The sequence below is a fragment of the Acomys minous genome (genome assembly GCF_964271855.1).
Source record: "Acomys minous genome assembly, chromosome: 12".
Taxonomy (NCBI): Eukaryota; Metazoa; Chordata; class Mammalia; order Rodentia; family Muridae; genus Acomys; species Acomys minous.
This window is the reverse complement of record NC_140493.1, coordinates 37,008,714-37,469,633: the sequence shown is the minus strand read 5'-3', so window position 1 is coordinate 37,469,633 and position 460,920 is coordinate 37,008,714. Positions and strand designations below refer to the sequence as shown.

At 41.3% G+C, this 460,920-nt stretch overlaps 3 protein-coding genes and 1 pseudogene across 4 annotated transcripts; 2 read left to right on the top strand and 2 right to left on the bottom strand.

The window, feature by feature from the left end:
- Window positions 1-103,708: 103,708 nt before the first annotated feature.
- SNTB1 (syntrophin beta 1) lies at window positions 103,709-343,378 on the top strand. The gene is made up of 8 exons (XM_084803024.1): window positions 103,709-104,130; window positions 104,470-105,264; window positions 215,448-215,664; window positions 256,674-256,881; window positions 312,725-312,864; window positions 334,787-334,983; window positions 340,188-340,378; window positions 343,238-343,378. Exons 2-8 carry the CDS (start codon window positions 104,697-104,699, stop codon window positions 343,328-343,330), a joined length of 1,614 nt encoding a protein of 537 aa, XP_084659150.1. The 5' UTR covers window positions 103,709-104,130; window positions 104,470-104,696; the 3' UTR covers window positions 343,331-343,378.
- Window positions 343,379-356,412: 13,034 nt separating this feature from the next.
- Window positions 356,413-421,166, bottom strand: MTBP (MDM2 binding protein). Its single transcript, XM_084747905.1, has 22 exons — window positions 421,032-421,166; window positions 420,127-420,207; window positions 415,828-415,901; window positions 415,529-415,680; window positions 413,925-413,983; window positions 412,219-412,363; window positions 411,187-411,304; window positions 409,734-409,868; window positions 407,584-407,678; window positions 405,652-405,724; window positions 399,445-399,562; window positions 389,506-389,679; window positions 387,076-387,183; window positions 380,479-380,640; window positions 376,048-376,159; window positions 371,699-371,854; window positions 368,700-368,795; window positions 362,544-362,810; window positions 360,516-360,753; window positions 359,766-359,879; window positions 357,937-358,002; window positions 356,413-356,702 (listed from the first exon to the last, which is right to left on the bottom strand). Exons 1-22 carry the CDS (start codon window positions 421,147-421,149, stop codon window positions 356,664-356,666), a joined length of 2,700 nt encoding a protein of 899 aa, XP_084604031.1. The 5' UTR covers window positions 421,150-421,166; the 3' UTR covers window positions 356,413-356,663.
- A 220-nt stretch (window positions 421,167-421,386) lies between these two features.
- MRPL13 (mitochondrial ribosomal protein L13) lies at window positions 421,387-443,642 on the top strand. The gene is made up of 7 exons (XM_084747908.1): window positions 421,387-421,508; window positions 423,350-423,473; window positions 428,234-428,327; window positions 433,812-433,872; window positions 436,957-437,043; window positions 438,181-438,302; window positions 443,393-443,642. Exons 1-7 carry the CDS (start codon window positions 421,482-421,484, stop codon window positions 443,412-443,414), a joined length of 537 nt encoding a protein of 178 aa, XP_084604034.1. The 5' UTR covers window positions 421,387-421,481; the 3' UTR covers window positions 443,415-443,642.
- Window positions 443,643-452,181: 8,539 nt separating this feature from the next.
- Window positions 452,182-452,612, bottom strand: LOC311578629 (ubiquitin-conjugating enzyme E2 L3-like; annotated as a pseudogene). The gene has a single exon. The product of its transcript is annotated as a ubiquitin-conjugating enzyme E2 L3-like (transcript).
- Window positions 452,613-460,920: the final 8,308 nt, after the last annotated feature.

Below are 460,920 nucleotides of genomic sequence, written 5' to 3'. Positions count from 1 at the left end.
AACAGTAAAGGCAACCATCCCAATCTAACCACTTATGAGTGTATCCTATGGAGCCAACATGCTCTTTCTCAAGGTATACATATGTATACATTGTATACATATGTATATGTATATATGTGTGTATGTGTACACACACACATATATAATTTGAGGTGAAAGTTTGAACTCTTAAATACTTTGTGACAAGGGTGTTATAGTGATGCTAGAACCATGGTAAACTAAGCTTTAGGTTATGGAAGATTGTTTATTCCCATGATACATGTGAGAAGACATATACGTACTCAAACTTTTAGGGGACTGTTACTCTCCTCATTTCATGGAGGTCAGACTATGACTTAGAGATGGTAAGGAACATGCCCAGAGACAAAACAGTAACCAGTATTACTGGGACTTGAACTCAAGGAATTTGAGGTGAAAGTTTGAACTCTTAAATACTTTGTGACAGGGTGTCATAGTGGTGCTAGGACCATGGTAAACTAAGCTCTAGGTTATAGAAGATTGTTCCTGTGATACATATGAGAAGGGATCGTGGTGGTCTACTATGCTCTAAAACATTATACAAGACTCCTCTGAAGAATATGCATTTAGGCTGAAATCAAATGACTACAGAGGAAGCAAGACTAGCAGGATAGATCACAATTCTTCCCAGAGCTGGAAAGCCATAATGGAGCACAGGGACAATTGAGGAATCTGGGAAAGATGGTACTGGGCTAAGCATCTTAAACCACATTAATGCATGTTGCTGAGGATAACCTTCCTTCAGTAAGAAGCTCAAGTCCTGGACACACATCTCCTCTTCCTTAAGCAGTCAGCATGGATAAACCGTTACTATTTCGAACTCACAAAGTAGAGAACTTGATTGGTTCAGTTGGATAGGTATACTTTTTTCTACCCAACCATGAAGTTAATTTTTTACAAAAAAAATTTTTTTGAGGAAAATTTTCACATTCAACAGAATGAATGACTGAACCCTTAAGGGACACTGAAGCTGTTTGCTGTAGTCCCTGCTCAGCCCTACTGTCAGCTAGCTTCACTGTTTTGCTTATTTACCTGGCCTTTGTATGTGGCAGAACCAGCAAGTACCAAGTAAAGTATGGTGTACAATGATTCCTCCCAAAGGAAAGTTTCCATTGATAATCCAAAGGCACCCACTAACCATGGCATTGCCCCCAGATGACTCAAGCACTATAGCTGGCATGATTTTGTTCCTACTGGAAGCTTCTTTAACTTATCCTCAGGATGCCATTAGTAGTACAGGTCCCAGGTTCTGCTTTAAAAGGCCATTGGTCCTTTGTTGTCTCATGATGGCCTTGCACAGACCTGCCTCAAGCATTTCAACAAACAGTAGGTGTCAATAGTGGATCTCATAGGGTATCAAGTCTCTTCTTGGTAACCTGCTGTCCTTCCTCTGAGTGCCACCAGGTCTCCCCCTCCAGGGGACATGGTCAAAGGTGAGGCACCAGAGTATGTGAGGAAGCAATATCCCACTCTCCACTCTACTGGGGAGAATGTTCTGTCCATTGGCTAGATCTGGGTAGGGGTTTCAAGTTAATGCCCTGTATTGTCCTTGGCTGGTGCCTTAGTTTGAGCGGGACCCCTGGGCCCAAATCTGCCTATCATAATGTTCTACTTGTAGGTTTCTAGGACCCTCTGGATCCTTCTTCTTTGCCATTCTCCCATGCTTCTCTCATCTAGAGTCCCAATAGAATGTCCTCCCCTCTGTCTCAGTTTCCTGGTAGGTGAAGGCTTTCGTGGGACATGCCCCTAAAAGAGGAGGGAGGGAAGAATGGGAGGATACAAGGGATGGGATAACCATTGAGATGTAACAAGAATAAATTAATAAAGAAAATAAATAAATAAATAAATAAATAAATAAATAAATAAATAAAACGCAGGAAAGTGGAGATTGATGCTGGTACCCAAAATACACAAATTAAGAATAATAAAATAAAGATAACTTAAAAAAAAATAGTGGATCTCAAACCAATCCCAAGTCACAACTTAGGCCACTCTCCTCTGCTCTAAGACTGTTATAAAACAGCAATCGTAGAATCTTCTTGCCAAGGTACATGTACCTTCTGGTTATCAAATGGTCCAGATGGGTGAATGTTCTAAGGATGGGGAAATCAGACAATTACACACTTTATACTAGAGCATTCGTGTTTTAAGCTTGAAAGAAAAAATGCTAGCTATAGGGTAAAATGCTATGCAGCTCCACCTGCCAACCACATGACCTGGGGAAGCCTAATCTAATTTAGTTTCTAGATCCATAGAGTGAATGGATCTACATGTTCTTCCATGTCTACAAAAAATATTAAGTTAATAGCAGGTGTGTGTGTGTGTGTGTGTGTGTGTGTGTGTGTGTGTGTATCTGTGTGTGTGTTTATCCAGTTAACATATAAACTAATCTTAAACCCAGCTATTTTAATATTAAATTAATTTCCCTCACTCTAGCCTTCATTTTATCAGCATAAGAAGTTTCTTCTAACCTCTCTGGGGTTCCTGTCCCCTGAGAGCCTTCCTCTGTCAAACATTCAGTTCTGGCTTTCATAACAAAAACAAAAACAAAAACAAAAGGGACCTGGTCAGTCCTATGAGTGACCATGTTTTTCCTAAACAGCTGCATTTATCAATGTCTACAAGTGAAATAAACATGTGGCTGAAATGTTGAACTTACTATGGTTACTAGTTCTTGAACTACTGAACTCATGAGGCCACGAGCCTGAAGGAAGGCCTCAGATCTATGCGGATACTGTGGACTTATGGTGGGCAAACACATGACTAGAGGAAGAGACTCTGAGGGCAGATGCAGACCCTCTCCCTGTAGGGGTGTCCTTCCTTCCAGCCCCTGGTATTACAGATTTTCATGTTATTCAGAACTCAGTCAGCCAGTATCTTTCCCAATGCACACATCCAACTGAATTCAGGAAGACTACAGGCAACTCCACATTGGGAAACTGAGAACCATCCTCACTTTTGAGTTACTAAGCTCTTCTTCTAGAAGTAGAGAAAGTCCCTTCTCATGTTCTCAAGCTCATTTCCATCTCCTATTGCCAATAAAATATTGTTTTATCTGTGGAAAACATTCTCATATGTGAACCCTTAAGCCAATGCCAGGTGATTACAGCCACCTTGCATGCCCCCCCCCCTCCATTTCTGTGTTTCAAATATTTTGAACTACTGAGTGACTAGGAGATGGGTTAGTGATTAGAGTGAGGGCAATCACTAACTCTCATTATTTGTTTCATTGTGATCATTCTGAAGAGCTGTGCCTACAGCACCCTATCCTGATGAAGAGATAGTTGATGAAATGGGTCCAGCATGGAGGACCCATGGAAGACAAGAATGGTGACTAAGGAGAATGGCGAGTATCCTGGGTCTGAACCTCAGTTGTATCACTCCCTTCACCAGGTAACCTTAAGAACCTCATCCCTCTTGCATCTCAATTTGTCCATTGATAAAATTCAGATGTTATAAATTAATATTTACAATTCCCTTGGAACAGCCTCTGATTTGTGAATATATTTTGGTGTTTTTCAGAGTGCTCTAGTTGCCCTACCCCTCCTCCAAGCCTGCTCTCATACAGATGGAGGAATCTCATGTGGAATTTGGTGACCTTGTAAACCAAAGGGAACAACAGCTCCTGAAACAAGATAGAAAAGAAGAAGAAGAAGAAGAAGAAGAAGAAGAAGAAGAAGAAGAAGAAGAAGAAGAAGAGGAGGAGGAGGAGGAGGAGGAGGAGGAGGAGGAGGAGGAGGAGGAGGAGGAGGAAGAGGAGCAGAAGAAGAAGAAGAAGAAGAAGAAGAAGAAGAAGAAGAAGAAGAAGAAGAAGAAGAAGAAGAAGCAGAAAAAGAAGAAGACAAGGAGGAGGAGGAGAATAAGGAGGAGAAGGAGGAGGAGGAGGAGGAGGAAACAACCATAGCTTATAAGGTTACATATTGCAATCCTCAAGTATATTGCTGCCCATTTTGATTTCTGTCAATATTTTTGAAATATGTTCCTTTGTTGTTTAATAGGAAGAATCCTTTGATAATTATTAAATTTGAAGGAGTTCCAAAGTACTCTTAGCCTCTACTCTTCAAAGACAAGAATCACTGAGAGTCAGTAATGAAGGAAATAATGTCCTATTCCATATTGATAAAGCTGTCACAGTAGTGACAGCTAGGCAGGCATCAACACTAGGTGTGAAAATGTTGACTAGTGGTATCGCCACATAGGATTTTCTTACACTAAACCTGTGACTTGTGCCTAATCATCACAGGCAGACCTTCAGGGATGCAGAATCCTCCCCTCTGGGCAAGGCTTTTGCTACTGAGATTATATTGTAGCCCAGAGCAGATGAGAAACTATGCTTCATTTGGACAAGAAGCTTTTCCTCCACAATCAAGAAGAAATTCTCTTTCAGTCTGTCTGTCTACCTGTCTGCCTCTCTCTCTCTCTCTCTCTCTCTCTCTCTCTCTCTCTCTCTCTGAAACATACACATACCTAAGGTACAAAAAGGATACTAATTTATATCTCTTCAGTGGAAATATAAGAGCAAAAGGCAATACTCTTCTTGAGGACATGAGTACCATCGTCCTACTTTCTGGAAATAAGAGCTCCATCATGTCATGTCGTAGGGCCCCTTCAGTCATAGACTTAGGGAAGGGGAATAGGGTGAATGCAGGAGGGAGGGAGCAATGGGAGGATACAAGTGAGGGGATAACAATTGAGTTGTAATCTGAATAAATTAAATTAAAAAAAATAAAGACTCCATTGGATTTCACTCTCTGTAAACCCTGAAAGTAACTACAATTCGTGGATTGGGTCCTGTAAGTAGAAAACTTTACTGGGCACTCTTCCTACAAAGCCACAACAAATATAGCAAAATGTGGTGACTCAATCAATGTCCAGTCACCACTACAACTGCAGGGCAACCTGCTGTACAGGACAGTTCATTGCTTATCCCATATCTTGATAATTGTGCAAGGAGTCAAATAGTTTAAATAGATGCTCCAGCTCTGATGGACACACAGGGTGGAAATGAATGAAGCAAAATTCAGACATACTCAAAGAAACCTTCCTTTCCTAATTGAAAAAACAAACAGACAAATAAAAACACTACATTTAATTTCCTGCTCCAAAATTCACATCACATTTCTTTGTCATTGATTCGTGTTCCTAGAATCTCTCTGATACTGTAGCTCTTAGGCACAAGAACTTGGATTTGTTTGTTGAGAAGGAAGAGTGCATGTGGGATTTAGCATCCAGCCTCCCGAATTGACTTGCCTTAGAAACTGTCTTGGTAGTGAGTGAGAAAGTACTGTGTGATTCCCTTAAAACGTCCTATAAGAAGCCCTCCTTCAACAGGAGGCAAAACCTCTGGCACTGTGGGAATGAGCAAGGGGCAGCTCTCTTCAGGTAATAAGGGGAAAGGGCCTGCAAAGAAAACTGTAAGCCACTCCCGAACGATGTGATAAGAAAAGAGTCTGGGGGTAAAAGGAAGATAAGAGTTAAAAAGGCAGAGTCTGGAGCACGGAGGAAGATGAATCAAAGGACCTATAAACAGACCGTGAGACAATCATGCTAAACAGATAGGAGCTCTGAGCCACAGGTAGCAGGCCAGCTGTACCCTGCTACCCTAAAGCCTTTGAGAAGTGTGTATGTAGGGCACTACTGTCCTTTCACACATCCTCACTTTTAATGAAGCCAATTGCAACAGACTTAACTGTAAGTAAGGAGGCCTGCCATCAACCCGTTTCCATGTAGAAAACCATCCTGGATCTCCACAGACAAGAAACTAGCCACAGCTATGTCTTGGTAGCTTTGACAAAGTTAGTTCTGTGCCACAGTAAGATAAAACCTGGACCTGTAAATGTGAGAGGCTAACTAACAACTAGGGGGACACCTTCAAGATGAGAGGTAGCAGTATCGGCTACTGACTAGTACCTAGCAGACAGCCAAAGTCTAACAAGGCACAAATCAGAGATGGACAGACAGGGGCATTCGACCTTTACTAGGTGGTTGGTACATAAACAGTACATGATCATATTCCTGGGTGGACCAAAGTGACATGTAGAGAAAATGTAAACTCCCATTGGCTCAGCACATTATAGTACAGAGAGCACTAACCTCAATAGAAATGACCTCAGACCCTTCCCGGTTTCTGCCATTGCCCTAGAGAGAGAGTTTAGAGTTTAGGTTTCACTTTTCATTAATTTCTCACGTTTCTATGTTTACTTTCTTTTATATTAGTGTGTGTGTGTGTGTGTGTGTGTGTGTGTGTGTGTGTGTGTGTGTGTGTGTGTGTATGTGTTTCAAAATCAGAGGACAACTTGTGAGAATTGGTTCTGTCTTTCTACCATGTGGGTTCATGGTAAAAATTTAGTCATCAGGCTTGGAGGCAAAAGCCTTTACATTCTGAACCATCTCACCGGCCCAAATTCTCACCTCACTTTTCTATAGTAATTCTTAGTAAAGCTGCTTATGCTTTGCATATTCCCACAACAGTCCATGTTGTTAATGTGCACTTGCAGAAGACAACAAACTCGTAGCTACAGATCAATCTTGTTTGCCCACAAATGTCCAGCATCTTAGGTCCTTAGATCACGCACAATTGGGCCGTGAAAGATGCCATTGCTCTCAAATGCCTTGCATCATTAACATGACATCTTTATCAAGTAAGAGTTAAAGAAAAAAATCAAGTGAAAAAAAGCTTGAAGAAATAACTAAACTAATGATGAATAAGAAAACATCTAAAAGATTATTCCTTGGAGATGTTCCAAGTACCTGAAGATTTTAGGCAAGCACTGAACATTGAGTTTCTACACTTAAAAACTAGACCTTGCATGGGATGAGGAGCTGTAAGGGCCGTAGTTCATATCAATCTGCTGCACAACAAATTGATGACTATGTCAGAGTGCCAATGTATTATTTTGAGAAATGTTAATTCTTTTAGTATACGAAAATGCTGCAACATGATTCCCGACTCACAGTCAGTGGGCATGCAGAAATGTCTGCTGACTATATAAAATGTTTACTTTCTTTAATGAGTGCAGACTATAGGCCAGGCATGGGAATTAGCATGGAGGATGTGGTGGTGAGATGGTCCATCATAACAAGCTTGCCCAGTGGAAATGTTTGCATAGGAAACTGGTGAGCACAGAGAAGGTTATCGGTTGTATACCTAGAGAAAAGGAAATCTGGTCATCACAAAGCTATAATCAGCCAACCTCTGAAGGGTTGGATATTTACATCTTCCTGACTGTTTAAGAAGAGCTGGTCTCAGTTTTTAATCGGTTTTTATATCATGAATGGAGCATCTCATCCTCACCATGCCCTTTCCTGGGATCTCTTCAGTGTCAAGCACAGGGCTACCCATGATTTCCTTATCATCGTTTTTCTGTCCCGATAAACATTACCTTCGCTTAGAAATATCCAGGTGTCTACAAAATAGTAATATGTTATATATTCAAAGTCAAGGGTACATTCATTAACAACTGTGGGAAATCCTATAAAGTTAATTAAAATGCTAAATTTTTTCTTGTTGAAGTTTTCTTAAATTTTGATCCTGGTGATGGAACCTATAGCCATTAATGCTAGGCAAATGCTCTACCACTGAACTATATCTTTGCCCTTTATATCCTTTATTTTTTTATGCTCTTAATTTTGGAAGAAGTCACGTCACACTAGAAGCTCCCCAGGTTTACCTTGAACTCATTGAAGACAAGTCATAAATCTGTGATCTTTCTGCCTTCCAAGTCTGTGCAATTAGAATCTTTCCCAGCCAGTGTTGAAATTTCAGCTATGATTATACTGGAAAATAGTCACAAAGTAATTAAAATAAGACAAGTAGAAAGAGAATGCAGAATAAATGATGGCTCATGGCAAATAAGGAAACACTAGGAGTCTACTTACATCTATATAACAATATCAATATCTATATGTATGTTCACTCAATAGGGCTTCTATAACAAAAAGACAAGTGGGTGATAAGAAACTGAAGTTTATTAATTTATTGTCATGTCATTCCTGATTTTTGAAACTGAAAATCAAGGTGACCACAGTATGTTTCTTTCTGAGGGCCACAGGAAGGCATATATTTCATATCCTTTCCTTCCTTCTGATGGTTTGCTGGCATTCTGTTAACTAGTAGAAACACCATCTCATTCGCCACCTTCATTTTCACACGCTGCCCTTTTTATGTGCATTTGACCCAATGCTCTAAATTGTCCTTCTGTATGAGGACATTATTGGATGGGGTTCATCACTCTGCTAATATCTCCTACCTTGATTATCTCTGAAGATAACTTATTCCTGTGCAAGGTTATGTTCTAAGGTGCAAGTTGTCAGACTTCAACACACCTTTTGGAGCAGTACAATTCAACTCTATGTACTTGTAGTTCACACAAGACTTTTGAGCAAGCACTCAAGATATTGGCTGTGACATTCTCTAAGGAGTCTCACTGTGAGATAAGGGGAACTTCACTTTTGTATTTCCATTTTTTCATTACTATTTCACTTTTATAACCCTAAGCATATGACATTTCTTTGAGTAAAAAATTACAACCCTTAATACCTAAATGAAACTTTCTTCATTGTTATGGAAATAGGCAGCCAAGTACGTAAGTGGAAATAGGTGGTTTTCCCAAACATTTCATATCTGAAGCGAACACTTCAGAAGACACCCAGACTCGGTTTCAAGTGAGCACGTTGCTTTATAAATGTATATAATTAAGATTGTGAGCTATCTGGATCTGAGCTAATCTAATCTCATTGGCTATCATGCCCAGTGTGTTTCTGGCCAGCAGGAGAGGCGAGGCAATAACTGTGACCCATTTTTGACTCACAGGATCTTCTTAGCTAATAGGCAAATACCAATGTTTCTGCTCTTAAAGGGTGGATTAGCATGGAATTTGCTGCCTCTGCTCCTGATCCCTTAAAAGGGCCGCAATCACAGAGCCAAGCAAGGCTATCTGAGGCAGGCTCGTTCCTGCAGCATGTGCATTTGGCAGATCTCCTAAGTGCTTCTTCAGTGTCATGCTTCTAAGGCCACAAGTGTGCGTTTCCTGGGGCTGAGCCAAGGACTGTCGGGACGTGCCTTTCATCAGGGCATCCAAGGCCAATACCACCGAAATTTATTTCAGCTGTCACTCAGCTCAATGCTCACGTCTACAGAGAGAAAAGTCAGCTGATGGGAACCTTTGGTTTTAGGGTAAGGCACATGTGTCCTTACAGAACTAGACCGTGCTGAAAGAGGGGAGTTTTTCATGCAAATTAGAGCAAGCCTATTGAATCCCTTAGTCCACACTGTTTTCTTTATCATTTTGCTGAACTCTTGGCATTTTGGGCAATATAGAAATGCAACAAATCCCTAATGGCAAGGGCATCCAAGTGAGCCATACATTGGTCTGAGTATTGACTCTGTGAAATATTTATGGTTGCTCCACACCTTATTTTAGCATTCAATCATTCTCCCAAGGTAATTTTTCACCTAGTAATACCAGATGACTAGTTGATAGGGAAATAGTTGGGTGCTAATTGAAAATACAGTTTTCCATGTGTGGTAATAAATTATTTTCTCTAGCCGGGCGGTGGTGGCACACGCCTTTAATCCCAGCACTCGGGAGGCAGAGGCAGGCGGATCGCTGTGAGTTCAAGGCCAGCCTGGTCTACAAAGTTAGTCCAGGACAGGCAAGGCTACACAGAGAACCCTTGTCTCAAAAAAACCAAAAAAAAAAAAATTTTTTTTCTCTGAATAAGTTATAACTTGTTTTCTAATACAAAATGTATACTTGATAATGTAGCCAGGGGCCACACTTTCTCCATCTTCCGGTCCACCATCCTAGCACATGACTTTCACTCCCATAGTGGTTGGAGATGATTTGAACTTCCTAACATCATAGCTGCTTCTCAGTCATGCTGAGGGCAGGAATGCCTGATGTCTCCCATTTCATGCACGCCTCTCTCGTCACACTTAGACTTACCTATCGCTGGTTACAACTGAGTTGAATAACCACCGCTGGGTAGACTGTTTACTACAAAAACCCCTGAGTACTCAGCTGAGTGGTCCATACATGACCATCCTCACTGAGTGACACAGTCCTTGACCCAGGAAAAAAATGGGAGAAGCTATAAGTCACTCAATAGGATGCTTATATATTATTTTAATATTCACAGTACGATGAAAACTAGAATTCTGATAGATTACAATTCCCTAAAAATAGAGGTAGGAATGAAGTTCAAACCATTCAGTCTCTCTTTTTTTCTTTTTTGGTAACAGGATATTATGTAGCCTAAGTTGACATGGAATCATGGAATTTTCTATATAGCCAAATCTCTCCTTGGACTTTTTTATTTTTTGTTTTGATGTTTTGTTTTACTTTGTTTTGAGATATAGTTCTGGCTGTCCTGAAACTCACTATGTAGACCAGGCTAGCCTTGAACTCACAAAGAGAATGCTGCCTCTGCCTCCCAAGTGCTGAGATGGAAGGTGTGCACCACCTTGCCTGGTTCAGCCTTTAAAACTTTTCAGAAGGACTTTGCTAGTTTGAGATGAGAATCTCATTTCTCTTTTAAGCATCTTGGACCACAGTAATGTTCTCTATTAGGACAAAGAAAAAACAATCAAGTCTGCACTTGGCAAGATACCTACATGACTCGCTTAAGGAGTAAAATAAGTAATTTATTTGATTATTCAAAGTAGAGCCTTGTAAACCCAATGAAGCCACTGCAGCTGCTTTTCTCTGAGTATGGTTGGCAAGAATACACTGATTTTGTGGCCAGTAATAAGGTCTCCCACTGGATTTAAGTAGCAGTAATTGTCTCCATCTCTTGCAATAGTTTAGAGTGATAAGACAATGTCCTTTTCACAATCATTTTTAAGCTGTAAGTAGAAAAATACTTGAAGCTTCTTATATATATATATAATGTTTTTTTTTTAAAGTGGTTGACATGATATGACACTACTGATCAATTGATTCCTAAAGAGATTAAAGATGGGTGAGAGGAGAGAGACCTTAAGTTGCCTTAAGAAGGAGAGTTTAAGTTGACTTCTGGTTATCTGGTACAGAACCCAATGTGAAGAATGGCATATTAAATACATTGCAAAATAATCCACCTGGTGCCCTAGGAAAGCCAGTTCTGCCTTCTGCAAAGCCTGGTATTTGGAGGGCAGGTTGTCTGCATAGTGAGTTGCCTAATGGGTGGGACTGTAGTCCACATAATAGAGAAATGTATCATTTCAAGATAACATCTACTTTCAGGAGCCTTGTGTCATGATCACCTCACGGCTTTTGCTGAATCAGGAGCAAATGCCAGCATCTGTGTCCTTGAAGACTGAAGCTAACCTGAAGCATAAGGTGTGCAGCTATGATGCTGGGGCTGTGACAGAATGGAGGAATCAGCTTGGAAGCTGGAGCTAAGGTCGTTCATTCCACAAACCTATATTGATCACCTTCCGAGCTAGTGATCACTGTGACCCTATTTGCTATCACTTGAGCACAAACTAAGGGAGGGAGTGACCTGCTTTAGAGTGACAACTGTTTAAAGCAGACACTATCTCACTTGTTAATGGCTATCCTGGGAATAAACCTGTCTTATCACTCATCCTGGGGAGCTAGAGAAAAAAAAAATGAGTCATGAGAGCATAACAAATATAACTCTGACTATGACTTTAAATGATTTTGGAATTTCATTGGGCTGCAACTTTTAGTTAAGTAATCAAACGATTAAGGTTATTTTTGAAGATCACAGCTTATCCAGAAGTAAGCAAAAAGCTATCAGCCACCTGCTGTGTTATCCAATTCAATGTGGTCTTTAAACTAATATGATACATGTAAGTTGAACTTGTGAGATATTAATGGTCACTGGGCATGAACTGGTGCCCATTTTCCTACCTAGTTTTCTGAACTGAACATTTGAACCAGGCAATTTCTTGTGTCCCCTACCTGCCTCACCTAGTAAGGCAGTTCAGAGTGTACTGAACTTTCCTCTCATCTATTACTGTGTTCTCCAAGGGTTTTCATTATTATTTATGTACATGGTTCTCCGTTTATTTGTAATGTTTACATAGTATGCATTTTACAAGTTTGTGCTAATACAGTCTTATGTTACAAGGCAATTGGGAGGGAGAATCTTCCTTTTCAAATGTGAATTATCAGCACTTCCTGACATGTTTTTCCTCCTTGTCCTTGTTTAGCTCTGAATTTAGCTGCCACCTAGCTTGCTTTCTTCACTTTTCCCAAAGTAACCTTCCTTTTAACATATTTTCAGGTCTGTGTCTTTGTACTTCTGACAAGTGGCTTCTACAAACTTCTCAGCGGATGGGAAACTATAAGCACGGCCATCCTGAGCCTGCTCTGTGCAGTGTCCTCATCTGAATACTTCACACTTGATCTTTGGGCCTTCTAGTCAACCTTTCATATCATCAAACATTGCAAGGGCTTGACAGCCTCTGACATAAGCAGACTTATTCTGATGTTTCTGCACACAGCAGCCTCTGCAGGGGGGGAAGGAACACCCACTGAGGCTGTCTGCAATGGTTCCATGAGTCAGAGATGGCTGCAGACTCAGTGTCTTTAAAGACCATCCGTTGGGCTGGTTAACTTGCTGAGTTTTATGTATTATTTCCAAAGATACTGACCCTTCATCCAATTTGATTTTTTTTGGTTTCTGTTTCTGTCTTTGTTTTTCGAGACAGGGTTTCTTTGTGTAGCCTTGGCTGTTCTAGACTCGCTTTGTAGACGAGGCTGGCCTTGATATCACAGCAATCCACCTGCCTCTGCCTCCCAAGTGCTGGGATTAAAGGCATGCACCGCTATGCCTGGCCCAATTTGATTTTTTTATAAAAAAATTTTCATACAATATATACAATATATTTGATCGTGTTTCTATGGCCCCCAGCTATTCTCAAATCACCCACCCAACTACATTCTCTCTCTCTCTCTCCCTCCCTCCCTTCCTCTCTCTCTCTCTCTCTCTCTCTCTCTCTCTCTCTCTCTCTCTCTCTCTCTGTCATAATAAACAAGAAATTAAAACTTTTAAAACAAGAAACAAAAAAACCTCACAAAAACATAAAATCAAAACAGGCAAAAGGCTAGTAAGAAAAAATATACCTAAACAAAACAAAATTAATCACAGAAAGTCCACAGAAATACTGAGTTCAATTTCTGTTGGTCAGTTACCACTGAAAATGGGGCCTACCTTGGAGGGTAGTTAATATACCCAGCGATACTCACATATGAACTCAGAGAGACTGTGGCAGCTCCCAGGAGACCTAAAGAAGTTGGACAGTCACAGCACTGAGAGGGTGGAGAGAATAGTGGATCTCACTCTTAACCAAGTAGCTGTCTGCAGAGGGAAGAGCCAGAGACGATGGAGGACACTAAGAAAACAAGGCTCTCTAAGTCAACAGGATCAGCACACATATGAACTACAGAGACTGAGGCAGTGTGCATATGGCTTGCATGGGTCCATACCACATGGGGTCTTGGATCTCTAAAGAGAAGTAGACATATACCCAATCTCTAACCCAGCAGCTATCCCCAAATGAAAATTTTGTTTTCTCCAAGGGAGTCTCACTGGAGACACCACAACTCTTTAGGGTAGGCCACATGTCCAAGAGTAGATGGCCAATAGAAAATGAACTCAAGGGCGTCTTTGAAAGTTCTTTGTCTCATAATGTCATGTCAGACCTTTTTATTTTTCTTTTGTTAAATTTTATTTTATTTTAAGTTTAAAGTTACACGCACATATACATACATACATATATATATATATATATATATATATATATATATATATATTTTTTCTTTCTTTTTAACTTGCAGGTAATTCGTGTATATATTATGGCTTCCAGTTTAGCATTGTCAGGAGATTCCTGAGTGTGCAAATGAGTGGGTCTCTGCATCTGTGTCTGTTTCTTGTATCTTTTCTTGGGTTGTTTCCCTTTTCTTTTTATTTGTCTGTTTATTTGGTTGGATTAGTTTGGTTTTGTTGTTATTGTTGTTCATTTGCTTTTCCCTTCAAAGTGGTAATCTGGGTGAACAAAAAAATAAAATGGAAGGAAATATGAGGAAGACTGTTAAGATGGAAGGGAGAGGGGCGGGGGTTGGGAACTGAGGAACAGTAAGGAAGGGTAAACATAGTCAAAATAATATATGCATCTATAAAAATGTCACAATGAGAATCCTTCACTGATGCAATTAATACTTACCCCTGACATCAAGTGAGGACTAAGACATCAACATAAGAGTTTTTATGGCACATGAACCTTCTGTCCACAGAAACAATTGCTTAAAGCGAGGTCCTGTGTGGTGTCTTTGCTCTCCAGGCTTAGGCATGGCATATGACTCCTACTGTGTATACAACCAGGACTCTAATCCTGCTTCATTGTTTCATTCTTTATTTATTGGACTTTCATGCAAGTTCACAGTAGCTAATATAGGCATTCTCCCTACCTAATAATGTGTTGCTATTTCACACTAATATAGATACTTATTCAGTTGGACAAGGAGAAACACATTTTTCTCTAAACATAATTTATACTGAAATAGATTCACTTGTTAATTCAAATTCACATACTACAGCTTTGAAATAATTTGGAAAGATGATCTTCCCCCCTCTGTGTAGTTTTTGTTTCTTTTTCATTTCCTTGTGATGCTTAATAAAAAAAAAAAACAACTTCTTGGGAGGCATATTAAAGTTTGCAAAATTTAGATAATAAAACAAATTCTGTGGCACGGCATTCTATCATACATTACTCACCTTCAGAATTTCAATAGACTCAGCTATGCCTGGACATGTGGATCACAACAGTACTCCGCAGACATAGGTGGGTGCTAACAAGGAAGGCTTTTTCTCCTTTCCACTTGAGAAAGCTCTCTATTTTGGCAGGAGCAGGACTAATTAAGCCCTGAAAGCTATGTTCCTGTGGTGGAAATTTCAAACAACAGAGTCTGTTTTTTCTTAGGGAAAGATTCTTCCCATCCCCAAGGTCAGATTTAACCCCTAACAGGCTGCTTTCCCTGCACATTCCTTTACTTTGACTAAGAAATGTTGAGGTGGCTGTAATAACATTTGAGTGCTGTCCCATAATAGTTGTAGGTAAGTTGTTATTTTAAAGATGCTTTCAATGGTACCTTTGGAGTGAACTTTGATAAGAAACATGGTAGAACCAAAGACTGAATGAATAGAAACATCGTCAGCTGTGTTGGATGATGAAGCAGTCAACAGGCATATGCAGGTGCTGCTAAGACTTAGAGTCTAGCCTAGAAAGCTATCAACACCTGAGTGGATAAAAAAAAAAAGTGATGTGCATGCACAAAGGAGGACAGCATGACATGTGTAGGAAAATGAATGGAACTGGAAAATCATGTTAAGCATAGTAATCTAGAGTCAGAAAGACATGTTTTCTCTCACATATGGAACCAAGACATCTGTGTGTGTGTGCACATGCATGCATGCATACACACGCACATGTACATGCATGCATGTGTGTCCCCACAATTACTGATAAAAGAGGCCATAATTAATTTTGAAAGAGAGTAATAAGGGGTATATGGAAGATTTTGGATGGAGAAAAGGGAAGGAAAAGATAATATAGTTATATAAAAAATTATTTTTAAAAGGACTATAAAAATCTAGCACAAACCTGACATGAATCTTTTTTTTTTTCAGGCTATCTTTTAGTGTTTATTCAGAGGTATTTTATTTAAATTCATTCAAGTCTTTTTCCTACAAAACAGGATTAAATGATAATCTGTTTTTAAAAAGTTACTTAATGAGAAACTTTCTCTTTTTTCATTTTTCTTCCATAAGCAAGCTAATCCTTTGTGGCGGGGCCTAGCAGAGCATTGCAGGGTGTTGGGCAGTGCAGCTTGTGTCTGCTCATCCTACGTCAATCCCTCCTTCTGATAGGACAAACAAAAACATCTTCAGACATTGTTCATCTTCCCTGAGGAGCAAAATCACTTCCAGTGTTCTATCGTATCCTGTATAAAGTATGTTGTGTAGATCTCAGACTTTCAGGAACAGTGGGCTTTAGTTTAGTTGCAGAGAAAACTGAGAAAATAAGTATGTTGTATTTTTCTGAAACTTACAAATGAAAGACTTCCCAAAGTTTAGAATACAACCCACCAGATATCTCAGTGCAATATATTTGAGGGCTTTCTTGCATGAATAAATATGAACAGCAAAGCTTGTGCTGGCTATAGTTATGGCTATGGCTACTGCTTGCCTAACTGGGTGCCAAGTATTGTCTTGGATCCAAAGGAATCAGAGTTCCTGAACCTCAAAATATTACAATCCATTCTGCTTAGTGGCTGATCTGACTTTCTGGTGAAACTGAGCTCCTTAACACCAACCTTCATCCAGAGAGAGCGAACTCGTCTATCAGCTTTGGAAGACCTGGTAGCTATTATTAAAGAGAACCTATTAGTCAGAGATAAACAATGGAATGTTTCCACTTTCTTATTTGGAAAGTTATTTAAAGAAAAGAGTAAGTGAGCAAGAGTGGATGGTGATGTGATGGATGGCAGAGGATGTTTTCTATGCAGCGATGGAGCAGTGGTCCAGGAAAAGGAACAGTTGTACACATAGGACTCGTTACTGCTAATGGGAGTTGTGTCTGGCATCCAGAGTAGAGCATGCCCTTGGAGTTATACTTCTCTCTGTGGACAATGACATTGAAGGACCTGTGCCATAAATAATGCCTGCTATTCAAAAGAACATCCAGCCTATTGCTGTAGGGAGAAGACAAAAAAAAAAAAAAAAAGTCAGTGGAGTTTCCAGAAGCATCTCACAGACTGTGGAAGCTCTCTTTGAGAAGACTAATGGAGCCACTGAAGGCATCATACATAAAAAAACAGAAGACAAGTAAAGAAGGGCGTTGAGTAAGTGGACTTGTGATGGCTACAAAGTACACATAGCACAGCTTATACCTAAACGTAGGCCGAGTCAGGAAAAATTACTCTGAGTTTACAGTCATCCCAGGCTGTATGGTTCCTGGAGGGCCAGAACTACATAGCCTAACAGAACAACATATGAACAAAGTGAAAAAAACAGTTGCTATTCCCAAACCTCTATTCTACTGATTTGTCTTGACTCTGTAAACACATCCTAAAAATTAATTCAAATGACCAAACGACACTGAGATAGGATCATTGTCCATTCTGTAGAAGTTCCTTTCTGTCCCTGACAGAATTATATAAAGGATTTTAGTGAAGAGTAACATTGGTAGATGTTAGATAAGTAAATCAATACGTGAAAGAGGAATAAGCAAATTTTAAAAAGAAAAAAATAAACCCTAACAATCTCCTTACTGGGGAGAAGATAGATTTTAATAGTGTGACTAGGAAAAGGCATGGCCAAGCTAGTCTAGCCCCTGTTTCTGTCTGTGCAGCCTAACAAGTAATTGTAGAATCTTGGTGTGTGTCTAAGTATGTGTGAGTTAATGTGTGTGTGTGTGTGTGTGTGTGTGTGTGTGTGTTAGTATGTGTATGTGCATGTGTGTTAGTATGTGTGTGTTAGGATATGTGTGTGTATAATATCCCTTAATTTAAAAAAAAAACAGGACATGTTAATCTTTCAATAACAGAATGTCTTAACTGAAAGTCACGGGACTCATCCTGGACTTTGAAAGGGTCTAAAAAGTAGATAACTATGAAGCCACTAAACTGCAGCAGTGTCTTGGTAGCTGTGTTTTCTGACAATCAAGATGCTTCATTGTGGCTCAGCCTCCTTTAAGCTGCAGAGAGACCATCCCCACTACATTAAAAAGGAAGGCACTGGTCATGCTCCTACATGTACACTAATGAAGGGTATGGAATCTCAAAAGTCCTTGACTTTATCATAATATCATTTACCTCGTGGTTTTGACCATCCCTTGATTTTCTGGAGAATCATGGAAAGAAATTGGCTGAAAGAGAAAAATCCAGCCCACTATAGTTTGGGAAGGATGAGTATTATCTTATCCAGTGAATATGACTCAAACCCCATCAACAGTCCTATGAGCTTTGTTAAAATCTACCATCAGGATCCTCGGGGTTGCCTCCTCCTCTCCCTTTGGGACAGCCCATATAGCCTCTGGAAACTTGATTTGCTATGCTAATTAAATTTATGCTTAAACTGTCTGTGTCTCTTGACTAAATTCTTTTCAACAAAAAGATAAGAACCGAGAGACACCATGACATTGTAATTTTACCCCATGAAGTGACTCATACAGAGACTCATATTCTTTCTTTTTTTATATTTTTTATTATAATTTATTCAGATTACATCCCAGTTGCTATCACCTCCCTTGTGTCTTCCCGTTCCTACCCTTCCTCCCTCTTTCACTCTATTTCCATCCCCTAGGCCTCTGTCTCTCTCTGTCATTTGAAGCCCATCTGAACCACCTGTATTCCCCAGGATACAAGGGAATAAATGACTGAGAAAGACAGAAAGGGAAGATTGATGACCCAGCCTACAGGTGGCTTTTATGACTTCTCCCCTAGCTAATGAAGAAGCTGTATGCATAGTCAGTAATATAATCTAAGCTTATGCCCGGAATCACAAGGGAGCGTGGTAACCACAACACATAAGCAGCCTAATTCATTTGGCGGCAGTAAACTATTCTCCACTTTGAACAATCCTTTGGCCATAGGGTGGCTTTTTACAGTGAAAATACAAAATTCCCTCACAAGGCTCTTGTGTTCCAGCTAATAGGGTTATTACGGAAAGCTGTAATCATCATAGGAGGTCAAGGCTAGCTGGAGAAGTGAGTACGTGCAGGTGTGACTCTGGAGGCTATACCTTGCCCCTATGCACGACCTTCCTTTCTAGTTCATGTGCAAGACAGGGTGAATGGATTCCTCACTACACACTTCTGTTGTCGCTTGTCACGATGTTCTTTCTGCCACGGACTCAAAATCAACAGAGAGCAACAGTCTATGGTCTGAAATTCCTGAAACTCTAAGTTGATTTCTTAGGAATGCTTCTCGTTGCTATGGAAAGGTAATTATTACATCTTGCCTTGTAAACTCTCCAGCCCATTTATATCCCGTATAGCTTGAGACATCAAAACTATACATCATAGCGGAAGAAGATGCAGAGACTGGAAAGGAAGGAATGGAAAGAGACAGATTTGAAACCTTGAGCGTCTGGGGAATTAAGTATATAATTTTTTCCCACTTATCGCATACTTGTTGTTGCTATGTGTTGGAACCAACAGTCTTTGGCGAGGCCCATTCTGTAAGCTTTCACTGTTCTATTTTCTGCTGTGGATTGAACTTAGGTCATCGTACATGCTAATGCTGAACAGCCCACCTTCTACTGAGCCAGTGCCCTTCCACTGTCTATATGTCCTTTCACTGAGGGTGTGCTCCTCCACCAGGCTGCACTCTCATCTGGTAGTCCGAAATTTTCAACTCAAGACCAAAAACGAAAGCTTCCCTAAAGCTAAAGTATAAAAGTCTCAGAATGGACCAACCAGCTACCTAACTTCTTTGCCTTTCCCTGGGAGAATTTGAGTGAGGAAAGCAGGTAAATGAAAAGACACTATGATTTACAACCCTATCAGAATCTCAAGGGGTCAGGAAAGATTTCCTGCAGAAACTGAGAAGGGGGATATAATATTTGCCAAGCTGAAGAAAATATTCACTACCACAGACACTTCTACTTTCTGGTTAGGAAAAAGATATTAAATATGTAAACCTAGAGTGAACTTTAATACATAGCTACAACTCATGTCACATTCAAAAACCTTAGAAACCTAATACATTAAATAAGTGTCTCTAAAGTACCAAGAGTCAACATGCATATTCAGGACCTTTGTTTTGCTCTCTTCTAAATTAAAATTATGGAACAGTAGCTGATCAGTCTATGGTATGATCACTCTGCCCAGTATCTTCTGTTATTCATAGATATGCAGTGGAAATGTTACACCTGAAGTTATTTTGTTTACATCTACTGAAATGCTTTAGGTTGCCTCCTCCCATAAAGAAAACATAGAATTAAACACTGACCTTGGGACCAGAGAGATGGAGATAGGTAAAGGCATCAGCTTGCCAGCCTGAGTGAGATGGCCTGAATCCACTAAGAGGGAAAGAATGGAGTCCACAGAAGTGGTCCCCTGACTACCACATGCATCACACACACACACACACACACACACACACACACACACACTAGTTAGCTAGCTTAGTTATAGTTAATTAGTTAGTTAAAACACTGTACAGAGAGTAGATCTATAAACGTTTCCTAGAACATCTCTTTTATTTTCCAGGTCACAAAATTGAAGCCCATAAAAGAGAATACCCGGAGGAAAGTATCCTAGGCTGCACTGAATCAACACTGTTAAAATGTACCTCCTTCCAATAATGTAGTGTGTTGTTGTTGTTGTTGTTGTTGTTGTTGTTGTTGTTGTTGCATTCCACTGTCCAGATTTTGTATGGTCCTTATACCCAAATTTTTATATTTAAATTTAATGGATTATTTAGAAATTTCACATCATGAACCCTGAGCATACTCACTTCCCAGTCCTCCCTGCTCTGCACCACACACACATTCTTGTGACCTCCCCCTCCAAAGAAAGAAAGAAAGAAAGAAAGAAAGAAAGAAAGTTCAATTTGTATTGCCCATATACTCACTGGAGCATGGTCAAACTCCAAATGGCCAGCCCCTTAAAGGTTAGTGAGTCCTTCCTCATCCTGCCAGCCCTGCCAGAAGCCATCAATTGTGCAGAGCTACACCACACTTACCGTAATTTTTAAGGGTTCTCTGCGATGGCATTCTCTCTAGGCTGTTACTGCTGGGGTGATGAGGAGTGGGGGTAGGGATTGTTACAGAAGCCTTCTATAGCCCTCTTTCTCAACTGTGCGCCTACAGTCAAAGATTTTTTTCAATGAGAGAAAGGAATCAATAATCAAATGAATAGATGTCAGTTTGTTAAATTGTGACAACTCAGAAAAGCCTTCTCTGATCATTTTTCCCCAAGCTTAGTTCTGTGATAGGTGTGGGAGGAGAGGGTGGCTCCTATCAACACCACATTCAAGCCATGTGTAGAAAATTATAAAACAATTACCACATGAAAGCAAAGCGGTAGGGATCAGGAGGGACACTTTTCAAACTTGGCTTCAAAAGTTATCTCTGTAGATTGTCTGTCTCCTGCTGTGACTGCATGCAATTATACACAGCAGGACTCCATGTGGGGAAAAAAGTTTCCCTAAATACACAAACAACTGCAGTAGTGTTCTAATCAAGGCCGTTGATTTCAGATTGTTTCCAAATATGCCATGGGTACCAGATGTCATCATAACTTTCCTTATTTTAGGAGAATATAAGTTCTGGATTTACTTTATTTCTCAAAACAAAAGTCCTAAGAGCCTTAAAACTGGTATCAGAAATCCCAAATCAAAATAAGGTATCACGATTTGCTGCTCCCTGCTCAACTCTGGGGCTGGTAAGAATTAAGACTGACAGTGCCTAAACAGCAAGAAGATGAGAGGAGGGGTCATCTCTTTTACCTCTAGGGTATGTGTGCTCACCTCGAGTGATCGTTTTGTAGGTCTGTTTGGTAATCTAGATTATGTATCAGTTGTTTTTTTATTATTACATATTAGTTTAATATTAAAATTTAAAAATATTAGAAATTTTAAAAATATTTAATAATAAAAAAAAACTGTCAAACATACATCAGGAGAGTAGGCTTGGATCAGGATGATTATATAAAGTGCTTAACCTTCTGTCTATGATGTTCAGTGTCATAATCATGATAATTATAATAATTGCATGAATAAAAAAGTATCACTTGCCTTTTAATCAAATAATTCCAATTTACAATTCTAAAAAGAGTGTACATTAAAATTATTCTAATACATTAACTATAGTATTATATAGTGGTAAAGTGGTATCATTAAATACCAAATGAAAAAAATGTGGTTAAATGAACTAATGACGATCTATATTACCTAAAAAGTAGAACTAATAGAAGTAAAAATAATGATTAAATATTTCCCACCCAAAAGACTGGCCAAGACACTTTAGTATCAATATAGTGAAATATGCTGGTTCACAATTTTAATAGGTAGACAAAATTTCATGATGTTATAATCCAATGCTTATAAATTTCATATGGAATAGGTCCACCCAGATGTACAAATGCACATACATGAATTGTAAAACTGAACTGCTTTTAAAATTACATATATTAAAAATATTGATAAAGGTTAGCTCTTCCCATAAATCATAGTATCTATTTGAAAAGTTTCTGTTAAGCTGTGGTTTGTGGGTTGGACATGGTGCTACATGCTTTTAATCCCAGCACTGGGGACAGGGGCATAGGCAAAAAGATCTCAGCGAATCTGAAGCCAGTCTGGTCCACAAAGTGAGCTGCAGGAGAGCCAGGACTATAAAGAGCAACCCTGTCTCAAATAAAACAAAAACAAAAAGAGAGGATTGATTTTGTGCTTGTGTATGTATTGGTGTGTTTCTATATTTCTGTGGAGTGTGAGGGGTGTATATGTAAACATACAGATATGCATACTTACACACACATTATTATATGTGTGAGGCTGTGTTATGTGTGTAATATATGTGTGTTGTGTGTGGGTTTGGTGTATGTGTTACATGTGTGTATGGTACTTATAGATGTGAATATGTAGTGTGAGTATGATTTTATATTGTATGTGGGGGGCATACTCTGTGTATTGCTACATGTATGTAAGTAATTGGTGTGTGTATCATGAGTTTCTACATGTGTGTATAAAATCTCGTATAAGCCAGGGAAATAGTAGACCTAGACGTTAATCACCTTCTTGCCTTTACATTGTTTTGCCATACATGACACCCTCTACACATGACACAGCTCTAAGGAACAGACCGAGAACTTTTTTGGAAGGAATAAATCAGGCAAGCTGCAATCAGCCTCTAGAACTTTGCAATGTCAAGCCAGTGTCTTAAGTTGATGTCAGCTCAAAAGTGATAGCAGTATGAGAGTGCCACATCACCCAGTGAGTGATCTTGAAATCTACCTTTACCAAAGAATAGACCACAGGTAACAATGTCCTTAAGAAATTTTTTTCTCTTATTACTTTGTAAAAGCACAAATCAAACCTGGGGAAAGGTTAGGTTTATTACTTTAAAATCATCATGAAGAGGAACCCACAGACACATATCCAGGCCTAATGGATGTTGCCCGTGAAAGAGGCACAATTTTGGACTCTCCTTCTTGTCCCCTGTTGGGTTTCCATAGGAACAAATGCCAGGTGGAGGTGAGGTTTAGTCTTCTCTGATTGGGGAGCTAGGGAAAGAGGTACAAAATATGTCCTTTTGGGAAGCTGGTTGGGTCTAACTACAGGCATATATTTAGCCATAACAGGGGAGATGAAGGGTCTAAAGTGATGTGAGATTTTTACGGCCAGAGCAGTTACAGCTTTATAAAAGTGTGACATAATTTTCAGTTCCCCAAATTGCTGCCTGGCAAGCTTCTGTCTCACCATCATTAGTTTGCTCTCCCTTTTGTTAGGAGAAAGGGTAGATGGTGTCTTTTCAGACTATTGGCACCAGGCAAAGGGGCTTCTTATACTTCATCCTACTAGCTGACTTAAGAGAAAGAAAAGTCAAACAGAAGGTCAAACCAAAATATCTCTTCACTAAGAAATAATAAAGTCTCCAAATACACAGTAGACGGAACTGCCAATTACCTTGTTGCAAATATGTATCCCAAAGTGAGCATCCATTCTCCCCAAAGCTCCATAGGCTAAATCTGGGGAAGGGTTTGGTCTCCTAAGGAATGCAGACACAAAGGTAATTCTGCAAACCTCAAGATAGGGTTCTTTTCTATTTACCGACAGAATTTCGGGAAAATGCTCTTGAAAGCCATTGGAAATGTTAGGTGTAAGTCAGAAAGAGAGACATTTCAAGGTAAGCTATGTTTTACCAAAATTCAGGCATACGTGTTAGTGAAATTTTTGGCTGAGTCACAGCCTAATCATACTTTCCCTTCATCATTAGCCTATGCTTACTCATGAAAAGAACGGTGAACTCCATTATCAAGGTTCCTGATACCAACTTCTCAAAAAACAGTTAGCATCCACATGCACTATCAGGAATGATAAGTATACCACGGTCAAAATATCTCCAAAAACAAGGAATGTGATCATCAGCATGCACTTTGAAAAAAAACAGAAAAAAAAAAATAACCTGTCAATCGGTTATATCGATGATATTTGGAAGTGGGTCCTTTGAGAACTAATTAGGATTGGATGAGGCTAAGAGGGTGGGGCCTCATAATGGCATTTATTAGAATGAGTTTATCAGAAGGATAGAGCCTCAGTTATTCATGGTTGTTTCTTGCTTCCTTCTTGTTTCTTGCCTGTTTCATGTTATGATGCAGCAAGGAGGCTTTTCTAGATGCCTCAGAAACACTGGAACAGTGCTGCTTTGCAGTCCAGCTTCCAGAGCCATAAGCAACTGGATCTCTATAATTTAAAAATTACTGCTGTGGGTATTTTGTCTTAGTAACAAAAATAAACGGTTTTAGATAGATTGACACAACTTGGCATGTCCAGTTCTAATCTTTAAGAAAGTAAAAAGTTGTGTGGGGGGCAATATTTCTTAGCTACTATAGCCAATACTTTATCATTGCAGCTGCCATATTTCACCTCTCAGTTCTGTTCACGCACTACAGACTCATTGTGCCTGTACAATGAGTCAAAGCCAAGGGCTGGTACTTAATGACTGCTGACATGGCTTGCCACCTTACATCACTGAATACCCAGCATGTCTTCACTCTCCCTTCAAGGACCTATGCTTTTTGATGGCTAAAATGTAAAGATATGACTCCTTTGTTTAGATACCGTAGCAACCTTCTCTGCCCAGCCTCATTCAGTCTCTCTATTTCATAGAATACTTAACTAAAAGCAGCCTAAGTAATTTCACATTACCAAACAAAATCTGAATGGATGGGTTCTCTATGGAATGTGCTCCTGTAAAATCTCTCCTTTCAACTAGTCATGTTCTTTATTGTCTTCCTCAAATGATCTCTTGTCTGTGAACCTCTAGAGAGCCTTCAGAAGCAGAATGGCTCTCTTATTCTTCTAGACTCTTCTTTTGCTAACAATAGCCAGCTCTCTGCCCATTGCTCCAACACTCCCTCTCCCTGCTAAGAGCCATTTTGTGCACCTCAGTTCCCTGAGATTGTTTTTGAAAGGGTAGAATAGCCCCGACAGCCATTTTCTCAGGAAGTTCTTATTAAATAAACCCAATTTCCTCTTGCCCCCTGAGTTTTGACTTTTGAATGATAAGTAGACTTCTGGTAGCAGTTCCATCATTTTTACCACACTCTTCCTGGTTTTAGAGCCGGGAATGTCATTCACTCTACTAGAATAAAGCTTGTTTTCCTAGTAACTATTCCCTACTCACCACAGGATTCTTCATGTTATGCATAATGGCCCCTTGACACACACTTTAATACATTCTCAATACTAACCATGGCAAAAACTAATAATGTCCCAGCCAATCCAGTCTGGTACTCCAATAGCAAAGCACGGTTGGTAAGGTTATCTGCACCTATGAAGTAGACTGCTGGGTGGTTAAGAAAGTGACAGCTCGGATGAGATGTCTATGCTGCCCATCTCTTCCCTTTATCAAGTTTTGTGAACTACATTCACATCTTGAACCCTAAACTGCCATTGTGTCACTCTCAGCAAATAACTTCATTCCCAATTCATAGATAGACAGATTAGCATTTTTCCAGCTTTTTGTCATCTCACACTCATAATTTACCAAAAATTGGACTTTAATTAAAAATTTAAAACTAACAGAAGCGGGAGTGTTTCAAAAAAAACATGAAGAAACACTCAACTAAAGACTATGATACTGCAGAGGACAAAAGACTGTAGAGTGCTCATCCCTAAAAGGGACATCTATATCACACACACTCTTCCAAAAAGATTCAGGGATCGTGGTGGGAGAGAAGATGAAAAGATTCTAGGATCCATGTTCTGGCTATTGTGTATAAAGCAGCTATGAACATGGTTGAGCATATGTCCCTGTTGTGTGTTCGAGCATTTTCTGGGTATATTCCAAGGAGTGGGATAGCTGGGTCTTGAGGAAGCCCTATTCCCATTTTTCTGAGAAAACACCAGATAGCTTACCAAAGTGGTTGTACTAGTTTGCATTCCCACCAGCAGTGAAGGAGTGTTCCTCTCTCTCCACATCCTCGCCAACATGTGGTGTCATTTGAGTTTTTGATCTTAGCCATTCTGATGGGTGTAAGATGGAATCTCAGTGTCGTTTTGATTTGCATTTCTCTGATGCCTAACGAGGATGAGCATTTCTTTAAGTGTTTCTCAGCCATTTGATATTCCTCTGTTGAGAATTCTCTGTTTAGTTCTAAGCCCCATTTTGCAATTGGGTTGTTTGGTTTTGTGGTGTTTAATTTCTTGAGTTCTTTATATATTTTGGATATTAAACCTTTGTCAGATGAAGGGTTGGTGAAGATCTTTTCCCAGTCAGTAGGCTGTCGCTTTGTTCTCTTGACAGTGTCTGCTGCCTTACAGAAGCTTCTCAGCCTCATAAGGTCCCATTTATTAATTGTTGACATTAAGGCCTGGGCTGTGGGTGTACTGTTCAGGAAGTTGTTTCCTGCGCCTATGTGTCCCAGGCTCTTCCCCACTTTTTCCTCTAACTGAGTTAATGTCTCTGGTTTTAAGTTGAGGTCTTTAATCCACTTGGACTTGAGTTTTGTGCATGGTGACAAATAAGGGTCTAATTGCATTTTTCTACATGTAGACATCCAGTTAGACCAGCACCATTTGTTGAAGATGCTATCATTTTTCCATTGAATAGATTTGGCAGCCTAAGTGTCCCTCAGTAGAAGAATGGACTAAGAAACTATGGTACATTTACACTATGGAGTATTACTCAGCTATTAAAAACGAGGAATTCCCGAAATTTGTGGACAAATGGATTGACCTAGAAATTATCATAATGAGTGAGTTCACCCAGAAGCAAAAAGAGACAAACGGTATATACTCACTTATATCAAAACACTAGTCCAAGGGATACGTCCCATGAAAAACCTTACTTACCAAGAAAGTGGGTCAGAGGAGAGGACATCCTATTGAGACTTTAGGCGAGAGTAGCATGGAAGAATGGGGAAATAACAGGACCCACAGGGTCCTGGAAACCTACAAGAAGAACTTTATGACAGGCAGATCTGGGTCCTGGGGTCCTCCTCAAACTAAGGCACCAGCCAAGGAGAAATAGGCAGTAAACTTCAAACCCCTACCAAGACCTAGCCGACGAACACGATATTCTCCACTGTTGAGTGGAGAGTGAGATCTGATTCTCACGTGAACTCTGGTGCCCCTTTTCTGACCATGTCCCCTGGATGGGGAGGCCTGGTGGCACTCAGAAGAAGGATAGCAAGTTACCAAGAAGAGACTCAATAATCTTAGAGCATACATAGGGGGAAGAAGTCTCCCTCAATCACAGACATAGGGGAGGGGAGAAGGGGGGAAGTGGGAGGGAGGGAGGAATGGGAGGAAACAGGGGAAGGGCTAACAATCAAGATGTAATATGAATAAATTAATAAAAAAAAAAAAGATTCTAGGATCCAGAGGTAGTGGCTGTCTCAGCCCCAGTTCTGAGGCTGCCAACAGGCTCAGAAGCTGCTGGCAGTTGATGGATGCTGTCAGTGAAGAAAAGTTATCCTTAGAGATGTGGGCCCTGAAAAGCTACCCACGCGTCAGTAAATGGTTTTACCCTGTGTACATACAGGCAGCAGCAAGTGTACACAGTGGATTTAAACTCTCTCTCTCCCTCCCTCCCTCTCTCTGTCTCTGTCTCTGTCTCTGTCTCTCTCTCTCTCTGTCTCTCTGTCTCTCTCTCTCTCTCATGTACACACACACACACACATAGAGAGAGAGAGAGATGGAGAGATGGAGAGAGAGAGAAAGGGAGGGAGGGAGAGATCACATTATTTGGTAGGTAAAAGTGTCATTGGAATAAGGAAGGGATTACAAGGATTGGGGTGTTGGTAATGGGGAGGTGGGTTTGATCAAAATACATTATATGCATGCTTAACAAAAAAACATGAAGAGAAAAAGACAGAAAGGTAAACCAGCACACAAAATCTAAACCAGAAAAACAGCAGGCACAGCATGACTACATTTACAAATTGTTAAAGAATTAAATCTGTATATACATTTTAGGAAAAATTATAAGTACTTAAAAAACAAATATTTTACGTATATATTTTATCTTCTTCATGTACTGAACATATATGTTCCTTGATGTGTGGGACACACAGACACTCAAACTAAGGCACCAGCCAAGGACAATACAGGCGGTAAACCTTAAGCCCCTACCCAGATCTAGCCAATGGACAGAACACTCTCCACAGTAGAGTGGAGAGTGGGATACTACTTTCTTACATACTCTGGTGCCTCACCTTTGACCATGTCCCCTGGACGGGGAGACCTGGTGGCAATCAGAGGAAGGACAGCAGGTTACCAAGAAGAGACTTGATACCCTATGATCATATAGAGGGGGAGGTAATCCCCCTCAGGAACAGTCATAGGGGAGGGGAATAAGGGGAAATTGGGAGGGAGGGAAGAATGGGAGGATACAAGGGATGGGATAACCATTGACATGTAACAAGAATAAATTAATAAAGGAGGAAAAAAAAACAAATCATGTTAAAATGTGAATATGTCTTATGTTCCACCTTTGTAGGTATGTAGGGATTCTGAATGTCATTCTCTTCAAAGTCCATTCCAGACAACGGTGTCACTTTATAAATTGTAAGTGGTTTCCCCAGCTTCTGGGGCATGCTGTTTCCCCATGACTTTGTCTTTATTTCTACTGCCTTTAGACAGTGTAGAGCTAAAATGAAAAGAAACTCAAATATGAATATGTTTGCAACCCTAATGTGAGGGTTAAAATATTTCTGAAGACACTCACTGGGAAAAAAAATATAAAAGAAAGTAGAACTTTATACTTAGGCAGGGTGGACTTGGAGCCAAAAGGAACCCCAAGAGCTGGCTTATGTAATCAAACAAGAAGACTAGATAGTCTGTAATAATTACTCTTCTCTTTTAATCAAAGTGCTCAAACAAAACTTTCCCCAAACACAGTGGAAGCGCGCCTTAATATGGACTATGAAATTAACACTTTCTATTACCTCCAAGTAGAGAAATCACAAGTTGATGAAGGCATATCTTAAAATTAGAAGGGCAAACATGCTATCTTATTGAAATAGTTTAGCAAAATGAAAGCCAAATAATATAACTAGATCAAAGTCAAAGAAGACTCGGATACAAAAAACACTTCACGTTTTTTAATTAAAATAATGTATATAGCAAAAAAACTACACACCACATTCTTTCTATCATAGATACCACAAATGTCCCAAAACCCTCACTAACAATGCTTTCTATTTACTATGGAGGAAACAGAGACAAAGAAATATTAAATAATATGCTGATTAGTTCAGCTTCTTGACTTTTCTTTGTTTTAACGGTGTAAGAGTTGGAAAGTGGAACCAACTTTAACACAACCTTTGAAAAAGAAATATGTGCTTGAGTAGAAAGGCAAAGTTATCAAGTGGCATTTGGGAGAGCCCACCTGACCTCAAGATCAGATTGCCTTTGAAGGCTTTTTTATTTTTTTTAATGAAAAGCTGTAGATAATTCTGTATGTGTTAACATGTCTTAACTCTTAAATAAGACCTGGTATTTAAGCCCAGTGATTGTATCACAAGACTGACATACTGAAATATTTAAGTGGAGACGCTATTTATAGAAGTGTGGATAAGGCTAAAGGAAATCAAGAAGGTTTGGCAAGGTCTTTAGGCCTTCCAACATGTCAGCCTTGCCCGGTGTCCTAAAGGGCAGAATGCCTGGGAAGCTAATAGACTTGGGGAAGGTGAGCACAGCCACAGCCAACATAGTAGCCTTATCCCTCCTATCTCCCATGCCAGCATCTTGAGCATAAACACCATCATCATAAAGGAAAAAAACTTAGAACATGCCCCCAAAACCATCAAATTTAAAGGGAAAAGTCAAGACGGGTGTCCTTCTATCTTCCAGTGGTGACTAATAAAATAACAGGAGTTTTTCTATGAAAATACATCATCTGAAGTGAGCCATCTAAGGGGGTATGGATAACCATACCCAGATCATCTCAAAGAACAGTATGTGCTCTTAACCACTTAGCTATCTCTTCAGCACTCACACTTTGTTTTGTTTGTTTTGTTTTGTTTTTAATCTACAAAAATGCCAGTGTGGTGATGGGCCATTTTAGTTTCATCACTCAGGAGGCTTGAGGCTCTCTGTGCTTGAGGCTGTCCTGGTCTACAGAACAAGTTTCAGGGCACCTAGGGTTAAGCAGAGAAACCCTGTCTCAAAAAAACAAAAAAAAACCTAAAACACAACAAAACAAAAAACAAAGCCCTGTATCTAATGTCATCCTTCAGGGTTAAGATCAATAGCTATGCTCGCAAGACTAGAACATAACCAAAATGCCCTCTTTCTGCACCATTTGACATTCACTGATAGTGATAGCTCAAGCAAAACACCAAATTTACAAAGAAGTAAAATTCTGTTTATTGCCAGAACATAATGTTTCTTCGTGTAAAGAGAAGAAAAGAAAATATTAAGTTATGAGTGAGTTTAGCCAAGTTGTGGGTAACAAAATCAATATTGAAAAAACTCCATTATTTATACTATTTCCTACCAAAACTGAAAACTTAAAGATGACATAGATTCTGTTGCCTGCTTTTTGATCACTTCCCCCTGATGGGAAAACAGGACAAACTCAGTCCTGATGTGGCTTGATGAGCTGGGGTAGGTAGATAGAGGGGCTCCCCTTTTCTGAGGAATGGGGGATCGGAAGGGGGCAAGGGAGGGTGGGACTGAAAGGAGAGGAGGCAAGGGGCTGTGGATGGGATGTAAAGTGAATAAATAAATTATTTAATAATAAGACAGAAATTTAACCTCTATTTTTTAGAAGATACTTTAAAACTTGAAAAGGCAGATCCCCATCTCACTGCCCACATCTCTTGAGTTCTCTCCCTTCCCAATGCTTTGAGCTCCCCCCTTCTGCAGGCGCCTTCTCCAAGAGGTTCACACTGAGGAAAGGGAGTTTTATCCTGTGCCTGTTATCCAGGTCTTCCACACTTTGGACTCATTGGCTAATGCTAGTGAGGGAGATGGCCTGCTTCCTGTTGGCACTGAGAATCATACCCATAACCGAATTCAATGGAGAAAGACGTTCCTATTGTACAAAGGATCATTGATCATTTTCATAAAAACAACCCAAACAAAACAAACAACAGAAAAGAAAGAAGGAAGGAAAGAAAGATAGAAAGAAGGAAGGAAGGAAACAGAAAAACTAAAAGAAAATCTAGTCAAGGCATTTAAGAAGAAATTTGCTGGTGCCACGCTGTGTTTGAGCTTCCAGAATATGGAGAAGTGATTCAGCCAGCTAAATTGTGATCCTCACAAAAATATATCCAGTACTTGCTAGAGACTAGACCTTCTAAAGGAATGTTGGCTGAAGGTCTGTGGGTTTCAAGTGGTTGTGATTCTCTGAAGCTTAAGTAAGATTTTTTTTTCAATGAGTAGACTTTACTATCTGTCCTTTAAAACCCTTACTAGCAGCAGGGGATGTGGAGCCAAACAGGACTTCTAGTGGATGGAGGGGATACCAACCCACCCACAAAACCTTCAACCCAGCCAACTAATGACCAACCCAACTTGAATCCCATGCCGAGAGAGAGAGAGAGAGAGAGAGAGAGAGAGAGAGAGAGAGAGAGAGAGAGAGAGAGCGCCCACCCCTGACACTATTATTAATAATATTCTGCTGTACTTGCAAACAGAAGGCTAGTGTAACAGTCATCTGAGTGGCTTCACCCAGCAGCTGATGGAAACAGATGCAGAAACCCACAGTCAAGCATTAGGTGAAGCTTGGGGAAGCATAGAAGAAGGGGAGGAAGAATTGTAGGATCCAGAAGAGTCAAGGACACCAAAAGAAAACCTATAAAATCAACTAACTTGGACCCATGTGGATACACAGAGACTGAACCACCAACCAGAGAGCATCCATGAGACTGATCTAAGCCCCAAACACATATGTGAAAGATATACAACTTGGTCCTCATGTGAGACCTCTAACTGCAGGATCAGTGGCTGCCTATGACTCTGTTGCCAGCCTTTGGATTCCTTTCCCCTCACTGGACTCCCAGTCTTACTTGATAGGTGGGATGCTATCCACGGGAGTTCCCCCCTTCTCTGAGAAGAAAAGGAGGGGGCATAGTGGGAAGGGAGGAAAGGTGAGAAGGAAGGACTGGAAGGAGAGGAAGGAAGGGAAGTTCCAAACAAGATGTTAAGTAAATAAATTAATGAATGAATGAAAAAAAGACCCTTACAATTTGTAGTCATTTTGGAGTCCCCTTTTAACTTGGACTAGAATAATTCCTTCCAAAGTAAACTGACAAGCGTACCAAAGAAAACAAAAGTAGACAGAGCCTATCTCCACTAACAAAATAGGAAGGAGATCAAATAGATGGTATGAAATCTTCAGAATGTGTTGCCCATATTTAAAATGCATAAATTACTATTATTATTATTATTATTATTATTATTATTATTATTATTATTTGTTGTTGTTGTTGTTGTTGTTGAAGTTGTTTGTAAACAAAATCTCATGTACCCCAGCCTTGCCGCAGACTGGATGTTGTAGCTAAGGATGACATTGAACTTTTGATGCTTTTGCCTCTACCTTCCCACGGCTAGAATTATAATTACGTGCCACCTCAGGCTGTTTTACAGTACTAGAGATAGCTCCCAGGGCCTAATGCATGCTAGGCAAGAGCACTAACACCCTACCTACATCCCAGGCACCACAGCCTTTTCTTATAACACAGAAACAGAAGGTAAATAATGTGGTGTGTGTGTGTGTGTGTGTGTGTGTGTGTGTGTGTGTGTGTGTGTAGACAGAGGATTGATGGTCAATAGATAGATGTTAGGTAGATAATAGATGATTGATAGATAAATAGATAGATAGATAGATAGATAGATAGATAGATAGATAGGTAAATAGATAGAAATAGAAAAAGGTATTGTTAACTTGTGTTTAATAAAATGAAAACTAACACCATTCAATTCCATACCCCACACATTAGACTAACAATAGTTGAGGGTATTAACAGCAGTTATTGGTGTGCATTTGGAAGGGTCCCAACTCTTTCAGTAGTACAAATGGAAACAGTGGCAATTTCTAAAGAAATCTCACATAGTCCAGCAATATGCAGGCACTAACCATAAGTCCACATATGATTTTCCTGGGTCTTTATATAAGTTATATGAAAACATTAGTTCATACACACACACACACACACACACACACACACACACACACACACACTGTGTTTACCCACAGCTTGGGAAGAGTTAAATTCTGACCACAATCTAAATGACTAGTGGAGATATAACTCAGCAATAAACAACCAAAACAAAACACAACACCGATTTAAACAATAGTATGACTAAATATCAAGATCATTTTGATAAGTAAATGCTCGTACTTATCTCCTGCAATGTTATTTTGGAAAAGCAGGTGATAGCACAAGAGAGATCAGTTAATCGTCAAGAAGGAGATTGGAGGACTTTAAGAAGACATAAGGGAGCTTTGGGAGAGATAAGAATGCCTCATATTGTGATCACTGTAGAAATTATATAATTATGTATAATTGTTAAAACTTCATAAGTGTTCTGCTTAACATTGGTGAGTTTTAGTTGTGTAAATTATATTTTAATAATACTGAAGTTTTAAAAGAATAAGATACCTTCCTACATCTTTTGAGAATTATTATCAATGGAAATTTTGTAAGCTACAAGAAATTATCTTCTACTAACTAATGAGTTACATGTAATTTGACACTTGCTATGGTAATGAGGCTATTTGTAAAACACAGATTATTCAGAAGCCATGGTAACCAAGCCAAATGCTGCTGAGAATATGCAGCAATAAAAATCCTCACATACTGTGATGGACTGAAACCTGGCAGGACTCCCTTCAATCACTTTGCATTATCTAGTCACCCTCATATGTGTAGAATAAATATATATGATATATACAATACATACATATATAACATATATATATGATAACCAATTCTGAGTAGGTATGAATCTAATCAATGTAAATTCTTATGCACATTAAATAAGATATATTATAGTTCTATATATGCTTTATTCATAATTAGCTAAAAACCCATAAAATCAGCAGCAAAATTAAAACATGAAAAAATTACTGCCACATAGTCACCAATATAAGATAGTACTTATTAATTTTAAAATGACAACTGAAAATAAATAAATAAATAAAAAGACAACTGGCTGGGATATAGCTCAATGGTACAGTTCTTGACTGCGATGCATGAGGTTTAATTAATCAAAAAATGAAAAAATGCAACTTATCCACGTAATACAGATAAAATTTTATGTTGCTTTTAAATGTCAGATCCCAAACTCCATTCAAGTTAAGTTCGAATAGGTAACATGAACCTGAGTTCATAATAAACAAAATCATATGACCTTGCCTGAAAAGTTTTGTTTTCAAGAGCTGCAAAAGAATCACCTGAAATACTGGATAATAGTTTATCTGTGCAGGTTTCAGAAGCCGGGCTATATACACAGCTTTATAAGAACTCATTGAATAACAGGTTTAAAATTTTTATGCTTTGTATAAATTATACCACAACTTAAATATTTATAAAAACATATGAATAAAACATTAAGGAGAAAGCTGCAATCTATCCATAGTCTTAGAATACTAAATGCCATTTGTTTTCTGTGAACACAGGGCTTGGATTCCGTAGGGGGTGTGTTTTTAGGCTACATTCCTTATGAGAGTTTGTGGGAGCTCCTAGGGGAAACTCCATGTGGTGGTTGATCTAGAGCCACCATGTATGCAAATATTAATTGCATGCCTCCCAAGAACAGTAGTTCTGCAAGCAAATCCTCACATAACCAAAGTGATGCTGTGTAACCTTGCCTCTAAATTATCCCTGATTGGCCAATACAAAATACCTACACCTAGTCAGGCCAGAAGAGAGGTAGGCAGAGCTATCGTTTGTGGGCTTGGGGGAGAGAAGTATCACATGATGGAGGAAAGAGACAGGAGAGGAGAAGGAAGAAGACCGAGGTGCCATGGGTTAGCCTAAAGAGGAACCACGTGGCGGGGAGGAGCTTGCTCTGCAGATCAAATGGAGAGAAACAGCCCAGAGGAAAAACATGTGCAAGTATTTATGGGACTTTGGATGAGAAGTAGCCCAGATAGAAATAATTAAAACAAGTGGCATGGGATGTGGAGCTGGGAGATAATTAGATAGCTTATGGGGTTAGTTTCTACCCAGTTGCAGTGTTTAAGGCATATTAAAAATCTAACAGGTGTCTTTGTGATTTTATTGATATGCTTGCAGGTTAAATAATGACTTCTGTAGTAATAATTACATGTATTAATAGTAAATACTAACAACCATTTTATACAACAGTTCCAGGTGGAAATGAGCCTTTAGGCCATTCAAGGAAAAAACATGTTCTCATTTGGCCAAAATATCTCTATTTGGCTTTTTTGGTTTTGGTTTGTTTCCTTTTTCCTGTAGTTTTCTTGCTTTTTCTTTCTCAGTTTTCTCTCAGGGCAGACAGGACAAATGTTAAGTCCTTTCTGCCTCTGACTGGTTGTATGCATTTGCGAAGTCCAGTGATCTGTGTATGATTTCAGATTTTCAAGTGAAAAACATCATTATCAACAGGAAATATGAGAGCTATTCTTGGATTCTGATTATCTGGCATGGGCTGGGAGCTGAGCTGGCCTCTCCCAACAGAGTGTCTACAAGCTTGAGTTTTCAGTCTTGCTATCAAGAGGCAATGTGAAAGCAGGCTCTGGGGCTGGGGAGCTAGGTCAGTGATTATTTGTTCTTGAAGAGGGTCCCATAACCTATATCAGTCAGCTCACAAAACTATTACTCAAGGTCTGGGAGATCTGATGACCAATTCTGGCCTCCAAAGGTATGCACACACACACACACACACACACACACACACACACACACACGTGCGCACACACGTGCGCACACACGTGCGCACACATACCCACGCACATGTAGCACCTAGTTCAGATTCTTCCAGTTGTGTCACCTCAGTTTCTTTATTAGTAAAAATAAAAAGAGGAAAATTTTACTTTCATTATTGTGGTCAAGATTACATTGAAACATGGAAAGCATTGAGAATTTCCTGCATGAGAAAGGACCATAAAAAGTGTTTTCCAACTGTAATGACTGCTTTCATTTTTAATATAAGAAATGGGAACTCTCAGAAGTGGAAGTATGCCAAGAATGGGACATTGACAATAGTATACTGAGGTATAGCGGGCTAGCTACATTGTCTGTGGGGACATTTTAAACTAGGAAAAATCTGACTTTGTATTGCCAATATAGCCCAAATATCACAGCTCATAGTTATTCTCGGTGAATATAGAATCCTAGGACCATTGGATCTTTTCTCCCCAAATGATCTTTTCTCATTTAGCACTTGAAGATGACATTCAATTGTGTCATCATGTTCAGATAGAAGTCTACAGATGCTTGTCATTAAGTCTGTATTCAATATGGTTTTGTTTTTATTTTTGTTTATTTTTATATCTACTTTTTATGTATGTGAGTGTTTTGCTTGCATGTACATGTGTATGCACTGCACATAGGTTCCTTGTGCCTGTTGAAACCAGAAGAAGGCATCTGATACTCTGTAATTGGAGTTACAGATGGTCATGAACCACCATGAAGATCTTGAAAACCAAACCAAGGTCATCTGCAAAAGCAGTAAGTGTTCTTATGTGCAAAGCCACCTCTCCAGCCCTTGAGGTTTTGTTGCTGTTATCGAGTGTGTTTGTTTGTTTGTTTGGATTTTTAAGCTCTTTTTGAGGATTTTACTTTTAAGATTTTTTTTGGTTTATCATGATTTTTATTGCCTGACTAGGAAAGGTTTTCTTTGTGTCCATGTTGCTTGGGGTTCTGCTCAACATCTTGAATATGTAGATTTGCAGTTTTCATCAAACTTGCAAAATTATTTCTTCAAAAAAATTTTTACTTTTCTTTCTCTATCTACTTACCACAACCCTCAAATTACACTCAAGTCAATATCTTATGTTGTCCCTGGGGATGTAAGTTCATGTTCAACCCTTCCTCTCATGTTGCATTGTTTCTATTGCAATGGTTTAATGCTCATTTCATCTTTGTGTTAATCATCTATCAATCTACTACAGTAAATGTTCATCTTTCATGTTTTATTCTATTTTTAAATCTTTCACTTCTCCCCCTAGGCTTTGGTTCCTTAAATCTTTAAGGTGTTCATAATCTTTTTTTTAAAGATCCTTCTCTGCCAGTTGGCTTATGTTTCTAGTGACAGTTGTGTCACTTTGGTTAGGTTGACATTTCTATCTCCACAGTCTTGTTTTTGTCTGTCTGTCTGTCTGTCTGTTGCTTGCTTTTGTTCTTTGTTTTGTGTTTTTTACTAGATCCTGGAAATTGTGTTGAGTGATGACATTTAAACACTTTTTCTTTAAGACTCTGTGGGATTGTGGCAAACACTGAAGTCACTTGTAAATAAAACTGAGCTCTTCACAGCTGCTTTGACAAGTTTTGCTAGGGCAGGCTAAGCATGTCCTTGAGTCCAGAGACAGTTTGTTATTCTTGTGGGGTCTGACTGCCTATTGTCTACACTGAGCACCTTGGGGCTTCAACAAGGACTCTTCACTGTGGTTGGCCAGAACTCACACATCTTCCTACCCTGTCTGCACTCTGGATGCTCTTCAGATTCTTTTTCTTTGGATCTTGTTGGCCCAGCTTTAACACTCAAAAAGGGGTCTCTATGCCATTGTTAGAGTGTTATCTCCATGCACCTCCTATCTTCTACTACTTTACCTCTCAGATTACAAACGTCTCACAAAAAGTTCCAGTCTGCCCTCTCCTGTGACTGGTTCAGACCTCATCTCCATCCTCTGCCTGTAGAACGTGCCTCCAGAAGAACGGAAGTTCATTTTATTTGGTTTGAAGATCAGACTCCTGCATTGTCTACTGTTGAGTGTCGAGAGACTGTCACCTCATATGTCTCACAGAATTTTCTAATTGTCTACTGAGTGGGGAAGCCCCATCACAGTGAAAAACAGAAGTAACTTTACGTGAAGTTGAAAAAGTGTGAATTTTTTTCTTTTTAAAAAGCCAGTGGATCTCAAAGGCATTCCATAAAGAAATAACTAGCTTAGAACACAATTTTTAACTTGGACACAACTTGAAACTTGGAGTCCCAATCCTAGAACTCTTGATTTGAAACAAATCTAGGTAGTCATTTGACACTGATCATTTTTTAAAAAGTTCTTTGTGCTTGTTTTAGGCAACCATACCTGACCATCCTTGGCTCGTCATGTCCAATTCCTCAATGACTAATGCTATATTATGGAATGAGTTGTTTTGCTTGTTCTATGAGTATTTATGTATTCATGTAAACTTATTCATATCTATATAGAGATAATTCACCTAGATCAGTTGTTCCCAAACATTTACAACCACAGACACACCACTCAAGCATATTTTCTAACATAAGATGTACATAGCCCAGCTCTAAGAAAAGAACAGAGTGCTGTTCAAGGGATTGAAAGCTATTAGAACCAGCTGCCCAACTGCTTGTAAGAGGGTAAAAGACTACTTTCATGGATTAGCCATTTGATTATCTGTATTAATGTGACCCAGAGTGGTCAATACTACATCCTGCTACACAAAGCCTGAGCTTGACATGCCAAAGCTTAGGCTAAAGCTTGCATCTGTCTCCTCCAGCTCCAGTTGGTACAGTTTTTCAGAGCAAAGCCCCATTTACAGACCTATAGATTGTTAGCTAAACACAACTAAATCAGGAATCAAATTGTAAGCCTAAACTAGGTTTGTTTGTTTTTTTTCTCCCTGGCTATATTTACAATGACTAAAACTAACAGAAAATCAGAGTTTTAATATGTGAAATCTCATTAATAGCTCTAATAATTCTTTGGGATATGCTAGCCTTATTGAAGAAAACTTTAAAAAATTCTGATAAAGATGCTGAAGTATAGTTCCCCACAGTTGATGGCTTTTGACAGCAGTGCGGGTAGGGAAGGACTCAGTTTTCCTTAAAGGGCGTTTGGCTTCAGGTTCAGCCTTGGAAATAAGAAGAGATGAACAGATGGGACGCTGGTTGAAAAGAGGATGGAGGTAAAAGGGTCGTTTGATCATGCTCTAGTGAGGATATGGGCAACATAATTGGACTTTTTTGGGGGGGGAGGTCACAATGGTGGAAGGGCAGACCTAGAAGGAATAGGAAGTGCGATGGGGTTCATGATGTGAAATTCCCAAATAATCAATAAAAATGTTATGTAATGTGTTCATAGAAATGTTTTGCGAGAACAGATGATACAAATGTTACAGTACTGAAACTTTCAGATAACTTCCATTTCCTGGAAATTTATTTGTGCACATGCCTCGTTGTTGTTGTTTTGTTTTGTTTTGTTTTGTTTGTTTTTCAAGGCAGAGTTTCAGTTTCAGGTGTAATCCTGGCTGTCCTGGAATAAACACTGTAGACCAGGCTGGCCTCAGACTCACAGGGACCAGCCTGCCTCTGCCTCCTGAGAGCTGGGATTAAAGCGGGGCATGTCTTAAAAAATATTGTACTGTCTTCCTTTAGTCATTATTATTTCCTCTATTTAATATTGTCTCCTGTGCTCTCTGAATGGTGGGTTTACATTTATTAGGTGCTCTCCTAGGCTCCTCAAAGGGGTAGGTAGTATAAAAGCTTACAGAAAGAGAGAGAACAGAGGTAGGGTCAGAAAAACCTGAATTCAAAGTCCAGGACTTAAGAGTAGCAGCTTAATCTAAAGCTTAATCTCCTTGGTAGCTATCTACAGCTCCATGTCAGCAATCATCCTATCTCCAACTTCAAATATGTGATTTTTGTTTTTCAGGCTGCTTAAAACTGAAGAGAAGAGTGGGGAACAAAAAAAGATAAAATATGATTTCATGACTTGCCCATACAGCACACATAAACTACCAGCCACCAAAAGTCATGGGCTCATTTGACAAACAGTTGTTACAAGTCTTCCATTGTCATACCATTGTTAAGTAGCATTTATATGGCTTCCTGTATGTATTAATTATTCAATAAATGTTTGGATGCTGGAAGTTTCTCCTAAAACTGTGGAGGAGTTCAGTCAGAGATCTGATATGTCTGTGGTGAGTAATTTATCTGATGCTTCCTACCAATGTAAAGTGCTACGCAGCTGTCGCCATAGGCAGACTTCTTCGGATGAGACTCTGTGCTAAGAGACAACATTTTTACCCCTTTTAACTTATCAGCTTGTGGCCACACAACTAGAAATTTGCAAACAAAACATCTTCCATTCACAGCTTCTAAGATTTGTACTGCAACTATACCAGTACAAAGCAGCCTAACTTTTATGAGATTAATGGGACTTGGGCCTATCCAAGACCCTTTAGACTTGGACAATATTTTTAAGACCAAATAACATATAAGATGAGTATCACACAAGTGTACCCTCGAGTTTAAAGAAGAGAATTTTAAGCCCACCAAATGCTCAGAGTGTGATGAAAAGAACATTTGTGGAGGAGTCTTTGTTGTAGCTTTGTCTGTAGCTTTGATCGTATCAATCCATTGTCAAGGATGGTGTAACTAAAGCTTACTAAATTTCAGGAAAGTCACAGGAGAAATGTGAAGCAAAGCACAATACATCTCTAATTCCCTTGTGAAAACAAGGGTGACAGAAACCGAGGTCATGGGGTGTTTAGGAAAAGCTCTGCTGGAAGAATCAGAACCTTTGGTTAAATGGTATCGATCCTCAGTTTTCCTTTCTTCTCACTTCTTAACATGAATCCCTAATATCTCTTTCAAGTTCTTTTTTTAAAAATGCCCATTTATAAACATGTATCTAATAAATGATTAATTTTTAAAAAGAGACTGGGACTGAAGTCATATATTAACTGTGAACAATGATTCTCATTTGAATGATGTGGAAAGAACAGCATATTTTGTGGTGAGAGTGTGATTTTCTAAGTAAAAATAAAAATAAAACATATATATTTAAGTCCTATTAATACTTACCCACACATATAACTTATTGAAGTGTGGAAGTATATGAGCAAGGATGGGAAATCTCAAAATGTTCCTACTCATAAACACATGACCTGCTTGGCAATAATGTGTCCATAACTCTGATTGTACTCATCACTCACCATCATCCAGAGTTGGTTCTGATATTTGAATATAAAAAAGGAGACATTACCATTGGCTACTTCAACATGGTAAAATTTTACACCAGATTTGTGGTGTAAACTTGACTTGTGGTCACAGACTTGAAGAAGCCGTCATAAATTATGGGCTACACAGTATCAATAGTTAAGTGTTTACCCTTTCCTGCTTTTTTCTCATGATTGTGTATTAAGCAGGCTAATATCAAACTGGAAGAGTAACGTGTTTCAAAATTCCAGGTGTAAATTCTAAATCCTTCATATACAGAAAAGTAAGTGGACCAAGTTCAAAGTGGATAATTCCCTTCACCATACACACACACACACACACACTTACTTTTTCTTTTCACAGTTACTTTAAATGTCCAGTATCTACTGGGTCCATCAGAATCTTGTTGGTGGCCACCAATGGCTTCATGTCAACCCATCACTTACATCCACTTCAAATATTTGACCAGATGCTACCTTCCAGCTCAAGCCACTTCTCTAGAAAATAGACAGAAGTACCTGGATTTTACCCTCACTGTCAAATATTTGGGGTCCTTTATGTGGTCTTAACTGAAGCCAGCATCGTCAAAACAAGTAACCACAGGAGAATGAAGAAACGTTAATGGTGCCACCACACTAACAGAAAAAAATTTAGTGTTAACATTTTACGTTATTCATCCTTTGGGCTTTTGTTTGGCTCTGGCTTGTTATGCTCCCTCTGACTCTTCTTGTGGTTTTTTTGTTTGTTTGTTTTTTTTGGTTTTTTCCTTACTCAATACTTCTTCTCAGCAGCTGTTTTGAACAAGACACTGCCACCTGTTGCAGTGAAGAGAATTAGAGCTAATCCACTGAAAGTGTCCTTCAGCCTCCTCAGGAGAATGTGTAATTCCTCTTCAGACAGCTGGCTCCACCGGCTCTTCTTCACTCCACTCCTGTCATTCCTTAATCATGACGTCAACACAAATGTTTTAAATGTTTAATGAGTTTCTCATTGAAACCCATTAATGAACTATGAAAAGTTATGGTTGACTGCATAGATGATTTTTATGAGTGCCCTAATTGGACCTATGTTTTTTTTTTTAGTATAAAAATAAATAAATAAAATTTAATTCACATATAGGGTTTCTGGTTTCATTCTGGCATGTTCAAACAAACTTTGTTTTGCTGATTCTCTGCTTCCTCTCTTCTCTTTCACGCGGTTGACCTTACCTTGGACCCTGTCAGCTCCCTCCCACAGCTCTCATCCTCTTGCCAGTCTCTTGTGACTGACTCCCACCTCGATGGCTCTATGTCTGCTCTGGTTGTTTCTGTTCTCATATTATAACCTATGCTTCCATTTACACACAAAAACATAAAAATTATAAACTAGAGATATAACAGAGAATAAGTAACCATTGCCTTTCTGAGTCTTAATTACCTTCCTTAATATAATTTTTTTCTTATTCCGTTCATTTATCTTCAAAGTTGTCATTTTTCTTTATAACTGGAATAAAATTCTATTGTTTGTCTACACCACATTTTTGTTCTCCATTCATTGACTAGGTGGTGGTCATTTAGTGAGTTCTCTTTTCTTGCCACTGGGGATAATGCAGCCACGAGCATGGATGTGTGAGTATCTCTTTGGTAGGACGTAGATTTCTTAGACTCATCTCAGGAGTGTTGAGGCAGAGTAATTATAAAAGTGACTTTTATTTTCCTGGTTCAACTATTGTCTGGGAGGAAAACTGCCCCCTTCTGCTAACCTAGGCCTAGTCCTGGAAGCTCCTGGCCTCCATACAATCTATCCTAGGCCTAGAATGTTTTCAGCCTCTGAGATTTACTGTTTAGTAAGCTCACCCTTTCTTGTTCTGAGCTCTGGGCTGACTGGTTCAGCTCAGCTGTTCTGCCTTAAACTCTTCTCCAAGCTGGTTTATTTCATCTGGCTTCCCTCTTTGCCCAGAATTGCTCTGCTTGGCCTCAAACTAACTCAGCAAGCTGCTCTAATCTTCTGGTCTCTTCTCATGTTCTAGCTTGCTCTGATTTCACCTGAGTGTTCTCTCTCTCTCTTTCTCTCTCTCTCTCTCTCTCTCTCTCTCTCTCTCTCTCTCTCTCTCTCTCTCTTTCTCTCCCCAACGCATCTCTCTATTACTGTCCTGGTAAAATACGTTTAGCTGGATTGTAAATTGGGTGTGGTGGTACATGCCTTTAATCTCAGCACTCAGGCAGAGGGAGGCAGATCTCTGTTAGAGGTCACCTGGTCTACAAAGAGAGTCCAGGACAGCCAAGGCTACACAGAGAAACCCTGTCTCAGAAAAAGAGAGTGGGGGAGGGGGGGCGGGTAGGCTTCCAAATAAAGTCACGATTCGTGGAAGCGATGCACAAAGACAGCAATGCAGATGATGTAGAAAGCAGATCCCCTGCATGGAGACAGCTTAAGCAACCAGCTGAAGAGGGACTGATAGTTCCTCAGATTGGCACACTAGAAAACCACTATGCTGAAACGGGCTGCCGCTGGAGGACAGATGATCAGGACTACAGTTATGGAGGATCATTGTGTCAATGGCTGAGTGGATCTTCATAAGGACATCTAGACTGTTAAGATTGTGGGGTTGTTATTATTTATATTGTAAATTTTAAACTGTGCACATTTTTTTAGCTTAAACAGAATGGGGGAGGTTGTAGAAGAATGTTAATTCAGAACATGGCTGTTTTATCAAGAGATCATATCCAAAGATCTTCTAGGTCTTTGTGATCCAGCTGGCAGTAAATCACATCCAAAGACCTTCTAGGTCTCTGTGATCTGGCTGGAATACAAACATGTCTTTAATCCTCTAGACAGAGGCAAACAGATCTGAGTTCAAGGCCAGCCTGGCATTGGGCAAGTATCAGGTAAAGAAAAGCTTAGATCCAGGCATGGTGATACATGCCTTTAATCCCAAACAAAGGTAAAGTTAGTTTGTAGAAGGAAGCACCCAAGTTTGAAAATGATGTCTAATTGAGTAGCAGAAAAGGTGATGAGTCAGAGAAGATTTGACAGAATGGGATATGCCCAACTCTCACGAGAGGAGAGAGGAAAGAGAAGCTACTTAAGAGGCAGTTTTTCAGAGAGCAGAGGAAGATTTTACCAGGACAGTAATAGAGTGATGGGTTGCAGAGAAAGAACTCAATAAAGACCAAATGAGACAGAAAATGAGAAGCCAGATTAGAGCTGATAGCTGAGTTAGTTTGAGGCCAAGCAGAGCAATTCTGGGTGGAGAGAGAAGCCAGATTAAATAAATCAGCTGGGAGAAGAGTTTGAGCTATAACAGCTGAGCTGAACCAGTCAGCCCAGAACTCAGAAAGAACAAGTAAGGGTGAGTTTATTAAGCAGTAAGTCTCAGAGGTTGAAAACATTCTAGGTCTCAGGTAGCCTAGAATATGGATATGAAGGCCAGGGGCTTCCAGGACTAGGCCTAGGTTAGCAAAAGAAGGCAGTAAGCCTCACAGACCACAATTGAGCCAGGAGAAATAAAGTTACTTGCTGGCATATTTTTAACCAACTATTTTTTTGGGGGGGGGGGTGGGTTTCCTTAAATCTCTTTCTCCCTAATCCATCCTAATCCCTTCCAACACCCCAGGTAGGAAGAAAGAAGGTTAGTAGGGAGAGGAAGTGTAGTTTTCCTTAACTGCTTCCTGCTGTTTAGGGTGCTACAGTTCCTTGGGGGCAAATCCAATCCTCATTTCAGGATATCTCCAACTACTTCTTGTCAAACTGCATTAGCAGGAACCAGGAGCAGCAGGGGGAAGCATCAGCAGTCTTCTTTCTTGGAGCTCCCAGTTGCTCTTTGGGGCTGGCTTTTATCCTCACTAACAAAGATCATGCCCCCCCCCCCCCCCCGCACATGGGAGATGACAGCTGAGAAACATCACCTGCCTTCCCAGGAGGCAATTATCAACTGTGGACAAACTGGGGCAGCCATCGTATCCCACACCTGGGATTAAAACAAAAACATGTTTACATACAAACCAAAACTCCCACAAAAGTTGCTTTTACACATAATACTATCTTTAATTTTGGGGAAATTTCCATGCCAGTTCCCATAATGGCTACAATGGATTATATTCCCACCAACACTGAACAATGGTTCTTCACTGCCACATGTTTGCCGAAGTTCCTTGGTGTCTCTTTGCTTGCTGATATTCATTTTGACTGCAATAAAAAGCCAATATCAAAGTAGTTTTAATTTGAGTCTCCCTAATGGCTAAGGATGTTGAAGCTTTTTGAAAACATTTATTGACCACTTGTACTTCTCATTTTAAGAATCTTCTGGAGCACTTTTTCTTTAAACCTTACAAGTCTTTTTGCTTATATATTATGGTTTCAGATTTTGTGTCTTTGTGGAATTTCTCTCTCTCTCTCTCTCTCTCTCTCTCTCTCTCTCTCTCTCTGTATTCCTTGTGCTCTTTCTTTGGTTCTTTATTTTCTTTTTGTTTTGTCTTATTCTGGTTTGTTTGTTTTTTGTTTTTTGTTTTTTAAAGAACCATCTAATTTTTGTCATTAACCCATTTGTTGGCTGTAAGATTGTGTGTGTGTGTGTGTGTGTGTATGTGTTTATTTTTTGAAGTTCTTTATATATCCTAGATGTTAAACCATGTCTGAGGCATAGCAAGCATAGATTCCTTAATTCTGTAAGATGTTTGTTTTGTTGATTGCTTCCTATGCTGTGCAGAACATTAATTTCATTTGTTAATTCTTGTGCTATTGATTGATTGTGCTATTGGAGCCCTATGCAGGAGGCTGATGCCCATGTCTTGATTTGGATTCCCCATGGTTTCCTCTAATTGCTTCAACATTTACAGTTTTGAAGGTTTTTTTTTAATGCACTTTGGTGCAGGGTGAAAAATATGATCTGTTTTCACTCTCCTACCAGTGAATGTCCTATTTTACCAGTACAATATTAAATGTGCTGTCTTTACCCAGCATAGCCACTTGACAGCTTTAATTCCAAAAGTATGTGAAACCCAGCAGGGGGGCGGAGGGGGGGTAGTGAACACTGACAAGAAAACAAAAAACAAAACAAAACAACAACAACAAAAAGCCAGCAGACTAAGAGGACTTAGCAAGTAAATTTGTCCTAGAGATAGTTGTGAGAACTTAATAGTCCATGCACTTCCATTGATTTATATTACACAGACTTTTTTAAATTATTTTTTTAGTAATTTATTCAGATTACAACTAAATTGTTATCCCATCATGTGTATCCTCTGATTCCTCCCTCCCTCCCACCCCCAGCCCATTCCCCTCCCCTAGGTCCATGACCTATGGGGAATCTCCTCCCCCTCTTTACGGTCACAGGCTATCAAGTCTCATCTGGTAGCCTGCCTGTTCTTTCTTTGAGTGCCACCAGGGCTCCCCACCAAGGGGAAGTGGTCAAATATGGGGCTCCAGAGTTCATGTCAGAGTCAGTCCCTGCTCTCCACATAACTGTGGATGTCCTGTCCATTGGACAGGGGACATTGAACCCCTAGATCAGAGTAGGGGTTCGATATTTACTATTTGTATTGTCCTTGGTTAGTGCAATAGTTTGAGCAGACATCCCAGGCCCTGATTTACCTGTTACAATGTTTTTCTTGTAGGTTTCTAAGATCCTCTGGATCCTTCTATTTCCCCATCTCCTGTATTTCTCCTACCTAGAGTCCCAGTAGGATGTCCTCACATCTATCCCAATCTTCTGGTAAATGAAGACTTTCACGGGACATGCCTCTTCAGCTAGTGCCCAATTATAAGTGAGTATATACCATGTGAGTCTGCTTCTGGGTTAACTCACTCAGTATGATCCTTTCTAGTTCTATCCATTTGTCCACAAATTTTGGGATTTCCTTGTTTTTTAATAGCTGAGTAGTATTCCATAGTGTAAATGTACCACAATTTCTTTATCCATTCTTCAACTGAGGGACATTTAAGCTGTTCCCAGGTTCTAGCTATTATGAATAAGGTTGCTATGAACATGGTTAAGCATATGTCCCTGTTGTGTGGTGCAGCATTTTCTGGGTATATTCCAAGGAGTGGAATAGCTGGGTCTTGAGGAAGCCCTATTCCCAGTTTTCTGAGAAATCTCCAGATAGATTTAAAGTGGTTGTACAAGTTTGCATTCCCACCAGCAATGAAGGAGTGTTCCTCTTTCTCCACATCCTCGCCAGCATGTGGTGTCATTTGAATTTTTGATCTTAGCCATTCTGATGGGTATTATGCAGACTTTTGACATCAACTATTGTGGTTATTTGGGTAAGAATGTACCACAGGTTCATCTGTTTGAACACTTGATTCTCAGTTGGTAGCTGTGTTTTGGGAGGCTTTGCAGGTGTAGCCCTTTTGGAGGAAGCAGCTTAATATAGGTAGGCTTTGAGAGTTTAAAGATTTACACCATTTCTGCTTGCTCTCTCTGCCTTGTGCTTACTGTTTAAGATGCGAGCTCTCAGCTTGCTATTCTAGCCACCATGTTTGATGCCTGCTGCTTTCTGCCATGCCTCCACTCTGCCGCCATGGACTTCTAAACTTTTACAACCATCACTAAAATAAACTCTTTCTTCCTTAGTTGCTTTGGTCATGGTTTATTATCCCAAGAACAGAAGAGTAACCATTACAGCCATCCGGCTTTGTTTCTTTGATTAGTGGAAAAGAAATGTTGTCTTCCTTGGCCTGGGGGGCGGCTCCTAAAAGTTAGGGAACTATTGTAAAATGAAAAGACTTGCATGTGCAATAGCTTTCAAACACAGTCACTTCTTTCTGGAAGTTTCTGGAAACTACGTGAGTCTTTTAAAGTGAAAGCATCTTATCCTTCTCTAATAATATTATGTGAAGAAGAAGCCTCAAAGATCAAATGAGCAGGGACATTTTTAAGGAGTAAGTAACACAGAGAGCCAGTTTCCTTTTCTTTCCTTTTTTCAGTAGAAACATTTGAAAGTAATGTTATTCTATAATTTTATTACATTTAAAAAATGTTGTAAAACTGATAGAATGGAAATTATCTCAGTATTCCAAAATGCATTATGAATAGAACATCATTGAAAGCTCATCAAAAACTCTTATTTTCTTCATTTCACTCTCAGGCTTGACTTCCAAACATTGGCAACTCTAACCATATGACCTCGTGACTGTCCCGTTGCCTGTTGTCTAAAGAACTCACCTTAGAAAATGACATTCTCTTATCTTCGTTTTGGAGACCAAGCTAAGACAGATTTTAAGAGGTGCTACAGTCATTAAATCTCAGGATTAAGCTTCAGGTTCGATGTGTCTAATACACCTGATAGTAGGCCACTCTCTGCCACCCAACTTATTTCTTCCACTTACTAGAACCATTTGATTTCATAATGGCATATAAATATTTATCTCTGTTGAACAATCATAGAGTATGAGAACTGTATCAGGGCCTAAAGCAAATGGTTCAAAATAGAAATAAGAAAAAGTAAAGTGGACACTTCTACATATCTACCATATATGTTCCCTTTTCCCTATTAAGAGAAACTGGGGTGATTCAGGGGAATTAGGTGGCTTCTAGTTCTGCCCTGAAACCAATGGTGTGGTGTGTGTATCACAAGTCTGCAACTGAGGGTGTTACTGGAGGATGCTAGGAATGCTGGGAAGTTCTATAAAAGAAGATGCGTTAGCTAAGCTATCTTGTGTGTACTTTACCCTTTCATCTTTGCCCCTCACTCTGATGGATTAGAAACTTAAAACTGGAGAATGAGCACTCATCTTACAACCACAGAAATACTTCTGAAAATGAGAACCACAGGTCAAGGAGATCAATGTAGACATAGCAGAAACATGTTTTGCTACTTGTTGATCCTTCGCCCAACTAATTGTTCTTTCCGAGCTTTCTATTTACAAAGAAAAATGACATAAATTCCTTCATTGATAAGAAAACTCTTTTTTCAGAGCCTGACTGCCTGGAATGGAATGAAATCCTTAATCACTTATACATATTTTTTTTTAAAATAAGGGGTTGGAAATGTTTCTGTCCCTTAGGAAATATAAAGATACTGAGTAAGAAATTTGAATCTCAAGTGTAGGAAGTAGGAATTGCCAAGAATGAAGGAAGGAGTCCTCCTTGAATGGGTATGTAGCACAAGGGAATAAAAACAAAAGGAAATTTCATTTAAAGCAGAGAAAAGGTCAGGCCATGAGCAAGGTGGTAGATATTAAAAGCAGAAAATACAGAATCCAAGCTGTTAGTGTCTTGACTGAACTGGCATTGGCTAGGTAGAAGCTTGGCATCCAAGCTATGTATTTATACATGGGATGGCTTGTCCCTACTTCCAAAACTTTTCCCAGTCTCTCACACTGATATAAAGTGTAAGACAGGAAGATCTGGGCAATCAATGTGAAAGAGAATGATTGGGTCTCAAGATACCAATGAACATTTTAGAGTCAAGGAGTCAAGAGGTCAAAAGTAACAGAACTCAAGCCTCACCCAATCTTCCATTTATACTTCATATTTTAGTCTCTTCACTAACTAACTACTTCAGCAAACCTTTGTCGAATGCCTGCAATGATTTACGTATTACTAGCATTGCAGAGATCTCTAATTACCATCAGAGTGTGATGATATTGTTTTCAATTAAAAGCATGACTCTGGCCCAGGAAGATGGCTCAGAGCTTTTGCTGTGAAAGTTTAACATGCTGGATTCATGCCCTAGAACAGACATAAGAAGCCAGATGTGGTGGCTGAGATGTGGTGGCTGCAATCCTAGCCTTCTGAAATCCTAGGAAAATGCAATCCTAGCATTTCTGCAGTGACATGGGAGACAGAAACAGGGGAGGTAGCTGACAGCTCTTCGGCCAGCTCTCCTGGGCTATGCAACACTGCCATGAAAACAGGGGAGACCCTGTCTCAACAAGGTGAGAGGCAACTCCAGAAAAGTTGTCTTCTGACCTCCACACTCTTCCATGGCATACATGACCACCCTGCACAATTAAATGATGGTTTTTTTTTTTTTGAAAACTAACTGACGGAACATCAAAAGAATCAAAAAGAGAATTAATGGACTTGTAAAGCGTTATTAAAGAGCATTCAAGGAACTGAGAATGTATAGATGCTGAAGGAAGAGCATTCATTTATAACTCCTAAGTGGTCTGGATATGAGGCTGAACACCTTTAATTTCAGTCCTCAGGAGGCAGAGGCAGGCAGAGCTCTGTTAGAATGAGGCCAGGCTGGCACATATAATGAGTTCCACGACAGCCGCCATGGCTATGGAGAGACCCTGTCTCAAAGAAAGAAAATTTTCTAGGCAAACTATGGGTGGAAAGATTGTAAGAGCCAGAATACCAGGATGTCTGCTATGAATCAGTAACTTCTAGAAATTGCTATATAAACAGGACCACAACAATGGTGATATTAATAGACATAATAACATGGAAAGGAAATTTTGTTTCTACCCAATGCTAGAAAAAGAACTACAGGGAACTATTGGCTGCTTGGAAAGGAAATGTGCCTTTCCCTGGGATGAGCCCCCTCTTTTTTTTTTCCATCCATTACACAGTGGTCAGTTCTGAAACCATAGACACATGAGCACAAAATTGTGATCAGAAGGTTGTGTGCATGTACATACCTCTCTCTCTCTCTCTCTCTCTCTCTCTCTCTCTCTCTCTCTCTCTCTCTCTCTCTCTCGTGTAGGGGTGGGGAGGTGGGGATTTGTGTGTGTGTGTGTGTGTGTGTGTGTGTGTGTGTGTGTGTGTGTGTGTGTGTTGGCTCACACTATTGCCTTTTTCTGCGTTCTCAATTATGTTTCTATCCTTAGCAGGAGAGAAGCTTCTCTCATGCTCTGGAGGGCTCCTGACCTTCATTTCAATCAGGCATTGTGGCAGACATCCCTCCAAAAAATATTTGTTTGAATACATAATTTAAGGGGGTTCCTTTTCTTTATTAAAACATGCTCCTCTTTCTGCCACCAAAGCCCACAGCTGTCTGTCCTTTTTGTCAGGATTCTCTGCCATGCCTTGTTCTTTCTAGCCTTTCCCTCCCAGTGCTAGTTTATCCTGTATAATTCTGACAGATAATCTCACATGCTCTATTCAAAGCTCTCAGATGCCTGGATGACTAGCAGCTGCTCCTGGGAAACCTGAGCCAGGAGCCTGTCAAGTGGACTGTACCATCAATGCCTATCTCCATTGGCAACTGGTTCCAGATGGCCCTGGGCAGGACAGGCAGCCTGGCTTTAGCTTGGTGCTCATGTAGGACACTTGACCAGGGAGGCTGCTCCTTATTCTAAAATATCACTGCTCTGCCCAGAATGAATGCAATTCAGGTGGGCCTTCTTGTTTTTTTGCGGGGGGATAAGTTCTCTAAATAGAAACCTTTTAGATTGGATTTAGGGCCCACTCCACAGGCAGAAACTCATACCTGGTCCTGTAAGCATGGCTAATCACCTATGACAAGAGAGGTCTTAGGGCCTGGGGAAGAAGCTACTACTGATATTTTGATAAGTTGGCATGGCATCAAACTGTGTTCTAATCTAAATACTTAACTTTATACCCATAGATCAGTGCAACTCTCACTCCTCACTGGCAAAACATCTTATCTCAGTGGATGGTGGGTAACATAGAGACTCGCAACTAAGCAGAGTGCTCCGATCTAAATGGAAACCTATGTCACCAAGATTGGGAAACACTGATAAGGAGGGAGCAGAAAGATTGGAAGAACCAGAGGTTGGTAAGGATGGTAGCAAAACAGTATCATCTGGTCATGACTGTGCCATTGCGCTCATGAAATTGAAAAAGCAGCAATGGCTGCCAGTACAAGGCCTGCTTAAGATTAAGCCAGTTATTATCCCAACACAGACGGAAAGGGGCCTTGCAAGGTCTCACCCCTAACTAAGAACACTTGACAATTGATGGTATCTATCTGTGGAGAGAGATTCAGCCTTCTTCAGGGATGTGTCTGCTCACAGGTTACCGATGCTCCCATGGTGGCCATGCCCATATACATATGGGCAACACTTATTGGGTTATAAAATAAACAGCAGAATAATGTTGAGAATTTGAAATTGGGAGGTGACTTAGGAAGGGGAATTTGGGAGAAGCTGGAGGAAGGGTTTGGGATAGATATGATCTAAATACAACATATACATGTGTGAAATTCTCAAAAAGAAAGAAAGAAAGAAAGAAAAAAGAAAAAGAAGAGAAAACAAGATTAAGACTTTAAAAGTAACTCGACAGTCACCTCTACCACTGGAGCTGTCAATGTCAGATGGTCTAGGTATGGGATGTTCTTCAGTTATTCAACAAAAATGCAAAACAACTATTTATTTAGGGCTTATGCTGAACTTCTGTTGCTTGTTTTCAAATTGATTGAGCAATGGCTAAGCTGTAGGCTGTAGTAGCCTTACCTACTAGAGCAGTGAGGACTATTCATAGCCAAATGCCTCATTCTTCCTTCTGTCTTCTGCCTGGGGGATGGAATCACACCTGAGATGTTGTTACTGAAATTCTCACAGGCCATCATCTGAGAAGCCCTAACAAGCTAGACTTGGCCACAAGTCTCCAGTAAGCCACTAAATGACACAAATCATTGGGAAAAAAGCACTGAAAGTAGTTTCGTTCGATGTGGCCACCCTAGGTAGAGGAACAAAACAGTTTAGTGACCCCGCCCTCTCAATACATTTGGAATCCTAATGTGAGGTCTAGGTTTAAACAGAGAGCGAGAGGAATGCACGGAGAAGCAACTGGGTTCAAGCTTTGGTCCCACTCATCGTCAGTGCCTCCATTCTCACCCCTCTTACAGGGTGATGTGGAAAACCTATATGAAATATATGAAATGCCTCTTGCAATTCCAAGTCCTCAAACTGGCAGCAGTCTCCAGACTTTTTCTTGTCCCAGCCTGGTAAATTTATGGGTAAATTCCAGATTCTTAGATACACTGTTCCTTCTCTCCTTCCTTCCTTCTTCTCCTTCCTTTCTTCCTCCCCTTTTTCTTTCCTTGCTTCCTTCCTTTCTCCCTTCCTTCTTTCTTTTATTCTTTTTAATTTATTCTCTCACATATTCATCCCAGCTACAGTTTCTCCTCCCCAACTCCACCCCTCCTCTTTTATCCTCCTTCCCTCAACATCTCCCTCCCCATCCACTCTTCTTCAGGAAGAAGGTGTCCTTCAGAAAAGGGCAGGCTTACTAAGTATAGCAACCAAACATGGCATATCAAGTCACAATAAGATTAGGCACTTCCCCTCATCTTAAGACTGGACAAAACAACCCAGTAGGTGGATAAGGGTCCTAAAAGCAGGCAAAAGCATCAGAAACAGTCCCTGCTCCCTCAGAGTAGTCCCACAAAACCACCAATCTACACAACTATAACATATATACAGAGGCCTAGGTTAGGCCCATGCAGGCTCCCTGATTGTCAGTTCTGTCTCAATGAGCCCTGTGAGTCTAGGTTTGTTGATTCTGTGGGTTTCCTTGTGGTATCCTTGATCCCTCTGCCTTCTACAGCCCTTCTTCCCCTCCTTCAATAGGATTCCCCAAGCTCTACCTAATGTTTGCCTGTGGGTTTCTGCATCTCTTTCCATCAGTTGATAATGAAGCCTCTCTAATGACAATTGGGTTTAGGCGTCAATCTAGGAATATAGTAAAATATCATTAGGCATCATTTCATTGACTTTTTTTTGCCAGTCATGTTTGGTTCTATCGTAGGTCTTTGGGCCATCGGGCTTTGGTTTCTAATCCTCCAAGCAGAGTCAGGGGTAGGCTTCCTCTCATGACATGGGTCTCAAACTGGACCAGTCATTGGTTAGCCACTGCCATAACTCTGTGCTGCACATCATAATGACAGAAAAAATTGTATGTCAGCTTTTGTGTCTAGGTTGGTATCCCATACTCTCCACTGAAAGACTTGCCTGGTTATAAGTGGTACAGGCGCCATATCCCCCATTACTAGAAGTCTTAGCTAGGGTTACCCTAATAGATTCCTGGAGTTTCCATTGCACTAGGGTCTTACCTTGTCCCTGAATTGTCGCCCTCATGCTGCCACCCCAATCCCAGTTGTCTTTCCCAATACTCTTTCTCTCCAACTTCTCTCAACCAGATACTTCCTGTTCCCATCTTTACCTGCCCCCAGTCCACCTGAAATACCTATTCTATTTCCCTTTCCTAGGGAGATCTATGCATCTCCCCTTGAGACCTCCTTTTTACTTAGCCCCTCTGGGTCTGTGGATTGTAGTGTTTCACTTTGAGGTTAATTCCCACTTATAAGTGAGTACATACCATGTTTGTCTTCCAGGGTCTGAATTACCTCTATCAGGAAAATTTTTATTTCTAGTTACATCCTTTTGCCTGAAAATTTCATAATGTCATTTTTTTAATGGCTGAGTAATGCTCCATTGTGCAAATGTAGCACATATTTTTTATCCAGTCTTCAGTTGTAACTAGTTTCTGTCTATTATGAATAAAGGTGCTATGAACATAGTTGATCAAGTGTCTTTATGGTAGAATGAAACATCTTTTGAGTATATGCCCAGGAGTGGTTACAACACAGTTCTTTACAACACAGTTGTTTATTGAAAGAACAATACTCAATTTTATTTAAAAACAAACAAACAAACAAAAACCAGTATAGCTAAAACAATCCTGTACAATAAGAACTTAGAGTGATGTTACTTTCCCTGATTTTAAACTCTATTACAGAGCTATAGCAATAAGAACCACACGGCATTGGCATAAGAACAGACAGGACAGTGGAACTGAATTGAAGACTTAGATGTAAACCTATACACCTGTGGACAACTGTTTGGTTTTTGTTCTTGTTTTTGCTTTTTGATAAAGAAGCCAAAATTATACATTGGAAAAAAGAAAGCATCTTTAACAAAGGGTGCTGGTCTAACAGGAGAATGACTTTAATACTATCATGGCCAGAGTGAGGGGCACAAGTGTCTCTGTGAACCATCTCCATTCTTGTCAGGATGCTTATACCATATCTACTAATCAGAGAAATTCAGCCCTCACCCAAGAGAATTTGATAATGCAGTGAGACATCAAACTGCACGTAAGCATTTTATGAATCGTAAAGTGCTTCACAAATGCTAGAGTTTCAGAGCACAGTGATATAGTGTAGATATTTTCTCTTGTCAGTTGTTCTACATCTATGACCACCCCCAGCTGTTGTGATATGTGGACCACTCCTTTGATCATCACCCTTAGCACAAAGAGTAACTGTCCCTACAAGGTGGTCAGAGGACTAAGTGAATCTGTCACCCAACTGAAAGACCAGTATGTGTGGAAATCCCACCCATGTGACAGACTGAAATCAGCGCTTCCCCATCTTGTTTTCAGGCGTAGGCTCTGGAGATGTCTATTGCTCAGATTTGCTATTATAATCCTACCTTTCCACCTTCTCTGTCTCCCACACCAAGGAATACTTTTGTAGTCTAAAGTAATAAAGACTCAAATACATTTTGATGAAGTTATACCAGTTCATATCATCTTCCAGTTGTAGACTTCTATCCTCCACAGCTATGGTAGACCAGATATCTTTGGTTTTAAGTCTGTTGTCATTTACTGCATCAGCTCTAGGTTACCTAGAGCTAATGGCAATCTAATAAATGACCTCTGGTTCCAAGATTCTCGTTTGCCAAATTGGGGCAACAAGTGAGATGGCAGAATAGGACAGTCATCTTGACAATGGAATGGGATGGAGAAACTTTAAGATTATTTCAATGTAGATTAAACTCCAAAACTGCAGACATTGTCATCTAGGAGGAAGCCCAGGTGTCTGTACTCCTAGAACATACCTACGTGGCTAGAAGCAACGCAGGCTTAGACTTGCTTCACCAATACTATCTGGCATTTCCAAAATCTAGCACGTAAAATATTTGAATATAGGGCAAGAGGCTCCTTGGGAGGCCAGGAAAATATATAATCTTCCCAGTAGAGACCAAATAAAGACTGAGTGGTCTGTGAGGGAGTCTGAAGAATTACACCACAAACACTAGCCTAGCGCCTGGTCTAAGTACCTTATTCTGGGCCTCAGAAATTCATCACCTCTATGGGGAGAAACACTTCATAAATGTGTGATTTGGGAGAAAGATTAGATCAAATGGCAGACCAATTTACTTCTGTGCTCTTGTAGAATACAAATCAAAAGGACTAGCTGGAATTCAAAAGGCCTCTTTTCTACAAAATTCATTCATGCATCCACAACATGTTTACTGGGTGATTTCTTATGGAGCATTCAACATATAGTCACTCTACAAACACAAATGAGGTACATGCTAGGTGTCAGGCATCTTGCTAGAAATGTGAAAAATCAACTAGGAAGCCTAACTGAGTGTCATCTTATCTTTTATAGAGTGTTAGAAAGGAACATTTTGTGAAGAGATCAGGCATGAGGTAGGGAATGGATAGAGGTGGCATGATAGTATATGTGTTTGGACAGGAAAAGCATCACTGAAAATACATTTAAGCAAATCCTGAAGTGGAGGAAGCAAGGACCATGAACATATTCTTAATAAACTTTCAGTCAAAGGCAGCATGCATGCATCAGAGTGATGTCCATATGAGTTACTGAATCCAGATCATCAGAACTCTGTCATTTGGTTAAAGAATCAATGCCCTAGTTCATATTCCTTGGAAGTGGAAACCAGCCTGTGCTTCTGAAGCTCCAGTGTTTTGAGGAAGAATGGGGTCTATCAATAAGACCCTTTACCCATTTTAACCATAGAGAGACTAAAGGGAGTCTTTTTTTCAAACATATACCCCAAAATAAAAATTGAGCCATTGTAGAGCTTTACAATCCAAAGGCCACATTCCTCACTGAGTAGCTCCAGGGAGGAATGGGGACTAGGGCAGCAGAAACCAGTGAGCTCCTTTGCAGACCATGATGTGATTTCCTTTTTATCATTTTTGGACCAGTCCCCTTTCCAATTAGGGATCACAGCTGCTAAGAATAAAGTGGTGTCTGTTCAGCTGGCAGAAGGCACAATGGCCCACTCATGCCATCAATGGCAGTCATTGTTCAGAAAATATTGCCATTGAGATTTTTAAATGCTAATGGAATTAATTTCTCTTTCAATGTTGATTGTCACCAGCTTCTTCTTCTTCTTTTTTTTTTTTAAAAGAACATGGGAGGAGGGTTTTTATTTTCATTGAAGAAGACTAAAAACATTTTACAAAAAAAAAAAAAAAAACAGATCAGAATTTTAGAACCACCAAGTACTTTTAGTATTATTTACTTACCCAGACCCCAAAAAGCAGAGCCTCCTCATTTAGTAAACACTGTGATGTTCATGGTAGTCAGGGCCAACCTCTTCCATCCTCACCCAGCATTGTTTCCTGAGAGTTGTACCAGCAGAAATATGTCTGTTGAAGAGATCTATACTTCTCTACTAGATTTCCTTTGCCAAGAACAGGTGTCAAATTAGTATTCTCCTGAGCTTTTTTTTTTTAAGTACTCAAATAAAAGATTCAGATATGTTCCCATAGCTTTCTTCTGGATAAATCAATGCTATCTTTTCACACTCCAAGGAAAAAAGTCTTTACACAGATCTAAAGATATATGGGTTCATCCCCTTTTAGACTGCTGTCACACAGTCTTATAGATTGGGTGTGGTTTTTTTTTTTTAAGACATTTTTTGGGCCACAGGAAAGCATCCTTTTGGACAGAGAAAAAGCTTCCATTATCAAGGTAAAAGCCAATATGAACCTGAGTGAAGGCCCTCTTCTCATTCCAGCCCATTCACATGCCCTCATCTGGTAGAAAGAGAGAGACTATTATTGTGACAATATGAACACCATCATGGTGGCATTGGACACATGACCTCATCTAAACCTGCTCCCAAAGGCTCTGGGATCCATCTTCAAACATGACCACATTGTGGAGGACTTCAATGTGTGTGTGTGTGTGTGTGTGTGTGTGTGTGTGTGTGTGTGTGACTTCAATGTGTATGTGTGTGTGTGTATGCACACACGTGTGTATGTGAGTGTGTCTGTGTGTCTGTGTGTCTGTGTGTGTATCTGTGTGACTATTTGTGTGTATAGATGATCACACCTATATTCATGTAAACAAAGGCCAGAAGGAGACAGTGGGTGCCTTCTGTTCCTTTCTGCCTTATTTCTTTGGCATGGGGTCTTTCAGTGGCAACAAGATGGGCACAGAATCGTTGGCGTGTCTTTGTATTTGATGAAGGTCTTTCCTCTCACCTCAGGTGGGCTTAGAGTCAGGGTGAGTAAGGCCTTGGAAGACCTTAGAGCCACCAAAACAGCCCTGAGTCCCTGGCCTTTGGGTTTTTGTCCTTTTGAAACCAAAGAATGGAATTTACAGCCCACAGAGGGTGGGGTTTAGAAGCTTATTATGGACTCATAGGAGTTGTCTTAAGAGATAAGGCAAAGTTTCTATATGGCAGGAATAGGCAGGTCCCTGAGAACAAGGTACCACTAAGCTGCTAACAGGGGCTTTTTAAAGAAATTATGGAACAAACTGGGGAGAAATATGAGGAGAAGATAAGTTGACCAGTTGTCCCAACCCTGATATGTCTTTCAGTTTCAGTTTCAGTCATATCTTCACTTATAGCTTTCAGGCAAGAGATAAGAAACCAGGAAAGAGTACTCTCTTCTTGCATTCCTGGTCTCCAGCAAGAGCATTCTGAGAACTGCTGCCTTGGGGTTACTGACTCACCTGACCAGTTTCTGTCTGTAGCTCCCTTCAGATGAATAGAGTTCTTAACAAGTTAGGCTCACTTGCTCATTCTAGAATCCTTCTAAGTATACAGGATCCTTCACCTCACAAATGGCAGTAACTAAGGCACAGGAAAGTGATCCCAGTGTCTGAGGCCAGGAGGAGAGCATCTGGGGTTCAAGCTATCTGTGTCAATTACGAAAGCTCTGGCGTGAAGACCACGGTGAGCTTAAATGGGGGTGGGGGTGGGGTAAGCTGTAAACGGTTGATGTAAACTAGCCATGCTGCCTTGTGGGAGTCCATATGCCAGCACTGATGTCCATCCTCTGTCCTCAGCAACAGAACTTGTCTCTGAAGGCCAGGCACCTTATCTCCTAACACAAATTCCACAACTATCAAAAGCAATAATTGAAATCATATCACCAGGTCAATCAGCCTGTGAGTTTGACAGCTTCATCAAGAGATATATGGTCTCCGCTATCATGTTTGTCTAGGGCCAAGCTATTTCAGGATGATAAACTCAGATACATAAAGTTTACCTGAAGCTCATGGGAAGAATTCCAGCCAGGCACTGACCCTCTTTCAGGCTTAAACACTTTTCTTCTTGTTGTTTAGATTGCAAGTGCGCATAAAAAGGAAAGAAAAGCCTGGGAACTTAACGACAACAAAGCCTTTGTAATTCAATAAATACTCTATAATGTCATCTATCCTGGTGGAAGTTGCAGGAGTCCAGGTCTCCCGGATTTATTCTTGCCATCCCTTGAAGGTGACACTGGGCCTTAAATGAAAACACAGGCTGAAATTAACCTCATAGGCAGCTTTGACTTAAGTTACTGAGATGTTTGCTTCAGCCCTCGCCTGACAAATTTACAGCCACCCTCCCATTCCCAGGTTAAAAACCCCACTCCTACCCAGGGCGACCTTGAAGTGTTAGTTTGATTATGCCTTAGTCAGAAGAGGTGCACCCTGGGAGATGAAGCAACCCACAGATGTGATTTTTATGGGAACTGGCTTTCTCTGGGAGCCTGCAGTAAGACCATCAAGTTAGGAACATACTAAATGAAAAGAGGAAAATTCTAGCACAGGCTGAAGCCAGAGGCCAAGGCAGGAAGGTGATCAATAGTTATGTTTCCTTTCTTTTAACTGCCTGAAACCAGTGTTGAATATCGCCCTCTCAAATATGAAAGGATTTTTTTATTATTGTTTATCAAACTAATTCAACATTTTTATTATATTATTTTGTGTGCACGTGTGTCTGGCTGATCACAGCCATTGTGTGCACACAAAGGCCAGAAAGGGGCACTGGGTATATTCTGTCACTCTCTGCCTTTTCCCCTTCAAACAGGATCTTTCACTGAACCCAGAAGTCACCATTTTGGCTATGCTGGCCAGCCATTGGACCCCTAGGGTTCTTCTGTCTCTGTTTCCAAACACTGAGGTTACACATGTGACCACACATGACTTTTATATGAATACTAGAGATTTAAATTAAGTTCATACTTACACTTAATGAGACATCTCCCTATTCTCTCATTCCGTATTACAAGGTTTCTTTTGCACTATTTTACCTAGGCCAACTGCCAAAGAGCAAGGATCAGGCTCCACTAGGGATGAATACTCAAGTAGCTCACACATAGGCAACTTATGTATCACATTTACCAGTTGACAGTGCAGAGTTACAGTTCATTTGTTTATTGCCAGACTGTGAAATATCAGGATCCATATTCCTTTTTACTCATCTCAAAGCCCCTCCAAGTCTTGTCTCCTGTGTACCCATACCCTAAAAAGTAGCTTAAAAAAAAAATAGCAGCCCAGTTACAACTGAGATGATCAGTACCTCACACAGGTGCATTACTTGTACTATGTATTAGTTAATTTTTGTCACTGGGACTATGACATGTGACATAAACAGACTAAAAGGAAGAAGGATTTATTTGGGTCCCTAGCTTCATAGGGTTCAAACCATGGCCCCCTAGCCCTATAAGACTAAGCAGAAAATGAGAGTGGTGTGGGTGTATGTGGAGTCAGGTGCCCCTTTACCTCATGGCAAACAGAAGAGAAAGAAGATGCCCACTTTACTCTGTTTCATTGGCAGCACAGCACACACTCAAGGTAAGTCTTTCCCTCCTATTTCACCCTGTGTAAGAACATCATCTTAGTCACCTCCAGCAGTGTGCTTTGCTAACCCCTAAGTACTTCTAATGCAATCCAGTTTAGAGAATTAACTATCTCATGCTGTGGTGACAAACATCTGCTGAGCCATGCTTTAGGCTGAGCAAACCTTATACTCACCTCTGGTTTTCCTTTCTTTCTTCCTCCCTCCCTCCCTCCTCTCCTGTCCTGTCCTGGAGCAGTCAGTAACTATTAAACTCCTGCAATTAAGTCAAGCTGACAGCAGAATCGCTCACTGACTAGCAAGTCTGTGCTCACACTCCTGTTCCAATAATCCTAAAGTAATCATTTCAGTGCACTCTCAAAATTCAGTATCTTAGCTAATATCGATATCTATTGTTGGCCAGCATAAATAAATAGATATACTGTCTGTTTGTTTGTTTGTTTAATCATCTTAATTCAAATAAAAACTTCACATAAGCAACTCAGCTATATCAACCCCACCCTTCCTCCCCTCCTGTGTCCCTCCTCCAATGTTCATTGTCTCTTCATTATTATTGTCACATAAATATGAATATGCATACATGTACACACATACATACACACATGTATCTACTGAGTCCATTTAGCTTTGCTCCTATGTACATGTGTCCAGGGTTGACCATTTTGAATTTGACAACCTATGTGGGAACTCATTCCTGGAGAAGATCAGGGTAAGTATTTAGAGTACAGTTGGAAATTCTACTCGTTTACAAAAATGGCAGTAGACGTGTCTTCTCTTGGGTCTATAACCTCTCCAGGCATATAACTGGCTAGTTTTACAGTACCAGGCACGAATTCCCCACCTACTGAGTAGGATTTATGTCCAATTAGACGGCTGATGGTTCCTCCAAAGATATAAGTGCCACTGTCATACTACTACGGCTATATTACCTCTCCAGTCATTGTTTTGGTCTGTAAGCTTACAACGTAGTAACTATGCTAGTTGTCTCTCTGCCTTGGTTACTTACATAGCTTACACAGCACCATTGAATACTGTGACAGCACATCCTCAGGGAAAAGGCAGCCAAACAGATCAGTTCCCTCTCGAACCCTCAAAATCCTACGTCTGACGTCTGTGATGTCTTTAGCGATAGTTTCTTAACTTCATGCTCTGAGAAGAAACCAAGAGCAATGGAAACATCCTACTTTGTGCCAAGAGCCTCTTGGATTCCCCCAATGAACCACTCAAATGAGCGTCACCCATGCCTCACACTGGGACTTTCAAGATAATGTATATAGCTGTTGCAGGGAGTGGGGGCATGTTCACCCCATGTGATAGACCTTCATCAAAGCTATAGATCTACATATATACAAACACGTACACAATCTATATTAAGGAAACATAAAAAAATGTGCTTTCCTATGGTTTTTCCAATCATGCTTGGTATTCTTTATCCCTCCTTTCTTCTTCCCTGTCAGTGCTCCCTTCCCTCCTCCCTCCCCAAACCTAGTATCCCCTAATTTTTTCCATTTCTCTTTGAGCCTGTTGTGAGTCAGGTAAAGTATTTTTCTGTCTGCTAGTATCTCAAGGAGCAATGACGTAAGGAAGCAAAGTGAGGTGAGTTGCATACAGAACAACTCACTGAGGCCTCCAGGGGGACAGAGACAATGGTCTAAAATTGTAGCATTAAAGAGCCAGAAGCAGGAAGCTTATTCAAGGCATACCTGGTCTGAACATGGAGTTCAGTCCAGCCAGGACTACATAGCAAGACCCCATTTCAAATAACAATAAAATAAGTGACAGCAGCTTCACTCTTTTTCTCCAGCAAGTCCAACATTCCCACAATACAGCTGCTGTCCTTTTGTTTAAAATAACAATGCAGTCTTAACTCTAGTCCTTAAACACAAGGCTCCTGGTCTCTCCGTTGAGGAATGAAAGATGCATACACAGCTGCTTCACTGTAGATTTCAGTGGATCTTGTGTCTGCAGTCAACCAGCATTTTATGACTAACGTGACTAGCAGGGGCCACCAGTCTATAGAAACGGAGAAGAAAACAGGGCAGGAAGAGAAAAGGGAAGCCACATAGAGCAGGAATCTTCATATGCGTATTTAAAAGGCAGGTACCAATTTGGGTATTTGGTTCCTTCCATAAGAGGGAACCATCGGACTTTTGCAGGGCATGCAGAAAGAAAAGCAGCTTTTGTCGAATTTTAACAAGTGCTATCAGAAGTAGAAAATGAGAGCTATAGACAGACAGATAGAGAGACATACAGACAGACAAGCAGAGAATAACAAAAAGGAGGAAAGATGAAAGGGAGAAAGGCAGGAAGGAAGGGAAGAAAGGAGGAAGATGGACAGACTAGACAACTGTAGTCAGTATCAACCACATAAGATGTGAAGATTCCATCATTTATAAACCATAATATGAATGATCGTTAGGGTAGATGAGCAGAGATGTGCTGGAGTTACTGAATACATGTGATTGGGAAAACATTTCTGCCCAGACCCTCTCTCACACACAGACCCCACGCCCCCACACACACAGAAAAAGAAAGAAAGAAAGAAAAAGAAAAGAAAAAAAGAAAGAAAGACAGAAAGAAAGAAGAAAAATGAAATAATAGACTACGATAAAAATGTTTCCTTAATTGACTTTACAAGACGGTCTATGAAGCAGTTTTATCAGATAAATTTTAAAAAATCTCCCAGAAAAAAATGTAGCTGAAATTTTTATATTCAATTAATATCTGACAGTGTATAAAATACTTTACCAGTACATGTGTACTAGAGTCTGTTCAGGCTCATTATCCATGGAAGCTACCTCATTTGTTTGTTCATTTGCTTGACTTTAAGACAAGGCCTTAAAGTCCTAGCTCAGGCTGATCTAGAATTCACAATCACTCTGCCTTTGCATTCTGATGTTGGGCCTATAGGCTGTACCGCCACCGCCACACCCAGCTTGCCCCTTGACTTTTATCTAATTTCTTATAGCCATGATTAAAGTAACTCCAGATCATCCGAGTAACACACAGTGCTTTCTTGATGTCCCTCCAGTCCAGTTGTTCCATACTTTTCCCTTGTGTTTCATTTCACTCTTCTGTAACTGGCTACAGACAAGATTCAGAAGAAAGGTACCACTTCTTCCTGGAGTTGGCCAGCATCTGCTGTCTTCCCAAAGGATCTTAAATGGCACTGTGCTGTGAGTTCAATGAGTCAATTGATACAGATTTACAGTATATGGAAAAGGCTTGAAGATGCTGGTGGAAGGGACAACAAATCAAGACTCTCTTTTTAAAAAGGAGACATATCCCATACAAAACAAAGATAGATAGATAGATAGATAGATAGATAGATAGATAGACAGACAGATACTTAATAAAGCCAGGAGTTGTGGTGCATATCTTTAATCCTGGCACTCAGGAGGCCAGGCACTGAGTTCAAGGCCTGCTTGATTTACAGAGTGAGTTACAAAACAATTAGGGATACACAGAGAAATCAAGCCTGTGCCTCAATAAACAATTAACATTTCAGCGTCCCTCTGCTTCTAGGCAATATAGAGATGAAGGATACTTCATCTAGCCTGTGGATACTGTTGGCCTCGGGTTTACCAAGTTATGGGTTAAATAAAGAAACAATAATTATCCTTAGTCTCTGCAGCAGCAATTTTACTAAAGCAGGCAAACTGCAAGTATCTGTCACTGTTAATTCGTGCTCCCCAGAACATCTTTCTTTCCAAGGACCAGGCCTTTCCTCCTTTTTGGTCCATACCAAGTGAAACTGTGGGACTTCATTAGCCCGACTCATGGGAAATTCAAGTCCAGGGAACTCTAGCTTTGGCTTAAATTGATCAGTTGAGGAATGGTTATGATGTCAGTGGTCAACAACATGTTGATCCTCAGGACCTCTGCTGGTATTTAGAGAGAGGAGCTATGTTTTGTGACTGTAAGCAGTAGTTTCATGTGTGAGATACTCTGAGGAGTTCTGGCGATGATGTCAACAATCCTCCTAGAAGTGGGAATGAACCTAAAACTGAGGAAGGCATGGCCAAGATGGAGAGAATCAGGAAATATTGCAAGAGCTGCCTTCACACTGCTGGATCTGTCTTCCTGAAGCCATAAACACTATGCACATCAGAAGGATCATTGTTTCCTTTTAGGATCTGAGCTAAGGTAGGCAAACTTGGTGGTCATCTCACTAGGACGTGTAATTCTCCATCTCACTCAGCTGGTAACACTTGAGAGTCAAGGATTTACACACTGGAGTTAGTTTTGTGAGCCCATTTGCTTGATGTTTAAGAGAGAACACACACACACACACACACACACACACACAGAGCTTTTCTCAGGACTACCATATGCACTTACCGCCTTATTGTTCCTGCCACAGTCTTTTTTTTATTATTAATATTTCTCTTCACATCCCAGTCGCTCCCTCCCCTCTTCCCAGCTCCACCCTTCCTCCCTCTTCCCCCCTCCCCCTCCCCTATTCCTCAGAAAAGGGAAGCTCCCCTACCCACCCACCCCTACTCATCAAATCCCACCAATACTGAGCATGTCCTCTTCCTCTCTGGTTTGGCAAGGCAGTCCTCCCAGGGGGAAGTGATCAAAAAGCAGGTAACAGAGTCCCTGTCAGAGACAGCCCCACTCCTCTTACTAGAGGACCCACATGAAGCCTGAGCTGCCTATTGGCTACATCTGTATAGGGGGCCTATGTCCAGTCCATGCATGGTCCTTGGTTGGTGTATCAGACTCCATAGGCCCCTCTAGGTCCTGATTAGTTAACTCTGTTGGTTTTCTTGTAGAGATATAGTCACCTCTAGGTCTTTCCCCTGACGTTCCCACAAAACTCCCAATGTTTTGCTCAGTGTTTGGCTGTGAGTCCTAGCATGTTTTGATCCACTGCTGGGTGGAGCCTCTCAGAGGACAACTCTGTTAGACTCCTGTCTGCAAGCATAGCAGAGTATCATTAATAGTGTCAGGGGTTGGTTCTCTCCCACAGGATGTGTTGGGCCAGACATTAGTTGGACATTGCTTCAATCTCTGCTCTGTCTTTATCCCTGCAGGTCTTGTAGACAGGATAAATTTGGGGTTAAAGTTTTTGTGGGTGGGTTGGTGTTTCCCAACATCTACTAGGAGTCTTGTCTAGTTAGAGGGTGTCCTCTTCAGTCTCCATGGCCCCTGTTGCTAGGAATCTCTGCTAGGGTCCCACTTAGATCTTCCCAGAATCCTATCCTGATTTAGGTCTCCAGCTTGTCACTGCGATGCCTCTGCCCACAGTTTTTCTTTTCTCCAGGCCTTCTGTCTGGCCCCCATCTCTCCCCAGGTCTGGTCCCCACCCTTATTTCTCTCTGTGTTTCCTATTCTGCCTTGTTCCCTATCTTCAACCACTACCTCTGTGTGTCACTCTTCTTTCTTTCCTTCAAAATGATATTGTCCTTACATTAATTAGCATTGCACGTGTTTTTAAAGAGATTTTCAAATTGCTTATTCCAGCCATGTTCCTAGTAAAATAAAGGTTTAACAAGCATTTAAAAAATGTTTTCGACAGTAAAATGCAAGTTGTCTTCATTCTGGAACAAACAACTCTTTAAAAAAAAATCTGTGCTCTAAGTGGCATTACAACTGACAAAGGACTAATACAAATTTGCAGCTGACCATTCTATTTTTTCCCAGAATGCTTCTGTAAAACTAAAAGTCTAAGAGCAGAGAGAGCATATTTTTGTTTGAGCTTTTTGAGTCATATTAATTAGTCAATGTTTTTAAAGTGCTTTTTGAGACTAAATCATTATTCATCAGCAAACCCAAGGCTTTTTTGTTGTTGTTATCATAATGATGGCTCTTTTTAAAGATGCTAATTGACCCACCTACCATGAAAGAACAATTTCACCTTTGCGTTAATGACTAGCAACAACATATGCGGGTATCCTATTTATTAATCCACAATTAAAACTTCATAGACAAGAGACATATATTCTTACTCTTACTGTGGTAATAAAAATTTGCTGCATTAAGAAGAGCATATTTTGGCAGTACTGAGAGCCACTTGAAAATACAATGGTGTTTGTGTGGGAGCCAAAAGTTAAAAACCATTGTTTTCACACCATTATTTCTATATACATGAGAAATGTTCTTATGTTTATTAACAGTGTACACCTTATCAAATTTTGAATTCTCAACACCTGTCTTATGAATATTATTTTATGATGTTTCTGTCTTATTTATATAGAAATGAGAATTATTCAATCACGTGTTTGGTATATACATGTGTTTGGAAAGACTATCTAAAGACAGAGGATGTGTATGTCAGATTCTTTTCTGACATTAAAGAGACTATTATGGTCCCTATAATGTTATCCAAATAGTACTTGGCTTTTTAAAAATTATATCCATGCAGTATGACACTGGAGATCAGATATTTGTTACAGCATTTGAAGTGACTTATTTTTTCCCCTGTGACTAAAGTGAATTCTTAAAAATCTTCTCTACAGAATCAAAGGTGTTTGGAAAGCGACACTAATAACCTTCTCATCCCAGAAGACAGAAAGGACATAGAAATCTAGCAGAGAGCCAAGTACAGTACAGCTCTTTTACCTTAAACCTAAAAATAAACTGTTTCATGACACTTGTTTGAGAAGAGTTGGTCTGAAAAAGAATATTCTCGAAATAAAATGTAATCCAAATATCTCTCTCTTTTTTTTAAAGTTACCTTTGAGCCTTTGTTCTATAATAAAACAGCCTACATGGGAGCAATTTGCTAGTGGCAGACTTTGCAGCCACCAGGTTGTCTTTCTCCTAGACCATGGTGTCCTTGCCGGCTGCAAGTGCTCATTTGTTAAAATGGCATCCCAAGGTCAAAACAGTGGAGACAGCATTGAAAATCATCTAAATTATTGTCAACAACCAGATTGTTCTGGGATAATCTATCTCGTTCATTGCTAAAGCAAATGCAGCTGAATATTTCAAAACTCTCACAATCTATAATGATGAGAATTGGCTTTTGAATAAAAGTAGCATTTTGTGTGTTGTAGACAGATTTATTTCACTTGTAATTGTATGCTGGCATATAGGTATGTGCATGTGACTACGGGTACCCAAGAAGTCCAGAAGATGGTGTTGGATCTCCAGAAGCTGGAGTTAAAGGAAGTTTTAAACAGCCCAGTGTGGGGACTGGGAACTGAACTTTAGTCCTCTGTAAGGGCTGTGAATACTCTTAATTGCTGATCCATCTCTTTAGACCGCTAAAAGTCTGATTTCTTTCCAAATAATAACCGGATTGACTTCTGAGGTTTTAATACTATCAAAACTCCTGTCTGTCATGCATCCCCTACACCAAAGCCAACATTCAAGGTAACTAGGTAATGAACTCTCTGACATCAAGACAGGTCATTAGATGCATTTAAGGAGCTGTTGGTATGGCTGTAACTTAAGACTGGCAGCTCATACTTCTATATATCTTCTTAGTTGTGAAAGAAGTAAAAGATAAATGGTATGTACCTTAATAGTCCCAAGACTGAAACTAAACTGTCATTTAAATCTGCATTTACAAGAGTGTGTAGTTAAGAACTGTGATAAGATACTCCTCTCTGTGCCTTGCTGACAAAAAGAGAGAAGTAATCAGCTCAAAGAAATTAACCAGAGCAGATGTTTTCTTCCTTCCTTTTGTATTAATATAGTTTCCTATTGCCAGGCTAAAATAACTACAAAGGCACTTAAGGGGCAAAGATTCTCTTCAGCTCACAGCTCAAGGCACAGTTCATCGTGGTGGTGAAATCAGTGTAGCTGGTCACGTGTCATCCACAATCAGGAAGCTGAGAATGATGACACGTGTTGTTGCTCAGTTTCCTGTCTTTACTTATATGGTCCAGTATTGCCTGCAGGGAATGGTACCATCAACAGTTGGCAGGCCTTGCCTCCTCAACACAATCAAGGTAATCCCTCAGAAGGGCCATCTTCCAGGCAATTCCTGATTTCTGTCAAGCTGGTAATTAATTTAACCATCATAGTTCTTTTTTCGTCTACTCTATCCTATAAAAGTAACCTGTTTCCCCGTGTTCATTGCTGCTTAATTCACAATAGCCAGAAATTGGAAACAGCTTAGCTATCCTTCAACAGGTGATTGGATAATAAACAATGGAATATTACTTTGCTGAAAAAAAGAACACACATAAAATCATCCAATTTGAAGATAAATGGATAGAACTAGAAAAAAATCATCCTGAGGTAACAAATAATCAGAAAGACAAATACAGTGTTATTCAGTTATATGTGAATGTTAATTTTTAAGTCTTTGATAAGCAGGGTGTATCTAAAATAGAGCTAAAACTAACCGAGCTGTTGGGTGAACAACCAAGGCTATAGGTTGCACTAACAGATGGCAAAGTCCTATCATTAAAGAAACACCTATATGTCTCATTGAACATTGAGAAGTGCAGTTGGTGCCTACGTAGAGCCTTTAGCCCTATGGACTATTGATGATTATCCTGAAAATTACTCAGCATACTAACAGAGGAGAAGGATCAATACCTACCAGCTACAAAGCATTTTATCTGCAATGGTGACCTTCCTGAATGATATGCTAGTGCACAAAATTGTGGGGGTAACTAAGCACTATCTGATTGGATTTAAGGCCCAACATTCTTTTAAATTCACTTTACATGCTAGTCATAGCCCCAAATCTCCTCAGCCCCCAGTCCCATCTTCCCTCCCTTTCCCATCCTCCCTCCCTCCCTGTGGCTAGTGTTACCGTCTCGTCAGCAAGAACAACGCTGCACACACAAACAGGATCCTTCTGCAGTAAAGCTTTAATGCCTCTTGAGAGGAAGAGCATAAGCTTACAACACGAAAAACGGAGACAGAGAGAGCAAACAGCAGAAACCCCTCCCTTATGTAGGAAACTGTCCTCCGCTTAGGATGTGTCAGTCCCTGATTGGCTGTTGCTCATCGGGCGAGATGATGCCACAGGAGAGGCAGAGCAGAACGAGTGGAAAATCCCTTCGCACATGCGCAGATTAGTTGTTTGTCAGCATGGGACACAGGGTGTCAGCGCCATCTTGTAATGGCGAATGTGAGCGCGGCTTCCTACACCTCCCCTATTCCTTAGAGAAGGAGATCCCCTTTCTATCTACCCCAGCTCACCAAGTTGCACCAGAACTGAGCATGTCCTCTTCCCTGTGGCCTGGCAAGGCAGTCCCATTGGGGGAAGTGATCAAAAAGCTGGCAACACCATCATGGAAAGACCCTATTCCCCTTAACAGAGAACACACACAAAGCCTTGGCCACCCATCTTTGTAAGGGCCTGGGTCCAGGCCATGCCGTCCTTTGTTGGTACTTCAGTCCCAGCAAGCCCCTCTGGGCACTGGTTAGCTGGCTCTGTTAGTCTTCTTGTGGAGCTCCTGTCCCCTCCAGGCTCTTTTCTTCTTCCTCCCTCTTCTCCAGAAGACTCCCTATGCATCCCTCCGTGTTTGGCTGTTTTGAACCACTGCTAGGTGGAGCCTCTCAGGGGACAACTCTACTAGGCTTGTCTGCAAGCATAGCAGAGTGTCGCTAATAGTGTCAGGGATTGGCTCTCTTCCATGGAGTGAGTCTTGGGTTGGGCCAGACATTGGTTGGACATTCTCTCAATCTCTGCTCTATCTTTAGTCCTACATGTCTTGTAGGCAGGGTAAATCTTGGGTGGAAGTTTTTGTGGGTGGGTTGGTGTTTCCCTGCCTGTACTAGGAGAGTTGTCTAGTTAGAGGATGTCCTCTTTAGTCTGAATGGCCTCTGCTACTTGGAGTCTCCACTAGGGTCCCCCTCATATCCTCCCAGAAGCCTATCCTGACCTCATTGTTATCTGGAGGCTTGAGGAAGAACTTTGGTTATATGAATGAAGGTCCCAGCTATCTTTCTGTTGGCAGTTTGATAGACAAACGCTTATATCCTAAATGCTAACCTCCTAAATGATGCCCACATTTTCTTCTTACATGGTTCTCTGCTTAGACAGTTGACAATATGGCAGACTTCCCTTTCAAAACCAGAAAAGTCTACCTTGTTGGTAAACATAGAGGCTTAGAGATGACAGACTGATAAAGGAAACAGCATCCCCTCACATTTACTGATGTCTATTGGTTATGAGAAAGTCACAAGTTTTGTCTACATTCAGAGGAAGGGAGTTGTGTAGGAATGTGACTCACTGAGAAAGGCGTCAGTGTGTGTGAATGTGGCCTCAGAAGGCTGTGAGAGATCTTAGTGAAATCAAAGTATGTGAACGATATGCTCAATAATCATTGTCAATTTTTAGTTTTGTAATTGATTACATTAAATAAATAGAGGCAAGTTCTTTCTAAGATGACTGATCTTATAACTCCATTACTTATAAACCATAGCAAGTAATAAAGAAATGGGGATCTAGTTTTTTCCTTATACCTGTAGAAAATATCTTGTTTTCCAAGCACAGTTGCTGTTGAAGATGCTGTCTCTGGTATTTTATTTATTTGGGAACACTTTGACAAAAATTAGATGTTTAAAGTTGCACAGTGTTCTGCCTGCATCTTCTATTCCATTGATCCACATGCTTATTTATTTCAAATGAACCTATTCATTAACAAATTCATCCATGTATATGATACATTCTGGTCCACTTAATCTTTATATCTATTCTTCTCCTCCTCTACTGCCCCAATCCCTCCCTCCATATTTCAACAAAGCCTCCATTTCACCTTCACATCTTTTAGCTCGTTTTGGCTTGGTGACCAATTGAGATTAACCAGGGCCACTGGGATGGCCATGGGTGTGAAGCTATCCACTGGAGCATGAAGGACTCACTTGCAGCTATATCACTGAAGAAAGTGATCTTTTTTATTTTCTAGAAGTCCTCCATAACCTTTAGCTTCCTTTGGCAGGGCCCCATGAGCACTTCCTATAGTCTGTGACTTAGTGTTTACTGGCTCAGTCTTGCACAGGCACAGCATGGATAACTGCAGCTGTTGTGAGTTCTTGAGGGTCACGGCTAGAGAATCCCCACAGGACAGCATTCCTTGGCCCTCCTACATACTGTTTGGCTCTTACATTCCTTCTGTCCCCTCTGTTGAAGTTCTCTGACCCTTGGAAGGGATGATGTGAATGCACAGGTTTGTTTTTGTGTCAGCACACCTTTTATTTGTTATTGTGGCTCTATAGTATAACTTGAAATCAGATATATTATCTGATACCATCATCATCATCATCATCATCATCATCATCATCATCATCACCACCACCACCACCACCACCACAACCACCACAACCACTACCACCATGGTTATTTTAGATAGCTAAAGTTTTTCTGTGCTTCAAAAAAATTTTAATACTTTCTCTATTTCTTTGAAGAATAACATTGAAATTTTGAATGGGATTGCATTGAATCTGTAGATGGCTTTGATGTTTATATTCAGGGATTGCCGGCTTCTTGTCTATGTATCTTTGGGCTTACAATGTTGCCTACTCATAATTTATAGAACACCTACGAGATATCAGAAGAGGAAACAGAAATTTCAGCTAATGCCTATTCTAATTGTATGACAGTTCATTGAATTCTATAGACTTTGAGCCCAGTTAATTTTGGTATACAATGTTTTAATTTATTTGCAAGGTTTTAATTTAATAAAGCATATAAAATAAAAACATTATACTTTTACTCCAAGTGCTGGCATTTGTAGCTTTAGATTTTGGTGGTCCACCATCTAGGCATAAAAAAATGGTCTCTACTCTGCCTTTGGGGAAGGATCAAATGAAAGGAAATTTTATGTAGTTCTACTTGTGTATTTTTCTTTCTTTCTTTTTCTTTTCTTTTCTTTTTCTTTGTTTTTTGTTGTTGCTGTTTTTTTGTTTTTGTTTTTATTTTTGTTTTTGTTTTGTTTTTTGTGGGTTTTTTTGCTTTGCTTTTTGAGATAGGGTTTCTCTGTGTAGCCTTGGCTACCCTGGTTTTATAGATCAGGCTGGCCTCGAACTCATAGAGGTGATTCTGCCTCTGCTTGCCTGAGTGCAGGTAATACAGGCATGTGCCACCACGCCTTGCTTCATGTATGTTTCTTAAACTTTTTATAATACTTTTTTATCCAAAACCTATATTAAACAAGTTAGTGAAAAAATGTAAACCTTGTAACACAGACCTGTCCACCAAGTACTGAGAACCTCCATTGGAAGCTCTCCACATCTCTCTGCAATTTGTTTTCCCACTTCTCTCTTCTCAACCAAGTTTACTCTTGGCTTCTGACCTTTGGTTGTCTGTATTCTTTGGGATTCTCTCCTGCCCTTTGGACAGAAGTCAATATTTGTCTTTGCTGACTTTGATGTTTCGTGATGCTGCATTTTCTTTTTGTCTTTCCTGTTTGTCCTTGAAAAGGAGAACTATGTCCCACTTTTGTCCTGTGACCCTTCCCAGATAATTCTAGAGTGTTGCCACATACACATAAGCTATTGGATTAATATAACTACTGGTCTGAGCTTGTCATCCTTGGGGAGCAGATATCATTCCAAACAAGACAGCATCAGTCATATAGTCTACTTAATACCAGAGGTGACAATGTCTTACTTCCCTCACAAAAAGGAGGTGTTTACATTCAGAAAAATTATATAAGGTGGAACACACAAACTATAAATGATGCAAAATATTTAAGAACTACTAAAAGATAAAGCAAGAAGTAAAAGAAAGATGGTCTTCTAATATCCAATCTGAGTGATGAGCTCCAGTGTCTCAGCCTTGGAGTCTAAGCCCACAGTAATCCTTATGCCCCCTTGTGATTTATGGTTGTTCACATCTTGTCACTGATGAGGTCTTGGAACCACTTCCAAAGACTAGGAACCTTCATGATATACATCCCTACCCAATGCACTCTGAATTTTTACATGAATGAACTTCTTTTGAGGCAACTCCACAACAGTAAATAACAAATAGCTATTTCTCATGGTCTGGAGACACAGAAATCTCTCCTTTCACCTACTGTGAGGACCCTTTTCTTTGACCATAAACCTTTCCTCTTTGGAAATCATCCTTTAAAGACAAAACCATTCAATGTCTTCAGGGTGCAGAAGACAAAATTTGGTACAAGCAAGATGAATGGGATGCAGAAAGTAAAAACACAAATTGAGCAAATACTGTGAAACACAGAAATTTAGTGCCTCAGTAGTATTTGAGTCATAAACAGGGAATGTAGATTATAAAAATTAATGGATGATGGGCTGGAGAGATGGCTACACTGTTAAGAACACTGATGGCCCTCTAGAGGACCCAAGTTCAATTCCCAGCACCCATGGGGTAGTTCAAAATTGTCTGAAACTTCAGTTCCAGGTGATCTAATACCCTCACACAGACATATATGTAGGCAAACCACCAATGCATGTAAAATAAAAATCAATAAAATGTAAAAAAAAAAAAGTAATGAATGAATGAAGGCATGCTCAACAAGATTTTTATTAAGCTCTAATTTTCCAAAACTTTACCAAAGCTACAGGATCTCTATCCATCCTTTTCTCCAGATGCTCATGTAAATTGATATCAATGTAAATAAATCAACAGTAAATTAGCAGGCATTTCAGCCATGGTTTGAAAGTTTCAGACTCAAGCAAGACATAAACAGTGACATTGATGGCTTCATTTTAGCACGTGTACTGGCTTGTTTTTTCTCAACTCGATACAAGTTAGAGTTAGCTGATAAGAGGAGAACACAGCTGAGACAATACCTCCATCAGATTGGCATGTAGGCAAGCCTGTTGGGCATTTTCATAATTAATGATTGATGTGGGAGGACCTAGCCAATTGCAGGCGGCGCCACCATTGAGTAGATAGTCATGGTTTGCATAAGAAAACAGGTTGAGCAAACCCCATGTTTGTGCTTCAGTTCCTGCCTCCAGGTTCCTGCCTTGAGTCCCTCGGTGATGGACTTACAACTATAGAGTGAAAATAAATCCTTTCCTCCACAAGTTGTTTTTGAAGTGGTGTTTGATCACAGCAATAGAAACCCTAACTAATGCAGTGAGCAAGAAGCTCCTAGGTCACCTTCGAGTCACATATCAGATATCCTGCATATCATATATTCACATTACCACTCATAACAGTAGCAAAATTACAGATATAAAGGGGAACAAAATAATTTTATAGTTGCAGTCACCATAACGGGAGGAACTATATTAAAAGTTCCTAGCATTAGGAAGGTTGAGACGCCACTATGCTAGTTCTATTTTCTTTTTATCTTTTTATGAGATACTTCTACGGCAAGACAATTAAGTTAGCATCCTTTTCTAATGGCAGGGCAAGAAACACTGGAAAATCAGCACCACCTAAAGAAAAGTCAATGACAAGATGAAAAGTACTTTGGTCAAGGCTCTGACACCTTCATCATGGATCCTGGTTGACCCTGCTTTACACTGTGAATAATTATCTGTGTTACTATTATCCTTCTGCCACTTAAGCTTTCTTCAACATAAGAAAGTATACTTTTTAAAAGCTTTTTTAAAATATATTTTATTAATTTATTCATATTACATCTAAATTGTTATCCCATCCCTTGTATTCTCCCATTCCTCCCTCCCTCCCTCCCATTTTACCTTTACTCCCCTCCCCTATGTCTGTAACTGAGGGGGACCTCCTCCCCCTGTATATGCTCATAGGGTATCAAGTCTCTTCTTGGTAGCTTGCTATCCTTCCTCTGAGTGCTACCAGGCCTCCCCATGGAGAGTGGGGTCTGACTTTCACATGAACTCTGGTGCCCCATAAGAAAGTGTACTTTTGAAGGTAGTTTCCTGGCCTTCCCATTGCTATGTGGTGCACACAGGTGAAAGACACCCAGAGGCCCAGCAGCTGCCAAGCAACATGGGTGGGCAGGTGCTACTATGAAGAGAAATTATGTGAGAAAGAGGTAGGAGAGAAAGAGAGGCTGAATGGTTTGATTACTATGAAGAGAGATGGAACTGTGTGGGGAACGATGACAAATTCGGCCATGTCAGAAATCCTGTGCTTAGACTGTATGCTGTGACCTTCGAGTTGCCGACCTTTACCTCACCACGAGGTCTTGTGTTCTAGGCTATCCTCGGACTATTTACCTTTGAAAGAAGTAGAGAAGTCTCAACTTGGAACCACCCAGAGGATCTAGGAAGTTCTTAGGAGGAACTACTCAGAGAACTAGGAAGTTCTACAGGGAGCGATTTAGGCTATTGCATTCTTGCCCGGCGGCTAGGGTGAGTGAGATAAGAATAGATCCTATTGACCTTGCCCTATATATGTTCCTGCTAGTCGGCAATAAAGTGAATCTTGATCAGAAATTTCCTGACTTGATTCATTATTTCTCACGTCTTTGTATCCTACTTTCAATCCCCACTCCCTCTTTCAGGTGAACCCTGATTCATTTTTTCCCGACAGAACTGGAGATGAAAGGATGGTAAGGATCAGCCTGACATGAGCAGCCTGCACTGTCACCTGATGCCATAGTTATGTGTCAGCAATTACTACTGCTGAGGGCTATGGCTGAGTCCTTGGCCATGCAACAGCAGGGGTCTGCGTGGACATCCATGTTACTTCCAAAGGACATCCCAGGACTGGTTCCTGCCTGGGGCCATGGATGTCAAAGGACTGTACAGGGCTGGCTCTGCCTATCACCTGGGCAGTGTGGTAGAGCTGGCCCTAAATGCAACACTCAGGGAAAGTGGCCCTGAATGTCACCTGGACAGCACAGTAGAGCTTGCCCTGGTGTTGAGCAGGAGATCTAGGCTTTCCTCTCACTGGCTACAGTATTTGGGGAGAGCAGGCTTGTACCTTACCTAGGCAGCACAGTACAGCCTTGTGTCATAGACATGAGAGAGCTGTCCTTTCCAGCTACAGCAGTCAGGTGAGCTGGCCCTGACTCTTACTGGGGCCAGCAAGATAGCTGGCCTTGGTGGAATGGGTGCCCTGGAGAGCTGGCACCCAATGAGAGTGGTAGACAAGTATCTGCACAACCTGCAAGACAATTGGCCTCTCCCCTTGCCTGGCCAAAATGGTAGAGGTGACGGGGTGACCGATTCAGCTACCACAGGCTCAGATGCAGGGCTTTGAGTTAGTCCATCCAACAGCTACTCCATCTGTAAGACCCCCTCCCCTGTGCACCCGCCATAGCAAGCATAGCAGCAGTAACGCTATCTTGCAAGGCAAGACTAGAATAATAGGTTCCCGGAATAAGATGAGGCCTGGGGCCCAGAGATAACAGAAACAGTTTGTCCTTGTCAAACAGGGTATTTATGGTCGGCCATCTGGCCCAGGGAACGGGTAAACTCCCCTGTTCCCAGAGCCCATCTGATGACCGGGCCATAACCTCGCCTCATTTAAATTTACCAATCAGAGCCCTGTAACTATGCTTCTCGCTTCTGTACCCGCGCTTCCCGCTAAAATCCCTATAAAAGACCCCCAAAAGACTCGCTCGGCGCGCCAGCCTCTCCAGAGACTGAGACGCCCGGGTACCCAACCCCCTGCAATAAAGCCTCTTGCGTGTTGCAACCGAAACCTTGGTCTCGCTGGTTCTTGGTGGGGGTCTCCACGTTAAGACCACCGTGCTGCGGGTCTTACACATCTATGAACTGCTGGAGCACGTGAAGGAGCCGGTTCTGCAAAATCTCCATAACAGGGCAACAACAGGATATCTGAGAGGAATAATGGTGTGGACACAGTATTGATAGTGTAGCAGAAGCCAGAGGCCTCGAACCAGATCAATGCCTCATCGCAATGAATATTTATTTGCAAGTAAAGCTATTTAGGGGGGTGGGGGCCCAACTTCCATGGCTATATGTTTTTGTTTGTTTGTTTGCTTGCTTTGTTTTCCTTTGGGGGGAGGTTAAAAGGTCAGAGGGTGAATATGGAGAGATGGGGAGATAAGTGGGATTGGGGTACATGATGTGAAATTCAAAAAGAATTAAAAAAAATAGTTTTTTTTAAAAAGTGCATTCCTATAAGTGTGCTTGAGCTCTGTAACCGTCAGTTTTTCTATAACATCAAATTTCAAAATATTAAGTATATATCCCTGGGATAGCACCATGGGTATGGAGGGTAAAGGTAATTGTTGCCAGTCCTGACAACCTGAGTTTGATCCCTTAGACACATGTGGTAGAAGGAGGGAACTGATTTGACCTCTAACCTCCAGATGTCCAACAATGAGTCTGCATGGACATGCACACGCACGCATAAACACACACACACACACACACACACACACACACACACACACACATGCGCGCGCGTGTGCACGCGCGTGCACACACACACACACACACACACCTTTGCAAACACATAAACAAATGTAGAAAGTGTACTTTCCAGCCACATTTGAGTCAGTGGGAGGCAAAGGCAGCTGGATCCAGGCTACAGTTCCACTTCACACACCTTGTCATTTCCAGAGGGCTGTGGGGAAAGGGGAGAACCAGAGAATGAAGCTGTCAGCTACAGGCATATTCTCTTGTCTAATGCATGTCAAGTAGAGAAACCTAAAGTCACCAGGCTGAGCATGTGTGCCACCTTACAGGGAAGGGGGAAGGAGTAACTTTTTCACGACAAGACGGTTTATTGTAAGATCCTCCTCTCCAGCCCTCCATCTCCCCAACATCTCTCACATTAAAGCAAACAACGCATCCTCAAATACTTCCCCCTACTACATCACTACTCTACTTCGCCCCAAGATTGAAGAGATACCAACACTCCTGTCTCTAGTCCTTCAGCACCCCATATTGTGGCATTTCCCACTCCGCCGACAAAACTTTGGCAAGGTTGTTGCTAAGGTTACCGTTCCCTGTCTAGTTGCTAAGTGCAATGAGAACTTTTTGAGTCTTCATCTTCCTTGACCTCTGTGTCAAGACAGAGAGCTGTAGACCACTGTGGAGACTGTCAGGCCACTTAGTAACTCTAATATATGCCTGTCTGGTTGTATCCTTCTCTACAGATGCCAATTCTGAGTATCTCTAGCAAACCCCTTTTCTTCCTCGTGTTGATTTAGAGATGGCCAATAAATAATGCAGCTTTCTCTTGCATTAGTTTAGGACAGAGGAAGATAAAAATGTAAGCCATAGGTATTGATAAAGTTGTACTGGAGATGTGATTTGCACATCCGGCAAAAATAAGATTCCTAGTGCTGAAAGTGAGGAGTCAGCTGCCCACCAAGTCGCGAAAGTAGCAGATTCTTGGGGCCCTGTGCAAGGAGCTGGGAAGTTCTTTGCTTTGCGATGAGGACTTTGCAGGAAGGCAGGTGGTGGTGCAAAGGTCTGAGGGAGGAGCATCCCACTGTGGATGGAACTTTCCTGTTTTGAAGCTCACCAGTCACCTTCTGTTTGATAGAGCAGTAAGAACACAGGGCTGTCTATTTCATGAGAATCCCTCATTGAAGACTCGAGAGCCACAGGGGAGTTGCTTCCTTGCTAAGCCCCACATCTGGTACTGTCTTTATTTCTTTGGCTGGTCTTACATGACTGTTTTAGCCATGTTTACAATGAGACACGCCCTCCCCCCCCCCCAACAAAACAGAGACTAAATATGAGCATCTCTCTTTCTGGTTCTATTCCTCTAGCCCAAGTCCCCTCAGAGCCCATGACAAGTGACCTGGAACTCACCACACGGGGTCCCACGTTAATACTATTGGTGCTCCCTTTCCAATGACTGTCTTTCCCTATCTTCCTCCATGATTGCTGGCCTGAGTTTAAGCTTCAGTATTCTATTGACACATCATGTGATGTTGGATTCCTTTCCTGAGTCTCTCTAAATTTACTACTTGCTGGTGATATTTATTTCACCACTCTCCTCCTTACTACCCTGTGGTGATTTCTTCTGTAAACAGGAAATCTATATAGAATTATGTCTATGAAAAAAGTATCGCTTTTATCTTTACATGCTCCAGTGAGACCCCAGCACTTACACAGCAGTAAGTTGTCTAGTAAAGACTGGTTAATAAAAATGGACAGGGATTAAGTACATAAACTTTGTCTTGTTATTGTTGTTTTTAACATATCATGAAAGATTTTTAAATTAAGTTAAAAACAGAAGCAAAAAAAATTAAAGTATACATCAGCATTCTGCTGCATGCAAGGAACCCATCTCAACAGTAAAGATAGACATTGCCTCCCAGTAAAGGGCTGGAAAAATGTACTCCAAGCAAATGGACCCATGAAGCAAGCTGGCGTAGCCATTCTAGTAGCTAATAAAATAAACTTTCAATCAAAACTGATCAAAAGAGATGGGGAAGGACATTTCATATACATCAAAGGAAAAAATACACCAAAATAATGTCCCAATCCTGAACATCTATGCCCCAAATGTGAGAGCACCCACATTCATAAAAGAAAAATTACTAAAGCTTAAGTTATACATCAGTTCCCCATACATTAATAATTGGCGACTTAAAAAACCCTACTCTCACCAATAGACAAATCATTGAGACAGAAACTAAATAGAAAAGTAATTAAACTAATAGATATCATGAATCAAATGGACCTAACACACATCTACAGACCATTCATCCAAACACAAAAGAATATACCTTCTTCTCAGCACCTCATGGAACATTCTCCAAAATTGACTATGTACTTGGCCACAAAGCAAACCTCGACAGATATAAGAAAATTGAATTAACCCCTTGCATATTATTGGACTAGCATGGATTAAAGCTGGAATACAACAACAGAAACTGAAAAACTGGTGGAAACTGAGCAACTCCTTATTCAATGACATCTGGGTCAGGGACAAAATTGAAAAAGAATTCCAAGAATTCAACGAAAATTAAGGCACAACATACTAAATGTACGAGGCACAATGAAGGTAGTGCTAAGAGGAAAGTTCATAGCACTAAGTGCCTTTCTAAAGAAATTGGACAAATCTCATTCTAGCAAATTAGTAGCACACCTGAAATTTCTAGAACAAAAAGAAGCAGACACATCCAGCAGGAATAAATTGATGGAATTCATCAAACTCGGGGCTGAAATCAATAAATTAGAAACAAAGAGAACAATTCAAAGAATCAACAAAATCTTTAAAACCCAAACACCACTACGTCCTGTTCAGTGATTGGCACTACAAATGTAGACATCGATAGCCTGGTCTCTTAAGAAATTCATGAGTCATATTAAACACCAAAAACAGAGAAACTTCAATAAAATATCATATGGTAAGTGAGGAAACACTGGCATAAACTTTTGGTACTATGTTGAACACAGGAGAATAACATTTTTTCGAAGTTGAGGAGTTCAAGAGAAGCTCAAACAGTAAGCCCAGTTTTAAATGACAATGTTTGGAAAACAAAGTAGTAAACATTAGTTACCATTTTTGGATAAATCATATTCTAGGCTGTATGATAGGTGCTTTCCATCAGTAATGTCTCTTAATGAAAGTTTGTGAAACACATTATTATTTGCACTAGACATGAGGAAACTGAGACTTAAAGATTATGCTTGTAGAGTTCGTTTCATTTAGTTAGTATTTAACCGAGCACATCAAATAAAAATTCAGCAATACACTGTCTACAAAGAGCCCGGTAGGTATTTTGGGCTTTACAAAGTAAATGTCTCAATTGCAACTACTTTGAGCAGAGCTGTAGGATGTGCACAACTCAGCAAGCAAGGCAGTATGTCAATAACACTTGATTAACAAACATTGAAATTTGAATTTTGCATTATATTTTTGGGTCATGAAACTCTTCTCTCTTCTGATTATATTTCAATCATTTGAAAATGTCAAGCGGGCTTGGGATGTAGTTCGGTGATAAAATGTTTGTCTAGCATACACAAGTCTCTACTTTCCAACCTAGCAGGAGGGAGGGAGGGAGGGAGGGAGAGAGAGAGAGAGAGAGAGAGAGAGAGAGAGAGAGAGGGAGGGATTTTCTAATTTGTAAAAAAATACCCTTTATGCAAACAGGTGACACACAAGCATGTGGTTGACTCCATTTGTCCCTTGGGCCAATGGCCAGCCCATTTTTAATTGTTATGTAAAAACTCCTGGTTTTTTTGTTGTTTTTTTTTTTTTTTTTTTTTTTTTTTTAGTTTTCTACTGATGCTCTGTGATAGCTGGGTTATTTGTTGGCTTTATTTTTGTTTTATTAAAGTGCAAGTTGCTGGATATACTTTGACATTTTCTAAGTTAGGCAGAAATTTCTCACTTTCCCAGATAACCACTTAACTAAAAGTTAAGAATGCATGCTACAGGACCTTAAAGTAGTGCCAATTAGAACCCTGTACAGTCTTTCTGATCTTTAAAAATCCAGAAATACTTGGTGGGAATTCATTTCTTTTTTCTTTCAGCCTTGAACTCTGGCTATTTTTCTTTTTTCATGATATATGTAAGAGGTTATATATATATTTTTTGTTTTATTTTTTAATATTTTAAATTTAATTTATTATAATGTATTCAGAGTACATCCCAGTTGTTATCCCCCTCACTTGTATCTTCCCGTTCCCATGCTCTCTCCCTCTTCAGCCCTATTCCCCTCCCCTAGACCTCTGACAGAAGGGGCCCTCCTCCCCCACCATATCACCGCAGCCCATCAGGTCTCATCCAGATGTCCTGCATCCCCGTCATCCTCTACATGCTGCCATGCCTCCCCACCAAGGGGGAAGTGATCAAATCGGGGACAAGAAGAACTCTGGCTAGTTTTTCTTTTGTTTTCCCCTTGCTGTTCTCTGATACATTTCTGAGTTAAGGAGCTTGTTCCTTTCTAGATTAGGAAACTGCTAGTGAGAAAACTGACCACTTCAGAAGCTGGCACTTCATTTGTTTACTACATGTAAAAACAAGGTGAATGTTAGAACGTCCTTTCTTAGGAAACGTGAGGAGACAGTGGCTCGTGCAGAAATTATATTGTACAAGCCTTCTTGTACACAAGCTCTCACCAGATCATCAGCATTCACATCTGACCCTTGTAAAAAAAAAAGGGGGGGGGAGTGGCAAGTGTGATTGTTTCCTGAGATTTGTTCCATCCTCTCTTAGAGTCTTCTAGGCCTGATGAGTATCTGAGTACCTGCCTTGGACACCAAGGCACCCACAGTCCTCAAGTGTCCTATGTCAACTACTTAGGTCAAAGCCTCAGATAAAATGATGTTCTTCTTTGCAATTCTGTAGAATGAGAACTCTCTCCGTTTCCACCCTCAGGCCTGGATTATGGCTTTGGAGAACTTCTAGCTGCATACTTTAAGACCCATGTTCCCCATTTTTTCTTAGTAGTAGAACATTAGATCAGTCATTACCCAGGCCAATGAGTGTCTAAAGACTGATTTTTCCCAGATTCCTTACCTTCAAGTGCCCACCTCTGTGAGCATATGGCTACGTTCTGAGCAGTGATACCTAAAGGTGTGTGTGTGTGTGTGGAGGGGGGTGCCCACTGAGCTTTCATTATTTGCAAACATGGTTACATGCAGCCTGGCTGGCCTTAGTCAGTATCCTTGAAAGCATGATCCTTCACCTCTGCATTTTGAGGCTAAAGGTTTGCATCACCATGCCTGGATTCAGCAGTCTTAAAGAAGGGCATTTAATTACCCAGTATCCAAACACCCTTGCTCCTCTTTTTGCCATGGTCGCTTTGAAATGAGGATGCTCAATATACAGGGGGACGAGGTCCCCCTCAGTCACAGTCATAGGGGAGGAGAGTAAGGGAAAAATGGGAGGGAGGGAGGAGTGGGAGGATACAAGGGATAACCATTGAGATGTAATATGAATAAATTAATAAAATATATTTTTAAATGTAAAAAAAAAATTAGGATGCTTGGCCCAGAGCTCCAGTAGCTGCCTCAAACATGGAGATGAAGACAATGAAGAAAGAATAGTAGGGGGAGGGTTGGAGGAAATATAGGTCCATGATTTCATGTAGTCCTAATTAGTTCTTCACTATTTCTGTATTTTTTGACATGAGCAAAATTATAAGCATTGATCTTATTTTAAGTATTATTATTGGGTTCCTATTATATAGCTCACCGTAACTCTTGACATTCGTGACATTATCTAAATTCATGTGGGGAAAATATTGTCTTTCTTCCTTTTGAGGCAGTTCAGTTCAAGAAGCCCTGAGAGTCACTCTGCGGTAGTACTGTGGCTGGCGAGTACGCACACAGACATGTCCAAAGCTGCAGTGGTGACTTCTTGGTTCTTAGGTATCAGGTCCAGATCAGCTCTCACCTCAGCTGTGACTTTGCAGCCTTCTATCCCACCTTTAAAGATGAGGTAGGACAGAGGGCGACAGCATGAATCACAGGCTTTCACCACACACACCTGCACAAACAAAACTAGCTATGTATCTTGGAATAAGTTCACTTCTGTGTCACTGTGCTGTAAAACTAAGGTAGACGTGTAAACAGTAAGTAACCCACAGAGTTAATTTCAGAATTAAATAAATTACTGTATGGACACAAATAAAATTTGTTTAGCTCAAACAAAAGCCATCCAAAAGCCAGTACCATTGATAGTTAGGATTTGATGTTGTCAATACCTCTTTGTATTGGATTGTTTTATTTATTTAACCTGACATTGCCAGGATTTTTGATACCTAAAATTTTACATTAATAACGCTCCCTAATATTGTGTTGTTTTTGTTTTACTCACTTATTAGTTGACTTAAATATTTTCTTGTCTAAAGAGATAGCTCAGTCAGGAAAATACTTCCTGAGTTCTATCCTCATAGGCCACATTTTAAATAAAACAAAACTGCGCATGGTAGTCTGCATATGTGACCTCATCAGTGAGAATGCAGAGGCAGGTAGACCCTGGGGCTCTTTGGCTAACCAGTGTAGTGTACATGGTAAGTTCTATGTCAGTGAGCGACCATCTCAAAAACCAATAAATGTGGGCAATGTCTCAAGGACCATGCCTATAGTTGTACTCTGGCTTTTCACTATTAAAAAATGTCAAGTTCTAAGTCAAGAGAGTAAAAACTCCAAATTATCTTCACACACCATAATTAACTACATATGCACTCCTTCATGTATTCCATATGTGAACAGACATATAAAAACAAATGAATAGACATGTCTTGACATATATTGATGCCTATATCATGTTATTTTATACAAAATCTCATACTATATCTATCTTCATCTGCTTAGTTTTTGCTAAATATTATTTGCTAAATATCAATATTTACTAAGTGTTATTTTCCTATTATACAGCATACTTGATAGGATACATAATTATTGTTCTGAAAAGTCTGTGATTTTATTTTTTAATGTAACTTTGAAATCTTTGTCTTATCTTCACTGTCCATAGACACTTACATTGTTTCTAGGTTTTTATTACTATAAAAAATTGCTAAGAATCTCCTTGTCTAGTATCTTTGTGCATTTGTGTAAGTACATCTATCATAAAAACTCCCCAAAATAGAATAGCAAGGTCAAAGTGTATTTGTATTACAGATGTTGCTGACAAGCTCTTTCATGTGCGGTCCACTGATAGGAGTGAGAATCCCATCTCTCCACATTATCTGCAGGATTAGGTGTTACTAAACTCCCCAAGGATAGTGAAAATAATGCTTTATTGTTTTAATTTGTGTATGAGTGAAACTGGGCCCCGTTTGGAAATTTATCAACCCTTTTATTTCTTTTTCAGTGGGATATCTTTGGTTTATGTCTTTCAATATTTGAATCTTGCAGTTTGTTTGAGGACTCTAGATTGCTGTGCCCTGGTCTGCCTTTATCCCCTGCTGGCTCTCATTTCCCTTCTGACATCAAGCATCTCTGACATGAACCACTCTGCTGGCATCATGGCCTGTGTATATCCTAGTTCCACGTGCATGTTCTGAGGAGGTTTAGCAGAGAATCAGGTGGGCAGATGTAAGCACACACGTCTAACAACAACCCTGCTTTTCTGATGCAAGGCTCCCAGGTAAGGCAGGGCAGTTGATCATAGACTCCCTCCACTGGCATGGGACCTCGGCGGAGGCCCACACCCCCCAACAGCGTAATGTGCTTTAGTCAGGTCTGAACTCATACCATGTCTTGTACACAAAGCTAACTCTGCATGCCTGTTTTCCCAGATCTCTTTTTTTTTATTAATTTATTCATATTACATCTCAATGGTTATCCCATCCCTTGTATCCTCCTATTCCTCCCTCCCTCCCATTTTTCCCTTACTCCTCTCCCCTATGACTGTGACTGAGGGGGATTACCTCCTCCTCTTGTCAACTCCTCCCAGCCTAAACTGCAGGCCCTGTATGCAGAAGAAATGACAAAGTAAGTTGAGTCCAGAAAGGCATGTTCCACCTACAAGTCCGCCACCTAGTAGTGTCAGACTTTGGGATTAAATCTCCGGTCTTCCATTTCTGCATATGTGAAACCAAAGAAGGTCCTCTCTTTTGTAATTAGCAGAGTTACTATGAAGGCCGCATGAGACAGTATATCATGGGACACTTTATAAGCTGTTAAGTGTTGACCAACGAGCAGGGATGCTGCTGTCTGTCACTATTGTATTATTATTAATATTATTATTATTGTATTATTAATATTAGTGTGAACAACAATAGCTGTTTTTCTCGTCTGCAGTCCTAAGCATCAGAACCAGGGCCTTCTAAGCAATCCCTCCCCTATTGTGGATGTCCCCAGCCACCTGTTTTTATTTTGACATAGGGCCTTATTAAATTGTACAAGTTGGTCCTTGAATATGTTATGTAGCCAGGAAAGCCTCCAATTTGTAATCTTCCTCCCTCAGCTTTCTGAGTAGCAAGATTACTATACCCATTTAAAACACTGTTTATCTTATACATCTATGTATTTTACCTAGGGCCTGGGCCATGCCTTTTCCTGAACAAACCTTCCATGCTATCCATATATATTAATATGTATATTACCATATGGGATATTTGTATTGTTTATTATATATATGAACAAACAAACTGTATTTCTTGTGTCTGTCTCCCTGACTCTCATGGAGACCCCTCTAAATTAGATTTATAGTAGAACAATGAAAGGTCTCCTTTAGATCCTATCGTTGGAGCAGGAGTGAACGAATATCAATCTCCACATTGCTTTGCAAAGATTAGCAAAGAATTCCTGGGCCAATTTCAAAGGTTGACTTTGACCACATACAGAAGATCAGGTCAGATCCAGCTGAAAGCAGCTTTGAAGAAAACAAAACTCTTGATAAAAAGCATGCACTTGAGGGCTGTACCACCTGGTTCCGATCATGATGTGCCCGTCACGATGCCCTCTGAATAGGCATATTCATGCACATAGAATAGTGTTGCCATCAGCTCTGCTCAGAAAAGATCCCTTTTGCAGTGACCTGTGGTGACTTCAGAAGCTTATAATTAGTCAAAGAAATGACAGTGGAACTTCTAGTCACTGGGACATCTACCACACCCTTGCCGAGGCTCTCAGGGAGCATTGCAGAAATAGAAGAGGAAAACTTGTACACGTTAGTAGAAGTGGAGGAGTGGTACGGAATGTTGACATCCAATGCAGCACGGCTGTTGCACACTTGAACTTGCAGCAGCTACGAGATCTGCACGAGATTGGCTGTATCACCACCCTGTCATGGAAGCATAAGGATCACATAGGTCTCCACAGCTGGAGGAGATTTAAAGTACAGACATTTTCTTCAGTGTTGTAACAACTAGCAAAGTGTGCACATTCTTGTACACAAACCCCAACCCACGTTACTATAAATAACTCTAATGAAACGCATTGTGTGCGAGCCACACACGCATGTGGTATAGGGACGCAAGGCATAAAAGTAGAAGTAAAGCTAGCTCGGAGTAAGAGGTTATCAGGCATGGAGGGCAACAGAAAATATAACAAAGGTGGCAAAAACTGATCAAAATATCACATTCACATATGAATATGTTACAATGAAACCCTTATCCTGTGCACTTAATATACTAAAAAACAAAACAAAACAAAAACACTGAAAGTCCCTTGATAGCAAAGTTTTGTTCCTTTACCCAACTTTGTACCTCTACCTCAGTTTTTTAGTTTGAAGTGTGAGGATACCCATTGTATGAGGTCACTGTGAGAATGAAGTTATGTCTTAATGCAACCCTGAGTCATAAACAGGCTTTGCCCCTCTGGGAACTGTAGGTTCTGCATTCATCATAGCTGATTGGTTTCTCTTCCCAAAAGAAATCAAAAGACATATGTTTAGGTGAGACTTCTCAAACTTTAAACGCATCTATCACGTAAAAACCTTGGGTCATAGTTTAGTTGGTAACAATATTCTGATTGCCTTTTCAAGAACATGTACAAAGCCCTGTGTCATGAAGCAAGCGTGTTTAGCACCCCTAACAGGCAGAGACCCCTTTTCTTCTCCTCCTACAGATGGTGCAAAATCTTGATCTTCATTCATCCCAGGGAATAACTGACAGCAGGCATCCAGGGAAGATGGCAAAAGCAAGAAATTCTTCTGAACGAAGAAACCCAGTTCTAAATCTTGCTCCCAGAACACCCGTGCATGCTGACCAGAGTGGCTGCAGCTGCATAAGCTGTTTGATCTCTCAGAGTATCTTGGTTTCCCACAGCATTAACCAATCAGTGTGTATTACCTAGGCCACTCCCACCCAGCCCACCCTCCTCACCAATTGCCTGGCTGGTGGTACCAAGCCAACCAAGCTCTTCAAGTTCTGACTCAACTGTTCACTTCTGTGGCCCTGCCCTTGTATGGACTCTGCATTTCCCTTTTTTTTTCTGGGTGCTTAGGGGCTCAGTTCCCATCACAGTAGGCCCCTGTGTGTGCTTAGTGAGTCAGAATGATGCAGGGAAACTCTGGGACTTTGACATCTGGCAGAGGTAAGGTTGAATTCCAGCTCTGTCATTAGCAAGCTGTGACCTTGGACAAGTTATTCGATAATTTCCTCCAGCAAGGAGTGAATCACCACATTGCCTCGGAGAGCTGTTGCGAAGACTAAATCAGGTAAGCAAAGCACTAAGTTCTGTGTTTGACACATGCTATGAGACCTATTATTCTTAGTTTTACTTCTACTTTCTGGTAGTTGTACATAATTCTTTTCTTATAAAAATCCAAATTACGCTGCCCCTGAGAACAGAAACTGAGTTCTATGGTTTTTTTAATCTCATAAAAGTGTCTAGCACAGGCTGCTTACATATTAGTCAATAATGGTTACTGAAATTATTGGAATGTTTACATAACACTGACGTCAAAGGTGAGAGGGACAGAAGTAAGTCAGAATGAAAACTTGAATCAGTTAAGCACCCTACAAACCAGCAACTCTTCAGCTCCTGACGTTTGACTCAGACCCCTGCGTTATGGTGACCATGGGAAAGTCCCACAACTTTTCTAACCTTCTACTTGCCAACATCTGACCCGCTTATCTAGAATGTTCTGAAGGCCAGTGGCCAAGGTCATCATATTACTGCTTAGAATGAGAGCATCTGCCAGCAGTGACATAATATAAATTCATAGGAACTGAGAATGGCTGGATGATGTGAACATCTTAGTCTTACCTAGGAGAGGAAGAAAGAGGAAGGCTATTTCTCTCAGAAACGTCCCAAGGATTGGAAGCCTTCTTTTCCTCTCCCAGGTGTCCAAATGTTGACTGGAGGTCAGTCTGTATTTACCAAGACTGTTTAGAGGCAAGATTACAAAGTCTCTACACTATACATATTCACGTCAATTAACCCTCTGTGGCCAAATAAAATACCTAAAATAGCGCAGGCACTTATGATGCACAGAGTCTAGGCACTTATTCACAAATGCTCTTCTCTGGATTGACTGCATTATAGGGAATAAAAAGCACAGAGAGTGCAAAAGTCCTTGCAGACTCAAGAAAGACTAACCGTTGTGTCCACACACATCCCATATTTGAAGCTGCTTAATAATACCATGCTTCTTTCTTTTATTTGCTTGTGCTGCTGGCTTGTGGAAGGACATACCTCTCGACACCTGGGAGTTGGAAAGGTATAGAGAGTCTTCCCGATGCCTTAGTTTTATGAAAGAGACTACTGTGTCAGAGCTCCTCTGGCTAGTCATTTTACTCCTATCAAATGTCTGAGCAAGGGGTAGGTTAAACTGCCATTGCATGGAACAGGACGGAAGGCTGTCTAACTAGCTCTCCAAACCAGACCTTTGAGGGCACTGATGGTGTGGGAAGGATGGGCAGCCCTTAAAGCTCAGAACAGGAAATTGGATCATAGCACTGATATGATACCCTAATACCACCTGCTGAAATCCAGATGGTAATCCAGTTATCTACATTTATGAGTAAATCCTAACCCAGCAACTAAACAGCCTGCAGGACTCTTTGTTGTCTGCTTGTTCTTGGTTTTATTTATAGGGATAGAGAATATCATTCTAATTTGGTTTTTTGATTTGAATGAGCTCTCCAGCTCCGGCCCCTTGCTTCTGTGAATGACGTTTCTATCGAAAGAAGCCCAGTAGTGCTGATCCCTGCACATCTGTACGTCCCAGCTGTGAATGTTTCTCACCATTTCAGCCAATACCCAAGGTGGTAGTAATTTACCCTGGTACTCACATTAGTTTCTCCTGTAAAGGGAGATGCACCTTCTCTAGTTACACCTCAGCCAAAATTGAATGCAAAACTCCAACACTGATCACTTTTAGAAAGTTAAAGGAGACTGTTGCTCCTTTGAAGATCAAAATTAAATCATCTGATACAATTACAAATGTAGTCTGTGTGTCTATATCTAATCTATATGTATATACGAATATAAAAACTCTACCAGTGAGTCTGTCTGTCTATCAGCATTATCCTTCAACCACCAGCTTCTCAAATTTAAAATAACCACAATCTTGATAGAGTTTCTTATTTTACTGATTAATAGAACTTTGTGACATAATCTAAGTTGATTCTATTGGGCAAAAAAAAATGCTCTCATTAAAACAAGAAAAATGAAAATGTAAAAGAGAAAAGATAGAAAGGAAAGAAGGAAGAAAGGGAGGGAGAGAAGGGAAGAAAGAGGGAAAAGGGGAGAAAAAAAAACAACAAACATAAAAAGACAATATTATCTGTTACTAGACTTTCTGGAACAAAATTTAAAGGCACTAAAGTGCTTTTGCAATCTTATTGAAAATTTGACTGTAATCCAAAGTTGTTTTTACTTGGGTGAATTGATGCTGACAATAGAGAGAGAGAAAAATCACAGTTTGTCATCTTTCAGAAGGCCTAGGGGACAAGGTTTAGGACAAATACGTTAGAGCTGCCAATATTTGGAAGCCAGGTTAATACTCTGGGAAAGGTGTGTGTGCTCTCCTTAGAATAATTGTAAAGCAGACAAGCAATGCTAAACCTGAATTATAGTTACCTGAAGGCTGAACTGTGCTAGAAACGCCCAGCACCAAGGAGAAGTGGAATATGACAAATGTGTGTGTCTGGGTACTAATCTGCCACTTAGAATTAATGTGACCCTGAGTGGACTTGTTGTTGCCTGTTGTTTTTCCCCCTCTGTTTTAACTCCCCATTTACAATCAGGGTGATTTCCTTCAGTGATTGGATATAATGGCCCCTTCTTCCCTGTTTGTGAAAAAGACACCTCCCCCGCCCCCCCCCCCACACACAGACTGGAACTCTTCCTCTGGGACAGACCTGTGCACCTTACCCTGGTTTTCCATCTTTTTACGTTGTTCTAGGGCAGTGGTTTAAGCTTAGCAATAGGACATTTACCTAATATATGTAAGTCCCAGATCTTGATCATCAGACAACAAAAAATAAAATAACTTTTCTCAAACTTTTTATACAGCATTTTAATACACCAAGAAAGAAATTAGTCCTTTTAGTAAATGGTTGGGTTGGAAATATTTTAAGCTTTGTGGATTTTTGGAACTGTGCCATGAAAACTCAACTCTGCCACCATTGTATCATGGAAGTAGCCATCAAATAATATGTAAATAAATATGTGAATGCGTGGGACTGACTCCCAATAAAATTTGATTTAGGTAATCAAACAGTGGGTCCAAGAGACACAGTTGGTCAATTCTTTTTTTTTTTTTTTTTTTTTTTGGGTTTTTTTTTTTGGTTTTTTGAGACAGGGTCTCTCTGTGTTAGCCTAGGCTGTCCTGGACTCACTTTGTAGACTAGGCTGGCCTCGAACTCACAGCAATCCACCTGCCTCTGCCTCCTGAGTGCTGGGATTAAAGGCGTGCGCCACCACGCCCAGCTTCTTTTTCTTAAACAAAACAAAACAAACAAGAAAAACTATTTTTAAAAATATTTATGTTATTTCAGTCTTTCCTTGAGCTGTTAATTTAGTTGACAGTATGTATATTCCCATTGTATTCCTATGACCAGAATCATTTGAAGCTTTCAAATGGGTCTCAAATTTCTGTATTACTATCTTCAACTATATTTGGAAAAACCTAGTACACCTACAGAATTTTGGATGATCTATTTACGTTCTATTAGATTCTTATATTGCACATTGGCTTTGTAGCTATCTCTTCCTCTTTCTTTATCTGTCTACATTTAAAAGTCAGTTCTTAGCTTGCCACACTTTCATCATAGTTTTCTTCATTTCAAAGTCACTGATAAATATCAAGGAACCTCTAAAAACCATCAACACACATAGGAACAAAGACAGACCATTGACACATTATCCACATCTAAGGAATTTAATGGATTTGCATGCAATTATATTATCAACAAATAGCCTACTTTAAAATTTTCTTCACTTGTCAAATATACCAATATAAAAACTTGGTGATTTCTTTTTTAATTTTTTTTTATTAATTTATTCAGATTACAACTCAGTTGTTATCCCATCACTTGTATCCTCCCGTTCCTCCCTTCCCTCTTTTGCCCTATTTCCCTCTCCTCTGTCTGTGACTGCGGGGGACCTCCTCCCCCACTGTATGGTCATAGGCTATCCAGCCTCATCTTGGTAGCCTGCTTATTCTTTCTCTGAGTACCACCAGGCCTCCCCACCAAGGGGAAGTGGTCAAATATGGGGCGCCAGAGTTCATGTCAGAGTCAGTCCTCGCTCTCCACTCAACTGTGGACCTTGGAATTTGTTTGGTTCCTGTGTCTCTAGTCTTCTTTACTATTGAACAATTCTATCTTGCCTTTTGCTTTCCATGACAACATACTGAAAGCAGTCAATATCCTTGTTCAATAAAATGTGCCACTATCTGAATCTCCCTTTGCACTCAGATTAAAATAGCAGCTAGATCATGCTGTGGGACACCCTACATACTTTTGATTTACTCTTTCCTAAAGACAGCACATATTGCAATGTAATTTTGAACTCTCTTAGTAGTTTTGTTGTTCGTATTGCTGTTGGGAAAGCAATTGTAATATTATTTTTTATTCCATAGGATAAGCAAGATGAACTGATTTGTTAACATATTGAAACACATGTCGTACATATTGCGGGGCATAGATATGATTAAGGAATGTTAAAGACGAACCTAGTGTTGCTGATTGAATGAAAGATGAAGCAGGTGAGAGCCTGTAATCCCAGCACTCAGGGAGACAGAAGCAGATGAACCTCTGTGAATTTGGGGCCAGCCTGTCAACAAAGCAAGTCCAGAACAGCCAAGCCTACAGAGAAAAACACTATCTGGAAAAAAACAAAAACAAAAACAAAACAAAACAAACAAAAAGAATGAGGCAGTGAATTCTGTCTACCTTCGTTGTAAAAAGTATATGAAAGCCTGATTTTAAAATGACAACCAGGATTCCTTATAGGGATGGTGGGCCACAAGGCTAGGCAGATAAAACACAAGTTGACACTGAGGTAGCTTGTGATTTCAAACTTAGTAGTGGGTTAGTAAGGACTGAAAGAAAGGGGGACCTGTTGAAACAACATGGAAGTCGGCTTGGGGGTAATAACACCGGTCAAAGTGGGACGTTGGGGTTAGAAAACATGATAACAATAGTTATGGGCTACAATATGTTAACTAGGAACCTTGGTATAGGATAATTTAGAAATAAAATAACCACATATAAAGAAAGCTTTTCATGACAGAAATCTTATGCCCTTATGCCCTTCTCCCCAAACCTGCATTCGTAGCATCTTCCACACTGTGACTAATTCCCTTCAAATTTTGCTAAAGACTTCTTGATGCCAATCTGTACCTCTAATTCTGTGTGAGATAGTAAAATCTTAAACATCTCTGAAGACATTAATAACATAAATATGAAAAAGTAGAGATTCTAATTAGCCAAGGGCAGTTTGTTTCTTTCTTTAAAATACTTCTAAAAACATCTGCTTTTACTGTTCTCTAGACTTGTCAGCTGGCTACTCTTAATATTTACGATTCTGTTCTACCTTTTTCTGGGAAAACTATTTGTGTATGCCCCTCACCATCCTCTTTTTCTGTAGTGCAGCCTATTCCTATCAGTGGAGAGAGGACTCTGCCTTGGATATTCTCTGGCAATTTTTCTCTGGTAAGTGAATTTTCTTTGCTCTAATTTTCTGTGCCCCTTCACCAGCAGATTAGACTTCTGGGCAGTAGATTCCTTCTGGGAACTTAGTTCAGTACACACTGTATGCAAAACACATTGTCTTGTGACACAACAGGAGTCCTTGCTTTTCATTTCATACACAGTTGACCTTTATTTTTAAATGTGTCTTCTGCTTCTAGATGACCTCAGTTGACAGTTACCTGGAGATATTTTCCTGCAGTGCTAGCTCAATTATGGTTAGAAGCAATGAATAACTCAGAATTGAGTTGAAAGTTTCTTTCATCACAGCCAACAATTTCCTTCATTTAGCATATCTGTATTGATGACCAAATCCTACCAATGACAATTTTCATTTGAGTTTTGGTTTTCTTTTCATAACTACTCACTAAATACTATCATTCGTGGAATTTCTGCCATTATCACATTTAACCTTAAACAAGTGATGTTTTCTTAATCCATACAGCTATACAAAATGCCCCCCAAAAGATCATCTGTAAAAGAACAAGGTTGTTTTTCACAATTATAGAGGCTGAGAAGTCCAAGAGTGAGAGTAATGTATTGTCGGGTCTGATATATATTTGCAAGTCAGTTCCTTGCTGTTGAATCCTCTAAATGGGTCAAACACTGTGTGCCCACAGGAGAGAAGAGACAGAAACACAAAGAAGCCTTGGCAATTCCCTCTAGACTTTTTCTAAGTTTGCACACTATATTCACAAAGGCTCCACGGGCATGTCCCCGAAGTCCTATCCTTTCCACACACAGACTGCACTCATGCCACCATGATATCACACCCCCCCCAACCCCAAATTTGAACTCCCTTCAGCATCTTCTTCTATGAAAAAGTTTGAAGTCTCACCTGAATTTGGTGTGAGTCACACTCAGAGTGTGATTAAGAAGACTTGAGTCAGTTGGGCTCCAGCTGGAGATGTGTGACACCAAGCATTTGCTCCCAAATGCAATGATAAGAAGTCACGCGTCCGTATGATAGGCATTCACACCACACAAGGAAAGATGGGAAAGAAGAGAGCGTCCCAAGGTTCCAAGAGTGTCCGGAAACCCAACAGGGCAAACTTTTTATCTCGAGGCCCAATTGGAATCATTGCTTCCTCCATCTATAGCCCACCACTCTTCAGATATATGAAAGTGGCGTTTGGGTCTTCAGGACTCCATAGAACCCCATGCCAAGCCTTCCCAGGGCTTCGCCTTCACAGCTCTCTGGGATTGGCGTCCAGTGTCTGCAGTTTTCCCAGGCTAGGTGTGTACATTGGTCCCATGGTCCTGCAGTCTAAGGCGTGAAGCTCCATTCAGCAATGTTCTAGTGTGGATTCTATGGTAGCCTCATTCCCATGGCTGTACCAGATTGGTAGAGTGGCTTCCTTTCATACTATTCATCCATCTAAACATCCTCACCAAGTGGTACTTTGACCACACTTCTGATCACCTCTTCAAAGCCATTTTGTTATGAGACCAGGCGAAACATTTTACAAATCTTTAATTTATTCTTATCTCTGGGTTATAAATTCCACTTTCCGCTTATTTCTCTTTTCTCTGATTTTTTTACTAAAGTTAGTCGAATAAAAACCCAAGCAGCCCCCTTCCTACATTTTTGCTTAGCTATTCTTTCTCTTTAGATACCCTATTTTATTGCTCATAAGATCTGTAGTCAAAACAATTCAGCCAGGTTGTTGGCCAGTTTGTAACTAGGATAACCTTCACTCCAGTTCTCAACGCCTTGTTCTACATTTACACATGAGGAGCTCAGCAGAGCTGTTCTTGCTTTCCAAATTCCTACAATCATTTTTTAAAGGATCTAATAACAATGTAACCCTGGGTGGCCTAGAACTAACTTTATCAGGCCTGGAACTTATAAAGATCCACCTGCTTCTACCTTCTGAGTACTAAGATTAAAAGCATAGATCATCCCATCAGCCCTCTAAGGATAAGCTTAATGTTTCTCTTTGTTTGCTTTTGTTTTGTTTGTTTTTCAAATTTTTATTAGTTAGGTTTGTTCTTGGACAGTTTCACACATGTACATAATGCATACTGACAGGTCTCATGCCCTACCCTCTTCCATCTTCCTCCTTAGTACCCATGTCTAACTGTCTTCTTCCTATGGAAAAGATGGTGGCTGGAAGGCTGGTGGCTGTGAGTGGGGACATGACACATGAATAGGGGACTATCAAGGCTGATAAATCTTGACCCAGGGGGGCCTGAACAGACTGATACACCAACCAAGGAGTGCAAACAGGGGTCCTGGACCCCCTGTTCAGGTGTAGCCAATGGACAGCTCATTCTCTACATGGGGAAGTGGGCGGGGGGGGGGGTGGAGTAGGGTACTGCCTCTGACAAGAGCTCTGGTGCCTGGATTTGATCACTGCCCTTTGGTGAAGAGGCCCTGTGGGAACACAAAGGAGGGGGATGCGGACTGTCCTCAGGAGACATGATAGGCTATGCTCAGAAGGTGGGGGAGGAGGACCACACCTGTCAGAGGTCTAGGAGAGGGGAATAGACCAGAAGTGGGGGGAGTGTGGGAACAGGAAGATAAGAGTGAGAGGATTACAAACTGAATGTAATGTGAATAAATTATAATAAAAAACCATGTAAGAATAAAAAAAAAGCTCTTCTTCACATCTGTATTTATTAGTTTTGTGTGACAGTGAACTTCTGATCCTCCTGCTCCTACGTGCTTAGTGCTAGGCTTATTCTACCAGGTCTTTTCTTCTACAATTCTTATTTACTATTCATCTGAATATACTGAGATTGTTTAAAGCTCTTCTCTTCTTGTGAGTCCATACCAGAATAGTCCTATAGTCTAGACTTTACCCATTATTACTCAGTTCTAAAGCCATTTCTACATCTACATAGGTATTTCCTATGAAAACATTCAATTCTAAGTGTCTGACAGTTTGGTTTTGTCTGTATGTACTGTTATAACAAAATGCCTGAGACTAAATGTTTTATTAAAAACATTAATAATAATTATTATTATTATTATGTCCATGTTACAGACAATATTAACTAATAATAAATGTTATAATAAAAGAATTAACAATTTTTATTTTTTATAATATGTATCATTTATTGTGAGCCTTGAACTCACAGAGATCTGCCTGCCTCTGCCTCCCAAGTGCTGGGATTAAAGGCATTTATCACCACACTTGGCTTATAGAGCAGAAATTTACTGCCCTAAGTTTTAAATATCAGAAAATACAACACCCAGGAACTGAAACAATTGGAACCTATTGAAGTCTTCACCACTCTAAAAAGATCGCTTGTTCCTGGGTCCTTCAGATAAAATAAACCCTATATCCACATGACAGGAGTGTCATAGAGATGATACTCCATTATCACAAGGTAAAGACATGAAAGATCCCATCTTAGAAACAGGGCTGACATCTTCAGACCAGGTATAAAACCTGCCAATGGCTTCATATTGGACTAGTTTGTTCATTTATAAGGTTACTGCTCCTATTTGTGAGGCTTCCACCCATTTCTTAAAGGCCCTATCTCTTAAGACTGTCATGTCAGGTCATAAATTCCAGCATATAAATTTTGGAGGAACACAAACATTCAACTCATAGCAGATACCTAAATGTCCTGTGTATGCCTAAATCTAAACACTTCCTTTCTTTGCCGCTGTCAATTGCATGCCCCAATATTCCCTAAGATTTGACAGATCCAAAGTGAATCTCACTACCTACTGACAGATTCCATCATCATTTTGAACACCTATGCTCATGAGTATCTTGTAAGCTGTGTGAGCATAGATCTTGTTAGAGAAACCAACCTAGAAATTAGACCTATGTTTGCACATTTGAAAACTACTTTGAACACTTGCAGGAGCTGTAGCTGGGTAGAGTTTAACAATCTTGTCTGTAACATGGGGATAGCATTACTTACTCATATAGTTACTGTCTAGAATAAATCAGTCATATATAATGTGTACACAAAGTTCAATCATGTCAAGGTTTAATAAATGGTAACTATACATTCACTAGACTCTCCTCCACCTGGTTCTTTGTCTGGTAAATTATTACAAACCAATCTATCTAGTTTCTTTCTTTTATTTCCATACAAATACTGATTTTTAGCTATTCTATCTGGACTGTGCAACAGTCTCAAATATTGTCCTAATTTCATTTCACTGCATATGTGTGTTCTTATTACATGCAAGAAATCACAGGAAAGTCCTTCAGCCTTTCACAGTCACTCATGTTTTTATCACCAGCATTTGTTTGCCTCACCTGTACCCTTGATCTCTAGAAGTAAATGGCTTCCCACAACTTAGATAAGTTCTGAAATGGGCTTCCAATCTCTCTATAGTGAATGGTTAACGTTTGGTTTATCTGAATCTTCTGGGAATTTCCATTACTGTTTCCAGACCGTGACTAGTTCTATGTAATCAACCAGAGAGAGCAAGCTTTTGGATTACATGGTAGGCTATGGAAGGAAGAGATGAGAAATCCAAAAGACACTTTGTGTTCAGCCACAATGCTTGACTTGGGTCTCGGCACTGGCATAGAAGACACTTCACACACAGTGTCAATGAAGGAGTCTGAGCTCAGCACAGAGTTAACAGTAGGATGTTGTCTGGGAGGAAACTAAGCAGGAAGGAGTGGCTTGTGTGGTTATAAAGGGCTATCAGGCTGGGAGGCAAAGTGAGGAAGGAAGTTTGCTGTTTCTCATAGATTGAGGGAAGGGTACACAAAAATATCTCCTTATAAAGAAAGTGAAGACGATAAAGAAAGGAGTCAGGCACAAGTCCCCTCTCATACAGAAACATCCCCTCCCTGAGTGAAAAGGTTGCTTTAGTAATGTAAAGGAAAACTTAGGACATGAAGGAGAGCTTAGCAACATCCTGAAATAATAACTTCAAATCTTATCTCATATTATTTAAAGGTGAGTGTGGTAGGCCATGGGTTTCTTACTCCCCCTCACCTTCTCATACCTACTCAGACCACACTGTTGAAATTTCTAGTGCATGATGGCATGTGATGCTCCTCAGGGCTTTATACATCTAGTAAGGTTTCACCACTGTGCTCAACATTCTTTAAAAATGAAATCGAATGTATCATTCTACATTTTACAAAAAGGATAAAAGATATAACCATTAGAGAAAGGTGGATCGCATTAAAATGAAATACAAATTAAAGCATTAACTCGGAGTTTGTTTTAATTACAGGTTGTTACAGAAGAAATGGTTAAAAAGAAGAGAATTTAATAGGAGTAAAATGTAAGAATAACAAGGTACTTTATAATTGTGGCTTGGATTGCTCTGGACAAGGACAAACACACAGAACAATCAAATAGCTCTCACCTGATTGACAGGTAGGCTGAGGGTCTGGGTAGTGGACTTTCTAGTTTACCCAGGACCTGCCCAGGTACATGCAGGCATATGCAATGAAGGGTGTCTCTCCACATGCTTTTTAGATGATGATGGACCTATTATCCAACTGGGGCACGCCAAAGGAGAAGCCACCCTGCCTCCTGTTCATGCGCCATTGCCTTCCTGACAGCCCTGCTGTCTTAATACTTTCTCTTTGAAATGTGCATTGCTAAGACTAACCCAGCACGGGGACTTGGAATCTGGAAGCTAGCTGTTTTCACACCAATTCACTCTCAGCACCACAGCAACCTGTTCTCCCCATGTGCTGTATGTATGTCTTCCTGTCTTAATCATCTCTGCATCCCTGGGTGTGCTTGCCTTCAGCACCTGCCTTCCATCTTCACAAAATCAGGTGCCCAGGGCTTCCTCAATATGCGTTTGCCAGGCTGGCACACTTTAGGGGGATGCATTTTGAGACCCTCCCTGTTCTTCTTTCATCCTTTCTCCTAATATGACCTTATAAATCAAAGAGCTTTTGCTATTCTTCCACCACCTTGTTATCTACTGTTCGTTCATTGAGAAAACCTAAAGATGCTCAGTGCTTGCTATTCTTTAGAAAATGGTGTCAGAAGTGCAGAGCTTTCCCAACTCCAAACACTGGAGAATGCTCTGTAACAAGTAGATGCTTATGTAACAAGAAAGACAATGTAACATTTTAAATCAGGACTGCTCTCCAATCCAAAACATGATGCTGTTGATGTCCAAAAAAACGACAAGGAGGGTGGTCTATGCTGCAATCCTCCTTGGTTCTGCCTTGGAATCGGGTCCATCTACTCCCTCTGGTCTCCTCTCCTGCATCTCTGTTTCTCCTCTGAACTGCCCCATGTATACTATACCCCTATATCCTTTGGTCTCTTGAACTAGACAAGCTTGGTGTTCTCTCTCTCTCCTCCTCCCTCCCTCCCTCCCTCCCTCCCTCCCTCCCTCTCTCTCTCTCTCTCTCTCTCTCTCTCTCTCTCTCTCTCTCTCTCTCACACACACACACACACACACACCCAGCTCTGACAATTTCCTTTAGATCTTTGAGAGGCTCCCCTTTCCTCATCAGCTTCCTCACAGTCTTGCTGTCTTCATACTTTATCTCTGAATGTGGCTCATTAATCCAGCGCAGAGACTTGGAACCTGTAAGCTAGCTGTTTTCACACTCATTCACTCTCATGGCCACAGCAACCTGTTCTCACTCACCTTCTCACAAAGGATCTCCCTATGGCCTCCACTTCCTCTCCAGAGGCTTTTTGCCCTAGTCACTCTTAACTTTCCTACTTCGCCTCCCCCACTTACTTAGTAGCATTTTATCTGTATGTTGAATTTATGTTTAGAGTGAGTCTGCCCCTGCTCCCACTTTGCCACCCACTATAATGAAAGCCTTCTAAGGCAGGCCTTTGTTGCGTTTTATGCCTCCTATAGCCCTGCACCACAATGGGACCTAGAACAGGTGGTTGTACTCAAAACTCTGGAGGATAAACAGATGGCCACTGCTTATTGGCCACATGGCAGACCATGTGACTTGTGAAATTCTATGACCACTCACATCCTATGGGAGATAGGAAGAGAAATCCCACTATAGGCTGAATGGAAAGTGGAAGCCAGAGTATAGGGAAGAAAGCATAAACAGAACAGGGGAAAGTACAGTGTTAATGAAATCTTGTTTTACAGGTGGGGCCGGGCTCTAAGTACCTTTTGGAGAATATTGACCTTGATGATCAATCATTAGACTTGACTTTTCTACAAACTCACTATGTAGCCTTGAGTAAGATGGCCCTTCCCAGGGGCTACTCTTTTTTAAAGGGCATGCCCTGTATGACCTATATGAGATCTGGAAAGCTCCATGTTCTAAAGCCTTGGTCCAAAGCTTCTTGTTATTAAAAGGTTAGGTAAGACCTTTAAGAGGAGGGCCACTCACTGTATTGAGAGGTCATTAGGTCATTATGACTAGTCGTTGAAAGGCTTCTTCCTGCCCTTTGCTCACTGTCCATGAGGTGAACAGTTTCGCTTCAAATGTCCAAGCCTTTCCAGATGCGTAAAGCAACAGAGCCAAAGCCATGAAATGTAACCTCATTTCATGAGCCAAACTAAGCTTTTCTCTCTTTCTAAGTTGCTCGTGGGCAACGATTGGAAAGCTACCACAGGTGCCACAGAGGCCAGAGGATTTCCTGTCCTAAGTGTGGGGATTGTGAAATTCCACTTGAGCAGTCTCACTAAAGGCTTACCTTCAAGAAGTCAGACCTGCAGCCTTCTCTGAGGCCTTGTCAGGCTTCTTAGCAAGCAGTGCCCCAGATGGCCATCCCTTCCAAGTATAACCGTATCTAAAAATTTAAAAAAAAAAAAAAGAAAGAAAGAAAGAAAAAGAAAAAGGATCACTTGGAGGAGGGCAGGGTGTTCTCTAACCTTTCAAAGAAAGAAAGGCCGGAAGGAAATGTTGGTGCTACCTCCTAATGAGGGGCCGAGACTTCATTCGAGAGTTGTCCCTCCCCCATTGGGATAGAAAGGCCTCGGTCCTCAGATGAGCACTGGGCTTTGGCTGCAAAGACACTGAATGGTAAGACAATGGTTACTGTTCAAGTCCTGACTGCCATTTATTTATTATGTGGGCCAGGTAGGTTATTAAACCTGGGCCTCCACATCTTCCCCTGTAAATGGGAGTGATCATTACAGAAATGACCCTCAAGCACCACCCAGAGGATTGGGCTGATATGAACAGAGTACTTAGGACAGGGTCTGTAATTACAACCCCACTAGCAAAGCCACATGCATGCCTCAGGCGTCAGGCTAGTCAACATTTGTCTCCTCTCATTCTGATGCAACTTTCAACCAAGTACATATTTTTTTCTTCTTCCATATAGGAGTGCTCATAACAGAAGAAAACGTGCTTAGCACAGAGATTCACAGAAGGGCCCACCCCAGATCCCGCCATTTCTAATGGCTGATAGATCAATTACTGTGTGGGTGTGCCTGGCATTCTTTCACCCTTTCACCACTTGGCCACAGAGGCAAGGCGCTGGTATGCTGGCTGGAGGATGTCTGGTCCAGAGTCAGGATAGTTTTGATTTCTCCATCTTCACATTGGCATTCTGGTTCCTGTGTACTTTTGGAAAGCAAACACTTAGTGATGATGGGCCTCAGACTTCAGCTTCCAATGCATTCTCTCTCTCTCTCTCTCTCTCTCTCTCTCTCTCTCTCTCTCTCTCTCTCTCTCTCTCTCTCCTCCCCCCCAAGGTTTCTTCTCAACAGTGGTGCCAGCTGTGTTAGCTCCCTAACTCAGTCCAACATGAAGGACTAAAGGGCTCTCCGGGGCTCCTGTCCCCATTGTGGACAGGTTTGCATTTAAAAAAAAATCAATAGCTTTTTGAAATATGAAAGGTTAAAACTTACAGGAGCAGGAGGGTCAAAAGCAAGGGACCTCTGAGAGCGGCAGTAAAGTTCGTTTCTCAACAAAGCCTGTCCCGTAATTATTTTCACTGAGTTCTGTGGCTCTGCCTGGGACTTCATAGGGATTCACATGCGGTTTTAAGCATCCTTCATTAAGTCACTCTGGAAGGCGGTGGAGCTGTTTGCTGCTGATACCCCTCAGTGGGGTGATGACATGCCTCTTCCCAAAGACCCCCTCTTCCTGCTGTCATCTTACTAGGTAGGCTTCACCTTCCAGAATTAGCAGATCAGTGATTTTATTTTGTTTTCTGGAGAAAGGAGAGAGAGAGAGAGAGAGAGAGAGAGAGAGAGAGAGAGAGAGAGAGAGAGAGAGCGCACAGCAGGAAGACACACTTAGCGTGAACTGTGGTAGGTGAAGATCATAAGACCTTGCGTAGCAGAAGAACTCTGGGATGTCCCGCTGTGGCTTGGGTTAAGGCTAAGGTGGCATTTCCTGATTGGCCTGGGAAGAGAATCAAGAATTACAATGACTTCACCTTGAGCAGTGTAGCTTCAGAACCAAGCAAGCACTTTTCAGGGAACTTGGAGAGGGAAGCTGTTCTCGGCTTCTAAAGAAGACACTTCCTGTGTGGAATCTGAGAAACAAAGAGGAGTCCTCAGGAATATTTAGGAGTGGGGGCGGAGGGGGAACATGGAGCAAAGCACAGAAAGGAGATTGAGTTAGACTCCTGTCCTAGAGATGAGGCAGGCAGTGCCCTGTTGAAACTCAGGGAAGAACTCCTGTCTTCGAACTCTCAAAAGATGCCTTGCACTGATATCCGGGGACTGGCCACTCAGGTTTAATGAGGCTGCCTTCTGTTTCTTGTGACAGCTTTCCCCTGGCTTCTAGCACTTCGTAGGACCTCACTCCACAGTTTCCTTCCCCTCCTCAGAGGCCTCTGGGGAAGAACTGAGTAAAGCCAGAGAAGCTTTGGTTTGAAGAAGACTTGGATCTTTGAGCAACTGAGGGAGGAGGCAGGGAAGTTGACTCAAGAGGAATGAGTGAGCGCGCCTCGTAAAGGTGAGTGTGGGGGCTGTCGAAAATGGAAGGTTGAGAAAAAAGGCGGTGGCGGTGGGGTGGGTGTAGTGGTGCGGGTCCCGGTAGGTTTAGGGGAGCTGCGGCAAAGCGAGGTGCAACCAAGAACTGAGGCACCCGGGTCTGAGCCAGTGCAACGTGGGTGTGTGACGCTGCAGTGGCGAACAGGTGAGCGGCTGGGGCTCCGGGTCCCCGCCCTTGCCTCCTCCTACCGATTCTCTGCCGCACTTGGCGGCTCCGCGGCTCCACTCGGTTTAGGGTTTTGCAACTGGCAGCTGGCCTTTCTCCCTCCTCCCCTGTTGAGGGCTCTCCTTCTTCTTTTAGGTTGCTCCACCCCGCCCAGGATCAGGCAAAGGGGAAACCAGCTCCGCGGCCGCCAACTGGCGCCCAGCGCAGCCGCGAACGCCGGGAGTGGAGTCCCAGGTCTTAAGTGAGCACCGCGGGGCGTTTGCTTCTTCCGCGCCCCGGCGACCCGAGTCCTCCCACCCTCACCCCCTTCTCCACTTTTACCCCCGTTTGCAATCACATGGCATTTTAAGAATGCTGGAAAGATGGCGGTAGCGGCAGTGGCTGTGGCTGCGCCGGCTGGCGGAGGAGGCAGCCGGGCGCAGCGGAGCGGACTGTTGGAAGTTTTGGTGCGGGATCGCTGGCATAAAGTTCTGGTGAACTTGAGCGAGGACGCCCTGGTGTTGAGCTGCGAGGAGGGCGCTGCGGCGTACAACGGCATAGGGACTACCACCAATGGCTCGTTCTGCAGGGCCTCCGGAACCGGACACCCGGGCACCGGTGTCGCTCAACCCCCGGACTCTCCCGCGGGGGTCCGCACTGCCTTCACTGACCTCCCGGAGCAGGTGCCCGAGTCTATCTCGAACCAGAAGAGGGGCGTGAAGGTGCTGAAACAGGAGCTGGGTGGGCTGGGCATTAGCATCAAAGGGGGCAAAGAAAACAAGATGCCTATACTCATCAGCAAGATCTTCAAGGGGCTGGCAGCGGATCAGACCCAAGCCCTGTACGTGGGCGATGCCATCCTGTCGGTGAACGGAGCGGACCTGCGGGACGCCACCCACGACGAGGCGGTGCAGGCGCTGAAGCGCGCCGGAAAGGAAGTGCTTCTGGAAGGTAAGGGGTTAACGCTGCTAGGGCCCCTAACCCTGCAGTACGACCTACCACTGTTCTACCTACCACACCCTCACACTTGCCCACTTGCCCCATAGCCCAAAGAACCCGCAGTGCCTGTGTTTTGCCAAGGCAGTAGCGGGAAAGGACTTTTTGACAACTTTTATTACCTGGGGGCAACCCGTCTTCACTCTGGTCCTGACACCACAGGGTGCTGTAGTGCCTGGGTTTTCTTGGCTTGGGTGGAGTTCTTTAGTGCTCCCGCGTCAGAAGGAAGTTTCATACTTACTCGGGTGCACGTGGTTTCATATTTTAATCTGCGGACAAACCAAGCGTAGTGTCGAGTCTGGGAAGTGGGCCGGGAAATGGAGAAGGGGATGGGATTTGCGTCTGCCCACGTTGCAGAGTAAGGCCACTGACTCACGGCAGTTCTGGTACTTTTATACTTTGGCAAACTGTTCACAGCTTGGGCAATCCAGCTGTGAAGAGCTGAAAGGTAAAGGGACCGGAGAGAGGTGGCAGTATTTGAATGCAAAACTCAAGCACCCTTTCCCCCTTCCCTTCCCTCCAGCACTGGTGAGTCCGAGAGGCTGTGCAGTTTTGAGCAACGCCAAAGGCTGGGAAAGATGTTGTCAATTTAGGCACAAGTTCACTTCCCCTGCGGGGTGTTCAGCCGGTCAGTCCGGATTCCAGGTTCCTCTGGGTGGAGAGCTGCTGAAGTGTTTTTTTTTTTTTTCTGCATATGTCTCCCAGAGTAGTGTGAAATCCAGACTGCATTTGTAAACAGTTTTTCCTGTCCGTGAATGTGAAGAACTTCGGAAACTAACTCCGAAGATCTGGGGTCTTCAACCTTATAATCACCCGGTTGGGTATAAAATAGGAAGTACCAGTTTTTCTGCATGTAGCTCTATGGAGGTGGGGGTCGGGTAGGGAGAAGACACGTTGCAGGGGTCCTTTTCCCCAGCGGTAGGTTTCTCTCTGTCGCTAAAGCTCCTTGTACACACCGTCACCAGCGCTAACATTGTGTGATAATCTCATCATTTTTTTTTTCTCAGCTTCTTCCTAACTACAGATTGAGTTGTTCCGAGGTCTTTATTTAGATAGGGGGCTCTCTAGAGCTTGGCTGCCCAATGACATACTTGCAGGGTGAGTGAATAAACAACTCAGCTACCTAGATTTATACTTTATAATATGATGATTGACTTAAGCCCATAAACTGAGATGTGATCAATTCCCTGTTTACTCAACTGTGGTGCTGGTGGGTGACACTGGGAAGCCACCTTTTCTGGCATATGACAGCTGATGCAATCTCATGGCAGTGTGAGGGTCTGCCTCCTGGCCTGGAACACAAAGAACCTTTTTTTTTTTTTTTTTTGTCTAGAGGATTTGTGATGTCTTCATATATTTAACTGTCATCCCTGAATCTAGAACAATGTAGAAGGCGATTTGGGTTGGCTTGATGATTAACATAAGTAAACAGGAAAAAAAAAATCTTGACCAAGTGTGTGTTGCTTTGAGTGACAATGGACAGGTAAGATCTGGTAAGAGAGTAGTTTGAACTATAAGCTGATGGGGACCTGTTTAATTTGAAATTCTTATTGAAAATATAGAGGGAGGAGGTGACAAAGACAAGTCATATTTTACTTCAGGTACTGCCCCTCATCATGTCCCTTCTTCCTGTCTTTTATTTCAATTCAATTAATAATAACTTGTCACGGAGGTTAAAAATGACTCAGCCTACAAAGAGGAAGAAAAGGTGACTCCCTGGAGTTGAAAATAAAATTATGAAAAAGGTGTGTGTGTGTGTGTGTGTGTGTGTGTGTGTGTGTGTGTAAGGGTTGTGTAAACTGGAAAATGAGTTCTGTTAAAAGCTCTCAAGTGGCATTCTAAAGAACACTGCATCATATGTTGCCGTCGGGACATCTGAAGGAGACCTGGGGCCTCCCAGGCATCCAGGGCCCAACTTTTCAATAACTGGCAGTAATAGGAGATACCCATGAAGGAAGATAGGAATTAAAACAGTGTCCTGTCTTTCCCACATCTGCCAACCTTCCCACCCGCACCTAGCTAAAGATGGAGCCTAGTGATTTGCACATTCTAGGCAAGCATTTTACCACCAAGCTTCACCCTCAGTCCCTAAACTCAGGGTCTCTTATTCAAAGCCTTGTGTTTGTTGTCCTCTGTGGTCCTCACTGATGTAGTGGTCACAAACAATCAACTCAGGCATCATAACCCTCCCCTTTTGTCATCTGGCCTAAAGGAAAGATCCCCCCTCCCTCCCCCTGCCCCCCCACCATGAAGAGGCTTGTTAGAGCCACCTCTGAGGCCTTTTACATTTTCATAACCTAGCAGAGACTCCATGTCTTCTGCAACGTGAAAGCAAGCAATGTGTTGCCTTTTACTTCACGGGGAGAGCCTGTGCTACAGCATACTGGGAACACAAGGCATGTGCATACTCTCTGTGTTTGTATAGCTTCAATAAAATAGATGTGAAATGAGGTATCCTCTTCAAAGTGTGGAATCTGTTCCTCTGTCTTAATGGAACCTTTTTTTAGAAAGAATTATTTTGTTTTGATTTCTGATCACTTTCTATCTCTATCTCTACCTATATCTATCTATCTATCTATCTGTATCAAAACTCCAATGCTGGGAGACATCTATCAGAAGCCATGGAGTTAAACATCTCCTGGGGAAAGACACTTACAATAGCACCCCATTTGTGCCAGGCTCTATTTTCATCTGCTTGGCAACTCCAAGAGGCCAGTACTGTTGTTATTCACTTTCCTAATGAGGAAACAAAAGCATTATGTTACCTACCTAAAGCAGCAATAACATAGCTAGAAGGCTTCCAAGCCTATCTGATTTCCAAGCTCGAAGAACTTCTATGTAAGGCTGATGCCGGAGCTTCACCAAGGTTCCGTGTACCCAAACCAGTTGAAGTCACTGGGCTCCTGGCACACTCCCCACTTCTTACAGATGGTGTCCTGTTTGAGGCAGCCATGAGCAGGAAACAACAATTGTGCGGTATACTCACATGGGAGGGACATGAAGAAGCACAGGGCTTTATAAAAGCAACAAGAATCCAACTATTAAAAGAAAGCTGCTATGAGATATCAGAGCTCTACAAGACAAAGTTGAACACATGGCCAACCAGGGGTGCAAGCTCCAAATCTAATTTAAATTGTAAATCAGCCATAGCAAGTAAGCCAATGTAATGTGTTAACCAAGTACTCATTAGAATTAAGATCGGAAAATGTTGCAGTATGAACTTATTTCTCATTTTAAAGAGAGGAAGCAGACACCTCACAGACAGCCGTGTAAATATGGAGCCCTATAATTCTAAAAGACACCATTCCCATAAACTAAACTGTGACCAAAACCCTATGCTGTTGAACAGGGCATGCCTGCAGAGACAGTCTTGGCAGTTCTGGATGCAAGGAACACCTTTATTTTTATTTTTATTTGGTTTGCTTATGTTATGCGTGCATGCGTGCATGAGTCCATGTGTGTGTGTTTGTGTGTGTGTGTGTATGTATGTGTGCATCATGCATGTATGAAAACAAGTTCAGCATCAGCTCTCTTCCTCAGTGACTCTCCAGCATAGTTTCCAGGTGTCAGCTCTCAACCTTGAACTCTTTTTTTTTTTTTTTTTGACTTGCTAGCCCTCAAATTCCAGGGAGCCTGATGTCTCTGCCTTCTCTGCATGGGGACTGCAGAAGTGTTCTGACATCCCCGAACTTCTTACTGAACTCAGGACCTCATGCTTACAGGCGAGCAGTTTACCAACTGAACTATCTCCCCAGCCTTTCTCCTTAATGGATTAGTAAAATGGCAATGAAATGTATCAGCAAGCATTCTAGTAGCTGAAGCAATAATAAATTTAATTTAGTCCATAATTTTACCATGATAGAGGAGTTGAGGTTCTGAAAGATGACTGTTAAAGTGTGGAGGGAGGGATAGACAGAAACACCCCTTGTTGGAAAAGGTCTCTGGTGAACTGGACTAAGAAAACAAGAAATGCAAAGGGCAGCAGTGGACAAGAACTGTGTGCAGGGGCTCCTTGTCAGCTCAGTTTCCAGAGCTCCTTTGAAAAAAATCTATCTGTAATCCCTACCTCTGATGATGAGAGTGAGGATGGTGGGACAGGAAAAGGAAGGTTACAAGTAGGTGGTGATACTCCTGGGATAACTCAAACTCGAAGAATTTTCCTTTGTTAAGTGCAGGGGTTTGATAAGAATGACCCGCACCCCCATAGGCTCATATATTTGAATACTTAGTCCTTTCTTGGTGAAATGTTTTTTAGGGAGGATTAAGAGGTGTGGCCTTGTTAAAGGAGTTGAGTCTCTGGAGGCAGAATTCGAGATTTCAAAAGTCCACTTCATTCCTAGTCAATTCTGTCTGCCTCATACTTGTGGATAGGATGTAAGCTCTTAGCTACTGCTCCAATTCCATAGCTTCCTACCGCCTGCTGCCTACTGCCTACTTCTCATCGTATTTATGAACTCAATGTCTGAAACTGAAACTGTAAGCAAGACCCCAAATACAATGCTTTCTTTTATAAGTCGCTTTAGTCATTGTGTTTCCTCACAGCAATAGAAAAATAACTAAGATGTTAAGGCTGTATGTACAACTGTCTTAAGCAATAGTTTGGCTCTTTGTGTTTGAACACTTCATGAATATGCTATCTTTTTTTTTTCTGGATAATCGTTGTTATGGGGTTTGGGTTTATTGTTGTTGTTGTTGCTGCTGTTGTTGTTCTGTTTGGTTTGGTTTGGTTGGTTTCTTGTCATCGAATCCACAACTGAAGACAGAAAGGCACATATGATATCATTCAGGACCTGGAAGCACCTTTCCCTGTGAATGACTACCCAGGGCATCTGTGATCATGGCATTCCATGAGGAACGCCAGTCATGCTCTGTCACTTGCTCACTAAAATGCCTCTGTGTATTCTTGACTGCAGCTAGAATGGAGTCCCACAGACCAAGCCTCTTCCTTGAGAATCGGGGCTCTTTAACAGTGCTGCCACCATCCTCCCACTTAACAGTGCTTAACCTCTCTGAAATGTCTTTACCCATGAAGCAGTAGTAAGCATATGACAAGATGCCACCTAGCCTTCTTAGCACTTTGCGTGGATTAACTCTGTTCCTCGCTGTAAAGCGGTACTATTAATATCCCTGTTTTACAGTTGTGTGTCTTGAAGAAGACACCCAGTGGCTTAGTGCTGAACCACTCTCAAGCAAGGCTTTACAGCTTTTGATCTCATGAACAGCCTCAGGAGATAAGCAGATTAAGGATGATTCACCCCCAGGTCATTGATTAGGAGAGGGAAGTTGCAAGAGGTGCAAAGACGGTTTTAATTAGGTCTTCCACTTTCTAATCTGCGATCTGTTGCTAATAAGTTACAAGGAACCTCAGTGAATAAAAGAACACATATTTGTAATATAATTACATTTTTTAAAAGGCAACTTTGTTTCTGTGAGTACCTACAGGCCACTGCTCATGAATGGAGGTCAGAAGACGTCTTGCAGGAATTGATTTTCTTCCACCACTTGTGTCTCAGGGATTGATTTCAGGTATTTGGGCTTGACCTCAGTACCTTTACATACTAAAGCATCTTGCCAAGCCAATACTTATAATCTTGCAATTTTCAAAATGATTTATTTATTTTTATTTTATGTGTATGTGTGTTTAGCCTGTATGTATGTATGTATGTATGTATATATGCATGCATATCATGCATGTGCCTGGTGTGTAGAGAGTCTAGAAGGTGTTGGATATCCGAGAACTCAGATTATAAATTGTTATGAGCTGTCATGTGAGTTACAGGAACTGAACCAAGTCTCTACAAGAACAGCAACACTCTTCACCCTTTAAGCAGTTTTCCAGTCCCCAATATTTATCATCTTTTAAAATCAGGAATGTGTGCTAAAACCAAGTGTGCCTGCTTGCTTTTCTTTCAGAAGGCCCTCAGAGAGAATCTGTCTCTTTGCCTTTCTAGAAACTGCCCAGATGCCTTGGCTTCCAGTCCTTGATTTTATTAATCCCCTGATGGCAGGCTGAGTTCTTTTCACATCATTCCTATGACTTTACTGCCTTCTTCCTCAAGGACACTTGTGACTATCTGGTTATGCCAAGATGATTCATGAAGCTCCACACCCCCCACACCCCCAACCCCCCCACCCATTTTAAGGTCAACTGTTAGTAACTTTAAATCCACTATTAACTTCCATTCCTCTTTGCCATGTCTGGTGACTTGTTCAAAGGTTCTGGAGACAAGGGTGGGAGCGTCTTTGAGGAGGGGCATTATTCTTCTGGTCAAATTAATTTGCTGAAGTTGCACTGTGAAAGAATATACAACAGCCTTCTGAGAATGGCCTCTGCCTCTTGTATATAACCCTCATCTCCATCACCACAACAGAGATTGCCATTCATTTGCATATTTATCCCCTAACAATGAGTTTACTGGTAACAGATGCAGACATTGCTGATTCTTATAGGGAGAACAAGTGCCATCTTCCACCCACCACGAGATGCTATGGTGGCTCATGAGAAAATCACCTAGACTATCCTTAGAGAGAGCTGCACAAGGCAAATCCTCAAGGACACCCCTTCTCCACCCTGGCACACATACACACACACACACACACACACACACACACACACACACACACACACACACACAGAGAGAGAGAGAGAGAGAGAGAGAGAGAGAGAGAGAGAGAGAGAGAGAGAGCGCACTTGTGTGTTGGCTGTAGCTCAGTGTGGCTATGCAGCAATAGAATGATCTTCAGACCTTAAGATGGAGAAGGGTCAGGGTGTTCTAGAGATCTGTCTAGACTTCACACTGGAGTTAAATGATACTGTCAGTCTTGTGGTTCCAAGAAAAGGACCCCAACACATGCTTCAAGTGTGACTTTGTCCAGGCTGTAGATGAATAAACCAGCTCCCATGATCCACCCATACATAATGAAGCTCAGCTTCTCATCTAAAATTCAGCAAAGAGAGTTCTGGTGTAGGTCAGTAAAGTGGCTTTGCTCACACTATCAGTTTATGATTGGGTCAACCTTCAGTGGATAGTTGGTCTGACATTAAAATTCCCTTTAGTTCCTTAGGAGAAACTAGAAATTCTGGAGTGGTGACTTACCTTCTAAGTTATCTTGTAAGTGATAGAATTTCTAATTTGACTATATAAACAGTTGCTCATCTCAGGCTGGTACGGACTAAACACTCTGAGAGATTATGCATTGGTAGAAGAAAGCTGGCGATGCCAGCCACCAACCTTGATTATAGGGATCTAAAGTAACCAGGCTATTGGAGGTTGACTGTGACGTGGCTGGGATTAGTAATAACAAACAGGCCCAGATTTCAATAAAGCCCAGTAGGACAGAAGAATAGTGCTCTGAGGGACATTTAGGCTGTTTCCAGGTTCTGACTATTACAAATAAGGCCACTATGAGCATGGCTGAGCATATGTCCTTGTGTGGTGGAGCATCTTCTGGGTATATTCCAAGGACTGGAATAGCTGGGTCTTGAGGAAGCCCTATTCCCAGTTTTCTGAGAAAGTGCCAGATAGATTTCCGAAGTTGTTATACAAATTTGCATTCTCACCAGCAATGAAGGAGTGTTCCTCTTTCTCCACATCCTCTCCAGCAAGCAGAAAAACTCACATTGTATATACTCACTTATAATAGGGCACTAGCCCAAGACACACGTCCCATGAAAGTCTTCACTTGCCAGGAGATTGGGAAAGATGTGAGGACATCCTACTCAGACTCTAGGTAAAAGAAATATAAGAGAATAGGGAAATAAAAAAATCCAGGGGGTCCTAGAAACCTACAAGAAAAACATCATGATGGGTGGATCTGGGCCCAGGGGTTCTGCTCAAACTACTGCACCAACAAAGGACAATACTAGCAGTAAACATCGAACCCCAACTCTGATCTAGCCAATGGACAGGACCCTCTCCACAGCTGTGTAGAGGGCAGGGACTGACTCTAACATGAACTCTGGTGCCCCATATTTGACCACTTCCCATTGGTGGAGAGGCCTGGGGGCACTCAGAGAAAGAATAAGCACGCTACAAAGATGAGACTTGAAAGCCTATGACCATATAGTTGGGGAGGAGGTCCTCCTTGGTCATAGACCTAGGCAAAGGGAATAGGGTGAAAGTGGGAGGGAGGGAGGAACAGGAGGATACAAGTGATGGGATAGCAATTGATATGTAATCTGAATAAATTAATTTGAAAAAAGAATAGTGCTCTGGCACACAGTAGGTTATTCAAATATGCTATAAAAAAAGTAACAGAAGGGTAGATGGGTAGAAAGGAAGAGGAAGAGAAGAGCGGAAGGAAAAAGAGGAGAGGGAGGGCAAGGAGAGAAAAGGGAAAGACAGGGAAGGAAAAAGGGAGGGAGGGGAAGAGGGGGAAGGGGGGAAGAAAGGAGGGGGGAAGGAGGGAGAGAACTGGTGGTATAGTGGTGTAGTGAGCCCTTCCTTATGACTCCACCCACCTCTCACACTGCAGTGTTATAGTGAATAACTCTCTACCTGGTTCCATCCACAACGAAGGAGTGTCTTTATAGGTCGGAATGCTCTTTCTTGCTTAATAAGCACCAATCTCGACAGGCAGCTGAAGAGCATGGGAGAAGACATGATCGTAAATGTTATGGGCAAATGTAGCCAATCATTTAATGTTATATTGATAACCGCTTTTCTCCCCCTACCCTCTGTGTGGGGCTCTCAGGTCTGAATGTGTAAGAACACTTTTGACCTGGGAGACGAAGTATCTGCTTGGGTATTTTAACTGCTGCTTCTTCCTTTAAGCCTCTGTGTCAGCCTGAGGATTCGGACCATATTCCTTTATGAGGCTGACTGGAGAAAGTCTTCCATCCTCTGCTTTGGCGGCAGTGGCCGGTGTTCTTAGTGTTCAGCTGTGTGTTTTAGCAGTCACCCCATGGAGTTCGTATTAAAAATAACTCCGTGCACACAGCTCGGTGTTTGTGAAAGGCATCTTGCTGAAGCTTCCAGTGGTCTGCTTTAGTGAAGGAAAATTATTCTCTAACAGTCACTGGCCTACTAAGCATTCTATTTTAAATGATGCATTTCAAAGCAGTTAATGTTAAAGAAAAGCCAGAAGTTCCCTTGCATTTATACCAAGCATTTTATATACCAAACCTCATTACCCACTTCACTGGCCTTGATCTATAATAGTACTTGCCTTTAGCTCTGGCCTGCAGAGTGAGACCTAAGCGGAAATATATATTACTCACTACAAAATCAAAGTCCTAACAGACCCATGCAAATGAGCCTCACTCTCAAAATAGGCTAGACACCATGGAAAAGTTCCAGATTCAGAGCGCTCGCAATGGAAAAATAAAGTGATGACCTATGCTTGAGCTCAGTATTTTTTTTTTTAATATTGCCCCTCCTGTGACTTGAATCATTGGTCTTAGCATTCTGATAAGTGTGGGAAGATTTGTCTAAAACTTGACTGGTTGCCGAGTGTTGCTGTGCTTCCATGCAGTGTACTTGAGTGGAGGTTCTGTAATCTCCTTCTCTCTCTCTCTCTCTCTCTCTCTCTCTCTCTCTCTCTCTCTCTCTCTCTCTCTCTCTCTCACCTTTTTCCCCCCTACAATTAGTGGTTTCCCTACAGGGTGGGTCTTGGCTTAAATTCTGTCTAGACTTAAATTCATATCCTGCCACTTTTTAGCTGTGAGAGCCCTATCAAGTTACTTAACAGAAGTCTCAATTTGTCAATCAGTAAGATTTGCTCTTTGGTTTGTCATGAAGGGCAAAGTCAGTCTATCTGAAAAGCAGTTAGCCCCATCACCTGGAGCTTAATAAAGAGCAAGTGATTGCTAACTGCACGTCACATGACTTGCTAATCTAAGTATTATTGTCAGATAGAAGTTAAAGGTTTTAGTTATGTGCTGGATGAAGGCTGTTGCAAGTATAAGGAACAAACAGCTGCTGTAACAGACACCGAGCAAGAGTTCAGACTTGGAAGGGACCCAAGTGACACAAACTTGTGTGCTTCCTGAGTTTTAGTAACGTCACATTTCCCCCGTCAACCAGTCCACAGAGCAGGCTGCTGTGGTTTTGGGTGGGCAACTGTGGGATCCGCATTAGAATGCTGACTTACAGCATTATGCAGGAACACAAAGAGAGAAGAGTTTTGTAAAGACAAAGCCAATGAGATTCACCCTCCACAGAAAAATTTAGACTTCAAAAAATTATAGTAACAGGAATATTTTACTACTGAAAAGAGAGGGGACAGTTTATTTTACCAAAACTTAAAATTTATGTAGGTGTTTCATGCAAATTTTATATAAATGGATTTATATAACTGCTATTAAACCAACCTTTACATCTCTGGTTTTTATTCTATTAGCTATGGAATCCAAGAGGTCACTTGATAGAAGATGTATCATGTTTGTGTTTCTATAAGAAAGAAAGAATTTCCTAAGATGAGTTAAATAGGGTAGCTGGCTGCTTAAAATTGGGACACCAAAGAGCTTTCCATTTTCCATTTGGTAAGAAGAAAAAGAAATCCATGCAACAGAGAGGAAGACAATGAAACTCATCAACCTCAAATTTGGTATTTACAAAAGACCATCCCCTTTGAGGTTTTGAACAACAAATCAGTTCTAATACATAGTTAGATTTGATTTTACAATGTCAGTAATGCTATGTGCTTAGAAATTATTAAAGCAGATAATGTAGAGTGGCCTCAGAAGGGCAGAAAGGTGAGGCAAGTAGCTGTAAATTGTATCAGGAAGAACTAAATTCCCACACAAACATCTAGTGACTTGGGGACTCCAGAGATGGATGTTAAGAACATTATCAAAGTCAATAACAACATGAAAAGAGCCAATGGAAGTTATGGAATATGATGTGTAATAAATATACAAGAACATTAAGGTAATAAAATTTTATTCAGTTTTTTCTTTTTTGCTGAGATGGATGTGTTTAAATGGTTTTAAACTAATTTTGCATTTTATTTAACATTCAAAATAATATTTTATTATATCATTTTCATACATATTTATTCCTGCATTTTGCACAGATTTTTTTTCACCTCACCATTCTCTCCCTTCCTTCTCCCCTCCTGCTAATTTCTACCCACCTAAATAAACACATTCTTTTTTCTATGTCATATGTCATATATTTATATACACACATACACACATATATATGTATATATATATACATGCATGGATTGGTGTGTTAATAGAGTCTGTATATGAGAGGTAATATGTGACACTTTTCTTTCTGAGTCTCACTTATTTTACTTAATGAGATAAACTCCAGTTACATGCAGATGACATTTCATTAATCTTTGTAGATTAATAAAATTCACACATAAATATATACTATATTTTCTTCATCCTTTCATCCACTGACAGGCATATAGGCTGCTTTTTTAAAAAAAAAAATGGCCAAATGGCCATTTTTAGTAGAATGATTTAAATTGTATACTGTTTTTCTAAAGTAGAACATTTCAGAAAGAAGACCAGTGTAGAGATTTTTTAAAATTATTTTTCCATAAATTGCACATGTATCTTATAAGATAGCAATTTAAAATGTCAGGATAGTTAGTCTCACCACACAACTTATATAATGGCCAAAGGAGGTATTAAGGATATAAGAAGCCGAAAGGAACAGATCAGAGGAGAAGGGACAGTAACTCTGCAAAGCAAAGGAAGACAAGATGGCAGTAATTGCTTGGCTATTTGATGCCTTGCATTTCAAACATTGCCAGCAGAAACATTCTTTCATCTGCGGTGAAAATCCAGGTTAATGATTTTTTTTCTTTTCTTTTCTTTTTTTTTTTTTTTTTTGTTTGTTTGCAATAATCTTATGCTTCCTTTCTGTTCTTTGCTTTGCTCTTAGAAAATGTGTTAGCGGAAATGATTCCTGCTTGTAGCTTCCCTTTGTCTGCACTTCCTCACAGCCCTTCTTGCCTACAATGTCAGCATCCAGGCCATATTTCCAGAACACTAAGGTCAAAATGTCAACATGTAGTAGTAGCGCTGATTTAGCAGAGGCACACTTGCTTTACTCTTCCGAACAATGACTTAGCCTGCTGTCTCTTGATGGAGCAATCTTAAGCACTACGGACCAAATTGGTCAACGCTTAAAACATTACGATCTTGCCAATATTGTTCTACTTTCTCCCTGAAGGCCTGGCTCTCTGACTAGTGTCTCCTTGGGTTGGTGCAAGAGCATCCACGCTCCCCAGGGTGTCTTTGTATCTGTCCCTGGACATGGTGTCACACGTGCACTTGGTTGACTCCTGTACTTTGCTGGAGTGCATTATGAAGTTGCTTCCTGAAATTGATGTTACAGACAGTGCCCAAAATGTTTCTGAAGCTTTCTCTTACTGGACTGGTAATATGGATAGAATATTCTAACAAAGCTAGCTATTGTTCCTTCAGTAGTCTGGAAAAACTTTTTTTTTTAATGCATTTTTACTTCAATGCTTCTATTGTGATGGCTTTTCTTCTTCTTCTTCTTCTTCTTCTTCTTCTTCTTCTTCTTCTTCTTCTTCTTCTTCTTCTTCTAAAACATTTAGTAACTTCTTTCTGTCACCAATATTCAAGTTTTACGTTGTGTTTACTTTGCTCTGGAGATTTTGTTCAACAATTTGCCAAGTCATCTAGGGGTGCTAGACAGTTAAGGCCATTCATAGGCACAGGTGCCCTAACGTCCAGCTTCTTAAGCTGTAGGTCAATAATGCCATTCGGTGTGAGGGTTGTAAAAATGTTGTATCGATATGCAAGATTGTTTCTGAATGCACAGCAGCCCAAAATTAATTATATCCAACATGTAAGGAATCTGAGGTGTTTTTGCAGTGCTCACCATCATGCACAATGGAACTTTATTGCACTCTTGGCTCTGCCTCACACAGCATGCACACTTGGCACTGCACATGCTGTCACACCTTGCAAGCCCAGCTGCTGCTGCCTGAAATGCTTCCCCTCAGATCGTAGACAACTGTATGCTATGCATGGGAGGGTTTTCACCGTGCACCGTTTTCTGTTCTTACAGAAATGGCATGGCTGCATTACAGGAAAATAAAACACTTGAGTATTTTTCCCACCATCCATTCCTCGGCATCAATGTTTCAACTTAGTGCTTTCTTTGTATCGCGTTGTGTCAAATTGTTTGATTTCTAAAATTGAGCTGCTGACCTGAGTTTTATAGCCGTTCTTAACTGAATTTTGACTTGAGAGTAGGTCAGAATTTTAAGTTTCTGAAATGACTAAAAATACTCCTGCCATTTTGTGTTATGTATCTATGCAAATCAGCATTTTCAGCATTGATGATTATAAATAAAGATGCTCTATGTTCTGCTATATGAAATATTTGGGAAATATTTAGTTATTTGCGTAGAAATAAACACATCCATCTCAGTAGTAGGCAAATTTGTTTTCAACATCCAATAAGTGGTAAAATTGAAGTATGCCAAATAATTGTTTTATTTTCAAGACTTAATTTTATTTTTATTTGTATGTGTGTGCACACACATGTGCACAACATGAATTCTGTGCCTGCAGAAGGCAGGAGAGAGCATCAGATCCCCTGGCACTGGAGACACAGGGTGGCTGCAAAGTGCTCAACATAGATTTTTGAAAATGAAACTTAGGTCTTCTGGAAGAGCAGCAATCACTCATTTTGTTCTATTTTGTTTTTTCAAGACAGAATCTCTCTGTCCTAGACCTTGGTTGTCCTAGATTCACTTTATAGACCAGGCTGGCCTCGAACTCACAGAGGTCTGCCAGCCTCTGCCTCCCTCAATTCTGGGATTACAGGCATGTGCCACCACATCTGGCTCAGCGATCACTCCTAACTTCTAAGCCTATTTTGTTTTATAATAAATTTATTATCAATGAATGTTTGACTTCTATACTTATTTTTACATACAAATATACAGAAAGTCATAGGCAACTCACAGTAGTGTCATGGAATATTTTAGAATTTCAAGGAAATTACAGTCATATCTTGTTAGATACCATCCAAGTTCCTACTTTAACTTTTCAGCGTTAGTTTCTCACACTCCTTCTGTGATGCGGGATATTGACAAAGCTGGGTGTTTTTCTACAGGAACTGCAGGAGATACAGGTGTGGTGTGGAAGGTATGGAAATCAGTGTTGACTATAGTGATGTCAGTACCCAATATAAATGCAAGACTTGAAAAATCGTGTGCTGCTCAGAATGTACTAAGATTTTAGGACATAAATGCTTACATTCTGGGGCCTTGGATCTCAAATACAAAACAAAATTGGCAATATTTTATGGGAGGTACAGGGAGAGTTAACTATTTTTTTTTTTAAAAAGAACCCCAGACATAAGAACAAGATTTACAGAAACATCACTACTGTCAATCTGAGTCTCAGTTCCAGAGCATGTTCCTCTGGGATGTCTTACAACCCTCCTCCATTTTCTTTGCTTTCTGTGTGTGGAAAGCCTATTTAGTTGAATTTTGGGATCTCTGTATTGATTTACTAAAAATCCTGATATTTGTCATCATCTTTATGTTTTTTCTCTAATCCCCTGCATTTACTTTTATTTGACCCCCATTACACACACACACACACACACACACACACACACATGCACGTGCACACACACATACACTTGGAGCATTGCTATATTCTTATCTAAAACTCTTACATAGATTTTTTTCACCTGTAATGTATATAGCTCTAAGTTTCAGAACGATTTCCTTGTTCTCTGATTGCCCCCTTTCTATATAGCATCTCGTGTTATTGTGCCTGCACAATAGCTTTGCTTGTCTCTCAAAGAATGTTAATAAAATTTTCGAGCATTTTTTGTTTCACCTAATAATCACTCAGTTACCTTGAAATTCTTTTCTATCTTCTCAATTTTGAGTGTGCTGTGTCTACCTGATGTATTTGAGAGATGTTCTGTCTTTGTGAACCTCAAGAGTGAAAACCAGAAATCAAATTAAGTCCAAGAACTTTTTTGATAAAATCGTAAGAAATAAGAGGGGTAGAGTAGAGTCCATAAAGAGAATAAACAAATGATATCCACGCTGAGCCACTTAGGCCCCTGTAGCTCAGCATAGTCTGATTGAGGGCTGAGGAAATAACATACAACTTACCATCTCTCATTAACTCTCTGGTACTTCTAGCTAGCATCACTGTGAAGGTTGGGTATACTCTCAACAAAACGATGCCCCGGGCTCCAGCGCTGCAGGTATTCCCACCCAGACACCATATGCTGAATGCAGAGGTGGCAATACACTAATTTGGGGCTTCATCGTGATCCTTTTCTAATCTAAATGTGCTCAGGAGAAATCATGGTGAAGGAGCTACAGTTCATCTAAAGTGTCTTGAAAAGGGCTGGTTTAGACCAAGATTGGCCATACTATCACAGGGAAGCCTTGCAAGGCAATATCTTGGGCCACTTACACTGGCTTTTTATATTTATTTGAAATGTGGCCACCAGGTAGTCTTTCGGATGTAGGTAATGGTTGATGGTGCAAGTCCTATGTGCTGATGATAAAGAAGTTGAGTGAGTTGGGCCGAGTGGAGGTACCATGCCCATCAAGTTTTCTCAACCTCAGCAGCACTAGTGATGTTTTGGGTGGATAGGTTTGTATTCAGAGGTATCGTCTACACTGAGGGCTGTTGTCTATGTGTTTAATAACAGCCTATCTTTTAGCTAGAAGGGCCATTCTTTCCTACTAGTTCTAACAACCCAAAATGTCTCCAAGTGTTGCCACATATCCACAAAAGACCTCCCCTTGAGAGGTACTAAAATAGATCCCTAGCCCTGGTTCTGAGAGCTACCCAACCCTTTAACAGTCCCTGGGAAGCTTTAAATCCCTTTCGACTAGGTCTTTCCCAGAGAGATCTGAATTGTAGTTATTCTGGGGCCATTCCAGGCATCAAGAAGTTTAAAAACTCCCCAGATGACTCTGTGTGTGTGTGTGTGTGTGTGTGTGTGTGTGTGTGTGTATTTGTATGTGTATGTATGTGTGTCTGTGTGTGTATGTATGTATCTATGAGTGCATATATGTGTATGTATGTATGTGTCTATGAGTGTGCATGTATCTGTATGTATGTGTGTATGTGTGTGTGTGTGTGTGTGTGTGTGTCTATGAGTGTGTGTGTATGTGTGTGTGTGTTGTTCAAGGCTGACAAGTTATGACCAAATCTGTCTATCCATGAACTGAGAAGTAGTTTAGCAATGTCTGAGACCATCAGGAATGCTGGGAACTATAGTGAGTGGAAGTGATAAGCTCTGGTATGAGCCGAATAACTTAAGTTATTTATGTAGACACATTTGCCCTTTCTTTGTTTAATGTCTCTGGTTGCTGTGGGTCAATTTTTGCTTTATTTGTGTTTGAGAGCACATATAAACAATAAAACATTCCTCTTTTTCTGCTAGTACTATATTATGACTATGGAGGAACAACCGAGTCACAGAATGGCAGCAAAAGCTTAGCATGGAACATAGCAGATGTAATAGTTTTGTGACCTTGTGTAGTTGCCTCATTGCCCAAGCCTTGGTTTTCTCCATGGTAACATGAAAATAGTGATACTACTACCTAGGGTAGGATGGAAATGAATTCATCATCATTGAACTCAGCACAGTGCCTGACATGCAGTTCCAAGTGTGTTGGGTATCACTGTGACTGCCTTATCTTCTTACACTCATCTGTCCTTAGACAGGGGCAAGCTTTTAATCCATCTTAACATTTAAGTGAAATCAACAGAATCACCCCATTGGTTATTGCCTGTTGGTTGTCAAAGACTGTTTATAAGAAGATGTGGTCAAAATAAGTTACAAGTGGATTTAGTTGTTGGTTTGATACAGAGGGAATGGAATGGGTGGCAAGTGAGTTCTTGCAGTGTTTATGTCTCCAAGTGTCTAATGATGATGCTTGTCATTACTATATATTCAGATATAAATTCCCTCGTCATCTCCAGTTGAGTGGTCCTTATAGTGTAATCTGTGAATAAAGTTTGTTCAAGTTGATTGTGTCTGAGAGATAGGTAGAGATCAGCTTCTGTTGCCTACTTATAATACTGGTACACAAGCTTCATTCATGTCAGCTTTATTGGTAAGTTTTTTCAACACAAACTAGTGTGAACTGGAGTGAGAGAATCTGAATTGAGGACTTGCTTCCACCAAACTGACCTGTGAGCATCCTGTGGAACATTTTCTTGATTAACTGTTGATTGCATGGGCCTCGCCCACCATTGGTGGTGCCATGCCTGGAACTCCAGTACTTGTTTTTGTAAGAAAGAAAGCTGAGAAAGCCATGGAGAGCTATTGTTCATTCCTCTATGGTCTCTGCTTTAGGTTCCTGCCTCTAGGTTCCTGCCTGGAGTTCCTGTTCCGGCTTCCCTTGGTGATATAGTCTAAACTACAAACCAAATAAACCTCTTCTTCCCCCCCTGAGTTGCTTTAAGTCAGGGCATTTATCATAGCAACAGAAGCAAGCAGAACACCGGCCCTGTCATGAGTTCTGAGACCTAGATCAACTTGTCCACTTTGCCAATGAGAGAGCCCCAGGGGTCTATTCAATTGAACTCATTAGTAGACTTCCCTAAGTCTTCACATGTAGAGTTACTTGAGAAAGTTATTTTCTATAAAATAAATAGTATTACTTCACCCCAAATATCACATGAGAAATACTTATGCTGAGGTACTTGTTGTTTTCCTGTAAGTCACACAGAAAATTGCATTTTTTCTCTTTTTTTTCTTTTTTAAAATTTTTCTAATTAATTTATTCTTGTTACATCTCAATGGTTACCCCATCCCTTGTATCCTCCCCTTCTTCCCTCCCTCCCATTTTCCCCTTATTCCCCTCCCCTGTGACTGTTCCCAAGAAGAGAAAATTGCATTTTTATTTACTACATCTGAAAACTTCAGCCAGCTAATCCAATAAGGAGTCACTGGAGATAGTGATAATTTTTAAATGGTTTTGTAAAGATCAAGAAGGTGCTTAGAAGTTATGGACATGCGCACGGCCCTTTTGAGACAGACTAGAAAAACAGCAGGTGAGGGTACTACTTTCTCTAAAGCCTTGGCTACTTCGAATCTTTTTTTTTTTTTAGGTTTTATTTATTTATTTTTTCTTTTTTTTCTTTTTTTTCTCCTTTATTAATTTATTCTTGTTACATCTCAATGGTTATCCCATCCCTTGTATCCTCCCATTCTTCCCTCCCTCCCATTTTCCCCTTATTCCCCTCCCCTATGATTGTTCCTGAGGGGGATTACCTCCCCCTGTATATGTTCATAGGGTATCTTTTAAAAATTTTAATTTATAGTAATTTATTTGGATTACATACGAATTGTTATCCCCATGCTTTTATCTTCCCATTCCTACCCTCCTTCCCTCTTCTGGCCTATTTCCCTCCCTAGATCTCTGGCAGAAGGGGACCTCTTTCCTCACCATATGACCACAGCCTATCAGGTCTCGTCCAGATAGCCTGAACAGAAGATGTCACTGTTAAGTAGAACAATGAAAATAAATCTACAATTAGCCTTAACTAAATTACTATTTTAAAAAAACCAGTATTACTCATACAGCCTAGAGGACTTACAAACTGAAAAACAAAAAACAAAAAACAAAAAACAAAACTATGAACTGGCATACTGATGCTGTAGGTCTAAAACTAGCAAGATTGTCAGGAATAATAAGCCTTTGTATCTTTACCATGATTTTTTTCTAGCACATCATAGCATATACTTTTATTATAAATAATATGTACATGTATGTATTGTCAGTCTCCTCAGGTTACAACTATATTTCCCAAAGCATGTACCCAGAACTGAGTGTGCACTCAGTAAATATCTGCTAAGTTAAAGAATGAACGCCTCTCTTTAGGTAACCTAGAGTGTTATAGAAGGTGTTAAAATTAGTCAACATGAAAGAATGAACGCCTCTCTTTAGGTAACCTAGAGTGTTATAGACGGTGTTAAAATTAGTCAACATGAAAGAATGAACGCCTCTCTTTAGGTAACCTAGAGTGTTATAGAAGGTGCTACAATTAGTCAACATGAAAGAATGAACGCCTCTCTTTAGGTAACCTAGAGTGTTATAGGAGGTGCTACAATTAGTCAATTTGAAAGAAAGGGTTTTCGCTGTGAATTTCCTGTTCACTAATTTTTCTATCCTCTGAATTGCCTGTGTTAAAATATGAAAAAAGCCAGCTGCTGTAAATTGACTTGGGCTGGTGCAGCCTGAGAATGGTGGTAGGGGAGCTTTAGAGAAAAATGTGGTGCTTAGGGACGTTCTATCATCTAATGGACTTCCCGGTGTCCTTACAGTGTTCTAGGACTGGCCATAAAATCCATTTCCTAATACAAAATTCATCCTTAATTCTTCCAGTTTGATTCCTAAAGGGGGAGTAAATTATATGCAAAGAAAGTTTCATTCACTGAATGTTACTACTGCTGTAACTAAACAAAGTTCAGGGTTTTTTTTCCCTTTCACAGGATAAAATGTTACCGTGCTTGACCTATATTAAAATATGTTGAGGCATATATTTACCAAAGAGAAAAACACCGTGAGTTAGTCATACTTACAAAAAATTTTTCTTTCATGCGGTTTAAAAATTATGAAGTTTTTTTTAAAGAAATGATTTTGTTGTTGTTGTTCCTAGTAGCATTAAAATTCAGATTAATTCTTTGGCCATTAATGTGTTCTAGAATCTTATAAGTAGAACTTTTCTTAAATCACCTGTTTTAGGCTAGTTAAAACAATATAGGGTTTGAAGTTGAATAGACTGGCTCTCAGTTGCATGTCTCCTTGGACCCCAATTATCCAAATATTTATAATTCCAAAAAGCCTAAAATGCTGGAAAAGAATGTTTTTGAGCTGGAGTTCGTCCCATGATTGGAGCACTTAATAGGTGGACCCATGGGAGATTCTTCATTTCTTCATGGGCAGCCCATGTCCTCCGTCTTAGCCTGCCACTCATCTAATCTGGGAGCAGAGCGATTACAAGTGGTTACTGTAATTGCTGTGGAAAACCCCACCTGGAGTTTATCATATTTAATGTTTCAGAAAACTTGCATTTGAAGGCGATAGCTGTATTTCTTAATCACGGTGCCATTGGGCAAGCACAGGTGTGTTGCATATCATTGAATCTCTTTCCTGAGGACATAATGTTGTTCTGTGAAAGAATTTGGTTCTCTCTGATCTCTCCGTCCTCCCACCTTCTCCTCAAGTCCCCCAGCCTTCCATACCTTCCATACCCCAAAAATTAATTCTTACAGACGTCCTCAGTGATTTTATTTTTCATTTTAGCAGACTTCACCCCAGTTACATTGGTAAACTCATGATGCATATTTGTTTTGCATACATTTTTTGGATATTTCTGGAACACATAAGGCAGGCTGAGAACATTCTAGAAAGAAGGGGTAGGGTTGCAGGAATAGAATCATACTAGTGAAAGTACATGGTTAGTTGAAAAAAATAAACCTACAGGGAAGTTCTCTTTTGTTTCCCTAAAGTTTATCTCCTATTAAAGCCAGGGAGAACTATGGTGCAACAGACAGGTCAGTTTAGTAATAAAAAGAGCAGAAAGCACATTGCTTTGTGTCTGTGCTGGTCACAAGCTAAGTCCTGATCTGGAAAGAATTGTGATAGAAGAGCAGAGGTCTTTTGTTAAGATGTGTTCTAGAAAGTCTTTTTATAGTATTTTTATTATTTTCCCTTCCCTTTTCCCCCTCCAACTTCTCCCATCTACTTATCTCCTTGCTGTCTCTAAAATTCATGGCTTCTTTTCTTTTAATTAAATATGTACATATGTTGAGACAAAGAATGAATGTCTTTCTTTAGGTAATGTAGGTATAAGACTGGTGTGTTCTTTTTTTTTTTTTTTTTAATACATTTTTATTAATTTATACATATTACATCTCAGTTGTTAGCCCATCCCATGTATCCTCCCATCCCTCCCTTCCTCCCACTTCCCCCCCCCTACTCCCCTCCCCTATGTCTGTGTCTGAGGGGGATCTCCTCCCCCTGAATATGCTCATACAGTATCAAGTCTCTCCTTGGTGACCTATTATCTTTCCTCTGAGTGCCACCAGGCATCTCCATCCAAGGGACATGATCAAATATGGGGCACCAGAGTTTGTGTGAGAGTTAGATCTTCTTCTCCACTCAACAGTGGAGAATGTCCATCGGCTAGTCCGGGTAGGGGTTCAAGGTTTTTACTGCCTATTTTTTCCTTGGCTGTTGCCACAGTTTGCGGAGGACCCCAGGGCCCAGACTCGCCTGTAGTTTTCCAGGACCCACTGGATCCTTCCATTTCCTCTTTCTCCCAGGCTTCTCACACCTAAAGTTTCAATAGGATGTCCTCCCCTCTTACCCATTATTCTGGTAGGTACAGTTTTTCATGGGGACGTACACCTTGGGCTAGTGTCTCGATATAAGTGAGTATATACCATTTAGCTCTTTTTGCTTCTGTGTGAACTCACTCATTATGACAATTTCTAGTTCAATCCATTTGTCCACAAATTTTGGAAATTCCTTGTTTTTAATAGCTGAGTAGTATTCCATAGTGTAAATGTACCACAGTTTCTTTATCCATTCTTCTATTGAGGGACACGAAGCTTCTGTAAGGCTGGTGACACTGTCAAGAGAACAAAGCGACAGCCTACAGACTGGGAAAAGATCATCACCGATTCTTCATCTGACAAAGGTCTAATATCCAAAATATATAAAGAACTTAAGAAATTAAACACCACCAAACCAAATAACCCAATAGAGAAATGGGGCGCAGAGCTAAACAGAGAATTCTCAACAGAGGAATATCAAATGGCTGAGAAACACTTAAAGAAATGCTCGACCTCCTTAGTCATCAGAGAAATGCAAATCAAAACGACACTGAGATTCCATCTTACACCCATCAGAATGGCTAAGATCAATAACTCAACTGACACCTCATGCTGGCGAGGGTGTGGAGAAAGAGGAACACTCCTGCATTGCTGGTGGGAATGCAAACTAGTACAACCACTTTGGAAGACTGGTGTGTTCTTTAAATTCTGATTTCCTTTTTAAATGCTGTGTAAACTCTGCTTCCCAACTGCCCCCCCCATATGTCAATAAAGCAGCTTATAGATAATTGATGAGCAGAGGAGAGACTAGGGCTGGACTTCCTGCCAGCCAGGGGAGGAGGAGTTAGGAGAGGAAGTAGGGGATTCAGCCATAGGTAGAGGTCCAAGGAGGACCAGGAGGAAGGAGCTGGAGCTGAGGAAAGCTACAAAGTGCTCGTATCACTGGGATGTTTTCTGGGAGTAAGACAAAATAACATACAGGATTAAGAACAGACTTAAACTCCCCAAGATTGTGTTGTAAAGCTAGGTTTAAACAAATATAAAAGAGTCTTTATTATTTGTGTGATAGCTGGGTTAAGAAATAAGCTGAGAGAAACAATCACAGTTATATAAAAATAACTTCAACAAGGTAACCTAAATATTCCATTTTTATTATGAAAAAAACCTCCCTGCTGTGTATCTTTTTTCAAATATTTCTTCTTCCATCTACTTGCCATGACAGAGGATTTCCCCTGAAAATACCATTTCATAACTTTTGGAAACAGGGTCCCCTTCAATTTATTACAAGTTTGTGTGTATATATATATATACAAGTGTGTATATATATATACACACACACACATACATACATAGGATCTCAGGACTGTCCACTTGGTATTAAATAACCAAGTGTGGAGATCTTTCCTAGGGAAGACCATTATGTTCCACCTCAACTCCAGCATTCACCAGTTGCCTTTAGTTCTTTGTCTAGGGTTGAGGCCTCACGACCTCCCTCCCCCCTACATGTTAGCTTCCCCACCACTGTAGTGCATTTTCACTTTAGCTGTAAGATCAAGCCAAGACCGTGGCTTGCCATCAGGTACTGGCTACAGTTACAGCTTGAACCTACTTTTCTACCTTTCCATATGGACATTTTCCTTTAGCTTGGTTATTTCACTTACCTTTGGCAAACACTGTACTCTTGCAGCAGCAGGTAATTGGTTCCATTTGGAGAAAACTGAATGAAAATAGGAGAGAGAGAGAGAGAGAGAGAGAGAGAGAGAGAGAGAGAGAGAGAATTTATTCCAGAGATTGTTTTTAATGCCACCTTCTATCACATTCAACACCCAAAGTATCCAAATTCCAAATTCTTCAAAGAGGGAAGATCATCTGGTTGGTCGGCCTGAGGTCAGGGTCTCGCCTTTGCCCATATAGCTGTTTTGAGGAAGTTAGACCCCATGGCCACAGGATCACTCAGCCAGAACTCACAGCATTCAAGTTTAGAAATGCTCATGGGTGTGACCTGCCAGATCCTGGAGTAGTTTACAGGACAGAAGTCATTGAGAGACCATAAAGAATCAAGTCTCTGGACTATCCAGCTGGTAACACAGTGTTGGCTAATTGTTTGCCTTTTCCCTTGAAACTTGTAATAAATTGAAGGGGACCCTGTTTCCAAAAGTTATGAAATGGTATTTTTCAGGGGAAATCCTCTGTCATGGCAAGTAGATGGAAGAAGAAATATTTGAAAAAAAGATACACAGCAGGGAGTTTTTTTTTTCATAATAAAATGACTGCTTTATTATGTATTCTGGTTATGGGTATTGGTATAACTCCTATGATCTCATGATTTAGTAAAATATAGTGGCTGATATAAACTGACTGAGAACACACGCTGAATGGCTCAGTGAAATGTGACTGAGTAAAGTTAGCCATTGAAAATGGATCAATGAAGAGTGAGAATTAAATGCGCCCACAAAACTTTGTTTTCTGTAGTTTATTCAATGAGAAATCTTTTGTTGGCAGAGCTTGTATTCACAATTACCCCAGCATCACAAAGGAGTGAGGCAGCAAACAGTACCGGGCAGCTATGACGCCTATGAACCACATCAACAAGTGCCATAACATGATAACCCTAAAGGGCAGAGCAGAGGCACACATACCCTGGTAGAAACCAATGGCTCTCTGATGGAACTCAACACAATGGAAAACATGCCTGGACACCTAGCCAATAACTCAGTGCTAGTAAAGTCGCAGACGTTGGAAGAGAACTTACAACTGTCACTTTATTAAACCAGCCGAATCCCTAACAACAATCTAAATGTGTCCCTATACCCACAGATAAGTGTAAGCCTCACCCCTCATTTCACCAGATGGAGAACACTGCAGGGAAACACAACCAATCAAAATTCAGAGTTGTAGAGACCAACTCCAATGTGAAACACATCTGTATCTAAGGCTCAGGGAGCATTGAAGAAGATGGGGCAGAAGGACAGTAAGAGCTGGAGGGTCAGGCTGTCTGCTGTGAGACTGTGGTTCCTAATAATGTCCGAAGCTGTACACTTACAGCCTCACCATCATGACTATGTATCTAGACATGAGCTGAACAAGGACAATAACAATAGACATGCCAAAGTGGGCTGGGGAAAGACAGCAAGGCCTCACCTGTACCCAAACAAACAAACACAGAACAACAACAACAACAACAACAACAACAACAACAACAACAACAACAGACAAAACCTGCTAAGGTAGTTAAGGAATACTGAGAGCAGGAGAAATAGTTTTCCCCTTGGAAGAGCACATCAGTTGTTTATCTAATACCATGTGGCCAACCCTGATGATGCAGTGCCAACATACATGCAAGTAACATTATACAGATTGAATAGTTATACTTAGGAATAAACATGTATACTTCTACATAAATACTAAAATGAAGACAAAGACCATGACTTTGAAAGCAAGGAAGGAGAGGCATATGGGAGGTTTAGGAGGACAGAAAGGAAAAAGAAATGTTGTATTATAATCATAATCTTTTTTAAGTTACTCTAGAATAATTAAGTAAAGCTGAATAAACATTTGCAGAATCTTTTCAGATTAATGCATAATTGTCTATTGTAGACTTAGAAAGAGTAAGTTCTCTCCCTCCTAAACTCCTTGTGAGGATGGGCCTGTGTTTTAGAGACCTGCGTGCTGACATCTAAGGCAAAGCCAAAGGGCACCATTACCCTTGTTTTTCTTTATGAGTGACAAGCAAGAGGTAAATATCACAGCCGAAAGAAAATTTAAATTACATTTTAAACTTTTATGTTGGTTTTCCCACGTGAGGAGCACAGACTTGCTCAGCTGTACAGCTAAAATAGAGAAGACACCCAAAATGTCTGTTTGAGGCTTCAACTGTTAAGTGTGTCTTGAGTGAATATTTTTACATTGTTGCATGGGGCCTCTGTTAAATATAAAGCTTCCCATTTATAATATAACTTTATATGTATGATATATCTCAATATTACATGTGTAGGTATACAGGCATTCATATTTAGTTGCAATTTAAATTATTTTTGCATCCTTTAACCCTAGAGTATTCTACAGAGCACATTCATTTAAATATGATAAAGTTCTAATTAGCCTTATCTAGTTAACTTAATAGAAGATTTTAAAAGTAAGAAGTGGGTTTCTAAGAAATAAATCTTAGTATCTACTTAGTTTTAACTTTCAGTGGGATATGGTCCCAGGGGGAAAAAAAATGTTTTCAGTCATCACTGTAAATCATTAGGGGCCACATTTCAAGTATTTGGTTATCACTAGGTGTTATGGAGTGAACTGTGCCTGCCCCTAAGTAACATATCATAAACCATGAATGCTAAAGTTAAACTTAAATGGATGAAGTAAATGTCATCAGTTAAGATAACATCATTCTAGAGTAGACTAAGTCCTTAATCCAATATTGCTTAATCCTTATGTAAAGTAGATATTTGGACATGTAGACATTCATGGAAGGATACCGTGTGACATGACTAGGGGAAGATAGTCATAAGCTAACTATGGGAAGAAGCCAGGATCAAACCTTGTTGCAGGATCAAGCTCTGCCAGAGAGCTTACCTCACCAACAACCTGTTTGAACTTCCAGCCAACAGAACCATGAAACTGAACATTTCTGTTGGTCCAGTCGCCAGTTTGTGATACTATGATATCTATTCCAACAGCAGAAAACAGATTCCCCTGCCCAGGTAACCACAGCAATGAATAGTGCTGCCGTGCATAGGCTAGGACCCTCCAACCTCTACCTCCTTGAAACACTTTCATTTTGGAAACTTCAAGTCTACACCCAGGTGCTGATTCTTCCCTTGATCATCATTTGCCTTGGACTTTTATACACTCTAGACAGAGTGTATGTGGGGGGGAGCTCTGCTGTAAAATAATAAATTCCCAGAGGGCCTTTAGAGTTGACAGAAAGTGCCTGGGTAAGAATGCATCCATTTTCTGATGTTTGACATTCAGAAAGGCAGGCTGGGGTTAAAACAAAGCACTGTTCTAGCAGAGCTGCTCAATTCCTGCTTTGATTCCCTGCCCCATGGCTTTGGGTACTTCCTTCCACTTGTCTCTTGGCCATTTTATTTGGAATAATGGAAGGAATATTACAATTTGTGATGCTGTGATACTAAAGCCAAAATTCAGTAATAGATAACAAGGTTGGCATACCTGTGATATGAGCATTTAGTGTGTGCTCTTTTCCTTACCACTGTTATGTTGTCCAACAGCACATTTGTAACCAAAAAACAAACAAACAAAAACAAAAAACAAAAAACAAAAACAAAAACAAAAAAACCCAACCAAACAAACTTGGTCTGCAGACTCAGCCACTGTGTCTCACCCTCTGTACTCAATCTCTAGTTCAGCTCTCAAAGGAAACCACTTTGAACAGTTTCCATATTTAGCTCTTCCTGTGGCTCCCATCCTCACTTTAATAATGTGCTTATGCTACATTTCCTTGATCAACCCTAGACATTATCTCTTTGCTCTCTGCCACTTACTACTTTTAAAGGGAAGAACCACTGAGTCAGCAGACGCGGCCGAGAGCCTGCAGGTCAATCGCCCTCATTCAGCGTCTCATTCACTGTGGATCTGGTTCGAGTGAAGAGATTTGACTTCAAAGGGAAGCCAGGGATTAAATAGTTCCACGGGGCACAACTCAGGGCAGAAAGAAGTTTGCTTTAATTGCTCAGGCTCAAATTGGACCTCTTTAAAATTATAAGCATGTACCACCACAGCTGACTTCTCACTCTCGTTCTGGGGATCTAACTTGAGTCTCCGTGTTTATTTGTCAAGAACATTACTTAGTGAGTGCTCTTCCAGGCCATATTTTAACCCTCTATTTTTTTTAATACATTTTTATTAATTTATACATATTACATCTCAGTTGTTAGCCCATCCCATGTATCCTCCCATCCCTCCCTTCCTCCCACTTCCCCCCCCCTACTCCCCTCCCCTATGTCTGTGTCTGAGGGGGATCTCCTCCCCCTGAATATGCTCATACGGTATCAAGTCTCTCCTTGGTGACCTATTATCTTTCCTCTGAGTGCCACCAGGCATCTCCATCCAAGGGACATGATCAAATATAGGGCACCAGAGTTTGTGTGAGAGTTAGATCTTCTTCTCCACTCAACAGTGGAGAATGTCCATCGGCTAGTCCGGGTAGGGGTTCAAGGTTTTTACTGCCTATTTTTTCCTTGGCTGTTGCCACAGTTTGCGGAGGACCCCAGGGCCCAGACTCGCCTGTAGTTTTCCAGGACCCACTGGATCCTTCCATTTCCTCTTTCTCCCAGGCTTCTCACACCTAAAGTTTCAATAGGATGTCCTCCCCTCTTACCCATTATTCTGGTAGGTACAGTTTTTCATGGGGACGTACACCTTGGGCTAGTGTCTCGATATAAGTGAGTATATACCATTTAGCTCTTTTTGCTTCTGTGTGAACTCACTCATTATGACAATTTCTAGTTCAATCCATTTGTCCACAAATTTTGGAAATTCCTTGTTTTTAATAGCTGAGTAGTATTCCATAGTGTAAATGTACCACAGTTTCTTTATCCATTCTTCTGTTGAGGGACACGTAGGTTGTTTCCAAGTTCTGGCTATTATGAATAAGGCAGCTATGAACATGGTTGAGCATATGTCCCTGTTGTGTGGTAGTACATCCTCTGGGTATATTCCAAGGAGTGGAATAGCTGGGTCTTGAGGAAGCCCTATTCCCATTTTTCTGTTAACCCTCTATTTTTAATGTTTCCATTTGACCACCTCTGTTTTACATAATAGAGGTTGTTATCATGTCATGTTTTTTGCCCTCAAATTTCCTTGATAAGAATCCTCATGAAGCCTGCTATCCTTCCTCTGAGTGCCACCAGGCCTCCCCATCCAGGGGACGTGGTCAAATATGGGGCACCAGAGTTCATGTGAAAGTCAGACCCCACTCTCCACTCAACTGTGGAGAATGTCCTACCCATTGAGTAGATCTGGGTAGGGGTTCAAAGTTTATTACACGTATTGTCCTTGGCTGGTGCCATAGTTTGAGCAGGCTACCAAAAAGATACCCTACGAGCATATACAGGGAGAAGAGGTCCTCCTCAGTTACAGTCATAGGGGAAGGGAGTAAGGGGAAAATGGGAGTGAGGGAGGAATGGGAGGATACAAGGGATGGGCTAACAATTGAGATGTAATGTGAATAAATTAATAAACTAATTAAAAAAGAATCCTCAGGTAGGTATAACCCAAGCTTGAAATCCTGACACCTGCCATTTTTAAAAAACTGGCCCCACTGGCTTCTTCAGTGCAGCATATCCAGAGCCCACAAGGAGAGTGGCATGCACAGAAGCTTGATGCATAAATGCATCATGGATAAATGAATCAACTGCATGGATGGACGAACCAATATCTCAATAGGTATTGAGCCTGCCAGACACGCACATGTCTCACGCTGCCCGGGAAGTTATTTTCTTCCTTCTTAATAGACAAAATCCTATTCTATATGTCATTTCTGTTAAGGTTCTCGTGATGATCTGAGGCTCAATCAATTTCTTCTCATTTGTAATTCTAGAGAATTTTATCCACCTGCAGTTGTAGCTGTTAATATGCACTGTGGTTACTTATGAGTGTGTAGGGTATTATCAAAGATGAGGACTCAGTCCTCACTCCACGTCTGGCACACGTAAGAAACCATACCTCATTTCAATTCCCACCACTATTAATTTTATTCTGTGGCTCATTATACTGCTCTGGGGTGTCTACAATAGCTTTGCAAGCACATGCACTGCCTCCGTCTAAATACATGATCTTCATAGCCCTGCCATATGAACCCCTTTAATTCTGAGAATTAAAGATTTCCAGCCATACTAGAACACTGGTGAAATTAGTGTGCTCTTTATTTGAGGGTCATTAACTTTAAGAAGGGACTGGAATGTTAGCACACACCTATAATCCTAACATCTTGGAGACTGAGGTCTAGGATTGCCAGTCTGCAGTCAGCCTGGGATACATAGCAATAACCTGTCAGAATTATAATAATTACACCTCATGAAGGCTCCCCTTTTTTGCCTCCCTGATCTTTCAGAGTTCCTGACACCCTGGGTTATAAAATAGAATAACATTTTGGTGTGAAGGAGAGCTCATTTAGTACATTTTCTCGCTATCTGGCTACTTCAAATTATTCGTACTTTGAGGGTAAATAAATATATAGTCAAGATGAAATGTTCCAGAGAACAGGAAGGAGTCATGTCTAAGCCTAAAGAGAACTTAATAATTCTATTTTTCCCTGCTGGTAGCAGTCTCACATTCTACCTGAGCGATGCCAAATAAATATCATTATTTCTATCTCACTAGGTCAATTCATGGCACATGAAGTCTGGATGTGGCCAGATTTGAGGAGACGACCACAGAACTGTGTTTTGCAAAACAACTACATAACTTTAGACTTTAGAGGAAGTTAGCTGAGAGAAACATGAGTCTAAACAAAGCCATTCTGCTTCCAGTGTTAATGCTACTGTTGATTGCATCACCTTATTTTAGTTACTTTCAATAGCACATTGGGGGATATTGTTGCTTTCACATTGTCTAAACCTGTCCCTGTCACCAGTGACTGGACAGGCAACACAAAGCATTTTAACAAGCATCCTATTACCTGAGAACAGGCATCCAGTTTCCTGTGTTAGAAGGAGGCAATTCTCCTGGGATTTATCCTTCTGTTCAAAGCTTGAGCCACTTTGGTAGGAAAAATGTAGTCTTAATAATGTTTGTAGTCACCTGTGGCTTGCAAAGTAGTTAATGCTTATTAACACATTAATCCTCTGCACAAATGGTATGAGGGCGGTAGATATCAAGTTGCATGGTCTTCTCTCCCAAGACTGGAGGTCTGAAGCATAGGCTGGCACAGGCTGTGTGGTATTCATCTGCAGCAGATCTCAAGAAGTGACTCTCATCATGAGCAATATGAAACCCATATTTAGCAACTGATATCTTTTCTTCTTTCTCTCTTTCCCTTTTGCTTTAACTCCAGGGAAGAAACCTCTTCTTTGTAGCTATTATCCCAAAGCCCTGGCTGAAATATAAATCCTTTGCTGGTGAGATAGCTCAGTGAATAACAATGCTTGCCACCAAGCCTGCCATACTGAGATCCAGACCCAGAGCCTACAAGGTGGAAAGGGAAAACAACTGAATCCCACAAGTTGTTCTTTGATTTCTACAAGTGGGTGGTGCCATACATACAAGTGCATACACACACACACACACACACACACACACACACACACACACACACAAACACACACAAATGTAATTTTAAAAATATAACCTGAGGGCAATGACACCTTTTTTTACTTGAGTGGAGAATGGTTACTTGAATCACCCAGACCATGAAACATGCTCTCGTATTTTTCTAAATCCTATATCAGACATTGTTTGAGAGTCCTATTTATCCATAGGGCAAACAGATTGATTAAAGCTCCTAATCTCTTCAAAAACATTTATAAAGCACACGATAGATAGAAGATAAAATCAATGGAGGGTACTTTTTCAGAAACTCTGAGCCCTGGTCTCCACTAAGTCCAGACTTCGCTCTTCCTCTATCCAAAAAGTAGAAATGTGTCCTAGTTGAGAAATCGCATTAGATGCTTAGGGTCAGATCTGGAAGATTAATCTATTCTTGTTAAGTTCTATTTCCTTCCCTAAGATCTGCTAGTGGGAGACGGTTTCTGGGGATCTCTCCAGCCAGCAGGCCTGATTTGAATCCCCATGTCTCTCAGAGAACATATTGCCACCTTATTATTTTCATAATGAACTATGCAGGGCCCAAGGACATGAAGGCTGTTTATTCATCCATAGCTGCATTTATTCATTTAGCAAATGCTTTTTCATTATCTACCATGTGTCCAATGATGTGCTAAACTCCTGGGGATGGTGAAATGACCAAGCTTATGAGGAGAAGCAGGTGGGCTATTTAGCACAAGACCTTATATTTATAAAAGGCCCTTAGTTGGGACTGTTGACATGGTTTTTAAATGATATTTATTTTGGTCATAAATAAAGGTAATCTGTGAAATATAAACACATATGCATTTAGGACAGTTTGGTAATTCTGGGCCTGCAGATCAGTGTCATAATATGCAAGATGTTTCTTTGTGGATGTGGCCTACGTCTATGATTTGCAGAAGTGGGTCAAATGTCCTCCCTGTGTCTCACCACTCTGTAACAGATGAGATGTCTTCCTCCTCAAGGAAGAAGGGAGGTGGTCTTCCAGGGCAAGAAAATATCTCCTGGGAACAGCCATGGCATAAAAGGTTAGACAGCTGTTAGAGCCCCCTAGAGGAATTCTAGGGTCAGTTTCAGGGACTGGAGCTGAAGAGGCAGAGCTTTTCTCAAGGCCTACAAACAATTGATGGAATAGAGAGACTAGAACGGAGATGCTCTGGTCCTCATTCCATTGCAAAGGCCTTTTCAAAGCAAGAAAGGCATCAGTATTGTGCTTGTCCTGTTCTGTAGACCCTTGTTTTGTTCCTGGCGCATTTGGTTTCTTTGCATCCCTTCCTCCTTCGTCCCTTCCCTCCCTCCCTCCTTCCTTCCTTCCTTCAGTCCTTTTTTCTTTCTCTATTTTCTCTTTCTTCCTTCCCTTCATTCCTTATTAGTCACTTTATTCATATTTATTCTCTTTGTCTATATGTCTCAATCTAGTCTCTCTCTCTTCCTCCCCCCTGCCTCTCCTACCCCCTGCTTCCTTCCTTCTCTGTCTCCCTGACTCCCTGGCTTTGCCCTCATTGTCACTGCCTCTTTACTAAATGCCCCCATTATTCATTATTCCTACCAACAGTAGAAGTTGACTCGCTCCACATCAAAAGCAGAACGGTTGGTTTTAATCAGAACAATATTTGCATCTTGAGCTTTGATCTTGACTTCACATGCCTTGGGCCAGAGCAGGACAGAGCCACAACAGAGAACTCCAGCGCTCACATTGTGTCCAGAGCTAGGGTCACTGGGATGTGGTTAGTGTGGTTAGTTGTTAGAGAACCCGAGTCACTTAGCTTAAGGTCGGTTTTTGTAGATTTCAAGTATACAGGGAAGAAGAGAAGGGGGTAAACACAAGAACACCATGCAACTCCCTTCTAGAAGACTAAACGAAATCCACAAAACCAAACCAAAAGCAGGCCAGAATAACTATTTACCTGCCTTATCTTGATCTTATTATGTTCTGAGTTTTACACAAAACTCAAAGCAACAGAAATGTAACTTCCTATTTCCCCAAGTTTCCAGAATTATCTGGGAGCTATCCCATATATAGTCTCTTTCTGTACCAAAGCCTTTTCAAACTCAGTGTGCCAAGGTTGAACTTACTATTTCTTCCTAGAAAATTGCTATTTCTCTTAAGTTTTTTGCAATCTGCAAGCAGGCTCCCAAACTAAAATCCTTGGATTTCTCCTGCACCCCTTTCTCTCATTCACTGGGTTCTGTCAATTCTGCCATCTCAAGGAATCCAATTATTGCTTCGCCTTCACTCCATATGTCATAAGGCTGCCAGGGAGATCTGTCTAAATGCAAATGGGATTGAGCATTTTCCCATCGTAAACAGCTTCTAGTGTCCCCTAGACACCGAGGATCGCGTTACCATCCTTCCGCATGGAAGAGCCTGGTGGTCCATCACACCTGCTGCGGCATCTGATGACAACCCTGTGACTACCTACAGGGTACCACACCACACATCTCACCGGCTGCTTGTGAGTGTCACTTTATCTTCCCTCCAGTTCATTCCACACCTCGAATGGAATATTTTCTCTTTTACAACAGCTACATTTTTTTACTCCTTCTTTTCAATTCAATTCAACTCTTTCCACATAGTTGTCTGAGACCGCTCAGGATAATTGGTCATTTCACTTCCCTCCGATTTACTAGAAGGAAGATGGGCCTCAGGGTTGAGCAAGCACATCTGGAGAAGTTTTTCCACTCTGTACCTCCATTGCCTGGTACATAGCATAGAAACATATCAAACAGTTTTCAGTAAATATTAGTGCTTTTCCTACTGGAAATCATACACAACTAACCATAGAGTGGTTACAAATATGACCTAAAGCCCTGAGGACAAGAATTTGAAGCTCAGCCCTCTCCATATTCTTGTTAAGGGATCTTGAACAATTACATTTGAAGGAGTAAATTGCTCTCCTTGTCCTGCCTTCTTCTATTACAAAAGCTCATACTTCATAGAGTGCTTGTGAATATGAAATACTAGGAGAGATAAAGCCACTGTGTTGGGTGCAGTAACCATACAGGGGATGCTGGCATAATCATTTTTCTCTTCCTCTTGCCTTCCTCAATCATAATTGTTTTTCCTCTATGAACTTACAGGATCTCAAAGGGGCCAGCTAAGACTGTATTCGTATCTACTACCAAGAGACATTGTGTAAGGCTTTGAAATTGTTTCTTCAAATGGTTGGCCCCTAGGATAGTGCACATGAAGCTTCAGTTCTGGACTACAGCTAACAGCACATTATACGCACTTCCCAGCATGTGTCCCCTTTCTTGAAACCACAGCAGTCATTCCAAGACCCATTGCCGACTTCCCAGGGAAGCTTCCTGAGAGACTCCCCATATCTATTCAGATCTCTGTCTAGATCTCAGGGATTGTCGTTTAGTTGATTTTTTTAAAAAAATTATTATTTCACAAAAGTGTCCTTGGTGGCTTGTTCAATGTCTGAGTGATGGGCCTGTCTTCTTCTCTTTTTCCTGAAAGATCTTGGTACCGCCAACATCTGACACTTGGTGAAGGTTCCCTGAGTGAATGGTTTCACCTTGTTAGGCAGCCTTCCTGGAGCTGTGTTTGCCTACTTACTTTCCTTCTCGGCTTAAGATGTTACCCAACAGAACCACGAGCAGAGTGTTTTAGAAGATTTTATTTGGGAGGGCCACATCCCAGTATAAAAGATGTTTAGAAAGCTTACTATATATTTAATGCCCTATGTTCGGTGTTCAATGACAAAGAAAATCAAATGCTATTTGGTTCTATTGAAATCATGTTTTTCCCCTTGATTCCAAGTCAGGGCCTGGGATTGAAAAGTATTCTTAGGAAGAATTTAGAAACTAAAAGGGCCCCATCTGTCCAGACTGATTTGGAAGCTAGAATGGAAGACCAACGAATTTCACTGATGTCTATGCAACCTGAACTGCATTTGTTTGCACATCCAAGCAACGGAACCTTTGAAAGAGCCATTTGTAAGATGAAGATAAATTCTTGATGTGTTTTCTTATTACTCTGTTCTCATTTTTGTACAAAGCAAGAGTTTTCCAAAGGAGCAATGGTGCCTCTACTCTCCAGATGACAGAAACTATAGAGCTTAAAATGAAACATACCCCTGCTCAAATTCATTGATTCCGTATCTCATTTCTAGATTCTAATATTCTCATTATTGACTTAGTCTCTGTGCATTTCTTTTTCCTCCCAAGTATTGTCCACCTCCCTCTGGGATGGAGTACTTTCTTTCCAGGGTAAGCTGAGTTTTGGGTTCTAACTTACTGACAGCATATGTGGTGTCTCTGTATCCAAGTGGCCTGAGTTCCCAGATGCTAACTTCTCTCCCCTCCATTGAATAACCAAGTTCTTGCTTTGCAGTACAGCAGTATGCAACTGGAAGTGGCTCTGCCCACTGTGATCCCAACATCATTCTACTGTACCTCTATTTGCCTTTTTGATTTCCTAACTGCTACACAAAAATATAAGCATACCCTAGGCTTAACCAATAATTTCAAGTTAATAGTAATCATAATGTATTCTAGAACATTGGTCAGTTTCTAAAACCCAACGACCAAAAAATACAAATAAGAATTAATAACAGAATGGAAATGCATATGATACACTTAAATTAGAAGGTGGTACGTAGGTGATAGACTGAGAGATACAAAAATATATATGAGAGATTTATAGGTATATAATTAGTGGATAGATCACTGGGGGAAAGATGAGATAAGGATAAATGAGTCTACAGGTAAATATCTGAATTTTAAGAGAATTTTCTTCAGATTTTAAATTCTCCTTTTTAATATTGAAGGTCATGCTGTTATAAGACTTATTTTCAACTAAGTACTGGAAGTAGGTCAAGGAAATACTCTTTTCTTATACCCAGCTCTTAACATAAAGAAAAGACAGGACAGTCTTCACCTACAGGGAGGAAATGGACATGGGAAGGGTACAGAGATTGCTCTTCCTAGATCCTTGTCAATAATTCTACCAGGAGCATGTCCTGGTTTTTATTGTCAACTTCACCCAACTGACAGTCACATAAGAAGAGAATTTCAGCTTATACATTTCCTCCAGAAGACTGGCCAGTGGGCAGCTGGCATGATAGTGCACGCCTTTAAGCCAAGCCTTTAGTCTCAGGGAGGCAGAGGCAGGTGGATCACTGTAAGTTTGAGGCCACCTTGGTCTACAAACAAGTCCAGGACAGCCAAGGCTACACAGAGAAACTCTATTTCAAAAAAAGAAATCTTTAAAAGCAAACAAACAAATAAACAAAAAAGATTGATCTGTGGGCATGTCTATTAGGCATTACAATGATTGCTGGTTGATATAGGAAAGCCCAGTCCACCGTGGGCGGCACCATCCCTAGACAAGTGGGGCTGGGTTGTATAAAAATTAATCTCAACATGACCCAGTGAACAAGTCAGAAAGCGATTCAAAAGTAGCTGTTGGTTTCTACCTTCAGGTCTCTGTGTTGAGTTCCTACCCAGACATCTCTCAGTGATGGACTATGACCTCGAAGGCTAAGAAGAAATAAACCCTTTTTAACCCTGAGTAGCTTTTGATTAGAGTTTTTTCACAGTAACAGAATAAATCTATATAAGATCAGTATGCCTCTGTTAAGTGCAGAAAAATACAAATGACAATGGTCGGTCTACTACTAAGACCACACTTGCAGAAGCTTCCCATTAGCAGAGGTTTCTGCTAAGGCTTTTTACTTTTTTGAAAAGGCTCTACATGTTTTATATATTTAAAGCAGAATACAGTCATCTAAGTAACTCTTATCTTTGTTTCACAGATGAGGAGAGGACTGATAAGCTAAGTTAGTTACCCGAGATCACACAGCATCAGATGCCACATTTGAACCAAAGCAGTCTGCCGGTAATACTAAGTTCCCTATAACTGCACCACTTAAACCCACATCACTGTATTGTTGGCATTTTTAAGGCTCAGAGAGCATTTGAGCACACTAAGGAATTCTCTTCACATGCAGGCTTTTGGGGTTGCAGAGACATGTCCACTAGTTGTACACACAAACACTGTAGATACACTGCCTGCAGTTATAAAGGGTGGGAAGGGATTGGAGAAACAGTTTTAGAAACAGTAGCAGGATCTCCAGAGAATTGTCATTCAGCTTTGCTTGAACTTTAAGGTCAGGTGAATAAAAATACTAAGGGTCAGCATAACAGCAGATGCTGATAATTGCTGTTACTATGGAAACAAAGTACGACACAAAGGGCAAAAAAAGAGAATGCTCTTAAAGGAGAATGCTTAAAGAGAGAACATTCAGCCCATACTGTAATGAGCAGGCTTGAGAACTGAAATAAATCACAAAGTTCCGGGAACAGGACAGCAAGAGTAGAAAGAGAAAGACAGCCACAATGTTCTTTGCTCTCCATAAAACAGACATATTTTGTTTGTCCGTTTGTTTTGATTAGATAAATACGGCGTCTGTGTTTGTGAAACAGCTTTATGATAGCTATGCAGATAGACAAAAAGAAGGGCAACCATAAAAATAGGGTACCTGATAACCATCATGTGAATACAGACAGGATGCTGTTTGAGGCATAGAATTTCTTGAGTTGCTTCATCTATCATATAGTTATAGCTGTGCAATATATCCATCATCTCCAAAAGATGCTGTTCAGAGACCAGGAAAATTGAAGTAGCTATGCACCTTATTTAATTCATTCACTTATTTATGGATTGTTTTTTGCATAAGGTCACACACTGTAATTTGGGTTCTTCTGGAACTTGTTATATAACCCAGGTTTACCCCAAACTCATCCTGTTGGCCTTGGCCCCTCTACTTACTAGTACTTACTAACACTCCAGTTTCTTGGGTATCTTTCCACACCATAGTTAGAAGCTGCCCCTTGTATGTAATAGCTGCCTGATTAGCACTGCCTGGATGTCCTGTTTTAGTTATCTTGATGAGTCTGTGTATGTCCTAATTTAATTGACTAGACTTATTTTGATGGACAGTTGGTAAAATCCAATATGTTGCTATTTTAAATTAGATAATGACAATTCTTAAAGATGCATCAGTTTTTGTCTGTGTGCAAGTGCTCCTGGAAATAGAATTTGTTTTACATCAGAGAGTATATATTGTTTGGTCTTTGAGACTGTTGCCAGTCATGTGCTCACCATGAACTTTGTAATAAGATATGCCACACTAGTGGTGGGCTATAAATTTATCTTTCTTCATTTATTTGTTTTTTATTTGAACTGTAACTTATTTTATGTATGCCAATATAATTTACATGTCACATAAAATTATCCTATATAGTTTTAAACAAAATAAAATATTTTGGATTATAAAACAGCACCCCCAAACAAGTTTTAAAAAATTCATTTTTTTCTAAGTGGGCTAATGTGACAGCTTTAGTGATGAGTCGTGTCTAATTCTTATAGAACTCACCCATGATCAGTATGATTTAAAGCATGCCCAGCTTTCACAGTCATTGCCTCCAAGCAGTACTACATGCTGACTTTTTTTTTTTTGCGGGGGGGGGGGGACAACTCAAAACACAGAAAGTCAAATTCACACACCCACCATGAAAAAGAAAAAAGTCTCCAGCAGAGTTGAAACTAAAAAGGATAGCTTGATATCCTCTCTTATGACTCATGCACACTTTTGCCTACAGGTTGTCTTCCTTATTACCTAAACTACCTCCCGAGTGCTCAGACTGCACACCTGCACCATCTTCCCAGCTGATACAGTTCCAGGGCTCAAACCCAGGGCTTCCTGCTTGAGCTACCGCCCCAGCCTTGATTTCTTTCCTTTAGTTATATTTTTTGCTCATCCCCACTTGGGTTAAATCTTATAGATAGTCTTTATAGTTTAAGGGAATCAGCCTGGCACCATCAGAGCAATTATGCCTTCCATTGGTCTTTTGGCCCAGTTTGCAGTCTTTTCTATAAAGTCAGACTTATTTCTTGTGAGATGATGCTCAGGTTCTGGGTCCCAGGTCGAAAGGCCCTGCTCACCTCCAGATCACTTCACCAGGGCATCCCCTTTCGGATCTCACCATTTGTTTGTGGCGATGCCTCTGGAACATCGTTTTTCTGCTTTATCTTGTAGTTGTATTTTTAAGTGACCTACAAATGTGATATACTAAAAATAAATGATGCTCTTGGTTCCCGTGTTTCTGGTGTATAAGCAGGTACCCACACAACTCCCAGATGGCTACTAGGTAGTTATGGAAAGAGAATTATTTCTGTCCCCTGCCTCCCAACCCCCAGGGTAGGACAGAAACCATCTAACGACGAGTACAATTTCAGCTCTTCCAGGAAGAACAATGCAAGTCTGGAACGGAACGAGCCCCTTAGCTGCCATTTTCTTGGAGGCTTAGTGAGCTAACCATTTCCCTGAGTATTCCAGGAAGCCTTCATCTTTACTTTACAATCCTTTTCCTGCATTTTATGAAGAGCCACCATTGGCTCTTAGAAAACAGACACAAGTGGTTAAGAGCTATGCCAAACTCAAAATGTCTAAATATCAGAAGAAGCTTCATGGCAATTGCATTGTTTGTGGAAGAGAACAAAAACTGCTAAGGTTGTTCAGTGTCTTGGAAAGAGATGGAGCTTCAGAGGCTGGTTCAGTTCCACCTGTGCATCGATCTGTAGACTGATGATCCTCGGTCTGCACTATTTATCAATACCATTGTTAATATTAATACCATGTGTTGAGATTGCTGTTAATCATTCTTCAAAGCTTGAATATTCTATATAGTTTTTTTTATAAAGGATTATTCAATAAACGTCACGAGTCCTTATTACTATCCTATTATGATAAAATTTCACTGCTTAATGGTTTGTTTTGTTTCCATCAAGCCCAAATGCTCACCATGTACCAAACACATGGATGAGGGCTGTGGTGCACACAGCAAGATATCTGTTCCCAAAGGCCATAGCTGGAGTTGTACCAAAGCATAGAGGAGAAGTATTAATGAAATTCTATTAGGCAATAAGGCTAAAAGCAGTATACACTGTAATCTGAACTGGGGAAAGAATGGAACATATGGCAGGTGGCTTCCGCCAGCAAAGAGCCTTTTAAACAACAGCCGCTGGACTGGAAAACCAAGAAACTTGTCCAGTCCTCAAATCCAAACAATCCCTTTCTTTCATGCAGGTAACAAGAGGTGACAGCACAGGCATCAGCCCAAATGCCCATCTTTTCATTGCCTACAGTCCCTCTTTTCATCTTGATGCTAGGATAAAGGAAGTGGGTTTCCTGCCTGGTTCCATCCTGGTAATCGTTTTGCCTGCTTTGCAGAACTGCCACCCCAGCGAAGTACACTGTGCTGGACCTGCAATTGGTTGGAAACAGCAGGGCCTTTGTTAGTGACTAGAGCTGTGGTGACAGGAAAGACATCCACAGAAATGCTGTGTCCCAGGCCAGCTCCTGCTCTCAGGGCTTTTTTATGTCCCTCTTGAAATCCAGTTTTTAACCTATAAAATAAACCTACGGCACGCAGAGCACTCAAAGTCTCTCCTTCGGAATCTAGAGTGGCGGAGGCTTCTAAACATGAGTGCCGCTTCAGTGGTGGTGGAAAGCTTCTGAGAAGTCGAAGGAAACAGGTTGATTTTGGAAAATGCATTAGACATATTCTTGGTAAAGAATTGACATGTCAAAATCTTTTCCAAGGGCTTTACTTCTATTGAGAACCAGCAGCCCATAAGCTAAAGCATGTGGATTGCTGGAAGCCAGCCTTGATGTGATTCATAATCTGAGTTACTATTTTGATAAAAAAAGAAAAACCCTCCTATTGCCTGTCTCTGGCTGCTCCATCAAGCATCCTATACCTCCTCAAAACTGTAGTCGTAACAACTCAGAACAGTGGGGAGAGGTGGCTGGAAGGCAATGACTTGGAAAAGCCAGGCTCACATCTGTCTTATAATTACCACTCTATAGACATGGAAGGCTCTAGAAGAGACCTCTGCAATTAAAAATACTAACACGTTTAAATGTTGAAGAAGATATTTGCAAGTTGGAGGGATAGATTGCTCTGAAAATATGAGGACCTGAGTTCTATCTGCCTCCATAAAATATCAGCCTTAGTAGTAGATGTCTTTAGTCCCAGAACTTGAGAAGTAGAGACAGGCAGAACTCCAAGGCCCACTGGCCAACGAACACAACCTACTTGGCAAGCTCCAGGCCAGTAAGAGTATCTATCCTAAAAAACAAGGTAGACAGCACCTGAGGAATGAAGCCCAAGGTTGGTGTCTGGCCTTCAGATATATATATACATATATATTATGCATGCAACACACACACACACACACACACACACACACACACACACACACACACACACACCTCACACAGATATATTTGTACAGTGTTAATAAGTTTCTTTGTCTTTTTAAATTTTGTGTGTTGTCATAATCATTTATGTTTGTTAGGTATATCTCCCCTCTGTAGACCACACCCTATATCCATGACCTTGTATGAGATACAGCTTCCTATTTGCTACTGTAGGGACAGAAATGGAATGCTGGTGCTTCTGGGATCCAGTTGGGACAATTACGATGACCCCTGAACCAGCTCACAGTTTAAGGGCAAAGGTCTGTTAACTGCCCAAATCCACTATCTGGTTTCTTCCGTTTGGCCTCTGAGTTGGACTCTGTTTAGTTATAGCTGTATGTATGAGAAGCTAAGATTTCTCCATTTGTCCTTGATTTTGTCTTATCCATTGTCTTGGATTCCTGAAGATACTATTTTATAAACAAGAACAGGGCCTTGAGGTTCTTTTCAGCTGTAATATTCTACTATCTGGGATTCTACTGCAGTGGTATTAGAGTGAAGGAACAGGGGTCAATCAGCAGACCCCCAAAATCCTACTTGTAAGTTCAATTTGTGGCGAGTCAGCCTCATTATTGATTCAAGAGCCTTTTGATGCCTAGTTTATAGTCTTCACTCATTTTTCTGTTTACTTAACTTTTTATGATTGTCTCTCATGATTTAAGGAAACTGTCTTCCTATTCCCTCAAATGTATCTCTTGAACTATTTATTTCCCTTGTTGCTGTGACAAAAAAAATATCTGACAAAAGGAACTTAAGGGGGGGGAAAATAAGGTTTATTTGGCTCACAGTTTGAAGTGACAATCCCTTGTGGCAGGGAAGGCATGCGAGCACAAGCCTGATGGCATTGCAGCCTAAGTCAAGAAGCCTAGTGAAATGAATGTGCACACACAGGTCTGTTTCTCCTTTCAGTCTGGGCTAGGACCTCTCCCTCATCCCCCCCTCCCCAACCCATTTAATATGAGTTTTCTCAACTCAGTTAACCCAATCTAGAAACTCCCTCATGTATATGCTCAGAGGCTTGTTACCATGGTGACTAATTCTAAATCCTATCATATTGACAATCAAAAATAACCGCCTTTTTTCCATATGTCTTTTTACTTCGCCAAGAAAGTTTTATACACAAAATATATATACTAATACATTCAACTTATAGAAGCTTCCAGTATAGCCCAAGATATTCTTCATCCTGGTTGAGATAAGAAGGGCAGAGAGGCTAAGCTGGTAGTTTCCTGCCTTGTGCATTTGGGTTCTTATGAAGCTCAGCAGGTCAAGCTATGATAAGTTGTTTCCATTGAGGGAAATCTAGGTTAAGAGCAGAAAACTTGGGGTACCTTTAACAATAGTGACCTTTCCTTTCTAACTGCTGCAAGATTTATAAGAGTCTTGCTGAATGCAGGGAGATTTGTGGGTCCCCAAGAAGGTGGCTTTGTGGGTGCCAGAGGAATTCCTTAGATTCCACCCACACCCATGAGGTATGAGTTTCTGATGCGTGACTTGCTGTTAATTTGCTTCTCTGATGAATCTAGCAGCTGTTGATGTTCAGTTTTCAGTTTCTGTCTTGAAGTTAAGAGTGATAATGATTACATTCTTTACACAGGAAATCAAAAGCTAGAGTCCACTGCCTATTTTGTATGGTTTTTTGCTTTATTAATTTATTGTAAATAATAATTTTATTATATACAGAGTAATACCAAATTCAAATGTCAATGTCCACATGCAAAATTCTCTATCGCTCACTTCTAGAATCTATGTACAAAGTGCTTATAGTAAATGGCCAGTAAACCCTAAAATATTTACCGTTTGACTCTGCAGAGAAAGTTTGCTGACCTCTGGTTTAGTGCACTCTAGATACAGGTTGAGGCCAGAACCCTTGACCGCATGCTAAACATCAGGGTTATTGAGCACTATTATATGTTGAAGAGAGTCTTCATGTTTAGAGATGAGTGAAGATACAATGCACCCTCCAGTCATTTTCTAACAGAAGGGTCAACCAAGTAAATATTTACAGAACTGGTTCAAACTGAAAGATGGCCGAGTTAGTATTGGCCCATAGTCATCGATGCTCAGCCTATTTGTAAAACAGTAAGGACCTAGTGGTAGGTCAAACACTGGATCTTCTGGGAATTACACAGGGGAGGAATAACAGAGTGCCACATACTCTCCAACTAAGCTGCAGTCTTTCCCACCCTTCTTGGCATCCGGAGACCCCTGGGAATGCCTCGGGATGCTAATGCTGCTTTGAACAATGTAGGTTGCATTCAGTACGATGTTCAGCACTGAAGTTAATCCAGAAGAAGTCTTGTTTGGGGAGGAAGGAGTTCTTGAAAAGTTTCAGAAGCTGCCCATCAACCTAATGCTGGGAATTAACGACAGCGATGCATAGCTGAAAGATTTGTAAATTGCTAGAAGTGCTTGCATGCTTCTGAGTGGCCTATTTCCTCAGACAAAACTGTTTAGCTACTCCCTGAACTCCGATACCTGTTTTGAATACAATACATGAAAAAAAGCTAAATCATAAACTGTTTAGCTCATGTGAGTCTCATAAACATGTTGATTGTGACCGCCAAGAAAACTAAAAGCTTTGGAGATCTTAGCTGTGACCTCTATGTAAATTCTTCTGATCCCTATTGTGTACATAACTGGAAGATAGCAGAAATACTTCCTTATCTAGAGCCGATGCTGAGGAGGGTCCATGATGAGATTTTATAGTAGGGCAGAAACCGACAAGCAAATGTGTGATGTAGACTTTCTTATTCATTTAAGAAGAATTCCCCAAACTGGGAATAGTTCAACAGTAGAACACTTGCCTGGAACGTGACATACCATGGGTTCAACTTTTAGCACCGAAGAAGAATAAGAGAAGACATTCTTAAATACATAGCATCTTCATAAAAGCCAGGCAACCACTTTGGGGCTCCTTTGAAGGTACAGTATGAAGTTTAGCTTTGTTCATAATAGAGTAGTAGCTTTGAGTCTTTTTTTTTTTTTTGGCAGTATCCCCAAACTGCAAGCATTATTATATACTAATTACACAATGGTTAGCTTAGGGGATAGGTCTGTCCCCTTGCTGCCTTCTTATTTTCTTAATGAGAGTGGTTGTGAAATCTACCCAGGAGGTCTTATAAGTGAGCCATCAACAGATCGCATTGCTTGTTAATAGAGTTGGGAAACTACTGAAGCAAATGACCCATGTAGAGGTAACTGAGGTACAAGTAGAAAGCACTGTTCTCTTATGTCTTATGTGCTTTCATAGAAGTCAGGCTTGGTGAGGACCCTCAACCCAACGTGAAGGTCATTTCAGTAAAATTAGACATATTAGCATCATCGACATCATCCAGACCCTTCCTAAATATATCTCTAATGGTAAAAAACAAAAAAACAAACAAAAAAACTTATTTCTTCACTTTGATCCACATGCATTTGGGATTTACTAATGCTACTTATTTTGTCACGCTAGGATACTGCGGCTGCAAGTGATAGAATTCAGCTCAAACTTGTCTAAGCAAAACGGCACTATTTATTGGCCCTCTTGACAAAAATTTAAGAAAGATTAGTTCCAGGGACTGACAAAAACACACTGAGTGTTGTAAGCTGATCTTTTAATTTCTTTCCCTCATTTCTTTCCCTCTTTTCATCTCTGCTTGTCTCTGTATCTTTGCCTGTTTCTTCATCATTCTCTCAGACTGACCCGTCCACTTACCTGACAGCACAACTACCAGCGGCTTCCCATGTTCACAAGTCTCTGCTTTGTGGTCAGAAGGGTTTGGGATTCAGCCCTTTTGCTTTCAGTCTTCCTCCTGTCCAGGGAAAGATCACAATACTTTCACTTTCATCTGTCAGGTCACAGTTGCCATGGCTCTAAAGAAAGGACAACCGTGCTAGAATGCTGTCTGTTAAAGTAGCGGGACCGACTTTGAAAGAATACAAGACCAAGGGAATAAGTGATATACTTAGGCACACTGTGAGGGACCGAGATTGTGGTCACAGATTCAAATTAAGTTAAGTGCTTCCAGTTTTTTCCTTTCTGGAAGCACAGATTGAATCCATTCTCTTTTAGGGACCTCTCGGATATTTAAATTGAGCTGCATGTCTGATCTTGTAGCCTGTCTCCACAATCACCTGCCCTAGATGGCCTGTCTCCTAGTACCTTTCACTCTGGCTTTTGCTTTGAGTAGGACACCCTTAAACTTCGTTCTGGATTCTCCTTGCCTCTACTCCCCTTGACCCAGGCTATCCCATCCTTGACCCAGGCTATCCCACCTTGAGTCTGCTCCAGCCCAGGCAGATCTCCTTAACCATGCATGGATCCGCTATACTGGAAGCTGCAGACTAGTTCTCACTAACTCCATGCAGGAATATAGTCCTTTGACTAAGAAACAGTCTTGGGAGCCTGAGAGATGTGTTTTGATTCCTGTGTCCCTCTCTCTCACTGGTCAAAGTGTCACCTTGAGAAGCTGACTGAATCTTCGCCCTGTAGTTCAAAGGATTAAGGTTGAGTTAAGCACTGTGCCTAGCCCAAAGCTTGCACATAGTAAACACACAGTAAACAATAGCTTTAGTGCTGTCATCCTTTTAGTGGCATCACAGAGGAAAGGCGTCTGTGGCTACAGGACATCTTAGTATATCCTGTTTCCCACGGAAACATAGACAGCTTCTCCTATGCTGAGAAAGCCAGCCTGACAGGTAGCTTCACTAGGCAAAAAAATCTCAGCTTTTAGACTTCGGGCTCTTTTCCCAGCAGGTTGTAGAGTTCAGTCAGTCCCATCACCTAGGCCACTATAAATGCAGCAGTTGCTTTTTTGCTTGTTTTCCACCTCAGAGTTTAAGCCAATTGTCTTGGGAGAAATAAAAACCCCATTATCCCAAGCCAGGGAATTGGGCAGAATGTGAATTCCATCCAGATCAGCTATTAAAGGCCCTAAAGGTGGCAATGATTCTACCCTGGGGCTTTGCAGGGAGAGCTAGCTCAACTCTTTCAATTGCCTGAAGACAGAGTTTTCATGTTATTACTCCAGCTAATTGTCTCGGCATTTGGGGCTTTCTCTACACATATTGGCTGTAGCCTGCTTTTTTTTTTTTTCAGTATTAACTCCCCTTCTTTTCTGTTCTAAGCACCCAGTCTGATCTCTTGACAGTTCCCCAAGGCCACTGTGAGACGAGGCTTTTGTGAACATCTCACACCCAGTGAGTGCCTGTACCTCTTTAACGGCCTCAGACACTACCCACTTATTTGCACCTCTCCATCCATCACACGAAGCTCCTGGCTGAGGCACTGAAGATGCAGAGGTGAACAAAATCAAGAACCTGGCCTTGTGCGATTCACACACAAGCCTAAGAAACAGAAGGCAAACATATAAAGCCTATATGGTAATGAAGTTTTGTAGCAACAGCAAGGGATGTGAGAGTCGCAGAAGGTAAGGCTCAGCCACCTAGCCCAATAAAGCAGCTACAAAGAACGGTGATGATGCAAAGTAGGAAATCACTGTGGCACCCTGGGAAGAAGGATGGAGGCCCAGCGCACCACCAGATCCTTCTTCAAGACGCTGATATGAACTGTGCCATTAAATAGAGGAAAATTAGAACAAGGGCAATGTACAACTAAGAAGTCTTGGCCAAAGTGGGGTCTCAGTTCCAGTCTGATAGGTGGGTAGAAGTCGTTATTGCTTTAGGAGAGTGACGTGGCTCCCATAAGCTGACTGTCCCCATTTGCTTGGTGATTTTTATCATGGGGTGGCCAAGGAGGCTGCTCTGTTGTTCCTAGAATCCAATAGGACCCTAGGCCTTCTGGAGACCCTGGAGTGATGAAGCGGGACATTGTCATAGCCGATTTCTAGAGATTTCAGCCTTTGGCCTTGAAGGGAGAGGGAAATAGGTTATATATCATGGTTCCGGGACAGATACTCCTTGAATGATTCATATACCAGGTGCAGGGCTAAGCACGTGACTGACCCAAAGTACAAGATGCTTACAGAATGAAGGCAGAGATTCCAGGCTTTTATTCAGGCTTTTAGTTTCTTTGTAGACCCAACTGAAGACCTAATGCTTTCAAAAGAGAAAAGGGCATCTGAGTACTTGTCATAATAGTTGACTACCAGTTGTGTTAAACATCAGACTGAGGATTAAAGCAAAGTGGGGGAATAGAAAAAAAAAGTAGGTTGACAGTAGAAAGAAATAATAGTATGCTGTGTTCAGCGTGTTCATTACTATAGACAGAAACTTCTTAATTTGCAATAGGAAAGGAGAGGTCATCTTGTCCAGAATACCCCTAATGTAGACAGTTCTTTTGGGTTGTTATCTTTCTTTCAAAAGAGCCACAGCTGTGGAGCCAGACTGACTTGGCTTTGTGTGACGGTGCTGTCACTTACTAATACCTGTGTTTCCTTTTTGAAATATTCACCATTTCCGCAACTTTGTATTCCTCCTTTGTAATGTGGCTGTTAGAACAAAACCTCTCCCCAGGGTCACTGTGAGGCTTAAGTGGAATTATAGCCATAAAGGTTTTACATCAGAACCAGGGACACAGGACTTGCTCAACATGTGCGGCTCTTGTATTTACTCCCACCCCGGGTTATCAAGGACTGTAAATGAGACAACTGATCTGGCGTGCTCGCGGCTACCGCCATCCCCGCCTGTGCCGTAATTGTTTTTATTTTATTATTATCTAGTGACTGAAGACTTTCTTTCTTTTTTTTTTTTTTAATTTATTCTTGTTACATCTCAATGGTTATCCCATCCCTCGTATCCTCCCATTCTTCCCTCCCTCCTATTTTCCCCTTATTCCCCTCCCCTATGACTGTTCCTGAGGGGGATTACCTCCCCCTGTATATGCTCACAGAAAGTTCAGTCTCCTAGGAGTTAGTTTCCTTTTTCTGACTGGCTATTCACTGAGAATATCCCTTTACTTCTGAATCCCTATGTCCTTCAAATAAGCTTTCAGCTCAAGTCCTCCACTTCCTCCTTCCTGTGGCCATAACTTTCAGAGACTAGCACGCGGAGCTGGGAGCTCGGCAGTTTCAGCTTCCACTCTCTGCCTAGCACATTCTGGTTTACATCTTCTTCCTCTCAACTCTCCAAGCCGTTTCTGTTCAAATTACACTCACCATTTACTGTTCTGCTATCAACAGTCCTGTGATGTTACTATGGACTTTAAACCACACCCAGAGCATAGTACACTTGGTCAGGGATATTTTGACATTGTCTTATTCTTTCTTTACAAACCATCCTTTGGGAGGATGACTCTGTCTGTCTCAGTCTCGTCTCTGTCTGTCTCTCTTTCTGTCTGTCTGTCCCTCTCTCTGTCTCTCTCTTTGTGTCTCTCTGTCTCTCTGTCTTTGTCTCTCTGTGTGTGTCTCTCTCTGTCTGTCTCTGTCTCTGTCTCTCCCCCCCTCCATATCTTTCTGCCCATCATACAACAAGATAAACATTTTTCCATACAAGTTTATTGAGTCTGCTCAGGCCACTAACCAGACTGTGCAGCTGGGAATCAGACTCCATGCTTAGACCTAAACACTGCTTGTGTTTCGCTAGAGCATCTGTTTTTAGGTCAACTTGCTCCATGCTCAAGTCAAAATCGTGTCCAACGAAAGTGAGTACTTTTATTTTTCTTTAGCCCCTGCTGACTCATAATCCTGCTTATCATACGTTTTCCTTATTTGCAATTCCACTGTCCATAATTTTATTAAATAATGCAATTCTCTGGCCTAAATTAGAAGAGGAAAGGAATGGTTGCCATCCTGATTCATGCCATCTATGTCCTATTTTTGTGCTTCTTCTTTTTCTTTTTTTTTTTTTTTTTTTTTTTTTTTGCCTGATGATAAATAATATAGCGAACAACATTGAAGCTTATTTTCTTCAACTGTTCTCCAAAGACCTGTAGCGAGCTTGGCTCCCTCTTCATACCTTTGTCTTCATGCATACTTCATAAATGCATACAGCCGTTCTGCCTCCCAGTCACTTTATAATTTTTGGATCAATCATTATTCTTACTTCTGAGATAAGACAATTGAGACTCAACAGGATTAAGGACCTCTACCTCAGTCTAAGTCTTTGCCTGCGCCTGTGCGCAAGTCCACCAGAACCACATCCTTCTATCATTCAGTCATTTACAACATCAAGTGTGGAGTAAATCACTGTTATCACGTTAGGTGTAAAAAGACATTGGGGGAAATGCTTTCTGATATGTCAATTTACAAATTTTAGTTTTATATACACTCACTTCAAGTAAGCATTATACTCCCAAGTATAGGTACCTATAATAAATTAGGGCAAATATATTTCCTCTTGCAAGATCAATTATAGAGTTCCCTTAGTCCAACATATCTCTGCTATATTTTGATATTTCAGTTTTATTTACAAAAATTAATATGTAGTCCAATTTTTCAGGTACATTACTTTTGTGTAAAGTAAGATTTGTGGGTTGTCAGGGTTTATAATGTTAGGTGGTGACTCATTCCATGGCTGATGTTCCTCATGTGTGACGGCTCTGACTTCCCAAACCAGTGCAGCTTTTTTTTCCCTGCTATCTTTACGTATGCTCCCTTGACCCAGCCTGACACTTTGCCTTTAACTGCCACCATGAGGCCTCACTTACTCTTCACAGATATATGGGTGTAGGCAACTGTTTACAAGGTTACCTCCCAGTGACAGACTGATGCTCACTTCCTGCCTTGAAGAAACTTCCTGTTTAGTTGTGTGACAGAGTTGGGCACACTGGATTGTTAGATGACACCTGATGGTGGCTGTGCTGAACAGAAGGGTGGGACTTAAAGCGAAAATGGTGTCTATCAGTAGGAGAAGGGAGGCAAGAGGATGGAAACTAAAGCACTGTGAAGCTGCTCGGTTCTGCCCTCCTGTGTGCCAGGCTGTTCTAATGGTGTGCACTCTCAAGGGCCTGGATTTCAGAAGGGAGGTATATATTATTTCTCTAGTACAGAGGTTCTCGCCCTTTGGCTTGTGACCCCTTTGTCATTCAAATAACTCTTCCACAGGGGTCACCTAAAACCATCAGAAAACAAAGATAACAGTAATGAAGTAGCAACAGAAACAATGTTATGGTTGGAGCTCCCCAAAATCTGAGGAACTGCTAAGGGTCACAGGTTTGGGACGGTCAAGAAGCACTGGGCTAACATCTGCAAGAGTCTCGGAGCCTCCTATTACCATCGATGCCCAAATGCGTTGTGCATGCAGGGCTCTGAAACATCCACATGTGATCAGACCTAGTGACTCTAGAAAAGGGTTTTGGAAAGGAGCATATTATTTTATTTCTTTTACTTTGTTAAGAACAACTTTTATAAAGCCAGCCAGGGTGCTTTTCAAGTTACAGAAGAGGAAATTAATAATTATATGTATAAGGATGTGACCTTTAAATTTTTATATACATACATATATATATTCATGGGTAGAAAATATATTAATTATATATGCATGCAAAACACATAAACACACGTATGTATGTACATGTGTATGTATGTATTAATGAACTCACTCTAGTGATTCTAGAAGCTTTAACCTAGCCAAGGTGCTTGACCCAAGATCGAATTGGCTTTCTCATTACCATTAGGTCTAATGAACCATTTAAACCTGTTCCCCTTCTTTTAGGCTTGCTTTCTGCTAATTACCTCTTCCAATTTGATTGCCTTCCCTTCTTAGTATGTATGTTATCTTTAATGAGATAAATCAGTTTGTAGGGGAGGTTTATGGGCTGGGGATGGGGGACCAACAACAGGTGGCAGGTTGCAATACCAAGACTGCCTATGGCACTGAAAACTCACTGAGCTATGTGAGAAGTTGCACCGCGTAGCTGCTTTGAGCTATAACAAGGTGAGCAAAAGAGAATGGCTTGGAAAGGCTATCCAGTTGTGATGCATGGCGGTTATTGGGTACCCATTGACGGCAGACACCGCACCCAGCTATTCTGTGAGGTTTTTTTTTGTCTCTCGGTCCTCATATTTGTATTATTTCCATTTTACGAAAAAAGAAATGGAAGCATTAGAGGTTAAGTAGGTAGCTCCTGGTGCTATAACTAGCTGCTGACGGAGCTGCTAGCTGGGAAATTAGTTTTTGTTTCCTCTTTTTTATATAATGGTTAATTGGAAAGAAGCCTTGAATTGTGAGACCAACCCATAAAGGTAAAGATTAATTGGGGCCAGCTGTAAGACCAGATGTTTTCTCAGTGCCAACGCCAAAGTTGTCACCAAGGCAGACACGGGTATGGTCATTTTTGCATATAAGCTGCATCTTGGAAATTTTAAGTCATAAGGGTATCAAGAAATAGAAACTAAATGATTACAGAGGTTTCATAAAAACTGTCCTGTCTGAAATGACCTCCTCTACCAAGCTGTCATTCATTACTACGCAGCACCTTTGCATAGCCTCCAAGGTGCTGTCTTAATGTGGACAACACATTCTTGGCCTAGATAAACTCATTAAACTTGAGAGGCTGTGTGTTTTCCCACACTGCCCCACACCCTACACACACACACACACACACACACACACACACACACACACACACACACTTCCTCCTCAGTGTAACTGAATTCCCTCATTTAGCCTTTTGCTGACATATGAAACCTTCCTGATTATCCAGCCTCCCTGAAACTTCTCCATTCTGTGCTGACACGGTCCTAGCTAACTTGTTCTCTTGGCAATAATAGGTGGATACGTAGATGAAATCTAGGAACCACAGATAACAAGATCCCTCTCCTTAGGAACCTGCTTTCACGTTTAAGCTGCATGCCGACTCTGTGAGTTTTCAGCACCTGAATTGGAGTATATTGGAGCAGCTGCTTTAGGAGGAAGGATTCATTTATATTCTCCAGGAGCCCTTCCCATACTTAAATCAGAATTCCCTTTGCTCATGCATAAACCTGGTTTTGCTTGGAAGATGGAAGCCTGCCTTTCATTTTCCACCTGACATTTCATGACAAATGGAAACATCCCTTCCTCTTCTCCTCCTTATCTTTCTGAATAGCTCCCTGAGCAAATGAGCATCTGTGACCCTTACTTAGTCAATTCTATTTAAACAGAAGTCCAGATACACCCCAGTGTATTCAATTATTTTGTAAACAATTCCCTTTCTACAGCCTCTTCCTTTAGAAAGTCAGAGAACATTTTACAAATTGTCCTGGCAACATCTTTACAAGTCAGAGCACAGTGGCCTGCGTCTGAGGACAACAGTTGAGAAGAAGGGAATATGAAATGCCAAATTCCATCTTGATGAATGGGTTATAGGCATTTTGTGTGTTATCTGAGTTAGGCAACACCTAGAAAAACCGGCTTGACAAATAAATCACTAATGAAGGAATTTCAAGTGAGCCAGGTGCTGTGATACAAGTGAGGAACCCAGTGAATCACTTCACGTTGTAGACATTACCTCCGTTGAATGATTACTTACATAAACGCATGGATTTGAAATCTTTGTCATGCTCAGGCGGTGTGACAGACACTGGACTCAGTTCTGAAAATATGAAGGTTTTAGGGCATTGTTGTGAAATACAGTGGAGTGAGAAGACCCTAAAGCTTGCCTTCAAGGAGTTGCCATAAAGATATGGGGCAACAGGTATAGTAATTAATTAGGTGACGTAGGACAGGTATAAACAGGAACATGCAATCTACAGAGCAGAGATTATAACATGGCATATTTGTGGTGAGTTCCTCAGAGGGTGGTGATGGTGATGGTGATGATGATGGTGATGATGATGATGATGATGATGTTGATGATGATGATGATGATTACTATTACTATTAATGTTTCTGGAGGGGCTAGAGAGAAATAGGCCACAACGACATATAACTTCACTCCAGGGAGTCCAGTGTTTGCTTCTGACCTCCCCTGGCACCAGTAAAATCCACCCCTACACATACACACACACACACACACACACACACACACACACCACATATACACATATACTTTAAAAATCTCTTTAAGCATGTTATTGTGAAGGAACTGAGGGAATGTTTTAAAAGATTATATGCACATAAACATACATGCATGTACACACACACACACACACACCCCTTAGGTTTTTATGTCTTTTGAATAGCTCAAATCTGTTGGCTCTCTGGTTCTCATTAGAACGCACAGCTCAGGTTGAGTAGTGATTTGGATGGTGCTTTCCGCCTGCAGCCATTTATTCTAGACACTTGCTCACAAGTTCTTCTGTCTCCACTTCCCTGACTCTGAGTATCTGAGTTTGAAAATTCTCCAGAAGAGTGCAGTGGGGAATGAGGGGGAAGTGCTGAGCTGTTATGAGAGGTGTCAGAAAGGAAGTGATCCCTGGGTGTCGGTAAAGGTTGAAGTGTAAATTAGGTGGGATGTAAAGTGGTGGGTGGACATACCATGCAAAGGGATTGGAAAGGAAGGTAAGCACGTACATGAGATGTGGTGAGAGCTGAGGTGCTTTTATTGAAGCATAACTTTGGAGAAGGAGTGGGAGAAATAACAAAAGCCAGACCATGGCTTAGAGCATTTACAGCCTCTTTCCCTTTGCAACTCTCTTTCCCAAAGGCTTTAACCCAGTGAATTAAGAATTTGAAGATGATAGAAAACAATGTCACTTAACTGCTAGGGTTAGAATGCTGAGTCATTCTTGAGCATTCTGTCTATACCAAGTGATTCCAGTTCACCTTCTAACCCTCCATGATTTCCGTGTCTTTCCCAACCCTTCAGTCCCATCCACCTAAGCCTTCTTCACAGTTCCTAGATGTGTTTCTTATTGCATGTTATCTCCCTTCCTTGGTCTTCATATTCCCAAGGCGAGCTCTTTCATACCCTTCAGGTCTTCAGCTCGAGATTGATAGGCTCGACCTAGTCCTATTGCCTATTTCTTCTTAGACAACACAAGGCTTTCTTGGATGTATTCTCAGATCATTCTTACCTTCTCCTGCACACAAGATATTAATATGTTGAATTCTTCTGTAGCCATCAGTCCCTCTCAGGCTCATTCCACTGTAGACTCCAATAAAGCTGTGATACACTTGTGTCTGAAGGACCACTGCATTAGTCTACATTCCAGAAAGCAGAGGCGAGAGGATTGCCATGAGTTCAAGGGCAGCCTGATCTCCATAGGAAGTTGAAAGTCAGCCTTGAGTTCATAGTAAAATTCTGTCCCCCACTGAAGAAGAAGAAGAAAAAGAAGAAGAAGAAGAAGAAGAAGAAGAAGAAGAAGAAGAAGAAGAAGAAGAAGAAAAGTAATACATTATAGTATTGTCACCATAGAGTAGAACCTATGAAGACAAGTTACTTCCAAGCAACAATCCTTTTCATGTTAGTAATATAGAGAAATAATCCTACCATCCTTAATGAAAAGTAAAAGCAGAGTCACTGTGTGAGCAATAGAATGTTATGTATCCCTTTATTGACATGAGCCCCATGGTGTGTGCAGGATTGCTTTAAGAGCTAGGTTCTGTTTTATGAATCATATGCTGATTAGTGAATAGATTACAGAGTTTAGAATGGATGGCCAGCAAAGAGGAAAGAAAGAGGGGAAGAGAGGTGGGAAGGGTTATTAGATTTAGAAATGGAATAATCTGCCTCTGGTAGGGACAGCTGGCCTCACTACCTCATCCCAGGTTTCCTAGTGCTTCTTACCAATTAAAACAATCAGTTATAGAAAGCTTTTAATTGAAAACTTTCATCATAAACCATGATGTCTAGAGGTTTATTGAGTAAAAACTTTAAAAAGTTGGAAGGACCTTGTTATTCCTTTCACTCAAATGTTCATGTGGTCTGTTCCCTCAAAGAGAAAACAGAATCCAAATACACAAGGAGCTGGGTCAGGTCACAGCAAGCACATAGCAGCATAGAGCCATCAAGCAGTTGCTGAGCCACACCCAGCTCTACCCAGCAACTCTAAACCCAAGACAGATACTTCATTCTAACTGCCTCTTAGTTAGTTTTGGTTTCCTTTTTTGTAAAGCTTTATCAACATGTATACACAAGACTTTCACAACAACCCAAAAATTCAACCACAAGGCAAGGCCTCCTCCCTGCACACAGACAACCACAGGACATGACCAGCAGTGTAGAATAAACCTCAGTAGGTGGGTGTATAGGGGGACTGCCTTGGTACATGCTAAGTATATTGATCCAACTCTGAGACTTGGAAAAATCAATACATTTAAGTAGACTACTTCAGAATGAGAAAACTTTTCAGTAGGTCGACTACTAGCATGCAATGAAAGAGAAAGTTTAAAATAGCTTTAGTGACAACTGAGTCTGGAAAAAAAAAGCAGAAAGACTGTTTTGTTTTTGTTTTTGTTTTTGTTTTTTTTTATTTACTGTTCAAGTTTGCCCAAGAGTTCATTTTAAAATCTGGGTGGGGAGGGGGTGGGGGGAGAAAGGGAGCTGTTGAAAGACCTAGCTCAGAAATAGGGTGCAGCTCAGACTTCCTAATTAATGCCTGGAACACTCCACTCTAATTGTTTTTTTCAGACTTGCCACTGATTCAGTGTTTGAAAAGCTGGGCAAATTAAGACCATTATTATAACCAATGTTAAAAACAATAATTTCACTTATACCATGTGACTTGTATTTGCACTGTGCCGTGTGCATTTCTATAACAGCTGTCCTGTATTATTTCCATATTGAGCACCAGGTACCGCACCACTTGATAGGGACCTTATCCCTAACAACATGAAAAATCCACATCAACACTACTACTGTTCTCTTGTATGGAGAAGAGTAAATGGAAGCTCTGACAGGTGCATCTTATCCAGATCCCACAGCTGGGAAGGCGCATGGCTGGGACTATAGATGCCCAAGCCTGTCGGCCTCTCATATTTCCATCCTACCATGTTTCGTGAAAGCAGAGAGCTGCACGACACAGTGATAAACATGTGTGCCACCAGGACCATTGTCATCATTTTCTGAACGATTGAAATATTAACCACTTTGCTCCTGGAAGGAATTTCTATGTTTTTGTTTTTCTCTGGAATTCTCTGCCCTGGAATGGAGGACAAATTGAATATCTGAATTGCTTTGTTTTCTACAAGCCACTCCAACAAAATTATTCACTCGGGCCACAGAACTTCAGAAACCTGAGACTGACTTTCCCAGACAGCGAATCACTTTACCATTCAGGCTCCATCTTTGCTGCATGTGCCAGATGCCTGTAACAAACAGAACCCTCATGCTCAATTTCCAGACCACAGTTCCCAGACCACAGTAGACGATGACCACATTTTTTTTTTTTGGTATTCCATCATTTCTATTTATGTGACTAGATGTATTTTTAGAGTAGGTTTAAAAAGAAGTGGGGGAAAGCCCACCCCAAACAACTTCCTGACCTGGTACAGAGGATGCAGAAGTCTTCACATCTGCAGGGTGAACAGGATGTTGGCTGTTGCTACAACAGAACTTGTTGCAGTAGTAGGTTGTAATTGATCTGAGGAGATGTCTGATTGCATGAGGAAAGAGGAGAGAATGGCTCTGGTTATTTAGGAATCCCATAGACTTTCTTCACTAGGCACATTGCTTCCAATGCTAATAAGCACATCTATTCAAGAGTTCGCCAAACACAAAATGCCTAGTAATGTGTAAACTTATTTCCTGTGGGAAAAGAATAGAGGAAGACAGAGGGAAAATAATCATTTTATATCTCTCTACTCAGAAACTATTTTGATTAAAACTGAACATGCTGCTCTGGATTATTTTGTTTGTATGCAAATGTATGTGTAGGTAACTATGAGTACAAACACATGTAGGTATATGTACATATATGTTTATAGGTATGTATACATATATGTGTATATGTATGTATATCTTGTTTTTTTTTAAATAAGAACCAAGACTTTAGCTATAAATCCTACATTCTTACCTGACTAGTTTTTTCACTTGTAAATAAACCATGGACATCTTTCTCTAGGAAAAATAAATCACTGCTTCAAAAAATACCTAACTCTATAAGTTGCTGGCTGCCTAGAGTGTTTCCTGCTATCACACTATCCATAAGGACATCTAAGTAACTCAAGTTTTGTTCACCAGCTCTCGTTGCCATGGAATACATGAATAACAGAGGTTTTAATGGACTGCAAGCCCTGTACACATTCAAAGAGATTAAACCATACCCCAGGCAAAGTGTCTTCAGTGCATAGTCTAAATATTGGAAATGCCATTTCTCTAATATTTACTAATATTGAGTGCTTATCACACTTGGCAATAAAAATAAACCATTATTTTAAAGCTGGCTATATAATTTGTCTTACTATAGTGATAATTGGCACTATTTGTCTTAGAAAGAGAATGTACGTTTTCTTTAGAAAAATACCCACTTGGCTCTTTGTAGTTGTGAAAGATGTAGGTAGGAATGGCAATTTCTTTCTGAAAAGAGCCTGGGAGTAAATACTTTAGACTTGCGGCCTCTAAGATCTATGGTATGTGCAGCAGCATGAAGTAGCTGTAGATAATAGACATGTCTCTGTTGCAACATATACAGGGCGAGGAGGTCCCCCTCATACACAGTCATAGGGCAGGGGAGTAAGGGGAAATGGGAGGGAGGGAGGAATGGGAGGATACAAGGGATGGGATAACAATTGAGATGTAATATGAATAAATTAATAAAATACATTTTTAAAAAATGCATTGAAACAAAAAAGATTGTATTGAAACCCTGGAGGATTTTCCTGACGAGCTATGGTTGGCTGGTCCCTGAGGTAGACCCTTAGCCCTGGTCTTTACAGATAGAATTGAGAAACCCAAGGCAACAGTACCCTGCTTAATGGCATAACGTAGAACAGTACTTTGAGGAAGTATAAAATCGGGAGGGGTGAGAGGAAGATGATTCGGAGTGAGGTGAGACTTGTCTAGTGTTGCAACCCTGTGTAAGGCTTAAGGAAAGCCTGAAATCCCCTGTAGTGTGGATGACTGAGGGATTGCATCACATCTAAAGTTACTTTGAACTCATCTCCTGTTGTGCTCTAAAGAAGAGCTCTTCTGCACCAGTTGCTTAAGCCAAGCTCACTTGGTAGGCGGCTCTGTAGGGGTGAGGGGAGAGAGGGTCATGCCTTGTAGCAGGAGGAAGTGCACAGAACATCCATCCAGTGGCTGGGGAGATACACTCCTCTGGTGGAGCTCTTGCCTTACATGCATGATGAAGTTCCGAGTTCTGCTTCTATCACTGCCTAAAACTGGGTGTGCTGGTGACACAGTCCTATAATCCCAGTGCGTGGGAGAAAGGGGCAGTGGATCACACGTTCAAAGTCATCTTTAACTACATGACATGTTGAGGGAAGGCAAAGGGCAACCACAGAAGGTCCTGTGCTGACTGAAAAATTAAGGGAAGGGACCTGAGACAACTCCTGATAGGAGAAAATAGTCTCGTTGCCTAAATCTTCTGAAGTCCCAGGAAAATGCTGGCACTTTTCTCTGTCTTGTGGCTGTATGAGGCAATGCCCTAATATGAAATAGATGGGTCTATGTATCATGGACCAAAACCCATGGTGGACAAAAGGCACTAATCAAGATACAGAGAAAGCCCTGTCACCAATAGCCACTGGAGCCTTGCCACCAGAGCCACAGGATGTCTAGGTAGGTGAGGCTCTTGTGGCAATGGCTGTGCTGTTTATTTCTACCTACCTGTGGAGTCAAATTGCCCGGACAAAGTGGAATTTAGCAAGCAAGTGAGACTAAGAAAGTCCATAACTGTCAGTCTCCTAAGCTGCTGAGGGCAGAGTGGCCCTGGACAGGAGATGCTGTAATGGAGATCAGCCAGCCACTTTATTTGGGTAGCCAAAAAAAAAAAAAAAAAAAAAAAAAAAAGAATATTACCAGAGAGCTGGTGAGCTTGAGAGACCAGCATTTTGGCACTCTGCCAAACTATTTCATGAAAAAAAAAGTGGTATTGTGTGACTTTAGTTGTTTGCTTTAAACATGGCAACGGCACTAGGTGCTTTGGCCATCAATTCACGTGGCTCGCCCTTGCTGCTTGCTTTTGTTTGCTTTATAAGAGTCTGATAAATCCACTAAGTTAATCTCCATGGGCATCTCTGCAAGATTTCCTTTTTTTCTTGGGGTGGAAAAAAGAACTACCAACACTGTATAAAAGAAAGAATTGAAATGGAAAGAAAGTGTGTGTGTGTGCCCTCCAAGTTCCTCAACATTAACAGCAGTGTGCTGTGCATGCTGGCAAAATGGCGCTGAATTTAGGCCACATCAAACACTCTAAGAGAAACTGAAAAGTTTTGACTCTGAGTATGTGTAATTTGAGAGAGTGGGAGAAGATCCATCTTCTGTAGGGATGAGTCAGCCTCTAGGGTTGGAAGACAGGCTAAGCAGATGATCACGTACATGGGTCTCTGTGTGCTGGCATGCTTTCTGTCTCATGGCCACCAAAAAGCTTCATTTGCCTAAATAAACCTGCTGGCTTTTCTTGGGGGGAGGCATAGATATTCTTCCCCTCTAATTTGATTGTTAGTATAAGAGGTCAGCCTGTACCTTGATCAAGAAATAAATTAATCAGATTTATTTCCTAATGATATTAGAAGGGAGGAAATTAGAAGCAAATACATGAATGTTCCCATTGCTTTGGCTTTTTGCTTGATGGATTCCATGGACAGAAAAAAATAAAACCTTTTTCTTAAAAAAAAAAAAAAAAAGACAGCCCTTGGGAGGCAGAGGCAGGTGGACCTCGGAATTTGAGGTCAGCCTGGTCTACAGAATGAGTTCCGGGACAGTCAGGGCTACACAGAGAAATGAGGTAGAAAGCAGGTGAAGAAGACAGTGAACATCAGCCTCTAGCACCTATCAACACCTACACAATATGCATGCATACATGCCTGCATGCCAGCACACATGTAATTATATATGTCACCATACACACAGGACCATGACATTTTTGGTATTAAATTCTTGGGTGCAGAAAAGAAAATAAAAAAGCCCTACATTGTCTGAGTCATTGCTTATCAACAGTTTTAGGACATTTCACATTACCTGTCAATATAGCAGTGGGAACATTCAAGGATGCCTTCCTTCCAAAGTACCTCAGACTCAATATTGTTTATTTCATCCTTCCCCCTCATATTTAAAAGAGTCTTGCCTTATCAGGTGATATGTAGCTACTGTTTCTGATGTTGCTACAAATCAAATTCCATTTGTTAGGTTTCCAACATCCTTTGCTCTATTAAGCCCAGGCCTTCTCACTGCCTGCCCTCCCTCCGGCCTTCAGCTTTCCAGTCACGTGGCTCTTTACACCTGTCTACAATACTGGTCTTCATTAATAAAGATGCTGCTGGCTGAGATTCAGGTGCACACATCAAGAAACCAAGAAACAGGCACTGGTCTTGTTTTTTTATAATTAACTCAATGCTCCGTGCAATTACCAGGCTCCAGATGATAATGTAACACAGCCAGCCAGTCTGCAAGATGTGTGACCTGCAACCTAGCTTCACTGGGACTACCCAACATGCTTTGTCTCTACTAATCAGAGTTTAGTAGAGTTCCTGGTGGAACAACTGAGCAGAAATACTCAGAAAGAAATTGTACTTTCTTTGTCACCAGTTTATATCTCAATAATGTCAGAGGAAACATATCATTCCAAGAGAAAAATGAAGGTATTAATTTGTACTATGGTTTTTAATAATGGACTACCCAGAAATATGCAACTAACAAGTAGCGGTGTTAGGAACATTGTAGACTTCATCTGTCTTGCAAATAAACCTAGGGAAGTTGCCTAAGGAAGAGTGTTCGGATGTCTGCTTCTGGAATTTTCTGTTTTCTTTCTTTTATTTTTTTTCAGTTCTATTGTTCTCGGGCCTGGAACGTATATTAGAATGTAGAGATTTATATATCCAGAACTATCAGAGATGGTTTGAGAAACTGCTCAGTAGCAGTGACGGTCCTTCGTGATATCACCTCCTACTTTAGAGCAAAACACCAGCTCCCACCAGAAACATCCCATGGATCTTGGCCCTTGTCAGTCGAGTAATTCTGTAGTTTGCTTTTGCAACTTCTTCAAGGTCTCCAAAGCCCTGAGTAGGGATCACCGACTATGAAACAAGGGTAACCCTGAAAAGCATCATAGTCATTTCATTTTAAACCACATGTGTGTGTGTGTGTGTGTGTGTGTGTGTGCATGTGTGTGTGTGTGTGTGTGTGTGTGTGTGTGTGTGTGTATGTGTGATACAGCAGAAATTAAACGAATGAGACAGAACTATAAATGGAATGCCACACTGTTGACTACACTGAGCTGTCTCTCAGTTTTCGTGGAGTATGAGGACACAGAACTGCTGCTCCCGTCCTGCTTTTCTGCCACCCTGAAGAAAATGCAGCATCCTTTCTTTGCAGTCACCACCTTCCCCCAGTGTGTCGCTCTGCTCTGTAATTGTTCTCTGGGAGGCTGAGGCCTCTTTGATGGCTTCCCCAGCAGGGCCTCAGCAGAGCTTCCTGTCTACTCCTGTCTTACTTATTTTACATTGTTTTGACTGTGTTGTGCAGGCTTGGGAACATCTGAACATTCTCTCTTCCTGGCATGTTTTAAAACCAGGATTGGAAATGATCATAATGAGTGAGTTCACCCAGAAGCAGAAAGAGTCAAATGGTATATACTCACTTATATCTAGACACTAGCCCAAGGGGCACATCCCATGAAAGTCTTCACTTACCAGGAAAGTTGGTCAGAAGGAAGGACATCCTATTAGGACTTTAGTTGAGAGAAGCATGGGAGAATGGGGAAATGGAAGCATCCAGAGGGCCCTAGAAGCCTACAAGAAGAACATTATGATGGGTAGATCCTGCTCAAACTATGACACCAGCCAAGGACAATGTGTGCAGTAAACTTTGAACCCCTACCCAGATCTAGCCAATGGACAGGACATTCTCCACCATGAGGGGAGAGTGGAGACTGACTTTCACATGAACTCTGGTGTCCCATTTTTGACCATGTCCCCTTGATGGGGGGGCCTGGTGGCACCCAGAGGAAAGATAGGCTACCAAGAAGAGACTTGATACCCTATGAGCATATACAGGGGAGGAGGTCCCCCTCAGTCACAGTCATAGCGGAGGGGAGTAAGGGGAAAATGGGAGGGAGGGAGGAATGGGAGGATAGAAGGGATGGGCTAACCATTGAGATGTAATATGAATAAATTAATAAAACATTAAAAAAAAAACAGGATTAGGATTTGTATTTGGCTGGTGTCTGCCCCTCCTTCCTGGAACCCACAAAGTATGTGCTGCTCTCTTTCACCTTCCCTTCTGCAAGGTCCACAGAGAACCATAGCTTAGTGTTCAGAAATTGATGATGTGCCTGGAGCCTGCACCAACACTTGGACTTTTCTATTTCTTAGTATACGGTGCAAATTCATTACGCTAGACTGCTGAGATACCATATGACCTTCCAGAAAGGAAAAGATTGAGGAAATGAAAACTGTAAGGGTTGAAATTATGAGCCAGTGGCTTGAAGTTGTAGAATCCTTGCCCTTAATTGTGGAAAGACATTCAATAAAGGAGTCTTGTAGTTGTTTTAGGGAATCCAGGGGAATGGTCCATCAATCCCCCCTGTACTCTGCAGGAAAATAAATGACCTCAGATCAACGCGATACGTCCATTCAATTGGATGCATCCTCTGGATTCTAGCTCACGTTACCTAAACCCCTCGCACTATGACCTGTTCTGTGTATTATAGGCCTGGTTTGATACACGTTACCTGACATTTCCTAAAAATCTGGTTTGATTGCTTTTCAAGCCAATGGAACACAAAGCTGCAGAGATACAGGAAACTGCTTGCAACAGGGGCTGTGTTCTACCTCAGAATGCTGGTACTTAAAGCCGGGAGCCGTAAATTGGCAGCTGGTGGAAGTGACAAGGGTAAAGGTGCTCTGTCTGGACATCATTGGTCTCAGATACGCACGTGTGTGTGTGTGTGTGTGTGTGTGTGTGTGTGTGTGTGTGTGTGTAGCATCACTTCCTCCCAGACTAGCTTTCTTCATGCCACCTAAATTAAAGAGCTTAAGCACCCTGCCTGTGTCGAAAACAGATTATAGAAAGGAAGCAGGCAGCTGACTTCCTGTTGAATTTCTCTTAGGGCCATTGGCTGATTTCCCCCGGGAAAAGGTTGGTTACTCCAGGCGGCTGGGGTTGTGTGGAACTGTATGGTGTTTCCCCGTGCCAGCTCTGACTCTCCAGATAACTCTGCAGTTTGAATAAGTCAAATGATATTTATGATCTTCCCTCCTCTACCCATAAAAGAGGAGTGATGGCAAGGCTTCTCCATCTGGGCAGAAGGCAAAAAAAATTTTTTTTAAAAAGAAGAGTTAGGAAGCACTCTGCAAGCCCAAGTGCTTTGTAAATATTTAATACTTAGTAGCTGAGGTAAATGTCAGGAGGGTGTGGAACCCTGCATTTGTCTTTTTGTTATGACAACTTTTTAGATGTGTTCCATCCCCCAACCCAAACACTGGGGGCCTAGAACTTGTCTGATGTATTCTCCTCTTACTTTTCTGTTTTCACTACAGCCAAATAGTTTTTGTCTAACATCAAAGCCCACTCTAACTCCCCCACAAATACCAGTTTTAGCTCCTTACGATCTTCAGTATGCCACTAAATAATCTGCCATGTGCCTCTAAAATTTAGAGTCTAACTGCTTGTAATGGGAAACTTCAGCCTCTTGGGAAACCCCTTTTTAGATGAAAGGACACTTCTGGTTTAAGCTGGTCTGTCTGATTTTGTTCCAGAATCCCTCCCCCGCCCACCTCTGTCTCCCCCTGCACCATCCCTGCTTTAAGGAAGCCCCCTTCTTTTTTATTAAGGAGGATCATTCAACAGGTGGGCTTATGTAATTCCTTTTCAGCTTCACAACCCTGTGGGTGCTTGTAGCAAACCTAATTCTGCATCTTCAGGGAGCAAGGCGTGCTCATAGACAGGCATGAGACAGATGAACTGAGTGTAGAAAAAGGCAAAAAGGAGATATTTCAAAAAATATGTAGATACAATAAATGGAATCCTCTCTATATCTCTATATCTATATATCTCTGGATACCTATATATTTCTATATATCTACATATAGCTATATAGAGAGATTCAGATATAGATAAAGATATAGCTCTCTATAATAAACTTTCTCCTCCACCATCCATAGGACCAGTAATATTCCTTTCTTTTCATACTTATTTTTCCTCTTCCTCTTTGGGTTATATAGAAAAGAGCAGCCCAGCCCTGTGCTGGCAAGTTTAGGGGAAGGGTATGCCAGCCAAGAGGACCCTGTAACAGGTGGGCACTGAGGAATACAAGGAGAACCTGGCAGCCAGGTCCACTTTGATATGTTAAATAGGCACCTCAGCAGCTTGTCCCAGGTTTGAAACATGACATCATCAAGGTCCATTATAAAAATCACACTTCTAAAGACTTTTTGAGAGAAATTGAAGTAGTGCATACTGCAGAAGATGCGAACAAGTCGTCAAAACAAACAAGATAAGACTTCTATTGTCTTCATTATCTAGATAGGGAAAGCAAGATATTTTTTGCTAGCTACAGAAAGCAAACCTCCGAGGCTAAGTAACTGTCTTCCCCCTTCATCTAACCCTTTTATCTTAAGGTAACACAAATATCCTCCCCTCCCCATGTCTACCATCCCCCCTTCCTCTGCTCTCTAAAGCTGTCACCGGACATCAAACAGAAGCTTTAGAACAGTGTCAGATGGTGATGCTCTTGGAAGTCCTATGCAATTTTCAAAGCTCAAGCCAAATGTATACCAGTCTCAGAGAGCAGCACACGTCACTTTTTATTACATAAAAAATAAATAAAACTGCAGTATTTGTCTCTATTTATTTTCTCCCAACACATGCCATCTCAAGAATTCCAGAATCTAGTCTCTGCTCTGTTCCAGCAAGGACAGACATTTAGGAACAAACTAACGTTGAGAGGCAAATCTTGTGGTTGTAAGAATTGTTCTTCCTGCTATCCTTCCTCTAAGTGCCACCAGGTCTCCCCCTCCAGGGGACATGGTCGAATATGAGGCACCAGAGTACGTGTGAAAGTCATACCCCACTCTCCACTCAACTGTGGAGAATGTCCTGTCCATTGGCTAGATCTGGGTAGAGGTTTGAAGTTAACAGCCTGTATTGTCCTTGGCTGGTGCTATAGTTTGAGCGGGATCCCTGGGCTCAAATCTGCCTATCATAATGTTCTTCTTGTAGGTTTCTAGGACCCTCTGGATCCTTGTACTTTGCTATTCTCCCATGCTTCTCTCATCTAGAGTCCCAATAGGATGTCCTCCCCTCTGTCCTAGTTTCTTGGTAAGTGAAGGCTTTCGTGGGACATGCCCCTTGGAGACTTGATTCCCTATGAGCATATAAAGGGGGAGGAAGTCCCCCTCGGGCACAGTCATAGGGGAGGGGAGTAAGGAGGAAATCGGAGGGAGGGAAGAATGAGAGGTTACAAGGGATGGGATAACCATTGAGATGTAACAAAAATAAATTATTTTAAAAAAAAAAACAGTTCTACCAAAAAAAAAAAAAAAAAGAAAAAAAAAATGAATTGTTCTTCCGTTAGGCAGCTGAGGTGGGTGTGACAAGGGGAGAGTCATGAACACCAGAGCCAGAGAAGTCCTTCTGCAATGACATATCTCTGCTGTGAGACCACATCCAGACAAGTGTTTACTTAAAAGCCCCCATAATGCCAAGAGAAAGAACAGAGCTTAAAACTTTGATGCTGTTGGCTGAGATCCTCATTAACATATCAAAGCAGACCTAACCACCAGTTCTCCCAGCATCCCTCAGTCCCTATGTGATACAGGATCCTCTTGGCTTGCAAACCTTAACTCTACAGGAGAGAAGCTGGATGCTAACCTTATGTAATCCACCATTTTGGTTGCTCTCTTTGAACCTTTGTGCCTCTTGGCTGCAGCACCTGGTTCCCCTGCTTTCTCCTCTCACTTCACCTCCCACTCCCTGCCACATGGCCTGGCTCAGTCTGGTCACGTCCACTCTGGACTCTCCCGGATGTCCCTCCCTCTTGACTATGCTCTCTCACATAATAATGAACATAAAACCTATAATAAACTTTCTTCTCTACCATATCTAGGACCAGTCGTGTTCCTTTTCTTTTTATTTCTTCTTTTCACCCAGTTTATACTTTCGTGGTTCGTGAGAACTTAATATGGTTATGTGTATATTTGCATTGCTTTCACAAATCTACCATCAGCTAGCTGGCTTGTTTGCAGTATTTCTCTAAGTTTTGACTGAGAAGCTCATGATGATGTTGTGATGGGGCCTTTCTGGTATACAGTGTGTCTAGTGTGTCTTCACACACTAGAAGGAGTCAAGGGTCTCAGTTCTTTTGTGGAGGTTCACTTAGTCATGAGGTGCCCATCCGTATAGTCTAATAGCTTCCCCAGAGCTATCCCCTTCTAATTCCTAATACCATCAGCGTGAGTGTTTAGGATTTCATCATGTGAATTAGGAGAGGGACATAAACATTCGGACCCTGGCAGCTAGATCATCTGGCTATTTCATTCACCATCCCACTACTTACTGTGTATTTCCAACTTTTAGAAAAGAAACACCGTAGTTGGGAGTTTTAGTTTCTTTAAAAATCTCAGTTATGTTATCTAAGCATGTTTTTGTTTTAATCCCAGGTGTGAGGTATGAGGCTGCTTTAGTTTGTCCACAGCTGCTAACTATGATTGTTTCCTGCTCTGAGAGGGATGTGATCTTTGCCAGCTGCAAAGAGTTTCATTCTGAGGACTCTGAGAGGGTATAAATGCCAAATCCCAGAGAAGGAAGGGGGCTCTTGAAGGACAAAAGTGGTGGCTGCTCTCCTTGATGCTGCCCACTGCTGCTGCTGATTTGTGCTGCTGCAGTGCTTGCTATTGCTGGTTTGCTGGACTGCTGGATATATCCTGACTACAAGGCTTACACTTTCCCCAAGGAACTATGTCTCTAAACAGCAGGAAGTAGTAAAGAGACATACCCTGTCCCTTTTCCCTCTAACCTTCTTTTTTTCCTACCTAGTGTTGGAAGGTATTTGGGTGATTAAGGGTTAGAAGGTAAATAGAAATATAAAATCGTAATAAAATAGTTTTTTAAAAATAAAAAGTATGTCTGCAGTAACACAGTAACTCCCTGGCATCTACATAATTGGCTCAGGCACATGTATAATGCTTTCTTGGGAGACTTAGTATGGATTAAGAATAGAAAAAGATATGATGGTCAATGAGGAAGGTTGAGGAAGAGTCTGAATCACAGAGGAAATGAGAGCTGTACTGCAAGGCAGTGGAGAGTACGTTGCAACCAGGCTTCATGGAGGCTAGCCTCGCATACTGGCCCTAACTCTCTCCTCAGCCACGGAAATCAATAGCTGCCCTGTTCCCTTAAATGACCCTGAACTTTAAAATTTCCCAAGTATCTTGGAACTGCTTATAATTAAGTCTGTCTGAGTCTGCTTCAATTTAGAGTCTTCTGTCAAAATTTGAGAGTTTTATAGTGTACTACGTCAGATTTGGACACAAATTTTGTTCCCTCCTTTCTTAAAAAATACCAGTAGAGTGATCATATACTAAGTGAGTCATGGCCTTCTTCTTCTTTTTTTCTTTTTTTAATTGAAAACAGATGTATAGCCGACTACCAGTTACTAGATGTTTTGTAGCTCACAATTTTTTCAGATATTATGCTATTTATTCAGAGCACTAAATCCATAGCATTATGGGGTTGGACAAAGAGGCAATACCTACTTACATCTCAAGTCTGAAAGGACGTGATGCAGCATCCTTTATGAAGGACTTTGCATTCCATGTGGCTCTCAGAGCACTCATTTCTAAGGCCCATACTTTCCATCTGAAGAATCCAACTCAGAGATCAGAAGGTCTGTGATAATGGCATTGTCCCAGGACACATCAGTGGTAGAGCCTGCCCAGGACTTCCATTCCACTGTGCTAGCAAACATGTTGACAGGATAGTCAAACCACATAATATTTAAATTTCATGCCACACATTACTGAGGAGATGTTAAGGTTTTAAATATCAATGCATTAAGACACAGGTGAGAGAAAATGAATGCCTCACCCAGGTGTGATTAAACTATCATGTAAAAATTACATATGACTATGGCATAGGTATGGCTGCGTAATCAACGTGGCTTAAGGGGATCAAGAACTTTTCATTTTGCTCGAGCTCCTAAGTCTTCCTTGTTTCTGCTTTGCCACACCAGCTTCAGCATATCATTAAGTAGATAGCAAGCCCTAGAGGATCCAAGGTGAGAGAGAAAGGGCATCCATGGAAAAAAAAATCTATGCTTGTGGAGTTATGTAACTTGTGGATGGGATGGTTTCTATGTCCCATGATTCCTCACATCCCAACATAACATCAAAGAAATGTTCTTTTTTTTTTTTTTTTTTAACCAGGGGAAGTTGTGAGCTTACAGTTGCCAGCCCTCAGCTTTTCTTTATAGATTCATGATATATTTGGGGTTGTCCTCTTTGATGTCTACTTCTTGTAAAATCTTATAGCCATAAAACTGATCTTATGAATAGTCATCAGCTTTTGCCTTGGACCTTGACTATTATCTCCAACCCATTACTGTTCACCCACCAAAGGCTCCTTCCGAAAGAGCATCATCCACCATAACAATATTTGGGACTATACTGGGAAGCACCTTGGAACTGCCTCTGTGACCTTTCCTTGACTACCGCCACTTCTTCCTCCTTCCTGGAAGAATCACAGGATGACTCACATGTTCCCCTGGGCATAGCTAGCCTTACTGAGGCTGCCATAACAACATTCCTCAGACAGAGTGGCTTGACCAGCAGAAATTACTGATGGTTGCATAGGCTGGAAATCCAAGATAGAGATCAGGATGTCGTCAAATGTGGGTTTCCCTGAGCTACTCTCCACGCTTTGCACATGACCACCTTCTCTCTCTGTTTCTTCCTGGGGGTGTGTATCTCCTCCGAGGTTGTTCGTGTGTATCCTAATGTCATCTGGTGACAAGGACACTGACCACTCTTATGGACTAGTATCTTAGTTAGGGTTTCTATTGCTGTGAAGAGACACCATGACCGTAGAAACTCTTATAAAGAGCCAGGCATGGTGGCACTTGTCTTTAATCCCAGTACTCAGGGAAGCAGAGGCAGGCAGATTGCTCTGAGTTCAAGGCCAGCCTAGTCTACAAAATGAGACCAGGACAGCCAAGGCTACACAGAGAAGCCCTGTCTCAAAAACCAAAAAATAACAAAGCAAAACAAACAAACAAACAAACAAAAACTCTTAAAAAGGAAAACATTTCATTGAAGCTGGCTATGGTTTCATAGGTGTTGTCCATTATTGTCATGGTAACATGGCAGCATGCAGGCAGACATGGTACTGGAGAAAGAGTTGAAAGTTCTACACCTTGATCTGCAGACAGCAGAAAGAGACTGTGTGCCACACTGGGCAGAGCTTAAGCATATGAGACCTCAAAGTCCACCCCTACAGTAACATACCTCCTCTGAGGTCACACCTAATCCGACAAGACCAGACCTCCTAATAGTGACATTCCCTATAGGCCAAACATTTAAATACATAAGTCTATGGGGGCCATTCCTAGTCAAACCACCACAATTAGGGTCTACCTTAATGAACCCATCGTAATGTGGTCACATTCCTAAAGATTTTACCTCTAAAAAGTCATGTCCTGAGGTACTAAGAGTGGAAACTTAAGCATACGAATTTCTGAAAAGGACACAATTCTGTACCTAACCTGGTGTCAATCATTAACTCTCCAGGATTTAGTGACTTGGCAAACCACTTCTTTGATGCTGTGGCTTCCATTCTTTTGGCTTCTCTTCTGGTCCTAGGGATTGCCTCTAGAGGTTCCTTGGTTTGTACTCCAAGCCCCAATTTCCTAACCATGAACTCTGAGTTTGTGGCACCTTTGCAGCACTGAAGACACTTTATCACATTATTGTAAAGTCCAAGCTGCTGGCTGAAACTACAGCACTCCTCTGAGTGAGGATTCTTTCCTTAAGACACAAATTACACAGATTCTGCTCTGTTTCATCATCATTATCTGTTGGCTCTGGTTCCTTAACAATTAAACTTTATTATGAATTTATTAAACAAAGGTATCTTCCTTATAACCCAACTATCCTAAACAAGAGGGAAAAGAGATAAAGGAAAATAAGAATGAAACCTTTTGGGTATCACTTGGCGTAATTCTCCAGGAATCTGGCAGATCCTCTGCCTGACAGAAGAAAGCAGCACTGCTTGTGGCCCAAACTTCCAGCCTTCTTCCTCGCTCCACTCTTGCTCCTCTTCTCTCCGGAACCACTGGTCTCTCCTCTGGTTACCTCCTCCCATCTGTGGTCATCATTTTGCAATACAATAGCCCAGGCAGAGTCTCTAACCCCCCCTCCCCCCCCCCCGCTCCCCAGCCCCAGGGCCCAAAATGGCTCCTCTCAGTCTTAATCACAGATGTTTATCTCAGTGGGGTCCAAATGCGGTCAAGCTACCCAAGACAGCTTTCACCTTGGGCCCAGTCTAAGGCAAAGTCATATTCCTTCTACAATTATCCTTCAATCACGTGGAAGCTCTAAGAAATCTCCACACTAGAGTTTTTGTTGTAGTTGCAGTTTGCTTTTTTATTTTTACTCTACAAGATTTACCAAATAATTAAAAAAAAAAAAAAAGCAAAGTTCTATTGCTCAATATAGTGCTGATCATATGGTCTGAATTATCCAATTGGGCTGTATTGTTGAAAGTTCTACTAACCTACATTCCTCTAGCTCAAGGATTAAAATGTTCTGAAACCTAGAACTGCCAACTGCTTCTTTGATAATCAGGGTCTTAGCTTCTTCCATCTATAAGGAGGTAATCATTAAAGTAACTAGCACTGCCATCACGGACATTAGATAAAGGTATATAACACTTGACACACAGCAAGTACTCAGTAATTGTTGGTGTCTCTAAGCAAATAAAGGTAGAAGACAGACTTGAACATGGGTTGTCAATGTCCTTCTTCCTTCTCCTCCTCTGTTATTTACAACCAACAAAATAGTTATCAAGTATCTGTCATGTTCTCTCTGTGGTGTGCTAAGTTCTTTATATTCATTTACCTTACTTTTCTTTTTACAATAAACCTCAAGGTTGTTGTTGTTGTTGTTGTTGTTATTATTATTATTAATTATTATTATTACTTTTCTATCATGGAGCTGTAGCTTTAACTAAGACAGCTATAGTGCCTTTCTACCAGAGACTATAGTACAGTGAGAAATTCAGATGTTAAACTAGTAATTACAATAAAGTAATTACATCAACCTATGCCTCCTTGGGGTAGTGCCTGTTTCTCCATAGTGACTAGGAAATCCTACAGCTTAAGAAGAAAATGACATTGCTAAGTGCTGTGGGCTGTGACATTATGTCACCAGCTTCTTATGGCCTTAAAGGGGGAGGGAGTCTTACCAATAAGAATTCTAAAAGAGAGATAGAAGAAAATGAATACCATATACTTATTTCTACTGTTGGGTTAGAGCTAGTAAATTGTGAGAGCTATCCATGCTCTGTTCTTCCTTTGGAAGGGACCAAAGTCTTTGGAAATAGCAAGCAGACATCTTAGGAAGGGAGAAACATCAGTAGGTTGGTCTAGTGGGAGCATAAGGAAAGACCTGTTGATGGATCTCATGACTTCTGGGTCTGAGCCCTACAGCTCTATGGGGCAGTGATGAACAGAAGGAGGAGAATGATCCTGACACCTGTGCATCCAGCATCTTCTATCAGCCAGGCATATGTTCCAGGCTTTAGATGGTAAAGCTCCGCCAGGTTCCTAATCCTGATTAGGCAGTCTTAGTCATACAAAGTGATCCCCAGGGTATGCTGACTCACAGGAGCAAAAGGAAGACAGCAGGCCACATGAAGATCTGGAAATCCATTTTAGCATCACTTATTTATTTATCTAGCCATTATGTGTATTTCTAATATGTTGGATGCATGTAATTTTATTCGAGGTCAGGGCCTGTTAGGTAAAATTAGTACCCCCCCCTTCATCCCTGTACTGTTTGTCCATGGAGTGGCATTTTGGATACTATGTCTATACTGCTGTCTATAGTTCAGAACAGCAGGCTCCATACACAATGCACCTTGCAATGGATGTGTTGTGACACAATTAGAGCTTCTGGAAGATGCAGAGAGACAATGGATTTATGTCTCTTAACTTCGATGATGTGCCCTATGGGCTAGCTAGAAAGTATCTCTGAGAAATATTTTGTGTGCTGCCTACTCCTAGGGTCTTCCTTTGTTTAAAATAAAAATGGTCAATGGAGAAATGAGGTCAATAGTGTAATGATCTGAATGGGGAAGGAAAATTACTCATGTTAAGACTATTGCATCCACACCCTCAGAATGAGGATCCTATCTTTTTCCCACCTCAGATATAAGGAATAGCCAGAAAACTCCCTTCGGGCATGAGTTTGGCTAGAGGGAGCCAACTTCATTTTGAATGCCCTTACTGCTTTTCTTTTTCTTTTTCTTTTCTCTCCCATTTTAATTTATTATAATTTATTCAGCTTACATCCCAATTATTATCCCCTCACTTGTATCTTCCCGTTCCCACCTTCCCTCCCTCTTCAACCCTGCTCCCTTCTCCTACACCTCTGACAGAAGGTCTCATCCAGATAGCCTGCCTCCCCTTCTTCTGTGTGTCAGTCAGGCATCCCCACCAAGGAGAAGTGATCAAATCAGGGTCACCAGAGTAATGTCAGAGGCCCTGTCTGCTCCCCTCACAATCGCAGAGAATGAGCTGTCCATTGGCTATACCTGAACAGGAGGTCTAGGTTCACTGTATGCATTGTGCTTGCTTGGTGCAACAGTTTGTGCAGATGCCCCTGGGTCCAGATCCGCCAACCTTGCTGGTCTTCTTGTGGGGCTCCTAGATCCCCCATTCTTTCACACCACTCTCAGCACTCCACTCAGAGTCTAGCAGGTAGTTCCAGCATCTGTCCCGATCTCCCTCTGGGTGGAATCTCTCAGAAGACATCAACTGCTTTTCTTTTCTTTTCTTCTTCTTCTTCTTACTACCAGGACTGCAATGGTTGCTGTCTTCCTCTCAGTGGCTCTAGGTCACTGAAATGAACGGAGTTAACATCCAAGCCACAGGAAGGTATCTGATAACCACAGGAGAATTGAGGAAAGGGGCTGATTTCCCCACTAGTCATGTCATCACTGGGCAGGAAAGTACACAGCCTCAGTGGCCTATTAGGTGTCAGCAATAAAACTCCTCGAAGGTTCTGAGCTTTCCAACTTTTAATTTTCATGCCCTCGTGGAGAGATAAGCATAGTGAACGGAGCCAAATTGCTTCTAGGGCTGTCAGTGTAAAGCTCTTGTTTTAAAGCACTGCTCTCTGCTTGTACAGTCCCCCATTCCTATGAAATAAAATTACCTATTTCCCTCTGCAGAAATTATACAGCATTAGGGAGTGCTGAGTATTCTCACATAAAGTTCATTTTAGAGCAAGTTAAAAATTCAACAAGTCATAATCATAAGCCAGAATTAAGCCCATGGTATCCAATAGCAGCTGGGGTTGCTGAGTGGCAGAGGAAAGAGAGCTGTGCCCTGAGCATCTGCAAATCTGAATTCTTCTTCTCGCTCTGGTACATGCTGGCTGAGTGGTCCAGACTAGGCTGGTTTCCACAAGCCCCAGTTCCCTGCCCTTTTTTCACACCTGTGTCTCCCATCCATAGGATTACCTAGGCCAGTGGTTCTCAATCTGTATGTCGCAACTCCCTTTGGGGTCGGATAGCCCTTTCACAGGGGATTCATATCAGATATATTTCATATTTACCATTACAATTCATAACTATCAAAATTACAGTCATGAAGTAGCAGTGAGAATAATTTCATGGTCAAGGGTCTCATTACAACATAAGGAACTTATTAAAGGGTCACAGCATTAGGAAGCCTGTGAACCAACTGCCCCTGGGGATGCCTTTCTGTGCACCAACTTTCTGAATGTTAGCATGAAAAAGGAGATAATCGTTTCTAAGGAAAATGCAAGCAACCAGACTTAAACATCCTAGAACTTTTCTCTTCAAAACCTGGTCCATTGGCCTTTCATACGCTGCCTCAGAGCTAGGGGGCTGGTCCTGCTCATTCCATTTCTAAGGCTTTCGCCAATTGGTATAGTTTGTTATCTCTTGATTTTATGGAAGATATGTAGGTTCTATGTACAGTTGGGTTGTTGGTTTTTGGGTTTTTTTTCTTAACTGTGAAAGAAGAAAAAAAATTAAAGAATTGAACATTCTTTTTTCTCCTTTCCCCTTTGAGCAATCTAAACTCAAGGTAGCACATGATTTAACTTGGATTATGAAACTTCAGTTTACTCATTTAGCTGAAAATACTTGTACTACTTCTCCTGAGCGATTATTCGCTAACACCCCAAGGCGGGCACTGCGCTAAGCACTCTCTCATTCCCTCTTCATGAGATGAAACTGATGTACAAAGATATCAAGGGCCCTGCATAGGGTCACCTGACTTGTCCTAGTGCTCCAAGCATAACAGGCCCATATAGCGAAGAACTGTAAGCTAAGTTTTCCATTTGCAAAACTAAACTCGTTGTTTTAAGGCATCACTTGAATGGTTAGGACTCATTACAATCCTTTCCATGGTATGATAGGTACTCAGTGTGGCTGAGTGGATGCCGGAGTCTATGAAAATGGCATGAATATGGTATGAATATGAAACAGCACCCTGGTGCTGTCCACAGACTAGATGGTGTGTTTGTTATATGTTAACAAGAGTGCTTCTGTAGTCCCCATATGTGCACCTTGACCTGATGTCACAGTGTTACAGGAGCAGAAGTGATGGGATTCAGACTCAGGTCAAAAATATGTGGGAAGAATGGATGTCACGAAGCAGGTTTTGGCTTAGCTGCATCTTCCTCGCTTCCATGGTACACTTGTTCTTTGGGCTGATGATAATAAACTGACCGTGATCTCTCTCCAGCTCTTTCAGCTTACTCAGAAAACAGTAAAGCCTTCCATTTCAGGATCTTTGATAAGCATAGATATGGGTGATATTAACTACAATTATAGCTACATAGAAATGATCTAAAATTAGCCTTAAGTAATTAATGCATGCATAGGATACATAATTCAAAGGCTCCAAGCCTCATCCCTGACCTTCATTACCTCTTATTCACCTATTATCCATCTAGAACCAGCCACAATGACCAATCTCCTTCAAGCCCCTTCTAAACATCTCTAAGCACTAACATATTGACACATTCATTTTCCATAGAACAACTTTATGTTGTTCTATACCTCGAATAAAAAAAAATCTTTAAAATGTTATCCAACATGTTGGGATCAATTCATACGTTTAATTTTATTTAACAGATTAATTCACACGGGCAACTGACAAGTGAGATGGGGTAGAAATCTCCTTGGTAATACCATCCCAATGTAATATTCAGAACAACGTGCCCAGGACTAATTCTCTCTGCTCCATCACAGCTCCTCTGTGGTCAGGTAATACGACCTGAAAGAACACAGGGCCTGGAGTCAAGCCCGCACAGAGTAGCCTGGTTACTCAGTGGCTTGGTGATCAGCAAACCAAGAACAATGATGAGGCGCTGGTCAGCTCAGTGTTGAGCATCGGTGAGCTCAACTCAGGAACAGTCAAAACATCTGCTCTCTCCTGAGTCTTTACTCTTGTCATTAGGGTCTCCTTCAGCCCAACCCAAGTCTTTTTGCAGTAGTTGGCATACTGTATGTTTGCCATGCAATGCCCCCGACAAGCACTCGCCTGTTCTCTCGAGAGCAGCGACCAGTGTTTACTGTGCATCGATGCCACTCAGCACCCTGGATATGATCAGAGCTTAGCATTCACACCAGCTCTGCATGCAGTTGCCATGATGGTCATTATTTTAAGGTTAGAAGCCGGACGGTGACATAAGTTGTTCACAGTCATCTTCCAGATAAAGGGCAGGCCATAATTTGTGCGTCAACTGCTCACTTGTTCCTCACCCTCCTCCTCTGCCTCTTGTGTGTATCAGATATTTTTATTCTTTATCAGCATAGCCCTTGTACTTCATAGAACAGAAATGGATTCATGAATGACATCCTGGTGCTGACCCTTGTCCCTGCAGATCTTTGGCAGATTTTAAGTTTATTGTAACTAAAATAACAAGAGGAGGCTGACTTTGACCCACAGGCCACATACTGTTGATACCATTCATTACTGTGCTGACCATCAGGTGAGAGTATTTGCCTGGTGGGATTTCTGTTCTCTCCACGCTCCCAATTCACTCTCCAGGAGAACCTCGGTGCCTCTCAGTCTATGGATCACAGCATGCCCCATACAGCTCCTGCAGGATAATGCCTAATAAAGAGAGAAAAGTGTTGACTGGGAATTCTAGCAAATGTTATTTAAGCTGAAGAGGGCCACTACAGATTGACTATTGGACCATCAGCATGGGTAACGCCAGGCTCTGGGCCCGTCAGCCTTCCACTTTCGGATTGTTATGGCTTTCTAATTGCAAACCTGATTCCACATTGCCAGAATGTTCCTCTTCAAACCCCAACTGGAGGATCGACGTCTATAACAATCAGCTATGTGTGCGCCTCTGATGTGGATCTTTAATAGCTTTCATCCCGCAGTACTGACAGAAACTCTCCAGATAATGGCTCTAATTCCTGTGAACATGCCTGCTTTCGCTTCTGTGCAACGGAGAAACAAACTCACACAATTGCTTTCCCTCTGCCGATTTTCCTTTTGACAATTATTTGAAGAGCATCTATTTCACAATACTTTCTTTATCCTTACATATTCTTGAAATCCATTCATAAGTTCATTTAGCTATCTCGGTAATTGTGGGAATTAGATATTTAAAAGTGAACTGTAATTCAAAGACAAGTATAATTCATGAAGTGTATTTTTATCATATTGTGCCAAAAGTAGGTGGTTCTTGCTTTTTTTTTTTTTTTTTAATAACAGTAAATAGATCCCTGGCCCAGAAAATTTTCCACCCCCTGGTCAACAATGCCTCTTAGCATGTCTAGGAAACTATAGATGATAACCTGATCACTGAAATAGCACCGTGTTTTTAAGTGGCAGTTAATGATGCCTTAGGAGTATGTCTGGAATAGACTTCTGAGGCCATGTGAAACACAGTCCTTACACAACGGCATGCACAGTGATGTTTTCCTCTGCACCAGTGATCAGAGAGGATGCTTCCTGTTAAATACATGGGGGAAAGAGCAGACCTTGCTGCAGTGGCGGGGGGAGGGTAGAGAGTACAATATAGTGAGCACTGAACTCCCACATTTCCTTCTCACTCATCACCTCAGGCAGAGCAGCTGACTTTATATAACAAGCCAACCCTCACAGCTCTTTAAATTTCTTGGTTGTTTCTTTTTAAAATATAAAAATCGCTGTATTGTAATGAACTCACTCACAAATAAAAGCACCATGAGGCTAATTTACTATAAACACGCAAACACCTGTCGGGTTTCAAAGTCAGTATATCTCAATAAACTTCTTTTCAGTTAGTATACCACTCTGAAGGTGTGGAGCTTCTCTTAGGGTTTAGCACTTTCACTATCAATTGCACTTCTTATACATTTATCCACCAGGCCAGACCCCCCCCCCCATGACAGAAGTAAAATTATAAGAGCAATTATATCTACTTTCATGAATCATGTGTCCTTTACCTGAATTCTATCCTTCCTCATCACCTTCTACTATTCTGCCTTGTTTTCCCTTCTAAATATTATATAACACACACACATACACATACACACACACACACACACACACACACACACACACATATATATATATATATATATATATATATATATTTCTCTGGCATATACCTAGGCAGTTCTATAACCTACTATAGAGATATTTGTACCTTTGTTTATTGCTACTGTGTTACTATAGCAAGGAAATTGAGCCAGCCTCTAAATCTGGCATATATAAAAACTGGAATATTATTAAACTTTAAAGAAAACCACTGAGCAAAACCACTAAATACACATGAAAATAAATAGACTTCAAATGCATAATATTATATAGGGTCACCCTATCTCAGAAAGAAAACAGATCACCATGTCCTCCCTTATTGAAGATTCTTAACCTTTAATGTAAACATTATACCATTAGGATCAATGATCTAATTAATTATCAGTGTTGGTAGGTATTGCCTTAGTAATATTGAGGATCAACTCGAGATAATATTTAGGAGACTCTGCTGTCTGAAGTAATCAAGTAGCTACCTTAGGACAAGGAAGCAGTGCTTTGAGGTACCTTGCAGCGCTATAGAGCTCCTAAGTCCTTATCGTAGACCCTTCCCACTGGCATGTGTTCTAGTCCTCTGCTGTGGCTATCGCTGGCACAGACTGACTTCCTTTGATTCCCCCACTGAGGGCTTCTCAAAAAGCAGAGTTTGTCTGAGAAGAGGACCAAAGGGCAGGTGGCTTATGTGGGACTAGAGTTCTAGAAGCAGAATGAAGGGCAGAGAGATTGACAAGGGGCATCCTGGCCAGTATGTGGGGAACGTAGTAGTGTGCTGGTTACCACTTTGGATAACTGTGCCCTGTGCTCCTCCAAGGCCTCTTCCATCCCTCACTGACTCTCTGTTTTTTCCTCCTCATCCCCACCCCTGTCTCCTAGATGCTTTCCTAGCACAGCTATGCAGTTCTGTCACTCAGCATTTACCCATCTTCAGTTAATATCATCTTTATCCAGTATCTTCTATTCTTTATCTACTTTCCATTTCATCAAAAAACACCATTGAGTGGAGAGTGGGGTCTGACCTTCATGCGAACTCTGGTGCCCCATATTTGACCATGTCCCCTGGATTGGGAGACCTGGTGGCACTCAAAGGAAGGATAGCAGGTTACCAAGAAGGGACTTGATATCCTATGAGCATATACAGGGGGGAGGAGGCCCCCCTCAGTCACAGACATAGGTGAGGGGAGTAGGGGGAAAGTGGGAGGGAGGGAGGAATGGGAGGATACAAGGGATAGGCTAACAATTGAGATGTAATATGAATAAATTATTAAAATATTTTAAAAATAAGTAAATAAAATAGACCCTAAAACAACAACAACAACAACATCATCATTTCCAAAGCTCAAAAAGCTCCAAGAGAGTTAGAAGCAGGTTACCTGGCTTGCAGTGTCTTTTTAAAATCTGGCACCTCCCTTCCTCTAAATCAATCAAGCCACTTCTCCCACTGGATGTTCCCTAGAAGGGAACCTCAGCTTAAAATAGCTCCCAGAATTCCAGATCAGAATGTGTCTTAAGCTACAGAGCTCTTCTCCATGCAATGGCAGAGAGAGAGAGAGAGAGAGAGAGAGAGAGAGAGAGAGAGAGAGAGAGAGAGAGAGACGGGGAGGGGGGGAGAAAGAAAGAGACAGAGACACAGAGACAGAGACAGAAAGACAGAGAGAGGTTCTGAGAACTGTAAAGTACACCTACTCTTGCCTAGCAGGTGATGCAAGAAGAGGCAGCCTGTGTGCTGCCAGTCTCGGCATGGAAGAGAGTTCATGAATGCATGCAGGCCTGGGCTTGCACCATCACTTCTCATAGTATGAACCTTGTCAGGGCAGGCAAGAGCTCACTGACTGGCTGTATAACCTAAATATTATTCAAGGCCCCTTGAAGAATTCCCAGGCTGAGCCTTCAGTCATGAAGCCACAGAGCTCCAAAGCTGTCCTCTGCTGCTGTTCGTTGTAACTTTCTTTTCCAGTTTCAGGAACCCAGAATTTGGTGGAGCCCAAAGTGATCTCTTTCCTTCACAGTGAACGCATCCAAGTTACAGTTTCAAATCCCCAGCCAAGATCTAGCTTGAGGAAGCATGACCCTTGTGAGATTCCCTGCCCTTCTATAGCAGGGATAGCTACATTATGATATGCCTTTACCTGTTTACGTTCCTGCCACCTTCCCAGCTAGATGACAAAATGCTGTAGCAAGACCTGTTTCCTAGTAGTCATAGGTGTCACTTAGAAGATATTTAATAGGTTCTAGACATGCCACCAACATTTTGCGTTAGTCGCATCCGTTACTATAGCAACTTACTTGAGCCATTGAACTTATAAAGGGAAAAGGTTGGCTCGCAGTTTTGAAGGCTCTAGTTCACGACCAGTTGGTTACACTGTTCTGAGCCTTTGATCAAGCAGAGCAGCATGACGGGAGCAAGTGGATCCAGGCCAGCCCAGGACTCAGGAAGCTTGGGTCCCACACGTCCCTCCAGGAGTACTTCTAGAAACAACCTAGCCACCTTCCGCTGGTCTCCATCTTTCAAAGGTTCTGCCACCTCCTAGTATCACTATCCTGGGGACTATATATTTAACACATGAGCCTTTCAGGGACATTTATGATCCAAACAACAGCAGGTTGTAATCAAATTTTATTTTTCTGTGTGGGATCATTTTGCTGAATACATTTTTGTAGTCTCTCTTTTGTTGATGAGAAAATTTTAAATTGATAAGTCAAATATGGTCCAGTGAAATGCAGCTCTGTGGGACAGAATTGAAACTGGAGTCCAGTTGCCCGTATCTAAGTCAGCATACATAACAAGTGGGATATGTGCTACCTCATTGCCTATGCATGGGTATCTCTTGCAAGCAGCCACTTCAGAGTGAGCAGGGAAATAGAGAGAAAATCCAGACTCATTATATACAGCCATGTACTTTCTGCTCGTTCTCTCTCTCTCTCTCTCTCTCTCTCTCTCTCTCTCTCTCTCTCTCTCTCTCTCTCTCTCTCCTTTCCTCTCTCCCTCCCTAACCTCCACTGTCTCATGCTTGTGGATAAGATGTAAACTCACAGATATTGCTCCAGCACCATGCCTCCCTGCCTACTGACCATAAGCCCGTAGAACTGGAAACCCCAAATTAAAAGCTGGTCATGGTGTTTTTTATTTTTTCTACAGCAGTAGAAAAATAAGACAGAAGTGATTCCAATCATTGAGGAAATGTCAGATTTCCTTTGACGTACTTTGAACTGACATTTTTGTATAGATTACATTATAACTTTGGCATGCATATTTTTCTGTCCTTTTAAAGTATAAATAATATGTAGTATACACTACATTTGGCTCTCTACATCCAAGGGTTTGCAATGCATTCATTAAACAAACCACATATTGAAAACAGTTTTAAAAATGGTTTCTGGCTACTACAAGATGGCCCAGATAGTAAAGTTCTTGCCATGCAAATGTGAACATCCAGGTGTGGATTCCCAACACTTGTGTAAAAGCCTAGAACCTTCCCTGCATTTGCAGAACTGGAGAGAAGGAAAAGATAGAATCCATGGTGCTTGTTTGTCAGCTGCTCTGGCTGAATCAGAAAGTTCCAGGTTCATTGAGACGCTGTCTCAAAAAATAAAGTGAGAAACGGAAAAACATCAAAGTCGGGGTGGGGCAGGTAAGGAGAGTTGTTGAGTGATTGATAAGCTCTTCCTACTGAGAAGAAGAGTTTCAATGGAGTAAAACAGAGTAACAAGGGTGACATGACCAAAATTCACTTTGTGTAAAATTGTCAGATAATAATAAATAATAACAATAAATAAATAAAGCAGAAAGCAACTGAGGAAGATAGCAGATAATTGACCTCTGGTCTCCACACAAAATGCTTTATTTAAAGTAAGTTTATTTATTCTTAGTTTATTCACTTTTCATGCCTATTGTAACCCCTCCCTCATCTCCTCCTGCCCCTACCCTCTCTCCCTCTTCCCCCTCCCCCCTCCTCTAGTCCTCAGAAAGGAGGACCCCTCCTCCGCTACCATCTGACCCCAGCCTATCAAGTTTCATCTGGGACTTCCTGCATTCTCTTCCTTTGTGGACTGGCATGGCCACCCTTCCAGGAGGAAATGATCAATAAGTGGGCAGCAGAATCCATTTCAGAGACAGCCCCGACTCCCCATATTATGGGATTCACATGGAGACTGTGATGACTATCTACTACATCAGAGCAGAGGGTCTAGGTCCTCTCCATGCAAGGTCCTTGGTTGGGGCATCAGTCTCTGTAGGTCCCCCTGGTCCCAAATTTGCTGGCTCCATAAAATGCTTTTGTACTAGGTGGATACAGATTATTTCTTGCCATTACTTCATAAAGAACATGGTAACTTAGGTTGGTTATTATGAGTAATATAAAAATGAACTGAAATACCCTATGGAGGACACACACAAGTTACATACAAATAGTATATTTTTTAGAAAGCACTTAAACACCTGCAGATAGTAGTCTTGGAATCAACCCCTCAAATATAACTGTATATAATATATTTAAAATAGCATGCTGTGTGCAATTCACTTGGTTCACTTTGCAACAATACAACACCATAGATCTTCTTTCATATTAAAATATCATTCTTATGAGCAGTTGGAACAGGTGTAATAAAATCATCATCTTGGGAAAAGTTCTGAAGTCACTATCCACTTTTATGTAAACAAATATTCTTAAAGTTTATTTAAGCATGGCATACACGAAAAGAAATCTATATTGGGCATCAGTAAACAGCATATACAAAACATTGCACTAAAGTTGTATTTAGATGAATTTCTTTCTTAAGTGCAGCTGTGCCACACACATTAAAAAGACAGCCAGTTAGAATGTAAGGATGCTTCATCCAGACAAGAATTTTTATTGGAAGTTAGGGATAAGGGTTGAAGTTTTAAATGAGCCTCAGACTGTCTAGAAGTGGAAAACCCATGGCCCATGCTAGTAAGTATTTGCAGGTGGTCACTAGTATGTAGCTGATGCCACTGCAATTAACTAAATACAAGTTGTAGGAGAAGCTTAATTTCCAGGTCTGTATAAAGATGAATTAACCTTGGATCAATAGTTTAAACCTTGTTTCTCCAAAGTATATAAGTTTGATATGAGAATTATTTTAATGTATTTTATTGGCTTTATAAATGTTCAAAGGTAATTTAAATTTAAAATGTAATCATTTAAATAAATTTTATTTGTTCCTTTAAAAAACCATACGAGTTTACACTGTATTTTCATCATATTTAACTCCTACTCCTTCACTTCAACTCCTTCTTGCACCCATAACAAAACTCCATCCCAACTTTCTATCTTTTTAAAAAACACAATCTCCTGAGCCCAATTAGTGCTACCCGTAACAGTATGGGTCATGCACTGGTAAAAGTTTAATTAGGTATTCATATAATCCTTTAAAGCACATTTAGGGGAATCTAGAATTCCATGGCTTTCTGGTGTTTTCTAGAAATTACTAGGAACCCAGAAACCTTGAGGTCTAAAATGCCGAACACATTCCTAAGAGCTTCAAGGCATAGGGGTTACTAAGCCTGTCTCTGGAATACACTGAAGTATTTAAATCCTCTAATTATGGTTGGAAAACTCTTCCTCGTGCTCTGCTTGAGCCTCTTAACCTGCTATTTAGGCTGAACACCGTCTGTGGAAGGCTCTTGGAAAATACTTGATGACTGATAGATTCAGAAGCCTCTGGAAGAGAAAGGCAAAGGGTCACCCTCATTCTCACGCAATAAATATGCTGAATTCTCCCACCCACACCCTCACTTGCCACCATGACTACTATAATTGGTGAGCAGCGCATCTTCTCCTATTGAATATGTCCTATTGAAGTAGAAATGACTTTCACAAATTTCCTCTGCGTAGTGGACATTTGACACAAGGTATTTTCAGAGTTTGAGTTTACAATAGACACTGCTTAACACCCTTTATAGTACTTATGTGGGTCCCTAATACTTGTTATAACTCGGGTTGGAATAGAGTTCATTGTGATGGGTCAGGTGGAAAAAAAAAAAAAAACAACTCAGTAATTTGACCGGCCCACTTGAGCCCATAATTGGCTGTTCAGGAGCTGTTTGGGGAATTGGATTCATCTGCAGCAAATAGAAACTGGAGGTTTAAACGGGAACAGGCCACAAGGTCAAAGAGTTGGGAGAACTTGATATTGGCTGTTACTCTGAAGTTGCTTAAATCTGTCTTCCATGTGAGGCTTGTGTAAGAGCCGGGCAGGATTCTGTACCCTCAGAGTGGAGCCAAGGGGAGAGCTGTGTTGGGGAGGAAAGCTCAAAGTCTGGGTGCTGGGAGCAGCCTAAACCACGCGGTATAGGACTACTGTATGTTCATACGGGACTTCGTCCCACAGTCAAAACCCACTGGGACCTGTCCATGAACAAACAGTCACAGGGTGACATAATCTCAGGAGTGACCTCCTTATGTCACTCCTTGCCTTTGAATTCTCCAGCTTCCAGCAGCCCTCAGCTCCAGGAGGCTTGAGGGTAGCCCAGGCATCGAAGAGAGTTTAGAAGCTGCGCTTTGCTTCTAATAGTAAGTATGGCTTTACCACTAAGATAAGGGAGAAAGGGATGATGGGAGCAAAACTGCAGCTGAGTGAATGAGTGAGCCGAGTGGCAATATCATATAGTAGACAGCAGAGCCTTGCATTGTTCTCTCTCGTCTGTGTGTCTGTCTTTTCTGTGTCTGTCCATCCTGGTTTGTGCTCCTGACACTACATCTCAAGTTGGAAAAAAAAAAAAAAAAGACCCTTGTTTTGAACTCTTGTTCTCAGGGAAATCAAAGTTAAGACTTCATTCTAGAATAAGACCACACACACACACACACACACACACACACACACACACACACACACACCTCATTGATGTGTCACAGGTTTGGAAAAGGATTACCTGGGATGGTGAATGATGGCAGGAAAATTAGGCAGATCATTCATCTCAACCTGAGAGGCAGGGCATGGCATTGCCCATGCAGCCAAGATGCTAGGACAGAGAGTAGCTGGAACACAGCACTTGTGCAGACTGAAGGCAGGGAGGCCTTAGAAGAGTGGACAGAAGCCTAGCCTCATAAGACTTTGATGCCAAACTAACACATTACTTCTCTGTTCAATCCTACGACCCCCAAAGGGGTGTGACCCACAGGTTGAGAACCACCATTTCACGAGGCATGACATTCTTTTACTTTTGTGTTTGTAGCATTTGGAGTTTATGTTGAGCAATGGGGGCAAAGTGCTTTTCTTTCTGTCAGTTTTTCTCAGTGTTTTGGTCGGTTCTAGAAGCTACAATGTAACTCATCAGAATGACTTCCTCAGTCCCCAGATGCTCACTCCTCACTGTCTAAAACTGGATGAATAATGACTAAGGGTTTCCGGTCTTCCTCTTGCAGAAAGAATTAGTGATCAGGAGTGTGGAAGAACTGGGCTTGCAGTAGGTTCAGGGCTCAGGGCATCAGAATCAATGAGGCCTACTTATGCTGATGATATCAAACACGCATACTAGTATATTAGGTAAAAGACCTTTGGCTGCTTCCTTTTGCTGGGCCATACCAATAGTTCTGAGGCACCTTGATAGTGATACTCTAAAACTGAATGGAGAAAAGGACCACCAATAGGAGAAGTGGCCCTCAACTGAAACCCAACCCCCTCCTTTCCAAAATCTGCCACCATCAACACAGTGACCCACTTTTCTCTCACTTCTGTGGACACGCAAGCTGATGCAAACTCTTGCTTGCCCAGCCTAAGTAAGCATGTGTCTCTTAAGACTTGAGAGCTGGGTTTTGGCATGCTATGTCACAATGACCCTAATGAGAACAGGCATGGATTAAAAAACAATGCTCTTGTGCACTGCACCTGGCTTCATGAACAATTAGGAAGACAAGTCCGGGTTCTTGAAAAGGAAATAAGGCTCCAATTGTGTATATTCTCTCGTGCTGGGTGTCATGTCATCCCCTGAGAGGGTTGTGGACCACACCACAGGCCCTTACATGTAGAGGATGTAAAGGTCTGTCTGGCCTGCTTTGAGAAGACTTCTCTAGGATAATGGGCAGAACAAATACAATGCATCTTTCTTTCCATGTTTATTGACTTTCACCAACCCTGTTCTTTGAGTCATTTTACATAAAAAGAACTTGTTTTCCATCTCATTTTTCTTTACTTTAAAAACTTAGAATGGGCCTGCAGAGATGGCTCAGCAGTTAAGAAAGAACACAATCTGTTCTTCCAGTGGGCATGGGTTTGGGTCCTAGCACTCACATTGAGGTTCTTACCCTCTCTCTAACTCTGGTTCCGGAGGATCTGATGCCCTCTTCTGGCCTCTGTGGGCACTACATGCACACGGCACACAGATATAACATCAAGGCAAAACACTCATACACATTTAAAAAATTAATAAATTAATAAAAAAGAAATCTCCCATATGATCCACCTTTAAAGATGTGGAATTGAGAAAGCAATTTCTGGCCCTGTACCTGTGCCTGGAGCCATGTGACTGAGAGTCTATGCTCGCCTGGCCCTCTTAAACTGCACACTGTTCTTGGCTGTTCGCCATCTATGTCATGAAGAGAAGGCTGGTCTTACGATGTGAGTCAGCTATGGAGACCTTTGCTACAAGGCTGGAAATTTCCTCACAATGAAGGTGGCCAGTGTCAGTGCACTGGAGTCTTAGCATTGTTTGCAAGCTGAGAATCCCTCAGTAAAACTGAAACCACAGATGTGCTGGGTGGTACAGTGGGAACAAAGAAGCAACTGACGATCAGAAGTTTTCTGTCAATTCCCCAGGCCATTGGTGTCATCCAAGCACTCCTTGGCTCAGGTCACTTCTCTGCAAGGGCTCCAGGTTTTACCTCTCAGCTTGTATAGTGGAACTGTCTTAATAGAGAGTAGGCCATTTGACTGAGGTCCAGCGGGCTGTATCATAGGCTTGGTGATAGCAGATAATATTTCATATCGTCTAGGTTGAACTGAAAGGAACATTAAACCGAATTTCCATTACCAGTGAGGTCCTCAGTGGCCCCAGGATCAGAAGCCTAGCATTCTAATCAACCTGTCTCATTCCCCCCTCTCCATAGTAGCCTCCTCTAGGCCTTTGATTATCTTGCATTGGAAGTCTGAAGCACCATTCTTAGGGGAAACAGAAGACATCACTCCAATGACGCTTGGAGAGAGTGATGAGCCACAGAAAAACCCTGCATTCAGGGTCATTGTACAAAACCTAAAGGATTCCTTTCTTGGCTGCTACTGTGGTTTGGGGGAATGTGTGAAACACTTGATCCCCAGGTGGCACTGTTGAAAATTGGTGGTCCCTGTGAGGTACGGGACCTACTGGGCCATCCTGTCATTAGGAATGTGCTACTCAAGGAGTTGTAGAAGTGCATCCTCTTCCTGTCTTTCCTCTTGGCCATGAGAAATGCATTGTACTCGCACCACACACCATTAACTAAGGATTTCCAAGTGAAAACTGGAAGCAAAAATAAACCTTTTCTCTTTCTAAGCTAAACCTCTCCAGAATTTTGTCATAGCAATGGAAAGTTGACTAACAACTGGCACAGTAAATCCTTGAACACTTCGGTGATGTAGTCAAGAGGAAATTACTATATGGTGAAGCTCAGACTCTGGCCTTGCTGCCCTTTGTCCTTGTATAAATGATTTAGCAGTCCCCAGACCCCTTAAATAATTAAAAAAAAAAAAAAAACCTCTTCCATATCCCATGAAACATTGCATCTTTAAATTTTAGGTTGAAGATAAGGTCAAGGTCACCTAAACTGAGTGGCAGATTCATGTTCATTTCTTCCGTCAGGTGCTGCCCAGCCAACTTCCAGACACTGCGGGACCCCTCTGATGAGAGGGAACTCAACGCTGCCAGCTCTGGACTGTTCTGGTTATTCCAATCCTGTATTACCCTTCAAAACCATGAATACTAACTATCTCAAACCAAAGTCTTACATGTCCAACCTATGGTACCCTCCTCAAGTCTGGGCAGGTGTGCATCTGCAGAGGAATAGGCTGGAAGAAGTGGTAAATCACAACCCTCGCCAAAATAGAGTGTCTGCCTAGGATGTTCACCAAGGGATCGGTTCCTTTTTATGCAAATGTGTAAATGAAATAACATTTTATTATGTGACTATTTTTAATGGTAATAAAATTTTAAGGACACTAATGTGTGAAAACATTCTGAAGTCCGCGTCACATGAGAACTGCCAGCAGGCATTACAATCATAAGAGATTCTGCACACAGTGTGTTCTTCACCCGAGGCAGCCCGACTGTGGAAGACACGCTTACGGTAGAAAATATATTCCTGCATTCATTCATTTATTTATTTGTGCATTCATCAAATATTTATTGAGTATCAACTGTGAACTCAGCCCTAGAAAAGAACAGAAATGAAAGACCAGAGTTCTTCCCTGAAGAATCTCGGAGCCCAGTGGGAGAGCGGCTGATGCAAAGCACCATTATGGGAGAGGATGCCTGGGGAGCTGCAGGGACAGAGGCTTTGCGGCTGGGTCAAAGCAGCAGGCTTTTTTCCAAGGTTAAGGAGTGCACACAGATCAACAGCAGTCACTTTCTTTTTGGTTTCATCTAGGGTCCTTAGTTCGTGGGTGAGTTAGAGACTTCTTTTTGATTAACCTAGGAGCTCATCTTTCACTGCTCTATAAATGGTAAATTAAGACAAGTGAAGAGAATATAATAATTAAGAGATCAGGAGAGAGAGGCAGAAAAGAGATGGTTACCTACCTTAGCGGTCACTTCAACCTCTGACCCTTGCATTCTGTGGACTGTGTGCCTGACTCACTGCTTGGTATCATGCATGGATCTTGCATGGATAGTTGGATCTTACCCACCTTCTTTGTTTAGTACACCTACCACACACAGCCTTTTGTTTATCAATCACTCCTTTAAAAGGGACACACTTAATGAGTAAGTGAGTGTGTGTGTGTGCGTGTGTGTGTGCATGTATATGTATGTTTTTTCTCTTTTTTTTTTTAAGGCAGAATCACTTATTGAAGCTGGAGTCACTGGTTAGGCAAGGCTGGCTAGCCAGCAAGTCCCAGAGGTCTACCTGTGTCTGACTTTGTAGCACCAGAATTACTAGTGCATACCAGGACCATGCCAGCTTTAAGGAAGACCCTCTTGGCTGTAAGACCTTCTCATCTCTCTTAAACACATTTCCAGCATGCAAAACTGGTATGAGGAAAACTACTTTGCCCTTGTTTTCTGAGATGCATTAAATAACAAATTCAATGCATTTTTTATTTTGTTTTGTTTTGGGTTTTTGTTTTGTTTTGTTTTGTTTTGCTTTGCTTTGCTTTGTGTTGACAAGGCTGGCCTTGAACTCATAGATATCTGCCTGCCTCTGCCTCCTGAGTCATGAGATTAATGGTTTTTGCCTCCATACACAGCCTTAGCTTCACTTCTTAAAAATAAGAACCAAGAGAATTAAACACCTGATAAAGAATAAAATGCAAACTACACTTAGATGTATGCAATTTATCCTTCATTAACGGTTAGGATAATGAACCAAATTCCCCACTTCTCCCACAAGGATTTTGTGAGCTTAATGAGACCAAGCATGTGCTTTGACTTTGTTGCATTTACATTAATTTTTTTTCTGAAGGAGTGAAGCATTTAAAGTGGAGACTGCATGACCTTGCATGCTACTTCCCAAAAGAGATAGAGTAACAGAAGTAGAGGAAAATGAAAGAAAAGAGAGGAGAGCAAGTTAAAGCTTAGCTATAGGTAACTTCCGAGGTCGTGTATTGAAAGAAAATTCAACAGTGATGAACTTTCTCCAATTTGCTCTATGACATGGCTCATCTTTTTGTAGAAACCCAGGACCACTGACAGATGCCAGAGCCTTTCAGCATCTGCAAGTGCTGAAAAAGTCAGAGGTAACTTGCACTGAATGTAAGAGCAGGTGCAGTTTCTGCAGAGAGCAGGATGGAAGCCGATGCCCAGAGTCTCATAGTCACTTTGGGGAGATTTTCCTGTACGCCTTGCTCTAAATGTGCCTTGAAAGCCGCTGTGATAGTTTAATAAACTCTTCGCCTCTCGGTGTTTCCTTGAAGGGCATCACTCTTGGCTGAGTTGCTACCTGCAAGAGAAATTGTTTCTGTTAGCTCAACTCACTGAGGCTTCTGAACTATTTGCTTGAGGGCATGAAATTTATATGTGTGCCTCGTCTTTTAAGAGCAATGCTTGGGAATAATCTTTGGGAATGATGTTTGGATTTGAGGGCCAGGTTTTGAATGCAAAATGTCCCTGATACAAAGATAGTACTGAAATAATGAATCCTAATGATTCTGTTTTCTTCTAAAACATGCATTTATGTACTGAGGCCATTTCACCCTCTGTGAGATGCGGTATAGAATCCTAGCTGAGAGCCAGGCTGATGTTCCCATGGAAAAATTAAACTACACATGACATCTTGAGTGCAAATTTGAATCTTACCCACCTTCTTTGTTTAGCACCTTGTACATATGATCTTTGTTTATCAATCACTCCATTAAAAGGGACGTGTGTGTGTGTGTGTGTGTGTGTGTGTGTGTGTGTGTGTATGTGTGTGTGTGTGTGTATGTGTGTGTGTGAATGTGTGTCCATCTTTACACACTGTACTCCCCATTGTAATATGACATTGCTGGGATTCTGTCTCTGTAGTGAGCAAAATGGTGTCTCTGTAAAGCAAGAGAAATGATTTGTGCTCTGGTAGGCTGAACTCAACTGAGTGTGATAAACAGAAAGTCAGGTGTTCACAAGTCAGCTGTGGGATGACCTTCAGCCTAGAGAAACACTGTAGCCTGAGACTCGTCTTGATATTCTTCCTCTTTAGAGACCCTGGCACTGTCCTGCCCCAGGGTCACCTCTTTTGAATAATGGTCCCACTTTTATGGAGTCATTTACAGGTAATAAAGACCTAAGGTCTGAGCATCACACTGACCTCATTGACTTAAAAAGCACTATTCCTATGGGCACACCCAGAAATGCGGCAACATTGAGTGTTAGGGAAGACTGTACTCTTGGTTTTGCTGTGGATGAAAAAAATAACTCAGCCTATTCAAACTAACAAGTGTAGGATTTTCCATTCTAAGACAGCCCCTAGGAATGACAGGAGGTGTCTTCTCCATTGGCGTTTGCAGCTGCTTGTTTGTTTTGTTTTGCTTTGCTTGTTTGTTTTGGTTTTTTTGAGACAGGATTTCTCTATGTAGCCTTGGCAATCATGGAGTCACTTTGTAGACCAGGCTAGCCTTGAACTCACAGCAACTGCCTGCTTCTGCCTCCCAGAGTGCTGGGATTACAGGTGTGTGCCAACTGGGCCCAGATACAGCTGCTTTTCTTCCTGGGAATAGAGCTGGGTTTCTGAAACAGCATGAGTCAATACTAGAATGAAAAAAAAGCCATGTCACAGAGCCACAGACTGTGTGACAAGTAGTGGCTAATGCTGGGCCAGAAAGCTGGAGGTCCAAATCCTCATTCTAAAACATACTCCACATATGAAATCTTGCAAGTAACACTGCCTAATATTCAACTTCCTCCTCATACAATTAATTGAAGCAGTGTATACCTGTGTTCATTAGAGACCGTCAAGCCACCCATAGATGTCTGCTGCAACCGTTCTTCATGGCTTCCGTTGAAGGGAGAATGAAAGCTTCTGGTTACATGTCTTAGGTCTTTATAATGTGAAATATTTCTTGCTACTCTTCTTGAATCAGTGGGTATATAGGGTTTTTTTTTTTGTCATTATATTTTTGAAATGTGCATTAAAAATGTGCTGACAGATGGGATGTTGAGGCAGGAGGGTAGCTGGTTTGAGGCCAGGCTGATTTGCATAGTAACTTCCAAACAACTGGATGCTACATAGTAAGACACTGCCTCCAAAGAGAAAGAGGGAGGGAAAAAGGGACTCAGAGAAGGAGGGATGGGGAAGAAAAGAAAGGAGAAGGGGAAATACATGTTGAACTAAGATTCTCATGTTCTGGTGTTTCTCTCTCTGACTTTTGCTTGGCAATAAGAATAGTTGAAAATTCCAGGATTGCACACAGCTCATTCACTGTACGAATAATGTCACACATTTCTAAGCTCTAGGAGAAAATTCATTTTAAGTATAATTCACTCACAATGTTACAATTCCATGAACTCCCGAGCATGACTCACTGAAGTATGTTTTAATGTTTAGAAATGATTGCAGAGCTGGGAGAGACTATTTCTTGGAAGTAATTAGAATACTATCTTATATAAAGCAGAGGTTCCGTTTAAGGAGTATTTGGTTGTTACCCAAGGTTTTTGTTTTGGTTTGGTTTGGTTTTTTTGTTTGTTTGTTTGTTTGTTTGTTTGTTTAAAGAAGAAGGTTTGGGGAAATGTACCAATGGGTAAAGTGCTTGCATGATAAAAGTTTGTTTGGGAGTTCTGTCTTGGCTCTCATAATTAATATAATAGATGGTGTTTGGTTATGTATCAGACTCCTGCTTTACTGGTGCCAGTCACAAGTCCTGTGTGGCTTCTAAGCTTTCCAACAGGATAGTGGTTTTAGATGAACATTATGTGTTAAACAGAACGGGAGAGAAAGGGAAGAGGCTGGACTGTGATAGAAAAGGAACTCGCGGTTCCGAAAATGGCTATGAACTCTTCAGTGCAAAATGTTTGGCTAGGTCAAAAACTACTTATCACGTGAGCAGTTGGCGTGGAAGTCTAGAGGCCCGGGACGGGATAGCTAAGCTGTAGCTCTGAATGAGATCACCTATTCAGTAATCCTTAAACTTTGGTCTGATAAAGTATGAGATGTTGGAATACTGGGCTTACTTCACCTTATAATAGGAGAATTTAGGATCATAAAGTAAGGTTTTTTTAATGGCTTTTAGGGTGTGCAGACACGGCTCGTAGCGGTTAAGAATGCTGGCTACTCTTGCAGAAGACTTGACCTTGGTTCCCAGCGCCTTGTCAGGCAGTTCACAGCTGATTTAGGGAATCTAACAGCCTTGGGGCCTCTCCTCACACATCCACATAACCCATGCACTTGTGTTTCTTATAGGAGCCAACATTTCCACTTAGGGTTCTTCTCTGAGAGTAGGTTGCTCTTTGAGATGGCATGTTCTGATGTGTTCCTAGTGATTGTCTCAAAATTCACATTTGTAGTTCAATAAAGGTGCCTTCCAGAACATTTCTGAATGTCTACTATTACCTAATTTAACGTTAAACTGTATTGGGTCTTTCGTGACCCAATAGGCTTCCAGTTGCTTTGTTTGAGTGTTCCCTTCCCAACACCCACACCCTCCACCCTCTTTTTTACCTTCTCCGAGATTAGATCAGAGAACACAGAGAGTGTTTTCAAGAAGAAGGGAGACTTTAAGTCATCATCTTACCAGCTATTTCCCTTTCCAGTTTTGATCCTTAGTGCTGGCCATTTCCTGCCTCTGGGCTGGCTGGAGGACGGCGGGAATGTAAGAAAATATCACTAGGATTGAAATGCTCTCAGGTGTTACTCAGTTGACATCTCCCTTTGTCCTCATTCTCTGTTTCTGGAAGATTTGCTTTGGGAGAAAAGAGCAAAGGAGCCTACTACCATTTATGGTGTTTCTTTCTTTCTGTGTGTCAGACCCTGCCAAACACTGGTTTAATGTAACAATCCCATGGCACTGGTGTGGCTTTCTTCCTTTTTAAGAGAAGAGATTTCAGGCACAGGGAGCTTTGGCAGTCTGCACATAACTCTTGGGGAGAAAAGACATTAAGTCAGATCTGATACCGGAAGGGCAGGTTGTCACAGCAAAGCAGGAAGAGGGAGGGGGTTTGGAGAGGCACAGAGGAGAGCCTAGAACACTGCGACTTGGAGGCTTTGGAGTCCTGGGGACACATTTGTCCTCATTTGTAAAGTGTGATCAATAAAGGGACTAGCTCATAGTTTACTGTGAGAATTTAAAGGTGCTGCCTGTGCAGATCCCTGGACTTCGCCATCACAATCACAAGTATGTACCAGCACAATTATTACCTTGGATCTCTTTCTGCTGGGACCACAGTCAAGTGACTCTAACCACTCCCCAAAGTCACTCTCATGGTTCTAAGGCCTCTTTACATAGTCCCTTTATGGATGCTCTATCCAAATCTCACACCCTATTGCTAATGTTAAAGTGGTTTCATATCATCAGCAAGCTCAGACTTGTCCTCTTATTTTCTATTTATTTAACTGATGCTGTTATCTACTTAATTAAACAAGATTGTAGAAAAGTCTGATTTAATAGGTAAGGTAGCTTACAAATTTCAGAGGATATAAGTGATTTTCTAATAACGAGAGTAAAAATCAGGATGTCAGCCACTATGAATATTCTAATATACTGAGTTTTCTTCCCCCTTTCCATGTATGCGGGGGTGTGTGTGTATGTGTGTGTGTGTGTGTGTGTGTGTGTGTGTGTGTGTGTGTGTGTGTGTGTGTAAGAGAGAGGGGGCAAAAGAGAAAGAGTGAGTTCCTATGTGTGAACAATGAGACGTGTATATTGTCTATTTCCATAGGATCCATTAGCATCCAATATTCAAAAGCAACTAGGATGTTCCTACATGACAGTCAGGGAACAACCTCGGGTACCAGATCTCACCTTCTACTTTGTATGAGACAGGGTCTCTTACTGTTACTCAACAGAGTGTCTGTCAGTTTTGGGATATTCTGGCTCCACTCCCCCCCCCCCCCATCTCATCGTAGGAGCATTGGGATGACAGAAATATTCACCATGCTCCACTTTACCTGGGACCTGAGGATCCGAACCCATGGTGCTATACTTACTTGACAAGTGCTTTCACTTACTGAGCCATTTCCCCAGCTCAGCTCCAATGAGCTGTGCAGATGTTGAATCCTGCAATCTTGCCTTCCCTCCCTAGTTCCCTCTCATTCTTCACTCCTTCTTTCTTTCCTTGCTTCTGATTTCGTTTTTCATATGTTCATTTGCTTAGTCTCTTTGACCTTTTCATCTTTAGGCCACAAGTGCTCTTTCTTGCCTCTATCATGGCCTAGGACTTTAGGAAACTGTAGCATGGAGCAGTAACAGAGAGAGTGGCTTTACTGCAGAGGAGAGACTGGAAGACATGTCTCCTTCAGTATTCTCCATTTTGTTTTTTGGAGTTTGTTTGTTGTTTTATATTTTGATGGGTTTTTTTTTCCCAGTAGTTTCTCTCTAGCAAATTAATGTCGTTACCTTCTCCTTCTGGTTTTCTCAGGGATTCTGGTGTGAATGCTTCACCATAACTACCCACTGGATTTTATAAAATATAAAATAAAATGTTTTATTGAGTAATCCTACATTATCCATTTTGTCAGTTAACATGCTAAGTTATAACTCTAGAGTTTCTAATAGTAACAATCTTGCATTAGTGCCATGTCCAAACTTGGCTGGGCTGTCCTACCAACTGCATAGTTGTTAGACTGAGTTTGCTGATCGCTTTCTGCATTTTCACATTTATGCTTATCATAATAAGGTGGCTAGCCATTGTCTATTTTGAAATTTTCCTCATCTTAGTTTTAATATAAGGATCACACTACATTCATAAACTAGAAATGATCTTTCTTTGCCTACCTTTTGAAATAATTCAAGATTAGAATGTGCTATTTAGAAATTGGGTAAAATTCACTAATATATGTAGCTCTGGTATTTTCTGATGGCTTATTGATGACTGTCAGTTTATAGAATCTACATCACCTTGGAGGCAAATCTTTGGGCACATTGATGAGGATTATCTATAGTTGCTTAGCTGAGTTGGGAGGACCCATCCTAAGAATGGTGGGACCATTCTCTGGGCTTCAGTCCTGTACTGCAGAGAAAGACAGACAGACAGAGACAGAGAAAGCTGCCTGAGTACAAGCATGCATTCATCACCCTTTCTTCTTCCTGAGGGGGAACTCAGAATGATGAGCAGCCCAGAGCTTCTGAAACCTTCACTCCTCAGCCACAGTGAACTGCACTCCTGAACTGTGAACTGAACTAAACTTTCCCTTCCTTACATTGCTTTTGTCAGAGCATTTTATCACACCAACAGGAAGAGAAACTAAGATACTATCCCTTTAAGGATTGTAAGATTGTCAAGAGTGGTGATATATGCCTACAGCCCTAGTACAATGGAGGCTAAGTCAGGAGGTTCATGACCCCCAGGCCAGCCTGGAATACTCAGCAAGTACAGATCAGCCATAGACAGGTAGACAGACAGCTGCATTATAAAATTAAGACTGTTCCCTCTATTTCTACTATTTAGGTCAGTTTTGATGAGTTTTTTTTTTCTCTAGATATTTGCATACCCAAGCAGCATTTTCCATTACTATCATGATGCCATCAGAGGTATTGTTTAAGTATTAATTTCTGTTTTAATCTCCTTTGTGCATGTTTCTTGCTTTACAGTGCAGATTTTTCCTTATATTTTATTCTATTACATATCACAGATATTTTTCTAATTGTTGTCTTTCCTTTTATAACCTTTAGGCTCTTCACATATAATATGTACATTTCTTTGGTTAATTCACATTCTAATGCAACTGCCATAGGATATGTTTATTACTCTAAGTAGGACACTATCATCCATATATCTGTCTATGCACAAACCGTAACGTATTGCTCATCTAAACTATGTCCTCATGGTACCTGATTTGTTCAGTGACCCTACTGAAAGGGACTTTCAAAGTAGATTTATGAGATATGGCATCGAATTCCAAGTCTGATACTTGAAAAGCATGGAATTCTCAAAAATCCAGTTTGTCTTTTGAACTGTTAATTTGCATCTGGGTTGATTTGTTGTTAAGGGTTACATCTGTTTAGTAATGCTCACCATCATTTGTTTCTTTTAGCAAAAGAAATTCCTCTTATCTAATGAGAGAACCATGAAACTTCTGGAGATTTGGAGTTTTGTAAACTTTTACACATTCTCTCCTCCCTCCCTCCCTCCCTCCCTCCCTCCCTCTCTCTCTCTCTCTCTCTCTCTCTCTCTCTCTCTCTCTCTCTCTCTCTCACTTCACCAAATCCCAGAGGGCTGCTTAGGCCTTTCCTGTGTCATCCCAATATCATCCAAATCTCATTCTTAGAAATGAATCTCCCGAGAGAGAGAATTAGGCAAGACCAGGCTGAGTTTGACCTTTAGAGAAAAAAACAAACAAACAACAAAAAAAAAAACCCTCCAGTACAAATGTCTTCTCAGATCAATGCAGTAGAGTCCTACAGGCCTCGGCTCTGTGGACTGTTTGTGTGTGCTTATGTGGCGTGGGAAGGAGGTCCAATTCATTGTGGGGAGTTGTTAGAGTCTCACTTCTTGGGACATAGAAGTCTCAAACTGTACAGTCAGACTCTAAAAGGTCTTTCTTATGCCCATTTCAGATGGGGACGATAATGAACGTGACATGAAATGTCAAGCACTGAAGAACAGCAGTGTTTGCAATACTGTCTGGCTTGATGAGCCCGCGTGTCTGCCTTGCCCTCTCCATACACTTTCCTGTCTGATGTCTCTGTCATTACCTTCAGTGCACAACACACCCAAGCTAGGATGAATAAAAGCCTTTTGACATTACCCACATTTCTCTTTGTTATGATGCTGTATGTGGCTAATGGTGTGTCCTCTGCAATGCACGTTTTCACTGAAATTTCATAACAACAATTATGCTAATACCACAATACTAATATTTAAATTTGAGTGTCAAGTGTGGTTTGGACACTGTTTCATATTCAACCCTTATAGTAACCCTGTGATTATAGTACAGGTACTGCTATAACCCAGTGAGAAAACTGAGATACAGGGAGAGTCAGGCCTTCCACAAAGAGGCCCCACTTTTAAGTGAAAGATTTGAGATGTAAGTCCAGATCTTCTGACCTGAGCCTCATATATGGAACAACCAGAGCCTCATATATAAAATGACCACACTGCATTCCCTGCCTTAAGGAAGACATTGTTTGCCTTGTTTTATGGAAGAAGATTCCAAGACTCAACTTACCAAGTCACCCACCTGTCACTCAGCTAGACATATGATAGTGAAGAAACACACAGACTGACTTTCTGGGGGCAATGTGCTGTAAACTGACCTCAGTCTGTTGGAAGCTTTGGATTGGTACCTTGATTAAGCACATTCCACAAGGAATCACAGCATAGCATGGGGCAGCTTAAAGGATTTGAGAAACAATTGGCTCTTCCACAAGGCAGAATTCTTCTCTGCAACATGTCTGGGAGATACCACATCCAGTTTCAGCTTAAATGTCATTAGCAATGGGGATGCCACCACCTCGGTGGATTTCTTCTGCATTAAGCCCAGATGTGACCTCTGTCGTCTGTGTTCACTGATCATGGCTCTACTTCCTCTACAAAAATAGAAAAGCAATTTTTGCCCAACCCACAGATGTTTAGTCTTCTAAGCCCTTTCTGTTGTAACAGAGGTAACTCCTCGTAGTGGTGACTGACAAGTAGAGTCTTAGTTCATTTAATTTCATAACAGCCCTGTGAGACACACAGAAGTAACAGAAAGGGGAGCTGAGTGAATTTCTCAAGACCACACAGAAGAACTAGGAGCTTAACTCCAGCATCAGACCCCAACATTCATGACCCCCACCACAGCACCTTCATCCTTCTTATTTAATGTGCGACACCCTTGTGCACTGACCATCAGCAACCTGGTTATCCTTTTACCCTCACTTACCCACTGTGTAATCTTACAGCTTCAGGGATGGGACAGATGATGGTGATGCGCCAATGCCTGGCTTCTCTTTTGTTTTATGTGAAGCCACATAGTCATACTTGTTGACAAGTTACTAACGCTAAGATATTATTGACAGACAAGATTATTGTGTCAAGCAATGACTAGAAAAACAAAATGTTTGTGTGTAAGCAGCATGTGAGTGGGCTTAGGAGAGGGCTTCTTGGAGGAAAACGACCTCAGCTCATCCTACAGCACTTCAAGTCACCCCTGTGGGCAACAGGCAAGGAACCACCATACTTTCCCTTGCTTGTATGTCAAGATTACAAGTTTTGCTTCATAGAAATGGCCTCAGTGAGCTATCATTCCTCTTATGTTCAGTCCAGGGCCACAAAACATGACAAGGAGTCAAGAATTGTTAGTTACAATTACTGTGTTGTAGCCAGATTTAGCAAATAATAGCCTGTGACTCGAATCTAGCCCTATGCCTGTTGTAAACGAAGTTCTATTTGGAATGCAGCGACACCAATATATTTACATATCACCCATAACCTCTTTGAGGTACAGTGGCAGAACACTGTTGTGACAGAGGTTCTATGGTTATACAGTCCAAAAAAAAAAAAAAATCCTATCTGGCTCTTGGCAAAAAAAAAAATCTCGCCATCTGCTATTCTGTATGATTCTTGAGTCTCTGACCTTTGTCTGCTACTCTTGGGTCTTGCAACCTTTGAGGAGTGATTGATAATCACTGTCTTCTGCTGCTTTGCCTGCAAGAAAGATCAGTTTTAACTCTTCATCCTACAGAATAAATTTGTGAGGGAAAAAAATGTGTCTTGGAGATCCAACTTTCCATCTCTTTGCTAAGCAATTCCATGCTATGCACCGGGACATTTCCAAACACCGCTAAGATATGGACGTAAATGACAACTCACTGGGTTCTGTGTTGTGAACCCTGACAAGTCCTTACCATGTACTTCTCATGACTCTCAGTGCGTGTTACCTCAGTGTTACAGAACATCTCTCTGAGGTAAGCATCACATTTTCCCCTCATGTTACAGAAGAATGGAAGCACGGGGGCCTTGGCGGGGGGGGGGGGGAGTTTCCCAACCTCACGTAGCTATGAGACAGGAAAAGCTGGGAGGTGATGCTTTGAAGTCTGATTCTAGAGTCTAAAGATGTAGCTTCCACTGCGGCCAACTCTTAGGACAGTTGTAAATCGGCTGGGTTGTCAGAGCCAATGAGCCATCATGCTGAGGCTCACCATCCCATTGGAGGTTACCACTGCGCGTGGTTGGACTTGAAAAGAAGCTGTGTCTGGAGGAGTCTGAGCACTTGGAGAAAGGAAGTCTAACCTAAACTGGGGTTTCCTGGTTGTAGAGAGTTGTCCCCAAATAGGAAACTGCCTATGCAAAGAGCAGAGTCCAACGAGTGTCTGACGCATTCAGAGTATTAAGCAATTCTGTACTATGTGTGCGTGAGCTACGGAGACCACATCACTGAAGATAAGGACAGATAAGTAGGAGCCAGAGGGTGAATGGCTGTCTATAAACTAGAACAGACTAAAAAAGCTCTCTACTACGTCTTATACCTTCAGAGTGATCCTTATGCTTCCTTGTTGTATAATGCTCTTCTCCACACATGGGAGTGAGGTGCCATAGGGGCCAGTAGCCAGGCTACCTCATTCACTGCAATAACTCCCCCACTCAGTCTTCCTTAAAGCAAGAACCCATCAACGATGAGCCAACCAGTATGTTCTGGGTGATCACTCTGGAATAGAATGTGTCCGTGTGCTCCCTGGTTTACTTTGGGGCAACAATCTTTCTTTGTTGAAGAACAAAGGCAGGTTCCCTTGAATGATCATGTCAGGGCTAGGGATAAATCTCAGTAGTAGAGCATTAACCTAGCAATAGTAAGGCCCTAGGTTCAACACCCAGAACCATAAGAAAAGGGGTATGGTTAAATATAATCATATTTCACTATATGCATGCATAAACCTCTCAAGGAACAGTTTATAAAGTCAAAGAAACAAAAATTATGAAACCAGGAAAATTTGAGACTGCCTTTTATTTGAAATCTATAAAGATTTCTCATAGATGTGATTTCCCCCACTTTATTTGACTTCTGGCTATCCATATTAAAATTCAGCACCTTAAAAAAAAATTCAGCACCTTCATACCTCATGGCGTTTGAGAAGCTTTGGGCCACAAATGCCTCCTAAGGTCCTATCCTCAACAACCCACTTGGCAGATGGAAAGCAAATGAACCTGGTAAGTGAGTGGAGATGATGATTCTCACAGACAAGGCAGCCAAACCAGGAGAGCATACAATCTCAGCATAAGCTTATCCCGTGATGTGTCAAGGACCTGTGGGCTTTCACAAAGATGGAGGATGCATTGCACCAGCCCTGGCCTTTAGGCTAGAATATGGTACACAATGGAGCAGGGTTACTTGTGCATGAGGATACAGATACTGAGTCAAAGTTATTGAACTCATGCATTCTCTCTGTCTCTGCACTCACATGTGCTTTTGTGTGTGTGTGTGTGTGTGTGTGTGTGTGTGTGTGTGTGTGCGCGCGCGCACGCACGCGCGCACATAAGTATTCATATGCATGTGGAGGCCATATGTCAACCTCCACTGTCATTCTTCAGGATCCACCCAACCTGTCTTATGTGACAGAGATTTTCATTAGACCCATAACTCACTAGCTTTGTGAGGCTGGCAGGCCAGCAAGTCCTAAAGATGCTTCCGTCTCCACCTTCCCAGCATTGAGTTTAGAAGCATGCACTACCGCTCCTGGCTTTCTACTTGACTGCTGAGAATCAAAACTCAGGTCCATGTGTATGCATCCCCCAGGTCCGAGATATATATATATATATAGTGTGTGTGTGTGTGTGTGTGTGTGTGTGTGTGTGTGCGCGCGCGCACGCGCGCGCACATGCGCATATGTGCATTTCTGGGGGAGGCAGCTTCTCAAGGACTCAAACAATGTTTAAAAGCTAGAGACCTTATTTCCTCCCTTGACAGGTGAGGAAAATGAGATCAGGGAGGTGAAGTGACTTGCCCAGGGCTGGAAAGCTAGTTAGTGCCAGATCTGGAACTGTAATCCAGGTCTCTGACTCCCAGGGCCAATTCTCTTTCCACTACACTATCAGCCTTCTGAGAAATTAGCTGCAGTCTGAGAGAAAGGCAGACTGCCTCTTTCATCACCCCCTCAGTCTTCTTAGAAATATAAATGACCTCCTCCTGAATCTTTCGTAAGGTGACCTAGGAACGTATTACGAAGGGAATGCCTGATGTGGCATTTTATCAGCATATTCCACACACAACAGCCTGTGTTCAGCTTGAATGATTCACAGGGGGTCTAAACACTTGGATTTCTCAACATCAGCTGATCTCCTTCCCCTGTCAATCAAATGAAAAAGTTCACATTTGGAGTTCACACTCCCTGGAGCCAGGAACTATTTCTTTTCCTACCAGTAACCTGAATCTTGTTTGTTGTTGTTGTTTTTTAAAAGAAAATTTCAACATATCAAACACATTTTCTGGCTCCTTAGAAACAAGCCTGGTAGGCGAGTTGATTTGACTTGCCTAAAGCATTTCCTCATGCATAGCTGGGTCTGCTTTTGCTTTCAAATGTCATCTGGCTGGTCCAACAAAGATTTCATTGTGGTAACTTGGGGCCTTAGCAAACTTGGGCTTTCTTGAATGTTCTTTTAAAAGTCTAGTAACTGCCTGTCCTTCAGATGAAAAACTACCAACATATTGAAAGAAACTTGTGAAAAATGCTTCTTCCAGCCCGCCTCCCACTTTTTTCTTTTTCTTGCAACTGCAGGTTAGAATCTTAATTGCTCAACCACAGTTTTTAATTCATGATGCCCAGAAAGGCCATGGTTTATTAATTAGTTCTGATTATTAGGTGCCCCGAACTGGGCCTGGCTGTTTCTTGATTGGTTTCAACAGCTCTTTGCCTGAAATTAGTGTCTGTAAGCACATGGTGGTGTAATTATGCAGACACTAGCTGTTCAGTTCTGCCAGGTTAAACCCTCTATTATGAATATATATTATGGTGTCTTCAAAGGTGCTTATTGAAATGCCATAGTTTAATAGTTCAGGCTTACAAAATCAAAGTCTCTTATGTTCCAGGGAACAGCCTGTTAATTGAATGTTTTCTCCTGAGACAGGAAAACATTGACTTAAACACACATACACGCTCACTCATACATACAAACACATGCGCACATGAACGCACACAGGCACACTCATCAGTTTTTAAAGCAATGGGAGAAATAGTATAGTTTATGGTTAAATGTAAGGGCTCAAGTCACTGTTAAATTCACCTCTTTCTGCCAACTTCTCACACCACAAGGTCGAATATATGACTTTACTCCTCCGTGGTACAGTATCTTTGGTAAAACAGGGTTATCTGGAATGCTTGTACCATAAGATAATGTAGGGCCCATATGAGTTAGTGCTCATGAAATGCTTAACAGATACACTGAATTATTTGCAGCTTACTCTAAGGCTCTAATGTAATATGAATCTAGGTTGTGAGACTCAGAAAGAACTACAGTGTATCCAAGTGGTAGGCTCTGCGATTTAGACCTTGGCATCCGGCATCCATTTTCTTCTACTTCCACAGGGATGTCTTTCCTTCTGCACATATTTTTCAGCCAAATGACAAGATCTACTCAGAATAAGGAATTTCATTTTCATCTAGATGTGGTTATGTGACTAAGTTTTGGTCAGTAAGTTGTAAACGGAAATGCCTCGGCAGCGTCTGAAAGCTGGAAGTAAAGAAAGGATGGTGTGTGTCGGTTGTTTGAGTTAACACAGTTAGATTCACCTGGGGGCCGTGGTGAGGAACTGTCAAGAATGGGTGTGGCCTATGGGAATGTCAGGGAAGGATTTCCCTAGTTTCGTGCCCGTGAGACGAGAAGAGCCACCCTGAATATGGATGTCACCATTTCATTGGCTTGGCCTGACTCTGATGGAAAAGGAGCAACTCAGTTAGGCATTGGCATGCACCCACCCCTTCGTTTTCTCTTCTCTTGACTTTGGATGTAATGTGACCAGCTGGTTCCTGACCCACCGTTTTAACTGCACTCCTTTAAGGTGATTTGCCATGCTGTTTTTAATCACAGCAACAGTAGAAGAAACTAAGACACATGGCATCCGTTTCAATTTGTCCTTTGTTTTCATGGGATTTGGGTCTTGATGGGTGGGGCCCAGCCACATTTTAGACTATCAGGAGGTCTAGTGAAAACGTAACGTTGAAGACAGCAGAAGCTAGAGTTCCTGGCCCTTTAGGAAGCAGAGTGGTCCCATAGATCTTTCATTTCACTCGAAACTTGCTATGTTCATAAATCTTTATTCAATGCACTCATTTGGGGTTCCTGTCCCCAACAAACACAGACTTAGGTAGCATCTTCTTTTCTTTACATTAAACTACGCTTACTTACGTGTAACAGCTTTAGAATACACGCAACAAAGAACCAAGCTTTCACATCTCTTTCCCTTGTCGGGGGCGCTACTTTATCTCCTCCAGTGGAACCTGTGCCATTCTTGCTCGTCACATAGGGCTCCTTTAGCCTCAACCCTCAATTAGGGATGGAAGAGGATTCAAGTGCTTCGGCATCCTGTAGACATTCTGTGGACTGGGGGACCCCTGTGATTGCTGCTACTTCCTCTGGTGAGAAATCAGGGACTGCTAGAGGAAGCCAGTGGCCATTTCTTTTTCTTTGTTTTTTACAAAAGAACAAGTTTCTTTGTTTTCCATGCCTATCAAACAGAAGCCAGATCCAAGGGCTGTGGATGTATCTCAGGATAGAACATTTACTTGTCATGAATGAGACCCTCGAGTAGTATCCCGCCACAGAGGAAGATAAATAATGTAGTGATTTTGTTTTGTTGTCAAGCAGCACTCCTGAACAAATGCGATGTGTAGAGGGTATGGGGGTTGTGGGGCGCTGTGGACACAAGTATGTGGGTATACGGGTGTAGGCGCCATGCCTGTGTATAAAGGTCTGTGGGCAGCCTTGGGTGTTGGTCTTACCTTCCATCTTGTTTGAGACCGGATCTGTTTTCTTTCGCCACTGCACAATACCCAGCTAGCTGGCCCTGCGACTGCCACAGATTCTCCTCCCCACTTCTCATCTCAGCACTGTAGCACTGAGATTGTGGATGCACTCTATCGTGCTAGACTTCCCATATGTTGTGGGTATTTGAATGCAGTCCTACATTCATACTTGTGCAACAAGTGTTTATTAACATAACTGTGCCTCCAGCCCTGGACCAAGAGTCTTCAGCTGGGATATGTTACCTGTCTCATTCAAGACAGGCATGGAAAGAAGCCTTGTGATCCCAGCTGTCTTTCTCAGGAGCAGCTAGGATTACCTATGCACTCGCATTATTTCTTTGATTCGGAAAGCTGTTTTCTCTCAGATATCTCAGGATTCACTCAGGAATTTTGCTGAGACTTCCACACCATACTAAGGGTTCAGGTGAGGTATACTCTCTAAAGGAAAAGTAGACTGTTCAGCCAACTCAAAGTATAAAGAACAAATTGTATATTATTTCTATTTAGCTTGAGATAGGAGCTCACAGGTCTTGTTTGGACCTCATGGACCAGCATTTTGCATCTATAGAATTCTTATGCTCTGCCACATTTTTCCTACTCTACCCTTCTGGATATACAGTTTATTCTTCATATCTCTTAATCTTATATTTCCAGTTGTGAGCCTAGATTTTAACAGCTGAGCCATCTTTCGAGCCCTATATCTTTTAATCTTTATTCCATATTTGGCATTGTTTTTGAAAGGCATGCTACATTGTCTGCGCTTTCTTTTTTAAAGTTTTTTCTAATTGTGTGTATGCATAGGGGTAAGTATATGTGATCCCACATATCTATGGAGGACAAGCCATTGAATCACCCTAGAGATGGAGCTATAGGCAGTTGTGAGAAGCCAGGCTTCTCTGAGAATGGAACTTAGGTCCTCTGTAAGTCATAGGGGAGGGGAATAAGGGGAAAATGGGAGGGAGGGAAGAATGGGAGGATACAGGGGATGGGATAACCATTGAGATGTAACAAGAATAAATTAATAAAGGAGAAAAAAATAATCATCATAATATAAGTGCAAAAAAAAAAAGAATGTTCTCAGCCACTGAGCCATTTTTTCTATGTAGTTTCTTCTAATTCATTACTCATTAGTTTCTTCTTCTGACATATCTCCCTAATGGAGCTGTAATTTGGGGGTATTATTATTACATTAAATATTCTATAGAAAACCCTCTCAAAGATTTGTCCCTTTAAACTACCCCTCACAGTTTTTAAGTACATATGGCTATTACTGTCATCAGTTGCTTGTGGTCCTGGTACCTTGTTTCCTAGTGTGCCACATTTTCTTCAATTTTTTTTTACAACAGATCATACCTTGGGAAATGGTTCTTGCCACTCACTGCATCATAGGATGAAATTGCTTTCTTTCATAAGGAATAAGCATTTGGTTCCGCAAGGCAGCTAGAGAACTAGGCGGTGTGGTACCTCCTTAAACCAAGCTTAAATTTTAACACAATTCTTCATGCCACCTACGCCTCCCAACTTCCTCCCTTCTAGACCAGAATATCTTTTAATCCAGATGGTTCTGTATCATTCACAGGCTGCCAACTCCTTTGTACATGAAAGTAAACTGATAAATGTTGGTAAATAAACAAAGTATTAGATTATCATATTTACCTCATTAATGTATCTGCTCTGTCTTTCTATTCTATTGGCTGGTTAAAGAGCATCACTCTACATTAAATATTGTCCTCCAGTAAGGCAAACTTTCCTCAAGGCCTTGCTATACCATCGTTTCTATGTAAATTACTCTAATTCTGTGCCACATAGAAAGTGGGTCCTTGGTAAATATTTGCTTTTAGGCTAGGATTTTCGTATGCTTATCAGTTCTTCCCACAAGTGGACCAGTCCACGTATTTCTAGAATTCTTCATGCTTAAGTGGGATATTTATAATATTGCTTGGGTATATTACTGACAGTAATCCTTTGTGGTCCCAGAACCACTTGATCTGTGTTAATAACTTTTCCCTTAGGTAGCCCAGTTCACTTTCCAGGAATTCTCTCTACAACTGGCCAGTAATTGGGCTACTCTATCACTCACTGAAAACCATTATTGCCACTATCTAAAATAAAATCCAAGATTACCAGTTGTTGCTCATCTTTTGTCTAAGTGGCATACCTGGATTTCGTGGAAGAACAACTCTGGATAAACAAACCAGGGCTCTGCTAACTGCTAGACATGTGAGCCCCTATATGGCAAACTTCTGAGTATCAGTGACTGATGGATGTAAACACTGACTGCAAGGATAATCTATGTACTTTTCACAATTAGAATAGTCCTACAAGTTTTTTTCTGAAAAGGATAACAATATACTATTTATTGCCTATGGGTACACGAACCCAATGAATGGATGGTAGCTTAGATTTTTTTTTTTTTTTTGGTCTTTGGTTTTCCTACCAAATATAAAGTGAGTCCTTAAATAGCAATTGTGCAGCATTACCATAGGACAGCACACGAGTAGCCTGGTTTGATTACGTAGGTGCATTGCCAGTGTTTTTCCTCTCCCCTCTTGAAAACCAAGACCAGATTTTCCTCTCCAATGGAATATCGCAATCAGAGCTGCAAATCAGAGTGTGTTATGTAAGAGGACAGTCATCGCCCTTCTGTTTCCTAAAGTGCTAGCCACACTTTAAGACTGAGTTCAAATGCTACTTACTCAGGCAACACCCTGGAGTCTCACTCTGAACTACTCATTCTCACCTCCAGCCGGAATGAGTGATAAGAAGGCAGTCAAAAAAAATTTTTCCCTTCTTCCCAGTTGGTGCTTGAATTTCCTATATACCAGGAAATATAAGTCTGCAATACACTAAGCCAAATACTTTTTACCATCTGCAGAAACATGGAAGGGTGTCTTTTTTATTTTTTTAAATTAGCATACAAGTTGTTAGATATCATTGTGACATTTTCTGAGCAAAATCTGTAGATTTAGTAGATTCTCCTTTATCATCATCTTTCTACCTTCCTGTGACCTCTGACCCTCTCTTGTAATGCCTCCTTCTATATTCCGTGTGATCTTTCCCCTAGCCACTCCTGCTCTCCCTCAGTACTTTTTTTTTTTTTTGGCCATCTCTTCACCTTTCTAGACTTTAAATTTTATCCACATTTATACACACACACACTATATAGATTTAAAATACAATATTTTTAAAGCCTCATTCCTTTCAACTTTGTGTAGCTAAATTCAGTCTCCATGAGGTCTCTGCATTTGTTCTGATCTGTGTCTGTGCTTGCTGCTCTTTAAACAGAATACTCAGTAACAACACATTCCTTGAAATGCTCTGTCTGTGAGTGACCTCCCTCCTCCTGTAACTGTGATCTCTCCTGAAAGGCTTGAAGAGAGGACCATGGAGCTGTGGGGTCCTACTACATACTGGAGTCACACCTGCAGGTTCTTTCTACATTCTTTATTTCTTATCTAAAACTTAGCTCACTCTACTCCATGCCATGGCTCTTGTACCTCTTCAGCAGGATTTCCTAGAGGCAGAGATCCCGGGTGAGGTCAGGCAGCAATGCTGGAGCCTCTCTTATGCCAAGAGCAGCTCTATGGAGCAGGGGGATGGTGACAGTCTGTATTCAGCAAGTGCACAGCAGCTAGGCTATAGCACATGTATCCATATGGGGCACCAAGAGCATCTGTCAGAGTCAGCTTCATGTTACAACTCTTGAGTATGGAAGCTACATGCTATTCTTCTTGTAAGTCTCCCTCAACCTGGTTTCAGTCTTACGCCATGGGAGCACCAGTTTGTGAGCTGACTTATTCAAGGCATCCCTCAGGTTTCGTCCATTTGAATCTCCTGTCATTGGTAGTAATAGATGCTTGCAATGGCCTTAGCTACAATCGCTTCCAACAGTGCAATAAAGAACCAGAGTATGGGTCTCACACAGAGAAGGATGGAGAACTTCATACGGCATGTTTCTGAAATCTTGGTTGCCCCGCCAACCCAAAGAATGTCTAAGGAACAATGTGTAAATTTAGGAGAGGCAATCATTGTAGAATAACAAGGCAAATATAAAAAAGAGCAGAACTTCTGCATGTTCTACACAGCCTTGTTACTTTTTTTAATCTTACAAAAGTATTATCTGAGTATGGTTAAACATGAAAGTGCACAAAAAGATGGTAAATGAATAGCAAAAGCCGATTTCCTTCATGGTTGTTTCTCATTCCCTTCCCCAGAACAAACTACAACCAATATTCTCTGGAGTTAATAGCTAAAAAATAATTGAATACATACATATATATTAGTGCATACATATATATTTATACATAAGTATATATAATACAATATAATCACAAATTTACATACACTTGTGGTTTTTTACACAAAGATATTGAGGTATGTAAGCTGATGTCTACTTTGTGTTTGCCCTAATCATAGATCTTCCAAATCTTGTTCCATCAATGTGTCCATATCTATTTCATTTTAATACCTACAGGGATGACAACTTATTTAACCTGTTATTTTTCTAGCTATCAGCCTTGAAAAGTAGCGGCTCTGCTTCTACAGATTTTGCAACTAGAATATAGATGTTCACGTTCACTTCTTCGTATACTCGATTTCTGCACTATTGCAGTTGAGAAGCCTGCCCTTGCCTCTGAGCATAATAACAGCATCCTGGGAAGTGATGTGGCTGCTAGGTCCCTTACATCTGCATTAAATCATACTCTTTCAGCCCAGGTTATACTTTCACATCCCCTGCCCGCTTGTTTCAGTCTTTCTTCCAGAATATAATATATCATCAGGAAAAAATACATTGTCACAATTGAAAAAAAAAAGCTACATGCAATTCCCGACTGTCAGACACTGTAATAGTAGTTCTAAGACTGACGTTGGTACATAATTTAAATAATAGGATAATTATGTTGAAAGGAAGAAAGAACCTGAATCTTTTTCAGAATTTAAGAGGTTTCGTGCTAACAGCATGTGAAAGGCAAGTTTCTTTAAGAGACAGAGGTTTCCCAGAAATGCAACTTGCTATTTTTTTCTTTTGAGAATTTCATAGATGAATACAGTATAGTTACATCATCCACTCCCCTCCCCCTCCCCTCGCTAACTCTCCTGTGTCCTTTAACTACCTACTCGCAAATTCATGACCTCCTTCTAAATTTGCTATTGTCACACACACACACACACACACACACACACAGAGAGAGAGAGAGAGAGAGAGACAGAGAGAGACAGAGAGAGACAGAGAGAGAGAGACAGAGAGACAGAGACAGAGAGAGAGAGAGAGACAGAGAGAGAGAGAGACAGAGAGAGAGAGACAGAGAGAGAGAGAGACAGAGAGAGACAGAGAGACAGAGAGAGAGAAGACTTAAAATCCAATGAGTCCCATTACCTTGGTATGTTAACTGGTGTGGTCTTGTAAAGACACCCATATTGTTGAGACTTCATGGATGCAGTTTCTCTGCCATGTATAGAAGACACTAGCTAGCAGAAGTTGTCTTGGCCCTGAGGCTCCTGCAAACTTTCCACCCGTTATTCTTTACTGTTGTGTGAACCTTAGGTGTAGAGGTTGTCTTGGGGCTGGATAGTCACTTGTTCTCTGTATTTTTGACAAGCTGGAGATCTCTGTAGTAGCCGTCTGCTTAAAAGAGAAGTTCCTTTCACAAAGAATGAGAATATCGCCATGCTATGGGTGCTTTGCTGATGCTTTGCTGGGTTTAGAGTACCAGGCATGTGTTCCCTTCTACTGAGTAAGCCATAAGTCCAATCAGACAGCTCTTGACCATCACCAACATATAAGTGTTATTTATGAATTTGTGTGTGTGTGTGTGTGTGTGTGTGTGTGTGTGTGTGTGTGTGTGTGTTTGTGTGTGTTGTACCAACCCTGGTATCCTTAAAAGTGCTTCTTGTCTTTCTGTTTGCAGTGAAGTACATGAGAGAAGCCACGCCTTACGTGAAGAAAGGATCCCCTGTGTCTGAGATTGGGTGGGAAACGCCTCCACCTGAGTCCCCTAGATTAGGGGGTGGCTCTACAGACCCTCTGTCATCTCAGTCCTTCTCCTTCCATAGAGACCGGAAAAGCATCCCCCTCAAGATGTGTTATGTCACCCGGAGCATGACCTTGGCTGACCCTGAAAACAGGTAAGGGGCAAACTCTCCTGGCCTCTGAGGTTATGAGAGAATTTGACAGGTTGTGCTTATGTCTGAAGAGACCCCATGGTTCTCAGGAATGGAATAAAAGCTCCTCCCACCCTCTCATCATGGAGAAGATGTATATTGAAAGAGGGGGGGTTATATGCTAGCCAGGTTCTTCCCCCCCCCCATTCTCCCACTCTTTACCCTCATGATGTGAACACGCATGGCCCATGTTCTAGATAGAGTGGGAGGATTGGAATCAGGATGCTGTCATCTTTCCTGGTTTGGTAGTTGTGAGTCTATGAGAGGTTGGGTAAGTTCCTCAAGCCGTCACATTTTGCTCTTTTCATCTATAGGATGGGAATAGTTGAAATAGATATCAGGTTGTGAAGGTTAAATGAGGAAAGCCTATGAAGTGCTTAGCACTGGAACCAGTGTGCGGTACAATGATGTATGGTATCCACGTTACTAAGAAGCAAATCCACCCACCTGAGCCTCAACACCCTCAACAGTGGCCTCTCAGGGTCGGATGGCAGAAGCCTTAAAGCTCGTCTCTCCCGTAAGAGGATAAGAAGTGACACCAGTTTGAGACGGTTGTGCAGTTTTCCAAAGTCCGTGGCTCGCCATGCCACAGCATAGACATTCCACCCAAATCAGGGCACTCAGGAGTGGAGCCAAGATGAAGTAAAACTTTATGGTCTCTTTTCACTGCAAAGTGATTTGATTGTAGGAAAAGGAACCAAAGAAGAGAATTTTAAAAAGAGGGAACAGGGAGAGGGGAAAAAAGAAAGAGAGCCAGGAACTGAGCCAGCAAATGGGGATCCTTTTGGTGACCTTTGCATCCACATTAAAGTGCTAAAATTAGAAGCCAATCTCCTGGTCCTTATTTACAACATGTGTGGGACAGCTGCAACCCCCACGAATGGGAAATATTTGGCTGAGATCACAGTTGCTAGTGGTGAAAAGCCAAAGTGGCTGGGGCAGGGAGAAGGCTGACTTCTTGCCTCTTAACTCCATGTGGGTCTTAGTTTTCCTCCCAGGACTTTCACTCTAAGGAAGCCGCTAGGACCTTTCTGGCTCCAGCCTCTGTCACAGCCCTCTGCCCTCTGCCCCATCACCTTTCCTTGTGTCCTCATATCAGCACAGGGATGGGCTGCTCAAAAGAGACAGCCAGCAAGCAGCATGGAGAGAGGAGTCAGACCAGGCAGAATGGGGAGGTGGCCCTTCCATAATGACCCTGTCTTGGTCCCTGGCTTGTTTTGTTCCCCTCCATTTCCATTGAGTCCCTGGCCCTGTGGTTGATTTCCTAGTTGCTCACAATTGCCTCCTCCCTTGGGTCCTACCTTTCTAATCAAATAACTCCTTCCCCTCAAGAATCTAATGTGAAGTTTCACATATAATGAATTGGTAATCTGTGGTGTGCTCATCCTGTGGTAGGTTTTATGTTAATACATTTAGTCCAGGGATTGCAAAGTCATAGCTTACAGGTACACTCGGGTCATACTTGTTTCTTTTAATAGTTGAACTACCATTTTAATCAATTCATGGAGGTTTTTTTTTATGTTGTTCTTTCTAGCAGTAGACTTACATGCTATACCATGTATGACCTATAAACAACATGAGGTCAATCAATTATCAGACTATTTTGAGAAACCTCAGGCTTTAACAATACTGGGAGTTCCATTATGGGGTGTCCATCCAGACAAAAGAATGGATTTTTAAAGCTTAATACCACTGCTGTTTAATTCTACCACTGATGAGTTATTTGCAGAGCATCCTGGGTGGGAGATGCAGAGCATCCTGGGTGGGAAATGCAGAGCCTGTCCTGCTGGGATATGAGAAACCACAGGGCAGAATTAAAAATGAGAGTCCAGCTGAGACAGATGATTTAGGAAGAAACATCAGGTCCAGATAGGTCCCAAACTGCTGCTACCAAGGAGATAAGGGTGATACTTGCCCTTACTAACGAAAAAATAAAAAATAAAAAAGTGGAAACAAATATTTTATAGAATTATATTTACATTCTGAGAAGAAAATAGCATTGCCCACCAGACAGATAATACTGGCAAACCACAGTTCTGCCTAGTACAAGAAACACTCCTAACACAAAGTGATTTCAGAAGTGAAAAATACAGGACCTGGCAGGTGCCCACAAAACCGACGCAAAGGAGCAGCAACAAAGAGCACTGATATCAATCTTGATATATTACAAGGGAAAATGCAGGCCGAAGAGCATAAAACAGGACAAAGAAGGGTTGATTTATGCTGAAGGCCAAAATTCACAAGAAGCATTTGATAGATTTAAACACAAACCAAATAACAATCCAGAAGCAACTTGTATAGCAGCAGCTATAGAAAGTTCCCTAAGAAACAGAAGCGTGAAAAGGTGATTTGATATATGTCACTCTCAGTCCAAGATGGGTCACATAGAAGGCAGAAGATGAATTAAGGATTTAGAAGACTTGAATAGGATAAGAAGTAGTTCCTAGATGTATCCTAAATTTTGCATCTTGCTATTGGACAATGCACTTTCTACTTAAAAGCACATAGAGTCTACAACATAACACCTTGACATCCCAATCTCATCTGATCTCTAACACACATGGAACATTCATACAATTAGGCAGAGAGCACACCACAAAGAGAATGTAGTAGGTCCCAAAATATAATTATATTATAATATAAATGATGTTCTCTAATAGTAGCGGGTTAAAATCAGAAAATTCATAATAAAATCAAACCTAAAATATATTTATTCTTCGGAAATGCAGAGCATCCTGGATGGGAGATGCAGAGCCTGTCCTGGTGGAATATGAGAAACAACAGGGCCGTATTAAAAGTGAGGGCCTTAAGTAACCCTTGGACCAAGGAAGAAATACACAATCAACTTTTAGTCCATCTTTAAAAAATAATAATTAAAGTCAGTACACAGGGTTAATATAAAATAAAGGAAAGTCTCCCAGCCCACCTGCAGGTGAGCTGGCCCCACCCTTTACCTGATGCAGCACATGGGATTGGGGAGGGGCACCTCACCTAGACAGCACAATAGAGATAGTCCTTGTGGCCAGCCCTGCGGTTGTGAACAGGCAAGCTGTCCTGCCCTTGCCTGGGCAAAGCAGGAGAGCCGGCCCTGGTGGTGTGGGTGCAGGAGAGCAAGGGGGCTGTCCAAGTCAGCTTCCACCCAGGCCCAGAACAAGGACTTTGGGTTGGCCCAACCCAACACCTTCCCCATCTATGAACTGCTGAAACATGTCAAGGGGACAGTCCTGCAGTTCCCACAAATTCAAAGCTGCAGGATCTCCAAGACACAGGGCAACAACAGGATATCCAAGAGGAGTCCCAGTGAGGACCCAGTATTGATAGTGTAGCAGAAGCCAGAGTCCTCAAACCAGACCTCACTGCAATGAGCCTTTGCAAGTAAAAGTGTTTGGGTAAAAGGGTATACTGTGTGACACACCATGACACACACTGCAGTTTCCATGGTGAGATGGTTTTGTTTGTTTGAGGTTTTTTTTTTTTTCTTTTGGGAGGGGAGGTTGCAAGGGCAGAGGGCAGATGAGTGGGACTGGGGTGCATGATGTAAAATTCACAAAGAATCAATAAAAAGGTTTTAAAGAGAGAGAGAGAAAAGGAGCAAAGAATGTGGACCTGGTATCTAGCCATAGGCCTGGTGAAATCTCAGCTCTGCCACACCTGCATCGATTTCAGCAAAAACTCATCATTGGATGCAGTGATAACCATCTTCTACATACTCCGCCGCCACTTTACGAGCCTTGCTGAGGACTGGGAGTTAAAACAAACAGAAGGATTTTCACCCCGCCTTGGCTGACTCCAAACTAGTATCTGAAACATTACCTCCATTGTCTCCAGCCTGAACACCTGACAGAACAGTTCACCTGAGCTGTCAGCCAGGAGTTAATGGCCCCCTGCGTCCCAGAACGTGAGGACAGATTGGCAAATGCCACAGCATCTCAGGGGCTGATGTCCTCAGTGGGTGACACACAGTTGCTCACGGGTTACATTAAAACCTTTAATGCTCAATTTCTCAAAAAGAAAACAGCCATAGAACAGCAGGCAACATTGTTGCTGCTCTTTCTATGAAAAAGGTCACTCAGCAGGCACCAAATCGACAAGAATTTCACTGCCGGTGGCTATCAGTGAGGACAACATACTTTTTTCAAACGTTAACTCCTTACATATCCCCTACTTTTCATATTTAATTCTTGGTCTTCACATCCATTTTCCTCATCTGGGCCACATCTTCAATCCACCAGAATGTTTGGAGCTATATCTTTTCTGCTCCTTTGATTTCAGTTTTCAGTCTCCCATCCTGCAGTCAATGGAATAAGAAACCTTTCATTTGTTTGAATAAGTGTGGTGCACGCACACACACACATGCACGTACACACACACACACACACACAGCACATAATAATATCTATATTCTTTGGTATTGAAAAAAGCCCCCATTAGGCTTTGTATCTTCCCTGATTACCCAGCACAGGCCTCTAGATTTCCAGCCCTTATGCTCCATCAATCCTTCTCCTTCTTGCCATCTTCAAGCCCAGCAGAATCAACACCAACCCCCCAGCACCTCACTCTCTTGCCACACCTCCAATGCAGTTCTCCCCATTATTTCATCCTTCTCAGAGACTGGCAACTTCTTCTGTGTGCCTACCTAGTCCCTAAGCTCTATGCGTCTTGAAATCTGAGACGTTCCATGGTTTTAGCCATTACCCCAGCTTCCAGGAGTATTGTTTGGTGCAAAATAGCCATCCAAGACTGTTTTCACTAATATATGATAAACAGCGTACTTATCTGTCCATTTGGGACATTCTTACTTCTTCAAATCTTTCTTTTGAAGAGATCTTCTCACAGATAGCTTTGACGATGAGAGAATAGATTAAAGCAGTGTTCTGTCCCCATACCTAGAAAATTCGGTGAAATGAGGAACAGTGCATTAGCCAACCCGGTAGTGGGGGTGAGCAGCTGTGCCAGCACAGGAGGTGTTCTGAGACATCAGTTGGTACCTTGTGAACTACACAGCAGAGTCTGCTATATTTTACAGATAAAGTACGAAGAGTTGCACACAGCCTGTATTGAAAACCAGTATGTGTTCCTATGCACAGTGCACAAGTGAGAAGCTCACCAAAGTGCTGCACAGGTTTCAAATGGAGAGCTGTACTTGGCAGAGTGAGTGACTCCTAGAGGCAGGATATGATATGTCCTGTGGCACGCTTGGATTTACTTCCATAAATACTGCCAGTGATGTCACCTTAAGTCAGAAGCTAAACTGCAGCCACAGAAAGTCAGAAACTTAATTTAAAGGCCGACAGGAATGGATCCATCTCTAAAAGGTTGACCCACATTAACCTAGTAGCCAGGGTCTACTTAAGTGATAATGCAGTTGTCAAGCAAACAGGCTTGCTTGCAAGGGAGGATCTTGATGTACTCATATTGTGGACAGACTGCACTGGAAGACGAACGCAAACACAAGCAGAATGCCAGAGCACCAAGTTACCATGACACTGCTGACTTCCAAGGCAACCTAACCTAACCATGCATTTCCTCTATGTTTACAAGCTACATGAGAAATTTTAGCACCACAATAATAATTTGGTGTGTGGAACCAACATAAGCTGGGCTAATATATCTGAAGTGCTTCAAATAAGAAAGATGGAGCCGGCCTCTCCAGCACAGGCAGAGCCTTTCCAAGGGGGCCGTTATGTAGCGCTATGCCTTGCCAACTCCCTCACCTACGGGCTGTATATAAATAACCTGCATCTTCCCCATGTGGTTCCTCTATCCTTTCGTGACCAATTAGACTTCATTATTTCACATGGTTCTTTTCTTTTCTGGTGAGAGTTAAAACAGGACTTTGTCTATCAAATCTAATCACTTTCTAGTCCAGGCTCTCTGAGATTGCTTTCATATCAGTTTGTTCAGTTGAAGTTTAGACGATTCCAAATACTTTAATTGCATATTTATAGGCAAATAAGGTTTTATTGACTACCAACAGAAGAATAAACATTTTATTAGCTTAAATTTATTTCCTCCTTACCCCATACCTTATGTAGATCTCATTAAACTTTGAGTACTGTTGACAATTTCCCTCCTTAATTGTATTCAGAATGAAGATTCATGAGGTACTTACATCTGCCTTTTCTCTTCAAGATGACTTCCCTACTAAGAGCCTCACCAAATGTATATTTTCTTCTGTTCCCTACCCCCCACACCCCGACTGGACGCTTAATGGTTGCTTCATAATGGAATCTGTTGCTCAGAGATCTGGATTTACATCACATTTAAAAACAGAAGGAAAATGTAAATAACGTATCACTGTGCTATGTGAAATGGATACATTTCAAATATCTAAGATGGAAGACCAAATGAAATAAATGCTACATCACTAAAAAAAAAAAAAAATTGAAATTAGAAATTGTAGGTTTAAAACCCAATGCTGTCCCCTGTTCTCTGCTAGGATTCTCTCTGTAACTTATTTTCTATTGTGATCCTCTCCTGTTCTCAGGCTCCTTATCTGCCTTAAGCGAAGAGTTGGATGCCTTCCAAAGTCCTGTGCTGAAACCTAATCTTCCATTCAGTGGTATTAAGAGGTGGGGATTTACAATGCTCAACTACAAATGGTACAGATCTATCCTTACCACTTGCTGAGGTTCAGGGACCATGACAAAAAGGAGGAAGATAGACTGTTGAGAAGAAGGGAAATGCAGAGTGAAATGGTGTCTCCTGGACATGACAGGACTACTGTAATCATGAGCTCGCAGCAACTATGGTTTCCTGCATAAGCCTGTACAAGGTCAGGCCACTCAACATTCTGAAGAGGAGGGAAATCATGACCCCCCCCCAAACCTCAAAGAATTATTGTAGACAGTTGGCAGATTGGAGAGTGGGATAGTTGGTTTTCTTTAAAGGTGTAGCTGACCTTGCTCCAGTAGCTAAGCTCAAACCCATGAGTATATGAGCAGCACAGTTGGGATTCAGTGGGTTCTAAAACCCACCAGCAGCAAAACTAAAAGGACAAAGTTGGGAATGAGTGGGGAGGGACAGGATGGATTTGAGAGGACAAATGGAAAAGACTCGGGAGTAAATATAATCAAAACACGGTTTATGTGTTTTGTATCTCAAAGAATTAATAAAATATTATTTTAAAAAGAGAGCTTGGGGCTTTAGAGAACAATTAGGTTTAAGGTCAGCCCCTCATACATAAGAATAGTGTCCTCCAAAAAAGGGACTTAGAGAGCCTGTTTGCCCCTTCTGGCATGTAGAGACAGACAATAGTTGTCATCTATGATGAGCAGACCTTTCACCACATACTACAGTTACTGGTGTCTTGATTCTGGACTTTTAGGGTCTAGAATTATGGGTGATAAACTTCACTTCTTTATAAATTACTCTGGGATACTTCATTAGAACAATCTGAACTGAATAAGACAAAAACTGGCGCTGAGAAGTGGCGTAGTTCTATAGCAAATACTTCACAGTGTAGAAATCAGATAATAGGTAGACGTTAAAAAGGATTTCCTGGTACGTTGATCTGAAAGGCTGGTTGTGGTAAGGACTCAGAAGAAGAGAAAACTGAAGAGAAATCCTTAGTCTTAGAAATAACATGATCAGAGTATTGGTGGTGATATAGACAGTAAAGGCATCAGACAAGGTGAAGAATGTGGTGTCACATCATACAGGAACCATCATTGTTGCTAAGCATCAAGAAAACTGGCTTGGTTGAATTTAGGTTCTATAGTTTTGTAGAAGTGTTTAGAATAGTGACTAGAATATTTGATAGGACAAATACCTACACAAAGTGCTAAAGTTGTGCCATGGCCTCCTCTCTTGGCAGCTTACAATAAAACACAAGGAAAAAGAAATTAAGGATGGCATTTATAACCAGAAGGATAGCATAATTTAAATATTTTGAAAAATAGTACAAAGGGCATGGCCAAGTGAACCTTTGGCAAGAAGGTTGGCAGAGATAAAAGCCAGATGCTCTCAATTAGACAGTTAAAGAATGACCTCAAACACATTTAAGAGCTCCTTGGACCTGTCTTCCTCTTGGTTGGCTCAGAATGTCCAGGCATTGGGAACGGAACAATTACAAAGCTCTGTTCCTTGCATGAGGTATGGACCAGTGTCTCTGCTTGCCACAGATGATGTTCATGCCCCTATGGTACTGCATCTCCACTGGTGCATAAACTTGGAATCCATGGCTACTGCTCCCTACATTTCAAAGGATTCATTGCAAACATCTAGGACCCAAGCCACAGGATAAGACCACTGCGGAGAACTCCTACTAAGACAATTCTCGATGAGATCCTGGAGACTACAGAACAGTCCACCTGCCAGCGTGCAACTCCAACCTTGGAGAGCTACAGAAAAGTGACTGTAACCCAGAAGACTTTACATCTGCTCTGTTTGAGGAAAGCCATGGGAGAGAGAGAGTCACCTAGAGACTGGGGACCCAAACTCCAACTGAATATTTGAAGAGAGGAGAAATATGAGTCAAAGATGATGCTGAAGGCATACGATATAACATTATCTTGCTGGGTTTGGATGTGAGTAGGACCTGTTCCTGCTGTTTTCCTTCCCAGTTCTCTCCTCTGGAGCAAGGGTGTTTAACCTAAGCTTGCTTTGCCACTGGGTTTTGCAGTCATGCATCTTGCTTGGTTTAGCCAACTTCCGGTTGAAGGGGAACTCGTGTTGGGGCAGAACAAATCTTTGTCTCCCTCGTGTCTGAGTCAGATATCTAGATGAGACTTTTGACTTTAGATTCTTGAGTTGGTGCTAGAACAGGTTACGATCTGGGAGACGACTGAGATAGGGGTGAGTATATAGTTTGCACCTGAGAGGACATGGATTTTAAGGGATAGGGGACATAGTTCCTAAATGCTTGTCTCCCCCATAATGTACATGATGAAGCCCAAGCTTCTCTGTAATATTCCGAGGATACGGGAGCTTCCGTGAGGTGAATAGATGACTAATGCTTGAGATTGATGCCCATATGAAAGACTTTTCTAGAAGCCTACTCACTCCTGCTGCCACAGCACAGCACATAGCAGCCATTATCTATGAAGAGTGGATACACACCATGCATCAAATCAGCAAGAGCCTTGATCTTAGACTCCCCAGAATCCAGAACTGACGGTATTAAAGTTCTGCTGCTTTTAACTTCCCAGCCTACGATATTCTCCTTTATCTGTCCATGCAAACAGAGATGCTTTCTGCAAAACATGCTCAACAGTCTAGCCACGTGTCCTGGTCTTGTAATGACTCAGTGGCTTAATGGTGACAACCTCTAATTCCTATTAGAGTAATGAAGTCACAATGTAAATTTTTAGTCAAAATGTCTCTGTCACTAGGTGCAAGAAAAGCAGAGAAATTCTGTTATGTTGTTTCCCCTGTTTTGATTTTATTTCTCCATCATTACTCGGAGATCAGAGAACTTTCCAGGTCATGTCCCCAAGCTGTTGAGCAGAGATTTATTTCATAAGAAAACATTCTTTAACAGGGGTTTTTTAAGACTTCTGGAATTGCTGGCTTCTTTTTTTTTTTTTTTTTCAAGGACTTATGTTCTAATTTCTCAACTCATACTCTCCCAAGAACTTAAGTATTATCTATGTGTCAATTCCAGCCCTCAGCCAGGTTCAGTAGCACAGGCCTGTAATCTCAGCTGAAGGAAGAGGATCATAATTTCAAGGCCTGCCTGAGCTACAAAATGAGTTCGAGGCTAACCTTAGCAGCTTAAATGAGACCCTGTCTCAAAATAGAAAGCTTAAAAAAGACCTAGGGATGTGGCTCAGTAGTAAATTGCTTGCCCTCGTATCTTCGAGGTCCTCAGTGTGATCCCCAGTACAAAGAATAAAATTAAATCCCAAGTCCCCAACCTACTAGTTCCTCCCACCCTCTGCTATCCACTGTCATACACACACACACACACACACACACACACACACACTCACACACTCACTCACACACCTGCCTCGCTTCTTAAGAGATGCCTTAAATACTCAGTAGCTTTGTTTGCAGTCCCCTGACCCTCGTATGACACCTGTCAGTTCTTCTCTTTCTGCAAGATTAGAATTGGTTTTAAACCCACACAAATAAATAAGTCTTAATATACTTCAATTACAGGTCCAAGTATTCATAGCAAAGGGGTTTCTGTGTCTGTGTAGAAGATGGTTTTTCAGGCTCTAGAGCTACAATTTCCCCGAAGCTTGCTAGTGACATCGCTTGTGCTTTGCTCGTTCATCATGAGTAAGAGTCAAGGGTCTTTTTCTATGACTCTTTTACTTGATTAGCTGGTTTGACCTATTCCAATTTGTTGTTTTTGTTTTATCTTACTGTACTTTTTATTACTATTCCTTAAATGCCTGTTTGTTTTCTAACCAAAGACAGAAAATGTGTGGAGTCAGGTGGGAGGGGAAGTGGAGAGGTACTGGGAAGAGTTGGGGAAGAGAAAACCATAATCAGAATATACTGTATTAAAAAAATCTATTTTTAATCAAAGATAAAGGGCAATATTCTAATTTCTCAATTGCAGCTGTAAAAATAAGTTGAGTATTTAACATTTCCAGCTATAAAAGAAGCTGAAGCAGGGGGATTATTTGAAGGAATTGAAGACCAGTCTGAGAGAAATAGCAAGATCCTTATTTTAAAATCATCAGTATTTTTTTTTTGAAAAGTAATACATTTGATCTTAAAGTTTACACTGTTCTCTACCAGCAAAAACTACCATTTTGGTAATACATAGTCATGTATCTATGTAACTGCTTATTGTCCATCTGTCATATGCCTGTCTACCAAATTGTTTATCACTTAGACAAAGCCAAGGGAAAATTTTTGTTGCTGGAGAGAAGAAAATGGTATGCATCAAATGTAAGTGTGGCTGTATTTATATAAAAATAAAATGATAACAAAAAACAGAGAGTAATAGATAAGGACATCTGACAATGACCTCTGATCTCTACACATAGAAATATATATATGTATATACAGGTGCATACTCACAAATACTACATATATACAAAAATGATTATTATATCAAAGGCAGGTAATTGAAAATAAATTAGAATTAAAAGATTTTTTACTAAGTAGTGGTTTTTCATTATTTATTTCACAGCCTATCTGCAGGCAGCAATCCACAACTGAAATCCTTAGTAATCCCACATTACTAAGTTGGTAACGCCTGCCTCTCTGTTCTGTCAGTCACCTCTCTCTACATCATCTGCTGGAAGGATATTGAAACTCCTAGTTTTCTGGGTGACTCTCTATGGCTCTGTCACACTTGCTCACACTTGGTTTTTTACATTTCTTTTAAGTACACTTTGTTTACATTTCAGCTATTAGTGTGTAGCTCTTTCAGTTATCTGATGCTCCCTTTTCATAGGATTTTCTGCTTGTTTTGTGGACGATGCATTTTCAGTTAGCTCTGAGAGATGGTTACTTAGCTGATTTTTCCTGTGCTCTTTGCTCTTTTTTCTGCTGGTTGATTGCTTGCTTGCTTTGGAAGCATTTTCAGCTTCCCTGTTGGAGGCTTTCCTCAAACGCCTGTTGATCTCTTGTTATCTTTTCTTTATTTAGATGGACATTAAGAAGCCTAGTAAAGCCCGTGTCAGTAGGCAGACTTGTAGAGTTAGTGCTGGACAGCTTTCCCATATGAAGAGGTTGCCTCTGACTCTACAGTGTGTGGTTAGAAGCCTTTACTGCGTCTATTCACTTACACTGAAATGAGTCGCCTACTCTGTCTTTAGATATGGAAGAGCATTGAACAGTGAGAAAATGCCTGGCTGTCACTGTGCTCAGAGTCCCAACATCTGGCACACAGAGTGTGTTGAGGACTCTTGCTTTCATCCTTAATCCTCCTTGGGGGGGGTGGGGGAGGGGGTCTGTGTCAGCTCCAACAGCTCCCTCCTAACTGGCGTCCTCCCTGTTTTCCTTCATGCTATAGCTCCCTCTATTCTCCCTTCACTCTGAAGAGCCTGTTAGCACCTTCATTGCTGCCCGTCTTCCCAATTCACAATGAAATATTGTCTCTCTTTCTCCTGTGAGTCTGGACCTGCTTATTTATCTGGGCCCTTAGGAAGGAGAGGTTAACATGAACGACCAAGCCACACTGTGCCTTCTTCAACAGGAATCTTTGCATAATTTACATCTTTGTGCACAGCGAGTGCACAAAAGGTTCGTTTTAATGAGCTCCAAAAATTTTTTCATAGCCCTGTTATTTTTAAGAAAATCTATTTCCTTTGTAAATAAACTTTAGCAGTCACGCTAATTATCATACATTTTTAATCAGTGAGGTATGAATTAGAAAGGTTCTGTAACAACAGAGTACTAGCTAAAAAAAAAAAAAAAAAAAATGATCCCTGGTTTGCCTCGAGAAAGAGTTCAGGCCTCACCAAGCACAGTTCCGTGATTCATCGGAATACGGGTCCACAGGTCCACATGAATTCATTTTAGCTCATTTCTGCACAGTGAGTACCATTTCAGGAAGTTTTAAGTTTCCCCTCCTGTAAGAGCTCTTTGGAGAGGTTGAACTTGGCCATCTGGGTGTAGAGGAGCTCTGCTAATGTTGACTCTCAAAACACAGGTCTTGTTCTTTTGCTCCTGGATCCATTAATTGAACTCCATTTGGTTTGCAAATAACTGCCCTGGGATTCTCCAGCTGAGATAATGATGGCTCTGGAAATAACCCCAGACTTATCAGGCAGACATCCTCTATTCAAGTAGGTATCACCTGTGCTGGGGAGTCAACAGTGTGGTGGGGAATCACATACGGTCACCTCGGTTTTTTTTCTCCTTCCGTATGTGTGGGAATTTGTTTTCCTTAGTGGGGAAAGTAGCTGGGGGGGCACAGATCACTGTGGAAACATTTGCAGCGACTCCAGCTTGACCATGTAAGACCGGTGCCCCCTTTGCTCCTAAATAATGCTAGAATAGGAATGTTGACACTGCCGGCTCATTGAATCTGAGTTTGGTCGTTGTTTTGATTTGGTGGTAGTATTGCACTATGTTGCTTGGCTGGCCTGGAATTTGTAACATTCTTGTCCTAGCCTCCTGCGTGCAGAGAAGACATGCGTGTGCCAACATGCCCAGCTTTCTCTGCCTCTTAAGGTTCGACCCCTAGATAGCTTTGTTTACTTAAGTTTTAGGTTATGTGTCATGTTTTGGTTTTGCATTTGTTCCCTCCCCTAACAGTAGCACAAGACACCACTCATTAAACACAGAAGGGCAACGGGGAGAGAATAGCAGCCCCAATTCTAGGATGCAGGTGTCATCCTTGAAGGGTTCACTAGACAGCACTTAATGTGGGCATCTTCTTGTCACCAGAAAGGGGTGTGAACCCATCCCACTGTGGACTCAGCAGCATAGGTGTTAGCTACTTGAACGGAGTAAGGGGGGAGGGAGCTGAACTGAAAGAGCCAACACATATCCAGGTCTTTTCAGCAGCAGGAAGCTGTTATCAGCCCAGGCTCAGGAGCAGCAGCAAGTGGCTCTGGAACTGGGAGAGTCCCAGCTGGGACTAGGGACAGGGCCACTGGGCCAGCATTTGCCTTCTTATGTTTTCACGCCCCTGTTAATGCTTCGAAGAAGCTACTCGCAAATGGAAGTGAGAGCCCAGGGAGCCCGCAAAGCATCATTTAGCCTGTAGGATCATGGGACCTTAGAACACAGAGCAAGGCAAAGAGGAGCAAAGAAACAATGTGGAGGCAAAAACAATTAAAAAGATATGAAAATAGTGTATTTAGAGTGAGGCCATGTCTCAAAAATTGAAGAAAGGTGTGCGTTTGCATATACATCAAAGACAATCTCCTCTTTTTTGGTGACAGGTCTGATATATGCAATACAAGTGTTTATATATATATATTTATATTTATATCTATTTATTTATGAGAACATGTGGTCAACCGAAGCACTGACTTAATTGGAAGTCACCTTGGACAGCTCCAATTTATATGGGTAAATTCCTGTTTAATAATAAGAACTTGCACCCCATTGTAGTTTTTTTTTCTTTTTCTTTCTTTCTTTTATCTCCCCTCCCCCTCCTTCTTGGAATTCACTCTGTAGCCGAAGCTGGCCTTGAGATCTGCCTGCCTCTGCCTCTCAAGTGCAGGGATTAAAGGCATGTGCCACCACCACCCAAGCCATTGTAGAGTTTCAGTAAAGATTTCTTTTAAAGCAGGGTGTGGTGGAGCATGTCTGCGATCTCAGTACACGGGAGATGGTGACAGAAAGATCAAAAGTTCAATTCCAGCCTCAGTCTACATAGTGAAGTCCAGGCTGATCTGGGCTTGTTTTGGTGGTTTTTTGTTTTGTTTTGTTTTGTTTTTTTGTTTGGTTTGGTTTGGTTTTGGGGTTTTGTTTTGTTTTGGTTTGGTTTTTTGGTTTTTTTTTTTTTTTTTTTTTTTTTTTTTTTTTTGAGACAGGCTTTCTCTGTGTAGCCCTGGCTATCCTGAAACTTGCTTTGTCGACCAACCTGGCTTCAAACTCACAGAGATCTGCCTGCCTCTGCCTCCTGAGTATTGGGATTAAAGGTGTGCACCACAACGCCCAGCTAGAACTCTCCTTCACAAGAAAAAGGTTTATTTTAACCACTATGATGCACGGAAGCTAAGGTTGATTTTGGGGGAAAACTGGCAGCTATAGGAATATAACACGGCGGGGAGTGGCCAGGGTCACAAAGTTTTAATCAGCTTGAGTGGACTTTCGTACTCTGCAGGGAAAGTAGAAGAGCTCCAGAAGAATTTCTTCCAGTATGGCAAAGTCATAAGCTCCCATGGGAGACACAGCTAAAAAGGCTGCTGTCACCACACCAAGCTGGCTTTGATAGTAAAATATCTACTACAAAAAGGTGCCCCGTGGACAGGGAGAAGTGGAAGAAGTTACGAATATATGAACAGGGTCGATGCACTGGTGGGAACCAAAGCTCTGTGCCACAAAACCTTAATTCTAATTCACGTTCCTCCAAGGTGCCAAATTATTCACCCCTTGCTCGCACTTTCACTCCCAGGGTGGTGTGCCTCTTATTTCCATCTGGAACAAAACACTCTCCCTGTCTCCGTTATGAAACACAGAGTAAATGCCAAGTACTGCAATTTGTTTTCATCACTGTATTATTAAACATTTGTACCACTGGAAAACGTTTTCTCATGGTACCTGGAAACCAAATACTGGATCCCGGAAGTTGAAACTCATGGAGCTATTTTCTCAAGTACTCTTTTCTCTTTTTCTCAAGTACAAAGTAGTGTGTGTGTGTGTGTGTGTGTGTGTGTGTGTGTGTGTGTGTGTAATTGTACAGTCATGAAAAGATTTTTAGCTTTCAGGCCAGGCCAAATCAAGTTTGAGCACTTGCGTTTCCATTTATTAACAGAGTGAATTTTAGCAATTCATTTCTTGTAATTTTTTGAAAACATGTGAAATGAGGGCTAATAGTGCTCCTATAGATCTACAATAGTTAAACTAAATTAGCTGACATTTGCCTATCAGGTGGCATACAGTAAACACTTAGCAAGTGTCAACCTGTCTTATTTCCCTTTTCTTAGAAGAAAAACTGTCTTGCACTGCTCAGAATATCAGAAGATCCTCCTAGTGTTGTGAAGAAATGTTAAGAATTTTTTAGGTTTGGCTGAGTGTTGGATAACCTGGTTTTTTTGGGGGGGGGGGTTGTTTTGTATTGTTTTGTTTTTTGTTTGTATGTTTCTTTTTTGTTTTTAATGAATTGACAATTATAAGACCCTGTTTCAGTTGATGCAAACCACACCGTGATTTTATAAAGTTCTGTCTGATCTTATATCTATGAAGCTGACACTCTGAAGAATGGGGTCAGTTTGCAAATAGCATCTTTAATTTCTCCAGGAAGCACAGATGCAGGCTTTGATCACTACAGAGATGTACGGTCCTACCAAGGCCACACACAGCCTCACAGAACTACCCCTGGTAAGTTCTGAGGGCCCAGTTTTTCTGAGCTGTTGTCAGACATGAGGGAAACAAGGTGGTTATAGCAAGCAGGGGGCCTGAGCCAGTGTGGAGTGTGGAAATCTGAACCCAGATATTCCCACTGACATCAGAGGAGTTCTATGGTCCTGCTGGCTTCTAGGTTTTTCAGACCTGCTGTGCCTGTGCCTGGCTGCACGGTTGTCAGAGTGATGTGCGTCTGCAACCAGCAACACAGAGCATGTACTTTGACCATTTCTGTCTTGTCCTTCAGATGTTACTATTCTGTCTACCTTTTCCTTCCATATCCTTATGAGTGGTCAGCTGTGCTATTTTGAGACAGGTGCTTATAGTGTTTTTTGTTTTTTGTTTTGTTTTTTGAGACAGGGTTTCTCTGTGTAGCCTTGGCTGCCCCGGACTCACTTTGTAGACCAGGCTGGCCTCGAACTCACAGTGATCCGCCTGCCTCTGCCTCCCGAGTGCTGGGATTAAAGGTATGCGCCACCACCACCCCAGCTTATAGTGTTTGAATCCATGGAAGAGGAAAGAACTAAATGGAAACAACCAGCATTGAACTACATGACGTCACGAAATGCCATTAAAACCTGTGTTCATAACAGCTGAAAGTCACCGCTTACTTAGCTGCCTGCAACGTCTGTGTTGTAAAGAAAGCAGGTGTGGTTTCGAAAACAGAAGGACACAGGTTTAGGTTGCAGGACTTTGTGATTATTAAGACTTTATATTTTACATCCCTAGGCCCAAATTTTCCCGCTGCTAAGATGGGCACTATGAAGTCTGCTTTCCAGGGTTCTTTGTCACCGTAAGTGCCTCTCAAAGTCTATGAGTGAATGATATGGCTTCTGCCAGGAAATGCAGAAACAGATGAGTGAAATGAAAAGGGATGACTTCCAGGAGTGTACACTTCACTCCAAGTGATGGGAGAGCAGAGAGCCTTTCAGAGTGCGTTTGACGTGAATTTTAAACCTGAAACATGAGACTTCAAGAAAACTAATGCGTGCAACTATTTCAGATTAGACTTAGGGTCCCAGAGATCCAAGTTTACTCTTTTCAACAGCTGAGAGTTCTGGATAGAAATTTGTTAGAACTTATGTATGGAATGGAGTTATGTGATTCGATTCAGTCAGGACAGAATGAGGGACATGAAACCAGTCATGTGACCTAACTAATAAGGGATGTCATGCAAGGAATCGGTTACCTTCAAAACCTCAAAAGGAATGGAGAAGACTTTAGTGTCTTTGTTAACAGGACAGAAAGAGGCTGACTGGGAATGGTGTGTGCTTTTTAAACGTCAACATCCACTCCCAGTGACACCCCTCCAACAAGGCCACATTTCCTAATGTTTCACCAACCGTTCCTCTGACAAAGGACCAACTATTCAAGCATATGAGGCCACGAGGCCACTCTCACTCAAACCACAATAACTAGGCTTCTGTGAACACCCATCAGACCAACCAGAGCTCGCTAGTAAAACTACTCAATCCATTCCACCAGATCTTTCACTGACTGGCGCTGATAAAATATGAACAGAAGTGGGTTTCTCCCTTCTGGGCTGACAGAATGATGAGAATATGTTCATGAGACTCTAGTGTCAAGGTAACCCTATCTTCCCTCAGCCTGGATTTTCAACTAATCTAATAAAGCAAATCCCTGACTCGGCCATCTTGGAGCATGCTTTGAACCCATCACTTGCTATTTCATAGACATTGGTTATGCTGACTGATGGAGATTTCATGATCATCCAACAGCACAGAATAAGCATATCCTGTCATGATTAAGCCATCAGCACTGTCATCTTATATACGTGCTATGAGTTCTGTCAACTTACTTAGTATTTACTAAGAAACACCATAACACTAACAGTGTGGCAGATGGCAGCTTTTTCCCTCTCTTTTCCTCACTTTGTAAGGCTTGAAATTTAAAACTTAAACTTCTAGAGTCATTCAAATGAATGAGTGTGGCCCAAAGGCACCAGAGGACAGAACACTGGGCCTTTCACACTTAGAATTTGTGAAAGGTATATTTTGCTATGGCATCTATAGCGGTTGCTTTTGGAGGCTGTGGCTGCTTATAGCTGAGAGTCTTTCCCTCTGGGTTTAGAGAGAACATCTTTGTTTAAAATGTACCCCTGCCTCTATCTGTCATAGCAAATACGGGAGTCACAATAGCGTACCTGCATTCTGCCACAGCTGAAACACTGAAATGTGCCTGTGTATTTGCAGCATCTCTTCAGCCTTCCTAAACTATATACTTGGATTTGAAGACAAGACCACTGTGTGTAATCTCTGCAAAGCTATAGGAGGTAGCTCTAGAGTCCATGTCTGCCGTCTACTTTCCAATGGATCCTGACATCCTCTGACTTCAGAGAGGAAATAGCTATAGGATTCCAGGGATTTTTTTTTAAGGTTTTGTTACATCTCAAATCTATTATAAAATGCACACTTACTAAATACAGCAGTGTGTGATTTGACACTCTGCTGACTTCTGCTTGGAGCCACCTACTCACCCTCCTTGCCCACAAACTCCTAACAGTTATGCTTCCCAAACCCCAGACACCCAGCAGCCCCCATGCAGACAGCCCCAATGTTGCACAGTGTTTCTGCTTCCCTAGGTCAAATGGAATACTTCCTGTTACTATGTCCAGAACTTGTATCATGTTTCCATCGCTTGCTATACTAAGACCAAAACAGTCAGTGACAGAACAGGGTTTAAGTCCAACCCTGTGTAACTCACTCACAGAGCCCAGAATCATGCCACTATGCCTTATTTTCAAATCTTTCCCAAAGTTCCGCTAACTTCACTGTACAGGTAAAGGAAGGAAAGACAATTTCCTCTTCCAAATTATGAATGGGCCCCTAATCATGCATCGCAGAGTGCAACACCAGATGTTTTTCCATTGTTGTGCCTGGACGCAAAGCACAATGGATTAAAGGGATTCTGAATTGGTGCATGCAGGCCAGCAGCCAGCAATGCTAGCAATGGTGGAAATTTGTTTAAAGAATGAAAATTCGTATCAGGAGGTCTGGGAGTGGGACCTAGTAGCCTGTATCTAATAAGCTCTCTATTGATTTGGTTGCGAACTTCAGGCAAAGATTCAGAATGATGATACTGTCCCTTGCCCAGCCTCTTTGCTGTTCAGAAACTGAGCTCTAGAAAGAGACCAGGCTCACCAATTTTTCCTACAGCAATTCAAAAACCAACTTGTGAAAACTCACACCAGAGTCTTCGTGCACAGGCATCTGTCTTCAGCTATGGCTACCACATCATGGTTTCATAAGAGAAAAAATAAAGTCAATCAAACCCCTTAAAAGAAAAAACAAAAAACAAAAACCAAAAAACAAAACCAACTCTACCTTCAGGACTCCGTGTTCCCTTAATTATTGCTTTAACAACTCTAATAGTATGCATGACATCACATTATTAATGTCTGATTCTCTCTGAATTGATTTCTTCGTGCTGGGGTTTGAGAGCGTGCACATTTAATTACCCAGTACTTTAATACCTCTTCCATAAATGTCTGCCAATAGGATGAGTGAATTGATGAGCAGCAACAAGTACACCCATACTTTCAGAACATGCTGTGGCTTCAGGAGCTAGCCAGAGAACATTGTATAATAGGTTAAATCGAGGTGCAGTTGAGAAGGATTCCCTGAGTCCAACAATGACTCAGGACAAAATAAGACAGTGAAGGGCATCTTGCCTTTTATAGCTCCTGGCTGCATAAAGGTGTGCTGTGGGGAACTCGGCAGCTCCATATCCCCTGGAGGTTTGTAGGAAATGCTGAGTCTCCTGGCCTGTGGAATCAGATTTTAATATGATTCATCCCATTGCAGTTTGACAGGCATTTTCATTTTGACTAGGTCATGGGGCTTTCACCACAATATCTCTCATCCTCTCGTTGGATGTCCTTTTCCATTTTGTGGAGATGAAATCCAATTTCCCAGTGAACTCACGTGTGTGAGAAATTTACTTCGAAGGGGATGAGGGGGAATTAATTAAATTCACTCAATGCCTTGGAAATAACACTTTAACAAATGATCAGAAAACTTTCCTTTGGGGCATATGGGGAAACTGATGTCTTCCCTAGAAAGCAGGCACCTTGCTCAGGACCAGGCAAAAATGCGAGGCTTCATGGTAAGTCAACAAACAGGCTGGGCATGGTGGTGCACACCTTTATTCTCAGCACTCAGGAGGCATAGGCAGGTATATTTCTGTGAGTGCATGGTCAGCCTGGTCTACAAAGAGACTTCTAGGATAGCCAAGGCTACACACAGAGAAACCCTGTCTTAAAAAACAAAAACAAACAAACAAAACAAAAAAGGTCACCGAACAGCTTCTGATTTTTTATGTAATGCCCACTGCAAAGGCAGAACCGTGATGGAATACTCCATCCCTCTGGCCTCATCAGCTTCTTCTTCTCACCCCAACCTGCTGCATCCCCTCAGATCCTGGGGTGGGACCATCTGAAGCTTGGTTTGCTCCTATCTGAAGTTGGTATTATTGTTATGAGATCAACAGCTCATCAAGCAAAAAGTACTGGTCTTCTGAGTTGCTGTTTCTGCCCCCCAAGTCTTTTACAAAGACTATCTACAATTAAAAAGATGAAATGGTTTGAGTTTATTTCCTCCAGCTATCCTTGATGCAAAATTAGTGGTCACATTGGCAGGCACCAGAAGTGCGATAATATTAAAAGCATGAATAGCATGCAAGACCTATAATTGGTACCTTTTAATTATCTCTCATTTGTAAATGGGTGCTAGGAATGCATAGCTCTTTGGGACAGATCCATCCTTAGATCCACTGTGCCAGGTACACAGGAGCTCATCAGTAAATAGCTCTGGACTGCCCTGAAGTAGATGGAATCTAATTAGGTAACAGACATCATCATGCCTTCACAGTAATGAAGGCTTCCATGCTTCTTGTATCTTAAAGTCTTCTCTTAAAAAGTGAGAGCTGAGACTATGCAATGAGCAACGCCAAACCTTGTCCATCAGGAGACTACATCTGAGGTCATGGGACTCTCCCGATTACCCTAGCACATTGCCTTGAGTGAGTTGACAGGCATATGGCTCCTGGAGAGAGAAGCTCAATAGAGCCAGACAGATCCCATGGGATGGCAAGACAGAGCTACGAGTGTAAGGAGACTAAACAGCTCACATTCATAAGGTAGATACTGGAAAGAAAACAGATTTATACAAAGATTTTGGAAGTTTGAAGGTGTGTGTAGCTTGTGTGTGGGAAATCTATATAAGGTTAAAGAAAACACCTCACACACTCACCAAGAGGTGTCAGTGGAGCACTCCAGGCCTGGAACACTGCATTTCTCACAAACATTATGACTATTGAGATGGTAGATAGAGTACACAGAAGGCTCCCCTCGGTGGAGAATGTACTACCCCAGGGAGAGTTCAGTGCTGGCCCTGCCTGGCAGTCTGCAAAGCACACCTGAGAAGATCAAATGATCCCCAAATAGTTGTGTCCTGGGAAAGCATGCGGTAGAATATTTTTAGAAATAATTAACTATCTAACGCTCGATAACTTAAAATTTACAAAAGCTGGTATCTACTAAAAAATAACCAACCAGTCAAAGAGTCAGAAGAGTCACAGTGTAAAGGAAAAACAATCAACAGCGACCCAAGACTGCAATGGATGATAGAATTATGCAAAAAGACATTAAAACAATTAATGCAACAGTATCCCCTTGTTCAAACAGTTAGATTAAAAACACCAACTTATTTTTTAATGAGATCCCAATCAAGCTCCTGGAGACCAAAATTATGATGTATAAAATAAAAACATTGGTCAAGATTAGACTGGTAGCAGAGAACTATTGACAGAAACCACCCACGGTGAACCATGGCAAGATGAATTCAAATAAAGTAACAGCAAAGACATGTGTAGTGGTCCAAGCTGGTCAGGCAGAGCATCTTGGCAGACTTAGGCAGGAGGATCCCAAATTCAAGGCCAACCTGAGCTATATAGTGAGACTGTCTTTGAATAAATAAATACACAAATAAAAGAGAGACAGACAGACAGACAGACAGACAGACAGAGAAACAGAGAACACACCGGATGTGCTCAAATTTAAATCTTTATAGTACACTTGAGAGTCCTTATAAAGGGAAAATAAGCCCCCCTCCCACAAATAAAGTTGAAATAGTAGCTGAAAGCTCTCCAAATTGTATAAACCTCTAAAAGAAGAAACATGAAGCAAATTGTGCCAGGGCACCTTGTAGTCAACCTGTTCCACAACAGAAAGAAAAAGAGAACTTTGAAAAGCACTGCAGGGAAAGGAAGAGAGGAACAGACAAGCCTGCTCGTATACTACTTGGAGCAATGGATGAAAAGGCATTTGAGCATCATCCTTCAAACATGCAGGGAAAAGCCATCCAATTAGGACTCTGTACCCAAACAAACTCTCCACAGTCTAAGATAAGACGAAGTCATTCCAACTAACAGATGCTTTAAGAAAGTATCACCAGCAGATCCCCACTACAAAAGAAGCCAAACTAGACCTCAGACAAGAAGACAGTGGGGTCAAGGAGAAATGGTGTTACACAGGAGAGATGGCCTGACTCTCCAATAAGATGTCTACCCTCCCCACTGTGGATCAAAGGACTGGCACCACATCATTCCAAACTTACTATAAAATTAGAGTAGACAAAGTAGTAGAATACTGACCTCAAAACAGACAATTTAGTTGATGAATCCTATCTGTTAGTCTAAAAATAGAAACAGGCATAAGTGGACAACTGGCTTCTAACATATGAAAAGACAATTCAGTGGAGACAGAGCGATCTTTTAAATAGACACTGCTGTGAAAACCGAATCTCTACACACAAAAATTAGCTTAACTATGCATCTTGCACCACATACAAAAATTAGTTCAAATGTTTCACCAACCTAACTATAAAAACTGAAACCAGAAGCTCTCTAACAAAAAAACCAGAGAAACATGTAATGAATTTGAGTTTAGCAAAGGTTCTCGGTGAAGTACCAAAAACATATTCCTAAAGAAAAAGACAGAAAAATCAGATTTTATTATCATATTTTCAAAATCCTTATTATCCTTAACAGTGTTATACTAGATTTTGGAGAAAATATTTGCAAACATTATTTATTGTAAGTAAATGAGTTGTATCTGGAGTATGTACATGTGCATATATGCATATAATTTATATTATGCACATACATATATGCATGTCTGTCATATATATATAAATTTCTAAACTCAATATTGAAAAACCAATGCAACTTTTAAAAAAGAAAATCGAGGCTGAAAAGATACCTCAGCAGTTAAGTGCACTTTTTTTTTTAACATTTATTTCTTTATATAGTATTCTGCCTACAGCCAGAAGAGGGCACCAGATTTCATTATAGATGGTTATGAGTCACCATGTGGTTTCTGGGAATTGAACTCAGGACCTTTGGAGAAACACCCAGTGCTCATAACCATTGAGCCATCTGTCCAGCCCCATTAAGAGCACTTTCAATCTTGTGAAGGACCCAGATTTGGTTCCCAGAACCTATATGGAATTTAACATCTTCATATAACTCCAGTTCTGCGGCATCTGGCAACCTCTTCTGGCCTATGCAAGTACTGCGTGCACACAGTACACATACATACACACACCCAAGCAGACTGCATGCACATGGGTACACATACATACACCCAAGCAGACACACATACAAGTTATTTGTTTTAAAAAGAGGAAATATTCATATAGACACTTCATCATATGCGGTAGGTGCACCGCAAGTACACAGAGATACTTTGCATTGTTAGTCACTGAAAACACAAAATTAGAGCAACGACAGTGTGCCACCGCACGCATATTAGTTTAAAATTAACAAGACTGTTGGCAAGCACAAGGAGGAACTCAAAACTCGTGCTTCTGTTTGAGAATGGAAGACTGTACAACTACTCTGACATTGTTGGCAGTTCCTTCCAACGTTAAGCAAATCTACTGAGTGGACTAGCAGCCCAGTTCTAGCTGTGCACCCAAGGGAAACAAATGCCTGTGCCCAAACAAAAACTTAAAAGGCTAGAGAGATGGTCCAGTGTGCTGCTCTTACCAAAGTTCAAAGTTTGATTGCTGGCACCTACATAACAGTTCACAACCATCCATACCTCCCGTTCCAAAGAATCTGATGCTTTTTTCAAATACCGTGAACAACAGGCACTCACATGGTGCACATATATAAATGTATGCAAAAAAACATATTGGAGAAAATAAATACGTCTTTAAAAGCTTTTAAATTATTTTTAAAATAAAATGTCCCTAGCAGCATTAGTTTTGATACTCCCAAACCCAAAAACTCTCACAGGTTCTGCCAAAGGTAAGTAGAAAGACACCGTGCTTTCATACAGTGCTTGGCAACCAAAAACGAAAAAAAAAAAAAAGTATCAGCACAGGCCTCAACATAAAAGAACCCCAGAACAATAATAAGTCTATGCAAATGAGCTTATACTTTGTGGTTCCATTTATTGACATTACACAAAATGTCAACTAATTTACAACAAGAAAAATGGAAGTGAAGTCACCACGAAGTGCATAAACGCACCTGATGGTACACATTTCAAATGTGTACAACTGACTTTATTTCAGTTTCGCCTCAACAAAGCTGTTCAAGATTACTGAAGTTATAGAAATTATTTTATGGCTGAATGGAATGATTTTTCTTCTCTTCCTGAACACACTCTGCTTCCATGCATTTCTGTCCCTGGCCACAGAGTCCCCACCACGCAGCCCTTTTTCCTTCCTGCTCTTGTCCTTGTGTTAGCCCTGACCAAGGTACACACATCTTCCTGAAAGACTTCATGATTCTGAAACCCAGCTTGCCTTTCCTTCCTTTGGTCTTGACACTTATAGTGACACACCAGTTCTGCTGTGGACTCTGACTATACTGGTACCATCAGCTTAAGCCTTCTGTACGTGACTCAGGCAATAGCTAGTCCTCTCTTTTTATTCCCTACCTCCCCGTACCTACTAGTTAAGCCTTGAGTCCACAGGTGGATGGTTTGTGGATTCAGTATTTGGCATTCACAACCATTTATTCAGAAATAAAATGGTCATAACAGGATGCTCTCTCTTTTCCCAGGGAACCTGTATTTTTCTGTTGCTATTGTCTCATAGTCACAGAGATGCTCCAGGTGATCTCCATACCTGTGTTCTCTCTCTGCCAGTCATGGTCCCACACAGTCCAAGCCCAGTCATGATACTCTGCTGATAAAATTCTGCCCATAGGTGCTTTCAGGATGTCTTACATTTGTCCTTCAACCTGTTTGCTATCTTTCCCCCTTTACTTCTAAGAACTTCTCAAAGGTTCTACCATACTCAATGTAGTTTCACTCATATATGTGTGTTGCTCAGAACAGCACATTTCTTGTGATATTTCCTTCTGCTCTCTCTCTCTCTCTCTCTCTCTCTCTCTCTCTCTCTCTCTCTCTCTCTCTCCCTCTCTGTATCCCTCCCTCCCTCTCTCTCTCTCTCTCTCCCTCTCTGTATCCCTCTCTCTCTCTCTCTCTCTCTCTCTCTCTCTCTCTCTTCCTCCCTCTCTCTCAGATTAACCAATGTCTTCTCTTCCACCTAAAGTGAGCTATGACATCACTATTGTTGCACTATTTTCCCTGTTAGGCTATAGTTCCTTTCAACCTGTACATGAGAAACCAAGATACAAAGAAGCTGAGTTCCTTAGCACACAGGTAACACAGAGATCAAGTCAGCGTCTCCCTGAAACACAGTAAACACCACATCACGTATGGTCGGTTTTGTTCTTTGCCTCCTATCTGCTCAACCTTCTCCATGCTATGTGGACAGAAATTCCCTTGAAGCCAAACCCCGTTGTGTCTGTAAGTCCCTTAGCCTCCGGCAGGCTGCCAAGCAAAGTAGAGGCATTCAATAACCATGTTTTAGTAGGAGATTTGATTGTGATGAAGGCTATTTATTCCCCTTACTCTCAAGGCTGGCTTCCTTCAGCTTGTTTCCTGGGTCAGAGTGTATCGAAGTGGGGGTCGAAAGCAGTCCATGCTAACTGATGAGCACTCCCTTTGCAGATTGCCTTGAGTGAACAAATGCTGCAAGGCAGAGGTGGGCATCAGAGCACCCTAGGGTCTCCCTGGCAGCAAACATAGAAGGCACAGCCTTATTCTCTTCTCTGCATGTCCCTCGTGTCAGGAACTAGAAAGCTTTGAGTTTCTTTCCTTTATCTGTGGCAATTATTTTTCTATCTTACAACTTTCATGCATTAAAAAAAAAAAAAAACCAAGAACTGACATAGTCAAAACAAAATAAAACAAACCGAACTCCACCACTCTGCTGACTCTCACAAGGGCTACCTGTCTTCCCAACTTGTCTGACACCTTGGCATTTACTAGGAGAATAAAGAAGATTGAATTTCATGTCATGTGACCTTTTAAAAATGTGAGATCAGCATTTGCATGATTCTGATTTTCGCCTTTTCTTGCAGCCAGCACAGAATCACACGACAATTTAAAATTTGTCTAGATAGTTCAGATACAGATTTGAAAAGCAGCCATTTGTACGGGTAGCTGATTTATTTGTTTGCACTTGTTTAAATCTGCCAGGTAATGAAAACGATTACTGCTATCTACAAGAGAGGTCAAAGTGTCTTTGAGCCAAGGCATCCAGAGAGGAAATAATTATGAAGCTGTCATTGTCACAAAGATGTTGACAGTGAAATATCTACAGAGAGTTTCAAACACAGAAGGGACTACTGGTCCAAAACTGAGGACCTCGCCTCCGGAAAAACCACGAGCTTTAAATGCATGTTCAGCACATTGTAGGTTTTCATTTCATTCCCCAAAGGTGGAAAAACCATGGTTGTTGAGAAACCTGGACTCTGGGCTTCAGAACATTCCTGCCAGCATGCGTGGCATATAAATCACTTCTTTCCTCGAGAATTTAGACTTTGTACCCAGGACTGTTTCTTTCCAGAATGTTCCTTCTGACTTTTATTCTTCTACTTGTTCATGCATGAAATTGAGATGACTTTGCTTTCTGCTTTTTTCCTCTCTATCTCCCTACTTCTGGCATAGCTTGCCTGTGGTGTTTTCCACATCCAAACTCCAGATTCCTTGAATCCGTCATGCGGCATCCCTTCTTCATCTCCTTCTCTTCCAAATTCTTTGCTTTGGTGTCCTCTTGGAACCCTCTAGTCTTTAGGGGTTAGAAGTCACTAGAAATCCTTGTTGAGGGATTTGATTCATGAGAACTGATGACTGAAAAATACTACCTTCTACAATGTGTTAACCAGCTTCCAGTTACTGTGACAAAAGACCTGAGGGGGGAAGAAAAATCAACCTTAAAGGAGGAAAATATTTTCTCATTCTTACTACATGTTGTAGCTACCAACATTACGTGGTTGATTATTACTTAAACAGTTCATTGAGAACAAAAGGATTCTATGTTCTTACAACAGTTAGAAATCATCCTTACATAAGAAAGATAAAAAAAGCGTTTTCTTGTCCCAGATGGTTAGAATGTCATCTCAGTGGTTTCAGGAGTGATATCTGTGTTGAATTCTCTCTTTGTGTGCCTAATGGCAGGTCTGGAAAGTCCTAGATCCGTGGAAAATAATTGGTAAGTTTATAATGAAAGAACACTTTTGTTACAACTTGATAATTGAGCCAGACAGACAAATCTCATTATTTTACCAAAAAAAAAAATCCACCATAAATGAGCTAGATGGCATCCACTGACGTTGTTATCTCTTCATTATCTTTGTTTGGGAGCAGTCTTCCTAGTTCCCATATCTTTGTGTGGTCTCTTTGTCCTGCCTCCCACACTCAGAAGGCTGTTTGTTTCTGCATCTGACCTGGTAAAGGTCCACAAGATCATACAGTGGTTATCTTAGCCCAAGGAAGTCATGTCTGTGGCATAATGTTGGGTAAGCATTTTGATGCCAAAAACTGCTACCTGCTATCTGTGGGAATTAGTTTGCTCACAGAACATTTGTGTCTTATCCTGGACAACTTACTTTAGAAATGAAGGACTGCGTGTTGTAGAGTTGTTACTGTTTAAGAATAAAAGGGTTAGACGTCAACAAGGGAAAATGAAAGCGTAAACAGAAATGGGTACAGAACTTGACCAGGTTGGGACCAGCATCCAGATGGGATGAGTGTAGAGAACTAAGTCCTGTATTCCCTTAGCCTGGTACTTCTGGAATACTCACTTCATCCGTCAGTCAACACAGGTAAACAAGAGAATTCTGATGCGTATGATGCCCTCTGGGATTTACCACCTAATGGAAAAATAAACTGTATAAAAGGGTGAGGTTTGAAAGGAGATGATCAGATAACCAAAAGCCCAGAGCCATTTTGAGCAGGAGGTAACCAGGAGAAGCCAAAGTCTCTTATTTCTGAATAGCTCTAAGCCAATATATTTTCTAGAGATATTCAGGAGGCCACTTCCATATCCATGGCAACCATGGATCAGTGATTGGAACACTTCTCAGCTAAGTTTAGAATGAGATTTTGGCCATCACTTCCTGGCCCTTAGGTCAAGACCATGTGTAGACTGACGCCTCAACACGCTTTTCACACTGCTTCTAGCAGCTAGTGCCAGTTAACCAAGTCTGTCCCATGTAGTAAAACTGTCAACCCACCAAGGAAAGTAACTACCTCAGCACCATTGGTAACTTCTGAAACTTACACTCTGGTCAGCTCTCAAAGGCCAATAGCTCCAAATTGATATGCTTTAGAGGTCAGGTGCATATAAGTGTGCAAGAACTATCCTGGAAGACAGGCTAATCTAACCTGGACTCTTGATGGGATGTCAATTAAATCTCATTTGGTGTCATTTAAATCTCACTAGGATGTGCAGATTCCTGACAAAAAGAAATATTTAACCAAGCACATAAAGTCTCCCCCAAAATCTGGATCTATTTTTGGTTTTTCCATCATCAATGCCATTACCGTTCATTTATAACCTAATCCAGTAACCTGGCAGCATCTTGGCATTATGCCCTCTGTAGTAGATCTATCATGTGATCTGCCTTTATTCTCTATTCATGCTGTTTTCATCTGTGTCCTTTTTCCATTTCTATCACTCGATATGTCTTAGTTCATACAGTAAGAAATTATCCCTTGTTTATCTGAAGCTCACATTTAACTAGACATCTTACATTACTTGATGAATTTAGGCATTGCTGCTCAATATAAATCTAATCCAAAAGATGGAAATCCGAGCTCTCAGATGCCAGATTTTTAAACTCTGGAGTGGACTGTAGAGCAAATCACTTACTAGTGTAAGTTACCAATTTCTAGAGGCAAAAGTGCTGTGTTTCACTTACACAGCACCTGTGTAATAAGATTTTTTTCTAACTGGTTGAACAAGAAGAAAGTGCAGAATATTTTTGCAAAGTACTCCTGAGATGGATAGTGAAAAAATGGAATGTTTTCTCTACTCCTGACTTTAGCTGATTCCTTCCTTTAAACTTTGATAAGGACACGATTTCCCCCAGGAGAGGTCAACGGGCTGAAATTCTTCACATATTTTATAAATGTATATGTCATTCTAAAACTGGCATCTGGCCAGAATGAAAGATACTGTCAGGTTCTCTCAGAGCTTAGAATGCTATTATCATGCATGACCTGTTCCCCAAATAGGATTTTTATGAAAAACAACACAAACTCTGGCTTTCTTTTCCCTATTAACTGCTCACACTTGACACACTGTTTAAGTGATCTCATTAGCTTTCATCATAGCAACCTGCTTCCTAAATCCACACTCTTGGCTGGGGATTGTAGATTTCAGCATCAGGATAAAGTCTGGTTTAATGGAATTGGAGTTCTTTTGTGTGTCCTGAAGATTTCCAAGAACCAGGCTTAGAAACTCAACACCCATATCCCATGACCACAGCTGAGCTAGGCAAAATGCCACACATGCTTGCCACACCACTCAACAATCGTCCTACAGTTTATGCAACTATCTCAGCTTGCACCACAGACGGCACTGGCCAACCCCTGTGACAGAGAGCTCCACACCATGTCTTCCCAGAGGTGGATTCTGTGCACTCCCTTCTCATATACTTGTCTCTGTCAGCATTGCCAGTTTGTAGGCAGTTCCCAGGCAGCAGTGAAAGATAAAGCCTGAATTCTGCCATATGTCATGAGGAAGCTCCACTTGTAACTTGGAAAACTTTCCAAGTTTACTGAGTGGTACTCTAAAGATGCTGAGCAGCAAACACGGTGCAAAATGGTCCCCCCCGCTCTTAAATGAGGCAGGCGTGTTTTACAAACCTCCAGTGAATGGAAAAATATACTAGTCAGCTTCAAAAGAGAATGCCTGAGGTAATTAACTTATTAAGAGAAAAGAGGTTATCTAGCTCACAATTTGGAGGTTCAAATCCAAGATCAGACAGTTCAGTTTGCTTGGGCCTCTGGCTAGGATGGCACCTCATGGTGGGTGCAGGTAATGGAGCAACTGCAAACATGGACTATGAAACAGAAAGAGACTGAGAAACCCAGTTCCCAAGATTCTCTTTAAAGGGAAACTCCTGGTAACTTAAAAAAAAAAACTCCAAGAAAGCATCTTTTCTTTAAGGTCTAAACCTTCCACCCATTGTAATAGTTAATATTGATTGTCAACTTGAGAGGGTCAAGAATCACAAGGAGACAAGCCTCTGATGCATCTCTGAGGGAGTTGCTAGACCAGGTTAATTGAGGTAGGAAGATCTGAGTCACCTGAGTTTGGCACCATTCCATAGTCAGGGATCCAGGGATGAATTAAAAAGAGGTAGCTGAGCCTAAGTATCCATCACCTCTCTCTTCTTCCTAAGTCCAAATATAATGTGACCAGATGCCTCACATTCCTGTAGCCATGACTACCTCACCATGAAGGACAGTACTCTCAAACGGTAACACAAATCCTTCTTCTTCCTTTAAGTTGCTTTTGTCACGCATGCATTTACAGCAATAATAAGCTAACTAGCACACCTGTGAGTGAACTTCGTGGTACTGCCATATTTAAACCATAGCAGTGTAGCGACTAAGGTACGGGTTTTAAAGTGGGATGACTTTGACTCCAGTCTCAATATACTTTATTGCTGACTGGATAAGCCTAGACAGATTGGCCCATCTAAAGGGCCACTTCTTAATCAGGGTGGGGGTACAATGTGATCAAGTTCCTAGGCTAGCTGGGTGAAAGGGAAGAAGAAAAGCTAGTGGTGGTGGTGATGTGTGTGTGTGTGTGTGTGTGTGTGTGTGTGTGTGTGTGTTGCACCCCTATAGAACAAATACTAGTCCTCACTTTAAATGTTGTTACTACCTTTTTAAAAATAGATGGCTCAGAGGCTAAGCACATGGGCTGCTCTTCCAGAGGACCTGGCCTTAATTCCTCACACCCACATGGCAGCTCACAACTGTCTCTAACTCTAATAGCAGGAAACCTCACACCCTCACACAGACATACATTCAGGCAAAACACCAAAGCACATAAAATATAAATAAATTTTTAAAAATATTTTTCATGTCTTAGTTACAATACATATTTCTTACTTTCATCTATTTTTCTCTAGCATTATCTAGGAATAAGATACATTTTTTTCTTAGCATATGACTTTCTTTTTACTTAGCAAATCATATCCCTAATGGCTTTGTTAAAGTTTTCTAAACATATTTTTTAAACAAATAAAAATTTTTAAAAAACTTTTCTGATTACATTGCAAGACATTTTTGAGAAATGGAGAAAAGCATAAAGGAAGAAATAAAAATATATGAAAACCCTGGCATCCAGAGAGAGAGTAACCTTTACCCTTGACTTTTAGAGAGTTGTTTTTAGACATCACAGAAATTAAGAATCTGAGACCCTAGAGCAGCCACATTGGTCACATGGTTTGCATCCCGGTGACTGGTGGTTGTGGAAAGCAAATAGCTTCATCTTTGTTTTCTCCAGCTTCACATCAGAGTAGAGTCTCTAAGTTGCAACTTCTTTTTTACTTATTAATTTTGTATTAAGGGGTCCTCAAGTTTCATATGGCAGCTTCATGTTTCTAAGGTAGAGAAGTAGAGAACGCCAGCAAGCATTTGGCTCAGTGGAAGCTTTGCGAGAGCAAGAGAAGAAGAAAGTGCCGCTTTCATCGCGAGGCTTGCCAAATGATCTCTGAGAAGCTGTGATACCATTCACAGCTCTGCCAAGCTGGATCGAAACTGCTCATCTTGGCCGGCATCTAGAGTGAGCATCTAATTCCTCGGGGTTGGTATGAGGCCTTTATCAGAAATAGTTCCATAGGCAGTATTTACATAACTGTGGCGGAGTGTGTGAATAAACACAGCTGTGGCATTGCCCTAAATATTTCTATTCAACGGGGAATTAAAAGAGAACTTTATCGCTGAACTACAGATAAACACAATTCATCAAGCAGTGGTCAGTTCAACTGGGGAACGAAATAGGAGTTATAAAAGACTGGCTTGCTCAAAATAGCTCCCATCAGCCCTCCTGACTTTATTGCTCCTCAACTCCCTCCTCCTTCCTCATCCCCAGTTCCAGAAATGTAGGACTCACAGTTAGCAAGGGACTTCTCTCAGTTTTCTGTACCGGGAGAACGAAGTAGAGGGCTTGCTTACTAGGCTTAGCGGAGCCCTACCGTGGGCCAACATTTTCCCAAGACTGTGTTTGTGGTCGTTTCCAACGGATTCCCTTTTTTCCTTCTGTGTGAGAGGATTGGACACTAGTGGGACCCGGCTTTCTTTTTACGGAGATTTTAAATCCGAGTTTGTTGAGATGGAGACGTGATAGGCACGGTTCTAACTGACCTGTCTTCGGCTTTTCTTTGAGCTTCTGTGGACATTAAACTTTAGAGCAATCCTGAGCTCATGATGGGCAGGAAGATGGTTGTGGGATATGACCAAGTGTCACTTGGTAGTAGTAGGATGATAGACACGGATCCACCTCAGCTTTCAGAATCTAGAGACATCGGTCCATGTGTTGACAGAATGGATCCCTTCTGGAAGACAGGATGGAGAAGCCACATGACTCCTGCATCCCTGACTCCTGGCTGCATGGGAATGCCTGAAAGCCATGCCTCATTGCTGCATCTCTCCGTCACCTTCTTCGCTGTTTGTTTCTGCGTCTTTTTTTGTCCCCCTATTTTTACTTTATTTGTTGTGTGCATGCATGCGTGCATGCGAGCACGGGCGCGCGTGTGTGTGTGTGTGTGTGTGTGCAAGCAAGTATACATATATCGTGATGTACATGTAGAAGCTAGAGAACAACATTCAGGAAGTTCATTTCCTACTTCAACCAGACGTTCCAGGGATTGAACTCAGGTTGCCAGGCTTGGTGGTGATACCCTTGACCCACTTTGACTCACGGCTCCTCTTCTGTCTCTTACAGTGATATTATACCACCCACCCACCCAACTACAGTGCGTAGGTTAATGGGATAAAATAATTTCTATTATAAGAGATAAATATTACATAATATTTATAAATTTTATATTATAAAAAAAAGAATCTCTTGCCTGAACTATATCTGTAAGGATTCCATTCCCAAAAAAATTCAGTCTAAAGTTCTACTTGGACTTGAATTTTGGCAACATGCTGATCAACACATTACAGGTGATAGATTCTTTTGGAGACACTGACCAAATAAGTAGCTTTCTTGTTTCTATAGTATGCTGGAATCAAAGAATTTTTATTTTGTACTTGTCTCACAAACACACACACACACACACATACACACACACACACACACATACAAAATGAATAAATCTAATTTTAAATTTTAAGATAAAATCAGAGAAGAGAAGCTAACACAAACGTCACTGTACACAGAAAATATGCATCTTATATTTACTAACAAAGTTTCTTTTCCCACTTACTAAGTCAGGAATCTTAAATATTGACAGCATAAACAACAATTATTGGGATTTATCGATCACAATGTGTTACCCATAATCACCCTGTGAAAGAGAATTTATAGTTATCATCAGAATCATCGCTTTCATCATAATTGGCATCAGTGCTGTTGTATACAGGATGAAGACATTCAAGGCTTACAAAAACGAAAGCACTCATTTGTCATTGGTAAGGCTTCCAGCTGTATTTCACAGCACCGTGGCCTGAATTAGCTAATGGAAAGAAAGAGGACACAACAAAAGAGACACTCTGAGGCCAGCTCTGAGTGTACCTGGTCTCAGCCCTGCCTTGCTCTGCCCAGGACTCCTCCCCATCAGGTCTGTGGTTATGTCTGACTCCGCTCAGCTGCACACTCTGCCTCCCAGTTCCTGATCCACAGAAACTGAGATAATAAGTGCTTAGAGCTTAAGGCACATGGTTTTGAGAGATCTTGTTGCTTAGCAGTAGATAACTATTGTACTCACCTATCATCTTCTCTTGTATTGGCTCTGTCCTGAAAACCCCCTTAGATCCTGTATCTCCTCATTTTTTCCCCGTTATTGAAAATATATTTCATCACATAATTTATCCTGATTATGGTTTTCCCTCTCTCTACTCTGCCCAGTTTCTCCCCATCTCTCCTCCCATCTGGATCCAATCCCTTTCTGCCTATCATTAGAAAATAAACAGGCTTCTGAAGGATTATAATATAATAGATATAATATAATATAATATAATACAATATAATAAAATAAAAATAGTATCTGGCTCTTAGTCACCCAAGCAATGTTGGGAATGGGCTTTAAGTCAAACCGGATATTGCTTGGTTACTTCTATAAGCTTTATGCCAACATTGCCCCAGCATATCTTTTAAGTGGAATAGCACTGTAAAGAAAGGGCTTGTGGTTGGCTTGGTGTCTATGTTCCTTTTATTGGTAGCCTGCAGAGTAGCTTCTTGGTACCTTCTTGTACCAAAGACTGGAATGTAGAGATGAAGGCGCTAGTTCTTGACTTCTCCATGTTCAGTGAGTTGTGTCTTCAGCAGCGGGGACTTGCTATCAGCTATCAGTGGAGAAGCAACCAATAGTCTTGGTAGCAGCAACCTGGGCTGTTTGGGGATTCCCATGGACTCCGCTGGCAAATAACTCAGTTAGATGTAACCCAATTCTAGTCCTAGAGGCTTCATTTGGTGGCAAATGGGACTGTGTCTCCTTGTTGTTTGGCAGTTTTGTTTAGATCAGCTTCATACATACAGCTGTACATACATACAAACATACATACATATACATATGCACTTAGAAGGTCTCTTCTGTTGTGCCTCCTTTCTTTCCTCCAGCCAATTCCAGCTAGGTTACTGTGAAATATAACTAGAAGTCGTACTGACAAATGAGTGATTTATTTTCTAAAAGCCTTCAGTTTCTTCATCATGTATATATATGAAATGACATATATATATACATATATATATTCTATATGTTTGGAAGCGTATATATCCCATATACATACATATACATATGTGGAAGCTTCCACTATCTTCATTTCTCATACTACCCCTCAAATGGCCCTTAATTTTAACTGTCTCTCACCATGTCACCTGAACACGCCATCTCATCTCTTCAAGGCCTCCAGCCTGGCCTTAGGGGCCTGCTCCAAAGTCCATCTATATAATGCATGGACATTTTAAAGCAGATGCCCAGCCCACGACCACTGAAGAACTTTATTTGATAAGTCTGGGATGAGCTCCAAGCTTCTGTATTTAACTAGATGCTGTTTTAAAAGAAATCTATTCTGGGTTTCTGAGGAATGCTTTCATTGAGAACCTCTTCTACTGTCTCTGACTACAAAAGCTCCAGACCCGTCTCCCGCTCTGGGTCCACTGCTCCCCCTCTTTGAGGACTAGTCGGCAGTACATGTCACCATTCAGCATGTCCATTTCAGCCACTGGGAAGCCCGGCACCAGCTCTACTGAGAATTTTATGAGCCTGCAGAGCACATCTGCCTCAACTAGAATTGCCCCTAGTTGGCTGCTCAGGTTGCTGGACTCTGATCCCAGGATTCCTAAAAGTGCTGAGAAGGGACCCAAATACTGTATATTTCTAGTAAGTTCTGAGGAAGGTGAAGCTGCTGGACTTGGCCACATTTTGAGAGCCATTGGAGAACGTAATGGGACCTGCTATTTAAACTTTGCCTGAGGATCTCCTCCCTAGTTTCTCTCTCTCTCCATCCTTCCCCCCAACTCCTTCCCTCCCCCTGTATCCTTCTCACTATCTCCTGCTCCCTCTCTGTGTCTCTGTTCTCTGTCTTTCTCCTCCCTCCTCTCCACCATCCCCACCTAGACACACACTGTTCAGATAACAACATGATTTGTAGGTCAGGAAACAGTGTTGGAGGTGGGTGGTGGCAGAGGCCTGTCAGCCACTTGGAAGTCAAAGACAAGATCACACATTCAAGGTCGGCTTGGGCTATATGGGGAGTTTAAGTTCTGAATGAGTTTAAGACCTAAATAAGGTATGCAGTGATCTCTAAACCAGCCTAGACAATTCAGAGAGATTCTATCACACACACACATACATACACACACACACACCCCAAAAAAAACTTTTTAAGGGCTGAGAGCCATGCTTAATATGTACTTAGCAAGCAAAAGCCTATATAAAAATAAAATAAAAAGATGCACCTTCACAATTATCCATCATACAGGAAGCAGTCAACTGCGATGACAGAAAGTCTAGGAGTGGATATTTTGGTGGATGGTCACTGGAGACAGACAACAAGAAGGACTTGTAGGATGCCTGCAGTTTCCTATTGCTTGATCCAGTTAAGCCATTACATGCGTTCATTCACCTCCCAGAATATACTCAAAGGCCGGGCATGTGGTGCACATCTGAAATTCCAGCATTCAGGAAGTCCAGACAGGAAGATTGCAAGTTCACAGATTGACATAGCAAGACTCTGTGTCCTAAAACTGAAAGAAGGAAAAAAAGGAAGGGAGGAAGGAATGAACAAAGAAAATATCTGTTTGTATAGATGTAATCAGTGTATTTTTCTGAGTATTAGCATTTTTACTAATGCAAGTTTACTTAAAGTTCCTTTTTCTTCAGGCATCAATGTGCACATGTGCAAAGGTGTGTGTGTGTGTGTGTGAGAGAGAGAGAGAGAGAGAGAGAGAGAGAGAGAGAGAGAGAGAGAGCACTGGAGAGTGATGGCTTCCCAAACTGACATTGAACACAAAAAACAAACAAATATTCTGAAGAAAATTTTGTAAATGAAATGCTTCCATGTTATAACTTTCTAGAACAATAAATAGTGAGAGACAGGTTAAGAGTGTTCCTCAGCATGTTTCTAGAGTCCCAAGCCTACCTTTGACTTCCTGCCTCTCTCTTTGGAAAGTCTCCAAAACGAATACCATTGTTTTTCTCCTGGGTGGGGACAGATGTCACTGCTAGATTCCCCTGTCTCATCACATAAAACCTTCAGGCTGTCATGGCTTGTTTTCAAATTTCTTACAAAGAATGCTAATTGTTGCTTAAAGTCCTTGGAGAAACCCACTTTCCAAATCATTTCTTTTCTACAGTTCTGGTTTCTGAGTTAAATTATTTTCTCCCAAAGGTCGGTTTCAAATGTTAATGGGGCCAGGTTGCCTTGAGATGTCTAACTTTCATGTGATCTAAAAAATAGTTATCTTTCAAAGCAGGAGCTAAGGAGGGGACTAATGGACCTGTCCCAGGTGATGAATACCAGTCTTCAGATTGCTATAAAGGACAACAGTTGCCTTCCTCTCAGATGCTATCCAATCGAAAACGGAGATGCTGCAACCTGTTTTTTTAATCCACAGGTTCACATGTGTTTGAATCCCAAAACCACCAATTGTGTAGCCTTAGATAAATTATTTCCCTGTCCTTCTAAACTTCAATTTTCAATTATGTTAAACAGGTTAACAATACAAGTCACAGGATTATTGGGGACATCCTACTATTATTATATTAAAGGCTTAAAAACTTTGCCTGGAATGTAGTAAATTCCTAGTGGACTGTAGTATAATTATTAAGCAGTGAAAGGAAATTAATACATGGGTAATTTAATTCTGTTTTGAGGTTCCCAATACCAACACCAGTGAATAAAAATAAATATAGTATTTTCCCTGCAATAAAAAGTAACTCTACTGAGAAATACAAAGCTGGAGTACACAAGGCAGCCAAGGATGGTAGTGAGAAGGTTGCTAGGTTGCTGGGAAATCCTTGTGGTGATTGAACAGTTTTGTAGCAGGATTACTGTGGCCTCACATAAATCTATACAGAATAAAACTGCATAGACACATTTTTGTCTATGTTTTGTCTGTTTTTAGATCAAAGTGTAGCGTGCAAAATATAATCATCAATGGAATCTAGGTGGAGAGCGGGACAGACCTTTCTATACTGTTTGTGCATATCCAACATTAACATGTAATTTCCCCACAATAACAAATTAATCGCAAAAGGTGCCCATCTCAGTTACTGTTATGTTGCTGTGAGGAGACATCATGATCAAGACAACTCTTATAAAGAAAGCATTTAATTGAGGGCTTGCTTACAGTCTCAGAGGCTTAGTTCATATCACCATGGCAAGAAGCATGGTGCTGCAGCAGTATCCAAGAACTGCATCCTGATCTGCGGGCCCTAAGAAGGACAAAGGGACCCTGAAGAGATCTTTTGAAACCTCAAAGCTTCACCCTGTGCCCATCACCTGTGGCACACTTCCTCCAACAAGGCCACGCCTTCTAATCCTTCTAATCCTATAGGAGTTCTACTCTCTAGTGACTAAGCATTCAAATATAGGAGCCTATGGGAGCCATTTTTATTCAAATGATCACATTCCAGTCCCTGACCCTTATAGACTTGTAGCCATATCATAAATCAAAAATACACTGAGTCCAATTTCAAAAGTCCCCATAGTTTATCAGAGTCTCAACACTATTTAAACATCCAAAGTTCATAGTCTCTTATAAGATTCATGGGTGGTCTTAACTGTAACCTTCTACAAAATCAACCTAAAAAACAGAACACATACAAGGGATGGGATAACAATTGAGATGTAATATGAATAAATTAATAAAATATATTTTAAAAACAGAACACATATGTCCAATGTCCTATGGCACAAAATATATATTACCATTCCAAAAGAGAAGAAAGGGAGCATGGTGATGAAATTCTAGACCAAAACAAGAAAAATCAAACAAACAGCAGGGCAAACTCCAAATTCTGCATCTCCACATCTAATGTCAAAGGGTCCTTCAGGTCTCCAATTTCTTTCAGCTTTGTTGACTGCAACAGACTTCTCTTTCTTGGGCTGGTTCCATACCTGTTCTGCAACTTTGCTTGGCAGGACTCCCACGGCCCTGGCATCTCCAACATCTTGAAGTCTCCAACACAATCCAGACTTCCCCTTCACAGCTCCACACAATGGCCTCTCTGGGCCTCCATACAGGGACACCACCGACATATGCTTGGCCCCAGCAGCTTTTCTTAGCACTTTCTTGTATCCTTCACACTAAAGCTAGAAAATACCATGATGCCAAAACTTCCAAGTCCTGCTGCTCGGTGGGACTGAAACTTGGCCCGCTCCTTCAATTACATTTGCATCAGCTTTCTACTTTTGGTGGTTTCCTTCACTGCTTAAGCTTTTCTTTAATTCCTTTTCACAGGTTGAATCTTAGCTCAGTGGGGGTTTTCCCCTGAGATCATAACTCCCTTTATGCCATTTAGTATTAGGCTGTACTTTAAACTTTTTATCCCCTTTAAGCATTAACCTTAGCTCCATTACACTTCCTGGTTTTCCTTTTTACCTTTTGTATTTTTCATCCACCCTGCTCCCTTTCGTTATAGATCTGCATAGGACTGACCACTGATAATCAAGCAGCATAGTTGATACTAGGCTATCTTGAAATCTCCTCTGCCAGTACCATTCATCTGAAACTCTTCTATTTACCTTTAGGCAGATTTCTTTTTGACAAGGGCAGAAAATAGCTGCATTATTTGTCAAAAATATCACAGGAATGGTCTCCAGGACACTTACTAACGTTCTTTCCCTCTAAAGCCTCTTCATCAGGGTCATCATAATCTACATTGTTCTCAGCACAACTGTTTTTTCATGCTCCTACTGGTATGGCCCCTTAAGCCCTTCTTAAAGTGTTCAACCACTTCTCTAATCCAAAGTCCCCAAATGCACATTCTTCCAACAAGCAGCATGGTTAGCAATACTCCACCCACTCCCTGGCTTTTGAAACCCCAAAGTTTCACAGCCACACACCCCCCAAATCAGTGACACACTTCCTCCCACAAGGCCACACCTCCTCATCCTTCTAATCCTATCAAAAAAACTCCACTTCCCAGTGACTATGCATTCAAATATATGAGCCTATGAGGACCATTTTTATTCAAACCACCATAGAACCTATCTAAAGCATCCCGCTATTAACATATTTACTCTAAACGCGCTTACACTGTACTTCAAGTGGTCCAACTTGAACTCTGGCATAAGCTTTCATGTTCAGTACTAACTACGATATATGCATAAGTGATGCACTCATACTTAAGTGTGCCACAAACAAGGTTCCTAAATGATAAAATGGTTGACAGCTGGTGAATAGTAGTAAACACCAACAATTCTAGCACTTGAATGGTAAGAGTAGGAAGCAGTTTAAGATCATCCTCAGTTACATAATTTGGGGGAGGGCCAGTGAATTTGGTGCTCAGCTACACGAGACCCTGTCTCAAAAAGAAAGAAAATCAAAGAGTATAAAATTTGATCATTTTTATTTTAAAGTATCTTAACTGACTAGCAGTAGGGAAATATGATTAAGAACGTGGCTTGTTACCTTCAGCTACTTCCCGCCACAGCAACAATGGGGTGGGGACAATACTAAATCCTCTGTGCATTCACCTCAGAATCAGCTGCATCAGAGGAAAATGAAGTGTCCTTAATTTGAGGGATTTGCTGGGTGTGATGATGCTGTTATACTGTGCTCCAAAGGCACAGACAAGAGCCTGGACAACTAGTGATTATTTGAACAAATGAATGCGTGAATGAAGGAATTTTGGAACCATAAAGGTACACGACCAGAAAAAAAGCATTGCATTCACCTTAGAAAGGCAGGCTTTGATGAAACAAGATCTACCAGGTCACCCCTTAACTCCTCTGTCTGCTTCCCTAGGCAGCTTGAAATTCACTCGCCAGACGCTAAGCACACAGTGATCCTGAGGAGTAAGGACTCCACCACTGCCCAAGCCTGGTTCAGTGCCATCCATTCCAATGTCAGCGACTTGCTGGCCCGAGTGATTGCTGACTTCAGAGAGCAGCTGGGGAAGACAGGCATTGCTGGCAGTCGTGAGATCAGGCATCTTGGCTGGCTTGCAGAAAAGGTGAGAGGAATGTCTCCCCTGTCGATTGCCCCTGGGTTCCCCCCTCCCACTGAAATTACCTCATTCTACAGGCTGGTTCTTGCCTTAAGGTCAATTGTGTTTCTTGTCCATCCCAGAAGACCTCATGCCATTGCACTATGTGGAGAATTTGTCTTAATCAGTGTTCATTCTCTAGCATATTTTCAAATATGTGGCAAATTATGTATGCATGGTCCCTATCTGTTCAATGGATGAATGAACAGGTTAATGCATAGTTTGATTCTGTGGTATCCCTGTGATATGCAGGGAAAGTAACAGATGCGCTAATACAGCATCAATGGGGAAGGGAGTTGAAATGATTGCTCAGAATGCCTTTACATGGGTTTTGATGAACCTGCTCATTAATTAAATAAATCCTTTAGGAATCATATGTTTATAAATGACAACAATGATATTAATAATGAAATTTATTGAGCAACTACTATGTGCTGATTCATTCCCACCTTATCTTACTTTATTTGTACTTTAAAACAAGCAAGTTTTGAATGTCCTTTTTAATGAGCTCCTATTTTGTATGAGATACAGGTTTAAGCAGGAGTCGCATATGTAAAATGAATGCATGGCAATATTGGAACAGGAAACAGTTTGAAATTATCTATTAGAATATATTTCTCACGCAAAATTATGGGTTTTATAATGGCAGTTATATAGTTTACATATCACAGTCACACTTCTTGTTTCTCTCCCCATTTCACTCGTCCTCTTTTTCTTAGGTAGTCCCCATTCTTACTTTTACATGTGTGCACAAGACTTTATACATATGTTTGACAATAGGGACAAGATGAAAATCTAATGAAAGACTGCAACTGCAGGAGCTTTAATTTATGCTGTACATATAATTCATAAAGTCATAACTTAGACATTTTAACAAATCAGGCAATTAAATACTGTATTGAGGAAGATCTCTGAAGCAATGACGGGCTATTGTGGATGATGTCACTGTTTGGTCTTCATATAAATGATGGCTATAAAAATAGTCTTTTTACATGAAGATGATGATGATGGTAGTGGTGGTGATGGTGATAAAGACATGGCTATGCCCCCATGGAGGGCAGCTGCCATGGAAGAGTTTTTGTATATAACATTAAGACTGTCACTCAGATTTCCTCTCCCGAAGCATTTGCTACACTGGTGACAGTAAGGCTTGAGGGCTTGAGCCTTGACCATTTTTCTTACATCTGATTGCTCTCCCTTGAATCTGCAGTATTCTGGTACTTCTGAACACTGGGCTTTGAAACAGTTTGACCTCCCCCTGACTCCCCTTCTAATAGATGGTAAATGGGACTCGAGATGTCGCAACAATAGCTTTCCTGCCAATAAATCCTGTCATCTGAGCAGGCCTAGTCAAATAGCACTTGGAAATAATGCCTGAATGGAGCAGTAGGCTGTTTTCCACCACTGTTCTTTGTGCGCACCTGTCCACGCATGGGTCTGGGCCACAAGGTTCAGCGCAGAGTGGATTGTTTGGATTGGTGTTGGCCAATGTCAGAGAGCTAGAGGACAGTGGAAATGTTAAAGGTGTCAATACCACAAGGCCTGTGAACCTCGGGAAGCGCTGAAGGCAACCGGAAGTTGGGGGGGGGTGGGGGACAGCTGTGTGTCTATGACAGAGTAGTCAGAGGGGAATCTGCAGTGATGGACTATCTCTGATAGGTATTTCTGCGGTCTTGATATAAATGTACATGCTTCAAGTCAGTGTTCTTAATGAAAAGAGCACAGGAAACCTAGGCAGTGGACATTTGTAAAGTCATAGTGGCTAACACTTGCCACAGTCCGCTTTCTCAGGTATGTTTCTCTTGGGGGGGGGGTGGAGCTGTCATGCAGGAATCCTGCAGTTTCAAGTGACAGTTGCTCCACTCTCTTTCAGCACAATGGGGTTGTGTAGCCTGTGTCCCAGGATAAGCTTCAAGTGTGCCAGGGGTTCACTTAATGATATTAGTCACACCTTTCCATCGCTTTGTGTTTCTGTCTACACTGATCATTACTTCTCAAAGAAGTCACCTCTGTTTGACCTGAACATTCCAGGCTTGTCGCCTTACTCTTGGATGTCTCTAAATGAAAGCCTCTGTGGCCCACTCCTTCCAACAAAAGCCCTAATATTATATCTAATTGGATTGTCTTGGAGCATACTTAGGGCTCCCAGTTGTCTGAGATATGGATGAACCAAGTCAGCTGTCTGAGATCAGGATGTACCAAGTCATGTCCATTGAGAAATAAAGAAGGGAAGTGTTATTGGGGGTGCGGTGGGGTATGAAAGTCTTTCTGTATAGCTCATGAAAGCCTAGAACTTGTGATCATCCTGTCTCCACCTCCCCACTGCTGCGATGACAGTTGTGTGCCACCAGAAGGGTATGGAGTTTTCTTTGGGGAGGGTGTCATCATGATTATTCTGATTTTTTGAGGCCATGTCTCACGTAGCCCAATCTGATGCTGAACTTCATTCTGTAGCTAAGGATCCCCCAAACTTCTGATCTACTGAGGTTACAGGTATATGTCACCATTCCTGGTGACATATATAGTACTGTGTATCAAATCCAGGCCTCTGTACATGGTGGGTAAGCACTCTACCAACTAAGGTCCGATCCCCAAAGGGGCATTTCTTCTTTGTAATGAAAAATTCAGATAATAATGTGTATATACATACAGGGATGTTGGCAGCAGCAGATACTCTTTACAGAAGGACAAAGAACTCATCGGGATAGAATGTGTCTTCATTGCGTTAAGGTTCTGAGTTAATGCAAGTGGTCCTAGGAGAGGGGTTGGAACACATCGCTATTATCTTGGCAGAGGTGGGTCAGAATTCAAACTATTGACTAACGGGATTTCTAGCAGGGCTAGTTGATGTAGTATAGCCAAGATGCCTGAAATAGATAAAGAAGTTCTCAAAAATGAACAGTAAGATGCTATGCTAGCTTTTCATGTGAAAGGGCGTAGGCAGGAGCAAGACCTGAAACTGTCAAGCACCATGGCTTTGGAAAAAGGTTGGTTACTCCCAACCATAGTCTTTAGTAGGGAAAGCCAGTTCCTGTCAACCCCTGGTTACCGATCTTGTGTTGTTATTTCCCAATGGATGAGGCTGATGTGAAGCAAGAGGTAAGGGAAGATGGCTGGTGGAGTCTGTTGATAAGTGTGAGCACCTCGGAGCTCAGGAACGGGTGTGAAGAGGCACAAGCTGAATGTGGGTTCTGGCCAGCACACACACCTTCCAAGCCTATATTCATAAGGATGTATACCCTCCTGCCACATGTACATCACACACACACACACACACGCACACACACACACACACTTCATTAAGTAAGTGCTGTTCATGTACCCCACCTGTAGAGCAATCTCTGCCATGTCCTCTCTCCTCCCCACAAGCCGTACATGGTGGGTACCAACTAAGCTCCAATCCCCAGAGGGGCTCTTTTCTTCAGCCATCCCTCTCTAATCCCTTCAACCAGAATCTGTATTTAAAATTATTTTTGCCCAGATCACTGAAAAGTGACATTGTAATTGACCTAGAGATGCTACTGGAAATGTTTCCAGGGGTCCCATCATTTTCACCTAAAAACTGAGTTATGCCTTTGGCTTATCCCAAACCATTTGTAGGCCATTATTGGATGTTCCCATGGAGCAGTAATAAGAGCATATAAAAAGCTCTTTCTGTTCTGGGAATGCCATTATTCTTACAATATAATTTCAAATAATCATTGCAGATGTCTCCTTGAGTATGTGCTTCAGTGTATTTATAAGAGCAATAATGACTTATCATGGACAATTATTATAAACAAGAATATCCTTTATTGCTTAACTCCAATTTTTTTCAAAAAAATTACCATATATCAAGTCCAAGGGAACAAATCCAAACAAGGGATTTTTAAATAGATGTTTAATACCAAATTCTAGTGTAGATTCATATGGATGGTTTTTAGCCAAATACAATGAATGGCAAATCCTTAATATTGTGCCTTTCTTATCACAAATATCAGAATTTGCTTGGTATTTGTAAGGATATAAAGTGTGATCCTATATATATCCAGTTGCAATTTACCTTAAATTGATGTCCTTTGTCTTTCACTATACTGTTAAGCTTTGATTCGGGGATGAATAATAGCAGCTCCATGACAAGACTATACAAATCATATTTAATTTCAAGGTTTTACAAGTTAGGCTTATATGAACTAACATAATGTGAAACAAAATCAATTTCCTCTGCAAAGTCCTGTTTAGTGCAAATCCTAAGACCTCCTTGATGCTACATGTGAAGATAGCTGAATACTAACATAACCTCTTCTTGAGACAGTCAAGGGAATTGAAGGATGGTTCTTAAGAAACCGTGAAATCTCCAGTAACTGGAGATAACTCAGGGCAATGCCAGAGAGGATAAGAGGAAAAGAGTATGGCATGCAATGGGTCAGCTTGTGGTGAAGGCAGAACACACACACAAGACTGTTCTGCAAGTGAGAGTACATGAATAGCGCTTGTGTAATGAGATGTGTGTGTGTGTGTGTGTGTGTGTGTGTGTGTGTGTGTGTGTGTGTGTCAGAAAGGTACATGTGCCTATAAATGCTTGTAGAGGCTAGAGGAGGGCCTCAGATGACCTGCTCTGTTACCATCATCCTTAAAACAGGGTCTCCTATTAATCTGGAACTAGGCCAATGGTCAGTGGTCCCTGGCAATCAGTGTCTCTGGTACTCCCAGCTCTAGGAGTTACTGGGGTGCACAGGACTACCTCTAGCCCTTAATGTGGCTGCTGGGATGCCCACTTGGGTTCTCGTACTTGTGCAACAAGCATTCTTACCCATTAAGCCATCTCAGCAGCTCTTTATGGAAGATATTGAGAGCTCTGCAATGATCTAAATCTGGTTTAATGAACAGTAGAAAGCATTCACATGCAGAAACAGAGAAAGAAGCTCAGAACAACTTCTTGTTCCTAAGGAAGAGGAAATGCAGTCCCCAGAATGGAAGGTATTTTACCTAAAGTCACACTCAAAATTAAGATATGGAAATCATTAAACAGTAGGACAACAGTAAGGTGAAACTATTTCTTTGATCTAGTCTTTGAAAGAGTCCCCTGACATTCATCTAGTCATTTCTTTTCTCCCCAAATCCTAGTATTCTTCCCTAGACTCTGCCTTATCAGTGCCACTACAGGCTGTGAACTGGGACATCTTCCTATGCTCTTTGCTGTTTGAGCCCTGTGTCATCCACTATGTCATCCTTGTTCTGTGTGTCTCTATGAGCACTAGCCCTGTGGACAAGCTGCCCATGTTGGGGGAAAGCCTTTCTATTTGCCTATAGCCTGGCCACACAGGGTCCATAAATACCAAGTCCCACCCTTGACTTATAATATGTATCCCACCTCAACCATATGTTTTCCATTTATCAAAATTTTTTTCAATTATTTATACATTAAAGTGTTTTCAATGGCCAAATTTTACATTACAAAGATGAGCTGTGTTCTTCCTCCCTGGATGCATAGAGAAACAATAGCAAGTGGACTTTATGAGACCTTTGATGTCTCTTGTGTGCCCTTGTATCAGGCATTTGAATCATCTTGGAGTCAGTTTGCAGGGTATTCCATGCTAGAATAAAAATGCAAAGCTGCAGCACAGCAAACAAAGCACCCATTCGTGAGCTCTGAGATGCAAATATATTCTCAGTTTTACTTATTCTCATTTCAGACACTTCCTGGTACAACTTCCTTGTAGCTCTGCCTTCCCATGCTTTGGCACAGAGGACATTGGTTATTTTTACTTTGTTTCAGGCAAGGTGCCTTTAATAACTTCAATTCCCTGAGGTAAGCCTGGAAAACCTGTGTAACCTTTCTGAGATGTCTCAAATTTTAGAAGCTCAGATCTCCTAAAATCTGAGCATCTCTTTCCAGCACTCTCCACTAGACTGAGCCCATAAAGGGGCCCAGGAAACACCTGTCCTTCTGAGTAAGGCTTCCCAGTGCCCACTCACCAACAGCAGCACCAACCAAGAAAACTGTTTCTAAACTAAGATGCAGGTAATAACAATTAGGGTCCTTCACAATAGCATAACCAAAGGAAGGGCAACACTTAAAAAATCAACTACCCCCCTTTCTCCATCCATTGTCACCTTGTTCTCACTTCTTTATGACACCAAGAGAAAAAAAAATCAAAGAGTGATTCTCCTCTTAACACTCTCTGACAACATCAGCTAATTAGACTTCTCAGCTTAAGCCTTTCCTTTATTATCCATACAATAATACTTCCTCATTCCTTCCTAGTTTCATGCTATGAAAGTGTAAATAACAGTCTCAGAGAGACTGGAATCAGCTTTGATGGGACCCATCCAGAGATGACTATGTGTCTAGACACACAGTTTGCATAATGGTATGACTAAGGAGTTACAGTTGCCATGCACAGCATGTATGAACAGCTCCATGATTATGTAGATGGCAGGTGTGCCTCCTGAGTTGTGACTCATCACATCCCTCTATCCAAGGTCTGTGTGTGATATGTAGGCAGTTTGTATCAATCTACACACATACAGAAGAGTGTGTAGGTAGGTGACTTTTCTCTTTGTCTACAGGTGCTAAATCTATATGACATTTTTACAAGAATTGATAATAAAAGAAGCAGCTAATCAGTAAAGATGGACTATGTGGCAGAAGGATGAAAAGTGATAATGACAAAGAAAACTAGACCAGTGGTAACTGCACAAATGCAATTTGTACCAAGTATTAGTGGAACTGTAAAAGATACAGCTGCATCTGGGCACGTTGACAATGATGTTAGTGGGCAAGCAGAAAGTCACAAAGGAATCTCAGGGCCACTGACAAGACAGTGGCTGTGGCAGAGAATAAAAAGGTCCCAGCGGAAAGGTTCACATGGGAGGAATCTGTGGACATATTTCACATCATTTATGTGTAAAGGGATGTGCGCTGTGCTGTGCGACTAATTCTAACATGCCAAGACAGAGGCAGGAGGAGCATAGCCAGCCTGGGCAATGCAGTGACATGCTGATTCAAAATCATTTGATGTATTATATTAAATATATGAAAAAAGAATACAAAGGATTAGTTGAGGAAAACTTAGAAAGGCAAAGCACCTTTCCAAGACACAGAAAACAGGCTTTTCTGTCTCAAAGGTGTTATGAGGCAAAGAAGACAGGAAGATCTACTGAAAGTACATGGATTGAGCTGTTCTGTGTGCAAAGTAATGATGCATTGTAATTCCCAATCTTTCTAACATTTAAATAATAAATTGTTAACTAAATGCCAGTGATATTACTAATAGTCACACTTTCCTATATGTTTTTAAATATGAAAAAAGACAATTTATAAGATATTGATAAAAAATTGTTGAGGGTCATGGAATCATCCTTATTTTTTGAACTAATCATTATATCATATGGTGTAGTTTCAGCTTTCATAGACAATCTTATTGCTCAGCATTTCTAGATAACAGCAGGACCACATACCTACTGACCTCTCAGTCTCATTACCCACATGTCTCCTCTCTCTCTCTCTCTCTCTCTCTCTCTCTCTCTCTCTCTCTCTCTCTCTGTCTCCTCTCTCTCTGTCTCTGTCTCTGTCTCTGTCTCTCTGTCTCTCTGTCTCTCTGTCTCTCTGTCTCTCTGTCTCTCTCTCTGTCTCTCTCTCTGTCTCTGTCTCTCTCTCTCTCTCTCTCTCTCTCTCTCTCTCTCTCTCTCTCTCTGTCTCCTCTCTCTCCTACACACACACACACACACACACACACACACACACACACACACACACACACACTCCCCTCTCCTCTCTCATTTCTGTGTTGATTCATCTATCCATCTCCATCTCTTTTTCTACCTAAATGTGCAGATCCTTCTGTGTTTGTGTGTGTTGGTCTCTGTGTTCTATTTTCTCACCTATGTTCTCATTAGTGTTTAGTCTCAGCAGTAATGATTTATCCACAGCACACCCACCAACTTCCAGATAGAGTCAGCCAACCATTCCACCATCACATCTCCTAGCTGCCTTACCCAGACATATTAAGAGAATCTCAAGCGTAAATGCGAAACAGCCCGGGCCAGCATCAAACAAGCTCTGGGTAATCAAGTTCTCAACCGTGTAATTAATGGAGCGGTATTTCTGGAGTCTCTAAATAAATCAGCTCACCATCTGCCTAAAAATCACCTAAGTCAGAAATTTCCCACCCTCCTTACAGGGAGAAAATAGTTTCTGACCTGAGGGAACTCCTATCTGATAAGAGATGAAAATAGAAGTGCTGTGCAGGCTACCGCTACCTTGCATCATCCCCAGATCAAGAAGCTTGGCTGTGCTGGGAACCAGACTGCTAATGCAATTAAGTACTAATAGGCCTGTTGTGTTGCTTTAAAAAGCAGTCTACGAGTTCCTGAATGAATCACGTTTGAGATGGAATGAGGCTGAGGAAAACCTGGCAACCACTTGGGCTTCTTCCTTTTTAGCATTTTAGGCTGAATGAGCCAGTACGGATTTAAGTCACAGTGCCCCTCCCTACCCACCCACCCACACTTCCACTCAGTCACATAAAACATCAGAGGTTTACATTGGGGATGGGTGGGTGGGCGCCAGAGGCAGCCATAGTGAACATGTGAACATATGTCGCTTTTCCTTGTGACTTCACAGGGCACGGTTTAGTATTGTGAGTCATTCGCAGTCACCAAGGTGGAAACATCCCAGATGCCCGTGTGAGAGTGGTGGGACTGTGGGCATTTCACCCCTTGTGGGATGACTCATAAATCTCACTGCGTGCCTTGCCTAAATGTCTTTGGAGAATGTTATAGAACCCAAGATACAAAACTCTCTGGAAATGCTTTTATAACTGTTAGGCTCTGCTAACTTTGGTTCTACGGTATCAGACATTACAGACACATGGACACATCATGTAGGAAATAGATGCTGTCCAGAAAAACTTGACAAGTAATGAAAAGATGATTTTTCTGAATGTTTTTCACTGTTTGGTTTTTCTGAACACCTCTTATTCGCCCTATCAGTGAGAGGGATTTTCTCTGTCCTGAGCAGGGTGAAATGCCTGCATAGGCAATGCCCCCACCCTGATCAGATATTGGCCACATAGCCTCACAGATTGAGGGTGAAGGAAACTGCACAGGATGTGGGGCCACATGGAGGCTGTGTTAGGGAGCTGAGTAAATCACCAGAGACTGTGTGAAGCATCTTTAGGTGGAACAAGAGGGAGAGTGCCCTATGCTCCCAAAGGAGATGTGACCCGAATGTGATGCAGATTTTTTTTAAAAAGGCTTTTAAGGATCCAGTGGAACCTCAGCCTGTTCCTGGTGACCTGAGAAGAATGGGATGGGAAATGTTTCCCACTGGGTGCAGGATGCATCAAAGGAGAGCAGAACTCACCAGTACACACCAAGGATCAGGAGAGATGTCGAAGCAACACATGATATTTTACCTTACAGTAGTCACTGAGCCTTGCACTCACTGATAACTTAGATTCTTCCATCACAGAGTCTAAACCGTTGAGTCTCTGGGAGGGATTTGCTGATGGAAGGTCTTAGAAGTAAGCCCCGATGACGTCAGTCAAACAGGAAAGAAGGATAGAAGCTGAACAAGGACGTGGTAACAGCTAAAATCTGACATCAGCTGAGCCTCCCAGCTCTTGGCACCGCTTCTACACACAGAGCCTTCCCACCTCAAGCCAAGAGATTTTTTTCTTTACCCCTGCTGTGAGCCAGGCATTGCCTATGACATCTGGAGGTGAAATGAGCAATTACCTGCTACCTAAAGTGGGTTCTCTAAAGAAGGAAGGAGTGGCTGTTGAGCACCCTGAGCCAGGTGAGGCTTCTTAATAGGGGCGGTTTTTGTGGGTGAGCAACAGTGTCTGCTATAATCACTCCCACCAGGAAGGAAACTAAGCAGTTGTCCTTAAGGTCTTCAGATGAGAGACAGGCAAAGATAGTGGACAATTCTGAGACATGCAGAAGCTTTCCGCCACCACTGTACAAGCTTGGCTTTGCTTACGACGGTCTTCACATTGTCACATCCCACCCCAGCACTTCCTCTCCCTCCATTTCCTCCTTCCAGTTGCTCCTTCCAGGCTCTGTAGGCTGAATCAGTCTCCTGGGTCATCTGGTAAACCAACTGGACTTTATGTCTACAGTCTTCTACTTAGAATTGGGAATGGAAATGCAAGCGCAGCTGGAGTTTTACAATCAATCCTGAGTCAAGGTGCAGGTGAGGAATGAGGGTACAGACTGTCAAAATAACTTCACTTGTGTGGCTATTACCCCAGGTCATGAACGGGCACTCTACCCCCAAAGTGATGCTGTCCTGTAGACTGTGGTCTTGTAAGGAGAATGGACTGTGGCTCCAGCACCTCGCCAGTATCTGGGAGGGAAGTCAATCTGCGTTTGTCAAATGAATTCAGTGGTATACCACTAGTAGTTGTAGCCAGATCATGATCTCCTAGTACCAGTGGGTGCCACAGTGTCTTTTCTCTGAAATAAAATACAATTTACATTCTATCTTCAAAGTGCCCTTCCAAATCATGTTCTTTTTTTTTTTTCCCCTCACTGGCATTTCTATAGCTTGGGCTGACCTGACCTCCACCTCAGTGTGTAACACAGGAAAACCTGAACCTTGAACTTCTGATCCTCCTGCCTGCACAACCCCAGTGCAGGTACACTCATGCTCAGTTTATGTGGTTCTGGGTGTGGTTTCCTGAGCCCTGGGCAAACACTTTGCAAACTCTGTCTCTAGCCCTTGTTTCTGAGTTCAAAGCAATCTCTCTTTCACATAGAAGTGCCCAGCTCATGAACTTTGTCATTTACGAATTGCCTTACTTGAAATGTCAAGTTTCTCAATTTTGTGTGAGCTGTAGGTGTGATGATCATTGACTGGCTGATCTTCTTCCTCTATGAATGCATCATTCTTTTACATTGTAATAGCTCTAGAGTGGGGATTGGGAGCTCCTTGCTGATTCCCAGAAAGTACAACACAGATGTATGGCTTACTTATTCCATGTTCACTAGAACTGTCACTCTTTACAGAACTCTGTAGCTAGATGAAAAAATAGAACAGAAAAAAACATGACAATGTGACTTGGCAACTTAAGGAAGTTAACCATAGTCCTTAAACTATTTGGTAATAACCATGAGCCAAAGACTCACTCCCTCTGGTTTGCATCTCACAGTGCATACAAAGCACTGTCAAGTCTCTTCAGAATGATGCAAATGCATGATCCTGTCCATGCTCTTCTGCCACTGGGGACTGTAAGGGAAATCTATGGGAGCGTCTGAAACTTTGGTGAGAACAGAGGGAGGCACAGATTAGGATCCCTACATCTCTGAAGGGAATAGTCAAAGAGTTGACAAGTCCCTAGGAAACTGAGGGATGGAGGAAGATGGAATACAGCCTGAAGCAGCATCAGGAGGAGGATGCAGAAGTGGTGAGACTCTGGTTAAGATGCCCATTGGCCAAGACCCTTCATGCCCTAAGTAGCATCTGGCACTTCGTCCCAGTCCTCAGTGGCTTCTAGAGTAGCAGCCCCAATACAGAAGAATTACAAATTCCCCCGCTATTGTATTTGATTGTCTACTTTGTTCATAAAAGACATGGCTGTACTGTTCATCTAACTCTCTGGCCTCCCTGCTTTCTTGATCCCCTTCATCCTTCCCCATTTCATGTTCTCATGTCCTCAGCTTTGCAGCACACAGAGCAAATATTTTAGGAACCAAATTCTTCTCCGGTGCAGGCATCCTGGGCTCTGCTACACATTCTTGTCCCTGGTTAGCTGATTATTGGTCACACTGCCTTATTGATCAAGCATACCCCACACTAATGGTCATGGAAAAATGAAGAAAGGAAACTCAATGTAATTGGAGTTGTGTCAGAAGCAATGTACGCAAAATGTATTAAAGCACTCCACCAATGAAGAGGGGTCTAGAGGTACGCTTGGATTTTCACAAAGTCTTCAAGTGAGCATTCCACTTTTGTTTGCTTAAATCTTCCAAAATACTAAGATAAACTGGGCCGATACTACCTGAACATAGAGAAGACAAAATTTGTGCATGCGGACTGCACAATTGACTTGGCTGTGTATCAATGGTGACTTCATGGCCCAAGAATTTGGGGGCAGGATGCATTTGGAATTGCTAGATATAAGGATTGAACTAAATAAGGCCAACCAGAGCTTACGGAATAGACATGTAAGGACAGAGAAGTGGAGTATAGGTTGAACTACAGTTCACCATTACAAAAGGATCATGGCCTCTGAACCCCAACCTGCCCAGATTTTAAACCCTCCCTTTGTTACTTACTGATACGATGACTTCACGCATGGATCTTGAAGTCTTTTATCCATGTCTTTTGTATCCATACATACAAGTAACCTGTGGTCTGAACAAGCTGTACTTTTATATTTAGAGACAAACACACTTATATAATAACAGTTAAATATACATATATTTGAAAGATAATGGAGATAATTGGAGTACATGGGAAGGTTTAGAGGAAGAAAAAGGAATGGTGAAGTGATGTAATTATTACTATACTCTCAAAAAATAAATATTGAAAGCACTCAAAAATTAGTTCCCTAAATATTAAAAAGTAACAATATATTTCCATCTTTAAAATAATATATTTTTCATTAAAAATGCATTTTTTCAAGAAATAGAAAGAAAAATACTACAGATAGAAAGCAGAGGACAGCAAGCCACTTCTATCACTTAACCATATAGCACATGCCAGGATCACAGACTGCTCAACTGAGGCTCTGCACTCGTCAGGAGTCAAAGGTAGCTCCTTGGAATGAATATATGAACTCAAAGAATAAACTAATCTGAAATTTTCAACATCTATATCTGCTTTTAATCTTATAGTCAACTTTATCTATTTCTTCTCTCTTCTCTTTGCTATGTACATCTTTCTTCTGTTTGTACTGTTTTCTATTTTGGGGGCAGGGGGTTGGTTTTTGAGACATGGTTTCTCTATGTAGCCTCGACTGTCCTGGACTCACTTTGTAGACTAGGCTGGCCTCAAACTCACAGAGATCTGCCTGCCTATGCCTTCCCAAGTGCTGGGATTATAGGTGTGTGCCACCATGCCTGGCCTGTTTTCTATTTTTTGTACAACACATATTGTATTTTAAAATATGTGTTAAAGAAATATATTAAATAATATGCTTACCAAGGAAAAAAAGAGGAGAGAGAGAGAGAGAGAGAGAGAGAGAGAGAGAGAATGAGAGAGAGAGAGATTTTTAGCAATGCATTTAATGCAGTAGATGAGGCCATCATTCCCAGGCTGCAGACCTTATTACACCTGTTTTTTCCCCTCTTTTCTTATTATTAATTCATTCATATTACATCCCAATTGTTATCCCATCCTTTGTATCCTCCCATTCCTCCCTCCCTCCTGCTTACCCCCTACTCCCCTCCCCTATGACTGTGACTGGGGGGGCCTCCTCCCCCCTGTATATGCTCATAGGGTATCAAGTCTCTTCTTGGTAGCCTGCTATCTTTCCTGAGTGCCACCAGGCCTCCCCACCCAGGGGACGTGGTCAAATATGGGGCATTAGAGTTCATATGAAAGTTAGTCCCCACTCTCCACACTCAAATCAACTGTGGAGATTGTCTTGTCCTTGGCTAGATCTGAGTAAGGGTTCGAAGTTTATTGCATGTATTGTCCTTGGCTGGTGTCATAGTTTGAGCAGGGCCCCTGGGCCCAAATCCACCCATCATAATGTTCTTCTTGTAAGTTTCTAGGACCTTCTAGATCCTTCTATTTCCCCATTCTCCCATACTTCTCTCACCTAGAGTCCCAATAGGATGTCCTCCCCTCTGTCCCACTTTCCTGATAAGTGAAGACTTTCATGGGATGTGCCCCTTAGACTAGTGTACATATATAAGTAAGTATATACCATTTGAGTCTTTCTGTTTCTGGGTGAACTCACTCATTAAGATCATTTCTAGCTCAATCCAGTTGTCCACAAATTTCAGGCATTACTGGAGGCCATGAAAAGAGGTCAGAGGTCATAGTTATGTAGCTAAATCCCAGATTTATATAAAAGGAATATGAAATTCATTTGTACATAGATATAATGATAGCTGAAACCCTGTTAGCAATCTCTTAGAACTCAGTTCATATTTAAATTTACTAAAATTATAATGCTCTTGTGGAGTTTCCATAACTTGATTAAGTTAGGCAGTTCTAATGAAAGTATGCATAAAAATGAGTTTTTAACAAAGGCATAAAACGTGCCTTCACAGTTCCTGTTTTTTTAATTTTTCCCCCCAATGCAGAGTTCAGAAGTTGAAGGAACAAGAATTCTTGAGTGTTTAGAGTTTTTAATAAGTTCTGGTGAAATGTCTTTACCTCCTGTGTATTTACTGTCATATATCTAGGCTGTTGTTACCACTTTTATTTAAGATTTTCTTATTTAAAAAAAAAAGTAACCTTATTTTTTAGGCTGTTACTTTTTGGTAGTGGGTTAGAGTGGAGGTAGGGGTTGTCACAGAAGCCATCTATGTTCCTGCTCCTCAGCTGTGCAACTGCAGTCATCAATACCACCACAAGAGGAGCTTCCATGCCTGTTACACTCAGTGGAAGACATCAAAGGGAACTCTTAACAATCGTGATAGGGATGCTGAAGTGTAGCTCTCCATAGCTGATGGCTTCTGGCAGGGGTGCGGGTGAGGAAGGACTCAGTTTTCCTTACTGGTCCAGCCACTGGGAGTTTGACCGTACTCCAGTGAGAATATGGACAGCATAAAATGGATCTGTTTTGTTTTCCTTTCTTCTTTTTCTTTTGGGAGAGAGATCACAAGGGAGAGGGGCAGACATGAGAGGACTGGGGAGTGATCATGGTTGGGCTGCATGATGGGAAATGGCCAAATAATTAATAAAAATATTATGTTGAGGGGAAAAGGGAGACTTAAAATCGCAGCTATTTTGCTGCACTTATATTAACCAAGAAACGCAGCTTCCACCTCATAGGGAATAAGAGCTTATTCTAGAGCCAAGTATGAGTGCCCATGGCCCAGGAACACAGACTTAGGTGATCCTGAATTCCATGTTCCAATGTGGAAGCTGTTTCACGAAGTTTGTTTCTAGAAACAGAAGAAATGAAGCCAAGAACCCAGGTTTTTTCAGATACATTGATGGGCACATCAGGGTTTGGCTTACCACGACTAGGGGAACCTCTTTCTCAGACTCAGAGGCCAACTGGCAATGATGTTAGCTTTTTGGTTGGTGGAAGCTAGTGGTCTGCTAAGTTAATACATTTTCAGAAGGTATCACCTGATATTCACAAGGATGTGAGATCAGACACAGAGATGGGAGAGAGATAATAAAGGAGCTAAAGATAGCCCCAAATAAATTATAATTAGGCGAGGATATGCAACATGACAACCATCTCTTTGAAGTTTTCATCGGTTCATCTGCCTTGCAGAAGGTTCAGAGAAAAGCTGCCGTTTTTTGGGGGGACCTTGTGTTCACATTTAAACACAGTTTTCTGGAAGCTTTGTGTGCACCTTGGTATTATCCTGAGAGAGTGAGGTCAGGAATGCAGAAACCAGCTCCTCCTGGCACAAAGTCTCCTGCCATTTGATCCTTTAGTGAGATGTTTTTCCCCTGTCAAAAGCACAGAGGCTTTATTGTGTATAACAACTGGGTTGAAAGGTCATTTTCGTGCTATTCCTGCAACCCAGAGAGGCTTTCTCCACCTGCCTTTCTGTGCAGAATGAGAATGCTCTGAAACCAAGCTGGAACCACTAAAAGGGCCGTGTGTGTGTGTGTGTGTGTGTGTGTGTGTGTGTGTGTGTGTGTGTTTGTATGTGTGTGTGTGTTCATTTGTCTTTCATCTTTCAAGGGGCGGGCATCCTTTCACTTAAGAATATATGTTTGGAATTTACTCATCCATGTGCTTAGCATCATCCAGCACCTCTACTTCAGTCCTTAGTTAAATGATCGCTCATGCGCTATGCCACATGAGCATAAGTGCTGAAAGTACGATGATGAATAGAGTGGAGAAGATCCTTGCTCTGATGGAGCCTCCACTGCAGCAGAGGAGATGGATAATATGTGAAAGAACTGATAATTTAGTGAGCAGCTTTATAAAGAGCCTGGGAGATGTGGAAACAGGCAAGAGAAATCGCTTGTCTGTCATTGTTTATGACGCCCAATGGTCAAGAGTTGAAAATACAGAAATGTTTCCTGAGGGCTCACAAGCAAACAAGGAATGCCAACACAGGACTAAGCATTTCAAATACAGAATACTAGGTTTGGTAACGCACCTCTGCACTAAACCTATAGGGGACAAAGAGAAAAGTCAGCTGCTTTGACCTGGGAAGTTAAAAGAGGCCTTCAAGTTGAATGTTAAAGATCAGAGAAAGACTCAGGATGGCAAGTCTAGCATGAGCAGAAGCCTAAAGCCACAGAAATGCATGGCCTCATTTAAGAATAACCATTAATCTTGTGTAGCTGGAACACTGGAAAAGTGTGTGTGTGTGTGTGTGTGTGTGTGTGTGTGTGTGTGTGTGTGTGTGTTCAGGTGATATTGCTTTTGTCAGCGCTCTCCTAAGGCAGTTGTACCTTCGTTGCTATGCTGCTGTATTGCATTTTTTAGAATTCACTGGATAGTTTCAAAGACAATCTATTGCAAAGTATAAAAATCTGCTTTAGAGTCACGTGGCATTCCCTTTGGAATCTTGGTGTTTTCTTTCTCTCTTTCTCTCAGCCTGCTCCTCTTTAGATTGGAGATGCAGCCTCCCAGAGCTAGAAACCTGGAGGTCACTAGTGAAGAAGAGAATGAGGATTAGCATATTGCTGTACCAACCAAGGACGACCAACAAGCTATGTCATCCAAAAGGTGTTAAGAAGCTCAATGCTGTAATGGCCACACTGCTTTGGAGTGCTAAGGTGTTCATAAACTGTACATATTAATTCAATATTTTCCCAACGTATATAAAACTTTCATATCAGGATTTTTTTTTACTTTTAGAAGTGATAAAGGTGTGTTGTGTTGCTTTTTCTGAAATGCAGTCTAAGGCTTTATCGGTGTTACTAAAAATAGATTTGGAGATGAACATTCCAGTTTTGCATCCCATAAAATTGTTCTGCCTTAGTGTTTTAATTCTCAACGACTATACAAGTTTCAAGAGCACAAGTAAATATTTCCTTGAAGTATTTTAGGATGATTTAATCTCCATCAATTATTGTAAATGCCTAAGAACCACTTCTTTACAGAGACTGTTCACTGAGTGGGTGAGCATCCACCTCTGTTCAAGGTGATTAGCTGCCCACCCCTGCAGGAGCTCTGTTCCCCTTCAGGACAGGCACAGGCAGTGTCACTCGTGGATGTGTCTTCTGGCTGTCACAATACAAAGAGGTCATAGAGATTCTTCACCCACCCTTATGTGTAACCACTACGAACAAAACCTGCTCTTTGGATTGTGTTGACAAGACTTTGATTATCTGGGCATATTATTTTAAAGTGATCTTTACAAAAGATATAACCATGGCAAATCCTGTAATTTTACACATGATTTTTTTTGCCCATTTTTCATTCAAATCCAAACCAATTTTAAATGGAAGGAAACCTAGGTTTAAATTAAAATTTCTTTTATAAATTAAAAAACAAAACAAAACAAGCTTGCTATAAATATAGTGCTGTCTCAGATCAGTCATCATCTCTAAAATCAGCAATGGTTGAAGGCAAATAACGTATCATGCCAGCAAGGGAGGTTGACAGTCCTAACACAAATGTACTAGGAAGCATCTGCTTTGAATCATGATCTACCTAAGATACTTGGAAACTTTTATTCCCTGGTTTTTCTGCTCTTGCTAGGGTTCGTTGTCCAAAGAAATAAGAGAAAGAAAGAAAGAAAAGGAAAAAAGAAAGGAAGGAAGTGAAGGAAGGAGAAAGAAAGAAACAAAGAAAAGAAAAGAAAGAAAGAAAGGAAGGAAGGAAGGAGTGAGGAAGGGATAAGGAGGGAGGGGAAGAAATGGAAGGAAAATATAAAAAGAAGCATGTAAGCAGCATTTGTGTTCAAAATAGTGAATTAAGGGGAGCGGTGATTTGAAAGCCTGGGCTGGACATTTGGAAAGGCCTGTTTATTATTACATCCCATTAGTGAAGAAAGAGAAAGTGAATAATGAAGAAATACATGGGATGATCATTACCTACACCTGCACTGGAGAAATAACGTTATGCAGCTTATGCCATTTGGGTGATAAAAATAACACTTGGAGTTAAACAGACTTACTTTAAGCTTGCAGCCTGACCTTGTGGCTGCTCACTTGGATGCCATATTTCATTCCTGGAAATATGATAATGCCATGTGGATATTCAGCTTTCTCCTTTTCTCCGATTTTGATGATAAACTCAATCAATTCTTCATGTGAGCAGAAAGGCAAGTAGATAATCATGAAGCTCTGGGGGACCTGCAAGGGAGTTTTTCCTCCTTGAACATTTAGGCGACCCCAAATTTTCAACCTTCTCCAGTGACTACTTAGTGCAGGATGTACGCTGTGTAGCAAAGAGCCAAAGCCAAGCCGCTGACCTTTGTGTTTCATGAATCCTCAGCTGAGATGCTGACCTGAGCTCACACATATTGTTGGATCCATCATGTTGGTTCTTGGCTCAGATTCTAATGTGCAGCTAATGAGTTGCATAGTGTACATATTAAACCAGTGTGAATGCCAGACACAGTGAGATGGGGACGGGAAGGAGTGGCTACAAGTGCACAGGCATCGTAATAGAGATGAGAAATTAGAAAAGCTGTGTGCAGAATAGGTTTCATGGCTTATGGGAAGTGGTGAGTAATCAAGGGATAGGGGAAACACAGCCATGTAGCTCGTCTTAAGTTAAAAATTATTCCCTTCACATGAGACAGTGCTTTATGAACTGTAAAACAAGGAGAAAAGTTGAAAAGTTTGAAGAGCCAGGTAATGAGTTTAAATTACCAAAAGTAAACTGATATCTAGTTTTGCTGTTCAGTCAGAGTAGATCCAAGACCTCTCTAGGTATGGCCATGTGGCACTGAATACAAGTACATTGGTGACAATTCAAGATACCACTGTTGTCTGTTCCAAGAGATGGCCAGCCAGACTCAAGGCACCAAGGGGCGTGCTCCTCTGGCCTTTGCAACAATTTTACAATGGGAAGCTCTGTGCAAATTTTCTTTCCAGTGCATTCTGGGAAACCCAATGTGCCAGAGCAAGACTGTATCCAATCAATTTGTGAGTGCATCCAGAGAGCCTCTTCCTTGCCTAATTCAAGGCATATTGGTTCAAGTGATTGTTGAGTTATGGAAATAGCTCATTTAATAGTGTGCTTGCCTAGCATACCTGAAGACCACCCTATGTAGCATAGAGGGTCTGAGGCTAGGCTGCAATACATGAGATGCTGTCTCTAAAAGAAAGAAAATAAAATGATATATAGATAGAAAAGATAAGAATGGAAAGAGAACAAATGGATGGGACTAGAGATAATCATACTGAGTGAGTTAACCCAGAAGCAGAAAGACTCACATGGTATATACTCACGTATAATTGGACACTAACCCAAAAGGCATGTCCCACAAAAGTCTTCACTTACCAGGAGATTGGGATAGATATGAGGACATCCTACTGAGACTCTAGGTGAGAGAAATATAGGAGATTGGGAAATAGAAGGACACAGAGGGTCCTAGAAACCTACAAGAAGAACATCATGATGGGTGTATTGGGGCACAGGTAGGTCTACTCAAACTATTGCACTAACCAAGGGCAATACAATAGTAAACATCGAACCCCTACTCTGATCTACCCAATGGATAGGACATTCTCCACAGTTATGTGGAGAGCATGGACTGACTCTGACATGAACTCTGGTGCCCCATATTTGACCACCTCCCTTTGGTGGGGAGGCCTGATGGCACTCAAAGAAAAAATAAGCAGGCTACCAAGATGAGGCATGATAGCCTATGACCATATAGTAGGGGAGGAGGTCCCTCTCAGTATAGACCTAGGGGAGGGGAATAGAGTGAAAATGGGAGGGAGGGAGGAATGGGAGGATACACATGATCGGATAACAGTTGAGCTGTAATCTGAATAAATTAATAAAATTGTAAAAGAAGAAAAAATGGAAAGACAGGGGAGGAGAGGAGAGGGGATGGGAGTGACATGAAGCAAAGCAAACTGTAAACTTAGTCATGCTATTAAGATAAGGTAGCTGTTTAACTTGGACAAATGTGTTCTAACCACCTCATTTGAAAAAGTAGGGGCCCGGGAATAATTGATTCTGAGTAGTTGCATTTGTACATTCTGCTTGCATGAGTATTAAAAAAAACAAGCACCTGTTGTGCTATCATGAGTAAAAGACCCAATTCCCAGCCTCATTCTGTTCTTTCAAGCATTGGATTCTTAGGGGAAAAGAGAAGAAAAACACTGGCAGCTTCTCTGAGCTCCTATAAACAAATGGTCATAATAATGCCTGCAAAAGCTCTGTGAGTGTGTCAGAGCCCCCACACAAGCTATTGTTATGCATTTATTTTCAAAGCTACTGCTTTCCCAACTCTTTCTTCAGTTCAAAGTGAAATCCACATGTGAAAAGATTGTAGTTGGGAATCAATAACTTTGGAGATAACGCTATACTTTGCCTTTGGGGAAACACTAAGACTTCAAGATATCCTGACAGAAAGAACCCATTTCAATTTGTTTAGCGTAGTGATGTTTGAGTCCATTTCACCATTATAGCTCCCCATCCTTACCACTGTAGAGAAAATGGCATATAGTTGTTTTTCAGAAATGTCTTAAGATGTTGTGTTTACTCATTCTTTGTCACTGACTGAATAGCCACTGCTCTGCACTGTTGTAGTGCTTGGCTGCTGTAAGGCTTGTCGTTGCTTCTGAGAATGCCGTGTGGGACTCCAGCAATGTTGCCTGAATAGTGAGGACATGAGGCAGAAGTGCAGTCATTAGGCTCTACCCAGTCTTCCGAGACAGAATAACAAAGTGGCTGGTGCATGGGGATCTATCTCTACTTTGCATCTGTTCCCAGGAGAGTCAGATGTACAATGATGTACACAACGGACAGTAGAGTTAGTCTCCTGTTTCTGCAACTCACTGATGTCATGCCCTGAGAATGCAATTTTAACACATTTGAACCTGTTTTGTTGTTTGGGAAATGGGCAGGAGAGCTACCTTGCAGACTGTGACAATTGAATGAGGTGATATTTGCAATGTACTTATTCTTGCGTCTGAGAAAGAAGATCTCATAGAGAGAGCCACTGTTGCTGAGGCTGTGTGGACCCAGTGCAGTGAGAGCACAGTTACTCAAGACCATTTCTCTCCAATGTGTAGTCCGGTACTGGAGGAAGATTTCATTGGTTAATTATGGATGCCATGAAGTGAAGTACAGGGGACATGTGGGTAAATTTGGAGAAACTCAGGCATTCTGTTTTGAGGGACTCTGGAAATCTCTATAGAAACGACAGTTGACTACCTTGAAATATGTATCTTTACAGTAAGAACAACCCCCACAGATACACATGAGAATGGAAAATCTTGAGTTTGTTCAAGAAATCCAAGGGAAATTCATCTGTCTTGGTAAAGTGTGCATGCTGCCTTCCCATCTACCACCTCAGGTCTCAAACATAATCATCCTTTGTCTGACTTCATTTGCTTTAGAGATTATAGTTGGAAATATTGGGGAGAAAGTCTAAAATTATTTTAATGATTCTAAGATGATATCTCCAGTTTCTTCAAGAACTGATATTTTTTTCTACAGCCTCTAGTTGATATGTGTTCACTTTTATTTTGCCATCTTTTCTTCTCTTTATGTTTGGTAAAAGCATAAAAGTCACCAGGTAACCAAAAGTGACCATAAGTGATGTTCTAATTACAAGGGAGTGGTTCCAAGCTTAGCAATGGATAAAACTTATGACAATATGAACTAATTTCTTAAACATTATACTTTGCATTCACACACACATACATACATACACACACACACACACACACACACACACACACACACACACACACACACACACACAAAATGGTAGATTTAAGTTAGGTGTCTGCTATGGGGCCGGCCCTTCTCAGAACCTTGAGTACACTACAAATACGATACTTGGCCCCTGTCCTCAAGTTCTTAGAAACTGATTAATGGAGGAAACAAAAAATTAAGATATTTCAAATTTCAGTTGTGCATAATATAAATGAAAAATAGTACCTGCAAAGCAAAGCATTCTACTGTGTGTTAAATCACTCTGTGCCTCCATGTGTGGTTAACTAAAGAAGTAGGAGATCAAGGAGTTATGAATTTGGTCTAGCCTGATGGAGGATCCAAAAGAGAAGAATTTAGATGAAACAATGAATGTTGTGACCATCACCTTTGAAAGAAGGACCAGGTCTCTGCTATGAGTCTCAATTTGGGATGCTTCCTGTAAGACTAAGGGATCATCAATTACCACAGTGGGAGAGATGCTGCCCTCTCTGTGCATGTAGATATTTTGCAATTCTATAGAATATGCAGTGTGCAGCTGTAAACAGAGACTTTTCATTCTTCTCCCCCCCACCCCAGACGAAAAGGGGTTTGAGGAGAAGAGTTGTACACCTTATTTTCCTTTGTCTTAGTAATTCTTTCAAACATTAATTTTCCATTTTAAAAATTTCTTATTGAAAATAGATTTTTCCATACATATGTTCTGATTACAATTTCCTTTCCCTCTCCCCCTCCAAGAATCTCCCCCACCTCCCCACCCACTCAAACCCACATCCATTCTTTTGCTCTCTAAAAATAAAACGAAATGTAAAACAAGAAAACAAACAAACCAGAATAGAACAACATAAACAAACAAGCGGGGGTGGGGGGGAGGAAAGCAAAGAAAAAGCATAAGAGTCACATACAGATGCAGAGATTCACAGAGAAAGCCAATAAAAATACAATATGGTCAGAAACCATAATGTATAAGCAAAAGACCACAATTTTAGAATGCCCAAACAATGGATTATGAAATACACACACACACACACACACACACACACACACACACACAAACTCCAGAAGTATCACTGAGTTCCTTTTGTATCAGCCATCTACTGCTGGACAGGGGACCTATGCTTAAATGCGGTTTGTATACCCAGTGAGACTCCATTGGAGAAAACTAAGTATTGCTTTATGAGTCACTATCAATTGGAGATAGCCTCTGGTTTAGGGATGGGGGCTTGTGTTCACATCCTCTCTCAGCCAGGGGATGCCATCTGGCTTAGACCTATGCATGCTGCCAGTGTCTGCGGCTTCATATGTGCATCAGTCTTATGTCTAAAAGATCTCGTTTCCTTGGTGTCTTCCATCTCCACTGGCTCTTACAATCTTACATTCTTATTCTTCAGGGTTCCTAAGTGCTGTGGGAGTTGAGATTTGATGGATATATTCCACTTAGGACTGAATGTTCCAAGGTCTCTCACTCTCTGTCCATTGTTAAGTTGTGAGTCTTTGTATTTGTTGACATCTACTGGAGTTAGAGGCTTCTGTGATGATGATTGGGCAAGGCACTGATCTGTGATTATAGCAGAATGTTGTCAGGAGTCATTCCATTGCTCTATTCATTTAGTTAGCAATAGTATTTGGCTTTCCCCTGAGTCTATAACCTATCCAGTCTCAGGTTTTGGCCACTGAAACAGTGTCCAAAATGGGTTCCATTTCATGGAGTGGAGTGGGCCTTAATTCCAATCAAATAGTGGTTGGCTACTTCCACAACTTTTATGCAAATTAATTTTCTTAAGCTGGACAAGGTGTCACATACCAGTAATGCTAGCGCTCATAAGTTGAAGCAAATAGGGGTTATTCCTATCCACACATCGAGTTAGAGGCAAAGCCTAGGCTATGGGAGACCCTGTCCCAAAAAACAAAGTCTTCAAACATTAGTGATGCTTCTTGTGGAAACTATTTCCCACTTATTTTTATGTGACAGTGTATTCCACAAAGACTGATATTCTGGCAGCTGTCCTCAAAGATATTACCCTGGTAATACTTTATGTAGTACCTGCTAACCAAGTTCTCCAATACTTTTAAAAAGCCAGGTGGGTTGGAACTTCATTGTTTTCTGAGAAACCATCTCTTCCAGTGATTTGGCGCGACCTCTTCAGCCCCTGCCTCCTGGTGATAGGACTACTACTGGCAAGTAGACATCAGTTCATACACACAAGTGAGAGAAAATGGATATCAGATATCAGATATCTGGTCTACCTCATGGTTATCTTCTAATTAAGGAATGTTCACCATTAACCACTTCAGAGCGAAGCAGGTGTCTCTAGGCCACACTAAGCATTGAAATCTGTGTTTTCTGTTTCTTTTTACATTTCTCTTGACTGCTACTAGATTTGCTTTATTTTGTTCTTTTCCTCCCCTTGTATTGGTTTGGTATTAAGCCTTATTATATGGTGCTCATGGGTCCCTTTGGTATCCTTTAATTTTTAAAGCCCCCATATAAGGATCTTAGGAAGCTTTCATTGAACTCTTACCTTAAATGGTATAGTGTTCAGTATATTATTTGCTATTCTTTAAGTTGGTCATTATTCTTTCTCACTCATCTCATGCAGCAGATAGTTGTAGACAAGTCAATTTATGTGTTCCACATTGTACTTTTCCTAGAGATGTTGGACCCTTTCTTCATAAAGTCCTTCCTTGAGTGGATGTTATCCTTGCTATTATTGTGTTTGTAAAGTGAGAGAGCTTTTTCTTTTCAAGGATGTCTTATTACATATCCTGTTTTGAGCATTTGTTTCTTGTATAAGATAATTGGCTCTTTCTGATATTTTTATACATTTGTTATTGTATTTTTAATGTATTTACCCTCACTCCATTGCTCTCTCATGTTCCACCTCCTCGCTCCTAATGGTTCCCTTCCTTTCCACAAATAGCCCTTTTCTACTTTTACATTCTATACTTTTAAACTCTCTATTTCCACATATGAGAGAAAACACATGAAATTTGTCTCTCTGAGTCTAACTTATTCCACTCTATTCTATGGGGGTTTTCTGTGTTTGTTTTCTTGTTTGTTGAAATGAGGTCTCTAAATAATCATGGATGTCCTAGGACTTATTATGAAGACCAGACTGACAAGGCTGGCCTTTAACTCACAGAGATCCTTCTGCTTCAGGTTCATAAATGCTGAGATTATAGGTGTATGCCATCACACCTGACGTTATTTTGTGTTTGAAAACAAATAGTCCTCAAGGGCTTCTAGAATAGTCTCTGTTCTTTTACTAGTTATTCTAAGTTGGACTAGACAGCTAACACTTCTGTAACAAAGCACCACAGACTGTGAGGCTTAACATATTTGTTTTCTTATTTTTCTAGAGGCGATAGTCTGAGATTAAAGTATCAAGAAGCCTGGTTTCTTCTCCAGCCTTTTTCTTGGCTGCCACATAGCTTTCTTATTGCTGTGCATATACACGTTCATCCATGTCTAGTCTCTTCATGTAGAGACACTTTATTGGACTAAAGCTCAACCATATGACTTTATTATTACCTTTTTAAAGATCTTCTCATACCTTTGATACTGAAGGTTACACCATCAATAGCTGAATTACAGATGAATTTAAGGAGGGACAGTGTTCAACCTTCCTAAATGGTTTGTCCTCTCAACTTGTTCTCATGGTGGACTTTTACTGCATGTGTTTTGAAAGGCTGGAGTGTGAGCTCATCTCCACTTGTTTCATTGTGAGAATTCTATGATATTGGATCAATGCCATGTCCCTATAGAGTGGATTTCCTACATGATCTATCAGGTAACTGATAGCAGTTCAATGACTTAGGCCAGTGCCAATGACAACCACATAGCGTAGGGTTTGCTGGACTGCGTAGGCAGTATAAATGCCAACCCTACATCCTTTTGAGACTAAAGCCTATGGTTATCAAAAGAGACCTTATATTCTATCTAAATCACAGGGTTGAGGGAAGGCTATCTACCCTTTCATTAACTGTGTAGCCCCTCGAGGGTCCAAAATATACATAAACATCAATTAGAGCATCCAATTCCGAAGACCTGGACACACACGGGATGGTACAGCATCTGACTCTTCATATGGAGTTCTAAATATTGTTCTTTGTTATAGACACTAATACTCTTTCTTTCATCCTTCCTATGCCTTTCTTTTGACCACACCATTGACTCTTTACTTCATATCATTTCTCTCTGGTTTTCTTGCATTGTGGCTTCCAGAGTGAGTTAGATTCTATCTGCCATCTCTAGACGTGTTCATTTATTGACACATAAAAGTTAAATTAATATTAGAGTTCATTAGTATTAGAGATAAGAATAGTCTCTTCAAAGAACTGAGTACTTGTTTTGGTTTTCTTTGGAAACTTTCATCAGTTGTTCACATTTTAATTTCTGTGAATTTGTAGATACTATTTTTTATTTATTTTAGCTATTATGCTTGGGAGCTTTCAGAGTTTAATATCTATAGAATGCTGGATTTAACATAAAGTATATAATCTTCATGTTATTAATTTGTATGACACAATTTGGATTGCTTTGTCATTCATAAGAATCTTCCAAAGGCCTCTCTTGAGTTTTCCCAGTACAAAATAATATATCAACCCCCAGTTATAATTATGTCACCCTGTTTTTTGTTTTTCCTTATTTCATTCGTGTTGGTCAGTTGGTACTACTTTCATAATACCATATTACTTTCATAAGGACATGCAGTGCAGACTTAGGCAAGAATAATACTGAGGTTTGATTTCACTTGGACTTTGTTTTAATGTATGTGAAACAATCTTTCCAGAAAGGTCCCATCTTATAAGACTATGTTTGAGGGAATACCTCTTTAAAAGAAAAAGAGAGCTCTATCTATTATTTATGTGTTTTGCCTGCATGTGTGCCACTACATGCACAAAATGCCAAAGAGGGTGTTGGATCCCCTGGAACTTGAATTACAGACAGTTGTGAGCTGCTATGTGGGTGGTGGGAATTCATTACAGATCTACTGAGCCATCTCTCTAGCTCCATATATCTACCATCTTAATCACAGTCAATAACAAACATTTCCTGGGTGCCGTTAATAAGAAGTTGCTAATAATCACTAGATATAAAGGGGATTGAATGCAAGCTTACTACGAATACTTAGGCTTTGCCGAGAACATGTCACAGACTGGCTTGTGTATATACATGAGGCTTATAAAGAACCACAGCGGTATGTGGTAAAGCCTGCTAAAAAGCACACGGTTCCAGCTGCTAACTTTGTAGTTGCCTCTCTGGGATTTGAATTCCTGGGAGGCAGAGGAAGTAGAAATTCTTGTAGAACAAATTGTGAGTAGGGGGAGCACACTGACTCCTGAAAGGAAGACTCCTTGTGTGTGTATCCACAGCAAGGATACCTGCTGAAGCTTGCTCTTCCAAGCCTCAGACAAAGGAACATCTGGGTGAATACTGCTGAATGCAGAAGTAAAAGAAAATCCATGCATTGCCTGTAGTGTGTTCCTTGTGCAAGGATGAATTTGGACACAGGAATATGCTGCAGCCAATCCAAGACTACACACTAGTTGGCAGGAGACAAAAGTACAGGATGAACCTCTACATGGGAATTCAAGATCCTGCCCCTGTGCAATGACTTGTGGTGTGTGTATTGTATGCCCAAAGTCTCTATAATACCAATGGCTTGGATAGCAAAACACATCTGTCTAGACACAATTACCTGGCTGAGGATCAGGGGTTTCATCTTTTTCCAGGAATGGTTTCGAAACCAAGTTCAGCCTTCACTTCTCATGCTTAATATCTGCTATTGTTTTGTAGTTGTTTTATTTGATTTGTTGAGATATTTTGCCCTATTGTCAAAAGTTTTTGTTGTTGTTATTGTTATTATTATCATTATTGTCATTATTATTATTATTATTATTATTATTATTATTAATGGTGGTCGTGGTGATGATGATGATGATGGTGATGACCACAATTCAGGGTCTCATGCATCTCAGGCTGGTGTCAAACTCTGTAGCTGAGGTTGGCCTAGAACTCTGGTCCTCTCAACTCACCAAAGATGATAGGCATTGTCGTGCCCAGCTGTGATGCTTCTTTAAAAAAAAAAAACAGTTAGATGTATACATTTTAAAGTCATAGGTTTTCATTCACGGGCTGATCAGTGGCCGGCAATGTGACCACATTAGGAGAAAGTGATTGGACTGGGGACAAGCACAAAGGTGGGCAGCATTATAAGTGGCCTTTGAAGGAGAGCCAGGTGTTCAGAGTACCAGTGTGAGCACGGGAAAGCAGAAGACACCCTTCTGCAGGCATGGAAGACTGCACAGGTGGAGAATCAGAGAGGGCAGTGAAAGAGAGAAAGACTGCTCCCACTGTTGAGACTCTCCCTTTCTCAAGAGGCCCAGCTTCCTTTCTCTCTGATCTTTAGGTTCAGTGAGACCTTTGGGGCCTCACCTCATGACACTCCCCTTAATATGGTCCCTTACACTCTACTTTTCTTCTTGTCATTAGAGTGTCTAGAACAAAACTACCTGCTATTCATAGACCCTAGGCACCAAGCCCCGGAAGAGCAAGGGTGTTTTAGTGACTCTTAGTCCTTAGCTGCCCCAGTGTTGATATCACTGGGTGCAACCAGTGGGAAATGGAACCCTCATCTGCTCTTTTATTCTGTTACAAAGAGCTTTGTTTTCATCTAGGAGTTAGTGAACTGATTCAGAATGGATTGCTGAACTCAAGTTTAGGCATAAACTTTTGGAAATGCTCTGTGGATGAAACTTGACTCCCACAGAGCCTATGAGTGATGTGGAACCCAGGGGATGTTCCTCCTCTTCCTCAAATCATATGAAGTGCAGAAGACTTTGCATAATGTCATTCATATGAGGGATTCCCAAACTTTGACATGCATTGAAATGTACAAGACAGTCTATTAGTTAAAAGCACATCACTGGACCTCACTCTCGTAGTTTCCAGGGTGGGATTTTGCATTGGGAACAAATTCCCCAAAAGATGCTGATAATGCAAGTTGCAAACCACTCATTGAGAGGCCTCTGACCAGAGCTTCTCAGAGAGACATGTGATACTGGGGATGATTGCTAAATGGTCTGAGATTTCCTTCAGAAGTGATGAAAATACTTTCAAAATTAACTTCGATGGCAGCCTCACAATGCTGCAAATGTAAATAAGAACCATTGAACTGTGTTCCTCCTTTGGGAGAGCCCTTTGTATAAATAACAAGGTAACAATAAAGCTTTGTAAAAGTCATCACTTATCAGTGGGTCCATAAATTGGCAGGCAGAAACAGAATTAGTTTCTCTTGTCATTGAATAATACAGACCAGGATGTGGTTTATATAGTGCCTTAGTCTCCAGGGAAATGAAGCAACAGGATGTGGATGAAGAGAGAGAGAGAAAGACATTTATTTTAAGGAGCTGGCTTATGTGATTATGGGGGCTGGAAATTCTAGCCAAAGTTAGGTTCACGCTGTAGTCTTGAGTCTCAAGGCAGTGTCACGGAGAGTTCCTTCCTGGATGAGGGAACCTTCCACCCAGAAGATGAGACCTGTCAATGTGATAGAGGGTGCTCTTTGCTCAAAGTCTACTGATTTAAATACCCATCACATCTAAAACCACAGTCACAAGGATACCTTGACTTTGACCGTGCTTTACAAGCCAAGGTGTGTTGACAGAATCCATATGAAAAGTGAGGTGCCCATCTCAAACAGAAGAAAGAGTTTAGTCTAGAGTCAAATGAGAGCCTCCATGACTGAAAAGCATAGACTTAGATTGCTCCAAATGTAATGTTTCAGCGTGGTTACAGTCTTAGGACGTTTGTATTGTAACAAAACAAAGAAAATCCTAAATCAAAATACTTTCAAAATACATTGATGATGGAAACATCAGACTGGCAAGTTACAGCAAAGTGGAGAAGCCTCTGCCATAGGCCATACATGCTAGTAGATGGTTTCTTAGCTTCAGGCTGGTGGAAACTATGATCTGTTCATACATCCCAAAAGTGCTTACCGAATAGTCACAGGAATGTCTGTTATGAGGTGAACAACACATGGCTATTAGGAGGTTAACATTGTTTAGGTCCCTGTAACATTTCAACTCTTCACAATTATTGATATTCTAAGCAGCCAATCAGCTTGTAGAATGTTTAATGGGGATGCAGCTCTTTTCTGGAAGCTTTGGTTAGCAATATGAACTTTTACATCACACGCAGTGGAAGTACAATTTTGTGAAACTTGTTCCTATTCAGACACATGTATGTACACCATTCATACATGCAAATTATTTCAAATGTCTTCATTATTGTGATTCTTGGATAAAATAACCAAACAAAAGGATAGAAACCCACCATTAGTCATTTTGGTGAAAGTACACACAATGTGTAGAGACCTCAAAGTCAGCTCAAGACACCCAAGACCAATTCTTAGTACAAAGGAGGTTTATCTGCCCCAGTAGGACAGAGGGCATGGAATAAGAGAAAAAGGCAGGTGATAGAGAACAATGAAGATGAGAAAATGAACAAGAGAGAGTGGAAAAGGAAGTTTGTCCTGGAGAGACAAAGGACTGCCTCTGGATATAGAGGAGGCAGATGCGTCTTACAGGCAAATGTGAGTCTAAAGGTAAAAGGGGAAGTCCCGAGTAGGAATGAGTTTATTCATTTTAACTGGGCATGTTAATTAGGGCAGCCAAAGGGGGGCTTTTGATTGTTGGACATCAATACTTTGATAACTGGACCTTGGTAATCAGCCTCAGGAGGAGGAAGTAGCCAAATAAAGGAATAGACCTTGGTGTCTAGCCTAGGAATGTGATCTAAGGATTTTTAGCAAGAAAGGAGTAGGGGAAAGGCAAGACTTGCCAGAGCCATGTTTGTCATGTGCTGGCCAGCTAGGTCCCCTTCACAATGGAATTCAACTTAATACTGGTTTTTGTTTGTTTGCTGATGTGTGGTTGTGTTTGTTTTGTCTTCTTTTCTTTTACCTACATCTTTTTTTAAAAACCCTGTGGAAAGCACTCCAAACATCTGAAGCCCTACATGGATCGCCTCCTTGTTTTTCTAGACAGTAATGTGTTTGGGATTTCTAAGTACAGTATAACAAGACTGGATGCAGGAGCCAAGTAAAGATGTAACGGAGTGGCAGACACATCCGGCAGACATATCAGGATGGTTAAGCCAGGGAGGCCTGACCGTTTCCTCTATCCCAGGACAAGGTACAGGATGGTGGCCAGACAAAAGATGAAACATAAGCAACGGATGAAGCTATTTCTGGTTTTATTAGCCAGAATTCTCTACAAGAGAAGACCAAGGGAATGAGAATTAAAAGGAGGTGAATTAGATTAGAATGTTTTGATACTGATGGTGTTGTGGTACAGTTGCCTAGGGTTGCAGGAATGGATTATTTTTTTTCCTTAATTTAAAGAATAAGAAGGTGGGAAAACCAAGATATTAGCACTCAGGAGGTTACTGAAAGCAGGAACACACACAGAGAGACGTACAGATAGACAAACAGAAACATACACACAGAGAGACAAACACACATACATACACAGAGAAAGAGAGACACAAACACACAGACACATACACTGAAACAACCTGAAAGACAGACAATACACACACACACACACACACACACACACACACACACACACACACACACACGCATACACACACACACACACACACACACACACACACAAGCAAGTTGTGAGACAGAGTCTCCAGAGAGGGAAGGGACAGAAAGACAGCATCTCTGTCTGGCAGAGACAAACCTTTTGTATGATTAGGAATGGAGTGTGTTTCCTTTCTTTCCCTGAACTGCCTGATTTGGACTATTTGGGAACTGAGTGATCCAGGTAAAGAAAGAAAGGCTGATTGGTTCTCATCATGGGAACTGGCACCCCTGCCTTCTAGGTTTGAGCCACACCAAACCGTTTTCTACTGTGAGAAACATCTCACTGAAGTCTTTGTCTTAGAGCTTAGAGAAAGGAGTCAATAATTTTGACTCAGGGAGAATGGTCAGGAAGTTCACCATCTCAAATGCTTAAGTGAAAAATACATTAATTTACCAGAAGCCTCATTTGCCTGCCTACCTGCCTGCCTGCCTGCCTGCCTGCCAGCCTAGAAAGATTTGTCTGACTCCTAGTCCCTCATGACAATCTGGACAGTTCAACAGCAATGGCTATCTTCACACTGAAGCTGCTGCGAATGGAACAGCGGCTCAGTCCACAAGGCTGAGGGCCTTCCCAGCCCAGTACAGGCCTGAAGACTTGGGAGTTCCTAGAGAGGCCCTGGCCTTTAGTCCACACTGGAGATACAAAGAAGCTGGGTTCTGCTGTGAACGAAGGCTGGAAGGATCTTAGGCAAAAGAGTGCATGAACTTGGCAGAAGATACCAATACAAGAAGGCAACAAGGCTGAAACCAAAAACATCCTTCCTGGGACCTCATGTCCAGGCCACCTCTGGAAGTTTCCACCCACATTCAGGTTAGTTTGGTCTAGTCTAGTTAAAGTAATCAAGAAAAAGCATCACAGCTGTGCAGAGGCAGGTCTCTTAGCTGATCCTAGATCCCACCAAGGGGATAACCAGGATTAACCATCAGACCTGATCGATCTGTATTTTGGGTTTATATAAGACTTTAAACCTAAGGGCCTTTGTTTTTTTAGCATAAGGAACACAGTGAAGCATTGTCTGGTTATACATAGGATCAAAGTCAGGTTAAGGTAGGGATGTCTAGGACGTAATTTTGTTAAAACACAAGTTTAGTTTTCTTTAAAGCTGATTTCAAATAGTCCCATGCAAGTAAACTTTTGAAGAATATCAGATATTTCCATCCTTGTGAGAGTAATGAAAGTCAAATCCCCAACAACTCAGTTCACCACCCTCCTTGAGTGTGTACTGACTCCCACTCACCCCCACAGATCACAAGGTGAACACTTCCCTCCCCTAATTAGAGACCAACCTACTGATTACAGCAGATACTGTGAATCACTTTGCTGGGACTTGGGGTTATTCTTCAGAGAGAGAAAAATGGCCGTCGTCATGTCTGATCCATGCCTACTGCCAGCAGAGCGAATAGACCACACCTACTGTCCTAACCCCACGAAGACCCAGCCTGGCTGCTACAATCTTCCTGTTTGCATGGAACTCACCGGCACAAAGCTTTGGGTATGTGCCAGTGGTGGCACTCAATGTCCTTCTGGCCTCAGACTCAGAAGTTCCCGTTGATCTGGTGGTACAATGCTGAGAGAACAGCTAGGGCGGCTCTCGTTCTGCCATTTCCACCCCCTCTGTCCTACATGGTGCCTCAACCACAGCCGAGCTCAGTTTCTCTTCATATTCTTGTTAACACCATGCCATGGCGAAGCTACAAGCTGGACCGCAACACTGTATAGCCCACAGAGTGTCCGTGCTTTGCCAATGAAGATGAAATGCAGGTAAACTTAGGAGAAATTGACGGAACAATAGACGCACAGAGAATTTCTACTGCACTTATATGCTTTTAAAGTGGGATAGTAGATTGAAATTCAGAATCTCTCCTTCATCACTGATGATTCTGTAGGCTGCATCATTGTAAGGAACTTCTGCTTCCCGTTCCTCCAGCTGGGGCTATGATCATGTGGAGGCTCTGGCATCCACCGTGGTACACAAACACTGCTGACCTCTGGTGTTGGTGCTCATCTGGGAGCTCACCTGGGGCTGACAATGATAGCACCTGGCTCTCCATGTGCACTTTGTTCTGTTTGAGTTTTCCTCACCACAGGACTTGGGTCCTAGCTAAGGGAATTTTAAGTCTGGAATAATAGACATTGCATATGGTCTTGAAGGATCATGACTACCATACACTTTTAGTCAAAACACACTGCAGGCCCAGCCCAAGTGGGGTCTTCTCTTTGATGGACTAACAATCATTTTATCGCCAGGCGTGGTGGCGCATGTCTTTAATCCCAGCACTCAAGAGGGAGAGGTAGGTGAATTGCTGTGAGTTTGAGGCCAGCCTGGTCTACAAAGTGAGTCCAGGACAGCCAAGGCTACAGAGAGAGACCCTGTCTCAAAAGAAAATAGTCATTTTACCAACCACAAAGATATAGGCAAACAGGTACTGAATAAGCAAGGGTTGGAGAACTGGCTCAGCCTTAAAGGTGAGGCTCATAACCAAAAATATAATAAGCAAACTGCAACAAAATTTCAGGGAACTATAACTTGGTGGTGGTTTTGATGTGTTTCTTCTTGCTTCTGTGAATTTCCTAATTTAACTAACAATAAGCAATTGCTGTTCTTTTAAAAGTATAACGTGTGTGTTGCCATTAGCACAGCATGATGAATTATAACAAACTCTAAATAGCCATGTTACTGGGATCCAGATCAATAACGGGAAGATTAATTAGCTGCATTGGGAGATCCTCTTCAATAGCTATTATTTGTACAAAGGGGAAAATAATTATATTTAAAGAGAAGTTGCCATCATTTTGAAAAGAGCGACCAGCTATATGACTCTTCTCTTTATATCTAAAATACATCCTTGATACACAAAGCAACTGCAAAACTTTGGCTACTTAAATTACAGATGTCAGGACTAAACTGGCTAATGTCCAACAACTTCCAACAAATGAACAAAAGTGGGTTTTCCCGAGGGTGGCCAGTCGAACACTGGTGAACCCAAAGATCATTTTCATCCTTCCCAGAGCTTTTATCACCGTGAAAGCGGCGGTTAATTTCTCACCATTGATTTGAATGAGGACGTAAATAAATATAAAATTTGTGTTTATAGCACAACCATCAGACAGCAAATAGACTAGGAAACACAGAAGGCTGTATGAGCATACAATGCCATTTTGACGTCTCACTATTTCAAGAGTCAATAGCAAGACGGTGACGTGGTAGAACTGCGCAGCTCATGGTTGTCATCTCTCATTCATATGGGATGTTATGAACTCTTAATCTTCATTTCTGTTTTGAAATGGCAATAGCTAAAGAATCAAGGATGGCCTTGTACTTGGCCTGTAAACCTTGATTTAAGCTGTCCTTACAGCTGGCTCCTTTGCTAGCCATATTAGGTAGAGACCTCACCCTTTCTCTTTTTCTCGTCACCGTCACCTTTTACTTAACACCAGCAGTATCCTGGATAATGCCCCACAAGAATGTTCAGGTCATAACCCTGTGAATAATACTTTCTATGGGGAAACATCTTTTCACATATGATTAAGATTCAGCTGATGAGGGAGGAATGGGAGGATACAAGTGACGGGATAACAATTGAGATGCAATCTGAATAAATTAATAAAAATTAAAAATTAAAAAAATCACTAAAAAAAGGCTTAGCTATAACACCTTGACACACACACACACACACACTCACACACACACACACACAGACACACAGAGAGAGAGAGAGAGAGAGAGATTCAACCGATGAGATAATTCTGGGTGGGTTTTTTATTTGCTAGGTTCTAAATGCAATTATATATTTATAGGGTGTATCATGAATATAGATAAAATGTGGGCTTCACCCATATTAGAAAATTAATGAGCTTCATCATTGACCCTCAAGTATTTTTGTAATGAGGAGAGAAAGCGAGACATCACATGAAAGAGAAGATGGCATGAGATGAAAGCAGAGTTTGAGATAATGCTATACCTTTACCTGTAAAGATGGAGGAATATTAAGAATGCATGCCTAGAAGAAAAAGAAAAAAAAAAAGGAAAGGAATCTCCCCCTAGGACTTCTAGATACCTTGACTTCTCCGAAGCACCAATTTTGGACTTTCAGGTTGTAGATGCACACGGATAAACACATGAAGAAGCAGGAAGCACACTCATCTGAAAGTCAGTCAATTTAGAAGCACTCAGTGACTGACATAGCTCAGGTGCCCAAGTCTGCAGTCCTGAACAAGGACTAAGGGCAGTTACATCAGAGCACAAGGTCTATCTCAGGCTCAGGCTCCAGGGCCTCCATCTCAATGCCTGTTTCACTTTAAAAACTCACTCGCATGTTAAAAAGAGTCCTGACCTAAAAGTAATCATTCCCAGGGTATGTATCTTGGGATTAAGTACTTTCAAGTGTCATCATCCCTGACTCAGCAGCAAGACTTTGTATTGCCCTATGAGCGATGACTCTGTGGATAAGAGCACTGAATGCACTTCCCATGGGCCCAATCCAGGTTTGATTTCCAGCACCTCCATAGTGACTCACAGCATCTGTCCTAGTCCTACAGAAGGCCCTCTTCTGGCCTGGGTGGATACTACACCCATGTGGTTCACAGACATACTTGCAGGCAAAAATAAATAAATAAACAAACAAACTTCACCTGAGGCCATGGTGAAGTCCCAGCCCGTGCTGCCGGGCCGTGTGTGACAACGCTATGATACACCACAGCTTCCAAGATGAGATGGTTTCTGTGCTTTGTTTTGTTTTGTTTTTCATCTTCTTTGGGGGTAGTGCAGGAACAGAGGGTGGATGTGAAGCGGGCAAGGAGATGTGTAGGGTTAGGATGCATGATGTTAAACTCATTAAAAAAAAAACACGATGAAGAAAAAGAAATTGCTCAAACCGAATATTGCGTTTCTTAGCTGTTAGCGGTGGGCTAGGGAGAAGGAAGCAGGCCTGGGAGTGGTTCTGCTAAGCCTGGTGACTGAGATCTTACATTTACATAGCAGCCTAGTAACTCGACAAGGATAGTAGATGCTCGCTGCAATTGAGGTTCCATGAGTCTTATGATAAAATAGCATCTTTTCTCATCTGCCAAGTGAGAATGATAGCAATGTCTACAAAATTTGTTTGAATAGTACGTACCTTATAACCATGGTTAGAGAATTGAAAGGGCTAACCTATAAGAATTAATTAAAATAATGCTTCTATTCTAGCTTCATTTTTAAAAATAAATTTTCTTTTAATTTTTTTTTTAAAAAAAAGAACTTTTCAGATTCCTGCCCTGAAGCCCCCGTATCACCAAGCAACAACTCCTGCTACCTTGGTCCCTCTGGCCCTCATTCCTTCCCATGAGATTTAGACAAACCCTTTTAACGTACTAGAATAGGCCATTCAAAGTCTGGAGAATTCAGAAATTTCAAATAATTTCTCAAGGCTTTGTCACTAGGACCAAAGCTCCTTAGCAGAAAGAGACTCCCCTTGGGTTCATAGTAAAACATTAGTCATAAAACCTCAAAGAATACAGCGCCAGGAAAAAGGACCAACGAAGGTGTCTCCTCGCTTGACTGCCTGATGCTATCATAACAAGGAACCTCTCAACAGTTCAATATATTCCCCATTTTAGAGACTTTTTTTTTTTGTATTTGTAAACGTAGGCCAACTTTAAAATGACACCTGCCAATAGTTTCATAGATGAGTTGGTTCATAGAATTAGGAAAAGCCCATATAAATGTCTGCCTGCACACCCCCCCACAAATAAACTTCTTGTAATGTGTTTTGTCAAAATCCCACCTTTAACAATTCATTTCTTTGGCTTGATGCTCTTCCCCTAGTTAACATGTAAACACCTCACGTAAGACCAATTTCTTTATTCTTAACAACCTTACAAGCTTATTTGAAACATGTTAGTCCACGTCCCACAACCTGCATTGTTGTTTATCACATTTTTATTACCACTTGTTTGCCTCCTTTCCTATTACTATAGCAACTCTATAGGTCAGGGACTGCACGTGCTTTATCCACTGTCCAGTTCTGGAGTGGACAGGATGGCAAGAGCTACAGAAAGTACTTTATCGGATGCAAGAATCTGCTATAAAAGTATCAAGCTTGAGACTTCAGGGCTCTGTGACACAATGGGGCCATTTAGACATCACCTGTGTTAAAAAACGTTGACTCCTCATTTGGGACTACAAGATAACTAACAGAATGAAAGCCTCTTGTCAGGATCTTTTTTTTTTTCCTGTATCTTTTACTCTGAGTCAACTGCTGAACTCTCTGGGTCAACAAGTTAATCACTCAAATCGAGTCCACCTCATCCCCATGGCTGAAAGCACAGAGATGAGTCATTGTGTTATATATCTGGTCACCTTGGATCCAGAAACTGTAGAACCCTGCAAGTTCTCACATACACCCCCCCCCCCAGTGATGGGGATATTGCACTTGGAGCAGAAGCAACTGTCTCCTTCCGAACCACATTGACCCCTCAAGCAATGACATGGCAAGGAATTCCTTGGGGGCACCTTGAAGAACCAGAAGTGAGAGACAACACACCTAGACCAGGCTACTTAAATATATATATACACCTCTTGGCCCAATTCTTTCTCTAGTTGTGAGCTCATATCAGTTCCCCCAAGACAGCCTTAGGGTCACTAGACTCCTCTGTTTGTTCCTCTTGCTAATATGGCCATATTGACTAAATATTTCCCTTCTGCTTTCTGCCATTTCTTATCTCTGTAAATAGGGTACTGGGATAAATGGCTAAGCCTAGGGTTGGGTGCTGCTCAGAATTTGCAGTTGTGCGGAGAAGGGGCAGGCCATTCGGTGTCTGCACACTGGGTAGGCTTGAGGTCTGTTTCAAGGCACATCCTTCAGTTAGTATCTGTGCCCCTGTTGACTATGCTGCGTATCATCCCTGCTGCCACATTTTGCCTTCACATTTTTCTTCATTTAACCACTTTGTGGATCAAAGCTCTTTGATTTTTTTTTTTTAAAGTGTAAGGCAATGGAAAAACCCAAAGTAAGAAAGAAGAAGTGCCTGAACTATTTTTTGGTTTTGCTTTTGTTTTGAGTCTCAAATGTTGATTTTTATTCCCTCCACAAGTTTTTTCTTTTTATCAGCTGTATAAACATTTGACCAAAAAACACCATGGGAACAGGGTGTGGGTAAAAGATCCTGTGCAGAGGAATTCGCTGTTTGCAGAAACATTTACAGAAAGCTAACCCTTTCCATGCACCTGTTATTCCATGTATGTCTCTCAAATACACTGACCATGTTCACACCTGCCCCAGAGGTGTATAATTCAAAGGGAATGCCAAAATTAATATAGAAAGACCTCCGGAGAAAGAGACAGTGGATTTGACTCAGTAGAACTCGTAAAGAGCTATCATGATGAATGGTCTCAGTCACCATGGCTTAGAATGATTAAGGTAGTATGTGCTTGGTGGCTTATATGATGGCTAGTCCCCCTAGCAGCCTATGAGCTCTATTCAGGACATGCTCCTCTGATTCTGCTTGTCAAATCATGCTCAGATTGGTCCTAATGTAGTGCCTGATGCAAAGCATGTGCTTGGTGAATATTTGTAACCCCAAAGGCTTGTAGATTCTCATGTAGTTAAGATAGGCAGCTTTTAATGATATAAATTGCCTTTCAAAATGTCTGCTTACTAGTATGAAGTAGGTCTATAGTTGTGTGTTTTGTTTTGCTTTTTTGTTTGGGTATTTTTCTATCAAAGTGTTCAGCCTTTTAAATTCTATCTTGGGGGAAAGTGCTATGTCTATAGATGATTTCACTGTTCTGATTAATGGAGCCAACTGTAGATATTAGTGACTATTGTTATGGAAGGAGGTTGTTCTACTATAGAAAGACATTGACTCCTCTTGCTCCTATTATGCAAAAGTAGCAAAACTAAATAGAAGTGGTCATTGCCATCATCATCTGAACCATCTCTTTTTCAATATAACTAGATAAAAATGGATCTTTATAGCCACTGAGAGCAAAAATGGTTAAACACAAAGTAAGTCACCTTCTTCAGTCTATATCTTTCCACCTGTTTGCACCTTATGAGAAGAGTGAGGAGAGTTTTCACAGAAGAGGACCACGCTTGACACTCAGGGCAACTAGGCCCTGAAGGATGCAAAAATTCACTGGGCTACAGTTTGTACGATGCAGAGGACTAGGAGACAGAACTGGTCAGATGGAGCATGCGTAGACTTGTAGAGACAGGGTGGCTGTTGGTGCCAGCTGCAGCATGTCCGCAACCCATCCTTTTATGGTGGGTAATGTGTTTCCTGTCACAGTTCTCAACCTTTCCTCGTTTTGAAGTATCAAGTCAGGTATTCTTAGACATTCCTTCCAAGAAGGAATGTAAACACTCCTGGGACTGTTGTGCATCTCTGCAAGTTAACCTAGAAGACCACATATGTCATTAAACACGGTCTTCATACAGCTAGAGACAAGGAGCTCTGATGAGGAACATCAGCACATTTGGTAGAAGAAAAGCTGAGATGAAATGGATTAAATTTACCAGAGTTTAATAAATGCAAAGAACATAGAAAGATGCTTGAGGAAGAATCAAATTGTTAGACAAAGACAAGCAGGTGTTCTTAGGGTAGGGTTCAATGTGCCAAATTTTCAGAAGGAAATCCAGGAGTGAACCATCAGAAAGACGACATGCTGCATTCCAGGTTGGTTATGGTACACCTTGCTTATTACCCACTTCTATACATGCTCTCCCTAGGGACCATCAGCAAGTGGTTCATTCTAAAAACCAGAGCAGTGTCATCAAGTTAGGCTGCAAGCTGTGGTTACAGAGGAGTGGCCAAGATCAACTCGGTTCAGGACATGATAAGACAGTGGGCATTTCCCCCACAGGAGTGGGTTTTTCCAGATCAGCAGTGAACAAGGAGATTACAGGAAGTGTCATAGGTAATAGTGTTCACATTTATAGCGTGTCTTCCTGGAATGCTATTATAGCTATTGATTGCACTTCCCGTCGTCTATTGTATGTTATTTCATTTGATTCTCATGATAATCTTATAAGTTGATATTACTACCTATTTAAGACAAGCCAGTATAAGGTTAGTAGAACATAAAGAAGTAAACTGAGCAGTTTCCTGTCCAGTAAATATACCACCCTGGCACAATCACATTTTGTGAGCACACCACCTATGTGCACAGCGGTGACTTCTGTTTCAACTATACCGTAGAATCTTAGTCTCCTCTCCTCTGCTGGCAGGTATACCTATCCTCAGCCACTCCCTGTCGGAACTACACTACCCTGCTTGTCTATCTGTTGTAACAAGAACCATGAACTTCAGCGCGGTTTCCAAACACTCTCTAGACTCTGACCATCAGTCAAATTTGAACTTCCTCCTAAGAATCCGGTGTCTCTTGAAATCATAGCTGTGTGCTTTTCTAAACTCCAAATTTTAAAAATAGTTTAGGCTAACATTCCCAAAGATCATAGGTTAGGTCACTGTCCTAGTTTCATTTCTGCTTCTGTCCTTCAGTGCCCTGACAGAAAGTGATGCACAGGAGGAATGGGTTTATTTGGCTTACAATTCTTTTTTTTTTTTTGTATAGTTCGTGATTTTCTGATGTTGATATGATATATTTCAGCCTACTGTTTTTTATTAATTTATTCATATTACATCTTGATTGTTAGCCCTTCCCCTGTTTCCTCCCATTCCGCCCTCCCTCCCACTTCCCCCCTTCTCCCCTCCCCTATGTCTGTGATTGAGGGAGACTTCCACCCCCTATATATGCTCTTAGGATTGATTGAGGGAGACTTCCACCCCCTATATATGCTCTTAGGATATCGAGTCTCTTCTTGGTAACTTGCTGTCCTTCCTCTGAGTGCCACCAGGCCTCCCCATCCAGGGGACATGGTCAGAAAAGGGGCACCAGAGTTCGTGTGAGAGTCAGATTTCACTCTCCACTCAACGGTGGAGAATATCCTGCTCATCGCCTAGGTCTTGGTAGGGGTTCAAAGTTTACTGCCTATATTCTCCTTGGATGGTTTGGCTTACAATTCTGAGTTACAGTCCATTCACTTCAGGGAAGTCAGTGCAGGAACTCAGGCAGCTTGTCACGTCTCATCCACAGATAAACACAAAGGGACACTCGGCATGTCCTCTCTTGTTCCTGCTCAGACAGCTTTCTTCACTTTGACACAGTTCACTTATGGAGCACCTTCCAACCTCCATTCACAGTGGAGACAATCCCCCCCACAGGCATGCCTAGAGGCCAATCTGATCTAGAGAACTCCTCAGCTAAAACCCTCTTTCTAGGTTATTCAAGATAACAGTTAAAACTAAAACAGCACAGCAACCGAAGCAAACACAGTCTTGTTTTACAAATGCTCTTGCTGTTTTAGATTCGCTAAAGTAAAACCACAATTGCAAGTGCCATAAATGAGATAACTGATATTATAGAAAAGAAAATCTAGTGTGGACTTAGACTACTGTGCACAGAATTAGAGCATCGATTGTCATTAGGCAGTAAATGAAGTATTTCTAAGTTAAATTTTTATTAGATTTTTCAGTGCATTTAAATCATAAGCATCTGTTTAATTGCTTTATAACACTGGTCAAGATGAGGTTTTTTATTCTTGTTTATTTAAACCCCTGCCCTAACTGCCTGTCACTGTCTCAGGTACTTTGCACAGTGCCTACCACACAGTCTGTGCTAGATAAACATGTCCTGGCTGGATGGGTATGTTCTGAAGGAAGATAGAAGAAAAGAAAAATCACAAAGACCTTGCTTTTTCCAGAAAAGAATGGTCTTTTTGGTTCTTCAGAATTACTGCTTTCTCAGATTTACAAATCCAAGATGATATTTAATTAATGTGATGACAATTTTGTAACAGAGTTGTTATAAAAAAAAAAAGCCTTCCTCGTTCCAAGGTTGCTCAAAACAAATGCCCTTATTTAGAAGGATTTAAACCGTGGAAGACTCAACTTTCAGTTTGGAGTGCTGCCTCTTTATACTTCATTTGATTCCATGGAGCTTTTGTGTGCTATTCAAAGACTTTTGAAGTTCTCTCCATGACCTTTTTACTCTAGGAAGGAGCCTGTTGCTTGTGAGCACAGTAAGGAAAACAGCCATCTGCAAACCAGGAATCAAACCCTCGCCAGACACTAGATCTTGCAGGCCCTTTGTGCTTCCCTGCCTCCTGAACTGGGGAAACACATTTCTTTTCTTAGACTTCTCAATCTATAGGTATTTGTTAAAACAGTCAGAGCTAACTCAGTTGCCCAAAGTAGCAAGTATCCCCACAACAACACAAGTGAATAGAGCAGAAATGTGAAAGCAATAGGTGACTGTAATTTGGAAAAACTACAGAAAAGGAACCAAATGTTAATAAATAAAGCATACCAGAAAAGGGAACTCACTGAAGGTTTTCTTGCATTGGTGTGCGTACCTTAGTCTAAGCCAATTCATCTCAACAAGCATTTACCTTAGTATTGTAGACACTGGCTGAATGATTAAATAACAAGGGAGTTGTCCCCAGGGTCTGATGGGTGCCTGGGAAAGCACATCCCAAAGTGGAAGAGCACTCTAATGTGTAGAAACAGACATGTGTACTTAATTCCTACATATCAGTGTTCACTAGGTATGGAGTTCAAGAATCCAATATTAGGTGGCTGCCCTCTGTTGTGGAGACAAGGAAGCCAAAATCATTCGAAATCACCAGTAGAAAGGGAGTGATGCATCCAAGATGATGATGACGGTTGGTGCTATGGATGTTCCCAATTCTCTACACAAGACATACCCAGGGTTTCTGCTATAAATATAAACCATGCCTCCAGCAACTTCCAGTAACGGATCCTAGGAGGAGAAGCTTTTGTATTTGTAAATAACATCCCTGCTAAATCAGGCACAAATGAACTGCAGAAGAAATCTGTAGTTGTTGGCCATCGTCTTGCTTGGGTCTAGGAGAGTCTGTGGTTAACACAGATGCTGGCATGCTGTCAGCGTTTTGTATCCAGTCCTCCCTCTGCCATGAGCGAGGTACTCAACAGGCACAAGGAGATAGAAAGCGTGGCAGTAACAAACAGCTCCTTCGCCTACTCTACCCAAGCGTGCTATGCTGCTGAGCTTGTGAGGTGTGTTTTCTGTAAGAATGCACAGCCCATTACACCACACTCAGGCTCTCAGAGGATGTGCAACTATTGGTGCTGGGGTAAACGCGCCCAGCAGAGAGAACTGCGTGCTAAAGTAGCAACACAACACATGCAAATCAAATTCAGAATGTTTTGCCTCCTCCTCCAGATAACGAGCCACGCCACAATCTGAATATTATTGATTCAATTTTTCAACGAGGAGTAAACCTAAGTGACAAATTTTGTCACTCTTCATACTGTAAATAGAGGCATCCCTTAAGGCTGGTGAGTCATTTACATCTTAGTCTTGAGTTACTTTAATCAGATGTGAGGCTTGGGGAGTAAAGAGCTTTGATTACCAAGAAAGGAATTTAGGTACCCAGACCAAACTGCTGTCTGCTCAGAGTGGTACGCCCGTGTACCAAGAAGTAAGAAAGACAGACTGACTGACAAGAAGGGCCCAGGGGAGGCATGGTGTGTGCGGCCTCATTGCAGTGAGCTGGGTCCTGTGTGCTGCAGCCTGCAGGAACCCATCCTTCTGGGTTCCCAGCTGTCTCCTGCCCACAGTGTTCTCGATAATCCCTGCAGAATTCCTCACTCTCTTCTTGGGGGAGGCAGTTTATGATCTGGAAATCAGCACAAGTTTGAACCACAAGAACGCACATCGGCGGCTTCACAATGCTAAGCTTTTAACCTTGACTGTGAAATGAGTTTTCGGAAGCATGATTTCTTCTGCTGCTAAATGGGGATAATAATAAAAGCCTCGAGGGTTCTTGCACTTGCACGCTAAGTTTGGAGAATATAGAACCACAAACTGGATGGCTTAACAATGGGCATTTGTGTCTCAGTTTTAGAACTACAAGTCCAAGGTCAAGGTGCCGATTAGGATATTGTCCTTTTAGGGCTCTGAGAAGGATTATGCCCCATGTGTGTTTTTTTCCCCCGCTAGCTACTGGTCACCCTGAGATGGCTGGTGACTTTTGTCATGAAGATGCATCATCCTGTTTTCATTTCATGTTCACACAGCCTCATCTCTTTGTGTGCGTCTGCGCTCACAACTCCTCTGTGGACGTACAATGTTGGGTCAGGGATCCCGCGAGGGTGCATGCAGACTGTGAGCTTGGTGGCCTCTAGAATCACACTGGAAACAAATTTCCAGGAATTGCCAGTTGGGGTATTCTACATTAAGTTAACTGAGGTGGGGAAACCAACACAAAACGTGAACGGCACAAAGCTATGGGCCTCATTCTGGGACTGAAGGTCAAGACGACAGAGAGCAGAGTATCAGTTTTCACTGCCCTCTTATGCCTGAGGATGCAACGTGAGTGCTGCGTTAAGCTCGTGCTGCCATGATTGCCTCACTGTAATGGACTGTGTCCCCTCTAACTGTAAGCCAAGATAAACCATCCCTCACCTAAGTCGATTCTTGCCAGGTGTTTTGTCACAACCTTGTAACTAATATGGAGTCCAGCCTAGTCCTACAGAAATTCATCCTAACTTGACGAAGTATGTCTATAAAGGCCCTGTCTCCAACTAAGGTAACAATCTGAGGATTATGATTTCAGCTTATGGGGGTTGGGGGGCTGGAGAGATGACTCAGTGGTTAAGAGTACTGACTGCTCTTCCAGAGGGCTCAGGTTAAATTCCCAGCATCCACATGGTGCTCACAACTGTCTATAACTCCAAGACCTGACACTCTCACATAGACATACATACTGGCAAACCACCAATGCACATAAAAAATAAATAAATAGATTATTTTTTAAAAAGCAATTTCAGCCAGGCACAGTGGTGCACACCTGTAATTACAGCACTCAGGGAGGCAAAGGCAGGTAGATCTCTGTGAGTTTGAGTCTGGCCTAGTCTACAAAAGTAAGTTCAGGACAGCCAATGTTACACAGAGAAACCACATCTCAGAAAAACACAAAATGGAAGAAAGAAAGAGAGAAAGAAAGAAAGAAAGAAAGAAAGAAAGAAAGAAAGAAAGAAAAAGAGATTTCAGCTTATAGATTTGGGGGAACCCAATTTAACCCATCACTGTGCTAATCGTGGAGCAAGCTCACTTCTGCCCATCCACCTCTTACTCTCCCTTGATAAACAGAATTGTGTTCCTGTTGTAAACCTTCAAGACCCCAGCTTTACATGACTCAATCCAGTGAATGTGCCAAGCTCTCTCTAGTGGTTTTTTCTCTCAATTGCCCTTCCAGCTTACTACTGTTTTTAGAAGATCCAAGGATTTAACAAACTGCAAACAATCCTAACCTTAGCCCAGTAATATTGTATAAATCAGGCAGTGCACAGTCTTAAATTTTACCTTTGGACTTTTCCGAGAAAAGAATGAACTGAACAAACGAGTAAACAAAAGTAAAAGGGAGTGTTTACAGATTTGAACGCATGAGGCCTTATTACGTATTACAAAGAAAGTATCTGCATACAAACCACGCGTCTTCATTTTAAACCTATCCCAAGGAAGTAGCTGTATCCTCCAGGAGACTCCAGGGTGTTTCCAGGTGGTCCTGGGCACTGACAGTGGGTTACAAACAAGTATTTGACTCTGAATGGTAGCAGCTACCGAGACGGTTTTTAAGGGCTGAAGCTGAGTAAGGAAGAAAGAAGCTTGCCAGGCCACAGGTGGAGATGCAGAAAACTGGCTCTGGATATGAAGAGGATTTGAGGGCCATGGAGGGTTCTCTGCAAGGGCTGAGCTTCTAGTGGTGAGATCAGTGCCGTCAGGTCTAGTGCACACAGACTGATAGAGTGTGCAAGGCAAAATGGATACACAGCAGAACTCATTTTAGAGTCATAACCCATGGCCAGGATTCCCCTCAGAATGCTGACATGGTGGCTTGGAATAGGATTTAGGAGATCACAACCGCCCATCCTTTCTCTTTGTTGGTGTCTCCAACCTAGATCCACATGAAATGCTCGCTAACAAAAACCATTAACAAGCCGGAACAGACCAACATTCAAGTGGTATTTTCTGTATGAAATTTGAGTTTGAGAATGAGGTAATCGACTTGAAAGAGAGGTGGGGGCGGAATGGGGATACTTCTTGATGTCTTAAGAAAGTTTACAATTTTGTGTTAGGCTTCATTCATAGCTTTCCTAGGGTGTATGCCTTCCATGGGCTACAGGTTGGTGGGTTCTCATTGTAGAGCCTGGCCTAAGTGGTATGCCTTGCTTATCTGCTGTGCACCCCAGGATGCTGGGTCTGCAAAAGGAGGAGATGGCCAGGCAAGGATAAGCAGTGTATGTACTCTGTGGTGTTGTAGAGACTTGATGACGACCACAGACAAGGGATGCAGATGAACATCACTATGCGTATCACTAAAACCAATTTAACTGTGGTTCTTAGGTTGGGATAATCAGGTTCCTGATATCTCTGTGGCAGAGGCAAGTTAATTAGACAAAGGTGAACAAAGGCACAGAAAGGAGAGAGATATCCTTTCTCCCTATATACAGCAAGTGCTCAGCAAGGTTGCCATCCTGCTTTCTAGAGGCATGGAAGGACAACCAACCTAAACTTACAATAAGCCACCGTCTCAGGCAGAGGGATCTAAGGTGTTAGGCCCATCTCACTGTTTCTCCTGAACTCACAGGCCAACATGGAGTAGCCCAAAGGGGATCCAATACCACTTTCTTTCTGCATGAGAGAACGAGTTGGCATCCCATAGAACGTTTTGTGTCATTAGCAGCAAGCAGACGCGGCGGCAAGCTGTGGAGAGGTCACGTTCTTAGGGTTGACAGCCCTGTGTAGTGAGTGACTCAGCGGCAGAGAGCAGACTCTGTGAGCTTCCCAGCTCTTCGTCAGGTTATGCCATTCAGTGAGATGAGGTTTGAAACCAAGCTGCATGCCTGACGCGATGGATGGATATGTGCTCTTCCCTGAGGTTAGCTTCATTATCAAGCGCCACAGAACAGACGCTTCTTCTAATAGAGCCACCCGAAGGGCTCTATTAGAGAGCATTAACATCTGACCTTCACAGGCTCGGTAGCTACAACAGCTTGTAAGAAATCAACTTTTGTTTGCAAGTGTACAGAGGGACTAAAGAACCCTGAAAATGCACTGGGCCCCAGCCCCTTTATTAGTATGGATTCCCTGTCTCTGCTCTTCCTCAGGAGTCTGAGAACAGAATGCCATGAGTCTTAGGATTCCAATGATCTCGGGACCTTGTGTAAACAGTAAACATGAGTCTTAGGTCAGTCCCAGGCTCTCAGCAATCTCAAGAGAGGCTGTGTTTCTCTAAAAGTTTTCATTGTAATATTTAATTCATTAAATTAGCAATGCTTGGTCGTGGTTTCTTGTAAACTAATGGGAAAAAACTACCTAAAATTCCACTCTTGATGGATAATTTTTCTGTTTGTATGTCTTATGAAAATAAAAAGCTTATTGTAATGCATTATTATTTGGGAAGCTGCTTTTTCAGAACAATATCTAAATTTTTCTTCTCCCTCAAGAGACGACTGTACTATGGATAAGTTTATATTTTCTAGATTTTTTTATGAATTAATTTATACACCATATATACTTTAGATATAGCTTATTTTATGCTGCAAAATTATTTGAATTCATTTATGTTATCTATGTTATGGTATATAAGAATAGTTCATTCTTTTTTTTTTTTAACCTCTTTTCCAATTATATAGATATATAACATTTGATATATATATTTGGTTCTGGGGAATATATATATATATTATAAGGTTATTAAAGATGTCCCTATGTGTTTCCGTGGCACATTAATTACTTTTCTCATTGTTGGAACAAAATACCTCACAGAAACAACTGAAGGAAGGGGGTACGTGCTGGCTCACAGCCTGTTGTGGTGGAGAAGGCATCGCAATGGGAGCGCAAAGCAGCTGGTCATAGTGTTGTTCCCAGGCGGGAGGCACAGACATGAGTATTGGTAATACTCTTAGAATCATTCAGTCTTGGACCACAGCCCATGGGCTGGTGCTGTCTGCTTGCCAGTGGGTCTTCCCTCCTCAGTTAAACGTCTCCAGAGGGACATCTTCTAGATGATTCCAAATCCATTGTCAAGCTACAATGAGAGGTACCCATCACACACAGCCGTGCATCTTAATTTCTCACGGCTCAACACAAATGCGAGAGGGCACTGAGTCAAATGATACACGTATGCTAGGCTTTCGGAGAAGTCCCTGCACTCTTTTCCAGAGTGGCTTCACCCACTATGCATTCCAGCCAAGTATATAAAAATTTCAGGCGCTTCACGTCCTCACCGACCTGGACAATGCTTCCCTATACTTTCCTTTTCTAGTTGCTATCCCTGCCTTCTGTGCCGTGTTTGCTGCTTGGGTACGCATGAGCACATGTGTATGTGTGTGTGCCTGTAGATGTGGAGGCCAGAGGTCAACATCAGGCATTTTCAGCACCCTCAACCTTCATTCTTTTAGACAACATCTGTCACTGACCCTGGAGCTCACTGATTGGCTAGAGTAGTTGGCCAGTGAACTACAGGAATCCTGCTTCTGCCTCCCTCATACTAGGATTCTAGGTGCAAAGCATCACATCTGGTTTTTGCATGGATATGGGCAATCTGAACTTGAGGCCTCAGGTTTTCACAACAGGTGCTTTACGTTATCTCCCCATGTCTCTTTTTTCCCCCTTTAGATCACAAAACTTGTCCTTTCTGACTTCTCATTTTCCTTTACACTTAACTGCTCATGTCTCTGGCTCCTGATTTCTGAGTCCTATAGATTGTTTAGCCTGACTTCGAAAAAGTTGGAGATATGAGTGGCCTTGCTGAGCTCTTTGCCTGTGTTCCATCTGGAACAACTTCCCTAAGAGATGGTACAGGGGTTAATTAGCTTGGGTCCGTGGAACATTCTGAAGTTGATAAAGGCTGATCATGGGCTGGAGAGATTGCTGATCATTGCTCAGCCGTTAAAGGCTAGGCTCACAACCAAAAAAAGATAAAGGCTGATCATTAGTACACTGGTATCTCGTCCTCTGTTTCAAATAGCTGGCAACCGGAGGTGAAGCAGACCAATTGAAAGTTAGCCAAGATAACCAGCATCTACAATTTAAAAGTTGTCATCAACTTTTCCAGAACTTTCCTCCTTGCCATCAGTCACTGTCCCTACATTTGGACCTTCCTTTCTGAGCTGCCCAAGTAGATGAGAAAACACAAGGAGAGACAAGAGGAGGGTAGGGAGCAAGTGAAGTCATCAGTGAGGGTGTATTGCCTGGCTTGGGCATGACCATGTCAAGGACCGCAGTGCTCTAGATCTGTAGGGGTGGCAACACCTTCCCCAGGCGAGACTCAGAGAAAAGCAAAGCCTTCCGCGGGTCCAACTGTGGTTGTCAACAGAGTGTATAGAAAGAATCCAGCGTAGCTTTCCTCCCTGGGATGTTTAAAGCCCGAAGACTGCTCCCCTGCACAGATGGGGCTTACTGAGATGAGCTAACCTTGCCTCTTTGTTCAGTGTGTATACTGACCCTACCTCCTTGTTTATATTTATGTAGTAATCAATGCTGTCTCTCTATTCAACTGTCATGCTCAGCTTCCCCTGGTGCGGCAACGTCGCCAGCAGATAGCCGAGTCCACCTGATCCCGGCTTTTCTGTATGTCCATGTGTTTGTCCCTTCTTCATTCCCTCACCGCCCCAGTTAGGTTAGTCCCCAGGGCCATGCAAAGCATGGCACAAGGACAGCCGAGCACCTCCAGCACCCGCTCACTTCTCTCACTTCATCTTCGCCCAGTGCGCAGGGAGGCCATTTTCCGCATGTGACACATCCGAGGACCAGTGTAGCTGCTAGTCCAGGACTCTTCCTCAGCTGGGAAGTGGCAGAGCCAGGTTTTGAAGCTGCTCTTTTTTGACTCCAAAGACCAAGAGCTAGTTCTATCACTTCTACTCAAATAGAAAGTGGGAAAATGAGTGTAGGGAAGACTGAATCAGAGGCGTGATAAAAAGAGACACCCTTCCCTCAAAAAAAAAAAAAAAAAGAAAGAAAGAAATGAAGAATTATAAAGCAAGAATCTTTATGGCTTATGGAAGGGACTTTTTATTATAATTTATTCAGATCACATCCCAAATGTTATCTCCTTTGTATCTTCCCATTCCCACCATCCCTCTCTCTTTTACCCTATTCCCCTCACAGAAAGGGACCTCCTCCCCCACCATATGACCACAGCCTATCCGGTTTCATCTGGTTAGCCTGTTTACTCTTCCTGTGTGGAAGAGACTTTTAAATTAAAAAAAAAAAAAAGAGTTTGGGGCTGTGAGTTCGATGCCTGCATCCTACATTGTGGCAGAAGAGAACCAATTTCCTCAAATATTCTCTGGTCTGCACAGGTGTACTCATACACACACAGACACACACACACAGGCACACACACACACACACACACACACACACACATACACAGACACACACACACACAGACACACACACACACAGACACACACACTCACAGACACACACACTCACAGACACACACACATACACACAGACACACACACATACACACAGACACACACATATACAGACACACACACACAGACACACACACACACAGACACACACATACACACATATATACAGGAAAGAAGGAACAAAAGAAATGAAGGAAGGGAAGGAAAGAGACAGAAATAGTTTTTTTTTAAATGATTGAGCTTTGAAGGCCATTAGCACTAATTTAGACCCACCTTGCCGTTGGCCTGTGAGGACATTAAATCAGGAAAGGCAAGGAGTCCTTGTTCTAGGCCGTCCACATCTTCAATCTGCCATTGCTATACTTGATGTGATAGTAAATCTAGCTAACCCTGAGGTGTGCTCGCTGTGCAAGACACTCTGTTAAGCCCTCCACAGGTATTATTAGTGAACCCTTCAATCTTGAAGACTCTGACTTTCTGTTAACAGTGACCACCCTTTTAAGGAAATAGCTTGGAACAGTTTTGGTGAAACTGTCATTTCTGAAGCAATGATTAATGTGCCTATGCTGTGTGTTTCATGGGTGACAAGGTCAGTGTTTTTCTCATGCTATTCCAGGATCAATAGGCACCACGCTCAGGAGTGCCCAGATAAAGACTTAAATTCAGCAAGGTATCAGCACCCCCAGCAGCATACAACCCCATGCCAACTGCTTGTGGCTTTGCACAAAGTCCTACGGCTTACAGATTAACCTAAACAGGAGATGCAAGTTTACTAAGTTCGTAACCCCAAACATCACTTTTTGGACCCATTGGGAATGAAGTCCCGAGGTCCCCACTTGCCATCATCCTTTCCATTTCCGTTTTCTGTTTCCCAGTCAGTTTTTACCACCCCTCACATCTTTTGTACCAGCTTGCACACCAGTCCTCTGATGTGCCATGGAAGTGAAGATGATCCTATTGAGCAGGACACTGCTTCTGAGTTACTGCAGAGGGAAGGGTCGTCCCATCTCCTGCCCTTCTCTTTCTTTATTATGCACTCAGTGAGTGCAGCAGCAGCTGACAGTTACAGCATCCAAAGCAGAGTGCAGGGCAGACCTTGCTACATCCACTGTAGACATGATGTTGCGTTGACATTGGACTATGTTCGGGTACCAGAAAGGCTTAAATTGCTAATTGAAGCTGTCAGCAGAACAACAGCACAAAGGCTTGTGTCTAACGACGGTAACAAAGAAACGTTATTCCGAGCCTTCAGTGTGGGGCTCATGTGGAATATGTTATGCTTTTCAAAACCCTGTTCCTTCCCCTCCCCCCCCCCCGTGGGTATGGTGTGCACATATGTGGCATACTTAGAAGGGGAGCATATGCACAGAAGTGGGCATACGTGACCTCCAAAGACATTAGGTGCCTTCTTCAACCTCTCTCTACTCTATTTATGAGGCAGAGTGTCTTGCTGAACCCGAAGCGTGCCTGGTTAACCCAGCTAGCCAGCTTGCCCCTGCCCTCTGAATGCTGAGATAACAGGTAGCTTCCATGCCTACCCTACTCCTATGTGTGCCCAAGGGATTAGAAGTTTAACCCTCATGCTTGCAAAGCAAGTGCTTTTATCCACTAGTGGCTACATGATGCCATCTCTCTGGCACCCAGAATCCTGTTCTTTACTGTGGCCCTTTTATTTTTTTCCTCCCTTGCAAAGTCGGATGTTCTCATGAGCACCCAGCTGCTCTGAAGAATTTATACAGTATGAAAACAGATGTGTGCACAGGGGGGAAGGTGGAAAAACGGGCCTTCGGAGTTTTCTCACAGTATATTTTAAGGGATCCGCACAGGTAGCGTGAATAAACTATTAGAAAATGTAGCGCTTTGGGGACGATTCAAACCTCCACGTACTGCTGGACGCACTGTTCTGTGCTCTGGCCTCATGGATCCAGTGGTCGGCATTGCCACCACCATTGGTGTTTACTGCCCAGGTTCATTTGCGCAGACTTCAGATTGTTTCTGAAGAATGGTGATTTTTTTTTCCTCTTCATATTTGAATGCCTGATTGCCTGCTTGCGGCCAGCTCTAACGGATCAGAGCCGACTAGGTGAGTAGGATAGTCGCACTGGGAGGATCTTTCTGTAGCTTTGCCAGGCCCACTTAATGACCTGGAAAGGTAATTTACTAAGTTTAATGTAGAAGCTGGAAAAAAAATTTTATTTCAATCCCTTTCCCCAAGCCACAACTTATTGCCTTCAGATATACAGCTTCTTCACCTTGTAAAGTCTGCTCCTTCTCCTTCTCCATCTATTTTGATCTTTTGCAGATGTTCTTGCTCCGCTGTGGGAAAGTCATACAAAAATCAGTAGGCTAAGGGTGGATGTTTTTAGTATGCATAAAATAACATAAAGGGAGGGAAGATAAGCCACCAGTCACTCATTCACTTTCTAGAATAAATAGCTTTACAAATATTAAGTTGGTGATGCTCTTTAGAAAGCAAGTTCCCGTCTGGCATTGCTGGAAGGTGGTGTATTTAAAACTAAAGAAGAGTCCTTCCAAGGCAGGTCTTTGGAAAAGAAGACAGAAGATATTTAAATTGTTGCTATAAAGGGTATTGTTGATTTATCTTACAATTTTCCCCAAGGAAGACATTGTCTTCAGTACATTCACTCCATTTCTAAAGGACACCTTCTCAACGCTATTTTTTTTTTTTTTGAGATGGTGGATTTACTACAAGGTAAATCTATTCATCATCTGCCAGCTGCTAAGCACATCACACCCACAGTCCCACTTAATCACCCAAGTAACATCCGGAGACAGGAGCTACTCTGCAGATACCTCCCTGGTGCTCGCTCTATGCTGCATTAAGCCCTCTACATATTTTTAACTTATTTCTCTTCACACCACCCTTTTCAATGCTGCTAAGGGTTGTCATTTCACGGATGCAGAAACTAAAACACAAGGGAATCCGATGACTGGCAGCTAGCACAACTATGGAGCAGGATTGACACTCTGGCTTCCCAACTGCAGGGTCGACCATGCTTGCCTTTGGCATACAGGTGTTTGCCAGCTTGGACACTCTTTACTAATGCACTGGGCATGGTGTGAAAAGTGGCCATGTGCATGCACCTCCCCCTCTGTGCAGATTGTACCGTGTGGCACTTAGTGTGATAATGAAGCCAGGCGTGGTAGCGTAAGCCTGCAGTGTCAGCCCTAAAGAGGCTGGGTCAGGAGGAGCCAGCCTAGGTGAGATTTTATTTATAAAAAAAAGTATGTATGTATATATACATATGTATATGTGTGTGTTTATTTAAATATATATTTGAAAAAAATTGTTTTTGAATCCTTATATACAGTAATAATTATATATAGTAATGATTATATATGTAACTGTTAGAATGAAGGAAACAGACAGACAAGGTGGCATAGCAGGAGAAGGTGTTTGCCTCTATATTTGATCTCCAGAACCCACATGGTAAAAGGAGAGAACTGACTCCTGCAAATTTTCCTCTGACATTTGCATATGCATGCTAAATAGCACATGGGTAATATAAATAAATTAATATTTTTAAATGCAAATGGGGAGAGATGAGCTATAATATGAATTTGGCTCATTATTAGATTTGCTCTTATTCTTTTTTTAAAGATTTATTTATTAATTATTTATACAGTCTTCTGCCTGCTTGTACACCTAACACACCAGAAGAGGGCACCATGTGGTTGCTGGGAATTGAACTCAGGACCTCTGGAAGAGCAGACAGCGCTCTTAACTGCTCAGCCATCTCTCCAGCCCCTCCCTCTTATTCTTAATGGAGCTTGAGTGATGGCTTTTGCAAAAATTGTCTGCACTGAGGAGTGAACCATTGTCAGAGACAGTCTGCAGCTGCACTTCTTTGTCCTTAAGGAGCATGCACATCACCTGCACATCCCAATAAATACACTCCGGATGGGCCTGCGACTCTGCGTTCCCAACAAGCTTCATCCGGGTCCTCAAGTTCAGACTCAAAAAGAGAGCACTTTCATGGACAGAAGAGCATTTAAGGAGTTCAGGGGACTCATTACTGGGCCAAGAGGAATGGCTCGTGGTGATCTCCACAGGTCTCAGTACTGGAAGGGATGCAAAAAAATGCATCCGATCCAATTATCCAACTGGTAACGCTTTCTGTTCTGTTCCTGATCGGTCAGTCATCCTGGCCCTTGAGTTACATAAGTACTCTTCTCTGAGTGTGACTGAACAGTCAACGGAAGAAGAGAAATTTTCAAGTGACGCCTAAATCCCTGGAGAAATCCAAGAGCAAGACTTAGGAGACTGCGTGTCTCACGCCCAGAGGAACCATGTGCCTCTGTAGGATATTTTCCAGTGCCTTTGGATATTTGTTCAAATTTCTTCATAATAAATGTGCTCTACCAGAGCAGAAGATGAGAGCGCCGACTTCCCCGCCCCCCCAGTCATTTGCCTCCCACTGTGAAATAAAGATTCAGCGCTGACTGACAGGTGAGAAGCAACAGCAGCTGAGCCTCGGCTATGCTGCCTCTTAGCTGTACAGACAGCACGTACGATGGCCCTTGATACATCAGATATTTTCGGTGATGAGGAGTCGCTAGGATCTCACTGGAGTTATTTCTTTCCGTTTCAACTATTTGAAGCCTGAACGAGGACACTCACTTTGTTCGGCCCTCTGATTGAAGCGATGCCGAGTGCGTCTTTTCCGCTCACCCTGTCCTCCAGCTGTTTCACACTTCCTTGCTTTCTGTTTCAGGTGCCAGGAGAGAGTGAGAAACAGTGGAAAGCAGCCCTCGTTGTTCTGACTGAGAAAGATCTTTTAATCTATGACAGCATGCCACGGAGGAAGGAGGCCTGGTTCAGCCCGGTGCATTCATATCCGCTTCTTGCCACCAGGTAGCCTTGGCTGTGGGTTTGGATACTGCGTTGCAAGTATGATGCTCTGTTAACCGGTTGTTACTGGTTCAACACATTCTAGTGTTGTCTAATGGTATGGCAGGAGCTGAGACTCCTCAAGAATATAGGTGCGCATTTTTAGTCAGGTAAGTCACTATCTGTGGACAAATACAAGGCAATGTGGAGACAAGCAACAAAATACTCGTCTGTCGTTAAGGAACCAGGTCATTTGTGTGCAGTCCCAGACTGGACATGAACTTGAAAATAAACTAGACTCATAGGTGTCCAGTCTTGGTGTCCAAGTGTAATCACCAATAGAGGGCCTTTACTTGGCAGCACAGCAAATAGCCTGTGCACATGCCCTTTTTTGTTAGTGAGAGTTTCCTAAAAGTAACTTCCTCCTGGCCTGAGTGGGAACACCTCGCTCTGTCTGTTTTTTGGCATGTTCACTGCATACTAGCTTTCCTTAGACCACCTCACTGGGCTCTGACTAACACACAAAATGCTGCATATATAAAGTATGTAATTGTGTGGATGCAGAGGGATGCTCACATCCACAAAACCATCACCACAGGCAATGCCACTTTGCATACTCACCTCCTCCAGGAAGTTCCTCCTGTTCTCTTGATGTTGCATGACGGAAACTTTGTACCCTTTGGCTCACACTTATCAGCTTCTCCCTCCCCTCAGCCCCTGGTAAGAATCAGGAGACTCTCTATTACCATGAATTTGACATTTCAGTCTTCACACACTTTGAATTGCATATCATCTGACCTTCTGCTTCTGGCTTATTCTACTTAGCTGAACTTTTTAGGCTGAATAACATTCAATTATACACACACACACACACACACACACACACACACACACACACACCATACTACATTACATTTTCCTTATAGAAGACCTCATATTTGCTGATTTCAAGTACATGACTGAGCCAGTGAAAACCAACAGCAAATGATATTGACACAATACTATGCATACTAATGGAAGACAATGGAGAGTTCAGAAATAGATCCACCATTTACAGTCAATTGATCTTTGACAAGGGTGCCAAGAAGAAAAGACATATGGGGACTTCCATAAATGATGCTGGGAAAACTGGGTATCCATATGCAGGAGAATAAAATTGGTTTCTTATTTCAAACTACTTAGAAAAAAATCAACTCAAATTGGATTAAAAATGTATTTTGACATTAAAGTCTAAAGTCAAGAAATTCCTAGAAGAACACCATCTTGACATTGGATTTAGCAATAATTTTTTGGACATGACACAAAAAACACAAAAAGCAAAAAGCAAAAATAGATAAAACAGGATTACAGCAAACTATATAATTTCTGTGTGCCAAAGGAAACAACAACAACAAAAAAAAAATGGAGCCCACAGGATGTGAGGAAAAGCATTGAAAACCACATATCGGATTCAGAATTCAAGATATACAAGAAGTTCCTACATCTCAGTAACAACAACAGTACACACATGCATTCATACATACATACACACACATGCATACATACACACACACACACACACACACACACACACACACACACACCACATACACATACACTTTGCTTTTAAAAAAATGGGCTATGGACCCAAAGAGATATTTCTCAGAAGACACAAATAAACAATAGGTCTACGTAAAAAACAGCTCATTACTAATCCTTGGACAAACACAAATTATAGAAATGTATTATTCTCTCACATCCTTGGGGTGACTACTATTAAAAAGTATAACATTTTTTAAAAAGTTGTATGTTATTGATCATTTGGTAATCTCACATCATGTACCCTTATTGTAATCACCTCACACTCTTCTCTTGTTGGCACCCATTCCCCCATGGCCCCTCCTTCTGGGAAAAAAAAGAAGAAGAAAAGGAGAATTTTTAAAGTCCATTTTGTGTTATTCATATACTACTCGTTGGAGCATGGTCAGCCTCCTAGTGGCCAGCTCCTCAAGGGAAGGTTAGTCTTTCTCCATCTGCACCCCCACCAGAAGCCAGCCATAAGCTTGGAAAGCCCACAGCGATGAGGAGTGGGGCCAGGTCTCCCTAGCCCACACCACCATCAGCACTGCCTGGCTGCTGGTGAGAGCCAGGGCCAGGTCAGCAGGCCCACACACTTAGGTGGCAGCCAAGATCACAGACAAGGACCCTGGACAGCATGGCCTTCAATGGTAACACAGGCCACAGGCCACAGATTGGCCCTTGGCCATATCAGGCCCACCAACTTATTCATGGCCCTCAGCACCTGCACAGCAGCATGGGCCTCAACATGGCCTCAGGTGGCTATACACGCCACCCACATCAGCTTCCCTACCCTATACATATCCCCACCACCCCTAAACCCCTGGAAGAGTCCAAGGACATCATCAAGACACCATTCAATGCCACATATGTACACATGCTGTCCAGCTTCATTGTGCCCAGGGGCAGTAGCACAGACCACAGGCACCAACATCTGTAGCATCACAGACCACAGTGGTCCTTCAAGGAGGTCCAATCCAGAAAGTGAAACTTTCCTCATCTCAAGCCTATACCATTGCCCAGAGACAGGGAGATCCCAAAGCCACTGGAGGTTGACTGAGATGGTGAAATGCAGAGCTAGCCTGTTCACTATTCTTGTGTGTTCTCATCAGTGTGAGCCCTGGGGAACACTGCCTTGGGATTAGTCACAGACAGGATCTGAGGGGGACACTTTGATCTTTGGTATAAAAATCACAAAGGTCAAGGGGTGACTCCTGAATTCAGACATGGCTCCAACTCCATGACAAAGAAAGTGAAACAAATGAGTAAAAATAAAAACACATTTCTGTGAGGGCACAAAGTCTATTTTTTTTTCTTTTCTGGCTTTTCAAGACAGAGTTTCTCTGTGTAGCCTTGGCAGTCCTGGACTCACTTCATAGACCAGGCTGGCCTGGAACACAAAAAGATCTGCCTGTGTGCTGAGATTAAAGGCATGCGCCACCACACCTGGCACAAGGGCACAACGTCTTCAGTTTCTGGAAGACATAGTTGTTTCTCAGAAGTTGCTTTCCACCCTTCCATGATGTGACCAATCACAGCATCAATGTGACTAGGTGAACTCGGAAGGCCTAGAGAGGCTTCACTTAGGCCTGGCTCCCCAAAGGTGGAAGAGGGGACAATGACTAAGAAGAAAGGAAGTATTAAACAGGTACATTTAAAAGGATCAAGAAGGAAGAAGGAGAAGGGCCAGGAGCCACCGAGGGAGGTGGGATATGACCTCTGACCCCATAGAAAAATCGTCACTCTCCAACATAACACCCATCAGCCACTTACACTTACTTCAGCAAAAAGTGCACTGTCTTTCGTTCAGGCTCTCAATAGCCCTGTGTTGCTAGTGGCTACCATGAAAGACAGCAAATGTCCAAGAAATTCCCCCAACTACACAAAGGTCTAGCAGCTAGTACTTCCTACAGCACATGCACTGTTATACACTCAATGCCTGCCTTCTAGTACCTAAGCCTCTGACTGTTTGACATCATCATAATGCAGAAATGTTGTACGTTAGTAGAAACAACTGGTACTCTACTTTGTCCTATGTTGGTAAATTATGGTTGGTGTGAAGCGGGTTAAGTATATTTGGTGAGCTGTGGACTTGTTATTTTGGGGGTATGGTGTGTGTATCAATATTTAATCCCATCGTAAGCTGAGGAGCACTGGTACATGACTCCTTCGGAGTTTGTCTCAACCCTGCTTAGTTAGCAGGCCCCCAGGGAATCCTTTGCCAGCTAAAGATGCTGGCTGCATGGGAAGACTTAGCAGCTCTAGACTCAGGGCCATTGCTAAAGAAACTAACAGATGACAGATGCCTCTTAAAAGCAAAGTTTCCAGAAGGAGACATGGCAGCTCACAAACAGAGAATGGGGTATAAGAAGCTTCCAAGGCAGGGATGGCAAAAAATATAGGATGCAGGCTCACAGGTGACAGGCATGCCAAGGATAGGTGTGGAGCAAAGCACAGAAAGAAGTCAAAAGCCGCAAACTTTTACTGATGTGAGAATGAGAAAGGATAACCCCTTCAAGTGCACACATGTAGCTAGCTAGAACAGAAGACATTTAAAAACACTGATGTCTGAATTCAAGTAGTAAACACCGAACCCGTACTCTGATCTAGCCAACAGACAGGACATTCTCCACAGTTTTGTAGAGAGCAGGGGCTAACTCTGATATGGACTCTGATGCCCCGTATTTGATGATCTCCCCTTGGTGGGGAGCCCTGGTGGCACTCAAGAAAGAATAGGCAGGCTACCAAGATGAGACTTGATAGCCTGTGACCATAAAATGGGGAGAGGAGATCCCTTGATCATGGACCTAGGGGAGGGCAATAGAGTGGGCGTGGGAGGGAGGGAGGAATGGGTGGATACAAGTGATGGGAGAACAATTGAGTTGTGATTGGAATAAATTAAATAATAAAAAAAAATTGATGTCTACCACTCACCTTAAAGGCGGCAGGACGTGCTTCCTTGATTCCCCATCATCCTTTCACCCCCTTCCCCTGAATAACATGGGCTAACCTTTGATCTGCAAAATGAAATTCACTCAGTATATGTACAAGGCCTACCTACACACGAAGATAAAGTCAGGGCCATGGGTACTTACTCTGAACTCCATCTGGCAGGTAGGAAGTCCAGCATATTCAGCGGGCTCAGCTGTTCGTTCTCACTTCATCCCCTCCAGCTAGCAGGCAATTCACTGTGTGCTCTTGGGTGGCGGTCTAGAAATGTAAGAGCAAAGCATTTTCATCTTAGTCTCCCTCCTTCCAGAACAGTGCCCACCTCCCAGCTAACCAACCCTCCTGTCTCTCAGAGCCCTCATTTGTTAAATGCACTCAATGGGATGTCTTTGCTATAAAGCCCATGGGATAATGCTGTAGAAAAATAGATTTTTTAATAGACTTTTACCTTGGAGACCAGTCACTGTAGATCATTTATCCTGCTCAGCTTCTCTCTGGAAACTCCAGATGAAGATTTTCATAAACTAGACAATAAAAACAAAGCCCATTCCTTCTTCACGCTATTGACTCAGGAGATGGTGCCTCCATCCCAATCCATGCAGGGCTCCCAAATGAGCCATGGAAGCCAGGGTTCCATCCGGCTGTAACTGGAGCTTTTCTCAGGTCAGGTCGCACATGAAGCTGACTCTCTGAGAGGTTGCGGGGAGGGCCGAGCTGACACATCCTGGCAGAATCATTTCTGGAAGTGGTGGGAGTGGAAGCTAGAGAAACACATGTCCTTCCCTATAGAAGCTGCCTTAGCATGGAAATGGGAACCTCTTCCCTAACCTGTTATTCAACAAGTACATCTTTTGTTTACCTCCAGCATCAGATACCTTTCTCTTATTGTGGCCCAATATCAAATAAAAAAGAAATGGGTTGGTTTTGGTTGGTTGGTTTGTTTGTTTGTTTTGGGTTTTTTGTTTGTCTGGTTTTTTTGTTTGTTTTGGTTTGTTTTTTGTTTTTGTTTTGGTTTGTTTTTGGCTCACAGTTTGAGAGCATACAGTCTATCATGAGGGTGGAGCATGGTGACGAGATCATTAGGTAACAGGCCACAGTGTGTCCTTATTTAGGAACTCTCATGACAACTTGCTTCGCTTACTCAATCCCCATCCAATAATGAAAGAAAGTGGTGCCTCGGGTCCCAGTGGGAAGTGAGCACATACTTGTGGATAGTATCAGGTCAGTTTCTGTTGGTATTTGCAGTCTTCCTTGCCTCTCTATTAATCGCTGTGCATCACCTCATCACACCAATACAACTTCCGGGACAGATTCTACAAGCTTACAACCTAGTTCCAAAAAGCCAGCTTTGTAATTGTAGGCAAATTTCATATTTTTTTTTTACCTCGTATTGCTTATTGATCATTTTTGAGGCACTGTCTACATCTACCTGATTGGGTGTTGATGATAATTGTTACAGTGATGTAAACTTCTTAGAGTAACACATGGTAAGTCCTTAAATATTATTTTAACCCCTTCCCTACTTGGTGTTCACAAATATATTGCTACCTTTTTAAAACATTGCAAACTTGTGACCCACTAAACTTTGCAGATGGCCACCATAGCACTATCCATGACATCTTTTATTTATTTTAAATTAATTATTTATTTTATTTTATGTACATTGGTGTTTTGCCTGCATGTACGTCTGTGTGAAAGTGTCAGATCTTGGAGGTACAGACGGTTGTCACCTGCCATGTGGGTGCTGGGAATTGAGCCTGGGTCGTTTACGAAGAGCAGTCAATGTTCTTAACCGCTGAGCTACCTCTCCAGACTCACACGACATCTTCTAATGGCTAATTATTAAAGCAGCAAGAACTAAAAATAAGAAAGTAAAAAGTCTCAAGAGATGTTTTTCTTATCCTCTCATACTCAGGGAAAGAAAATGGGGGCAGAGGTATGGAGAGGAAGAGTCAGGGCAGAGAATGAGGCAGAATAACAGGGTGTGTGGTTATGAGTAACTCATGAGGACATGCATATAAAGCCCATAGCTTTGCATGCTACCTGAAAATAGGTGAATGCTGACAAATCCCTTTAAAAGACTTTCATATACCAGTTATAATTGCTGGCAGATAGAAGTAAATGGTTTGACTGACCTGAGTTCAGACCCAGAGTCAAACTTCGTTTAAAGTCCATATGACCATGAGGTGGTTACCTCTCTCTCATCTCACTTCCCTGTGTGTGGGGCAAAAAAAAAGACATGGGTTAATAATGTCCACCACAGTGTGAAGATTACAATAGAGTTAATGTATCAGTCAATCAAAACAAAACACAAATTGAGGGTTTATTATATGAAATACATTTTTGATTTCTCTTAGAATTTATAACATGCATGTATAGTAGTGAGATATATCAGGGAGGGAGCCCTAACACAGATAGAAAGTTCATTATGTTATATGTACATCTTACCCAGATAGCCTAAATAGAACTCCATACAATAGTTTTGTGCATGGAACTATTTCATGGTCACCATATGGAATTTTCTACTTGTGGCATCAACATGTCAGTACTCACAAAGTTGAGTTTGAATACGAAGTGTTCAGCCCACAGTTAGTCTGGGGGAAGTAAACAATAGAAACTCATTCTCCTAGAGTTCTAGAGGCTGGAAGCCCAGGGTGAGGATGCCGGCTCGTCATTTCTGGTGACAGTCTTCTTCATGGTTTAGGACAATACCTTCTTCCATTGTCCTTACATGTCCTCTTTTTTTGAACATGTCTGGAGAGGGTGCCAGGTCCTCAGTGTCTTTCCATAGGAGGACACTAATCATGTGAAATTGGGGCCCCATTCCTTAGGACCACATTTACCTGAATGTTGACCTTCTAAGTGGTTACACTAGGGTGATGAAGACCTTAGCATATGAGTCAAGGATGAGGCACAATCATTCAGTCACTCATCAATTTGCTTAGAGCAGTGACTTGAGCAGCCTTAGTTAACACAATGTCTGGCACAAGCCACCTGTAAGGCTCCTCCCTTCGCCTTACCATTGCTGGGGAGCTTTGCTTAGATTGTCACAGGTGCCATCTTCCTACACACAGAGGGACAGCTGGTAGCACAGCCAATATGAAAGGGTTTCTTCTAAATTGAGTTACTTCTTCACCTACTTCAGAGCTGATTTAATTGGTTTGGTTTCTTTGCTTTTTTTTTTTTTAAAGGCCCAGACATATGTGGTTTATATATTTTGGAAGATGAAATTTTGATTGCTTTTCATAGTAGTGGTACCAGAAGTGTTCATGGCATGTTTTTGTTGTCCATCACCATGCACAGAAGTTTACAAGCATCTCTCCTACTGACAATCTGCTGTAGCATCTCTGCGCTCTGAGACCCAGTTTACGAGGCACCTCCGATTTATAACAATACACTCCGGACATTTGCAAACATGTAATTTTGGCTATTCTCTCCACTCTACTTTTTATGAGTCCCTGGGAAAACATATTTTGCTTAGCTAAAGTTTGTTTGAGGTTGCTGAATATTTTTCAAAAGGTCTACTTACCCACATGGAGTGGGAGTGTTGGGGTTTTTTTTATTATCATTATTGTCATAATTGGTAAGTCACGTGAGTCTACAGAGACTGAGGATTAAGGTCACAATTTTTCTGGAATTCTAGAGAAGGTTTAATGAAGAAATTCTGCTCACCCAGCCCCAGTGGTTGTTGGAAGTTTGGAAACACAAAGCTTGCAAAGAGAACAAGACTGTTACAAGCACCACAGGCTGCCTGTGGACCCAACAGAAGGACATAAGGCAGGCAAGCAGAGGGAATAATGAGTGTGCACTTCTCTATTTTAATGCCACCCGGAACCCAGGGAGGTGGAACTTTTGCTACCAAGTATGCTGGTGCCTTAGGAATGAACCTGGTTTCTAACCACTAAAAGTAGTTGTAGCCTCAGGCCAACCTTTAAAAATTTAGACACTCCTCTCTCTGGAGAATATGACCAATTGCATTTTTTAAATGCTAAATTAGAAACAGTCTATCATGTTCATACTCAGCCTGGAAGGCGTTCTCATTCTTTGGGAATGTGGACCTCTTCCATGGGCCTGCCCTGGGGGTGCCATGAGAGGATTAAAGGCACTAGGATGTAGATTGTACCCACTCAAATTGTCAAGTGTGAGGCGCGCCTTCTCACCACTGCCACTCCATGTGGGCCTGGCAGTCTTTTTGTTTGCTGGCCCCTGCTCACCTGCTTTTTAAGCCATGACCTTTTCGGGGCAGCCTGGGAATTCACAGTTTAGCTCAGGTTAGCCTCCCACTCATGATCCCAGCCTTGAAAGTGCTGGTTGTCTTTGGCATTAGACAAATCAGGAATTGAATGAATCTGGAGACCGCGCGTATAATATGATCTTGGGCCCAAAGGAAATAAAATGGGGAAAATGGTTAAGTAAGCCAGGGATAGCATTTGTGGTCCATTTTCTAAATGTTGAGAAATTCCAGGCTTATTAGGAGTCCTGTGTGGGACAGTCTGAAATGCTGGACCAATTGGGATCAGATGCTTTCTACAATGCTGTCCTGGAAGCTGTCCCATTCTGATGGGTGGCAGCAACTGAGGCGCCTGGGGCTAGAACCTGGAGGATGCAGGATGTCAGCATCCAGCATGCTGAAAGGAATGAATCCTGTCAGGTCTGATCCAGAGTCAGTGTCTAGTTCTTTTCTTCTGAAAACATAATTTCTCACAAGCATTATACAGTTCTAACATTATGATTGTATGAGGTGTGTGGAATGTACAGAGCAATTAAGGCTGGTTCTCTGCTCATTGCATCAGCAGAAGTAAGACATCTGCAAATCTTCCTTCATGCCATACTAAGAATGGGCTCTAATTATAAGTCATAGAGAATCTGTGACCAACATGAGGCCTTGTCTATGCATAGACATTCGTATCACCCTAAATTAGCCTGAAGAAATCTTAAGAAAAAGACACCCCAGTTCCTTTAAGGGGGGCTGGGTAGGTTTCTGTCTGCTCTCTTGGGCTATAGATGTTTATTTTCATCGGGAGGTGGTTATAAGTTATTATTGGTCTTAGAGAGAAAACTAAGTTGGACCCAGGGATGTTTCTCTTTTCCTTTATCTTTCTTTCGTAGATCAGGAGATAGGAGCTGAAAAGAACAAAAGGGGTATATAGAAATATTGATGGAGGATAGAACAAAGTGTAGATTACTGAATCTACTCCTCAAATCAAGGCCTAATTGTTACTCACAAATAAGGTTATTTTTAATTCATTGGTATACAATTTTGTATATTGATGCAAATCATGGTCATGTCAAAAACTAGTCTAACTTTATCACAAGATAGGTCTAACAGATAGATATGATTCTATAGACATATAAGGTAAAATCGTTAAGTAAGGCCTTCAAAAGTCTCAGATACCCACAGAATATGGCATTTAAAGATGTTTTTAATATTCTAAAGATTCTTTGACAACAAGTTAGCTCCTGGCAACACCCAGCCTACCTTAAAGAAGATGATAAACATCTAAGAACCTCCTTATAGAGTTGGCTTCAAATGTGGCAAACAAGCCATTGGGCAAAATGTCCTTGTTTCTGCCACAGACAGAATTCTGCCTGAAAACGGGAAAGCTTAGATGCAGGCAAAGTTGATGGCCGAACTCTGCCAAGACAGGGTAAGCAAGTCCTCAATAGTTCCTGCCTTGCAAATATGTCTGTCAGAGGTGTTGGGCTGGAAGGCCAAAGATGATGTTCCAATGTTGTAGTGTTGGGTGCCTGTTCCGGCAGAAAACTGTCTCAGTCATTTTTTCATTTTGGAAGCTGCTAACCTGCACTTCCAGTTCAGTTGGGTATTTAAGTTTTATTCCTTCTCAAGTCTCTGATGGGATTGAAGACCAGATAGTTTAGTCTTACAGTTAAGCTTAGTTGGTGAGGGGTAAGATGGTTTTAGATCAAGATAGATGTTTTAAGTTATAGAGATGAGATATGATAGATACTGACTTTCATTCAAAAATTTAGACCCAACAAGATAGGAAAGATGCTTTCTTCAAGTTTGACAAATACAAATAGTCAAATCACTATGAATGTCACATTTATATAACTCTTGATTGTCTCATGGTCCTTGTTGTATGTAGTTTATTTTATTCATGTATAATAATATAAATGTACATGTTAAAATTATTTTTAAACTGTTTTCTTGGAGGAATTATCATCCTGCTTCGACATCCAAGTTTCTTCATCTGCTACTGTCATCTCTTCCCTACAGTGTTGGCTTCTGAACCGGCACAGCTCCAGAGGAAGCCATCCACTTGGCCACCTACCTGCAGTGTTTTGACCTGGCACACTCAGAGTTGTTAGCATTGTGATATGGGCCTCCCATTTCTTCCCACATTTCCTGTCCCCTACAGTATCTCCTGCTCCCTACACTTATTGCTAGGAATAATTAAGTTTATATATGTACATGTGAAGCCTATGAATGAGACGTAGCAGCTGGGTGGTGTCGGCACTCTCCTTTAATCCCAGCACTCAGGAGGCAGAGGCAGTTCAAGGGTAGAGTGGTCTACAGAGCAAATTCCAGGACAGCCAGGGATACATGGAGAATCCCTCTCTCAAAAGGCCAAAAGGGTCGGGAGGTGAGACATGCCAAGTGAGTGCTCAGCAAACACTACCAACTGTTAGTATCTGAAAATATAACCCAAATGAAAGTGTGAATAGCTAAAACATAGCTTGACCCACATCATTCTAAGGAGAACACAGTGTCCCATCAAAGATACCCGGTGTCTTAATACTATTGAGATAAGAAGACCAGGGTTAAGAAGAGTTCTTTGCTAGTCTGTAGAGCTCAGAAATTGTTGGAAGAAACGGGAGACTCATATCACAATGCTAGCTCTGAATATGACATGCCTAAATATTGCAGGTAGGAGATCAATGGGTAACTTCCTCTGAGAAGAAGGAATGCAAGCTCAGAAACCAACACTGCAGAAAGATATGACAGTAGCAGAATTTTTGGGGAAAAAATGTGGGAGCTAGTTGCTCAGTTGACAATGCATGGTTCATCTCCCCAGGAGAACAGACCTGATTTTGATTGGCATAGCCTTCCATGGAGGTGTTCTCAAAGATCACTTTGGAAAGTATGTTCTGTGAACACTGTGGCACACGTTGAACTCATCACAACAGAAATGAGACAAAAAAAAATATATAAAGAGATGACCAGAAGCTGCATAGAATGTCTTGAAAAGTACAGTTCTAACTGTGCCAAAAGATAAAAGGAGAACTAACTTCAGAGGACAGTTTCCCAAGGCTTTCAACTATTATAAAATGATACTATCCTTTAGGTTACAATTCTTGAGTCGTCGTGGTCAAGAACATAAAATGAATAAAAGAAACCCGTGGGTGACATGAAGTCACTTTCCTTTTTCCTTTTAATTTCCTTCTCTGTCTATATCTGACGTTCTGGAGTTTGCCTCCCTTTTTCTAGTGTGATAGAAAGAGTAAGGATTCTCTGGGCTTATAGAAACAGGTGCAAATTCTGGACTGTAAATATGGGTTCCTGGGCATCTAGTTCATTGCACATAGGCTTTTTTATTTACATGAAGCCCAGAATACCATGTTCAAAAAAATGTATTGCAGAAACAGCTGCCTTGGTGTAAGCTTTCATGAGTGAGCAGCACCTTCTTCTCCCTTTCTGTACAGCCTCTGAGAGCTGGCTGGGAAAGGTCATGGGCAAGTGAGTAAAAGAATGGAGGGCACCCAGTCATCTCCACTTGATGAACACCAAGCAACAATCCAGAGCGGCGGCTTCCAGACGGCCACCCTGTCCACTCATCTCTATGGCTAGTCAAGATCTCTCAATGCTGCAGACTTTCTGGGAAATGGGGTCTTGAGTGACTTTCCCCCACCGTATTCAGAGGAAAGAAATTTTAAAAGTAAAAATGTAGCAGCTAAGCAGCTCTTCCTGGCTAGGGGAAGGAGGATTCCAGATCACCCCTCTCACCCAACCTGGTTAATACTTGTTAGTGATTGTACATTTCTGATAAGTCTGTGGACTACTGGGCCCCCTGCCATGAGCAGTGGGTGAAAGTATTCGGGGATGCAGAACATGTAAAAGATCCAACGAGTGCCTTGTTCTTCCCTTTCCTTCCCTCCTCCCTTCTTTCCTCCCTCCCTCCCTCCCTCCCTCCCTCCCTCCCTCCCTCCCTCCGTCCAATCTCTTCCCTTCCTCCTCACCCCCTCCCCCTCTCTTCTTGGTCTGCATTGTGGCATCTGTTGGGAGATGCTAATTACAGCAATTAAGTAAAATGAATATGTAATATTGCTTAGCAACACAGTTACCTAATATGTAATTTTCCTAATTTGGCTGAATCTGTGTGCTGCAACTGTTGTTGCGTTAATTAAGGATATTAATAATAATATTTGTACATGGAACATTTTATGCAACATTCTCCAACACCTATCTGGAATTAAATTAGTATCTAAGTATCCCTTGTGAGGCAGTCTTTTGCTTGCTTGTTTATTTGTTTTTCTCAAAAAGCAGTCGAGGGGAATCTGAGGACCCAGAAATAAATATGTAGTCGAGTGTGTCTCTTATTGGCTGAGGGAAAAGCATTCGCCATGGTCTGCAAGAACAGTATCCTAAAGCAAGTTCCCTTAAATACGGAATCCAAGAGTGGACCCAAAAGTGGTCTTATCATGCAGTTGGTCTAAGTGTCATGTAAGCTACACTTGGACATGTGACGTTGTGTGCGTGTGCGTGTGCATTGTGTGTTTGTGTCTGACTACATGTGCATACAGGTGCCTTAGAATATGTGGGTAGTTGATTGTGAAGGACAAAGGTGCCCTTCAGCGTCTCCTTGGTTGTGCAGTACTTTATTTTTTGAGACAGTGTCTCTTACTGGATCTCAGGGTGCAGGCAGCAATCTGAAGCGGTTTTTCCTGTCTCCACCTCTCCAGTGGTGAGACCACAGACGTGCGACACAACACTTGCCTTTTACATGTGTCCTGGAGGCTCCAGCTCAGGTCCTCCTGCTTGCACAGTATGTCTTATACTGACAAGTTTCTGGTTAATTGCCCCAGTCCCACGTTATATGACATAATTTTTAGATCTCTTTTTAAATCGCTCTTAGGAACTCACATCTTATGTGCATACACACACACACACACACACATTTCTGTGTAGAGATCCATAGCAGTGAGTGCAAATCTAATGACTTTTATGTTTTTGAAAAAACAGTTAACTTCTACCACCTATTTCAATCAAAATGATAATTTTAATTCCCTAAGGCAGAAAGTTACTACTAAAAACACCAGTTCCTAAAGATAGACTTACAGGAAAAAAAACAGGGGTGGCTGTAAGACATTCTTGGGAATTAACTCATTCTCCCTACCTTTAAGTCCACATTCCCTATTTAGTGAGTACAAAGCCAAGTACTTTAGATTGCCATTTGCTGTTTCTACCAGCGGTTGAGGGGCTAGGGACAGGGGAGGGGATGTACAGCTGCTGCCATTAGCCACAACTTCTTATGTGGGTGGCTCTTTGTTTAGTCATTTCGTTAGTAAATATTTACTGAGGTCTACTCTTTCCTGCAACTGTTCCAGATGCTGGAGAGACGTCAGGAAGTGACCACACAAACAGTCCTACCCTGCTCTAACTTAACATTATAAAAATAGTGACGGCATCCTAGTTAGGGTTGCTATCGCTACGATGAAACACCGTAACCAAAGACACTTGGGGAGGAAAGGGTTTATTTCATTTCTACTTCCACAGCCCTGCTCATCATTGAAGAGTGTTGGGAGAGGAGCTCAAACAGGGCAGGATGCTGGAGGCATGAGCTAATGCAGAGGCCATAGAGAGTGCTGCTTACTGACTTGCTTCTCATGGCTTACTCAGCCCGCTTTCTTATAGAACCCAGGACCACCAGCCCAGGGATGGCACCACTCACGATGGTCTGGACCCTCCCCTATCAATCACTAATTAAGAAAATACCCTACAGCTCGATCTTATGGGTGCATTTTCTGAATTAAGGTTTCCTCCTTTCAGATAACTCTAGCTTGGGTCAAATTGACATAAACTAGCCAACACAGGTGGCCACTAAAATATATTCTGTGCTACATGCAGCATTCACATAGCACATTATTTAATCCTCGCATGAAATAGGAAGGCTACATGCAGTATTCACATATAGCATTATTTAATCTTCACATGAAATGGGAAGATTATTAGCACCGCTATGGAGTTAACCAGACAGAGCTGAGGTGAGTTTAAGAAACTAGGCAGCTAGTTAAGTAGTAGATCTGGTGTTTAAACCTATGTGACTGACTCTCTCTCTCTCTCTCTCTCTCTCTCTCTCTCTCTCTCTCTCTCTCTCTCTCTCTCTCTCTCTCTCCCTCTCCCCCCCCCCCTTGCATCTCCTACCTATGGCATCAGCTTCTTGCCCTTCCCCCACAGTGTTATATTGTCCTGTCCAGTTTGTGTTGGTGGTAGGGTTGGTTATTTATTCATATTCTAACTAATGAAAATGTAAAATACTGCAGAAGGCTGCAGTTTGGCTTCCAAACTTGGGAATACACATCTGCATTTTATAAGTAAGGAATGAAATCATCCTTGGGTTGCTCAGTTTCAGATGAGTCTTGGGAACTGCGTGTGAATGGCAGCTGGAAGCCTGTCTCCAGATGCTAGTGTGTTTTCCTCACTGGAAAGGAAAGAAAGAAGAGTTACCTTTTTAGGGTAAAGCATTTCCTTGGTTGCTACAGTTTAGTTCCTATTACCGATAAGAGACAGATGGTCATATTTTTAAGGATACACAAATAACCTAAAATGTAAAATAATTGAAAGATAAATAATAGCTATTTCTGGCTCCCCCTGAGACTGCAGGACAGGAAAAAGTATCTTGGGAGCTGTATAAAAAAGCTGTTCCTGACAGAATAGGGGAAAAAATCTCAGGAGGAGAGAGGATATCAGCATCACCTTTTCAGTATTCAGTGATGAGTTAATGTCCACTGTCACATACTTGGCACTCAGGTCCCCAGTTCTAGCTAGGGTGATGTGTTCCTAAGGATGGTCTATAAATAAAGACCCCACTGGGAAACTCTACTGGGTGCAAATTTTCAAAACATTTCAAACTAGACCAACTGTGTGCATGCACAGTTTCCATGGGAAAATCCAACTTGAATTTTAAAAACATTTTTGAGAAGGATGCATCCAGCCTACATATATCACGTGTCAGAAAGAGTGTTGAGATTGGATCAATGATGTGTCAGAGCAGGCTCCTACTCTGGTGAGCTAGCATAAGAGGTGTTAATCATGAAACAGCAAATGGCTGTAACCATAGCTTGGTAATAATACCCGAGGATCCAGAAGAGGGACCTTAACTCAAGAGGAGGTACTATGCTTAGCTGTGAGCTCCACTGTCAAGATAACATTGTGGCCTGGAGAAATACATCAGTGGATAAAGGCTCCTCTTATGGAGGAGGAGCCAAGTTCAAAGCCTCAGCACCCTGTGAAAATCCAGAGGTGGCCTTTTAACATACCTGTGCCCCCAGCACTGTGATGGACAGAGACAAGACCCTCTCAGGAGCTTGGTAGGCAACCAGTGTAGCTGAATGAGCTCCGAATTCCCAGAGAGCCTGTCTCAAGGGTAGAGAACAATATGGGAAGAAACTCTGTGTCATTCTCTGGCTTTTGTATGTGACCACCCAAATATACACATGCATACATGCATACACACATGTGCACGCAAACACACATAGTGCAACTTTGTTCCCCCAAAACATGTTTGCCCAGCACTTGTCAGCTTTGATCCATGAGCAACAGTACTTACCATGTGAGTACCTGATAGCAACGGCAGTCTTGCTGGGAGCATTCCTACCTCATCTAAGTTCCAAAGGGAAATCATATACTCAGCCCCCCACCCCCTGCCCTATAGATGAGCCAAAATCCAGAAAGGTCATTAGTAAAATCAAATACTCAGGTGCTTGGGGTTGCTTCAGTTCTGGTGTGATCTGATCAGTGTGACGAGCACAGGACTGTTGCCTGCTTAATTCCAGTCATGAGATTTCAGATCACACAGTGGTGTTGGCACTTCTGACTGACATATGCAGCGCTGAAAGCTTTCCAGCGCCTTTCTGTGTGCACCTTCTGGGCAAAACCTTGAATCGCTTTGAAGCCGGGTGCTCTTTGAGAAGCATCACTTCCGGGCTTGCTTTGCAAGCTTTCTCACGTTCGAGTTCAAGTCAACATCACTGATAGCTAAAGATGCAGAGTTGTCCCTTCCTTTATCCTACCATCCCAGACAATCCAAAGGGCCGGTGGCATTGTTTTGGGCATTGCTAGAATTTCCTCCTCTGGAAGTTCTTTTGACTATCACCTGACTCCTTTCAAATTTCTCTCCTTTGTGGTGGACACAGGCCCCTTTGGAGATCCTGTGTTCCTCAACTTAGAACCAAATAATGACATTGTCAAGAGCCCGTGACCCTTCTCTACGTAAGGTCCACTTCAGGGTATGTTGAATTTGGGTGAGCTGTGAGACATTGAACAGGCTGTCCCAAGGAGACAGATGGATTCTTCACCACCTGCCCCACCCAAGATCATCGTCTCCATCACTTACCTACTGAGAACAGAGGCTGGACCCAAATAGAGAGACTATGTGACTGTTGCTCATGAAGACTTGATCCATGTGTCTTCCTTGCTTCGCGACTTGAGTGGGCTGCATGTAAAGTGGGCTTTATAACAAAGTACTATAGCCTGGGTGGCTTAGGAATTCATTTCTTTCTCCACTGAAAGTTAAGTTTTAAGATCTCGTTTGTTGGGTTCTCTGGGCAAGCTGTCTTCCTAGCTTGCAGATGGTTGCCTGTATCTGTTTCCTCACAAAGCTCATTGTCTTTGCATACAGAGATTTCTAAAGACAACTCACTGTTGGATTAAATTCCCACCCTTACCACCACAGTTGATGTCCTTATAGGAGTCATTTCCAAATGCAGTCATATTGGGGTTAGACTTCAGTATATGAATTTGAGGGGGAAGCCCAGCCCATAACCTTTCCAGGATGTATAAATATTGATTTGATATGCTACTTGGTGGTTAATGAAATCTTTATTGATTGATGGGATGGATAAATTAGCAATTTTACTTTGGTGCTTCCAACATGGAAGAATGGAAAAGGGACTTAAATGGAGCAGAAAGTTCCTCTGTGGTCCCTCAGAAGATGCCTGAATCCAAAAGACTACTATTAGTTTACCCTGTAGGATGCATGGAGCTTCCTGCCTGTGTCTTTGCTGGGTCCCAGCTGATTTAGTGTAAAGCACTAATGGAGCCATTGGTATAATTATACCTTCTGTGGATAGCTAACTGCTTCATAGCCATAGCTCATGCACACTGTATTGTTCCTACACGTGGACAGTATAGAACAACCTCACGCACAAATAAATGCAGAGGACACAGATGAGGAATTCCATTGTCCAACGCTGAGTTAATACTAAGCAAGAAACAATCAAACCGGGGACAACATGCTGCATCTGAACTTCTACATTTTCAGTGCTCAATCCTAATACTAACAATTGGAAGATTTTGATTCATTTCAGTCTCAAGGCTTTTTAAATTGTGTAGTTTATCTTTCTTGAGGGGAAATCTAATTTCAAGAAGATAAATATTTTTAAAGACAAATGTATCACTTATAAAATTGGTTGTCATTTTAATGGACCTGTATCTATAGTTGCTTTGCATACAGTTGAGTGTTATATTGAGAACTTTTCAAAAAATAAATGCCTTCCCCCATACTGACATGTAATATTTATGAAAATAATCTTAAGGGTATATGTAAGACTCCATCCGGAAGATTTATGCACATATGTATAGTCAATACCTGTATTCCAAGTGAATTCAATTTTGGAAAAGTATCCTTTTGTAACCAGTATACATGGTAGGTACCAGAAACAGCTCTTTGTTTTTATCTCAGTGTTTTAAGACATTATTGTACCAATATTGTCATACTTTTAAAAATCCACTTAATCTATATGTATGCTCTCCCTTGGGTGGAAGACCTCTTAGCTTTTAATATAAGGATTACATAATTCACACTTGATACGTGGAAGAATCAATCTTTCCTTTTTCCTTTTCACTTAGTAAGAGTTCCATGGTGAGACAAACGCTAGTGCCGACAGCCGCATCTCTGAGTCTGTCCTTCATCACAGCTTCCCCACAGAGTACTCCTGGTTCATAGCACGGGCTGGCTTTGTTCAGGACTTTCTCCTCGTACCTGTTACATTCTGTTGGCAGTTTCAGCCCTTCATCTTCAGAGCTACCAAATGGGTATTTCCTAACAAAGTACATGTTCTAATTATAATTGATTTCAATATTATAGTAGACTCTTCGAAAAAAATATTGGTTTGGGATACACTTTATGGTTGTGAGAAAGATCTGTCCCATGATCCTCTGCTAGCACCTTAACAACCTTATGTTCTGAAGAAAGTCTTTAAATTCTCTGGCTTTCAAAAACATTATGCCAAGTCTGCTTTCCCTTCCATATTCTCTCTCTCTCTCTCTCTCTCTCTCTCTCTCTCTCTCTCTCTCTCTCTCTCTCTCTCTCTCTCTCTCTCACACACACACACACACACACACACACACAGCTGTACATTTTTACCCTCACTTTGCTTCTATAATACAGTGCCACCAGCCCCTGATTATGACAGAATTGATGTCACTGATGAAAATTATTTAGGGATTGAAAAATGAAAACAACTTAGGACAGGCCAGGTCTAAAGGAACCAATTATTTTGGGTACTTAGTCATGATATAGAAGACACTGAACTAAGAGTCTTTTTAAAAAGTTTATTGTATATAACCCTAGTCCTATGGGGCAGAAATTAAATGTGTTAAGTGTAAAGAATAAAAATATTTATTGAGTATGAGCCACATGCTGGTTTCTGAGCAAGTAACAGTTTATTTGTTGTGTTACTTCGTCTTTCCAACACTACCTTCTGAGGTAATGATTCTCTAAAACTTTTCAATATGTGGCATGTAAAATCAGTGGGGTTCTGCCTCAGTATTTTATGCCTCCAAAACCTATGTTCCCTGTTCAGTTCAACTTGCAGCCTAGCATTTGTGCTCAACTAATCTTGATATTAAAATCTGAAGAGAGAATAGATGAATATATTTGTTTTAAACATTTGAAACTTAAACTGCTTTGGATATGAAAATACTGTGAAAAGCCCAGTTTGGCAGCGCAAGCACTGGGGCAGGGTGAACAGAGAGGATTCCTAGCTAGCCGTTCTCGTCTACGTAGTGAGTTTCAGGAGAGTGAGAGACCCTGCTTGAAAACTAAATAGGTGGACAGTACCTTAGGAGCAACATCTGAGGCTGTCCCCTCATCTGCACACACACCTGAAGACATATGTGCACCATAAACATGTGTGCCTACACACACACACACACACACACACACCTTGAGCAAGTTAAACCACCATGTATTTTCTTTTTTCTCTTAGTTATACTTACCTATGTAGTAAAAGGATATTCTTCTGATGAATTTTTACCTCAGTCCCTTGACGTCCCATGCCAGAACTTAGAAAGCTGTTTTCCTTGGTGTCACTACAGTTTGAATCCACAGTAGCCGTAGTCACTCCTGTTCATTTCTCACTCCAAAATGGCCTCCTCCTGCCAAAACAAAGTGGACTCAGCCGATGGATGTTAAATCCCACAAGCACCCATATGCACAGCCACGGGCACCCACAGGCGCAGCCACGGGCACCCACATGCACAACCACGAGCACCCACAGGCACCCACAGGCACCCACAGGCACCCACGGGCACAGCCACAGGCACCCACGGGCACAGCCACGGGCACCCACATGCACAACCATGGGCACCCACGGTCACAGCCACTTCCCTTCATGCATGTTAGATGCTCCCCACCTACCTTCAGGCATGGAATAGTATGGAGTGAACCTCACAGGAAACAGGCTTTCCGATATGTTGTTTTTCCTCAGAGTGGCTTGGCAAATGATTCCTCCCACCAATCCCCAACTTTGTAAATGAACGAAAGCATCTCAAAGTTACACAAACTTCTTACTAGGAATTGCACAGTGTCTATATAATATGCTTTCCTAGCCGGGCAATAGCACTGCCTGCCTTTAATCCCAGCACTCAGGAGGTCTCTGTAAATTCGAGGCCAGCCTCGTCTACAAAAGTGAGTTCAGGACAGCCAGTGCCACACAGAGGAACTCTATCTCAAAAAGCAAAAGGTAAATAAATAAATAAATAAAAATTAAATAAAACAAACAAATGAAAAAAAAACCCCCTCTCCTACACAGTTGATTTTATTCTCTGCTATTTGGCTTCACAGGAGGGAAATAAACTTTTCAGGTTTCCTTACACACATGTTAACCCTCAAGGCAACAAATGCTTTGTCTAAGAAAATAACTCACCCAACAGGTGGCAGCTGGCATTTTACTATCGAAAGCACCGTGTTGCTTTCCGTATTAAGAGATAAGGATGAAAATGCAAATGCCCTGGAGAGAAATAACATTTATAAAATTACACTGTGCTACCCTCCAAGTGATTGATATGAGAGCCACTGTGAAGAGGAAGTTGAAATGTCAAGCATGGGAGAACGTGTTTCTAGGGGACATGCGAGAAGCAGGAGCGGGTGGTGGTACTCAAAATACTTTGATTTTTCACCTTTTAAGTCTGGCCTTCCAGGGAATTAGTTGCTATAAAAAGTCACATTTTATGCCGAGGGGAAGCTCTAAAGTCAGTGTGAAATCTTGTGTAGTTGAAAAACAATGCTTCTGAAAATTCCCATAAATACCCACTAAAGGGCAAAACTTTGCCATTTCCTCTGAAGTCTAAAATTTCTAGTTCTTTCTCTGGCTTGAACAGATAAACAGACTGCCGCTTCTTCAGCGGAGCCTCCAGCGGCTTGCTTGTCTGTAGGGCCCTGTCTGCATAACTTTATGCATACCCAGAGGTACGTGCAGCATAGCTAGACCCTTCCAGCTATGGCACGTGACAAATTGAATCTCACACTCATTTAGTACAATAGATTCATTTTTTTTTTCCCTCTTCCCAGGCAGGAACATGCATGTGTTGGGGGATGAAATTGGACAGGAGAGAATTTTACACAGAATTCCAGTCTTTATTCTTTTCCCCCTCACTCATTCACCTATTTTATTTATTTACTAAATAAGCATAATTGGGTTTGCACAAGCTGTGTCATATTATTCAGACATTCTGCAAATTTAATAAAATACACAGTTATTAGATTATTTTTAATCTCACTCCACCTTTGGAGAGAAAATGGTAGAAAACTACTGAGGAGCAGTGGGCATCTTTGTTTTGAGACTACAGTAATGGGCGTAGTACATCAGTTTGGGCTTTTGCCAGGTGTCTTTTTTAAAAGTCCATTTTGATGCTAATCTCTCTCCTTCTCTCCCTACCCCCCTGTTTCCATCTCTCCCCTCACACCTTCCTCTCTAGGCTGGTCCATTCTGGTCCAGGGAAAGGATCACCTCAGGCTGCTATGGATCTGTCCTTTGCAACACGAACTGGTACCAAGCAAGGAATTGAAACACATCTCTTCAGGGCAGAGACCAGTCGGGACCTCTCCCACTGGACAAGGAGCATTGTGCAGGGATGCCACAATTCAGCCGAGCTCATCGCCGAAATCTCCACTGGTGAGTGCTGCTGTTGCAGAGCTGCCAATGTCCCACTGACTCACAGATACGGGACAGATGCACCCATCACTGCTTTGGCCTCAAAAGTGTTTCTGCTACCGGTCTTCTGGGGTATGTAAAATTCTAGCGTTAAATTTCGGTTCTTCTCAATTAGGCATTGCTTGCCCTCCTTAAAACATCACTAGAGAAAAAAAAAGAAAAAGATAAAAATAAAATCACTAGAGGCTTTTGTTGTAGACACCCTCATCCCGTCTTCCTTAAAGAGAAAGTGCTTCCTGGGATGATCATTTCCCACCCTCCTACTTATAACCCTATGGATGGCTTCCCAAAAGAAGGAAATTCGGGGTTGTATAAAGTAGTAAGATAATTGGTTACGAACAGTATAAACTGAATCTGATTTATCATAGAAGAGCATTAGTACTAAACTGAGCTCAAAACCGGGGGTTCAGTCCGTGAGAAATGACAGGAAAGAAAAAACATTGGAGTACTAGGAAGCGGAGCAGAAGGAAAGTTCCAGAAAAACCCCAGCCGAGCTGGCACATGTTGTGGAAAATTGTTTATTAATATCTACTAATAAACCATATAAATATTGTGGTGGTTATTATTACCCCGCTACCATATCAATAGAAGATACAGGCACCAGATAGATTTTTAATAAGCCTGATTTCGCCTGGGACTGGGTAGATACTAACCCCCTAAATTACCTTATTATCTTCCAGTCCCACATCCCAGGCCATTTGCTGTAGTCATTCCTCTCTGGGATACTTCTCATCCAAAATTATATAAATGCTTGAACATGTTTTCCATCTGGGCTGCTTCTCTCCAGCCACGCTGATCCTCAGAGTAAACTCCTCCTGGCCGAGTGGGTTTTATTTACGCTAACCCATGGCCTTCTTCCTGTCTTCTTCTCTCTCATACCCGTCTCTCCCTTCCTGAGAGCCTTCTGTCCTCCAGGCCCTCAAACCTTGGCCATGCCTACCTCACTTCTGTCCTGCTCAGGTGTAGGGATTTTATTGGCCAAACAGGGATTCTTTGGAAGCAACATTTGGGGTAAGTGATGGTCTACTTGTAAAACAATAAGAATCTCAAGGGGCAAGCAATTAACATCTGAACACTTGGTGGCTCTAGATTAACTCCCACTGCCATGAATGAAGGGGCAGAAACAGGCTGGGAGAAGTCCACTGCCAGAGAGGACTCCCCAAAATGACTAAGAATGGGTGGATGGATGGAAGGAGGGACCCTTCCACTCCACGTCGCTTACTGCATACCTACTCTGTGCTAGGCATTCTGTGAAGTGTCTTTTTGTTTCTTACTGTAAGAAACAACCCACTATGTGTTCCAAATCAACCAGCTAGAACAAGGCCAATATTTTTTAAGTGAGAGTAGAGATATCAATGTAAATATTGTCATGTTTGGTAAAACTTTTAATTCAGGTGTGTTTGTGTATATGTATGTGGTGTTTATACGTACACATGTATGTAGGTATGTACATGTGTGTGTGTATTCATGGCTGTGCATGTGTGTATGTATAATACACACCACAGAATACACATCCAGTATTTGACACAGTGTATATAGACTATGCTATACAAAGCCTACAGTGTCTGTGATGCTGTTGTTTCTGGCCCAGGGCCCTAGTACAATTTCTAGTTCTGACATCTATGGTGAACCTTTCCCAAGCCCCCTGCTGCACTTAAGAGCGAGGCACCCTGTGACAATTAAGGATCACCTCATCGTGTCTCCCAGGGACTTGTGAGTTCCTCGAAGTCACTGCTTGTAATACAGTTTGCCTTTTCTCTCATTCTACCTTACATATGTTTCTGTGGCTCTGAGGATGGCAGTAGAAGCTTGTAATCGTCACACTTGGTCACTTTGAATGGCAACTGACCTGGGTTCACATCCCAGCTCTGTTATTTCTTAGTCATTTGCTTCATCTCTTTGGTTCTTCCACCCCATAGCTATAATCAGAAAAACAGGGCCCACTTCTGAGGGTCGTGTGAAGAAGAATTATTATTAGTTGCTAGCCTTATAATTATCACCCAAGATTTGCACTGCCTAGTATAAGAAGCTCTGTGAAGCTAGCTGAATTCGAATTAATTAAAGCTTAATAATTTCCTCAGTTGTGTCACTGTTTGTGCTCCATAGTCACTTGTGCTAAATAGCTGCTTCCCAGGACGGTGTAAATCTGTAACATTTCCATCAACTCCACTGAGCCTAGAGAGGATGAGGACTCCCCCAGAAGAGCTAGAAAATATGTACCAAAACTTCCTGCACAATAACAAAACAATGATTTTTCTACTCAGAGGCATGGATGGCTGACCTCTTCTCCCTCCAGAGATTCAGATTCTGCAGCATGACATGGTGCATGAGAATTCTCATATAATAAATTCCAGGAGGCAGTGATGCTTACTGGACCGTGGGCTACTCTTTGAGGAGAACTGCCCTAAGGTATCACCTCTCAGATACCCAGGAGTGCTCTAAATACCCAGGACACACAGTAGCGTGTTTTGGGGTTTTTCCAAATTGTCTCTAAATGTGTAGTAGAATTTCTGCTGCAGTATACTCAATATAATCAGTGTCCTTTAATTTTTTTTTTAAGATAGTATGTCAGTGTGTAGCCGTGGCGTGTTTCAAATTGACAGTCTTACCAAATGTTGGGATTAGAAACATGTGCCACCATGATCGGTGTCTTGATCAGTGTCTGTTAATGATTATCTTAAAAGCTGAACATGTCCTGCTATTGTTGATAACCTGTTAGAAGTGTTCCTGAAAGCTGTGTGACTATGGTATCTGGCAAGAGAGGCAGGCTGTCAATCTGAGAGTTGGGAAAGGCTCAAGCCAATCAGATGCTACGCTTAATAAAGTTATGTGTGGTACCAGGGAAGTTCAGACCCAATGCATTGACTTTAGGAAAGAATGAAGGCACCCCAAAGGATTTGGTTTGTTTTCCATCCTATTTAGTATGTAGACACCATCTCCATCAATAGGAAAACACTAAGGCCGGTGACACACTAGCCAAAGGAGAACAACAAAGAATTGTGTAAACCGAGCCAGTGGGGTGGTAGCAGAGAAATGATTAAAGACACAACCCAGTTGCAGCTTGAATGATGGCTCCAGAGACTTGGGGGAAGAGACTTCTGTTTTCATCAAAGCTTCGTTTAACACTGCCATGTGTTTAGTTTATCCCGTGGAGATAGAGAACTTCTTTGGATAACTAATTCCCCCCAGTAAAGACCACAGACATCATTTGAGGTCTTCTGCAATGAAAGTGTATCACAGCCAGATCAGAATAACTAATCGAATAACTTTAAAGTTCAAATGTGGGGAAAGCACAAACAAAACTATGCTTGGAGCCTATGTATATATGCTGCAGGCACAAGAAACGAAAATTCACAAAAGGAAGGGCCCAGGATGGAAAGCCATTGCTATCTCTGTGACACTGTCCTTGGTTGTCCTTGGACTGGGGGCTGGGGTGGCAGAGGGCAAAACATTTGGATCTACCAGAGAAAAACCTTTCAAAAAGGTGAACTCATAGAGTAAAAATTGGGAAATGCTTACAGTAAGTCAGGAAAGGGGCAACTGTGTTCATCAGAGCCCCATTTGAAAGGACGCCTCCCCTCATTCTGTGGCCAGGAGGCATACTATTTCTTCCTCTAAAATCCAAAGGTCTCCCCTATGCAATTGTCACCATCCGTCACTATTCATGGGACAGGGAGGCTGAGAGACTCGCTGTCATCCCCCTGCCCTGAAGCCCCTCTAAGTCTCAGTGCCAGCACATGGAGAAAGGAGCATAAAACAGAGGAGAAAGAACTTGAATTTTCATTTAAAAAAAAAAAGAAAAGAAATTGAATTTTCAAAGCTAAGCATCCCCCGGGGGATGATATTGTCTCTTCTCTGAGCTTTAGTTTTTTTCTAAGCCCTATAGTATTAGTGAAATGTTTCTGCTTCTTAAGTCAGGGTAGAGGGTGGAATCGTGTTCCGTGTGTTTAGAAATCAGAGCAGAACTAAAGGTAACACGAAGTTGCTTCTCAATTAATGACAGCTTTATGTGTCAGTGCCACTCGCAGCTCCACCCCAGCAAAGGAAATGTCCTGGTTTCGTTTAATATTCAATTAGATGTGGATCAAGGCCTGAGCCAGTTGGCCTACAAAGGTCTGTTGAAGGCAGTGTTTTATGAGGCAATGTAAACCCAGTCCGATAATTGATACCCTTTTCCAGAAATGTTTGGTGAAGATATAAGGGATACTTTCCTCAACAGGAGCTAGGGTGCTTGTGACTGTCCCTGTCCTGTCCAGGTATTCGGCTTAAAGTGCTGGATTCTTCCTCCACAGCTAGGCTTCTAGCTACAAGCCCACATCTGAATTGCTCACAAGGTTTAGCCTTTTGTTCCTCCAGACTGGAGGTGTCCCGTGTTCCTCTGGATTGGAGGTGGCCTGTTCATGCTCCCCTATCCACCCAGCAGAAAGCATCTGGACACCTCATAAGCAGGGGGTTACAGAAACATCCTCATGAAAGATGCCACAGCACAGATCTCTCTGCAGCAGCACTTCCTGGAGCCAAAGCCTTAGGGGAAATGAAAGGAAGTGCTCTTTCAATTTCTGAAATAAACTTTGTTTGGCCTTTTTTAAGATGTAGGTTTCTTTTAACTCTTCACTTCTGACCTCTTAAGCATGACACATGTCTTGACTTTGATAGGATAATAAGGGATTGATTGCCTGTGTGTGTAGATGCGTGCGTGTGAGTGTGCATGTGTGGGTGTATCCATGCAGATAACATGATGATGGTGATGAAGATGCAACAGAGGCAGTTTACTTTATTAACATAAAATGTCTGTTGCTTTTGGCTGAAAGCCAGGCCCCCCTGGCCACAGGAAGTCAAGCACACCTTTCCTGTTGCCATAGATGTTGTGAGAGGTAAGCTAAGGACTGGAGCCCAGAAAACATTCCACAGACTCTCAGTTCCTGAGGATTGCTAAATTATATCAAAGTCAATCTAAGAAGTATGAGAACTATGTTTTTTCTTCTCTCATTTTAATAAGAAATTTGGGTTGGACACTAGTTTGAAGAAACTAAAATAATTTAGTGGCTGAGTAAATGGATACATGGATTGTTCCATCATGTCTCACCCACCCACTCCTCTCTCTCTCTCTCTCTCTCTCTCTCTCTCTCTCTCTCTCTCTCTCTCTCTCTCTCTCTCTCTCTCAGCCTGCACCTACAGAAACCAGGAATGCCGCTTGACCATACATTATGACAATGGATTTTCTATTTCCACTGAGCCTCAGGAGGGTGCCTTTCCCAAGACAATCATACAGTCCCCCTATGAGAAGCTCAAAATGTCTTCAGATGATGGAATCAAGATGCTCTATCTAGACTTTGGTGGCAAAGAAGGAGAGATCGTAAGTGTGCTTTTCCTGTGGCCATATGATTTCATTTGCTTCATTATGACACACATCTGCAATGACTTGATAGTGATAGGCTGGCTGCCTTACGACTACAACCTGCTCACGTAATAGCACAGTAGCTACAGACTCCTGTAGCAGATGACCCTTGAGAAAGTAGGATTGAATTTAAGGGCTTTAAACAGATCCAGTTATCTCAAGATCTTTCCATTGGTTTCATTTTTCATTAGAAAAATGACATATAAGTATTTGAATCTAGAGAAAGAATCCATTATAAGTCTTGCATTAATTTCTTATCAGACAGTGTTTCTCAGGTGCTGTAAACATCTGCACCATTCATTTTAAAGATGCATTAAGCAGCTAATATAACCTTGGCATTGTGCCAGGGCATGGGGACGAGGGCAGGTATGTGAAATAAGCACTGCCAGGGCAGAGAACTAAGAGCAGTGGGAAAATAGACAGTAGACATCATCTGAGTCAAAGGAGGGACTGCCCAAGGCTACAGAAATTGGAAGCTACAATCAAGCAGTATTCATCTAAGTTAACCAATTACTAGTTGAGGAGTAGCACACCAGTGCAAATAGTCCATAGGGTTAAATTAACACTGCTGTGTGGTCATTGTTCCCCAACACAGTCAAAACCAAGTTCCCAGAAGATGACACTGGAGCCTTCTTCCACCTGCGGGCAATAGTGCTCCCTTGCACTTCATTCAACTGCTGGACTTCCATCATCCTTCCCTCTTTCCTCTACCACTTCCTAGCACAAGTTTGTGCAGGTGTTTCTTCTGCGGGCTTCCCTGGGAAGTATATAGAAAGTGTTTTACAGTTCTCAGGAGAAGCTGACTAGGGCGGAAGGGCCGTGCTCACAGTGAACAGAATTAAAAGGCCAAGCACCTCAGACCAAGACGGTTCCACATCACGTGACACTGCTGACCTCAGTGCAAAGCCAGGCTGCGACTACCTATGGGTACTATCAGCAGTGGTGACCAAGTCCATTCTCCGGTGGTGGACCCTTACACGCTGTGTGAGAGCTCCTTTCATTTTTCAAAGGATTCTCAGAATTCTTCTGGATTTGGTCTTTTGTATTTCTGTATTTCCAGTTCTTTATATGTTGCCTGAGACCATGACTGAAATGAGCTAGTGACATGAAAGTCCCTGTCACTAAAACACTTCGCATTCATTGCTGGTCTATCAATCACCCATCTGTGTACTTGTTCTGAAAGGCAACTGCTTTATACCAACATGGAAATGAACAAGAATTGGTCTTTTATTTTATCCTTGCTTATGTCCTAGGTTATTTGGCTCCTTTCATTTCTTTGGACTCAAGTCACCCCATCTATAAACTACAGAGATTGAGGCAGAGAGTTTTAACACCACTTTTCAAAATTGTGTCCTTTTTTTTTTTTTTTTTTTTTTTTGTGGCATGGGATATGGTAATTGATCTCCAGCTATAACATCGGATAGACTTGAGTCCACACTTCCTTATTGACTGTAAAAGCTGTGGTTTCATAAAGCTTAAGACATCTGTAGATCTTAGTTTTTCCATATGAAAAATGGAGATAATGACAATTGCTGCCTCTTAATGGTTTAAGAGTGAAGGATTAGCTAGACTGCATTAAATAAGGTGGAAGGCCTCCTCCCCCATGCCTGGCCAGGATTCTAGCACAGCAGGATGCGTTTGTCCCTGTTTCCTGCTTGTGCATACAAGGTGACCAGCCCAATGGCTTCAAGCCCCTTCTGCCTTGACCTCCCCACAATGATGGACTGTGCTTTGGACTGTGAGCTAAAATACACCCTTAAGCTGTCATTGTAAGAATGTTTTTATCGGGCTAGAGAGATGGCTCAGAGGTTAAGTCCACTGGTTGTTCTTCCAAAGGTCCGGAGTTCAATTCTCAGCAATCACATGGTGGCTGACAAACATCTATAATGAGATCTGGTGCCCTCTTCTGGCAGGCAGGCACACGTGCAGGCAGAATGCTGTATAAACAATGAATAAAATCTTGAAGAAAAAAAAAAGAATGTTTTTATCATGGCAACAATAACATAAAACAAACCAAGACACTGAACTATATAACAAGCAATCTTAGGTTTGGTAGGTGTTATTGCACACTCACATTGTGCATATTGCACAGAAGCGTCACCATGAGAACAGAACTTGGGATGGCAGAAGAGAATCAGGAAGTTGCCCAAATTTTTCTAAATTAGGTCAAGTGATAATTCCGCTTCTGATGAGCATTATGCTCCAGTCAGGCATGCCCTGGGTTATGCAGGAACCAGACTGAGCATGCTACAACTTTAGAAGTCACCATCAGAGAGACATGTGTAGAGGGTGGCAAAGACAGGGCTGCTTAGCATGATTCTGTATTCACAAGTCACAAGGCAGTTTCACACACAGAATTAAAACTCTAATTATTTTGTTTGTTAGTAGGGCTGAGTAGAATTTTAAATGAGTTGGCCAAGATTAGACATCTAAAACACTGTCAGAGCTGAGCACCAAACAACTTGAGATGAGAAATTTGAACTGCTGCATGCTGTACCAGACTTGGCATAAACTTCACGGCCGTGGAGCTGAAAATAAGTGGTTTAGACGACAAAGAAGGGTCCCATCAATATTTATAGAATTATTATAGGTAGATTCATTAGAAGGTGTTTTAGAAAAAAAGGTATGGGAGTGACAAGAAGTAAGTTAAAAGAGTTATTCCCTTACCTCGTTGAGAACAAAGCTCTGAGGACAGAACCGCTCTAGTTAACACTGCAGAAATAGAAGTGCATATAGATTGGCTTGATGTGAGAATCACTATGCTCCACCAAGCATTAACTGAAGATCTCTCATGCTCTCGTCTTTTCTCAATTTCAGCAACTGGACCTTCACTCCTGCCCCAAGCCGATCGTTTTCACCATCCATTCCTTTCTATCGGCTAAGATTACAAGACTGGGCTTGGTGGCCTGAACAGAGAGGCGACTTGCCTTAGGAAAGGAAGCCTGCAGTGCCACAGGATGGAGCATGCTCAGCCAACTTTACGTCTCAGGAGTCACATGTAATATCCCAGGCTCCTCCGTCAGTTTTGGGAACCTGAAGGGACACCTTAAATAAAATACCACAAGGGACATGAGAATGAAACGTGTAGAACAGAGCGTGGTTAAGGAGGCGAGGGCAGATGAATATATACGGCACACCATTTAAATAATGACAGCCAAGGACACAGCCGTTACGACAACGTGGGCAGGTCTGAATCACACTGGTGTCTAGGTAAGCCAGAGCTGTGCTGTGCAGATGAGAAATGGAGAGTTTCACCTATTCCTCCGAGCCTAGTAACAATGAGCTCTTGCTTCCTTGCGATCAATTTCCTGGTTCAAGTTGAGCTAACTTTCATCAGTAGGCAAAGACAACAACAATAGCAACCACCACCTTTTATTTAAGAACGAAGCAGCTGTTCCTTAATTTCCTTAATGAGTTACCTTTCAGTTGGTACAGAGTGATTCCAGTTGTTCTCATGAGCATATGCTGAGCAGGAATGAAATAAAGCATCGGATGCTGACCTGAGCTTTAAGCTGGTGGAACCTGAGCCAAAGCGGACCGTTTCAATTGCAAAGCTATCCTGAGGGGTCATACACACAAATGGTGATTAATTTTGGAACTACACTTACACCCATGGATGCTGTCTCACAGCCAAAACTAGTACCCTTATTTACAGGAATCAAATCCTGGGCAATTTTTTTAAAAGGTTGTCACTACACACACACACACACACACACACACACACACACACACACTGGTCACACAGTTGGGGCTTAACTGCTTGCATTTCACAGTTTTCAGTGGTCCTTGTTTCTGCCTGTTCTTGCATGCATGCATTTTAAGTAATGGAAAGCGGCTCTCAGTTCTTGATGATGCTGTTTTAAACATACAGAACCAGAGGTATAGTCAAATCTACAGGTAGCATCTACATTAATTTTGGAATTCCAGGGAATGATAAAATGACCTGCTATTTTTCTACAAGAATATTTTGAGGCAGAAACTAGCCAGTGAATACTTAATGCTTTTGTTATTTTGCCTTTTAAGATTCATTCACTAAAAACTACACCCAATTATTTGATTTTGGACTTACTTTTCACAAGCCCTGAAAATTAGCCCTAGAATTTATAATTTTTTTGTACTTATCTTCCATGGAGTTTTACATTAGCACATGCTCTGTGTTCTGCTCATCAGTTGAAGGGTAATGTTTTAGCAGATACCTATGCAAAGTAAGACTGCCTAAAGGCCCATGACTAAGCTTCCTCAAATTTGTGTGTTTATAGAGCTGCAGTTGTATTTTAAACCATCGTATCCCCAAAACACTTCTCATACCACACCTGTTCCAAGAGACAATGGACAGTGTTCTCACATTGGAGGGAGTTGATTTAGGAGCTTGTTCATAAAAATATTTGCTACATAGCAACTTAAGACATCTATTAGCCTCTTCAACATTTCTGGTCTTCATGGATCACAGTCTTCAAGGTGGGGGTGAGGAGTCCACGCCTTGCAGTTCTTCATAATGGGGCATCTGTGAAGCTAGTGGGTTTTATAGACAATGCTTTAGGAAATACCACCAGAGGACATTGACATTTGTTTGGTTTCCTATTTTAAAATGTTGAAAAGTGGAGGCCAACCTCAACACTGTAGGAAAGCGCTGATGCATTTGTAAATTGTATTGTACTCTTTCACACTATATATTTTCAGAAATCACTGGAATGTTGTTATACAAGAGAATTATACTTATGTATTGTAAATAACATGACACATATATTAATTCCAATAGTTTAATTCAACAATATGTAATCTAAGGTGCTCGGTACTACATGAAGTTTGAGTTAACCACTCAAGTTGCAAAGATTCTATTATATATTTATAGACAAATTAAAATTACCATAATTACAGATATTGTTTCTTTATTGCTTAAGTTTTAGACTGATTGATATCTGGGTAAGAGTCAGCAAAAACTGTCGTTTCCATTTTAAAACTTTAATTTAAATATTTATATTTTAGGAAAATATATTTGAATAAAATCAATGCATTTTCTGAAGTATATTAAAATGTGTTGTTAGAAAGAAATAGAACATTTTAAAGACTTGTGTATATGAATGATTTTTTTTCTCCGAATTAAAGTATACCATATCAGAGTGGCTATGGTGAGTCAATTTCAAATATTCACTATTATTTCTCAGCTTGAATTTTAATCATGATATTTAAATAATGACTTTACTGCACATTTTTCATCTTGTCTTAGGTTTTAGTGGATGTCTCATGTCTCGATCAGTGAATCAACTTAAGCATTTGGGAGGAATTTACTTTTTTTCCAACTTGCTTTGTTCTTAATTCTGTGAATTATAGAAACCATAATGCCTGTTCCTAAATGAAAACAAGTACAGGCAAACAATCTTTACTGCATAGATTCCTCCGCAGTTGCCAGACGGATAATATGCCCATGTTTTTCATCTCATAGGCACTTAAAGATGGCCAGGGGGATAGAGATGATGTGTTTTTTAAAACATGAGCTGAATAATAGAAATCAAACTATACAATTATTATGAACTACCCAGATAGAAGTATTTAATGAATGGCATCAATGAGGCGTGCAAGCGATTTTTGAGTGTCTCTCGAGTTGTTTTTTCAAATCTGCCTGTATTTATTCCCCTCTCCTCCGCCACATGAACCTCATGTACAATTTCTATATAAACTAAATAAATATTTGCCCTAGATCTACAAAGCATTTTAAGTACATCATGGGATAAACTGACTGGACAGTGACTTCATGACAGTCTCAGAGAGCTGTGTGCCTGTGAAGAGACCGTGTTTCCTTCCCGTAAAGATAGGTCTTAGAGGCGTTGATGGGACAACAGAACGCCAGGGCCAATGCCTGCCTTCGCTTTACTTCAGAATCCATTTAAAATGTGGGCAGTGTCTTATGCAATGCAGCAAATGTTGACAGCTTTCTCAAAATGTTAGTATTTTTCCTAAGTTATTAACCTGAATATAGTTTCAAATGGGGTTTCACCAACAATTTAGGCCTCTCACTTTTAACCAAAATCTGACCCCTGCACCAAGCTCCAAATACTTCAGTTCTCTGTTGCACTGCAGCTGGTTTCTGTTGCGATTTCTGGCAATAAATGTGACAGGCCAGCATTTAGGAATCATTGCCCTAATTGAAACTTTAAGATTTAGAACCATAGAGTCTTGGGGGGGTGGGTTCAAAGACCTGGAAGCTGTGAAGCACATTTCTGCTCAGTTTATTCCGGCGGTACCACTTTCATGCATTAATAAATAAGGTGCATGATCTGCTAGCAGCATCACAATGTGGTTTTGACATAGAAAGCTGGCTAGACACCAATTAACACTTATTTTTTAAAGCTCCCACCGCCTAAGCTCACCTCACACATGCACTGTGTCCCGGGTGCTGCCATACGGGCGACACTGACCTTCTAGCACGTGCCACTGACCTCGGGAGTCTCTTCCTGAACACTGCGGCACTGTGCGCCCAGCCTGAAATTGAAAATTTCCAGCATGAGGAAAGCGCTGCTTATCTCGCCAGGCAGACGCACTCATTTGCTGGCTGGCTAGAGTCGTTTGAAAGGTCTTGCATTCTTGGCGCCAAAAACTTCTATTTGTCTACCTTTAGGCATGACCCCTGTTTGACCCTAGAAAACACTGGAAGTCCAATTTCTCTTCCACATAGATGCCCTATATACAGAGACAACCCAAGGCTGGCAGCAACAACTAATGTAAGACAAGCAAAAAAAAAAAAAACCACACACACACAAAAAAACAAAAACAAAACAAAAAAACAACAACAACAACAAAAAACAGCTTTTCATTGGACATTTGAAAATCTTCAATTTCATTCTTTAAACTAAGACCAAGATTAAAATCTTCTTAGATCTCTCATGATGGGCAATCAGAGCAAGCATGAATAAAGCTACCAATAAATATAATTTGGCAATAACTTGGAGAGCAATTTGACAAACCTATAAAAAATTTTTAAAATGTGCCTTTTTGGAAATGAACTATGATTATACAAGTGTACAAACCTAAAAGATCATCTTTGTAGCATTTATAACCAGCCGGAAAAGCATATCGATATAGCATTCGTGTACGGCTAATATGTACACACAACGATTTGCGTGAGTGTTCTGCAACTTTCAGTGCTGCCATTGAAAGAATCAGTGAAATCTCAACAGGATTCAAATCTTCCTCGAGGCTCTCATGAAAAGCCACAAGCAAGCACCATGAAAGCAGTGCATACTCCTATACCCAACTAGGGGCATTTCAAGAATCTGTGCTGTTGGGTGTCACAATAAGCAGAAGGAAGGAACTTGCCATTGGTGCTTACTGAGAGTTGCTAGCTATTCTTACTGGTGACGGGTCTTCACCAAGCGGAAGTATTTCTTCATACACTTTCTGGAACCTCTAAGATTCGTTTAGATTTAAAAACCCCATTATTATCTGAGCCTAGACCTTGACTTCATTTTATTCATGAAAACATTTTCATTCAATATGCCCTGGATTTTATTTTCTTCTCTCCCTGCCCCTGGGAGAGAATCCCTCTTGACCTGGATTTTCTAGATATGAATTACCACGGATTTGGAAGAAAGATGGTGGTTTTGTTTTGCTTTGGGGTAAAAGGTTGGAAACGTTTTATATATAAAAAAAACAATAACAACAACAAAACAACAACAACAAAAAACCCAGCTCACTACATATCTGCATGTGGCACTGGGTTATCAACACAAGGTACCTGGTTCATTGCTGCTTTATTACAAATATAGATATAAACTGGAATTTGTTTTGTCTGAATAGTGTATGGATACCCCAGCAGCTTCATAATGAAATATACGTTATTTTGGCATCACTTTTTACTTAAATGCTTCTGTAGTAGTTCATTTGCTTGTTGCTATGACCACATATCCAGCAACAAAGCAACTAAAGGGGGAACGTTTGAGAGATTCTAGTCTTCTCCTTTCATTGAAACTTCTGGGAACACCCTCATGGATATGCCTAAACAGGCACCTCCTACACCAAGTCAAGTTGAAAATTATCACAGTCTTCCATTCAGGAGGTAGCAACTCCTAAATGTTCTGATTCTATGGAAGGTTGCATCGATGTGTTGGACACACCCCCTGAATCTCTTCAGCTTCCTCGAATATACCATCTGTCTTCCTACTCTCTCAAATGCTTACTTAAGCCTGCATACCATAGCGGGTTCTGCTCGAACCAAATGTTTCCACTTGTAGCAAACCAATTGCTTGCTTGAAAACACTGCTCCTTTAGAGCTGTCACTCAGTTGCCAGGCAACCAGAAGATACATACCTGACTTTCTGAGTTCTTTCACCTGTCAGTTCCAGATGTGGAGCAAAACCCACATGGGGGGAGGGGGGACACACAACGTGGCTTCCTGGAGAGTTGCTAAAAGAAATAACCTGAACAGTGTGAGAATCCCTTCCCTGGGGAAGCATAAACAAAGTATACCACCACCATCATCTTTAGAAGGTCCCAATAACAAACCAAAATCTGAGTCCACCAAAGTTCAACCCGGGAAATCAGTGAGTGTCTTGGGCTTACTTGAGGAACATGTTCCAGGAAATCTTCACTGGGGAAATCTTCACTGAACATGGATAATGACCACGCCCTAGTCATACCGATGGTGTTTCCTCCCGTAACGAAACTTTCCCAGTCTTTATGCTCTAGTATCTCCCTAACCCAAGGTCGCTTGCGATTAGAGTAGAATTGCATACCCCTGCTAGAAGGTGCAGGAGGGATCAGATGCAGTCTCAGGTGAGGGCCCACTGACTCTCCTTACCACCCTTCTTATGAAGGACTCTTGCAAGCAGGAATGGCTGATCAGATTTAAAAAAAAAAAAAAAATGGAAGCTTGTGTTGCCCGGAGGATAGCACTTGAAAACACTGAGCCAAACAAAAGCTGTAGGGAACTTAAATATGAGAGGACAAATTAAAGTTAGCAGTGTGGTAGAGCTGAGCAAATACTGCTTGCTATCCTCCTCTCTGTGCTCTTGGCTGAGTCGGGGCTACAGCATTCATCATCCGTCCTGTGACATCTCATCTGACAAAGGCTACCTGCTGCCACTGAAGTGACTTGGCTGTATCTTTGGTCCTTACCTCAAGTTTGGTTTTCTAATGAACTTGCTTTGTCTTCTAAAAAGCATTATTAATTTCACTCATGACATCAAGCAGAAAAATAAATATATGTGTGTGTGTTTGTGTGTATATGGGCATAAAGGCACACACCTGTAATTATAGCATATGGGAATATGACATAGGGTTGACAAAAGTGTAAGGCTACATATGGCAAGACTCTATCTCAAAACTGCATACAAAATAAGTAGGTAAAATGATTGGTGCCCATGGGTCTAAGCATGGAGAAACAATGGATACATGTATGAGATACTCCTGCTTAAAGAAGGGGTATCTGGAAGGAAACTTTACAAAAATGTAGCATGGCCCCTACTCTTAAGTTACGGCTGGAAATTAGCTCAGGGTGTGTGGGTATGGCCTAAAGCCCTTCAATGTTACATGGACTTCTTAAATGTGCACTGAAAAAGAAAATCTCTTTTTAAAAGGGCTCTTTCTGTGGATAAAATTCTGAGAATGGTAAATACTATTTTTAGCCTATTTATATAAAAATCTGAATAATAGACCTATTTGAGTATATGACCATAAATCAATTATTGTTTTACCTGCTGTCCTTTAAATGACACTAAATTTGATTTCACTCAGGGAAGCAAGTTTAATAGCTCATTAAAATGATTAAACCATGTCCACAGAGAGTACAGCATCATGTTGAAATGATAACAGAAAAGTGGTAGGAACCTCTGTTTTGGCTTTTTGTTCTCTGTCCCTTTTTTTCTTTTTCTTTTCCTTTTTCTTTTTTTTATTAAGCTTAGTCACAAATAAGATCTTTTTTGGGGAAGCATCTGAGGCTCCATACAGCAAGGAGAGCACAAGGGGGCAGGGATAGGGAAGCTCGGTGTGGACAAAAGAGGGCGAGAGGAGCTGATGTGAAATCAGAGCATCTAAGCGCTTTTTGGCAGCAGGGTGAGGGAAGGCCTGCCAAGCACAAAACCTCTCAGGATGACTCCAGGCTCAGGCAGGGACTGCCCTACTCTCACGCTTGGCCTGAAGGCTACAATTCTGTCTTGGTTTGGACCGGGGCCTAGGAATGTTGAAAGAAAAGAAAGCCAGCTATATTTTTAGCAACTTTTAGTTACAATTCTTGGATGAATAAAGCCTATTTTCTCACAAGAACCCACAGGCAATGACCAAGAAAGACCTTCGATAATGTTCTATTAATTATAGCTGTTCAGCTTTATAAGCCTCATCTGTACAGCACTGGAGGGTGGGGATGGGGGTGTCTTCCCTCAGGAGCTTCCAAAACAGTCCAAAAGAGTAAGTGATCCCCTCTTTTTCTCAACTATAGTATTGATAACTGAACTGTTTGCCACGTTCTGTCTTGCAGTTCATTTTTGGATCTGATTGCAACCTAATGTTTATCTAAAATGCATTACCTTATAGCCTAGGGCCTTGGCACACCAAAAGACAACCCTGGTCCCTGTTGTGTGGCCTTGTGTGGCTGCTCCACCCCTCCCCATGCCTGTAGTGTAGTTGCCTGGGCTCACTCGTGTGGCTGTATTTGGATGGAGCATTCCACTGGGTGGGGAGTTCCTTAATGCTGTGTGTACCGGTCTGCAGCTGATGCTAGCTAGCAGATAGGCACCTTGGCTCCACTCCACATGACCTCCCTGCTGTGTTCAGGCCACGGTTCCAGGAGAGAGAAGTTTCAAGGTCCTAAAATTCGAGGCTCCAGTTCACATCAGCCATTGATTGCTTACTGGAGCCGGCTGTGGGTGGCGCCCTCCTTTAATCCCAGCACTCAGGGAAGCACAGACAGCCGGTGGATCTCTGTGAGTTCGAGGCCAGCCTGGTCTACAAAATGAGTCCAGGACAGCCAAGGCTACACAGAGAAACCCGATCTCAAAAGAAACAAAAAGAAACGTCACCAACAAAAGGACACCTTATTACTAGTGTAGACGAAGGGGTTAGGGGAATGAAACCTACCGACATTGCAGGACAAGCCAAGGCGTGGTGGAACTACTTCATGTTCTGCCTTCTTCCCTCTGGACACTGCTGTTTTCATTCTTCCTGAATACAACATATATACAGGGAAAAGGCCAGTGCAACCTCTCTCCTCCAGGCTCTGCAGGCAACAGCCTTGCTGAACATACTGTTACCACATATAACAGCTGACTAATACGTGGGCCCTGCAGTTCTGGGCTTCTCAAGTGAAAAACGTGTAAATGCCAACTTCCCATTGTAAAGAATAGAAACGTTCAGCCCTGATGCCTGGAAGACAAGTGAGTCCCCAGCAGCTGAAGTCGAAGCTCTGCTTATTCCTTCCTTCTTTCCCAAGTGCACGTCAAGGTCACTCAGTTGCAAAGCTTAATGAACAGGGACAACAGGCCAGCTGCGACTCCCCTCCTGGAGCACACCCCCAGAGTGCATGTGGCTCGACTCCAGCCCCCCTTTGCCCCCTTGTCTCCTGAGGTTTTGCTCCTAATAAACAGTGTTTGCTAGAGTCCCCGGGTAATCACAAATTTTCCTATGTGCCTGCTTTCTGGTTTATTTGAAATATTGTTGACCACTGTTTATTTTTAGATATCTTTCTGGGTCATTCACAAAAGAAAAACAACGCGATATGAGGATAACTTAGCAGCTAAGTCGAATTTGAATTGTGGAGGGACAATGTGATGGTCTGCGTAAGAAACATCTCCTATGCTCTTGGACATTTGACTATTTGGTCCCCAGTTATTGGTCCCATTTGGGGATGTTTATTGGTGGAACTTTCCTGGAGGAAGCACACTAAGGGGACAGGCTCTGTAAAGCATGTGTTGCTTGCAACTCACTCTCTCTTCTTTGTCCTTGTGTTTGAAGATGTGAGCTTACAGCTTTGTGCTGCTGCTGCCATGCCTGCCACTCGCTGCCAATACTTACCTGACATGCTGGAGTCTAACTTCCCCTCTGTAGCTGTAAACCCAAACAAACGATTCCACACATTGTCTTGGCCATGGTGCTCTATCACACAACAACAGAAGAGTGAGATTGATGATGGCAGTTTGTAATTCCCCTCAATGCAGCCCTGATGAGGAGGATCCAATCAGAACCTATTTGCTGGGAGTACAGGCCAGGTCCCGAGGAGTAGAGACCAGGCCCCGAGGAGTACAGGCCAGGCCCCGAGGTGTACAGGCCAGGCCCTGACGTGTATATGGTGTGAGGTCACTCATAATGTATTACTTATATTTCCAATATGGACAGGTATACAGATCAAGTGAACACTTGCGTATGGTAGGAGGTCATTCATAGCACATCGTTTATATTTCCATAAGAACAGGTACCATATTTTTTGGGCTATAAGACACACCTGATAAGACACACCCAGTTTATAGAGCAGTAAAACAAGAAAAACACTAAAATCAGCAATTGGACCATAGGCGCAACCTTATTTCCACCCTCCACCCCCAACTATTGGGGCAAAAAGTGTGTCTTACAGTCCGAAAAATAGGGTATACATTTGTTCAAGCCCTGTGTTTTTCAAAAAACAGGCTGGTGGGCAGGATTGTTAAGGACGGTATCTTGATCAGCATTGCAAGTCCTGAGATGGTAACTCCCTCAGCTTTCTGACTTTTGATAAGAATATCTGCTGATATTAAGTACTTGTAATGAATGATTAATAACTTACCTTTGTTTATGCATTTGCTTTTTATTGATCAGATAGACATAATTTTACATTTCAAACAGTACTACAAAAGTTTATTCAAATCCTGAAACTCTATACATATTTACTTAAAGAAATATTAAAAGTGTATCAGCTTATGGCTTTTTCTTAAATTTGAATGTGCATTTAAATTTTTTTATATTACCATTAATACATATGCTTATTTTTTTAACTTATTTATTGGCATATATTCATTATACACAGTATATAATAAAGACTTAGGGTCTTAAGTGTGATAGAAAACCAGGATCCATTAAAGAAAACAAAATGTTGTGGATGCCAACTTGAGTGGATCCCATAATTGGATAAAGTGTGGTTCAAAGAATGTACGTTGGGCATGGTGGTGCATGCCTATAATCCTAGCACTCCAGAGTCAGAGGCAGGAGGATCTCTGTGAGTTCGAAGGCCAGCCTGATCTACAGAGTCCAGGATAGCCAATGCCACACAGAGAGAGCCTGTCTCAAAAAACAAACAAAAAGAACTAAAATCGGCTTCTGGCAAAAAACAAACAAAAAGAATCAAAATCTGCTTCTGGCTTTGAACGTCTAAGCTGTGGGACACTAGGACACTGCACTTCATCTTACTGCCCTTCAACTCTAAGCCATAAGAGGAAACATTTACCTCATGTGTCAGCAGTGGGACACGTGTAAAACATTTAGCAGCATGTCTGGCACAGTTAGTCCACAATAAATGTTCATGATTAGTGCCACCCTCCATGACACCTATGAAGTCGGCACTACTTTCTGCTTTTCGACTAGGAAACTGAGGCTATAAAAGTTTTCATTTCCATAGCTATTATTGTTTTTAGATAAAAATTTCCAAATTGCCTCCGCCATTCCACTCTTCTGTGGAACTAGCTAGTCCCTTTTACATTGTAAATGTCTATTAGTCTGTTGAATACATTTATGCCAGAAAGCCTATTGCTAGAGACCATTTTACAAGACAATTTTGCTGATCAAAGAGAATCTTTAAAATATTCCCTCATTCCTTGCGATATCCTCTGATGTGAAAAGTGTAAGCAAAGGGGAGAATTTGAAATCAGTGGCTTCAAGGAATGCCTACAAGCACTCTTTGAAAGCCTTAGTTTGGTTCCCACATGAGCAAACAGAGCACACGCATTAGGCAAACTTTGAGAAGTGCAAGAGACTACACAGAAAAAAAAAAAAAAACCAGCAACTTACTCCTTAAAAGCTAAAGACTTCTAAACACCGAACAAAATGAAAAAGGCCAACATCCTCAATATGTAAAAATTCTTCTAAGCCAACAAGCAAAAGTCAGAGTTTTCAAAACGAAAATGAGCAAAACCTAGAAATAAACTACATAGATGTTGTTAACGTGTTTTCAAATTTTCACTTTCACTGTTTTCAGCCTTCACAGAAAGCAAAGAGGGATTCTGCCAGTGGGAGGAGTGCAAGCTGACCTTCAGGAAGGCAGTTTGGAAACATGTACTGAAATGCTTAAAACGCAGAAATTTTTACCTCTGAGAAGACGAGATTCAGGAATAACCATCAGTGATGTACTGGGAAAAGCTTTTAAGACATTTTAATGATAGGAAAACAGAAACTTAAGTTCACTAATGAGGGACTGAAGTATGGTTCACTTTTATTACACCTCTATTAAAATTGTGTCCTTTAGTGTTACAGTCATAACAAATGGTAGTGAACATGAAAAATATGCTGACCATATTTTCCCAGGATGCTCAGTGAATAATATCAGTCCTACTGTACAGTGTGCCCTTTTCCTATGCAAACACAGTAACGCCTCCAACCTCACCAAGCACCTGAGCACTCTGATCACAGTGCTTAGAAAATGCAGCAAAATCTGCACATATTTCTCCTCAAAAAAAAAAATATATATATATGTTTCTTCTGAAAATATCTGCATATAGTCATTTTTCTTCCTTTGCATATAAAAGATTTGTCCTCAGTACAGATCTCTTGGTAACCTTAGAGCTGTTTGTCTTTTCTGGCCTCATTAAGATGCTATCTTTCACCCACCCACTGAAAGAAAGGGTCATATGACTTCTTTGACACAGCCAGACCACCACCACCACTGCTTTAGTGATCCGCAGACTTGGTAAGTAAAACACGGCTGACTGGACACAGCACTGTTACCCAGCAACGGGTTGCTAAACGATGGGCGGATGGGTGGCATACACAGGGCATACACAGGACGAGGCTGTTGCTCAAAGGGTGTCTGGGCAAGGATGGCGCCGAGACAGCACCCTGCTTCATCACATACAACAAGCAATGTGCAATTCAAGGACTGTTTTTCACTTTCCAACTTTGGCTGTACTACAGCAGTGTCAACTTAAACCCCAGAAAGCAAAACCACAGACGAGAGGATGACTGAACTGCTAGGTGAAAAGCAGGCTATAAACCTAGTTATACCCAAACACATAGAAATATGCTCTCTGATTGGAAATGTCAAAGTATTTTAAAAACAAATCAAGCATACGGTCTCAAAATATTAATAGAAGTTAATATATAGGAAATGGGATGTTAGTACTTTAAAAAATCTTTTTCATATTCTTTTCATTTTCCAGACTTAATTCTTTTAAACCCTTTTAAGGTTTATTTTATATGTGTTAGTGTCTGCACGTATTTTTGTGTGCAGTTCCTGGGGAGGCCAGAAGGTGGCATCGAATCCCTTGGAGCTGAAGTTAACTGTGGTTATAAACCGCCACCATGTGGGTGCTGTGAACTGAACCTGGTGCTCTTAAGCACTAAGCCTGTGCTCTACCTCCTCTCTGAAATGTTTACCATGGAAATTTATACTAAAGAATCATTATGTCTTCTTTTCACAATTATTGCGCCCCCTCCCTTTTTTTTTCACTTTTGATAGAACAGCAGGAGCGAGGCAACGTATACAAAAAAGAATCTGTTTGGAGTTATGGTTCTCGAGGAGTGACAGCCCATGACGGCGGTGCAGAGGCGGCAGGCAGCAGGTGTGGGAGCTAGAGCAGACTGGGAGCCCACACTGTGAACTGAAGCAAGAAGCAGACGGCGCACACTAGGAATGGCATAAAACCTCAGAGCCCACTTAGAGTGACACACTTCCCCCACGGAGGCCACGCCTCCTGAGTTTCCCCAAATAGTGCCACCATCTGAGGACCAAGTTCCAAACGCCAGCGCCTGTGGGGAACGTTCTCACTCATTATCCACCACAGCAGCAACTCAAGCAGCCATAATAATAATAATGACATGCAATCCAAGAATTAAAGAAATATTTATTTATTGAACAATTAAATAATCAAGGGTTAAAACATCAAAATATATATAAAAAATAACATAGGTTAAAATATTGCGAAACTTTAAAAATAAGTACATTAATTAAAAATACTTTAGATGCGCACCACTAAAACTATATAAATACAGGACGCTAGGATCCTCTTTACAGGGGCAGCATCTATTCTTTGAGTAAAGTTTGTGCAGTTTTCTAAGGAATGAAAGAAATAACAGCTTACTTCTTGCTCATTTTTTCTAACACCCATTCGATCACCTGGGGGAAGAAAACAGATATGTGACTGTTGAAGCACTCTATGCAAAATACCCATCGTAAAACAATTCCATACAGCTTAAAAAATCAAAGCGGCTCTGGGTGTGCCTTTCCTCCTGAGCACCTCATTTCTCTTTCCCCTCCTGTTTAAGCCAGCATTAAATTATATTTATTAAATCTTAACTCTTTTTTTAAAAAAAATAAACCCAGGATAGTGGGTAAGAGGGGAGGTCATCCTATTGAGACTTTAGGTGTGAGAAGCCTGGGAGAAAGAGGAAATAGAAGGATCCAGCGGGTCCTGGAAAACTACAGGCGAGTCTGGGCCCTGGGGTCCTCCGCAAACTATGGCAACAGCCAAGGAAAAAATAGGCAGTAAACCTCGAACCCCTACCCAGACTAGCCGATGGACAGGACATTCTCCACTGTTGAGTGGAGAAGGAGATCTAACTTTCACACAAACTCTGGTGCCCCATATTTGAACATGTCCCTTGGATGGAGATGCCTGGTGGCACTCAGAGGAAAGATAATAGGTCACCAAGGAGAGACTTGATACCCTATGAGCATATTCAGGGGGAGGAGGTCCCCCTCAGACACAGACATAGGGGAGGGGAGGGGAGTAGGGGGGAAGTGGGAGGAAGGGAGGAATGGGAGGATACATGGGATGGGCTAACAACTGAGATGTAATATGAATAAATTAATTTAAAAAAATAAAAATTAATAAAAAAAATAAACCTTCAAAGATAGCATAGAAAAATATAAACTAAAAAAGCAACACTCAACTTTTATACTTAAAGATATTTTATTTTGCATATCAAGCTTATGTTGAGCCCCACACCCAAAGCTGAGTCCAGAGACTGTCCCCAGCGGGCCAGATGACGACTTTGCACACTTTGTTACCTTTATTTAAAAGTACCTTTGGAAAGAGTCACTCAAAACAGTTAAACCAAACACAAAACAGCTAATCATAATGAAATATTTTTTCCTAGCTCTTTGGATTTTTTTTTCATTTTTTTTCTTTTAATATCATTTGAAAAAATCTTTTTTTAATAAAGCTACCTATTAAGTATTATTATGCTCTGTCTGAACAAGCCTATTGTTAACTATCAGGGACATCTCAGAAGCCCTGTGTTGAGAAGACCATCCATCTGGGGTTTTTTGTGCTGTAACAGCAGGACAGCAACCCTGAGACAAAATGCCAATTTAACTGAGCATGGCTTCTTGAGAATAACTTACTTACCTGAACCACATTATTGTTGGCTGTTTTCTTCATTTCTTCAAAGAGACCCCTTGATGTTTTCAGATCCTAGACATTAATGAAACACAGCATTTGGGGCCTTGTTCATTATATTACAGACAGCTCGTTATAAATGAACTTGAGACTACTCTAATAATTCTACAAGTGCCACTGCAATTAGAGAAGTATTGGTCAGAATCAGTGTAATAGTACAGTCTCATCCTGAAGTACAGAAATACTCTACACACACACACACACACACACACACACACACACACACACACACACAGCGCTGGTACTTCCCCCTGTCTCAAGTGGACTGATAAAACGACTAACAAAGCTTCTTAAAGCAGTGCTGTGTCCTGGATGACCTCTTCATGTCAGTGTTCTGTGGGTTTTTACTTCCAACTTCATTATTTTTCTCAGCCCGCAGATCCTCCTACAGCCTGCCCCAATTGTCTAGCTTCTCCCTAGGCCAGGCCCACTGGGACTTGTTTTCCTCATTCTAGGTCAATTTTTGTTTTATTTCTTGATTTAGCCTTTTATGTGTTGAACTTGATTTTCTAGCAGATTCAAAAAAAAAAAAAAAGATATTTGAAACCCTCTGGGTTTGAAAGGTGTCTCTACTGAGCCTTCACATCCTATTGGCTTACAGAGCAGATGGCTCACTCTGGATTACTACCACACAGGACACTTTCCTTCAGAGCCAGAAAGTACTTTTTGCTGTCTTCTAGTATACCAAGATCCCACGGAGAAGTTGATGCCATTTAATTCTCAATCCTTTCGAGATGTAACTGCCCTCTCTCTTGGGAAATCTCAGAAAGTTTTCTGGATACTTGGAGATGTGGCATTCAAGTGGTTTGCTTATTGACTTGTATAAGCAGTGTCTTTTCCAGCAGGAGGCCCGAGTTCCTCAGTTCTGGGAACTCTTTAAAAAATATTATAATTTTGTATTTGTTGAGTTCATAGTACAATTACATCATCTCCCCCTTCCTTCCTCCCTCTACTCCTTCTATGTAAGCCCTGCCCCGTCTCTTCTAGATCTTTAATTATTGTTGCCTGTTGCATCTCATGCTTGCTGATTAGGTCTAAGGCAAAGAAGATCAAACAACACCTAAGTTTCCAAAAGCTGACATCCAGCTGTCATCCAGTGGCTGGAAGAAGCTCAGTGGGAAACGATGCCTACTGTATACGCAGGAGGACCTAAGTTCAAATCCTCAGCGCCAATGTAAAAGACCAAGCATGGCTGCATATTCTTCTAACTCCAGAGTTACAAGGTGGAGACAGGAGGATCCTGGGAGAGCACAGTCTAGCCAAAATGGCAAGAGTCCAGGTTACTGAGAGACTCTGCCTTACTGTCCATCTTTGGCTGATGAATGCACATACAATATACTACACGTACACAATACAGAAAAATATCTGATTTAAAAAAAAAAGAAAGAAACTATCACCTAAGCATACCTCCCAACCCGTACCCTACGCCTGATTCCAGACATCTGGCCAAAAGTAACAGCTGCTTCTTTATTACTTTTTGTAACATAAATCAGCTTCACACAGCTTAATTACAAACTAATTACCAATTAATACTAAAGTTCCAACTTAGTAGAAGGCCTGTTAGGAAAAACACTAAGGCCCCTGGTTGAAACAGCTTTCAATACACAAGGCTAAAGTAAAAGCAAATGGAGAACAGTTTCACTCCAGGGTTTCAGTCTCCTGAAAGCAGCCTGGCGGCAAGTATACACAAATACTAGAAAAGCTATGTGCCCACTTACGTCCTACAGAAAGATCAGAATGTGAACTGAACCCCACCATGAGCAGAGAAGACACCACACCTTTAGGTAGAACTTGGAGATGTCGAAGAGTCTCTGGCTGCAGGCAGCGAAGCTCTCGTGGGTGTGGGTGATGCGGTGCCTCTTCAGCGTGTCTCTCACCACCTCCTTCAGCATCTTCAACACAAAGGAACGCATGGCTGACAGGTCTCGAAAAGGGTGCGACTATTTCAACTTTGATCATAAATGAATTGTGAATTTGACAGCCACTTGCGTGTACTAAAGAGAAATAGGGTTGTTGTGAGAAAACCCTTGAAAAGAAGAAGCCTGTGGCATCTCCATGGTCATCCATGTCTCAGGATTCATGCTCAGCAGAAAATGGTGAAAGAAAATGATGAGCTGTGACCTGAGATCCAAATAGCTACACACAGCACGGGAATGTTTTTTATAAAGACATTTTCAAACATGGCAAATAAAGAGGGTACTTTTACAACATTCCTGTTTTGATGCACTGAAATGCCAAATTTTATAGTAAGTAACCAATTGCTGTCAAATCTGTGTCACTTACACCCTCCCACTCTCTCACCATGTACCCCCCTTTTCCTGGCTATAGTGTCAACTGAACTTAAGGCTGCTTGCGCGCTAGGCAAGGGCTCGGCTGCTGAGCGCCAGCCTTCCCCATTCTTGTAGCATATGATGATTTTATATCGCAGATGTTGCTTTACTCTTCATAAACCTGTTAGGCGGATGTTGTTAGAGATCCACACTATGAAGTGTCTTTGCATGAAGCCGGGAGAAAGCGAGAGTCTTTACCCGGGTATGTTTCTGTGACCGTGACTCCTTATGATGCTTTGATGATTTTGGTTCATGTACACTTTTCTGTCCTGAACTGGTCTTTGTGGTGACTTTGGAAGCTTCGCGACCAGGAATTAGAGGCACTGACACATGTCGCTCTGCCTGAGGCTTTCTGGATGTCCCCACGTGGCGGTACTGATTACTGCTGCAACTTGTTTGAGAGAGCAGACAGTCAGAGCTTTCTGATTTTGTGAGTCTGTGAGGAGGGAAAAGTAAAAATAAAATCAATCAACAATGGAGTCTACTTTTTGCTTTAAACGTTACAACTATTTTCAGTCAAATATAAACTCAAGAAAACTCAAATCTCTTGCTAATCTGCAGTAAATGAACAGAGCTCAAACAATGAAGCTATGGGAAGGCTCCTCTTCCAGTGGGTGGGCCGCTCCCTCTCCAGGGGATGCTGGACAGTGTAAGGTAGCTGGGCAGCAGGCTGCATTCACCGCGCTCTGCTTCTCACTGCGGAGATGACATGTATAAGTGCACACTGACTTCCCCAGGCGAGGAGTGCAGACTTCAGCTGTGAGCTGGAACAAGCCTTTTCTCTTCTACATTGCTTTTTGTCAGGGTATTTTATCGGAGCAGCAGAAGAATAACTAGGGCAGTACTTAAAACAGTGGTAACTAGAACTGCAGCTAAGAGGGAAAGCAGTAAGCGCTATTAGAGCACTCCCCATTTCTACGCTTAATAGCCTATTAAGCACGCATAGTTTTCATTTTAAGAAAGAAACCACAAACCTTTGCACTGTATTTCTGCAACTATCTGTGCAAAACAAGTAACTGAAAACAAATCCAAATAGAACAAAAATTGGTTCTTATTTCCATTTTTCTAAAACATTATTATTTGCTGTCACGATGACTTGGAAATATCCTCCTCTTTCAAAACAGACAGTTGAGCCATCCTTCTGCTCCTCTCAGGCCACAGCATAGTTTCCTTTCTGAATGTAAGTATTCTTAATGGCTTTGCAACTTAATCAGACATAAAAAAATGCCATGAGCTAACAAAGCTCTCATAAAAATCACTTAGATACTGCATAGCAGGAAATAGTATTCTCATATTTTTACCTGTTCAAAGGGAGCTGAAAGTTTTATTTCTACATATTTTATAGTTATTTTTTAAAGGTTTAAATATAGTCAGAACTTACAGCATTTTATATGCTAAGGGCCTAAATCTGACATATGGTCTAAGATCTATGAATTCTGTATTTATTTTATCAACATCTAGAGTCTAATATATTTGGAGAATTTAACTGGCCAAAAAAAAAAAAAAAAGTGTCTTGAAAAGTTCCATAAAACGTCATTAACTATGTAGATGTTAAAGCTATATTTACATGCAACAAGTGGTTTTAAATGGGGCCCCATGAAGCCATTTGCTTGAAGGTCAATGCAAGCAGGAGACAGGGCAGAGAGAAAGAGAGTTTACAACAAATTCCACACTCAAATATCATCTTCAGGGGCTGGAGAGATGGCTCAGAGGTTAAGAGCACTGACTGCTCCTCCTGAAGTCCTGAGTTCAATTCCCAGGAATCACATGGTGGCTCACAACCATGTGTAACATGATCTGATGCCCTCTTCTGGCATGCAGGTGTACATGCAGGCAGAACACTGTATACATAATAAATAAATAAATAAATAAATAAATAAATACTTTAAAAAGCATATATCATCTTCAACAGGCCAGCGGAGTGCTTCACCTACTAGTGATACCTCTGGTCTGCTTGATTTAACAGCTTGACACTCCCATTATGCTAATGGACTGTGCATTTAAAACAGAAAGCCAAGAAGAGTTCTTTTAATTACTTTCTTTTTATACTTGACAGACAAAACTAGTTAACTACTCAAAATGCAAGCACACTTGCTAGTATGAAGGAATGACTCTGAGAACCTATGCAGAAAGCAGCATAAAAAGACAGGCCAACCATGAAGAGCAATCCTCCAGGGAAGAAACTACTGCTCTGGAGGCAGTGTTCCTGTGAGCTTGACACATCACCTTTTCTGGGGGTAAAGGCAACTGGGATCTGTAGCTCTCCGTTTTAATGCGGAAACTTCAGCTCGGAGTTCGCCTTGCAGTGCTTCTCCGTCGGGGACACTCCGAGGCTCGGACAGAACTGCAGGCGACGGGAGAGGACTCAGCACAGTGGGGACTGGAAAACTGTCTCTGGTGCAGGTGGTCTGGGTCTCATAACGAATGAGACGAGACTGAAGTTCAGAAAATCCCCCATCTCTTTCTAAAGCTTTTTGGTCATCCAAGCAGTATCTAAAACGAAGCAAGAGTATGAAAATCAAACATTCAGGAGAACAATGAGGGTTTTTTTTTCCCCTTTCTAAAAGAGAACAGCAAGACACTGACTTAAAAGTTACCTAGTTTGCTAAGAATTGCTGGAAAGGTGGCTGACATTTCTTTTCTATCTGCTATTCGACAGATAGAAAGGCTGTACAAATGTGAGGTACAATCTGATTCCCCGTCAGCTGTGCTTCTGTGGCAACAGATTCGGCTCATCCTTTAGATTAGTTCCAAACTAGCATGGCTGCTGTTTTAATACTTCTTAAAGCTCCAGCCAACCCTGACTTCTCACCATGACAGAGACGCAACAATGGGAAATGCTGACTCTGCTGGAAAGGGCAAGTTTGTTTTCAACACAAAGATTCATAGGCATTCAAAACTGAAATTCACCCAGCACTCGACTTAGAGACTTTCTTTTAAACTTGTTGGTTGCCTGTCTAGTTGGTTTCTGGTTAACACTAATCCAGCGAACCGATGGTGTATCAGCTACGCAAATGCTGCTGGACTCTAAATCCCATGCTAAGCACAGCAAAATAAGCCTGCAGGGAAAGCAGCGATGGCCGTGTAAAGCTCTCCACTGCCTCCCTCTCCAAAACTGCATCGAGAGCACAAATGACTTCACCCAGAGGATGCTCCACATAGAAACAACTCACGCTGGTCTCTCTCATCTGTCCTTCCCACCTCTAAAGGTGATCTGACATGGTCCCTGATACCAGAGTTCATCTCTCAAGGAATGCATCATTTCTCATCCACCTGACAGCCTGATAAGGCTTTCAGAACTTTATTCTTCCCCTGGGATACATACTTGATTGTAAAGATTACAGACCATATATTTATATGGATTGAAATCTTGGTTCCTTTACCTATTAGTTGTGTGAATTTGGCCGGGTTACTTTATGCTTCTGCTGCCTGACCTGCAAAGTGCGATTTGTCATGCTTATGGACAGGGGCATAATCAGGAGTACCTGTGAGCAGTGTACTAGGGTCAGACTCAGAAACACGCAAACTAGCCACCAAAGGTCCAAGGCTGTGTCCATCATTCCCAGACCTACTTCCCACCACAGTGAGCCTTCCAGCACACTGACCACATGTAGCATGATCGGAACCTAAACTCCGGCTGGTGACTGTAACCATCCCAGTCTAGCATCTCTGAGGTTACGGAATAAGGTCCATCTCACCCTAGGCAATGACGGATCTCATAACCCACTGGAAACCTGAATATATACCCACAGCCAAAGACAATTCCAAAAAGAGTTTAAAGATGCTTTTATAAGAAAAAGAGGAGACTAATATAGAACAGATGGTAGAATAAAGGTCATGGTGAGAGAGGGGCAGTGGTGTCAGTCCAAGGGTCTGAAATGACGGTCTGTATGATGAATAAATCGAGGGATCTAGACTGCAACATGAAGACACCTGTATATGTTCTATTCTGCAAAGTTGCTAACATGAGTCTTTCAATGCTGATTACAAATGGCAAAGAGAGGTAACTGTGTGAGGTGGTGGCTATGTTAGCCTGACTATAGTAGCCATCTCATTCTGGAATATACAATATCATTGTATTACATATCTTATAAATACAGCTCAAATACAGAGCTGCTTTGTAAAGTGTGGTTCTAAAGAATAGTGTGGACTGAAGGAGGCGCTCGCCTCTAAACTACCTCAATGATGAGAGAACAGATCTTCAGCCAGGGGACCAGCTGACGGACCAGCAGGGCTACAGCACAGATCTCAATGCTTGACTGACTCTCTCTAGCCTTTAACTCATTTTGTGAAAAATCAGCAGTAACTCGGAGGTTACTCATACTCTGTCCTGGGATATAAATAAACATACAGTAAAACTACGACCCATGAATTTATGCACAGATTTTGGGCAAGAGGCAATGCAATATCTGATTAGCCTGTATACAGAACTGTTTGAGAGAAAAATATCCTTTGATTATGAGGATATTTTTGTCCTCTAATGTTCTGTTTCTAAGATGTGGACTTTTAACCATCTCATAATCCCAGGCCCTCCCAATGACCTTCAATTTAATTATGTACATTGCAAATGCTCCCTGTGCTGCCATTCAAGTCCCCTTTAAGACAAAGTGACTTGGTAAAAGGAGAGACAGAATCCAAGGTATATATCTGATGTTAGGGAAATATTTATTGATGGATAAATGACTAACAGTTTCATATTTTCTATATAATAGCTAAATGTTTTATGGGTCCTGTGCTGGCTAGTTTTATGTCAACTTGACACAAACTAAAGTCATCTCAGAAAAAGAACTTCAATTAAGAAAATGTCTCCATAAGATGGGGCCATAGGCAAGCCTGTAGAGCATTTTCTTTATTAGTGACTGACGCAGGAGGGCCAGACCATTGTGGGTGGGGCTACCCCTGGGCAGATTGCACTGGGTTCCATAAGAAATCAGGGTAAGCAAAGCATGAGGAACAGGCCTGTAAGCAGCAACCCCAGATTCTCAGCCCGTGAGAGTTCCTGTCCTGACTTCCTTCGTCATAAACTATGGGTGTAGAAGCATAAGCCAAACGCTTTCCTCCTCAACTTGCTTTTGGTCATGGTGTTTCAGCACAGCAATAGTACCCAAACTAAGCCAGGTCCTAACAGAGAAAACTACACATGAGATATTTTGTTTTGTGACTTACCCAAAAAGACCATCCTCATTGCCAAATAGGCAATGAAGAAAAAACTTGCTCTGAAGTTTTTTTCCATGCCATTATTTATACTGAGCACAGCTGTGGGTCATCACTCTAGAAACCCAAATGTAAACAATAACAACAAACTCCATGTTTCTAAGAGTGGCTGTCTCGTACAAAGAGGTTCCTTCTGTCTCAATGTCCCCATCTTAATAAACACAAATTTATAGTAAAAAAAAAAAAAAAGACATATATATATATAGATTTATTCGTTTTTGACTAGGGAGTTAGTAGAGGGAAATTACTCCACAATAAATTTATCGTATGCCACTGTATGTAAACCACATGAGGTTTAGGATACTAATGCACAAAGCAAGTGCTCATTTAATATTTTAATAACTGAACACGAAGAACTTATTGTTTATAAAATCAGATGAATCCTTAATATTTTTCCATATTAAATTTAAACAACAAGGGAAAATGGGGAGAAGATGCACAAGATAAACAAAACTAAATTACCCTACATGTGGAAACACGATCTACAATGCAGTCATATGACAGACGCTCCAGCCAGCAGTTACGATGAAAGAATCATTGTTTTATTCAAAGCAGTGCTTCCGCGAGCTTATAGTGCCAAAGAAGCAAAAAGCTCCTGTGTCCTGGGGGTGTTGGTCAGTGCAGCAAAACAGACATTACCGATGCTGATTTTCTCAGCAGGGACACTCCATGATAATATAAACAGTTGCTTACTGGTTTCAATTCTCAGGTTTGAGTTACATGCAGAATATCTACAACTCCTATTTAAGCTTCCTTAATAGATTAGAATCATTATATATATGCATGCATGAATATTAAGTACAATACTAAAAATAGAGTGGAAGGCTCTGCACCTATTAACATTACGGAGATAGAATTTTACAGGTCATAAGATAAGGAATAGGATTTTAAATATAAATTTAAAAACATAAGGCTGGGTGTGGTGGTGCACACCTTTAGTCCTTGCACTAGGGAGGTGGTGGTAGGTGGACCTCTGTGAGATCAAGATCAGCCTGGTCTACATTGCAAATTCAGGCCAGCCACTGGTATATAGTGAGAGCTTGTCCCCCAAAAAGAAAGAAAAAGAAAACTCAACCAAGAAACCAGCAGCCAGTAGGGAGATAGTTCAGTGGGTAGGAGAGCTTGCTATGCACTCACAAGGACCTGAATTCAGATTCTCAGCACACAACACCAAAGGCGAAGTATGTCAGGGTATCCCATAACCCCAGCTCCAGAAGGGATGGAAGAAGAGAAACAGGATTGTTAGAGCATTGCTGGCGACCAGCTGAAATGAAAATCACTCAACTGTGGGTTTAGTGAGAGACGCTAAAGGGAAGAAAGCAGAGAACAATGGGGGAAGGCATCCTATCTCCAGCTCTGGCCTGTACACATGCATGCTCAGCCACACGACTACACTCTCCTCCCCCTTCCCACCCTCCGCCCCACACAAGACAAAAAGAAATGAAATGTAAGTAAATCAATAACAATTAAAACCAATGAGAAACGGGGAGCCGCATCCCATTTTTCAAAGCAGAGAGTTAGCTTTCTACGGAGACATTAAAAACAGTGTTGCCAGAAGGTAGCCTTTGGAAGGAAAGAAGTAAACACTAAGGGAAACGGAAGCCGACTAAAGCCAAGCACATGTTTCTGAAAAGCAGGACTACAAGTAGACACCAAAAGAAAGAATGTGATGTGAAAGCTGGAGGAGTGACCTGGGGGGGACTTCAGTGGGGATGGGAGAGAGGAGACGGAGGGGTGCAGGAGGTGGGGGACCGTTAACAAAACTAAGGAAGGCTGAAAAAGTGATATGGAAGCCTACTACTTTGTAAGCCAAGTAAAAACTTTAATTTAAAAAGTTTGAAAAAGTACCCTTACCTGAGTGGATGCTGTTGCTCCCAGAAGACAAAGGTTGTTAATGAAAAGCCCATTGTCAGATATAGGGCACCTCCCTATGAATCACTTGGGTCAGGGCACTTTTATAAGGTGGTAGTGAAAAGTAGGTATTATAAAGATACATTGTATAGATGCATAAAATTATTGAAGTATAAATTAAAAGAAAAACATTAGTGGCTGCAGAGGTCCTGGATCCTAGGAGGAACTTGACACTGCTGTTTTGTGAAATATCTGTGATGTCACACTGCATTCTCAACACTTTTATACCTATAGATTAGGGCTGCTCCCACCCTTGCTCTGCGAAGCCTCTGTGTGCTGGAGGCCATGGTTGGCAGAGACTCATAACTGGTCAAAGTGCTGAGAAAAACCAACTCCTGAGTGTTCAGCCCTAAACTGCACCTTTGTGGCACGCCTAGGGAAGAACACAGCAATAGAGGCGGAAGGATCACTAGAGCTGGAGCTCAGGGAAAAGTGCTGGGAAATGCGTCTTCTGGACACGAGGTGGCCATCTGACTTAGCAGCTCACAAAGCTGTGGCCACCAGCACAAGAGCTGCATGAGACTGGGCCTGCCAACACCCCAGCAGGGATTCAGGGGAGGCTCCACACACCCTGAGGAGCTACTGGGAATTAACAGTGCTTAGGGTGTGTGTGTGGGGGGGAAGTAGGGGGTGTCATTTTCTTCAGTGGTGTTGCCATTGATAAGTTGCTCTTATATGCTATAAATGCTTATGCAGGCAACACTAATTAAACTTAATTGTAACATAACACACAGGAAGGAAAGAGTAGCAGGGGCAGTGGTGGGGGCTGTTGAGGAGAAGGACTTTAGAGGGAGAAGGAAGGGGATAAGAAGCCAGTAAAGCAAGGTGACTGTGACCAAACTACATTATGAACGTGCATTAAATCATCAAATAATAAGAGTCAACTGAAATGTTATAATGATTTCCACATAATTAACGTGTTAAATTCAGAGTTCATCTTATCTACTAGTTTCCAAGTAATTACAATATAATTAGTAACCAGGGAACATTAATGTGACCCACAGGGAAAATACATACTAATGATGTATGGCCGAAGAAATTTTGATAAAAATACAGAGTAGCTAAAAAGACGTTTAAATGAACCAAAACTAATTAGTAATCAAATAATTTTTGTTTAGTAGGATAGGCACTATATACTGTTTTGAGGACACACTTTGGGGTCTGCATCAATTGACGCCATTTTATTTTACTTGCACTCCACACTCACGACAAAGAAGCTGTAGCAACAATACACAAAACAATGACTAAAAAACTTACTCAATTCCATGGTAATGGCATTCCGAGGCTTTTTCAAAAGGTAAGACCTGAAGTTTCCGAGGACTGAGTTCTGGTGTCAATACAAAAGGTTTTCCCCTGAAATGAAAAGGGTTTCATGTATATTTAAGGCTTACTACATGACAGAGAGTTAAGTTTCTAAGGAGAAAAGTCTGTCTTCCCTCCTGCATACAAGTTGTTTGTTTGTTTGTTTGTTTGTGTGTTTGTTTGAAATGGTGTCCTGGTTAGTTTCTTGTCAACTTGACATGAGCTAGAGTCCTTTAGGCAGAGAAACCTCGACTGAGACAGTATCTGCATCAGACAGGACTGTAAACAAGCCAGTGGGGCATTTTCTTGAGTGATGACTGCTGTGGGAGGGCTCAACTTACTGTGGGCGGGGCCACCCCTGGTGGGTCCTGGAGAGTAAAAGCAAACAAGCTAAGCAATCTACGGGGAGCAAGCCACTAAGTAGCACTCTCTCCTGGTTTCTGCCTCAGGTTCCTGCCCTGAGTTCCTTCATGATGAACTGTGATACAGAAGTGCAAGCCAAATAAACCCTTTCATTTCTAAGCTGCCTGCAGTCGGTAATTTACCACAGTAATAGAAACTCTAACGAAGACATAAAGCACACAAGTTAATGTAGCTGGATGTGATGGTGCACGCCTGCAATATCCCAGCCCCTGGCAGGAGGAGGTGAGGGAGGGAGAGGGAGCACCATGAGTCCGAGGGCAGCCTGCGCTCCATCAAGGCAGGTCTGGGAAATAGAATGAGATTCTGCTAGGTATGAGTAGTTAATGTATACTAAAAGGCCTAGGAGGGAAATGTGCCGCCCTTTGCCCCATTTGTTTACTGTGCCTCCATTTTAAAAATTACAATGGCACTGACTGAGCGAAAGTTTATGAGAATGAATAAATCGAGACATGAAAATGGTTTGTAATGTAAATTCAAGAAGCAACAGTATTCCTAAAATGTATCATGCCGACCCTTAGTGAAATAAATTTGTGTTCAGTTGTTCAGTTAAAACATTTTGACAGAGGAATAAAGTGTACTTGCATCTTTGGTAATAAACAAAGTATTTACTTCTTCCTAAGTGTATGCAGTCAGCCTGCCATTTATGTGAACAGTCAGCACCCTTCCAAGAATCAGAGGGTCTGGAAACTTAAGTGCTGAACTCGATCTTTGGAAGGATGCTTCAATCAGCAGGCGCCTAGAACAAATCTTAGGGTGAGCTTTCATAAAATACCAATGCTTGAGCCCTTCCTCACCTAAACCTGCACGGCCACTGTGAATAGAAGAGGCCGCTGCAGTCAGGTTAAGATCACTTGAGTGATCCTCACACGGGCCTGCCTTCCTGGATGAGTTACGCCCCACTGGCCTAATGGAATCAGCCACAGGGCTGAAATGCCGAGCTAGTCCCATTGAAATGGGCACACGTCTGCAACAGTGGTTAGTCTTTGCACAGTGAGGTGCAAAGTGCACAGAGGCGTGGATGCAGAGCTGGAAACAGGATGCACGAACGGAAAGGCAGGTAAGCCCAGAAAACCAAACAATGCATCTGCTCTCACACCCCGCCCCGTCTCCTGATGAGAGTAAGAAAAGCTGGCTGCCCTGCTGCCACCAAAGATTACGTACAGAACTTAACAAGCATTTGAAATTATTACATCAGAATGTCAGACACATGCCAATTCATGAATCCTTAAAAAAAATAAAAACCTCTCATATGCTAATACCTTTATTTAAGGTGTTCCACAAAAAGTATCATTAGTAAGCTGCAATGACCTCATTATTTTGATGAGGGACCCTTCAAATGAATAAGTAGTAAAACAGGACTCGTAAGTAGTCCCACACTTTTCACTTCATCATTTTTTACTTCACTCTTTCTCAATGTGCTCTTCTTATTTAATTTTCCTCAGGGTGCAGAGCAACACTGCTAAGGCACCCTTTCTCCCCAGTACCACCCACAAAGGCAACAATACTCTGGCTCTATTTCTGAGATACCTCAGACCCCTTCTGAAATGTACCTTTAAGATAGGTACTCAGCATAGTACAACTCATAACTGGCTTGTAAAAGTGATCGATGTAAGACACAACCTTTATGGTCCTTTAGAAGGTTCTTAAAATAATGGATTAACAATGAAAGAGAAGCTTGGGTAGTAAGCAATTTCCGCAATCTTCACAAGGCACTGACGCTACAATTTCATTTATCCTGTAGCCAATGTCAGCAGCAGCCAAGCATTTGTTAGCCAGCAACTTAGTGGGTGCTGTCTCAGAAGTCAAGTTAGTACAAATTATTTACGCAGACGCTGAGTTCACACTTGGTAATGTCACAGTTTCAAAGGAATCATTACTGCTTTCTCATCCCTTTCATGGAAGGCCATGTTTTCTGCCATTAGTAGGCATGCCTGATACCATCATGCTATGTGGTCACAAAATCAAAACTAGACAGTAATGCAGAAGAGAAAGATTCAAAAATACATATCAAACCTAACTTCTTAAAATGAGTTTTCCAGGCCTGCAGGACAGCTTGGCAGGTAAAGGCTCTTAACAAAGCAAGCCTACATGAGCGGAGCTCAACACCTGGGATTCAAGCAAAGGTGGCAGGAGGGAACGACTCCGCCAAGTTGTCTTCTGACCTGCACATGCACACAGTGGCACACCCAAGCCCCTACACACGTTAAAACAGTCAGAATAAGAATAAAATAAAGGTAAGAAAAAAATTCAAACATGTATCCATTTGTACAGAGTAGACGCCCTTGCAGCTGACTTTTATGAGAGATGTACTGAGCTGTCTTATCATCTTTGTTTCCTTCAAACCCAGGGCCACAAAACAAGAGGACATTTGGTGAATGGAAACATGAGGCTATTAAGGTTAGTGATAGACAGTGGAGGCAAACCTGTGAATTTTGACTGAGCGCACAGCATCAATTAATTACAGAAGGGAAAATACAATGCTACTGTCAAATGACATTTAGAAATTAATTGCAAATAAGTTTACAACTCACCCCCTTTGAATCTGTAATGGCTGAAGATCTCCGACTGGTAATCCATCTGAGGTGAAATATTTCAGCAATTCTTTAGCATCCAGTAATGTGACTGAGTCCCGGGGACCCTCTTTATGGCCCAGCAACTGTTCAGATGAACGAGGTAATGAGCCAGTTCTGGGAAAATAATTTGTATAGTTTTATTAAAGGTGCATTCAAACCCACCACAACCAGGCAATGATGATGAGAGTGAAATCCATTACAAATACAGAAGCAAAGTCAAGAATTACACAGCCAGAGAAGACAGTAACTACAGACTCTTTAGATGTGACCTGTATTTTAAATAACCTGTAGGGCACACTGAAATTTGCAGTTTGTTTTAATCATTCGATATAAATTATCATGATTATGCCGACTATTAAATATAACATGTTAACAATTCAACACTGCAAGGTTACCAATTCTATAAAGTTTAAATTTAAGCTGAAAGGCCACAATATAAATTTCAGAGGCTAAGGACGGAATGTTCCAATTTTCTCTAAATTTAAAAGATTACTTAAAGCGCAGTCATGAAATGAGACAGTAATGGGGACTCTCTCCAAGGTCTCCTCGAGCCATGCTTAGGCCATCATGAACACACACTGCATTATTATTACATCTGAAATGCAGGCGGGACTTTGCATTTCCAAATGATTTTACCTAAAATATACTCTTAATCTTCACAAATTTCCCTGAGAAAAATGGAATAGGTCTTATAGCAAAACAAAATAACACCTAGTGAGTACTTTATAAAATGCAATCAGCACACCGTGCCTAAAAACGACCATAATTCCTATTTCCAACTAAAGATTGCAACACACATCAGCTACATTACAGACTGGAGATAGCACAGCTATTTACAATAGCTCAAAACTAGACCGGCTCCAGCTAGGAGCTGTCTCTGCCTTTATCACTCCATAAGGCAGAAAAATCACACAGCAAGCTACTGAATGAATGAATGAATGAAAATACTTTCATCTCAGGAAATAGTAAACGTTTCATTAGGTCCAGAACCAATCACCATAAAATAAATAAAAATCTTTCAATATATCGATATTGAGTTTAAACACGCAACTTCCTATTAACTTAAAAATTTAACTTATTAACATTTATTTATTTAGTGTGTGGATGCAGGCACGTGTGCACATGTGTGCAGGGCATGTGCTTGTGTTAGTCAGTGTGGGTCATGGGGATGGAAATTGGGTTGTCAGGCTTAGCAACGAGTGCCTTTCCTCTCCTGCTCAGCCATGGTGCCAGCCCCAACAGGATCACATTTTACTTATCACTCAAACACAGTATTTTTTACAAATAATCCTATGATTAAAATACTGGCTTCGACGTGTCGACCCGGAGCTCCGCCAATAAACTGCCTCATGTGTTTACAGCAAAAAAAAAAAAAAAAAATACTGGCATCGAAATTTTAGAGCCATGTTCCTGCACAGTAAGAACCCGCACATGCTGTCAGGGCCATTTCCCCTTTCTAGTCCCATTACTGTTAAATGGAATAGAAATCTAATAAAAAACAGTCAAGCAAGAAAACTCACGAACACTTTCTATACATTTCATACTCCGAGTGGACAGGAACTGCATTGTGAGCTTAATTTAATTTCTATGCAGCTTCTTTAATAGTATCTTACAAAGTTCCTTAACCAGTACTGATCACAATCATGTTACAGGCTAGATGCAATGGGAAATGTATAATTTGCATTTATATAGACTCCAAACACAAGGATATCAAAACAGCTTTTAAAAGACTAATTTGTGATAAATTGCACTATCAAGATATGTCTTAGGTTAAAAAATAACACTGGCAACTAAGCTTCAAACATTTGCATGCACTCGGTCATAATGCCTTCACAACTTTAAAGTAAAACTTGGGTTTTTAACCCCACTCTTAAACGGTAGCAAAAGTCAGGACACGGGTCGCTGAGTCTAAAACCAAATTCTTATGCCTTCTGACTTTCACCCCAGAGTGACTCTCCAGTTCAGTCCGTTTTAACACTAACAAAATTCTGAAAGCATGCAATGTAACATTCGCTCACACAGGAATTCCATGTGGTTTTCCTACTGAAGCACCCCAGTCCTTAGTGACCACTTACTTTATAAACAGGGTTCACTCTGATTTGTGAAGCCACGGTCACAGCTCACAGTTTACTGCGCGGGTCTGACTCTGGCAGAAGCAAGAGAGTCAGGGTGGATGGAGATAAATACCGCAATACGGGAGACACGGGGAGCATGGCCCTTACTGTTTGGAGAAGGACTCAAGGAAGAAAGGGGATGCTTGACCCAGACTCTGCGTGTCTTAGGTGCTCCTGGGTCAAGAGAGGTTTACCCATGCACATTCAACTATCCATTCAAACTGAAATCACAATGCTCACGTACCTGGGACTAAACCCACACTAGGGCTAAGAACAGGAAGAAGAAAACAGAAGGACCCAGAGGTCAGAGAGTCTCAAGAGGAGGTAAGCTACTTGCAAGTACCTCAGTGTCAACTAGAGAAAAACCTCAACAAGAAACTATGTCTGTTTCCCTTTCCAGGAAGCCACAGGGAGCCTAGATTTGGGATCAGAGAAGCAAAGGGCACAAATCAAGAGTGTCAGTAAAGAACACCAATGCAAACAGCACCTGTGCATAGCACGCTTCTCCCAGTTGCTAGGTGCCTGCTCTGAAGATATGGGAGCTGTGCTACTGTTTGCATGTGTGGGTACTGGTTTTCTTTTGATTACCTCTCCACTAAAAGGAGCTCATAGAGAAAATCGGCATTGGTGTTCTTCCTCATGTGCCCCCAGTGCCCATCAACTGGTATTTAATCAACACTTGTGGGCAAGTATGAAAAAAGGTCACAGAATGATAAACAAAAGAGCCAAGCACTGAAAGAGAAATGTGAGAGTGCTTTACTACACTAATCCACCAACTATACACAGAGTCCCTGCTATGCACCAAAGCCAAAGACCAAAGAAAGGTACCTGCCTTTTAGACTACCTACTCACCACGTGTGGACACATACAGAGGAAAATCAGAGCAGTTTCACGTGACTTACCCCATTTTACACACTCCCCTATATATTCATATATGTGTGTGCTGGTTTAACCTTTTGTTAACTTCACACAAGCGAGAGTCACGTGGGAGAGGGAGGTCTCACCTGAAAAACTCCCTCCATCAGAGTGGCCTGGAGGTAAACCTGTGGGCGGTTTCCTGATGTGAGAAGGCCACACCCAGTCAGGGCAGGTGGCCCTGGGTTGTATAAGAAAGGCAGCTGAGCATCATCTTCAGCTTTCTGGCCCAATATAACTGACAGACATATTTTCGAGGCCGGAACTACTGAGGACTTGCTTACCCTGCTTTGGAAGAATTTGGCCATCGACTCTGCCTGCATCCAAGCTTGCCCATTTTTAGGCAGAATTCTGCCTGTGGCAGAAATGAGGGCGTTATAGAGTGTTGGATGACTGTTCAGGCAGTAAACTGTCTCTGTCAGTTTTTCATTTTGGAAGCTTCCAACCTGCACTCCCTGTTTACTCTGGTAATTAAGGTTTTTTATTCCTTCTCAAGTCTCTGATGGAGTTGAAGACCAGATAGTTTAGTCTTACAATTAAGCTTAGTTGGTTAAGATGTTTTTAGATCAAGATAGAGGTTTTAATTTAATAGAGATGAGATATGATAGATATGGATTTTCATTCAGAATTTTAGACTCAACAAGATAGGAAAGATGTTTACTTCAAGTTTGCCAAATACGAATAGCCAAATCACTATAAATGTAAGTAACATTTATATAATTCCTGATTATTTTGTGGTTTTTTTCTGCTGTACGTAATTTATTTTATTTATATGTAATAATATAGTATGTGTTTGAAAAAAAAAAGGGTGGGGGGAGAAAGAAAGCCAGTTGAGCAAGCATGGGAAACGAGGCTCCTCTGTGGTCTCATTTCTGTTCTTGAGCCCAGGTTCCCACCCTGCTGGAGCTGCTGCCGTGACTTTCCTCAGTGACGAACTGTGTTTGGAACTTATAAGCCAAATAAACACTTTCATCCCCAATGTTTTTCTGGCCAGTGTTTTATCACAGCACTAAAGAGTGTATGTTGATGGAGGATGATCAATAAACATACAGTATTCACTGGTTATGCACACTTGTAAATACTTGTACACTGAAAGGGAAGATGATCTTTCCCTTTTAGCTGACATGCTACTCTACTGAGTTGCTACTTACTAAAGAAAGCACAGATTTTTCTTGTATAATGAAATTATACACTACTGATATGATATTAAATAATTAAAATACTAAGAGATCTCATTTGAAAATATTGAACATGCCCTTCTACAAACTCAAATATTACCTCGTTTTTTGTTTAGCTTTTTCAAAAGTTTCTAAATTCTGAAGAACATGTCTTTCTGGCCATTCCAGAGGATTGGTTTCCATTGAAGAATAAGGTTCAACTGTACTGGCATCTAAAAAGAGAAAAACAAACATCAGCATTGATAAACACTAACACAACGATGCTCTATGTAAAACTACATCTCACTCTGGGTGTGATGACACCTGCCTGTAATCCTAGTATGTGGGAGGCTAAGGCAGGAAAATCACAATTTGAGGCTAGCTTAGGCTTTATAATGAGTTCAAAGCCAACCTGGACTAAGTAGTGAGAATATCTCAGAATAAACAAACAAACAAACAAGCAAATAAATAATTAGTAACAGATGTACAGATAAAGGTGTGTGTGTGTGTGTGTGTGTGTGTGTTTGTGTGTGTGTGTGGTGTGTGTTTGTGTGAAGGCTAAGAACTCAACTGAGGCATTTGTTAAAAACCTGTCCAATCACTTGAACTATATAAAATGTTACTGAGAAGACTGTTGGAAATGAAAATAAAATATCTTCAGTTAAAGCTTCGGAGCTACTCCTGGTAAGATGTAATGAACCCATTAAGGCTCACATGGAACAAATGCACACATTAGCAATTTTTTAAAGATTTATTTATTTATTATGTATACAGCAGTCTTTTTGCTGCATGTACTCCTGCATATCAGAAGAGGGCCCCAGATCATATTACAGATAGTTGTGAGCTACCATGTGGTTGCAGGGAATTGAACTCAGGTCCTTTGGGAGAGCAGCTAGTGTGCTCTTAACCCCTGAGCCCTCTCTCCAGCCTCAAGTTAGCTGTTCTTAGTGAAAGAGTTCAAATGAAAAGGAAACCACTCTATACTGAACACAATAAATGCAATGTGACTTTCATAGTAGAAATAGAAGTCAGTCTAAGTAGAATGAAAAGTTTCATTTCTTTTAAAAAAAGACTACCTCATTCTCAAGAGTTTAATAAATGACCAATATTGCTTATACGGCTCTTAAGGTTACTTCTGAAATATTCTCACTTATCTGTTAGTCAAAGATGCCCTCAAATCACTAAAATTCAGTATCATTTGACTCCAACAGTACTGTATAGGTGGGGACCATCTCACTGGCCACTATGCCACAGTAAGTCACGCCGAGGCTGCACCTAACTGCAGAACCTAAAGGGGCAGCTTCCATCCCCACTGAAAAGCATTAGCTTAAACGCTGGCAAAATTACTAACTGTGCCACTTTTTTGAATTTTAACCTTACCTTGATTTAAGAATTACTTTAAACTACTATACAGCATTCTAATCAATGACTCAAGATGACTGGACATTCACTGCTCAAGTCACTGCTGACAGAGTACTGTTTTAGGTCTGTAAAGTGTTACAAAAACGGAAGTAACCGCCTCTTATTTTCTCTCTCCTTATTAAACTATTTAACATTGAATATTTCAAAGGATCTTCTAATACCTACATTTGGATGTCCTCAACAACCATCACCAAAACACACAATTTCCCATTTCTTTTTAACAGTGGAGAAATCCATCTTATTGGGTAATGAGCTTTATAGCAAAGCAATGTGCTTCTTAATGGAGACATGCTTTGTAATAAAAACATACAGAAAGTAATCAATAGCAGTTCTGTACCACTACACACTCTGAATTCATAATAGGATTCAAGTTATCATTAAAAAATATACAAATTGTCCCTGCATATAAAAATAAAATTATTAACTGAGTATATAACATATAAATATGAATGGCATAGTCTAATATTTAAAAACAGTGAACACACAGTAATGAATATCAGGTCTTTGGGTAATAACTAAACATAATTTTTACAGTAAAATAAAACAATATTTTACTTATTTGCTTCTCAGAATACTATATCACCCCCCCTTAAAAATGTAACAAAATGTTCCCTGAGAAATCAAGAAAATTATTTTTTGTAATATCTTATTTTACAAATATAGAAATAGAAATAGAACCAATACAATTAGGAAAATAGGAAAAAGTGGCCTTCATATTGCAAATTCCAGCAAATGGAAAGGTAGTAAAATTACTACATGTAGCTAATGAGGATAAGCCACTACAATCTTACAGCCAAAGTAAGAATAAATCACAATGAACAAGTAGCATTTATCAATAGTATGAACTAGTTCATAAAGGTATTATAAACAGAATACCAAATGTTTGAAATAATCAAAGGAATTACAATCTCATTTTATTATTTCCAATATCGGTGAATAATAATCTCAATACTATTAACAAGCTCATTTATATAGCCTTGCTATATGCCCGGAAGTGCCAAGAAGATGCCCCTTGTGTCAGACATCAGGCACCACAGACACTGAAGTCTTCGGCACCTTCAGCAGTGAGTCAATAAGCCAGCTACATTATGGACTCTTCTACATGTCACTTGTCACTTGTTATACTGGCTAGGGTTTCCACAAAAAAAATGCAAACAGTAGACATCATCTTGGATTGCTAATAACTATCGCTATGCCCAGCTGCAGTGTGCCACCATATGAAACTGATTGCCCTTACTAGTTTTACATGCAGTTCAATTTACATGTGGATGCATTTATTCAAATCAAAGCTACAAGAATGTTAATGGTCACAACTGGATTCATAGGAGTCATACTCAAATGTGCAACCTGTCAATTTGCCATTCACGGTCCACACGTCTTCATCCACTTGTTTAGTGTGTAACTTGGGGAGGCCCTCCTCCTGTATGATAGGCTCTGGGCCGGGCCCTACAGCTGAGACAGCAAATAAATGTACTCTGTATCCTTAAGACTACATGGCGTGCAGAGAAGACAAGTATCAGTAACAGTCAGATACATTATGCACCATTTAAATCTATGCCACATAAAGTGAGAAAAACAGAAGAGTACCAACAGGATGTAAACAGTTTGAAGTGGTCAAGGCCCGGGAAAGCCTCAGAGAAGAGAACACCAGAGCATCCACAGAGTAGATGTAAGTAGTCAGGAAAGAGCTGACAGAAAAGGATTCTAGGCTGAGGATATGGCCTATGTAAAGCCACAGAGGAAAAGAAAGGGACATGGCACAGAAACAAGGTGACTGTTGAAATAAGGAAACAGAAATGTACTTTCTGGAAATCAGACGGAGTGCAAAGCAAGGGTCAGCTAAGGTCTGTATAAGCCACAAAGAGGATGATGCAGTCTGTGCAAATGGGAGCAATCAACACAGTTTGAGCAAAGGAATGCCATGTGGCTTTGGAGGTAAAGCAAGCACACCTACAGTCCAATGTCACTGGGGGCAGGCCCTGAGAGTCAAAAGACTTGCCCCACTCCTAGTCAGCTCTCGAGCCTTGAGGATCAAGATGTGAGCTCTCAGTTGTCCCTGCTGTCATGTCTTTTCTGCACCCTTATGGACTCTAGACCTCTGAAACCATAAGCCCAATTAAATACCTTCTCTTATAAGTCAGGTAAAATAACCAAGGAGATCAAAAGGCCATAGACCTCAGTACAAAAATCAGAATTGTATGCAATCCTTATGGTGCTGTTGGATTTTCCAGGCACATTGTTCCCAGGAACTGAATCCAACAAGGTCTACTTCCCCTGTTCCCATAAACTTCCTTTCTCTCCTATCTAGGGTAGGTGGGTTGGAAGGGAGGTATAAGCACTTAAAGAACCCCAGATAAAGTAGGTTTGGAAAAGTTGGAGCCCACACAGGGCTCACTGCTTTCACACACTGCTTTACAGGCAATGTCATCTGGCTGAAAGTCAAGGAGAATGATGTTCACTTCTCTGTGAATATATACAGTGTCATGGAAAGATGCAAGTAAGCATCGTTGCTACTTTGATTCTGTGGGTTTTTTTTTTTTCTCCTTCATTAGCCTATGCAATAAAAATGGTTCTCATAAAATAAAAACAATTGTCCTCTGTTTCAAACTGTGTTAAGAGCCTCCAGTGTTTTCTTACCAGACACCAGAAAGCTTCCTCATACTCAACGTCCCCATGACATCAGACTCCAGAAAAGAGGAAGAGCTCAGTAAATGAAGAACTGCGTCCAAGTTTACCCTGTGAGGTGAGGTGACTCTGTGACCCAGATGAGTGGCAGCTATGTCATAGGCCATGGCTCTGCCTGTATCCAGTTCACTGTATAGATGTTATTTTCTTCACTCCTTGAAACTTATTCCTTCTAGCCACTTAGTAAGCCGAATAAGACCATAGAATGCTTCCTCATCTACTTAAAAATGGTTAAACTAAACAGGCTTGACGAATGGTGTTTTCAAAGTCTGTCGTATTTAAATAAGGTGAGTTCAGGTAAACACATGTAGAAGCCAATATATCATTCTTTAAATGTATGAAATATATTCTGACTTGGCCAATATAGCTTATAAAATTTAATTTAAAATGCTAAACACTCCCCCCCACCTCCACCACCAAAATTTAAAGTAATAAAAAAGCTCACCGTTTACCAAGCCAGCAGCTTTCATTTTGTCTGTCTGTGTTAAAGCTGCTTTAGGGGTGAGGGCATCAAAGTGATCTAGGAAGCGCTCCCTCGTGAGCACCAACAGACTTTTGAGTTCATCAGCAGAAACTGCTTCAGGCTGGTTTGCAGCCTTTCTTCTTTCTGCAGGACAAACAGGCACAGTTAACCATGGGACATTTTTTGAGCACCTGCAGTAGTAGTTCCTGTGTCTACTATTTTTACATATATTTTTGAATGCAACAACAAATACCTATGTTCTTATGTAGCCACCTTTTCATTTTGATCTTATTTATAGATAAAAGCAAGAATTTGTGAAATGAGGAAAAGAGTAATAGGTTAGCATTAAGAGCTGCTAGACAGTAAAGGATGGCTTACAGGCCTTCAGAAACATAGAGCACTAAAAATGGTCTTACATTAATGTTCATATGATGACTGTTCTTGGTTGACAACTTGACTACATTTGGAATTAACTAAAATCCAAAAGTGGAAGGGACACCATTGAGGTTAAGTTGAACTTAATTTGAAGTAGGAAAATTCATTTCTAATCTGGATCTTGAGGTGGGAAGACATACACCTTTAATCTGGGCCACACCCTCTGCTGGAAGCCTATATGACGACATGGAAGACGGAAGCTCTTGGCTTTTGCCTGTTTGCTGTCGCCTCACTAGCAAATCCTTCCCTTCACTGGCATTAGAGCCCACTTCAGCATCTCCTGAAGACCAAATGAGACAATCAGCCTCATGGACTGAGCACCTACTGGATTCTTCGACTTTCCTTTCACAGCCACCAATGTTAGATTAGCTGGATCACAGCCAGTAAATCATTCTAATAAATCCCCTTACTCTGTATTTACAGAGAGTCATCCTGTAAGTTCCGTTACTCTAGAGAAGCCTGACTAATACAGCATATAAAATTAACACCCATAAAACTTTCTATTAAATACAACCATAGATATTCCTCTTTCTTCCTTCTCCAATCTTAAAGTCAGGGCAAAACACTAAAACAGAACAGTAACAAGAAAGAAGTGACACTTCTGAACAAACCATGAGAGACAGAAATAAGTGGTAAACTGAGTCAATAGAATGGAGGAGGGATCACTTGATGTGCTTGCAGAGAACACTGCCATGGAGCATGGACAAATGTAGTGAGGTACCATCCTCAAACCCGACTGGGCATAAAGGGTTGGTTAACGAGAGCTCAGGCTCTGCTGCTCATCACTCCAGCGGCCAGCCTCAGAGACAGGCATCACTGCTTGGCGTTGTCTTAATAGTTGCAAACAGTGGAACTTCAGGAATGAAAGGTCATGTTAAAGACAGGGTTAAATATAAGCTAAATAAAAGCCCCAAGACCTCCCACCAGTGGTAACAATACCCCACTGAAAGGATTAGAGTTAGAGAGATGTATTCAGCTTTGTGACACTATGACAAAGATGGCCATATACACAGCTCTCCTGGGCCACATGTAGCCAGTGGGCCACAAGAGGATTTTAAGAATAAAACATAAAACTGAACACCCACAGGAAGAAGAGCCCTGGATGCTGATGCTGATGAGGATAGAGGCAGGCTCAAATCAGAGTACTGAATCCACTCCCTCCCCTTCCCCAGTGATGTTTGCCAGGCATTATATTAGAGGCTGGAAAGAAAAGCTTTGGTTGGAAACAGGATGGACAGAAAACAATCACAAGCCTTGAAAAGGGTCTCAGGGGATAGGGATCTGCATTTCTTGTGCTACCATTCATTACCCAGGTAAGAACTTCCACCCAGGAAGACTTCCAGCTCCTTCATGCTCCAGTCACTCACCCAGCTGGATATGCCCAAACAGACCGTGACTAATCCTTCCTCTTTTACATTCACCACAGCCAGCCCAGACTGTATCCCATCTCTGCAGTATGGCAGGGACCTCCCCTCATGTGGTTGGTCTGCAGTTGGCCAGTTCTAGCAGTTATCCAAAAGCTACGTTCAAGAGTTGGTATGTGTATGAGCAGCCAGCTGGGCCATGATTAAAACATCATACCACTTTTACCTGTAATTTATCTGTACACTTTTTTAGGTGGTTCCTGAATTGGTTGCAACTTTGGAAGAAGAGGTGTTATTGGGTTCTTTCAAGCGGGGGAGAAAAAAAAACCACAACCATGCCAGGGTAACAAAGAGAGGCAAAACAAAAGGAAAAAAAAAAGATTCAAGAAAAACCAAAAACATTGTAGAAAACAAGAGAAAGAATTAATATTTTCCTAAAATAAAGATGATACTCAAATAAGTGCGGCTGCTTTGATGAAGGAACAATTATGGAACAAAAAAAGAACTCCTTGCCAGGTGTGCTAGTGTACACCTGCAAACTTAGCATGCCAGAAGTGGTACTAAAAATGAAAGCTCTGAGAGCTCAAGGTCATCCTCAGCTACACATCTAGCACATCACTAGGCCACATGAGACCCTGTCTCAAAAATCAATCAATCAAGACTCCTACTTAGTTGAGAACTCAAATGTTTAAAACTCCATAAAGTGTCTGTAAAATAAAACAAGAGTATGTAGAGACGGAAAACATGGTGAAAATAAATAAATAAATGGAAGGAAGGAAGGAAGGAAGGAAGAAAGAAAGAAAGAAGAAAGGAAAAGAAAAGAAAAAAGAAGTGTTCTGTCCTGGAACATTAATAAATAGCTCTGTAAGAGGTCTTCTGCTTTTTAGAGGGACTACCAGCTGATTGCACAGAAGGAAATAAACTGAGGCTTCTGACTTTCTCACTGAAAAGAACAGTGTCACGATTCTGATTTTACTTTTAACATTTCTGGCCACAGATCTAAGACTAGTTGGGGATGGTCTATTAAAATGGCCTATCACGTAAACAGCTCCGTAAATCAGGTATGGGGGTTTGGGGGTGAGGGATACATACTATAATTCAGAGGAAAGCTTCTGGAGAAAATACTTTCAGGCAGTGGGTCAAAGCAATAAACCAAACAAGATCACTGTGGCAGATAGGAGTGGGTTAGACTTCTCAGAACAGGACAAGAGGCAGCACTGTGTCATAATATAGTCCACAGCTCAGCAGAAAACTTAGCTCCACTCTTACAATGTTACCCGATCCATGCCTTCATTGTTCAGGGTCACTGGTAAGGGAAGTGAAGATGACTCAGAGACACTCATTCTTTATCTGCCACGGTTAGGTGTTAAGAAAGCCCCTGAACCTGGATATAGATAATATCACTCTATCTAAAAACAACAAGAAAGGCCTGACCTCGCTGCGAGGCTGAGACTAGCCGCACAGGCAGAAAGATGACGAGGGTGGGAAAGGCACTGCTGTTTCTCATGTGAAGTTGTCCAGTATCACCTGAATTTTCAGACTGTATCTACTTATTACTTTGATACAAATATTTCTTTTAAAAACATTTCTAGACCAATCACATTTTCTTCTACAATAAATCTGTTATCCTGTAAACTGATAGGAATTCAATAGCCATTTAACTTACTGCCTTCGAGGCACTATCGCAGGTCCCAGGTCCAGAGGTTTCAAAATATTACATTCTTCTAGGTATGACTAGTGCAAAATAGGGCAAGGCAGTTGGTGAGAAGCAGCCACCACCCTCCCCTTTAGAACATCAGCTTTGTGACTCAGGCCTTGGAACACCCTACCTCACTGATGGGGGTATTCTTGAGGCCTTGCAGATTTAGGTCAAGGTTAAGAAACAGAAGCTTTCTGTGGCCAAAAGTATTAACAGTAAAATCAGAGTTGTGACACTATTTCTGTAAGATCTTCTCAGCAAAGAAATCAGAAGCCTCGGTGTATTTCCTTTCTGTGCAATCAGCTGGTAGGCCTTCTGAAGCAGAAGACTGAATGGCTCGCTTTTCTAGGAAAGGCACAGAATGAGCAGTGTGCTTCAGGACCAAGTCCTCATTTTATTAACTAAAACTATACTAGAGGCTCAGAACAGCTTGGAAAGCAGGCTAAGAAAGCACGCGGACCCTAATAACACAATGAGGGAGGAGATGTAGATGAAGTTTAACAGTGATGAATTACATTTAAGTTACAAAAAAAAAAAAAAAAAACCTCTATACAAATAAGTTTGCATATAACTGAGAGGTAAGCACTCAGGAGGAAAGTTAAAACTCTGAAATGGGTCAGCAAAGGAATGCTATATTCTTTATTAAATAGCTAGCAGTAAAGAAAACTCATTACTGAGAAATATCTAAAATCCATCAGCTGAATATGAATCAGGATTGTAGTGGGTTCTATGAATTTTTAAAAGATATGAAGACACGTGTGTTGAGTCCAATACTGGAGAGAACATTGCTTTATTCTATTTGTCTGACATCATACTGGAGTTTCTAGTTTAAAAACTTGACAGCATTCGAAAACGTTTTCTTGAAAAAAAATTACTGAGGTAAGACTATTAGCTGTCTTTCCAAGTCTAAAAGTTATAAATTACAAAATTTAAGAATATTAAATTATAAAGTTATGCTTTCTGTATCATTACTCTAGTAGAGCACATATTTTTAAACAAAGTTGAACTCATTTAGAAAGGTAAACTCTACAAGCTTTGATATTCATGTTATTTTAAACATTATTATGTCTCAATGACATGATTAATTAGTACATTTTTACAGAAACTCTTCAGTTCTTCATATTTAGAAACAGGTGAGGGAAATATTACAAGAACTGGACTGTTTATCCCTTGCTTTATTGGTATTTTAAGGATATCTTTTTGAAGGTTTGTTTTATGCTTTTTATCAATGTCAAAAGACGGACTTTTAATAGATCCCTTTTACTACATTCTTTAGTTTTCACAACATGAAGCTGTGTTTAAAACATGTCTCTTCAGACCTCACACATGGAAAAACCACTAAAGAATACACTCAGACATGCGAACACCGGGAACTTTTGGCCGTTACCTTCCCTCTGCCTCTTGAAACACACAATTGTACCGATCTATTTTTTGCTACCAAAATTTTAATTCAGTAAACTGTCTGGGAAGAGATGAGATTTTTTCAGCAAGGACTGTCGTCACAAATGGATTCACTGGGTCATTAATCTGCACCAAGGTTTAATGCCTCAGATTCCCAATTCACACTTACATGGCATGTGTAAGTGCACGTGTGTGGGTGCACATGCATACATGTGTGGAGGCCAAGGTATACTCCTTCATTGTTCTCCACATTCTTCTCTGTAACATTTAATTATTCCGTGTGTTGGGGGATGAGGTACATGTACAGGGAGGATGATTTGTAGGTGTGAGTTCATTCCTTCTAGTGTGGGTCCCAGGGATAGAGCAAGTCACCATGCAGCAAGTGCCTTGACCCACTAAGCCGTTCTCCTGGCTACGCTCCATGTTATTTCTTGAGGCAAGGTCTCTTACTGAATCTACAGCTCACCAGTTGGCTTGCTGGCTAGTCGACTGCCCTCAAATGTCACAGGTGCACACCACCACACTCACCTTCTACATGGATGCTGGGGATCTGAAATAAGGTCCCATGCTCCGTCGCAGGCACTTACCAACTGAGCTATGCATGTCCCCAGACAAACATGTACTAGCATTTAACTTGTTTTCTTGTTCACCTTTGTGTGTGTGTGTGTGTGTGTGTGTGTGTGTGTGTGTGTCTGTGTGTGTGTGTCTGTGTGTGCGCACATGCGACAGTGCTCATGTGGAGGTCAGAGTCATTTCTCTCCTTATGAGTTCTAGATACAGACTCAAGTCACCAGGCCTGGAGGTAGCACCTCTGCCCACTGAACCATCTGCCTTCCATGTCCCATCTTTTACTGAAACTGATTTTCCTTTTTTAATAATACTTTCCTTGAACAAACATCAACAAAGTAATGTACAATTACCTTGGCTTTATACAAGTCAAAAAAACTTTGCAATGTTTACATGAACAACTGACTAATGAATATTTTTAAAATATTCTAAATTAATTCTAAAATTATTTTCTCCTTACTAAACAGACTACTGAATTCAACTGAGGGATTTTCTTAGCAATTATATATCAGTGATTTAAAGTATATTGATATTAGGCAACACTGCATGCTTAATATTTCTAAACATTCAGACAGATATCCAATATGATATTAATGATGAAAGAAAATGCCTAATCTCTTTTTAAAAAAGTGTTAAGTCTCCCAGCCAAGAAAACCCAATGATGCCAACTTCAGCATGTGACCTGTGCTTAGTTACCACTAGTTCTTAGTGACGGTCAAAGCGAAGAATCAGTGTGCAAGTTAACATACTAACTTCACTCTCTTCTATTTTCAGTTTCTACCAAAACTACACGAAGATGACATGCACTAAGTAGAATAACAAACGTCCATGTCTTTTTCTGAGATATGGCTCAATGCATACCTTTTGTAATGTGAACTATCCCCAGCCAAGTACGTTTTTAAAATATTTACACTGATGTACTGACAGTCAAGATAATCTGAATCCAATAATACTAACATTGCAGACCTCTCCCCCGCCTAGCTTCATATTACACACAGCTCTGGGCATCACCCTGAAACAACAGCATGCACAGGAGGAAGTGCGTAAGCAAAGTGGCTCACAGTAAGCAATCCAACCTTCTTACATAAAATCAGTGCCCTAACGGGTACTTACTCAGGCATTCTTTCAAAGCCAAAACTTGAATGCTGGCTAACTGTTTCTCTCTCTGTAAAATCTGCTCCTCAGAAAAACTTGGGAGCGAGGAGAAGTCAAAAGGAAAACCTGAGAAATAAGAAAAAGTCAGCATTAATGATATTCTATGCTAATAACTAAAATTTAGTTCCTAGGAAACGTGTTAGGACATGACTAGAAAAATAAAAGGCAATGACTCACCTCTCTTGATCTTAAATATTTCAAAGTAACAATTAAACATGGGGAAATGAGCATACTAAATTGTTCTGTATTTTAATCTTTGATCTGATTCTTAATTCCTTGGGGTAATATGGGCACCGGAGTAGACTTTGTACATGGTGTTCTCTTCTACCTACTTATAAAATAAGGACAGAACACGGTTTCTCATTTCTAAGTCCAGGTTCCTCCAGGCCCCAAAAAGAATCAGACATCCACCAATAGCCCTTCATTCAGTTCGTTACATAATGAATATAGGATAAAGCTACACAAGACGTCCCAGGACTGACTCGGCTGATGCTGATGCAGTCTTTTCTGCTTGTGTGTAGTTGTCAGATAACTAGAGTGTGCACTATCAGGCCATATACAAGGAAGCTGGAGGGCTGTTCCCCTCTCACCTTCAAGGGAGGGCTACTCAGAACTGTCTAGGGAGTCATGTGAACCCTGAAGCACATAACCCAGGGAACGGTGCCTTCTGCTGTCCTCAACTGTGCTGTAAATAGGACACAAGCTGTCAAGATTCTGTGTGTACCACACAACTTAATTAAGTTTTGCGAGGCTGGCTTAGGATGGAGCCACAGCCTGGGCTGTGGCTGTCCCTCTACACCCTGTGAGTAATAAGCCTATTAGCATAGCTAATATAGATAGATAGATAGATAGATAGATAGATAAGATAGATTGATCTATATATATATGTATATAATACATATTAGCTATGTCAATAGGCTCATACATATACACCCATACATAACCATCTAATCAAGCCCTATGAGAATTCACTCATATATATACATATATATGTATATATGTGTGTACATATGTATGTGTATGTATATGTATGTGTACATATATATATACATATGAATGCATGAGTTCTGCTTATGGGACTTAAATCCAGTACATGATAGATTTAAATTCAGGGTGTGGTGGCCATTAGTATTTGCATTCCCTATTTGGTGGCATGGTAATGACCTTTACTATTCTCCATGCTGTAGGAGTCAGTCTGTGCTTGGCATTGTTTATCAGTGAAAACACTTTACACTATAAGCAACAAGAAGTGGTAAGATGAAATTACATCTAGGCTAGGTCACAGGAAGACATGGAACCTCTTTGGAGCAAGAGCTCTACGAGAAGTAAGCAACTATATGAGAAGCAAGATGCCCTGGGACACGGCCATGAGAAAGTCCAAGCTGGACCTGAGGAAAGACAACATGGAAAGAAACTCAGATCCACATGTCCCAGCCATCCGAGCCCAGATACCGTGCCTCGGTGGAGACGCCATGATGGAGAGCAGGCCCTGCTCCAGATGAGGAAAGCCTGGTGGTGTGCGTGGAGCCACATGTGAGAACCCGAAATCCAGCTCAACTACTTGACACCGCACACCATGACAGTCAGTCAGTAGATGCTGCTTTCTGCTCAGTCTGAGGGAGTTTGTCAGGTAGCAATAGAGAGCCAAAAGACAGAACTTGGAGAGAAGAATTTTAGATGAAAGCAGTGAAATAAAAGAGGCTTGGGAGAAAATAAAGGAAAATTAAAAATTGTTTAGGGTTTTGAAAGTAGTAAACGCTAACAACTTAGTATCTGAAATTGAACGCTAATAGCCAAGCTTTATTCTGTATACTGTAGAGGAATTAATTCTCTTCATTTTAAATTATAACGATGTTATATTTAAAGTCCCAGCATGGAGACAGGGAAGTAGACGTAGAGTCCCACCCCTCACCAAGAAGCTATTTGCAATTAATACCTGCTGGGAAAAGAAAAGCCAGTTTTCTGCAGTGGCATGTCACTGAGTACATCAACACACTCCAGGGCAGGTCCCATGCCGGCAGTAGTTTGCCAACACAAAATAGTCTCCATGATTTTTGTGTGCTTTTGTTTTATTTGTTTGTTTGGTATTTCTTGCCTTGTTGGTTTTTGTTTGTTTATTAGTTTTAATGTTCAATTTTTGATTTTTTTTTTTTGAGGCAGGAAGAGAATGAACATGAAGTTGGGTGGATAGAGAGGTAGAGAGGAGCTGGAGGAGGAAAAAGAATATGACCAGAGTGTGTGTGTGTGTGTGTGTGTGTGTGTGTGTGTGTGTGTGTGTGTGTGTATTTAAAATAAAGGTAAACTAATGGCCCTTTTGGTCAAAACCATGTAAAGTACATATATGAGTAAGTGTAGAAACAGGTCTCTTCTGGCTAAGTTAATACTTACTGGAGTTGGCTTCTTCCGTCTTTGTCTTCATCTTCCCATGAATGAAACTGAGCGCAAATGAGCCATTGATCTGGTTGGCCGAGTGAAGCAATGTGGCTTTGCATTTTCTCCTGCCGTTGCCTTGCAACAGCAGATAATAGCTGGAATACTCTCCTTTTACGTCAACAGCAGGAACTAGGAAACACAGATCCAGGTAAGGATGGGGGAATGCTATTTGTCACACAGCCACTCTTTGACCCCTCAGAGAGAATAACCAGATATTTACATGGTATTTTATGATAAGACAAGTTGTCACTCAATGTATTTGGGAACATTTGGCTGATCATTTAGTCGAGAAGGTGTTGAAGCAGAAAGTCAAAAAATCCATAAAAAGTTTATGACCTTTTCACTCTGTCTAATCACCATGTACTCATTCTTTTGCCCTGACTCACTGAAGTTCAGTATCTTTCTTATACAGACATGTCCATAATTTCCATCGTGTGTGTGTGTGTGTGTGTGTGTGTGTGTGTGTGATACACGTGTCTGTGGGGTATATGTATTTATGTAGTATGTATATGTATGTGTGCACATGTTTACATGCATGTGCATATGCACATGTGTGGTGGCAAAGATTCACATGCGGTGCCTTCCTCAGTCATTTTTTTGGAGCCCGAGTCTCCCACTGAAGCTGGAGCTCACCAATCAGCTAAGCTGGCTGGCCAGGGAGCTCCAGGGAGCTGCCTATCTCTACATACCCTCCATTTCTTCAAAGTAGAATAAACTGACACTTATGATCAGGTGAAAGGAAAAGAGAATAGAAAAACAATTTTATACAGGCCCTGTTTCTCTGAATTCGAGCAACTATAGAGAAAAACTACTGTGGGGAAACGCATGTACATTTAAACATGTACAGACTTCTTTTTCATTAACATAGCAACTGCTTTATACAAGATATTGGAGGCAATCTAGCAATGCCTTAAAGTATACAAGGCAAAAAGTTTATTTTCTAATGAGAGTAAATGAAGGTATCTGTGCCTGGGCAATAAAAGCAGGACTGGAGTTCTGGAAAGATCACTGTCAGTCAAAGATGCTCACTGATCACTGTCAAAGAATGCTTCAATGCTAAACATGAAACACCTGAGCATTTCCTTCCCGGCACAATTTCCAGAATTTTGGAAGTAAGAACCATAACTGAACTATTCTTTTTTTTTTTTTTTAATGTATATGGGTGTTTTGCATGTATGCATGCCTGTGCACTGCATGAGTGCCTGGCACCTGTGGCAGCCATAAGAAGGTGTCAGATTCTCTGGACCTGGAGTTACAGGTATTTATGTTGGTGTTAGGAATAGACCTCAGGACCTCTGGAAGAGCTCTTAACTGATGAGCCATCTGTCATATATACATATATTATTTATTATATGTAATATATAGTACTGATAGACATACACATATGCAATAATTCTAAAACAAAATTGCTAAAATAATTTTTATCACAGCAACAGTCTATTTCACAGATATCTATGGATAAAAGCTTATTCCCAAATAAGATGAATATCAAATAATTTTTGTTTTTTCTAGAAATGAACCTACATTATGGTAACTAGTAAAGAAACACAAGGTTCTACTGTAGACAGAGTGGTCTTAATTCATGGGTCATCTGAGATCCACCAGTTCAAGCTGCACGCATCTCTCCACTACTCTGTGCTCGCATTAGCTTTAACTTGGCCAGCACTGTAAACACTGAACTCCGCAATGACAACAACCTAACTTTTCTCCAAAGAAAACACTGACTTTAAAGAACTCAAACTAGGACTGCAGTCACTTAAAACATGTTGTCTCAGATTTCTGGCAGATGTTAACTGAAGTCTTATTTATAGCTTTCACGTAAACTCCGCAGGAAATACCAGACTTACAATTAGCAGTTATTCAATTCTGATCACCCCTTCTAAAGGAGTGAGGGGAATAGATTATAAAAGACAAATCTCAATTCCATGCTGTATTTTTACAATCAATCAATGAGGCAATGTTTGCTCCCATACTACTCCACCAAGATAGAAAAGCATTTTAGCTACATGGTATACATAAAATGGCAAACGGAAAAACTATCAATTGTCAATTGGTTGCATCAAATTTTACAAATTAACATAAACCATAGTGAAGGTAGATACTATGATTAGAAATTCATCAGCAAAAAAAAAAAAATACTATTTTTTTACAGTGCTAGAGTTCAAACCCAGGCCTAGTACATGCTAGGTAAGTGCTGTACCACTGAGCTCCACCCTCAAACAAAGTTCTAGTGTAATAAAATAAAGCCAGCATCTTATAGCAGTAACTTTCTTAGTGGGTTTTATAACCTTCTTACACTCATATTTTGTTCACAGTTCAACAATACAAAAATAAAACTAAATTGATGATAAGGAAATAATAATCTATATAAATATAAGGGAAAATAAAACTCATACAAATGGGGAGGAGTATCCTGATATACTGATGATTATCTTATACATAATCTTTAAGAAATTAAAAATAATAAAAAGTTCCTTTAATAAGCATGCCAAAAATAAACATCAACATACAATCTAGACTTCAACATAGGCATCTTAGGAAACTGTACTCTTTATGATAATGATACATTGTCTAATTATAAACTCAACTTTGAAATGATTCTTAGGACCAACTAGGGAGCCAGCCACAAATGCATGCACAAGATTACTTGTATGCACGGCGCATGCATACACACACACACACACACACACACACACACACACACACACACACACAGAAAAAAGAAAAAAATCTACTAACTTTACATTCCCCAAACATCTTCCAAAGATACACAGCCAACATCAGTTGCTCACTTTACCCCTTGACTAAGCTTCTAACAAGTTAACATACAATTTAGCTGTTAATAAGACTGTGCAACAAAATATCTGCAGTTCAATTCTAGAAAGAATCTTAACTGATAGCTGTACTTACAACTGTATGAAGCCTCCTACTGTGGAGACTACAAAAGAATTTACAAATTCTATCACAGCATTTCAAAGAAGCACCATCAGATTCATAAGCTAAATGCATTTCTATACAACACCTAAAACATACAATTTGAAAATAATGAGGAAGAGAAAAATCTATCCCAAGGCTATCCCAGGGCCTCCGATTATGAGCAATGGCTTCTTTGTTGTTGTACAGGCAGGGGAAGCATGCAAAAGGAGACTGCAGCGCTTACAAAGTGTTTATCCTCATTACCAGTGAGACTACAGTTCCAGACCTACTGCTAAGTGGTGGTATCTTTCTCCAGATAAAGGTGGACATCCTGAAACTCAGCTCCTGCATTCTTACTCTGTTCCTGAACACCTGAGTGACTCTCTTCATTAACCAAGACTCTGTAGCTGGGGTGAAGCATGCAACACTGTGGGGGGAGGCAGGGAGCACGCATGTCCATCACCCCAGGTGCTTTTGTAAGAGCAAGAGCAATGGCCTGTTCAGTGACACTGCATTGTTCTCAGATGCAGCCTCGATCTGCTTTGTCATCTGATAACTTTTCCAACAATTAGCTGGTGCTGGGTGGTCACTGAAGTAAGGAGAACAAAGCTCTACATTTACTTTTAAGGGGACTTCCAAGCAAACAAACAGTCTGTAACACAGCACATGCCTGTAAGCCCAGCTCTGTGGCCTCATCCCCTTCCCTCCCATCCACTACCCTTGCCTACTAATCTCTCCACAACACTGATGTCCATTTTGTTTTTGTCCTACATGTCCTCAGGATTAGAATAGTTCACTGGAACCTGGTGAGTTCACACAACTGAAATTAGGTTCAACGGCCCTGTTCCCCCGTCCATGACTGAATGGTCAGACTTGTCTTGTGAAAGCCAAGCACAAGCAACTGCTGTGAGTTTGTGGCTACACAGGTTATGTTGTGCCTCTGGGGTTCCTTTGCCTTTCTGTCTTTCAGCTCTAACCTCCTTTCTGTCTCTTCTTCCATGATTTTCCCCTGAGCCATAGAGAAGGTAGTAAGTGACTCATTTAGGGCTAAGCCCTTATCTGCCACTTATTCTCTTGGGTAGCCAAGAGCTCTGCATTAAGCACAGGTCAGGTCATGGAAAACAGATGCTTGCCTGACTAACGTTGTAGTAGCCATTGTCTATGCCTACACACACACACACACACACACACACACACACACACACACATATATATACACATGTCTGTGTGTTCATGTTCAGAAATCTTATGTGAAAATATAGTCCCTTTACTCCTTGGTAGATAGCTAGGAATGGAATTTTGGGTTTATATGATTAAGTATAGGTTTAATCTCAAAATGTTTCCACTAATAAATAGCTGCTCTGTTAAGCAATATCCCTCTGCACCAAAAGCATATGAGCTTTGTTGCATCCTCATACACTGCTTATTTTTTAATGGTCTTAAATGTTTTCTCAAAAAGTACAGACTTTAAATTTGGTAGATTCTGACTTATATATTTAGTTTTCCATTTTAACTCACAGATTTTTCCATTTTAGGCAATGTGCTTTTTTTGGTGTCTGCTAGCTCATACAAATTGTACACTTTCAGTTCTTAAATTTTGATATGTGACCCATTTTAAGATAGTTTTTACAAAAAAGTAAATATCTATGAACTCATATAGTGTAAGATCTTTATTTGTTTGTTTACTTATTGTGTGTATGCGTGCATGTGTGTGTGTGTGTGCAGTTGTGTGGAAGTCTCATCCTGGATTGATTTCCCCCTCATATATTGAGACAGAGTCTCTTATGAAGCCTGGAGCTTGCCACACAAACATACACTGATACACACACAGATACTTAATTACAAATACAGCTTTAAAAAGAAACTATCGGGGCTGGAGGGATGGCTCAGTAGTTAAGAGCACTGTCTGCTCTTCCAGAGGTCATGAGTTCAATTCCCAGCAACCACATGGTAGCTTACAACCACCTATAATGTGAGCTGATGTCCTCCTCTGCCTGCAGATGTACATGCAAGCAGAGCACTGTATACATAATAATAAATAAGTAAATCTTTAAAAAAAAAACTATCTTCTGGCTGGAGAGATGGCTCAGAGGCTAAAAGCACTGGCTGCTCTTCCAAAAGTCCTGAGTTCAATTCCCAGCAATCACATGGTGGCTCATAACCATCTGTAATGAGATCTGGTGCCCTCTTCTGGTATATAGGTGTACATGCAGGCAGAACATTGTATACATAATAAATCTTTTAAAAAAAGAAAAAGAAAAAGAAAAAAAGAAAAGAAACTATTTTCTAATTTATTTAACCTTTAAGATACTTAGCAATGTTTGTTTCCAAATGCTTCAGGGATTCCTCAGATTTTTGTTGCTGATTCCTAACTTAATTCCACTGTGAGTCAAGAACACACTAGTTACATTTCATGATGTAGCATATGCCATGACCCGTCCTGAAGAACATACCTGACTGAAAGCATACCTTGTCTCTGCCATTAAAACTTAGTTTCAAAATCACTATGGGAGTACTTTGTTTCTCAAGCTGGAAGAGATTTCTAAGTCAGTTATGTACATGGTGTCATTTTAGCCTTATTCATTTAAGCCCACTATTTTGAACCATGCTCATGATGCTACTTAAATGTTAAGAAGGCACACACGTCACCATTATAGACCTATCACTACTCTCCATTAGCCTAGTACCTTTAAAATGCGACCAGATTTTTCTGTAACAGACATCTTTTTAAAATGCAAAGTGTTTACTATTTTTTCCTTACAAAAGAATTCTAGGGTTGCAAAAATGAAACAACATAAATTTAGAATCATAAAAATTATCAAACATCTGAAATTCTAAAATAATCAGACACCATTATTTTGCTACCTAAGAATGAATGACTTCCATAAATGTCAAGTAAGAAATAAAAAATACCAGGCTGTAAAAATCCCTTTCAGCAGAATCCCTATAGTGTAACCAAGGAGACTGTAAATGGCCTTTAGATGCATGCAGATTAGGGGCTTCCGCCCTGGGATGATAGACAAGTTTCATGATTTCTAGATATCTAAATTTTGTCATTTCCAACAAGAGAGTTCTTAAAAGTCACTTTCCAATACTGTTCTAAAGTAAAGACAGTAAGTACAACACGCATGGCATACTGTAGGTCCTCAACACTAACTGAAAAAGAGTTTTATCCTCACCCCCATGACTTGAGATGATGATCACTCAATTTTTTTTTTAATTTTTTCCTTCTTTTTTTTAGTTTTGTGAGACAGGGTTTCTCTATGGAGCCCTGGCTTTCTTAGAACTCTCTTTGCAGACCAGGTTGGCCTTGAACTCACAGATATCCACTATTTGTGAATATCTGCCTCCTAGCGTTGGGATTAGAGGCATGTGCCACCATGTCTAGCGATCACTCAATATTTTAACTAATATTTTATAACATACCTTCAGCTTGGCAGACGGACAGGAAGTGGAAGGTGGGCCTTATGGGGAGAGAGGGAAAAAAGTGTGATGGTTGGAAAAAGAAGAGCACGGAGGAGGACAAGGAGAGAAGTTGCCTAGCATCACCATAGTGGCAAGTGCTTGGGGTATATGTACATTAATAGGTTTTGAGTGGTTGTTTATTTTATGAGTAGATTTGTTATAGTTAGTTTCTGCCCAGCACATAGTGCTGACAGTTTAAAAATATGCTTCAGACTCCTTGTTGTTATTCAGCCTTCTTAGGCTGAGCTGATACAGATTTACTGTAACAGGAGTGGTGGTGCACACCTTTAATCACAGCAGAGGCAAGCAGATCTCTGTGGATTCGAGGCCTGCCTAGTCTACAAAGTGAGTCCAGAACAGTCATGGCTCTGTTACACAGAGAAACCCTGTGTCAAAAAACAAACAAAACAAAACAAAAAACCTGGGCACTTCATTATATATCTGGCCTTTCATACAAATTGCACATAAAGAAATCTCTTTCCAGACACGTAGGGTTGATAATTTCACTAGTTTGTACAATTCTTTTCCAGTTTTCTCCACAGCATGATTTCTGAGGGCTTTGCTTACTATCTTTTAAAAGCATTGTTTGCTACTACAGTGTAAAGCATGTTTCAAACTGAGCACACTGTAGTTCAGACCACAGGGACCTGCTGCTACTTAAGGACTGTTCATCTGTAAAAGCAACTGTAACTGTAGTTCAAATAAAAGCATACATGTGCTTTGTAAGGAATGAAACCTGAGGAGCTGATAGCAACTGAGACCCGTATTTTGGCTTTTGGTCCATGAATGAGTCCAGGTTCATTTTACTGAGACAGCTGTCATTACTATCTGGAAACCCATGCCTCGCTCATATTCTAACAAATAGTTCTAAGTATCTGTAGGTATCAGAGACAAATCTGCAATGTTAAGCAGCCATCGCGAGCAAGGACAAACAATACTTCTACAAAGGTGGGTATGCCAGAAGAGTGCTGGCAATTGTAGGTGCAATGGCAAAACTGATCCTGAATGAGAAGCAACTTAGGGGTAAACATCAAGAGCCTTAACTGTGTGACAGTTTGGGGTTAAGGAGTAAGGGTCTTATCTCTACTATAATGTAAGCTTCAAGATTTTAGTTGATGTGGGTCAAGCATGAAAAATAGACAACCAAAGGTGTTGAAACATGAATAATGTATAAATGCTGAACACACATATGAAAGGGTTCTTTTTTAACCATGAATGATATGTAATTATTGCACACCTTGCTTTTTTCATGTGGCGTCTTCAGGATTATTCCTAGTCAACTGTTACTAAATACAAAGCTATAATAGCACTTACAATTACTTGCCAACATTTATTTTCAATGCAACAGCATGAATACAGTGAATGGAGTATGAAGTGTATCTTCGGCAATAATCCTCAAATTATTGTACTGCATCTAGTGGACAGTATCCATTCCATATTCAGATCAATAAACCAAAGAATGCTTAGCTGGCTGGATGAATGAATTAATTAATTAACTAAAATAACTGACAAAGTCACAAAGTAATACAATCAGGAAATTGTTTTAGGAAACAGGATAAGCCTTAATTTGGAGACTTGGAGAAAAGTGATGAAGAAAGACAGCTATGGGCTGAGGATGACCAGTCAGTGTGGGCTGTGAGAGAAGGTACTGTCAGTGATGAAAGTGCGTGAGGATGAAGTGTTCTGGATCCAAGAGTTAATGAAAATAATCAGCAGTTGCCTTCTCCATTTTGTTTGTTTGTTTTTATTTCTTTTTATTTTTATTTTTTTATTTTTTTACAAAACATGCTTCTTTGTTTTGTCAACAGAAGAAGTAGCAAATGTCCCCTTCAGGAAGGGTCATAGGTAGGAAAGACCTTAATCAACCATCCTGTTTGATTTCATTCTGCTCTTTAGATTAAAATAAAAATTCCTACAAGGGGCAAGTTTAATCAGTGCTGATGGCTGGGACTAATCAGCAATCAACAGCCTTCAAACCATGCCGTGCCAGCTATGTCGGATTATTATTCAAAGGCTCCCACTCGCCATCCCTAAGCTTAAGAGCCAGTGAGTGATTCTAAAACATGAAATCAAACTACAAGGTATTCTCTTAGGTACAATAAAAACTATGGGGGCGGGGGTGGGGTGGGGGCGCAGATACTGAATAAATGCTCAATCAATAAACGACCATAGAATTAGAACTGTCAACTTAGAAGCTACTTGAAGTTGTACGAAGTTACAACAAAAACAAGCAATATAAGCTACCCAGGAGATGCTCAATTTATTTAGGAGATGCAAGTATTCAATACATATTACTAGTTGCAGACACAATGGTGAGAGACATAGTTTCCCGTGACTTCATGCAGGATGAGCAGCACTGCCCACACTGCTGCTTTGTAAATCTACCTCGCATTCTATTGAAGCACCTTAAAAAGCAGCAGCTGCATCCATGCCCCGTGAGCAGCCTAAACCTCCACGTACTCATGGTCGAGCATTGCGCAACAGGCTCTACCAATATCTCAAGTGTGGGGATCTCCGTAAACAGCACAGACAACAGTGTTGACCCGAGTAAGGTAAGGGAGAGTCGGCTTCAGCACGGCTCAGTAGCTGGTGTTGGTTTGTACTTCTAGAATCTGACACTGGGCAGATAGCTTTAGACATATTTAAGTACAGAACAATTTGGGGGGAAAAAGTTTCCTGATGATAGTTAATTCACTCCTGTGTGCACAATAAAGTCTAAGCCATGATTACACTGAAACTCTAAAGTACACGTGACCCTTCCATAAACATGGGGTTCCACAAATTGGCAACGTGACATCTTAAGGGTCTGGGGAGGATCTGGTGTGGTCTCAGTCAAACAGATAGTGCAAAGGTCACCAGGCGGTTAAGTCATCTCTGCTTGCTATCTCTGGGCAGAAAATGGCTTATATGTCTCTTCCTTTAAAGAGACAAGCCTATGTGTTTAACACGCCAGGCTTTCCTAGCGCTCATCTGTAAGCACAAGGACTTCTGTGCCCCCTACATTGAACATCCCAGATCGTTAGAGGTTTAAGTAGAGGTTACTTGTTCCTGAAGTCCCAGAACAAGTCACTGGCAGAACCAGATCTCAACCATGGTTCTGTCAATTACCTGCTAAGTTCTCTAAACACCGATGTCCTTATCTATAGATAAAGATAAACCAATGTACACAGTAATTATAAGTCCAACTGCTAACATAGCTATGAAGCTGTGTAGCATACCTGTTAAATAACTAACTTCTCGTGTCTTTAAAAAATTATTGACACAGGCTCATATAATAAATGATGCATTGTATTTTCACCTATTTTGTTCTTGAGATGTATCTAAGAACTCAATATTCAATATAAGTAGCTACCTAACTTACCCAAGTTCTGCCTTTCAAGTACTCCCCCCTTTAATGGACATGATTAGAGGTAACAGACAGTACTTTTCAATAATGGTTACTTCCACTTAAAATTTGATAATGCATTATCTATATCATAGGCCAGCAAAACAACTGAGAGATTTAGTACTTACCACTGATTGTCTTGGGCTTTTTAGCTATGTATTCCTTCCACTTTCTTGAAGCCAGTTGGTTGGGAGGTGGAATAAGTATGTTACTAACAGTACATGGCAATACAAAAAGAGCACCAACCTGAAGGAGATATAATATGATTTTATTGCTCGCAGTCTGAAATTCACTGTTGACAAATGCCATGGGAAATCATATTTCACATATTTGGCAAATACTGAGTAATGCTCTCTCAAGCACTTCACTCAAAAACTAAAGAAAAAATAAACATCTCCCATGCCTTTGCCCCCAAAACAACAACAACAACAACAAGAGAAGAAAAGCAGATAAGCAAAATAGAAAGATAGATTTAAAACTATACTCTCCTCTTTTCTAAGGTAATTTTTTCTAAAAACTTTATCTGATGGTAGTGTTGACTGACAACTTGACAAGATCTAAATGTGCAGGAGCCAGGCCTCCAGGCACACCTGTGAGAAGCTAGAGCCAGGCCTCCAGGCACACCTGTGAGAAGCTAGAGCCAGGCCTCCAGGCACACCTGTGAGAAGCTAGAGCCAGGCCTCCAGGCACACCTGTGAGAAGCTAGAGCCAGGGCTCCAGGCACACCTGTGAGAAGCTAGAGCCAGGGCTCCAGGCACACCTATGAGAAGCTAGAGCCAGGCCTCCAGGCACACCTGTGAGATGATAGAGCCAGGGTTCCAGGCACACCTGTGAGAAGCTAGAGCCAGGGCTCCAGGCACACCTGTGAGATGCTAGAGCCAGACCTCCAGGCACACCTGTGAGATGCTAGAGCCAGGCCTCCAGGCACACCTGTGAGAAGCTAGAGCCAGGGCTCCAGGCACACCTGTGAGATGCTAGAGCCAGGCCTCCAGGCACACCTGTGAGAAGCTAGAGCCAGGGCTCCAGGCACACCTGTGAGATGTTAGAGCCAGGCCTCCAGGCACACCTGTGAGAAGCTAGAGCCAGGGCTCCAGGCACACCTGTGAGATGCTAGAGCCAGGCCTCCAGGCACACCTGTGAGAAGCTAGGGCCAGGCCTCCAGGCGCACCTGTGAGAAGCTATGCAGATTAGGATAGCTTTTAGGGGTGCCTGTAAGGGATAATCTTTTTTTTTTAACTTTATTTTTTATTTCTAATTTTAAATGTGTCTATTCAAGAGATGGATTGGTAAATTTCCTCACCTATTAAAGTTCATACTGGTTGGTAGTTTAGAAGAAAAGTTTCAATCTAGTGAGCTTTAATTTGAAACCTGTGTGACATCCCTGCTTCCCTCCTTTCTCCCTCCATTTCCTTTATTTCTTTTGTCCTTTTTTCCTTCCATTCATTCTTTCTCCCATTTGGGGGGGGGGGCAGTAGAAGTAGTTTTCCAAAGACTTTTTCTCTCTTTTTAAATTTTTCAATTAAAATATTATAACATTTTTTCTCATATTTTCTTTCTTCTCTTTAACCCTCCCATGTTTCTCCCTCCAACTCTGCCCACAGCCCCTTATTCCTCAGTTCATGCCCCATTTTTTTAACTAGGTTAAAGGAAATGAAAAGACTTTCCCTAAAAGTGGGCGTACCACTGCCTGGTCTTGGGTCCAGGACTACAAACAATGGAGGCATACCAGGGTGTATATGTGTGTGTCTGTGTGTGTGTGTGTGTGTGTGTGTGTGTGTGTGTGTGTCTGTGTGTGTGTGTGTGTGTTGGGGGAGGGTTATCCAAGCATGAACAATCATTATTTTCTACTCTAGTCCATATGACCTGGGGCTTTACGTTCCTAATGCCACACCTTCCCCATCATGATGACTGCAATGGACTTGAACTGTGAGCCAAAATAAGCCCTTTCTCCCTTAAGGTGTGTTTGTCAGGCATTTACCACAGCAATAGGAAAAGTAACTAAGACATTTTGTTATATTTTCTGTACATCCAAGTTGTTGGTATGATATCTTTGTATATCTAAAAAACAATGAAGAGATCTAGTACTAAAAAATATATGGTACCATAATTTTAAATTTTTTAGCTGTACTGATTATTTTTGTGGCTTCAGCAGGGACTGTCTCTGACACTCTAACATGAACTCTGGTGGCCATGATATGATCACTGCTCCTCGGCAGGGTGGCCTTGTGGGCACACAGAGGAAGGGGAAGCAGGCTGTCCTAATGAGACTTGACAGGCTATTGCCAGATAGTAGGGGAGTAGGGCTCCCCCTGTCAAATGGCTAGGGAAGGGGAATAGGGCGGAAGAAGGAGGGAGGGTGGGAACGGGAAAATGAGAGCGAGTGGATTACAATCGGATGTAAAGTGAATGAATTTTAAAAATCAATAAAAAAATTTCTAAAATTATATCTGAGGGCAAGAAACTTCATTCCTAGAAATAATAGATTTAATGCTAGTAGGCAAAATGCAAAAAAGTAACAAATTAGACATCCCCCCGCCAAAAAAAACATACAGCAGTTTCCAACTGATTTATGAGCAAATTCAACTTCATATTTGTATTCCCAAGGATAAGCATACAGATGTTTGTTAAACATTTGCTGAAAAGAATCACTATGATGTATTTATCCAAAATCTTATTTTGATTAAGGACTAAATAAAACAAATTACAGCTATAGAAGTTATATCACCTATTTCAGAAATGCAGTTACATCAGTCAGCACATTCCAATAAAGAACATTAATTTAAAAAAAACTCTGGAGAAATTTAGGCAAAGCATTAGTCAAATATCTTAAACCTAATGAAAATCTGTTTTTAATTGCACTATGTAAATAGATTAGCTGCATGAATATGTGACACTGAATTGGTATTTTACAATGTTAGTTCTGTTGCTATTTATTATTGTTACTTATGTATTCTTAATTACAGATATAAAATTAGGGAACAGAAGTGTTTGTCTTCATTATTGTAGAAAAAACTTTTTAAAAGTTAGGTGTATATAGTCAAATATTAGCAGTTAGAAGTAAAGCAATTTAACAATAGAAAATAATCATTAAATATAAAAGACATCTAATTCTCTAAATATGGGAACTCAGTCCTTTCATAAAAAAGACATTTTTGTCCAAAACGCAGACCATGGAATGGGCCACCACAGCTGTGAGGTGAGCATGCCCAATAGGTTCTCATCAGAGTTGTCTGTGGATGCTGAATGCAGTTCCTCATAAAACTTATATACTGATTCCTGACCCACCACACTGTCCCATTTTGAGACAGCCTAATTGTGATTAAATATTTGCTACAAAAAAAATTAAAAGAAATGAGAACAAATATTTCTGAATCTCCTAAGTTAAATTTTTTATAAAATAAATGCCAGTTGCTCACACTGCATCACAAGAGACTTCGATTCTGATCACTTATTCTCACCCATGCCCTAGCCCTCAGACAACTTCCCGGGACTTGAGGATGACCCATGGGCTTGCCTTTGTAGAGTGCGTAACATACAGACTAGCAGTGCATTTCAAACCATGATCCCATCACTATGCCAGCTCCTCTCTAACAAGAATCACTAATGAAATTAGACTTAAACCTTTGCAAATTCTCCATAAAAACAGCATTTCCTAACCACAGAAGAGTGCTATTAGACACCCCAGTATCCTCAGGTAGTCAATGAAAAAGGGCTTTACTGCAAGAAATGTTCATGTATACTTTGGGGCTAATCAGAGAAAAACAGATAGCTGAGGGATAATACAAAACAGGGACAATTCCTGATTGTGTAGATTACTAGAACTTAAGCACCAAGGAAGGGTCTTGTCTACCTGCAGTCTTCAATATCTGAACAAGCATCTGACACACAATAAGACAAATTTTTTTGTTGAATAAGCAGCGGCAACAAAACAAGGGTCCAAAACCAACAAAGTATAACAACACACATATGAAAATGGAGAAGGGAAACCATGGATGAGGACATCTCTGTAACAAGCTGGACACCTAAAACAGGGTAGGCTTCTGAGAAGATATGGGGGTGACTCTAGCAGAGACTCCTAGTAGCAGGGGTCATGGAGACTGAAGAGGACACCCTCTAACTAGACAGGACTGCTAGTGGAGGGAGGGGAACACCAGCCCACCCACAAAAACTTTGATCCAAAATTTACTCTGCTATAAGATGTGCATGGATAAAGACAGAACAGAAATTGAAGGAATATCCAACCAATGCCCGGCCCGATCTGGACTCTCCCCATGGGAGAGCGCCAACCCTTGTCACTATTAATGATACTCTGCTATGCCTGCAGACAGGAGTCTAGCATAGCTGTCCTCTGAGAGGCTCTACCCAGCAGAAACAGATGCTGAGACTCACAGCCAAATATTGGGCAAAGCGTAAGGAGTCTTGTGGAAAAGTGGAGGGGAGGGGAGGATAGAAGGACCTGAAAGTGACAGGAGTGTCACAAGAAGACCAACAGAGCCAACTTGCCAGGTCCCAGAGGGGCTTGCAGAGACTGAAGCACCAAGGACCATACAGATGTCGCTGGTGGGCAGCTTGGGCTTCATGTGGGCCTCCTAGTATGTCTCTGACATTTGACCACTTCCCCTAGGCGGGGTTGTTTTGCCACAGGGGAAGAGGATGTGCTCAGTCATGATGTGACTTTATGTGCTGGGGTGGGTTGGAGGGTCTCCCTCTTTTCTGAAAAGTTAGGGAGGGGACATAGGGGGAAGAGGGAGGAAGGGTGGGATTGGGATGAGAGGAGGGAGGGGGCTATAATTGAGATGTAAAGTGAATAAATTGATTAATTAAAAAAAAGATTCAACTGTAAGGAATTTTCTTAATCAGTGATGAGGACCGAGCCCACTGTGGGTGGTGCCATCCCAAGGCTAGGGGTTTTGGGTTCTATAAGAAAGCATGCTGAGGAAGCCATGAGGAGCAATCTAGTAATAAGCACCCTTTCATGACCTCTGCTTCCACTCCTGCCTCCAGGCTTCTGCCCTGTTTAGTTCCTGTCCTGACTTCCTATGGTGATGAACTATGATCAAGAAGTGTGAGCCAAATAAACCCTTTCCTCTCCCACTTGCTTTTGCTCATGGTGTTTGTTTCCAGCAATAGTAACCCTGACTACGACAGCACCTGCTGACACACCTCCCTCTGCAGCATTACAGAGGGGAGCTCATAAGGCCTCACTTACACACCCTAACCTGTGCATTACACACTGATGCTTTAGAGTCACAGTCCCAGGAGCAAGTGTAAAACAAAATGGCTGCACAGGAGATACTAAATAACTTTGTTCACTTCTGAAATAAATATTACTTTTAATAACTAGATAGACTAAGATTTATTTCATATTTGCATTAAAGAACTTATAAACATCTGCGTGACTTTAACCTGACATCATCAAAGGCCAGCTTATCCAAAATACTTTGACACACTATTCAAAACTACCAAACGTATAGGAAGATTAGACTGGGATCCAAAACGTTAAGGGACCATAAGCAGGCATCTTAAAGCCAAACTCAGATTTACTTTAGAGCATCAGTTTTCTAAGGGAATAACAGCAAGGTCTAGTATCACACCACGGGGAAACTGCTAGAATTATAGTAGTCATTATCTCCTCTCAGGAGCACTTGTTACTGGACTGGGACCGCAGGGATAAGACAATGGTACACAGACATAGCCAACAAGTATTTTGTGCATTCAAAATGACTTCTATAGAAATGCAAGAGTTGACAAAATTTCCAGGAAGAAATAAAGACGTATGTGTTTTTCCTCTTAAAAATGATAAGAGGACTTGAGAAACAAGATTCTAAGTAGGTTTCTGTATGTCCCAGTTTTCAAAAAATATTAATCATATGATATATACAGGTAATTATTAAAATAGCTACAAAGCTCTTATGCTGCACTGGAACACAGAAGAAATTTTTTAGTATAAAAAGTAACCATACAATGAAGTTTTAAGTATTCTCACCCCCACCTCCTTCCTGCCTTACCATGAAAAGATAGCACGAGTACGCAAACGGCCTCCTAGACCTGGGAGGAGATATCACTGAACAGGAGATTAACAATGAATTCTAAAACTTAAAATAACTTTACAAATCTTTGCTCCCTAGGTTTATTCCTGAAAGACTCTTATAAAATCAAATGTCACTTTGTCTACAAAACACTTGAGCAATATCTTACTTAACATAAATTATTGCCAAAGCTGCATTATGGAGTGCTAAAAACACAAATTCATGGACAAGAGCTGTATTTACTTTTTTTATAAACATGGCCTTAAACGTTAAGTATTGAGAAACAGTCAGCAACGCTTTCTATACCTTGCCATACAGAGCCGAGATCTGTTCCAGCAGCAGCATGGAACTCTGCCTCACGCAGTTTCCCGTCACTTCTCTGTACTAAGGAGTTAAGGAATGGGAGACTCATAACCAGGAAATAACTCAACCTGGAAAAACAAGCTTACTTATCTCACTCTCCCATAATTCTCTGAAAATCACTCATTGAGCTTAAGTATAAGAATTACCACTTATTTTTCCCTTTATGCATTATTTTCTTAATCATTAGTTCTGAGTATAGTAATGACTAAAAACTATAAAACAAGACGTGAGTAAAACTATCTACATTACATTGATGGATTTCCGTATATTGAACCATCCCTGCATGCCTGGGATGAAGCCTTCTTGGTCATGGTGAATGATATTTTTGATGTGTTCTTGGATTTGGTTTTGTGAGTATTTTATTGAGTATTTTTGCATCAGTGTTCATAAGAGATTTAGTGTGCTAATTAGAATAAAATGAAATAATTTGAGGGAAAAATTTATGTGTGCTGCGTTAGTACTTCATTTCAAACCAACAGTTAGGTAAAATAAAAGTCAGTTCTGAGCTGGTGAAGAGGCTCAGTGGGCAAAGGCGCCTGCCCCTTTGACGACCCACATGGCAAAAGGAGGCGAGTGACTCCTTCTCTGACCTAACACATGTGACCCAGCCCTCCCCCCAACCCCCCGCAAAAGACATTAAATGTTTCACATATGTACGGTGGCATTTACAGTTACTTAAAAGCACAGAAAGATGTATCATCCAACTAGTGTTCACATATCAATCATGCTGATGACAACAGCAATATCTGAGCAGGTCAGACATGTGCATAAATCACTCTACTTTCCCCACATATCCCTAACATTCTCCTCTGATGCTCAGAAGCAACAAGGAGCCAAGCTGAAGGAAGCCTTCTGCCTATTCTAGAAGCATAAGCTTAGGACCTGAAGTATGGGGTACAGGTTGGGGATAAATTATAAAACTTTTCTTAAAATCATGAACAGGAAACAAATAGACTGAATAATCTTAGGGTACGATCTAACATCTAACTGTAGAACAAAACCATAGAAATGGCGAGGTGTGCTTTTTTTGCCTTTTCTTGGTTCAACTGGGTTTTTGCAAATTAGATCTTTTAGAAACATAATTCTGAGGTTGGGAAAAAAGTGGGGCTCTCACTGAAAGCAGGAAGAGCCAAGAGTCATTGCCCACACACACAACAATACTTCTTTAGCAGAACATTATTAAGAAAAAACATGCCGGGCGTGGTGGTGCACTCGGGAGGCAGAGGCAGAGGCAGGCAGATCATTGTGAGTTCGAGGCCAGCCTGGTCTGCAAAGCAAGTCCAGGACAGTCAAGGGCTATACAGGGAAACCCTGTCTTGAAAAACAAAAAAAAAAAAAAAAAAAAAAAAAAAAAAAAAAAAAGAAGAAGAAAGAAAAGAAAAGAAAAAAAAAGAAAGAAAGAAAGAAAGAAAATAACAGAAGTCATGGAAAGGCATCTTGACTTCCAAAGAAAGGAAAGTGACTCTTAAAAGACATTTAGAACTAAAGAAAACAGAGCGGTGGGAAGGACTGCTTCAGTTAATGCCACACTGTGTGTAGCTGGGGCCAGTGTACAGAACTTCATAACTGCATCAAGGAAGCCAGGCTCAGGCAGCTCCTTGTTATTTCCATAACCCTGCCCACAGCACATAATCAGCAATGAAAGAAAAGCTGAGTGCCTGGGGGAAAAGATCTGACAGGAGCATGTAAAGAAAGCAGGGACTCCCTTTCCGGAAACCCCAGGGTAGGAATTTCCACTTCAGCAAGAGCATTACACAGTGAATACAATGAAATGAATACAAATGGCAATCTAACGCATGTTTACCTGCTGGAACCAAAACATTTGACCTGACCCTGAGAATGTAAAATAAAACGAGCATGGGAACAAAAGGATACAACTCAAATTCGATGCCCGACATATAACAGGAGGGAAGATCTGATAATTTTATCATCTGCACAAATTCCAAGGCAGGACCATAATAATGGAAAACCTAGAAAAGAAATTAAAATTATATACTATTTAAATTCTGTACATGAAATGAAAGCAAACCAATGAGAGACTGTTAGTTTAAGACTTTGAAAGCCTCACAGGAAGCAGTAAGAAAACACAACCAAAGAAAAATCAGTTTTAGCTTTCAGAAAACAAGAGCAATCCCCCTCCCCCACCCTTCTCTCATGCTCCCATGTCACTGGAGGTGGGCTCTTCTGTTCTCTTGGCTCCATGCGTGCAGGTCAGGACGTGTGCCCTCGGCTGCCTGCCCCCACTGTCATGCCTTTGCTTGAGCCTCTGGAATTATAAGGCTGAATAAACGCTCTTCTATAAGCTGTGTTGGTCATAGTGTTTTATCACGGCAATAGAAAAGTAACTAATATAGGGTAGGAATATTTATTTTAATTAAGTTTACTCTAATACATTCAAAAGGTTGGAGCTAAAGAGTGTTCTCAATAGAAAAAAAATTTACAGATAGATTATTAATTATACTTGAACATTACACTGCAAAGAAGAGAAGCTGAACTCATCTGTCTTCTAAGTGTTTAGAAGGTTTAGAAAATCTCTGTAAGATAGATATAAGCTGCTTACAATAAGCAATATTGGGAAATGACTCACAGTAGAAATGACATTCTTTTTTCTACTGCCTTTTCATCAGAAAATATCATTTGACATCCTGTTATTTCAGGACTTCTTCAGGACTTCTATTTTACACTTTTTTTTTTTTTTGAGGCAAGGTTTCTGTGTAGTCTTGGCTGTCCTAGATTCCCTTTGTAGACCAGGCTGGCCTCGAACTCACAGCAATCCGCCTGACACTGCCTCCCGAGTGCTGGGATTAAAGGCGTGTGCCACCACACCTGGCTAGTTTACACATTCTTAAATTGGTAATTTTAAGATGGATTTCAAAAGCACATGTAAAGAATCTCTTCTTGTGCTGATTTTCAATATTAAAAAACAAAAACAGTGACAAGATGTTGTGTCTGGTTCATTGGTTCATGTGTCTAGGAGTTTTGACATGCTTGGCAGTCTACAGTTTCATCACAGGTCCAACTGTAAATCTTCCTGAAGACCTTGACTGGCAAGATCATCACCCTAGAGGTGGAGCCCAGTGACACCATCAAGAATGTGAAGGCCACAATCCAGGATAAAGAGGGCGTTCCTCCCAACCAGCAGAGGCTCATCTTTGCAGGCAAGCAGCTGGAAGATGGCCGCACCCTTTCTGATAACAATATCCAGAAAGAGTCGACCCTGTACCTAGTGTCTCCCCCGCCAGCCCCTACCCACCCCAGCCCCCGTCTGAGGGGTGGCTATTAATTCTTCAGTCTGCACTTCTAGGGGGTAGTGATGGCACTGTTCTGTACTCTAGCCACTTGCCCCAATTTAAGTTTAGAAATTACAAAGTTTTAATAAAAGCTAAACTTCTGTGGAAAATGTTAATAAAGGGTTTGTTGCATGGTAAGCATTAAAAAAAAAAAACTAAAATAAATAACAACAAAACCCTACTTGTATTCTTCTAATTATTATATCTTATAATTGCTCACATTTAAAGAATAAATCTAAAGAAAATATAAGAAGAGAATTAACATGCCTAATACCAAGCTAAGCCTATGTGAGGCTCTGCATCAGATGCTAACCCTTTACCTCAGTTAATTTTTATAGTAACTTTGTAATGTGCTATTGATCTCATTTCACAAGTGAGTTGTCAAAACTATCCAAGGTTGTATCCAATCTTTAACAGGTGGCAGAGTCAAGTTCCAAACCTAGGCCTATCTAGCCATCTGGCTTTTCCCTGATCTTAAAAGAGTCAGATGGTAAACCCAAGTTCAAGTCCAATTCACCTTTACACAAACTTTATAACTATCATTACCTCATTAAAAAAATACTCTGTGGCAACTGCAGTCTCACCAACATGTAGTGCATGTAACACAAGCACTCAATTAAAAGAGCTATGCAAGGGAGCACAAATCATCACGCATATTAGTAACAAGTCAAGATTCAGGAGTATAGAACAAAACTGCACAAACGGATGGTAGCATGAAAAATTAAATGTACATACCTTAGGCAAAATAGTCTTATCCTTTGATGATGCTATCTTTTGGGCAAGACAGCAGGTATTTAGATTATAAGCACTAACATTCGTGGGTGTAACTCCTTTTAAACAAAATTCAGGAAAACTAAGTTCAAATCCAAACTGAAAAGAAACCAAGAGAACTCAGTCATAGGTGTTATGAATAAGGGTTAATATACAGCATTAGGATAGAGTTACTGAGAAGAAACTGACCTTAGGATGAATATAAAATAAGAATGTAATTTTTTTTGATACCTCAGCTCAGAGGGTTCTTCCTACTAGGTACACAACATCCCATTAACTTGAGCAACATTTTTCATAAAAAGCTTGCAATGATCCTTCAGGAGTCAGCCACCCGTATGCTAACTGTGTTGCGTGCAGCCCTCAGGAACAAGCCACCTTTCTGCTCCACACTCAACGCCTGCCTCCTACCAGTCTACAAGTTAAGGCCAGGCAGAGCCGCCTGTGTTCTTCATACTAGATACTGGTAGTGAGACCTCAATTCAAAAACAGATAGCTAATCGCCAGACATGGTGGTGCCCGCCTTTACTCTGCACTCAGGGAGGCAGAGGCAGAGGCAGAGGCAGGTAGATCTCTGTGAGTTCGAGGCCAGCCTGGTCTACAAAGCAAAACAAAACAAAACAAAACAAAAAAAAAAAAAAGAAAGAAAGAAAAGAAAACCAACAGGAATGCAAGAGCCCATTCACGATGACACTATCCTGAACAAGCATTAAGAAATGTTTAATTACAAGCCGGGCGTGGTGGCGCACACCTTTAATCCCAGCATTCAGGAGGCAGAGGCAGGCAGATCGCTGTGAGTTCGAGGCCAGCCTGGTCTACAAAGGGAGTCCAGGACAGCCAAGGCTACACAGAGAAACTCTGTCTCGAAAAACCAAAAAAAAAAAAAAAAAAAAAGAAAGAAAGAAATTTTTAATTACAAAACTTACATAAATTAAAATGAATGCATTTCAAAATAGATGTAACTTATAGAAACCACCAACCCTCACCTCAAAAATTTTAGGACTGAGTGAAGAAATCTAAATGACTATTTTCATCACATGGCTGATATCTCTAGGGCCTATAGGTAACTGTTCCTGACACTTTTTCTGGTAGATAACACAGGCACTAAAGCAAAGCAACTTAGACAAGCAGCATGACTAATGCCCAGTACTGTTTTCAAAATGCCACACTACACAACAGCCACACCTAAAACAGAACCACAGTGACTACTGAAATTACAAGTAATTAAAATCAAATAACATTTAAAATTTTGACCAGTACAGCAAGTCACAGATGGTTCTCGGTAGCAGTACGCAGCTTGGGGGTCACTGCTATGAGCAGAACATCTTCCCAAAGGTCACTGGCATTGACGTCAGTTGAATTGGAAACAAAGTTCAGAGGCCTACTGTGCTGTACATGGGGAAGCTACAAAACCGGTTACCTTTCTTTCCCGCATCTGAATCTCTCCCCTCCACAGCTCCTGCGAGTCAATAGCATTTCTGAAATCCTCTAAAGGTACAATATTAGCTGAAAGGTAGTCTGCAATTTTCTGACAATTTCTGTTAAAAAAAAATATTTTAATAATTAGATGATGGTAATTCTATTTTTATTTTAATGGCTATATTTTAACCACAGCCCATCAGAGGGAGCCACAATTTCTATTAATAGGAATTATCCATTAAGGTGGTATCTAGGGAAGGGCTGGCACATGCGTACAAATTCGGAGTTGTCATCCATCCCTGCTGTGTAAATAGAGACCTTTCTGTTTCTGTTGCCTTAACTGTATCAGATATACACACAGACTTAATGTTACTCCCTCAGCTTCAAAAAACGGACTGTCACCCTAAGTGTCCTTCGTGGCTTTTGTGAGCTTCATGGCAGTACTGCTCACAGGCCATCCTGACCCTTAGCACTCCTGTGCTCCTATGCAGGGAGCTTGCATGCTCTCACTTCCTCAACTCACCAACATCTACGACCATGCCTGGCTTAGACAGCATTCTATCAAGTGCTTGATTCTTTAAGTGAAAAATAAAACCATGAGCTTACTAAATCCAGTTTGAGTACTAACTGTGGAATCAATACTGGAGTGTACAATTGACCTCTGCTAATGTGTCATAAATACAACTGTACGTATTTATTTCTACCTTGGCGTGTACCACAGGAAGCCGACGGGACATGACAAGTCCAGCACAGCCGTCACCCGGGTGCTCACTACGCACTGAAACCCTAGAAGGCACAGTGAATTTGGAGAACCTGCACTCAAAGATGATTACACATCATCACTGATAGGATCTATCAAAATCTTAGAGGCCTTGGAAATATGAAAGGAGGAAAATCTAGGTTCCAGTAAAGGTCCTAGTCTCTAATCACAGTACAACAGAAAACTTTACCTTGTCACATTAAAGCAATTTTCAAACGTTTAATCTATTGAAACCCGGTGGCAGAACAATGACAGACAACCAAAGGAGCTTACGTTTCGCAGTGATTTCCTGCTATGGTAACTTTTGCGGAATGCCACTCTTTCAGATGTTTCAAGGCCCCTACAGTAGGCAAGCACTCTTTTAATTTAGGGAGGTCTTTGTCAGAAGGCAATAGTAGTATGTCTATCATTGCTCTCCCTAGGGGGAAAAAAATATCATAATTTATAAGACATGTTAGATCAAAAGTAGGTTAAAACAGTGCTCTAAACAAGTGACTTCTATGCTTATTTAGAAGATAAAGGAATATTTTTAAACAATACACATTTTCAGGAGGTCAAAAACTATAATACTCATCATCCGAGTTCACGCCATTTTCTCTGGAAATAGCTAGTGCATGCTAGAAAACAAAGAACTATATCATAATTGCTGCCAGTTCTCCAGCAGTAGTTAATTATATGCATTGCTCCGGAGATCATCAATGCTATTGTACTCAACAGGGGAAAAAAAACCTGTGCAATTTTATTATATTCTCCTACATTTAATTTTGTTATCCAAAAGAGAATGAATATAAAATTGCAATGCTCAAATAAATCATTTCTCTTAAAGGACAATAAAACATTCAGTATAACCAATTATGCTAGCATCATTAGATTCTGAGAAAGGAGGTTTACTTCACACCAGTTTAAATGACATGAAACTATAAATTTGCTGAAGATTAAAACATTAAAATGAAATGAAAACCAAACAGAAATTTGATAATCAAAGGCATTTAATTGGCAAAAGCAGCAACTGTATAATATTTTAGTGTATATTTTAAAACTGACACTTTTCCCTAAAAGAAATCTGATGGGTTGGAGAGTAGGTTAGCATGCACAGGCTTTGGGTTCAGCCTCTGGGTGAAAGAGTCACCAAAAAAGTAATTATTTGTAAATACATTAAGTTATTTTCTTTTTAAAATCTATTTTTAAATTTTATTTTATGTGTCCAAGCATTTGCGTGCATGAATGTGCATTTCTGATGCATGTAGAAGCAGAAGAGGGCATTGGAGTTCTTGGAACTGGAGTTACAGATGGTTGTGAGCTGCCATGTGGGTGAGGGGAACGGAACCCAGGTCCCCTGCAAGAGCAGCCAGGGCCCTTAACCATGAGCCATCTGACAAACCCTTAGTTATTTTCTATACAGGACTCTGCAGTAAAATCTGACTGCAAATACCAGCTCTGTGAATATAAGAATTTTACTATGTATAAGCTTTGAGATCCTATAACTATCTAGCTTTACACACAATTCCCAGAATAGTGCATGACACATAATACAAACATCAAACATATGGTCAATACATCCTGTCCAATAATGAAAACATTAAAAAAAAAAAAAAACTTCAAAAGTATTTGTGAATACCAACTGTACCAAATTTTACCAATAACTATTTGAGTAATACAAAGAAAAGCTAGGCTAGGACAAAAAAAAAGTTCCTAAAGATAATATCACATACTATTGCATAAAATATGCTTCCCATTTTAGGAATAAAAAAATGGTTTCTAGTTTTAAAAACTGCTGAGCAAAGAGCTCCGTTCTACTGCACAACAGTCCATTTGGTGATGTATATGCTATGTATAGCATAAAATAGTGTATCTAATCTATCTAGGTTAAAGAAACAAATTCTCCTGGAATTTATTGGATTGATGTTCTACAGAATATTTTGAATTAATCACTCATTCATAAAAAGTAGAAAATGTAAGTGATCAAAAACAGTTATTACCGGGAGCAGGAAGTTTGTCTGACAACTGATGCAAATTTTCTGCTGATTCTTCATATAGGCTACGATAAAAGAATACAATTAGAAAAAATGCCCTAAAATATGCACATAAATATACATAATATACATATATATCATATTATTATAATAGGCAATAATGATCTGTATGCCACACAGTCACATACACTAGGCACATTACCTTATTCAACTCTGTTGACAAAACCATGCACCATTAAGATTAGCATTTCTCCTTTAATGTGTGTCCTAAAATTGTGTAGCTCTTAAGTGTGAAAGTAAGAATTTAATAATCCCACCCTCAAAATCAAACAGAACCAATGATAATAATGGGAACAATGCCCCCAAGTCATATTTTATATATTCAATACAAACAATAGACCAAACACTTTTCTAATCTTCAAAGCCAACCAGCAGTGGGTTTTAATAAAGGGCATCGCTTTTCTCTGAGTTAAAGTCTTCACCGAGAATCTGACATTTTGCTCAGATTCCTAAAAATGTAATTTTCTTTAATATGCTAAAATTTTGTTCTCAAAATAATTTCTTATATAGGATAAAAGTATTTAAATCATTTCTCATCAGGTGATACTGTCTTTTAAAAAACAAATAAACAAATAAAAAAAACAAACTTAAAGCATCCTAGGCTAAACTATAGTTTCCAGGCTCCCTCTTGTGGCAATAAGACTACACACCAAAATGATCACACTTTTTTTCACAGTGATAAAATGTGAATTGATAAAATACTTTTAAGGCTCAATGAAGGCATCTTAGAAAGTATCTAAATGAACTTCCGTACTTGATGAATGAGTAACCAAAGGGCCAGACAAGCTAAGTGCCTGGCCGGGCCTCACGTAACTACCTCCTAAGGAGTGCTTCCCACCGCCCACCCCACACCCCACAGCCCCCTTCATCAACAGGGTGACTAACACAATGTGGAATCAGAAGGAAGGAATTCTTAAAGCCGATACAATATATAGCGATAGCTAAAATAAAACAAAGGCATTTCCTGTCACACGGCCAAGGCTAAAATGAAAGGAATTTAATAATGAGTCAGAAATGCAACGTCTTAGGAAGAAAAAGAGTATCCTAACTTAGCGCCTGGATCGTTCTCATACTCTGACAAGAGACAAGAGGCTTACAAGTGAAACCAGCCACACTGACACTCCTCAGAAACTCTGAGGATTATAAGACGTATCAGAAAGGTTGACGAGGCATACAAATTGAAAAAAAAAAAAGTCACATTTCAGCCTCAGACAGGAAAAGCACAACGTGTGTGGTTATGAGTGCTCAGGGCTAGCATTGAGTAACTCCCTTAGTCATGTGAACGCACTATCCGGCAGAATTCAGCTTCAGGAAAAGCAGATGCTCGTGCAAACTACATTCTAAGAGCTGTATAAGCCTAAACATTTTCGGGTATGCATTAGATGATGGGTCTAAACTGGCCAGTGTCTTCCAAAACTGAAGTATTAAATACAGCCGTGGATTGAAATCTCCCTATTCTAATTGTTAAGACGCTCAGTCTTTTCCCTCCTGTCTCCAAACAACTGGCTAAGGTGAAATATCTGAAAGGCGGGACAGGCATGGAAGCATACTCAGCCACGCTTAAGGACTCCCTGCTATTACTGTCATCATCTTCAGAACACTCAACAGCGTTCTGACACTCTTCTATATTTGCTTGGAGAGTTTCTTCGATTTTATCTTTCTCAGCATCAAAATGTATCTCTTGCCAATCAGAACTGCAAAACTAACAGAAGATGGTGGTAAGTAACGGCGTCATGTTATCGTTTACAGCACAGACAGCTCCTAAGAGCTACTACCATACCAACAAATCAGAAGGTGGCATTAAACAGTGGATTCATGCAAGTCTTTAGCTTTCGCTAGTAGCGATTACCTGATAAAATCCGCATATTGCTTGTGCTGCAAAGAACCACTTCCTGGAATGAGGTGTGCCACCCACTGAACAAGCTTGAAAACAAATCACACTTATTAGAAGAAAGGCAGACAGTTAAAAAAAACAAAAACAAAAACCAGTCATCGTAACAAATTACTGCTTTGAGAATTATGTAATTCTGAAACACAGTCTACAGGTTTCCACATTATAAATCTCTGGAAAAAAAAATCAATCTGCTTAAAGGAGAAAATTACAAATTGCATTATTCAAATACCACATTTCTTAATCATCATTAAGATTTACCTCAAAGATATTTTTAAAAAAATAAAATAAAATAAAATACAGCTACCTAATTATGGCTAGGTGACATAAACCAGATAGGCTACTAAGTTTAAAAAAAAACAAAAACAAAAACAAAACAACAACAACAAAAAAAAGTCCAAAGATCATGCAGGCTTGGCTCTACCTAATCATACAGACAAATATTCTACTTAGAAAATACAATACCATAAAATAAATTAGGAAGCTAGGAAGGAAGGAAGCAAGAAAGGAAAGAAGTCAAGGGTCATCCTGGAGCACATCTCAGAGGAGCCCAAAGAAATTAAGAGCTATGTAGAGAAACCAGATTCAAAGCTGGAAGGGAACAGCTGCCCATGAGCTTAACTTATGGGAGCAAGGTAAGATGCTGTGTGTCGACTGCAACTTTCCTCCAGAGCGCTCAGCAAAATACTTTCCTATAGGAATCAGACTGCTCTACTTGCCCTCCTGTGAGGACTTTCCTCACTCCTTCCTGCCACCATGCAAGAGACAATGACCCTTCCAATACAAGGCTATCCCTCAAAATGATCCCAGCCCGTCCCCCTTGCCAGTGAAAAGCATAAAACTCCTTCTCAAAGCACTACTTCCCAGTGCAATCTTAACTTCGTGTGTTCAATGACTGCTGCATGCCCCTTCTTTACTTTTTTCATAAACTCCCTGAAAATCCTGTCTACCTGTGATGGTCCCTTCCTCCTCAGCCTTGCCATGTCCTTCCAGGGCATTTCAGTGGGCGTTTTCGTTTCTAGCACGCCATTGGAATTATACTCAAAGTCTCTAATAACTGACTTTTTAATGAAATTATTTTCAGTTCTGTTGATATTTAATCTCTCAGCATAAGCGTCAGAAAAGAGTCAAAGGTGACTGATGCGACTATTTTACCTTTAAAGCACCTGGATCTGTGGCACTAATTCTTCACATGCTCTTAAAACTGGTGTTCTTTGTATACTGAGTTTTGAAGTTTGTTAGGTTTTTTGTTTTGTTTTGTTTGTTTGTTTGTTTTTTGTCTTGCCATCATCTGTAAACACCCTCATCTCTCTCATGGTTTCCCTCTACACATGGATGACTTTATAACCGCATCTCCAGCACTATCCTCCTGTAGTCTGAGATATACACGTACCTGCTCAACTTTTGCATGCTATCTTACTGCCCATGTGTTCTAAACAAGTCACCGTGCTCACAAATGTGCTTCCATTTTACTAAATGCCACCTCACACTTACCCCAGTCAGCCTTCTAGCATCATTTATGATTCCCTTCTCCAGTCAGCTGTTCTTCCTCTAATTCCCTGCGGATCCACGCACTTCCTCCGTGCTGTCTGTGTGAGTACAGCCCCCTACACACACTCTTCAGCTGACTGGTTGTAATAGCTCCACTAGCTGTAACTTTCTCTCATGTGCCTAATGTGTCCAGCGCAGCTATAGTACTTCAAAGAACATCTGCAGGTTGTGGAGATGGCTCGCTCACACATAAAGGACATACCACACAGCTGTGAGGACTGTAGCTCAGACCCCTAGAGCCCACGTCAAAGCCAGGTAGGTGTGGCAGACGCCTACAATCCCAGCATTTGGGAGACAGAGAAGGGGGATCCCTGGAACGCACACACATAACAAGCATGTACAGGTGTATAGCCCACACCCACTAAAGAAAACAATGAAGAAGGAGGAGGAGGAGGAGGTGGAGGAGGACATCATCATCATCATCATCATCATAAACCTCTGGTCATCTTCTCTGCATTAAAACCTTTGATAGCTGCTGACTGCAATTAGGAAAAAGTCCGAATACCCTGATACTATTGACAAAGATGTCTGCATCACTATACCATCCTGGCTTTTCAGTACACAAACCATTACTTCCCATGCAAAAAATTGTGTGCCATGTCAGGGACTGACGATGTTACTACTTTCACAGTTTGCCAATTAATCTTGAACATTGTACTATTCAAGTTATGCAGAGAAGGCAGAAGATTTACATTTGTTTCCTCCTGATCTTCTGATGAAAACCCACTGTAGGATTCCCCCCCCCCCAGTGGATAACTAGAAAAGGTAATTAGTGAGAAAGATGAAGAACAACAAGAAAACAAAACTATTAGTGCTGAAAGTGCTATTGAAATCTATATAGAGTTCTATATTAGCTACTGTGACAAACATGAAAAAATCGATAAGGATGTCCACCCCAGGGAAAATGATGGTAGCTCAAAACAAACAAACAAACTTTCATATTAAAGGAATGCAGGGATAATTCACAATATTGACAGCCCAAAGAATGAACCATTGGAAGCTGACAGAACTAGAGTACAAATCACAGAAACTATGCTAAATCTGTAAAAAGCCCTAGAACAACAAAGTAGGAAGTGATGGCTAGCTGTTTTCAATAGTTTTTTACAAAGAAATAAAATACTTTAATTGAAGTGTGTCTCATGTTTTAACCTACAGAACACACAGTAAGGATCATCTTTACGACTTCTCTCCCTTTTTTAAATATTTAAAACCAATCAGTGTTTTTAAATTTTTAAAATTACATTGTATGTGTGTAGATAGATGTGTGTCACAGCTCCGTCTGGAGATCAGTTTTCAGGAGTTGGTTTTCTCCTTCAACATAGGTTCTGGGGGCAGGGGGTGGGGGTGGGTGTGACCTCAGATCATCATCCATGACAGCAAGCAACTCTACCCACTGAGCCATCTCTCTGGCCCCCAATAAGAATTTACTAGCTTTCCTAGGAAGGTCACAGGTCACAGAACAACTGAGATGTCTAATTGATTATTGTATTAGAATGTTCTTACATGACTTCAGCTTGCATAGTCCCCTCCAAAGTTCTACATTAATGTGCAAAAAGGGTGTCTTATAAGAAACTCTGTCCATACAAGTAGAGTGAATACTTTCATGAGAACCTAGCTCACCAATTTTGCCATGAGATCTTTTACATGTAAGTTTAAAGTGTGATGAGGGAAAAATCTTTGCTGGGTTAGCAGTAGCACAATCTAAACCTTACCAACTTAAATTAATAAGAAAGCCAGCATGGTGGCACATAACTTTAACCCCAGCACTCAGGGAAGCAGGTTACTGTGAGTCTGAGGCCAGCCTGATCTACAAAGCAAGTCTAGAACAGCCAAGGCTATATACAGAGAAACCCTGTCTTGGAGAAAAAAGGAAGGAAGAAAGAACAGTACCATTAAAACTCAGAACACAGGTTAGCGCAGCACATACATACTAGGAATCATTGCTCAGTAGTGAGAGCTGTCTCCCAAGAGACTGAGGGTTCTCTAACAAGGAAAGGCGACTATAATAGAATCATGAGAGCCTCAGCTTTCAAAATAACGACATTCTCCTGGCATCTATAGACATCTCCTTCTATATTAGAAATGATTCAATCTGTTTGCACATCCCTACTTTCTGAGCCTTTAAAGAAAGGATATTGTCAGATGGAGAAGTAAGAGAGAAGAACATCGTCAGAGCAAAGAGATGCTAAAAGTAGGAAATATTTCTTGCCAAAAGCAGTGAGTGAAATAACTTCAAAAAGTCAAAGCAGATGAGAAGTGAGGGGACGGGCACCATCTTTAGCAAGTACAAAGTTGTTTTTGTTTTAAGAGAATCAGAAAGAGTAAGGGGGGGGTGGAAATCCACAAGTGGTAAGGAAGTTAGCTTGAACAATGTGTCTTTACTCAAGAAAAGAACCTCTTCATAATGCCACATTACCCTGCGCTATATATACCTAAAGATAGGGGCACTCCTGAAGGAGGACTCTCAAGCTAGAAGGTTAGAATAATTTTTGTAGCAACTTATAGCATTCAAATATCAGGAAGGAATGGTAATGCCATTGAGCATTTCCTTAAGCTACCTCCACATCCCAGTGCCTTATTCAAAGTCAACACGTATTTCTTGTACTCCTAAGTTATCAAACTAATTGATTTCCAATTTTAAAAAATGCTTTGCCAATTTTCCCTTTTGGGGGGGGGGGGGTAGTTTTGTTATACTGCTGTACTTACCAGGGAATGTACTATCATCTGGATGGATTGACTCGTTGATGCTTCTTTTCAAGAGGTGATAAACATTGGTTGCTGTCAAGTCTGTAAAAATAAAAAGCCCAACTCGGTCATCTAACTCAGTGGCCTCAAAAGTTAACATAATCCAGGCCAGTGTCAAGTGCACTATCGGAGGATCTGAAGGCCAGTATGTTGTATGCAGAATACATGTTGGTAAAGAGTCTATTCAAGTGCTGATACAGTAAATTTGAGCAAGCATAGAAAACAGTCAAGTCTCCTGATTGGTATGTGCTAGTCAGTAACAAGAAATCAAAACTTCCTTCCAAAAGAATCATATACAATTTGTCCTCAAAATGTCCACTTGATCAAAACAAGAAAAATGCAGTACAGAGAGAGACAAGTCAGGAACATAAAAAAGCAATGCAACCAAAAGCAGCTGAAAATCTTTTTAAATTGACCTTGTATTTTATGGTTTGTTTGGGGTTTTTTGTTTTGTTTTGTTTTGTTGTTTTGTTTTTTAGTGTGACATATCTCCTCCATAGAATGTAAAATCGAGATCTGGAGAACCCATCGTTTCTTTCTGTATTTTCTTCAAGGTGGAACACCAAGGCATACATACTTTGTAAATGCATACCTTTCCAGAAAGCAGAAACTCTATTCCTATGCCACCAGGGGATTCAAACAGGCAAATGATCAGTGTGCCAGGTACGTGGGGCACTGGCATCCAATACCTTCAATTTCATATCTTTCGCATTAAGATGATACACGTTCAGTTCTTATAAAAACTACTTCAGAAAGTTGCATCTTCCTGGGACCTTTCGACCTAAGCTCCTCCCACCCGGGACTTAAACTCAAATCCCTTCTTCACCCCGCGAATCTTTCCCACCTGTTCTCAGCCCAGAGCTTACCAGGCTGTTTTTCAGTACTCTCCAGGGACGAAGCCTCAGTCCCGGGCTCTATCTCCCCACCGGTCGCCGATCGAAACTTTCCTTCCCTCCAGGTGACGAGCAACAAGTACCGATCCATTTTCTTCGCGGTCAGACTGTTTTAGGTCTCAAAAGAGCCGCGCGCAACGCGCACTTCCGGTTTCCTGTCGCTTAGGTTGGCTGGAAAATAATGTCCTAGGTCGGGTTTTGCGCCAATTGTTTTTGGAAATTATTCTCCCAATAGCCACACTCTTTGCTCCTTTCATAAGAAAGGGCTACTGGCGGATACCCGAACGTGGCGGAGAAGCGCATCAGTGTGCTCCATAGCCCTAGGAACCGTTGTGCTCGGGTGTCTGTGTTTCCCGCCGGACAGGAGGTGCTGGTGCCCCGGTTGGGCCATTGGAAACTAAAGGACGCTGCCAGCCGGGAAGCATGTCCAGCTTCTCTCGAGCGCCTCAGGTAAACTCCCGTGCTTCGGGGAGGATGGTGTGTTCATTACATGCTGGCGAAAATGAAGAGCAGTGGCTCACAGGAACTTAGTACAGAAGCTGAACTTTCAGGGAAGCTGACACCCACAACCAAGAGATGCCTTAGGAAGTCACAAAACTGAGGCTCCTGAGTCTATCTACTTGCTATCTTTGTTTTGGTAATCCTTTCTCTCGTCAATCTGCCTTTTTCGTGTGTTTTTTTCCATGCTGAGGGTCCTAGGAGAGAATTTCAGTTAGGTAATAGGTTGAAAGACATGGGGGGGGGGGGGGAGCAGGTGTTTATTTTGGTTAAGTACGGTAGAGACTGGGGGGCAGGGAGGAGAAGGGACGGAGCTGTACCTGAAATATTGCTTGTTAATGCCAGAAGCCCTGGGTTCCATCCTCAGCGCCCCCATAAACCTGTCATTTGTGGTACAGGCATGTTATCCCCGCACTTGGGAGGTGGAGGCAGAAAAATCAGGAGTTCATGGTCAGCCTTCTGCATGAGACTGCTTTAAAAAGGGGGGCGGGGGGACGGAGTTCTGTTGAGGAGTTTTGACTTAGAAGTCTTAGGTATTAAAAGGACCAAGCACCCGGAAGGGAAAAGGTAGTTTGAATGCTATTCTAATATATCAGGCAAGATATACTCATGCGCAAGTCAGACTAAAACACTGGAGTGCTGAGAAACCCACAGTATGTATTGAAGGATTGAATGTGGGTGAAGGAAGAAACAGGAATTACTTTTAAGAATTTTGGTTCGGGCAGCTGGAAGGGAACGCTGAAACCGATGCAGATTCTAGGCAGAAGAGAAAGAATCAGTTTCTGATAGGTTAATCCAAGATGACTCCTAGCCTACTGCCACTTTAAATACAATTCCTTTAAACGTAGTTTTTACCTGTCTGTAATAAGGCAAATACGGACATCAAAGTAAACATTTTAAAACTTGACAGCAAGTTCACTTGAGGTTGTGGCACCATTTATATTGTTTATCGAACTTTTTAAAGTGTTAGTCTGCATGGGATGGGGGAAACTTGTCTTTTGCATATGTGTAGGCTTTGCAAAAAAAAAAAAAGTTTAGAATAACTAATCCGGAACCACACGCTTAATTGTATTTTTCTAGCATATAACCTCTGTGTATATGCAGTGAAAGCACCTGGTCAAGATCTTTCTGGAATAGAGCTTTTTTTTTTTTTTTTTAAGTTTGGAGAAACTGAAGACAGTGACTTTCTCAGATAACCTAGAGATGTCTGTTGAAGACAGGTCTATAATACCAACTATTCTGGGGAATGAAGTGGGAAGATTGTAAATTTAGGCCTGTGGGGTATACAGAGTGAATTCGAGGCCAAGCTGAGTAACTTGGTGCAACTCTGACTCAAAAGCATTAAAAGGGGACTAGTGATGTATCTCAGGGTTGGAGTGTTTAGCCTAGCATCCCAGTTGTCTGTCTGTCTGTCTCTCTCTCTCTCTCTCCCTCCCTTTCCCCCTCTCTCTCTCTCTCACACACACAACACAGAGAGAGAGAGAGAGAGAGAGAGAGAGAGATTGAATTTCAACTATACTTCTCTGATTGCATAGTTGTATTTAACTCTCCTAGAACTCAGTTCCTGAATGATCTGCAGTTGCCAATTAGCCTCTCAACTTTCTGTAAATACACCTTACTGTCCTAATGCAATAACTTAAGAACTGGTAATGAAAACAAAATACAGTCAAAAAAAATTTAGTGACAGTCTTTTTCAAAGTAATTGTTGGCATTATGGAATATGTATGATGACATGTAGTAATGTATTTAATTGTTTCCATTTTAACTGGATTTCTTTTTTCTTTACTTTCAAGCAATGGGCCACTTTTGCACGAATGTGGTATCTCTTAGATGGCAAGATGCAGCCCCCTGGCAAACTTGCAATCATAGCATCCAAAAAGCTTCAAGGATTGCATAAGCCCGTGTACCATCAGCTGAGTAAGTATTGTCTTACACTCATCCTTAGCAACCGTGGTGTGCACTCCATCATCCTTAGCACGTGGTGTACACTCTAGCATAGGAACTTTGAGACGTTTCTCTGTACTGTGTTTAAGGGCTCTTTTCTCATCCTATATGAGGGTCCCATATTCTATTCCATCAGGAAGACCTCATCCGGTGCTAAACTGAATTTGAGAGAAGCATCATGTAGACCAGCTCTTTCAGGACAGTCCTATTTGACGCTGTTACCAAATAGAAAATCCCCAGTAGCCCTTGCTTCTACTCCAGTAGTGTCCTGATCTGCACTGTAATTGATTTCCCTTCTTACACATCTCTCTCCTCGGGACAGCATGCTTTTGCATAGAGAGTTTTTAGCAACAGTCTTGCCTGTTTTCTAAAAATCCTCTCCTAGAGAGATAGAGCTAGCTGGATAGGATAAGTTGCCTTTTGCTCTTGAATTAAAGGTTTGCTTTCTGTATGCTGTTTATAAGATGGTAAGACTGTTTTCATTCTAGAAGAGTTCTGCTTGTAGGAATTTTAGATTCACTTTGTTTTCTGAGGCATTCCCTGCGACATCCCAATCTTCCTCTCACATTCATAGGTTTTAGGGATCTGATGCAGAACTCAGTCACTTAATGAATGAGAAGAGGTCCAAAGACCTAGGGAAGGTTCACTTTTAGTGAGTTGAGGGGTTCTTTAAAGATTGGCTTAACAAAGAATACAAATGCAAAAGCTACAACAGTAAATAACCTCCAAAATGGGACTGTTTGCATTTGAGAGAGAAGAAATAGCACATGACTTTCTGTAGCCACAGCTGGCCATGTGTGTGTCAGTCAACTCAAGTTCGAACAGCTAAGGAAATTTACAAATATGAATAATGAGATCAACTGAATGGCCATTTTTCTCTTTAAAAAATAGGCAGACAGAAAACATAGATATTTATGGATTTGCAAATTTGTGCAATTTCTATGACTTGACATGTTTTCTCTGCCTCAGAAGTCAGTGATAAAAACTGAATGAAGACTTTGGTGACGTTCTCATTGTCCTTCAGCTGCACCATAGTAGAGCTGAGACTAATGCTTAGGCCCTGCTTCCTTGTATAGGAAATTCCCCATCACTGTTTTGTGTGGTTGTTTCCTATACAGTTATTTGTTCTTTAGGAAGGGAGGTAATAAATAGTAAACAGCTTCACTAACCAGTCTTTGTAGACACAGCAGTGATTTAAAAATTGGGGTTAAGCTGGGCGGTGGTGGTGCACGCCTTTAATCCCAGTACGAGGGAGGCAGAGACAGGTGGATCCCTAAGGTGGGGGCCAGCCTGGTCTTCAGAGTGAGTTCCAGGACAGCCAGGGGGACACAGAGAAACCTTGTCTCAGAAAACACACAAACTAAAAACAAAACAAGCTAACAAAAGTTGGGGTACTAGTCACCTAGTTTCTGTCCCCAAGGTTAGCCGGGAGCGCCTCCTCAGGAGGCTGTTTGCTTAGATGCTAGCTGTGCTCATCCTGCCGGGGCTCTGCAGGGGCTGCGGGACTGCCTGTAGGCATCCTTTCCAGGGGCAGAGACTAGCTCTTCTATGGCTTTGGAACTGAACTTTTTAAAGGTTTAAGTACTTACTGTTTGTCTCCCTGTGTTGAACATGTTAACTCTATATCAGCAAAGCTTCTCCTGACCACAAGATGTCACTAGAGTCAAATTTCTAAATCACCAGCAGTTGATAAACTCTTTTAAGAGTCTTAATAAGAAGTTAAGTTTAACAAGCACTTATTAACTACGTATTAGGGATTCATAAGCACTGTACACATTTTTTGGGGGGGAAATGAACAGCAAATGGTCAGATTTCCGATAATGATTACAAAATATACCTTAATGATTATTAAGGTATCAGAATGTAACATAAGTAATATTTGCACTGCTTGGTTTGTCAGGTGGACCTTTGCAAGGTATTATGGGAAATGGGCTTGTCATTTATAAGTGATTTTGTTTTATCCCTCCTTTCTCCGTGTGTGTGTGTGTGTGTGTGTGTGTGTGTGTGTGTGTATGTGTGTGTGTTTTACTAGGGATTGTACCTAGTAGGCTAGCACTGTACCTCAGAGATTTGACTTTTGTGGGAGAGTCAGGTCAAGGACGAGGTGACAGGGACTTGTCAGCATATTATCACAGTCTGATAACTTAAGATCAAAGTGGCTCTACCCGGGCTCTGATGCCAGAATCCTGCTTGTGTGAGTTTTCTGATATTTGACCTTACAAAATTGGAAGGAAACATATAGGCCAGTGTCAATTTTTATTGTTTATTCCTTATTTTAAACAGCAGGTTTTAAATATTCCTCATGCCAATCTTACGGTGTATAAAAGCAGAGATGCATTGGTTGAAGGAGAGAGTCAGGCTTAGTCCCTTGGCCATAAGTTACCATTGAAGGAGCCTAACGCTCTTAGGTTTCGCTTAAAAACCAGTGTCTTAAAGTAGGGCGTAAGAGGAAAGGGGTAAAACAAGTTACAAACTAGAAGGAAGTATTTGCAAACCACACAGTTAACAAAGGACTTGGACCTTGACTATATAGTGAACTTCTGAAACAACAGTAACATGACCAGCAGCCGGTACACAAAAGTCTAATATAAGCCATTAAGAGAAATGCAAATTAAAACCACAAGAAGCTCAAAAAGTAGTGATAATGAATGAGAAGGAGAAACATTTGTTCATCTCATATAGGTGGAAACATAAAATGATACCATCTAAAAAGCTGATGAAGGAATTCTGATATATTTACATTTAGTACATGGGCAGAAACTATATGGTCTTTTATTCAAGCATTTAAAATTGGACTGATAAGTAGCTCGATGAAGGAAAATGCTTGCTGCGGAAGTCTGGCAACCTGAGTTCAATTTTCCTGGACCCACGGAAAGGTGGAAGGAGGACCCATCTCTGGGAAGCTGTCCTCCAACCTCTGCCTGAGCTCTGAGGCACACATGTACCTGCGTTCTCACACACAAAGTAACAACTTCTAAACTTTTTAAATGAAGATATTTCTGTTTCATGTACAAATTAGACAAAAGCAATCACACTATAATCAGAACTCTAGCCTTCTATACCTGCTTTGGTATTGGTACATAGTTTACATCAACACAAGTATTTAGTTATTGCTCCTTTTTTTTTCCCGAAGTGAGAAAGTGGTTGAAAGATAAAGAGGTTTGACATAACTTACTAGGAAAAAATAATCTATATCTTAGATGTAAAAGAACTTGTTTTCATCTTATTTATTGCTTTAACTAATGCCCATCCAAAGAGCCTGTTGACTTTTGTAAATTTTTTAAGTGACTTTAGATGTTTTGTACGTATTTAAAGTTTGGTCTTCTAAAAATTGAGGTTTAGAGAAAAGTAAAAGGTTGAATTTTTTCTTCAAGTAGGTATCACAGCAGAGCGGGACTCAGTAGCTTTGTGTGAGCATGGGCAAATCGCCTACCCTTGAAAGGTGCCAACCTGCAAATTACCCAAAGCTGGGGCCATTTCAACCTGCAGAGGCCTTCTAGGGCATTTTCATACCCTCCTTAGTGGGGTCTCTGGTGCTCTGTCCAACTATTTCAGTGGCCACCGTTTGTCACTTTCCGAAGCTCTCAGACTTCCCTTTCACCCCACAGCAGTAGGCTTTCCAGTTCCTCCCTCCTTCTCTTACTCCTTTTATACTAGTAATGAAAACCCAGTCGCCTCATTGCCTTTCTTCACCTTCGATCCTAAACTATGAACCTCTCTGAAAGTTTTGTGTTCAGATTCATTCTTTGCATACAGTCTTTTCATGTGATTTTTGGGGTTTTTAATAGGATACTGATTTATACCTGGTACTTTTAGTGGCATTTTAAAATATGGTTCTACAATCTTTTTTTTCTAGTACTAGAATAGCATTTAATGTTTCAGATTAATGGCATGAACAGTGTCATGAACATGTCAACTTGCATGTTGACATTCAATTTGATTTTAGATGGACACAAACTTGAAGGTGTATTTCAGCAGGAGATTGTTACAGTCCATGTATTTTGGTTGCCAGGTCATCTGTCCTGTCCAGTATGTTTACAGTCACTGCTGAGAGTGCCATTTCACATGTAACTGGTTACAGTCACTGCTGAGAGTGCCATTTCACATGTAACTGGTTACAGTCACTGCTGAGAGTGCCCTTTCAGACGTAACTGGTTACATGGGGCTGGAAAACGCCTTGTGGCAGCAGTTGAGCATGAAGCTGCAATGCTCTATTGTTCTCTAAAATGGAAAAGAATAATAATCAATTGTAATGTCTCACATTTGTTTCTGATTTGCCCATTGGCAAAACATACTTTGTGCTTTTATGTACAGATTGTTTTCATATTCCTTGCTATTTGTAAAGGAAAACTTGTATCATCCACTTAAAGGGAACTGTAATAGAAATGTTTAAATGCAAACATTTTAGCACAGAGAATTAATTATCAATGGTAGTAGTGAGGGGAATAATAATAGTTCACCTCTAAAGAATGTGTTGTCGTTATTGTCATCTTTTCAATTTCACCTTTTACCTTCTAGTGTTGAGATTTTTCTAGCTGGCCAGCCAACTCTTTCTGTGCTTACATGGTATATCAAATGAAACAAATGTGTTCAAAGACTGTGTTGGTGCACTGTGATTTTTATTGTTGAATGTGTTCTTAGCACTTTGGTAACTAAATAAACAGGCCATTTTTTTTTCTTAAGGCTTTGATGTTTTCATACACAGTCTCTGCCTTGTTTCTTTTTAAATCTAGGTGACTGCGGAGACCATGTTGTCATAATCAACACAAGACATATTGCATTTTCTGGAAACAAATGGGAACAAAAAGTGTACTCCTCACATACTGGGTAAGAGAACACCATAGCTAAGGAACACAGTTTAGACTGTGGCTTTAGTAATACTGTTGCCCTTATTTTAAAGGAAAAGGAGAGTTTTAAAACTGGCATCTAAGGAAATACTGCTTTTACTAATGCTGCATGTATAGCGTAGTGAACAACAACTGATATCACCGGTCCGAGGTGTGTGTTTCTCCTTCCTGTGGTTCACCTTACTGTTGGCAGCACTGGCTGAGCACTGAATTCTCACAGGAAGGCTAGGGTGTGCTTGTTCTCTAGCTCCCATCTTCTCTCTCACCGTCTCTCTTGAGGAAATGTACCTACCCAGGAGTACTGAGGACTCCAAGGACAATGGGACTCCCCTCCATTCTTCCAGCTAGGCCGTCTTTTACTGTAAAATAGATTTTCTTCAAGAACATATCAATATTGTGGCCTACAGTGTTTACAGTCAGCCAGAACTCTTAAGTTTTTTCCACACATGTTCCTGTTAAGTCTCTTCCCTTATGTATGTTTTAGTTGTGTTAATCTAATATTGTCTCCACTGTTTATTTTGAGATCCTGATTTTGTCATCTATATTAAGGTAATGCATAGTTTCAGGTAAAAGATAAAATTTACTTAAGCCTACGTCTATACTGTCTTCCAATTAGGTTATAAATGTTAATCTTCCACTCTCGTTAAAAAGGATTTACGTGTATGAATGTCTTGCCTGCATGTATCTATGTGGCCCGCTTGAACACAGTGCACAAGGAGGCCAGAAGAGGGCATCAGAGCCCCTGAAGCTACACTTGCACAGTTGCGAGCTGCCATGTCTTGCAAGCATCCAAACCGGGCCCACTGTAGGAGCAGCTGGTGCTGTAACCACTGAGCCACATCTGCAGCCTCGATTGTCCACTCTTGATCAAGATCGTTTTTTAATTTCTCACCACACCTTCACTTTCCATATCACGGCCTCTTTTCCTCTCTTGCCCAAGTGCGTCTCACATGCCTCACACAACTTTGTTTTCTAAAGCCACATTTTGTCCGTTTCCCCCATAAAATATGTTCTGGAAATCTTTATACAATTTCACAAAAATAAACTCACATGCATCTCTAGTAACTTCCGCTGCTGGCAAATCTCTGTAAACAAAGTTCTACAAAACAAGAAGTCACTGGGAAAGAAGTGTGAGAAGTCGTGAGAACATAGTGTTGCAAAGGCCTGAAGGCAAGTGTTTAACCAGGAGGCTGTGTCAGTCGCTGCAGCATTAGCTGTAGCACTCCTGCGGGTCACTGGGCAGAAGCAGCTGCCAGCAGCACCACGGCAGCATGGTGTGCACACGCTGGCAGCCGGTGTGTCACTGCACAGTTGCTCCTGCTGCCGCACACATGCTGCTTTGTAGCATACACAGTTATTTCTTACCTTGATGCTTCTGCATGGGTTGTTCCTCAGACAAAAAGTGTCACTGCACTGTTTGTCAAGGACTCCGGTTTCTCCATTAGCACTCACCTGTAGTCAACTCCTGGGCTGCCTGCCCTCGCCTGTAGTCAACTCCTGGGCTGCCTGCCCTCGCCTGTAGTCAGCTCCTGGGCTGCCTGCACCATGGTGTTCTGCCCAGAGGATAGTCATTTGTTTCTTTCTTCCATTTGCTCCTCACCATACCTGCTCTGTAGTGCTTCCTTATGTTCTTAAGTACTGTATCACAATTATGGGTTCAGAATTTTCCTTTCTAGTCATAAACATTGAATGCATGTGAATTTTAGAAAATAGAGTTTTTTAAAAAGAATAAAAATTCACTTTTGATCTAACGTTTAAGGATGTCTATAAGTGTATATCTTTTTTCACCTAGTCTAAAAATCTCAGAGAGTTTTTTCATAAAAATTAATTCAGTCATTATATACAGCATACAGTATAATTTACAGTGCTTAACTATTCTATGTATAAAATGAAAAGAGATAGAGTTTTATAGTGTTGGACAGCATCTTTACCCATTAACTTTTTAAAATATGTACGTTCATTTAAAATAAATCTCTAGAAAGGAAATGAATGTCAAAACGAGAGGAATGAATGGATCTTTTGGCAGGCCTACTGTAGGAGTATATCTGGTTTTTGATGACTGTGGCCATACCATAGCATTAAAAACAATTTAATAACAGTAACACTTTGCAATTTTGCAAAAATGATTCTTTTCATTTGCTTAACAGTGAGGTTTCTGCTCTTTTGTATCACCCTCTTGTGGGGCAGCATTATTGATTTGTTTGGGGTTCTGTGAGGCCGACTTTGATGGAGCCCAGGCCTGTCTTGAGCTCGTTATGGGGCACAATCTGGACTCGACCTCCTGATCCTCCCACCTCTGCCTGCAGGTGCCGGGCACGGAGAGTGTGCTGCTCAGCAGCTTCCTAAGCGCTGTCCGTGAGCTTCGGATCTATGTGGGCACCAGCCTGTTGTCCTACTTCTCGTTTTATATTAACTTTATGATGGTATTTACTGTTAATTAATGTTTATATAACTCAGCCTAGCCTTTCCATTGAAATTCTTTTGATTTCTTGTCTCAGAAAGCCCTTTCTCAACAAATAATTTATGAATGTTGACTTCTCTTTTTTTTTTCAGTGTTGAATTACCTTGTCTAAATGAAATGTATTGAAATATATTGACATGACCGACCAAAAGTCATGTCATCACTCTCGTCAGCACAGGATCCTGTCTTGTTTGCCTGTGCCTCTCTAATACACAGCAGAACAGACACTTAGGAAGTGTGTTGAATTAATTTATATGAGAAGCTTGTGGCTGTCATATCAATCAGTTTTCACTTGGTGAGAATCAATTGCATATTGCATTACTGAAGTTATTCCCTCCTTGGGATTTGTATTAGCTTTCCAGGTACTTCAGGAGACAGTCCAAAGTCCTGAAATATAGCATGGGTGGTACTGTGCTTTAGAACTTGCCAGCCCAGTGTTAAAAATAGGAAGATAATCTTTAGCATAGACACTACAAAGCAGTTTTCCATGAGGAGAAAGACTATAAGCATAAATGTCTAGACAGTGTTTCTTTTTCTAAAACTGAAATTCCATGAACCAAGTAAATTGTTTTGGTTTGAAAATAATCCATCTTACTCAGTAAATGTTTAACTTTTCCCCCCAATTTCTAATATATAGTTTCCTTGATTATCTTAAAATATTTTGAGAATTTCTTGAAAGTAACTTAAATTTGAGTAATCCTAATTATTTTTTATTTTTATTTTTTTAGAATCCATTGGCTATCTTCTTTATGTAAAAACTATATATTTTTTCTTTTATTTAAAGTAATAAGCCTTTAAATCTGTGTATTTCAGTTTCTTACAATTTTACAAATGCAATTTTCTCCTTTGATGCATAATCTTTAGTAAAATTAGATGGGGCAGATAACAATTTTTAATTAGATTGACCAATAAACAGACACAACACCAGCATCTCACTGTTATGCTGATAGCCACTGACAGAACCTCGTCTCCAGGTCTGCATCTGGTTACCAAGCTAACTGCAGATTGCCCATTTAAGGCTGATACTTGATCTGAGCACCAGGAAATGCATGATTTATTACCTGGAGCCAACACATAGTTCCTAGTGATCGTTCACTGACTTTTCAAATGGGATAGTTACCCGTGTAATGAACTGGCCAGATGTTGGTTCCAACCTGTGATCCCAGAACTTGGGAAGTGGAGATAGAAAATCAGGAGTTGAGCATCAGCGGCAGCTCTGTGAGGAGGCCGAGGCTATCCCGGGCCATGAGACCATGTCTCAGTATAAGAACTTGACTTCAGAGCCAAGTGTTCTGCCACCATGGTCCCCGTCTCCACACCTATGTTGTGCAGGTAGTCTAACTTGGTAGGGAACGTAAGTTGTTCTGGCTCATTGCTATTTTTTTTTTTTAATAAATGAGTGGTAATCTAGGTAGAATGAGTGGGTAAGAAAATGAATGAATGAATGACAAAATTCATATGAAAATAATTATGCCAAGAAAATTTTCTGAGATAACTATGAATAATCATAGCCACTTACTAATATTTCAGATAGTATAGCTTACTTAATTTGTTTTTGATTTGTGTGTGAAAGTGGGCACGTGCTCATGCCACAGCATATGTGGAGATCAGAGAGCAATCTCGGGTGTGTTGACCTTCACCTTCCACATGGGGTTGAGGCAGGGTTTCTGGGTTTTCTGCAGTGTATGCCACTCTTGCTGGCCACGAGCTTTTGGGCGTTGTCCTCTGTGCGTCTCCCATCTCTGAAGGGCACTAGGACTACAGATGGCTGACCTGCATCTGGCTCTACAAGCTCAGGTCCTCACCGTCGCACATCAGGAACTTCCTCACTAAATCACTTCCTCAGCCTCCTTACTGTTTTGCTTTATGGTTTGTTGTTTGGTTGCTAGGGAGAGACATCCTGGAGCTGCAGAGATAGCTCAGCAGTTAGGGAATCTTGTGGAAGAGTTAGGGGAAGGAAAGAGGGACCCAGAAGGTACAAGAACCCTACAAGATCAACAGAGTCAACTAACCTAGCCCATGGGGGCTCACAGAGACTGAACAACTGACCAAAGAGTATGCATGGACTAGACTTAGGTCCCCTACACATATGTAGCTGATGGGCAGCTTGGTCTTCATGTGGACCGCCGCCCCCCCCCCCCCCCCCCCCGCCCCAGCATTTGCAGTGGAGGCTGTCTCTGACATGGATGTAGTTGCCTGCCTTGGGATCACTTTGGGATGCACTTAGTTCCTGATGCAACTTGATGTGGGTTTTTATGGAGGAGGGATCCTCTTTTCTGAGGAGAAGGGAAAAGGACATTGGGGAAATAGGGAAGGAGGGAGGGTGGGACCAAGAGGAGAGGAGAGAGGGGCCTGTGATTGAGATGTAAAGTGAACAAGTAAATAAATAAATAAATAAATAAGAAAAAAAAAAGAACTCTGGCTGTTCTTCAAGAGGACCTGGGTTCAGTTTCAGCACCCACGTGGCAGCTCACAGCCATCTATAGCTCAAGTTGCAGATCATCTGACGCCCTCTATGGCCTCCATGGGCACCGGGCACACATGTAATGCACAGACATACACGCAGGCTAAATAGCCATGCACACAATAGTGATAAATAATAATAACAAAGTTTTAAAAAAGAAAGGCATCCTGAGGCTGGAGAACTACTTCAGCCGTCATAGCACTTCTGCTCTTGCAGTAGGTTCCCACGTGACAGCTGAGACCTGCCTGTCACGCCCGTTCCGGGGAATCCTAGGCTTCCTTCTAGCTTCTGCAGGCTCCCCACACGCACACACAGGGCACATAAATACGTGCAAGAACAATATAATCTGTAGAGAAAACTATCCTTTATTACTTTCATTTATTTTGTGTTTGTGCACACAGTGTGTATGTGTGACTCATCTCACTGATTCCATTGCCATTTAATCTTTAAGAACTAATAAACATAGCTTCTTAGAATCATTTTGTTTTTATGAAAAGATGATCAGCTTAAGAACATGGTTTTTTTTTGTCTTTCAACAGCTACCCAGGTGGGTTCAAACAAGTAACAGCTGCGCAGCTTCACCTGCGGGACCCAGTGGCGGTAAGCCTGTTTTTGTGTTGGTTATCTGAGCAAGACTGATTCAGAATGTTTTCACCGTGCCCCTTCTAATGTAGGCACCACTCAGGACAATACATGCTTCATCGTATTACACAAAATTTGGGGGGTTGGGTTTTTGCTTGATTGGTTGGTTGTTCAAGACAGGGTTTCTCTGTGTAGCCCTAGCTGTCCTGGAAATCACTCTGTAGACCATGCTGGCCTGGAACTCACAGAGATCTGCCTGCCTCTGCCTCCCGTGTGCAGGGATTAAAGTCATGCACCACCACCGCCTGGCTACACAAGTTTTATTAATGTCATATTCATAATCACTCAATTCTATTTCCTAATTATTATCATTAGTTACATTAACTCAAAGAATTTAGATACTTTTCTTTTTTGGCACATCTGTCATTGTCTGGAAATGATGAGCTTGCTGCAAATACCTTAGGAGAAAGAAAGACAGAAGGATATAATGTATTTGCTTAGTATATTTTAGGCTTACCAACTTGCTTGTTTGCCTGATTCATTGTCTTATTTAAGGTTTTTTTTATTAGTTACTAAAATCTAAGTTATGGGTTTGCTCACTTCTGTATATCTGTATATCAGTTGGGAGATTGTATATTTTGAAGGTTTAGTGTTAGATGAATTTACATTTGGGATTATAATCTTGCAGAATAATTAGATCATAGATCAAGGTCAATGTTTTGGCCTTCTTTATCTCCAGTGATGCTTCTTACCTTGAGGTCTGTGGTTCTCCTAATTTGAATATATCTGTATCAGTCTGCTTTTGATTTGCATTTACCTTGCATTTCATCCTCTATGATTTAGACTTTCTAACCTCTTCTGACATCCACTGTCTCTCCCAATACTTCATGGAGGAGGAAACAGATCCTAGGAGTAAGCAAATAAGAAAAAAGAAAACACACATACCAACTTTTAAAAAAAAGTCAAATGATATCAAGATAAATGACAAGAATATTAATTTGGAAGGGCTAAGCCAGGCTTGCAAAGGCGCGTGTGTTAGGAATTAAACGCAGAGTCTAGTTGATGTGAGGCAACTACACTACCACTGAACTGCATCCGTAGTCCTACAAGTTTTTAAATGAACACTATTATTAATTAAATAAACATTTATTGTTAAAATATATGAAATGGACACTATTATTAATATTAGGAGTGGAACTCTCACAGGTGGGGGAGTGGGCAATGACTCAGTTATCTTTAAGGGACTGGCCACTGGGCGCTTGACCATACTCCAGTGGCTGTATGGACAGCACAGATTGGGCTTGATGTTTGTTCTTTTTCTTTTGGGGAGGAAGGTGGACCTGGGAGAAATAGAAAGCAAGCATGATTGGGGTGAATTGTATGAAATTACCAAATAATCAATAAAAATGCCATGTTGGGGAAATAATTAATAATATTATTAATGTTTATTATCATTTGAATGATATGCTTAGCAAAGTTCTAATCCATATGTTTGTCCCACTACTGCTAAAAATAAAGTCTCCTTTTTGCTATTTTACAACTTATCTTTTCCTTCCTGGGTGTCAGTAAACCTGGCCTTTGAACTATACTCACAGAAGAAATAGCCCTTTACCCTTTGGTGACTATAAGCTTTTTTCTTAAGTGCATTTATAAGTGAACAAGGTATTGCTCCAAAAATACTCTTCTTTTTATAAAAATGTTGGAGGGAGGATAGATGTGTTGGCTGTCATGATGCAGCTATTTAGTGCTCCCTCGAGTTTTCTTCATGAAATGCTGGAGAAGGATGTTCTTTGTAGTGAGGCCTGGCAAGCATTTAGCAGCTCCACATGGCCCTGGCCGTATCATGCATGCTCAGACATCGCTTCTTAGGGAACAGTGCTCTGCTTTGTAGCCAGGGTGCTTTACACTACTGCAGGTTACTACGCTATGTTCTACTTGTTTGCTGTGGTTTGTTAGAAAAAGTGTAAGGCTGGGTGGATGATGCTCTCTAATATAACTGTTATAACAAACTAGAGTTTAATTTTAAAACTGGAGTTAGTTTTAAAGACTGAAAAAATAGCTTCTGTTTTCTCTGGGTATGCTAACTGTACACTAGGAGGCAATATAATTCAGCTTTAATATTGATACTTGAGAAGTTTATAAAAAGTGTTTTAAGCTTTTCTTACTCTTTAAGTTACCATGCAATAAATAGGTTTAATGGTGGCAATTATACACATGTATCTTTATACTTTGTCATAATTTTAGTTTTCATGAACAAAAAATTGAAACAAATCAAAATGTTTTGTGAAGACTTATAACATATTTCATTTAAACTTATTTCTATTATTACTTCATTAAAAGACCTTAATATACTAACACTTCATTTATTTTTCTTTTCTGTTTGTGAGTGTTTTACCTGCATGTATGTCTGTGCACCACATGTATGCAGTGCCAAAGAGGCATGGGTCATCCTAATGACTTATGGAGAAAAGTGTATTTTGGGTATTACTGCATGTGCTGTGTTTCTGTTCCTGGCAGTAGCATTGATTACTTTGAATTCCGGTGCAGCATTTGATAGATGATGAAATTAGGTCACTATTCATCTGCAGTTGGTTCTCTCTGCTACAGCATCATAAATACATTGTTAAAGTGTAACACACTGACTACTATACAACCAGCAAACTGTTGGCGAGTGTTCTCTGGGACCATTGCTGCTGACTTGTGTCTTACTGTCAGTGTAACTGTACTCGGAACACTTTGTGAACTTATAGCTCACTCCCTCCTGGAGGTCGCCTTCCGGAGGAGACAGAATTCAAATCCCACAGGTATTTGTATAAGCTTAGAGAATGACTTGTGTTGAAAGCTTGCACATAGAGGGTTCTGGCTAGTTCCTTCCATTTTCTCTTTTACTCAATAAATAAGCAAGTAGCCCCTCTAGGAAACAGCAGTGTATGAAGTAACAAACATCCCTCTCCAGCTCTCCCGTGTTATTTACTTCAGTCTGTCTTTCCTGGGTTCACACGGAATCTTAGCCATTGTTTTCACCGCCATCTCTAATTGTACTTGCTTTCAGTCTATCCTGACTCTGCTCTTCTGTTAAGCCCTTGGTGTATTTGTTTTCAGATTGTGAAATTAGCTATTTATGGCATGCTGCCCAAAAACCTGCACAGAAGAACCATGATGCAAAGGTTGCATCTTTTCCCAGATGAGGTAAGTTGGTGGCACTGAGAACAGTGCTTTTCCTTGGGGCTCAAAAAGGCATCGTTTCCTGCTTTCACACAGTTGCCACAGGTTTACTTTCAATAATTGTATCTCAACTTCCAGCATATTTATTGTATTTAAAAGTGAACATAATGCACACACGCATGGGCATATGCACACTTAGACAGTGGTAATTATTTCCACCTTAAATCATTAAGTGACATATCATTAAGCTAAAAATCAAGAAGATCTACAATTTCTGTTTGAGTGTTAGTCACTACTTTCTTTTTACTGGGCACTATTATGTGTGCACTGTGAAACAGAGGTCCTCAGTGATAGTTTCATCAACTATGAAAAATAAAAGTAATTCAGATTCACTTTCTGTGATTAATAGTAGTAAGCTTTCGATGGATGCGGATTAATAACTCTGGTTGTTAAGAATTACCTGTGATTTAATGAGTTTGTTTGTTTGTTTTTTGAGACAGGGTTTCTCTGTGTAGCCTTGACTCTGCTAGGCTCACTCTGTAGACCAGGCTGGCCTTGAACTCACAGGGATCCACTCTGCCTCCCAAGTGCTGGGATTACAGGCATGCACCACCATGCTTGGCTTGACAAGGATTTTTAAATTATGATTTGTACAGGCTGTCACTGTCTGCATAACCAGCTAAATTCAGAGAAGGAAAAGTAAAATTCAGAAGGCAGCGATATGGCGCATCCACTCAGCCAGCTGGAAAAGTGGAAGGGTGAACCAAGTGAGCTCCTTTTTATAGCAGACAAGAGAGGAATAAATTAATTACTGCTTTTTACGATTAAATTGCTAGGGTGGCACACATCTGTGATCCAACACTTGGGAGGCCGAGGTAGGATGATCACAAGGTCAAAGCCAGCCTGCGCTGCCTAGAGTGTATGTTGTCCAGCTGGGTACAACCTTGTCTCAAGAAAACAAGGAGCTACAAAGCAAGGGAGGGAGGGAGGTTGATAACAAGGCGCCTCGCTGGTCGATTGGATTTTCCAGGGATTTATACAAAGTGCTTTAAAGATTATGGGGTTTTTCTTGTTCCTTTTGCTTGTGTTTAATACTAAGTTTATTGTTTACTAATAGGAAATATACTTAAGATTTCTAAGTCCCAAATATGTTTACTATAGGATATTCCTGAAGATATCCTTAAGAATTTAGTAGAAGAGGTTCCTCAGCCGCGGGAAGTACCTAAACGGCTGGACGAGTACACCCAAGAGGAGAAGGACGCCTTCCCGAGGCTGTGGGCTCCGTAAGTGCCCCTTCCCTGTGTCTGCCCGCTCTTCTGTCTTCACCTGAGCTTTGGGAAATGATAATATCCTTGAAGGTGGTAGGAGTGAGCGGTTTCTTATCCCCTCTGAAACACAGCAGCTATTAACTTCACATAACTGCAACAGAGCTGTTGGCCTCATAACCTTGCCAGGTACATGGAGGTGGTGTTAGCTGCTTCACTTGAGGCGACCTTATTTGGAGTGACTGTCTCTTTTAATGGTAACTCCACTGTCATTTTCCTAAATTTTCAGATTGCTTTATAAGACAAGAATGTGCCCTAATGAAAAGTCCATTGACTCTGGAATTTTAGTTTTGATCCAACAAGAAAAAAATAAAATGTTTTTCTCTCTTCCATACAAATTTCCTATATCTTGTGCCCATAATGATAAGGCATCTTCTACCTAATTGTCTCCAGGCTTTTTGACTTGGAAATACAGAAGATGTAGTGTGTAACTTCACTTTCTCAGGCAGTGCCTCTTGCAGTCCTCACCTGGCTTTGGCTCCTCCTGTGGCTTTTCCTGATCACTGCTGGCTTTATCCTAGTGCTGCTCATGTGTGTGCACTTGACTGTTTAGTGTCTTGTGTTGTTCACTAGATTTCACAAGCACACTGTGTCCTTGTCCTGCTTAGTGCTGAGCACAGCACCCAGCACGCTACACGAGTACTCAGCAGATGCTTCCCAAGTGAAGTCATGAAGAGCCATAATTTTTTTCATCAGCTTTTGTAACTGAAGTTCAAAAAAAAAGTCTAGAACAAGCTGAAACAAAACATTTTTCAGTATTTGTCTTCCTATATTAATAACAGTAAAAATAGCAAGAGGTAAGAAAGCATTTGTAGCACTTTACAAGTAATTACAGCTACTTACCCTCTGAGCAAACTAAGTTATAGTTTGATCCCCATTTTTTATGAATTGGAAAGTATAGGAGAAGGAAGTGGTGACTAGGGATTGGGCAGACAGGAACCAGCGCCTGAGTTATCATCCCAAGTGGAGCACTGGAGAGCCCTGCTACCTTGTGCATCTGTGGTATCTGTGGTGTGCCGAGCTGTCAGTGTGTCAGCTACTACTGCCTGCCTTCTGGGTGTAAGTACTGAACAGCCCATTCATCGAGCAACCTGCTCCTAGAGAGTACTAGCCACAGGTGCTCAGGGCTCAAGGAGTGTCTGAAGAACGCAGAGAAGTGCCCTTCCCTCAGTGTAATCTAGAAGTTGCCATTCATGACAGCTTCCATACTTAGGTTTAGGTCTTGCCACTATATGGCCTAAGTCTAAAGCCCTAACTGAGCCTGTTTCCTCTCCTGCATTCACATAGTATTAGAATGCCTGTTAATACAGCACTTTTATATAAAAGGATCTAAGTAGAAAAAAAATGCTGTTCCCAGATACTCAGTTTTGATAAATTACATCCTAAAAAGGTAAATAATCTTTGAAGTCCCATCATGTTACCTTAATGTAACAACATCCCATAAATGTAGGTATTCCATGTATGATATTCTTATAGGATCATCATCAGAAATAAGTTTATATTCATGATCAGGAGAATAGTGATAGCATTTTTTAGCCAGATCTACCATGGGTGCAATTAAATCAAATATATCACCAAAAACCTTTTATGAACTTAAAGTTATAATATATTCTAAAGAATTTGACCAAAGCAGTGTGGATACTAACATTCAAAAACTGTCTATTTAATATTCTTAAATCAAACAATACTTGTCATAACTGCTTATTTATGTAACAAGGTAACTGAGTGTCTCCACTTTGTAAGTAGACTTGAAAAGGCTTCTCTGTAATTATTTTTAAGGAGTTTTTTTTTTTTTTTTTTTTTTTTTGGCGGCGGGGGGTGGGGGGGGTGAGGCTTGGAGCCACTTGGCTTAGTTCTGAGTTCCTACTGTGGGATGGGTTTTCCTGCCTTCACTTTGTATCCCCCTGGAGCAGGAATATGCGTTAGACGGCAGGTTCTTCTTTATGGCTCATTAAAGTTGTGGTCTTTTCTCCTAGGTAGTTATGCAACACATGGTAACTTCTATTGCCAAAATAGCAGATGAATATACATTTACTGAAATTTTATCATGGTGTGGGTATATTAATCATTTAACATAAATTCATTCAAAATGTCATTTTCTCTGCATACTGGGCCAATATCGGGTCCAGTGACTAGTGCCTATACCATTGAAGTTTAGCTCTAGTTCTAGTAAATTCTGTGTCCTTTTGAGGTAGAATTAAAATATCTCAAATACCATTCAATTCAATGCATTGAAAGTGGAATTTCTTATTGAATGTTCACCTTTATGAGAAGAAAATCTCTCTCCTTTTGGAGGAAGAACTTACTTGAAATAAGCTTTTATTTCACCAAAAGTAAATGAGCCAAAAATATAGCCTCCCTTTGGAATGCAGTCATTAGAAATTACTCAGGGTTGACCCATCTGATGCTGAATGTGCAGAGACAGGGTGGAAACACGTGTGCCTGCACCACACCAGGAGTGACACACTAGGGAGTACCTTCGTGTGTGTGTGTGTGTGTGTGTGTGTGTGTGTGTGTGTGTGTGCACGCATGTGCACGCATGCATGTCCCATAGGGATTTTTGTTGGCTTTTGGTAATAGGGAGATTTATAAACTTGTCTCTCAGATGGTAAAGCTTTTGAACAGCATTATTAAATGTCCACCTAAATTTTAAGGCAGCAGGTGATGAATAGGTTTGATTTCATCTTAATTCAAAACTGTCCCTGTTGAGATGGCATTTAACTTGTGTTTTCTGAGGCTCCTCTCAGCATGTGCTGACTCAGTTCTGGAGCCTAGTTACTGATTAGTCAGTTTTCAAAATAATGGTAGGGAGTGAGATGAAAGCTACTGATAACAAAATCATAACTTTTCTTTTACAAGTAGAGCCATTTTTCTATATTGGTAATATTGGCTACTCATTTCATTTTTTCTATTAATGGTAGATTTATCATGTTAGTGTCTTTTACACTATAGAATTTTTTTGAGGAAAAAGCTATGAAGTTATATTTTATGTTCTAGATAATACGAAGCAGGTATGTGCCTGATTGAGCACATGGCAATTATGGGATTTGCACTTAGAATTTCTCCTTATTTATGGGAAGAAATTAGAGAAAGCAGCAGGACTGTCCTTTTTTCACACGTCAGTTGCCTGAAGTCCTAGCTTTCATGTGGACAGTTATTTTTATGCTATCAGTAATTATTTCCATAATTGTTACAGTTTTGCCAGCATATTACACCATTCCAGTCATTGTATCCTATGTGGTGCTCTCATTGAAATGGAAATTTTTAACTGTGTAGGCTAAAAATAAAAATTGGATCCTTTTAAACCTCTTTAGTTTTGAGTTTTACATAGTTGTGGAGGAGAGCTTGTATTTGGAAAGACTGTATTGGTGGACTTTTTCATCTTGAACTGCTTTGCATTTTAATCCCTCACTTGCGGACTCAATGATGCTTTATATTAAACAAAATTCACCTTTGTGGAGAAACTGAGTGGAAAGCCTGAGCATCAGTGGTGCTTGAGAACCTGCAGATAAACCGCACATTCCCCAAGTAATACAGGCTACAGAGTGCGCTGTTAGAAATGTGCCTGCCAGGAGAGGATAGAGATGCCAGGAGGGGGGGTGGGGAGGATGGAGATGTCAGGAGAGGGGTGGGGAGGATGGAGATGCCAAGAGGGAGGTCGGGAGGATGGAGATGCCAGGAAGGGGGGGGGGAGGATGGAGATGCCAGGAGAGGGGGGGGGAGGATGGAGATGCCAGGGGTGGAGGGGAGGATGGAGATGTCAGGAGGGGGGTGGGGAGGATGGAGATGCGGGGGGCGGGGGGGGGGTTGGCGATGCCAGGACAGGGGTGGGGAGGATGGAGATGCCAGGACAGGAGTGGGGAGGATAGAGATGCCAGGAGGGGGATGGGGAGGGTGGAGATGCCAGGAGGGGGACCGGATGGAGATGGGAATGCGTGAGGACGACCATGAGTGGCCTTCAACTTGTCTTCACACAGAGTGGGATCAGGTTTAGAGTGTTTAATGAGTAATCCACCTGATGCTATAAAAGCCAAATGGGGCTCCGGGTGCTAGGAACAGTGGCACAAGGGAGTACCCCATTCAGGCTGCAGCTACTAAAGGGAGCTAGGGTGTAAGCTTAGTACATGCCGAGATGAGAGCCATTCATTCCAATAATGTGCATATTGTCGATTTTACTTTAAGTGATACGAAGATAAGTTTTATCCATGTCCTTATAAAACATGTATTAGTTCATAAACTTGGAGCTAGTGAAGAAAGAGTTTACTTTCTCTAACCCCGTAAGCAGCAGGGATCTGGGTAACTAGGGTCAGCTTTTCTGTAACTCCTAGCTAGCCTGGTCATGTGGCGTTTTCTCACAGAACTTGAATTTCTGTTCCTCAGTTAGGAGCTATTACCTGAACTTGGAGAAGAGGGTGGTTCAAGCACTGGCCTAAATCACAGACCTGGAGATTTGCAGTGCTGAGGTTGCTCCCATGAGGCCTTCTAAGCAACTGCTCTTCTAGGTATGAGCAGATCAGCACCTCATGTTAACATAAACAGAAGACTATTTTAAATGAAAAAATAAACAAAATAAACAAACATTTAGGAATTTAGGGGATTTGTTTGCTTTTTTTTTCTTGTTTTCTTTTTAAGCACTTGCATTTGGAGGTCAAAGGGCAACAATGTCTAAGGGGTCCATTGTTTCTTACCCTGGTGTGGGATCTAGTAGTCAGTCTTAGGTCTTTCTTCAGGCCTATCTACACCCCAGCACCTCTACCCACTGAGCCATCCCACCAGCCTGAGAAACTGAAGATTTTAAGTTAGTGTGTGTGTGTCTATGTGTGTATTTAGACCTAGAGAGACTGTGGTTTACTGTCTAAAGTGCTTTGAAATTGTCACTTCTGATTTGTAAGACTGGTTTGAAAGTGTTTTAGAAACGCTACCCTTAAGGGTTTTTCAGTGAACAGTTACATCTATTTTAAAGTAGAAAAGTAATCTTTTACTTTCATCCAGGAGAAAATGAAATAATGGTTAATGAAGAAATATACTTTTTTTTTTTAATCTTTCAGACCTGATGATTTTCGGATGTAGGAGAATGAAAATGGTTGAGAATAACAGCAAGACACTGAATGCTTCCTGAGGTGTTCCCATTACCCACGACAAAGAGAAAATAACACTGGAATTCACTGTGGGGAGCACTCAAAAAGCCTCGCCTCAGCGAGACATTGCAGTAGAACTCACTACTTACTTTACAGACGTGATTTATGTAACCTGCTTTAAATGCTGTACATGTTAATAAAGTGCTTACTTGGTTATCCATTCACTATGTCACTTACTGAAAACAGGAAGTAGCCAGAAATCTCCATCTATGCCTTTTCTCACAGAACAGGGCCCTCCTCCTCCTCAACCCATGAGCACTGCCATCCCTCCCTGGTCTTTTCATTACCTGTTGTATCTAACCCCGCATTCTGCAGAACTCATCAAGCTAGCTGAGTGCGGGAGTGTTTGCTCTCAGGTCCATAAGGGCTGCTGTCACCTTTTCCTGTGTCCTGGACAGCCAGTCCTGTCCTTTATGGTCTCAGTAGATGCTAGAAGATGTAGGAGGTTAACTTTAGGTGATGTGCCTTTTGTGAAAGCTCAGCCATGCTGGCTTTGGGCTGTTTGGTGAATGGCTCCTTTTGACTCACCTTATGCTCCCATGAATAACTCCAGGTAGCTCATTGGTTTACCAAGCTGTGCAAAGGGGAAATCATTGTTTTGGTTTCTTAGTAGGTCAGTCAGTCTTACAGAAGCCTCAACATACATGTGGCTTTTTCTGCTGTTAGCCAGGCATCACATTTTCTACACGTGGAAGCCAATATGTTTTATGCCCTGTGGTGCTCAGAAGGCCGGTTGCTAAGGCCTGATAAGGATGGGACTGAGTGTGCAGAAATGCAGCCATTGGGAGAAGAAAACAGTCACTGAAGCCAATGAGGAAGGCATCCTTGCTAATGTTCTCAGCCACCACCATCTGGTCTGCATCTTTCCATACAGCATGTGACATAACATTTACATGACTACAGGAGTCTTCCAGCTGAGTAAGCAAGTAGTCATGACAGCGATTCATGAGAGGATCCAATAGCAATATCATTTGTAGTTTTGTTGAGACCAGACTCAGCATTATTTCAGGCATTTAGGAAAATATACTACAGCAAACACCAAAAGTCTCAAACAACTTTAAAAGATTAAATATAAAAGGATTTAACAAATGTTATGAGTTAGAGTTCAAAAAAATGTGGTCAGAAGGGTTTGGGTTAGGTTACCTGGGGTACTCAGCGGCTGGTGTAGTTGAAGGTGAGCATTGGCTAGTTCTGAAGTCTACATGGATATGTCCTCAGAAGGAGCTGGCTCAAGTTGGGAATAAAATATAGGAATCCAAGAGTTTGTCTCCTGAAGATTTTAATGAAAACACCCATAGGAGCCCTTTGCATTCAGGCTGAAGGAAGTCTGATAACGGCTCCTTCAACACTTTTGTCTTTCATTGAAGGAGACACACCTGTTCTTTAGGATCCCAAGTGTGGGACTGGAACCATCTCTTGAGAGAACAGGTGATGTTAATTCACTAGAAGAGCAACCACCTCCTGCAGGAGCTTAATTGCTGCCTACTGAACAGATCCCTTGAACAGACTCTGGGAGGAGATATATAAATGAGCCCAGAACTGGCAGTGGGGCATATTGAAGACTTGGGATAGTTTTGGCTGTTCATCGCTGCCCTTCAAGACGCTCCTAGAGAAAACTGCTTGAGGGAAGGCTTCAGAGCTTCGGCTCCTGCTGAGGCTCTGGGGTCTGGTTACCCCAGATTCCAGTGGAAGAAATCCTGCGGCTCCCAACCAGAGAATTGTTCCTCGGAACTGATATTTATCCTTAGCTCCCAGAGATGTGTCACTGTCGCCAAAGCTTCTCATTGCAGCAGATGAAGACAGAAAGCCACAGCTGATCAAAACGCAGGGGGAAGCTGATCTTGGAGGACTGGGCCCCACTGCGTACATCTATGACGCAGCGGCCGCACCCGAGGCGGGGAACCGCAAAGGAAAGTGTGGGGAGATGATAAGCCCCAGAGGACTGGGAAACCTGTTGCTAGACGCGTCTCTTCGAAATGACAGGGAAACTTAAGCCATGATGCCTCACTAATATAGCCGCCTAAATAAGACTTGAGCAATGACAAGGGACACAGTAACACAGGAAAGGGAACTCTCACGAGGCCCCGCTTTGGGCAAAGAACTGCTGAGGACTAAGGACTGGTGAGCAAAAGAGAAATAGTCTTCCTCAGGGAGATGCTTCCTAATTGGTTATTCTATACCAAGCAGTCTCCCTGGAATCATATACATATGAGCAACAGTAATAAACTCAGCTGCTTGTGTTTACAGATGTTTGCATTAGTTTGTATATTTAACCATAGTAAAGAGTAAGAGATCTTGAATTTGAGAGGAATTAAGGGGCAATATGGAAAGATTCTCCGGTCGGGAGCCGCAGGATTTCTTCATTTCGTTCTTCATTGCCTGGGCTCTCACTGTGCACAGCCAATTCTGAATTTCGTTATCATGTGTATAATTCTGTAGTAGTGTGCAATGTTTTCCTTTAGCAGAAAGAACTTAGACAGCCATCACTTTATAAAGTGATAATTGATTGTTTTGCCCTAATAGATCGTGGATTAGAGCTAAAGGGAATGTCTTCAGATGAGAAAGCCAAAGGCTTTAGTCATCTTACACAATTGACTTTTTATAGTGTCCTTTATTTATTAATCCTTAGTCGAGAGGATTGACAATTATAAGCTCAAGGAAAATTCTTCAATAAAAAAGCCAGATTTTCCAAATAAGTTTAAATATGTCTTCACTAAGATGAGATCACTGTAATTTAACAAAAATGCTCCAAGAAGGAAGTAGGAAGTTCCCTTGTGAGGACAGTGGCTTTCTGACAGTCACTACAAAACCAAGAGAGTTGGAAGGATGTAATGTCCTCCAGATTAGCATCATTATCCCTCAGGAATATGCCAAATGAAATGCCAAATATAAATATTTTAAATACCCAATTCCAAAAGGATTGAAGAAACAATGCAGGAAATGTTGAGCTACCTACTGGGTTGATCAGTAGTCAATGCAATTGATGGTTGTCAGCATTTTTTGGAGTCCATAGGATGTATTCTCAGATGGAATTGGCACATTTCATATGAGAAATGGAAATCTAAAGCTCTCCTGCACTTCCATAGTCCTGGAGTCGTTGGAAGTACCTGGATAGGGTGCTTTTCCTCCTGTCAGAATATTCTTCCATGTGACATCTTTTTAGTTGATGGAACCATCTGGTTTTCCTCATCCTTCAAGGAAGACTACCTAATTCTACCTAATTCTGAGTTGTTAGCTACCATATTTAAAAGATCTTTATACTAAATATATTTCCCTTTAATAAAGATGGCTCATATACTTTTTACTCTTTTTTTTGAATGCCAAGTCCTAACTTTATATTTTTTAATTTTTAAAAGATTTTATTATTTAAATTGTGTGTGTAAGTGTGTGTGTGCATAATATAAGTGCAGGTGCCCAGAGACCAAAGGTATCAGATCATCATGGAGCTAGAGTTTAAATTAGTGTGATCTCTGTGACGTGGGTGCTGGGACATGAACTTGAATTCTCTGGAAGAGTGATGTACTCTCCAGCTCCAAAAGTCAAAAATAAATTTATACATGCACTCGGACATTCTCCCAGTTGATGTGTAAATTAAATCCAATAGCAATGAAAATCCTCAAGGTGTTTCTATATATTTAAATTACAATTCCAAACCACACTATTCAATTTTCCTTCATAATAGTTACAACAAATTTGTCATGTATTGGCAAAAAGAAAGACACTTTAGTTCAATGGAACACAGTAGAGAAGCTATGGTATACAACTCAGCTATTAAAAACAAGGAAATCCTGAAATTTGTGGACAAATGGATGGGACTAGAAATGATCATAATGAGTGAGTTAACCTAGAAGCAGAAAGACTCAAATGGTGTATACTTACTTATAATTGGGCACTAGCCCAAAAGGCACGTCCCATGAAAGTCTTCACTTACCAGGACATTGGGATAGATGTGAGGACATCCTACTGAGACTCTAGGTAAGAGAAATATAGGAGATGGGGAATAGAAGGGCCCAGAGGGTCCTAGAAACCTACAGGAAGAACATCGTGATGGGTGGATTGGGGCCCAGGGGATTGTACTAACCAAGGACAATACAACAGTAAACATTGAACCCCTACTCTGATCTACCCAATGAGACAGACATTCTCCACAGTTATGTGGAGAGCGGGGACTGACTTTGACAGTATTTAATAAAACTTTATTATAAACAGAATCAAGTTTTGTCTCAAGATAAAGCATTTTAACCTTAAAGTTTTCAATAATTCATGTATTATAAGCAATTTATCAGTTATAATCCTACCCACTTCCTTTGTGTTTAGTGCTTACAATCTTTCTATAACATTTTGATTCTCTAACATTTCTATCCAGTTTCATTTTGGAACAATTTATCATCCAAAACCTTTTCTTTTTTCAATCAAAAGTGTCCTTTCTTCAGTGTTCTTTTGCCAAAGTTACTTTGCATGCCTGTAAACCTTATCTTTTTTTACTTGATAGTGTCTCCTTATCATCATTATTGTTACTTTTATAGAATTTAGAAGACAATTTATAGATATTTTATATGAAAAATACATGAAATATATATATATATATAATCTTTAACTTAGAACCTGTTGTGGAAGGGAATCCTTTTCAAGATCTATGCCTATATATTTTATGAGTAATGACCCTGCTGTTATCTAAACTCTGAACAAAAACTGGGTCAAAACTTGATTATGGAGTTTTCTGAGTTATATCAGGACCCTATGGTATTTACTAAAGAAATTCAAATCACTCTACTGCTGTACAAAACAGTATCGATGATTTTCATTAGAAATGCCCACTAGTAAGAGCCTAACCCTCTTCTAGTTCCTAAAACAGGGAGGAAGAAGTTATAGAAATGACTCAAGCACTTCCTGCTCTGGGACTGGAGTTCGAGTCCCAGGACCCAGGCTAGATCCTAAACCAGTCACCCTTCCCCAGCCACAACAGACTCCGCCACTTGGAGTAAGCATGGTGACACTGCCCTCTGCCAGTCATTTTCCTTGTCGTCACAGGGCTTCAAGCAGGACTTCGCAGAAAAGTCCAGAAAGTGCTCCATTGCAAAGCAGGCTCTTGTAATCCTTGTCAATTACCACCCTCTGGCCATACTTTAATCTTTGCTTGATCTAATTCTTATTCTAACAAGATAACTAACTGCTTGGAGCCAGGGTTGGAGAGGCTAAGCAACCTTTCTTGGTCTCCATGAACTGTACACAAGATGTAAGCACTAGCCAATGTTGCCATCTGTAAAAGGAAGAGGTTTTCCCCCCCTTTGTTTTTTTTTCTTTTTTTCCTTTTTTGTGAGATACAGCAGACAAACTAGATTTAGAACAAAAAAGTCCCCACAGTGCTTTCTGCCCTTTCAAACTAGAGTTCCACCTCCCCATCATTTTGTATGTGTCTCCTCTATGCTACAACTGACTGAACTGTTTAGCCACCTTCCCTTGAGAAGAAGGGGTTAGCACCATGTTCAGCCAAAAGCAAGGCTAAGTGTCAGGAGTCTCCTGCCTAAAAGTCCCCTTGTGGAACAAATAGTGAGGTCACGACCTGCAGCACTTGGAAGACCCAGAGGGATTTGCAGCCAAGCTGTGCAGGATGGAGTTTGAATTGGATCCGAATCCTATTTAAGAAAGTGTCAGCTTTCCAAGACTGTTAAGTCTTCATGTCAATGTTAAGTATGAACACCTGCCAAGAGATAGCATTTCTCTGCTCTGCCCAAGACATCTGGACAGAGAAGGCCAACTAGTTTTGCAGCCTCACAGCCATTTGGGGCTTCACCTTGGAAGAATGTGAATTTGAGATGGGCACCAGTAAAACAGATGGTTGGCTGCAGCTGAGGGCCAGTTTCTACTAGGCTAACAGCCAGCAAGCTTCGGTGTGTGTTTTTCACATGAAGGACGCTCCTGAAGAGACAAGCATTTGTACCCGGGCCATTTCGATGACAAGGAACTCTTTGATTTCAAGCAAACCTGTAGTTGAAGATTTAACTGCTTTTGCTACCTTCAGGCTTTGATTCCAAAGGTAATACCTAGTAAACCCTCCGGACGCTTTGAGAAGATGCTTGGGTTCTGGCTAGGGTGCACCTGTGCTTCACAGCTGCTGGAACTGTGCTCCAGCACTTCAGGCTGTATTAAGCCCTTGAAGATGGCTGCTTTGAAATGGTGATGCCGTTTGGCTTCTGCAGCTCTTCAGAGGGAATTCAAAATCACCTAATCCAAATAAAATATTTAGATAACTTGTTAAGAGAATATTCCTGGCCATTTTTCCCATCAGTGCACTGTTAACCCACATGGTGTGTAGGCAGAGCCAGTAACTCGTGGAGAAATGTGAATGCGAGTATTCTTCAGAAAGTTGACCTGGAAGGCTGTGCTCTGCGAGCGCTGAGTAAGCAAGTGCACACGCCAGTCCGCACTAACCATGCTACCTTTGCTGTCAGCCATTCAGGCAACATTTGGAACCCAACACTCAGCACCCAGAGCCGGTTGTAAGGCTCCTGAGGTGCATATGTAAGTAAAATACCTCCCCATGCTATGGAGCCTCACCCCAATGAAGGGAGGTGGGTAAAATAAAATCATAATATGGAAGTTAAACCTAAATTATACATACGTATGTAATAGACTTCAAATGAAAGAGCTCCTCACTGTTATTACCACACTAATTCTACAATCCTATACCCCAGAACAGTATTTTTTTCTATTCATGTATGCGTGAGAGACAAATGGAGTTCCACTGATAACGACTGGCCTCAGTGAGGCGCTGCTGCATCAGGTAGCTAGCTTAAGTCCAAGTCTTGTCCACGTGTGCCTGGTTATCTTTGGGTCAGTCTCAGGGAAAGGAGGAAGGCAATTGAGTAAGCCTCAACGGACAAACCTGCCAAACCTTTTCTGTGGTCTGTGTACTAGCACACATTGCCTGCTGTGAGTAAAGTCATGGGCTTGGGAGGTCTTCTCACGGAATGAAGAAGGCCAGGTGTTTTTCTATTTAATTTACTCACAATGAAATGAGAAGTGGGGCTAAGAGGCATCTGGAATGTCACAAGTAAGGCGTACATGAGAGCAAAAGCTTCAAGGGGGAGCATTCAGGGGAGAGAGAATTGGAGGCATGTAGGAGTGGCTCGTGCCCACACCCAAGGCAGGAGCACATCCAACATCTTCAGACAACTACAGATGGGGAGGTTAAAATGACCAGCCATGAGGCAAGTAGCGGCAATAGAGTTAAGATAAGGAGAGTTGAGCCAGGTGGTGGTGGCACACGCCTTTAATCCCAGCACTCAGGAGGAGGAGGCAAAGGCAGGAGGATCGCTGTGAGTTCGAGGCCAGCCTGGTCTACAAAGTGAGTCCAGGATAGCCAAGGCTACACAGAGAGACCCTGTCTCAAAAAAAAAAAAAAAAAAGATAAGGAGAGTTGTAAAGCAATGTAAGAACACTGAGGCTTTGAAGAGGCAACAGGGAACAGAGGACTTATCTTGGAAAGATTGTAATGGCTGAAGCATCAGTAATTGACTACAGGGAAGCAAGGACAGAAGCAGAGAGATTAGTCAGAAGTGAAGAGAAGCCATCTTGTGCCAAAGTAGCAGCAGAGGCCAGGGGAGAGGGCCTGGGGTGTATATGTTAGGTTAGATCAGTAAGATTTATGACAAATTGGGGAATGGGAAAGAGAAGATGACTCCACATCAACCTACGTTCATCCTCTCAGCTCATAATGAAGAGAAGGAAACAGACTGAGCAGGCCCCCCCAAGCAAGAACAGGATCTCCCCACATCCCGCCTTGTACACTGTGTGCTGTGCCTGGATTTGAGTGATGCTGACTCCTAATCTTAGAGGAAGCTAGGCAGCATCAGGTGCAACCAGGAGCCAAAGGCATCAACGTCGTCCACTTACCCAGAAGTGGCCTGTGAATATTATCAGCTTAGAGTTGGCACTGTGTAGAGACAGACTGTACAGTGTAACTCAATAGAGGGTGTGTGTGTGTGTGTGTGTGTGTGTGTGTGTGTGTGTGTGTGTGTGTGTCTGTGTGTGTGTTAGTAAGCCAATACAAATCTAATCTATCAATGCTACCCTTCCTAGGAAAGTGAACTCAGCAAAAGTATAATCTGCACATCTCCCATGCACACATTATTCTACAAGGGCTACAGAGAACAGAAGATGAGAAACTTTCTGCCCTCAAAGAGAGGTCCCAAAGCACACAGGACTACTGACTTGAAAACAGAACAGGAAAGTTTTAAGGAAGCACCACTCTGGAGTGTGACAACAAATATTAAGAGCAGTTCTGTGACCCAGATCCATATTACACACTGTTTGTGTGGTAAGTTATCGAGAGATCTCTAGTGAGAAATCTATAGTACATTGTTTGGATTATTATAAGAGAAAACTTAGGGTAGGAAACATCGGAATAAACAGAAGTCACACTAAGGAAGGTGCCTCTGAGGCCTGCTTACCTTGGACTTTACAAGATAAAGTGCTGGGAACTCTCTCTTTTTTTTTTTTTTTTTAAACATCTGAATTTTTTAAATCCCTCTTTACAGGTTACCTAGACCACTTTTGATTAAGAAAACTGTGGGAAGTAACTGCCACAGGCAGACGCCAGGTGGTGGCAATTTTCTACAGAGCCCTGTTTTGTGGGGTATCTGAATGCATGGCTTGCGATCTCTGTGCAAACTTGCTGGAATCACTCATGGCAGAGTTTAGTCCACAGGTCGCTTTCCCCTATATTTCTCTGTAAAGTCTTAAGCATTTGTACAGAATTTTTTACAGTCCTTAGAGCATTCTTCAGCTAGGTCAGCCCGGAGTGGGTGCTCGGTCTGGGACTGGATTACTTGGTGAGTCTTGGTGGCTGGCTTCCAGTTTTCAGCACTAATTACTGGCAGACAGACCTGCCACTTCTCCTCCATGTTAGGGTGGTAGATGTTTGTTTGAAATGTGATCTTGGGTGGTTTGAATGGATACTCTGCTGGAAAGTTGATTTTAATTCTGACGGGCCCTTATCGTATGGAGGGTTGTCAGGAACAGTAAGCCCTTTCCAAGTCAATAAATCAACCTGGATGTTACAGAAGTTTTTCATTCCACATTTGTGTATCTCTTCAAGCTCCTTTATCAGCCTCCTCCTGGCCACCATCTTAGATCTGGTCCTGTGGACTCATTTTATAGTCCTTTTAAATACTAGGAAATTAAAATTGTGTCCTTCAGTTTAGTTATTGGATATTTGGTTTTGAATAATGAGAAGTCAAGCTTTATTCGGAAACTGGTTTGGAGATTCCCAGATCCTGATGTCACAGTAGGCACAAACACGTCCTTGAGTCTGTTACACAGTAGGTTGAGAACCACTCCACTCAGCAAAGTCCTCTTCCTTCTGTTGGTCTCTTATTTCACTAACGGGGACTTTTTTGGTCCCTGTCACAAGCTTTTCTCTTCTTCTTGCCCCTTAAATGCCGTGATCCTTGGGGTCCTGCATGGTACCTACATGGGGTCCTGCATGGTACCTACATAGACTTTACATACATAGTTCTTGTATGTATGTCATGTATGAAGTCAGATCTGTACAAATCACTCTCCTGAGATACAGTTAATCTCTCCATTAGACTTTTATAGTTGAGTATTTCCTAAGAAAAATAAGGTGTTATGGAAGAAACTCAGCCTTTGCTTCCATTTGTGTCATTTGTCATTTGCATGTGTCAGAAGTTTGGAAGACTTATTACATTGATCCTGCATGCAGAATCTGGCACGTTCAGCGTTATAAGTCACTTGTTACTGATAAGTCACTATGCACTTAGCATCTTAAAGCAATGCATATATACTGTGTCTCCGTTCTCATGGGCAGGTGTCTGGGCATGGGTGGCAAGGTCCTTTAAGAGGCTACGTACACATTATTCTTTAGGTGTGGAGTGTTAGTTAAATGACAGCAGTAGGACCCATTTAAATTCATTCTGATTGATGGTAAAAATCACTCAGGAGCGCAAACCATCCACCCTGTGATGTCACCCTTCCACATGGTCATGAGGGCCTCTGATTCATTGCAAATGGGAAAGTGACCATGCCACACTTTTTAGCTTTCTTCACTTTGAAATCACTGCGTTAGTAAGAACATGTCTTGAGGCCATGCGGAAGCTGCCTGGGAAGTGAGAAACCTAATTCGGATCCTAAAAGCAGAGAAAATGAATTTAGCTGTGTCCAGCTAGCCTCAGACATGGAGTCAATAGGCAGCGGACAATGAGGTTCTCTGTGCTAAGTTAGCATGATGAGAACTCCAGATATCATGAGTTGAGGAAAGAACGCAAGGACAGTAAACTGTAAAGCTGGTGTGTTTCAAGGAGTACAGGACAGGCGATGGTTTCCGAGCACCTCTGCATTAGTGCCATCAGTGCCTGGCTGGTTAGCACGGGTATAAATCTGGAGCTGGGAGAGAGCTCAGTGGTAGCCTAGTGGAGCTCAGTCTAGAGTACGTGAGTCCCTGGGTTCAATGTCTGGCATCCTAGAAATATCATAAATGTAGGAACTACAGCCTTCCTGCCAGCCAGCAACATCCTTTTTCAGCTGTCTGTAAAGGTGACAGTGGAAACCCCCAGCCTGTTCCCATACACCCAACACGGTGGGGGGAAAGGGCTGCCCAGTGCATCATCAACTGTTTTCCCACTCCAGCCTTGATACAGACACAGATGCAGTTCCCTCTGAAACCACCCCTAGCTCTGGACGGTAGCTGCTGCAGACGAACAAGCTCCCCCAAAGCTCTACAATAGCACTGCTACGTGCATGGTTAGCACTTGTACTGCACCCAGCTTTTGAGCTGTCCTGTGCCTCCCAGTCTCCAGAGTTGGGGCTGTCTACTTTAGATAAGAGATACACTCAAGTGGCCCGGACATAGATGTGGTGGCAAAACTCCAGGAATACAGCAGGCACACAGTGGTGGAGAGGTTTCAGTAGCAGGGTTTCTGCTTGTGCTGCCCAAATCTGGTAACTGGAACTTTATACGTGAAGTTCAATTCTGTCTGCCTCCAAAATACCCAGTTCATAGGCCAGATGGAAAGGTACGTATGGAAAAAGAGGGAATGTGTGAACATTTGAGAAGCTGGATTTTCTTGGCTAAGCATTAGAACACATTAAAATACCAGCCATTTCTTCTAGTGAAAGCCAAGTTGGGTGATGATGTTTAGGACATACATTTTAGAATATAATCAGAATATAATCTCATTAAAATTCACTGGATAGGGGCCAGTTGACTGCTGAAAGCTAAAGACAAATGTTTATTTTTTATACTTCTCTTTCTGCCTCACTTGTTATTTGTTCTTTTCCAAAACAGTTCAGTGCTCAGTCTAGTCCTTTAAATGTTTGTTGTTGTTGTTTTCATTTTTCCTTTAAATGTCTTTTATTGTGTAGCTTTCATTATAAAACTTCCTTTAAGTTAGGTGAATAACAAGAACACCAAAACGCACTGATTCATGCTACCATATGGTTTTTATTACACAATGAAATACAGAGAAAGATCAAGCCATTAGGACATTCACAAGCACTGCCAATCCTGGGAGAGTACGGAGCCTGCTGGCTCTTTCTGTGTTTAAAGATACTGCTGTCCAGCATCTTTCTAAATTTCAGTGGGTCAAGTTTTTCTTTTTTTATTCCCCAGTCCCTATAGAACGAGAATGTTAAAAAGAATACATTATTTTGTAAAGTTGGGTTGGACTCTGAAATCTTTCATGATTGTTTTCAATAATACCTTAGGGTCCTGAGAGCACAAAGTTGTTGCAAAATATTTTTCAAGCAATGCAGAAAGAACTAAACACAACACATAAGGCGGTTTCTAAAAAGAAGTATTTCCCTCGCAGTCCCAAACTCACAAAAATCACAGCCACTCAAAAAGTAAGCAAGGCCCAACACTTAAAATTTTTCATTTTTCAATATATATAGATGAAAAGGATATTTATTATATTATTTAAATTTGTATTATTTAAATATATCTCTCCATTAAAGTTATCCGGCCATAATGGAAAACCATTAGAAGTATATTCGTTTACTTAATTTTTGCTCAGGATGTCCTAAAGGGGGTGGCAATTCTCTAAACTGAGTGCGAACCCTTCCTTCCCTTCAGTGCTTCCCGTGCCACGCCAATCAACAGTTATGAAGCAACAGCGAGGCTTTCTTCAACCAAATATTTTGGTGACACCGTGGAAACCTCCACTCTTCATTTGCTTCACTTCTTGGTGAGGACAGGCCCCAAGAGAGTAAGCCGGGACTGGCTGTGGGAACCTGAATGACTCATCCCACCATCCATCCCATTTCACCCTCTGCCAATCATCATGCGCCTCCTCCACTGAAACCATCAGGAACCTCGGGAAAGCACTGGCTTTGAAAAGACTCCTCGCCTTCCTCAGGTTTCTGTCTCTCTCTAAAATAACCATTCCCTGAAATTGCCATTTTCTCCATCTTGACATCCTGAAGTCATGCTTGCCTTTTTGTGTGTCTCTACCCCATATCTCATCAGGCATCACATCCTACCCATAATCCTTTGCAGACTGTCCACACAGGAGCCATTTCCTCTTATGGCTCCACCCCTGAACTGCTAGTGTCCCCTCCCCTACTACTGAAATATAGTAGGGGGCAGCACAGTATATAGAGGGAAGAGCTCATAAACTAAAGAAATAAATCAATCAAAATTAAAATCCTTGCTTTGCTTCTTCTTGTTTCTGTGCAGATTCAAATGTGCTCCTTCCTTTCTGTATCCTAATGCCTTCTATGAAGAGAATGCAGACCTTGTCTTGCAGAGCTCAACTTCCTGCAATGTGCCCAGCATCTAAGTTCACGTGGGGAGCTCCTCACTGAAAGTTCCTCCTCACCACAGTCCATCTTATCCATCCCTCAAAACTGCTCCAAAATAACAGTTCCAGTCAGTTGGTTCACTCCTTGGCTTAAAACCGTTCACTGACAGAATTCTTGTTGCCCTTAGGTAAGTCTGAGCATTTTCTAACATGGAATAGAACACCTTACAGGATCGGGGCCAAGTTCTCTTTCCTGTTTCCCTCAGGACAGCAAATCAAGGAGTCCCTCTGACACAATTCTCTTGTTCACTAGCACCCTAACATGGCTGAGCGCATGACAGATGCTAATTAGAAGTCTGATGGCTGGAAATTGTGTGCATGAAGGAATGAACAGATGCACACACAAAGGAATAAGCTTAAGGAAAGGTAAGACTTAACTATTTCCCTCACATACTGACATGTTTAATAAACCTGAATTTGCAAGTTACTATAGAAGCTGATCTTTCATTTCCTACCTCCTATATTTTCTGCATTATGGCTAAAGAAAAATTTCCAGCTATAAGTTGAGGGTGGATTCTGGCTCATATTATGGATGAATGTACCCCTAAAATGAGATGCTTCTGAGAAATATCCCACAGATACTTTGGAGCCGATTTCAGGTGACAAATGGTCTGCGACTCATTATAGATTGTGCACTATCTAGGCCAGGCATTAAGAGTTGCCTAGAAAATGGGAATCTGCTGCTGTGAATACCAAGGGAGGATAGACATCTGAGAAAGAGAGCCTCGGGTGGAGGTTGAGAGTGAGTCTATGCAGTCATGTAAGCCCAGGGTGATGCAGAGGGCTTCCCAATCGAAGGCGCAGCATGTCAAAGACACAGAAAGAAGAGAACAGACATGACGTGTTTTGCAATAATTCCACCGTGGCTTTATTGCTTTATTGTGGATTTATTGCAAAAATCTTTGGTTGAGAAGTGCATTTCAATACAAGCAGAAACAAATACATCAAAAATCAAGTTGTATAATTTGTATCAGCTAAAACGAAAGCGAGAACTTCCCCCAGTGATCACGGGCATTCTTCCTACCTCAGGACACAGCTTTCAGCCTGCATGTGGATACGTCTTAAACATTTATCTCTGGTCTTGGTTTCTGTGCAGAGCTTCAACTTGCCTACTTAACACCTGACAAGTCAAATGTGTCTCCTGAAACCAACTCCTCGTTCTCTCTGCTTCAGATCTTTAATTCAGACGCAGGAAGTTACGGTTGTTTACGGCAGTCCTGGGCTAGCCTAGAATGGCTTTCTTCATCTCCGTTCAAGTTGCTTAGTGAGACACTGATTCCAACAGCTTAGGCGGCCCTCTACTCTCTGTCAGCGGCAACTACTGTGTTTTAACTATTGTTTCTTGTCTGCTCTGATGCTCTTCCATCCATTCTTCACCACCAGATGCCTTCAGCCCAGTGTGTCACAAATGGTTGTCTTCTCACTTCCTGTGGCCCTTGACTATATGTGATGTGTGTGGTAGTGTGTGTGTGTGTGTGTGTGTGTGTGTGTGTGTGTGTGTGTGTGTGATGTTGAGAGGGGCATACATCTGTTCTCAACTCAGACAGCTAGAAGGGAATTCTTGGGAATTTCCCACAGTTCCTGGAATTGTCACATTACTGAGTTCCACTTCAACCCCCCCCCCTTTTTTTCTATTTTATGAATTACCAAGCCACAAAGGTAAGGACTGTCTACAAGTTAGAAAGGCATCAGATCTGCTGCCAGAATGCCTGGGCTTCCATTCTACCTGCAGGCCCTTGGGTAATTGAGTTAGTTTTCCTGTGCTTCTGCATCTTCATTGGGAAAAATCAAGATGCCTGTGAATGAGCTCTTGTGTTTCTATGAGGTTCAAATAAGCCACAGCTGAAGTGGAGCTTTTAGCACACCTTGCCAAGCATCCTGAGTTGTTGGCCAAGAGGTGCACTTCTCCCCATCACTGAAAAAATTGATCACCTGATTATCTAAAGTCAGTGACACGAGTAGAAACAATGTGTCACTCTGACAGCTTAAAAAGGAGTCTAAATGCCATTTTTCTGCTGCCATGACAGTTGTACAAGTGCATGTTGAGACTAGAAATGTCTCAGAAAGAAGCAGAGCAGAATCCTAGACCAAGATATGCCAGACATCCGCCCTGAGTGTGTGAGCAAGGTAGAACCATTTGTCATTCTAAGTCCCCACTCTGCTCTCCTTCCTTGCCATTAAAATTTAATACCACATAAAACCCAATAGCAGGGTAAGAGCATGTATCTCTGCCAGAATGCCCAGATTTCAAGCGTCACTGTATGTGTGCTGGGTTACTTACTAATTTCTCTGTGTCTAGCCTAACATAACGATGTCACGATGCATACAGTGATCTTGGGGTAGGTGTTTATTGAGAGCTCAGAAGGCAAACTCAAAGACAGCTGTAGGGTCCAGCAATGTGGCCAGTGGAAGGGCTACTTGCTGTATACTAACTTGAAACACACTAGACCATGCAGTTTCCCCTTTGACAATGTCGTGTTGATTCCAGTGGAAGTAAATTTAAAATCTAAGTCACTAATTGCATGCTTTGGCCTCCAGGCTTACCTCGTTCCCTCTTCCATGCACTCTCCTATCAACTCGCCTCCTCTCATATGACAAGCAGCTTCCTGACAGAGGGCACTGAACGTGGCTTCTGTGCTCCGCCAACACTCTGATTATCTCTGCTTCTCCACTTATTTGACTGAGGCATTCTGTATCTGCCCGACTAGAAGCATTGGCTCCTACTATATACTCCCTTTCTTACTCCTGTCCCAGTACTTTTTCTGTCTCTGTGTCACTTATCACAAGTTTTAATTCATTTACTGCTCTGCTCGTGCATTTTTTGGCTTTCCCCCACATGGGAGGAAAGGAAGCCCTATGAAGACGTAGTTCACATCTGTCTCACTCTTGTTTTCACCCTCAGGTCTAAGCAGCAGTGTTAGGCACGCAAAGATGAAACCAAAAAGAAAGGGCAATAAGAAAGAGGGAACAAGGTCATCCTGAAGTTAGGTTAGTGTCTTTCTAAGATTAAAAAAGAATACTATATTCCAAAATGACTCTTCTCAAAACAAACAGATAATAACAAATGTGACGAAAATCCTGAGGAGTGATGGTTTTTCTCATGATAGGATGGCCATTTACTTTCATAAAAATGGCCTATACCTCTAAAAGGAGAAGTACATTTTGCCAAGATAAGCGAGTCAGTAAAAAATGCCCCTGAGAGTTAGCTTGTATTACAGGCAGTTTATTATAAACACACAAATCCAGAATCTGAGCTACACCTTTTATTCTGAACATTTCACTCAATAAAAAGCCGATATGCTGGGTCCAAGTGATGACACGTGCTAAACAAATGAGACTTTACTGTTGCTTAAATAAACATATTCAAGTCACCAAACAAAGCCAGGGTATTTTGTGCAACGCAAGACCGGTATGAATGGATTAGAGCCTCTAATGGTGTCATCCTTTGTAAAAACTGAAAGTCTATTAAAGTGATGCAGTATTAGACCCTTTGTTCTCATCTAACTCATCTAAAACATCCAGGCTATCCATCTTGATAGTCACCATGAAATGTCCCAGACTGAGAAGCCTGAAAGAGGACTGTTATGGATCAATGTATCACCCTCCCAAGGTACTTAAGCTGAGAGCGTTCTCCTAGGGGATGATAGGGCTGACTGTGTGGATTTGCCTTGTGCTATCAAGCATTCCTCATCTTCATTGGTCCTGGTTTCCTATGGTAAGTTTCAGCTGGGACTTAGGGGATGGAGATAGGCTGCTTGCTGACTTCATTACACCAGAAGGCTATTTGCCTGGGTCCTCAAAGGCACACATATAAACTCTGCTGGTTAAATCCTTTGTTATCAAGAGCTCTTCTCTCTACAGACAGAAACCAAGGGCAATAATGAGGCCCTCAGGAGAATGAAGGGTAAGAAAATGTTGTGACTTCACAGACACTCTGCTTCTCATGAGCCTTTTCCTGGCTCAGGCATAACCTAAATTTGGTTGCAAATGAAGCCAGCCAACTTCCTCTAAATGGTTGGAGGCAGGGACGTGCAACTGAGAAGTGGGGGCTCATGGAGAGATGTGCCTTTCTTTCCTTTCTAACGTGAGTCAGCAAACAGAATAGAACAAATAGGACCAGGAAAAATGATGGAATTCAGCTATTTTTTAATACTTAGATTTTTTTTCCTTTGAAAGAAAAAGAGAAAATTCTAGTTTAAGAGCTAGAGTATATGGGATTCAACTAAGTTTCTCTATCATCTAGAGCAGAGGTTCTCAATCTGTGGCCTCTTTGGGGGTTAAATGGCCTTTTCATAGGGGTCACCTAAGATCATGTGAAAACAGATGTTTGCACTGTGAATCATAACTATCGAAATTGCAGTAATGAGGTAGTAATGGAAATAGTTTTATGATTGGGGGCAGCGGTCATTACAACACGAGGAACTGTATTAAAGGGCCATAGCATTAGAAGGTTGAGAACACTGCTCTAGAGGTTTTCAGAAATGTCTTAGTAATAGGAGACAGAGGAGTTCTTTGGTACTGACTGAGCAGCACTGGTACATTTGTGGTGCCTTTGCTGCCTGATAAATTATCAAGTGTGGGACCATAACTGTCTAGGATGACAGAGGAAGGGTCAAG

Bases quoted from the DNA above. Each gene is read 5' to 3' on its own strand.
- MTBP (XM_084747905.1), bottom strand. From the start codon at position 421,149: ATGGATCGGTACTTGTTGCTCGTCACCTGGAGGGAAGGAAAGTTTCGA. The intron at 376,160-380,478 runs GTGAGCTTTTTT...TTCTCTTTTTAG, and splicing joins AGCTGCTGGCTTGGTAAACG to ATGCCAGTACAGTTGAACCT. The intron at 358,003-359,765 runs GTGTGGTGTCTT...ATTAATGTCTAG, and splicing joins TCTCCAAGTTCTACCTAAAG to GATCTGAAAACATCAAGGGG.
- MRPL13 (XM_084747908.1), top strand. From the start codon at position 421,482: ATGTCCAGCTTCTCTCGAGCGCCTCAG. The intron at 421,509-423,349 runs GTAAACTCCCGT...TTTACTTTCAAG, and splicing joins GCTTCTCTCGAGCGCCTCAG to CAATGGGCCACTTTTGCACG. The intron at 438,303-443,392 runs GTAAGTGCCCCT...TTAATCTTTCAG, and splicing joins TTCCCGAGGCTGTGGGCTCC to ACCTGATGATTTTCGGATGT.
- SNTB1 (XM_084803024.1), top strand. From the start codon at position 104,697: ATGGCGGTAGCGGCAGTGGCTGTGGCTGCGCCGGCTGGCGGAGGAGGC. The intron at 312,865-334,786 runs GTAGCCTTGGCT...CTTCCTCTCTAG, and splicing joins TATCCGCTTCTTGCCACCAG to GCTGGTCCATTCTGGTCCAG. The intron at 340,379-343,237 runs GTAAGTGTGCTT...TCTCAATTTCAG, and splicing joins GTGGCAAAGAAGGAGAGATC to CAACTGGACCTTCACTCCTG.